General features: G+C 42.1%; 2 pseudogenes; both read right to left on the bottom strand.

Moving 5' to 3' along the window:
* Positions 1–522815: 522815 nt before the first annotated feature.
* Positions 522816–522932, bottom strand: LOC126093105 (5S ribosomal RNA; annotated as a pseudogene).
* A 13237-nt stretch (positions 522933–536169) lies between these two features.
* LOC126093637 (5S ribosomal RNA) lies at positions 536170–536287 on the bottom strand (annotated as a pseudogene).
* Between the last annotated feature and the right edge of the window lie 40429 nt (positions 536288–576716).

The raw sequence follows: 576716 nt of genomic DNA, 5'->3' as shown, positions 1-576716 counted from the left end.
TCCGTTCAACTGCTCTTCCAAGTCCTTTGCTGTCTCTGACAGAATTACAATGTCATCGGCGAACCTCAAAGTTTTTATTTCTTCTCCATGGATTTTAATTCCTACTCCAAATTTTTCTTTTGTTTCCTTCACTGCTTGCTCAATATACAGATTGAATAACATCGGGGATAGGTTACAACCCTGTCTCACTCCTTTCCCAACCACTGCTTCCTTTTCATGCCCCTCGACTCTTATAACTGCCATCTGGTTTCTGTACAAATTGTAAATAGCCTTTCGCTCCCTGTATTTTACCCCTGCCACCTTTAGAATTTGAAAGAGAGTATTCCAGTCAACATTGTCAAAAGCTTTCTCTAAGTCTACAAATGCTAGAAACGTAGGTTTGCCTTTCCTTAATCTTTCTTCTAAGATAAGTCGTAAGGTCAGTATTGCCTCACGTTTTCCAGTATTTCTACGGAATCCAAACTGATCTTCCCCGAGATCGGCTTCTACTAGTTTTTCCATTCGTCTGTAAAGAATTCGTGTCAGTACTTTGCAGCTTTGGCTTATTAAACTGATTGTTCGGTAATTTTCACATCTGTCAACCCCTGCTTTCTTTGGGATTGGAATTATTATATTCTTCTTGAAGTCTGAGGGTATTTCGCCTGTTTCATACATCTTGCTCACCAGATCGTAGAGTTTTGTCAGGACTGGCTCTCCCAAGGCCGTCAGTAGTTCCAATGGAATGTTGTGTACTCCGGGGGCCTTGTTTCGACTCAGGTCTTTCAGTGCTCTGTCAAACTCTTCACGCAGTATCGTATCTCCCATTTCATCTTCATCTACATTCTCTTCCATTTCCATAATATTGTCCTCAAGTGCATCGCCCTTGTATAGACCCTCTATATACTCCTTCCACCTTTCTGCTTTCCCTTCTTTGCTTAGAACTGGGTTTCCATCTGAGCTCTTGATGTTCATACAAGTGGTTCTCTTATCTCCAAAGGTCTCTTTAATTTTCCTGTAGGCAGTATCTATCTTACCCCTAGTGAGACTAGCCTCTACATCCTTACATTTGTCCTCTAGCAATCCCTGCTTAGCCTTTTTGCACTTCCTGTCGATGTCATTTTTGAGACGTTTGTATTCCTTTTTGCCTGCTTCATTTACTGCATTTTTATATTTTCTCCTTTCATCAATTAAATTCAATATTTCTTCTGTTACCCAAGGATTTCTATTAGCCCTCGTCTTTTGACCTACTTGATCGTCTGCCGCCTTCACTACTTCATCCCTCAGAGCTACCCATTCTTCTTCTACTGTATTTCTTTCCCCCTTTCCTGTCAATTGTTCCCTTATGCTCTCCCTGATACTCTCTACAACCTCTGGTTCTTTCACTTTATCCAGGTCCCATCTCCTTAAATTCCCACCTTTTTGCAGTTTCTTCAGTTTCAATCTGCAGTTCATAACCAATAGATTGTGGTCAGAATCCACATCTGCCCCTGGAAATGTCTTACAATTTAAAACCTGGTTCCTAAATCTCTGTCTTACCATTATATAATCTATCTGATACCTTTTAGTATCTCCAGGGTTCTTTCATGTATACAACCTTCTATCATGATTCTTAAACCAAGTGTTAGCTATGATTAAGTTGTGCTCTGTGCAAAATTCTACCAGGCGGCTTCCTCTTTCATTTCTTAGCCCTAATCCATATTCACCTACTACGTTTCCTTCCCTCCCTTTTCCTACACTCGAATTCCAGTCACCCATGACTATTAAATTTTCATCTCCCTTCACTATCTGAATAATTTTTTTTATTTCTTCATACATTTCTTCAATTTCTTCGTCATCTGCAGAGCTAGTTGGCATATAAACTTGTACTACTGTAGTAGGTGTGGGCTTCGTATCTATCTTGGCCACAATAATGCGTTCACTATGCTGTTTGTAGTAGCTTACCCGCATTCCTATTTTCCTATTCATTATTAAACCTACTCCTGCATTACCCCTATTTGACTTTGTATTTATAACCCTGTATTCGCCTGACCAAAAGTCTTGTTCCTCCTGCCACCGAACTTCACTAATTCCCACTGTATCTAACTTTAACCTATCCATTTCCCTTTTTAAATTTTCTAACCTACCTGCCCGATTAAGGGATCTGACATTCCATGCTCCGATCCGTAGAACGCCAGTTTTCTTTCTCCTGATAACGACATCCTCTTGAGTAGTCCCCGCCCGGAGATCCGAATGGGGGACTATTTTACCTCCGGAATATTTTACCCAAGAGGACGCCATCATCATTTAATCATACAGTAAAGCTGCATGCCCTCGGGAAAAATTACGGCCGTAGTTTCCCCTTGCTTTCAGCCGTTCGCAGTACCAGCACAGCAAGCCCGTTTTGGTTAATGTTACAAGGCCAGATCAGTCAATCATCCAGACTGTTGCCCTTGCAACTACTGAAAAGGCTGCTGCCCCTCTTCAGGAACCACACGTTTGTCTGGCCTCTCAACAGATACCCCTCCGTTGTGGTTGTACCTACGGTACGGCTATCTGTATCGCTGAGGCACGCAAGCCTCCCCACCAACGGCAAGGTCCATGGTTCATGGGGGGCATGGGGGGCATTGTCTTAAGAATACTAATACAGTTTTTCCAACTACGTATCGTGCCTGTCACTTGTCACCACTTAATAATACAATAAAAAAATTATATAACAATTAATGAGAACTAGAATGTGTGGCTTTTTAGATACATTGAATTAATGAGATTATTTTTCCGGCACTAGGACAAGCACAATAAGCTGGGCTATGCCTGTAAACAGATAAAGAATCATATTATATTAGTTACACATAAATGAAATATTTTTTCTCTCGTGGTATATTTATGCTTACCAATTCATAATATTATGTCCGATCGCCGTATCCACCCACTAAAGCTTGACCGTGTCCATGTTGCGTTAATCGGATCTCCGTAAATTTTCCGTAGTACAAAGGTGAGCTACAGTTCTTCTTATTACATTACTATTTGAAATAATAACTCATACAATCTTTCAGTTAATAAAATAATACTATAGTCTTCTGTTCGATGCACACAGGAAATAAATGATCTTCACTTATTCACGTCGCCCAAAATGGCTACCTCCGTTCACTAGCAGAGAGCAGGTCTTCCTCGTACTGAGGAACAGGAAAACATATTATGTTTTTTAACATTTGAAAATCAAAAATACATGACGGTAGGCACAAGCTCTACGCTGGGCTACCTCTTCACCTTTTCTCTTTGCCTTTAAGGAAAACGAAAACCTAAAGTAAGAAATGCAAAAGATTTATCACAGTGGGTACAACCCTCTCTCACCATCCGACTTTTCTTTTAGTACCCTGTATACATACATGACTTTGTCAGCAACGTCGGAAGTTTCCCGAGGCCGTATGTAGCTGATGCCTTTTTATACACGAAATTCACAACAGCAGATATGCCGAAATAAACAAAAATCCTCAGATAATCGGCATTTGGGGCAGACACAGGAAACTGTCCGTAAACACAAGCAACTGGGAATTATTGTTTGATTTCGAGATTGTCTTTTCAGTTGGTGAATACAGTGATTATCGTTAAATATGTAGGAGTAAGCGTCTGGGGCGATCTAAAGTGAAACGGGTGCATTCAACCAGATGTACGAAAACCTGATGTTCAATATGAAACGTTGGGAAAATATTGCTCACAGATAAGTTTCGTTTGTTACTAAATACTCAGACGACTGACTGCAGACGGTAGTCGGGTACCATTCATTACTATGTTGTGTTAGTAAAATCGTAGCGAGGCTTCGAATAGGAGCAAACCGTCGTATCGCTGGTTATTTTAGCAAGGACGAAAGGATGACGATGAACTCCTCCAACGTAAGTGGCAGACGCAACCAAAACACCCTTGACATGGCAGTGGTCCTCACTCCTGAAATTCTGAGAGGGTACGTTCCAAGAACTTTCAGGCCACATATCAGGTTTTCTTACATCGCCCGGCGCTTGTCCTGTGTCAATTGTATAATACAGATTTTTAGTACTGATTTTCTAATTAACACTTGTACTCTCCCCTTCCTTCCTAACTCCAGTTGTTGTTCAGAATAAGCAAAGTCTTTTCTGAAAAATTTGAGAGGAGCGAACATTGCAATAAACTTTCTAGTATACTTAGCTTTTCGTGTAGAGTTGGCTCCAGTTCTTCATGTCTATTTGTCTGATTCTTGAAGCTGAAATTCTCACATTTTAGGTTCTCAGGGTAAAATTGATCTAAATAAATTTGAAGATCGTTGTTGCAGAATTTTTGTTGTTGCGTTAATATATTTTGTCACATTTTAGTATATCATGCAGTCTTTTGAATTTCCACATTAACAAAGTCGAAATTGCATTGTTGGCCCAAAATACTAAAGTATGTCCGATCATATCAGAGGCATAGTGAACAGTATTTCCGCGTAATGAACAACAGAAATTTGAAGTGTGCAGAATATTCGCTATTTCAAATGTTTATACAAAAATAATTTTCACTATAGATTCAGAGATAATACTTATCGATTGTAATATCGAAAATAAAGTAATTTCTCTTCATAAATTTTAGCTTTAAATATAACTATTTGTTCATTAAATTATGTGAAAGTTATCACAAAAGCAGCTGAGATAATACTGACCTGTCCAAAATTAGAAAAATAGTACTGGTATCGATAACTACTGTTGAATAACAGTAATGCTAGAGGAGGACATCCCGTTACAAAGTCCATTCTTACTTCTTTTACGTAAGATATATTGTATGTAATCAGGATATGTCTATTCTTGCAGCCGTAACTCTGCAACGCGGCTTCCGCAGCACCATGTATGTATGTTATGATACGCTACACCAAACATCCGTCAGGAATGTTTCGGTTTGGAGCTACAGTGGATTCGTTCGAAAATGAGGGTGTCAAGAGTATTTCTTATGGAAAGTCGGCGAGCAGATGGGAATCTAGTACCGCAATGTTGCTTCCAGAATTCGAAAATGTTGGAGATGTTTTTTTAAATGTTGCAGAATTTTCCATAAGGTTCTGGAATGCTCTAGAATGCAGATTCCTGGAGGATGTTCTAGAATGTTTCAGGATTTTGAGACTTTTCGCAGCCGTTCAGTTATCCTGTCGCAGAAAGGATACGTTCCAGTTCAGAAGGATATATATAGGCCGATTGGGAAACGTATGTGCCAGTATACTTTTGGAAATCGATTAGAACGGGTAAAGGAAAAATTGAAGTGATTGAAATCCAATTCAGTTTCAGTGAAAGTGAATTGCTTAAGTTAGTGGACAGCGTATTTAGCGTAAACATAGTGTCCTAAGCAACAGGATCACGGAAGTTAAAAGAGGAGGAATCTTGCTAGTGGTGAAGCAAAAAGAAGGAAACAGAAAGAAAAACGAAGAAATTGCGCAAATGAAGACCGACGAGCACGCTCAGCTTCACAAAGAAAGAGAATAAGTAGACTAAAGAAAATTTAACCAGTGAACGACGAGATGAGGTACTCAGCAAGCAGACAGAGAAACTGCTGAAGATACATGTGTTTGAAGTAGAGTTACAATGACAGAAGTTCTTAAATGACAATTATCGTATTCGTAATATAATTATCTAGCTTAGCTTTTTTAATATCTGTATTTCAAAGTTCATTTTTCAATTCAAATTAGATAGGAGCTCGCAGATTTTGTCTGAGAAAGTGACGATATCTCGAAATATATATAACTGTATGTGGGAGAAGTTTGACCCACACACATTTGCTACCATTGCTTCTCCTGTTACACACTACAGTGGTTGTGCAGATTTGAGTGAAGTGATCGCAAATGCACTGTGGTGGTCACCATCAAATCTTCCGCCTCTTTATCAACGTGTAAAATAAAAAAAAATGCTACAAAATTTTTTTTTTATTTAAAAATTTTTTTTTATTTTACGAACGATATACCCGGCCATCTCTCCTAAGAGTCCTCAGGCGCATCTTTACTGATGTTTTCTCCAGATATTTAATTTCCATGATTTGTAGATGAAGTCGGCCCAAACAAATACTGCTCCTGTTATGGTTTATACGGTGCCTAGTGTCAAGAGAAGGCTTGTTTCCCGTTAGAAATGAAGCGATTTTTAAACCGGTGTCTTAAATGCCCATTCGATAAAGACGTCCCAGATTACTCCAGTGCGATATTCGTTTTATCGATTCATATTAACAAGAACAGTAAGGCAGGACAAATAACCAGTAATACACCAGTGAATGAGTAGTGCTGTTGCATAGCGTTAGCAAACAGCACGCGGCAGTGCGCAACGGATTCCTCGTTATGTCTCCTGTTTTACTCTCCCTGTTAATGTATGTCGATAAAACGAATAGCCCACTAGACTAAGCTGAGACCGCTCTAGTCAAGAGGCATGTAAAATTTCAGTTAAAATCATTTTCTCTGTAAAGGAAAGTAAACTGGAGACTTCTGCTGGCACGGAGTATCATATGAAAGACGTGATGAGCAGAAGATGGGTCCAACGACATACTACAAAAACGAAACTGCAAATATCTCCCGAAGCACCACAAAAAATACGCCTTCGACTCTTAGAAGACACACCTGGTACACTTCAAGGCTAAAAATTTGAGACTCTTCTATAAAGTTGTGAAGCTTCCTGATTATTCTTTCACGTTAACAAAAGTTCTAGAATATTCTAAAATACGTCCCGTATACTATATTTTCCTGCAGTGTACTTCAGTGTTTTTGAATGTTTTGGAATTTTCTGGAATGTTATAAATAGTTCTGAAGTTATCGTTAACGTTTAAATTACTTATGAATATTCTGGATTGTTCTCGAAGATGTTGGCATGTTCTCTGTGTTCTGCAAAGAAATGAATAAGTGAGTGACAGAGTACCTTTTTCAGATTAGCGTATTGTTGGAATCTTAAATGGTCTTAAGAGCGCTTAGAAATATTTTTGAGAATTCATGAGCACTTTTTGAATGGTCATTTTTACTTTGTTGTCGAATGGTCGCGAGTGATCTGGAATATAGTCGCAATACAAACGAAAACAAAAACCAAGAGAAGCGGTTCTTTGTCAAGTAGTGCACAGTCATCGTATGACCCTAATGTAACTCCAAATACGAACTACCGGCAACTTTAGTGAGGTGGGCGTTATTAGAGTAGCTATAGATTATACAACCGAATCACGTAATGATTATAATCGCAAACACAGGACTGCTTCACATTTAGAATGGAGTCCCACCAACAGTTCTCTCTTGCAATGGCGGAAGAATCAATTAAAGTAATCGTGTAATTAGATTGTTTGAGTGACCATCCTCAGCAGCAAGAGCAGAAATATTCGTTTCGTAAAAAAAAAAAAAAAAAAAAAAAAAAAAAAAAAACGCCTTTTCTTGCTGCACTGTATTTTATTTTTGCCAGACGCCTTTCGCCTTCTTCCCTTTAAGGAATTATTAATGGGATAGTTGTTCGCGTTTGTGGTTGGCATCAGCGTTTCCTCTCACCTGGTTACGCGCTGGAGGTCGCACTATAACTCTATTTACGAAAGATAAGCACGTTTTTATGTTCCGAGCTTTTTTCTTCCAAATTTTTATCTTGTTCGCAAGTACTGTTGTAATGCACTATCAGTCTTCTGCCACTGTGTGTTCACTATCAGGATGAGACTGATAGTGAACTCACAGTGGTAACGTCTTGATATCACAGATTGCGATCAAATATGTATAGCAACTGACAGAAGACTGATAGTACATCGCAACAGTAAGGGCGAACAAGATAAAAATTGGGAAGTCAAAAGTTCGAAACATGAAGACATGCTGATCTGTCGTAAACAGAGCTATCGTGCGACCTCCAGCATGTGACAAGGTGAGAGGAATCGCGGATGCCAACCAAATACATGAAGAACTACTCCACTGACGATTCCTTAAATTGAAAATGGGGAAACGCGTGTGGGAGAAATAAAATAGAGTGCAGCAAGAAAAGGAGGTTTTCATTTACAAATCAAATAATCGTGTAATGGTGAGACTCCAGATTTCCCATTCCTTATTGTTGAGTTTATTCATTTTTTTGTTTTGCTTGACTACATGATCCGTAATTATGTGTTTAATTACTCCTAATGTTGTACAATACATTGGAAACGTCATATTTAATGATAAATATATATCGCTTTTTTAATATTTTGAACACGATTGCACTACATCAACGGCTACAGAACAGCAAGTGTAATAGACAGCCAACCAGTCGCAAGAAATAATGGTGTCCAAATAACCTTTGCCATAGTTTCGACGGACTTAAACGCGTCTTCCTCGGAAGGACAAATAAACTTCACATTAACAATCAGTCAGTTAAGGGAACTTCACGTGACCTGTGTCAGCAACGGTCTGAATGTCCATGTGTAAATGTTAAAGCCCATAGAATCAAACGCTTGTCACATAGTAAAACCAATCGCTTAAAATAACAGACCATGTAAATAGTTACAAACTACACATCACTCGGTATGTAGCTATTAACAGGGCCTGTTATTCTAAGAGATTGGTTCTATTGACGTGACGAGCCCTTGATTCTAGTGGCCTTAACTTTTATGTATGGGACTGCTCACGACATATGTCATGTGTAATTATCTTGACTGAGTGACTGCTAATATGAAGAGTGTTTGTTCTTCTGAGGAATACGGGTTTAAATCTGTTGAAACCACGGTAAACGTTATTTGGACACCACCATTTATTGCAATTGGTTGGCTGTCTATTACACCTATTATATAGTTTTTACTTTTACAAGCCTCACGATTGATCTTAAATTACACTTCATTTGCAAATATTTTTCTTCATTTATTACAAAATCAATGACGTTTGATAACATTTTTACGTACAAGGATGTTTCGTCACAGCTGTAACATGCGGTAAATTAATTACTCATTTTTAAACAATTGTTGGAAGATATCAAACAAGAAAAGAAATCTCTTTGTAATGTGATGTGACTTCCAGGCGACGTAGATGTCTTGGTAAATCAGAACTGGAAGGTTCAGTTTCTTCACAACAGAAACGAAGGGAAAGCAGAAATCAAGTGAAAGCAGAAGCAATTTGTTTTAAATGTGTATATTGGGTATTATTTCTTCTTCAGTCAATGAAGGGCAGCGCGTATTTAATTTTCACTTTTTACTCCTAAGCCGCTGGAATCTCTCGTTGTATGTGCTCAGTACCTTTCGTCATTTCTAATAAATGTTCAGCATAGACAAACAACCGTCACAGTATGTGAAGGCAATTACATTAACAGACTAGTAACAGCCACAGAACGCGAGGTCATCGGAATCTGAACGTAATAATACACTTTGCATTGACCGTGAGGAAGACGACAGAAAATTTACTACGACAAAGCCGATCCCGCGGACTAATTCGTGTGTGGCGGCATGACATGGCATTCGCGTAATTGCGCTGATTGTTCTGCATTCAGTGCGGGTAATGGCGAGCGCCGAAGCGATCACGCACGTGTTCCGAATGCGACGGCACCGATCGGCAATCGGTTTCGCTCGATAACGACCGCCGAATGCCTAAGTCCATAAACCTAATTCAATTTTACGCTCGAGGAAACGCCCGGCGCTTATTTTGCGAGATTTTCGTAAACACTGCCCCGAAGAATATTAATCCGGTGGTCGGACCCCTGGCCGCTGCCAATAATCGCTGTGTACCCGTCAGGGAGTGTCCGGTATATTGAGGGAAACGTTGTGATGGTTGGCGCATTGATGGAAAGCGATAATCAAGAGACGTAATATTGGCTGCTTGGTACCGACAACTACGCAACGTTTATATCTGTGGCTATTCGAAATCAAGCCAGTGAAGCGGATATTTGCTTGGGTAGTCACTGGTGTGAAAAATGTGCAGTATAATGGAGTGCTACCTCACAGACACAAGGTCTTTCAGTAAAACTGTGGCACTGCTGTGAGATACAGAATTCGATTTTATTTTCCTCGCCATCTGCCATTCAGTGCACCAAATACACCAGGTACCTACACCGCGCCATATTTGTATTCGTAAACAAGACAATTCCAATAACCAATTATAAATTAACAACTGAAGACTGTATCCTTTTCGAAAGATCCTGTTTAGCGTTGAAACTGATAATGCACAACTCAGTGATGCCAGTTGTGTGTCAATGATATCATAATTTTGCATGGAGGTAGAACTATATCTAATGACCTAAAATGAGCGAAGTAAGAGGAAAGCAGCCAAGTATTACGAGGTTCAACGTGCCGAACTTTCGAAGTCCAGAAACCCTGTGATTAATAGAGCAGCATGTATGGATCACCAGAAGAATCTTCCGCTTCCTAATACAATGCTTCTATGAAGTCATAGTGTAGTTATTAACACTCATTGTGGCGAACAGAAACGCAACGAAAGGTTGAAACTTGCGGTACACTGGACAGTATCGCAGAGAGTATCTGTAGAATGATGTTCAATGATGTGCCCACGCAGTCGATGACACAAAACAACAAACCGTGTAGCAGCAGTGGATTACGTCATGTCAGTCGACATATGGAGTGATCTGTGAATTGCTAATTATGAACCCGTGACCTATATTCATCGTCAATATTGTCGAGTGTACAACGAAAAGCCACCACTTACAAATAAAGTTAACTGGTGGGGTAAGCAGCAAACCGGCAGTTGGTTGGACAAACCATTTTCTGGTAGGCATTTGGTAAGTGACGAGTCTGTTGAAGCTGTACGGAAAACCTAAGGAACCCCAAAAATTGGCTCTGCTTGTGTTCGAGAAAAAGAATACGGTTCATAAGGTTTCTATCAAACGTACCCTTTTAAGGGTTACAAACAGACTGATAGATCCATATGATTCGAATATGTTAGAGACATTCTTAATGAGATCTATGTAATGTACTATTTATGAGCAATGGAATCCGGTAAAAAATGAACTTGAATTGGCCTTCCAACTAACAAAAAATACATACAACAAAAAATTCCTTTCATGGTGGTCCAAAATTACACATTACAAGAAAGTGATTAAGCCAGAAGCACTGTATGCAGCAGAAACACTAAACATGAATTTCAAAGGTCAAATTGAGAAACTTGAGCTAAAGGAAAGAAAAATTTTAAGAAAAATATTAGGACCAAAATTTCAAGACAAGCTATACATCAAAACTGAAACTCTCTACAAGAAAATTGAAAAACTTTAAGATACTATGCAAAAAAGGAGGATATATTTTTATGGTCATCTTCTCAGAACGAATTCCACCAGATTAACCAAACAAAACTTTGACTTCTTTCGTAACCGCAAAACGAAATCCAACTGGTTTAAAGAAACTGAGAAAGTCCTAGTAGAATTAAAGATTTCAGAAAATTGACTTATCGATCGAACGGCTAAATTAATTACTAAAGATGATAACGTAAGTTTCCAAGATAAATCTACACAGAAGTCCAAACCCTTCATCTCGTAAGAAGAGAGGAAAAGATCAGAAAGAATGAAGAAATATTGGGCCCTAAGAAAAGAACAACGCACAAAGAAATTATTGATCAAGTGTACCCCAAAGAGAGGGTGAAGCGAAAGAAGAAGAAGAACTATTTATGAAGAAGGTTGTGTTTAGCGATGAGGCTTTTATACAATGTCTTCCAAATACGATACGATACGATATTGCAGTGCCTGTGTTATTCCGAACTACGATGCATTGTTCCTTTGGGCATGCATATCCTAAGGAACATTATATCGTAATTCGGAACAACACAGACAATACAATATCGTATATATCCGCCATGTGACTTTCAAGTAAAATTTCTCCCCTGTACGGGAATATACAGTATGCATGTAAGAGTGCAGATGGTAGACACGTAGTTGATGACATATGGAAGTCTGCGTGTGGCCGAGAGACGTGCTCACGTAGCCAAATACCAAGGTGAACGCTCGCGACAAGCGGCAAACGTGGATTCGAATCCCTGTCTGGCGCAAATTCTCATTGCCATCATTCCGTTACATTTGCAACTGTGAATGTATTTCGTGTATCATGTTTTTGGTCATGTTCAGATCTATAATGTCAGAATACGGACTTCTGAAAATACTCGTGCCAAACTGAGTACGAACGTAACACCCCTGAGGTGAGCGTGTGGTATGCCCTGATGCATGATAAAGTCATAGGCCCACTCTTCTTTGCGGAGCAGACTGTGACATCAAACAACTACTTTGACAAGTTGCAGTAGTATGTAGTGCCAAAATTTCCAAATGATGTCATCTTTCAATAAGACGGAGCTCCTCCACACTAATGTAGCAATATTCTGGATACAAAAATTCTCCAGCGGTGGATAGGAAGGGGTGATTTTAAGTGATGGCCACCACGATCCATGGGCCTAACGCCATTAAACTTGTGGTATTACCTGAAGCAATGAGTGTACAGTGAACGTATCAATGTCATTAATCATTTAAAACAGAGAATTAAAGACGCTCTTCACTCTGTTACGCTAAATGTCCTTACACGTGTGTGGGAAGGACTATAATGTCGTATAGATATATATACACAGGGCAACATATGAAAGCCTTATCGAACTGAGTTGAAAAGTTATGCATACTTTCAGACTTTTCCTTTCATTTCCATATAGTTTCCCTTTCCTGTCTTATTTCATTGTTTTTCCGTGACCAATTAAAACAGCACCCTGAATTTATGGGCGCACTATATTTCAGCATTTTACCGTAGGCAGCTGTCATTTTATTCATTCATTTGATTTCGTTTGTGAAATCTGTATTTTACACATTGATTTACATTTTAGACGACGATTCTAACGGGTAGCTCACCCCTAAATGACACAGGCTGGCATTCTTATTCAAACATCTTTTATGATTCGAAACATTTCAAGCCAATATTTTGGTGCAACTACGTTGGTGGCCGCTGCATTCAACTTTCTGACAGCATGACAACTATCCTTATTTTTGTCTCCATGTACTTCGTTATGATTTGTATCAATGGTTATGTTTTGTTCGTTATTTACTGCGTTTTCTAGGCAATAAATTGTTACGTTTGGAATCGATTTATTCTTTAAGGAAACCATTCAGATAATTTTTCGCGTAGGTATACATTTCCAGATCATCCAAAAATTCCATAGCGTGTTGATCTGGTTTTCTGTGTAGAGCTTGTATGTCATTTTCTATATGTCCCGCTATATGGTTTTGGTGTTGGAGATGCAGGTAAGAGCTCGATTGATTGCTGTCGCAATTTCTTGTGTGTTCGCGACGTTTGACCGATACAGAATTTAGCGGAGTCATGCAAGAAATATCGTTTGTCTGGGTCGAGTGATTTTTGTTTTACCATACCGAATTTCAGATATTGCTGATATAGGCTCTTTACTAGGTATTAGTACAGGTACAATAATTTTTGTAGTCCATTCTTGAGCAATTACGCTTTCCGATCACACTGCATTAAAAGTCTATAACAATACGTTTTGTGCTACTATCGGTAGGTTGGATATCATATGGGAATTTATTTGATCAATTCCTGCAGTCGTAAGACTGAAGTACCATTTCTAATTCTTGAACTGTAAAATGTATTTCAAATAATTCACTTCATGCTTGGAATGCTATTTTCAATGTAATCACCTTCTGCTGATGGAGGGGCAATAACTGCGAAGTCTTCAATCCAATTGTATAAAGATTTTGGCAGCAGAGGTTTACTGGCGATTCTTCTTTTCATTTACCATACCCTGAGATAAAGGTATTTGTTGTATTACTTCCACAGTATTTTGGCCAGGAAAATTTATTTTGGAGCTTAAGAAATCTTTTAGATTTGTTATCCTCTTTCTTATAGTCATAAAAATTTTTCCAACTGCTGTTGCGCTTGTGCTGTGTAAATGCTAATTTACTTGGAGCATACTCCACCGGAGTACAGATGGAAATTTTGAATTTCTTGGACAGCCTTCTTCTGAGAAATGGAGACCGACGCAGCTTCACTTATCATATTTGCAGATTTACTGCAGGTACTACGGTATCCTTCTGACAGGTCAAAAAATGTATTTCATTCTATCTCTTAAAGTTTTTGGTAGCTAGTCCCGTTTGCCTTCGTTACATTACATCTCGATTTTGGTTCTAGGTAACATCAACTTGGAAATTATAAACTGAAATTTCAACTGGAAATCGACTGGAGACTATTGGATGTGAGTTAACTTTTCATTCATGTGTAACTGTAAGCGATTCTGAACGAACAGATAAATCAACAGCCCATTATTTTGCAGTGCGGCATTAGCAATATTGGTTTAATATAAATAAACTCATCCATACGTTCCAAAATGGATTCTCCGTAGCTATCATTGATGATTTCACAGTGCAATGCAGGATTATGAACACTGAAGTCTCTGCATATTAAAAAGGGTGATCTAACTGATTACGTGATGAGTGTCGTTCTCTTATGCCCGCCTGGCTTGCTGTGCCGTCTAACGCGCTGCTTCCCGAGAGGGAAGGAGTGCCGGTCCCCGGCACGTATCCGCCCGGCGGGTTAGTGTCGAGGTCCGGTGTGCCGGCCAGCCTGTGGATGGTTTTTAAGATGGTTTTGCACCTCCCTCGACGAATGCGAGCTGGTTCTCCTTATTCCGCCTCAGTTACACTATGTCTCCATGTTACACTGTCTTCACGTACGCGTAAACCATAATTACTCTACCACTCAAACATTTGGAGTTAGACTCCTCTGCTATGAGACATTTCCGCGAGGGGGGGGGGGGGGGGGGTCCACTGGGGGACGAATAGCTCAACCACCCTGGGTTCGGTGCCGGGCGGGGGGGGGGGGGGGAGGGTGGACTGCTGAGTGCTGAGGCCTGTTGTGGGGTTGTGAACCACTGAGGGCCACGACGGGACGAAGCCTCTCCGTCGTTTTTAGGTCCCCGGTTTAATACACAATACATACACACCATTTTCGTATGGTTATTTAATTTGCCGGTGGACAATACCCTGAGTTTATAGTTAAAACGTGCGATGATATATGCACTTTTGCTTCTACCGCTTGGACATTACTTATATTGGTAAAACTGTATACTGTATAGCAAAAGCAACAGAGGATCTTATTAACAAAGCTACGCCTCCCTTTACGTCATTTATGTCTTGGCGGAGAACATTTTGCTCTATAAATTTAATATTTCACTCCGTTTTGAATCGCGTTTCACATATTGCAATAATCTAGACTTTTCAAAAAACGTTCATGCTCTAAAGACCCCTTGTTTGAGCTTTCTGAGTAGCCATTCCCCAGCAAAGTTCTCATTAAATTTACTTCTTTCTTTTTATTAATATAAAACACTTGAAACTCCTTTTGTACAGCTAATGAGACCATCGATTCTGTGTTCCACGATTGGGCTTGTCTTATAAGGCCAGGAATAACGTTCACAAGTGTTTGTCTTTCAAGTGTCCTGCTTGGAACATCTGAAGAAGAAATACTGACTAGGCTTGTTTCCTTCTGACGAGGAAATTTACGATATTATGGGAAATAAGGATTTGCTGTAGTTGGTCGTAATGGTAGTTTTCTTGGAAGACAAACGACTGGGAATCGTGGTACAGTACAAGTTACTGGAAGTTTTGTGTGCTGCTGTAGCTGCTTGTATGTTGTGATCATGTGTTCTGGTTTGTTAGGCTGGGATAAGCTTGTCCGTCTTCTCTTGGCCACTGACCTGTCGCAGCTTTCAAGTAACGTGTGCGAGTTAGCAGATTCTTAGCGTCCATGTATGGAACTTTGAGCTCGGCAGAAGTTTTCTTTATCTGTTTCTGCTTCTCATACTCACGGGATCTCTTATCCACTGATCTGTTATTCCCTTTTTCAGTTTAGCACTCATCGGATGAATGATTGTCACCACGATTTTTAAAACATTTCTGAGAACGACATTGAGTAATGACATGGTCGAAACCTAGGCAGTCGAAACATTATCTGAATGATGTTACAAATGCTCGGTTTTAACACCTCATACCGTATACGCTTTCCTAATCCGGCAAAAAGGATGACCAAGAATCCCCATTTAAAAGTCGCTTAGTTATGCTTCTGATGCTGAGAAGTTTCATTCGTGATTATTCAGCAGTAACGTTCAGCTTCACATTACGAATTACACAGCGCGGGGATAGTCTGTGAACTGGAATGTAGTCCAATAACTGAAGCTGCGAAGTGGTTTACAGCTTGCACGGAAATTAGATCTGTTCTGATTTCGTTCTCCCTACAGATTTGATGTTTGTTATATGCCTTCTGCAGTCTGGTTCTGATGAAAAACTTATTTTTTCCCAATGCCATCGGGTGCATGTTACCAACATTTCCGGCTTTTCGCCGTACTTCCGTGTAGGAGGACCCGGTGAATCGATTTTGTATCGACTGTGCTTGAATTTCATATACACAAACCATGTGTCTTTCACTCCGACTGAAGGAGCGCTACTGACCATAAGATGCGTGAAGATTGTTCTTACATTGGTTTTGTTTGCATTAAGCAAAGCGATATAAACGGTATCTGGTTCCACAGAGTGTTGCAGGTTATTTGTTGTATTGTAGTACTTGTAAGTGAAGCCATTTCGTGAGTTTTATTCAGTAACTTCTTTGCTTTTGCCTGCCGCTTATCTTTTCTTTCCCAGCTTATCATGTAAAAGTTAGTTTTCAGCTTACAATTTACCTTCTAGGACTCGTCTTCGTTCTGGTTATTTAAGGGCATTGCCTCACTTTCTATGGCTTACTACGGCTGCTGCGTTGCCAATTCGTCCCTGTTCAGCCGTAGTTCCGAATGGCCACCTTCACCGTAATGTTCACTTTCCATCACACCAATGTTCGCTAGCGGGTGTGAAAGATCACAACAAACACTACTGAACACTGCTACGGGCGTTAAAAGTTGAAAACTTACTTCACAAAACGAGAAAATAGAGAGCGATGTGGACAGTTTTATCAGTTTATGTTGCTAGATCAGAGATGAATCCCACAAGTATTCTTTACCCTGTGTAAACATTATAGATATTTGAGTATTGGGAGATAAAAGATACCTTTGCTTAGTGATTTTTTTATATACACAATCACATGGACTGCAAATTGCATGTCTGAGGCTGCAACCTGTGTTGAATACTATTATTTTTTGGATCCTTTCTTTTCTTATATATGAGCTAGATGTAAACTGAATGTGTTATACACACTGACAAAGGTAAACTAACGAGTTGGTTTGTGGCAAGGATAATGTTTTGATACATCATTAAATATCTGTATGAAACAAAATAAGAAATACACTCTTCAATTTATTAATTCCTGTATCTTCACCATTTGGTTTTAGCAAGTGGTAGTGTGCAGACGTATAGTTGGATCTGTTGTACCAGCATTGTTACAAATGTATATCAACCATACATTAAAAGTGTTATAAAAGGTTATTAGAAAAGCAAAATTTATTCACACATTTAACACGTCCACTCCCATCTGTTCATCATTTCACTCGCCGCCAAGATCCTGCGTTTCGAGGTTCGGAGCAGGTACGAAGAATGTACATGATATTCACAGGAACGATCCTGCATTGACATTGTCACAATCACGACTAAAGACAATGGAAATAATATGAAACCGTACGTAACACAAATTATATTTATTGACTTTGAATTTATTGGTACTGAAGGTCTGTTGATATTGGTATCAGTTAAAGTTCACCCAGGATTGTGTACAGATTCATAAATTACCTTCAAATTCCTTTCAACTATTCTTTCCAACGAATTTTTCCAATTATTCAGGCAATTATTGAACAATTTACATTCCCACTCCACAGCAACTATTCAATTGTGACAGTTTAAAGGAAAGCGGCAAGAGAAATAAGAATAGACCTTTCAATTTTTGAGATAACATTTTTTGAGAGAAATGATTCATATTATTGTTACAAGAAGCTAATGAATCTTTCATTGTATTTGTTACAAGTCCACGAGATAGGGAATTACAAAAACACTGAAGGAGTAAATTAAAATTAAGTTCTGAGTACAAGTGAAATGAGCTGGGAACGCTGATTTGAGCGGTAAAGGTTGGAAGCTGCTACGCTATAGGCTTCTATGGCCGCACTTGGCGCAGTCTCTCTCGCAGTAGATAATGTCTTTTACATCCAATTAATATCCTTCACAGAGAGTGCATTTCTACAGAAAAGACGAATGTTTGTAGAAAGTCGTCATTAAAGTGAGTTTGCTGTTAAACCTGCTTTAATTGTAAATTACCGATAGGTACAAAATTTTTTGATTTAAACTATTCGCAATGGAGTCAGAGCAATTGGTTATTGATGAAAATTCGCTGCCACATGCAATATGCCAAGACGTCAGAAATCCGAACTTGGCAGCAGTTGAATGTAACGCGCCAGTGCGTAACGGGCCGATGGCAACCAAAGCAACGAGGTTGGCGTTCCACTACCAAAAAACGATGACAGTGCTAATATAACTAATCATGATTTCACTTTTATGACCCTCGATGAGAATTTCTTAGTTCTCACCGAGAAAAATTTTTCCAAATAGTGAAACTGAAGGGCGCGACAGCGAAAATTCGTTTGATTACTGGCTAACGATATCGCGAACGCAAGAACAGGAAACAGTTTGTAAAACTAACGTAAATACTAGTTATACACACAATTTGATACAACTCATGCGCCAAATAACATTACGGTTTACAAAACAACAAAAATTTCAGGAAAGTGTAACACATCAACTTAGGGTATAGGACAATAGTTTACACATCAAAATCAGGCATTTAACGATTTCAAGAATATTAGCCAGCAGTTCAAAGAGGTGAGCAAAACTATACACATTGAACTATCTGACGAATATCCGGGAAGTTGATGGAGCAAGGTAAACAACTAAAACAAGAAATAATTACCGACATATCCGGCAATATAATTATAACGGAAAAGGTATAGCCGATAACTCACAAAACCTCAATGAAACATATTCCCAAATTCAGGAGACGGAATCGCAAGTGGATGCGTCGGTGAAAAATGTGACGAGAGCAGAGAGCGAGCTGCAAGATGTGTGCAAAAACTTACCTACAGAAGTACAAAAGTTAAATCTAAGAGTAGAGTCAAGATTTGCCAAAAAGCAGAGAGATACGTGCAGATGTAAAGGAAATAACTGAAAAAGCTGAAACCGGGATGCTGGATAAGGTAAGCTCACTTGCTGAAAAAGTAGTGTCAGAGAGCAAAATTTATGTAGAAACAGTAGAGGTTCTAAGAGCGAAAGAAAGTCAATTTCTAGCAAAAATAGATTCAGGTTTACAGGAAGCAGAGGAAAGGTTACGAGGCCGTTGGTGGGGAGGCTTGCGTGCCTCAACGATACAGATAGCCGTACCGTAGGTGCAACCACAACGGAGGGGTATCTGTTGAGAGACCAGACAAACTTGTGGTTCCTGAAGAGGGGCACCAGCCTTTTCAGTAGTTGCAGGGGCCACAGTCTGGATTATTGACTGATGTGGCCTTGTAACACTAACCAAAACGCTTTGCTGTGCTGGTACTGCGAACGGCTGAAAGCAAAGGGAAAAGGGAAACTACAGCCGTAATTTTTCCCGAGGGCGTGTAGCTTTACTGTATGGTTAAATGATGATGGCGTCCTCTTGGATAAAATATTCCAGAGGTAAAATTGTCCGCCATTCGAATCTCCGGGCGGGGACTACTCAAGAGAACGTCGTTACCAGGAGAAAGAAAACTGGCATTCTACGGATCGGAGCGTGGAATGTCAAATCCCTTATTCGGGCAGGTAGGTTAGAAAACTTAAAAAGGCAAATGGATAGGTTAAAGTGGGATTTAGTGAAGTTCGGTGGCAGGAGGAACAAGACTTTTGGTCATGTGAATACAGGGTTATAAATACAAAATCAAATAGGGGTAATGCATGTGTAAGTTTAATAATGAATAAAAAATAGGAGTGCGGGTAAACTACTACAAACAGTATAGTGAACGCATTATTGTGGCTAAGATAGACACAACGCCCACGCCTACTACAGTAGTACAAGTTTATATGCCAACTAGCTCTGCAGATGATGAAGAAATTGATGAAAAGTGTGATAAGATAAAAGAAGTTATTCAGGTAGTGAAGAGAGACGAAATTTTAATAGTCATGGGTGACTGTAAGTCGGCAGTAGGAAAAGGAAGAGAAGGAAACGTAGTAGGTGAATATGGACTGGGGCTAAGAATGAAAGAGGAAACCGCCTGGTAGAATTTTGCACAGAGCATAACTTAATCATAGCTAACACTTGGTTCAAGAATCATGAAGAAAGGTTGTATACATGGAAGAACCTTGGAGATACTAGAAGGTTTCAGATAGATTATATAATGGTAAGACAGAGATTTAGGAACCAGGTTTAAAATTGTAAGACATTTCCAGGGGCAGATGTAGATTCTGACCACAATCTATTGGTTATGAACTGTAGATTAAAACTGAAGAAACTGCAAAAAGTTGGGAATTTAAGGAGATGGGACCTGGATAAACTGAAAGAACCAGAGGTTGTACAGAGTTTCAGGGAGAGCATAAGGGAACAATTGACAGGAATGGAGGAAAGAAATACAGTAGAAGAAGAATGGGTAGCTTTGAGGAATCACATAGTGAAGGCTGCAGAGGATCAAGTAGGTAACAAGGACGAGGTCTAGTATAAATCCTTGGGTAACGGAAGAGATACTGAATTTAATTGATGAAAGGAGAAAATACAAAAATGCTGTAAGCGAAGCAGGCAAAAAGGAATACAAACGTCTTAAAAATGAGATCGACACGAAGTGCAAAATGGCTAAGCAGGGATGGCTAGAGGACAAAGGTAAGGATGTAGAGGTTTATCTCACTAGGGGTAAGATAGATACTGCCTACAAGAAAATTAAAGAGACCTTAGGAGAAAAGAGAACCACTTGCATGGATATCAAGAGCTCAGATGGAAACCCAGTTCTAAGTAAAGAAGGGAAAGCAGAAAGGTGGAAGGAGTATATGGAGGGGTCTATACAGGGGCGATGTTCTTGAGGGCAATATTATGGAAATGGAAGAGGAGCTAGATGAAGATAAATGGGAGATATCGTACTGCGTGAAGAGTTTGTAGAGCACTGAAAGACCTAAGTCGAAACAAGGCTCCGGGAGTAGACAACATTCCATTAGAACTACTGACAGCCTTGGGAGAGCCAGTCCTGACAAAACTCTACCATCTGGTGAACAAGATGTATGAGACAGTCGAAATTCCCTCAGACTTCAAGAAGAATATAATAAATCCAATCCCAAAGAAATCAGGTGTTGACAGATGCGAAAATTACCGATCTATTGGTATAATAAGTCACAGCTGCAAAATACTAACGCGAATTCTTTACAGACGAATGGAAAAACTGGTAGAAGCCGACCTCCGGGAAGATCAGTTTTGATTCCGTAGAAATGTTGGAACACGTGAGACAATACTGACCCTACGACTTACCTTAGAAGAAAGATTAAGGAAAGACAAACCTACGTTTCTAGTATTTGTAGACTTGGAGAAAGCTTTTGACAATGTTGACTGGAATACTTTCTTTCAAATTCTGAAGGTGGCAGGGGTAAAATACAAGGAGCGAAAGGCTATTTACAATTTGTACAGAAACCAGATGGCAGTTATAAGAGTTGAGGGACATGAAAGCAGTGGTTGGGAAGGGAGTGAGACAGGGTAGTAGCCTCACCCCGATGTTATTCAATCTGTATATTGAGCAAGCAATAAAGGAAACAAAAGAAAAGTTCGGAGTAGGTATTAAAATCCATGAAGAAGAAATAAACACTTTGAGGTTCGCCGATGACATTGTAATTCTATCAGAGACAGCAAAGGACTTGGAAGAGCAGTTGAACGGAATGGACAGTGTCTTGAAAGGAGGATATAAGATGAACATCAACAAAAGCAAAACGAGGATAATGGAATGTAGTCCAATTAAGTCGGGTGATGCTGAGGGAATTAGATTAGGAAATGAGACACTTAAAGTAGTAAAGGAGTTTTGCTATTTAGGGAGCAAAATAACTGATGATGGTCGGAGTAGAGAGGATATTAAATGTAGACTGGCAATGGCAAGGAAAGCGTTTCTGAAGAAGAGAAATTTGGTAACATCGAGTATAGATTTACGTGTCAGGTAGTCGTTTCTGAAAGTATTTGTATGGAAGTGAAACGTGGACGATAAATAGTTTAGACAGGAAGAGAATAGAAGCTTTCGAAATGTGGTACTACAGAAGAATGCTGAAGATTAGATGGGTAGATCACATAACTAATGAAAAGGTGTTGAATAGAATTGGGAACAAGATGAATTTGTGGCACAACTTGACTACAAGAAGGGATCGGTTGGTAGGACATGTTCTGAGGCATCAAGAGATCACCATTTTAGTACTGGAGGGCAGCGTGGAGGGTAAAAATCGTAGAGGGAGACCAAGAGATGAATAAACTAAGCAGATTCAGAAGGATGTAGGCTGCAGTAGGTACTGGGAGATGAAGCAGCTTGCGCAGGTTAGAGTAGCATGGAGAGCTGCATCAAACCAGTCTCAGGACTGAAGACCACAACGACAACAACAACAACAAATGCTAATACTACTGGAATTCGAAAACAACATTTGACAGAAAACAGACCCATTATTTTACAGAAGTTACTTTCACTGGTTACCCACAATACCTGACTAGCCCTTCGCAGTAAACTAGCGAAGGTTGCAGAACGCAACAACACTTGCTGGCAGCTATGCCTGTTGAGCAACCGCAACTACCTTGCGCTACGCTACAAGCGAACATAATCATGCCTGTCACTGACAATGCAGCGTGTTTTTCAACTTTACTTGCTGGTGAGAGATTACTTAGGCATCGAAAATTTCCGGTATTTACCTCTCAAGGGAAAAGAACAAACCCCATGCTCTTTGAACCTTGAATTTGCCTTCCAAACCTTTTCTTAAGAATTTACTTTATTTACTAGCGGTTCATCAAGACCATTAACACATTTAATCACACTATGTGAGCGTGGAAGTAGTTACCAGTGGGTAACTGATGAAAACAAATTAAATTTCTTTCAACAAATGGAAATTTTTTTTACTAAAAGCTTTTTTTTTAAACAGATTTAAAATTATAATCAGAAAGTACCCTCAGATTATCAAGTTACTGTTTTATTCAGAGGCAGAAAGAACAAATATTGACAGTATGAGCTTTCGGGCTGAGAACCTTGCTGCTGCCTTTTCAAATGGCCATAGTCACGACCGCTCACAAGAACCTATGAAAGACTACACTGTTGGAAATCTGCAACACACCAGATTACTTTAAACTAAAAATTTTAACAGCTCGCACAAGCACATAAACTATGCACCCTGTAGGAGGGATGGAAATGGTACAAAACACTTACATTAAAAAAAATTAACTGCCTCTGAAGGTGCAACTTGATTTTTAAAAAAACTCTTACGATGGAAGGGTGGCAACTTTATATACTAAAATGACCATTTAAATAAAAACCCATGAAATTCAGTCTTACATAAAATATACAAACATGCTCTACTTTAAAAATATACAGCCTCTCAAGATGATAGGCAATATGAAAACATATTTCAGGAATTCGGCAGCTACACTTCAAGCAATAAATTCGTTAAGCCGAATCCGTCAAACATGACAGAGGCAGCTATTAACGTACGGCAGACCGACAGAAAGACAGACAGACAGTAACTGCCTAAAAAATGCTGATGGGAGTCAGACGAGCAAGCTGCGGACGAGAGACTGACCAAGAAAACAAGTAGCCTTTAACAAGTAAATGAAACAACATACCACGAATCACTTAACTTCTAATACACTGCGATGTCTGGCGATGACTTCGCCCAGCACCCCCAAAACGCTCTCCCGAACCGTCCCCTGCCAGCCGCTTCAACGGACGCAGGAAGGCGCGCCGATCTCCCGTCTCACGGCGTCGCAGCTCGCAGCGGCCAGACCGATGTCGTGGGTTGACTCCTGTTGCTCTCGTGTCGACCGCGAAGCCACTACCCCTGGCTGGACTGACGTGGCGACCTCACATGCGCCGATGCTCAAGACGGACAAGTCATCTTGTGTCCCAGTGCGCGACCGACCAACCGATCGATCCAACCGCCAATGACCATTGCCTAAACATACTCGAGCAGACTGGCGGCCTAACACATACTAGCACTCCGGACGACAGACAGACACTGACTGCCCCACACTGACCCGGCTGACCAACTGGCCAGACTCCTATCTAGCGAGCTCATAGCGCCCCTTAAATGCACGTGAACAGGCAACCTTTCCCCTTTCCCATCAGAGGGAGTCACCAAACCTGCGATTGCCACAGCGGCGCCACCACCAGAAACGGAGGGCGACTGCTCTACACTAAGCGCAGCGGCGCGCTCTTCAAAGTAGCAAATTTTACCACGGCTCACTCTTTATCAGAGCATTCCAAAATGTTTTACCTCGTACCTGGACTGAAGCCCAGAAAATTAGGTTTGTTATTGGATACAAACAGGGTGACGTTCTGTTATGGGCTACGGGCATGGCGGGACGTTTCAACTACTATGAACGATTTGAAAGAGCCTGACTGGATAAGTATTGGTCTGAGGCCGTACAAGAGAGGCTCAGACGTGAAGGATTCAACCCAGGCCCATACAACAGCAAATGCGGGGCTATTTTAAAAATATTTGAATAAAATAAGATACTGGACGAAGCTGGTATCCTAAGCAGACGTCCTGAAAATTTTAAAAAGCCATCTCCCTTGCTATAGGAGGGAAAAACTCATTACCATGCCGGAACATGGCACCAAATACTTTCTATCTGAACTGTACTGTATAGATTTGATATGAAGAGAGACCAGTACAACCCAGGCCTCTTAATATGCATGTAGTGCCACAGAGATTTTCGGACCAACAACTGAGCAACGGATTCATAGTAGAAGGATTGCAACCTTACCCTACGCACATCTATGGTAACTATAACGGTATTCACAATGACAATGGCCAAAGCTGTGAATTAAAGGATGGATATAAAAGAAATGGGCAAACATTTAACAAAAACAACTATAAGTTGCAGGTAGGGTATGACCAGCCTGCACAATATGTACAGACACGAGCTACAGGGAATAATCAGCCGATCGCTTGGCAAACATAAAACAATACCAGAAGGTCGAATAATCCACAGACAGCGGAATTCATCCAGTAAAATAACGCATATATGCCTAATGACATGCAAAGGCAAAGAGAATTTCAATAGAGAGCTTCACAGGATACCAATTGACGTAATCAAACACCAACAGTCCATATAGTAAAAGTTACGCCTAACCCAGATATCGATGCCACCGCAAAGACGGAAAACGAACCAGTCACGGTAGGCCACAGTTCTGTGACCTGGGAGAAGAGTGGGGGGCACGAGCTTGATCTACAATTGCTTTATCAGGTACGATCGAGGTAGTGATGTGAAACATTATGTCTATCAAAGTGACGAGGATGCACAGGAAAACTTGACAGAGAGCATGGTACACGCTACTATCAAAGTCAAAATATTTGACTCTGATGTATCCACTGTGCTTGACACTGGTGCTACGACTAATTTGATATTACAGAGATTCTTTAAAGAACTGAAGAAACATGGGCGTATACCCACACTACCAGTGTAAAATTGCAAGGCACGAACTGCGACTGGTCAGAAATCCAGAGGAGTCAAAATACAAGCCTTAATTGCTATCCATTTAGGACAGTTTTCTGTACAATGCAAGTTTTTGATAGTAGGGAATTTAATAGTTGATTGTTTAATCAGAATAGATACATTTAGAACATATCAAGTACAAATCGATACACGAAAGGATCAATATCATTTCACTGTAAATAATAAATTATTTGCAATAGACCTAATCAGGGGAAGTACTGATAGATGTAAAACTGAAGTTACTCATGACTTTGAGATTCAGTTGGTAAATCCCATAGTTATCTTTGTAAACACATAAAATAACGAATAGCTGGCAACAGAAGAGGTAAAAGTCGACACAAAAAACACAAAGGTAAGTGAAACAAAGTGCTTCTCAAGACAAGAAGGGGAATTTAGGGAACTGATATTTGCTGATATACATGTATCTGAAAAACGACTGGGTAACATTAAGGATTTTGTGTAAAAAATGGAAGTATATCCTCACAAAACTTTTGTTCTACTTCATACCCTATACCATGGACAATGAGGGAAGCAGTAAGAAAAGAGATTAACTTGATGGTTGAATGGGGCATAATACAACCATCATTTTTCCCGTATTGTAGTCCTATTATGGCCGTGAGTAAGCCTGATGGCAAGATGCTCTTGGTCCTCGATGCATACAACATCAATAAGGTTACTGTACCAGTTCAAACACGTCCAGACAATTTAGAGGAACAGCTTAGGTAATTCCATGATGCTAAATTATATACTACAGTTGACCTCCAGTACTCATATTGGCAAATAAAACTACGTGATGAAATTCAGAAGTATGCCACCTTTGTATGTGGGGGCAGGAGCTTCGAACTTCAAGTATTACCATTTGGATTGAACATAAGCATAGGTGTATTTATTTCTGCTCTGGACAAAGTGCTAGGGATAAGGTAACAGCATATGTAGAAGGCCTTCTACTCACCACACCCCCTTGGGTAGAACACTTAAGGTTAGTTGAAGAAGTATTGAACTGCTTTTCCAATCATGGAGTAACAGCAAATTTCGAAAACTCTAATTTCAGACAAGAAAAGGTAAAATTTTTAGGACACACAATCTCTTCAAAAGGCATACTGCCAGATCCTCAAAAACTTGGTGCCAATAGGAACTGTCCTGTTCCTCAAAATAAGAGGCAATTAAAGGCATACTTAAGCTAATCTCATTTTTCAGGAAATTCGTCCCTAACCAACTTATGAACGCTGATGTTTTACTCAAACTTCTCTGGAAAAACAGACCTTGGTTATGGGAGAAGTACTGTCAGACCGATTTCGATAACATCAAGCAAGCCTTTTTACATGCTAGTATTTTATCTCAACCAGACATATAAGGATTTTTGTTTATGCACCAATGCGCGTTCTCAAGGTCTGAGTGAATGCCTTTTTCAGATGGTAGAAGAAGAGGGAAAACTCATCCCTAATGTAATTAGCTTCGTCCGCTGCACCTTATCTCAAGCTGAAACTTTATATCCAATTACAGAGTTGGAGGGTTTGGCTGTAATTTATTCCTTTAAAAAATTTTGAATGTTTTCTTTGGGGTAAATACACAAAAGTATACTTTGACCAACAGTCCCTATCGTTTCTGTTAACTTGTAAATTGCTGCACCGACAGATCAACAGTTGGTGTAGGTATCTTCAAGAATTAGATTTTGAAATAGTGTACATAAAAGGAAACCAGAACATAATAGCTGATGCTCTTTCTCGATTACCACAACGCTTAAAGGAATTTAACGATCTTTTAGAGATAAGAGTTGAAATAAGAGCTACGTTGATGGAAGACAAAACGCTCCGACCACAATATGTCCACATACGTAAACACACGGAGCAATTACAGCAGAAAGACACACGCTGGAGTAAGGAAAGAGCGAAACTGATGAAAAACGGTGATTAAAAGTTAAAGCGGCTTTCATTATTTACAAATGTGTTCCCAAACAAAAACAATGGCACGTGTGTTTGCCAGAGGAATATATGGATTATTTTATTTTATACACACACAATACTTTGGGCCATTATGGCACTGCTAAATGCACTGACAAAATAGGTAGATATTGTTATTTCCTCATCCTTAGACGAAGAGTGCTACAGGTGGTAAGAAAGTGTATTGCCTGATAGTAAACAAGACATTCTAACATCTCCAAACAGATTGAACTACATCCCACTGTGATCGAGTGGAATGAATATATCACTCCTTACTTACAAGTTATTAACAACCTTACCTATAAATTGACTGGATTTACACAAAATGAGCTGATGTTCAATTGCAAACAAGTAGACGAGTGGGAGAAACCTATGCCCAAGATACCAATACCGGAATTACCACTTATGGATAAAATACAAGGAGTAATCAACCTTGGAACCTGGTCTAAATATAGGGAAAGGAATTTATGACAGAAAGCTGAAACATGCAACACAATTTTATATAGGTCAAAAGGTGGTACTTAGAATACATTCTAGGTCCACAAAAATTGGAAAACTGAACTTTAAATGCTATACACCGTACCATAAATAATTACTAAAATTCTATACCTGGGAAGATACAGGTTGGTACACACAAACACAGGTAAAGACAAGGGCTTTACCCACAACAAGACTTAAGAACGTTTATATATTGAAGAAGGGCTGTATACGTTCCAAGTTGTATATATCTGTAATAATATCAGATTTAGGCTGCCAGAATCTCACATTGCAAAATTTATGTTGTTAGTTGTTAATGGAAATTTTTGTTTGTGGTTTTTCTTATATGTCACATGTGTAAACTATAAGATGAGTGGTTTTAACAAGGATGAATTTTACTTTTATGTGATACTCCTCTTCGCCTTACACGTAGCCCAGTTGTAAACAACTAAACGAACTTGTGAAGCGCACGGTAGCACGCAGTACAAAATATGGTGTCACCGCCAGACACCACACTTGCTAGGTGGTAGCATTTAAATCGGCCGCGGTCCGTTAGTATACGTCGGACCCGCGTGTCGCCACTATCAGTGATTGCAGACCTAGCGCCGCCATACGGCAGGTCTAGTCTAGAGAGACTCCCTAGCACTCGCCCCAGTTGTACAGCCGACTTTGCTAGCGATGGTTCACTGTCTACATACGCTCTCATTTGCAGAGACGAGAGTTTAGCATAGCCTTCAGCTACGTCATTTGCTACGACCTAGCAAGGCGCCATATTCAGTTACTATAATCTGAACTGATAATATTGTGAATCATGTACTGTCAAGAGCTACGTTCATCATTAATGGATTAAAGTTAAGTATCAAACTAACAACGTCCGCTTTCTGAATTCTCATTCCTTGTCATGTTCCAGACCTCACGTCAGTATAGTTCTTCCCTCCTCACGCCAGCCTGCGTGAGCTAAAACGCGTGCATTTCGGCCTCCCCTCGTAAAACGGTGTTGGCTCTTCAGCCAACAAAACACAGTACACAGCTCGCCGCGACGCCGGTGGCATCAGAGCGATGCAGCGCACGCGCACTGGGGAGCCTGCTAGTCAACAAACCACAAGCTCGTGCGCGCCAGACAGGCACAGCTGGAAGAGTTGGAGCACCCAAAACAAACAAGCCTGATACGCTACAGTCCGGACTAGCATTTGTAAGGCCTATTGAATAACCAGGGACAAAAAAGAGATCCTATACTATATCTACGACTATCTGCACAATACCCACATACAAAGATAAGCTAAGGGATTATATACACAGGAAAGGGGTGGTAAACTACGAGATATTTACTTATGCTAGGCTACTATATAATTATATCTATATGTGTGGAAATTTTAGTATTGAAAGTTCATGCACTAATTATACTTGATGGACGAGAAAAGTCTTGCTGCAGGTAAACAAGCGAGTACAGTATAAGTAGCAAACTGAATAAGGGATCGCACAACGCCTCTAATACAATTTATCTTTCAGGTTTATAAGGTGAGTAGAGATACACATGTAACATTAAATAAGTTTGGTGACAGCGTAACTGAACACTGAAGTGAATGAATACATGGCTGAATATATGAAAAAGGTATTAGTAACCATCAAGCCACTATACAATTACCCATGAAGGTCTAGTTTTAAGTTAGTATTAACTTTTTTTCTCTATGGAACGATGCACTGGCATGTCCTAAAGTGAAGAAAGGTATATGGTTGTTGAGTGTTAGGTACCATATAACCACAAGAAAGGACTGCACTTCATGTAAATATAGTTGTAAATTTATGATGCGTATGAATATGAGAATGTGAAAGTATATGAAGAAGAAAACAGTTGCAGTACGTCACATATCAAGATGTTGAACTAACGTTGAGCGCTACCGAATAATCAAGGGGTCCAAAGCTAACTAGTGTGAGCGTCGTCCACCCATGAAACGGTCAGACACCTTAACTACACTGATATTTTTATGCACATTTGTTACTAATGTAAACATTGATTTACGCTCATTATACGTAACATATCGTATTGATGATACAACTCTGTAAATCTTAGCACATGAAATGTTTATCCTTTATATAATCAACATAACAAATGAATATTGAGCTGCACTTTTAGACACTGGCTAAGTACATATTTTATACGATTGTTGTCGTCAGATTTGAGTTGTGTTTGTAAACAACAAGCTGTTTTGTTCTTGGGATCGCCGGCCGAAGTGACCGTGCGGTTAAAGGCGCTGCAGTCTGGAACCGCAAGACCGCTACGGTCGCAGGTTCGAATCCTCCCTCGGGCATTGATGTTTGTGATGTCCTTGGGTTAGTTAGGTTTAACTAGTTCTAAGTTCTAGGGGACTAATGACCTCAGAAGTTGAGTCCCATAGTGCTCAGAGCCATTTTGTTCTTGGGATCACAGTTAAGTCCGTTGACGAGACGTAAATGAGCACGTAAATGCCTTTCCATGACATTTCCTCAACCCTGTAGTGTGCAGATCCTTCCTGGAGAATGCTAGAGAGTCGAGGCCATGCGTAGTTATCTGAGTGGCGCGTGGTATCTATTGTAGCGACTACGAGAGTAAAATGTGTACTCATATAATTGGAATCGAATAGTGTAGCGGAAAACAAAATGACAAGCAATGACACTATATATAAAAAAGGGGAGAGAATATCTTAGAGACTATAATGCATATAAGCGACGATAATGACATGTCAGCAAAAGAATAAGATAAGTGTATTTTGTAATTCTATTTGTATTTTGTTATGTTAGGTGTACAGTATGTGGAAGGGACACTACAGAAACTTTATGTAGCCTAACTGTATGAAAGACGCTCAAAAACAAAGCGCAAAAACATACGAAACCTGGCTGCAAAGTGTTAAGTGTACGTGTGTTCAAAAAAAACGTGGGTGCGTGTGTGGTAAACTAAAATTTGCAATAATTAATGTAACACGATCTTTCTGTACTCGAAAACGCTGTAAAAGCAACAAGGAACTTAACTTGTCGGCAGACGTCGGATGTACGGCTTGTCTCCTCACTGAAAAACTGAGAGCGACGATGTGAAATAAATTCCTCGGGCCGCTGATATGGAAACCAGTTGTCACCGCATCGATGATTTTAACAAAGGATCACGCCGCTGAACACGAGTCTCACGAATTTGTGCAGGGAAAGCTATTGTAAACGCACGATACGGACGCTCTCGCCTCATACTGGACATGTGGACACAAACTGTAACGATAACAGATGTTGCGCTGCACGCGCTTACTTCGCAAGCTAGACACTGTGCAGATGCTATCTGACAACACTGGAACTATGCGGTAACAGCAAGCACTTTGTTAGGAGAGAAAACTAATATATGTACGTGTTAAAAGAAGCTGATATGCCCATTTAAATTGATAACCATTCAGGATACCTCTAATGACCGAAAATAAAGTCTATGCCCATACCGGCCAGGATTACCAACTCTCAAAACGAGAAATAAGCTCAGACACTGTGCACATCCGCATGACGTCAGTTCACAGTGGGGGGGGGGGGGGGGGCACTTACGTCGAATCATATTATTTTTATTTTTCGTTATTTAGTTTTTTTGTATATGAGCTTTATGTAAAATCAATGGCTCAAAGACACCGACAAAGGTAAATTAACGAGTTGTTTTGTGGCAAAGATAATGTTTCGATAGATCGTTAAATATCTGTATGAAACAAAATAAAAAATTACTCTTCAGTTTGTTAATTCCTGTATCTTCACCATTTGGTTTCGGCAAGTGGCAGTGTGCGGACGTATGCATGCATCTTCCGTACCAGCTTTCTTAAAAATGTGCACATCAACCATACATTTAAATTGTTATAATAGGTTATTAGAAAGGCAAAATTTATTCACACATTTAAGACGTCCACTCCTATCTGTTCATCATGTCACGCGCTTCCGAGAGCCAGCTGTAACAGGTTCGGAGCAGACAAGAAGAATGTACACAATACCCGGAGGAGCGACCCTGCATCGATATGAGTGAAGACAATGGAATTAATGTGATGCCTTACGTAACACAAATTGTGTTTATTGACCTTGAATTTATTGCTACTGAAGGCCTGTTGAGATTTGGTATCAGTTAAAGTTCACCTAGGCTTGTGTACGGATTCATAAATTACCGTCAATTTTTTTCAATTATTCTGTCCAATCAATTTTTCCAATTATTCATGCAATTATTAACAGTTTACATATCCGTCACAAAGTGCGTATTCAAACTAACATGAAGAAGATTAAAATGTGTCAGTGTTTATACTAGCACGAAGCTAGCAGTTAAATAATGGATTAACTGATAATATAACAATACTTCTTCCTGGTTTTATCTGAATATTTTGCTATAGGGCTCCGTTATACACCTAGCAACTACAGGTTGTTTAAAATAGATGGGAATTTCTAACGTCGGGAAGAAGTAACTTTGAAGCACTGTATGTATTATTGCAAGTTTGATATTATTAGATCACTGAAGTCATATTTCATTAAACACAATTACCTATTAAATTAGCATATTTTCATTAATTAGCGTCTGCATCGTAAAAAATACAAGGTAAGAGTGATTATAAAATTATGGGAGATAATATTCCTTTTCTTTTTTGTTAATCCCACAAGAAAGAAAGAGGGTGAATGCGTGCATGCCTTTCTGGGAACCCGAATATTCTCAGTGCACAAGTTCCCTTTCACGACTTACGAGATACTACATACTGCACAGTGGTTTGTTTAGAGCGTTTGTGCTGACTGCTGTGCAACACTTCGCACACCGTCCTGAAACGGCGGAAGGACCACTGGAGCGTATGTAAGTGTATTTAAAACTTCTTGATGAGAGGCGGGAACCCAGTTGTGTGATTTGTTTTAATTATAAATAAAGGAGCCCCTGAGTGCAAGGATAGCCTTCCATTTTTTCTTTGCGTTATTGATTTCGGGACTAACACCCCCTCGTCAGATGCACCTTCCACAGATAGCGTATTTCAAATTCTTCGCTGTGACCCCCTGAGGGTGACAGACGATGTCTAGAAGAACAACTTTCGTTAGAAAAAAGTGTTCTGTGATGCTTGCCGACGAGTATTCGCTCGCACTGGGACGACGAGATTTCACCGATCTAGCAGGATCTACTAACCAAGTGTTCTGCATACTACTTACCCCTGTTCACAGAGTGATTTTCAACATGCATACCTCAGAAACGAGCGTTTGTAAGCGGAAGAAGGTATTTTAGAAGCAAACCAGGAACTTTAATTTCGCTGGGTCTAGTCCCTTTCATATAGAGCAGGTGACTGGAAAACATACAAGTTACAGACACACCACAGAGTACCTATATCCAGCCGCCTGACAAGAGCATAACCAATACAGAAAGACGTCTAGTGTCCTTCGGAAGCGTCAGCTAGCATGACGTATCTAATAAATGTTTTTTTCTGCAGGACATGATTTTTCACCTTGAGATGTTTGAAGCGAAGACTTTGAAACGTACTGATTACAATTAATCGATGTTATAAGGGGCAATCAAAAAGTTTTCGACTGAGGATAGGTTGCTGCCACTCCCATGCGAGCGTATAAGCACCGATGTGTAGGTAAGGGATTAGTGTGCCATTCGTGTCTTTCCGTTGTGCGTGCGGCAATTGCGGAAACTTGAACTATGGCGACGTTATTACCAAATGCGTGCAAACAGGACCAACATTATTCTTTTCTGGCTGCCGAAGAACAAATATCCGTAGACATCCATCATAGAATGAAGAATGTGTACGGGGCAGCATGTGTACCTAAAGGCATCGTGTGGGGTGGTGCGCCAGGGGGTGGTGTTGTCCCTTGATGTCAACGCACGTCCCCGTATCGCAGATGTAATGCAGAAATTAAGCCAACAAAAGTTGGAGATACTCGAACATTCGCCCTATAGTCTTGCTCTACCCATGCTCTTAGCACACCTTAGCTCACTTAAATAATAATTTGAAGGGTCGATGATTCCAGTCGGACGACGATGTCCAGCAGGCAGTTAGGTACTTTTTCACGCACCAGGACACAGTGTTATACCAAACAGAAAGCTTCAACTTGGTGTTTGTCTGTGAGATGATTGCTTCAGTGCTTCAGGCCTGCTTGGCATATCGATTCTGGACTGCGCAGCCTTCGAACTGAATCTGTTTGAACCCTCCTTATAGTTTTACGTTCCACAGGATCCCAGATTTTTGTCTTCACCGATCAGCAGTACGTGCGAAACAATGTGTATATAACGCCAAACATCTCTAAGGTTGGCAGCAGTCGGGTAGCGACGTTACGGTAAGTTTCCTACTCGGTATGTTTGTGATAGGTGCCGAGTTCCTGTGGGAGAGGATTTGTCAATGAACCTGTGCGGTACTTATCTTCCTCGGAGAGAGCATCTGATGAGCTACGCCGAAATTCACTCGTTATTCTGAAAGGTACTGTTTCTGATGTCATATTTCTTGACGATAATATTATGAGAAACCTGAATTCTCGTTCTTCAAAGAAACATCCGTAAATAGCAAGTGCTACAGCTGAGACCATGTTATTCAATGGTAAAATTTCTTTCTGTATATTTTCAAACATAGTCCTTCTTACACTCTTTCTGCACTAACAACATTTGTGACAAGAACAACATCGTATACATTCCCTGAAGATAGTATACGTCAATAAACAATATCACATGTTGATGTGGGTGATGCTAACCTGTCCAACATCCGGCTGGTACCACAAGAAACACATATACATGCCTGGTTTGGGATTCGGTGTCAATGTTTTTCCTTATATTGTGTAATATGTTCTACACTTTTCCTATGTTTCAGTACGGACAGGAGGAAAGAGCTCACTGTCAAAGGATTCAAACTTATGTGTACTGAGATTTTGGTCTGCGAAGACATTTCTTCATGAAAATGAACTGTTGGCCTTGCTTTGGTACTTGTTCTAACTAGTAATTAAAGTAACTGAGAAAAAAACGTTAATCACCTTGAAGAAATATTCGGATGTAAATGCAACTCTGCACAGTTACCTAATGTCTGTGAGTATGTAAAAAATTAGCGATCTATTATGATGTGTACCGACCTATATTAAAATGACTGGACGGAAAAGAAATTCTGGTGTGGCGCTGGTGTTATAGCTACGCAGCATGTCTACAACCAGTCACATCAACCTTTTGTGTGAAATTTAACCAAGGCAAATTTCCATAACTTGAATGCGAGGGACACTGAAGTTTACAACAATTAACTAGGAGATGTTGACTTTTCTTTCTGTTTTCGAATGCAAGAAATAGCTGATAGGTGGGACGGATGTGACCAACAATCTTTAAATAGTTGAAAATATTTTCTCATAAAATTCAAGATCTTCTGGCTTAAGACATTGAAAATGTTCACTGATATTTAATTATATATATTCCAGGAAGTGTAGTAAAGCCTAAATTCAGCGTTTATATTGCTGAGCCCTTTCTTTCAATTCTTCTCAATGTTAAGTGTCTTTTTTCTTAAATATTTTGATTATTATTCATGCCTTGTGCAATTTCTATCATATGTCTTAAATTATTTCTAAACCTTGTAAATTAAATGTGACAACTGAACAAGCCTGGAAAAAATTTTCAATGTATCTTGTAAATTTAATTTTTATTACACAAACTAATGGCTGTGTGGTGCAGCAGCGCCCAAGCCCAAATAAAATGATCTTTGCTTATCAGTTGTGAGAGACACCGGGCTACAGCAGTATGTTTCATGTTATCCGCTGTAATACAGTATGTAATAACTATATGATACATCATACTGTCAGGGACCATTGTGAAGGCGTTGGAGAACTCCAGGTGCATATATGTACAGTGATACAGTCACTTGAGAGAGTCTGAAAATGGCGTTATTACGGGTTATAATGTGGCCACAAGGTCGAATTATGCAATACTCGCGTATGGTGGGCGATTGACGTGACTGTAGCTCAATATAGGACAGAATGGCGATGTAACGGAAACCATAGGAGTTTTGAACTTTCTGTTCGACGCATTCTGGCCCCACGTATGGAGGCCAGCCTTATGTTGCCCCAGCCGCATTGCATCCACTGCAAATCTCCACCTGCTATCCCCGGGGAATTGCTAATGGACTCACTACAACACAGCAAGTCATCCAGTAACATTGGATGGAGGTTAGATAACCTTCGGCTCCTGAGACGCGATCAAAAGCGTGGTCTCCGTTAACATTAAATCACAGACGGCTGCTTCTAGATTGGTGTCGTACCTGGATAGATTTTTGAACTGGTTGTAGTTAACCTAAAGCTGCTTAAAATATGCTGTTGAGGTCCGTTCCCGGTAGCTGAAAGGTCAGTGCGACACAATGTCAATCCTAAGGGGTTCGAATCCCGGCTGGGTCGGAGATTTTCTACGCTCAGCGACTAGATGTGATGTTGTCCTATACATCATCATTTCATCCCCATCGACGCGCAAGTCGCCGAAGTGGCGTCAAATCGAAAGACTTGCACCCGGCGAACGGTCTACCCGACGGGAGGCCCTAGTCACACGACATTTCTTTTTTATGCTGTTTAGTGGTAGCGATGGGCCAGAAGGTAAGAAAGCAGTGATCACTGTTTATTTAAATAAAAGTCAACCAGTAAAATAACTTCTACAAACAAGTAAGAAATTAAAAAACTTATTGAATATTGTGAGGAAATGAGATTAGCGCTTGACGCCAGCAAAAGATCTTTAAAACAATCAAGAAACCAAGCACTCTGTCCCGGAGGAGCTTCGAGTCCTCCCACGGGAATGGGTGTGTGTGTTTGTCCTTAGGATAATTTAGGTTAAGCAGTGTGTAAGCTTAGGGACTGATGACCTTAGCAGTTAAGTCCCATAAGATTTCACACAAATTTGAACATTTTCGAACAAGCAATCTGTGTAACATTAACAGGTATTTGAAGCCAGTGAAGTTGCATATTTACAAGCATTTTCAATTGTCCTTTGAGTATAATATCTTAAATGATTGCAGCAAATTTCGTAACAACAGTAACATCTCCAGCAATGCATTATGTCTTCTGGTAACATAAATTCAGAACCAAGAGAAATCACATAAATACTATTCAGCCCGGCAACAGGCGGGATAATCCGATGACAGGGTATACGGTGTAAACTTGGCACCCACGGATGTGTTGATGGATGGGGCAGGTGTTTTACAACTTGAACTACAACAGATTAAGAACTAACCTTAGCAAACTAGTAACAGTGCACTACTTTACAAAGAGCGGTATATATTTCATTATATTGTCATTTAAGAGCCAAACATAAGTAAATAAAAAATAAACATCTACTCAATCAGCGAATATGCTGACAAGCAACAAAGAAAGCGAAAATTCCTGGCAGATTCGAGTCTCGGTCCGGCACACAGTTTTAATCTGCCAGGAAGTTACATATTTGTGCACACTCCACTGCAAAGTGAAAATCTCATTCTGGAAACAAAGAAAGCACTTAACAACTGGTTAACCCCCTGACTACAGGAATGAGGAAATCGAAAAAAAATAATTGGCAAAGAGTTACTTGTACTAATTATACAGCAGAAACAGTCATTACACACTATTTTGAAATGAAAGAAAATTCAGACTCGCTGCCTTGTAACATGTTTTGCAGTAAGATACCAGCTATAAGTAATGAATTGGGCAGCTTTTATCAACGTAAACTCCACAACTTCAAATAGCTAACCAACCGACTCTCAGATGTCAACTTGGTTTAGCAAGCTGCCCGTAACAACTGCAGTAGAAAAGTAATTTCATTTTGTAGCAGAATTTACCACAGAAAATCTCAGGGCGGGTCAACTAACAGCCCCACTAAGATACTTCACAAATACTTAACTAAAATTATTACAGTGAAACGCACTCTGATTAAATTAGACTCACCCCTCTAAAATGTTTTACAAATGCTTAACTGAAATAATTAGAATGAAAAGGCGCTCTGATTAAATTAGACTGACTCCAATAAAATGTTTTGCAAGTGCTCAACTAAAATGATTACAGTGAAAAGGCACTCTCATTAAATTAGACTTCACTGTGTCTAAAAGGAAGAACAATATATAGTTCAACCCTCTACATGGTGTCCAATTTAAACAAGTAGTTCTCAATAACGTAACTCCACTAGTTCTGAGACACAGACCATGCAACTTTCATGCATTTCACAAACAGTTGCGATTAACATCTGTAATGAAACAGAGTTGCTTTCATTCAGGTAAAATTAAGTTCTGTCAGAGGGAACCCACATAAACAGCAAACAAAGGAGACCTTCCGGGAAGGAGAAACTAGTCGCAGCACTATGACTTTAACGGACAAGGCGGGAAAGCCATAGAACGTCACACCAAAAATATTTCATGAATCGGTAGGGAAGTGGCACTCAAAATCTCCACAAACTCAGCACAGCCAAATATCTAGAGTCATAATCGCCACAGCCAACCAAAAGTCCTGTCTTCGCGGGTTGAGGTCTGTGCTCAGCAAAAGCCGTTAACTATCGTCTCAGACAGTGGAGGTAAACTGGCCTCGCACCCCCCAAGAGCTCCTTCCAATTCGACCCACAAATTCCAACTGTCAACCTTCGCTTCGGTCAAAGCTCCTCTCGTGGAGAATCACCAAAGATCGTGCCTGGTACGGCTCAGCATGCATAGCTGAAGAGTGAATTCGCCTCATTTTCAGTGATGAACCTCTGCCCCCGCAAGAATGATTGGGCACAGGGGAGGCAATTCTTTAATGATACTATTTGTTTTTTAAATAAATATCACCTTTCCTTGCAGCACAGCGTTTTACATGTTCCAGATGCATCATGAGTAGGATCTAGAATGAAACAGTTTTGTTTTGATATGCATTATTTATTGATTATAAAATTGTTCAAGTCTCGTTTTCATGTAAATAAATGATTACTTACAGATCTTCGCGTTTTTGGTTAGTATATGCCTCTCCTCTCATTCGTTCACATGCTGGAGGTCACACTACACTAATGTTTACGAAACATAAGCGTGTTTTCAGGTTACAAACATTTTTCTTCCCACTTTTCACGTTGTTTGTCCTTATGATGCACTACCAGTCGTCTGTCATTAATTATATAGCTTTCATTGAAAACTAAGATTTAGAGATGTATCTGTTGTCCGTTCACTATGTGTCTTATCCTGTTTGGTTTGTTTGCGTAACTTGCTGAAAACTAAAGTCTATTCATTTCTCTCTCTCTCTCTCTCTCTCTCTCTCTCTCTCTCTCTCTCTCTCTCTGATTCTGTGTCTGAGATTAATAATAGCGCCCAACCCCTTTCCTGTCATTTGTCCATGAACCTGTCCACAAAAACTTTAAACTGAAACTCAAATCAGCTGAACACCAAAACTTTCAACTATTCTCTGACAGTCATTACATTGATGTTCAACATACTACAGCTCGCACTGAACAACCACGAACAACATAACCCCACAGAAAAAATCAATGCATATACACTATGTGATCAAAAGTACCCGGACACCCCCACGAACATACTTTATTCATGTTAGGTGCATTGTGCCTTCACCTACTGTCAGTTACTTCATATCAGCGATCGCAGTAGTCTTTAGACATCGTGAAAAACGGAATGGGGTGCTCTGCGGAACTCATGGACTTCCAATATAATCACGTGATTGGGTTTTACTTGTGTCATAGGTCTTTACACGAGATTTCCACCCTGCTAAACATCCCTAGGTCCACTGTTTCCGATGTGATAGTGAAGTGGAAACATGAAGGGACGCGTACAGCACCAAAGTGTACAAGCCGATCTCGTTTATTGACTGACAGAGACCGCAGACTGTTGAAGAGGCTCGTAATGTGAAATAAGCAGATATCTATCCAGCACATCACACAGACATTCCAAACTGCATCAGGATCAATTGCAAGTACTATGACAGTTAGGTGGGTGCTAAGAAAACGAGATTTCATGGTCGAGCGGCTGCTCATTAGCCACACATCAAAATCACGGTACACAATGTGGCGACCCGATGGCAGGGTGTTGGTATGACGAACGCCCGGTGAATGTCATCTGCCAGCGTGTGTAGTGCCAACAGTAAAATCTGGAGGCGGTGGTGTTATGGTGTGGTCGTGTTTTTCATGGAGGGGACTTGCACCCCTTGTGGTTTTGCGTGGCACTATTACAGCACTGGCCTACATTGATGTTTTAAGCACCTTCTTGCTTCCCACTGTTTAAGAGCAATTTGGGGATGGCGATTGCATCTATCAACAAGATCGAGCACCTGTTCATAATGGACGGCCTGTGGTGGAGTGGTTACACGAAAATAACATCCCTGTAATGGATTGGCGTGCGTAGAGTCCTGACCTGAATCCTATAGAACACCTTCGGGATGTTTTGGAATGCCGACTTCGTACCAGGCCTCGGCCACCGACATCGATACCTCTCGTCAGTGCAGCACTCCGTGAAGAATGGGCTGTCATTCCCCAAGAAGCCTTCCAGTACCTGATGGAACGTATGCCTGCAAGAGTGGAAGCTGTAATCAAGGCTAAGGGTGGGCCAACACCATATTGCATTCCAACATTACCGATGGAGGGCGCCACGGACTTGTGTGTCATTTTCTGTCAGGTGTCCAGATTCTTTTGATCAAATAGTGTATATATTCTCTCTCTATCTCTCTCTCTCTCTCTCTCTCTCTCTCTCTCTCTCTCTCTCACACACACACACACACACACACACACACACAAAGGGAGGGGGGGGGGGGGGAGATAGAGAGAAACTAACAGAAATGAGTAGACGTTAGTTTTCAGCATGCACGTAGGTTGTAAACAGGTACCAAAGTAAACCAAACACCGCAAGACACATAGTGAACTCACAATAGATACATCTTGAAATCGCACTTTTCGTTTATATCTCTATAATTAGGACAGAAGACTGATAGTGCATCATAAAAATAAGGGCAAACAACGTGAAAAGTTGGAAGAGAAAGTATGAAACATGAAAACTGTGGTGTCACCGCCAGACACCATACTTGCTAGGTGGTAGCCTTTAAATCGGCCGCGGTCCGTTAGTATACGTCGGACCCGCGTGTCGCCACTATCAGTGATTGCAGACCGAGCGTCGCCACACGGCAGGACTAGAGAGACTTCCTAGCACTCGCCCCAGTTGTACAGCCGACTTTGCTAGCGATGGTTCACTGACAAAATACGCTCTCATTTGTCAAGACGATAGTTAGCATAGCCTTCAGCTACGTCATTTGCTACGACCTAGCAAGGAGCCATTACCAGTTACTATTGATGCTGTAAAACATGTACCGTCAAGAGCGATGTTCACTATTTATGGATTAAAGTTAAGTATTCCACAGCTACGTCCTTTTTTGCTAGTCTAATTTCCTCGTCCTGTTCCAGACTTCACGCCAGCCTGTGTGAGCTAAAACGCGTGCCTTTCGGCTTCCTCTCAAAACCGGGTTGGCTCTCTTGCCAATCCACAACAAAAACATACTTATGTTTCTCACACAGAGCTGTAGTGCGACCTCAAGCTTGTGACCAAATGAAAGGGAACGAAGACGCTAACTAAAAACGCGATGAACCATCCCACTGATTAGGCCCTAAAGTGAAAAAGGAGAAACGCGCCTGGAGAATTAAAATACAATGCAGCAAGGAAATGCTGTTCTTAATTACAAAACAAATATTTCTGTGCTTGTTGTAGAGGATAACCACGAAAATAAACTTATCATTTTACTGAGACACATAGGCTCATCCTTTGAAGTATGGGGTCACGAGAGTAGTGATTCAGGGAATGCTGACGGGACAGCAGTACGTCACACACATCCTGCGTCCTCATGCTATACCAACCATGAGACACTTTCGCCGGTCCGTATTTCAAAAGGATAACGCCCGTCCATTCTGGACAGGCGTTCTGCGATCTACCTGTATCATGTTAACCCCTTCAGACCAGATTTTTTTTCTCTGGAAGAAGTAAAATTTTTGTTTATGTAATAATGGTCTTAGGTGATTTTTTAAAATGACTTTAGAGGCAAGATTTACGCAAAAATATGTATCCGTTTTCAAAATTTACTGTGTACGCTTGACGTAATTTTATTGTGTAAGTTAACTAATCATAAAATAATCTTTATTGTAAGAAATAGTAAAATGATCTTTCACTAATTACCATGCTAAATAACGATGGAAGTATTCAATTATACAGTGGAATACCGCGAACCGACCACATATGTGTTATCTGGTAGCCACGAGTTGCTACGCACTGCTACATTTACTTGCTGATATTTTTGTAGGTGTTTTCAGCAGTTGGCACCACTTGCGCGTGTTCAAAAGGCTGGAGACTCACAAATATGTACCTAAGGTTTCCAATTGGAAAAAATACTTCTGTTGCAGCTAAGGCACAATAAAAGTTAATGTACACAGTTGTAGCCAGAGGGTCTGAAAGGTTAAAGGCTTGTACTTGATCAGCAATCAGTAACCAACAGAAATTGTGTGCGTCAAGCTCGAACATTCATACCAGTGACACTGTCCAGAACATTGACAGTTATTTACAACAGTTGTAGTACTGTGAGTTGTATATCAGCAATCGCTTTAAAATCTCTGGTGTACTTATGTTGGAAACTGAGATGCCTCTTTGCTTGAATAATTTATTAGACACGAACTGTAAAATAATTAGCGATACTAGTCGTATGTCTGTTAATAATAACTTTTATATCATGGCACTCCAGATGTGGATACTTATTTACCATAGAAAATGGATACGAGGCGTTTCGACGGACGGAGATCGACGTGTCATTTAAATAAGTATTACCTCAAAAAATGGAACAGAAATCAGATATTGGTGATGCCGCTCTATTAATAAAAGAAAGGCAATGCTGGAAAACTACAGAATTACAGTGGAAATTGGAAATTTGTGGTAAGGTCTTATGGGACCAAACTGCTTAAGTGATCGGTCCCGAAGCTTACGCACTACTTAATCTAACCTAAACTAACTTACGCTAAGGACAACACACACACACACACACACACACACACACACACGCACACACACACACACACGCACACACACACACACACACATGACTGAGGGAGGACTCGAACCTCCGCCGAGGGGAGCCGCCCGGGCCGTGCGTGACAAGTCGCCCCAGACCCCGCGGCTACCCCGCGCTGCGAATTACACTGTTCTCCATACATAAAATCAGCGGCTCTAACAGGAATCAAAACTTAGTTTTTGTGGTTTATAGACTGACGGCTGTTCATTCAGCTACCAAATGGAAGCTGCAAAATTACTTCCACTAACTAGAAGAAAAGGTCACGTGCCAGAACTGCATTTCCTAGAAACGTCGCTCGGTGGAAGAGGAGTCATAATTAGCGAACACGTGTCTCAGTTTATCTATAGATACTCGACCGTTTCCGAGAAAACGATGGTAAACATTTTCCAGGTACTTTATCCGCCTTTTTGCAGGCAACTCGTTCAGCGGAAGTGGTGACACAGTAGCTAATGTCGTCGCTTCACACTTTGTGCCCCGTGTTCGAAACTATATCATTACTTTTACTTTTGTTTTTCATTTATGTATCCATTCCCGTAAAAGATTACTACATTAATGTTTCACATTGAATATCAAAATAGCGTTGTCCTTAAATTTACTAATTGTATGTCTGGTTAATTAATTTAAAAATAAATTAATGAGAAATCTATTTGAAATTATTTTTTATGGAAGTCCTGTAGTGTATCTTGATTCATTATTAATCGCTACCGCCCTTTTTCGGTAAACTGAACAGTTATGTGCGGTTTACATCTTGGAAGTCGAGGATCACGTAGATGTATTCCAAAAGCATTTGTTACAGAATTATTCTCTCTCTCTCTCTGTCTGTCTCTCTTTGATCTGCACCTACGCAAGAGTACTGGAATAACGTAGTAAGCCCCTACGACCTGTCTCCACGAAGATCCCTTCCGCATGGTGCCTTGCTTGTTGCAAGCCAATCCCTGCCAAGCTCTTTATTTGGTCCATCACCGTAATGGTACGCACCTTGTATATCTTCCGCCGTTGACTTTTTTCCCCTCTATCATTGTTCTTTTCATAGACTCTTGCCTTCTGGAAAATATTTCAGCTTAGTTTTGTTGGCAAATTTAGACAGTCTTTTTCTGATGTCGATCTGGCTCAGGATCGAGTCGTTATTTCGATGTGTTGTTCATGGTATCCAAAATTATCTCCTGTACTACCAATTTACAGAGCATCAATCCTGCGATGATCCGCTGTCTTCATTGTCCAAGTTTCTGCTGCATATAAGGTGATAGGGAAGATTAGAATCTGGACGAGGGTGAGCTGTGCCTTGGATGCGATGGAGCAGTCCCTCAGATGCGAGCAAGTTTTGCTGCAGAGCTTCTCGCAGTCGCAGTGCCCCTAGGGATCCCAGGCTCTCAATCTCCAGTACCAATGACACCATATCCTAAATACTCGAAGCGACTTACGACCTCGAAGCCGGCAGTTCTCGTAATATCAGTTCTGTTGTCATTAGGACGATCTAAAATCATCACTTTGTTCTTTGTATTGTTGACTTAAAGATCATATTCTCCGCTACGTTCGACCAACCTTAGCATCATGACTTCTAGTTCATGCTCATCTGTTTCAGTTACATGAGTGTCATATGCATACGTGAGATTGTTAATTCTTATGCTACTTACCAGGATGCCTTGATACTAGTTTGCAAGAACATCCCTCATGTGCTCACTATAAGCATTGATGAATTGAAGAGAGTATGCAACCTTGTCGTTGGCATTAGCGGAAAAGATGTCAGACGGTGACACTGATTCTTATTATCGCTGTGTTCGGAAAGTACAGTAGCTGCACCAGGTAAACCAGGAGTCCTGGCGTACCAATCTGGATGAGGATACCTTTGACTATTTCACCTTGTCGAATACTTTCTTATAATCCATGAAACAATGAACATCTCGATATATTCCGTTCCCTTCTCTACGAGCCACAGACGTTTAACATCTGCTCAATGTTTTCCTGTCCTGGAATAAGCCCAGTCTATTCACCTGATATTTCTGGAAGTAAGAGGGTTTCCAGCCTCTCTTTCAGTATGATGACCATGATTTTATTCGCATGGGAGATAATGGCTATCGTTAGACCGTACAGTCAAGTGGACATTCTTCATTGTACAGAGTGGCCCTATTGGCCTGGCCTATTTCCAGACATTCAGATCTTTTGGCATATCTATGCAGGATGTCCGAATCCAAGCTACCTATTTTTTCAGGACTTAAGCAGTAAATCCATCGTGGCCTGGTGTCCTCTCTTTCCGCAACTTTTTTCAGTGCATGTTCCACTTCTCTAAGGAAAGCTCGTTTAATGTCTCTTGAGTTACTGTTTCTTGACGTTTACTGTGAGCCCTCAGCAAACAGCCTGAAGTAATATAGGTTCCATATTGTGGCCATGCCTTTCGTGTCTGTGATGATGTTCGCTTGGTCTTGTTTAATAATCTGAGTTCTGCATGAAAACTCCCACACCAAATATTTCACCTTTATAGTTCCGAGCTGTCGTTCTCGTCGCTTCTGCCTCTGGTAACTCAGTCCAAATTTTCATAATATGGTCATTCTCGTCTTATCTGCTAGCATGTTTAATGTAATTTTCCTACCCTCATTCTGGCTATTTCGTAATTTAGCTGTAGTTCAAGTGGTCCAGTTCTTCGAAGTACTTCTTGGAAGATAATTGGATCACGTACTGTCAGCCTTTTCGACTTTATTTTAGCCACTGTTTTACTCACTTTAATTTTTAGGTAGGCCCACAGTATATTGTGATCGGATCCACATTCGGTAGTAGGCTTTGTTCTACAGTTGCAGGAAGATGTTCTCCATCTCTCATCAACAAGGATGTAGTCAGTTGGGTTCTTGGCATGTCCATTTGAGGAGTTCCACGTAAAGAGACTGCGTTTGTGATGCTTAAACATCGTACTTATCACGGAAAACTTGTTGTCAGTTGCAAACTGTAGCGAGCGATTGCCTCACTCACTGCATATTCCAACGCCTTATTGTCAGTAACACACGAACGCTTGTAATGAAAGTAAAATCAAAGTTTTGCAGATGTCCACAGAACAGTTTCTCACATATTCAGTCATATCAGGATAAGATTTCCTCCTGGTGCAAAGAATTGAGACTCCCATCAAATCTTCAGAAATTAAAAGTATTGCACTTCACAGACTATAAAAATGCAGGTTCCTACAGGGCGACTTATTGAAGTACATGAAAGAAAGGTAAGTTATTTACAAACTACGGTATGCACACACTTTATTCAACACGTCAACGACACTACAGATATTCGGATTTAGGTTATGACATGTTCGACTCCGTGGCATCCTTGGCGATGATGTGGCTCTGACGAATAGCGAAATTCTGCATGACCCGCTGAAGCGTCGGAACATAGATGCTGTCGATGACCTCCTGAATGACTGTTTTCAGCTCAACAATGGTTTGTAGTTGTTCCTGCAGGAAAATTGTCGCTTCTGTTCAGATCTGGAGAATATGGCGGCCATTCGAGGTCCATGCCAGTGGTCTCTGGGTACCTCAGAGCCAGGATGCAGTCCCCAAAGTGCTCCTCCAGGATATCAAAACTGCTCCCCTGCTGGGGGGGGGGGGGGGGGGTCGAGCTCCGTCTTGCATGAACCGCAAACCACATCACGTTGAAATCAGGGTCATTTTGGATAACGGGGATGAAATCGTCTTGCAAAACCTTCACGTACCGTTCGGTAGTCACTCTGCCATGAAGGAATAACGCACCGATTATTTCGCGACTGGACATTGCACACCACGAAGACACCCGTTGAGGGTGAAGAGACCTCTCGATCACGGAACGCAGATTCTCAGTTCCCCAAATGGCCCAATTTTGCTTATTGACGAACCCATCTAAATGAATGTGGTCTTCGTTCTTAAATCAAGCCATGCATGCGAATACTAATTCCCATCATGCCCCGCTGCCAACCGTCTAGTTTGAACGTCCTAAAGCAAACCGTTAAGAAATTATGATGATTTTATTTTATAGAGCTCGATAATTGTCACCCTGTATAACTAAACCAGTGAATCACCACTGGAAACAGTCAACTCAAACAAATACATGTGTGTAAATGTGTGTGTGATTATGAAATGTTATGATCATACACCCTCAGTAATAGGTAAACGCTGGTGGTGAACTTCGATTCATTGGTTGGACACAGAGAACATAGTTAGTCTGAAAAAGTGGCCGATCCTAGACTCCTCCTCAAGCGAATGGTATCCGTGCTAAGTAGGACTATCTTGGGGAGATGGACCGTAGACAAAGAACGATAGCACAAATGAGAACAGATCAGTGTACCCCAATGGGAGGGTAACAACCTGGACTGAGAGACTACTACGTTTTGCTCTCCGTGAGAACAGATAGGAGACAAGACTAGTTACAGTGAGCAGAGATGCTTTTAGGCAGTCATTTTTGCTGCACTCCTTATGCGAAAGTAACGCCAAGAAATGCCATTAAGTGGTACACTTGGAGGTATTGAATGTCGTACATTGCAATGTAGATGCTAAATCTAGGTTTACACACTTTTTATACTAATGTCAAACGTGGCGAGGAAAAGCTGGATGCGCGCACATAATGGTACCTCTGAACTGGAAGTTCAAAGAAAGCTGAAACTCGGATACACCAAACGCACTATAAAAGAGCACCTGCACCGCTTTCCCTAATTTCCGGACCGATACCCATATCGATGATCGCAAAAATACATTCATCACCGCGTCTGCATTCATACAAGAATGCATGAGGCTATAAATTTGTATATGCCGGCGCTGACAGGTAGCAGTATGAGCTGAAACTTAATCGCTGATCTCTCGCACTGATCGATCGACAAGATAGGCAAGCGACATTCGATAGCCACTTGTACATTTACCTCCACTCCCCTCTGCATGGTGGAAGTGTACAGAAAAGTATCAGGACAAGGTGGAAACTCCACGTCCTAAAGATGAATGTTCTCTTTAGGTGAAATCAAATGGTTCAAATGGCTCTGAGCACTATGCGACTTAACTTCTGAGGTCATCAGTCGCCTAGAACTTAGAACTAATTAAACCTAACTAACCTAAGGACATCACACACATCCATGCCCGAGGCAGGACTCGAACCTGCGACCGTAGCGGTCGCTCGGTTCCAGACTGTAGCGCCTAGAACCGCATGGCCACTACGGCTGGCTTAGGTGAAATCTTCCACTGTGTTCTCCATTCAAGTCAATGCATTTCTTTCGACGCTGCTCCATAGAATAGAGTCTTCTCCTGTAGGGTACTACAGGAAATATTCATCTTCGAGTACTATAAGATGTTTCTTAGACTCAAAAATGTCACTGGAAAAGGAAACAGTTAAATACCAGAGAAGAGGAATCTAATGGTGACAGTGGATCATCCAAATTAGTACTTTTAGTCACTCAGACTCTTTATTCCCTTAGATTTATCTATTTTATTCTTATTATATCTTTACGTATCCCTTGCCAGCTAACCTCTTGGTTTGAGCAGCACTGAAGAATCAACAACGACGTCGTGAATTCCTGGAAACTCCACATCCAACATCCCTTCAACAACAGTTTCACTAACAATTCATCTAGAAACGTGTGCGCAACCAGTGTCTCCTACTCATTATGTTCTTTGGCAGAATGAAAAATGCGCCTGTCATAGCACAAAATAGACGAATACGTCCTGGGCAAAGTTAGGGATGTAAAAGAAGGGAAGTAACTTTTATAAAAATCTGGCATCTTCGAAGACATGTAAATCAAAACTTTTTGGCATATTCACGATTTTTTACTTGTCAGTATTAGTATCCATCATATAACATGACACATGCCATTACGTCATCCAACATGACACGTGTCATGTCGTGCAATATGGCACAACGTGTCATTAAAGTGTAGGGTGTATGCATCCCCTCTTTGAGCACTTCCTATCATAGATGCTTTCCCCTCCCTCTCAGACACTTCCTATTGTAGATGTATCCCACTCTCTAGAAGCGCATAAACTTGTCGGTTTGCTCTTACACACCTCATCGTTCATGTACAGGGGTTTGTTTCGGGGACGAATCGTCCACTCGATGGAAAAAAAAAATCAACCTTCACTCCATATAAAATTCAAAAAATTTCTTCAGCTTCCACCACAGGAACAAATCCGCCACAGAAATTCCCCCTCCCCCCCCAAGAAAAATACATTTAGCTATATGATGTGTTACATAGTTTACTAAGGCTGGTCAACCTTCTGGAATTCTGGGGGAAAGATCACGGACTTTGGCTTTTAAATTGTAAGATGAAGTATTGCCGACATCTTGCTGCGATGACAGCTCGCTGCCTTGTGGACGTAGGGTTAAGAAGCAAAAATACTCGAATACGTCAGATTGTTTGGATTTATATGCCTTTGAAGCTGGCATATTAGTCGAAAAACTAGTTCCCTTCTATTACATCCCTTATTCTGCCCAGGGCATAGTTGCCTTTTTGTGCTGTGATAGGAGAATTCTTCATTCAGGTTCCCAACTTATAGTCTCATAATAGTTCTGATATCAGACCGATATAGCTTGGGAATTGACGTAGATTTTTGTTGAATCGAGTGACGAATTACCCAGTAAAGGTTTTTTCGAACCATGTCGTTTGAGTTGGGCATCGTTTGTCTGGCTCCTCTACAGTTACCTACCTGGTGTGATTGAAACTGTCCGGTATAGACTACTGTATCCTCAGAGCATACAAGCCTCACCACCACATCAAGGTCACATGCTCGCAAAATGTTTTACTGTTTATTTTCTATCATATTTTTTGGTTATTTGTATAATTTTGCTTTATATCTTTTAGTTTTGCGTATTTTTTAATTTATTAGTTTTGTATTTACACACATTTTATTCATATAAGCATGAGACATTATACGCAAACATTTGAAGAACAGCCATAAATACTTCATACAGTAACAAAATAACAGCAAACATATAAATACGATACCGAACGACATATTAGATACTGTGCCAAGGTTATGAAAATAGGAATATGTAAATAGTTTATATCACGAAGATAAACTTACCATACGAGCATATTACGTAGGATAGGTAAACTCAACTTACTATATCGCAAGCTGTATATTTTTACTAGCTTTCAGCAAGAGCCACTTATTTATTTACAGATACCTTTGTAGTTACTAGATTTTTTTTGTAATTTCTTGCGCTTTCGTGTGCCTACTAGAAACAAGCTTTTATTTTAATAACAGTGTACCGTACAGTACCGCCGTTCCTGTCGACCCTTATATCGACCCTCGGATACTACAGGCTTTTTTTTGTTTTGGTTAGTGTAGCTCAATGTCATTTAGACCATTAGTGAGAGAGCACTTCAAATTCCTGGTGCTAATAAGCCGAATACACCGTTCGTTTGTTGTATTTTTACGAGCTTCAAACGGGAGCGACTGCAGTGATGGATGGGAAATGTGATTTGCTGTGTACAGATGCGAGCTGAGTTGGCGACCCTTGACTCACAGCTCCAGGCTGCTTTCGCTTACGTCACACACCTTGAGGCTTCTGCCAAGGGGCAAAACTGGAGGTAAGACGCAGGGATGTGAGAGACGTCGAGCACGTCCCACGTGTCCCCCGTTCGGTCCACTGCTGTGGCCGCCCCGGGTACTGCCTGCATTAAGGTTGACCCATCACACGTGGTCGAGTGGGAGATCATTCCAGAGTCTGACAGGTAGCGAAAAACTTTCCGAGGGGCTGATCGTAGGCCCTCTCCAGTTAGTTTGACGAACAGGTTTCGAGCGTTATCTGTGGCTGACGATATCTCTGAGCCGGATGCAGTCGTCCACCCTGTTCCAGAGGAAGCTTCTCGGCCCGCAAAGTCTGGGCGTTCACAGAGGGTGGATTTGCTGGCAGCTGGGAGCTCCAACGTTAGACGCTTACTGGTGCCACTTACGAATATGGCTGCCAAGGCGGGGAAGGAAGCCAGTGTGCACTCCGTGTGCATACCGGGGTGGTCATTCCGGATGTGGAAATGCTGATTCCGGATGCCATGAAGAGTAGAGGGTGCAGCCAACTGCAGGTGGTGGCTCAAGTCGCTATCAATGACGTATGTCGCTTTGGATCGAAGGGGATTCTCTCTGGTTTTGGGCGGCTAGCGGAAATGGTAAAGACTGCCCGGTCTTGCTTGCGAGATTAAGGCGGAGTTCACCATCTCCAGCATCGTCGATAGAACCGACTTTGGTCCTTTAGTGCAGAGGCGAGTGGAGGGTCTGAATCAGAAGCTCAGGCGGTTCTGTAACCTTGTAGGCTGTAGATTCCTTGACTTGCGCCATCGGGTGGTGGGTTTCCGGGTTCCGCTTAATATTTCAGGAGACCACTACACACAGGAAGCGGCTACACTGGTAGCGGGGGCTTTGTGGAAGGGATTGGCCTCAGGGAACCACAGAATGGACGTTCGTCTAAAAGGGGGCAAGAGAATCACAGTAAGTTAGGTGTAGAAATGATCGGTATTGTAGTTGTAAATTGTCGTAGCTGTGTTCTGCTAAGTTTATTTCCGGCTTTAGCCAGCTTTCTGTACCTATAACTATGTGATCTTCAGTGCTTTCTATTGGAGATCCAATAGAACCTATAACTATGTGATCTTCAGTGCTTTCTATTGGAGATCCAATAGAAAGCACTGAAGATCACATAGTTATAGGTACAGAAAGCTGGCTAAAGCCGGAAATAAACTTAGCAGAATTATTTTCTAACGATCTAACAGTTTTCAGAAAGGATAGATTAAATACAATTGGTGGTGGAGTATTTATTACTGTCAGAACTAGTTTGCCCTATAGTGAAATTGAAGTAGATAATTCCTGCGAAATAGTATGGGTAGAGGTTATACTTGACAATCGGACTGAACTATTAACTGGGTCGTTTAACCCATCCACCGACTCAGAAGATATAGTTACTGAACAGTTCAAAGAAAACTTGAGTCTCATTTCAAATAGGTACCCCACTCATATAATTATAGTCGGTGATGACTTTAATCTACCCTCGATATGCTAAAAAAATTATACGTTTAAAGCCGGTGGCAGGCATAAAACGTCATCCGGAAAATGTACTGAATACTTTGTCAGAAAATTATTTTGAACAATTAGTTCATGAGTCCACTCGAAGCATAAATGGTTGCTAAAGCATACTTGACCTCTTAGCAACAAATAATCCTGGACGAATAGTGAGTATCGTAACGAATACAGGGATTAGCGACCATAAGGCAGTAGCTGCTAGGCTGAATACCGTAACTCCTATAACCATAAAAAAGAAACGCAAAGTATATATATTTAAAAAAACTGATAAAAATGCTCATAACACCTTTTTAAGAGACAATCTGCACTCCTGCCGATCTGATCATGTAAACCTAGAAAAGTTGTGGAATGATTTCAAAGAGATAGTATCGACAGCTGTTGGGATATTTATACCACATAAATTAATAAGTGATGGTACTGATCCCCGATGGTACACAAAACGGGTGAGATCACTGTTGCAGAAGCAGTGAAAAAAGCATGCAAAATTTAAAAGAACGAAAATCCCCAAGACTGGCAAAGTTTTGCAGAACTTCGAAATATAGTGCGTACTTCAATGCGAGATGCTTTCCATAAGTTCCACAACGAAACTCTGTCTCGAAATCTGGCAGAAAACCCGAAGAGATTCTGTTCATTCATAAAGCACACCAGTGGCAAGACGCAATCAATACCTTCACTGCGCGATAACAACGGAGAAGTCACTGATGACAGTGTCACTAAAGCATCCTTTGGTAGTAGACGACTGATGTTAGTGAAATACCTTAGCAAATGAGGAGCTGGTAATGGCAATGTGCAAGGACTCTGAAAACATAACATATAATCCTGAAAAAAGATTTACTAAATGTTAATTTAACAAGCTAAGATAAATGCCCGGAGTTACATACAAATATTGAATATTTGAGGCACTGAAAACCATGCGGTCCTAAAGCATAAAAATTTTGAGATTGCAGCATGTTTGCATATTTGCATGTTGGCATGCTCCTGACTAGGGCAGTTGACAAAGAATCGATACATCGATATGTCGATATACACACACTATGTGGCCAAAAGTATGTGGATAACCCAAAAACGTACGTTATTAGGTGCACTGTGCTGCCACCTACTGCCAGGTACTCCATATCAGCGACCTCATTAGTCATTAGACATCGTGAGAGAGCAGAATGGATGGCCGAGCGGTTCTAGGCGATTGAGTCCGGAACCGTGCGACTGCTACGGTCGCAGGTTCGAATCCTGCCTCGGGCGTGGATGTGTGTGGTGTCTTTAGGTTAGTTAGGTTTAAGTATTTCTAAGTTCTAGGGGACTGATGACCTCAGATGTTAAGTCCCATAGTGCTCAGAGCCATTTGAACTACCTGAAGAGCAGAATGGTGCGCTCCCCGGAAATCACGGACATCGAACGTGGTCATGTGATTGGGTGACACTTGTGTCATACGTCTGAACGCGAGATTTCCACACTCTCAAACATCCCTAGATCCACTGCTTCCGGTATGATAGTGAAGTGGAAACGTGAAGGGACACGTACAGCACAAAAGCGTACAGGCCGACCTCATCTGTTGACTGACCGATCTCGCTGACAGTTGAAGAGGATCGTAACGTGTAATAGGCAAACATGTATCCAAACCATTACACAGGAAATCCATACTGCATCAGTATCCACTGCAAGTACCATGACAGTTAGGCGGGAGGTGAGAGAACTTGGATTTCATGGACGAGTGGCTGCTCATAAGCCACACATCACGCCGGTAAATGCCAAACGAGGCCTCTCTTGGTGTAAGGAACGTAAAAAATGGACGATTGAACACTGAGTGGAGTGACGAATCACGGTACACAATGTGGCGATCTGATGGCAGGGTGTGGGTATGGCGAATAGCCGATGAACGTCATCTGCCAGCGTGTGTAGTGTCCACAGTAAAATTTGGAGGCGATGGTGTTGTGGTGTGGACGTGTTTTTCATGGAGGGGACTTGCACCCCTTGTTGTTTTGCGTGGCACTATCACAGCACAGGCCTACATTGATGTTTTAAGCACCTTCTTGCTTACCACTGTTGAAGAGCAATTCGGGGATGGTGATTACAATTTTCAAAACGATCGAGAACATTTTCATAATGCGCGGCTTGCGGCGGAGTGGTTACATGACAATAACCTAAGGACATCACACACATCCATGCCCGAGGCAGGATTCGAACCTGCGACCGTAGCGGTCGCGCTGTTCTAGACTGAAGCGCCTTTAACCGCACGGCCACACCGGCCGGCGATTGCCCAGATACCTAATATTTATAGGCGGCTATGTGCAAATTGTGCTAGCTGATGCGAATCGCTTTTAACGGCCGAATGCCCCAAATTCGGTCATAGAGCAAGGTAACCACGGTCCCGAGATAACGGCTGAAACTAAACCGCCTTTAAAATGTTTCTGCGGTGCACCAACGTTAATCGCCGGTCAAAAGACGGCCGACATCAAATGGTGCATTTGACTACAGTTAACACCCTATATTGCAATGAAAGGCATCCTGGAGATGCAAGTATGTTAATAGAGATATTAATTATTACACTGCCTCTTATAAAAATTACTTTTATAGACAATTGCTGGTGAGTAACGTCATTTACACTTGCTCTCACTTTCATCAACAAGCAGAAGCGTGTGTCGCGCTACTAGTCCGTTCACTTGTTTTAATCGGAATGGCAAACAAAAGAAGAGCACCAAATTTTTCGTCGTACAAGATAGATATATTCCGCGAATTGGTCGGTGCGAATGCATCACTTCTCGAAACTAAAAGAACTGACGGCTTAGGTATAAAAGAAGATCATTATTTGATTTCGTTTTTTCCATTCAGTTCGAATATTACACCATTTAAATACAAAAATCATGAAAAATATGTTAATTGACACTTATAATTGCCATTTTGTTGAAAAATGCATGTCTTGTCATCGCTAACTGTGTACAGCACAGAAAAATCCCATTTCATTGCAAATAAAAATTCTTAATCATCACTTTTTTATAGATGATTGTTAATCAAGTTGGTATAATTAAAAAACTAAAAATTGTTTTTTTTTTTCAATCTTATCTAGATTTGAATCCACCTGGTATCAAACACACTGCTCCCACGTGGCGAGCAAGCACGCTATCACTAAGCCATAGAGCTTGTTGAAACAAAAAGCTACCTTACTGGAGTATCTTAAACGTGGTTGGACAGCTTAGAAGTCAATTTTCTCAAGAATTTTGGGAGCTGCATCGTTCTGCTTTTGGAGAGGTACATTTGAGTTTTGAATTTCACTTACCATAAATATAAAAAATTACCGGAACGCGATTCTGTTCTGGTTACTTTGTTAGAGATAGAAAGGCACAATCTAATTCTACTCCTGGTAAGTTTGATTTATAAATTAATAAACTTTCTGGGTTCATCGCAAGCATAGGTTAAATTAGATGCAGCTTTTGTTCCGTAGACCCAGAAATGACACGATTCTCGGAGGTGTGGAACACTGTAATATTTATGGCTTAGTCAGCCATCATATTAGGCTCTAAGAAGCTGTTCCCAGTTCAGTGGAGATGCAAGAAGTATATAGATGACGAAATGTGGTGTGAGGTACCTGTGACAGAGGCCGGCCGGAGTGGCCGTGCGGTTCTAGGCGCTACAGTCTGGAACCGAGCGACCGCAGTGACAGATGTAAGATTCCCGTGAGGAAGACCGCCTGCATAAAGCTACTGCTCTGTAATTGGCTGCTGTGTTCGGAGCAAGGACGCCAAAACGTTATAGTTATTATTATTAGTTAAACTACTCATTGAAATGATTTCACTTTTTAATACAAATATCTCTCAACTGCTGACTATCAGTCATTTTAGAATTATTAAAAACAATTTAAACCAAAAACAAAAGACTAACGAAATTGCAGACGAAGCACTTCGGAAGCGTTCTGGTCACGCCTTTTCTGGTATGGCGCGCGAAGTGTTTCGGACTGTTCGTCACTCTGGATTAGGCAGTCGAGAGGAACAGACATGTTGTCTGTCGTAGGATGTGTCTCCAATTTTTATTTAAGTTCGTGTTTGTCACTCTGGATTAGGCAGTCGAGATGTACAGTCATGTTGTCTGTGGCAGGATGTGTTTGCCAGTATCCAGTACTAGAAGATTCACTCCAGTAGTTATGAGGCACAGACACGTGCCACAAATAGTGTAAAGATACATTTTCGTAAACATTGTGTTTGATCATGTACATTGCTGTATCAGAGGGTGTTGTATTAAGATCATGTAGTCTTCTCTTGTGGCTATATTAAAACACGCGAGTGCCATCCAAAAGAAGTGATACATTATTTCAGAGCAGAACCTCGCTAAAAGTCAGTTTCAGCCTCAAGATACAGAACCTACGACCTGCGTGTAGTTTTCTGCGCTGGGGACATCAACTCGAAGACAGCAGGTTAGTGAACTATAACAGAACGTTCGTATTCCACACTGTGCAGTGGAAACAACTAGGCGCCTCACGTGTACTGCATGCACAGAACAAATGTGCTCAGTGACACGTCATCTGCAGTAATGCACAGGAGGTAAAGGAGGATGATCGTTATTAACACCAACAATCAGTTCATTCTTCCCTTCTTGCCGTAACACGTCAGAAAGTATAACACAAAAAACGTAACTAATCCTGACTGTGGAAACCAAGTACTGTCAAAACTGAAATCCGACAAACGTTTTAACTTAAGCTGGTCTTGTAGGATACGATAGGCGATACCTTCTCATTTCACTGCAAATAAAAATTCTGAATTGTCACTGTTTTATGGATGACTGGTAATGTAGGTGGTGTAATTTAAAAAACTTAAATTCGGTTTTTTCCTATCTTTTCTAGATTTAAATCCACCTGGTATCAAACACATTGCTCCTATGTGGCGAGCAAGCACGCTATCACTAAGCCATACGGCCTGTGAGTCTGACTCAGTATATGGAAACGCGCAGTCATTTTAATGCGTACTCTTATAAAGGCCTAGTCTTCTCGCGAAAACTGTCCGTGAGCTATGGTCAAACATAACCGCAGTCGTCTCCCTCGTTTAACTTTGATAGCGATTGGTGCAGCAGAATCTTATGTTGATCCGAGTTAAATGTCACCTTCGTGCATTTAAGGGGAGTCATACCGCCCAAAATGACAAAATTTGACATTTTTACTTTTATGCAAATTATGAAAATATGGATGTTTATGCTTAATTTGGTGTTGGTTTCATTGAAATATTCGATTATTTACTATTTCAAATAAATATTTGAAAATAATCATGCAATGACATTTCCAAGAATTTTGTATTTGTTTGTGTTTGTCTCGCTTCCCACGCCCGCGTTCCCGGGTTCGATTCCCGGCGGGGTCAGGGATTTTCTCTGCCTCGTGATGGCTAGGTGTTGTGTGCTGTCCTTAGGTTAGTTAGGTTTAAGTAGTTCTAAGTTCTAGGGGACTGATGACCATAGATGTTAAGTCCCATAGTGCTCAGAGCCATTTGAACCATATGTTTGTGTTTGACAGCAACAGTTATCCACTAGTCGCTTTTTACTTTCTGTGTTTCCTGTGATAGTTTTCGTCATAACTAAACCAAAAGGAGTGTTTAAAAAAATTCGAAACAAAGGAAACAGACACTACAAACCAAATATAGCAGCAGTAAAAATTGTGATTAGCGCCGAAGGGCGTGATAATTTGGTTGTAAATAGTGACAGTCCTTCTACTCCTCCGAGTGCTTCCAAGAAAAAAACTGCTGGGTAATCATGTAAAATACAACGCAGCTACAGACAGTGAAACAAACTGCAATATCATTAATAATCTCCATATACTTATTTCAGCTTTGTGTGAAACAGTGTGTTGTCGAATATGTGGAGGGGAAGTTGAAATTTCTGAAAAGCTGTCTCAACGCAATGGTCTGGTGTGTACTTTACAAATAATGTGTTTGAACTGTAAAAGCGAAAAGACTTTCAAGACTTCAGAAGTGATTGCAAATAATGGACTTTTTGACACTAATCTAAGATACTTCTACGGACAGGAGAAGGCCATTACGCTGGTAAGGCTCTTTGTGGCTTGCTGAACCTCCCTAGTCCCCCTACAACATCTATCAAATACAGCTCCATAGCAAGAGTGCTGTGGAGTCAATGACTACAGCAGCAGAGCAGGCTGTAGCATAAAATGGTAGTTCTGACATAGCAATATCATTCGACGGATTCTGGCAAAAAAGAGGTGTCGAGTCAAAGAATTCATGTGCATCTATTATCAGCATCGACAATGGGAAAGTGTGGGATGTTGATGTGTTGACCATGTACTGTCAGGATTGTAGGCAAGCAGGCAAGAGCACTGAAAAGCAAACTAAGCATGAAATGATTTTTCAGAGAAACTATGAAGGAACTAGTGGAGGGATGGAGGTTGCTTCTGTATTGAAAATGTTCCAACGTTCCCAGAATGACCGTGCTGTTCGCTACAGGAGGATGGAGACTCACGATCGTATAAGGCACTGGTGGAGGGTAAACCCAATGGTGATTTGTCAATTACAAAACTAGAGTTCATTAATCATGTGTAAAAGACGATGGGCACGAGACTAAGTAGACTCAAACAGCAGTTGGAAAGCTCCAAATTATCTGATGGTCTAAGTATGAGACGTCGACTGACTGACAAACAAATTGATCACATTACACAATATTACGGTACGGCTATTAGAAGTAACAGAAATAATTTAGATGGTATGAAGAGAGTTGTTTGGGCAATTTATTTTCACAAGCTGTCTACAGATGCTGAACCAATACACAACCTGTGTTCCACTGAATGGTGTAAATACTTGAAGGTAACAGAGGAAGTTAAAGTAGACACTTTCTCGCACAAAATTACTATACCAAATGCTGTTATGCTTGCCATGAAACCTGTGTTTCAGGATCTTTCCAAACCAGAGCTGTTCAAGAAATGTCTCAAGGGCAGAACACAAAATGCGAATGAATCATTTAACAATGTAGTATGGTCAAGGATACCAAAAAATGTGTTTGTAGGAAGGTCAGTCTTTGAACTTGGTGTTTAGGATGCTGTTCTTACTTTTAATGATGGCTATTCTGGAAGACTACAGGTTTTGGAATACCTTGGCATTCATAAAGGTTACAATACCACTAAAAGTGTGATGGACTTGGCCCAACTGCGAATCATGAAGGCAGAGATTGCAACAAACAATATGTCAAAAGAAGCCAGATCCAAGAGAAGGAGGGCAACAGTGTGTGAGGAAGATGAAGGAGGAGATGAGGACTACCATCCATGAGGATTCTAACATATTTCTTATGTATCAGTTGGCTGTGTATTAAAATTTTTTCATTAAACGCAATTTTCTCAACATGACATTGTTCAGTATAAAAGCCACTTTTTCTCAGATACTTCGGAATCTACATCAATTAATTATTTACACATAACATAGATAGTACGCCGCTCGGGATTAGCCGAGCGGTCTTAGGCGCTGCAGTCATGGATTGTGCGGCTGGTCCCGGCGGAAGTTCGAGTCCTCCCTCCGGTACGGGTGTGTGTGTTTGTCCTTAGGATAATTTAGGTTAAGTAGTGTGTAAGCTTAGGGACTGATAACCTTAGCAGTTAAGTCCCATAAGATTTCACACACGCATAGATAGTACAATGATGCTGTAGCTCTACTTTAGTAGTATTTACTGTAATAGTTAAAATTCAATAAATTAAAATTGTGAAAACATACACCAAAAAATTATATGTTTAGGGAAAAAATCATAACTTTTTTTCCAGTTGTCATTTTAAAAAGATTGTTGAGCAATACAGTCACAAAACATGGGAGAACCTGTGATAAAAACACCACATTTATATACTCTACAGTTCCTGAGAAAACGGGGCATATATGTGGCCAATTTAACGTTGTCGAGATAGGGTGGTACGACTCCCCTTAACTTTTAATCGAGGTTCGTCGTGCGCTCGGCCGAAAGTCGGCGCAACACAGAAATCGCCTGGCCTGTGGCGGGACACGAAATAGACGGTTGCTCGTTTACGGGCAAAGACGTTACATCGCAATAGAAACACCGCATGGCAAAGTTATCTCATAAAACAACATGTCGACTTTTGGCGACCGTACCATCGCAAGTTGCACAAAATTCTAGATTCTTGAACAACGGGGGATTAAAAAATTCATCGCCTCATGTTCTCCCAGGACTCCTGGAGCAGTGGAGTGCAGTGGTGCACCTGGTGAGAGATACTTGTAGCGACATTTGCGGTGGTAGCAGCTGGCCAGCCAGTGGCTGGCGACTCTGCGCGGCAGAGAGTGCGGCAGCCGCATTTGTATGCTGGGAGGAGAGCCGACCTCGGGGGTGGCCCTGGGCGACGCAGTGCGGCCAGTGGGCGACGCGTGCCCCGGCGCCGCAGTCCGACCCCCCACACATTCTACACCGCCGGCGATCAGCTGCTCTCCGAGATACAAGTCGCCGAATTACGCTATGAGTGGAGAACGTGACCGGAAAGGGAAGCCGCCACCTCTCACCAATTCAGATTATCCCGCGTACAGTGTTGCGTATGGCCTTTGCTACACAGCTTCACTGACTCAACGATCAATAAATAAGACTAAACAGCGAACAAATTTTCTGCTTTCTGTTTGAGTCATCTGTCGTTTTACTGGTTTGTTGGAGTATATGCCCTGAATCCCTCTCCTGTGCCACATTCTTCATCTGTGTTGCCAACGTTTCCTCTACGTTCGTTTCTATAGTTGCTCTTCAGAGAGCTTCCTCAGATCTTGAAACTTCACGGCAGATTAAAACTGTGTGCTAGACCGAGACTCGAACTCGGGTTTTTGCCTTTCGCAAGTGCTCTACCATCTTTTTTTTTTTTTTTTTTTTGCTCGGGGCGGACGTAGCAAGACATCCGTTTAAGTTCCTTGTTGATCGATTAACTCAGTTTTTGTATTACAGATGGCGGCTAACCCTCTGACCGAACACGCTGAGTTACCGTGCCGGCAGCCATCTGAGCTACCCAAGCACGACTCTCGCCCTGTCCTCACAGCTTCACTTCTGCCAGTACCTCGTTTCCTGCCTTGCAAACTTTACAGAAGCTCTCTTGCGAATCTTGCAGAACTAGCACTACTGAAAGAAAGGATATTGCGGAGACATGGCTTAGCCACAACCTAGGAGATGTTTCCAGAATGAGATTTTCACTCTGCAGCGGAGTGTGCGGTGATATGAAACTTTAGTTTCAGAGAACATTCACTCCACTGCAGAGCGAAAATCTCATTCTGGATTCCTCAGATCTTATCTTACCAGTCTACACGATTTTCATCATTGCATTGTGTCGCATGCATAAAACTCCGATTCTCTTTTCTACAAAGTTGGATTCATTACCTCGAGAAAATTTAAAAATTTAATATTAGGAACGAAAAGTTGAAAGTGAATATTTCACATGATGTGGGTTGTTAATAGAGTAGGACATGTGAGGCAAGTGTTTGTAAAAAGCTTGTATTTTGTATCAAAAAGAAGGCCTAACCCAATAACCTTGGTGGCACTGTTTCTCAAAAGATTACACAGTCATCTCTAATATGTCAACACTGGATTTTACAGTTCATTCTTGACTCTTTCTCGAAGACGTTCCTTTTTTTTCTTTTTTTCGGGAATGTGTTAGCATGCATGTATTATATGCTGAAGAATGCCTTGTTGTTAGATGGAATAAATTTATGGCTACAATCGAAGTTTACGAGGAACAGGCTGGCTGAGGACGTCTTAGTAACAATAGCTTACGTAATGAACTTTCTGGGGCGATGCTGGTTAGCTTAGGGAAACATTCAGCAGTCAGCAACCATCAGTTCGGTTTAATTGTTTATGTTTTAAACTATAGTTTATATTTTAAACTGTTATAAACTATGATGCTGTAAAACACCCAGAAGAAGATTTTTAATCATCTTAAAAGAGGCCGTGGAAGGCTGTACTTTCGATTACGTCTATAGTTTTTCTGTAAAATTTTAAATAAAGAGTTTGTGAACTGAAGTCAATGGTTCGATCTAGGACGTTTATGGATCTGTTATCTAAGTCAATTATGAACTGAGTATTTTTACGTTGACTGCTGAAGTTATCAAAATATGTCTTGACCTTCTCGTACTGCCTCACCACAACACAGTACATCATCTACATATCTAAACCAATACTTAATATTTGCCATCAAAAGTTCTTTATTCGAAAAATTGTTCCTCACAGTAGATCATGAATATTTCAACTAAAAATAGACTAAGAACGGACCCTATATCAATGTCATCTAGTGTCTATACAAAGTCCCTTGGAACTGGAAATACACTCCTGGAAATTGAAATAAGAACACCGTGAATTCATTGTCCCAGGAAGGGGAAACTTTATTGACACATTCCTGGGGTCACATACATCACATGATCACACTGACAGAACCACAGGCACATAGACACAGGCAACAGAGCATGCACAATGTCGGCACTAGTACAGTGTATATCCACCTTTCGCAGCAATGCAGGCTGCTATTCTCCCATGGAGACGATCGTAGAGATGATGGATGTAGTCCTGTGGAACGGCTTGCCATGCCATTTCCACCTGGCGCCTCAGTTGGACCAGCGTTCGTGCTGGACGTGCAGACCGCGTGAGACGACGCTTCATCCAGTCCCAAACATGCTCAATGGGGGACAGATCCGGAGATCTTGCTGGCCAGGGTAGTTGACTTACACCTTCTAGAGCACGTTGGGTGGCACGGGATACATGCGGACGTGCATTGTCCTGTTGGAACAGCAAGTTCCCTTGCCGGTCTAGGAATGGTAGAACTATGGGTTCGATGACGGTTTGGATGTACCGTGCACTATTCAGTGTCCCCTCGACGATCACCAGTGGTGTACGGCCAGTGTAGGAGATCGCTCCCCACACCATGATGCCGGGTGTTGGCCCTGTGTGCCTCGGTCGTATGCAGTCCTGATTGTGGCGCTCACCTGCACGGCGCCAAACACGCATACGACCATCATTGGCACCAAGGCAGAATCGACTCTCATCGCTGAAGACGACACGTCTCCATTCGTTCCTCCATTCACGCCTGTCGCGACACCACTGGAGGCGGGTAGCACGATGTTGGGGCGTGAGCGGAAGACGGCCTAACGGTGTGTGGGACCGTAGCCCAGCTTCATGGAGACGGTTGCGAATGGTCCTCGCCGATACCCCAGGAGCAACAGTGTCCCTAATTTGCTGGGAAGTGGCGGTGCGGTCCCCTACGGCACTGCGTAGGATCCTACGGTCTTGGCGTGCATCCGTGCGTCGCTGCGGTCCGGTCCCAGGTCGACGGGCACGTGCACCTTCAGCCGACCACTGGCGACAACATCGATGTACTGTGGAGACCTCACGCCCCACGTGTTGAGCAATTCGGCAGTACGTCCGCCTGGCCTCCCGCATGCCCACTATACGCCCTCGCTCAAAGTCCGGCAACTGCACATACGGTTCACGTCCACGCTGTCGCGGCATGCTACCAGTGTTAAAGACTGCGATGGAGCTCCGTATGCCACGGCAAACTGGCTGACACTGACGGCGATGGTGCACAAATGCTGCGCAGCTAGCGCCATTCGACGGCCAACACCGCGGTTCCTGGTGTGTCCGCTGTGCCGTGCGTGTGATCATTGCTTGTACAGCCCTCTCGCAGTGTCCGAAGCAAGTATGGTGGGTCTGACACACCGGTGTCAATGTGTTCTTTTTTCCATTTCCAGGAGTGTAGTTCCTCGCTGTGTATTGCAGTTATATCGATATTCTTTCCGTGAATCTGTCTATACAGCAACGTCTTAGGGCGAGTATTCCGAGAAGGTCAGGCCAGTGCAAGGCGCAAGCCGTTCCGGATGGATTCAGTTTTTGGCCTCGCATTTGAGCTGTTTGCAATAATGAAGCTTGCCGAGCGCGACGTACTGCGGCTGCCGAACTACAAGAGGAAATGGGCGTGCTGGCTGGAGGCTTTCCAAGTGTTAGTACGTATCAGGGTAAGTGTCAGGATCAGTTACAAACAGTCGTTGGTTGCACTTCTGCACTGGTTGTGGAAGCGTGAAGGGTCCACCTTGTTTAACCCTGGTAGACATAAGAAGCAAGCGAATTTGGTCAGCAAACTTCTGAACATTTGCCCAAGGTAGGCTTATGTACTGAGAAGCACGCCTGTGGCTGCGCTAGTTTGCTGGGCGTCTTGTTTCAGCAAGTTTAGGCGAGGATAGTTGCAGATATTTATTGTTGTCTGTATGTGACAGCACAAACTGAAGAACTGGAATTTTCTGTAGGATTCTGAAGGTTTGTTTGCCTCTTAAAGATTTACTAGTTAAAGACTCCTTTTATTTATTCTACAGTGTGCCGTGAATGCATGCGACTAAGATTTTTGGGTCCCTACCCTAGACATAATTGTCGCTGTTAATAAAATTATGAATCTTGAGGGTCTATTCTAGTCAATTACTCTGCGTTTAAGTAAACTTCCTTAGGGCTTTCCTAAAGTTCGTGGATCATTAAAAGCAACTAGTTGCCCTATTTAAACTGTAGGTTACTATTTTATTCTTTTACTGACGTGTTTTAAGCGCAGTTGTTTCTTCTTACTTGTGTAGTTGTCACATTATATAATTCTCTGTATTCCCAGTTTTCCGGCTCTATTCTGTACATATGTCCTACAGGCCACACACAAACACACACACACACACACACACACACACACATTTTATGTGGAGAACAGGGGAGTGTTTATGATGATTGCTAATCTCCAGTCGAAATTTCAAATAAGAGACCGACTACAGCCACTACCGGGCATGGAAATAATTCAGTGGTGAAAGCTGAAAATTTGTGCCGGGCCAGGAGTCGAACATGGACCTCCTGGTTAACGCGAGCGGTTGCCTTAACCACCTCGACCATCCGGAAATGCTTTCCGCAAGATACTCCGACCCTGTTTTGCACATCAATACAGTTTATGCAAAAGAGGGCTGGAGCACATATTTTCAGCTTTCACTATTGGATTATTTCGATTCCCGATTGCGGCAGGAGTCGGTCTCTCCTTTGAAACTTGGACTGGCGATTAGCAATCACCAGAGAGACTCCGCTGGTCCTCACATAAATTTTTACGTGTAATCTAACGAGCGACTTTCTCGATATTGTAGTATGGCCTGTGGCCACGTGTACTTAGACAGAAGTTGTGTGGGGCTTCACTTCCAGTACCGGTGGTGACTTCTTGCTGTGTGCAATTTCAGCTTGTTACAAGGGACCTGGCTGGGCCTTTCAACAGTAATTTTCTATTTTACATTTTTGGCGGTTGTGTTATTTAGTGTTTAATTAAATCAATGCAGTCCAGGCCTAAGTAAATAAAAATTTTCAATCTTTATGTCAATGATGTTTATTTGATCGCCCGGCTCCTCGCTCACTACAAGCATGTGTGAGTAACTAGTCTCAAATCATTCGATTCCACGGGGTTGACAGACCTAACCATCACCTCTTTATGATATCAGCACCTTCTCCTACTGGTATATTGGAAAACAAACTGCAGACTTCAAAAGTTACTAATTTAGGACCATATAAGATAGGTCTTTAACCTCATTTACAAGATCCTCTCAATAAGTTCAAAGATCTATCTATGCCACACACTGCTAAATTAGTATCTTTTGATGTCATACTGATACTCATCGCCCTGTAGCAATCCAACTACTTTCAGGAGATTCTAATGGCCACAAATATAACTGGATAACATTTCAAAGTTGAAAGGGTAATTTCACAAGTTTCCACTGGAAAAAGTGGAATTTACAGTTTTCTACTAGACTCCGAGTAGCCCGCCTTGTTATCAAACACTGCCTCCAGCTAGATGACGTTTCCACGTACTAAGGAGAGACCTGCTAAATGCTCAAAGTCGCTCCCTTTCTCACAGACATGTGCAAAACTATTACAGGCCTATTCATCGTTGAGGATTACTCTTCTCTTTCACCCCTTCATAAGCGCAACACTTAAAACCTCAGCCCCGCCCCACAGAGAACACGACTCTCGGCCTACATCCGCGAGGGTTGCCGGCTGTTTACAATTTGGCGAGTTACCCACACCAGACCGCGAAATTATTTGAACATTCAAACCTTTCCATCAATCAGCCACTAGTCTCGAATGTAGGCTGTTTAGCTGGGCCTTTTCCGCTCGAAGTACTAGTTACCTGCCAACGCTCTGAGAAATTTCTTTTCCTCAGAATGTTAGGAAACACCGGCAATCCTGTGGAAAGCATTTACTTTTGAAGGCAGCAGAATAGGGGCACACCGGCATCATTTAACTGGGCTAAGGTAAGACCAGGTTGGAGAATAGTGTCCGTTGCAATAACGACCACCACCAGCCAGATGTTACAGATTCTCTGTAGCGGAAACTTCGTATACATGAATTTGTTTAGTACTCTGAACTCCAAAAAGCTTGGAAACAGGTGAGGTCAATAATGGATTGTTTTGTTTGATCTGATTTGAAAGCTTCCGAAGGAATTTCGGACGATAAAGAAGTCAGAAAGCACTTCTGTCTGTACTGAGAGGTGTTACCATGTACTGAGAGGTGTTACCATTACATGTTCCCAATTGCTTAGGTGTGAAGGGTTTGGCTGATTATGAAGTGAATGTGAACTGAGCTATTGTGAGCTATCAGTGCATAAAGTGTCCTGAAGCAATACAGAAAATCAGTGAATAATTATAGGTCTTGCATTTATATAGTTGATCACCAAAACAACATACCAATTGAAGGCGAAACACTGAAACAGACTCTTTGGGTGCGCCGAAGCTAGCAGGCCACAGAAAATTTTAATTTGAAAAAAAAAAAAACTTCGCGAACCCTCATTTCAGTTTTTAATTTAGGCAATCTCACAAGTAGTAGCAAAGATTGTTCTACTTGAACCTTTTTTTTTATTTATTATAATGTTGTTCTACCAAGAACCGACAGAATATTCCGTTAACGTAAGTTGAACCTACTTCACCAAGCTCTCCTGAGCATTTGAAATCAATAAGCATAACAGGAAAGACGTAAATTTCAATGCTTGAGTAATTTTGAATTTAACAATTGCCAAAGACTTTCATCATAGCAAGTTGGAAGGCAAAAAAATGGCTCTGAGCACTATGGGACTTAACATCTGAGGTCATCAGTCCCCTAGAACTTAGAACTACTGAAACCTAACTAACCTAAGGACATCACACACATCCATGCCCGAGGCAGGATTCGAACCTGCGATCGTAGCGGTCGCGCGGTTCCAGACTGAAGCGCCTTTAACCGCGTGGCCACACTGGCCGGCGTTGGAAGGCAGCTGAGGCAGATACAGTTCAGTAATGCAACAGAGGACGCCTTACACTGTAAAATAGTCGCAAGATACAACTTGTGAATGCAAGCGATCATGGAGCAAAAACAAGCGTGACATTAAATAACCTGAAAAAAAGAGAGCGATTACCAAAGCAGAAAGGTGATTTCATTTTAATGTGTCTCCTCTAATCAGCATGTGACTAACCAGAAGACTTTAAACAAATAGCTTTAAACCTTGAAGTACTAAAACCATTCTAGTTATTTAGCAGAAATGTTAAATACATTTATAATAACACTGGTAAAGCTTCAAATGTTCAGCTAACGCACATAGTTTAGCGTACAGAACTGCTTTATAAATCTTTCATTACCATAACAATGAGTGCAACAGGTAGCGTGAGTGCAATACACTGCTTACATAATGTAACTCTTTACAACCACTTGCAGGAGCAATCATGATGTTAGGATTGGTGATTAGAAAAGAAGAAAAAACAAAATCTTTTAAAACATTAATGCTATTGTTTTAGTAGAATCTGATTTGGCTAAAGAATTAAGCTTTAGTTATACAACAAATAGGCCAATGCATCGAACACATGCAATGTTCACCTTTACGAGTGCAACCGAATGTCTTCTTCTTCTAGTTCCATGGTTCATCATTAGGTAACGTGTGATACTTTACGAGCTATGATTAGAAAACTTTAAGGGCATTAGTACTCTATCAAAACACTATTCTCAATAAAATGATGAATATTGTAATGAGATAGTCAATCTTCAATAGCTACACTTAGTCACTACAAGGCAGTATTCTTAGTTTGTAATCATTTTCTGCTTTGAATACCTACAAGACAGACGGTAATGGCTATAATGCTATTGTAACATTACTTCGTAGCTTCCAGCGTAAACATTATAGTTCCGAATGTGTAATTTCCAGCATGATAAAACGTAGCCTAAATGTATACGGTAATTTTTAGCTTAAGCATTAAATAATGAAAATCTACGTAGGCCGAACTTCAATACATGTTGTACTCAGATTAAAACCACTTTGCGACTGGCAGATTGCAGCGGCGGGAAAACATTGTTGTCGGCCTGTAGCTAGCCGTGTTACACAAGGCTGTGCCAGTAGCTACAAAACTGGCAACCTGGCGAGCATGTGGCGCTCAGAAAAGAACTGTGATTGGCTGGCGCCTAGCACGTACCACTCGACCCGCTGAAACGTTAATCACAAAGTAATTTTAATCGGAGTATGGCTTCATGGTAAAATACGAGGGTTGCCCAGAAACTAATGTACCACATTTTCTTCTTCAACAAATCTTTTTTGAACACAGTGAGAATTACACACAGGAAATAATGGTGTTTTATCTACACACCCTATTTCTCCACGTAATTTCCATCCCATTCTATGGCGTTCCTCCACCGTGAAACAAGGGAGGAGGGGGGTTGGGTATGCCATTGTCAGTATCAACATTGTCCTGGTGACGCGGACGGTGTGAATCACCTTCATCGTTCTGAAAATGTCATCCACGAAGGGCTGTAGGGTTGGTGGGGTAACACTGTCCAACCCCGTTTTTGCGATGTATTCAGGATTCCTCAGACTTGTGTAGAGCCGAGCGTTAGCATATGGCAGCAAAAAATCTCCTGGGTTGCTGTGGCACTGAAGTCGCCGAAAGCGCGTGCTGGGTTTTGTGAATGTGTTGACATATGCTTCTGAATTAATAGTACCGCCTCTTGGCATCACGTCAATGAGATCACACCTTCACCATCTCAGAGCACGATGATCATGACTGTACCTGCGGAAGCAGTTGCTTTGAATTTTTTGTTCTGTGTTGAGTGGGAATGGTGCCGTTCCATCCACTGTCGTTTAAGTGGTGAACCCAGGTTTCATCATCTGTCACAGTCCGGGACAAGGCCATCCCCTCAGCTTCAAAACGTTGCAACAAATCAAGACTTTTTCTCTGTGCGGTTTGTGATCCACCGTTAGACACCACGGGACCCGTCTTGCACACACTTTTGAATATCCAGGCTTCCTTTCCTGATTGACAGATGCAGCGCCGACTGCCGAGACGTAATGCGTCTGTCCTCCCGAATAACGTCATCAGCTCGCTACAACATATCAGGTGTGACAGCCATGGATGGTCTCCCCGACCGCTGCAAATCGTGGAGCTCCGTCGAACCGCCTTCTGATGACCTCACCCTCCGTGCCCAGCGACTAACTGTACTTCCGTCGATAGCAGCTTTGCACAAGCGTTTGAGAATATCCCCAAAGTTTCTCACTCTGCAATGAAAAACGGCCGGCCGGAGTGGCCGTGCGGTTCTAGGCGCTACAGTCTGGAACCGCGTGACCGCTACGGTCGCAGGTTCGAATCCTGCCTCGGGCATGGATGTGTGTGTTGTCCTTTGGTTAGTTAGCTTTAAGTAGTTCTAAGTTCTAGGGGACTTATGACCTCAGCAGTTGAGTCCCATAGTGCTCAGAGCCATTTGAACCATTTGAGTGAAAAACGCATTGACGGCACGTTGCTTATAACGTATATCTCCTACAGACGCCATTTTGAAACTGTCTTACAGGTACGTTATCTTCGGAAGGGACTGAAACCAGGCGCACTCGCTCAGGAGACTTCAAATAAGACATACGTAACGTTTCGCATTCGTAGCATTGTTTTCGGCTGAGGAAAAAAAATGCGATGCATTTCTTTCTGGGTAACCCTCGTACATATGAATTCTTGTTGCTTGTTATTATGTATGAATTGCAAAATCTTTACGTAATTTCCTGAAATTATACACAAGTGGCTCACTTGATCACATTTGCCAAAGCTGCAAATTGTAAATGACGTCAAAACGCTGCACGCAGGGTCGAGTACTCCCTGCGCTGATGGGAATTTGCTCGCTCCACTAGACGACAGTTGAACACAGAAATGATCAAATGACGTTGGATATGTGCATCTTCACTGTAGTTAGAACAGCTTAATCCTCTCAAGGTAACATTCTGCAGAAACTAACCACGAGATCTGACACGTTTCTGGCGACTCAAATCGTAATCGTCACTGCGCAAATTGCAGACATACAATTTAACTGCGCCACTTCTAAGGGCACGCTGACAGAATGCCAGTTTTAAATCAGGTGTCTGACTGACTGCCAATCAAAATGTCTTCATAACGCCACCGCCACTCCACGTTGGCGGGCACTGCAATGCATGTTGGTATTCGATAAGGTACAAAGATGATCACAATCTGTCGCACTGAAACAGTCCGAAATTGGATCATTAGGCATAGTTGCAAATAAAGATTGTTATGGGCTTTTATTATCATTTTATTTCATTCTCTTGACTTTTCTAGAAATGTTGGTGATCGAGAAAGACGATGGATTGGATCCACAAAATATATTTCGCAAGAACATGGCGTTACAAAAAGACACGCGAAACGGTAAGTTGTTAGCACTTGTATTATAATCCAACTTTTCATTCTAAATTTTCGGTGATTATCGACAGCTTACCTTATGACTTTCAAGCCGCTGCGTACGCTCTTTTTCGGCGGTAGATGTAGAGGTAGAGATATATTTGGATTGTGAGCAAGAAATGGTGTTGTTGACCCTATAAGAAATGATGGAACGTAATGGATATAATAAAGACGGAGAGATCGAAATGTACACTACTGGCCAATTAAGTTGCCACACCATGAGGATGACGTGCTACAGACTTGAAATTTAACCGACAAGAAGAAGATGCTGTGATATGCAAATGATTAGCTTTTCGGAGCATTCACACAAGGAAGGTTGGCGCCGGTGGCGACACCTACAATGTGCTGACATGAGGAAAGCTTCCAACCGATTTCTCGTATACAAACGGCAGTTGAACACCTTTGCCTGGTGAACCGTTGTTGTCATGCCTAGTGTAAGGAGGAGAAACGCGTACCATCATGTTTCCGATTTTGATAAAGGTCTGATTGTAGCCTTTGACGACTGTGGTTTATCGTACCGCATCATTGCTGCTCGCGTTGGTCGAGATGTAATGACTGTTAGCAGAATATGGAATCTGTGGGTTCAGGAGAGTAATACGGAACGCCGTGCTGGATCCCAACGGCCACGTATTACTAGCAGTCGAGATGACAGGCATCTTATTCGCATGTCTGTAAGGGATCGTGCAGCCACGTCTCGATCCCTGAGTCAACAGATGGGGAAGTTTGCAAAACAATAACCATCTGCAGGAACAGTTCGATGACGTTTGCAGCAGCATGGACTACCAGCTCGGAGACCATGGCTGCAGTTACCCTTGACGCTGCGTCACAGACAGGAGCGCCTGTGATGGTGTACTCAACGACGCACCTGGGTGCACGAATGGCAAAACGTAATTTTTTCGGATGAATCCAGGTTATGTTTACAGCATCATGATGGTCGCATGCGTGTTTGGCGACATCGCGGTGAACGCACATTGGAAGCGTGTATTCGTCATCGCCATAGTGGCGTATCACCCGGCGTGATGGTATGGGGTGCCATTGGCTACACGTCTCGGTCATCTCTTGTTCGCATTGACGGCACTTTCAACAGTGGACGTTACATATCAGATGTGTTACGACCCGTGGCTCTACTCTTCATTCGATCCCTGCGAAACCCTACATTTCAGCAGGATAATGGACGACCGCATGTTGCAGGTCCTGTACGGGCCTTTCTGGATACAGAAAATGTTCGACTACTGCCCTGGCCAGCACATTCTCCAGATCTCTCACCAACTGAAAACGTCTGCTCAATGGTGGCCGAGCAACTGGCTCGTCACAATACGCCAGTCACTATTCTTGATGAACTGTGGTATCGTGTTGAAGCTGCATGGGCAGCTGTACCTGTACACGCCATCCAAGCTCTGTTTGATTCAATGCCCAGGCGTATCAAGGCCGTTATTACGGCCAGAGGTGGTTGTTCTGGGTACTGATCTCTCAGGATCTATGCACCCAAATTGCGTGAAAATGTAATCACATGTCAGTTCTAGTATAATATATTTCTCCAATGAATACCCGTTTATCATCTGCATTTCTTCTTGGTGTAGCAATTTTTATGGCCAGTTGTGTAAGTCTTAACAGTAGTGACTTAACAGCAGCTTGGACATTACCACTGGATAAATTTCCAGTGTGACGGAATCTACAAGTGATTGGCAAAATGGAGCTCGAGAATAACAAAGAACAGACCCACTCTTGTAGTGTCACAGCAACAGACTCACAATCGACGAACCACAGATGCTAATAACGTAGCAGAGACTTCATTTACAGCTAATGTTGAGGCAAAATGTCTGCCACATTGACGCTAACTGTACAGGTATTATTTCAGGAGCTACAAGCAATTAAAACCTAATGATTAATGTAATAAACGAAAATGAAGTAACTGTTATCTGCAAATTTGGACCACAGCCAAATGCATACCATAATATCCGTTACAAAATGTTAACACGTGACCAAGTCAACAGCACCGTACCGATAATTAAGCAGCCAATAGAGGGGAAAAACAATGAAATTAATTAGCTAACTACCCTTACAGCAAATTATCGCAAGCGCAGAAAAAGGCAACGTGCGATACATTTTACGGGATATTAAACTCATTTGTGTATTTAAGAGTATTTAAGGATGTATTAGTTTAACTGGATTAATTAAGCAAACTGTGCACGGAACGTAAATTTAAATGCACCAAGAAAAAGACGAGGAACAGGCCTTAAAATATCGAATGTCGCAATTAATGAACGAAAGTATTTTTAATGTTTCCTTTGTAATTCCGTAAAGTAGAATAAATGTAATTAACCAGACTGGAAACAGCTCCTATCACAGTACAAAAAATGCAGTTATTTCCTGGGCAGAGCTAGGGATATAAAGGGAGGGAACCAGCTTTTCGACTTACTTGCAGTTCAAAGAAATTTAAATCGACACGTCTACCTGTATTCGCTCTTTCTTTGCTCGATGATATTAGCACCCATGTCACGTAATATATAACTCGTCATGTCAAGTAAAGTAATATCATACATGATTTCATGTCGCGAATATGATGCATGTCATCACGTCATCTACCATGGCATCTGTCATCCCGCACAATCCCCAAAAATTTTATCGCACCGACAAAAACTCGTTTAGCTATTACATGTATGCTCTTCAACCATATGATACTATACAAGAGCTGTTCAGAAACGGTCATGTCGTGCTCGAAATGAAAACCACAGTGAAAATGTGATGAAATTTTACACATATGTGTTGGACGGTGTCTGTAGCGTGCCAGTGGATCGCGTCATGTCGCTTTTTTCGCTTCTGAACACAGAGTGAGCACGTAAAGAAGCCTACGAAGTAATGTCTCTGGCCAAGTTTGAGAGGCTGATGACAGATTTAGCCTGATGTCATGCAGCCTGCATGACTACTGTCATGCGTTTCCTTTTTCATGGCAATTCCCGGTCGAACTCCACAGAAGCGGTGAAGATTCTCCTGTAGCATTTTCGACCCACTACACAGCCCGCAGTTGGCTTCCGATGAGTTTCATCTCTGCTCACAAGAACCGCCCTCTATCAAAACAACATTTTGGCACCGATAATGTGTAGTAAACCAGCTTAGAAATTGGCAGAAAGTACAGATGGTTGATTTCAATGACGATCGTATTCGAAATTTGGTACAGTGACATGACAGATGTCTAAGTGCTCGAGGCCACTACGTAGAGAAGTAGCTGGAAGATACAGCTAACAGTTGCAAATAAAATATTTTCGATTTTCACAGCGGTTTCCATTTCTCTAGCGATCGGACCTTACTTATCGTGTAGCCCTCGTATATTGTTAACCATGGCTGAGGAATCTTCTGGATTTTGCGCACATGATCAGGGACTTCGGCCTATACGAGGTGCATTCAAGTTCTAAGGCCTCCGATTTTTTTTTCTAATTAACTACTCACCCGAAATCGATGAAACTGGCGTAACTTCTCCACGTATTCGCCCTGCAGACGTACACATTTTTCACAACGCTGACGCCATGATTCCATGGCAGCGGCGAAAGCTTCTTTAGGAGTCCGTTTTGACCACTGGAAAATCGCTGAGGCAATAGCAGCACGTCTGGTGAATGTGCGGCCACGGAGAGTGTCTTTCATTGTTGGAAATAGCCAAAAGTCACTAGGAGCCAGGTCAGGTGAGTAGGGAGCATGAGGAATCACTTCAAAGTTGTTATCACGAAGAAACTGTTGCGTAACGTTAGCTCGATGTGCGGGTGCGTTGTCTCGGTGAAACAGCACAAGCGCAGCCCTTCCCGAACGTTTTTGTTGCAGTGCAGGAAGGAATTTGTTCTTCAAAACATTTTCGTAGGATGCACCTGTTACCGTAGTGCCCTTTGGAACGCAATGGGTAAGGACTACGCCCTCGCTGTCCCAGAACATGGACACCATCATCTTTTCAGCACTGGCGGTTACCCGAAATATTTTTGGTGACGGTGAATCTGTGTGCTTCCATTGAGCTGACTGGCGCTTTGTTTCTGGATTGAAAAATGGTATCCACGTCTCATCCATTGTCACAACCGACGAAAGAATGTCCCATTCATGCTGTCGTTGCGCGTCAACATTGCTTGGCAACATGCCACACGGGCAGCCATGTGGTCGTCCGTCAGCATTCGTGGCACCCACCTGGATGATACTTTTCGCATTTTCAGGTCGTCATGCAGGACTGTGTGCACAGAACCCACAAAAATGCCAACTCTGGAGGCGATCTGTTCAACAGTCATTCCCCAAAACAGTTCTCTCCACTTTCTCGATCATGTCGTCAGACTGGCTTGTGCGAGCCCGAGGTTGTATTGGTTTGTTGTCATACGATGTTCTGCCTTCATTAAACTGTCGCACCCACGAATGCACTTTCGACACATCCATAACTCCATCACCACATGTCTCCAACTGTCGATGAATTTCAATTGGTTTCACACCACGAAAATTCAGAAAACGAATGATTGCCTGCTTTCAAGTAAGGAAAACGTCGCCATTTTAAGTATTTAAAACAGTTCTCATTCTCGCCGCTGGCGGCAAAATTCCATCTGCCGTACGGTGCTGCCATCTCTGGGTCGTATTGACAATGAATGTGGCCTCATTTTAAAACAATGCGCATGTTTCTATCTCTTTCCTGTCCGGAGAAAAAAAATCGGAGGCCTTAGAACTTGAATGCACCTTGTAAACTGCAAGATGCAGCTGTGCCAACACCTTGCAGCTAAGAGAGCTCTCTGAGCTGGAGAAGCAGAATTAACTTGCAAAAGAGCGCGAGTATATCAAGATGTTTTGATTTAAGGGTATACGGAACGCCCTATGCTTACAATGTTAAATTGTGCTAAAAGTTAGGAACATTTTCTTATTTATTATTTGGACGATACTCTTGATTTTTTCACAGAGCACAGAGATATGTTCCCCTTTTATGCTGAATTATTAATTTTGAAAAAATAATGTATAGTTTTTCAGATATTTTATTTTTTGTAAATGTTAAAAAAGTTATACATTTTAACAAGTATTTTAAAATTTACATCCATTAATACAAAATAATTCCACATATCTCTTAATTCAGATATATTAGAAGGTCTTAAGGAACAACTACAGAAAATTTCATCTTTCTAGTATAAATAGGCCCTGACAAAATGTACCTTATACACAAAAACACTAAAGTTACAGGAAATTAGCTTTAAAGTTTTTACTTCAGTACAAGCCTGCTCCATAGCTTGTATCATCAGAATCGTCCAACAGCTTCCTCTTGATGGCTCTGCTATGCTGTCTAGCCATCTTTGAATATACTTTTATGGCATTATCTGAAGACCTGAGCCGTTCCTTGTCCAAACAAAGCACAGCTGCAGCAGTTCGTAGTCCTACACAGAGCCCCAACTTCTGCAGAACTTTGCACTTTGTTATATTGCCCTGTCTGAATGATGAAACAGCATCATAAACGCCAAGGTGAAGTGTGTTTATACCCACAAACACACTTTTAGGTAGTCTATTCCATATCACATAGTTCACACACTCATTTAGATTTTGAGTCCGGCCATGAAGACATTTCTTTAGTAGACTAATATCTGCGAGGTCTCGGAATATTGCTTTTATTGCTGCAGGTGGCAGGTGTTGAGGGTGATTGTATTGTTTCTTAGTTACGATGCCTCAGTTGTACCTGTACCAACTATCGTCTCCTTTTGGACATAGCCCATGTTGGGGATTCTCATTGTTTGAAGCTGTATGAAAAAACAGAGCCCAGCCTGCTCTTCTCAATAATTCTGCATCTGCTGTATTCTGTCTTATTGCTAGACCATAGCACTTCTGAATATGATCTATTGTAGCATCTGTCAGTCTATTTTTCCCATCTAAAGTTTTTCCATCGCTCAATTTCTTGCCTTTCATGCTAGCCTTGAGCCGTCGAAGTCTTGATCCCATCCTTTTCTGAACATGGCCAACACACTCCAGTTTGGAAATTATCACATCGTTACCAAAGGGTCTCAGTTCCTCAATTTCTTTGAAAGCCTTTGAGTCACCATTTCCAAGATAATTTATGTATCTAACGTTGTACCATTTTACTGAGCGTTGATAAATACTTCTTACATCAGCAACTTCCATACCACCACTTGACCCATAGTAATTTGCCATGCACTCCTCTTCATGTTTGTTTTTCAGTTTCTTCTTGCATCTGTAATGCTTGGAAAGTATTGCCACATCAACTACATTACCAATGTCCACACTTGTAGCTGTTGCTACACCATTCAGAGATATGTGGCCTCTCTTCTGCCAGCTTCCATCAAAAGCTATGGGCAAGTCTCTGCTATTATTATTTTCAACAACTGCGTCCTCAACAGCATCTTTCATGTTTTCCTGTGCCACATCTTCTACAGCAGACCCTATTGCAATTATGTGCTTGTTAAATTTTGAAGGTGGAGGAGGGAGGTTCATCACACCACACAACATGGCACCTGCAGCCCTGCTCCTTCCTATACACCGTAATCCATAAACCAGTCTAATGTTTATATCGTATGGTTTACCTGTATCTGCAGTAACATGTGAGGAACTGAAGAAAGTAACACTGTGTTTGCAATAACTGCACATCAACTCTAATTCACAAGCAAGTCCTACATGTAAGTTTGTTTTCAATGAAACACCACATTTTCCACATTGTTTGCAGCACACATTGTTCTCCAAAACGCCTGATAATAAATAGACGTCAATTACCTCATATTTTGTAGTCCCAGCATTTAGTTTCTTGTATTCTTCTTCAATTCCAGCTAGTTTACTTCTTGAAGCACTTTCCAGTGTAGTGGCAGCAGCATCACTCAATGTGTTGAGGTTAGTCGCTACTAGGACATCAGATACTGATGAAGATGAATCAGACGAATTTTTAGTACACTTTACTTTCTTGCGCCAATGTACACGCTTTGTAAGTACCTTCAGACTAGGTCTTGGCATGTTGAAGGAAAGAAAACTCAATGACTTCTCCACATACGACTTTCACAACAATGACATGGATGTACTCACAAAGGAAACAATACAAATGGTGCAGAATCTATTGTCAACTGTCTAGCAGTGTAGCCAACAGAAAAGCTAACTGTCTTGTGGTCAATGATATCTCTCGCAAGGCTGTCTATATCAGGTATATTTCGCGTCTCATATACAAGGTGCGGAACATCGTGTGTCGAAATTATTTTAAAAAATTATTTAAAATAGTTCTATTCACATCATCCAAATATTTTATCCATGGCATTAAACGGGAGAGTCTAAATTTTTCGAAAATGCATTTACCCAAAAATCGATTTTTTCATCGAAAAACTCATTCCGTATACCCTTAAATGCTTTTTAAGCTATCGGAATAGTCGAAATGCTAGTTCATTTTGTTCGTTCCCAACTTCTAATCTAGCATATTTTTGACATTGAACCGCCACAGATTGGAAACCGATGAGAGTTTCGTTGACTCGAGCGATGGCGGATTCGGTATAGCTTTTTCTTTTTACTGTCTTTCGAGCGACGTTGCTTATATCATGGCAAGGGGTAGAGGTTTCACAAGACGACGATTAATTACATGTATTAGTCTATCTTCTCAGAACGTTTGATCCGATTCGCACAAGTTTGAAACACAGAAGTGGCGCGCGTGAAGAGCTCATAAACACGCGTTTTAGTACACCTAAAAACTGAATTAAGTTAGACTTTTGAAACGAGTTATTAATTTAAGTGTACGAATGCTTTTTTTATTCATTTGAGTCACTTTAAACCGTTTCCACGCATTCAGTTCACGTAAGAACGAATTTTATGTGCCACATTTATCTCGTTTTAAAAACCATCATATCCCAACAACGGATAAGGACCATTGGAAAAAAATTGTTTTAACTTTATCAGTTTACACACTGTCGTGTGAAGTGTGAACCGATCCGTACAAGTCGAAAGTACAGAAGTGACGCGCTTCAAAAGCCTCCCAGAAAAACGGGTTTTTTGCACGTAAAATACAAACGAAGCAAGATATTTTTCAAACGGTTAAAACATGTCCTAGACCAAGGTACGATACAGCGCTGCAACGAATTTGAACTACCAGTCTAGATCCCATCCGGAGTTACTTAACGGTAACTGGTCAGACATGTAAAATCCGAACAGTGCACGTACAAATGGTGTCATTAGCTGAACATTAATTTCAGCCCAATTAAAACGTTTTGCAAAATGAACGAAACGATTCGCGCAATGTGCATGATCACCAGCTCCGAGTCAACGTTCAGACCTTTCTTAATATAATATAACGTAACTGCAGTATGAGTGTTTCGATTCTCCAAGAAAGGGATACGAACGTGAACGGAAATCAACCGACTTTGACGATTTTAACAAAGAGATCGTGAATAGAACTGTACTTGAATATTACGACCGAGAAGAGTATCCAACGGCTAAAAAAATACAGGCTGACCTCCGAGAAAAAATTAATTTCTCGGGCTCAGAGACCTCCGTTCTTCGTCTACTTCGCTCCCTTGGTTTCCGATTCAAGAACTGTAATGACGGACGGAAAATCTTAATGGAACGCAAGGACATTGCAGCAAGAATAGCAAAGTTTTTGCGTACAATGCACTTCTTGCGTGCTGAAGACACCAGGCCTGTAGTGTATTTAGATGAATCTTGGGTTTCACAGAACCACACCAGTAAATATATATGGTACGACTCCAAAGGAAACAGCTGTTTGAAAGTGCCTACTGGTAGAGGTGGCCGATTAATCGTCGCCCACGTTGGTTCATTAACCACAGGCTTCATACCAGAGGCCAAACTTGTTTTTATTGGTGGGAAAAGTTCTTACCAATCCGACTACGATTCAGAAATGAATGGAGAAGTTTTTAAAAATTGGTTTATTCTACTGTTGCTTGCGCTGGAAGAATGATCAATTCTCGTGATGGATAACGCCAACTACCACTCCATTCAGATAGAAAAGCTGCCACGTTCAAATTGGCGTAAGGCAGATATTACGGAGTGGTTAAAGACAAAAATTGTTTCATTTTCAGTCGATGAAACGCAGGCTGAACTCCTGTCTAAGGAGAAATCGGGGGTGCTAAAAACATTTACAAATTAGATCAACTGACAAACGAAATGGGACAGCAAGTGGTACATCTATCACAGTATCACGTCCAGTATAATCCCATAGAATTGGCATAGGCCCAAATAAAGCGAGAAGAAGAGGAAAGAAATTGAACCGCGAATTTACTTTCAAAATCTTTTCTTAAAGAATTTACTTTATGTACTAGCGAATCATCAAGAGCATTAACACATTTAATCACACTATGTGAACGTGGAAGTAGTGTCCAGTGGGAAACTGATGCAAACAAATTAATTTTTTTTTTCAATAAATGGAAATTTATTCCTAAAAGTCCCCCCTTTTTTTTAAACAGATTTAAAATTATAATCAGAAAGCACTCTTTAAATATCAAGTTACAATTTATTCAGAGGCAGAAATAACAAAATTTTTTTCATTAACAGTATGAGCTTTCGGGCTGAGAACCTTGCCGCTCCCTTTTAACACAGCCGTAGTCACGACCGCTCAGAACAACCTCTGAAAGACTACACTGGTGGAAATCTGCAACACACCAATTTACTTTAAATTAAAAATTTTAACAACCTACACAAACACATGAACTATGCATCCCATAGGAGGAATGGAAATGGTACAAAACACTCACATTAAAAATTATTTGCCACCGAAAGTGCAACTTGTTTTTAAAAGAACGCTTACAGTGGAAGGGTGGCAACTTTATATACTAAAAAGACCATTTAAATAAAAACCCTTGAAATGCAGTCTCACATAAAATGTACAAACATGCTCTACATTACACATACACCACCTCTCAAGATGATAGGCAAGATAAAAACATATTTCAGGATTTCGGCCTTTACACCTTAAGCAATAAATTTGTTGACACCGAATCCCACAAACATGACAGAGGCAGCTATTAACGTACGGCAGACCGACAGACAGACAGAGAGACAGACACTAACTGCCTAACAAATGCGGACTAGAGACAAACGAGCAAGCTGGGGACGAGAGACTGACCACGAAAACAAGTAGAATTTAACAAGTAAATGAAACAACATATCACGAATCACTTAACTTCTAGTAACTGCGGTTTCTGGAGAAGACCTGGCGAAGACCTGGCGCAGCACCCCCAAATCGCTCTCCCGAACCGTCCGCTGCCCGCCGCTTCAACGGACGCAGGTAGGCGTGTCGATCTCCCGTCTCACGGCGTCGCAGCTCGCCACGGCCAGACCGATGTCGTGGGTTGACTCCCGTAGCTCTCGTGTCGACCGCGAAGCCACTACCCCTCGCTATACGGCGCGGGCCACTGGACTCACGTAGCGACCTCACATGCGCCGACGCTCAAGGCGGACAAATCGTGTCTCAGTGCGCGACCGACCAACCGATCGATCGATCCAACCGCCCATGACCGTTGCTCGAGCAACTCGAGCAGACTGGCGGCCTAACACGTAGTAGCACTCCGGACGACAGACAGACACCGACTGCCTCACACTGACCCGGCTTGGGGACTGATGACCATAGATGTTAAGTCCCGTAGTGCTCAGAGCCATTTGAACCATTTGACCCGGCTAACCAACTGACTAGACTCCACGCTAGTGAGTGGGTTTAGTCCGCCTCTCGTGGTCTCGCGGTAGCGTTCTCGCTTCCCGAGCCCGGGGTCCCGGGTTCGATTCCCAGCGGGGTCAGGGATTTTCACCTGCCTCGAGATGACTGGGTGTTTGTGTTGTCCTCATCATTTCATCGTCATCCAGGAAAGTGGCGAAATTGGGCTGAGCAAAGATTGGGTAATTGTACGGGCGCTGATAACCACGCAGTTGAGCGCCCCACAAACCAAACATCATCATCATCATCCACGCTAGTGAGCTCATAGCGCCCCTTAAATGCACGTGAATAGGCAACCTTTCCCTTTTCCCACCAGAAGGAGACACCAAAGCTGCGATTGCCACAGCGGCGCCACCGCCAGAAACGGAGGGCGACTGCTTCACACTACGTGCTTTGGCGCGCTCTTCAAAACCGCAATTTTTTACCACGGCTCAGAAATACTACTTTCAAACTTGCTAATGTCGAGAAGCTAACACACAAAGCCCTCGACAATGTTACTCAACTGGACTGGGAGAGGTGCGTAAAAGACGCAGAAGTATTGCAAGAAACTGATTTCTTGAACCTGGGTTTAAAAGACACCATAGTGGAATCTGTGATGATACACCTGGCTTAAACCAGCGGTAGTGAATCTGAAGACACGTAGCCAGAAGATTCTGCAGTTGTCGGCCAGGGTGGCCGATCGGTTCTAGGCGCTACAGTCTGGAACCGCGTGACCACTACGGTCGCAGGTTCGAATCCTGCCTAGGGCATGGATGTGTATGATGTCCTTAGGTTGGTTAGGTTTAAGTAGTTGTAAGTTCTAGGGGACTGATGACCTCAGAAGTTATGTCCCATAGTGCTCAGAGCCATTTGGAACTTTTTTTTTTTTTTTGGCACTTCGGTTTAGGTAAGTGCCGTCTATGTAAAAAGCTGACTTGATTTAAATGTTTCTCTATTCATTTCAGTTATAGAGGACATGCTGTGAATGTTTTCCCTTACAATAGAAGTCTGATAAATTTATCACAAATGCTGGCAATTAGTTTACTCAACAATAATTATCAATTAAAATAAGATTGCCAAGTCTGCATTAATCAACGATAGTTTTTCCTGGACAGTCACTTCAATTCACTGTCTTCTCCAACCACAGACAGGGACATTGCAGTAGTAAGAACGAGGTTTTTGTGTACCAAGCACGTATTGCGTGCTGAGAGTAGGCCTACAGCAAATTTAGATAAAACTTGGGTTTCACAAAACGTTTCGAACAAATATATTACTCGACTTCAGTGAAAATATTGCCTTCAAAATAAATACAGTTACTTTTGCGTAGGTATATTCGCGTTTTGAGTGATAGATGCAATGACGAAGGATATGTATTAGCAGCTAGCAAAATATTTGCTGGAAGTAGGGAATATTTTCGGTCATATTAAAGCGAGCCGTCCGAACAAAACTGTTGGCAACGGCCTACAACGACTCGCGCGGTGCTGCGCACAGAATATCGCGGAAGTAATTTGTCTCTGTACGTGATACGGTACAACAACAATGTCTGAAATGTTACCAAAAATAATTTTGTAGTTTTCTTAAGAACTTTCTCGCGGGAAGTTTCTTCGCAGTCCTACAGAACGAAAATTCATCAACGACTACAGTTCTCGCTACGTAGTCGGCACAGTTTCACACCTCTCACAATATTTTATTTTTTATCTCCAAATACTCTTATGATTCAGAAATAAAAGACGCGGCATATGCATCTGTAAAGTTTGAGGATGTTCATTTTTTTTCAGTAAAATTACATTAGTGATTCTGGTACTACCAAAGGTTAAAGTAAAAAATTATTTTCCTCCAAAATTTCTTGTAACGTTAGTTTTTTTTTTCCTAGCATCTAGTGAGAACTTAATTTTGGAAAGTACTCCATCATATTCTAGACTAAAAATAGAGTTGCCCAATACTTTTTTAATTTTTACGAACATTTGAAATGATCACTATAAAAAAAACTGGCAATGCTGTAAGACGGCGTGATGACCTTGAAGCCCTATTTTCGTGCAGGCCACCTTAGTCGCGTGGTAAAAGGGACGTCGCTGCTTGTCGGCAATTTGTGGTAAGAGCGAAACTTTAGTACTACACGTATTCACGTGTTTTCACATATGTTTCTACATGTTTGAGTAGTATTAACAGCCATTGAGCAGTATTGTTGTTGCTACGGATGTAAAGAGAAGTACATGAAAGGAGGACCCATTACAGTACTTTTCATAGGTAAGTACAACAAATCTCTAATAGTGAATATCATACTGATGTGAAGCGCTTTGCATGTTTAAAAATATCTAGATGTGGTATTATAATGTCTTGTATTGTAGAGCTAAATTTCTGTGGGTGTTTCTTCTTCTTCTTTCTTTCTTTCTTTTTTTTTGCCAAGTGCTTATGAGAGAAATGCTAGATAATTTGCAATTGCGTTTAAGCTGCCAGTCAGTGTTTACATATTCTATGTTCATATGCAGTTAAAATTTATGTAAGACAGTGTGATTAATTTCCTCCAGTTTATTCAGGTCCTCAAACCCTTGTGTGTATCTAAGTACTAAGTACAATTTCGTTGCTACAAATGCGTCCCCCCGCCCCCGTTCGTGTGATGTATCCAATACAGTGTCACTGTGACGTAATTAATTAGAACGGAGATTCGGCAATATGAATAAGTGCAATAGAAAATTTAAAAATATACTCTTGGCTGTCACTTCTCTGCATCCGAAAAAACGTATGTAAAGTGGAACTGGGCTATGATACTATGGCGAAAAAGCACAATACCTTTGCTCTTCACAGCTTCAAAACAATTTCAGTTCCAGATAAAAAATTGTTAAGATGCCTATAAAACGCGTTTCAGGATATCTCTGAAGGTGTTCTATCTGTTCTAGCGAAGTTACAACACTCAAAATACGCTACGCACTTTACGGGCTAACCTGCGTCGTCCCTAATACCACGTGACTTGAGCAGCAGGAGATGTTGCGGTCAGATTTCTCGTTTTGCGCTTCCGAATGCTCACTCCATGCGTATTTATACTCAGTGTGAGAACTGTGTGGTGCTGTGACTTCGACAAAGGCCGAGAAGTCCTGCATGACAGTGAGTGCTAGGCTAGGCAGCTTTCGGCACAGACTGGGGAACAATCAAGAATGGGGTGCCGCAAGGTTCGGTCTTGGGTCCTCTGCTGTTCTTAATATATATTAATGACTTGCCATTCTATATTCACGAAGATGCAAAGCTGTACTGTTTGCCGATGATACAAGTATAGCTATCACACCCGACAGACAAGAATTAACTGGTGAAAATGTAAATGATGTTTTTTTAGAAAATCATTAAGTGGTTCTCTGCAAATGGGCTCTCATTAAACTTTGACAAAACACAGTATATACAGTTCCACACAGTAAATGAATTGACCCCATTAATAAATATAGACTTCGATCAGAAATCGGTAGCTAAGGTAGAATATTCAAAATTTCTAGGTGTATGCATCGATGAGGGGTTGAACTGAAAAAAACACACTGAGGATCTGCTGAAACGTTTGAGTTCAGTTACTTATGCTATTAGGGTCATTGCAAATTTTGGCGATATACATCTGAGTAAATTAACTTACCACGCCTATTTTCATTCTCTGCTTTCGTATGGCATCATATTCTGGGGTAACTCATCATTTAGTAAAAGAGTGTTCATTGCACAAAAGCGTGTAATCAGAATAATTGCTGGAGCTCATCCAAGATCATCCTGCAGACACTTATTTAAAGAGCTATAAATCTTCATTGTAGCCTCACAATATATATATTCACTTATGAAATTTTGTAAGTAGGCTGTTTATGTTTTCTTAATGGCAACGTTACGTAGCGCTCTATATGAAAATCACAGGTGTTGGGCAATGGCAGCTGGATGTGAACAGCGCATAGCCTTGCGCAGTTAGAGATGAGCCGCCAGCAGTGGTGGATGTGTGGAAGGAAATGGCGGAGTTTTGAAATTACATATATTATGACTTTTGATGATATTAAGGTAAATACAGTGTTTGTTCTCTATTAAAATCTTTCATTTGCTAACTGCCCCTATCAGTAGTTAGTGCCTTCAGTAGTTTGAAACTTTTATTTAGCTGGCAGTAGTGGCGCTCGCCGTATTGCAGTAGTTCGAGTAACGGAGATTTTTGTGAGGTAAGTGATTTGTGAAAGGTATAGGTTAATGTTAGTCAGGGCCATTCTTTTGCAGGGATCTTTGATAGTCAGATTGCATTGCGCTAAAAAATATTGTGTCAGTTTAACCACAATCGTGTATAAATTGTTCTAAGGGGAACGTTCCATATGGCGACCCTGCCAGGATACCTCACTGGAATCTTCTGATTTTTTCTTGTAGTTTGTGTATTTAGTGTAGCTTTTGTTTATTGCTAGCATGTAATTGTAGAGAGAATCTCCTTTGTAGTTGCAGTCTTTCATTGTTGTACTGTAAAACAGTTGTGGCATGCATGCAGATTTGCACCAAGTATTTCACAGCTGCACTTGCAATTAACTACATATTATTTTCAGTGCTATGTTAATGTGTTCTCTTATTTTTGCTATTCAAATTGAGCTTTTCTGTGTTATCGTGTGAAATATTGTGACAATAATGGTGTGTGAAAAACGTAACACTAGGCTCCAAAATAAACTGAGAAATAATAGTGACGACGAGCATAGCTTATCAGCGCCACTGGGTAGTGAATTAACAGACATTCGAAGTAGTAATTTGGTAATTGCGCATAGGGATATGGAGCGGGCGGCAAATAATGGTGTAGACAGTCAAACAGGTAGTGAACAGGGAAGCATTATCGATCGATCGGTCGGCAACAGCTCGCCTCAGGAATCCGAAATGACAGAACACAATATTGCAAAAACTGTAGACTTAGGTTTTGGGTCCTCACCGTTTTCTCAAATGAGTCAAGACACATTTTCTGCTTGTCAAAATGTGAATGTTGCTGGTGCAAATGCACTGCCGAAAAGCATAGAGGAACAGATTCCAGACACTAATGCCTTGTTATTACAATTAATGCAACAAATGGGACAAAATCTTAAAAAGTTAGACACAGTGGAACAAAATCTTAAAAAGTTAGACACAGTGGAACAAAATCTTAAAAAGTTAGACACAATGGAACAAAATCTTCAAAAGTTAGACACCACACTTGAACAAACACGTGAAGATTTAACTACTGAGTTACATAACATCGAATCGAAATGTCAAAAGGTCTGTAATGACGTAAAAACACAAATTTGTGAGCATTTCCAACCTATTTTTTCGCGTCATGAAAATGCATTACAGAATCACGAAGCAGCCATAAAAGAACTGCAAACTATTGTTCATGAAAATCATCAGACCTTGCAAGCTAAAATTGACTCAGTTGCATCTATCAATTCGGTTTCGCAACTTGCAAAAACTCAGGAAAACTTAAAGGACACAGTCGATTCGATTTCAACACAAATGGACACTCTGAAACTTGGTTCAGAAAAACACACTGAGGAAATGTGTACACTATCGGAGAAAGTAGCCGAACTTTCGGATCAGGTCACTAACTTATCTACAAAGGTAGATGATGATCTGAATGACACAAGACCCGTAGCCCTCACTGACACAGAAGAGTATGAACAAATAAGAAAATTCAAACAAAATCAAAATCAAATCAATACACAGTACAAAAGAGAAATCCGGGAAGTACAAGATCAGTTGACGCAGGTAATACAAGAATTACATATTTCAGAGGACACTCGCGCCCCAATATGGGAAGAGGGACATAGAAATACGGAACAGCCACAAAATAATAACACAGGGCATTTCGGAAGTTATGAAAGAAATTGGCAATGTGCACCGAATTTTGAGATCGAACCGCCAACACGACGTAACAATGACCGACATGCTACTCGCCGACACGATGATTTTGACTATAAGCTGTTCATTACTACACGTAAATTCAAAATGTTTAAGAATTCTGCCAATGACATTCACCCACAAGCGTGGCTCCATCAATTCTCTCATTGTTTCCCTCCCAACTGGTCATTGGAGCACAGGTTAGAATTTATGTGTGGCTACTTGGAGAATGAACCAGCTGTAAGAATGCGATCGGTCATTCACGATTGTCACAGTGAAGGAGAATTTTATCATGCATTCCTCTCAGCATATTGGTCACAAGCTCCACAAGACCGAGTAAAACATAGCATCATGATGATGGAACACTTTGAACAATCTGAATTTTCCAGTCTTGTCAAATATTTTGAAGACATGTTGCACAAGAATCAGTACCTGTCAAACCCATACAGCCCCTCAGAACTCATCCCCATTTGCTTAATCAAATTACCTGAACATTTACGGCATATTATTTTGGCAGGACGTTGCAAAGACGACATTTAAGCTTTACAGGGACTCCTACAGGAATTAGAAATTGACACAGACAGTCGCCGGATGCGAAAACAGGAAAACAATCACTACAGGTCACATACGTCACAATTTCGTGACGACAGAAACAATAACTGGACACGACAAGGCTATTCTTACAACGCAAATCGTGATCAAAACAGACACCACCCATATGACAACCACTGGCAGAGTAATAATAGTTACAGAGAAAGATCGCATTTTCGTAGTAATGAATGTGACAGAGACAATCATGGAAACAGACAATATGGCAACCAGAACTATTATTATCACTGGAGACAGAATAACTTCAGACGCAATGCTCCACCATGCAGTGATAATTCAGGGAGAAATTCTCCACCACATGACCGACAAACAAGAAACTATGTAAACTACCGACAAAACGACAGACGTGAATTTCATCAGAACTGGCGGGGTTCTAACAGAGGAGAGCCCTCTCGGCAAGGCGAATTTGTAGAAGTTAGGCCTCCTAATCCCAGTAACGACGCGCGCCAACAAAGAAACAGACAATGACTCACACCGCAGGCAGCCACTTGCGCCCGCTGGCTCAGGGAAAAATAACATTGACACTAACCTTGAGAAAAATTCCAGTATTCCTCACCGACGTATACCACATAATAATTGCGTTAAAGTTGAAACTCTGCGTACTAGGAAGAGCAAAACACCACATTTCACATGTAAAACCATTTATTGAAAGATAATCTGCTTTTTAACTTTGTCTTTGCCATAAAACGTTTCACTTCACGTTACTAGTATGCTTTAGAAACTGTTACCATGCAACAATGTTTAAAGTTAAATATCCAGTCAAGAACCAAGAGATCTTATTCGAACAGATATTACGAATGCATTGTTATTGCGAACAGACGACACAGTGTTATTGTGTGTGTACATTCTTGCTTGTTAGTTGCACGATTACGTAACAACTATAAGGCTCACATACTTAGAACATTTACCAGTACTGCTAATGAGAGTCTAATGCAACATTTTGGTTTACTTGAAAATGCATTCTGGATTTAAGGTACTTTCTGTGAGATACCAGATGAGACAATGGTTAGTTTTATGTGACAGCTACACGATTATATCACGACATTACTAATGAGTGACAATTTACAATGTTGCTTTTGCGGTGTATCTGTTTCATATCTGCACAGTTTTTCTGAATTCTTCTGGAAAGTAAAACATGTTTAATAGTAACTTTTGTGGTATAGCTACAATGAGACAGCCTTTTCCGTAGCACAACAATACGTTACAGCACAGTAATTTCTTCATCACAACAATAAGCGTAATAACTAAGAAATCTATATGCAAAGCATTTCACTTTTGTTTATCATGAGGTAAGTACATTCTGCTGAACTTAGCTTTCGGAGGACGATAACTACGACACTCCCACAGAGATTATCTTACAGCAAGACGCACATTTAGCGCTACAGGACATGTATTTGAGTGATTAATTTTGTACTTAAAACATTTATTTTTAAAGATTTTTGAATTACAAAGAAAGTTTTCCGTGATACATTTCATTCCAATGCTGTAATCTGTAACACCTGAGGGTATAATTACATTAATCCTCAGGGGGGTACACGCTTACTTTGTGTACCATGTGTTTGGCAAGCACAAGGAGCCCTAGCTAATATGGTATCTGCTTATACAACTTTACACATCGGTACCATATTTCTCTAACACAAATTACACAGCTATCTGATCATTTTACTGAGAGAGACAAACTTTTTTATTACGTCAGTGATAGATGTTTACGTAATTACACCGTTGTATAACTTCACACTTACAAAATTGTATTTTGTCTGTACTTTGTGAACTGTTCATATTTTTTTTGGTACCATTGTGATACTATGAGAGCTTTGAATGATGTATTTGGTAAGGGAGCATGATTTTAAAGTACGTTTGAGGCAGATGACACTTTTGCCATGAGCAGAGAATTTTTTTAGGTTTTGAAATTATTGGAGGAAGCTACGACGATTTTGAGAGTTGACTGAGGTGTTACGATGTTATTATTACGATGACTAGGTGTATTATGCTGTTGCGGTATGTTTATGATGAATAAGCTGATGCTATATGAGTTATTTGACTAATCTACGTATCTGTTATGATGAAATATTGAAGAAGTGTCGACGAATAAGGTAAGGAATAATGAGTAGTGGTTAGGGACGCTGATTTGTGAAAAAGGATGTTGGAAACCAAGAATTGTACTTTAAGAGTTATGAAATGTGTGTGTAGATGCGTGAATGTATCACAATGCCCTCGAAAATTTTTGGACACTGTTATATTCATAGGATTTTGTTTCTACACATTTGCAACGTAAATTCTCGACTTGTGAAATTTTTATATGAGACTGTCACTGTAGCGGAAACTGCTGTCGTAAATATTTCCGTAAGAAAGTTAAGTGACCACCTGCACGTGCATTGTGGGCACACAGCTGTGTCAGACACCTGGAGAACAAGCCTTTTCAGACGCTCAGGTAGAAAAGAAAAAAAAAGGGAGGCCATTATCCTCGCTTTTGACATACCTTTGTAGAAAGCACCACAAATACGACACGCTTACATCTGCACACCTGATTATGACAAGCGTCTTTCTCTAGAATTGAGGGAATTTTTACTGCGTTATGAAATGCCATATGGCTAATGAATGATGTTTCATGCCATCCTTTGTACATATTTGCTCATTTTCTTTAATATCTAGTTTCTAGCTGCACTGCAGCATTGGTTAAAATAAAATTTAATATATGTACTAATATAGTTATTTTATGCCTACAGATCCAGTCAATAAGAAATTTATGTTCTACTTCCAAGAAAACAAGGTCACATAAATAGACATATCCCTTCACAGGAATTGCATAAATAATTTCTTTACGAATTGTATTTATGAAAAATTTTATCAAATCATTATTGGCCACTGGCCAAAAATATTTTGTAAAATTTTTTGTGGGGAGCGTGGGGGCTATGTAAGTAGGCTGTCTATGTTTTCTTATTGGCAACATTACGTAGCGCTCTATATGAAAATCACAGGTGTTGGGCAGCGGCAGCTGGATGTGAACAGCGCGTAGCGTTGCGCAGTTAGAGATGAGCTGCCAGCAGTGGTGGATGTGTGGAAGGAAATGGCGGAGTTTTGAAATTACATATATTATGACTTTTGATGATATTAAGGTAAATACAGTGTTTGCTCTCTATTAAAATCTTTCATTTGCTAACTATCCCTATCAGTAGTTAGTGCCTTCAGTAGTTTGAATCTTTTATTTAGCTGGCAGTAGTGGCGCTCGCCGTATTGCAGTAGTTCAAGTAACGGAGATTTTTGTGAGGTAAGTGATTTGTGAAAGGTATAGGTTAATGTTAGTCAGGGCCATTCTTTTGCAGGGATCTTTGATAGTCAGATTGCGTTGCGCTAAAAAATATTGTGTCAGTTTAACCACAATCGTGTATAAATTGTTCTAAGGGGACGTTCCAATTTGTTATTAACAATCCGAACGAACTGAGAAGTAATTACAGTGTACATGGCTACAACACTCTGAGAAAAGATGATCTAACTTTGGCTCAGAAGGGGGTAAATTTTGCTGCCACAAAAGTCTTTGGTCACTTACCTAATAGCATCAAAAGTCTGACAGATAGCCATATAGCATTTAAAAGGAAATTAAAAGAATTTTTAATGGCAATTCCTTCTACTCATTATATGAATTTTGGATATAGTAAGTGGGTAATTTCCCAACCCCCACCCCCACAAAAAATTAAAAATATTGAGTGTCATGTAATATCCTGTATAGACACCTTTTATTAACCTGACACGTTCCATATCATTACGAAGTGTCATATTCATGATCTATGGAACAAGTTCTAATCTAATCTAATCTAAACGACAACATTTCCGCGTGGGTGCAAAGGTAAAAGCGGATCGGCGTGTGTACATCAGGGCCATTGAGAGCTTGGCATATTGCGTGGGACTGCAGCGACTCACAACTAACGATGAAGCCAAGACAGCAGTCCGACGGTGGTTCCAGTTTCAGCCGGACGAATTCTACCGAGGTGCATCTCAAATTTAGTGCTGAGGTGAGCAAATTTGTGAAGTGGTGTGGGGACTATGTGGAAAAGTAGTGTAAGATACGTAGAATAGGACGTATATTTGTCATTACCAGTATCTACCTCACTTTGACTAATAAAAGCTAGGCGCAAAGACTTTCCGATTAGCCAACTTAAATGCTACAAAGCTTTACAACCTGCACATTCACTTTCAAACATCCTGTTTTTAGGCTAAAAGTGGTACGAATGTCAAACGTGATCGATGAACAGTTCAGGTATGAAGAGAACAAAATTTACTGACATGTGGCGACGCAGAAGAATGCTGAAGATTAGGTATGTAGATTATACAGTGTGGTCAAAAAAAAGTGTGAAAAGCTTGTAGTCCGCAGCTCGTGGTCGTGCGGTAGCGTTTTCGCTTCCCGCGCCCGGGTTCCCGGGTTCGATTCCCGGCGGGGTCAGGTATTTTCTCTACCTCGTGATGACTGGGTGTTGTGTGATGTCCTAAGGTTAGTTAGGTTTAAGTAGTTCTAGGGGACTGATAACCATAGATGTTAAGTCCCATAGTGCTCAGAGCCATTTGAACCATTTTTGAAAAGCTTGTAAGGGTATTGAGGGGTGGATTTGTGTTACGAAATAATTCTTAAGAAAATAATTCGATACGTTTTGCTGTTTCAGAGTTAATTAGCATTGACGTTAGTCAATAAGGGCGTTAAGGTCCCAAATTCGAGCGGCCCGTCAGAGACGGTGTTGCCAAATTTGTTCTTCGTTTGTTTTCCTAAAACGGAAAAAGAGGCGATACGAAAATTGGACATGGGACAGTAGTAAGGATCCAACTCGAGCCGAATTCTCGTGCTCTGTTATCCACGCTATGAGAAAAACTGACAGTAATTTTATCTGGCAGGCCGTTTGAATTTGCGGGTACAACGGTCTGATTGGCTAACTTCAATGCTAATTAAGTCGAAAAGGGAGAAAAGTACCGAATTTTCTTATTTGCATTTATTTCTCAGCCCAACCTTTGTATTGGAAGCTTTTCAGACTGTTTCTGATCACCCCATATAAGCAGTGACGAGCTGCTAAATAGGACTCTGGAAAAAAATGGACTACTGCCCATTAAAATTGCTACACCAAGATGAAATGCAGATGATAAACAGGTATTCATTGAACAAATATATTATACTAGAACTGACATGTGATTACATTTTCAAGCAATTTGGGCGCATAGATACTGAGAAATCAGTACCCAGAACAACCACCACTGGCCGTAATAACGGCCTTTATACGTCTGGGCATTGAGACAGAGCTTGGATGTCGTGTACAGTACAGCTACCCATGCAGCTTCAACACGAACCACCACCTCTGGCAGTAATAACGGCCTTTATGCGCCTGGGCATTGAGACAGAGCTTGGATGTCGTGTACAGGTACAGCTACCCTTGCGGCTTACTGGCGTACTGTGACGAGCCAGTTCCTCGGCCACCATTGACCAGCCGTTTTCAATTGGTGAGAGATCTGGAGAATGTGCTGGCCAGGGCATTAGTCGAACATTTTCTATATCCAGAAAGGCCCGTACAGGACCTGCAACATGCGGTCGTGCATTATCCTGCTGAAATGTAGGGTTTCGCAGGGATCGAACGAAGGGAAGAGCCACGGCTCGTAACACATCTGAAGTGTAACGTCCACTGTTCAGAGTGCCGTCAATGCGAACAAGAGATGACAGAGACGTGTAACCAATGGCACCCCATACCATCACGCCGGGTGAAATGCCAGTATGACGATGACGAATACACGCTTCCAATGTGCGTTCACCGCAATGTTGCCAAACATGGATGCGACCATTATGATGCTGTAAACAGAACCTGGATTCATCCGAAAGAATGACGTTTTGCCATCCGTGCACCCAGGTTCGTCGTTGAGTACACCATCACAGGCGCTCTGTGATGCAGTGTCAAGGGTAACCGCAGCCATGGTCGCCGAGCTGATAGTCCATGCTGCTGCAAACGTCGTCAAACTGTTCGTGTACATGGTTGTTGTCTTGCAAACGTCCCCATCTGTTGACTCAGGGATCGAGACGTGGGTACACGATCCTTTACAGCCATGCGGATAAGATGCCTGTCATCCGGACTGCTAGTGATACGAGGCCGTTGGGATCCAGCACAGCGTTCCGTGTTACCCTCCTGAACCCACCGATTCCATATTCTGCTGACAGTCCTTGGATCTCGACCAATGCCAACAGCAATGTCGCGATACGATAAACCGTAATCGCGGTAGGCTACAATCCGACCTTTATCAAAGTCGGAAACGTGATCGTACGCATTTCTCCTCCTTACACGAGACATCACAACAACGTTTCACCAGGCAACGCCGACCAACTGCTGTTCGTGTATGATAAATCGGTTGGAAACTTTCCTCATGTCAGCACGTTGTAGGTGTCGCCACCGGCGCCAACCTTGTGTGAATGCTCTGAAAAGCTAATCCTTTTCATATCACTGCAGCTTCTTCCTGTCGGTTAAATTTAGCGTCTGTAGCACATCAACTTCGTGGTGTAGCAATTTTAATGGGCAGTAGTGCAAATGAAACAGGTGGCTTCTTGAGGCATTACTACCTCGATATCGTAACGGAAGGATGAGTGAGGGGCGTAAGATTTTGTAGAGGACCAAGATGTCATCACAGTAAGCGGGTTCAAATGGATCTTCGTTGCCTTATTTAGAGGAGGAGACGGAGAACAGATTTTAGCACCCCGTCAACAACGAGGTCATTAGAGACGGAGCAGAAGCTCGGATTAGGGAGGGATGGAGAAGGATAGCGGCCGTGCCCTTTCGGAGAAATGATGCCCGCATTTAACTTAATAGATTTAGGGAAGTCACAGAACATCTAATTAAGGATGGTCTGACGCGGGTTTGAACCGTTGCCCTCGCGAATGCGAGACCAGTGTGTTAACCACTGCGCTAGCTCTCTCGATCAGAACTGAAGAGGCCTTCACAGGATAGATTAGCACTGACAGCTGCAACAAATCAGTCCTCGTCAGAAAACCAAAACGACAACAACAAGACATGAGTTTAGACAACACTCTCCGTGGAGCGCAGCGATGTGGTGCTGTACTTTGGTTAAAATAACAATGGAGATCGCAATAACATTTATCTATTATGACTGGTTTCGGATTGTGTTGAAGCCATCCTCAGATTTTTCGGGCCCCCTATGGAGGGTTCTCGGTTTTTCACGTGTTACCACGGTCATACACTGTCTACGATCACGAGCCGCAAGCACCAGACATAGGTGGCCCAAAAAATCTGACGATGGCTTCAACGAAAGCCGAAATTAGTCATAATAAACCAGTGTTATAGCGATCCCAACTGTTGTTCATAGTTCCATTTCAGTAATACAAAAATGGTTCATATTGCTCAGAGCAGTATGGGACTTAACATCCCAGGACATCAATCCCCTAGAACTTAGAACTACTTAAACCTGCGCTGCACACTGCGAAGGGAAGTCATAACTCGTTATGTGGTGTTCGCTGAGTATAGATAACGTTTTTCTTAGTAGCTGAATCGCCCTTACTCTATTACCGCTCAAAGTAGGAAACGGACGAAAGTACGCGAACTGCAAGGCATTCTACCTTGCTTTCAGAGCAAGCACGCAAATCTGTATAAATAAAAATGCAAGTATTCGTTTCTACACAATCGTAAATTTCCAAAAATTCTTCACCGACACCATTGAAATTTTGACACAACGTTGCATTCGAATACGCGTATGGTTTTACATGCGTATCGGAGCGTCATATGGTATGAAAAACGTAAATGCTAATAAAGCAGTTACATTCTTAGCAACAATTTCATGTTCGTTTGTGTAAAATCGTAAATATACATCTACATGGATACTTTGCAAATTACATTTAAGTGTCTGGCAGAGCGTTCATCTAAACACCTTCGCAAATGGTTTAAATGCTCTGAGCACTATGGGACTTAACTGCTGAGGTCATCAGTCCCGTAGAACGTAGAACTAATTAAACCTAACTAACCTAAGGACATCACAAACATCCGTGCCCGAGACAGGATTCTAACCTGCGACCGTAGCGGTCGCGCAGTTCCAGACTGTAGCGCCTAGAACCGCTCGGCCACTTCAGCCGGCGAACCACCTTCACAATCCCCTATAATTCCAATCTCGTATAGCGCGCGGAAAGAATGAACACCTATATCTTTCCCTATGAGCTCTGATTCCCGTTATTTTATGTTGGTGATCATTCCTCCCTAGGTAGGTCTGTGTCAAGAAAATATTTTCGCATTCGGAGGAGAAAGTTGGCGATTGGAAATTCGTGAGAAGATTCCGTCGCAACTAATAATGCCTTTTTTTTTAATGATGCCCAGTCCTAATCTGGTATAATTTCAGTGACACTCTCTCCCACATTTCGCGATAGTACAAAACATGCTGCCATTCTTTGAACTTTTTAGATGTAACCGAAGTTTAACGAATTCCTTTTAGCACGCATGTGGATGACTTCACACTTTTCGTTGCCAATTTTCGCACCATTCAGATATCTTTTATAAATCATTTTACAATTGGTTTTGATCTCCTGATCAAACGACAGCGTCATATGCAAACAACCCAATACGGCAGCTCAGATTGTCTCCCAAATAGTTTATATAAATAAGGAACAGCAATGGGCCTATAACACTACCTTGGGGAAAGCCAGAAATCACTTCTGTTTTTCTCTATGATTTTCCATTAGTTACCACGAACTGTGGCCTCTCTGAAAGGAAATCACTAATCCAATCACATAACTGAGACGATATTCTATAAGCACGGAATTTCACTACAAGCCGCTTGTGTGGTACAGTGTCAAAAACCTTGCGGAAATCCAGAAATACGGAATTAATCTCAAGTCCCTTGTCAATAGAACTCTACACTTCATGCGAGTAAAGAGCTAGTTGTGTTTCACAAGATTGATGTTTTCTAATCCCATGTTGATTTTGAGTCAATAGACCGTTTCCTTTGAGGTAATTCATAATGTTCAAACACAATATATGTTCCAAAATCCTGCTGTATATCGACGTTAATTATATGTACCCGTAATTTAGTGGTTTACTCTTACTACCTTCCTTGAATATTGGTGTGACCTGTGCAATTTTCCAGTCTTTGGGTACGGATCTTTCGTCGAGCGAACGGTTGTATTTGAAAGTTCTTCACCGATTGCTTCGAAATTTTGACTCGGCGTTGTATTCAAATACGCGGGTGTTTTTATGCAATATTTTTAAACATATATAATATTCAGATGAAACGTAATAAAGAAGACGAAACATTATTACCAAAATTCCCGAAAGGTTTGTGACCGAGTTACTTCACATTTTTACACAGTGCTCTAATATATATATATATTCGGACGGACAAAGGCTATATATATATATATATATATATATATATATATATATATATATATATATATATATATATATATAAATCGTGATTAGCAAACGGAAAAGTTGTGTTTGCGGTTTTCCGTCTTATGATTTATACACGACTACAGAGTGTGAATTTGCAATAACAGTAAACATGGGACAACATCAGGAAGAAGGATGGGAGAGAAGAGATGAATACAGGGGTGGGAGGAAATGGACATAGAAAGCGAAGTGGAGGAGACGATCAAAGAGAGGGGGCGAGGACAAAGAAGAGAAAGAGCAAGAGGTGGAGAAGATGATGGAGAGAGAGCTGGGAATGAGAGGGGGCGTCTGGAGAGAGATGTTCAGAGGACGATGTACAGAGAAAGAAAGATGATGTGATGGACTGAGAGAGGAGGGAGTGGGAAGATATGGACAAAGAAAGGGCGGGAAAGAGAAGAACAGAGGCAGTGGAAGAAGGAAATTAGGACATATATCCAACTCCCACACATATTAGAAACGTGTGCATTTTCTTTTGTTTCTTTTCTATTTAACCAGACTGATCCACAGCAACGCATGGCCGAGGACACCTAGTCAAAAAATAATGAAAATAAAAAATAAAAAGGACAGGATACAAAATGGGATATTGAAGCAAATATATATATATAAAGACAATACTGCATCTTCATATCTGAACACAATTTCTGCAAAACATTAAAGAGATTGACAACATATAACAACACGGAAACCATCGTTAACAGCAGGATTAAAATGTGTTACACAAAATAAATGGATATATTATGAATTTCAAGGGATAGAATATTACCTCATTAAATTTATTGTCTTTGTACACACGATACCCTCCACAGTTAAACTTAGCATCAAGATACAGTAAGTTCATCTAGATTAATTTACAGGATTACTCATAAATACCTCCGACGTTTGAGAAGATGACTTTGCAAAACTGCAACTCATACAAAAAAATATACACACGTTAGTGGATACAGGATCTTTTCACGTTCCTGAGTTACAGGTTCTCAATGTAAGCATCCTTTGCAAACCGGCAAATGTCAATATGGGTAGAAGATCAAGAGCATGGGATCGTGTAGCCTGTTCGCCGGTGACAAATAATTCGATGTGACCATACAGACCGGACGATTTGTTTGCATGTTCTGATATACCTACTCCCAAGTGATGAGCTCTGCAACTACGTCACGACGCGTATTCCGAATCTAAACGTAGATACACTCTATCTACTGGTATTTGCAGTTTTGTCACAGTCGTCCTCGAGGTACTTGTGAATAGCCCTGTATGATATTAAATATTGGTTTGTTTTCGCTGTTAGATTTGCCATTTTAATAACGTACATAAGGCACGTTATCCTTCGTTCATGTAATTCCTAGTCGAAAACTTTAAAGATGAGCTAGAAATCTGCTGTATCTTAATTCATGTAACCTATCATATTCATGTGAATGGATGTAATGCTTTCCTGCTGTGTTTTCCTAAAGGCATAATCGATTTTTGAAAGTTTTTTTTCAGAACGACATTAATGTTGTTTTTGTCTCTCGCGTATGAATTGGAGCACTTTAACACGCGGTATAAATACACTGAAGAACCAAAGAAACTGGTACAGGTACCTAATATCGTGTAGGCCCCCGCAAGCAAGCAGAAGTGCCGCAACACCACGTGGTATGGACTTGACTGATGTCTGAAGTAGTGCTGTGGGGAACTGACACCATGAATCCTGCAGGGCTGTCCATAAATCCGTAAGACTATAAGGAGGCGGAGATCTCTGCTGAACAGTACATTGCAAGGCATCCCCAAGTATGTTCAATAATGTTCACGTCTGGTGTGTTTGTTGCCCAGCGGAAGTGTTTAAACTCAGACGAGTGTTCCTGGAGCCACTCTGTAGCAATTCTGGACGTGTGGGTTGTCACATTGTCCTGCTGGAACGGCCCAAGTTTTTCGGAATTCATAGTGGACATGAATGGATGCAGGTGATCAAATAGGATGCTTACGTACATGTCACCTGTCACAGTCGTATCTGTCAGAGTCATATCACTCCAACTGCTCTAACATTTATTTCTCAGCCACAGATTGAGATTCATGGATAGTCCTGTCTACAGAAAAACAGAATATGATCTTGACACACTCAGCTGCCAAATTCCAGTCTGTTATAGTAATACGCTCGGTGAGTGCTAATGCAAATTTCAGGTTTAATCGTCACATTGAAGCTCAGTAGCCTCTTTATATTTGTATAGAAACCGCCGGATCTAAAATTCCACGTGAAGAATACACTGGATGTTCCTATCTGTGCCCTCAGATCAAAGTATGTGAAGTCTTCGAACGATCTAAAAGTGTTTCAATTTTTACGACGGAGTCTGTAACTGTGGAAGCAATTAAGTTTGAATCTTGAGCTTCCTTGTTAAAGATGTTAATCATCTCCAACTGCTAGAGTTTCCTTAAAAATATAAAACGTCGGAGATCGAATTATAAAAAAAGACCGTTTTACATTTGATGTGGTACTGGCAGATGTTTGCTGTAAACGTGGAGGGCAGGCTTTCCCACGCTGGCTCCCATTGTAATGGAGAATCACAGAGATGGTGTGATTTGGTAACGATAAAATTTCTAGTTCGGTGCAACAGAAGAATACTCAAAACTAGATTTGTGTATTACGTAACTAACGAGGAAGTACTGAATAGAACTGGGGAGAAAAGAAATTCGTAACAAAACCTGATAACAAGAATGAATCCGTTAGTAGCATACAATATGTGGTGTCAAGGGATCGCCAATTTAGTATTGGACGGAAATGTGGGAGAAAAAGTCCAACAAGAGGTGAATACAGTAAGTAGATTCAGAAGCGCGTAAGGTTCAGTAATTACTCGGAGACAGAGAGGCTTGCACAGGATAGGTTAGCATAGAGAGCTGTATCAAACCAGTCTTCGGATGGAAGACTTAAACAACAATACGTATATATGTATTCTAGATGGCTACTTAGAGTACAAACTCTGGATATCAAATAAAACAAGAACACAATAGGTGATCATGGACACAGTTTGTGACGACACGAGTAGATAGAACGGAATAGGAAAATGTTAGGAACAGCGGCTCGCCAACGAAAATGTCATTAGCGCTCTTACATAAGGACAAGGGGAGGGGGGGGGCAAACCTAAAGCGTTATTTTCAAATGAACCATTACAAAATTCCGATTATTCAATTTAGCGAGATGCTTGAAACAGGAAAGTCCGTTTCTCTCGCGTATAATTTCTTAACTCTTGCAGTTAACTCAGCTGTTGATAAAAAGTACTCTGCATGATGTAACGAAATCTACTGACAGCAAGGTACGCGGGCATGAGTTTTTATTTCCTCGCAACTCCACTAGCACACTTCCCGCTTCATGTATGGGCAGCGGCGTATTTGAGCACCTGCGCGGTCCCGCGTATATTTTTGCATAAATGCCCGCGCTTGGAAACTGCATCAACATACATATGCGCCTAGCCAAATCCGAGTGTTGCCCTTCGGCACGCGCGAACGCACAAACGCAGAAATGCGCTGTGGGATCGATCACAACAGCCGTTGGACCACGTATGAGCTTGAACGCGGGCCACGCACCCCACCGCCGTGGGGGCCACTGAAAAATCCCTCGCTTATCGCGGCTCCGCAGCACTCTGGTTCAGCGTATCGGCCCCGTTCAGCGCATGGTGTGCGCTGCGTGGGCCATCAGCAGCTTATTTTGCGCCCCATTTTAACTAAATAAACAACAGAAATGAAAAATAATGAAAGTTTAAATTTGTTCTGCGAAAGAAAGGAAGAAAGAAAGGGCTTTTTATTTATTGATTTCTACTTTTATTCCATCCGTCAGTATTAGAGACTTCATACTTCCTCTTACGTCTGACCAGCGACTCTTCGTGAGTCAAAATTAAAAATTTTACACAAGTTGATCAATCTCGCGTGCGCGTGATTGTGTGTGTGTGTGTGTGTGTTTGTGTGTGTCCTCTTAATCCAGTGTGTTGATGTGCGTTTATTTATTTCCTGGAGAGAAGCACAGGTAGTTCCCACAATTGGCTAGGTAACAAGGGTTGATGACGCCTGACGTCTAAAATATTCTACACAACTGTTCTTTTGTCTGGGTAGTAGGCAGGGGCATATGGGTATGGCCGAGCAGGAGGCAGGAAAAGAATTGTGAGATAGATTAGCATGACATGGACAGAGAAACTTCGACGACAAAATAGACAAATTCTGTTGGGAGTAGGAGATGGTGGAGGGAGGGGGGAGAAGTATATGGACAGACAGTGAATGAGGAAAGGGGCTAATAGGGTGGTGAGGATTTGGGCAGACAGAGAGGGGAAGTAGGAGATTGAAAAAGAGGGGGGAAGATGGACAGAGAGGGGGGAGCAGTAGGAAGAAGGAAAGAGAGGGTGAGGAGAGGGACATAAATAGTGTGATAAGGAGATTGACAGAGAGAGGAGGCGCGAATAGATGGATGCAGCGTGAGGAGAACATGAGACTGAGGTGGGGCAGAGGATGAGATGGACAATGGGGAGGGAGAGGTAAATTGAAATAGCTGGAAGGTAGAGAAGGGGATTGACAGAAAGTGGAGAGAGAGAGGAGGAAGAAGGAGATGTGTGCAATACATGCGACGTACACATACAAAGGCGAAGTCAAAAGGTGAAAAAGAAGATGTTTTGTTTGAGTCATCAGACTTTGGTTTGATGCGGCTCGCCGCGAACACCTCTCGAGTGACAACCTCTTCACTTCAAAGTAGCATTTGCAACCTATGTCAATTCTCTGTTTTCCTCTAACGATTTCACCATCTGTATCGCCCTCCACTAACATGGAATTTGTTCCATGATGTTTTAACAGATATTCTACCAATCAGTCCCTTCCTCTTGTCAGTGTTTTCCATATATTCCTTTCCTCGACGATTCTCCAGACAACCTCTTCATTCCTTAAGTTATCAGTCCACCTAATTTTCAAAATTCATTTGGAGTGCCACATTTCAAATTCTTCGATTCTCTTCTTTTCCGGTTTTGCCACAGTCCAGGTTTTAAAATCATGGAAATATGTGCTGCAAACGTACATCTTAGAAATGTCTTCTCATAGTTAAGACCAGTGTTTGATACTCGTAGATTTCTCTTGGACAGGAAAGCCCTTGTTGCCAGTTGCTTTTTATGTCCTCCTTTCTCCATCCATGATGGGTTATTTTGCTGCCTAGGTAGCAGAACTCTTTAACTTCATCTACTTCGTGATCACTAATCCTGGTGTCAAGTCTCTCGCTGTTCCTTATTTCTGCTACTTCTCATTAATTTCGTCTTTCTTCGATTTACTCTCGTTTCATATTCTGTACTCATTATACTGTTCATTCCATTCAGCATTTCCCATATTTCTTCTTCACTTTTAAGGAGGATAGCAATGTCAACAACGAAACTTATCATTGAAATCCTTTCAGCTTAAATTTTAATTCCACTCCTCAACCTAACTTTTATTTCCATCACTGCTTCTTCGAAGTACAGATTGAACAGTCATTGCGAAAGACTACTTCCCGGTCTTACATACTTTTAATTGTAGCATTTCGTTCTTTGTTTTCCACTCTTACTGTTCACTCTTGGGTCTTGTACATAATTTGTATTAATCATCTCTCCTTATAGCTTATCCCTATTTCTCTCAGAATTTCGAACATCTTGCACCATTTGACACGGTCGATAGTTTTTTCCACGTAGGCAAATCGTATGAACGTGTCTTAATTTTTATTTAGTCTTCATTCCATTATCAACCACAATGTCAGAATTGCCTATCTGGTACCTTTACTTTTCCTTAAGTCAAACATATCATCATCTAATTTTCCTTTCCATTCTTCTGTATATTATTCTTGTCATCAACTTGGATGCACGAGTCGTTAAGCTGACTGTGCAACAGTTCTTGAGTTGTCGATTCTTGCAATCTTCGGAATTGTGTGGATAATGTTTTTCCGAAACTCAGATGGCATGTCACCACACTCATACATTCTGCACACCGACGTGAATATTCGTTTTGTTGCCATTTCCTCGAATGAGTTTAGAAACTCTGATGGTATGTTATCTATCCCTTCTGCTTATTCGATTCGAAGTCTTGCAAAGCTGTCATATTCTGATTGTAATACTGGATCTATTCTAAATCGATTCCTGTTTCTTCCTCCATCACATCAGACAAATCTCCCCCCTCATAGAGGCCCTCAGTATACTCTTTCCACCTATTTGCTCTCTACTCTGTATTTAACAATAGAATTCCCGTTGCACTCTTAATGTAATCACCCTTGCATTTAATTTCACGGAAGGTTGTTTTGACTTACCTATATGCTGATCGATTTCCGATATTAATTTCTTTTCGATTTCTACAGATTTTTCATGCAGCACTTTCGCCTTAGCTAACCTGAACTTCCTATTTATTTCTTTTCTAAGTGACTCGCATTTCTGTATTGCCGAATTTCTCTGAACATCTGATTTCGGAGAGTCTGTCTGACTATACTGTAATCCAATCTTCGAGCCTTTTCCTTGTATACCTACTCTTCTTGTGATTCTTAAATAGGGTATTCACTAACAGCAGCTGATGCCGAATTCAATCAGTCGTTCTCTTCTTTCATTCCTAGTACTAATCCCATAATCTCCCGTAACCTTTTCTTCTACTCCTCCCCCTACAACCGCATTCAAATCCGCCACGACTATTAGATTTTCATTCCCCCCCCCCCCCCCCTTCCTTTGCGTACAGAGTTATCCGTTCAGTATCATCACCATATACTTTCTCTATCTCTTCATCTTCTGCTTGTGACGTCGGCACGTATACCTGAACTATTGATGTCGTTATTTGTAGCCTGTTACGGCATTTTCAGTGGTTTTTGATAGTACCCTGTACTCATTTGACCAAAAATCCTTGTCTTCTTTATATTTGACATCACTGACACCCACTGTATCTAGACTTAACTTTAGCATTTCCATTGTCAGTTTTTATAGCTTCCTTGCCTAGTTGAAACATCTGACATTCCATTCCCCGAGTTGCAGAACTTTACTCATTTATTGACCTTTCTATCTTTTTCTTATGGTCACCTGCGCCTTGACATTACTCTCCCAGAGACCGGAATGGGGGACAAGTCCGTAATCTTTCGCCAATTGAGAAATCATCACGTCACCTTTTCAGTTACAGGCCACATGTCTTGCGGATACATATTATGCGTCTTTAACGCGGATGTTTCCATTGCCTTCTGCATTTTCATGTCCTTGCTTATTGCTGAATCTTCCACGTTGGGGAGCAGTTTCCCACCAGAAGGGCACGAGTGTGGCCAGTACCTCTGTTCGCTGCTCCACACTTTTTGACTAGGTCCTTGTCTGAATGATGATGATGATGATGATGATGATGAAGTTTGGTTTGTGGGACGCTCAACTGCGCGGTTATCAGCGCCTGTACCAATTCCCAGCGCCGGCCGGTGTGACCGAGCTGTTCTAGGCGCTTCAGTCTGGAACCGTGCGACCGCTACGGTCGCAGGTTCAAATACTACCTCGGACATAGATGTGTGTTATATCCTTAGGTTACTTATGTTTAAGGGGAGCCGGAGGTGGTCAAATCCAAAAAATTACGATTTTTTTTGCTACCGAAAATTAATTGGAACATTCCTCTTTAATGTAAACTTTGAATTATCGTTCTACTCATCCTAGAAGTGGAGTTATTACCATTGTCCCCTACGCTTGCAGAGGAAATGGGCGGCCGCTGAATGCATCTAACACCCTCTCGTGACTTCCTGGCGAACTGCTTGGGATTTTCTCGGCATGTTACGCATACAGCGCCTTATGTTACGCATACAGCGAGTGTGCAAGGGTTGGCTACATTGTTTTCTGTGACGAATGAAGGGCTAAGAGCGCGGAACATCGTCTCTTTGCTGTTTACCGTTTCGAATTAGTTCAGTGTTGCGCCTGTTGTTGGTAGTATTATACTTCTTGTGTAAAGCGTTGTTCTGGTTACGATGCCACGTTTTAGTACCCGTGTATATAAGAAGAGGAAGGACGCAGGGAAAAGAAAATTAACACTAATACCAAGTTGCGATACTACAATTACTGAAACAGTGCGTTTTTCTGCTAAGCAAGACATGGCTGGCCATAGCCCTGTGACATCTTCTAGCAAATACTACCTTGGGGATGGTGACTCCAAAGGTTTCAAGACTATAGAGGAACTGAAACCATATGGAAATAAATTTGTAGTTGAAAAGTTGGAATGCTTTGGGCATGTGCAAAAGCGTATGGGTGCACGGCTTCGAAGGCTCAAACAAACTTTGGGTTCAAGTAAGCTCAGTGATGGAAAGACAATAGGAGGGAGAGGCAGGCTTACTGATGAGGTGATTGAACGTCTACAGAGATACTATGGGTATGCTATAAGGCAAAATACTAGTAATGTTAGTGACATGCGAAAAGCAGTGTGGGCACTGTTCCTTCATACTGCCTCTTCCAATGAATACCCTCAACACAGCCTGTGCACAAAAGATTCCTGGTGCAAATATAATGCAAAAAAGGACTATGATCACAAACATGGTTTGCCAGCAGCTGTGATAAATGCAATAAAACCAGTTTTTCATGACTTTGCACAGCCATAATTGTTACACAAATGTCTACACGGTAAGACGCAGAATCCTAATGAGAGTGTAAACAATTTGATTTGGAAAGTGATTCCTAAAAGGGTGTTTGTAAGCATAAAAACACTGCACTTTGGCATTTATGATGCAGTAGCAACCTACAACCAAGGGAACAGTGTGAAGTGTGAAGTTCTGAAGGCATTAGGATTTACAGCTGGGATGAACACTGTACGAGCACTAAGAAATATTAACAGAGAAAGGATTAGAGGAGCAGAAAGAAGAGAAAGGCATATGAAGTATGATGGAACAACAGGCCAGAAAAGAAGACAGAAGAGCTTTTAGAGGATGAAGAAGAAGAACCTGATAATCCATCCTATAGTGCAGGAATGTATTGAGAAACTTTGATAGCCATTTCCCGTAAATTAGAATTTTTTGAATATAAGTAACATTTTCTCAAAATTCACTCAAGCTAGAGAGATGAAATTTTTATACAGCACTCCTAGTGGTCAAACTTACATTGTAACACAGCCATTTGGAAATATGTTCAGTAGTTTCATTTCAGTTTAATTATAAAGCAATTATTTGTAAAAAGATTTGGGTCATTAATAAACAAAATAATTGGAAGGAAACTAGAAAAGATACTCCAAAATCCCTCTGTCATAACTGCAATACTAAACCACTCTATATTTTTCTATTTGGTAGTTTATTCATAAACGTTCCTCAAAGTTAATGATTTGAACATGGGCAGCATAGGCATCTTCGGCTCCCCTTCAGTAGTTCTAAGTTCCAGGGGACTGATGACCTTAGATGTTAAGTCCCATAGTGCTCATGAATAGTGGTTTATTTTCAAAGAATATTCTTAAGAATTTATTTTATTTACTAGCGATTCATCAAGAACATTAACACATTGAATCACACTATGTAAGCATGGAAGTAGTTGCCAGGGAGTAACTGATGAAATCATAACCAAATTGCTTTTAACATATGGGAATTTTATTCACTTTAATAGTGAGTAAAAGCACTTTTTTAAAAGAAACAAATTTAAAATTATAATCAGAAAGCACCGTCTATATATCAAAGTTACAATTTATTCAGAGGCAGAAAGTTTTGACTGTATGAGCTTTCAGGCAGAGAACCTTGCCGCTCCCTTTTGACATGGCCGTAGTTTCGACTGCTATCAGCCTCTGAATCACTACACTGGTGTAAATCTGCAACACACCAGATAACTATAAACTAAGAGTTTTAACAATTTACACAAGCACACAAACTATGCACCTCAGTAGGAGGGATGGAAATGCTACAAAACACTAACAATTAAAATATTAACCTTGCCACTGAAAGTGCAACTTTATTTTAACTTCTAAGAAAAGTCTTACGGTGAAAGGGTGGCAACTTTGTGTACTAAAATGATCATTTAAATAAAAGCCCATGAAATACAATCTTATATAAAACTCTACAAGGTTGGCCAAACAATAATTAAGATGCTCTACAGTACACAGATACCGCCTCTCAAGATCATGGGCAATAATATCTAAGTTTCCAAAGATCAAAACATATTTCAGGTACTAGGTCGTTACACTGCAAGCAATTAATTCGTTAACACACCAAATCCGACAAACATGACTGAGGCAGCTACTAACGTACAGTAGATTGATAGGGAGACTACCGAATAAACCGAACCGCAGATTTCTCTAAACCGCCCCTACTCCACAAAGGAAAAACGGACCACCCAATTTATAAACAACCACCTTCCCGCTGGTGGGAAAACGGAGAAGAATAGTGGGACGACCCCAAAGCAAAACGGCTGGTGACCTCACCAAGAAAACGAGTTGAATTTAACAAGAGTAAATCAAACAACATATCAACAATTACTTAACTTCAAATAAACTGCGATTTCTCGAGAAGATCTGGCGCAGCACCCGTCAAATCGCTCTCCCAAACCGTCCGCTGCCAGCCGCTTCAACGGACGCAAGAAGGCGCGCCGATCTCCCATCTCACGGCGTCGCAGCTCGCACCGGCCGGACTGATGTCGTGGGTTGACTCCTATTGCTCTCGTGTCGACCGCGGCCCACTGGACTCACGTGGTGACCTCACATGCACCGACGCTCAAGACGGACAAGTCATCTTGTGTCTCAGAGCGCGACCGACCAACCGATCGATACAACCGCCAATAACCATTGCCTGAGCAAACTCGAGCAGACTGGCGGCCTAACGCGCAGACTCAGATGCAGGAACTTCACCCCGACCGGGCGACCACTAGCTGAGTTCTCTTACTGGTGGAGTGGAAAGACTCTCATTTTGCCGGCTATAAAGGTTGATCCGAACGGCAGACCTACTGGCACCCCGAACGACAGACAGACACTAACTGCCCAACAAATGCGGACGAGAGACAGACTAGCAAGCTGGGGACGAGAGACTGACCCAGACTGACCGACTGGAGAGCTCATAGCGCCTCTTACATGCACGTGGACAGGCAACCTTTCCCCTTTCCCACCAGAGGGAGACACCAAAGCTGGGATTGCCACAGCGGCGCCACCGCCAGAAACGGAGGGCGACTTCTTCAAACTGCGCTCTTCAAAACAGCAATTTTTACCTTGCTCAGCTCAGAGCCATTTCAACCATTTGAAATTCCCAACCTTTGCTTAGTGCAATCTCGCCACTTTCAGGAATGATGATGAAATGATAAGGACAACACAAACATCCAGTCATCTCGAGGCAGGTGAAAATCCCTGACCCCGTTGGGAATCGAACCCGGGACCCCCTGCTCGGGAAGCGTGACCGTGAGAGCACGAGCTGCGGACGTTGTCTGAATGAGGGTGACGTCTTACACTGGATGTCTTCGGCTGCCAATGCTGATGATTTTTATTCATTGTTCAAGTGGTAGTGGGTTTCTCTCTGCGGGAGAGTAATGCCAAGGCGGAAGTGACCATGAGGATGTTTTGATTACTAATCAAAGAAGCTGCACCTAGCGCGCGGGTAAAAGACTTGTAGTAAATATTAAAATGCCCAGTAGTGTTGGAACTTGAGTGTACCAGTGAAACTGAAAGCTGTGCTAGCTGTAGGGCAATATACGGGCAGGTTCAGCCTCACTGGAAAAGTCGAAACGGAGGGGACTGAAGGAAAGGGCTTGAAGTCTGAGGAAAGGTGAAGGGAGGCATAGCAGCTCTGGCACCTACATCCGTCATGCAGATGTATTACTATAATATACTGTACCACCTCAAAGTTTACACTTGACATATACTAATGGATACTGTTTCGTTGGCTACACTGTACTTACGATGCAACACCTTCCATTACGCAATTTCTGACAGTTTTCCATTACCTCCTTTAAATGTATATTAATGAAAGTGTCTCAACGATTTTATTTTTCAAATAAAGCTATCACATAATTATGTTTAGGTAAGCAAACCGAAGGAATTTTCGATACCGGAGGAAAGATACACAGAAAATAAGGGACTGACAATGGGTGATACCGCTAAACGCAATATACAGTTTCATAATCAATGACGATGGATGCTGAAACTTCCTGGCAGATCAAACGGTGAGCCGGGCTCAGACTCGAACTCGGGACTTTCGCTGGCGAGTGCTCTACCAATTGAACTACTCAAGCACGACTGACACCCCGTCCTTACAGCTTCAGCTCCACCAGTACCTCGTCTCCAACCTTCCAAACTTCACAGAAGCTCTCCTGCGAAATTTGCAGAACTAGAACGCCTGGAAGAAAGGATATTGCGGAGACAGGAGTGATAGTTCTGCAAGTTTCGCAGCAGAGCTTCTGTAAACTTTGGAAGGTTGGAGACGAGGTACTGGCGAAACTGAAGCTGTGAGGACGGGGGGATGAGTTGTGCTTGGGTAGCTCAGTTGGTAGAACAGTCGCAAGCGAAAGACAAAGGTCCCAAATTCGACTCTCGGCACGACACACAGTTTTAATCTGCCAGGAAGTTTTGTGTCAGAACACACTCCGCTGCAGAGTGCATATCTCATTCTGTTCACGCCGGCCGATGTGGCCGTGCGGTTTTAGGCGCTGCAGTCTGGTACCGCGAGACTGATACGGTCGCAGGTTCGAATCCTGCCTCGGGCATGGATGTGTGTGATGTCTTTAGGTTAGTTAGGTTTAACTATTTCTAAGTGCTAGGGGACTAATGACCTCAGAAGTTGATTCCCATAGTGCTCAGAGCCATCCCATTCTGTTCACGATGGATGCGAATGGCAGTGTAGATATGAACTAAATTTAAAGGAGTTACCACAGTAACTGCAAATATATTGATGAAGAGTAATGCGAATCAATGCATAACAAAGAACATATTTCAACAATGGAACACTAAGTACTGATAATACGGTTTTGAAAATGAGTATAAGCTTAAAAAAACATTAAACAGGTACTGTGGTTTGCGAAGTTAACAGTAACCAAATTTTATACCTTTTCAGCCCCTGAAATAGTCATCACCAGAGCACGTCGTCTAACGATAGGACTCCATCCTCAGATTTATGCAGTGAAGTACTTCGAATCATAGCCGCATGTGCTTTTTATAACAACTCTTTGCATTCATAAAACGCTTCGCATTGCAAAAATATGTGTTTTGTAATAGTTTCAGTTAGTGTAGCGCCTCATGAAAAGCTTCTATTCGATTGGTGTGGTCTTCATTTACACCTGTGCTTTGATGGGTAAACCCACAATTTTTTGCAAAAAAATAGCATTGCGTTGGCACCGTTTTATAATCACCAGAAATATTAGCTCCACTCCGATTCCTTAACACAATGGAAAGCACTTCCGTATAAATCGCACACCAAAGTACGTTGTTTATATACTGCGAAGACAGTAACAAAGTAGCGCCACAACCAGCTGATTTTTATATGCTATATTGATTTTGGTTCCGACGGTGTTTAAGTTCGCGTTGATTTTCATTTGTTGTCACTTTGTTATCGTGCAACCATAAAATGTATACGTCAAGCGTAACAGTTGGGTGGGCTGCTATAAATGAAGTGCAGAACTAACAATATTTTGAAAAAGTGCGTTGTAGGGACATCCACTATATACTGTGTTGGTTATTTGTAGTGATGAATTTGACAAATTAACCCTGTTGTAAAGCAACTATTCTGTGGTTTGCTAAGGTTGGAAGTGTCCGTAAAGAGAAGAAAAATAATAAAATCTCGGTTTTCCGCTTATATAGGCACTATTGTGCCTTCTGGCACCATTAAGATGTGACTGAAACGCAGAGATGCCCGGAACGACGCCTGCACAGAAGGTTATTTGGGCAGCTCATACACTATGTGATCGAAGGTGTCCGTACACCTGGCTGGAAATGACTTACATGTTCGTGGCGTCCTCCATCGGTAATGGGGGAATTCAATTTTGTGTTGGCTCACCCTTAGCCTTGATGACAGCTTCCAATCTCCTAGGCGTACGTTCAATCAGGTGCTGGAAGGTTTCTTGGGGAATGGCAGCCCATTCTTCACGGAGTGCTGTAATGATGAGAAGTATCGATGTCGGTCGGCGAGGCCTGGCAAGACGTCGGTGTTCCAAAACATTCCAAAGGTGTTCGAGAGGATTCAGGTCAGGACACTGCGAAGGCCAGTCCATTACAGGGATGTTACTGTCATGTAACCACTCCGCCACAGGCCGTGCATTATGAACAGGTGCTCGATCGTGTTGAAAGATGCATTCGCCATCCCCGAATTGCTCTTCAACAGTGGGAAGCGAGAAGGTGCTTGAAACATCCATGTAGGCCTGTGCTGTGATAGTGCCACGCAAAACAACAAGGGGCGCAATCCCCCTCCATGAAAAACACACCCACGCTCCAAAGCCACCGCCCGTTGGCACTACGCAAGCTTGCAGATGACGTTCACAGAGCATTCGCCATACCCACACCCTGCCATTGGATCGCCACATTGTGTACCGTGATCAGTCACTCCACACGACGTTTTTCCACTGTTTAATCATCCAATGTTACACTCCTTACACCAAGCGATTCGTCGTTTAGCGTTTACGGGCGTGATGTGTGGCTTACGTACTATCGGTACAGCTCTCACCACATCACAGTGAAGACCAATTCCGGTGCAAAGTCACACTCGGGACCACTGTCGCGAGTGCAATCCACTCATAACAAGAGTCAAGATCAGCATCGTATCCACATCAGAGTCTGAATCAGAAAACCATTTCTCTGCTCCCCACCTTCCATCAAACCTCGGTTAACTCCACAAAAGCATTAATCCAACCACCCCTAGAATGTTTTCGTGTCCATCACAAGACTCCATGAGTTTCTCTTTTCTGGAGAAGCAGCCAGTCTCTGGCTCATAAATTCCCTTGCAGAGAGAAGAAGTTGTGCTTCCGGCTCGTTTTTTACACAGCCAAACTAGGCAGCATGTTTTGAATTTATGTTTAGCCTTAAAGTGAAATATTTATCACAGAGATCATTATCTGAATAGGCCGAATGTTACAGCGTATCTGACTGAGGACCTCAGCTAAACGAAGAGACTTACTTTTGTGGCCCAATATTGACAATTTCAAAGCCACCATAAATGTTGCATTCCAATCTGAAATTCTTTTGAAGGCCTGAGGCTTCCACTAAAACTCAGCAGGCTGAGGGCTGACACCACCTAATGGCTCTCTCGATAGCGTTGAGTCCATGATGAACATGGAAACACGAATTTTTACGGTCGCCATCCCTTCCACAAAGACTTGACCATCATCATCATCAAGACTAATTATGCCTTTCAGTTTTCAGTCTGGAGCATAGTCCCCCTTATAAAATTCCTCCATGATCCCCTATTCAGTGCTAACATTGGTGCATCTTCTGATGTTAAGCCTATTACTTCAAAATCATTCTTAACCGAATCCAGGTACCTTCTCCTCGGTCTGCCCCGACTCCTCCTACCCTCTACTGCTGAACCCATGAGTCTCTTGGGTAACCTTGCTTCTCCCATGCGTGTAACATGACCCCACCATCTAAGCCTGTTCGCCGTGACTGCTACATCTATAGAGTTCATTCCCAGTTTTTCTTTGATTTCCTCATTGTGGACACCCTCCTGCCATTGTTCCCATCTACTAGTACCTGCAATCATCCTAGCTACTTTCATATCTGTAACCTCAACCTTATTGATAAGGTAACCTGAATCCACCCAGCTTTCGCTCCCATACAACAAAGTTGGTCGAAAGATTGAACGGTGCACAGATAACTTAGTCTTGGTACTGATTTCCTTCTTGCAGAAGAGAGTAGATCGTAGCTGAGCACTCACTGCATTAGCTTTGCTACACCTCGCTTCCAGTTCTTTCACTATGTTGCCATCCTGTGAGAATATGCATCCTAAGTACTTGAAACCGTCCACCTGTTCTAACTTTGTTCCTGGTGTGGGTTCCTGTTGTCATGTCCTAGTTCATGAACCACGGGCAACGTATGAGTGGCCAAGTAAGTGGTCCCAACAGTCGGGATACCAGTTACTTTGGGATATGGCTGGGCATGTCGGACATATTGAGTCGTGGTCACCTTTGTGCCCATACGGCAAAGACTACCAAATCCACTGGTTAGTCCCTCAACCATTAGGGGTAAAACTCAATGGGACTCGGGGCAAGTAAGGCTAGCAACCTGCTTCCCTGGTACTTTAAATATGATGCTGGGAACAATCAGAGCAAAATGCCTCTGACCTTTGGAGGTGACGGAGTCCCACCTCTAATTGACAAACCAGGGACTCCTAAGATACGACTTGGCAAGACTTGACCAGGCGAACAATATTTCTCATCTGTCCCTGCCCCTGCCATGGGTCGAGGCGCCTAACAGGTAGATCTAGGTAGGCAGTTTTCTCATCTCTTCAGTGAAAAGAAATGTCTTCACACCGGTGTGAATAACTCTAGGACCACCGTTTTGTCCCTGCTGTCCCTGGTAAGTGCTTAAAGATATTCCTTTTCTCAATAGCTGCCCGTGGCTTCCAAGCCCCAAACGTCTCCTGAAAGATTTAGTGTTACATGATAGAACTACCTGCTTGTTCTCAACTCCAGAAAATGCTATTCCAAGGAGAGTCACCATAAAGATTCCGCCTTCATTAACAATATACGTGCTCCCATCAGTGTATGCTCATTTTGATAACTTCCTGTTGCCTCACCAAAATGTCTTGGGTGTACATTCAACGTTAAAGAGAAGTCTTGCACATGAAAAATAGTGAGAAAGTGACTCATCCTCTCTAACATGGACCCACGTGACTGCTTTGGTTTTGGTGCATAGGAAACACAGTTCATCAGGGAAAAGTAGAAGGCAAAGTGCGTTATGTTCTGGAACCACCCATGGAAAGGTATGACAAAATTTGTCACAGCAAATGCCTGTCTTCTGCTGACCCACCTCTGAGATGGTGCTTGTCCATGTCTGGTACTCCACATTCTGCACATAGATGCGAGTCCGCCACATCTATCTTGTGCAGGCATGATTATGGGATCTGTTTACCATTGACCCTGATGTACCGTTTTGATCGGACGTCTGTGTATAGTGTAACTGTAAGTATCGTCCGACACACCCAACTAACATGAGAGTTCTGGTCCTCTCGGTGGATGAATCTGTTGTAGGATACCATATATCGTCCGAACATTTGCCTGCTTCATCAGCATTACTGTAATACAGACATAACTGTGTTTAGTATAAAAGTGACTAAGTATTATAAAGGTGGAGCATGTCTTGCATCGTCAGTGCATGCAAAAGGAATAGGGGGAGCTAACGACTGCTGCAGCAAACCCATCAGACTTTCCAGACAGCGGCGCCACATCTTTATGTTCGAACTGACAAACAGAGCCACCGCTCTGTCATGGATGTGGGCTAAACGTAGATATCCCTTGCCTGGGGAAACAGTCAGTGATTCATAACTGACTTTGAAGAGCATGCCTGTACTGACGTAGACTCGAAATGCCGCTAGTATACATCGAGCCATCACTAATTGTATTGGAAGTACATGTGCTACGTGTGGAATTTTCGATGCTAGGAAAATATTGACGAATTGTGTCCTTTGATGAATCTCGAGAGTCAGCTGACGAAAGCTAGAGATCTGGATCTGAATTTGTTGTAATAAGCGGTGTTAAATAAGGACCGCAGTGCGCCATATTTTGTTGTGAAACTCCAATCAGAGGCATTCGATAGTACCACTAAGCTGTGGGGGTCGACACACGCTGGGGTCATTCCCTCTCCTAGGTTCATTGTGACCAATTTGGTGACGCTTATACAGCAGCCAGAAGCCACACCATATGTGGCAGTCCTTTCTAGTGCGTTGGTTGCATCGTCACGGTTGCGGAGCACAGGAAACAGGTCGTCTGCTTATTCTGTACAGCTAAATGTGATGCCACATAAGATTAGTCCAGTGACGCATTGACGGAGGCCACAGAGAAGTGATTCCATTGCCGGAGCGTAGAGTAATATCGCCAAGGGACAGCCTTGATGCACCGATTTGGAAATGAGGAGGGACTGCGTAGGGTGCCTGTTTACGAGCACCTTGGAGGTCACCCTTTGAAGGAGGCGCCTCACGACAATTGCTGTGGGTACTGAATGTGTTGCAGAACATATTTCAGACACCTGTGATACTCTCTATCAAAAGGTTGGCTAAAATGTAGCAGTGCCAACACTCCCGGGATGCGGCGTGCCCACACTGGGGCTGCGTGAATATTATTGATACCCCATAGGGAAGCCTTATCTGGTAGGATGACGCGAGGCAAGGTCAGTTGCATATGGTTTTCTAATATCCTGTGACGCAACTGGCGAATGTCAGCGGGCGCTTATCCTGTGTTCGAGTTCCATCTGTTGGTTTGTGAACAGGTATATCATTCCTTCAATGAAGGCCATGGGGTGTGGCACCATGGGGACACAAGCTCCCGACAGATGTCCATCAGCCTGTGGGCTAATAAGTAGTGAAGACTTCTATGAAACTACCCAGAGAGCCCGTCGTAACTTGTTCGATGCTCCTTTACCTATGGCGACGAAAATTTTGTCTTCAGTAATTTCGTGCAATAATTCAGTTTGTAAGCTCTGTGGAACAGTGCCATAAACCAATCATGAGACTCCTCTCACCGTCGTTGGGTCAGAAAACAAAGCAGAGTGAAGTCGTGCGTAATTGTCGGTGAAGTTTTCACCGATATCGCGTTGTGTGGTGCTGCCTGTATCAGCACAAATCATCACAGTTTACGTTCTCGAATGGTGGGCCGTTCCGTTCCTATTCTGTCACGTGTTTACGCTCTGACGGTCGTCCCTTCGAGCAGTCGGCGCATACGGGCTACGATCTGAGCTTTCGCATGACGTGCTGTCATCTTTCGCCCTGGTGTCGAAAGGCACATTTGCGACGGGCGGTGAAATAGTTATCTGGGGTGCGCTGCCTGTAAGCAGCGGACTTATGACCAAACGTAATGAAGATTTTCCGTAGGGCGGCTCGGCGCAGTTTAGCCACCAACTGATCGATGTAGGATACGTTGGGAGACGGAGAACGCACGAACTCTATGCGTCTGCGAGGGCGTGCTGAAACTCTGGAGAAGCGAGATGAGCAAGACTTAACTTCCAGGGATGTCGGCTGCGCCACACCCGTTGGCGACGAAGGATGACGGCAGATATATCGGCCTTGTGACCAGAAAAGGCTACAGACCGCATCACTGTATCGCAACAGAACGGGTGACGCTAATCCTATCAGTGTGACTGGATGAGTGACTCGTGAAATAAGTGAATCTTGGTCGATCTCTTTGGACATGTTCCCATGTATCTACCAGCTGGAGATTGCTGATGGGTGTCCCAAGTTTGGGTCATGGTGAATGTCATGGCCGCTGACCTTCACGTGGCTAGACGCTGTTGAAATCGCCCTCTAGCACAAAGTCGTCGTGCGTGCCCTAAAAAAACAGTGCTACTCCCTCCGCGAAAGGAGCGATCGGTTGCGAACGCAGTTCATTCCGGAAGAGGCAGACACATTGGTAAACTGGACGACTAGCACCGTTACGGCCATTCCTCTAGCGTTGGGGAGACATTGTACTTTGGCCTCCTCGAGGCCCTCCCTGAGGAGAACTGCGACAGCACTGTTAGTTGGCGAGGCATGGGACACATGAGGTGTATAGACGTACATACCCGGGAGATCATCGACGAAGATCTATTGGAGAAAGGCAACGTCAATGACTGTTGCAATTGGCATGCACTGGAGCAGCGACAACTTCGTATATGTCCCAATGGTGTTAACACTGACACTCACTAAGCGATGGGCCTATAGATCGTCTCCTGCAATGAGGGCCGCCGTCAGCGTCGTCGTAAATGTTATGGCTTGTCACCAGCAAGCCGCGCCCCAGCCGTCATCTGCTGCTACTCCAGAGGGGCCGAGGTGTGTGAGGAGACACCCGTTCCATCAAGCACAACAGCGGACAGAGAATACTTTTCAGTGTTTTTCGCCCAAGATCCTTAACTGTGGCTGCAGTAGGACACGTGATCTGGGTGCAGAAGGGTGAATCCGCAGCTGTTTCTTAATGTGTGCTAATGGAGGGTTCTGTTATTGTGATCCGTTTGTGCGAGAGAGGAGAAACAGTTATGTCGAAGTCAGGATAGCAACAGGTGAGGGCGACCCTGTGTCATCCGTTTTTTCCATATCGCTGGCCGTCCGGTGGTCAACCGGAGAAGTCGTCTCAAGAGCATGACGTCGGTTTCCATCTGTCCTCGGTGACCTCTGTTTTCAGACGAGGCTTTCTGTGTCTAAATGAGTGTATAGTTTCTGCACCGCACCCCCCTCAGGGAGAAAAGTGGAGGTCGGTACAATCCTAGTGTCGAGTTCCATTCTTTCGTCCAAATCTCCCTGGGAGTGTGTTGGTGACCTCCTTCAATTTGTGTCTATTCTGTAATGGTGTCGGTAAATCCTGGATGTGCCACAGGTGTGGTGTGTAGCGGTCCCTGTATTCCAAGCGTTCCTCCGTCTGCCATGACAGTCGACCGTGTCACCCCTGCATAGCTGATAGGGAAGACCGTTATCGTAGAGAATGGCGCCGTTTCACCTGACGGGTTTTGTGTAACCTGACGTTGAATACCCACCACAAGTATATGGCCCTCTTGGCCGCAACCAGAACCATTACGAGGCTGTCCATCGTACATCACAATTGCTCCACAGGCATATATGACTAGGTAGGAAGGCACCTGTTTTGCCGGCCGGAGTGGCCGAGCGGTTCTTGGCGCTACAGTCTGGAACCTCGAGATCGCTACGGTCTCAGGTTCGAATCCTGCCCCGGGCATGGATGTGTGTGATGTCCTTAGGTTAGTTAGGTTTAAGTAGTTCTGAGTTCTAGGGGACTGATGACCTCAGAAGTTAGGTTCCCTAGTGCTCAGAGCCATTTGAGCACCTGTTTTGTTAACTCAATTTTAACTAGCACGGCGTTGATGACCGGGTACGTCTCGAAGGTGTTCCATTTTTCTGCCATGTGGCTGATTACAGACCCATATGGTTGGAAAACAGCAGTGGCAACGTCCGGGATCACTTCGATCGGGAGTTCGAAGACTCATGGTGTGCGTAATACTAGTCTTGCATGGTCAACGGTAACCACTCTGATGTGACCATCGGTGTGTTTGAACTTGACTGTTCGCACATCTAACCACAACGGCGTGATATGTCGCGTCATCGACCATCTTTACGTAGACGACGCTACTTGTGGTGAGTAGGTGGATATCGACGAATGTGCTGTGCTGCTGTTTGAAGCAGCGATGAAGCATTCGATTTCAAAGGATTGTGGTCTTCTATGGTCTGAGTGGAAGCTGATCTTGATGGCCTTTTGTGTAGGAATGAGCCATAGACACTCAGTGTCTACAGACGCGAGTACTGGCTGCGGTAAGGAGGTGAGCAAACCACGCACGCTCGCAACTCTGTCGATGGGACACAAACAAGACGACCTCACCGCTCACTTGCCGAAGGCAGACTTACCATCAGTAGTTTATTCGAGCACAGCTCATGCCCAACCCCAAACTTCCATATGTCGTGAAACTGTACTCGTATATCTACTATGTACGGCTAGACCTTTTACTTGAAACTTTCCTCCCGGGATTTGCAGTACATGCGGTAATGCAGTGCTTGTGTTATTACGAAAGAAAGTGCAATGTTCCTTTGGACATACGCCACTAGATCCTAGTCAACAGCATTTGCGTTCGATCCTGTAAAAATATTACATTTATGTGTACGTGTGTGTGTGTGTGTGTGTGTGTTTGTGTATGTGTCAGTTGACGATAACAGAACCCAGGCTTATCACAACCTGGGCCTGTAATTCCCTCAAAACTAGTTATAATTTAACACATATAATTTTGTAATATTCTGGCCGGAGAGATATGACCGTTACAACGAAAAAAACGACCATAGCCAGGCAGTATTCCAATCAAATAGAAAGAGAAAAATACATTGGTAACTCAAATAAACTAAGGTAACTTGCAATAACTGTTCTTGGAAATATAGAAGTCGCTCCGCTGTAGCAGAACAGAAAGCTGAAAGGGATTTGTTTTAAAATGTTCTCACCAGAGTAATTTTGTTCGGTGCTCCGCTCTCAGCGCACTGAATAAAGTAGACAGCCACTGTATTCTGTGTGCAGCTCCCATGAATCTGCCACTAACCCGACCCATTAGACTATAGCAGACTATAGCAGGCCCCCTTAAATGCTGCAGTACGATTTTATCTTTTCCAATGAGCCTGGAGATGGAAACTTAGAATCCCGTGCCTCAACCTGACAGAAATCAGACAATGATATCAGGCTTCATATACAACGCAACAAAAATCATTACTGTATATCTATAGAGGCACTTACTCTCGTTTGCCAACTGTTTTACAGCTAATTAAACTTAACACGACTGAGTGAGGATAAAACACATACTCACCGAGACTGCTCACATAGGGTTCTTATGCAGAATAACTAGGACGAGTCCATGAATAATTAAAATAAAAAAATGATAAAACAAATCTAGAGACTAAAAAAACGGTCCAGGTGCGAATAGGACTCGCGCCGAGAGTTTCGTACAAAATTATGTATATACACTGTTTAACCACCCCGGGAATCAAGAATCTAGACGATTTTTTCCTTTTGTCCACACTGATGCTATCAAGATATCGGGCCTGAGAATTCTAGAACTTTAGGGAATGTTTTAAGCTGGACGTCGAGTAACGAATAATAAAACAAATTTTTTTGGTGTTTTATAAACAAAAATTATCCTATTTTTGATTTACTTGTACTGTGAAACTCTTTTTCTTCCAATTACAACGATTCTAGGTTCACGGTAAGTACCGTATAGGGACAGTAAAAAATGGGATAGTACACATTGAGTGATATAAATAATCATCCTAACAGCTAGAACAATTAATAAGGTAATACGTAAAACTGCCATCAACCAGCTAGACGTTTGAGATAGTCTGCTGTTTCTTTCCCTCAACTGCTCAGCTGCCTTACCCAACCAGTTATAGGAGGACCTACAGCTGAACATGGATCCTGAACCACACTGATATCAGTATTTTTCACAGTTACAAATATTACCACACTTGAAACAACTGATATATTACATATAATAATTCTAATGGTGATTGGTGATCGAACTGACACCTTTGGATTCTTAGTCTGGCACCTAACCATCCGTTTTATAAATACGACGGGTACATCGTCATCTCCAAACTTAAGCAACACCTGACGTTGCCGGTATTTCGATAGGTGACCTCGCAGCACGTCTCGTGCTGCTGGTAATTTTTCCTTTGCCTTTCTGGCAAATGGGAGGATTGTGGTGGCGTGAAGTTCCTGACCATCAGACATTTCTCCAATGTCCTGCATTAAATTGCAAAGGTCTCTATAGTGTCTCATGGAGTGAGGGCGTGTGACACCAGCCCCCTTGGTGCTATTGGAGAGGACTAGGCTGTTTTCCGTCATCCTCTCCCTTCTCTCATTATCAAACAATGCAAACATTAGACCACACTACACATACATTCGTTATAACCATCCACACACATCAGATACAGTACACACTGAGGTGAAAGAAGTCATGGGACACCTCCTCATATAGCGTTGGGCCGCGCGGGATTAGCCGAGCGGTCTGGGGCGTTGCAGTCATGGACTGTGCGGCTGGTCCCGGCGGAGGTTCGAGTCCTCCCTCGGGCATGGGTGTGTGTGTTTGTCCTTAGTATAATTCAGGTTAAGTAATGTGTAAGCTTAGGGACTTATGACATTAGCAGTTAAGTCCCATAAGATTTCACACACATTTGAACATTTTTGGTTAACGCAACTCCCTAGTAAGCAGGAGACTCCGGCCTCGAATTCCGGTCCAGCTGACATTTTTACTCGGCACAGGCACAGGTGATACCGCATAAAGTCCTGATGCAACTGATGTCGTAAGTTCCCCCTCTTTCCTTTCCTTTCCTTTCTCCACTCCCCACCTTCAATTTACATAACATATATGACAACTGCGGATTTTGTGTGGTGTCTGTCAGACATCTCGCATTTATATAATAATCAGACTTATTGTATTCGTAAAAAAAATATAAAACAATCCTGTATTTCTCTTCCTGGCATCGAATTGAACATAACAGAATGACTCACGACCATTACTCCTGGTCAAGTGCAACCAAAATCAGTTACAGGGTCACATTCGTGCTGCCCTGTTTCTGTGAAAGACATATAACTCAAAAACCAACATAAGCTCTTTTTTTGTGGTTTCGACGTTAACGCCACCTTCTGGCTAACTTAATGTTTTCTAACACTCGCAAAAGTCTTTCCAGAGATAACTTTAATGTTGAATTTAGACTCTGAAAAACAAAAGTTCTATGTTCTATACTAAATTTTCACAATATCAAGGTAGGCTCAAGGAAGTCATTTCACTTACTTGGACTTTTAACTTTTCCACTGTAATTCAAGACAGTGGCAGTCAAACTCGTGATACATTTAGTACTGAGGTACACGAATGGTTCCTATGCCTTGTCTCCCCCTTAAATTAATATCTGTGAGAACCGTATGTTCTGAACCAAATAAGATGCCTTCATTGTCCATTACATCGCAAAACCGAGCGCAAATTTTCTCGTAGTTCATGCCTTGACAGGCGGTATATCCCGTCATGATAAATTGCTTACGTGCTCTGCACGTGGTTTGTAGCTGTGGTCTAACTCAAATTATCTTATTACATGTATTCAATATATTTTTCCTGAATGCGACCTCTAGGAAAGGAGCGCAATAACAATTTCTAAAGAAAGTCTTATAATATTTCACTTCGAAACTATTAAAATAGAGTGATAACACATACTTTGTGGAGGTGTATGTGTGCGCGCGCGTGTATGTGTGTGTGTGTGTGTGTGTGTGTGTGCGTGTGTGCGCACGAGCGCACAGCTGAAATCGTTTCTTGCAACATACATTGTCCACATCAGTAGCATCGTTCCAAAGGCAGACGTTTCACAGGCAGCTGGTATGAAAGCATCAAGATAAAAACATGTGAACCTGGAATACCCATAGACTCTGAACAAGTATCGGATATTCGGTAAGCAAATCAATAAGCAGTCAGTCGCCATTACTGTTCATTTCAGCTGTAATTACGATTTCCAATTTACAAACTCGTTAGACGGGATGAATTTTAAATTTTCAGCAATTAACTTTCTCTGAAATAAATTTGCAGAAGGGTTAAAACGCTATAAATGCTACCTTTTAACTACTGCAATGCGGAAATATATCAATGCTTCTTCAGTGATTTTAATTTTACAACTAAAAAATTACCGTTCTGTTTATTTTACTATTTCGCAGCTTCAGACATTCCAATCCTCATCTCCAACTAAATGTTGGATATCACTATTTCATCTAACTCACTCCTTCGAATATCTCACTATTTAAATTTTTATAAAAAATATTTAACAAGACATTGTATTATCTACCTATCAGGACGCATTTGATTAATTTTTTTTTTTTTTTTTTTTTGTAAGCACGTCGAGAAGTGGTATTGTTTTCTATACTGTGAGGGAGATCATTGTCAGCCTGGAAAGTGGTGACGTGTCACTACAGCTATAAATTACTATTAAGTTGCTATTCTTCTAGGCGTCACAGAACTCAGTTGTGTAGACCGTATGTGAAGTTCAAGGCACACGGATGGTCAAGCGCTTACGTGTAACTTTGAGTGCGATACTAGCTCGTAGAGAAAACCCTTAGAAGCTTCCGCCAGAAAAAAGCACCGATTGAAACTATTTATACCTACTGTTAATCGAGTTTCGGCTTATATACTCAGCTTCAGGCAACAAATATAGTCGTTAAGGATGTAGGATGTTGTTAGGATGGAATGCCGTTTCTATGGAAGGGAGGTGGGAGCTGGAGGCTTTGTTGAAGGGAAGAGATAGCTTTGCACTTTTAAGTATGGATGGTATATACGACACAATATTACAGCCGGAGAAGTGTGCTCAAGAAAATTCATCACTCATGAAAGTAATGTCTTTTAATATAAATTAGTAAAAAGTGTTAAAACTATGTAGGTAGTAAATGCAAGGCGCAAAGGATAGAAGCGTGGAGATGGGGGCGGAGGATCCGTTCAGTTATTCAAGAAAAATTATGTTGCAGATTTTAAACTATGAATGACATTAGTCGAAATGCACAATTTGGGAAGTGACTACGTAAACAGAAAGTGACAAATCACGTTTATATACAAGCCAGAGTAATATGTAACTGTGAAGGAGACATAGCATGACACCAGAAAATTAGAAAACCTTGTAATATCGAAATAAAGTACATTCGAAACAAAGCGGAGAGGCGAGTAAAACAGCACAAAACACGAGGCGAAGTGAATAAAGCATTTAGACGAAGCTTGTAAGAGGAGAAGCAGTAACCTGAATCTTTTAACTGAGCATCACATATAATCACTCTGCCAGTATTTAATGATTGTGAGGGATTAAGCCTCCGCTCTTAGTCTACAAATGGACACTACACTTATTTTCACTTAAACGTGCTCAGAAACCGTGTATTTCCCGTGACACCAGCTATGTCCATTTTAGTCAATACAGATGCTCAAGCGTTTCCTTAATACCCAATAAGAAAATTTACCACTATAAAGTAATTCCCCTCCCCCGGGTCTGTATTCTCCTCATAATGTAATCCCTCCCCCCTGCTCAATGTTCTCCCTCTAAAACCTTGTCTTTGAAGTCCAAAATACAGGGATATTACAAATGATTGAAGCGATTTCATAAATTCACCGTAGCTCCATTCATTGACATATGGTCATGGCACACTACAGATACGTAGAAAAACTCATAAAGTTTTGTTCGGCTGAAGCCGCACTCCAGGTTTCTGCCGTCAGAGCGCTCGAGAGCGCAGTGAGACAAAATGGCGACAGGAGCCGAGAAAGCGTATGTCGTGCTTGAAATGCACTCACATCAGTCAGTCATAACAGTGCAACGACACTTCAGGACAAAGTTCAACAAAGATCCACCAACTGCTAACTCCATTCGGTGATGGTATGCGCAGTTTAAAGCTTCTGGATGCCTCTGTAAGGGGAAATCAACGGGTCGGCCTGCAGTGAGCGAAGAAACGGTTGAACGCGTGCGGGTAAGTTTCACGCGTAGCCCGCGGAAAATTGGCTCATGCCAGAACTGGAGACCGACAGCGCCGACTTCATCTTTCAACAGGATGGTGCTCCACCGCACTTCCATCATGATGTTCGGCATTTCTTAAACAGGAGATTGGAAAACCGATAGATCGGTCGTGGTGGAGATCATGATCAGCAATTCATGTCATGGCCTCCACGCTCTCCCGACTTAACCCCATGCGATTTCTTTCTGTGGGGTTATGTGAAATATTCAGTGTTTAAACCTCCTTTACCAAGAAACGTGCCAGAACTGCGAGCTCGCATCAACGATGCTTTCGAACTCATTGATGGGGACATGCTGCGCCGAGTGTGGGAGGAACTTGATTATCGGCTTGATGTCTGCCGAATCACTAAAGGGACACATATCGAACATTTGTGAATGCCTAAAAAAACTTGTATGTGTGTGCAAAGCATTGTGAAAATATCTCAAATAATAAAGTTATTGTAGAGCTGTGAAATCGCTTCAATCATTTGTAATAACCCTGTATATTGGCCGCAAAAGTTTGTGGTAGCATGACATCATTAGCAAGATTTCATTCTATCGGCTGAAAGTTGGTATACAGCTTCTAGATCTGGCTTCGTAAACGGAAACCGCAGTCTAAGCTTTTATTTGGAAGCATGAAATATTCCTAGCACACAGAGATGCAAGAATCCATTAGTATGATTCACACTTTGTATCATCCAAAAAAACTACCTTTCAAAAATTTGCAGTAACTTCAACTACGTTTGTACTCTGCAGCAGAAGAAAAAATCTCGCATCTCTACATACAGTTTAGAGTCCCTATGAAATCGGTAGTGAAGACATAACAATTTCTGAAGGTTCGTAAGGATCTTAGACTACATAAGGAATGACGAGGAGTTAGAAATTCTGAATCCGGTAGAAATTAAACAGAAGGAGATTATGTTCTTTGATGGGTACGTCGTCTACAACATGTGTAATATGAAGTGCGTTAAGTACAGAATACCAAGAACAGAAGTATGCATTAAAACCTACAGCGAGGTGGCACCTTATTGCCACTAATTTATAATTTGTGGTTCAAAGAAACCATGAATGAGCTGAAAGACAATTTCAAAGCCGGGGGGAGGGGTGGGGGGAGGGGGATGACAAGTTAACAGAGGAGTTTATCCTAGAGTCTGGATGTAAGGTAGGCTTCGATGACTTGTTAACTGTAGTGAAAAAGTTAGTTAGCTAACGATATCGCTTGAAGAGAAACTAGACAAGGGGGAAATATTGTGCTACGTAGAAGAGCGTTACCGGTAATATTACGAAAGAAGGCGAGGAAAACACATGAAGCTGTATGAAGAAAAGATCATACCCAGAAAGCAAGGCAAAAAAAAGGTCTGGAAGGTATCAGAAATGATGCTCTGTAAGGAGTGAAGAACGAAACAGTTGCTCGTAGGTCATATTTTCTTCGAGAAAAACCGGAATGCGGTTCTTTGAAAGCTGCTGCAACTGCAGACAATTATGAAACAATAAGTTATACTGCTTCTTCTCTGCTTCTTTCGTAATGTTTTCACATCCGAGTTTTTAACAAGTATTTCTAAACCAAATCATTCAGATAAAAAGCTGTTAATGTTGCTTATCTAAACAGGGATCTGGCGTACTAGCAGCATCACAAATTTATGGTTTAATGTAAAGCGGTGGCAATTCACACACACGGTTTAAAATTTGAAATGTTACATATTAATGAGATGTAAATTGAACGTATCGATTGTCTGGGAAGCCGACATGAGCAAAATGACCCACACAGAGCCACCCGTAATCCAGTAGCTGCCGTACGTGCAGCACGCTGAGCTTCTAAAACGCATAGCCATGATACGGGGTAAACCTCAAAGCGGAATATCAGCATTCTGTTCCCGCACTGGTGCAAGACTTGGTGAAGTTTGCTGCTGCGCAAACACATATATTTTCTGCAATTCTCGTGAAACTACCTTTGTTCCAAGGTACAAAGTCAACAGCTTAAAGTAAAATGTCGCCTTGTTCGTATTCCTATCATTTTGATCTCTGTTGATGCCGACATTGAACTGGAACTAATATATCACTTTTTTGCGGCTTATTACAACTCCTAAAATTAAAGATAATTCGCAGTTACGTCCGCACTGCTAACGATTTTGTAAACAAGGTAGATTGGTTCTGTAAAAAGTAGCAGTTATTTCCAAATGGATGGTTTCCTACGTCATACTCAACGTGAAATGTCGACTCTAGTTAGTATGTAAACTGAACAGCTTATTTAACGCATAACAATATACGACTCTTAAGTATTCTTGTAGTGGGTACAACTGCAAATAGACGAAATCCTTAAACATAAGTAAAGCCTTAGTGATTTGCGTAACGTTAAGACTCTCACATTATTTAAGATGGTAAAAATTCTCTCTTCTTAATTTCTCCCATTCCGTCACAGGGGAAATTTTCCTTTCTGTATACAATTGTCTCTGTCGATTTCACAGCCTCTGAAGATATTTAAATGTTATTTTGGCTCTTTCCTTCTCATTTAGCATCAAGTTTCACCTAAGAAAATACATTAAGATTACTTAACACAAAAAGAAAACGTAATACAACTTCAGGAACGCAGACTACAGCAACATTGAATTTATATTTGAACTGAGAATGATTTGGAACAAGAGTAGCTGAAGTAAGATCTTGCGTTCTAAAATAACCATTAGCAGCTCTCTGCAAGAGAAAAATCGGGCAATGAAATCGAAGACACAATGAAACTACATTAAAGGAACCATGAAAGAGAGTATTACAACGTAAGAGCATCAGAAATTATGAGAAAAAAGCTGGAATAGCAAGGGATTGTATCTGGCGAAACGAATGGTAAATTTCTTTACCACAGACACGACATGCTGCAATGGGAACTATTAGGCATCAATACCAATTTTTACAAACAAGGAATATTTCACACTCCAGACAACTCAAGCAGTTATACCCACCCTTTCCCAAATATTTTACAGCTGTTGCCTATATTAAATATTGCTACAGTTAACTTACAGAGCTCTTGTACTAAGTAAGGTTTATAACGTAGTTAGTAAGCTTTGTATACTTCATCAAGTGAATGATGATGTTAATACTAGCATCTCTACTATACACCTCTACATATTAATTTTGGTGGCTCGATTCCGGTCAAACTCAGAGCATCAAGTTATCAAAACGGTATTCAACTGTGTATTAAACAATTCCTAGACGTAATCACTCTTGAAATGTTTCTATTCAAGTACATGTGTTGAACATGTCCTCTCTGTTGCAATGTGAACAGTATTGCACTGGGAACAAACAATGAACCTAGTTTAGGTGTACTTTGATTATTCCAAGCCCATTAATGTTTACATTGCAACACACAATGTGTGTTTGTTATATTATAATTAAATAGAACATTTCAGGAATGATTCTGTTTCTCAGTTTGAAACACACAGTGGAATACATTTTTATGACACAAAGATAGTCTAAATTTCACCCAAATCCATAGCCAAATTAAATAATAAATAAGCCTGTGTGTTATATAATGAAGTTCGTAACATGTATGAAGTCGTTCCAAAACTGCCTACACAAAATATTTCTGAATGTTGTTGATAAATGAGAAGTTAATTCCCCAAATAACGGAAGTGCATACTTTCAAAGATTGTAATACTGGCTGGGATCAGAGTGAACATGCAGCAAATCAGGCGCTTTGCAGGAAGTGAAGAAAGGGAAGAAATCCAAATATTAAAAATTAAGTATTATTTGAAATAAACTGATAACTCAAAATAATGTCCAAGAAATGAACTTCTAGTTTGACATATTATCCTATTAACAATTCTGCTTGGTACAAAAGTATTGGCGATTCATGTACTATCGTAGAAGTAATAGAACCTCCATCTGAACAGCAGAGGGAAAATTTCAACTTGAATCGATACTGTGAGCTGAATAAGGGATATTAAATCATCTATTTTAAAGTAACAGTGCTATTTTTATTAATTCAGTACGTAAATTGTATGGACGATTCATGAAGAACACACTGAAAGCAAATCCAGAACATGTTATTGAAAAGAAAAATAATGAATTTGGATGAACTGCAGAATATATATTTGTTATATAGCAAATATTAGAGGAAGGAAACGAATTTAATTTAGAAATTAATATAGAAGTTATAGATTTCGTCAGTGCATTTGAGAAATTTAGTAAGTTACAGCTTTAGTCGGTAATAGATTACAATGAATATCCAAACAAATTAATGAAGTTGTAAAAAGCAAGTACACGGACCCAATGGTCTTGGTGAACATAGGAAGGAGATATGCAGAGAAAATTTGAACAAAAAAGGTGTACTGCAATGCCACCTACTATCAGCTTTTTAAGTAGCATCTTATTTAATCACATTAGTAACAAGGTAACGAAACAAAAAGATTCAAACTTTTGCTGTATGCTTAAGCATAAAGAATCAGCGACCGTGCAGTCATTTTAAGTAAGTTATGTAAGAAATAAGATATCGAAATTTATAAATGTAAAGCAAAGATATGTTGTTATGCAGCAAATATCAAGTGCAAAGTAAACTTATTGTAGATGTCATGGCATTACATCATATATAGGGCATGAAATTTGGATTCAAATATCTAAAAAATGGTTTAAATGGATCTGAGTACTATGGGACTTAACATCTGAGGTCATCAGTCCCCTAGAACTTAGAACTACTTAAACCTAATTAACCTAAGGACAACACACACATCCATGCCCGAGGCAGGATTCGAACCTGCGACCGTAGCGGTCGCGTGGTTCCCGACTGACGTGCTTAGAACCGCTCGGCTACACCGGCCGGCAGATATAAAAAGCAGTGAATCGAACTCAGACAGATGAAACGAAATTTCTGAGAAGTACAAGAGGTCATTCTAGAACAGATCATATGAGCAAAACTAATACTGGAAGCTAGAGAAAATAAACAATTACCAGAACAATCGGCATTAGTACATACAAAGGATGGATAATAAAGGACTTCGGAAATTACTTTTAGATGATAAACAATATGGCAGGAGAAACCTGAGTGGATGAAGGAAGAGGTGGAAGAAATTTGCGACAGGTGAATTGTTTTAAAAACTGAAAAATGAAGGACTATAACGAAATCCATCAGTCACGAAATGTGCCATTAGACACTCTCCATAACGATATTTCAGTTTCAAAAAGAACAGAACACGGGATTAATATGAGAACTATTACACGATCATTAAAACAATTTACGCCACTGAAGGACAACAGAATTGTGTGCGTCAAAACACATAGTGAAACTGAAGGACTGTGGTGAACAACCACATACTGTCCAGAAAATATGAAGATACTACAGACGCAATTTTAAATAGTGGATAAAAATGAAACAGAACCGGATAACTATCCTATAATTCGTAGGTAATTCTTTCCAAGATTTTAAACGAAAATTAAAGAAGAACTATTAAGTACCATTTACAGTGTGTACATTCCATGTACTTTACTATACTGTGCTGTATAGATTTGGTACATCAAACCTAAATCTAACTCAGAATAGCAGTAATGAGAATACCGAGAAATTAACTGCAACTACGCTGATTATTGAATACCTTCAGTTAATAAAATCATTGCCGATAAATATCCACAAAACTGTTTCAGATTAATACTTTCTACTTTTTAACTAAATCAATTTCATTAAGACTTGAAAATATTAATTTTATGTCCAATTATATTCACAGGTTTTCGCAGGTTTAGGCTTTGTCAAATAAAATCCAATATTTTCTTCCTTTTCAATATATCTCCACAGGCATATATTTCCACAGACATCAGTGCTCGCCAGAAGGACACACAAGCACCCAAGGAACAAGAACAGGGAGAGAGAGAAACGAAGGGTTACATTGCTATTTATAGGAAAAGGAAAACACAAAATGTCGCAAAATATCCTTAGAAATCTAATTATTCCAATATTAACACTACATGTTAAATATTGTTTAAAGTATATGAGCAAATTATGTTTGTTCTTAAAATACACCCCTGGAAATGGAAAAAAGAACACATTGACACCGGTGTGTCAGACCCACCATACTTGCTCCGGACACTGCGAGAGGGCTGTACAAGCAATGATCACACGCACGGCACAGCGGACACACCAGGAACCGCGGTGTTGGCCGTCGAATGGCGCTAGCTGCGCAGCATTTGTGCACCGCCGCCGTCAGTGTCAGCCAGTTTGCCGTGGCATACGGAGCTCCATCGCAGTCTTTAACACTGGTAGCATGCCGCGACAGCGTGGACATGAACCGTATGTGCAGTTGACGGACTTTGAGCGAGGGCGTATAGTGGGCATGCGGGAGGCCGGGTGGACGTACCGCCGAATTGCTCAACACGTGGGGCGTGAGGTCTCCACAGTACATCGATGTTGTCGCCAGTGGTCGGCGGAAGGTGCACGTGCCCGTCGACCTGGGACCGGACCGCAGCGACGCACGGATGCACGCCAAGACCGTAGGATCCTACGCAGTGCCGTAGGGGACCGCACCGCCACTTCCCAGCAAATTAGGGACACTGTTGCTCCTGGGGTATCGGCGAGGACCATTCGCAACCGTCTCCATAAAGCTGGGCTACGTCCCGCACACCGTTAGGCCGTCTTCCGCTCACGCCCCAACATCGTGCAGCCCGCCTCCAGTGGTGCCGCGACAGGCGTGAATGGAGGGACGAATGGAGACGTGTCGTCTTCAGCGATGAGAGTCGCTTCTGCCTTGGTGCCAATGATGGTCGTATGCGTGTTTGGCGCCGTGCAGGTGAGCGCCACAATCAGGACTGCATACGACCGAGGCACACAGGGCCAACACCCGGCATCATGGTGTGGGGAGCGATCTCCTACACTGGCCGTACACCACTGGTGATCGTCGATGGGACACTGAATAGTGCACGGTACATCCAAACCGTCATCGAACCCATCGTTCTACCATTCCTAGACCGGCAAGGGAACTTGCTGTTCCAACAGGACAATGCACGTCCGCATGTATACCGTGCCACCCAACGTGTTCTAGAAGGTGTAAGTCAACTACCCTAGCCAGCAAGATCTCCGGATCTGTCCCCCATTGAGCATGTTTGGGACTGGATGAAGCGCGTCTCACGCGGTCTGCACGTCCAGCACGAACGCTGGTCCAACTGAGGCGCCAGGTGGAAATGGCATGGCAAGCCGTTCCACAGGACTACATCCAGCATCTCTATGATCGTCTCCATGGGAGAATAGCAGCCTGCATTGCTGCGAAAGGTGGATATACACTGTACTAGTGCCGACATTGTGCATGCTCTGTTGCCTGTGTCTATGTGCCTGTGGTTCTGTCAGTGTGATCATGTGATGTATCTGACCCCAGGAACGTGTCAATAAAGTTTCCCCTTCCTGGGACAATGAATTCACGGTGTTCTTATTACAATTTCCAGGAGTGTATTTTAAGTTACGAGTTAGGGTCTTCTAAGAGTGATAGATAGTCTTAAATACCGTATTTCATTGTTAAAGTTAGATGATCTTAACGTGTTGCTCACCTATACATATACATTTATGCTCTGAATGTACCTACACAATGCAGCTCACAAATTAAGCTTTAGTGTTTCTTTTCAGAAGGGAAGAAACCACATGATCTTTAACAAGTTGCTCAGCTATGTGTGTTGAGCTAACCTCTGTGATAGCCCACCCTGTTGCTCATAATCTTAGATATTCCTTGGCTAAAGCCATGTACGCTTATACACTTTTGGTCATTAAATAGTTCAGTTACATTTACACGGAAAATACCTTAAATATTTCGTTTTATATTCTATTGAGCCTAAGAATTCGCTCATTACGACTCTCGACATAATAATAATTAAGAATTACGTAATTAAGAATGGCAACATAATCATCAATTTGTCATTTTTGCATACATTGAATAAATAATTTTAATTTTTTCGTTGGTTTCTTTTCCTTGCTTTTTATTGTCCTTTCTTATGACTGGAAGATTGAGTGCCCGGTGGCGGACCTATTGGATCATTGGCCGGCGTTTATATGAACCAAGACCCAGCAGGACCCTTTCTCGAGGATCTCTTACCCCCTACACTGCAAGTGCTAAGGTTGTGGGTACAGCAGTCTATATTGGACACCTTCCAGTACTCCAGGACTGAAACAGGGAATAATTGTAGAATACAGTGAAAGTAATGTAATTGCTTGGAATTGTTCAAGGATTAGTTATCCGTTGTTCCAGGTGTACACTTTAGTTAAGTCTTTCATATTTTATTACCGTCACCATAGAGTATCGTTCACCAATTCATTGTTTCACTGCTTTATAATCACATTTTATCGTGTTCTGTCTCGTACATCTTTGTGAACACTGTAATTATATTTCCTTTGACAAGAGATGTCACCGCTTTTGCTTCTAGATTATTCTCGCACGCTTCTGCAAATCTGTCACTAGCGCATTGTTACCAGATTTGTTGGTACAACCTGTATCACAAGTAATGCAATGGAGCGTATTATAGAAATCTCCTTGAATCCTGACTTTAAAAGTTCAGATCCAATTTATCTATAGTCAATATGAATATTATAAAGTTTCGGTCACAATCGGTTAAGTACACATAAGCAGTTACAGAGTTGTAGTCATTTATTGGGAGCTTGGCTGACGTTGGTATCCATGTTTAGCCTTTCTGATTAAGTACCGCGAACGAGCCACTAGCTTCGAAAAGAATTAGCGGGAAACTCCGTTAGTAAAACACGCGTCAGGTCAAAAAAAAAAAAAAAACACCTATCCTGACCCTACGTGCGGATCTTATCAGTGACGAGTCATTACGCAGTTTTACACATGACACATCTTTAACATTCTCTTGCGCTCTTTTCATTTACACAAAGAATATTTCAATTCCTTTTTCGGATTAATGGGACATTTGCATTGAATTCATGAAGGCAAAGTCGTAAAATATTTCCTATAAGTTCTAATGGGTCATCAAATCAAAAGTCATTAATTATTTCAAGTAAGAGCTGAAGGGTCAGCAAGATAAAATCATAAATTGTTTCAATTAAGAGCTGAAAGCTCGTCACATACGATCTGAAAACTGACTAACACAAAAACATACTATTAAGAGCGGAAGGCTCATTAGTCATCAAATTTGTTTACGGAATTTTATTCCTTGTCACCTCCGTGGGTAATTATCCGCACAGTTCTTTAAAGTACAGTCACTATATTTGTTTGAACTTCACACTCAAGAACTAACAAAATAAACAATTATTTCTGAAATTATGTACTTCATAGCTATCGACATTAATAATCAAAAGATTTCATACTTATTTTGCTTAATCATTCATTAAAAGCTAATAAATACGGTACATAAAAAACTTCTTACTCGTGATACTTTTTTAACATTTTCGTGAGGATACAATCCTCTATTCATCTCGTTTCAGTGTTCATGACTAAATAGCTCCCTTGATGTGGCATGTCATGAACGCTACAGAGCCCAGAATACATAGCTTGCCATTTTTTATTTCGTGTTTTTATTAATGAAGTCTTCGAATAAGTCCTAAGCAAAATCCTATATCCAGTCTGGTGTTGGAGGATTTTAGCTAACTTTTTGTCATGTTACAGTTTCCGCTAAGCAGCAATCCATCTTCATAGCTGCTCTTCTTTATCGCTGACTAACTCAGGTACTTTTGGGAGCGCGTCTATACATTAGTTTCTTTCTACCTCATTCAGCATCACTTCAGACGGCGTATGCTTATTGGAAGAGTGAAGCAAATGATCAAAAATACCTACAAAAACAGACAAGTACTCAGTCCATTTAGTTTGTTGCTTGGCAGCATATGATATGATAAACCTATTGAATTCCCTAAAGATACGTCTCATGAGACTTCACTTAGGAAGAATTCTGGATATTAAGGTGTGCTTAATGTTTTGTTCCCTTACAAATTCCATCCACCTATGTCCCATGAAATACGAAACATTATAAGACGGACCTGCACCGGCATTCCCCAACTGCGGAATATAGTCTTTAATAAATCTTCTACTGATAGAGGTGGCTGTTCCTACTATTATAGGATACAGTTTTTGATACTCCTCACTCAGGGTGTCCCGTTAATATCAGAAGATACCATTGGAAGTGATTCAGCGTACAGAACTGGATGTAGATTAAATTTACTGCATCTGTTTATAGGCTTAACCTTTTGACATATTAAACAAGTTCTTATCATTTTATTAACTTTTATTCTTAAATTATAGTAATAACAATGTCTAAGCATCTTGGATTCACATTTCACTGCCCGAAATTGTGCCGATACGTAGTGAATAAACCATCTAAACATTAATAGACACTGAGAGAGTACACAATATCCACGTATTTACAACGTCATTACCTTTATAAAATGACACGTCAGAATATAGTTCAAACTTTTTCTGTAGATACTTATCACTATTGCTTAATTCTACTCACTTTGAGATGTTCCTCCCAACTTGCCATATTCCTACTCAAAGTCATGTACTGTTGCATAAATGGAGAATTCCTTAAAACAGTGAAGTTAGAGAATTGTTTAACAATGTCATGGATGCTTGTAAAACATTGCGGCCGTCGGGAAAGAGCATCTGCCTCTAGGTTGTCATTTCCCTTCGCATGACCTACTTCTGCATCAAAATTTTATAACACTAACGCACAACGGGCAAGTCTTGCATGAGGAAATCTACAAGATAAAAGAAAACTTTCAGACTGGTGACCACAATATAGTTTTGCGTGCTTTCTGTACATTAAATAATTATATTTTTCCACTGTCCATTTTACGGCAAAGGACTTCTCATTCTGTTATTTTATAACTTCTCTCGTAGTAGGAAAGAGTTCGGCTGGAAAAACACGTAACTAATTTCCTGTTGTTCGTCCACTGTTACTAGCTGAAATAGAAATGCACTGAAATCAGTTATATGGTGTATCTTAAGCCAAACAAAAATCATCATTCATATGGATGATGTAGGATATTAGAATTTACTAGAGCAGTGTTTATTGTCCATAACTCTATGCACTCAAAGGTTTCCAGTGCTGTGGCCTGTTCTTTCTCAGCAAACGTAATAAACGATCATTATTTAATAATTAACTAGGCAATAATTTTCTAGAAAATGACTCGAGACCAAGAAACGACTTCAATGGTTTTTATTTGTAGGATGTGAAAAGTTCCTGATTGCATCTAACTTCTTGGGGTCAGATTTTATCCTCAGAATGATAGGATACGGCCCATAAATTTAATTGAATTCTTGCCGAACGTGGACTTCATTAGGTTCGCAGTAACAACATATTCTACGAAATTTTTAGACGCCCTGTCAAGCAATTCAGTGTACTCATTCCACGTTTCTGTTGCTATTAGTAAATCACCTAAATAGAGAGTAACCTTGTCTAGCGGTTCTGATCCTAACACTTCGTCCAGTGCTATAATAAAGAGACTATCACTCACATAACTGATCATGTTACAGTATGGCAAAAGGCGATATGTCGCAATACCAACGCCCTTTAGTAGATGTGGCCACATCAGCTCAAGTGCACGCCAATATTGAGTTATGTCCTCGCTAAGTGAAATAAATTCAGTGGTGTTTATTCAGTAGACAGATCAAATATAGCGGATCTATGAGATAGATAAAACTGCAGATTATTTACATGCAACATCTTTTATATGAATTTCGATAAGAAACGTTTACTTAAATATTTCACAATAATTCACAGTCCACAAATTGTTTTAATTTATGATATTTATTCTATTTCTTCTTTCTTGGTTCGTGTCGCCAGTTGTGGCATCTCTTCCGATGCTGGATTTGCGAATGTCTCTCAAGTTTTATTAATTGTTGACAATTCCTCAGGGACGTGTAAGGTTTCGGATTATTTTGCAAAGTAATTAACTAATATTGTATCTCTATTGATGTTTGAGAGTCAGTGCCATGATAAAATTACTGATGTCAGATAAATACAGTCACTACTAGCTGTTGATCATATGTAACAAAAGTTTTGTTTATTTTTCAAGTTTCTGTATCGTAGGAAACAGTACTGGTCAGCAACTTCTGAACAACGCGAGAGTCGACTACAGATATATATTGCTAGACTGAAAACACCGCGGGGTAAAAAAAAGAAGCGTCATTACTTCAAAACTTGATGCCGATGTCCACCATCTTAACCAGTCCAAAACATAAAGTTCATCGCATTCACACCACCATGGTTTACCGCAGTGACATTTCCCCGTGACGTCATTCTGACGCGCCCGTGCCCAGTTTTTGGGTGCTTTGATTGTGAGGAGATGTATTTGTTTCATCAAAAATGCTAGCTTGCGTTGTTCACTTGTGTATTAATCCAACCGATACAGCTAAAGTTTAAGAGAATCACATTTCACTCGTAAGTGGAGCGATGCAGGCAATATTTTCTTTTGTACACACGAATTATTGTTGCACTGTTTACTTTTATTGTAGTGGTTTCATTTTTGTCATTTAACTTTACATTTGCCTTACTTTACTCAGTGTCCGTTCTTTCTCTTCTTTAATGTGTTTTTCATTGCCTTCCAAATCACAAACGCTCCGATATCCGAGCCACATTGTGTCAACGGTCTCCTAACCGCACTTCACACAGCTACGTGACGGCGCTGGTAGCTGGGGCAGCATCTGATGCCCTAATTTCCTCTCGCCGATAATTATTATGCATGGTTCACATTTCCTCCCCTTTAAAAAATATTCTGGCTAGGGCAGCCGGAGACAGTGGTCATGTGTGCATTAGTTTCGTGTTTATGATTGTACGAATGTGTATGTGTGCTGTGCTTCCTTTCTGAAGAAGGCGTCCGCAGCTCGTGGTCTAGTGGGCTAGCCGGCACGGTAGCTCAGCGTGTTCGGTCAGAGGGTTACGTGCCCTCTGTAATAAATAAAACTGAGTTAATCGATCAACAACGAACTTCAGTGGATGTCTTGCGACGTCCGCCCCGAGCAGATGCAACGAACAAAAGCGAACAAAATAAGATTAAAAAAAAAAAAAGATGTGGGTAGCGTTGCTACCTCTAGATCACGGGGTCCCAGGTTCGATTCCTGGCCGGGTTGGGGATTTTCTTTGCCCGGGGACTGGGAGTTTGTGTTGTCCTCATCATTCCATCATCATTCATAAAAATGGTTAGACTGGACTGTGTAGAGAGTGTGGAATGTGTACGGGCGCTGATGACCGCACAGTTCAGCGCCCCACAAACCAACATCATCATCATCTGAGGAAGGCTTTGGCTACAAATTTATGTAAACACTCTTTTAGCTGTGCCAGCCTTGTGCTCGGTTTGTGAGTACCAACCCATCCGTTTTACTGTATAGTTGTTCCCTCATGAGGTTGGTTGTAAGTATTCCACTGCACTTGAACAGGAGCAATGATGTACATAATTACTCGTACAATAACAGAAGAAAAAACTGACATTCATTACGCCACAATAAGGTTGTCTGTAGCACAAATATGGGTTCACAATGCTGCAACCAAAAGTTTTGATCACTTGCCAATTTATATAAACATCCTGACACACGGCAAAGTAAACTTTGAAACTAAGCTAAAAACGTTCCTCTTTGGTAACTTCTCCTATTGCGATGAAGATTATCTATTATTGTAACGTGTAAATGTTGATGGGGAGGAATTACTGACAAACACCTGTCTGTTATTACTTAAAAAACATAAAAACTAATATTAAGAAAAAAAATATGTCCGCATATAATGACTCGTTCCATATCATTATGATTTATTCCGTAAATGATACTTGGGACATGAAACTAGGTAACTAACTATTAGTATATCACAAAGCATCGTATAGACTTACATACTTTGAAAACTTCAAAATGAAATTCAAAAGTAATATCTAGCAGATGATCAAAGTAGACGTACATTCCAACTACGCTATGTTTGGCTATTCCTCAAAAATTGACATTGTTACTGGCGAGAAATATTCCTTGAAAAGAAGCAAAAAGACTGCTGTTAGAAAGAATGACCTACATCTTACACATATTAGGCTATCATCACTAAAAAAATAACTTACATACATATTAAAGCAAAATATCTCGTTATCCGGTCTTAACCGGCCACTTTGCTGACATGCACAAGATATGATAGCATGCCTTGTTTATTTCCTCACTGCACACGTTTATGGGCTAGCAAAGAACAATTAGGTTAGCTTTTTGCAAATATGAACATTTAAAATGTTGTACTTACGAGCTAAAAGCTGAAAATGTAGCGAACAAACAGCAGCACCAGTAAGCCAAATAAGATCTGATTGAGCAGTTCCAGTTTCATTTGCTATCGCTACAAATATAACAAAAGTGGAATTAAATGGATTACGAAAGCATTCTTTTCAAATTACTTCCTTCTGTTTAAGGTTATCCGAAATATAGCAGTAAAAAATAAGTTACGCTAACTTGGCCAAATGTGTCATATTACTAGAGAAAATACGCATTAAAAAACAGGAAAACGTCCTAAATTGCCTTCCTGATACTACGTTATTCATGTAAATTATTTAATTTTTAGTCTTAATAACAGTTGTTGCGCGCACACGACAGAAATAATTAACAAGAAACAATCATAAACTGTAGTCGACTTATGTTTTTGGCTACTTAAAGTAGCGGCAGGCCGTGCCCACTCCAGCTCCAAAACGACGTACAGCGTAAGTCTGTAGTACCACCTCCATTACTTTTTTCCCTCTATGGGTAATACCGTATACAATATGAGTATCATTGGTGTCACTGAAGCTAGCATTTTAGAACCGCAATAGGGCGGCAAGCGCAAAGGACGTGTGAAAAGCTTTTTGCTTACTGATGAAACTGTCGTAAGAAATGGCGATAAACTGATGAATTTCGACATAACGGTCAATACGTACGTCGTGTTTGACGGAAATTTTTCGCAGGACAGACGGACAATACAAACAAAGGAAAACGTCTCAGTGCAAGCATAACTAAAACACCTGATGTAGTTTTGTTTCAGTATTGAATGTAAGCCTAAATAAATACATTACAGTTCGTTTTATCTGAAAAAAAACGGGAGTGTCTAAATGACGCACGTACATTTTAAGGGATTTAATGAGTGCTGTATTAATAGCTTAATAATGTGTTCTAAACAGTTTTAATCAACTTCGGCTTTTCTTCTAATAGAATGTTCGCTGTGAAAGTGCTCTTATAAGTAGAATGTGCTATTTCTGGATGATAACAAGTGTCTTTACCCATTTGAGCGTTATTTCGAAATATATAGTATGCTTTAAACGCAGCCGGCCGGGGTGGACGTGTGGTTCTAGGCGCTACAATCTGGAACGGCGCGACCGCTACGGTCGCAGGTTCGAATCCTGCCTCGGGCATGGATGTGTGTGATGTCCTTAGGTTTAATTAGTTCTAAGTTCTAGGGGACTAATGACCTCAGAAGTTATGTCCCATAGTGCTCAGAGCCATTTGAAACTTTAAACGCATGCGTATGTAACCAAATGTTCTCATAACACGTTCCTAGGTTGTATGTCTTAAAAAGCAACTTTTTTTTCTGTTGGGTCATCACTCTTCTGACTGGTTTGATGACGCCTGCCACGAATTCGTCCTCAGTAATTTGCTGGATGTATTCGAATCTCAGTCTCCCTCTACAGCTTTTGCCCTCACAGCTCTCTCTAATACCATGGAAGTAAATCCCTGATGTCCTATCATCCTGCTCCTTCTCGTTGTCAGTATTTCCCACATATTTCTTTCCTTCCGATTCGACGTATAATCGCCTTATTCCTTACTTTGTCAGTCCATCTGATTTTCAAACAATCGAATGTAGCACCACATCTCAAATGCTTCGATACTCTTCTGTTTGTGTTTTCCCACAATCCATGTTTCACTACCATAAATTTCTATACTTCAAACGTACATTCTCAGAAATTTCTTCATTAAATTAAGGTCACGATCCATTACAGCATATCGCACCTCACGGGAACTAGTGAGATTTTCCTCTATCCTCGAAGAGGAAACACAATTTCCTGAGTCCGAGAAAGAAAATAGGCGAATATCAAGCAGATTTCGGACCATATAGATCCTTTCCAGGACAAATTGTAACTTTGAAATAATTCCTCGGACATCAAAAAATTTCTAATAACGAAGTGATTTATACTTCTTTAGATATTTAAAAGAAGCTTACGATTCACTGTAACACAAATCTCTCTTGCGGATTCAGAAACAACAAGGACCACAACTCAATAACAGTGGATTATAATTGAAACGGCAGATGGTAGAAAATCAAAGATAGAATTCAGGAGAGAATTTTCGGAAGATTTTCAAATAAACAGTAATGAGACAAGATGACGGACTCCCTTAGTTATTTTTCAGCTATGTCTTAGGAAAAGTAAACCAAAACTGGCGAAATCTAATATCAGGACCTAAAATTGACAAACTACTCGGTTTAGCAAAACCACATATTTAGGAAAGACTGCTTAGCTTTTGCAGACGACCTGGCGGTGTTATGTCAGTACACTTAAACAGTACATAATCAGATAGAAATTCTTAAATAAACAGCAAAAACAGTTGCTCTCCGAACATCAGTTGGAAAAAATTACGTGGCTAGCTGTGACTGGTAACAACCGTTGTAAAAACTACATGCAGGAAAAACGAGAGAGTTCCTCAGTTCTGAGTGTAAGTTAAACCGTTCTGGACACTAGGGTGGAAAGTCCTGGTTACGCAACTCATTGTAACAAAACTGTAGTAGCTTTCAGATTCGCAAAAGATATCTGTAGCAAAATATACATCCCAAAGCACGAAAAACTGAGACACCGTGGCGCAGTAATCAAACCAGAGCGGATGGGGCTGACATACTCATTTTAAATAGAAATAAAAATATTATGAAAATTGAAAAGAGTGAACTAAAAGTAATTAGGAAAAAATTAAGTGCAAATTATATTGAAAAAGGAACATACAGACGAAGTAAAAAAATTGAAAATTAAGAAATCCCGTGCTAATATTCTATGGGTATATTAAAGGAATGGAACAAACCACATTAGCAGGTCTTAAAATTCTGTGAGGTAACAGTAAAACTAAAGTGCACACAATAAAACAGATCTGTACAGCAAACGATTTTCTGAAGGAAGCAGGAACAACGCAATTTGACACGCCAGAACATTCACAACTGTAAAATTTATTTTGCTGGGAAACCCAAGAAGACCGCGACAATTTGGCAAGATGTAGGGAAAACAGACCGTTCTGAGAGAGTAAAATGAGCAAAACAGACATGCTAAATGAAAACTCTCAAAAATGCTCTTTGTTGTACATCAAGCGCTCCAACACCGCAGAAATGTTAATAACAATAACGAAATTTGTAACTCTTTGAAATGTGCTGTACATTTGAAATTAAACATTTAATTGTCTGGTAAGACATAAAAGGAAGAACTGTTACACACGTGGACGAGTATACGAAAATTATGCGTCTTTGCGCTAAAAGGCGGGACAAACAAAAAGAATAAATAGCTTCGCCTTTAGGTTTAAATTATGCAATTTCCGTCTGTGGAGTGCACTGTGGTAGGTACCATCCCCATACATACACTACCTTTATGATGCTTAACAACCTTTCTCGGAATAGACACCACGCATAAGTCGTCAACACGTGTTACGCTCAGGGGGCAGAAAAACTCGCTTTAGCCGGCGCTAGTGGATACGCGTCAGACGAGTGCTCCGCGCCCTTAAACAGCGGCGTCTGCCGGCGCGCGCTGTGGCGCGTCGCTTCACAAAAGCGTCTTTGTTCGTCGGCAGGGGAAAGACGGCGCCTGCCGTGTGGCTTTCAGCGCAACATTACTGTACGTGTGGTTGCTAGCACGCCAGGGGCGCCGCCGCTCGTGTGACAATACACACCGCGCGATCGCCTGTACATGACACTCTGCCCTCTCAAAGCCTGTTGCTGCTTTGTGCGATCCAGAACAAACTCACCTGCGGTATCAACAGAAACTGACTACCTGGATAAAGTCGTTAATCTTGTAAAATTTAATCCCTGCTCAAAGTGCGACTATACTTGCCACAGAGAACTGTAGTGACAAACGTCAAACGATGATGGTATTGCTTGTAGCGTATTTAAAATTTGAACTGAATATAGATGATGTTTATTCGTATCATTACAAATAAGTTACAGATTCAATTTTCGCGTTCGCTCACATTGACGCTGATTACGAAATAACATCGATAGTTTCAATTAGGATACATTGGCGAGTTGTTTGCAATTAATACGGTCGCCCACACGTTCTTCACTGTCGCCAAACAAGAGACTAACAGAAAAGAGTATAAGTTTGTTTTGCACTCCTGCCTCGACCTCTCACACACTCGGCTCCACCCCCCCTCCCTCCCACTTTCCGCTCTTTCGTTTTAACGCTCCATGTCCATTTATCGCCATCTTCCTCTCCTTCTCCCTCTGCCTGTGCCTCACTCTCAATTTCTCCTTCTCTCTTCCCTCTCCCTCTTTCTACCTTTCCCGTGTCTCTCTCTCCCACACTAATTCCCACAGCCACTCACATCTCCTTCGTTTTCTGTCTTTAGAATATTACAATAAGGAGAATGTTTACAATGTGATATTGAAATGTATTAAAATTTTACAGGCTACTACGCCATAAGTCACTGTTTCACTTGGAAATGATATCGTTTCGCACCAGTTGATAGTGACACGTTCAACATGAGGACAGGTTGACAATTTCAAGAGAATTTCAAGAAAATCGACGTAATTATCTTGCCTAATGACACTTTTGTGTCACTCTGTATATCTAAAGGCAGTAGAGTCCAAAAACTCTTAGAGCTCATCATTGCTGTCTGTTTTGATATTAAATCTATAAATAGTCGTGCCTGTATATTGAAAATATTTTTCAAAATTTGATTGCGAGTGACGTAGCGAGTGTAACAGAATATAATAAGTCCTTTTTTAAAACCATGTCTATCTCTTTGTCTAGTGGAACACATTAATCTCTAAAGCTGCTAGAAGAATTTTCATGACGTTTTCACGGATAACTTGAGAGTATCTTAGAGCAAAATACATCCCTTATTTCATTCATATCAGATCACGGAAAAAGTGTATTTTATGTTTTACGATTTTGCTCAGCTCAGTAGTTCGGATGATTAACTTAGTGACACAATCATCACGGTGTAGTAGACTAAAGACACAATAGATGGTGCTTCTAGCTTCGTAGTACACGAAAGAACTAATAGAGGGTGATGTTACCTTTGTATCTCATTATCAGAAGCATTTCCAGAAGTTTACGTAAGTGACAGAATCACGTCCCACAGTCTTATCCTCACGAATGCAAACTAACGTTGAATTTATTTGGCTAGGATATACGGATTTACTGATTTCTCTCTGTGTATTGAAAACTTAAAGAAATTGCTTCTTTCTATGGTTTTCATGTACATTTGATTTCTTGCCCAGGAAAAACGATTTTATTGAGCTTGCTTTGCGAATTGAATGTCTGCTTACTGCATTCCGGTTTTGTTTCGCTTACGAATGAAAGCGCCAAGAAAACGGTCGAGTCCTTCTCAATACATTAAAATGGCTAAAGGACTGAGGACTATGCGATCACCAGAACCCTATGACGATCATGAATGAGACTTGCTGCAGCGCGACAACATTAGGTTTTAACTCACTATTTGTAAACTCTTTACGAAAGTGAGGCACGACGTAATTCTGATCGAGAGCGTCATGCATTATCTCGCTCCTTACTACATACTGTAAACAAGTGCGTATATTTTTAATTCAGGAAAACAGCGATTTTAGCAATTTAATTGTATACGTGTTCAGAGCTGACGAGTTTTGAATTATTTCATATTCAGCTCAAATGGAAGAAAGCGAGAACAGAAAAGAAAAACACGTTACATTCTCGTCCAGCAATCCAGACCAAATTTGCTGTAAGATAAGGTGCAAACTCTTCTGTAATTTCTGTTATGAAAATAAAAGGTGATTTCAGTTGGTCCAAAGCAAAACGTGCTCATTTTCCACACCAGCTTGTGCGTTTAAACAAGAAAAACGTGGAAGCTCAATGGTAAGCTGAAAGTGATGAATTTGCACAGAGCATGCCTATGCGAATACAGGGCAGATTTAGTGTACAAGATTGTATTCCTTCAGTAAGAACTTTAATTGTTGAGACGGTTAAATGAGAAAAAGGTAAATTATTCTAATGCACGGTGTCTGTTCCTTCGAAGGAACAGACACCACGCAGATCCCGCAACTGTGAAACACTGTATGTAAATTGAAGGGGGATGACGGCTATGAGTTGTAGAGGAACTTTCAGCGGAATCAGCGGCGACGAGCGAAAATGCGTTTCTCGCGGGAACTCGAACCCCGGATCTCCTGCTTACTAGACAGGTGTGGTAGCCACTGCGCTATCCGGGACACATTGCTATCGCAACTGCATCGACTATCTTGGTACGTCCTATGGCCGATCCGCACTCCCACCGAGAGCCACCTAACCGCAGTCCCTGTCCATCATAATGCTGTTCGCCACTTAGAAAGTCCCACAGAAGGTCGAAGGTAATTTGTGCATTCGCGCTGAAGAAAGTGCATCCATTGCCCAGCCAGGCTTACGAATTATTTGAATGCATGGTGCGAATGCACAAATTACTTCCTTCTGTGGGAATCTCTAAGTAGCGATCAGAAGAAAAATGGACAGGAACTGCGGACAATTGGCGTTAGTGGGAGTGTGGTTCGGCAGTGACGCATACCGAGATAGTCTGTGCGGTTGCGGTCCCGGCTGGCGGAGTGTTATCGCACCTGCCTAGATAACATGAGATCCCGGGTTTGAATCCCGCATTCGTCTAATAAAATATTGTGCAGTTGTTGACAATGATCAGTCATGTTTATGATACCGAATTCTCCATTATAGGGAATAAGACTTTGAATCACCTCACCCCAGTTTGACAAAAATTAGATTTTGATGAATGTATTCATGGGATTCGAGTGTTGGCATTAAGTGAAATAACTTTTGTAGTAGTATGTGCCAACGACGGGACTCGCCTTTAACAGAATTTCACAGAATGACTGCCACCATAACCTAAACTGATGATCAGCTTTCAATACATTGAAAGTAAGACTACAATGTGTCTGTCTAAGACCATTCCATCTTATCACTGTATAAATAAAGTTAAACTGTAATGCGTAGTCTTACAATGTTGATCCCACTTGACAGCTGTTCTTGAAGGGTGAGGGCATGGAGGGAACTAATTAGTAATTTGATAATTTTTTATCACTAGCAAAGAGTCTAGGATACGCGTAATTTGTACCTGAAGTTGACTTCACAGTATTCTTATGCAAGATCTGGCAGTTGTCTCATTAAAAAAGAAATCTTACTTCATTTAAATGCCCAAATAAACTTTATTCTAATAGCGTTACTCTCAAACTTCTAAAATTTTAAAAAGCACACGAGCCCTTTAATATCTGATACCAATCCTGTGTCAAAGACTAAATAAAGAAGCGACAGATTAGTTCTTGAAACTGGATTTTTATTAAAAATAATTGAAAAGTGAACTTAAGTACAGAAATAAAAATCATACTTAATGCGACTTTTACGAAAATTTTTGGCTATTTAGTCTGTACTTGCGTCGTTTGGACTGCATGCAAACCTCATTGCGTCTTCCAAATTACTGGAAAGCCGATTGTAACTATTTATTTATGAAGTAGTTCATTTTTTTAAAAAAATAATCCAAAGAAATGTAAATTGAAATACACAGTGTTAAAATAAACAATTCATAACCTCGTACGTTTTTCACAACTACTACGCAAGTAACTCCAAATTACATGTATTCCTGTTTTTTATGATGTTCTGTAAATTGTGCTTTAAGTTGTGTGTCGTTTTGAAGATCGTTTATTTCACCACATCGAATGAGGAACTGGCAGAATAATTAGAGATCATTATGTTCAACATGCCAAAGATTCTCTAGGAGAATGAAAGACAGTCAAATACATCTAATATTTGCCGGCCGTTGTAGGCGAGCAGTTCTGGGCGCTTCAGTCTGGAACCGCGCGACCGCTACAGTCGCAGGTTCGAATCCTGCCTCGGGCATGGATGTGTGTGATGTCCTTAGGTTAGTTAGGTTTAAGTAGTTCTAAGTTCTAGGGGATTGATGACCCCAGATGTTAAGTCTCATAGTGCTCAGAGCCATTTGAACCATCTAATGTTTACGAGTCAGCTTTTTAATTGTTCCAAATCTTCTTTCATGTAGGACAACATATCTTGGTAAATTGTATTGATAGTTAAATGTGATCGGAGCATGGAGACAGCGGAGAATCTGACAATTTTTTTTCTTCAAGTTCGCTGATATGCAAATGCTGATTGACTTCAAATACAAGCATTTTATTTTTCAGTTGCCCAATTATCTTGTTCACTCCTTCCACTTCTAAATTCAGTCTGTTGAATACTTGTGTAATATCGGACAAGTGTAAGTGCCCACCATTCGTCATTGAAAAGCTCATCAAATATGGCCACTTTGTTGTGAGAATAAAATGATATCTGATTTGAAATTGACATACTGTTTCAGAACTCCTCCTTTCCCTTAGCAATCTGACAGCAGTATGAATGACAACATCGCTAGAAGCTTGCAATTCCTCCCGTAGTTTTTAAAATTTTCGGTGATTAAGTTCACTTGCACGAATGAAATTTATAGCGCTTTCGATAGTATTCATAAGATCCTTCGATTTGCTGCTTGAAATCTGTCGTGTCAAATTTTCTTGTCGTAGTTAACAGAAAATAGCAAGTAAATTTCATAAATCCCATAAATCTAAGTTATCAAACCAGTGTTTACGTCCGGTAATCATGGACAGCTGTCTGTACGTGTGGATTTTAAATTGCCCATAGACAATCCATTTTTTCCGGCAAAATCATTAACTGCATCCATAAAATCACAGCCTTCTGTGCGACCTCTCATGATTATAACTACTAAGCAGTCAAGTAATGAAAAGTGAGCCAGCGAATCTATATGTGTACTGGAATAACGTGAGAGACTGTAACCTCCCCCCCCCCCCACTTATCGACCTTAATGACAGTGAAAAATTGAACCGCGTGTACCTAATGGAAATTTGGGAAAAGCAATCGTCACCGAAGTTAATCTGTCGGTAAAGAGGGAGGAAAGGGTTACATCTAAATGAAAGGAAAAATGCTAATGAAACAGGTGGAAATTAATTTTGAAAAGGGGTAAAGTTAATAAAGAAAGTAAATGTGCGGCCGTTACGTTAACAATTAACTAGCGGTAATTAGATATTTGAGATTTGGGGGAAATTACCGTCGCCAGTCCTAAGGACAATGACTATAGTAACTGAAAAAGAATCGTTATTACACATATAATTAGCACTAGAAGCGTGGCAACTGAAGGTTGACACGTGCAGTGTGAAAACTGAAAGTTTGTCAGAAGTAATAAATTTCGCTACACTCTGACTTAATTTAGCAAAAGAATTAATAAAACAGGAAAATCGAAAGTTAAATTAGTGACTGAAGTTAATAGTGAGCTTTCTTTCTGAAGCACATCGAAATTCAGTAAAATACGGTTAGTCTTGGACTACCTCAACAATCATTTCAAAAGCTATGTGAATCTACGCAATTTAGAAATAAGGGATTTAACTTTGAACTTGAATTAAATGATTCTGAACAATTAACAGTAGTAAAATTTAGTACGTACCAAGCTGAGCTGCAGTCACAGGTAAGCTAAAATACGGTAACAAAACTCGCACTCTTAATTTGTGCTTGTGTAATCTAAATATTGTAGCCAGCTATGAATACCTTAATTGAACTTTGAAATTAAAGTATTGAAATGGAATGATGCTGGCGTTTGAATTTCAACGACACTCGGGTTCATTCTGGAAAAGGAAGGGACCCTGCTTGGTAATGCAATTGGGACAACGAGCAACAAACGTTCATGCTAAGTTGCTGTAATTTTGTGATGCAACAATTTTAAAAGCTTGAAAAGCTGAGGTCTGCCATACAGTTCTAAAACTTTACGTGCTTCCAGTCTTCCTTGTTGGTTTATTGAAGGTTTGAAGCCGTCGATCGAGGAGGTGGCGACAGTCACTCATTGTCGCCCGTCGCTGTTGCAGAAGCTGGATTTTGGCGCGCCTTCTTCTCGACACGGTGAACAGGCGAAACGAGCTCTTGATGTGCGCCAGCTAATGCTTCCCGTCCGCGACACCGTGTCAGTAACTATTATAGCAAGTCGAGCGCAATTACATGCTGCCCAACCCCGAAAGCGCGGCAACTCGCGGGAGCATCACACAACACACCTGCTCCACTGCACCACCCCCGCCAGACCCTCTCTCTGCTCTGCCCGCGCTCCACGCTGCAGAGTTAACACTACCAAAGATCCTAAACACTTTCGTTCTCCACACGACCTATCGATGTATTCCTTCGATAGTATAGTTTTCCCTAGGCCAGACACAGCGTATAAATACAAATAATATTCACAAAACAAACCAATTATACATCGACATAAATGCATATATATACAAATAGTAAAACAAGTACAATATACAAAGACACAGAAATGTTATATCTTCAGGTAACAAAATAAGGAAAAAAATTTGCAGTGCAATAGATGGAAATAGGAGGATATGCATTTCCGGCGTTACAAGACTTAAGTATTTGCTTATTTTAGTTATTTATTTTATTTTATTAGTTACTACCTCAGACATACACGGAATGTCCCAGAAATGTTGCGACATAGTTCTAGGGGCGGTGGGGCACATCACAAGGATTGAGAATTGCATAGAAACCCATAGCCGCAGGTTTCTGGGGTAAGTGGTGGTGTAGGTCGAAGATCTGGAAGGAAACAAGAGAGTGATTCATTTGTTGGAAATTGTGAGTACATGTGGTGTACGACATGAATGCAGCTCTAATGCTATAACAGATGCTCGGCGTTTGAACCATCAGAGACCACACATGTCTGACACCGAAAGAGCATTCACTAACGAAGACTCTCGAACACATGTGGAATTTCTTTGATTGTAGCAGTTGCGCAGATGAGTCGTGCGACGAGCACCTTACAGACTCCACAGGATCGCGATATGTGAGAGATTCCATGGTACCCCACGGAATGAAATCGAAGCTTGATAAATACAGTGAGCATGGGGGCCAGGGAAGCGGTCCAATCAACTGACGCTGGAATTACTGCTCAGATGCCTACGAACAGCCAGACCAAAACGAGCAGTCGCCTCATTGTATTTGAACTGCATGTTGCTCCTCATGTTTGCTGCAACATCTTCAAGCAAGCCGGGAAGGACCTGTTCCAGAAAGATCTGACGATCTGCGGCGGTCAAGCGGGATGTTAAAACGTACTAAGCAGTCCAAGCGACTAAGCAGTCGCCGGCCAAACCCACCCACTCGTTAATTGTGAAACGATGTTGTGCCGCCTGGTGCCGTACACCGTGAAGGTTTTCTGGTGCCCACAAGTACTCATTGTAGTGACTAAAACGCCATCCCTATTCAATATCGAACATCATTGTACAACGCATAAACTGGGCAATGCGCATTTCGCCCATTTCGTTGTAGTAACCACTGAGCGAAACGCACACGTGCGGGATCGCCATCGCGATACAATTACTGCACCTTTCGGAGATGAAAGAAGTGTAAGGCCTCGGCGTTCAAACTACGCTCCACTCTGCGCCTAGACGTTCTCGCCTCCACGAACTTTCTCCCATAACGACCAAAAGCGCCGATCGTGGCCTTCCCTCACTAGCCCTGCCACTTCTTATTGACCCATACTCGAACAAATTTCGATGAACAGATGCAAACAAAATGTGGTTTCGGTGATGTCTGTCTGCGAAGCGTTCTCAATCACTTCGTGCAACAGCTCGTCCATAACACTCAACTATTCCATACATTAAGTGTACGTATGCTCCTCGTATGCTGGCTAGCGCTATAAATGAGGAAATCCTCACATTACCCTCCATTACTCTTGTGTACAGCACCATCTACCGGCCCACGACGACGTTTGCAGCTGTGGGTTCCAATGCAATTTTCAACCCTTATGATGTACCCCACCTACCCTAGAAATTTGTGGCAACATCTCTGGAACGCTTTATAATTTGAAATATCTTCTACGTGGCGGCGACAGGTACATTCCAGAAGCGTACGATTATTTATTTCATCCAATCTTTGTTCACTGTTTGACAGTCTTAGAAACAAAGTTTTAGAAACTCTTATCATACATTGATTCACTAATCTAGGATCAAAGATTGTTTCATATTTTTGTAGGAATATTGTATGCTTCTTGTGACGCCTTCGTGACAGCCTCATTTTGTCCAGCTGCTACTATAATGTTTTATTGACGACAATTTGTTGACTACAATGAGCAACGCATTCCTTTCCTTCATATGAATCTTAAGAAGAAGCTACTTTACATGAACAGTCATTACAAGAACCGATTCCTGTCACATTTATCAAATAGAAGTACCTTCATTTCCATCTACAAAAAAAAAGTACTGTTCTCATTTTTTCTTATAACATCTCTCCCAATAACTACACGGCACTGCATGATTAAGGGATCACTTTTTCGAAACCTCTGATGTTCTACCATTGCAAAGCATTAGTTTGAAGTTTGGTTCAAAGGCGATTAAAACCTGCACATATAATGCTGCAAAATTGTGGCGCTCTGCGACGTCAACCTCTGGATCGCCGACCCTTTAAACAGCAGTGTGTCGACCCATGAGGAAAGAAGGCCAGAGGAACCATTTCTTTCTCTGGGGCGTTGATTTCCACTCACTTCGCGATGGAAAACGAATTGACTCTGCTGACTCTCTCGGATATTTCAACCTTCCTCTATTTACACTGTTGACCCGAGGGTGATCGCACCCCTTTGGAGTGCAGCGCGAGCGCAATTTTTCCTATCCCGTACTAGCTGTAGGCACTAGGGTCAGTTCACAACAATTCGACAAAATCTGAAAGTAGTGCGATGCCGCAAAGGATACTGTTTTCCACCCTTCTGTGGCGTCATCATGTGAAAGTGCAACATTAACATGTAAGTGAGTAAAACGGCAAAAGTTCCCTCTAAGTCTCCCCCCCTCCCCCCCCCCCCTCCACAGTTCGGCAACAGCATCAGCGCACCCACGGATTTTTGCTGAGCACGTCAGAAATGTACCTTCAGGAATCGCGACACCAAATCAGCCCGGCAGCTGTTCTAGTGCCTGTTAGGCAACCCCTTCGACACCCGTTGGGTGACGATTGCCTTACTTTCCGACTGGTGGATTAGTAAGTTGTCCAAGAAACTTCAAAAATGCATGTGTGGCACCGAGGGTTTTGCAGAACTGAAAGGTCACAGAGGGATCGTTTGTCTTTTTTTTTACGCACATTTTAATTTTGCACCCATGCATGATCACGCCACTAGAGGGAAGAAAGCAGGTATGGTTTTGAACTGTCCCTAGTGGTTCCAACCTGTATACCAGGGCAAAAATCACGGGCGTACTGCACTCTAAAGAGGTGCGATAACGTTCAGTGGAGGTGCATCCCCACAACGTCTTTAGAGGAAGGTTAGAAACCTCCGCTGGCTTCAGCAGTGTTGAAGATTGTCAAGAACATTTTCTTGTTGCTGATCACTGAGACGTGGGACTTAGGCATTGCAGGAAAGGTGTGGAAAGCGCCTAATCAGCTACCGCTGGTTTCACACACATGCACTTTATTTTTAAAAAACAAAACTTTTGTAAGTAGGCTGTTTATGTTTTCTTTATGTAAGTTTGCTGTTTATGTTTTCTTATTGGCAACGTTACGTAGCGCTCTCTGTATGAAAATCACTGGCTGTGCTGTGTGCAGTATGTCGCTAGTTTGCATTGTTGCCTGCCATTGTTGTCATGAACTGCTATAGCTGGATGTGAACAGCAGATAGCGTTGGGCAGTTGGAGGTGAGCCGCCAGCAGTGGTGGATGTGGGGAGAGAGATGGCGGAGTTTTGATAATCTGTAAGACTGAATGTCAATTATGAATATTAAGGTAAATACAGTGTTTGTTCTCTATTAATATCTTTCATTTGCTAACTATCCCTATCAGTAGTTAGTGCCTTCAGTAGTTTGAATCTTTTATTTAGCTGGCAGTAGTGGCACTCGCTGTATTGCAGTAGTTCGAGCAGCGAAGATTTTTGTGAGGTAAGTGATTTCTGAAAGGTGTAGTTTAATGTTACTCAGGGCCATTCTTTTGCAGGGATTTTTGATAGTCAGATTGCGTTGCGCTAAAATTATTGTGTGCCAGGTTAAGCACAGTCTTGTACAATTGTTCTAAGTGGACGTTTCACATGTAAAATTGTTCAAAGGGGACGTTTCATTTGTTCAAAGGGGACGTTTCATATGTCGACCCTTAGCCCAGGATACCTCACTGGAATCTTCTGATTTTTTCTTGTAGTTTGTGTATTTAGTGTAGCTTTTGTTTATTGCTAGTGCGTAATTGTAGAGAGAATCTCCTTTGTAGTTGCAGTCTTTCATTGTTGCACAGTAAAACAGTTGTGGCATGCATGTAGATTTGCACCAAGTATTTCGCAGCTGCAATTAACTAGATATTATTTTCAGTGCTATGTTAATGTGTTCTCTTGTTTTTGCTATTCAAGTTGTGCTTTTCTGTGTTGTCGTGTGAAATATTGTCACAATAATGGCGTGTGAAAAACGTAACACTCGACTCCAAAGTAAACTGAGAAATGACAGTGAAGACGAAAGCAGTGTGTTGGCCCCACCATGTAATGAGTTAACTAATATTCAAAGTAGTAATTTGGTAACTGTGCATAGGGAAATGGATTGGGCGTCAAACAATGGCGTAGACAGTCAAACAGGTAGTGAACAGGGAAGCATTATCGATCGATCGGTCGGCAATAGCTCGCCTCAGGAATCCGAAATGATAGGACACAATTTTGCAAATACTGTAGATTCAGGTTTTGCGTCCTCACCGTTTTCTCAAATGAGTCAAGACACATTTTCTGCTTGTCAAAATGTGAATGCTGCCGGTGAAAACGCACTGCCAAAAAGCATAGAGAAACAGATTCCAGACACTAATACATTATTATTGCAATTAATGCAACAAATGGAACAAAATCAGAGACAGATGGGACAAAATCTTCAAAAGTTAGACACAATGGAACAAAATCTTAAAAAGTTAGACACAATGGAACAAAATCAGAGACAAACACAGCAAAAGCTTCAAAAGTTAGACACAATGGAACAAAAGCTTCAAAAGTTAGACTCAGTGCAACATATGCTTGAACAAACACGTGAAGATTTAACTACTGAGTTACATAAAATAGAATCGAAATGTCAGAAAGTCTGTAATGACGTAAAAACACAAATTTGTGAGCATTTCCAACCTATTTTTTCGCGTCATGAGAATGTATTACAGAATCACGAAGCAGCCATAAAAGAACTGCAAACCATTGTTCATGAAAATCATGAGACCTTGTGGGCTAAAATTGACTCAGTTGCATCTACCGATTCGGTTACGCAACTGGCAAAAACTCAGGAAAATTTAAAGAACACAGTAGATTCGATTTCAACACAAATGGACACTCTGAAACTTGGTTCAGAAAAACACACTGAGGAAATGTGTTCACTATCGGAGAAAGTAGCTGAACTTTCGGATCAGGTCACTAACTTATCTACAAAGGTAGATGATGATCTGAATGACACAAGACCCGTAGCCTTCACTGACACAGAAGACTATGAACAAATAAGAAAATTCAAACAAAATCAAAATCAAATTAATACACAGTATAAAAGAGAAATCCGGGAAGTACAAGATCAGTTGACGCAGGTGATACAAGAATTACGTATTTCAGAGGACACTCGCGCCCCAATACTGGAAGAGGGACATAGAAATACGGAAAAGCCACAATATAATAACACAGAGCATTTCGGTAATTATGAAAGGAATTGGCAAGGTGCACCGAATTTTGAGATGGAACCGCCGACACGACGTAACAATGAGCGATATGTGACTCGCCGACATGATGACTTTGACTATAAGCTGTTCATTACTACAAGTAAATTCAAAATATTCAAGAATTCTGCCAACGACATTCATCCACAAGCGTGGCTCCATCAATTCTCTCATTGTTTTCCTCCCAACTGGTCATTAGAACACAGATTAGAATTTATGTGTGGCTACTTGGAGAATGAACCAGCTGTAAGAATGCGATCGGTCATTCACGATTGTCACAGTGAAGGAGAATTTTACCACGCCTTCCTCTCAGCATATTGGTCTCAAGCTACACAAGACCGCGTAAAACATAGCATCATGATGATGAAACACTTTGAACAATCTGAATTTTCCAGTCTTGTCAAATATTTTGAAGACATGTTGCACAAGAATCAGTACTTATCAAACCCATACAGCCCCTCAGAACTCATCCGCATTTGCTTAATTAAACTGCCCGAACATTTGAGACATATTATTTTAGCAGGACGTTGCAAAGACGACATTGAAGCTTTTCAGGGACTGTTACAAGAACTGGAAATTGACACAGACAGTCGCGGGATGCGAAAACAGGAAAACAATCACTACAGGTCACATCCGTCACAATTCCGTGACGACAGAAACAATAAATGGCCACGACAAACCTATTCTTACAACGTAAATCGTGACCAAAACAGACACCACCCATATGACAACCACTGGCAGAGTAATAGTTACAGGGAAAGATCACCTTTCCGCGGTAATGACTATCACAGAGACAATCAGAGAAACAGGCAATATGGGAATCAAAACAACTATTATCAAGGGAGACAGAATAACTTTAGACGCAACGGTCCAGCACGCAGTTACGACTCAGGCAGAAATTCTCCACCACGTGACAGACAAGAAAGAAACTATCGAACCTACCGACATGACGACAGACGATATGATCGCAACGACAGACCTGAATTGCATCAGAACTGGCGAGCTTTAAACAGAGCTGGGCCCTCTCGGCAAGGCGAATTTGTGGAAGTTAGGCCTCCTAATCCCAGTAACGGCGCGCGCCAACAAAGAAACAGACAATGAGTCGCACCGCAGGCAGCTGCGTGCGCCGGCTGGCTCCGAGAAAAATAACATTGACGCTAACCTTGAGCAAAATTCCCGTATTCTTTACGGACGAATACCGCATGATAATTGCATTCAAGTTGAAACTCTGCGTACTAGGAAGAGTAAAGGTTTACACCACATTTCTCATGTAAAACCATTTATTGACAGATAATCTGCTTTTTAACTTAGTCTTTGCAATTTTCACTTCACGCTACTTGTACAATTTGTCTCACTGAGAAACTGTTAACATGCAACTATGTTTTAAAGCTAACTAACCATCCAGTCAAGAACATAGGTAACTTAGACAAGTAATTGCGAATGCATTGTTATTGCGAACAGACGACACAGTGTTGTTATTTATACATTCCTCCTTGTTAGTTGCACGATTAGAACATTTACCAGCCCTGCTAATGAAATTTTCATGCAACATTTTGGTTTGCTTGAGAGTGGATTCTGGATTTGAGGTGCTTTCTGTGAAATGCCAGATGACACAGTGGTTAGTTTATGTGACAGCTACACGATTTTATCACGACGCTGCTAATGCGTGACAATTTACAATGTTGCTTTGCGGTCTATCTGTTTTATATCTGCACAGTTTTTTCTGAATTCTTCTATAAAGTGAGACATGTTTTAGTAGTAACTTTTGTGGTATAGCTACAAGGAGACAGCCTTTTCTGTAGCACAACAATACGTTACAGCACAGTACTTTCTTCATCACGGCAATAAGCGTAATAAGTATGATATCTATACGCAAAGCATTTCACTTTGTTTATCATGAGGTCGGTACATTGACTTCTGCAGAACTTAGAACCTCAGGGGGGTACACACCTACTTTGTGTACCATGTGTTTGGCAAGCACAAGGAGCCCTAGCTAATATGGTATTTGCTTATACAACTTTACACATCGGTACCATATTTCTCTAACACATAAATTACACAGCTATCTGATCATTTAACAGAGAAACAAACTTCCTTTTACTACGTCAGTGACACATGTTTACGCAATTACAGAGTTGGATTACTTCACACTTAAGAAATTGTACTTTGTCTGTACTTTGTGCACTGTTCATATTTTTTTTTGGTACCATTGTGATACTATGAGAGCTTTGAATGATGTATTTGGTAAGGGAGAATGATTTTAAAGTACGTTTGAGGCAGATGACACCTTTGAAATGAGCAGAGAATTTTGTTAGGTTTTGAAATTATTGGAGGAAGCTACGACGATTTTGAGATTTGACTGAGGTTTTATGATGTTATTTTTACGACGACGATGTGTATTATGCTGCTGAGGTAAGTTTATGATCCATAAGCTGATGCTATATGAGTTATTTGATTATGCTATGTATCTGTTACGATGAAATATGGAAAAAGTGTCGACGAATAAGGTAAGGAGTAATGAATAGTGGTTAGGGACTCTTGACTTGTGAAATAGGATGTTGGAAACCAAGAATGGTACTTTAAGAGTTATGAAATGTGTGTGTAAATGTGTGAATGTATCACAATGCAAGCGAAAATTTTTTGGACACTGTCATATCAATAGCATTTGTTTCTACAGATTTGTAACGCAAATTCTTGACCTGTGAAATATTTTTATATGAGACTGTCACTGTAGCGGAAACTGCTGTCGTAAATATTTCCGTAAGAAAGTTAAGTGACCACCTGCACATAATGCGACGTGGGCACCCAGGTGTGTTAGACACCTGGAGAACAAGCCTTTTCAGACGCTCAGGTAGAAAAGAAAGCCATTAGGGTGTGCCAGAGGCACAGGTGGAAGAGAAGGACAAAGAGAGGCCTATATATCTGTTAATGACATTCCTTTGTAGAGGGCATCGCTAATGCGACACGCTCGCTACTTGAAAACATATGATTTTTGTAATGCGTTGTGGGCACACAGCTGTGTCAAACACCTGGAGAATAAGCCATTAGGATGTGCCTTTCATCGCTAATGCGACACCCTCGTTACTTAAAAATTTATGATATTTACTGAAATGCCTAACAAAATGACAAGAAATATTTTTACATCTGCACACCTGATTATGACAAGAGTCTTTGTACGAGAGTTGAGAGCAATTAACTTATGAAATGAAATGTCACATGACTACTGAATGACATTTTTATGCTTTGGTTTGCGTAATTGCTTATTTCATTTGATATCTGGTTTCCAGCTGTGTTGCAGCATTGCTTTTATAAAATGAGATGCATTTGCTAATGTGAACTCTTTCTGTCAACAGATCTATTAAATGATAATTTTGTAATCCACATTCTTTAAAAAAGGAGCACTTGGAAAGGAAAGAACAATAAGAAGTAACTAGTAACAGTAACACTTAATTTTCTTTTCAGGTACATGGTAATATTTTTTTACAATCAGTTGTTATGGTGCACCACTTTAATTACATAGACATTAAGATGTGAATATGCATTTCCCTTGTCTGCATTGTTGTTTTTCTTGTAATATTTTTTTCTGCTTGAGCTATGTCATGTTTAGGTATAAGTTGCTGCTGTTTGTCAGGCATAGTGTTACTGAATTTGACTTTGTGTTACTCTTCTAAGCTAGTTTTTCTTGTTTCCTGCATTGCCTTATATTAGTTGTAATATTGCACTTGCTTTGCTAATTTATGCTGCTAGCTTTGCCAATTTGCATTTTTTGTCATTTCTGTTTGTGTTGATTTGTTGTGATGCTGCATTGCCTCGTCCCTTGGTATATATATCTGAGCTCAGTAGATTTAAGTTAGCTTAAGAGGGGGTAGACTATATAAGAAACTGACTATGGAGAATAGGTAAAGAATGCATTGCGAAGAAAGATTTGGGCCCCAATGAGTATTGTACAATCAGAAATAATTATTTTGAAAGAAAGATGAATAGAATACAGGAACGAGGTATAGGTAGGATTTTCTTGTAAATAAATGATGAGGTAAGCAATATGTGAACATATAAATACAGAAAGCATGCTTGGATAGGATTTTTTTGGTGGAAACAAATGTTGAAATAAGACGAAAGATCTATCGAATGAAGTTGTGGGGTGGACTGCAGTACCAAATGTTACACTGAAAACAAACCCTGTCCTTTCCTTTTGTGTTATCCCACTATGTGTTTGGGTACCCGTGTGTATTTGTGTTTTTCCTGTCTTTATGTGTTTAGCTGATGAGAGCTATGTTGTAGAATTTTTCTAATACTCTGTTATTTTCTTTGTAAAGATGCTTAGACTTTATTTATTCTGTTTTGTTTTAATGCTCATGTGTGAAGTTGACGTTTCAAAAGTGATTCTGATCTTTTATTTTTGTACTCATGTCATCATTCCTGTAACACTGATGTATATGTTTATTTCTATTGTTTTGTAAAGCCTGCACTACAAATATTATCTGTATTGTTATGTTTTTAATGATGTATTTTGTATCTTTGTAATTGTATTCTTATGTTATATAATTGTAATTGACACCAGTTACTCAAATTCAGTAACTTGTAAGCATTCATTTCACTGCACACATTTCTGTTGGTCATAGTATATGGACAATATGTGAGAAGTAGGGACTGTTAGTGTTTGCACGTGTGTTAATAATTCCGCGAGGGACTGGATAACAGCATTGCTGGTTCTAAGGACAATTCCCAAAAACTTTGTGAATGCACAAGTGGTGGTTATGGACTTGCTCTATTATCCGCAAGACTCTTCAATGGTGATTGTGCACCTGCACAGTCACAACAGATGGCTGCTGGCCATCTCTACAAGGACTACAGTGGGTCTGCATCTTTGATGGCCCACCAATACAATACTCTCTACCAGGACTACAGTGGGTCTACTCTGTGATGACCTACCTACCAATATTCTTCGAAACGTCGACTGACTCTGCTGTGGGTTTGCTCTGTTGTGGCCCATTACCTATCAGCATGTCAAGAGTCAGCACTGTCTTTCCGTTGGAAGGACAACACTACTTCTTCAAGACTGCATGGAAATCCACTACTTCTGTGTGCAATTTCTTTTACTAATGAGACTTTGTGAAAAAAACTGTAATTACTATTATGATGAACGATCAGGACTGTCTTTATGGACTGTGAGAAAATTTTAGCTGTTGACCAACATTGTATCAATAAGTGTGTGCATTTGATATCTTTGTTATTGTAATTATGAAAAATTTTTTCAAATCTGTATTGGCCACTGGCCAAAAACATTTTGTAAAATTTTTTGTGGGGAGCATGGGGGCTATGTAAGTAGGCTGTTTATGTTTTCTTTATGTAAGTTTGCTGTTTATGTTTTCTTATTGGCAACGTTACGTAGCGCTCTCTGTATGAAAATCACTGGCTGTGCTGTGTGCAGTATGTCGCTAGTTTGCATTGTTGCCTGCCATTGTTGTCATGAACTGCTATAGCTGGATGTGAACAGCAGATAGCGTTGGGCAGTTGGAGGTGAGCCGCCAGCAGTGGTGGATGTGGGGAGAGAGATGGCGGAGTTTTGATAATCTGTAAGACTGAATGTCAATTATGAATATTAAGGTAAATACAGTGTTTGTTCTCTATTAATATCTTTCATTTGCTAACTATCCCTATCAGTAGTTAGTGCCTTCAGTAGTTTGAATCTTTTATTTAGCTGGCAGTAGTGGCACTCGCTGTATTGCAGTAGTTCGAGCAGCGAAGATTTTTGTGAGGTAAGTGATTTCTGAAAGGTGTAGTTTAATGTTACTCAGGGCCATTCTTTTGCAGGGATTTTTGATAGTCAGATTGCGTTGCGCTAAAATTATTGTGTGCCAGGTTAAGCACAGTCTTGTATAATTTGTTCAAAGTGGACGTTTCATATGTATAATTGTTTTAAGGGGACGTTTCACTTTCAACAATCATTTTCAAAGATTTTACTACACTGGAGGCTGAAAGCCTTATTAGAAGAATTGCAAGTTATTGTCGGCTGAAGGCCACAAGCAATGTTACAAACAATTAACAGCTGAAGGTATGATTAAGAAAGGATTCAAAATTATTGGGGGCTGAAGGCCACAAGCAATTTTCAGAATACTCAACAGCTGAAGGCCTGAATAACAAGTAAGGAGGGCAGTTGAATTTTAAAATACAAAAGTTTTTAAAAAATCTTAACGAACTGTAACAGGCTATAGTGACGGCTGTGGGTCTTATTAAGGGAAAATTGAAAATAATTTGTCGCCGGGGCCGCTGTTGGGGAAACTGGGTCGTTTGCTCGGCCGGTCGTCTCTCTCCACGACGTCTTGGATCCTCAGAACGAGCACAATTTTCCGAGTCGGGATGTGGTTGGACCTTGTTGGTTCGTTGGAACTGAGCAGCCACGTAGTCTCCAAAGCGCGAAGCCGGGCCGGGGCTTTTGGAGGTGGGCGTGCGCTGTTGCATTTGGAGGCGCTAGCTATGTGAGCGACTTTTCGCTTTCCTCCGAAGCAGGATACTCAAGTTCAGTAATTATTTGCCTGTTCTTTAAACTCGTCTGTTACGATTTCTTCGTTGTGGATTGTTCTTTCCTCAGCCGTTGACGCGTGTGATAACCAGTGGTGTGTGTTGTCGCCTAGAACATGCAGCCGTCTTCCGCAGTGATTTGACAGTTGTCTTTTCTGCATTCTTTTAAACTGGTCTTAAGTGGTGTTTGATGCTTTAATCTTGGTGAGGCCATGTCCGAAGTTACAGGCATCTTGGTTTACTCGTCATCGGCCGGAATTTTCTATTATAACGGTTGGATATCGGTCACATTGTCGGTCGGCTGTGAACCAACCCTAGGTTGTGCTGCCTTCTCTTATCTGACCTTAAGCCTTGGCTGCCTGTCCAACTTCACTACACCCTTAAGGGACCTTCTCAGGACGATCTTGGAGTATTTTCTGGACACCACTTGTCATTGTTCTAATTTGTGTTTTCCCCTTTTTTTGTAATTTTGTAAGTACTGTACTTGGCCTTTTCTAGTGTATTAACGCTGTTTTAATTGATTGAAATTAGGCCTTCAGCCGTGTTTTATTTAAATTTCTTGTTTGCTCCGTGTTTAGGCCTTCAGCCGCGTTTGTTTTAAAATTTTTGGCTTTCAGCCGTACTGTGAAAATTCCTGTGTTTAAGGCTTCTCTTTAATTATCTTGTGTTCTTAAAGTGACTTTAAGCCGTTCTGTGTAAACGCTTATCTTAAGGTTTGGCTTTAACTATTTTGAATAATTGTTTGGGCCTTCATCCGTGAAGATATTTCAAGTTTTCTTAAGATGGCTTTCTGTTGTACTGTGTAAATGCTTGTCTTTAAAGGATGCCTTTTATTACTTTGAAATATTATCGCCAATTACTTAAAATTCTTCTTAATACGGCCTTTAGTCGAAATTTGTAAATGCTTGGCTTTTAAAGAATTTCATTTGGTCATCCGGAATATTATTTGGGCCTTCAGTCGAGAAGATATTTTAATTTTACTGAAGTAAGGCCTTCAGCTATTTGTCGGAATACTTGTACCTTAAAAGGAATTATTTAAACTTTATTATTGAGAAGTTACTTGAGCCCTCAGAAGTGAAATGATCGTTATTGTTTTTAAAGAGCAAACTGTGCATTGTATTTTAGATGAATAAAGTTTTGTGTTCTTGTTTAACTAAAAGTAACTGATCTTGGCCCCTTTCCACAATGTTATCCTGATCCGCTCTGTACTGCGAAAGCGGAGCGGATTTCAATGTGCTCTGTAGTCACGCAAAATACGAACGTCAGCGACATTGATCGGTAATTCTATATGCGCGTGGTACAGACATCTTACACCTAACACAAGAGTATAACATTCATCCTTCTGACAGCAAGTCACCAGCTTGTATTTTAAAAGCATCCATTTATGTGTAAATGTTGGTACATTGCTTCAGCTCCTTCAGAATTAAGTAATTGAAGTCTCTCACTGTTTGTCTATTCGTAAAACAATATTTAGTACAGTAGTCCCACCTCGACCGACCCACCCCACCCACGAGGCTAGGTGGTCCAGCAGTTTCGACAAGCTGGCCCACATGATTTTATAACTCAACTGTGTGTCTGTTGTTGTCCGATTATGTGTTTATTCCGAGATTCTTTAAGTCGATCTCCTCCTTCCCCTCTCTCTGCCCATCTAATCTTCCTCCTCCTATCTGTCCATCTTCTCCTCCTTCTTTCCTCTGTGAGTTTCATCTTACCCACTCTCCCTTTTCGTCTCCTCCGCTTTCACCACTTCCTCTCCCTCTATTTATTCATCTCCTTCTTTTCCCTTTCAGTGTAAATTTCTAACCATTTGTTGCAAGACAATCACTTAACTTTAATCCCCGCACAGCATTGTATGGTAGTGAAACATGGACAGTGGGAAAACCGGAACAGAAGGGACCGCAGCATTTGAGATGTAGTGCGACCGACGAATGTTGAAAATTAGTCGCAGGAGAGCTTCTGTGGAGTATGGAATGTAGGAGACGAGGTATTGGCCGAATTAAAGCTGTGAGGACGGATCACTAGTTGTGCTTGGGTAGCTCAGTCGGTAGAGGACTTGTCCGCGGAAGTTCGAGAATGAGACTGAAATTCAAGGTGAATTGATATCAATGATAAGATTCGGTGGTGACACTGCTATCCTGGGTGAAAGTGAAGAAGAATTACAGATTGTGCTGAATGGTACGAACAGTCAGATGAGTACATAATAAGGAGTGAACGTAAATCGAAGAAAGATGAAAGTAATGAGAAGCATCAGAAGTGAGAAAATTAGGTCGACTGATAAGGTAAGGAGTTAGGAGGTTCGTTGCGGAATCGGCAAGGAAATGAATATGTGGAAAACACTGACGAGTAGAAGGAACAGGATGACAGGACATCTGTTAAAATATCAGGAATAACTTCCACGGTACTAAAGAAAGATGCAGAGAGTAAAAACTGTAGAGGGAGACAGATATTTGAATACATTGAACAAAGAACTGTGGACATACATTGCAATTGCTACTCAGAGACGAAAAGGTTAGCAGAGGATAGGAATTCGTGGCGGCTGCTTCAAGTCATTCAGACTAATGAGGAAAAAAACAAAAACAAAAAAAAGACTTCATCGTCATCATCCTCATCTTCTTCGTCTCGAAGCACTTAGTTAGGAATGCCTACTATCTTTCATCGCTTTATTTAAGAAGCTTTATCATGTGATTTTGTCTGATCATAGCAACTGTTTTCTCCTTAAAGTGTATCCTGTTTCGAGAGGCTTGTTGTTCGCACTTTGTCACTGCCAATCTCATTTACTTGAGAAACATTGCTTGTTTCAGTTTTCTTTTTATAATTTTGAACCATCCCAAAAACGAAACTGGAGAACTACGATCAGTAAAAATACGTCTACATTCGAAAATAAATTTAGATTTGATACTTGGAAATATATGTCTCTCTGCGGCCCTTACGCAGACATTTCAAATTTATACTTCATTCGTTTTAGTTGAATACTTGAACACACACAAGTTATAAGTGTTTCAAGAAGAAAGAAAAAAAGTCCAACTTCGCGTAGATGTTACTGGTTTTAAATCAATACAGGACACAATTTTCTAACGTAAACGTTGCATTGGATGAAATCTACATTCGGATACTTTAAACCTATTAAGCTTAATAAGATTTATTACTTACAAAGAGACAGCAAGGCACGTTGGGCATATGGGCTGAAGTGCCCCAGTTTAAGTGGGTCATTTTGCCCCATAGCCATATTGGAATTAATTTAGTTCGCTTACGAAAACATTTCCAACTGTTATTGCCATATATTGCGTCAAAATAATCTTAAATTCTTGAAGGTTAATCGTGGCGCTGCAAGCTAAGAAGCACGCACCTGACAGCGACGCAAAGGTAGGAGAAGCCCTCGTCACTGCGTCCGTTTCCTGTGCCTATTAATAAAATATGAAATTACGGATACTGGCTTCATTTTTACAAACAGAGCATGTTTCACTTAAATACTAACAACGTGATCTCATATTATTATCGGCATGAAACACGTTCTCTTTGTAAGAAGGAAGTCAGCCTGTATTAATATTCGGCCTCAAACACAGCACACAAATATGGATCATAATGGGTGGTCTTCTGTAACACTATATAATTATTGTGAAATATTTATAGTTAGAAATTCATATAATATACCGGAATTGATGATTTTATTTAGAAATTACTCACTTGAAAAAAAGTGTTAACCTAACCAACTGAAGCAATACGATTTAGTCTGAAGAATTGATTGACATTTTCATTACAGGAAATTATCACGACGTGTAACATCCTAACGAAACCTGAAAATTTATTTTAGAGCGAGGGATCTTGGTCAAGGAGGAGTATTTTGACTGAAATTTATAGTGAAAGATTACGTCATAGTAGCCCAAAATATTATGAGAACTAGGAGAGAATCTTCTCTAAATAATTTGGCATTACGTAAACACGGAGCCATTATTGTGTGAGTTGCACTCTTTAGTGATCTGGTATAGAGTTTGTGACGTCTGAGAACCACGGTAATGGAAAAGACATTGAATCTACATTACGATACTTTCACGAGATTCGACTTAAATATCGCTCATTAATAAGAAGAGTTTGTGCTCTGATCCGTAGAAGATAGGATCTGCGATATTAGAAAATTTCTCCGGAGAGACGATAGACATTGTGTCCATGAGTAGAAAGTATAAATAATTTACCAAATGTTAACGTCTTACCATGACCCTCGAAAACATAATTCGTACAGAACGAGAGGTTACTTGAGCTGACTGGATACAAATATTGTTGAAGAATATGATCAGAGTAATTGCATCTTATCATTAACGAGTTATCGTACTTGTGTTACTTAAGTGACCAAACTTACCCTCGCCCCCTGTGGACGCTTATTATCGTTACACTGTGTAACTGAGACATAGGCTGCGATACCACTGCATACTGCAGTATTCAGTGGTGCATTTATATATAAGTATAAATACTATTTTAAATTAAAATAAGTCGTACAGGTAGTAAACCAACAACACATCAACAAGCAACTGTTAATCAAATGTTATACTGCTGAAGTTGGCAGCAATCTGAAAAAGATCACAGTCAGCATGAAGTGTTTCCTGCTGACATGTGACAGTCAGTGCTTTGGGACTGCTGCTAAACTTTTCGTGTGTCTAATATATAATAATAGTATCAATAACAAAAGCGATTAATCATTTTATTATCCACGTAAACATCCTAGTAGGCTCACGAAGTTTATCCAACGCGTTGTAGTTGTTTATTGCAATAGTTGTTTATTGCAACTGTAGTGCAACTAAAACTACTTCTCAATTCCCTAATTGCAGACGTTCCCTGGGATGTTACTGGGCCAATGATATCTTGCAGTCTAGCTTACGAACACTGCATAGTTGCCACCTGACTGATAGGCCCTCTGTTGCAAATGGCGGTGTGCCACAACAGGTGTCAATGCACTGTGTCTCTTTCGTCGGTTGTCAGGTGCCAAGTAATTTTAATTGCACTGTAATGGGCATACTGTCTCACAGCTTAGTCAACGATTTTACATTTCCAAGGCCCAATGAGCAATCCATGCAATCAAAAAAGTGCGACTACGGACAGTAAAAAAAGTGCGTCACAAGGCACGTTAAGTAAAACACTTATCAGCTAAATTTGTTTTGCAGTCTGAGAAAAAGAAAAATCAATATTCAAGACCACACCTGTAACTGTTTTTCCCTAGCTGTTCACATATGAAGGGTGCAGGAAAAGAAGGGTCTATTCGCATTTTTGTCGTTTCCACTTACGCAGTATCGTCATGTCCGCCCCGATAGCTGAATGGTCAGTGTGACGGACTACCTTCCTAAGAGGCCAGGGTTCGATTCCTGGCTGGGTCGGAGATTTTCTCCGCTCCGGGACTGGGTGTTGTGTTGTCTTCATCATCATTTCATCCCCATCCAGCCCGCAGGTCGCCCAATGTGGCATCGAATGTAATAAGACCTGTACTAAGACGCCCGGACCTGCCCTTAAGAGGCCTCCCGGCCAATGACGCCAAACGCTCATTTCCATTTTCATTTCCAGTATCGCCGTAAGAACTAAGGGCACGTCACCATTCTCCGCAAAGCTACGTCCACTGCTGATTGTTGCCGCAACGTTAAATTTAAATTCAGTCTTTGTCTTTGTATGTTATTCCTTTGTTTTTGTGCTTGTATTGAACTTCAGATTCACTCATGTGTTACGAAACGCATTTTTCAAATTTTTAAATGTATCTAAACAACGTGAACTTCCTTTATTCTTGCATTTTTCATTTCTTCCGTCAACCGTTCATCTGAAATATCTAATCCGAATCCTCGAGTCCGAATCCTAGCTTTTTTCAAATTTTTCAAATTTTTAAATGTATCTTAACTACGTGAACTTCCTTTATTCTTGCATTTTTCATTTCTTCCGTCAACCATTCATCTGAAATATTTAATCCGAATCCTCGACTTCGAATCCTAGCTTTATTCAAGATATGATTGTTACTGAGAACCTAGTATCATTTTTACGAAGAGCTGAATAGCTTGCAAGGTAAGTTTTCCGATTTTTCTTACGACAGTAGAGTTCTCTAGGTTACAAGAGTGCTCTTACTGACATCATCTGAGTTCGATTCCTCACCACAAAAACTTGTCGACATTCCGGAACCAGGGAGAAGCGCGGGAGGGAGAACGGTGAACGTTTCGTGCGCCTGCCTCGCCACTGTCTCAGCTTTATCATTCCTGTCCTTGTCAGTGACCCACAAAGTGTCGGTGCTCATGAGCATTCCTCATTTTGTACATTTATTTATACTTGTCCGTGTTCTGTTTATCTTCATTAGGATAAGTAACGTCTGGTGTACCATCAACAATAAACTGCGCAACAAAATTAAAGGATTACAGTTTCGAAACCACGTAACTGTCTCCCACTGCAACACATAAGTATGAAATTTGGCTCGAAGATACCTACAAGATTCCTCTGTAATGGTTCAGAGGCGTAGGCCCTGCAACGTCCACCTCTGGCTCGACTACCCTTCAAACAGCAAGGTGGCGCATATCCGAAAACAAGCCACAGATGAGAAGTTACTGTGAGCTTTAAGGTAGGTAATGGTGTCACATTGCCACCAAATTTTATCACAGTTCTGCTCAACGCCAGTGTGGATGTGTCACACGATGAGAAGGTCGTCACAGCTTTGACGATAGAGGCCAGAACAGCAACACCCAACGTTGATATCAAGCGGATTCTAATAGGTGCTCGAAGAAAACGTTTCAGCCACACCAACGCTCAGAATCGACACTAAGAGGCCTCAGGGGGTGCTGAAATGGGTGTCAATGAAACCACACCTTTCTCTGGACATTGAATCCTATATATTTCGAGGTTGAAAACAGCAGTTCGCTGTGTGATTGAGCCGTGTGCGGCTCGCATTGATGCTGTTCATAGCTTGGCATCTTGTAATAGTGTTAGTGGCGTCTCGTTTCTTTAGTGTGTTCACTGGCGCCATTAAGTTTGCTCGCCTTGTCTGTCCTTGAGTGGTAGCAGCAGTGGTTATCGATAGAGCGTACTGTGGTACCATCTTTGGAGTGGCCTCTAGTATTTCCGGGTCGTCGTGTGTCGAGGGCGTTGGGGCGGAGCAGCAGTGAGGTACGGACAGCCGTCGAAGTCACCCCATGGCAATAAGTTGTCAGACGACAATTTGTACGGGGATCTTTCCCGAGCCTGAATTGAGTGGGGACGACCATTGGTTGGTCGTTCGGTGGAACGTCGCAGCGGACAACGTGCATTTGGTCTTTCGACCCCTTCTGGCTTCTCTGTGTTTCTGCCGACATATAATTCGTCCGTGTAGTCTCACAATGGCTGGTTTTAGTATTGTGAGTTGTTGGTGGAATTTGTTGTCCAGCATTCGTATGTATCTTGTGGTTTTGAATGAGCAGTTATTTAATGCTGTCTGCGTACTGGATATGGTGGGAGTTGCGAACTGACATCAGTTCGGCTTCAGACTGAGCAGTGATGAGGTCCGCAGCGCATAGGGCAGGCCGGGACCGCTGGCGGCGTGCAGGCACCGTCGGACCGAGGGGCTGCAGCCGACGACCGAACCCAGGACGTTTGAAGTTGAGTGAACCGTGTCCAGTATCGAAACCTCCACTGTTTCAGATCTCGCTGTTGTTTGCGTGTTGCTGCTCCCGGGGTCGGTGAGACCAACCACAACAAGTGGAGTCTGTCAGGTTGGCGGAAGGTATTAGCCGCCTTCTTCTCCTTGATGTTAGTTTGGATTTAGTATTATTCTTTTTGTCAAGTGCAACCAGTGATATTCTCTGCCTTGTGGCCTCCAACGCCGCAGTTACCTGCCCTGGAGGTTAGCGTACTTTTCTGGCTGTGTACCTTTCCTCGTCGTGTTGATGCTGTCCGACACGGTCTGTAGTCCGACAGCTTCTTAAATTGTACTGTGCGTATGTTTTTGGGAGGTCTACCTTGGTTCTAGTGTTTCCTTCGGCCTTGGGTGTGTTTATGAAGACGTGGTCCTGTCTCTCTCTTCGCCTTGCCTAAAAATATTCCATCATTGTACCGGTGATCGGACGTTAGGCGGATTGGTTAGTCGGTAGGTCGGCGCATAAGCTACCCCTAGTGTGAGTTGCCATCCTGTTACGTGAATACAAGTCCTGGCTGCTTGTCTCACCGCTTACACAGCTGTAGTCACCTTCCTCAGGTCCGTCTTATTTGAACAAGTTGTCATAATTGTTTAAAATTTACTCTAATGTTTTAACAGGTTATTGCCTTTCCCACATGTAATTCCGGCCTTCAGCCGTTAACGGTTTGTAGCACTGCTGCCAATTCTTCCCCGACTGATACCGGTGTCAGCGCTCAGCAGATCGCATGTCGCCATCTGATGACCAGCCGACCGACTGACCACCGGCCCTCCGTCTGCGTCGAGCACCGTCCCGGGGCGTACTTGCACAGTGTGGACCTGCCTGCTACAGACTGCCAACTCGTCCAACAGCCGAGTAACGACGAGCCTGATTCAGTCCACAACCCAAAGGGGACTGAGACTCAGAGCCGACTGACTAACATGCGACTGTCTGCCTTCCGAGTGACTCTCCGACTCACTGCACCGATCGTTCCTGTCAGAGCAAAACCGGGAAATACTAGCGGTCGCTCCACAGATAGTAACACGAACCTACTACCGATAACGCTGGTGCTGCCAGACACGGACAGCGAAGGTGTGTAAGGATAGTGGCGCCAGAAGACATTAACAGAAAATAAAAAATATATATATAATCTCGCCGGTTCAGAATTGCAGGAAGGACAAGTCATTATCGTGAGCCAAGCACGGCACACACATCCTAGGCTTAAAAGCCATGATGTTCTCAGGACAAAAGAAATTTCTCTAAAGAAATTAGAAAAAAAATTTTGGTGTGAAGTGCAGCTTCCTTTATACATATGTTCAAAAATGTTCAAATGTGTATCAAATATTATGGGACTCAACTGTTAAGGTCATCAGTCCCTAAGCTTACACACTACTTAACCTAAATTATCCTAAGGACAAACACAGACACCCATGCCCGAGGGAGGACTCGAACCTCCGCCGGGACCATCCGCACAGTCCATGACTGCAGCGCCTTAAACCACTCGGCTAATCTCGCACGGCTTCCTGAAAACAACAGGTGCAAGTGAACAGATAAGTTTCATCTTCTTAGAATTCCACAAAAAATGGTTCAAATGGCTCTGAGAACTATGGGACCTGAGGTCATCAGTCCCCTAGAACTACTTAAATCTAACTAACCTAAGGACACCACACGCATCCATGCCCGAGGCAGGATTCGAACCTGCGACTGTAGCGGTCGCGCGGTTCCGGACTGTAGCGCCTAGAACCGCTCGGCCACTCCGGCCGACAGAATTCCACACCACTGTACTATATCGCCGACTACTATCCAACAAACGATCATATCACCCACAAATACTGGCTCGGTGAATGTTTGACTAATAGAATCCACTGTATTGTACTGGACAGTGAATCTTCTACTAAAACGTCAATATCATCGGGTGTGTCCTAAGGAAGCTTACTAACTATGTTTCCAGTGCACATAAACCGTGTATGATCAGTACCACTGTTCGCTGACGACGATGCTGCATACTGCACTGTACCTTCGTTGATTCACCAAAAGAAACTGAAGGTAATAATTCTATATGGTGTAGTGACTGGTCGCTTGGTTCAAACGTGGATTCACGATAGACAGTGCCTACAACAAAGACGAGCAAGAACTAGATAGTATCAAATTAAAGGATCAGTGGTAGACATCCTGTGAATAGCACACCCCGTATGTACAACAACTGTATATTTCGTAACAGAACGTATTTCCTGACGATGAAAGGTGAATGAACGATTTAGATTTGTATGGAAGGGTTTCCGTGAAGGAAATCGCATAGGAGACGCTATTGCCACCAATGCAAGGGTCTTATTCCTGAGTCTGGTGTCGTTATAAAGGAATCGAGTTCGGAGATGCGTTTATAGATTTGGAACTAGTCCGTATAGCCAAGACGAAAGTGTAACAGGAACCCCAACGGCGCCTTAATTAGAATCGTTGGTTGAAACACAACGTATTCTCCCTAAAGCCTTTTGAGGCACTTCAGGTAACTTAAAGTCGCAGAACTCTGTGCTACAATTATACTATCAATGTTATACGAGGAGTATTCCACACTGGTCTGCCTTTTATCTATTCGCATCATCGACCAATTATTACACTTACACTTATGTAGTACTGTGGTCTAACAGTAGATGGCAAAACCTTCACTAGTAGTGTAATCCCTCCGCAGTGCAGCCCGTTTTCCCAACTGCTGTCATTACGGGAAAGGACAACATGGAGTATAATAATCAACGACAGCGCTGTACGACGTGTTCTCTATGGAGGGGTGGTATAAATACTGCAGATGTTCACGGACAGTGGTACTCCATCACGAATAGTGCTTTTGCAACACGATAACAATCCTCTGGATACGGGTCGGAAAACAACGACTGCCATAGCTGAAACAGGTATCCGTTTCTCCGGACATGGTCTCTACAGCTTCTGCACAACCTTCTGGAACAAACCTTTTGGAATCTGTCGTATCCACTGCAGGTCAGGTGCCCCCATATCCTCACTCTGATAAACGATGCCCACGCAGACGTTTCTTCATAGACCCGAATACGAGGTAATCGGGAGGGATGAAGTCAGGAGAACACAGTGGCAGCACTTAGAGCCCCATTTTAGCGATGGCAGCCGCTGTTTTCCAACTCATAGGGGGACGGGCTTTGTTAGGTTCCAAGTGCACCTATCGTGACGGTCCACTCTTTTCACACACTGCCACTATTCGCCTGTAAATATCCACAGGGTCCCCCCCACCTCCCACCAGCCCCACCATCCAAAATGTGTCATCCAGCACTGTTATGCATGATCACACTCCATGTTTTCTGCTCACGTAACGACAGCAATCGGAAAATTATTTACACTGTGAGGGTATTAAAGTTTAGTGATTATCTTGCAACAAACGGTTAGACCAAGCTACTAGACACTTGTAGTTGTAATAAATCAAACGGCGCACCACGAATAATTGAAAAGAATTACGTGTAAATCAATAGGGAACGCTCCTCGTGTATCTCACGCAGATCACGAGAATACGATGAGAGACATCAGAGTCCTTTCAGAGCCATACAGTCAATTTACCCTCGATAAACACACCTACCGAACAAGACATAAAATCGAAAACTTTGGTAGGAAGGACTCTCCTCCATACACTGTACAGTACCTTGTGAAGGGATAGATGTAGGTGCAGATCTAAATTTTACTTCAATGAAATTGTCACTCGCTATCCGATACTGTCTCCGAAAGGATTGATCGCTTTCAGCACTGAGAGATCCAATTCTGGAGAAGTTCTCTACTTTATGTGATAGCTCGGTATACATATGCAAAAGTTCCATTTACCACAACATCTTCTCATTGGACATCTGTTCCAGTGGACGAATTCTATCAGTAAATCAGCTTTCCTGACAGAATTTCACCAGCCACGTAAATTCCTATACACTCTGATTCGATACTGATAAATTTTGGCGTAATGTTAACACTGTTTGCTCAACTTTTACTTTCATTTGCGTTACTTCTCTCCATTAGATATTTCCTTGAAGATAAACTCAATTGCTTGGAAAAACATTCCGAAACACTGTTCGTGATACGTGATATAATATTTGCAGTTCAATGACCGCAGTTTGGGAGTCACTTTAGGAAATAAACTTTAGCATAAAAATACAACTCATATGCACTGAAATGTCAGAGTTGGATGAGCGTCATTATATCACAGAGCGTTTTACGTGGATAACCAGAGCCACAAGCGAAACACGTAAATGCATAACCGTCTACGCAGTAGCATGCGTCAGTACGGCAGTGACATTTGTGTCAAACGCCGCACACAGAGCTTTCCACTTTTATGAAATCCTGTACCTAAATAAATATTACTGCATTTGTTTTGTTTAATGGCTGGAGGGGAACGCAATTTGCATTACGTCCGTAAATATACAGAACCGTATTATTTAACTGTGATTTAGATAACAGCCAACACGCAGTGACACACACAAGCGGTATATTTTCATAGCGGATTCCTAGAAACTTTGCGCCGCGTGGTTGTTAATTGACGTACTGACTTCTCAGTCTCTGTGTCACAGTGTTTTAAAAGGTGTTCTTCTCGAGACTATGGAAAAAAGGCTTTTGTGAGCAAGCAGCTATGAGACCCACCAGTAAAGTTACATCACTAGTGATCGCAAATAAACGTGATATGTACAGTGCCATAAACTAAAGACTCAGAGAATTTGCTGTGTGTACGGTACTACCCGCCAGTAAAAATATTTGCCGCTGCCTACAGTCGCACTTCTACAATATAGAACAAGGCTCTAGGCAGCAACTGTGTATATGTTTCCAGTCAACAAAGTACACGAAGGTATCTTCTAGAAAGAACAAGAAGTTACTTGGATTGCATTACGTAAGACATGTTGCATTCGTCACGAACTGAGGCACTCTCATCACATACAGACAATATGATTAAAACCCATGGAAACTCTTATTAAACAGACTAACTTCAAAACTTTCCCATATTCAATAGCCAAATGTGTCTCTTACAGGTTTGTGGATTTTAATCATATTTCCTGTATGTGACGACAGCGCCTCAGCTCGTGATGGTGGAAAACGTTGTACGCAATGTAATCGAAGTAACTCCTTGTTCTTCAGAAAAAGATTCCATTAGCGGTATTGAAAACAAGGGTTAACTCTTAAAAATAAATAAAAATCGACAACTTAATGGCTGTACGCTTTGTTAGTTGGAAAATTTATTTTGGCTACTGACAGTCAGTTTCTGTGTCCAACAAGCCATCCCCTGGTGCGAAGCCGGCTAACTCAATTCAGCTCTTATACAACCTGGGTAAGCGGGGTTCACGACTGATCACCTGGGTATGGCCTGATGATAGTATTTGGTAAGGAAACCGGTAGCCATTAGACAAAATAAATGTACGACTCTAGGCAGAAGTATTTTTTTTCTTATTGTGTTGGTCGTTGTTCTAATCGACAGTATATCGGAAATATGTACACACATCAAAATAAGTTTTGCATCACCTCGGTTCCGAGAGTTCCGGAACCTATACAGAAAATTGGAATAGAGATCAACATAAACATCATTTCCGCTCTTTTTATTGCTCATGAAAACCACACATCGGATGTTGTACCACCATACAGCAAGACCTTCAGAGGTGGTGGTCCAGATTGCTGTACACACAGGTGCGTCTAATACCCGGTAACACGTCCTCTTGCATTGATGCATGCCTGTATTCGTCGTGGCATACTATCCACAAGTGCATAAAGCCACTGTTGGTCCAAATTGTCCCACTCCTCAACGGCGACTTGGCGTAGATCTCTCAGAGTGGTTGGTGGGTCACGTCGTCCATAAACAGCCCTTTTCAATCTATCCCAGGCATGTTTGAAAGGGTTCATGTCTGGAGAACATGCTGGTCATTCTAGTTGAGCGACGTCGTTATCCCGAAGGAAGTCATTCACAATATGTGCACTGTGGGGGCACGAATTGTCGTCCATGAAGACGAATGCCTCGTCAATATGCTGCCGATATTTTTGCACTGTCGGTCGGAGGATGGCATTCAGGTATCGTACAGCCATTACGGCGCATTCCATGACCACCAGCGGCGTACGTCGGCCACACGTAATGCCACCCCAAAACAGCAGGGGAACTCCACCCTGCAGCACTCGCTGGACAGTGTGTCTAAGGCGTTCAGCCTGATCGGGTTGCCTCCAAGCATGTCTCCGACGATTGTCTGGTTGAAGGCATATGCGGCACTCATCGGTAAAGAGAATGTGATGCCAAACATTAGTCGTCCATTCGGCATGTTGTTGGGTCCATTTGTGCCGCACTGCATGGTGTCGTGGTTGCAAACATAGACCTCGCCATGGACGTCGGAAGTGGCTTATCATGCATCGTACTGCGCACAGTTTGAGTACTAACACGACTTCCTGTGGCTGCACGAAAAGCACTGTTCAACATGGTGGCGTTTCTGTCAGGGTTCCTCCGAGTCATAAATCGTAGGTAGCGGTCATCCACTGTGTAGTGGTCCTTGGGCGGTCTGAGCGAGGCATGTCATCGACTCGTTCTCTTTATGTCCCCCATGTCTGAACAATATCGCTTTGGTTCACTCCAAGATGCCTAGACACTTCCGTTGTTGAGAGACCTTCCTGGCACAAAGTAACAATGAGGACGCGATCGAACCGCGGTATTGACAATCTAGGCATGGTTGAACTACAGACAACACGGGCCGTGTACCTCCTTCCTGGTGGAATGACTGGAACTGATCAGCTGTTGGAATCCTCCGTCTAATAGGCGCTGCTCATGCATGGTTGTTTGCATCTTTGGAGGGAGGGGGGTTTAGTGACATCTCAGCACAGTTAAAGGAACTGTGTCTGTGATACAACATCCTCAGTCGACGTCTATCTTCAGGAGTTCCTTGAATCGGGATGATGCAAAACTTTTTTTGGTGTGAGTAATTTGTCTGCTGTACATCCTAATGAAAGACGTTACGCAAGAGAAATACCTGATAGGGAAATACCTAATTACTCGTATTAGGTCGTTTTCGTTTGTAGAATCCGCTGCCGTTGCCGGGTCCTCAGTGTGGCTGAACCTCAGGTGGAGGACTATGGTTAAATTCCCTACACTGCCAGAGATTATTCCGTGGTGAGAGGAGGGGAACGCGGTGAACTCAGTCTCCTTGAGCCATCTGAGGAGCTGCTTGAATGAGAAGCAGCATCTCTCAAGTTCCAAAAGACGACAAAGCTTGCGAGAACGGTGTGCTGACCCCACGTCCATAAAGCATCCGCAAGACATTATATGGCAGAGAATGACCGCCACCAAATGTTCAAATGTGTGTGAATTTCTAAGGGACCAAACTACTGAGGTCATCGGTCCATAGACTTACACACTACTTAAACTAACTTATGCTAAGAACAACACACACACCCCTGCCCAAGGGAGGACTCGAACCTCCGGTGGCAGGGGCCGCGCAATCCGCGACATGGCGCCCCAGACCGCGCGGCCACTCCGCGCGGCTGACCACAACCGCCCCAAGAGAAGATCGCTGCACGTTCGTTGTCACGCAACCAGAGCGGGACAGGCCTGGCGAGGTACCGTATTGATAGACTCGATCCACACCCTGCAGTCTTTCTCAGATCATCTTACAAAATATATTCGGTAGGAATAAAAATTAAATATCTACTTTACTAGTAGTTTTATATACCAGCTCCATGGTGAAATGACCATAATTCCGTTAATGGTTATGCACTCAAGAGCCAAAGAAACTGGTACACCTGCCTGATATCGTGTAGGGCCCCCGCGAGCACGCAGAAGTGCCGCAACACGGCGTGACATGGACTGGACTAATGTCTGAAGTAGTGCTGGACGGAATTGACACCATGAATCCTACGGGGCTGCCCGTAAATCCGTAAGAGTACGAGGGGGTGGATATCTCTTCTGAGTGGGTGGATATCTCTTCAGCACGTTTCAAGAGGCATCCAAGATATACTCAATAATGTTCGTGTTTGGGAGGTTTAGTACCCAGCGGAAGTGTTTAAACTGAGATGAGTGATCCTGGAGCCACTCTGTAGCAATTCTGGACGTGTCGGGTATCGCATTATCCTACTGGTATTGCCCAAGTCCATCGGCAATGGACATGAATGGATGCAGATGATCAGACAGGATTCGTACGTACGTGACTCCTGTCAGAGTCGTATCTAGACGTATCAGGAGTCCCATATCACTCCAGCTCCACACTCCTCACACCATTATAGAGCCTTGACTAGTTTGAACAGTTTCCTGCTGACATACAGGTTCGATGGATTCATGGGGTTGTCTCCATATTCGTACACGTCCGCCCGCTCGATACGATTGAAACGAGACTCGTCCGACTAGGCAACATGTTTCCAGTCACCAACAGCCCAATGTCGGTGCTAATCCGCGAAGGCGAAGGGTAAAGCTTTGTGTCGCGCATAATCAAGGATACACGAGCTGGCCTTCAGCTCCGAAAGCCTATATCGATGATGTTTCGTTGTATGTTTCGCACTTGGTGACACTTGTAGATGGCCCGACTTTAAAATCTGCAGCAATTTGCTGAAGGGCGACACATCTGTCACGTTGAAAGATTGTCTTCAATCGTCGTTGGTCCCGTTCTTGCAGAGTCTTTTTCCGGCAGCAGCGATGTCGGAGATTTGATGTTTTACCGGATTCCTGATATTCACGGTACACTGAAATGGCCGTAGGGGAAAATCCCCACTTCATCGCCACCTCGGAGATGCTGTGTCCCATCCGTCATGCGCCGGCTATAGCACCGCGTTCAAACTCGCTACAAATCTTGATAACCTACCATTGTAGCAGCAGTAACCGATCTAACAACTCCGACAGACACTTGTTGTGCTACATAGGCACTGCCGACCGCAGCGCCGTATTCTGCGTATTCTGCCTGCTTACATATCTCTGTATTTGAATACGTACGCCAAAACCAGCGACCGCTACGGTCACAGGTTCGAATCCTGCCTCGGGCATGGATACGTGTGATGTCCTTAGGTTAGTTAGGTTTAAGTAGTTCTAAATTCTAGGGCACTGATGACCTCAGATGTTAAGTCCCATAGTGCTCACAGCCATTTGAACCATTTGAACCAGGCAATACCAGTTTCTTTGCCGCTTCAGTGTAGGTATTGTGATATTTACTAAGTAACTAAGTATTTGGAAACGTTGCAATGAAAAATAGGGATCGCTACGATTTTTATTTTAGTGCATTTTACACGATATGTAGGTGTGAATGAAATTTGGCTAAGATATTGAAATTTTATTTTAGACTGTAGGCTTTTTCTTTAGGTTTTATGGGTGGTTGGTTTGGAAAATTCATATTAGATAGAGAATAAGTATGTACAGGGTGGTCGCAAACAATCTGAGAAGCTTCTAAGGGTGTTGCAGAGTTTCTGAGTTAATTAGCATCGAAGTTAGCCAGTCACACTGTTGGATGTGCAACATTCAAGTGGCACATCTAATAAAATTATAGTCAGTTCTTCCCATAGCGAAGATGATAACGCATGAGACTGCTCAGCCTTTGTCTCGGCCTCGATCTTACTACTGTCCCACGTCCAATTTTTGTGTCACTCTGTTGTTCGGATTTAGGAAACCAAACGAAGGACACATCGGGTCGCTTGAGTTTGCCTGCACATTAGCCTGACTGGCTGACTTCAAAGATAAATAACTCAGAACCGGGGCAGTATATTTTTCGGTATGGACTCATCTTTTCAGTATGTATATGGAATAGAATCATTATCAAGATTTTAATTCAGTGATTATCTTCGCCTGTTTAAAGTCCTCGTTATTCTGCACCCATTGAATTATAGTTAACCCCTGCGTCGTAATATAACACTGTGGTAAAGAGGCATGCATCGATTTGAACGTGTAGGTGGTAATATTTCTATGAATAAGGTATTCTCATGTGACCAAAAGGCAACATCCCGCAGTTTCTGTGCATACATTGTATCAGTTTTTTTAATGCTAGCACATATTAGGAGCCCTCAGATGTATCTTGTTGTTGATATGGCTTTCTGCTTAATGTACCGTCGTGCCTGGATAAGCGTCGTGCGGTGCCTGGAGTATCCCATCCACTCTGCTAGAGTGTGGTGAGCTCTCAGACAACAAACTCCAAACACATAAAGTGGAACTCGCAAGTGAGTTCCCCGCACGCGGAGGCTAATGAAGCTGTTACGCGAGCGGGACTGGCTACCCACTCAGTACACGCGCGGAGGGGGCTCTGCAGGGGACATCACGTAATGGGAAACTACGGCAGTCCATAACGACTACTATTACGGCCTGGACTAAAAGTGTGTACCGCCACCACCACAAATTCGTCCGGTATTTTATAGGGTTAGGTTGTTTATCGTCAATTTCGTGAATATGTTAAGGTTCACCTCATTTGGCGAAGAATATCGCGAAGAAGCGTAATTATTTCCTATGTTTCACGAAATGTCACCAAGTTAAGATACTGACTTTCTTCGTCGCACCGGCAACTAGCGATGCTGTTTAAACAGGCGCTCAACAAAAAATGATTCAAATGGCTCTGAGCACTATGGGACTTAACATCTGAGGTCATCAGTCCCATAGAACTTAGAACTACTTCACCCTAACTAACCTATGGACATCACACACATCCATGCCCGAGGCAGGATTCGAACCTGCGACCGTAGCTTTCGCGCGGTTTCAGACTGAAGCGCCTAGAACCGCTCGGCCACATCGGCCGCCGCTCAACAAAATTGGCGAATCAGTGGTATCTGGAAATCAGGTGCTGCTATATTTGGAGCTAATATTTCCCAGCATCAGTATGCCACAGGAGTATTTACCAGGTAAAAAAAACGTGTGCTTTTCGTCAACATACTGATTAAAGTTCTTCAAGGTGTGCTCTTTTGTAAATACTTCTCGTCGAAGCAACATAAAACGAAAGATATATTTATGACTGCCTAATATCATGTAGGGCCCCGCGAGCACGTAGAAGTGCCGCAGCACGACGTGGCGTGGACTCGATAACCGTCTGAAGCAGTGCTGGAGGGAACTGACACCATGAATCCTGCAGGGCTGCCCATAAATCCGTGAGAGTGCGAGAGGGGTGGAGCTGTCTTCTGAAGAGTACTTTGCAAGGTATCCCAGGAATGCTCAATAATGTTCATGTCTTGGGAGTTTGGTGGCCGCCGGCCGCTGTGACTGAGCTGTTCTAGGTGCTTCAGTCTGGAACCGCGCTGCTGCTAATGTCGCAGGTTCGAATCCTGTCTCGGGCTTGGATGTATGTGATGTCTTCAGGCTTAAGTAGTTCTAAGTCTAGGGAACTGATGACCTTAGACGTTAAGTCCCATAGTGCATAGAGCCATTTTTTTGTTTGGTGGCCAGCGGAAGTTTCTAAACTCAAAAGAGTGTTTCTGGACCCACTCTGTAGCGATTCTGGACGTCTGGGGTGTCACATTGTCCTGTTTGAATTTCCCCAGGCCGTCGGAATACACGACATGAATGGATGCAGGTGATCAGACAGGATGCTTACATACGTCATTCCTGCCAGGGTCGTATCTAGACGTATCAGGTGTCCCATATCACTCCAACTGGACCCCCTCCCCTCCCCCCCCTCCCGGACACACACTATTACAGCTTGAACAGTCCCCTGCTGACATGAAGGGTCTGTAGATTCATTAGGTTGTCTCTGTACCCGAACACATTCCTCCGCTCGATAGAATTTGAAACGAGACCCGTCCGACAAGGCAATATGTTAACAGTCATTAACAATCCAGTGTCGGTGATGCTGGGCCTAGGAGAGACGAAAAGCTTTGTGTTGTGCAGTCATGAAGGGTTGACGAATGAGCCTTCGGCTCCAAAGGCCCGTTGCAGCACCTCCCTTTCTTTTCTCCCAGAAACTCACCGAAAAATCTTAACACAAGCTTTAAATAAAAATTTAATTCTAGCACTACTGAGGATGAGAAACCGGGGAGTATGGATCACCCACAAGCTTCACCTTAAGTTTGCATTTATTGCCACACAACCAGTTAAAACACCAACAGTTACGTGTTGCGATTGATCAGGTAGGTCACAGCTATACTGGCAATAATTTACAGAAAACAGATTAAGACTTGCAAATGTACAAAATTTAAATTCCACCGAAATTAGGGAATAATCAGTTAAAGTGGAGAACAACTTGTTTCGGATTTGACCGGTAGACATTATAGCACTGAAACACTTTTCGACGAGATAAATTGTAGAACACTGAGAACTAAGCAAATTCACAGAGTATGTACAGGGTGATCACAAACAGTCTGAGGAGCTTGTAAGGGTGTTGTAGAGTGTCTACGTAGCATAGAAGTTAGCCAGTCACACTGTAGGACACTGAGAACTAAGCAAATTCACAGAGTCACAGGAAGCCCTATCAGTTAGTTTAATTTGAGAGTGATATTTCAGTGGGCTTACTTAAACACTAAATGAGACAGGATAAATCTAGCACCCATTAAAAGGGGCATATACATTAAATCACGGAAATATCAAATATATATATATATATATATATATATATATATATATATATATATATATATATATATATATATAACACAACTCTGTTTCACCCTGAACAATTCAACATATAAAAGGGGTTACAAATTGCTCTTAGAAACCATCACCTTGAGGTAACATTGGCCATGTAAAACCCACTTAATAAACTCGACTACAATACGTTACTCTCTAAACTATATAAAACTGTATATAAGTTCAAATGGATCCTATTGGACCAGCGCTGGCCTAATGCTAGCTTGAGGAATTAAACACCTCTCTCAATCTGAGGCAGGTAAAGAAAGGGTAATATCGACCTCCACAAAGTACTAGACTTATTAATTGACCAGAAAAAAAATCTCATGGCGAAACCCCATTTCAGGGGCGGGACAGGTTTTACATAATTTAAATTATAAAATAGTTATTTAACTAATTAATTAAATCTCATAGAAATCTGGACAGACAAGTTACACAAATTCAAATTTAAGTCACATTTATCTTGGTTGCTTGACGTGCGTCGTGAGTGGTATGGGACGTGCCGGTTATCGAATCAGACAAACCTAGGACTCAACCACAAGACAACAAGAATTCATTTATAATACATTGAGCTGAATATTAACACTGAAATGAACCCAACAGCACACAGCAGAAGAGAATACTAAATCTTGATAACCTGCCATTGTAGCAGCAGTAACCGATCTAACAACTGCCCCGGTCACTTACTGCCTTACGTGGGTGTTGACTGCTGCAACGCCGGATTTTGCCTGTTTACATATCTCTGTACTTGAATACGCGTGCCTGTACCAGTTTCTTTGGCGCTTCAGTGTACGTTCAAGAGGAAAATGTAAGATAGTATGCGTTATTCACTGCATATTATATTTCACCAATTTTTTTTATTCCGATTTTGGCCGCCTAGGGACCGCGTTAAACAACTATTTTTCAATGTACATTTCTCCTATTGCGCTCCTCCTCTTTTCTCTTCTGCCAATATGTCTTCATCCTCTCTCTGTGCTGCTCCCTTCGGTCTTCTGTCCACACTGTTCCTCCAGTTCTTCTCTTCTTCACTTCAAATTCTTCAGAATGTTGAATTTTGTCTCTCAATAAGTCTCTGTTGGTTATATCATCATCTCCTATACCCATCTCCTCTAAGTCTGCTTTGACTTCTTTGAACCAGGTAATTTGAGTTCTGGGGTTCTTGTCAAAAAACATGAATATTTTCTTTGTCAGCCTTTCATCTTTCATTATTTTCACATGGGCGTAAAAGCTTACTCTTCTCTTCCTCATAGTATATCTCCCACTTTCTCAATTTTGTCATACACTTCTCTATTACTTCTAAGCTTCCAAGTCCCATTCTCAAACCTCGGCCCAAGTACTCTTCTAATTTAAAATTTCACCAATACTTTAACCGGATTTTATTTTCACCAGCAATATGCAATGATAGGCCACGTAATAAAAAGTAATAACTATTTCCACCAGGAAGGACTTCATTCTAAAGTGACCAAGGAGAGGATGAATTCGTTTTTGGTCAACCGTCTGAAAAGACTGAAAACAAGACTCCCTGAGAAATTACACAGTTTTCGTAGCCAAACGAAAAATATGGCCCACTAGTTTCAGATCCGTTCTAAATCCACATACCTCACAAAAACACAATGGCATGTCTGTTCTAAGGCCACAAACGTCACAAAACCTCAGTGGCACGTAGATAATCGACAAACATTACGAAAATTTATGTATGTAGGTATGTGTGTGTATGTGTGTGTATGTGTGTGTGTGCGTGTACGTACCATGTCTCCTCCTAAACCACTGGACCAATTTCAATGAAACTAATTAAATCTATACCTTATTGTCAGTCGAGTGTGGCTGTCGGGGTAAGAACCACCTATCTTGCTAAGGGCTGAGGATGGGGACGAAGAAGAAACGTAGCCCATGACGCGTAAATTCCCATATTTCATTCATTCAGTATTTAAGAATAAGAGCATTTAGCGAGCTGTAATAAACTTTACACATAACTTTCAAACTTTATGAAACTTTTTCTCGCTGACAACCGCTAAAAATGATGAAAGCAAAATTGTTTACCGCTTATTGTTTTTACATTGTACATGTAGTAAAAGTACCACATGACGTTTTGACTTATTACGTCTCTACTACCAACTGTTTCCGCGTTAGTTTTACTGGTAGGTTGCGCATATAGCCTATCATTTAATGTAAGTGCAAAATTATACCACTGCACGACACATAGATCAGGAATTCTGACGTCATAAGACTGAGATACTTGAAAACTGCTGCATCATACATGACGTTTAAATTTATTACTTCTCTGCTAATAAATCAATTACCAGTAAATTCCGTAGATAGTATCCACATGTGACGCTCAATGTGCCTCAATATTGTATAATTGTACGGCACGTAGTTCAGAAAAAATTTGACATAAGCCATGAGATGGGTGAAAAAGTGCTGCATCATGTATGACGTTTAAATTTATTGCTTCGTTGCTACTAACTCATTTCGCAATGCATTTTGCAGACAGTATCGATACATTCCACTGAACGTACCTACAAAATTATATCGTTCTACGCCACAAATTTCAGCAGATATGACGTCATAAACCTTAAGCACGAGGCCAGACGATGTTTGGTGCGGGTGTTGACGTACAGCTAACGGGTGGTGCAGTTAAAAATGGCCCACTTCTCCTTTGCACGTGAATGCAGTATTCCTGCTTCTGAAGTAAAAAGCTACAACAATGGGCGGCTTTACGAAATTATCGGTTGTTAGCAGTGTTCTGGCAGCATTTCAGTTTATTTCATCAGTGAATCACCTCTCTGCGGTCTGCAAAATGACTTTATCGATAGAGGAAGGAATTGAAATTGTTGAAATTGTAGAAGCATTTGTGAAAACACGTTGGATTAAGGAAACTCGCAAAGTTTTCGGGGTCAGGTAGCCGGATAGGGGACTACCAGTAAAGAGAGCAATACAGAGTCTGTATAAAAATTGGCTGATCTATGGATCTGCGAAAAATGTGAAATGAGAAAGGATTCCTTCACTTCGCACGCCAGAAGTTACTGGAGACATTCGCCGAAGGAATATTCAGCGGCCAAGAAGTCTACACCTAAACTGACCCAACAGGCGCATATAAGTAGGACAAATTGACAGCAGATACTGAGAAGTCTTAATCTGAAGCCGTATCGTGTGACGGTTGTGCAGCAGTTACGGGAGGGTGACAAAAACGTGGAGATTACTGCACGAGGCTGTTGAATACATCATGAGCGATGAGGCATGGTTTCATCTTTCCAGTCATGTGAATTCACAGAACATGAGAAACTGGGCAACGGAGAGTCCTGATATTACGCGTCAGTGACCATTCCATGATTAAGAAATCGGCATTTGTTGCGATGCAACAGGACCATGTATCATTGGATCGATATGTTCTGACAATATCATCAACACGGTTGTATAGATGGAAATTTATTATACAGTTTTTGCCCAATTCACTGAACATGAAAGACAATACTGCTTCTTCCAGCAGCGTGGGACAACATGACTCACGTCTAAGGCATCCATGGAATGAGTCCAAGACGTCTTCACTGAGAAACGAACTGTCAGTAAACATTTATGACCATCATTTTCGTCGGATCTAACAACTTCCTGAGGCGACTCTTGAAGAACAAGGTCTATGAAACATATCCACACACAATACAAGAACTGAAAGACATCAGCCGTGAAGTTGCCACCATCGATTTCTGAACTGCCAGGTGTATCTGAATATGCTTAGACGTGCACAGCTGTGTACCGATGTTGCAGGGCGGTACTTCACTATCGTGCTCCTCAAACTACTGACAATGTCGTTCGGTCAACATGAGTACACGCAGTCGTCGTTTGCTGCGAAGTCTCAAGTTCAACAGTGTGGGCAGAACGGCGTACTTCGGAACACTTGTGCTTGCACCAACACTGTATTCTGTCGTCAGATTTGCTACATGTAACCCATCCAACTTTACAGAGCGAGCAAGCTTCCGTCATCCACCTTCTGTGGAAGACCAACAGCTTCTCTCCTACTCTGGTTTCACTATGGTTCTTCCGCTTTTCATAGATGCTCACGAGTGAATCACGCGAACACGCAATGAGCTTCGCCGTTTCCTAGGTGCTCGTTGCCAGACATCGAGCCGTAGCACTCTTCTGTTTTTTGAAAGTCGTTTATGTCATAGGACGTCCCCATTTGCGGCCCATATACTTCCCTCTTTCGCTACTTGACAGGGCCGCATGACTAACAAGCGATCGTAGTATCGTTTAAACATTTTTAAAGACGTGCGTAAGAGACATAACAAGTAAACCATGGAAAGAAATACATTTTCTTTCCCACATACGATTTTGACGTTTGCTAATTGCATACGATATTTACGTTCCAAGTTACAAACATTGCTCAGTGTAATGGCCATTGCCATTCACTACAGCTTGGAACCATATCTATATCTAAATCTACATAGATACGTCGCAAGCCACCGTACGGTGCGTGGCGGAGGGTACATGTTACTATTCATTTCATCTCCTGTTTCACTCGCAGATAGAGCGAGGGAAAAACAACTGCTATATGCCTCCAGATGAGCCCTAGTTTCTCGCATCTTATCTTCGTGGCCCTTACGCGCAATGTATGTTGGTGGCTGTAGAATCATGTGGCAGTCAGTTTCAAATTCTGGGCCGGCCGCTGTGACCGAGCGGTTGTAGGCGCTTCAGTCCGGAACCGCGCTGCTGCTACGGTCGCAGGTTTGAATCCGATCTCGGGCATGGATGTGTGTCATGTCCTTAGGTTAGTTAGGTTTAAGTAGTTCTACGTCTAGGGGACTGATGACCTCAGATGTTAAGTCCCTTAGTGCTTAGAGCCATTTGAACTATTTTTTCAAATTCCGGTTCCCTAAATTTTCTCAACAGTGCTTGTCGAAAGAACTTCGCCTTCCCTCCAGGGTTTCCCATGAAGAGATCCCGAAGCATCTACGTAGCTCTTATGTGTTGTTCTAACCTACCGGTAATAAATCTAGCTGTCCTCCTCTGAATTGCTTCGATGTCTTCCTTCATTCCGACCTGGTTTCGATCCTAAACACTCGATCAGTGCTCAAGAATACGCCGCAAAAGCGTCCTATATGCTCTTTTCCAAAACTCTCCCAATAAACGGATGTTGAATATTCGCCTTCCCTGCTACAGTTCTCACATGCTCGTTCCATTTCATATGGCTTCACACCGTTAGGCCCTGATATTTCAAAGACTTGACTGTGTCAAGCGGGACACTAGTAACACAGTAACCGAACATTACAGGTTTTGTATCCCGCCTGGAAGACGGCGCGTGGGTCTGCTCCTGAAATCTGACAAAGAGGCCGAATGAAAGGAAGCGAGTAGGAGTAGGGGAGGTAAAGAGATTTTTATTAGTGCACGAATGTATATAAAGGAATACGTATCCTTGGTACGGATGAGCACGTAGATGCGAAAACAAAGTCCAGATAATAAAGTCTCAATAGGAAGCTAAGCTAAAGCGATGGTCCTCGGCCGTTTGCTCTTCATGAACTGGGCGACACTGGAGCGGCGCTCGTATAGCTGCACAGCGACGGCTAGAGGTCGCTCTCGTCGGTGTAGAGCGTCCGCTCTCGTAGTGCCAACCTACGCTGTGGCATCGGAACTATCCTACTATCCTACTCATCCGCAGACTTACATTTTTCCACATTTAGAGCTAGCTGCCATTACTTACTGTATACCACAGCATCGTCATCAAACAGCGGCAGATTGCTGCACACACTGTCCGCCACATCATTTACGTATACAGAGAACAACAGCTGTCCTATCACACTTCCCTGGGGCACTCCTTATGAAACTCCTGTTTCTCATGAACACTTGCCGGTTATTACTTAAGAAGCCTTCGAGCCACTTATTTCACATGCTCATACCTTCGTTAACAGCAAGCAATGGGGCACCGTTCAAATGCTTTCCGAAAATTTGGAAATATAGAATCTGTTTGATGGAATCTGACGTTGCTGTATTACTGCCCGAAACGTTTCAGGTGAGATTTTGGCTACCTCCCTCGTTATGCTCATCTTCAACTTGAAGATCGCACATTGCTTCCAGCGTTCTCAACAATGGCAACAGAAACTACTTCAGCAACTTCTGGCACAATTGACCAGCGGCCACGTCCAGGATCACTTCCCAATTCGCCAATTAATTCTAACGCCAGAACATGTTCTTCAACCCCAGTACGGAATGAAAAGCTCACTGTATTCCTTTAATGCGTCGAAGGTCGGGAAGAACAACAGCATCGTTGCTGTTGTTTCGATAAAACATATTTACAGGTAAAGCCCTGATTACTTTTTCCTAACTCAGTCTGCTATCGTAATACACACTGGTGCTTGAGTCCCATTCGTACGTCACCGTACCACTGCTGGCACCTAACTGCGAGTCGTGACACTAACACAGCTAACAGAAACCCTGCAGATCCACTGTCTGAACGCCACTCCAGTAAAAATGAATGCCCTTAAGCTAAACAGTTTTCTGTGTATGCTGGTTCAAGTAGTAAATGTTTCACTATATTGGTTTCGCATCGGTGTAAATTATTAATACGCCACCCTCGACATGACACCTCCAGCGGTACCTCGAAAGAGTATCGCCCTTCAAAGAGTGCCTAAGCATTTATCTAAGTGTTAGGTGTTCCAGCCAGCCAGCAACCAGCAGCAGCCCAGATGCCCCTGAGCAGCAGCCCAGCCGTCCCAGCGGCCCAGCAGCCCCTGCGGTCGCCCTCCCGCCGGCGGCAGCGGAGTGGGGCTTCGGCCCCAGTCAGCGTCTTCATCCGTGTCAGTCTTCGTCCATCTGTCTTCGTCTCCGTCTTCGTCCATCTTCGTGAGTTCCTTTTCTTCTTCCATTTTGTCCAGTCCTGTCCCTTTCTTATTCCCGTCTAATCATGACTACTCCCACCACCACTGCCACAACCACTGCTATCATCTTTACCTCGCCGTCTGCCGCCGCCACCACGATTACGTGGTGTGCCCAGTCCCTCCTCCCCTCCCCCCCCATTCCATTCCGCCACTTCTCACCCTACCCTCTCCTCCGCTCTTCATCGCCCCGTCGTCCCCGGCTCCTTCCCCTATGGCCTCCTCCTCTGATCCCTCCCCTCCCTCAACCTGTTGCCAACCTTCCTGTGGCCCCCACCAAGGTGGTGGTCCGGAGAGCCACGGCCCATGCCCAACTGTCGCCGTCTCCATCGCCATCGCCATCGCCATCGCCATCTCCATCGTCATCACCATCACCATCACAATCGCCTTCCCTGTGATCGTCACGTACACCTGATCCGGCGCCCTCAGCAGGACCTGCCACCTCCCGCCATCTTCTGGTTGCTCCTGTCCCCATACCCCCCCCTCACCCTTCCGTCACAGTAAAGCGTCCCATCGGCACCCGGCGCCCTCAGCAGGACCTGCCACCTCCCGCCATCTTCTGGTTGCTCCTGTCCCCATACCCCCCCCCTCACCCTTCCGTCACAGTAAAGCGTCCCATCGGCACCCCCGCCTCCTCTGCTCCCAAAAAATCTCAGCCTCTTCCTCCTCCCACCCTCGTGGATGCCATGGATGTCTCCCTGCCTGCCCCTTCTATCCCCTCCTCTTCCTCCTCCCCCTCCTCCTACAAATACCTCCTGTTCTGTCCAGATCCCATACTCCTCGAAGCCCGAAACCTCGACCTGCCCTTCCACCAGCACTTTCCCGGAGCCCCCATCTCCCTCCTCAATCCCTGCCGAGACTCTTTTCTCATCACCTCCACCGGCCATATCCTTCACACAGACATCCTCTCCAGAATCCGCATTACCCGATTTGGCCCCAATGCCTCCCTGACCCCTGCTCCTTCCTCGTCCACCTCCCACCAATCCCAAAACCCGCATCGCCAGCCAACCCTCACCGTCTTGATCACTCAGCTTAGCCCGACGATCACAGAGGAGGAGGTTTTGACAGAGCTTAAGGCACACCTGTACTTAGAAATACGGGTGGTACGCTGGATTTCCAACCCCACTGGCCCCACCCACCTTATGCAGGTGTTCTCCGAACATGCCCCTTCCACTGACCATCTCCTGAAGGAGGTTGCCCTCCTATTCCATCGACAGTACAAAGTCGACCCCTCCCGTTCCCTTCTTTAATCCCTCCGCTGCCAGAGGTGCCTGCGCTACAACACACACCCAACATCTGAGTGCTGTGAGGCCCCTGTCTGCCCACACTGCAAACAGGCGCACTTCCTCCGGCAGTGTCCCAACCTCCAGTTGTCCGCCGCTCGTGGTCTCGCGGTAGCGTTCTCGCTTCCCGAGCACGGGGTCCCGGGTTTGATTCCCGGCGGGGTCAGGGATTTTCACCTGCCTCAAGATGACTGGGTGTTTGTGTTGTTCTCATCATTTCATCATCATCCAGGAAAGTGGCGAAATTGGACTGAGCAAAGGTTGGGAAATTGTACGGGCGCTGATAACCACGCAGTTGAACGCCCCACAAACCAAAACTTCATCAACATCATCACAACCTCCAGTCCCCTCCTTCCTGCAACACCTGCAACCTCTCGCACACTAACTACTCCCAGAAGTGCTAGGCACGACTCCCCCCCCCCCAACCACTCCTGAATTCACTGTCCCCATCCACCTTCTGGACGCCTCCATCCCTCCTGGCAATTCCCTTTTTGCCTCCCACTGCTGAGGACATCATCAGGTTTGTCACCATCATCCTCCAGAATGTCCACCCATTCCAGTGCCCTCACACCCTCCAACAGATAACCCTCGCCACCTGATCCATCTTCCACCTCAACACCTATGCCACCTATTCCCATAACCAAGCCCACTTCACCTTCTCCCATCTTGACACCCATTCCCTTCCTGCCATTAAGAACCTGCTCCTGCACACCCTCACAACCCACCATGTGGTTGTCTTCCTCCTCAATGAAACCTTTCTTCAGCCCCAGCACACCGTGCACACATAGCCCTACCTCCTCCACCGCTCCAACTATACCCTCACGATAGCGTGAGGTAGGGTAGCCATTGGCCACCACCGCCAGATCCCTGTTCAGCTCCAACCCCTTCTTTCCGACCTCACAGAACACCTGATCCTTAGTCTCTTCTTCCCCGGCCTCACCATTACCTGCGGCACCATCTATGTCCGCCCTAACACCCCTATTCCTTTTCACTTCCTTTCCCAAATCGACTGTACCTTTTCCTCCTACGTAATCGCCACTGAGCTCAACATTCATAGGCGTTCCGCCACCCAGTTACGGCGGTGGCATCTCTTCCTCTCCTCCCTCCAAGGCGACCACGTTCCCATTCACCAGCACACCCATCCTGAAATCAATACTCCAGATGTCGTCCCCTCCTCCCAACCTCCTTGGCCGCATAGCAGAGGATGTCCTGGACCCTACTGGTAGTGACCATCTCCCTGTCCTCCTCACCATTTCAGATGGTCGTCGCCCTCATCCCGATCCTCGCATCGACCCTCCCCCGAAATATGTACATGATTATTCCCATGTCGACTGGAATGCCTACTGGGATACCCTCTCTACATAGGTCGATAGCCACCCCTTCACCTACCACCACCCTGATAATGTTACCCATGCCTCCTCCCTTCTCTAGGAGATATTGTCTGATGCCGTGGAGGCCCACGCACCTTCTGTCAGCATCCATCCACACCATCCCACTTTACCCCCCTCCCCCCCACGGGCTGTCCTCCTCTTCCATGAAACCCGCCGTCTCTACCATGCCTTCCTTCACATGTATGATTGGACACATTACGACGCCACCGGCAACTACAACGACACATCAGGAACTTGCTCGTGGCTAAGAAATGCCAGGACTGGCGACAGACATGCACCTATCTCCCGTCTTAATGCTGCACTTCCTATCAACTCGTCCCAGTACTAGTCAGTCTTCCACTGCCTTAAAGGATCTAAACCACCCCACTACTACCTTCTCCTTCATGCTGACCAACCCTATCCTGACAACCTTAGTAAGGCCAATTACTTTGCCTCCTACCTCTCCGATATCTTTACCCTCACTGACGATCCCCAGTTCGATTACTCCCTCTTCCCGGATGCCCACGATCGAACTGACACCTCTGTCCTTTCCCTCGCCCCTGGCTTCCAGTACTTGGACAATATTACACACGACAAACTCAATACCCCCAACTCTATTCAGGATATCATCACTACACTCTGCAACACTGCTCCCGGTCATGATCGTGTTACCTATCGCCACTTCCGTGAAGCTCTCACCTCCTTCCTCTCCACCCTGGACAGGCTATATAATATGGCCTTGTCCACCAGCTACTACCCCGACCTGTGGAAAACCTCCCATATCCTGATGTTCCTTAAACCTGATAAACCGCCATCTGCTGTGTCCTCTTACCATCCCATCAGCCTTAACTTGGTCTTCAGCAAGGTCCTGGAATCCATCCTCACCCAACACATCCACCTGCATCTCTGCCAGCACCGCCTCCTTCCCACTACCATCCTTCTCCCCCAATAACCTTCTCCTTCACCTCACTCTTCTCCTCTCCAAACAGCTCAACTCCCATTGATCCGTGATCTTCCTCTCCCTTGACCTTGAGCATGCTTACGACCGTGTATGGCACTCCGGTCTCCTCTTCAAGCTCCTAACCTTCGCCCTTCCTATCAACTATGTCCGTCTGATTGGGTTCTTTCTTTCCCAATGACCTTCCTACATCGCCATCCATAACACGGATTCCTACACATTCTACCCCCCCCCCCCCCCGCCAGTGCCCCAAGGTTCTGTCCTCTCCCCTCTTATCTACCTTCTGTATACGACGGACATGCTGCTGCCTTCAACCCCCGTCCACCTTCTCCAGTACGCCCATGACACCGCTACCCTTGCACTCGCCCCCACCCTGCAACACTCCCAACACCTTCTCCAATCCCATCTTGACCGGTTCACCACTTGGTGCAACCAGTGGTTGCTCAAAGTCAATCCTTCTGACCCAGGCGATCATTGCAGGCAAAACCACCCCTTCCTTCCGTCTCCTCGATTTCTATATCACCATTTACGGCCGTCCTATCGTCCTCACCCCCACCCTTAAGTACCTTGGGGTCACCCTTGACCGTCGCCTCTCCAGGATCCACCATCTCTGGACAATCCAGGCCAAGGAACGCTCCCGATTCCATCTCCTCAAGCTCCTTTCTGGCCGCACATGGGGTCTGACCCCTCCACCATCCGCCATTCCTATAAATCCCTCATCTGCTCTATACTCTGCTACGCCCACCGTGACTGGATCTCCACCCCTCCTGCCTTTTACAAATCGCTTCAAATCCTAGAACGCCATGCTCTCCACCTCGCCTATCGCATCCGTCACCCCTCCCCCATGCGGATCCTGTATGACCTTATTCCGTTCCCGCACCTCCTCCTTTTCCTCGAACAGATACGGATCCTCTACACCTCCTGTAAGTTATCTCCCTCACCCTCTTGTCTCTCCCATCCTCTCCCACCCCCACCCACTGCCGCGCCCGTATTCCCATGTCCCACCTGCTCTCCATCTCTCCACTCTCCATACCCTCTTCCAGGGTAGCTTCCACCAACTCCCCCTCCATGATGATGCCCTCATCCCCTCCATCTACCCCTCCTATCAACTTTGATCCTCCCTATCCCCTCCCTGTGTTTCCTTAGGGCACCCTCTCTCTCTTCTCTCCCTCCTCCCTTCCTGCCTCCCTCCTACCCCTGGCTTCCCCTACCCTCGTACCTTCTTTCCTCCCCCTCCCATATCCACAGCCACTGGCGTCTACACTCTCCCCTCTCCCTCTTCCCCCACCTTTTCCCCTTTTGGCAGGTCCCGGACTCGGACACATCAAGTGAACATTCACGCACTGGAGATCATCGCCATCGGTTCTGTGTGTGTGGCGTCCCATTAGTGCTTCAGTGTTTTCACCACCCCACGCTCCATCGTTCACGTGTGTTATCTCAGTCATCAGTGTTCGTGTACAATGCTGACCGTTTTTTATTTTTTTTACACCTGTGAACGGCTCCGTGTTTTTTCCTCATGTGTATACTGTTTTTGGTCCACCATTATGTTATGCTTTTCTGTGTCTTCATTGTTCCTATTTGTACTGACTGTGGCCGAAGAGCGGCGTAATATTGCCGCTGCCGGCCCACCTTTTGTATAAGGTGTCAAAATAACAATAAAGGAAAAAAACATCGACACCGACTTGCGGATATACTCGTAAAAATTGTCGCATCCGTACATTATGATTTCTCCCGTGTGGCTCAAAAACCTGTTCATACACCCTTCGTATTACTGTACAGTTGACCAATTCCATAATTGGCATAAAAGTCTTCTGAGTATCATACCGCATCATAATGTAAACAATTATTCTGGAGAAACCAAAGTTTCGCAGAAAATAACAGAGGATTTATCCGTGTCTACTGAGCAGTATACGCAAAAGAAGGCCTCTATAATCTTGGCTGGAGCGCTGGTTTCGCCAGTGTAGTTGTTTACATTATGATGCGGTGCCCTACTCAGGAAATTTTCATGTCAAATGACTCTGGCAGCGCAGGCCTGCGCAGTTATATGATTCCCTAAATTCTTACTACGAGATCGTAACCAGATATTGGCAACTCCAGATAAATTCGCTACTTTAACATTTAGTGGAATGAAGTGAGCTCGATGCTCCGAATCAGACTGTGTCAATGAACCAGTAGGACCCTGTGCAAATTATAGTCTTCAGCCATTTGACGCTGCCATGAAAACCATCGTCATCTTCTTCAACACCATCAGCGTAACAACAGTATGTAGAAGTGTATGAAAGTAGCAAAGTATGATTTTTCTCATATTAATACAGCTGATTTTTACAACTGTACTCTGGCAGCTTTGTCATTTTTCTAATCCACTGTCACCTGGCATAAGGCACTATTGATGTTTCCAGAATATTTTCCGACAATCACTGAAAGACTATACTGACAATAATGAACGCATGAAGCGAATATTTTGTTTCCCTGCCAGTTTGAAATGTAGCAAGTTGGAAATGTCCACTTCCTATAACCCGACTTCTTAAACATTTCTTTTTTTGTTTACTATTTCATATACAGAACATGTACTTTGAAAATATGTGACTACAAATTCTTGTCCATGCTGTCAGGGTATAATATTTAGACTGTTCATGATAGTAGTATAAATAGTTCATGTAGAAACGATTTTCTTAATGCAGTCTCAAAATTTGCAAGTCACTAAGACGTCATGCACTTCGATATTTGACACCGCTAATTTTCCTTCCGAAAATTTAGCATTTCAAAAGTTATTGATATTCAAAACAATCGTATCGTAAAATGTTCCAGTTTTAAAATGTAACCATTTCTAAAATGCAGTGTTATTACATTGTACCTCCAATTTTTCTGACTCCAGAAACGTATAACATGTTATCTGGTAACATACTTCAACTAAAAATTTTGAGTTCCCAGAAAATTTGAATTCAAGAAAAACTGGAAATCATAAAATTAAATCGTTATTTGTACCTATTTAAAGACATTCAGCTATTGGTTGGTGCAACGACCTTGCAGCAGTAGATACACCGGTTATCGTCAGATCACCGACATTAAGCACTGCCATGCGTGGCCTGCACTTGGCTGGGTGACCATCCGGGCCGCCATCTATTGTTGCCATTTTTCTGGGTGCACTGAGCCTCGTGATGCCAGTAGAGGAACTATTCGACCATATAGTAATGGCTCCGGTGAAAAAAAAAACGTCACAACGACCGAGAAAGTGGTGTGCTGACCACACGCCCCTCCATCCACATCCACATCTGAGGGTGACACGGCGGTCGGATGGTCCCGATGGGCCACTTGTGGCCTGAGGCCGGAGTGCAGCTCCTTGTTATTACAATAATGTTCTTAATGTGAATCTATATTTTAGCCGTTTCTGTCTTTTTTGTGGCTAAGTAAACTGTGATAATTTTATCTTTTAACATCTCATTTCTGACGTCCACAGGTCCTTAAAACAGCGAAAAGAGCCAGACAACAAGCTGTAGGTTACATTAAAAGTGCGAAGTTCCTTTCTTTGTCAATCCGAGTAGATAAAACTGCAGCAAAAGTTAGTCTCTTGGACCAGCCCAGTGTCAGGGGCACGCCCAGTGGGGTTAGCATGGGCAGAATAGTAGGTTTATAGTTTTCTGGCACACCTGTAACGCTGCAGGTAGTGTAGTACAGTAGATTTAAGTAGTAAAACAGTTACACTAGAGTCAATAACGAAAGGTAGAAGTAGCTTGCCCATAAGTTATCCGTGACATCAGTACTTGTAACAGCTGCATGTTAAATGATAATTGTACCTTAGGACCCAATAACCACTTAGGCGGAGACTTGTGTTGAGATGTTGAGATGTTAAGAATAAAGATTTTAAAAAATATATTAATAATCAGACTATGACCCTCTGCTCTTCCGTATTAGTTACTTATCTCTGTAAGTATGAAGTGACACGTGTACTTTTGTTAGGCTGCTCGAAGTCTATGGAGTTACCGACCTGTGTTGTCAAATCTATATAATTCACTGGGAGTAAGCTCATCTTCCTGAGTGTGTTTATTAATAAAAATTTAAAAAAATGGAAAGTAAATTTGACAGTTTTGCTGTTTGAAGCACCTAATGGTCATCAGGAGATTAGATGTAGAAGAAGGTCAAGGTGACTTATGAATCATCGAAACAGGTCGGTAAAGCTCCAAGTTTCCGTTAAATATTTAAAGTAACTAATATTGAAAGTTTTGGTCCATTAATAATAGGCCTTCAGACATACGAGTATTCGACTGTTTTACTGTCGTTTTATTAAAATAAAAAAAATTGTTAAATTTTCTTTGCATGTTTAAGAAGAATACTGAATTAATAATTTTTATTTTGTGCTGTTGTATTGTATGTATCTGAGTGCCTTTTTAATACAGTATTCGAACGTTGTCTCATCTATTGTGTATCTTCGTGTATGAATATTGACGTAAAACACGTACTTGATTCATTTTTAATCAAACTATGGCAGTTCAATACGTAAAATCAATCGTTGGTGTGTTGATATGTTATTCCGTTTTCGTGTGTAATTTCAGTAAATATCACGCAGCTGTTGTTGCAGTACCGGTATTTCTCTTCTTTCTAGGTTTAGTGTGAAATTTCAAATTAACTACACATGGAGAAATTTGTATCTTATAAGCGGGTCATTACTACTGTGTCGTTACACAAGTGCGTCTGAACATTATGTAATTCACAGTTTAGCTCGTCCACATGGAGTACGATTTCTCTTTTTTTCTGAGCATTTTTATGCCGTTTATCAGTTTCGTAGTACTTAGGTAACTGCTTAAATGTTTCCGAAAACATCAGGTACACAATAACTAAGTCGGTTAGGGGGTACATTACAGCGGAACTCTTGTTCTGGGGAATATGTAAGCGGGAAGTAATAGAGAGGTCAGTTCGTGCACGAAATCCTGCATCGGTAACACTTTCGCTATTATGGTCGGGTGTAGACGCAGCGTGACTCAATAAATCTCCAGGAGACTTCAAGGAGTTGAGTCCATGACAAGTCGAGATGTCGCACTTTCTTTTTTTCTGAGTCATCAGTCTTCTGACATGTATGAAGCGGCCCGCCACGAATTCCTCTCCTGTGCCAACCTCTTCATCTCACAAAAACACTTACAACCTACGGCCTCAATTATTTTCTGGATGTATTCCAGTCTATGCTTTCCTCAACAGTTCCTAAACTCTATAGCTCTCTCTAGTACCATGGAAGTTAATCCGTCGCGTCTTAACAGATATACTACCATCCTGTCCCTTCTTCTTCTCAGCGTTTTCCTTGTATACCCTTCCTCGCCGATTCTTCAGAGAACCTCCTCCCTCCTTACCTTAGCAGTGCACCTAATTTTCAACATTATTCTGTAGCAAGACATCTCAAATGCTTCGATTCCCTTCCGTTCCGGTTTTTTCACAGTCCATGTTGCAATACCATACAATGCTATGCTCCAAACATACATTCTCAGAAATGTTGCATAGGGGCTTAATTAAATAAATATTATGCAAATAATTTTAATTTTTGTCGCTGTCTGTCCGATTACGCAGTCTCGTAACCGGTTAGCCCTGAGTAGTATTAGTACGCAATCTGACTGCATAGAATAAGAACAAAGAATGAAAGAAAACTTCCGTTAACATAACTAATTAATCAATTCCCCAGCAACTATAAAAACTACGAAACAAAACTACGAAACAATAAAGCACAAGTGTAACTGTTCTGTGTGTAGAAGTGTAATTCAACGTACACATCTGGCACGGTTCTTCCTCAATAAGACAAGGTATTTTAAGCACCATTTACACTGAAGTAATTAAAAAAATACTATAATTGCACATAGAAACCAGAATTACACTCTAATACATGAACACAAGCCAGATGCTTTGTTGACTGAACCTGTGACCAAGAGACATTGTTAGTTAGGAAATTTGAAATAAAAAAATTTTCTTTACCTTCATATATATTGACGAAACATACACTCTGATCATTACAACATCCGCAATCGAACAGCATCGGCTGTCTAGCCCATCAGAACAACTGCACACAACATGCTCACAAATAGTCACGGCTACATCAGAACTCCTGCTGCCCACGGCAACTTCTCAACAAACACTGCCAGTGGAGGCGGCTGAATAATACTCTTTGGCGCAATCTCTGGCGCTGTGACTCAGTGTAGCCACCTTTCAATGTCTTCCTCAAACTAAGGTCTATGTTTCATGCAAGTAGATTTCTCTTAGTCAGGAATGCCTTATGTCCTCCTTGCTCAGTCCTTCATGGGTTATATGGCTGCCTATCTAACAGAATGCTTTAATTTCATTCATTTCGGTATCACTAGTTCTGACGTTAAGGTTCAGGTTGTTCTTATTTCTGCTACTTCTGATTACTTTCGCCTTTCTTCAGTTTGCTCCCAATTCAGATTCTGTACTCATTAGAGGGTTCACTCCATTCTTGTATCACATCATCAGACAAGACTCCGCCCTCACAGGAGCCTTGAATGTACTCTTTCCACTTATCAGCTCTCTTCTCTGCATTTAACAGTGGAATTCCAATGGCACTCTTAATGTTACAGCCTTTTTTTTTTTAATTTCACCAAGGTTGTTTTGACTTCTTTATATTCTAAGTGAGTCCTTCTGATAATTATTTCTTTTGTGATTTCTTCACATTGTCAATGCAGCCATTTCACCTTAAGTTTCCTGCACTGCCTATTTACTTAATTCCTCAGTGGCGTACATTTCTGTATTCCTGAATTTCCCTGAACATTTTTGTACTTCCTTCTTTCGTCGATCAAGTGCAGTATTTCATCTGTTACCCATGATTTCTTCGCAGTTACCTTCTTTGCACCTATTTTTTCTCACCCTTTTTAGAGCTGTCGATTCTCAATCAACCGAAGTGCCTACTGAGCTATTCCTTATCGGAGTATCTGTATCTTCTGGGAGCTTCAAGCGTATCTCTTCATTCCTTAGTGTTCCAGTATCCCACTTCATTATGCATTCATTGTTCCCCACTAATCTGTTAAACGGCCACTTACTCTTCGTCACTACTAAATTGTGATCTCCAGGGTACGCCTTACAATCCGGTATTTGATTCGCCTCACCATGATGTGACTTAACTGGAATCTTCACCGTATCTACCGGTTTTTTCCAAGTATACTGCCTCCTCTTGGTGATTCTTGAACAGTTTATTCGCTATTACTAGCTGAAGTTTATTCCAGAAGTCAAATATTCTTTCTTCCCTCTCATTCCTGGTACCAAGCGCATATTCTTCCGTAACCGTTTTTCTACTCCTTTCCCTATAACGGCTTCCCATTTCCCTTTACTATTGTCGTCGGCGTTGCTTTTTTGTCGATTTTGATGATAACAGCCCTATCACTGAGCCATTGACAATAACTCACTCTGTGGTCTATCTTTCTATTCGTAACGAATCCTACTCCCGTTTACCATTCTCTACTGCTGTTGGTATTACCCTATACTCATCTAACCGGTACTACTTTTCTTCTTTCCACTTCACTTCACTGAGGCCCACTATACCTAATGTGAGCCTTAGCGTTTTCCTTTTCACATTTTCTAGACTTCCTGCCACGTTAAAACTTCTGTCAGCCCGCGCCCCGATTCCAAAAACGTTATTCATTCGTTGGTTATTCAATCTTTTCTCACAGTCATCTTCATCTGGGCAGTCCCGTGCCGGAGGTCCGAGTAGAAGGCTAGTACAAAATCATATGCTAATTGAGAGATCGTCATGGCCCTTTTTCAGTTATAGGCCACACTTTCTGTGGAGATACACATTATGTGTCTTTAATGCAGTGGTTTCCATTGCTTTCTGCATCCTCAGGCAGTTTATCGTTGCTGATACCTCCGCCTCTCCGCCTCTATGGGCAATCTCCCACCGTTCTCCCGGGGGCAAGAGTGTGCCCTAAAGCTCTGCCCGCTTCTCCGCCGTGTTTGAGAAGGTCGTTAGCAGAATGAGGGTGACCTTTTTATACCGGAAGTCCTCCGGCATCATTGCTGAATATTCATATGAATGTAAGCGGTGGCGTGGTTTGAACCCGATATGGAGGCGTTTGTTGAGGAATCAAAGCCGTTATTCCCAGACCACAGATACCAACTAGCAGCCGGCCGCGGTAGCCGAGCGGTTCTAGGCGCTTCAGTCTGGAACCGTGCGACTGCTACGGCCGCAGGTTCGAATCCTGCCTCGGGCATGGATGTGTATGATGTCCTTAGGTTAGTTAGGTTTAAGTAGTTCTAAGTTCTAGGGGGCTGATGACGTCAGATGTTAAGTCCCATGGTGCTCAGAGCCATTTGAACCAACTAGCTGCAAGAAAGTAGTCTCCATTAGAAGACTGGTGCCCAGTTGCCCGCCGCTTAACACTGTCCTCAAGGTCTTCATTAGTCGGCGGCCTAGACGCTCCTCATTGGTGACGATGTTCAGAGCACTGGTCGCGGCGCACGCAGGAACCTTCGAGGCACTAGCTCCGGTAGTATCGGTAAGTCGCGGTACTACACTCTTCCTTCGAGCCTTCTAGTTCTCTAGCAGTATATATTGCATTCTACGACGTCCATTTTGATAACCCAGCAGTGCTTCCTCGCACTCTCCAACGTACGCATGCAAGACTCCAATCGTACACAGTCAGATAGTGTCACGAACTGTAGCTATGTCAAAGTAGTAGTAGTTTCGACCACTGAGCCCGGATGTCAGGGAAGGAAATGAGCGTCCGACGGTCGCAATAATTCATCCGTCGACGGAGCGGCAGCATTCCGCGGATTAAAACGAGGCCATCGCTGCCGGGGACAGCAGTCTCCAATTTATGGCGCGACCCCGGAGAGCGGCATAAATTGCGCGTGGGCGGGAAGGGCGCGACGCCGTCCCGGTTTGGCGCCGGGTGGCGCCGCCTGGCGTCGCTGGATTTAGTGCTGGCCTGATGCACCGGCCGCAGTTAGGCGACGCAAGTGATTTGGCAGACGAAGCCGCTTACGGCGCTCGCTGAGCGCCGTTCCCGCGTTGTTGGTCAGCACACCGGTGCGGGCTTGTCCACGTCCACCACGAGCAGCCTATCATTAGGTTGTCAAATCCGCAGTATCACCTACGATGGAACATACACTGCCTGAAAAAAAAGATACAGTGTACCTGGAAAGACGTCGATTTTGACCCGATGACGGAATACACCACCTGGGGGATAGTAGATCAATTGATAAATGTTTCAACGTCGTCTGCCAACAGACAGCGTATTGGCATGATTACCAGAGCGCCATATGTGTCTGCCCTTTAATAGGGAACGCTCCCAGCCAGAAAGCTCAATGTACGAGGTGTAATCAAGTTCTAAGGCCTCCGATTTTTTTTCTCCGGACTGGAAAGAGATAGAAACATGCGCATTGTTTTAAAATGAGGCCGCGTTCATTGTCAATACGTCCCAGAGATGGCAGCACCGTACGGCAGATGGGATTTTACCGCCAGCGGCGAGAATGAGAACTGTTTTAAATACTTAAAATGGCGACGTTTTCCTTACTTGAACAGCGTTCAATCATTCGTTTTCTGAATTTGCGTGGTGTGAAACCAATTGAAATTCATCGACAGTTGAAGGAGACATGTAGTGATGGAGTTATGGATGCGTCGAAAGTGCGTTCGTGGGTGCGACAGTTTAATGAAGGCAGAACACCGTATGACAACAAACCGAAACAACCTCGCTCTCGCACAAGCCAGTCTGACGACATAATCGAGAAAGTGGAGAGAATTGTTTTGGGGGATCGCCGAACGACTGTTGAACAGATCGCGTCCAGAGTTGGCATTTCTGTGGGTTCTGTGCACACAATCCTGCATGACGACCTATAAATGCGAAAAGTGGCATCCAGGTGGGTGCCACGAATGCTGACGGACGACCACATGGCTGCCCATGTGACATGTTGCCAAGCAATGTTGACAGCATGAATGGGACTTTCTTTTCCTCGGTTGTGACAATGGATGAGACGTGGATGCCATTTTTCAATCCAGAAACAAAGCGCCAGTCAGCTCAATGGAAGCACACAGATTCACCGCCACCAAAAAATTTCGGGTAATCGCTAGTGCTGAAAAAATGATGGTGACCATGTTCTGGGACAGCGAGGGCGTAATCCTTACCCATTGCGTTCCAAAATAGCACTACGGTAACAGGTGCATCGTGCGAAAATGTTTTGAAGAACAAATTCCTTCCTGCACTGCAACAAAAACGTCCGGGAAGGGCTGCGCGTGTGCTGTTTCACCAAGACAACGCACCCGCACATCGAGCTAACGTTAAGCAACAGTTTCTTCGTGATAACAACTTTGAAGTGATTCCTCATGCTCCCTACTCACCTGACCTGGCTCCTAGTGACTTTTGGCTTTTTCCAACAATGAAAGACACTCTCCGTGGCCGCACATTCACCAGCCGTGCTGCTACTGCCTCAGAGATTTTCCAGTGGTCAAAACAGACTCCTAAAGAAGCCTTCGCCGCTGCCATGGAATCATGGCGTCAGCGTTGTAAAAAATGTGTACGTCTGCAGGACAATTACGTCGAGAAGTAACGCCAGTTTCATCGATTTCGGGTGAGTAGTTAATTAGAAAAAAAAATCGGAGTCCTTAGAACTTGAATGCACCTCGTAGTGCAAAAGTGTGAAACAAGCAGGTAACCATTCCATGGAGATGAACTCGTGCTTCCTACAGCCAACTGTGCGAGTTTGAATCGGGTGAAATTGTGGTCTTCTGAGCGACGGGATGCAACTTTCGGAGAACTGCCACACAAGTAGGACGCGCCGTGTCTGTTGTGCAACTATGCTGGTATCTGTGGGCACGTGAAGCTTCTCACACTGGTAGGCGAAGTTCTGGTCGTCCACACAGCACAGACACCCACCGGGATCGTCGTATTTTCAGGGCAGCAGTGGCAGATCGTACAACCTTCTCAGACGTGTCAACACCAATGGCTAGTCTTTGTGAAAACAGATTCTGCCTGCACGAGAGCGATTCTCGTTCGTGCATACGACACAGACCTAGTAAACGCTGTCTGGTAGAGCTCAGTCGTCCAAGACACGCTGCTCGTCTCCCAAGCCTAACCGTCTGAGGTGCGATAAGCCGTAACTCCCGTTCACCTTTGATCTTCATGGAGGAGACTCTAACCAGCGGTCGGTACGTGCATGAAGTTGTTATACCCTTATTTTGTCGTTTTTGCTACAGGAAGTTGATATGTTATTCCAACAGGGTAATTCTCGTCCACATACTACACAAAAGATGTGCACTAACTTCCCTGGCTAGCACGACCTCTCGACTTGCCTCCAATCGAACACGTGTGGCTATGATGGGACGCGAAACCACTCGTGCGACTCGTCAACCAGCACATCTTACAGAACTACGCGATCAGATGGAGCATGCATGGCGTAACGTATCCCAGGATATTACTCGCCGTCTGTGTGATCGAGTGGACGCCAGAGTAAGAACCCAAATTGTCACCCACGGAGGCTACACCGCGTGCTGACATGAGTGTTTCAGCATTGGTCGATACATGGTACCTGAGAACCGCTTGTGCTGTTGATATATAAATGTAATCATTTCATGTACTCTATACCAATTACGGTAACAATAAATCTTGAGTGAATTGGAAACCTCTAAAAAGATGTAACAGTTTTTTTCCGGTGGTATATTTCCAACCACATCTTCCGACAATAGAAACAATTGTGAACAATAGTATCTCAAGAAGGACGAAATTATCGTGATTTTAATACAGTGTAAAGCTATAGTAAACCCTTGTGTCAGCTGTGCTTTGCAGTGGGTACGAAAACTTTATAACGTAAGATATTTTATTTTTAGCTGCTACACAGAGTATTGTGTAAATGACTAGTACACTGAAAAAAATTGTATCACGCCATGTAGCACTGGTCCAATATTTATCAAACTTCTTGAAGGTGTTCACCACATGACAGGTGTTGATGATTAAGGGGCGTGGATCAGGGAAGAAATATTTTATTTCTTTTATGGGCTTAAAATATTCCTTAGAGAGTCTATTTTTAAGATTCATTCACATAAATTGTGCCATAAATGTCGAAACATGCTAAAGCCTCGATTTACTGGATGGATGTCTGGCGCATTCTGGTGCTCGAGTGCTACCGATGTAATACTATAATAGTTAACTACGGAATGGAGTTCCTATTAGTTTCGGATAGTATCACAGAGTGCATTATTACCGACTAAAGTACTTTTCTCAACAATATTTCTCTTCGTAATACCATTTGTTTGTGATAAACAGTATGAAAGCGCGTACCTCTCACACGTTTGAACAACTTGTCATTTCGCTTGAGACTTATACAAAGTAAAAGACGTTTGCTTGAAAACGACGAACAAACATATTTATACGGATAGAAAAGGTCCGAAAAGTAATGCCAGTCGTAGAAAAGCGCTTCGATTGCTAAGCGGAAGCCAGTTAATTGCTATAATTCTTCACTGAGTGTGTTTCGATATCGCCGAAAAAAGCACAATTGTTGTCGGTTAAAGGTTTGTTCAATTTTAATATTGAAAAATACAAGTGGAAATTTTAAATGCTTTTTTTCAGAACAACGTTCTTCAAGTTGACGGGAGCTATACTTCAATGAATATACATGCAGCTACATTATACGTTTTTTCTAACTTATGATTCGGCGTTTTCGGTTTTAGTACGTAGGATTTTTGCGAAATACCTTAAATTAACTTTTCGGTGCCCTTTTTCATAACAATATTTTTTGTCAAAAAAAATAACTTTTACTACATATGCCGCTATTTTTTACAAAACTTTATTTTCTAACTTCCCTAGATACTACGCTACACAATGTGATCAGTTTCAAAGCAATTTTTGAAATTTTCTTGTTGGTTGAAAATTGCGGCGTTCAGAGCTTCCACCAACCGCTCTCGCACTCTGAGATCGCCTTTCGTCGATGTCGTGTAAGTGGTGCAAGTTTTTTTACTTAAAAGAATACAAAATACAATCTTAAGGATGTACATTAAAAGTCTAAAGTAAGTTTTGTAATTTATTAATTATTTTGTTGAGGAAAAACTAATGAAAATCGGTTCCATAACAGTGCGTCAACCTGGTTTATCCCCTTTAACTTTCATTGAACTCTCTCTGTCACCGTCAGTACAAGGAATGTGTAGTAAATTAGCAGTTCACAGCACAGCCGAATTACCGTCCCCGCTGGCAGTTGGCAGCAGTGCTGGTCACGTGTTCCCTGCCTTGTCGGTGCGTCTGAGAGTCTGCTAGTTTGGCAAACGCAGTGCCACGCCATGGCTGGGGCCGTTGTGTGTGACAAAAGGGGGCGAATCGGTACTGAGTGAAAGAAGTGGCATCAGCTTGCGACCTGCACCACAGGCCGCGGACAGCAGCTGACAACACTTAGAATATGGGGTCAGGCTATGCATGCGAGCGGTTCGGTCTTTTTTGCGACACGACGGAGCTGACTCAAGAAGTGGTTGGTAGTAGTGACCCCATATGCCTTGTGGACAGGGTGTCCATTGTCTTCGTCAGGAAGTGGAGCCTCAGTGGGAAGGAAGTAGTATCAAGTTGGCCAGGAAGAAGACAACGCAGACAGCAACTTTCTAAGCAGGTAACTGGCAGGACGAGGTGAGGAGGACGTTCGTGTAACAAAGTTGCGAGGCCGTCTGGTAGACTCCGGTGTCTTGGCATGCAGTCAACAAGGGCTTCAAGTTCCAATTTGGACAAATGATAAAATTTTTATTCGAGTCTTTGATCACAGTATACATTCCTTTGACGATGACCGGTTTCAGTCAGTAATGACCACCTTCAGATCTATAATTTCTATTTGTTGGGACATTTTTCCGTAAAATTTCATTGGAATAGTTTTCACTTTTTCTTTATCATTTCTTTTTTTTTTTTTTTTTTTTTTTTGGAAAAATGTCCCATCAAATAGAAAATTGTTTGAGGATATCTAATTTTAGATGTGGTTTTCAAGTTAACAACACTCTGATACACCACGTAAAACAATATTTGAGTACTAATTCTGATATATTTGATGGTTCTGGGGTTTACAAGATCGTTTGTAGCAATTGTGACAAATATTATATCGGTCAAACTGGCCGTTCTTTTAACATAATGTTCAGGGAACATTTTCAGGCACATAAAAAAACCACACAGGGAATGCATTTAGCAGAACCTGGCAAAACTATAGGCAATATTGAGAGTTGTATGCATATTCTCCACAGGGTTGAGAAGGGTCGTGGTCTCGACTGGCAGGAGGAGTTGGAGAATTACAAAACCAAAAAGCATGAGCCCATTAGGGTACCCGACGCCTACTTTGCTTTGTTTGATAACATACCACGATAACCACTTTTTTCTTTATTGTTGTTTCTATATCTTACACAAAAGGTGGGACGGCAGCGGCAATATTATGCCGCTCTTCGGCCACAGATAGAACAGATAGACACAGAAAAACGCCGGCCGCAGTGGCCGTCAGGTTCTGGCGCTACAGTTCGGAACCGCGGGACTGCTACGGTCGCAGGTTCGAATCCTGCCTCGGGCATGGGTGTGTGTGATGTCCTTAGGTTAGTTAGGTTTAAGTAGTTCTAAGTTCTAGGGGACTTATGTCCTAAGATGTTGAGTCCCATAGTGCTCAGAGCCATTTGAACCATTTTGAACACATAATGGTGGACAAAAAACAGTAGACACTTGAGTAAAAAATACGGAGCCCTTCACAGGTCGAGCATAATAAAAAATGACGTTCAGCACTTGTACACGGACACTGCAACGACACACGTGAACGATGGAGCGTTGTCGGTGAAAACACTTAAGCACGAACACGACGGCACATACAAAGAACATGGCGATGATCTTTGGCGCGCAAATATTCACTTGACGTGTGCGAGTCCGGGGACCTGCCAAAAGGGGAAAAGGTGGGGAAGGAGTGAGAGGGGAGTGTGTAGATGCCAGTGGCAGAGGAAACAGGAGAGGGAGGAAAGAAGGTAGAGGGGTAAGGGAAGCTTGGGGGAGGTGGGAGGGAGGAAGGGAGGAGGGATGGAAGGGAGAGAGGGTGCCCTAAGGAAAAAACACAGGAAGTGGAAGGGGAGGATCAAAGTTGATAGGAGGGGTAGATGGAGGGGATGAGGGCATCATAAGGGAAGGAGAGTTGGTGGAAGCCACCTTGGGCGAGGGTATGGAGAGTGGAGAGATGGAGAGCAGGCGGGATGTGGGAATACAGGCGCGGCAGCGGAAGGGGGTGGGAGAGGATGGAAGAGACAAGCGGGTGAGGGGTATCAAGTTTATGGGAGGTGTAGAGGATCCGTATCTGTTTGAGGAAACGAGGAGGTGCGGGAACGGAATAAGTTCTTGGAGGATCCATGTGTGGGAGGGGAGATGGATGTGATAGGCGAGGCGGAGCACATGGCGTTCTAGGATTTGAATGGATCTGTAAAAGGTAAGAGGGCGGAGATCCTTGCAGGGTGGGCGTAGCAGAGTATAGTGCGGATGAGGGATTTATAGGTGTGGAGGATGGTGTGGGGGTCAAGACCCCATGGACGGAGATTGGGGGTCAAGGACAGGCGACAGTCAATGGTGACGCTAAGGTACTTGAGGGTGGGGGTGAGGGTGACAGGACGGCCGTAAATGGTGATATAGAAATCGAGGAGACGGAATGAAGGGGTGGTTTTGCCTACAATGATCACCTGGGTCTTGGAAGGGTTGACCTTGAGCAACCACTGGTTGCAGCAAGTGGTGAACCGGTCAAGATGGGATTGGAGAAGGCGTTGGGAGCGTTGCAGGGTGTGGAAGAGGGCAAGGAAGGCGGTGGCATCGGCATACTGGAGGTGGTGGACGGGGAGTTGAGGCGGTGGCATGTCTGCCGTATACCGAAGGTAGAGAAAAAAACGGAACCTTTCGGCACACCGGCGGAGGGGTAGAGGGTGTAGGAATCCGTGTTATGGATGGTGACATAGTAAGGACGTTCGGAAAGAATGAACACTCCCTTTCTTTTTCCTTTATTGTCATTTTAATACCTGTACATCAGGTAGGCTGGCAGCAGCATCCTATGCTGCTCTGCAGCCTTAGAGTGGACAATGATAAAACATAAAGAAGACACATAAGAGACAGATTGACAGGCAAAAAAAAAAAAAAACAGTAGACACAGAATACCAAAACACAGAGCCGTTCACACTCGGCGAAAAATATACTGAAACGCGTTGGAACGGCGCACAAACACTGACAATTTCGACGGCATGGCGAATGTAGGAGCATGACGGCGAACACAAAAACACAAATATGATGACACACACACATGAGAAACCGATGGCGATGATTTTCGGGGCGCGCATGTCCTTGTAGCGTGTGCGAGTCCGGGGACCTGCCAAGAGGGGTAGAGGGGGAGGGACAGGGGAGAGTAAAGATGCCAATGGCAGAGGAGATGGTGGGAGGAGGGGTTGAGGGAAGCTTGGGGGAGGAGTGGGGGAAAGGGAGGAGGGAGGGGAAGGGGGAGAGAAGGGAGAGGTGGTGCCCATAGGAACAAACACAGGAAGAGGGAGGATCAAAGTTGGTAGGAGGGGTAGATGGAGGGGAGGAGGGCATCAGGGAGGGGGAGCTGGCAGAAGCCACCTTGGGAGAGGTTGTGCAGGTGGACGTGGAAATACAGGCACGGCAGTGGATGGGGGCGGGAGAGGATGGGAGAGACCAGCGGGTGATGAGGATCGAGTTTACGGGAGGTGTAGAGGAAAAAATAACCACTTTTTTTTTCTTTATTGTGATTTCATTCCCCTGTCCCATATGGACAGGGGGGGGCTGTCAGCAGCACAATCCGCCGCTCTTCAGCCGAGTGACACAACAACTAAAACAAGAATAAAATAATACATACATAAGGAGATAAAAAAGGGGAACATAAAACAGAGTAAGGGGAGAAAACGGAGGTAAAAATACACTGACATGTAGACGTTCATTCGGGACAGTTAAAAAAGTCACCAGAAAGTTAAAAAACACAGTTGGCGATTCTTAAAACACAGAGAAGACACTGGATGCGCATGCACAGGTTAAAAGTTGGCCACAGTATTAAAAACACTCCGAAACAACACACTTAAAACCCACTTGGAGCACACACGACGAAGAATAAAACTACCAAGTGGGACCAGCCGAGGGAAAGGTCAGAGAGGATGGAAAAGGAGGGGAGAGCATGGGGAAACTGGGGAAGCGGCGGGATGAAGAGAGGAGGGGCAACGGTGGGTTCACAAAGAGGCAGGAGACACATGGGGCGGGAGAGGAAAAGGGAAGACAGGGCAGGAGGGAGTGCAGAGACACTGAAAGAAGGCACAAGAGATGGAGGGGGAGTAGGAGGGGAAATCCGCTCAGAAGGAGGGAGGGGGAGGAGAGGGAGCCCTGAGGAGGAGGCAGGAAGAGGGGGTTAGAGTTGGTAGGAAGGGTAGATGTCAGGGCGAAGCTCATCATCCGGGAGGGGTAGACGGTGGAAGTTGTGTTGGGAAAGGAGATGGAGGATGTGGAGATGGAGAGAGGAAGGGACGCAACGGTAAAGGTGCGGCAACTGTTTGGATTGGAGAGGAAGGGAGACATCAGGGGGTGAGGGGTATCAAGGCGGCAGACAATATATAGTGTGCAGATGTGTTCCAGGAAAAGAAGAAGGTGGGGGAAGGGGATGAGGTCATAGAGGATGCGCATGAGGGACAGAAGGCGGATGTGGAAGGCGAGGCAGAGTGCATGGCGTTCGAGGATTTGGAGGGCTTTATAGAACCGGGGAGGGGCGGAAATCCAAGAGATGCTGGCATAACAAAGGATGGGGCGGATCATGGATTTGTAGGTGTGAAGGATGGTGGAAGGATGCAGACCCTACGTCCGGCCGGACAGGAGTTTCAGGAGGCGGAGGCGGTTGTGAGCTTTGTTTTGGATGGTAAGGAGATGGGGAGTCCAGGTGAGGTGACGGTCGAGTGTGAGGCCTAGGTATTTGAGGGTAGGAGTGAGGTGGATAGGACGGCCATAAATGGTGAGGTAGAAATCATGGAGGCGGAAGGAACGGGTGGTGCGACCTATGTTGATCGCCTGTGTCTTGGAGGGATTAACACTGAGGAACCACTGGTTGCACCAAGTGGTGAATTGGTCAAGGTGGGTTTGGAGGGTACGTTGGGACCGTTGAAGGGTAGGATAAAGGGCTAGGAAGGCTGTGTCGTCAGCGAACTGGAGAAGATGAACAGGAGGGGGAGGTTTGGGCATATCAGCAGTGTACAGGAGATAGAGGGGAAAGGACAGAACCTTGGGGCACGTCGGCAGAGGGGTAGACAGTATGGGAGTTGGAATTGTGGATAGTCACATAGGAGGGACGATGGGAGAGGAAGGAAGCAACGAGATGGACGAAGGTGATGGGGAGAGCATAGATCTGGAATTTGAAAAGGAGCCCGGGATACCAGACACGGTCATAGGCGTTCTGGAGATCAAGGGGAAACAAAGATAGCAGAGCGACGGGAGTTAAGTTGGAGGGAAAGAAGATGGGTAAGGTTAAGGAGCTGGTCGTCAGCAGAGAAGGAAGGCCGGAAGCCACATTGGGTAAGAGGAAGGTGCTGGTTAAGGTGGCGGTGGGTACGGCGAGAGAGGATGGCCTCAAAGACCTTACTGAACACGGAGGTGAGACAGATGGGACGATAGGAAGAGGTAGCAGAGGGCGTTTGTTAGGCTTAGGGAACAGCAGGACACGGGAAGTCTTCCACAGGTCAGGGTAAAATCCAGTGGAGAGGACGACATTGTACAGGGTAGCAAGGACAGACAGGAAGTATGGAGGGGATTCCTTGAGGTGACGGTAGGTGACGCCATCATGACCAGGGGTGGTGTTGCGTTTGGAGCGGGGGACGAGTGTGATGTCTTGCGAGGTGATGGGAAAATAACCACTTAATGCCTCGCTTATTTATACCTAGTCTCTGTGCTGATTTATGTTGAGAACAGTATCCTTTTGCCTTACATCCAAACATTCGTCGCTATAATCCTGTAACTGATTATATCCTACCTATTCATGGATTGTATGGTCAAACATATAATTTTATTTATCGACTGTTAATATGTTGTGTATACGTTTTCTGTGGGAGACATATCATGATGTATGAAAAGCCCTCTAGTGGGTGAGTTCTTACGATCGCTATGCGCCTACGTAACGTCCTGTCGGCCGAGCCAACAGAGGGCGCTGATCATTGATCTGTCCTTTCTGCAGTTACTTTGTAATATAGACATTTTATCTTTCATAGGTAATTTATAGGTTGCTGTAGGCAATGTGTTACATATACTCGTATTTTATTTTTGACCGTAAATGCACCGTAAACGTGTCAGACCTATTACCTTTATATGTTTCCTTTTAATAATTTTATACGGTTAACTGTATTTGTATTTTTTTATCACAATTGGTTTTCTATAACAGTTATTAAAATTTAAAAGTCTGCTACATGTATTTTACCTTATGTACTTTTTATCAGCTTAGACCTACGGTTGTTACGTAAATGAAGAATACATCTAAGCCCACAGTAGCGACATCTATGATGGATGTAGGCATACAGATTTCTCGGAGCTACTGCACGTCAGTAGGTTTTGTGGAATAACGCCAGTTGCAAAATGACTGTGTGGACGTTGTGGCCTCTTTTACACCATATTTTACATCTATGTGAAGATGCTATGCTGAGTATATTTATATGTTTTGACGGTGCCATTACGGCCCTATCACATTAGGACATGGTGTAGAACAGTTACATTTTACCTTATTTTATCTTTACATTTCCCAGTTTGTATTGTAGTATATTGTGATATGAAATGCTGTATTGTGTTTGAAGATAGATTATGCCATTTTACCGTTTAAGTCACCGATTTTATCGCCTGTTTTTATTATTTATTATCTTCATCTTTTTAAAACAAATTCTGTAGGCTGAAGAGCGGCGTACTAAGCTACTGCCAGCCCGCCCCCTTCGGGGGGAATCGAAACGCAATAAAGGAAAAGAAAGGGAAATATAGGCGACCCACTAGGTGTATATAATTTTTCCATTGTAGATCTGAAGATTATCTCGCAGCTGGTGTCGTTGATCCAAGGAATATGATACTGGTAGGGTACAAGGTGTTATTAAATGCGCTACGTTGGATAAAAGAGACTGTGCCGATTGTGCATGGTGCAAAACTTTTTTGGTGCAGATGACAGTGTCAGGATTGGTCAATTTGAGTTTGCGTAAGAGGTCACATGGCAACTGCGGCGAAGGCGCTATAGTGATGAGCGTATTAAATTAGAATCTGTATTTTAGTGTCTATTGAGTTGAGTGAAAATTTTATCTCTCTTTAGTGATGACGTATACTGATTTGATGTTCTCATTTATTGTGGCTAAGGTCAACAGTGGGTAACCGTGTTAAGTGTGCTCTGTTATTTATTTTATATTCTTTTTTTAATCTGTATTGTATTAGTTTAAGATGTCAACTTTTGGAAGAACATATTCAGGAGTATTGTATTTCGGGCTAAAATTTGATCATTGCTTGCTGTTGTTCCTCATCCTCTTGACTTTGCATTATTGCTTCTGGTGTACTGCTTTGTGTAACACCCTGCTGTAAAGTTGAAGGAATTAAACGTGGCAAATAATTTTACCGTGTTCTCTACTGCGAAAGGTACTATGTTTGACACATTAATTGAGTATTTATTCCTTCATTTATGTTGACTTGTGCATGTGCTCTGAGTTGTTGAATTTGATTAATGAATAAATAAATAATTATTAAGGATATAAGCCCATATCCCCAGACACTGTCTACTGACACCGTCTCAGGCGTGATCCCTAAGAGGGCTTACGTTTCCTTCACAATCTGGCGAGCATTCAGCCTCCCTTGACAAGTACCAAATCAGTGGCATTATTGTATCCAGTATCCCCCCACAGCATGATTCCATGAGTTGCATAGCTATGAATCTTGAGAATCGCTGTTTCCCCATACCTTTCTAAAGACAGGTCAGCTTCGGTCTCACCGTCACAAACAGAAGGGACGCTGATTGCTGAATACTACGGAACGCCTCTTCTTGTACCGTCAGAGTCTGGTTCTACACCGTGCAAGTCTCCGTAAATGGTATGGCGTAAACGGCAAACGACGTGTGGTAGCTCAAAATCTCAACTCAGCTTTCGCTCTCTTTCTCTCTGATCGTATCTTCCTCCCCTCTGTCCCTGACCTGCTACCCATCCGCTGTCCACTTTCTCCTCGCTCCCTTCCTTTTACACCTGCCCACTCTCTCTCTCTCTCTCTCTGTCCATCTCATAGTGGCTCTCTCTCTCTCCCCAACACATTCGATCTCAGCGCGACGCATTGTTTAGAACGCTACAGCCAAGTTAAGTTTCTTCATGTCTTCTGAATTCTTAAATTCACTTCGTGAATATTACGCCGGGTTCCAATGGCGAATAGCTGGCCGTTATATTGAACCTCTCATTAAAGCTCGATCTTGCAAGTTAGCGAAGACTTACGTTCCAGCGCGCGCTCTGTCAGCATTAACCGCGTTGTCTTTGCTGTCGAACTGTTGACCGTGACCGTCACTGTTTAAATTTCTTTATTTATTTTTATTTTTTTAAATCACACTGTCAGTTGCAGCCATTTGCTCGTGTGGGCGGGACAGTGGTGTTAATCACTGCGTAATTAAATATTTTTATTATGTGTGCAGTAATTAAGCCCCTCTCTGTTCCAGAAGCCCTCTAGTATTTGTGAAGCATTTAATTAATTTCGCACGCGCCGTGACATGCTGGAAGACGACACAAGTAGTTGTCGAAAGCTGTGCTTCAACCAGATGTGACAAAGCAGATGGCAGTTTAGTGAAAATGTGTCCCCGAATGGTTATTTGTACAACTGGGATGAAGCGTCATGATAGTTGCCCAGTCGGTAAACGATTATTCTTCTAGATACGTCGTTCTTTAAATGAATACTGTTCTGTAGCCAAGCTCTGGATCAATAATGCGTTAACAGGCAGAAGTTCATCCATTAGTAGAAAGTAAAACTTGGCTGAGTGCCGCATGTTATTAGCCAATGTTTGCAGTGAGTGGCGAGTTTTTTAAAACATTCGTGTTTTGATTACAAGCACTGAATTCCGCTTGAGGTGCTGTTTAAATGATTTAACTTCTGATTAATGTAGCTAAGAACTTTCTTATTGTATACCTGATTTGTTCAGTTTATTTTGAATACATTTTGTTAGTTGTTTAAATTCTTAACTTTTATGGGCTTAAGCCTGGTGGCCTTCTTAACATTTAAAATGCCGAATCAAAAAACCTTCAGCCATCTAAATTTCCAGTTGATAGTTTACGCCGCGAGGAGTTAGCCGAGCGGTCTGAGGCGCTGATGTCATGGACACACATTTGAACATTTTTTTCTTTAATTTTACTGAGTAACCAGTTTCAGCGCTACATTGCGCCATCTTCAGGCATCCTGACCGATGCGTAGAGAGAATCCCACCTTTGGCCCAATCAAATTAGGGTTCAGCATTCAGATTTGGTGCCACTTTAACTGGACCAGAGGCTCAATTCATTCTACATGTCGATCAGTGCGTCTGAAGATGGCGTAATGAAGCGCTGAAACTGATTTCTCAATAAAATAATAACTGGAAATTTAGACGGCTGCATGTGTTTTGATTCGACATTTTATACTGAGTAACCGAAGTCCCGCTACCACTTGTATAGAGATGGACTTACAGAGACTTCTTAATACCTGCATTAAACGTTGTGCACAACTATTAACTTATTAACTGCTTGAGTGCCATAAGCCCGTAACGCTGTTGGAGGATGTGTTTTGAACGTCCAATGCGACGGTTGTTCACGTACCAATGTGTTTACCAGTGGCTCAAGTATCTCCTTCATTAACAGATGGTATCCCATTTCAGCAAATACACTCATGGAAATTGAAATAAGAACACCGTGAATTCATTGTCCCAGGAAGGGGAAACTTTATTGACACATTCCTGGGGTCAGATACATCACATGATCACACTGACAGAACCACAGGCACATAGACACAGGCAACAGAGCATGCACAATGTCGGCACTAGTACAGTGTATATCCACCTTTCGCAGCAATGCAGTCTGCTATTCTCCCATGGAGACGATCGTAGAGATGCTGGATGTAGTCCTGTGGAACGGCTTGCCATGCCATTTCCACCTGGCGCCTCAGTTGGACCAGCGTTCGTGCTGGACGTGCAGACCGCGTGAGACGACGCTTCATCCAGTCCCAAACATGCTCAATGGGGGACAGATCCGGAGATCTTGCTGGCCAGGGTAGTTGACTTACACCTTCTAGAGCACGTTGGGTGGCACGGGATACATGCGGACGTGCATTGTCCTGTTGGAACAGGAAGTTCCCTTGCCGGTCTAGGAACGGTAGAACGATGGGTTCGATGACGGTTTGGATGTACCGTGCACTATTCAGTCTCCCCTCGACGATCACCAGTGGTGTACGGCCAGTGTAGGAGATCGCTCCCCACACCATGATGCCGCGTGTTGGCCCTGTGTGCCTCGGTCGTATGCAGTCCTGATTGTGGCGCTCACCTGCACGGCGCCAAACACGCATACGACTGTCATTGGCACCAAGGCAGAAGCGACTCTCATCGCTGAAGACGACACGTCTCCATTCGTCCCTCCATTCACGCCTGTCGCGACACCACTGGAGGCGGGCTGCACGATGTTGGGGCGTGAGCGGAAGACGGCCTAACGGTGTGCGGGACCGTAGCCCAGCTTCATGGAGACGGTTGCGAATGGTCCTCGCCGATACCCCAGGAGCAACAGTGTCCCTAATTTGCTGGGAAGTGGCGGTGCGGTCCCCTACGGCACTGCGTAGGATCCTACGGTCTTGGCGTGCATCCGTGCGTCGCTGCGGTCCGGTCCCAGGTCGACGGGCACGTGCACCTTCCGCCGACCACTGGCGACAACATCGATGTACTGTGGAGACCTCACGCCCCACGTGTTGAGCAATTCGGCGGTACGTCCACCCGGTCTCCCGCATGCCCACTATACGCCCTCGCTCAAAGTCCGTCAACTGCACATACGGTTCACGTCCACGCTGTCGCGGCATGCTACCAGTGTTAAAGACTGCGATGGAGCTCCGTATGCCACGGCAAACTGGCTGACACTGACGGCGGCGGTGCACAAATGCTGCGCAGCTAGCGCCATTCGACGGCCAACACCGCGGTTCCTGGTATGTCCGCTGTGCCGTGCGTGTGATCATTGCTTGTACAGCCCTCTCGCAGTGTCCGGAGCAAGTATGGTGGGTCTGACACACCGGTGTCAATGTGTTCTTTTTTCCATTTCCAGGAGTGTAGATAATGATACAATGTTTCGGGCATGGCGCATGATACTGAACTTGAGGAATAGAAGTGGAAAATAAGATATTATATTTCCGTAGAAAATGAGGTTTAGGAACCATCTACGATGTGTCGTGGACTGCGGGAGTCTTTCATTTGGCATGTGGCGGTTGTCTTATTCTACAGCCTTACGTTCTTTGGGAATTGTTTATTCTTGAATATTGTACTGAATCTACAACTAGTCAGGGATTTTAAGTCGCGCGTAAATGTATCCGCTACAAGAAAATATAGCAATGCTCATTTTGAATTTTGATAAAGTGCTTAGTAGTTTCGTCGTGGAATGCTACTTCTGTTGTATGGTTACGAAGTTTGCTGTTCTGGTTTGTACTTGAGCCGAATTAGATACATTCTTAAAACAGGCCTGAGAGCAGTTTACGCTACTGACAGTTTATTTATTCGGTGAAGTGAAATTACTCTTTGACTTTGGACAATTTGTCGCGTGGTATCATAGGTACGAATTTTTCCCCTCGACTTCTAATTATTCAGATGTCATTGAGACAATTCACGGTTTAATACGGAACAGCAGAGACGTATTAATTACAGAGATATCTACTGAAGTCCTATTTTGTGTGGCGTCTCTCTGTGTTGGTGACTATATCTCAATGCACACAGGTGTGCTCGAGACAGTCGGTTGGTCGAATACCCGCACCCGAAGAATATAAGCGTGTGGGATAAGAGAACCGCCTCACTGGCGACGCTTTTGTAGGCAGATGTTTCGTTGATATGAAGAGGGAGGTGGTATATAACGAGTGTAGTCGGCGACAGGTGACGACGCGGATGGGAGGCGGACGAGGGCTAAACAGCGCCACATGTTTCGGCGGCGCGGATGGTCAAGAGAAGGTCCGAGCGCCGCAACAACGAAGTAGACAAGCCGAAAGCGGTCCTGGGACGCCGTCGCCAAGCCGCCGAGAACAGCTGTGATCGCATGGTGGCTCCCGGTTGGTTGGCCAACCTTAAACAGATCGGTACCTAACCAAGGATATCTTAAACCTAAACAGGTCCACTGGGGGCTGGGGGCCGAACCGCACAATAACTCTGGGTTCGATGTGAGGCGAGTGGACTGCTCGATGCATAAACCAACCTAATAACAACTATTACTTGTCTGGAAACGAAGTTAATACAGATTTTATGCTGTTCAGTAGACTGTCCTCAGTCACTAATGAAAATATCTGCACTGATACGAATTATGCCCCATAGTTGCTCTAAAGCTTATCGCTGCATTACATTTGATACGTAATCTGCTTCTTACACATATTTCCGTTGGGATCTTTCAGATTAACAATTATTTTTATGATCATCGATAATTACTATGTTTTATTAAGAAAATGTTCATCCTCAAATGCCAGTTCGTGAGTTACAACTACATATTGTGTTAATGCTGTTTTCGTAACGTGTGTTATTCATATCGGGTGCCACAACAACATTTTAATAACAAAATGGCTCTGAGCACTATGCGACTTAACTTCTGAGGTCATCAGTCGCCTAGAACTTAGAACTAATTAAACCTAACTAACCTAAGGACATCACACAAATCCATGCCCGAGGCAGGATTCAAACCTGCGACCGTAGCGGTAACGCGGTTCCAAACTGAAGCGCCTTTAACCGCACGGCCACACCGGCCGGCTTTTATTAACAGACCACTCTAAGATCTAACTTGGCTGTTATACATTCGCCTTTATTTGAATCACACAAACAGATGAATTCAGTGATATGCCAATTTCAGGTATCCGCAATTTTACATCGCTACCCTGTTACACATTTAAATGATAGGCCCACAGCTGGGTACAGCTACGGTGTAAATTATGACGATAGGGGTAGCAAACGGAACATCGCCAAAATAACTCGAACATGTGATATATATATATCACAATGAATTTACTATAGCCAAGGTGGGAAATGGAATGGTCTTTTTTATCATCCATACTGCGAACGTTGTATTTAATTTAAAAATAAACAGTTAAATAATTATGGCTTTTTCAGGGCTCCATTTCAGATTTTCGTACAGATAATGGCTTTCTGGTACACAGATTTTACTGCTTAGTCTCCTCTTTGCATAAACTCTCTACCTACACTGACGAAATAAAAAATCGCTGTAGCAGAAAATAATGTAGAGTAATTAAATTTTGGGGATACATTTGTCTAGGTAATATAATTAAGCGATTAACACTGAAAGGTAATGCAAGCGTGAGATAAGCCATTGGAAATGTGAAATGCTGGCACATGAATAACTTCTGTAGCCGCCACACTGTTGAATGAAAATATCCAAACATGTAGGCATAGTTTTGTACAGGCGCGAGATGTCAGTTTGTGGGACTGAATTCCATGTTTGTTGTATTTGGTCGGTAAATAGACGGATGGTTAGTGAATGATATTTGTGCATAACACTGGATTTCTCATCCGAGTATGACCCATATGTGCGGGATTGGAGACAGATCTGGTGATTGTTCAGGACAACGTAATATGTCGACATTCCGTAGAGCATGTTGGGTTACAACACCGGCAAGTGGGTGATAGTTATACTGTTGGAAAACACCCCTTCAAGTGGTGTTCAAATTGGCTCTGAGCACTATGGGACTTAACATCTATGGTCATCAGTCCCCTAGAACTTAGAACTACTTAAACCTAAGTAACCTAATGACATCACACACGTCCATGCCCGAGGCAGGATTTGAACCTGCGACCGTAGCAGTCGCGCGGTTCCGGACTGCACGCCTAGAACCGCTAGACCACCGCGGCCGGCTCAAATGATGTTCTTTAATGGTAGCACAACAGGTGGATCACCAGATTGACGTGCAATTTTAAGTCAGGCTGCGTGGTATGAACACTGGAGTGCCCCTGCTACCATACATAATCACCCTCCTAACCGTATCTCCAGGTGTAGCTGCAGTGTGTCTAGCATTCAGGCAAGTTAGGTGCAGGTCCTCAAGTGTTCTCCTTCTAACCAACACACATCCTTCATTAGTACCGAGACAGAAACAGCTTGCATCAGAAAATATAACAGACCCTCCCTCACCCCGCCGTCCAATGAGCTCCCACTTGACACCACTGAAGTCGTAAGTGGTGGTGGTCTGGGCTCAGTGGAACGCACGCCACAGGGGTCTGCCACGGAGCTGTCATTGAAGTAACCGATTTGTAACTTCGTTGTATCACTGTGGTACCAACTGCTGCTCAAATTGCTACTACACATGCAGTATGGTGGCCAAGAGTCATATACTGAACATGATGGTCTTCTTGAAGCCTATCCCTGTCCTTCACGTCACTGATATAAATAAAATCCGCTTGAAATATTTATCAAAAAGATATGACGGGTATCGCCAAAAAATAAGAAAAAAATAAAAAGTAAAACTAGTATTTAGTGTGGAGAGGGAGTAAAATAATCATTTCAAAGCGTGCGAAATTGTATATAAGCACCAATAAAAGTATACCACAATGTCAGGTGGAGGCGATCTGAACTCGGCCATAAGGAACTACGAACTAGCCCAAGCCCTATGGAAGCAGCCACAAGGAAAACAAATGGGCCGTAGTACCTGAAAACCCAGCGATATGGCGCTAGACAATGTGGGGCTACTGCACCGTCTTGCCAAAAGTGAAAGAGGGGGAGATTCTGTACATGAAATAAATTACTTTTTAATTCTGAAATCTATATAAAACATGGACGATGCGTGGATAGAAAACTAATGCGTTTAATCCCGTACGATACAGACGACCATTATTTTAATGTATTGTATTCCACGTAATGTGAGAACCAATGGAGAATTTATAAACAGTAAAAGTTTTTACTCGCAGCAAAATACGTTGTCGGAAATTGGAACAATAGGCTACCTGGAAAGGCAGTGTTTGAACAGTTCTACAAGTGTACCATCTGAGTCGGGAGTTCGGGGGGTTCGCTAAAAGGAACCTATTATTAACTTATTCCTGTTGTCAAATATAACCTCTACCCATACTAAACAATGAATCGCTCTATCTGCACTATCCACAAAGAACTGCACTTGTGTATAAGGTAGCGAACTAGAGAGAGGTCCAATTGTTCCAGTGATCTGTGGAGGCACAGCGGTGTTAATCCTAGCGTCACTGTGCGGGAAGCCGTATGTTACGACTTCATGTCCCGCCTGATGGTGACTGAGGGAACGGTACGTCCTGCGACCTCAGCTGTTCCGTTCCGTGCTGCATTACCGTGGTGCCATTTTTCAGCTGGACAGTCTGTGTGACTTTGAGGTAATCCCACGGCCAGTAACATTCCACAGGACTTGTGTGGGACATGCTCGGACATGAACTGCCACCTCGTGCCGTTAACCAGAATACCAAGGACACCTTGCCTCAGGAGAGAATACGACAGCTTTATGATGACCTTCCCAACCGAATCAGTGCATGCATCCAAGCTATAGGAAGGTGCAACGCCATACTGTTAAAAGGACACACAAGGCTAAGTAAATTTCACTTGATTTTGTACTCACTGAGATGACATCACATACCCTCTGAACCAGTCAAGTTTCACTTCGTTTCGTCCTTCCTTTCCGGATGCTTCACTTTTCTTATCAATCGGTGTATGTTGTTACTATGTACTGACGGAAAAAAACCACAACACCAAGAAGGAGTTGTACGACATACAAGAAAGTTGGTAGGCGTCTGAAAGAAGGTGTCTTTACATATTACGCACCAGTCGCTTTAAATACACGCTGTAACGATCTTGAGCGTCAATTACGTTTGAGAATGGCCTTGGTAAATTTATATTAATCAAGAAGGTCTTTAAGGCTACAAAGACGTCATTATCAACACCTCACTCAGTTTGAACGAGGTAGTGTAAACTCCAGAAGTTAGATGTTCCTTCTGTGATACTGCAGAAAGACTTCTCAGGAATGTGGCTGCTGCACATGATTGCTGGCAGCGGTGGTCACGAGGATATACGGTTACAAGAAGAACGGTCTCCGGACTGTTACGTGGTACTGCCGAGAGGAAAGACCATCGTGTTCAGTGTATGACTCTTGCGCACCATACTGCATCTGTAAGTAGCAATTTGAGCAGCAGTTGGTACCACAGTAGTATTACGAACGGTTACAAATCGGTTACTTCAATCACAGCTCCGTGGCAGACACCTATGGCGTGCATTCCACTGACCGCAGACCACCACCACTTACGACTTGAGTGGTGTCAAGCGAGAGCTCATTGGACGGCAGGGTAGAGATCTGTTCTATTTTCTGATGCAAGCTGTTTCTGTCTCGGTACTAATGATGGCCGTGTGTTTAATCGAGAACACTTGACAACCTGCACCTAACTTGCCTGAATGCTAGACACACTGCAGCTACACCTGGAGATACGGTTTGGGGTGTGATTATGTATGGTAGCAGGAGCACTCCCGTGTTCATACCACGCAGCCGAACTGTAAAATTGTACGTCAGCAAGGTGATCCACCTGTGGTGCTACCATTAAAGTACAGCATTTCAAGGGGTGTTTCCCAACAGTATAACTATCGCCCACATGTCGCAATTGTAACCCAACATCTGTACGGAATGTCGACATATTACGTTGACCTGAAAGATCACCAGATCCGTCTCCAATCGCGCACATATGGTGCGTACTCGAATGAGAACTCCAGTGTAATCCACAAACAGCATTCATTAACCATCCCTCTATTTACCGACCAAATACAACAGGCATGGAATCCCGTCCCACATCTCGTGCCAGTACAACACTATGCCTACATGTTTGCATATTTGCATTCAACCGTGTGGCGGCTACAGAAGTTATTCATGTGCCAGCATTTCATATTTTCAATGGTTTATCTCACGCTTACATGACCTTGTGATCTTTCAGTGTTAATCGCTTAATTATGTTGCCTAGACAAATGTATCCCCAAAATTTCATTACTCTACATTATTTTCTGCTATTTCGATTTGTATTTCGTCAGTATAGATAGAGAGTTTATGTAAAGAGGAGACTAAACACTAATATCTGTGTACCAGAAAGCAGCAACTGTACGAGCACCTGAAATGGAGCCCTGAAACTACCATAATTACTTAACTCTTTATTTTCAAATTAAATACAGCGTACGCAGTATGAATGATACAAAAAGACCATTCCATTTCCCACCTTGGCTATAGGAAATTCAATGCGATATATATCACATGTTCGAGTTATTTCGGTGATGTTACGTTTGCCACCCCTATCGTCATTATTTACACCGTAGCTGTACCCAGATATGGGCCTATCACTTAAATGTGTAACAGGGTGGCGATGTAAAATTGCGGGTATCTGAAAATGGCGCATCACGAAATTCATCTGTTTGTGTGTTTCAAATAACAGCGACTGTATAACAGCCAAGTTAGATCATAGAGTGGTCTATTAATAAATCTACAGCTGTAGCACCCTATGATGAAAAACACACGTTACGGGAACAGCATTAACACAATATGTAGTGCCTGTACAAGCTATAACTCACGAACTAACATTTCAACATTTTCTTAATGAAACATAGTAATTATCAATGATCATAAAAAATAATTGTTATCTGAAAAATACCAACGAAAATAAATGTAATAAGCAGATTATGTATCAAAGGTAATACAGCGATACGTTTTACAGTAATTACAGGGCGTAATTCGTATCAGTGCAGACATTTTCATTAGTGACTGAGGACTGTCTACTGAACAGAATTGCATCTGCATTAACTTCGTTTCCAGACGAATAATTATTGTTCTTAGGTTGGCTGTTGCCTCCAGGTAAATATGGAAAGAGCGAGCTATTAATGCCTGTTTTCTCCTAGGCAGCACGTCAGGTGTTAAAATGCGGACACGTGGACGCAAAATGTTTAGCCTAGATTGACACTTGTAGTCCACTTCCTGGTGCTGCTACGACCATGCAGAAAACATCAGGTCGTAAATTTGATGTCCTGTTGGTGGGAAGACTGTTCAACCCAGAGAAAAAACAATCAAGTCAGTGACATGTGTAGCTATTTAGGTACCACATACAACAATACCTGCACTTATTTCCGTACAACCCGTAATCTGGAACATTTACGTAATTTCGAGCCTTAGTAGACTTACTAATTAATTATAAATCTCATATGACTAGTGAACAAAAACTAACAATTAAGACTAGTTGAAATTACGTTAAAGATTTTTTAAATCAGTAAGCAATTATTGTATTAACTGTAATTAAGAACCACTGAAATAGTTGGAGTAGCAGATTGACTATACTGGGTGTCACAAGAGGAATAGTTAATATTCAGGGTATGACACGAACGATCTTTGGAAACAAAAAAGTCAAGCAAACATGGGGCTAAAATACGGACCTTAAGAGAGCACTTCATGATCTTCGGTACTCTGAAACCTCTTCTACTGCATGTTCTTTGTTTTCCGTATTTTGGGAAGAGGTAGAATGGAGTAAAACGAGAAAAATGGTGTCTAGTAAACATATGTTACAAAATGCATACCCCAAGAGCTATAAGCAGTTGTTCAGTAGAATAGATGTGTATAAGGCAGGCGCTGAAGGTCATTGGTCTTCGTTGGTCCTGGCAGGTATCCTTAAAAGATAATAGTCATGAGACAATTCCTTTTCCTTGGTGGTTCCGTTTATTAATTATTATTGACTTCGTGACCATTTCGAAGTCTGGCATATTAAAAATATAATTATCGAGTTGAACTTTGTAATACTCGATCTGTTTCATGACAATTGCGTTAATGATTTTCGATAACTATGACCTGCACGAGTAATTTTCCTATCTTTACCTCGGAGACCGTGTTTGTTTGGAAAATGAACTCAGAAACATTAAAGATAAATTGGCTAGACGAACATTTTTTTCATTCTGTTATTTTCTAATGTGCGACAGCTTGCTGAACTATTTTCATATTGTAAACTATTAAAAAGCTTTATTCTATTTAGTTTTGGGGGTTTTACTCGTATGTATGTGGCCACCCTTACGCAAATATCAGATGTCAGTTATTTACATCTCTATCTGGACAAACTTGAGGAGATGAATGTAGCAAGCGTAGTGTCCTCAAGAGGGACAATCGGGTCAGCATTGCCAGAACTTTTTTAGTGTCCGTTCCACTTCTCTCCACAAAGGTCAGCATCAGATTAGACTGGCGCTCTGCACACATCGCTGACTTCTCCTTCTCTCCAACGCCGACAATAAACTTTCAGTGGACTGCGAGAAACTTGCGTGATGCGGAATAATTTTTTACTATCTCTGCGAATGTCGGACAGGCATTTAGGTTGTCTTACATTATTTGCACTGGAGGTAGTCTGTTAGCACGCCAGAGACAGACGCGTAGACTCTGCTTACGCAGGACCTACGCTTCCCCTCCAAACGCAGGTACACTTTTAGAAAACTTGTCTTTATGCAGGCTTCTCACTTTTCTGTCAGTGAGATCATCTCACACGTGTGGCTCAGCTGCATTACTATCGAGCTCACATTCCTCATTTTCCTTGATAAAATGTCTATACGTGGACATTGCAATAAGACCTATTACTTCTAATCTCTTTCATCTGTGTACTTTCTTTCCTTTATATTGGAGGGAAAGCGATACTGACAGACCGAAGGCCACATTATCGTTTAGAACCATCACTTATGGGATGCTCTTTTTAACACAAAATTTTAACTGTAAGTTATGTAATACTTAAAATGCTAAAGTAAGCTACGCTTGAGTCGTGTAGGCAGCAGCCGTCTTCAGAGTTACGAGAGAGAAAAGGGATATGTGGCAGACCCTTTGTGGATTACACGGCTTGCTGGTAATTGCTAATTCACAGAGAATCGGTGACAAGCTTTTCAGGGTTGTGTATTTCCGCTGATGGTTCTGAGAAGGACGCCAGTCGTGCGTGCTTTGATTGTTTGATCGATCGCAGCAGCATGTGATCTGTTCGCTGCCCTCTGATCGCTCTTTGCCCATCGGACTGGGATTTCGTGCAGCCAGGACGCCGGGACCCCGTGGCCACCTTCTGTATATTAATGTGGTCAGACTGCTTCGGGATTTCAGCTGGCTCTCTATATTTCACATAGACGCATTCACGGCTCCTTTCTCTCAACGATATCTATTCAACAGCCTCTCAGATGGTTTACAATCCTGAAGGAAAACAACTCACCAGACGCAGAGGGTATTCAAATTAATCGATAGATATTTACGAATTTTACTGGGTGCTTATAATTAAAGTGCAGCTACTCACAGAGATCCAGTATGGTATGTAATTATCGAATGACAACGAGACTTGGCGTTAATGTTAATGCGTTAATGCAGAACCAGTCTACACTGAAAAAAATTAGTTCCAGTTTTGGCCCGAGGTGCAAATCTGACACTTCACCTTGTTTGTATCACAATGTGACAAGCCATAACCTGAATGAACAATATGGCTATAGAAAAGAGAGACCGTGGCGCTGTAAATTATTTTTATGACGGTATAACAGCAATGCTTTCATTTGACTAGCTGTAAGATGAGTGAACGGTATGGCTTTCGAGAAGAGAGTTTGTGAACTGCTAGTGAAACTGTTTCATGTGCATGGCAGCGATTACAGAGTTGCTCTGAGAGAATATCGGTGACTGAAAGGACAGAGGAGAGGCCCGACATCATTAAATGGTTCAAAAAAAGATGATACTGAAATTCGAAAATACAGGTTTGCTTTGTGTGGCACCTCGAAGAGCAGGGCGTCCTGTCACGGTGGAAGTTGTTGACGAGGTTTCTGTTGCTATAACTAGCCATGCTGCACGTGCACAGCCGGCTGCGGTGGCCGAGCGGTTCTAGGCGCTTCAGTCCGGAACCGCGCGACTGCTACGATCGCAGATTCGAATCCTGCCTCGGGCATGGATGTACGTGATGTCCTTAGGTTAGTTAGGTTTATGTCGTTCTAAGTTCTAGGGGACTGATGACCTCAGATGTTAAGTCCCACAGTACTCAGAGCCATTTGAACCATTTTCTTTACACGTGCGCCAGGTAATGCCAGTGCTCGTGTAGTGTCATGAGAATTGTCCATCCATTGGAAAGTTTTGCAGTCTATTTCACACTGGTACCCGTACAAAATCCAGATGGAAACCTCATGATCCACGCTACGTTCTGAATTCGCCCTTCTGTTTCTGGGATGGAGCGAACTCAATGACATGTGGCCAAGCAATATTCTATGGAATAATGAGGCAAATGTTACACTACGGGGTGCAGCAAATACACAGAACTACCGAATTTAGGGCGCTGCTAAAAGGCTTGTTCAGCACAAAGAGCGATTACATTCAGCATATGATTTGTGGTGTCCATTCAGAAGCACCTATATTCCCGGTCCGTTCTTCTTTGAAGAGAATACAACCAGAGGGCCTGTCAGATGCAGCGTGACGTCTGTACGTTATCGAGGCTACCTCATACAGCATTTACTCCATATTTGGACGAGGAAAACAATGTTTCCATACAAGATGGGGCAAAATCTCTCGTACCAATTGCCCAGTGAAACATCTGTTTGATGCAACTTTCCACGAACGTGTCATCCTCAGAGGTTTCCAGATCCATGGCCTACAAAATGATTTTACCTCAATCCATGTGCCCTTTTGGGTCTGGGAATATCAAAAAGAATGCGTTTACTAGGGACACGTTCTGTCTCTGCCTGGTCTGAAGGCCAGTGTATAGGAACTCTTCGCTCACATTCCATCGGAAATACCGAGAACAATTCTTTATCACGTCGTTTTACGGATGCAGCGTCCCGACGACGTCTCCGGTGCTTGTATTAAACAAATTATGTGAGCGCCGTTTAACAATAGAATAAACATTAAGATTTATTCTTGCTTTTTTGGCCTTTTCTGCATAATCGATTTCCTATGGAAATATTTCTCTACGCCTTTCTTGCATTCACAGCGCCAGATTCGCGTCTCGTAGCCAAAAGTGAAACAAATTTTTTTTCCAGAGTATCGCTTTCTACATTTTCACTTTTCATGCAATCGAACTACTAACTGTATTCGTGACACATTTTGCAAGCAGTATTCAATTATACCACTGGATGTACCAGTGAAGTTTTGACTTTGTACAACACACATTTAAGGAGATGTGACTCAGGAAATGGCTGAAAGACTGTTGTATTATGGGCGATGTTGTAATTTCTTACTTCTTTACTACTAAATCAATTTGCAACAGATTTTGCACACAGTATCCACATATACAACTGGATGTAGCAACAAAATAATATCACTGAACGACTCATAGGTCAGGAGATATAACGTCATAAACATGGAGCTAGAATTACCAGGGACACGAAACTGCAGGGCGAAATTCGCTAGAGATACAGGTGCAATATGTATACAATTATGTACTAATTATGTTAAAAATGTGTAACATGTGCGTATGCGGGCAAAGCCACGGATAGAAAACGTCGCCTAAACCCCTTGGAAGGATTTCAACCAAACTTGGTGACTATCTCACTTATCGTCTGGAAAGAAATACAGCGCCGATAAGGGCTTGTAACCTCCTATTGGGGTGGACAGAGAAGGAGGAGGATGAGTTGGTCAGAGAAAGGGAAGAGAAAGACATGGACACAGAAAGAACAGAAGAGAAGAGGGACAGAGAGAGGGGAGGGGGGGGGAGAAAATTGGCAGACATGGAGAGGAGGAAACGGAGGAAGAAATGGATCTCAGGAAGTGTTAATAATCTCGGAACAGAGGGAATCTTACGTTATCATTTCCCTGGAAGACTTGCGAGAGTGTTCAAATGGTTCAAATGGCTCTGAGCACTATGGGACTTAACATCTGTGGTCATCAGTTTCCTAGAACTTAGAACTACTTAAACCTAACTAACCTAAGGGCATCACACACATCCATGCCCGAGACAGGATTCGAACCTGCGACCGTAGCGGTCACGCGGTTCAAGACTGAAGCGCCTAGAACCGCACGGCCACACCGGCCGGCTGCGAGAGTGTTTCAGAGAGAACGTAACGATATGTCCAGCCAGAGTCATACAGACATGCGAATTACAGCTGTTGTTAGGGATTAAAAAACGACGGAGTGCAAAACAGTTATGGTCTCGCAAACGCTTCTCCAGACAGTGAGGGAGTTCTGGATTTACTCAGTTTCCTCACCTGTAATCTTAGTCAAGGAACGTTACGAGGAGTAAATTGACAGGGGAGGAGCAGATGTACAAAGAGAGAGGCAGTAAGAGACTGGCCGATAGTAATTGGCAAGTTCGGGTCTTCAGCTAGTTTTTAAATAAAATAATCTGCCGAAATAGCTTTTCTACTTGTTTAAATTTCTATAGAATCTGCCGTACAACGGATAGTGACGCTTCATTAAAGAAATATACATTTCTGTTTATAAGAAGGATGAAATTAAGAGTTGTCGCAGGATTATAGACTGATACATTAATGTCTGCTTAAGGAAGGCGACGTACTGCTCGAGGAATACTATTCACAAAATTTAGAGGACAGGCATTTAAACCTGACTGCAGAACGATTCTGCTGTGGTCAACATAAATTTCGGGTAATGCTCACGAAGATAGAACTAAGATACGAGAGATTAGGGCTGATACGGAGGCATATTGACAGTCTTTTTTTCTCGCTCTGTTTGCGAGTGTAAAGGGAAAGGGAGGAAACGGAAGGAGGGTGCCCTCCGCTACGCACCGTATGTGGCTTGCGGAGTATGTACGTACATGTAGACGTAGATTATAGGCTCCTACGACATACTGTAAGCTCGAACATCATCCGGTTGCTGTAAATAAAAAATAGTCTCTAAAGAAATCACCACAGATTCAGAGAAAACCATTCCATTGAATTATAGTTTACTGCTTTTACGCCTGATGTCTTCCAATATAGAACGAATATTGACGAGTGATAAACAAGATGCTATCACACACTGAATAATCAAAACGGTGTGAGACGCTCCAAGATATTTTCATTGAAAGAACCCAATACATTATGCTAGGTGGCGAATGTTTAACGAAAGCGAAAGTACTGTAAGGTGTACACAATATACAGTACACAAACGATTTGGTAGAACCACCATCACTAGAAGATGTCGCCGCATGTTAGTGAGTACACGCGTAAAGACCCAGAACGCAATTCCTGTCTATCTAATGAAATGGGTTTCCCTTTAATTGTGAATAACTATCGGGTAAAGTACACGACATAGAGAAGGCGGCCGATAATGTCCCATTACACGTTTATAGTGGGAAACGCTCACTGCCTGTCATATCGTTTAGATATTAAGGGGTGTGCTAAGAAATTGTGAGCTCAATAGTAAGAAAATGGTACTTACATCTGCTGCATGATTCTGAAAATATGTCATTCATTAGTAAAGAAAAATAGTATAGCAGCTGTTACGCATAATTCTAGAGTGTTTCCAAATAGGTAAAATTGTGTCGCACAGGGAAGTGTATTTAGTTTCATAGTAAGATCTAGTAACACCAGAAGGCACTTGATACAGCACCTCAATGCCACGTAGCAAAGTACAAGCAAGAGGAATACCACACTAGGTTGTGAGTAAAGAGTTTGTAGCAAATGGAATACAGGCACCTTAAATAAGGCCACAATGTACAAATATATCGAGTTGTGATGTTTTCCAAGTTGTAGCAGGTAATATGTTGAAGCTCCTGGAATTCGCAAGTAATTTTTGTTGCTTACAGTCGCCGATTTACCGTATGATACCGACCTTTTTTTCTAATGGGACATGTACTTTTTCTGTGGCACTTGAAAGAAGTCTAGAAGAGAACTTCAGTGACACAACATGTACGGGATACCAATAGTATCAAGAAAACAGTGCCGCAAACCATAGTCCCGTCGTCAGGAGGAGGGTTTTCACGAACGTCTGCCCTATTAAATCAGATGCAAGCAAACGGGAAACTCAGGTGTGGTTCTTGTGTTTGCCTGTGTGCTTGAAGCCCGTCAATCTGCGTTCTGTTGTTGTAACAAAATGGTTCAATTGGATCTGAGCACTATGGGACTTAACTTCTGAGGTCATCAGTCCCCTAAAACTTAAAACTACTTAAACCTAATTAACCTAAGGACATCACACACATCCATGCCCGAGATAGTATTAGAACCTGCAACCGTAGCGGTCGAGCGGTTCCAGACTGTAGCGCCTAAAACCGCTCGGCCACTCTGGCCGGTTGCTGCATACAACAGGCGAAATAGTGAATATCGTTTGTGGCGAATGTCGCCAAGCTATAGGAGCAGCCGTGTGTTTATATCTTGCAGAGCAGCCTTATCGTGCCAAGTTCTCACGAGCTGTCTTTGCGAACATTGTGAAAGAAACGTTCTAGAAACTGGAAGTGTGGAGAATAAAATACGACAAGGAAAAAGAAGAGCAACTGATAAAGAAATGAAAAGAAGCGCAACTGCTGAAAGAAGTGGAACACTTCAGTAGAAGTAACATGCAATACAGATAGCACTAGAAGGCATCTTTCCCTAAATCGCTCCAGGCAAATATCGGGATGGTTCCTTTGAAAGGGCCGGCGGACTTCCTTCCCCGTCCTTCCCTAATCCTGTGAGACCAATGACCTCGCTGTCTGGTCTTCTCCCCCAACACAACCCTACCTCTTCCTGTCAGAAACAACTAAGAGGCATCTTGGAAGTACGAGAGGACTCAAACAAACAAAAGCTCTGTGAGCATTGCATTCCATAGCTTTTCACCATCTTCGTGTTTCGCTGAGTCTGCAGCTTCATGGCAATTACTTCCAAAATTGATTACAGTCCTCCGAATGTTATCTACATAAAGATCGAAATGACGCGATACATCTATGCAAAATTTTATTTAAGGAGGTCAATCTTCGTAATGCGCAGTATTCGTCAGCTGAAAACCAACACTGATTCAAAGAAGTGGATAGAAACATCGCTCTTGGTCTATCAACGTTTGGTGCGCGTTTTACGAGACCGGCGTAATTGGTCTCTATTTTATTGTGGGTAATCTACATACACTCAAGTAGCTCAAGTTCCTAAGAGGTGCTGCTGCCACAGCTGTCAGGAGACATCCCACTGGAAAAAGTCAGTGTGGTACCAATATGACGGACTTTCGTACCATTCAGCACATTTAACGACAGATCCTCTTAAGAGAACGTTTGCAGAGCACTGAAACCGTCTTTCAGGAAACGAAAAATGGTCTGCACACTGTCCAAACTTAACTCTTATATACTTTTACCTATGGCGAAAATCACAAGAGACCTATTTCAAAACATCGAGGACCCACGAAGGCATGAAATGTCTGATAACACAGGCTTGTGCTACCATTAGCTCCAGATGAGACTGAACAGGCAGTATTGTTTCTGCATAATTACTTTGTAGCGTGCACGCAAGATCAATGTTTGAGCACTTCGTCCGATAACAGTGATAGTAAACACGCGAACCGTACCTGAGTTATGTGTTTGTTTACATTTACTGTAACAGGGCAGGCGTTTGTGGAACCTCTCCTCCCGACGACGGGATAGTGGTTTATCATGCTGTTATGTTGATACTATTTGATCAAATCCCATACATGTTATGTCGTTGAAGTTCTCTTCAAAGATTCTTTAAAATGCCACAGAAAAAAGTATGTACTTCCATTTATCAATTGAAAACATGAAATCGGAAAATGAGTCCACGACCATATTGTGGCACATTATTTGTAAAGGACCGTCTCGATCATACAAACTTTTACAATTCACTATTACCGGTTTCGGCTACTATCATCTTCAGATCTGTTACAAACAAAAAACGGTGGTGTAACCAACTAAGCTCAATTAGCTGAAGCAAAATGTAATACACAAGAAAAATAAAAAATATTTATGTGACTACCAAACATGCATACTAACCATATACACCATAAAATATTCTGATGTAGGTATCAACATCAAAATGATACATGTGGGTGCACAGTAAGTGCTGGCGATTACCTGGGCGCGTCTTGTATTTATACAAATAACTGAGGCCGGCAGAGGGCAGCATAACTAGGGTGCATCAGTAACCAGTATCGTACATTTAAAAATTGAAATCCAGTATTCGTAGTCGTTAATTAAAATTACTTCACATGACAAAATGAGCGTCTGACAATATTACATGTACTGCCATAGAGTATGTGGATTTCGATCCATACTTAACATCCACGTAAAAGATGCAAATAGCAACAATGGGAAGCTACTAGCCTGCCAAAGTAAAACACAATAAAAATAAAATCACATCTATAAATTGATACCTTCCAGCATGACAAAACATCTAAACCAAAACCATAAGTAGATAATTAACGAAATAGTGACTATTAATTAAAAAGTCGATAGTCGACAACACATCCGGAGTGGAATCTCAATGGCGCCGGCTCATGGCTTTTCTGTGTGAAGTTCTTGTTTCTCTGTGGCAAAGCTTGCCGGCCACAAGCGGCGAGGAAACTGAGCCTTCTTCCGTAAATTGAAGTCAACAAAGTACACAAAATTAAGGAATTCTTACACCTTGGAACCAAACTAACACATGACGAACCAAGGAGGGCCTAGAAAGCATAGGCACAGAGAGCATTCATGTACAAAACAAGTGTACCAGTATCAAACATTGGCCTTAATTTGGGGAAGTAATTTCTGGGAATGTGCATCTAGAAAACAGGGTTGCATGTAGGTGAGCCGTGGACTGTGGGGAAACACGAAACTAAGAAAATGGAAAAATTTGTGATGTGATGCTGTAAACGTGTCTTGAATATAGGCAGACAGGTAAGATAAAAAATGAGGACGTTATCCGCAGAATCGATGAGAAAAGGAATACGTGGAAATTTATGACAAGAGAGTGGATTATAGGGCGTATATTTGGGCATTATGGGACAACTTCCATGGACATTCAAGGAGTTGTAAACGGTAAAAAGTAGGCAATTGAATATATACCGTCTGTCAAAAATATTACAAGACTCATTTTATTCCTGGGATATAAGCGACGTCACTCAGTAACTACGGTGGCAGCCTGAACTAACAACTGTAAACAACAGACACACGTTCGACCAGTCAGCTGTGAACAGGCAGTGTTAAGTAATGGACGTGTGGCCATGTTGTGTCAATATTGTTGTGGTGCAAGTCACAGTTGAGTAACATCTCTAAATCAAATATTCAGTACATTCTCTAGAATCTTTCGAAGAAGAGAAAAATGTGTGCAAAATTTGTACTGCATGCTCTGACTCCAAGCCAAAAACAACAACGTTTTGATACCTGCCGTGATTTGGGTGAAATGCAAAGCCAGGGCAGTTCTTTTCTGGAAAAAATCATCGTGCGTGATGATACATGGTATTATCAATATGAAACTACTACTAATCGGCAAAACACATAAATTCATATGAAGGTTCAATGTTTTGACGACGTAAAGAATTCAGGCCAATAAGTCAAGCAAGTTGAAATACATCCCAAGGATGAAGAGTTTCACATGTTTGTATGAATGTTCTGTGCCTTGTACTCAATTGGAACGAGTGAATTCGAGCAAATAATTGGGAAGACTTGGTGAAACGGCTATTATGAGATGGAGAGGTTGGTACAGTTGGGAGATTCGTGACGGGCAGCGTCATAATGACGACCCAAAGGTAAGGGTTGCAGGAAGGGGGTAGGAGGTAGGGGACAAATATTGCAATCGTATGACGTTCTACTACGCACAAAGCTTTCAGCTAATAGAGCCTCCGAGTGAGAAGCGCCCAGTTTAGCGTCAACCCTGTACTAGGGCTCCATTGATCGCTTACTTCTAGGTCTTGCAGTAAGTAAAGTGGAAGTCCTGCAGTAGTAATGATTGTGCGTCTAGCCAGCTGGAAATTTCCTCTTTGGTAATTCCTTGTCTTAATTGAGTCGAGACATTTGTTTACGCAAGGATTGTGCAAATACGTGTACAGCTGTATCACAGAGGGGACGGACAATTTCTTCAACGTGCAACGCTAAACGCTGCTCGCAGCAGAACCGCGGGACACAGACGTTAGCGCTGTCCAGAGGCGCTACGTCGATTAGTGGTGGAGATCGATAGTCGGCGGCAGTAATTTGTTTCTGGCGGCCTCGTGTCGCTGTCATCGGTAAACGGGGCGGACGCAAACACAAACACATTTGGCCAAATTGGTGGGCGGTTGCTAATTCCTGGCGGAATACGAATTAAATGCGGGGAGGTGCGGGGTGCGTGCAACAACAACACCACAGCCAGAGCCGGCCGAAGACAATCGATTGCGAGTCGCCGCTGAAACATGGCCCCCATCAGCCCCGTGCCATCCTCCGGGGCCTGTTTGAATCCGATACTGGCGGTGCGGAAGGAGGGGCTACATCTCCATTACAGCTGCGCTAGGCTGAGTGCATGTTGTAGGAGAAACTGTTTCCTATAGTTCGAGAATACAGGATGTTCAGAGTAGCGGCAACAAGAGTGACGATTTTGGCAGCAATCTCTCCCTGACAATTTTTTTTAATTCAGAGAATGTAAATGATATCTGCATCATCATTTTAATCCTGTGCTGAATTTCTTGCCTAAGCAGCATGCATGAAGGTAAGTCAAAAATTATCCGCAGTGTTGACATACCCTTCCATCGTACTGACCTCTACCTCGCTTATTTTTTTTTATGATATTGTGACCCTACTATGAAAATTTGGTCCTATTTCCTCCATATGTCTATCTTTCATTGCAAGTAGGTCATTTCCATTCGATTACACGTTTGCACGAAAGAGAAACAACGCTCGGTGGTCCTGTTTTTGTGGTCGGAAGGCGTATCAAGTACCGCAGTCCATCAAAGACGTTCGGAACATACAAAACGGATGTCTACGAATGGACTGCATAATTCAAAAATGGTCGTACAATTGTTGTGTATGTTGAAGGGGCCGGACGACGTACCACGGCCACAAATTATGACAACATTTAGCGTGCCACATGACGTAGTTCTGATAGCCAGACGAGTGACTATTGATATGGCACGTCATTTGCGAATTAGACGTTTCTGTGCGTACAGAATCATCCAAAACGCGCCTTGGTTTCTAACAGTGTTGCATCAGTAAAAGCTCTTGGACTACTGCCAAAAACATTTTGATAGCTATTGTACCGAACGTGGGGAACACTCACAATCTCACACCATGGAAAAGCTCAAAACCTAACCAACCGCAGAAAACTGATGCTTACCTTCTTGGGGGGGGGGGGGGGGGGAGGAGGCGGGGATGGAGGGAGGGAGTCGCACGGGGCCCAATACTGGAAAATTATCAGTAGAGTGGCTCTACAACAAATAGCGCGTGTTACACTGAGATTCTTACTAACAGGCTGAAGCCTTCAATTCGAAGCAAACGCCGAGGACTACTGTCAAAAGCTGTTGCGTAGTTGCACGACAATACCCGTCCACATACCGTTGCCTCACTGTTGAAGCGCTCCGGAAACCCAAGTTTAAAATAATGGCTCATCCTCAGTGTAATCGTCATCTTACCTCTTCGGACTGTTTGGCCCACTCACAGAAGCATTAAGAGGTCGCCGTGCATGCGTGGCTCGCTGCTCAGCCCAAAAGCTTTTTTTTTTTTTTTTCTAAGGGCACCAGGAAGCTTATTCAAAGGTAATGTGGAACCTACAAGCCTCGATTCAACGTCTAATGTTGTAGCGATCAGCCCTCAGTTAAAACATTTAAGGCAGTTTTACACGGAACTAAGTTACATGACACTCAAGCGAAGAAACCCTTCAAATGCAAAACATCGTTCGATTGTATCTGGGAGGGTGCAGAATACAAGACGAAGCAAAATAAAGATAGAGAACAAATACCCAGACAAATACTGGAAGGTCAGTTTGGAAAAAACCTAGACAGATATACTATCGTCAAGTCTAATACAGGAATCCGATTACAGAGTGGTGAACAACGTAATATGCACGAATGAGGAACTCAATCGGTTTATACAAACGAGTCAAAAATGCTTCTGCGTGGACAAGTTATCTCAAAGATTCACATGTGATGGCTGATTACTAATCTATAAAAATATTGAGAGAAAAATGGATTTAATTAAAAGAGCTGATTGTAAGTACTTAGCAATCTCCGAATTGCTTAAAATCCATATGAGGCAGCTTATCCAAATGTGATAAAGTCATGTGTAGCTTTATGGGAATCACGTAACCTATATCAACAACAAAGGCAATGACAGCTTGGAGGAATTCCAAAGGTACGGTGGTTTGAATAGAAGTGAAGCTACTTACAGCGGTCACCGAGCGAAGTGGCACAGTGGTTAGCACACTGGACTCGCATTCAGGAGGACGACGGTTCAAGCCAGCGTCCAGCCATCCCGATTTGGTTTTTTTCTCGATTTTCATAAACCGCTTCAGGTAATTCCGGAATGGTTCCTTTGCAAAAAACGCAGCCGACTCCCTTCCCCAATCCTTTCCTAATCCGATGGGATCGAACCTCTCGCTGTTTGGTCCCCTCCCCTCACAATCAAACAGTCAACCAATTGACGGAGGTCCAGTTTAAGCCGTAATTATCTCATGTCAGCAGAACTTGATAGATATGTCAATATGTTAATGCGGAACCGATTTAGCTCGAAAAAGTTTAGTTCCAATTTTCACCGCCAGATGCAAACCTGTTGCTGTACAGCATCTCGTCAACGACTTCGGTGGTCACACTGAACAAACTGTGTAAGCGGCAGTTGATAATAAATTCAAATTTATGCCTTACTCACTTGTTTGACCTTTCCTGCCCATGTCCACTTCCGTATCCATTACGTGAAGAAACAATTCTTTAACTCTCTCTTGTATTCAAACCGCCAGACTGGTGGACATGATTGGAACTAATTATTCTCCCAACGTAAATCGGTTTCGCATTAACGCATTAGAATATCTACCAAGTTTCCCTGCCGTACGGTAATTGCAGCTTACTCTGGACCTCTGTGAGTAGCTACACTTTGCTTATAAGCACCTGGTGTATTGAAAAGGAAGAGTACATAGCTTATTCACTGAAAGCTCATAAAGGGCAGACTCGAAATATATTGAACACTCTCTTCCAAAAGTAAGGTACAGGATGAGTAACATTTAGTGACAGAGTTTTTGCTAGGAAACGAAGGAAGTATGGAGATGCTGGCAACAAATAAGACGCAGCTTCTGTGGGCCACATATGAAGGGGATTTCGTAGTCTGAAGCCACTATAGTAGCCATAAAGCCCCCCCCCCCCAACTTTTTATTTGTTTTTTATTTTATTTTGTTTTGTACATAAATTTTCTGACTGGTTTGATGCGACCCGCCACGAATTCCGTCCTGTGTCAGACTTTTCCTATCAGAGTTCGTTTGTAGCATTCGCTAAGTCTTCAATTATTTTCTGAATGTACTCCAATGTCTATCTAACTCTACCGTTTTTACGCTCTATAGCTCCTTCCAGTACCATGAAGTTATTCAGTGATGTCTTAACAAATATATCATTCTGTCCCCTCTTCTTTTCAGAGTTTCCCATATATTTCGTTCTTCGCGTATTCGGCGGAGAACCTCCTCATTCCAGATTATTTTCAACGTTCTTGTGTAGCACCACATCTCAGATCTTTCTATTCTTTCCTGTTCCGTTTCTCCCACAGTTCACGTCTAATTGCCATACAATGCTGTGTTCCAGACGTACTTTATCAGAAATTTCTTCCTTAAATTAAGGTCTATGTTCGACACTAACAGATTTCTCTTGGCCAGGAATGCTCTTTTTACTAGGGCTAGTCTGCTTTTTCTGTCATCGTTGCTCCGCTAATCACAGGTTTTTTGCTGAATATGTAGCAGAATTCTTAAACTTCATCTACTTCGTGATCCCCAATTCTTATGTTAAGTTTCTCGCTATTCTCATTTCTACTGCTTCTTGCTGCTATCGTCTTTCGTCAATTTACTCTTTATCCGTAATTTGCGATCATTACACTGTTCATTCCAACAGACCCTGTAATTTTTCTTCTCTTTCACTGAGGACAGCAATGTCACAGCGAATCTCATCACTCTGAATTTTAATTATATTATTGAACCTTTCTTTTTATTTCCGTCATTAATTCTTCGATGTATAGAGTGAACAGCAGGGGCGAAAAACTTCATACGTGTCATACACCATTTACAATCTTGGTCTTCCATTCTTACAGCTCCCTCCTGGTTCTCGTACAGGTTGCATGCTACCTGGCTTTCACGGTCGTGTATCCCTATTTTTCTCAGAATTTCGAACATATAGCAGCATTTTAGATCATCGAACGCTTTCTCCAGGTCGACAAATCCTACGCATGCGTCTCGATTTTCTTCAGTCTTGTCGCCATTATTAATTGCAATGTCCGAGTAGCCTCCCTCGTGTCTTTACCAAGCCAAACTGATCGTCCTCTAACAGATCCTCAATTTTTTCCATTCTTCTGAATACGATTCTTGTCAGCGAATTGGATGCATGAGCTGTTAAGCTGATTATGCGATAATTTTCGCTTTTGTCGGCTCTTGCTATCTTCGGAATTGTGTTGGTGGTGGTTTTACAAAAGTCTTACACACCAGCGTGAACAGTTTTTTTGTTGCGACTTCTCCCAATGATTTTACAAATTTGGATAGAATGTTATCCATCCCTTCTGCCTTATTTGATGTTAAGTCGTGGAAAGCTCTTTTAAATTATGTTTCTAACACTGGATCCTCATGTCTTCCCTGTCGATTCTGTCTCTTCTGTCACTACAAAAAACTAGTCTCTCCCTCGTAGCGAACTACAATGTACTCGAACCATCTATCCCCTCTCTCATCTGCATTTAACAGTAGAATTCAGGTTTCACCCGTAATGTTACCGTCTTTGCTTTTAATTTTACAGTAGGTGAACTTTTCTGTATGCTGAGTCAGTCCTTCCGAGGATCGTTCCTTTTTCTCCACGTTTTTCATGCAGCCACTTCACTTAGATTCCCTGCAACTTCCTATTTACTTCATGCCCGAAGTGACTTGTGAATATGTATTCCTGAATCTCTCTGAACAATTTTGTGGTTCCTTCTTTCCTCGATCAACTGAAGTACTTCTTCCGTTACCAATGGTTTCTTCTCACTTACCTTCCTGGTAACCATGTTTCTCATTCCAACTTCCGTGATTGCCGTCCTTAGAGATGTCCATTCCTCTTCAGCTGTACTTCCTGCTGAGGTATTTATTATCGCAGTATCTGTAGTCTCAGAGAACTTCAAGCATGTCTGTGTCTTCAATCCGTAATACTTACGTATCCCAACTTCGTTGAGTATTGTTTCTTCCTGAGTACTCTCTTTAACTTCAGCGTTCTGAAGCCATAGCTGCTAATCGTTATGGTCCAGTATCTGATTTCGGAATCTCTGACTGACAATGATGTACTCTGACCTCAGTCTTCCCGTATCTCCTGGCCTTTACCACGTATAGCTCTTCGTCTTGTGATTTTCTAACAGAGTACTCGGTATCCGTATTTGAAATTTATTGCAGAACTCCTTTCTCCTTGCTTATTCTTACTACCGAGCCCAGTTTCCCCAGCAACCCTTTCTTCTACTCATTTCCATACAACCATAATCCCCTGTGACTATTAGATTTTCATGACCCTTTATGTATGAATTACTCGTTCAGCATATTCACATACTTTGTCTACCTTTATCTTAGGTTTCCTACATCGGCAAGTGTACCTGGACTATCGTTGTCGGTGTTGGTTTGCTGTCGTTCTGATGAAAACAACCATATCTGTGCAATGTTCACAGAAACTCAATCTCTTCGCTAGCTTCCTAAGGAATTCTACTGGTCAGATGTTTTTTCGGCATAAATCTTCGATATGCCTCTTGAAAGATCAACGTTTTCGTCTCTCTTGGTAATGGAAGCTTCCATCATAGGTGCACTCTGATATACCGGTCCAACACTTTGGGCAACCCAGCAGAAGGCATGAGCGTAGACGACAGCCACTAGGCGGCGTCCCTAAGTTCGGGGTACATTGCCACGTTTTCGTTATGATAAGTTAATATACTTAGCTTGAAAAAGTTTTTTACCTGTGAGCGCTGCTGTCGCCACCTCAGCGCTGTGCGCAGGCCACGCCTGCCACGCCAGTCTATTGGCGCTCAAGAGGGCCCTATAAAGCCAGCAGTGTGGGTTTCATAAGTCAATTAGATCACCTACATTCTGAGATACCTTGGCCTGGTCATCGACTGTCACCTCACCTGGACCCCTCATCTCCTGACCATCCAGCAGAAAGCCCTTTCCCGCCTCGGTCTCCTGAATCTTCTGTCTGACCAGACAATGGGGAATTGCACCCTTCCACCATCCTCCACACCCACAAATCCCTCCTCCGTCCTTAGGTTAGGTAGGTTTAAGTAGTTCTAAGTTCTAGGGGACTGATGACCACAGCAGTTGAGTCCCATAGTGCTCAGAGCCCTTTTTGACTGAAAAAAATGGATCAGTGGTACAGAGACTGTGATGGGAGTGATTCAATGCATGTTGCATTGAACTGATCGTCATTGGGGCAGCAGCGTCGGGCAGCTTAGTTATGTGCAAGGGAACGGGAATGGCTTGTCGAGGTAGTGGATCTGAAGATAGAAGAGGGGATTTCTGGTTTCCATGTAGGTCAGGACTGGACATCCAGCGTTAGTTGTAATGACTATCGAGTCACGTCACTCCGAAGCACGTGTTTGGAGAACTGTGAAGTGAGGGACAAGTGTTCAAGGTAAGCCTGGCACTGAAGCGTCCCTCATAAAGTTTAACCCTCAAGTCTCTCACACTATGACAATTCCTCACCTATGGTTCTGTAAAGTTTTTCGTGGCTATGCTTGCAAATTTGACTAGCCAACTTTGGTTTAGTATCCAGCATTACCTGGATCTCCACCCCCCACCCCCCACTTTTATAAGGCACTCCAAATCCTAGAACGCCACGCACTCAGCCTTGCCTTCCATCTACATCTACATCTACATTCATACTCCGCAAGCCACCTGACGGTGTGTGGCGGATGGTACTTTGAGTACCTCTATCGGTTCTCCCTTCTATTACAGTCTCGTATTGTTCGTGGAAAGAAAGATTGTCGGTATGCCTCTGTGTGGGCTCTAATCTCTCTGATTTTATCCTCATGGTCTCTCTGCGAGATATACGTAGGAGGGAGCAATACACTGCTTGACACCTCGGTGAAGGTATGTTCTCGAAACTTCAACAAAAGCCCGTACCAAACTACTGAGCGTGTCTCCTGCAGAGTCTTCCACTGGAGTTTATCTATCATCTCCGTAACGCTTTCACGACTACTAAATAATCCTCTAATGAAGCACGCTGCTCTCTGTTGGATCTTCTCTTTCTCTTCTATCAACCCTATCTGGTACAGATCCCACACCAGTGAGCAGCATTCAAGCAGTGGGCGAACAAGTGTACTGTAACCTGCTTCCTTTGTTTTCGCACTGCATTTCCTTAGGATTCTTCCAATGAATCTCAGTCTGGCATCTGCCTTACCGACAATTAATTTTATATGGTCATTCCATTTTAAACCACTCCTAATGCCTACTCCCAGATAATTTATGGAATTAACTGCTTCCAGTTTCTGACCTGCTATATTGTAGCTAAATGATAACGGATCTTTCTTTCTATGTATTCGCAGCACATTACACTTGTCTACATTGAGTTTAAATTGCCATTCACTGCACCATGCATCAATTCGTTGCAGATCCTCCTGCATTTCAGTACAATTTTCCATTGTTATAACTTCTGGATAGACTACAACATCATCCGCGAAAAGCCTCAGTGAACTTCCGATATTATCCAAAAGGCCATTTATATATATTGTGAATAACAACAGTCCTACGACACACCCCTGCGGCATACCTGAAATCATTCTTACTTTGGAAGACTTGAGAATGATATGCTGTGTTCTGGTATCTAGGCCTTTCTTCCCCCACATGACTTCTGTATGACCTCACCTGTTCCCCCACCTATGCTTGCAAATTTGATTAGCCAACTTAGGTTTAGTATCCCGCCCATCGAATTATTTGGTAAAAACTTACGTTCTTGTTCCGTAGGATACTAATTTGCCAGTTTGGAAATAAATTGTGTGATATTTTGGCAAGCAAGTCTATCTCCAATTCTTTTCTCGTCCTTAACAGAAGGAAACAAAGAAAAGTATGAAGAACACCTTCACCTATCAATCGATTAAAAAATTTACCACGGTTCATATGATCGATATAGCTGTTTATTTTACATACTGAACGAAAGGCTTGCTGTAAATTACATATTTGTTACTTAAAACGTGGTTCACCAGTAGACAATTATTCCATTCACTTAATTCAGCTGCATCTGTATTTTGTAGGCAGTACAGAATGAGATGATAAGAAGAGACTGTCTTTCCACATACTTCACCTCACGTGTCCATCGGACTGGCAAAACGAACCTTGAGCGAGACAATAACTCGGTCGAACCAGCGTACTTTCCGTGTTAAGCAGGTGACCAGTGGCCTTAAGTTCTGTTGTCGTTTTAAGAAATTATTGATTACATTCATATTGTAGAGGATGAACCAGAAATAAACCTACAAACTTTTAGATGATGTTCTCGGATAGCTTCTTACTTTGGTGTAAGGGACACGTGGTGTCCGACGGCTCATTACAGAGTTATTTCATTTCGTTTGGTTTCTTACCTCGATCAGTTTCATATCTGTGCTACTCTGAATATAGTGCGAAACCGTGCAAATGTCGACGGTATGCACTCTATGTGTTGCTTCGATTCGCTCACGGCAGCTGCTTTTGAGAACAGTAATGCTCTACTTACCTCGTTGCCCTCAAGTATACATTCAGTACTCCTCTGTTCTGTCTACGGTTTTGTTTTCCAGCAATGTTAGTTGTGCGTTAACAGTAATGCACAGAGGTTCTATGGATAGTTTTACTGTTCAAGAGTTGGTGGAGGTGCATCTTGTATACAGGTTCATTGAATGCAGTGAAAGACTGGTACAACGACGCTATGATGGGCTATTCCCGCACCGACGTCAGTCACATCACACACCTCTTGCATCTTTACATAGGGGCCTATGAGAAACTGGATCCTCCAGTGCGAGGCTGAAAGGTGCTAACTGTTCAAATGGTTCAAATGGCTCTGAGCACTCTGGGACTTAACTTCTGAGGTCATCAGTCCCCTAGAACGTAGAGCTACTTAAACCTAACTAACCTAAGGACATCACACACATCCATGCCCGAGGCAGGATTCGAACCTGCGACCGTAGCGGTCGCGCGGTTCCAGACTGTAGCGCCTAGAACCGCTCGGCCACTCCGGCTGGCAGTGCTAACTGTGTGAGGTATGCTAGAACACCCGACGTGGAAGAGATGGTGTTAAACCGAATTTGTTACAATCCTAACTTTAGTAACCGCCTATTCTGAGGGTCTCATATGAACAACGTCGCTCCTGTATCATCCACAGAACATGCAGTCATTACAGTCAGCGGGTTTCCCACGTCAAGTTCTTTGCTATTTGCAAATTGGCTCCTCGTGTGCTGTGCGGATGCATAGTGGTGCGATTCAGTATCAATAGATCTCTCTCGTTGGCTGGATCAGTCGTGTTAGAGTGAGGATAATTTTCCGCTACCAGAAGGAAGCGCACTGATGATAAGGTCGACTTAAGCGCGACTGCGGGAACAATCACTCTCTCTGTGATCGGGTGTCTAGCAGTTTGTGTGGCGCAGGTGGAAAGAAAGCATATGACTGCGTGGTGTCTGTTCATTCGGACATATCCGAACGAACAAATACAAATACGACGCATTCATGTACTTTGATTGGTCTTCCTGGAAATAGATCCACCTTCTTCAGTGCCGAGACACAGGCACGTTCGACCTCCTGTGAGAATCTCAGAAAGCGAACATGGAGGAAACATACAGGGAGTGCCGATGGATGGCGCTTCATGGAGACTTGGATCGGCCATGGTGGTGATAAGTTGCTAAGGGACCAAACTGCTGATGTCATCGGTGCCTAGGCTTGCACACTACTTAATCTAACTTAAACTAACTTACGCTAACCACAAAACACACATACACCCATTCCCGAGGGATAACTTGAACCTCCGACGGGGGCAGTCCGTTCGGGAAACCAGCTTCGCTTAGTTTGCGTATAAGGTCGTTGTCCTAAAGATGGTCGAAAGCTTTTCGATTTCCAGGAACATGGCCACCGCGGCTTTGTTCATGTTGCCGTGTATTATATGTTCGACTACGCAGAGAAGTGGTTGTGTTGTCGAGTGGTGATTTCTAAAGCCGAATTGCTCTGGTCTTAGGGTGGCATTGGCGATATTGGCGATGCAGTGCCTGTGCTGTTGTAATGGTTAGTATTTCTGCCTATCAAATCTTCTCCTAACTGCTAACCCTCTTTTATTCTGGGCTCGAGATACTACCAGTTTCGCGATAATGAATCGTATCTTCAGTTTAATTTGACTGGATTACATTAAGCCAATACAATCTCCGAAGAAATGAATACCGGTCCAAACTAGAATGTCACTCAGTGATGACCTGTTTATCTAAGACTATTGATAGATCTTTTAACATCCATTGCGTTTGATGTAGGCCATATATATGCCTTATACAGGCTGTTACAAAAAGGTACGGCCAAACTTTCAAGAAACATTCCTCACACACAAATAAAGAAAAGATGTTATGTGGACATGTATCCGTAAACGCTTAATTTCCATGTTAGAGCTCATTTTAGTTTCGTCAATATGTACTGTACTTCCTCGATTCACCGCCAGTTGGCCCAATTGAAGGAAGGTAATGTTGACTTCGGTGCTTGTGTTGACATGCGACTCATTGCTCTACAGTACTAGCATCAAGCACATCAGTACGTAGCATCAACAGGTTAGTGTTCATCACGAACGAGATTTTGCAGTCAGTCCAATGTTTACAAATGCGGAGATGGCAGATGCCCATTTGATGTATGGATTAGCACAGGGGAATAGCCGTGGCGCGGTACGTTTGTATCGAGACAGATTTCCAGAACGAAGGTGTCCCGACAGGAAGACGTTCGAAGCAATTGATCGGCGTCTTAGGGAGCACGGAACATTCCAGCCTATGACTCGCGACTGGGGAAGACCTATAACGACGAGGACACCTGCAATGGACGAGACAATTCTTCGGTTGCTGCTGTACAAGGTAACTTTGACCACGTCACTGTATGGAGAGTGCTACGGGGGAACCAGTTGTTTCCGTACCATGTACAGCGTGTGCAGGCACTCATCATCATCAGTTATCTGCTATATTAGCAGGTCCTTTGCCTCTCCATTTTCTGCGATCCATTGCTTCCTTCTTAAGGCTGCTGTATGTTGTACCGTCCATCATGTCATCCAGTATCTGGAATCTCTTCCTTCCTCGCTTCCTTTTCCCTTCTACATAACCTTCTAAAACTGTTTTTATCAGTCCGTCATTCTTTCTTAATATATGCCCAATCCAATTTCTTTTTCTTCTCTTTATTACATCTAGTAACTGTCTTTTCTCTCCAACTCTTCTCAGTACCTCTTCATTTTTTACTCTATCCATCCAACTTATTCTTTCCATCTTCCGCCACGTCCAGATCTCAAAAGCCTCCAGCCTTTCTCTGTCTTTTTTCCTCATAGTCCATGTTTCAGCGCCATATAGAAGAACACTCCATAAAAGACATTTTATGAGTCTCTTTCTGAGTTCTCTGTCCAGACCGCTGCAGAAGATTCTCCTTTTCTTATAAAATGCCTCTTTTGCCATTGCTATCCTTGTTTTAATTTCTGTGGTGCACTTCCAGTCGGTGTCTATCCTGCTTCCAAGATACTTAAAATTTTGCACCTGTTCTAGTGTTTCTCCATTCAGCACAATTTTTATTTCCTTATTTCCTCCTATTGCCAATACTTTTATTTTATTTGTGTCAATTTTCATTCCATATTTTTTTCCGTTAGTTGCAATGGTGTCCACCAAATCCTGTAATTCTTTTCCCCCTGTGGCTAGAAGGACCATGTCATCAGCAAATCTCAAGCACCCTACTCTTCTTCCTCCAATTTCTACTCCTTTGTCATCTAATGAGCATTGGTCAATCATATTTTCCAAGTACAGGTTGAAAAGAGTAGGTGATAAACAGCATCCTTGTCTTACTCCTTTCCCTAGTCTGATCCAGTTTGTACTTCCTCCTCTCACTTTAACTGAAACTTTTTGATTAAGGTATAATGAGTTTATAAGTCTTCTGGTTTTCCAGTCCACTCTCTTTTCCCTCATAATAGTCGCCAGCTTGTCCCAAACCACATTGTCAAATGCCTTTTCTAAATCGATGAAGCACATATATAGGTCTCTTCCTTTTTCAATAAATCTTTCTCTCAAGATTCGTAGGAGCCCTATTGCATTTCTGGTGCCCGTATTCCGTCTAAAGCCAAACTGCTCCTCGCCGAGATTCTCCTCTATTACTTTTTCAAGTCTTTTATTAATTATTCTTAACATCACTTTGGCTGCATGTGAAATGAGGCTGATTGTCCTGTGATCGCTGCATTTCTTGGTTCCTTGTTTTTTCGGTAATGGAATCATTACTGTTATCAAAAAGTCCTCAGGCCATTCACCACTGTCATATATTTTATTACATAATCTCAATATTTCTCTTATTCCATTGTGGTTCAAGCATTTTAGTATTTCTCCCGGTATTGTATCTGTACCTACTGCTTTGCCATTTTTCATTGCAGCAATGGCAGCCTTTACTTCTTCCATTATGATGGTCGGTCCTTTCTCTTCATCACTTACACTGTTGTGTGATTCAAGCTCCAGAGTTTCTGGTTTGCTATTTGTGTCATATAGCTCTTTTATATATTCTTCCCATCTCTGGACGACATCGTCACGATCTTTGTACACTACCTCTTCGTCTTTACTCAAAATTTCCATAGTAGCACTTCCTGCTCTGTTTTGTTCCCATGTCATAGTCTTTACTTTGTTGTATAGTAAGTCGTATCTTCCCTTCCTGTCCAGTTCTTCAATTTCATCACATTCCTCTTTTAGCCATTTTTTCCTAGCCTGCTCTGTTTCTCTTCGCAGTTCGTTATTTAACCTTCGGTATATTTTTCTTGCATCTTCAGTGTTCTTGTTTTTCAATTTTCTTCTCTTCTCCATCTTGGAAATCATTTCTTGTGTGACCCATGGTTTTTTTTACCTTTTCCCTTTTACATATCCTACATTTTGCTGTCCTGCTTTAATGATCCCTTCTTTCAGCATATTCCAGTACTCGTTGGCATTATCAGGTGCTTCTCTGTCTCGTAATGTGTTTACAAAGTCCCGAGACAGCATTTCTGTAATTTGTTCTTTGTTGGACCTTATCTTCTCTAAATCCCACTTCTTCACCATTGTCGCCTTTTTCAGTTTTTTCATTCTTATTTCTATTTCTGCCATAAATAAGTTGTGGTCACTATTAATATCTGCACCTGGTAATGTGTGCACCTTCTTGATTCCATTCCTGTATCTTTCTTCTACCAGTATAAAATCGATTTGGTTTCTGTATTTATCCCCTGGTGATTTCCAAGTGTATAGCCTCCTCTTATGGTTCTTGAACCATGTGTTTGCTGCTATCAGCTGCCTTTCCCTGCAGAAGTCAATTAACCATTCACCTCTGTCATTTCTCTTTCCAAGACCATGACTGCCTACTATGTTTCCCTCTTTCCCTTCTCCCACAATGGCGTTCCAGTCTCCCATTACTATTTTGCAGCATTTTTTTATTTTCGTCCATTATTCTCTCTATTACATTGTACGTTTCCTCTACAATTTGGTCATCATGTTCTGAAGTTGGCATATACACCTGGACGATCAGTAAATCTTTTTGTGCTCCTTTCAGCCTTACACCAATAACCCGGTCATTAGCATAGTCTACATATTCCACACATTTAGCCAATTCCTTTGTCATAATCATTCCTACTCCATTAATTCCTTTTACTTCTCCTCCTGAGTAGTAGAATATATATTCATCTGACTGCAACTCTCCATGTCCATTCCATCTTACCTCAGTCACTCCTACGAGGTCCATATGATTCTTTTCCATCTCTCTTTTAAGGTTTTCTAGTTTTCCTGCTTGTAGCAGAGTTCTGACGTTCCAGGTACCAATTGTCGTTTTGATTTTTTGCCTCCTTTCAAGTTGTCCCCCCCGGAGATCCGAATGGGGGACTATTTTACCTCCGGACACTGATTTAACATGAGAGGAAGCCATTTTTTGTGCATAAAATGGAGACTGCATTATGCAGGGAAGATAATCTGCGGTGGTATTCCGTTGCCTTCCGCAGTTCTGGAGGCCGCCCCTAACACGGGATACAGACGCCTTTTGCAGCCGCCCGCTCCGGGTCAGACGCTGCATGAGAAGTATAGGTTGGAAAATTAAAGACCCCTAGCCCTCGAAACCTAATAGTATCAGGGTCGGAAAAGAACAAGAGCTGGCCGAGGGTGGCCAGATAGGAAAGATAAAAGTGAGGAGCCTGGCATAAGTAAGTGGAAGCAATGCCAGGACTCAGCTCGGGGCCCCGTGGTCGCCAGCCACGTATCACTAGGTGTGTGCAGGCACTATGAGCAGCTGATTGGCCTCCACGGGTACACTTCTGCTAATGGTTTATCCAACAATGTGTCAATCCTCATTTCAGTGCAAATGTTCTCTTTACGGATGAGGCTTCATTCCAACGTGATCAAATTGTAAATTTTCACAATCAACATGTGTGGACTGACGAGAATCCACACGCAATTGTGCAATCACGTCATCAACACAGATTTTCTGTGAATGTTTGGGCAGGCATTGTTGGTGATGTCTTGATTGGGCCCCATGTTCTTCCACCTACGCTCAATGGAGCACGTTATCATGATTTCGTACGGGATACTCTACCTGTGCTGCTAGAACATGTGCCTTTACAAGTACGACACAACATGTGGTTCATGCACGATGGAGCTCCTGCACATTTCAGTCGAAGTGTTCGTACGCTTCTCAACAACAGATTCGGTGACCGATGGATTGGTAGAGGCGGACCAATTCCATGGCCTCCACGCTCTCCTGACCTCAACCCTCTTGACTTTCATGTATGGGGGCATTTGAAAGCTCTTGTCTACGCAACCCCGGTATCAAATGTAGAGACTCTTCGTGCTCGTATTGTGGACGGCTGTGATACAATACGCCATTCTCCAGGGCTGCATCAGCGCATCAGGGATTCCTTGCGACGGAGGGTTGATGCATGTATCCTCGCTAACGAAGGACATTTGGAATATTTCCTGTAACAAAGTGTTTGAAATCATGCTGGTACGTTCTGTTGCTGTGTGTTTCCATTCCATGATTAATGTGATTTGAAGAGAAGTAATAAAATGAGCTCTAACATGGAAAGTAAGCGTTTCCGGACACATGTCCACATAACATATTTCCTTTCTTTGTGTGTGAGGAATGTTTCCTGAAATTTTGGCCGTACCTTATTGTAACACCCTGTATAACGTTGAGAGACTGAGCTGGCTTAATGGCTTAATGTAATCAAGCCAAATTAACCTGAAGATGCCATTCATTATCGAGAAACCCGTTATACCGTGATCCCGCAATAAATATTAACAGCTGCAAGTGCAATCTACATTTTTAGAACATTTTACCATAAAATTTTAAAAAATCTTTTGACTATGTTTGGATTAAACTGCGGTTGCCCACATAGGAAACTTATGTGTTTGGATATACTTGTTATGAAGTATTTTCAGATATTTCTTGAAACCTTCAGCACAAAACAAAATATTGATCTGACAGGATCATTGTGAAAATGCTTGGAGAAAATGCTGAAAGTCTCTATGTGGCTTACAATCCACCATCTGTTAGAGAGTCAGTTTTAGTTTTGTTGACACTGACAGTAATAGATTTGAACCAGGATGGAAATAAGTGCAGGAATATTTCGCAATACAGAATCGGTGGAACACATTATAGGCAATTTTTGAAAATGATGGGGTGTGTCATAAAAGGTGGCCTCTCAATAACGAGGGTCCTTTTAGTTCTTCATGGATCTCCAAAATACGAGCACAGTGTGTTTGTCGCTTGTTTGGTCAGGCTGTCGATCAGTGTGCTGATTGCAAAATCCGGGAAAAATTCATCTTTGACAGTGTGAGAATGCTGTGGTGTCTTCTTAGATGCTACTGTATTTGAAACCTAATCTGCGAATAGGAACACGAGGCGGCAGATTTGATTTGTACCAGTCACAGAGGCATTTTACTGTTCTTCTTGGCTGGTCTTCGTTCGGTATGCCAAGTGCATTGACCTTTTGCCATTTCCAGCATCAACTGAACCAGTTACTCAAACCTTTGTGTAATGAAGCTTTCGAACGTCACATTTCCACGTAACATGTTGATATGCATGTTTCAAATGAGCTTCACAGAGTTATCAGGTTTTTAATTTCTTGTGCTGAATAACAGGACTTTGTTCGGCTTAGTATTTATTCTACGTCTCGTTACAGGCATCCTGAGCGTCAAGTTATTGAGAAACATCTTATGTAATCTTAAATGAGGTACTTATTAGATATGGAATAATATTTTTCTAATGAGGTTTGGGCATACTGTACAGATCGCATTATAGCATTTACCCATTAAGTTAGTTTATTCCACTGTGTGCCTTTGTAATTGATTCTGTATTCAATTACAGTTTCAGTTAATTTAATCTGCCCACAAACATTCATTAATTTATTTCGCATTTTTCTGGATCTATAACTTCACATGTCGTACAGCATCCATATTACAATTTAGAATGAAACCGCTTGTCAATCTCATCTAACCTGTACACCCTGAAATCATCTTTAGTAAGCTGACTAGTCGTAATATAAGTCAGATGGCCGGCCGAAGTGGCCGTGCGGTTAAAGGCGCTGCAGTCTGGAACCGCAAGACCGCTACGGTCGCAGGTTCGAATCCTGCCTCGGGCATGGATGTTCGTGATGTCCTTAGGTTAGTTGGGTTTGAGTAGTTCTACGTTCTAGGGGACTGATGACCTCAGCAGTTAAGTCCCATAGTTCTCAGAGCCATTTTTTTAAGTCAGATGCTGGTGCATCTTTCTCAGATATCTTCAGTCGGCGGAGACGAACAGCCTGGTCTCATTGGTATTAGCAACACAGAGATTAGTAGGTTGTTAAGCAATAATGAGCAACCGATATTAAGGTAGATTTCCTGGATTAACAGAACCCATCAGATGCTGTCTGTTCCGCTATGAAGTTCACGTTTCATGTAGTGATTTTGCCCCTGTATCTGTGGTTTTGCCTAAGCATACTCCCTTAAAATTGGTTCTTCTGTTCGGGGATATGTTTCAGGGCATAAGAAATTACTGTATTTTGAACTTACCTGAATACGCAATTTCTAGTTCACGAGATGGAGGCACCTTACAAGAAAAAAACCGCAAAGATTGGAAAGAAAAAAGACTTGGTAGAAAAACAAGAATGAAATACCTTTAGGTGGGTGCTTTGCAGAGCAACCAAAAGAGAATGCCAAGAAAACCAGAAGTGAAGAGGAAACACCATAATCATCAGGGTTATTGGATGTTTCCGTTATTTGTCATGCTGTCGCTGACGATAATAACGAATTCCAGTTTACTGGTGCATTTGAAGTTACTCCCCACAAGCTGTGAAGAACCTAATGAGAGATACGTCCGTGGATAAAGTTAAGGCAAATAGTTATGGGACAGGTGCGTCGTGTATTCTACTTGAAGTTAAGCCACATCTACTGGAGAAGATACCCCATGACTATGTTTGTGATGACTTCTTGTCCAAACACGAACCAAAAATTGGCCATTTGCGAGTAGGACTCCCACAATGAGACCTCCATGCAACGCACATTACGCATATAGGTACTTCGAAACACGCCATATGAGCACAAAATTTATTTTTTGCCAATGCGTGACTTTCACCATTGCGACCCAGTCAGCATAAACGCAGAACTATTGATTGTTTTAAAGTCAAGTTTGACGGTGGATAACAGATGACAAAAGAAATATTTTTTCTTGTGATGTAAAGATAGATTTACAATTTTCGTAATTTTTCCTTTGGTTGTATTGTAGAACCTTTCTTTTTGCCAAATTTCAAGAATGTAGGCCAAAGGGAAGCATCTATAGTTTTTGACGAGTGAGAGTTCGCATATTAAAACATTTAACATACATGGCCATATCTTTTGATCGCATTGCCTTAGAAGATATGATGTTTTTCGCCACCGAGGGTCCATAGACCTCAGTATGCGACATAAATTTCAACTTGAGACGTCAACCCGTTCATGAGAAAAAGGTTTCTAACAGCCGAACAGACAAACAGTCAGGCAGAGAGACAACCGTACAATAAAGTGATCATATAAGGGTTCCGTTTTTACCGATTGAGATACGGAACCCTGATGAACTTTCTATAAATTGTTGCAATAAGAAAATGCAAGTGATAACACTTGCTATTTTATTGTTTAGGTACATTGCAATATTCTCATTTCGTAACAGGAACTGGCAGACAATGTAAGCAGTGATTATTTTCACTCTTCTGTGTATTTAAAGTTTCCTTGTCAAGTGAACAATTGCGCGACTACTGCGGATAATAACCTCGCCGAGTAGGACATCGTGTGCAGTCGCATTTTTGTGATACTTGCAGTTAACTTCGTTCTACTGTCTTTTTACATGCCTGTAAACTTATTTAGTACAGTAACAGTAGCGAAACTACAACAATCTTAGTGCAGTTGTTTGTAGGTTACTTATTACAAGTGTGTGGAAATCATTTTTGCTTAAGTTTGCACTATCCACCACCTTCAATTTTTATAAGGTCTAAATCAACTGCCACATTGTAAGTAGATTCATATACTGGTACGAACGTCCATGGTAATACCCGAATAAAATAAGTATGTAAACGGGAAAAATTTTAGCCTCTTGTTTGGTCGTAGTCGTGTATTTGAATCGTCTAATGCAACATGGATTAATTAATCTGGTATAATAAATATTATAATAAATATCACGCGAATAAGCCGTTCCATGAGGATCAAATGGTCTTCACTGATAACTTTCTTGGAAATCTACTAACGTTAATCGTCAAACAACTTTAGAGTCAGCTTCATTAACTACCGAGCATTCCAATGAAAGAAACCTGATCACAAAAAAACAATAAATAAGAGTTACACGATGATCAGTATTTACGATCCCTGCCCATAGTGTTTAATGCCACAGTGGCATCTGTAGGCCTATTACACACACACACAAAAATCCCTTTTATCCTTTAAATAGGCCTAACTGCAAACGCTACCATTTAATTTGGGCGGACGTAATTTCAAAGGCTCGGTTTTATCGCATTCAGGCTGGTTGGTGCAGAGTTATGTGATACAATGCGCGGCAATATTATTTAGTCTCGAAATAGGAAAATGTTCAAAGTTAAAAACGAAATGGAAAAGCGGGAATCGTGTAACCGCTCCCGGCCTCGAGGCTAAAGTTGCCTAATGAATATTCAATGTAGCTGACGTCCGAGCCAAGTTTCGCTGTGGATATTACAGTCATGCCGAATGCCACCCGTAGAATGGGAACGAAATGGAAACGTTTCCCGGAGAATTCATGTTACGGCTGCAGTAACTCTCAAGCGCCGGTGACCGGAATTAATGATATTCTTGTGAAGAAGAGGAACAACACCGTCAATCACTTCCTACTCCGGTCTAACTCCGCACTGATTCCTCGTTCAACAACAAAACATTTGCTGGCCCACCGGAAATAATTTCACAATGACTGGCTTTAAACCTGTGACTCCTTCGGTGACTTTCGTGTCGTTAATCTACCCCAATTATTCACCCGGGTAAATCAGAACCATATGTCGTTCGTGGCAGCTCCCCATGTTGTTGAGAGGTTAAGACTACACTAAAGTCGGACCGAAAATAACTGTGGCCCCACCGGGATTCGATCCTGTGCCCACTTATTTTTCAGGCTCGCATTTTACCGTATTTTTTTATCTCATTTGTTCGTTAGCGTTCACTGAATTTGTTCGGGGCAGACGTCCTAGACACTCGTTCATCATTGATCAGTTCACTCAGGATTTTTTGTTTTTTTTCCCTAAGGGCAGCTAACCCTCTGAGCGGACACGCTCAGCTACCGTGCCGGCACTGCGGGATCTAGGGACATGTTGCCTCGCATTTAGGTAATATAGAGATCACTTACAAGAAGACACCACCAACTCGACCTCATTTTTCAGACGGAGAAAAGCAACTTGCAAGGTATCAGCCCCAGCAGTCGATCCCGCTCCAAGATTTGGGCCATAATTCTAATAGAACGCACTTATGACCTTCCGGATCTACAGCTTTTTAGTTTCGCGCGCATAGATTGTCAATCGCACTGCCCTACTGCAGCTTCTTAATATCCGAGCGCGGTGCCCTATACGGTTGAATGAGTAAGAGGTATGTGAAATACTGCAGTTCCATTAGGAACATGCTTTGTTCATTATATCAAGGTAGACTGTTTCTAATTGTACCTTATCTAGACATCTCTTTGCTATGAATATTCTTATGTTGCAATTCAAGTCCAGTGTAAATGAATGACACGAATGAGTGTGTCATTAACACAACTATTCTCCGTTGTATTCTTTGACTTTCAAAACTGACAACGTTAAAGTGAAGTGCATATGTAAGAAATGCGCTACTCTTTAACGCGAATGGCACAATTACAGTGTATGTCTAAAATAATAAACTCCATTTCATAATAATTCTTCAGTAACTTTTTTTTCTCCTTTTGATTTTGAGGCGTGTTCGAGTATATAGCTGTAGAGTATCAATAAGACATTATTGTTAAATTGTACTGAATGTATATAATCGTGATAGTGAAATATTATATACTGTAGTCGCATTACTTATACAGGGTGGTCGGAAATTCCCATTACAGACTTCTAGGGCTTGAAGAGGGGAGTGAGTACATCATATTTTGAATAGGAACCCATGTCCGTAAACGTCACCCAACGAGACTATAGAGCGTCAAAGTTATAGACTGGATCCTCTGTAAATGTACGCATACTCGGGATCATTCCGTGATGATGTTACAGTCTTTCTAGGATGATGGAGAACGATAAATGTATTAATCTGAAGTAAGGATCCCTGTACCGGAAACGAACGAGTCGAAAGTCATAAACGAAAACCGTTCTGATACCTCTGACAGTTGAATACATGTACCGGTTCTTGTATTGCGAACAGTGTAGGGCTGCTAACTTCCAGTGGTGGTAGTTTGGATAAAAACAAAAAAAAAGTCCAATAAACGTGGGCTCTAAAATGCATGCCGGAGGAGCTATGACCATTCGTTCATCTTGACTAACGTGAAACACATCTACCCTCTTGAGCAAGTGTTCATTGATGTTAACGTACACGCTTTAGAGCCCACGTTTATTGGACATTTTTTCTCGTTTTTGTCCACACTACCACCACTGAAAGTGACCAGCCCTACACTCTTCGCAACACGAGAACCGGTACATGTATTCAACTGTCAGAGGTATCAGAACGGTTGTAGTTTATGACTTTCGACTCGTTCGTTTCCGGTACAGCGGTCCTTGCTTCAAATTAATACATTTATCGTTCTCCGTCATCCTAGAAAGACTGCAACATCATCAAGTAATCACCCCGGGTATACGTACATTTACAGACTCGCGCGCCTATAACTTTGACGCTCTGTAGTCTCGTTGGGTGACGTTTACGGACATGGGTTCCTATTCAAAATACGCTGCGGTCGCATGTTAGAATCCTGCTTCGGGCATGGATGTTTTTGATGTCCTTAGGTTGGTTAGGTTTAAGTAGTTCTACGTTCTAGGGGACTGATGACCCCAGAAGTTAAGTCCCATACTGCTCAGAGCCATTTGATCCATTTGAACCTATTTTCTAGGGTTCATTCTTACTTTTCTGTATTTTTCCCGTGTCTCTACATGGGTATCACATGAGAATGTACATTGCGGCAACGAAAGTCATGAGAGTGATATCCACAAATACAGATGGCGATAGTATCGCGTACACAAGGTGTAAAATGGCGATGCATTCGTTGAGGTGTCACTTGTACTTCACTTGTACTCAGGTGATTCATGTGAAAAAGTTTCCGACATGATTATGGCCGCATGACGGGAACCAACCGAGTTTCTACGCGGAGTGGTAGTTGGAACTAGATGCATGGGGCGTTTCACTTTGGAACTCTCAAGGAATTCAATATTCCGAGATCCACGGTGTCAAGAGAGTTCCGAGAATACCAAATTTCAGACATTGCCTCTCACCACGGACAACGCAGGCGTCGACGGCCTTCATTTAACGGCCGAGAGCAGCGGCGTTTGCGTAAAGTCGTCAGTGTTAACATACGAGCAACAAAAATGGTTCAAGTGACTCTAAGCACAATGTGACCTAACATCTGAAGTCAACAGTCCCCTAGACTTAGAACTACTTAAATCTAACTAACCTAAGGACATCACACACATCCACGCCCGAGGCAGGATTCGAACCTGCGACCGTAGCAGCAGCGCGCTTCCGCGCTGAAGCGCCTAGAACCGCTCGGCCACAGCGGCACCTACGACGAACGTATCCGTTAAGACAGTGCGGCGAAATTTGGTTTTAATGGGGTATGGTAGCAGACGATCGATGCGAATGCCTTTGCTAACATCACGACATCGCCCACAGCGCCTCTCCTGGACATGTGACCATATCGGTTGGACTCTGCAGAAACGTGGCCGGGTCCGATATCTTGTTGTCAACAAGGCACTGTGAATCTGGTGGTGACTTCATAACGGTGTGATCTGTGTTTACATGGAATGGACTGGATCCTCTTTTTCCAGCTCAACCAAATGAGACCATCTGTAGCAATTCATGGACTTCATGTTCGCAAAACACGATGAAATCTTAAAGGATGACTATGCGCTATTTCAACGGCCACAACTGTTCGTCATTGGTCTGAAGATCATTGTGGACAGTCCGAGAAAATGATATGGCTAACCAGATCGCCCAAGATTAAACCCATCGAACATTTATAGGACATAATATGGAGTTCAGTTCGTGCACAAAATCCTGCACCAACAACACATCCACAGTTGTGGACGGCTGTAGGGGCAAAAGGGCTCAATGTTTCTGCAGGGGACTTCCAGCGACTTACTGAGTCAATGTCCGCCACTGGTAGCTGAATGGTCAGCGCAAAGGAGTGTCATACCCAACGGCTCGGGTTTGATTCCAAGCTGGGTCGGAGATTTTCTCCGCTCAGGGACTGGGTGTTGTGTTTTCCTTATCATCATCATTTCATCCCCATCGACACGCAAGTGGCCGAAGTGGCGTCAACTGGAAACACTTGCACCGGGCGAACGGTCTACCCGACGGGAGGCTCTAGCCACACAGCATTTCTAATTCTATTGAGTCCATGCCATGTCGAGTTGCTGCACTGGCAGTCCACCATTTTCGACCAATTTTTGATGCTTAGCTTTACCGAAATTAATTCACATTCGGAAACAGCAATAAATATGCTAGATATTATGAATTCTTTAATGCAATAACGGGATGCCACCATTCGCGGCTAAACTACCCTTACGATAACTATCACAATCTGAAATTAGTATGTAGTTGCTGTTCACTTATAGTTTCAGTCAGCTTTCTGTTCCTAATGCTATCGGGGCTTTGTAAACTTCAATAAATGATACTATTCTCGGACGTTTCCTTCTATGGACCTGCAGTTTACATACAGGATGTTTTCATAATAGCGCTCAAAAATATAACAGGACGTAGTGAATGCTCCACTGAAGAAATTGAGGTAGGGTACCTGCGGTCGAAAGCCATGTAAAGGAGATAAGGAAGTAAGCTTGTCTACCGCTTTGTCCAGCATTATTGTTTTCAAGCTTATTTATAACTAGCATGCGTACAAGTTTACACGTACTGTGGTGTTTATTTGCATGTACATTCTTTATTTCCTGCAAGGAAACAAGGAGGACGAGCGTGATTACTAGGAAGTCATGATGCAGGTTTTGCTTACTTTACTTGTCCATAAGGTAGCTGTGTTGTATCGTATTTACATTGTCCCGTGACACAGCGTGCTTCGAATCAACGACGGATCTATTCATTCATCAGTGCTGTTCAGAGACGTACAATACAGTACGATGGAGAAGTATGGGTACAAAATTGTTAAGGCTTTCGTGGCCACCTGCTGACAAACTGCCTGTTGGCTTCTGTCTCGGGTTCTTCGGCCGACGTCCATCTAATGATTTTTCTGACGTTTCGCCAGCACGAGTGGCTGGCATTGTCAAAGCTTCACCCTCCATTTCTGGTGGTGAACTGGAGCCGAGCTCGCGGCCGCAGACTATATGTACCTGGCGCGCCAACGTCCGAGGGCTTCTCCGCGGTCATTTCCGGTGCGAGAGGAGAACCGCGCCGGAAATGACCGCAGAGAAGCCCTCGGACGTTCCTCTAAACTAAAAAGTCTCCATGTTCACGACATGTGCTACAATAGTAGCTGCTTCCTGCAAGTAGTACACACATGTCCTATTAAGAGGACTGCTACAATTCTCCAACTGATAACCGAGGTGGAGAAATTCGCATGTGATATCGTCGAAGCGTCGTGTGAGCCTCTGGTGTAGACCTTCCACCCTGGTCCAAACCAGAGAACTGCGATCGACACTGGGTGCAATGCTACAAATAGTTTAGGCCGCATCCTGTGTACAACGCTAGTTGCCTTCACCAAACCAGGCAACCACCGAAAGCAACCGAGGATGACTCAGAACCCAAGCAGGGCGTCATTGATGCTGACATGAGCCACAATTTGCAGACAGTTGATAGTGTGATAGTGCCGCTGCCAGAGCTTCCTCCACGACACGGACGATAAGACACCCTCCCCCCCCCCCCGAACCCTTCCGGCAAGTTACCTCTGCCCACTCTACTTGCTTGTACTGAGCAGAAAAATTGGATGGTGACCAAAAAGGAAGGATATCCTGTGCGGTATATCAGAAGTATCGTCAACTCATCGACATGGTACCACCTCGTACCTGTTGCTACGATGTAAGACGCCAGTCACGTGGCCGTTTCCGCCATCTGCCTAGTGACACATGAACCAACCACTGTCCGTCCCTCACTCACTCTTGTGTGAGTACAACTCGGTCATTTTTCTGGAAACTCTGCTTACACAAAGGCTACTGCAAGCCCGGGCTCGTGTGCATTCGGATCACCATCACCGAGGTAAGTGAAAATTCAAATACTGCCCGATTATTCATTTAGATCACGATGCAGTTTTCGTTAAAATCAGTCTAATAACATTTTACATTTATCTATAATACTTCTCATTTGCATTATTTTACTGTAACAACTTATCAACATTGGAACGATCATACACGATGGGTTGTCATACCATTGTCAGCTTCAAATTCGAATAGTTAAATATGAGACAACAGTTTAAAAAAATTCTATCCACTGACCTCTATTACTTAATTTCTGGATAATAATCGAAGCGAAATTATTCCATTACTATGAAATGTTGAGAGCAAGGAGCTTCGAGTGGAAGTTCCTAGGGCAAGGAAATATTTATCACAAAAAAGCTAATTAATTTATTTCCTGAATTCAATATTGCACAAAACCACAAAAACAATGAAACCGCACAATATAATTGGAATGAGACTTAATAATAATCGCACCCCGGCCGGCTACGAGGATTGGAACTTAAATAGTGGCAACTGTTTATTCACAACCGATACAAAAGAAAGTGTCGCTGCTTGTTTCGCAAAGCATTATGGGTCGCCGCTAAAGACGAAAGTGCGTCAGAGGCCCAACATGGTTAAAGTTATGGTGATTCTCGTGTACGACTGTGATGGTGTTATCCTAACGAATTACGTTTCTTCACGGCAGACCGTCAATGCACAGTATTTCTGTTCGTTTTTGGACCATCCCCTGCGACCAGCTTTGCGTAGGAAGCGGCGACACTTACTGCGCAACCCACACATCATTTTGCACGACAATGCGTGGGCGCATACAGCGCAAGCTTTGGCTGCTCTGTTCGATCGATAGGACTGGGAAGTACTGTACCATCCACGATACTCCCCGGACTTAAGTCCTTCTTATTTTGATTTGATTCCGAAGATGAAGGAACCTCTTAGTGACATTCGCTTCGGAACTGTTTCAGAGATTCGACAAGCAGTAGACAGCTCCATTTGCACCATCAGCAGAACAGGTTCTGCTAACGGCATACTACGCCTTCCACATCGCTGGCAACGGGTTATACACAACGCTGGTGACTACTTTGAAGGACAGTAACAGGTGAAAAATGTAACTCTTTAGTATCGGCTGTGAATAAATAGTTACCACTATTTAATTTACAACGCTCGTATCCATAAAAATCCGTAATTCAAAATTTACAGCAGTCTAAAGGCCAACACGCAGGGAAAGTTGCACAGTTTAGCAGCTCGCCATGCTACCTGTTTCTAGTTTACAAAGTCAAAGATATGATAGAGGGATACTATCGATAGGAGTCGGTTCGCAACTCACATCGTTTCGCCTGTGTCACTCTTTGTAATAAATGCCAAGGGCTCCAAAAACTAAATACCATTTGCACTCAGTTATGCCCATAAATATTCATGTGACTAACCATGCCACAGGAGAACACTGTCCTTCACGTAACTGACCTACATTACCGAATCATTGAGTTAGTATAATTGTGTTCGGTAATGACCAAAAATAGTGAAATACATTGTTTTTTTTTTTTTAATTGTCGATGGCAAAATATCTCCAGGATAGACTTGGGAGAATGAAATAAAGAAAGTATTTCAACCAAGATGGAGTTGAAGTTTTTTCATCGATGTTAAATTTGTTTTGAACAAAATCATGGTAGTAATTTGATAATTTGACAACGAATTATACGATGAAAATTTCCGATTCTATTAAATATTCGAAAATTAGTGCGCTAATAGCACTTTAGGAAGATTCAGAATTCGAAGAGTTTGTCTGTAAATCAGGAAATCACTGTAGATTAGATCAACAGAAAATAGAAGGATAATTAGATGAAACTACAAGACGCCACAAACAGTATTAACAAGAAGAACGGTAGTAGGTCTGTTTACGCTCCATCGTCTCTATAAAGTGAAATGTACTTGTTGATTAAATATGGCCACTGCTACTATCAATCCGGGGTATATCATTGATAAGGGCTTGTAACTTAGTGACAGATGATGGTTCCTGTACTACAAGAGCACAGCAGCAACTTCTCGCACCAGGTATCCAGCATTCTTTCACTTTTCATTTGTCCTCAACCATAAGTGCAGTATCCATAAACCTGAATTTAAGATAGCGAATTCTCATTCTAATGCGGTGCACTATAACGCTAACTCGGTACAGCCTTATGAAGATTACTATATGATCATTGAATGTCGTTTGTACCTTTCTGCTTTCTGCTACCGACTATGATTATGTTGGGACTAGGAAACTGTTAATCCAAAAAGTATCGTTGCAACAGTGACATTTGTTAATATTCTATAGAAAGATTTACGTTGGACTGGACTACAGAATTAAGGAAAATTACTAGGAGTGCTTGTCCTGTACGAATTCGTTTCAGAGTGAAAGCTGAGGGGAAGAAAGATCAGCGTGGGCCGGACTCTGTGCCATGAGGAAATAGACAACACATTTGAGTGGAATATTAACCATAGAAGTATGAGGTGTACTCAGTGAAATGAGGTATGGAAACTGACAGAGAGCATCGATATTACCCCACAGAATTAAAACAGACAAACATTTATATGAGATTCCTAGTTAAGTAAAAGGGATCTGTTACCGATCATTGAAAGAGGAACAAAAAACAACGCACGGCTTTCAACAGTACTGCCAGAATGGAGTCCTATGGTCACGTTATCAGGCGAACAGTCTCTGTGGATTTATACTAGATTCAGAGTTGTTTATGTCTTGTTATAAACCTTGTGTGAATGATTGTAACTGGTTCATCCAGGGATTTGTCAGATCAGAACAAGTTCATATTGCTTCACGAGACGACATACATATACCTGAAATAATTACTTCCTCCACATAAGCTTCGTGTTACAATCTTTAGAGCGGTTTTTTCCTGGTTGTGGTAACAGAAAATTAAGCTGGTCTGGAATTCTACGTAGGTTATGCATATTATACTGCATGATATTCACAAGCACTTGCAACACAATTCTTGAAATCAATTATCTGTTACATTCTACACCACTTCAGTCGATAAAATAGACCTCATTCACCCTGAGGTGCAGATAACCTTCCTGGAAACCCGATATCTAATGTAGAGAGAAATACATAAAATGTTCTTAATAACAAGTCTCATATTTCCACATCTCAGTTGTAAGTTTTCTTCAATGTGTGACTAGTTTCTGTTACACTTGATCATCCTGAGATACTTTGCTGAAAACTTGCTAAATGCTCTCACGACGTATATATATCACATAGTAAAATACAAGAGGGCACCCATAGACAGACGCAGGGTGGCGTAGCACTTAGCATCTCTCGCTGCTATGCGACATCCGCATTGAACTGTTGACGAAAAATGACAAAGAACGAAAACAAGAAGGGAAGGAATTGGGGCAGAGGTAGTGCCCTTTGATTAGTCAACAAAACGTCCTGTTCTCCACGTTTAACGGTATCAACAGCTATGGATTGTCAGTTAAACTCGACTACCACCAATTAATAGCCCGCACGGTAACTCAGTGTGTTCTGTCAGGGGAGTGACCACCACTGTAAAAAAAAAAACTTTCATCAGAGGTGTTAAGTAGGTGTCATGCGACATCCGCATTGAACTGTTGACGAAAAATGACAAAGAACGAAAACAAGAAGGGAAGGAAGTGGGGCAGAGGTAGCGCCCTTTGATTAGTCAACAAAACGGCCTGTTCTCCACGTTCAACGGTATCAACAGCTTAAACTTCGAGTAAAATTCATCAGCAATGGCGACTTAAGACTTCAAACATAAGGAGTAATCTTCATTCTGCCAGCGGCCTTGTCAATGACGGTGGCGGAGTGGATAAAGATTCAGCATACCCTCTTTCCCTACGGGCAGAAGAAGCAATAACAATCAATTACATGAGGATGTAAAAGGCAATGGTAACCCTGCGGTAAAGACACAAAATGTGCATCCACAGAATATGTGGCCCATAACTGAAACACCTAGTGATCTCTCCGTTTGCAAAACATTCCAGTTTAGTTCCCCATTCGGGTATCCGGAAAGGGGACTGGCAAGGGGGAGGTAACCGTGTGAGAAAGACTGAATAATGAGCGAATGCGTAGCTTCATATGAGTTTGAGCGTGGAATATCAGAACTTTGAACGTGACAGGAGAGGAAGAAAAATATGAAAAGGAAAATGCAAAAGCTCGATGTAGATATAGTGAGGGGCCTCTGAAATGAAATGGAATTAGAATAAGAATTTGTAATCAGACGAAATTAAGGAAATATCAAGAGCAACAGATAATGATGTAACGGGAGTAGGTTGTTACAGATAGTATGGTAGGGTAGAAAGTGACTGACTGTGAGCTGTTAAGTTGTAGGATTGTTCTCATCATAGTATATAGCAAACTAACGCCAACAATAATAGAGCACCTGTACATGTCAACGTCACAAGCAGGAAATTATGTGGCAGAGAAAATGTATGGCGTTATTTTGTGGGTAATTCAGTACGTAAAGGGAGATGATAATCGTGGGGAAATAGAAAGCGACTTTGGATGAGGGAATAGGAGAACGAATCACAATTTAGTAATGAAAAAGAAGAGTTTGATGTTTAAGACATTACATCTGATAGATGAGTCTGGAAGGAACATCTCATACATCTAAGTTGCTCACGAAAATAACTGTACAGAATAATGGAGGAGAAACCTGAGAATCTATTGGATAACTATTAGTGTGGCTTTAGAAACGATAAAGGCATAAGAGAAGCAGTACTGTCGTTGTGCTTAATAATGGAAGCAGTACTTCAGTAGGAGTTTTCGACCTAGAAAAAGCATCTGGAAAGTTAAATAATACACGATGTTCCAGGCTTTGAGCATAATACGAGTGAGCTATGGGGAAGCGCTGTAACAGATACGTCTGGAATGGCCATGCGCTGTATCACGGTTTTGGGGTGAAGAGGGGGGGGGGGGGGAGATGGGGAGGCTCTTGGTGCTCGATTCCTACTTGAGCTATATGGGGTGAAACCTTTTTGGTTCACCAGGGACCAGTGATTACTACTACATTCATTCGAACATCGGTCTTACTGTAGCTATGTTACAGTATCTTAAGCAAGGTTTTAATGAAGCACCAGATCAGGAACGCAGGTAAATTGTGCGAATTGATTAATTCCATTTGCAAAAGATTTTAATGGAGCTGAAATTAAAGCTCAGTTAATGGCTTCATTTGTGCGTGCACCGTCTGGATTTTAAGCGCAAAAAATTATTTTTCTGGGATGTTTCTGAAGGGCACCACTTCTATATTTTAAAGTTTTAAGAATCGGTTCGAACTTTTCACAAATGTAGACTAAGTCAAGAAGAATTTTTGTATCTAGTTATCTTTATCCGTTGTATAGATTCCAAGGTTTAATATCGGAATAAATATACCACGTAAAATTCTTCCTTACGTGAACTGAGTGCGCGGAAACCTGTTTAAAGTTAATCAAATAAATAAAAATTCACTCATACAATAAAACTGAAAATTTATCTTCAAAATTCTAGCTTCATTCTGATTTTACGTATAAAAACAGGTTTTTGTGAAGTTTTTAACGAGCGCTACTTCTGTGTTTGGAATTTGTGTTAATGAGTCCCAATTTTGCAAGAATGTAGACAATCAGATGTAACTATTGGTCGTCGCGTTTTTTTATGAAAGCTTTGTTCGTTGTCACGACAGAATCAACATGGTTCGATAGACATTAAGAAATCCTGTGCTGCAGCAGTCGTCGCCAGAGTCAAGAAAAAATTACATCGGTTGCAGGCTATGGTACCCTAATGCCAAAATTATGGTAGAATAAAAGCTGGGAACTAGAATTAAAAGTTCTCCTATTACAGCACGAAAATAGTCGATTATGACCTGGGCAGAGTTAGGGATGTAAAACAATGGAGCAGCTCCTCGATTTATCTGCCAGCTTCCAAAACATTTAAACCAAAAGTTCTCGACATATTCACACTTTTTTACTTGTTAACCACACTTCCTTATCTCAGCAAGCTCTCCTAGCTGCAAGGCGCTGGCACACCTGCATCTTGCAATTTATAGGCGAAAGTCCTTTATCATGTTCCCAAAATTCAGAAGGTTCTCCAGCCATAGTAAACAATACATGATATCATAAGACTGAAAAGCATAGATGTAACAGACAAAATAGTTTTTCTGGGTGTGGGTTCGCTCCCAAGGTAGCATCAATGTACACTGAGGTGAAAAAAAAGCGTGGGATACCTCCTAATATCGTGCCGGACCTCCTTCCGCTCGATGTAGTGCAGAAACTCGACGTCCCGTCGACTCAACCCTTTGGAAGTCCACTGCAGAAATACTGAGTAATGCGGCATCCATAGCCGTCCATAATTGCGAAAGCATTGCCGGTGCAGGATTTTGTTCACCAACTGACCTATCGATTATGTCCCACATATGTTCAAGGGATTTGTGTCGGATGATGTGGGTGGCCAAATCATCGGCTCAAACTGTCCAGAACGTTCTTCAAGCCAATGAGGAAGAATTGTGGTGCGGTGACATGGCGCATCGCTGTTTGGGAACTTTCCATGAATGGCTGACAATGGTCTCCAAGTAGCCGAACATAACCATTTTCAGTCAATGATCGGTTGAACTGAACCAGAAGATCCAGTCCATTACACGTAAACGCAGCTTACCCCATTACGGTGTCTGCGGCACACTCGAGCCCTATCATCTGCTCTTACCTACTGTAATAGGTCTTCCAGTCGTCTAGGGTCCAACCGATATGATCACGAGCCTAGGAGAGGCGCGGCAGGCGATGCCGTGCTGTTAGCAAAGGCATTCGGGTCGGTCGTCTGCTGCCATAACCCATTAACGACGACCTTCGCTGCACTGTCTTAACGGATACGTTCGTCGTACACCAAACATTGATTTCTACGATTATTTCACGCAGTGTTGCTTGTATGTTAGCACTGACTACTGTACGCAAACGCCACTGTTCTCGGTCGATAAGTGAAGGCCATCGGCCGCTGAGTTGTACGCAGTGAGAGCTAATGCCAGAAATTTGACATTCTCAGCACACCTTGACACTGTGGATCTTGGAATATTGAATTCTCTAACGATTTTAGAAATGGAATGTCCAATTCATCTAGCTCCAGCTACCATTCCACGTTCAAAGTCTCTTAATTACCGGCCATAATCACGTCGTAAACCTTTTCACATCAATCGCCTGTGTACAAATGGCAACTCCGCCAATGCACTGCTCTTTCACACCTTGTGTACGCCGTTTTAGCGCCATCTGTACATGTGCATATCGCTGCTCCGTGACTTGACCTCAGTTTATGACATGACATGGGTGCTGCTACTAACAAGTAAAAGAGCGCGAATATGTCAAGATATTTTGGTTTAAATGCGCTTCAGTCTGGCAGGTAAGTCGAAAAGCTAATTCCTTCCTTTCACATACATTACTCTCATACAATACACACTCTCATTTTTTGTGCTACGATAGCATCATTTTTCATTCTGGTGCACTATACATGTGAGAACCAAAATGGAACAATAAGACTGGAAGACCAGCAACTAACTTCTCCAATTAGAAAGGATGTGAGACACGGATGCAGACTTTCGATCCTACTGTACGATGTGTACAACGAAGAAGCAATGACGGTAACAAAAAGAAAATGGTTCATGAATGGGAATAAAATTCAGCGTGAAAGAATACCAACGGAATTAACTAATGATATTGGTATCCCCGATGAAAGTGGATGGAATGTACAGTATGACGAGCACACACTATGAGTTGCTAGTAAATCAAACTAATACGAAATTAATGCTGAAAAGCAGAAAAGGGGGTTAGCCACTAACTTAGCATCAAAACTGGAGACATCGGACGTAGCGAAGAAACTACGCTATCTTGGCAGCAGGATAGCGTGTGACGGACCAATCAGAGGGATGCAAAAAGCCGACAAGCACAGGAAAAGAGGGAATTTCTGGCCAAAAGAACTCTATTAGTGTGAAACATTAGCCTTAATCTGAGGAAGAAAGTTCTAACAAAGTACATTTGGAGCTCTGAATTGAATGGTAGTGAATCATAGATTGGAAGAACAAGAAAAGAAGAGAATGGAAACACCAAAACAACACGACGTGAATCCTATAAGCTTGAAATTAGAGGGAGAGCTGGAATTCAAAAACCATACATTAGTGAAGCAAATACCTGTAACAAAGATATAGCTCCGAAGTTATTAAACCGCGACTATGGACAAATGGAATGTTTGGTCGGATGAATCTTGTTTTACAGTGTCTCCAATTTCTGGGCGAGTTTACTTCTGGCGTATCCCGCCCCAATCCTACAATGCAGAATTCTTGCTGCGAAGAGTGAAACATGGCGGGGATTCGGTAACGATCTGGGCAGCCATATCGTGCTATTACATGGTCCCAATGGGTACTCTGCTAAGTCTCATTACTGCAAAGGATGATATCATTTCGACTGATCAGGTCAAACCAATGGTACAACACTTGTTTCCCAATGGTGACGTAGTGTTTCAAAACGACCCATGTTCAAATCGGCCCATGTTCACACATCTCGCACTGTCCAGGTCTCGTTTTGTGTACCAGAAGATTAATTGTTGCACCACCCTAGCTATTGCAATCACCAGACGTCAATATTATTGAGCCTTTCTGGTCTACTTTGGATGAAGGGTGCGTCATCGCTATCTACCTCCATCAACGTTACGTTATCACTATTAAGCAAATGTAGAAGTACAGTATTGCCAGACAGGACATGTATTTAGCCAGTCCGAGACGATTTGAAGCTGTTTTAAATATCAAAGTTTTTCGTACTCAATAGTATGCTTGGTAAAATGTTACGTTCCCGTGGTTTCCTTATTTTTGTCCAGTCCCTTTATTATTCCTATCATTCTTACCTGGACAGGCCCACAGATTGAGAAGAAACAATTATCGGTCGGACGAATGGTTCTAAATTTATCTCCTTCGTGCGTGGAGTTCACTTCCTAGCCGGCAGCTATGGTCGAGCGGTTCTAGGCGCTTCAGTCCGGCACCGCTCTGCTGCTATGTTCGCAGGTTCGAATCCTGCCTCGGGCATGGATGTGTGTGATCCCCTAGGTTAGTTAGATTTAAGTAATTCTAAGTCTAGGGGACTGATTACCTCCGATGAGTGCTCAGAGCCATTTCAACCATTTTGAACCAGTTCACTTCCCGGAGATTTATCAGTTCAGTCCCATGTTGACGTCTTCCGTTTCTACGAATACTTCCATGTCATCTTTTTACTTCAAATCGCTCCGTGCGCATACTCGCAGACTTTCGTGATTCACAAACTGCGATATACTCGGGAATAAAACACTGATCCAGGAAGTATAGAAATAATTCCTTTTCTTTCGGTCTGTGATCGTAAAACATTTGGTCTTTAGACTACCGGTTTCGGTCTGCAATGACTATCTTCAGACCTGCAGCAACACAAGGGAAAATGAAATAAAACTAGCGAATAGTGCACATCTTAACAATATGTGCCATAATGCAAAGTAGTACTTACATAAATGTGGAAACCTCTGCATTAAAATATGACGCTGTATATCTGTTTAAAAACATGTTTTAATGTAATGAAGTCACAATGACATCGTGAAACACTACACACATAACCAGTTCATCGTCGCATATATTTAAAATAGGGTGTAAACCAGGTCATAGTGCCCGCAGAGAAATCCTAATAACAGCACTACTTTTCAGAATAAACAGGGACACAGTAGCAACAATACATGTTGATGTCGTACGCTCGTTAACTGTCGCTACTTACAAAATGCAATAAAAAGAAAAGTACGCAATATAAGCAATAAAGTGGACTTGTGAAGTGTATAACCTGTTACAGTAACAAAACGTAATAAATTACAAACACGAACATAGTTAAATATCAAATTAATAAGAAGAATATTGTTAAGTGACAATACGTGTTTCTTCGACTTTCTTGTGGTGATTTCAGTTCAAAACTGATAACGTGCACAAGAATAAGCTTAAGAATGGTAAAATAAATACGCAGAGAAGCCTCAGGGATGCAACAGAAGACTGAAGTAGACAATCAGCGCCCTCGGATGGCGTAGCCGCCGGAATGTAACAAAGGCGAGACTTGGTTGAAGGATATTGATCACGAGAGGACTTCTCGTGGCTAGAGTCGCTGTACTTGGTACATGCATATTCATGATTCAACTCTTTTTAACGCTGAAGTAGGCACTGAACGTGCAAACTGATTTAGGTTCGTTGTTAAAAAATTTAGTCTATAGCCGTGAGATGTATAGTTTTTCACAATCTGACGAATATAACAGAAAATCATTTGTATTGAATTACTGTAACGGGTTACGTAGTTTACGAGCCCACTACGATGTTCACCTGTTGCACTGTTTCATTTTTTTACATTTTGTACAACTGTAAAAGTGACGAGTATGTGTAAGTTTAGTAACGACAGCTTACGAGCTCACGACACAAACGTATTTTGTGACTACGGTATCTCAGTTTATTATCACCTATATTGTTGTTATCGGGATGTCTCTGCCAGCGCTGTGGCTTAGTTTATACTGTATTTTAAATATGTGCGACAATGTTATGCTGATCAAGCGCGTCTTTTTTTAAAATGCCGCTATGGTTTCATTGTATTAGCGTATTCTTAAAACAGGCATGCCTCGTCATATTTTAATGCACATGCTTTCCACTCGTATGAAAGTATTAGTATAGCCTCCTGAAGCTTCAAATGTTATCCACCTGATCATTTATACAGTGACTAATGATTAATCTCAAGTTTTACAAATCAGGACCGAAACGAAGGAATACTTTGCCTCCAAAAGTTATCATAAGCACTTCAGTCACCTTCGTATATGTATGACCTATTCATCAGTTTTCAAGTCCTGACTGCCATGCAGTATCGTTGTTCCTGTTGCTGTGTATTTGTTACTTATTATATTCTGCGCTACTCTCGCAATGCTCAGTGTTGTAGTATGTTCTGACTTTTCTTTGAGTAATGTTTAATATTCAGTAATGTAAGATAACGTACTATGTGTATCTGAATTTATTTTGTGTGTGTCTGAAATCATATGGGACTTACCTACTAAGGTCATCAGTCCCTAAGCTTACACACTACTTAACCTAAATTATCCTAAGTACAAACACACACACCCATGCCCGAGGGACGACTCGAACCTCCGCCGGGAACAGCCGCACAATACATGACTGCAGCGCCAAGACCGCTCGGCTAATCCCGCAATTTATTTTGTCCTACTAACTGTATTCGTTTCCTGACGCATCTTATAATATAATTCAAGCATCTAATATGAACATTCTGTCAGTTATACATTCGTTGCGAAGGGAGCGGTAGTGTACCTAGATTTGTAAGCGGACTGGGGATTAAAACTTCGGGGGTTACCCTTTTTCCCTCAGTTTTGCTGAAGACAGTGAACGCTCGCACACTGTTAAACGTAAAGAAACGTGGAAAGCACTACTTAATGAGTGTGTATCTAGATCACGTGTACCTGTTTTCTGTCGGTGCTTACCTTCTCTTTGTTACAATCACTAGCAGCAGTAGTCGCCTGTATTTATCATGTTTAATTAGCTGCTGGTTGTAGACGCATCCACATGATTTTTACACATACACAAGTGATTGGATGACGAAATGCACCTACACAGGTGACGATAGTATTGAGCACACAAGGTGTGGGAGAGCAGTGCTTTTGTGGAGCTGTCAGTTTTACTCAGGTGACTCAGGTGGAAAGGTTTCTGACGTTGATTATGATTGCAAGTAACAGACTGGAGCGTGAAGTGTTTGCTGGAGCTAGACGCATGGGATATTACATTTCGCAAATCGTTAGGGAATTCGATATTCCGACATCCACAGCGTCAATAGTGAGCTGAGAATATCTAATTTCAAGCCTTACCTTTCACCACAGTCAACAAAGAGACCGGTCAGTCAGGCAGCATTTAATGGGACACCCTCCTCTAATAGTACCTTTTTTTTATAATGTAACCCATACCTTGTGTACTATCGATTCTTGTATAGGTGCACATTCACGGCTGTTTCACTGAAAGAATATCATTTGATTTGGTGTACAATGTATTATATTTCAGCTTAAAACGTATAAAAGGAAATTTAGTTGTTGCAATCGATACAGCTAAAATTACTTTTCTTTTAGAAATATGTGGCATACTTAAAATTCGTATTAATTGCACAATCTAAAGCTAATTACTAAATTTATTTCTGGATTCATTTATAAAATAATGTTATAACTTGGTGATGATTCTTCTTTTGTCAAGAAAGTATGTAATCTCTTTGGAATATTGTGAATGGCTGTGATGTGGGGTCTGAGTGGGGTACAGTCAAGGGGGTTGCCCCAGGGATCAGTGTTGGTGCCACTCCTGTTCCACATTTATATAAATGATATGCCTTCTAGTATTACAGGTACCTCTAAAATATGTCTGTTTTCTGATGACACTAGCTTGGTAGTAAAGGATGTTGTGTGCAACATTGGCCCGGTTTCAAATAGTGAAGTTTATGACCTAAGTTCATAGACTAACAATAAATCACAGTAAGACTCAGTTTTTACAGTTTCTAACACACAATTCAACAAAACGTGACGTTTTAATTTCACAGAATGGGCGTATGATTAATGAAACTGGTTCAAATTTCTAGCTGTTCGGATGGAATGCCCACGTTGAGAATCTTGTTCAGACTTAATGCTGCCATTTTTTCTATTCGAATAGTATCTGAAGTGAGTGACCGTTCGACAAGAAAATTAGTCTACTTTGCTTATTTTCATTCGTTTATGTCGTATGGCATTATATTTTTGGGTAACTCTTCCCATTTTAAAAGTATATTTTTGGGTCAGAAACGGGCGATTCGGGAAGTAAGTGGTGTAAATTCAGGAACCCCTTGTCCACCCCCGTTCAGGAGTCTGGGTATTTTGACATTGGCCGCTCAATATGTATATACCTTACTGTCATTTCTTGTTAACAACGTTAGCTTATTCCCAACAATAAGCAGCTTTCACTTGGTTATTACTCGGCAGACATCAAACCTGCATTTGGATCGGACTTCCTTAACTCTTGTGCAGAAAAGTGTGCAGTATACTGCTGCATCCATTTTCAACAAGCTACCACACGAATTCAAAAATCCTAGCATTAATGCACGCGCTTTCAGATCTAAACTGAAGAGATTCCTCATGGCTCACTCCTACGCTGCGGAGGATTTGCTTAAAAAATTAAGCTGACTTTTGTTGTATTGTTGACTGCGTTTACTTAAACTTGTGGAGTGACTTTTTTCGGGCATCAACATTTTATTTTTACCTGTTATTACGTTAATGTTGCAATTTCATGTAATGACATGTTCCATGACCTAGGAAATTTGCTTCTCAATTTGGTCCTGTGGAACTAGAGGGGTAAATAAATAAAACTGCACAATGTTAGTAGTAGTGAGCATGATTCTGATGGAGACAGACGTATTTATGTGATTGGCATTAACAATGTAATTTGGAATATTAAGTGGAAATTGTGAAAACAGTGTGATATTTAATAATGTGGCAAAGAATGAACATCAAGAAATATACAGGCAAATCTTCATCAGTTATCTAGTAATCAGGATACAACAACGTTAAATCAAAATTTCATCCACAAGAAAATGAAAATAAGTAAAAACTTTTTCTGCTGTACATCTTATTCCTCTCGAAGTCCGTCCCTGTTGCTGAGTTGTGACCCGACAGAATGTTAATCCTAAGGGCCCAGGTTCGATTCCTGGCGGAGTCGGAGATTTTCTCCGCTCAGGGATTGGGTGCTGTGTTGTCCTAATCATCATCATTTCATCCCCACCGACGCACAAGTCGCCGAAGTGGCGTCAAATCGAAAGACTTGCACCCGGCGAACGGTCTACCCGACGGGATGCCCTAGTCATACGACATTTATATTTTTTTTTCCCTCTCGAAGCTTTTGAGACTAATGAAGAAACTAAGAAAAATTTAATAGTGATGGGTAACATTACAAGCAGCCGCCAGCTGATCAACACCTGCAACAGGGAAGTAACCGATTTTGTGACATTTTACGAGTTCCTAATCAGGAGCGAATTATATAGTTTCATCTGTGTCCTTTGGTAGTAGAGTTTTTGAATTGATTTGTGTTGATATTCATTAGAATCAGTTCTTGCGGTTTAGTTTCTGTTGGAAAGTAACCGATGTTGCGACATTTCACAAATTCCTAATCAGGAGAGAATTAATTTAGCCTCGCCTGAGTGCTTCAGTGGTTTAGTTTTTGCTTCTCGGCATGTTGCTTTAATTTACTGGACACAGTCCTTGGATTTTCTTCAGTGTCCACAGTAGATTTCCACAGAAAGTTTTGATAGTTGTTTGTTTGTGTAGTGTATTTTCCACCGTCTTTAGAATGGATAGGGACTGTGATTTTTGCGTACGGCGATCTGAGTTGGTGACACTTTGCTCTCAGTTCCATGCTTCACGGATGCGATGTGAGTTCGTGACGCTTCACTCTCAGTCCCAGCCTGTGTTGGCTTCGGCTGCACACTTGAGGCAGCTGTGGATGGGCATTAATATTGTGGAGACACGTGGGGATCAAATGGACCTCCAGCACGACCCACAAGTCCGTCGATCGCTCGTCACCGGTGGCAAATCCAGTCTCTGCCCACACTCAGGTTGATGCCTCACTTGTGGGCGAGTGGGAGGTCGCCTCGGGGCGCGGTAGCCTGAGAAAACATCCCAGGGGAGCCGAAAGTAAGACTTCTCGGGTCAGTCTGACAAACAGGTTCCAGGTGTTACCTGTGGCTGACAACAGCCCTCAGCCAGACGCTGTCGGTTATCATGTTTCCGGGAAAACCACTCAGCCTTCAAGATATGAGCAGACACAGAGGGTGGGATTATCCATAATTCGGAGCTGCAATGTTAGATGCAGTATGGGGTCCTTTGGGGACATGGCAACGAGGGGAGGGGAAGAAATCCGATGTTCACTTTGTGTGCAAAATGGGTGTAGTCATTCCAGACGTGTAACGGATCCTTTCAGATGCCATGAAGAGCACAAGGTGCAGCCAACTGCAGTGGTGGCTCACAGCAGTACCAACGACGTGTGCCTCAGTGGTATCGGAGCAGATTGTCCCTCCTTTTGAGCGGCTACCTGAAGTGGTAAAGCTGACAGCTTGGTTGACAGATGAAAGCAGAGCTCACCATTTGCAGCATAGAGAGGATTAATTGCGGACCTCCAGTATGCAGACATGTGGAGGTTCTGAATTAGAGACTCAGACAGGTCAGTGACATTGCATGCTGCAGATTCCTCGACTTGCGTCATAGAATGGTGGAGTTTCGTGTTTACTAAATAGGTCAGGAGTTCATTACGCACAGGAGGTTGCTACATGAGTAGTGGGGGCTGTGTGTCGTGGACTGGGCGGTTTTTTAGGTTAGAGTGTCTCAGGGAAACACAAAACTGGTTTCATTCTCAGAGGGTGCAGGTCTCAACGCAGGAAGAACGTAAATCTAGGAATCATCCGCCTAACGGTTGTAAATTTTAGTAGCTGTGTTCGGAAAGTAAAAGAGCTGCAAGTGCTAATAGAGACTAAAGATGCTCCATTTCTTATAGGCTGTGAAAGCTAGGAATCATCCGCCTAACGGTTGTAAATTTTAGTAGCTGTGTTCGGAAAGTAAAAGAGCTGCAAGTGCTAATAGAGACTAAAGATGTTCCATTTCTTATAGGCTGTGAAAGCTGGCTACGGCCAGACATAAATTCAAGCGAAATTTTTGCGAAGAACTTAACGGTATTCAGAAAGTATAGGTTAAGAGATGGTGGTGGCGTGTTTGTTGCTGTTAGAAATATTTTATCTACTAACGAAATGGATGTATGTATTCCCTGTGAGTTAGTGTGGGTAGATATCTTTCTTGGTAACTGGACCAAAATAATAATTTGATTCTTTTACCGACGTTCCAACTCAGACTATACAATTGCTGACAGTTTCAAAAAAGATAGAGTATAATTTCAAACACGTACACGACTCATACAATTACAGGTTCTGGTGACTTCAGTTTATCTCCGATATGTTGGCGAAAATGCACATTTAAATTCCTAGGTATGCATAAAACATCATCCGAAATTGTGCTCAACACATTCTCTGATAGTTTTATTGAGATCATGATCCTATTTGATTAGCGAACGATTGCGAAAAAACACTTGACATCTTAACAGCAAATAATCTTGCGTGAATAAAGAGCATCAAAACGGATAGGGGGATTTGTAAACACACGGTTGTCGTATTTAACAAATCGCTTGACGCCTTCTTGAGACATAATCTGTACTCCTTCCAAATTAACATTGTAGGTATAGACCAGATGTGGCTTGAAATCAAAGAAATAATATCGACGGCAATTAAGAGATTTATACCAAATAAATTAACAAAAGGACGGAGCTGATGTTCCATTGTACGTAAAACAGGTCAGAACACTGTTGCAGAAGCAATGAAAAAACATGCCAAACTTAAACGAACGCAAAATTGGTGATATTTTACAGAAGCTTGAAATTAAATTTAGCGCGCTCTTCAACGAGGGATGCTTACAATAGTTTCCACAGCGACACCTTGTCTCGAAAACTGGCACGGAGTCCAAAGAGATTCTGATCGTACGTAAAATACGCTGGCAATCAATGCTTTCTCTGCACGACAACATTGGAAATACTATCTATAACAGTGCTACTGAAGCAGAGTTACTAAACAGTCTTCCGAAACTCTTTCATCAAACATTACGAAGTAAATATTCCAGAATTCCAATCAAGAACAGCTGAAGACATGAGTAACTTATAACTAGATATCCTGAGGGTAGTGAGTCCACTTAAATCACTTAATAAAAGCAAGTCTTCTGGTACAATTTGTATACTAATTAGATTCCTTTCAGAGTATGCTGATGCAATAACTCCATCCTTAATAATCATATACAACTTTCATTCTACGAAAGATCCATACCCAACGACTGAAAAGGTGCACAGGTCACACCAACATTCAAGAAAGCAAGGAGAGTAACCCACTAAATTAAAGGCCCGTATCATTAACGTTTTGGAACATATATTGTGTTTCAACATTATTAATTACCTAGAAAGCAATGGTCTACTGAATGGCATATTGCCACGTAATCAACACGGATTTACAAAACATCACTCTTGTGAAAAACAGCTATCTCTTAACTCACTCGAGGTGTTGAGTGCTATCAGCAATTGATTTCAGATTGATTACGTATCCAGATGGCTCCTAACTCAGTACCTCCTGATTCAGTACCTTCCAACACTACAATTGTCTTGCACTTTGATTTGAAAGACTACAACTGACTGTATGTTTACACACTGACAGCAGTTGCTTAAATTTCTAAGCCTTCCACCTGTTTACATGGCCATATGTCTGCTAAACTGACTTTTCTCTCTGACAGTGGTTGTTATTGGTAGCTTGCATCAGAGGTTATCACGTTTATCAGAATCTTAAGTAAAACTTGGATGCAGAGAAAAATATTGAAATGGTGTCCCTGTCATTATTGTAGTCAATTAGTGATTGCTGATTAAAATATCAACAACAAATATTTTTTTTATAAAAATGGAAAGAGTTTATTAATAATAAAATAGGATAAACAATACAAGTTAAGCCAGATGACAAATAAATCATGAACTGTTGGTGACACAAACAGAAGCAACAAACAATTAGTAGTCTGGTTCTCAAAGTCTGTTTAATCTATCTACCCTGGCTAAAAACATGAAAAAAGCTATTTGAAATTATCTAACGACGAATAGACTTTGATGGATTTACTTTACACACGCGTCACATTACGTTGCTGCAGCTAGGATCAAGTGGTGAAGCTGCCATTCTGTTTGCCCTAACAAGCCAGAGAAGTTATACTACACCCCTTTCTCGATGCGCAGCACTGTCTCCATTGTTGGTCGTGGCGCAAGCGTCTGTATAGTAACAACGTGCGGCGCCCATAAATGATTATCGTGCCCTCGAAATATGCAAAGTCACGGGGAGGCGATATGTCAGATGGCTAGCAATTTCTCTCTAAGAGAGCCCAGAAATCTCGGCAGAGTTCAGCGAGTGGACACTCCTGTTCGCCGGTTATACCGTGGACCAATTTGATTCATTTATATGGCAGTGGGCACAAGGAGTTGGAACGTCAAGGCAGCAGATGTGATGCAGCACAGGCTCCACAGTCAAGACCAGTGCCAGTGCAAAGTCACGCTCAAGATGAGTGTCCCAAGTGCAGCCCACTTATAACAACAGTCAAGACCAGAACCTTCTCTCCAAACAGGAGTCTGAATCTGAAGAACCTCCTTCTCACCTCGATCCGTTCCATCAAAATTCCATAAACTCCAAAAGTGAAACAATGCAACTGCCCCCTCCCCCCTCCCCCCGCCTCCCCCCCCCCCCACACACAAGAGTTTTGTGACAATCACAAGACACCAAGAGCACCACGTCTCCTCTCTAACCCATCTCCTCTACCTCCTGGCCAATGGTGACCAAAGTTAGTAATATTTAAAATTTCCACACAGAGAGAAGAAGAACGTCAGGCTCCCGAACTATACTTCAAATGGCCACTTAAGGTAGCATGTTTTGAGTGTTTTCGTCTACGTCTAAAGCGAACAATGTATTTATCAAAGAGATCATTATCTTGACGTTCTGAACATTACAGAATGTACGACCAGGGATTCCTACTAAACTAAGAGAAGTGCATTTGTGTCCCATCCTAAACCGTTTCTTCCTAAAATTCTTCCGAAGGCCCGAGGCTTCCCAAAATATTCTCGGCAAGCAGAGGGACGACAGACCTGATGGCTCTGGTCCAAGGTGAAAATGGAAACTCGCAGATTTTTATGGCCGCCAACTCTTTATACAATGGGCGTATACGACAATGCCGAAATGCCTTGACAGAGCGATCTACTTTCCTCTCCTCTGTCGTTGCCATGGCCAGAAACGCTAGCAGGTAGGTCCAGGTAGCCAGATTTTTTCTTATTCAGCTGAAAGAATTGTTTGCACGCTGGTGCAAGAAATTCTCAGGTCCCTGCTCTTAACAGAGCTTTGAAATGTTCATCTCCCTTTTGTTGCACGTGACTTCCAGTGCCTGAATGTCCACTGCAAGATAAATGACCAAATCACCTGCTTGTTCTCAACTCCAGAAAATACTATTCCAAGGAGGGTTAGCTGAGCGGTCTAACGCTCGGCTTTCCGGAGTGGGAAGGAACGCCTGGTCCCCGGCACAAATCCGCCCGGCGGACTTGTGTCGAGGTCCGGTGAGCTGGCCAGTCTGTGGATGGTTTTTAGGCGGTTTTCCAACTGCCTTTTCAAATGCAGGCTGGTTCCCCTTATTCCGCCTCAGCTACACTATGTCGGCGATTGCTGCACAAACAAGTTCTCCATATACGCGGACGCCACCATTACTCTACCACGCAAGCATAGGGGTTACACTCGTCTGGTGTGAGACGTTCTCTGAGGGAGGGGGGGGGGGAGCGTCCACCGGGGGCCGAATCGCACAATAACCCTGGCAGAAGGGTGAAGTGGACTGCGGTAGTCGTCGTTGGGTCGTGTACCACTGCGGCTGCGGCGGGGACGGAGCCTCTCCGTCGTTTCTAGATCCCCGGTTACCATACAATACAATACAATTCCAAAGAGAGTTACCATAAAGATCCCTCATGCCTTAACAATGCACAAACTCCTATCAAAGCCTGTGCAAGTTGATAATTTCCTGTCGTTTCACAGAATTTGATGTTGTCTGGGGTGCAATAAAAACATTAAAGAACAGACCTGAATATGAAAATAAGTGAGAGACTGACTTGTCCTCTCTCACTCAGAAGCCGCTTGTAATCAAATTGCGTACTTATGGAATATCGTCTCAGTTATGTGACTATTTTGGGATTTCATGTCAGAGAGGTCAAAGTGCGTAGTAACTCACGAAAAGTCGTAGAGTAAATCAGAAGTAATTTCTAGCGTCCCCCAAGGTAGTGTTACAGACTCTCTGCTGTTCCTTATCTTTATATGGTTTAGGAAACACTCTGAAGAGCCTTATTAGGTTTTTTGCAGGTGATGCTGTCGTTTATCGTCTAGTAAAGACAGCAGAAGATCAAATAAATTACAAAACGGTTTAGATTGAATTGGCAATAAGGCAATAAGGGAAGTGCGAGGCCATGCATTTGAGTGTTAAAAGGAGTCCGTTAAACATTGGTTACACGATAAATCAGTCAAATCTAATAGCCATAAATTCAACAAAATATCTAGGAATTATAGTTACGAACTACTTAAATTGGAAATAACACATATAAAATGTTGTGGGGAAGGCGAACCAAAGACTTTGTTTTACTGGCAGAACACTTAGATGTTGTCACAGATCTACTAAAGAGACTTCGTACAATACGCTTGTCCGTCCACTTTCGGCGTATACTGTGCGATGTGGGATACTTACCAGATGGAGTTAACCAAGTACAATCAGTACAGAAAGTGCAACAAAAGGCGGCACTTTACGTTTATTGAGAAACAGGGGAGAGAATGTGTTGCAGGATATGTGGTGGAAATCGTTAAAACACAGACGTTGTTCGTTGTGGAGGGATCTTCCCGTGAAATTTCAGTCGGCAGCTTTCTTCTCCGAATACGAAAATATATTTTTCGTCTACCTACATTGGGAGAAACAATTAACCAAATAAAATATGAGAATTCAGAGCTCGCACTGAAAGTTGTACAGTAGGGGTTCTTTTCCTCTTCGCACTGTTCTAGAGTGGTATAATAGAGAATTATTGTGAAAATGGTTCGATGAACCCTCTCTTGGGCACTTAAATGTGATTTTCAGATTCATCTATGTAGATGTAGATACAGATGCAGATGCATTAGGAGGTATCCCATGACTTTTGTGTGTCCACGAGAGAAACACATCCATGTAGACTGCACTGTTCATACTCTGCTTTAGTCATAGAGTAGTCGTATGTTGTAATAAGCGCTTTAGCCACAGTGACAGATGATTTAGATAAGATATCTGTATGGTGCGAAAAGTGGCAATTGACCCTAAATAAAGAAAAGTCTGAAGTTATTCACATGAGTACTAAAACAAATCAGCTAAATATCGATTACGCGATAAGTCACACAAATCTGAAGGTTCTAAATTCAGCTAATTCCTTAGGGATTATGATTACAAATTACCTAAATTGGAACGATCACATAGATAGTATTGTGGGTAGAGCAAACCAAAGACTGCGATTCATTGGCAGAACACTTAGAAGGTGCAAAAGGTCTACTAAAGAGACTTCTTACACCACGATTGTCCGCCTATTCTGGAGTATTGCGGTGCGGTGTGGGATCCGCATCAGGTGGGACTGACGGATGACATCGAACAAGTACAGAGAAGGGCAGCTCGTTTTGTATTATCGGGAAATAGGGGAGATAGTGTCATAGCCATGATACGTGAATTGGTGTAGCAATCATTAATACAAAAGCGTTTTTCGTTGCGACTAGATCTTCTCATGAAATTTCGATCACCAGTTTTCTCCTCCGATCGCAAAAACGTTCTGTTGGCACCCACCTAAATAGGGAGAAATGATCATCACGATAAAATAAGAGAAATCAGGGCTCACACAGAGAAATCTAAGTGCTCGTTTTTCCCACGTGTCGTTCGAGAGTGGAACGATAGAGGGACAGCTTGAAGGTGGTTCATTGAACCCTCTGCCAGGCACTTTATTGTGAACAGCAGAGTAATCACGTAGATTTAGATGTAAATGTACATCGGCAATGCATTACAACCTAATACAGTGCTCATCAAATGGATTCACAGTTGCGAATAATGACTACCACCAGCTGTACAATGGAATGACGACAATGAAAATTTGTGCCAGGCCGGTACTTGAATACGGAATTCCCGCTTTTCGCGAGCTTTCTCCTTACCATTTGGCTATCCGTGCGCCACTGATAGCCGTAATGTTGTGAGTGTTATCATAAGTTAATATCGGAACAATAAAATGAACTACTAATATTTTGAGTTACATATTGAAAGTATTCGTGAATAAACATCGACTATATTCATAATGGATGTACTTAATCAAAGCAAAACACTGAAAGAGTGTTGAATTAAAGTATACTACGCTAGTAGTAGCTCCCCTATTAAGATGGATCTAGTTTTGGTTTATTTCCGTAGATAGTTGCATATTGTTTATGCTGTATGTGTGTGAGACTTGGTCTCTCACTGTGCAAAATGATAAGCCGTTTAGAGTATTTGAAAACAAAATTTATAGGAAAATTTTCGGAGCAAAAAGGGATGACATTAGCGGAGAGTGGCGAAAACTGCATAACGAAGAGGTTCACGAACTCTATTCAATCCCTGACATAATCAATATTATTAAATCACGTAGGCTGCGATGGGCGGGTCACGTAGCTCGGATGGATGAGGGCAGGGCAGCGCGCAGAGTACTCGTAGGGCACCTAGAGGGAAAACGTCCTGTGGGGAGACCGAGGCGTAGATGGGAGGACAATGTGAAGGTCGATTTCAGGAGCCTACGTATTGAAGGCGAATGGAAGGAAATAGCCCAAGACAGGGACAGATGGCGAAAATACGTTGCTGCGGTAATGGACTCTCGAGTCCGGTATGACCAGTGAGTAAGTAAGTAAGAAAGTAAGTTGCATATTGTAAATCCTCACAACGTCATTTATCATAGGCACACGTTCACCTGGATACCTCCTAAAATGAGAATTTTCTCGAAAAAAACCAATGGCTTAAAGTAAATTTTAGTTGCAGAATGGATACATATTTATGATAAAATTAATTTGATTTCAGTAATAAACTTTACCATCAAATTACGAAATTATAAGACGATACCCTTGGCAAAACGTCATACTTTGCATGAGTCACAAGTACAGTCGCATTCCGACGCTCATCTGTTAGCGACAAGTGGACGTGTAAAGTGGTGGTCTGCGTAATTGATTCGGCGAGCAAACAGCTAAGCTAATTTGAACACCATAAATCACTTCCCGCAATTGGCGCGTGGGCGATCAGGGCCAATCGAATGATTAGTCTGGGTTATCAGTCACGTGTTGGTGTCAGCGGTACACTTCTTTTTGTTCATATGCCCAACTAAGAACACTGCAGCAGCTCCACACATTTTTGACAACCATGCTCTATCACTCGTTATTATCACACATTTTTCAGAGCTGAAAGGGGAACAGTCGTGTAAAGGTCACCATTCCTTCAAACATATCTCGTTTATTTTTAAGCAGCATAATGTTTGAAATACTGACTCTCATTTATTACCGACAATCTTCGTGATTATGCAACCGTACACAGTCATGTTTTGATTAATATTGCCTTTGCATTGCCCTGAAAAAAAAGCGCAATTACAAATAATAATATTCCTTCAAAATGAAGTAAAGGTATGCAATTTTAATAAAAGTAGACAAGTTTAAGTCATGCAGGCATACATACAATACAGGGGGAACAGAATCTACGAACGAAAAAAAATCGGCAGTCACGGAATGGATAATCTTAAACAAAAAATTATTCATAAGAAACTAAATAAAAATTATGGCAGATACACCGCCAGAACACCTTATATGTGCTGGAGGCATTAATTTTTGCATCTACGAAAGAAAATTATGTAAAGAAAAAGAAAGTTTGTGAGGTAGATGCTGGGAAATAGAACTGAAGTAGACAAGTTTAAATCAGTAACTGACACACAGATATACGACGCCAAAAACATGGAAGTTGGAATTAGGAAAACCAAAATTAAATATCTAGGCACATTCAAAGAACGAGTTCGGTGACTGGGTAGGGAAATTATGCAACATTACTAGCAGTTATTCAAAGTGGTTGTTACGCCATTCCAGCAAAGGAATGTCGAGTTTGGGCCGCTGGGTGAGAGCAACAGGCATTATGTACCAACTTTGAGCTTTGGCATCTGACTCTCACTTTCACTTCCCCTCCCCACCCTCGTACCCCAAAACATATCAATTCCTGCTCTCGCACCCCCCCCCCCCCCCAATCTACACACTCTCTATTTAATTCCTTGCATATAGGTTGAAAACTAAATATCCAGTCAGGGAGCTTCCGAAAGATTTGTTTTCTACAAAATACCATGGCTCTATTTCGATCTCTATACGTGCTCGGTGCAAGGCGCAATGAACCCTGAGATTAAGAGCCACAGTGTTATTTCCAAGTCTTAATGTTCTGTATTATTGTTCAAGAAGGCGGACTGTCAGCTGACAATGTCATTGAAGATGCAGACATCGGAGCCCTCCTCCCCAGTACTCCAACCAGTACAACACCAGATGCAGTATTTGTGTACCATCTGTACAACACTGCTAGTTGAGAGCATTCGGGTATTTTAATTTAGGCTTTGATTTCCTCCATAGTAGTATTCTTAAGACGTTACAGACACTCTTCGGTTTATCACTTTAGCAAACTTAGGTGGATAAATGTATGTTTTAGCTATCCAGTCAGATTTTAAACGATCCAGATAGCTTCTCTGTTGCTAGATGGACAATGTGAAGATCACCACATCTGGACAGAATGAAATTATCCCTTTTAATCAGACGCGTTTATACTCATTATAGAACCGTTTCGTTACAGCGTTAATGCAGTTTGCATCTGTGATCAAGCGGACTGCCAACAACAATTAAAAAAGGGAGGGTCTGTAATGTTAAAGACGGTAGTGCGTGGTGCATTTAGCAGCTATCTGTATGCTAAATACTCCAAGTTTGTGTTTAGAAGACATGGTGTCAAGCTGAAAATACCATTTCTCTTACACAGAATGGCACTGTGACGCAAGAGATATGTTGGATAAAAATCAGCAAATCATTTTGAGGAAATGTAAAATTTCTGAGGTTATACCATATAAAGTGGATTTGGGTCATGCTAAAGTCGTTGTATTAATGGATGAGTTGCCTGATGTAGCACAGCAGCTGAGAGTAGATGACTACTATCCTGTGGACCTGGAATAACTCAACATTTTGTCTGCATTTTTAACTAAATGGGGATGTTTGACTATCTAACATCAAACCACGACTTCTGTATACCAAGTAGACAGCAACGTGATTGTGAATAATCATAAGAGAGTCGGAACAGAGTGTTTATTGTAGATGGGCTCCAGTCTTAGAATAGAGATATAAAATAAATTTATTCATTATAGAAGTCCAAAAGCGAACAAAAATATTGGTAACAAGTTTATCAATTTTATAAAGTTCCTTGCTATGCATCTATGAGAATTTCATCTTCGATAGCTAACGAATATAGTATTAAAGGACTGTAAGATACGATTTATAAATACAGAATGGACGCTGTGTTACACCCTGTGGAAGACTGTCGCTTCTACGTATTATAAACTTCCAGCAAGCGTACAGCTCCGTTTCTGTGTTGTGTCTAATAGTGTACTATAGTTTGTCTACTAGAGTATTCTGTATATACGGTGTTGTCATAAATAATCTGACAGGCTGGTAACGTTAGTCATAAACAGGCTGAAAATCTTATAAGGTTGCTGAGAAACAACTGCTACGAAAAAATTCGATACATTGCCTCGTTTCCCAGTCATTTAGCATTGAAGTTAGCCAATCAGGCCGTTGCAATTTCAAGTGTCGCCAAATGTACACTTCTTTTGACTCCTAAGACCGAACAAGACAGCGATGGAAACATCGGACTTGGGGTGGTAGTAAGGATCGAAGCTGATCCAAAGGCTGAGCTGACTCGTGCGCCATCGCCTACACGATGAGAAATGACAATAGTTGTACCTAGCGCGCTGCTGGAATTCGCACGCGCCACGGCCTGATTGGCTAACTTCAGCTCTTATTATCTCGGAAACTGCACAACGCATCGTGTTTTTAACAACCATTTCTTAGCAAAATCTATGCTGCAACACTCATACAAGCTATTTAGACTGTTCCTGACCACGCTGTATACAAGGAATGCCGCAGAAGATAAACTGTAGGACACTATTAAACACAACACAGCAACAGATGTGTACGTTTTCTGGTAGTTTATACAACGTACAAGCGATTGCCACAGAGTAATGAAAAGCAGAATATAAACACTGTTTGTCGAGAAGCAAATGTCCAAACTGATTAACTGACTCATTGTTTGCCCAACCAAAACAGCTAAGGATAGTAACTTGAAATTTAGACAGGGTGTTGATCTTATACTATGTTGTTGTTGTTGTTGTTGTTGTGGTCTTCAGTCCTGAGACTGGTTTCATGCAGCTCTCCATGCTACTCTATCCTGTGCAAGCTTCTTCATCTCCCAGTACTTACTGCAACCTACATCTTTCTCAATCTGCTTAATGTATTCATCTCTTGGTCTCCCTATACGATTTTTACCCTCCACGCTGCCCTCCAATGCTAAATTTGTGATCCCGTGATGCCTCAGAACATGCCCTACCAACCGGTCCCTTCTTCTTGTCAAGTTGTGCCACAAACTTCTCTTTTCCCCCATTCTATTCAATACCTCCTCATCAGTTACGTGGTCTACCCATCTAATCTTCAGCATTCTTCTGTAGCACCAAATTTCGAAAGCTTCTATTCTCTTCCTGTCCAAACTATTTATCGTCCATGTTTCACTTCCGTTCATGGCTACACTCCATGCAAATACTTTCAGAATCGACTTCGCGACACTTAAATTTATATTCGATGTTAACAAATTCCTCTTCTTCAGAAACGCTTTCCTTGCCATTGCCAGTCTACATTTTATATCCTCTCTACTTCGACCATCATCAGTTATTTTGCTCCCCAAATAGCAAAACTCATTTACTACTTTAAGCGTCTCATTTCCTAATCTAATTCCCTCAGCATCACCCGACCTAATTCGACTACATTCCATGATCCTCGTTTTGCTTTTGTTGATGTTCATCTTATATCCTCCTTTCAAGACACTGTCCATTCCGTTCAACTGCTCTTCCAAGTCCTTTGCTGCCTCTAACAGAATTACAATATCATCGGCGAACCTCAAAGTTTTTATTTCTTTTCCATGGATTTTAATACCTACTCCAAATTTTTCTTTTGTTTCCTTTACTGCTTGCTCAATATGCAGATGGAATAACATTGGGGAGAGGCTACAACTCTGTCTCATCCCAACCACTGCTTCCCTTTCGTGCCCCTCGACTCTTATAACTGCCATCTGGTTTCTGTACAAATTGTAAATAGCCTTTAGCTCCCTGTATTTTACCCCTGCCACCTTTAGAATTTTAAAGAGAGTATTCCAGTCAACATTGTCAAAAGCTTTCTTAAAGTTTATACATGCTACAAACGTAGGTTTGTCATTCCTTAATCTTTCTTCTAAGATAAGGCCTGATGTCAGTATTGCCTCACGTGTTCCAACATGTCTACGGAATCCAAACTGATCTTCCCCGAGGTCGACTTCTGCCAGTTTTTCCATTCGTCTGTAAGGAATTCGCCTTAGTATTTTGCAGCTGTGACTTATTAAACTGATAGTTCTGTAATTTTCACATCTGTCAACACCTGCTTTCTTTGGGATTGGAATTATTATATTTTTCTTGATTTCAGAGGGTATTTCGCTTGTCTCATACATCTTGCTCACCAGATGGTAGTATTTTGTCATGACCGGCTCTTCTTATACTATAGGCTTCATCTAAAAAGGAATTTCTCGAAATTCATCCCTAAGGGGGTAAATGAGGGATGAAAATTTTTACAAAATATGTTGCTATTAGGCAACGTTGCAGCTAGTACGACGAAAATAACTATTTAGTTTCTCAATCACAAATAAAAAACATTCTTTTCACCATTTTTGGAGATTCAACCTCCTAAGGGGGTGAAATAGTAGAGGAAATCTCTTTTTTTAAAAAAAAAAGTAAATCATTATATTATTAGAGAATTAATCAAGCGTTTTTAATGCTATGTCTACGGCAACCGGCATTTCTCAGTCAGAATCAAAAAAAAGAATGGTTTTAGTGATTTCAGAAGTTCAACCTCTAAGAGGCTGGACCAGCCGATGAAACGTTTCTTGAAAATATGCCATTATGAAAGCAGAATCGCTTGTTTGGTCAGAAGTACATGCGGAAAGGGCCTTGCTTCTGTGCCCTTATAGTGAACATTTTAGGTGTTGCAATTTGTGAAGAAAATAGATGTTTAATACATTAAGTTTTGAATATATTATTTTTGTTGTAATCACCAAAGAGACTAGTTATTACAAAAAAATGGCTCTGAGCACTATGGGACATAACTTCTGAGGTCATCAGTCCGCTAGAACTTAGAACTACTTAAACCTAACTAACCTAAGGACATCACACACATCCATGCCCGAGGCAGGATTCGAACCTGCGACCGTAGCGGTCTCGCTGTTCCAGACTGTAGCGCCTAGAACCACTCAGCCACCCCGGCCGGCCTAGTCATTACATTTAAAAGTGATTCCATGTACAGAATATCAGTTTGAGACAAGAGTAGATGCTTAAAAATATATTTTTTGTTGTTAGTACCATGCAGCCCAATTATTACTGATGACAATAGATACCACATTTAAACACGATTCCATGTACGGAATATCTGTTTGAGATAATACAGCTGCACCGATAATACAGTATACCGCGTGTAAGACTGGCGCCAATATCTATAGAACAATGTATACGATTTGATCCTTTAATTTTTAAGCCACTACATGAAATTAAATCAAACACACTGGAACACTAATTATTCGAAGATTGGCAGCCACGTAAGGGTCACTAACATTTTTGTAGTGTGTAGATCTATGCTTGAGCACTCGGTGTAACAACATATAAATTTGATTCAAGAAAAAAATCTGTGCAGACCATACAGTATATGTGAGCGAAGCTGCAGGTGCTAAGCTAGTAAGGATATGTAAATGTTGAGCGGCATACAAGTAAACTTTCCAGACAATCAAGACTGAGGAAGATTAGAAACCAACTTCATCTCCCCCCCCCCCTTTAGTTTTAATTATTTGTCTGTTAACACAATACCAAGAATGTTCACATATGTCTTCATTAGTTTTAATTATTTATCTGTAAACACGACACCAGCAAACGTCACATATGTATTGCACAGGAACGTAATATTTAAGTTATAGAAACGTTTTTTCCTCAGTCTAGGTTACTGTTATCCAGAGTACCAACAGTTCTGGATGTTGCCAAATTATGGTTGGTTCGTATGGATAATGTTATTCCTCACGTATCAGGAAAAAGTAAAAATATATCGTATAAACTTAGAGCGTTCCCTGTTAAATAAATTACTGCTTTAAGTGTAGTTAATTAGATAAACATACCAAATATGAAAACTGGAAGTGGGAAAGACCGAAGTCAAAAAATGCAGACTGGAGTATTTGATGAAAACAGTTGCCATAAATGAAGAATAGAAACAAGCCATTGCAATTATTGAAGCAAGGCTTAAAATTAATCGAAACACAGTACATGGATAAATCTGGATACGATTGCGGAGTACTAAATATCACCACTCACTGTTAATACCAATGAAAAGTGGCCATACATTGGAGTATTCGCAGAAAATGATGGCTTCAGTAATGTTTACCACGTTAATGGGTACACGAAAAATCTGTTTATGAGCATCCATTGCCATTCGAATGTGCTTAAAAGGATAACTACGTTGCATCTAAATGTGGTATGTTGGACGTTGTGCGTCTAGCAACAGAAAAGCCGTTCGTAGAATTTAACACCGATAAATAGCTATATTTAAGTGCCATTCATTAGCTAAAGTTGTAAGCTGAAAGTACTATACAAATTCTACAAGAATGAGTGGGTGAAGAGTTGGCAACACACACACACGCAATAAAAAATGGAAAGCGTGAACAATTGTGTAATGCATGAAATAAAACGCAGAATGGAAATCCCCCGAATACTGTCAGCTGGAATAATTCCGAGAGGGAATAGAGCAAATTTTTCAAGGGATAAGAGAGATAGCGTATAGAAAAACAATAGATATGTATTAGAATTCAAGAAAACATTTACATACCTCTATGATGTTACATTGCACCTTGCACCAAGTGAGTAAAAATGTTGAACAACTGAGTCATGTATTGGAATATAAAAATCTTTTACCAAATTTTTGATAAATAATACAGACAATTTAGATACGGATATTAATTTTAGTGTCAGTTGTATCTTATTTACTGTATTTATATTGCTTACGATTTCGACATCCACCACCTAGAGACCAAAGTGAGTCGTATTTTCACATAGCTACAGCAATTTGAATACAATTCTTATTAACATTCACTTGAAGATTTGTAATTCAAGTAAACAGTGAAATTAATTGTAAAGTAAATAAAAAAATTATAAGATATTAAATGAAAAAGGCAAACTTGAAAATCCTTAAACCATGATATATTTTTTAAATTATTTACAATATCATCAGAGTAGATGGTGTATTAACCACTGACAAACAACAGTGCTAAGGAAGATACATTCTTCTGAAAGACCCTGCTGTGGAATTATGCATCGAAGGCCCATACTAGGGTTACTTGCTTCTATGTTCGTGAGTCCCCAGTTGCTGGGAACAGTATGCTAAATATCGAGAACCGTATTTCCAGCAAGCCCCTGCCATCCCTGAACAAGCCCACACACACCAACTGTCATGAGTGTGAGTATGAGAAATAGTGCTTCACCGGTGTTCCTGTTAGCCTCAGCAACTGTTTTTGCATTTGGACCACCTACAGTTAATACGTTAACAGGAAACTGGGGAATCTTACAATGCTTTACGTATGACCTTTGAATCATACTTCTATCTCCCGATCTTCTACTAATTTAAGTACTTCAGTCATTTATCCCAGACAGTGCACAGCATGTATTTGTAATTATTTATATATGTTAACGCCAGTAGAATCTGAAATAGATTCGGTCATGTGCTTTCACAAATTCTTTGTGAATTTGTTACAGGTCAGGAACCTCTTGTCTCCTCGTGAACACTCACTTCAGGAAGTCGCTGAGTTCTCGTACGTTTGTTGGTATGTTTCTGGCCTTCAGCTGAATTAGATTAATAACTTCAGTAGTCATCTCTAGATCGTGCCTAGCGAGTAACATACTTCAGGAATACTTGACGTTTATTGAGGTTCTCTTCCCAAACTAGGCGAATATTGTTTTCAAGATTTTTATGCACGTTTCCTAGTTTCATTTGCAAGTCTATTGCTGATGTAATGTCTTTTGTGTGACATTTCAGATTTTCGGCGGACTGTGGATAATCAATATCAGTTACTTTACTGTCGGTCCCACAAGACAAGGACTGTGTGAACGTTTGATTCTCCGAAAGTGGAACACAACCTCTTTCTCCCTCCCTTCCATCCTTCTTATTTCTCGCAGTACTGATTTTATTACCGTTTACGTGGTTTTCACAGGAGAGAGATGTTCTCTAGATATACTGTGTAAAAGATTAGACTTACTCCTGAATTGGTTATTTTCGTCGGTGTCTCTTTTAACAAAGGGGAGTTTGATTTACATTGCATGTGTCTTGACGCAGTATGTTTTTTTTAAGAATCCGACAAGCTATGGAAAGCTCACGTACCACAGTTTAAATTCGGGATTCGCACTAGTCCGTAATCATGTAGTGTTCAGAGAATGTTGAAAGATAGCTGGTGATGCCCGCAGCAGGTAGTATTACCTACGTCGTGTGACAGTTCTATGCCAATCTCTTTGGTCTTCTGAGGCTCGGAAGCCTCAATGGTAGCTTGGGCATTCAGTGTTCGGCAGTCGGTGTGGTGACCGCCGGAGGACAGGCTGGTCTGCTTGGTGGCCAGCTTGTTTACTCCGTGTCGTCTGCCGAGGGAGGACCTGTTCGTTGGGATACTGTATGCCACAGCCCACGTCTCCACTGGGGCTGCAATATCCGGGTGATATTTTGCTTGCGCGTTGACTCCTGATGTTGTTTCTGGCTAGGCACACGCGTTAAAGGATGGAATGCGTTTTATTTTATTTTTTATTTGAGCAGAGCTGCCATAAAATCTGACCGTTGCAATGTAATTCTACGGTTTCTCAAAATTTCATTCTGATGAAGATACCCTTAGTAGGTGTAGAAACCTATGTCAGTGTACCAAACAGTTATTTGCCACCGGTTGGCTGAACAATCCTATGTTGAAACTAGTATACCGCTGTTGAGAAACAGCCATGTTTAAAATTGTAATGTCTTTGCATGCTGAATTCAGTAGACAGATCCAATTTGCTAAACAACATTTTTTGACACTAATGAGTTTTCGATTATTCAAAAAATCAATTTTTTTTCAATTTCATAAGTGGAGCTTTTGGTTATCACGGGATGTATTCACAAAAATATTCTGAGCCAAAAATTTTTAAAACTGAAGGATGAGTAGCGTGTTTTCGTTACGACCATTTTGATTTTTTCAAATAAATTGAGTTAAAGTGACCGTTTTAACACTACATACATACGAAAAGTGTAGATCAATTATAAAAATTCTATTTTTATAATACGTGACAAGAATTTAGCGTAAAATGGAATTATTACGACATTGCACTCGCAGTGTAACGGAAAAATAAATAACAATGTACTTGATACATTTGAAAGTTATATACTTTATTTTCATTTCACATATTACATCACATGCCCACCGTATGTATGTTAATAATACGCAGTTATATCAAACAACCCGCAGCGTAACTTATTCCATCACAGTCGAGTACAGCTTCTTCTTCCTGATTTTCGTAAAAATTAATTTTTTGGCGAACTTCTTTGTATTTTTAGAATTTTTCACTTCCGATTTTACAGTGCTACTTTTTTCGTTTTTTGCTAACGCCTTTGCTGTTCGATAAGAATATTTCAGAGCCAGTTTTCTCATTATTTCTGAAATAACTTCCATAGGGGCAACATTACGTTCATAAAGACTGATAGAAGCTGCTACTTTTACTCTCTTCGCAGAAATATACCTCTCTTTCGGGCGCCTATTCCGTACAATGCTCTGTAAAATCTCATTAGCATTTTCTGTTAGACACCGAGCACATCGTGTTAGTAGTCATTCATCAGTCAAGCGAGTGCATACAAGTAAACAAAGGCGATTTATTGTTGTTCTTACATTAGAAGCGTGAGATTCATGTTCAGTTTCTTTTGATAATGCTGACTAATGAAAACACCATGACTTCCCTTCTGGACAATAAGAATGTACAGGAATTTTGGCAACAGAAGCGCAATAATACACTCCTGGAAATGGAAAGAAGAACACATTGACACCGGTGTGTCAGACCCACCATACTTGCTCCGGACACTGCAAGAGGGCTGTACAAGCAATGATCACACGCACGGCACAGCGGACACACCAGGAACCGCGGTGTTGGCCGTCGAATGGCGCTAGCTGCGCAGCATTTGTGCACCGCCGCCGTCAGTGTCAGCCAGTTTGCCGTGGCATACGGAGCTCCATCGCAGTCTTTAACACTGGTAGCATGCCGCGACAGCGTGGACGTGAACCGTATGTGCAGTTGACGGACTTTGAGCGAGGGCGTCCGGGAGGCCGGGTGGACGTACCGCCGAATTGCTCAACACGTGGGGCGTGAGGTCTCCACAGTCCATCGATGTTGTCGCCAGTGGTCGGCGGAAGGTGCACGTGCCCGTCGACCTGGGACCGGACCGCAGCGACGCACGGATGCACGCCAAGACCGTAGGATCCTACGCAGTGCCGTAGGGGACCGCACCGCCCGTTTCGGCAAATTAGGGACACTGTTGCTCCTGGGGTATCGGCGAGGACCATTCGCAACCATCTCCATGAAGCTGGGCTACGGTCCCGCACACCGTTAGGCCGTCTTCCGCTCACGCCCCAACATCGTGCAGCCCGCCTCCAGTGGTGTCGCGACAGGCGTGAATGGAGGGACGAATGGAGACGTGTCGTCTTCAGCGATGAGAGTCGCTTCTGCCTTGGTGCCAATGATGGTCGTATGCGTGTTTGGCGCCGTGCAGGTGAGCGCCACAATCAGGACTGCATACGACCGAGGCACACAGGGCCAACACCGGGCATCATGGTGTGGGGAGCGATCTCCTACACTGGCCGTACACCACTGGTGATCGTCGAGGGGACACTGAATAGTGCACGGTACATCCAAACCGTCATCGAACCCATCGTTCTACCATTCCTAGACCGGCAAGGGAACTTGCTGTTCCAACAGGACAATGCACGTCCGCATGTATCCCGTGCCACCCAACGTGCTCTAGAAGGTGTAAGTCAACTACCCTGGCCAGCAAGATCTCCGGATCTGTCCCCCATTGAGCATGTTTGGGACTGGATGAAGCGTCGTCTCACGCGGTCTGCACGTCCAGCACGAACGCTGGCCCAACTGAGGCGCCAGGTGAAAATGGCATGGCAAGCCGTTCCACAGGACTACATCCAGCATCTCTACGATCGTCTCCATGGGAGAATAGCAGCCTGCATTGCTGCGAAAGGTGGATATACACTGTACTAGTGCCGACATTTTGCATGCTCTGTTGCCTGTGTCTATGTGCCTGTGGTTCTGTCAGTGTGATCATGTGATGTATCTGACACCAGGAATGTGTCAATAAAGTTTTCCCTTCCTGGGACAATGAATTCACGGTGTTCTTATTTCAATTTCCAGGAGTGTATATTGATTCATACTTTGCACGTTTCATATTCTGTAAATAATAACTTAGTTGATTCTATTTTAGCCGTAAAATGTCTATGATGTCGAAAAGTATGTTCACAAGCTGTTTTGCCCCACCTTTATTTCTATACATTCCTTTTTTGTAACACTCTGCAAGTTTTTTTTATTTTTTTTTATCGTATTGTCCTTCAGTTGTTCACGACCCTTATCACTCCCGACGTAACTTTTCTGCTTCTTTCTTCTTTTACAGGATGTGTTATACTTGCAAAGCTGCAAAGCGCTCAAAAAGTATGAATTGTAAATGTCATGTCCGAATTTGGGGATATAAATATTGAAAATAGAATGGATGTGAAGTAGATATTTTTACACATCCATGGGTATGCAAGAGATTTTGTATAGACATATTGACATACAATACTCGTTTTCCAACGTGATTCCCCCATTCTGTTTTCGGTATTTCATGATTATCTCCATAAACATCCAATTAGCCTGCATGATTAAAATCTTTCGAATGACCATCTGAAAGCATTTTGGTATATCTAAATCCACAGATTTCGGATAGTTTCCATATATTTTCAGCAGTCGTATGATCCATTATGCCAGAGGATTTCGAATCATTCATGGGACAGTGTTTTGCGTGTCCTTCCAACAAAAAATTTAATTCCAGTGAATCTTCACGTAACTGAGTGGCTGTAGCCACGCAAATTTGACAAAATGTTGTTACATGTCTAGATCGACAACGCGTCCTGTGATCAAAGCAAAATCCTTGACAAAACCAACTTTTGACAGGAAACCTTTAGTTGATCATAAACCCTCGTAACTCACTCCTAAATCTATTTAGTCATCTAAACTATGCAATATTATATCATCGTTGCTAATATCGGCATCACGAAGACCATAAGCAGAACCCTCTTGGGAATTGGCCTGTCAATAATTATCAATAAGCCCATTCTCAAATTTATCAAATTTTTAATCTTTGTCAGAATCATTTTCAGTAAGCTTGCAATTATTATCTAATTACTGTCACCCGACATGCATCAAAAATGTTTTTCGGGAGATTCATCAACAACAATTTCTATATGACGCACATTTCTTGAAAAGTATCACAGGAGAAAGATAGCATATTCATAATCATCACGAACTGTTGAATGCTCGAATATCCTCTTCCTTCATATACTGGGTGATTCAAAAGGAACTGTACACACTTAGTACGTGAAATGTATGCATCAAAATAAGGGTAAAATGTTAAATAAAGTTTTGCCTTGAGTTAATTTGTTTCGGAGTTATGCAGCAGAGTAGATATCACAAGTGCAATAAAAACACCACAAAATTAATCCTCTCAGAAAACAACGACACGAAAAGACCCGAAATTCAGCACAACTGCGTAGTGTACATTTACCCCACAACGTAAGCACAATGGTGTCCATGTAGACGAAAACAGTGACGTGCTCGACGTCTCGGAATGTTGCAGGCTCTGTTGATCTTACTCTGCACAGTTGCACAGCCATTTTCAGTTCGCTGCTGCTGTAAGTGTGCAACATTCTTAGTTGCTGATTGAGAAGGACCCAGAAGTAGAAGTCCATGGGCTTTAGATCAGGAGATCGAGCAGGCCAAGCAACATTTCCCGCAAGACCTGCCCACTTATCGGGATAAAACGTGCAAGTTCACCGTCGTACATAAACCATAAGTTAATTCCTGTTACGAGTAGAACGTCATGATGCAGACCATCCAACTCATGTTCCAAAAATTATCGATACCTGTCAGGCGCTACGAAATAACAAGTGGTCCGACTAAGTGATTGTCCACTATGCCATATCAAATGTTCACTACAAAACGATGTTGATATCCTCGTGCTGTAGTTACATGAGGATTGTCACACGTACACACGTACATGTTATGAGCCTTCTTGATACCCGCACCAGTAAAGAGGTCTCATCTGTAAACAGTATACGACAACCGAATAGTGGGTCAGCAGCATGTCGCTCGAGTACGTACCGAAAAAAATTCCGAAGTTTACAGGTGCCTTCTGCAGGCGAAATGGGTGGACTTGCTGCCTCCGAATCAAGCACCATACAGTTGATTGAAGAAGACCTACAGCAGTGTTGTGGGGTGTACAAACGAACATCAGTCGATATACAGACGAACACAGTACGCCAACAAATACGTACTGCTCCCTAATGTAATTCCTACCACACATGAAGGAAATAAATCAATTTCTAACAAATCTTGATTTATCTTTTTATTCGTATTTTGACGCATACATTACATCCTTGATGTGAGTGCAGTAACTTTTGAATCACCCTGTATAAATGCCAAGCAACGACGAGTATCTGAATCAAAAGGATCTAACTAATCTTTTGTTTGAAACATCGTCTCGACGAATAAATATGTTATTTGGAGGATTCATTTCCATTAAGTTCGCAAAAACAACGTTTTACCGCGATTCTAAGCGAAAACCCACAGCACGTTGGAAATCTAACCCGAAATGGAGGTATTTTGATCGCAATCAGCACATTAAGTTTTTCAGAATAATGATGATAACAGTGAAGAATCATGTAGAATGCATTGCCTTTCGCTCAGGGTTTTTTCATCGCTAGTACATAGTTTTTCTCAACGTTATGGCTTCATTGACACTTTTACTACTGTCACTGACACTTTCGTTTTCTTCGCTTTTCGTATTTTTCTGTGTCTTCTTCACTACGTCACTACGGTTTACCCACATATCTAACGACGAGCCATGTTTGATTCTATTAGTTACTGTATGGGAACTATAACATGGCATGCGTGCCCCCTTGTTGCGGAACGGAAACTATCGCCAGCAGTCGGGATATTTCGTGGCGTGGTGATTTGTAGATGTTGCCATCTGTGCGGCGTAGACTGCATTTGCATATTTACATATAACAGTAGCAGAGACAATTTAGACGTGGAAATAATATTGTGACATTTAATTTTATGGTCCGTACTGCCTTGCATCAAGTGGGTTTCCAAGAGTAACCTGCAGCCGCCACTAAGTGTACCTTAACCTGTAAGTTACAGCAGTAGTGTCAATAAACTGGGCTACGTGTGGTTTTACTGTTGTAGAACGATAACACCAACAACTTAGACGTGAAAATAACGTTATGACACTTAACATGTTCGTCCACAGTCGCATCTTAGGCACCAAGTATACTTTAACCTATAAGCTGCACCAGTAGTGACAATAAAGAGAGGCACGCGTGTTTCGTACTGTTACATAAGAATGAAACAGACAGTTTAAATGGGACATTGTTAGACTTAATTTGAGAGTTCATGTGTCTTGCAGCAAGTGGTGTGCAAAGATGTAATTCCAATCATCGCCGAGTGCACCTTCACCTGTGAGTTACTTTAGTAGTGTCAATAAAGTGAGTCATATGTGATTTCTGTTGTTATAAATGGATAATAAAGTAGTGGCACGTAATTTGAGGGTCTCTTATGCCTTGTAGAAAGTGCGTACGTTCGTGTTTAAGCTGTGAGTGTCGGTGTAGAGAAAGAGAAAGACGGCTGTAGGAGGTTGATTGGCTGTTTTGTTTCTAATAGCCGGCAAAATATTTTGTTGTGATTGAGAAAGGAAGAAAGATGTGTGGTTGTGTGTGTGTGTGTGTGTGTGTGTGTGTGTGTGTGTGTGTGTGTTTGCGTGTATGTATGTGTGCAGACAAAGTTGTGTGACTTATGCAGATTCTACAAGAACAAGATGGTGGTTCTGAGCTACATACTCATTGGCCATTTTTTGTGGCGGAAAAATGCTAGGCTGTTATTGGTAAAAGAAAATGTGCGCTGATGAAACTGCGCCGATTCCGTGCGCTAAGCATCCTGCCGTCACTATCTTCGACACCATATTTTGTCCCTGCATGTAGGCAGCTATGGCGAACGACACCAAAGTTATATACACACTGTAGTGGGACGCGAAATTGAAGCGTCACCCATCCACCAGTGTCAGCCCAGTTTGCAGGTGACTATAAGTGTAATTTAGTTTGTTTATATATTTTTCTTATTATTTGTAATAGATATGAATTATCTAAAAGTTTTGTATTTTTTTGTGTGTTTCATGTACGGAGAGGGCGGCGCAACGAACGGAGACAGCATCTTCGTTGCCGCGGCCAGAGAGGAAATTGCTGGCCGCTATACGTCGCGGGTCGACAGCCGAGGAGCAACAGAAGATCCTGGAACCGAGTTGTTGCGTCGTGCTTCTAAATAAAAAGAATGTTTTATACTCTTTTTTGTATAACAATGACGTCATAGAGATCTTAATCTTATTGAAAAGTCAGTCCGAATCTGTTAAGCCTGAGGTTCAGAACGTCTGTATATAGAAAGTTAATAAAACGGTGTATACTACTAAAGTTGAAACACGTGTTCTGAGGAATTATTTATGAAGAAGTATGTGAATTGATTAATAGTATATTGGACAAGATTATTGTGGTCATCGCAACTTCGAATCTAAAAAGTTTATTTAATGTGTGGTTCTAATTTCAATTCGATCAAGATAACGTGTATCAATATAAGTTCTGAGGAGAAAACAAACGAAGTTTAAATCGAAAAGTTTACGAAAACCAATTGGCCCAAGTGACGAAATTCTTTGCTTACGACTCAACTGATGTTTTACAGTTTCGTTCAAGAACCATTCTGTGACAATTTAAAAAAGAATATAAATCATTTTTGAAGTGGGTTGTAACTGACGTAGGTGACGAAGTCTGCACATGGTCATATGATAAACGAAAGTCATTTATAAACAAACCTATACGGCGTTACACTACACCGTGGCGACCTTAGAAACAGGACTTGTGTGCAACTAAGGCACACAGGTACGAAATTGAAACATCAAGAGTCCTTCGGAAGCCAACGCGAGTTCTCGTGGAGCCTTCACCAGCCAGCGGCGACTTCGCGGGTGTGGGCATCTGACGGAGCGCAGCCGAGCAGTACGGTCACGCAGTTATTCCACGAGAAGGCGCATCTGTTGGGCAGCAGCTGAACGCTGCAAACCCCGGCAACCCTTTTTCTCCCTAAACTAACAGGCCCAGTACGTCAGCTGCGGGGCGTTCCTCCGGCTGGTATTAGAGGTGTTGCTGAGGGCTTCGCCTGTCTACGGCGGTGCCGGGCGTGGTTGCAGCCAGTAACGTCTCCGGTGTTCGACTCAGCGTCCTGCCGGTTGTGGAAGCGGGGTCGCAGCATCTCAGCGGCTGCATCGACGGCTGTTACACCTGCAGCCCATAGCAGCACACTGATCATCGAGAACTAAAAATTACAATATTAGTGTCCGGTGAGTCTGTTTCAAGTTGGAAGTGGAGTGTTGTACATAGGGAGTGTGCTTTTACAGGATTGTTGGTTACAAGTCTGCGTGTGTAACTAGTTAATATCTTACAATAATGTCGGGAAGTGAAATGTCAGACGAAGAGCAGTCTATGTCCGATAGGAGCATGAGATCCCTTTTTAGGGCGATCGCTAAATTAAAACAGTCTAACGGGGATTTTTTAGCTGAACTAAAACAGTCTAACGAAGAATCCACTGCTAGATTAAAAGCTGAACTAAAACAGTCTAACGAAGAATCCATGGCTAGATTAAAACAGTCTAACGAAGAATCTATGGCTAGATTAAAACAGTCTAACGAAGAATCTACTGCTAGATTAAAAGCTGAACTAAAACAGTCTAACGAAGAATCCATGGCTAGATTAAAAGAAGAACTAAAACAGGAACTAAAACAGTCTAATGAAGAATCTACTGCTAGATTAAGTGATAAAATAGAGTCTTCTAAAGTTGAAATGCAGGAAAAATTAGCAGGACTTAGTAATAAGATTGCTGATAATTGTAAAAGGTTAGAAGAACATATCCAGGAATCGCGCGAGGAAAAAGCTCGCATGCGAAACGATATTACTGACTTAACCGAGAGACTAGATAGTGTCAATATCTTAGTTGTAAATGAAATACAGAAAAATAACGATATGTTACGAGATGAATTTTCTATGCAAACGGAAACTGTTCGTAGAGAATTATTGGAATCTATTAAAGAGGTCTCTACCAAACCTGTAGAGATTTCTTCAATAGATAATGTAGAATTAGAGACATTAACTCATCAAGTAGAAAAGGACCATACCGAAATCGAAAACATGAAATTTTTAATTACTGAAATATGCAGTAACCTTGAGACTGCCAAAGATAATAACATTCATGAAGGTACAGAGCGTTCACATCGTGAACACAGTGAAGAATCGATATTAGCTAATCGCGTTTCCAATACAGAAATGCGAATACAGGAAATTACTAAACGGTTATCGGAGTTAGATAATAACGAAAACATTTCAGATAGCAGAGGTAATAACATAATCAGAGACAACAGTCGCATCGAATTTGCTAGCTCGGACGACAACAATATGAATAAAGAAATCACGGCAAGCCAATCCGATGCAACTCCGTCTCCGCAATCTAAACAAAATCCGACTATTTCTCTCGCAGAATGTCTGGATGATATAACGACAAATTCAAATGTAGCAAGTCGATTTCCTGTATTCAAACCAGGAGGCGAACTTCACCCTATAATCTTTATAAAAGCTTTTGAAACTGCATTATCTCCTAAATGGAGTAACGAAAAACGGATTCAATTTGTAATAGGACATTTAGAAGCAGAAGCTGCGGAGTGGGCAGTACTGCATAGAACTGAATTTAGGGACTGGGATGATTTTGTTAAGCAGTTTAAACAACATTATTGGTCAAGAGGAAAACAACAACACTTAACTTTAGAGTTGTTAGACCCTCCTCCATATTCTAAGCGGTGGGGAGGTTACAGGAATTATTTTGAATGGCATTTAAACCGTGCTAAATTAATTGAAGAACCAATTATTGAAAGTCATTTAATACGAGTCCTAATTAGTAGGTTACCGTATTATGTAAAGGAAAGAATGATAGAAAAAGAATGGTCACAGCCGTGCGAATTGTTAGGATATTTAGAGCAGCTAGATATACTTAATAGAGAAAGGGAAGACGAGAAGTTTAGATTTGGTAGAAATGACAATCCTCGAAATAATAATAATAATTCAGAACAACGAAAAGCTAATAACAACAATCATAGCCGGTTTTGTTATATAAAGCGTCAATCTAAAGATAAAGAGAGCCAACAAAATCGTGGCAATAACTCGAAAATGCGGAAATTACACAATAACGATCATGAAATAAATCATCCTCAAGTAATTAATGAAGGTCAAGTGGTAGGTGACGTTATCATAGAAAGTTCGGAAAACTAGTAAAGTCCTTTAGTACGGGTCAACTAAAGGGAACTGTTAGTCAAGATTATACAAGACCCAATTGCAATTTAGCATTAAGCTGGCAAAAGGACGGTGACTGGCAACAAGATTTGCTTCAGGAAGACAATCTGATAAGGGAGAACATAACTTATAAACCCGTTATTAAAGGTTATATTAAAGATACCGAAATAAATATTATAATTGATTCGGGTAGCGAAGTAAGTATTTTATCGAAAGAGTTATTCCAGCTTAAAAGAAAATATTGGAATTTCCCAACCTTACCTGTAACTGGGGTGAAAATTATAGGAGTTACTGGTAAAAGAAGTCAAAATATTACTGAGGAAGTTTATTTAACTTTTGAGATTGCTAAACAATTAATTGCTCACTCTGTACTTGTCGTAGCCAACTTAAATGTGGCCCTAATTTTAGGTATAGATTGGCTGTGTAAATATAAAGCTATATTAGATTTTAAAGACTCTTCCTTAACCATCCGTAAGGAGGCATGTGCTTTTAAAGTGAGGTTTTCTGATAATCAAGTACCGGAAAATTGCTACGAATCCTTACAGATTAAGTACGCACAGACCATGAGCCTATTAACAGATTTTAGTGATCTTGAATATGAAGTATACCATGGTCAGGCTAGTAGCAGTATCGAAACCGAAGTGAAAGAAAAATGTTATTCTACGAATTATCTATCCGAACAAGAAAAGGAAGAGTTGGAATCTTTGTTGTTAGAATTTAGAGCCGTCTTCTCAGATGAACCGGGGAGAATTAAAGATTACGTCTGTAAACTTAAGATTAAAGATCAAAAACCATTCTTTAAGAAACCTTATCCTATTCCAGTACAATTTAAAGAACCGGCTAGTAGAGAAATAAGTAAGATGCTAGAACAAAACATTATCGAACGTTCATGTAGCGCTTTTAACAGTCCTTTGTGGGTAGTTAAGAAAGCTACTGGTGGGGTACGACTAGTTCTGGATGCCCGTGAGTTAAATAAAATTATAGAGATGGAAAGAGACAGACCTATTCCTATGGAGGACGTACTTCTTAAGATTGCTGGTTCACGTTATATGAGTACAATGGATTTAACTGCTGGCTACCATCAAGTAATATTACACCCGGATTCACGGCAATATACGGCTTTTCTTTTTGAAGGCAGATCATATCAGTTCCAAGTTTTACCTTTTGGACTTAATATATCAGTGTCAACTTTCATTAGGGCATTAGATTCTGCTTTGGGTCAGCAATTGTTACAAAAGATTATTTTATATGTAGATGATATTTTGGTAGCCACTAAAACGTGGGAAGAACACGTAACGATATTACGGGAATTGTTTGACCGTTTAATTGACAGAGGAATTACTTTAAAATTATCTAAGTCTTACTTCGGAAAGGAGGAAGTGAGATTTTTGGGGCATATAGTGGACAGTAAAGGTATTAGGCCAGACCCAGCACGTATTGAAGCTATTGCTCGATGCCCGAGTCCTAGAAATCGGAAACAATTGAAATCATTCTTAGGAATGGTAGGATTCCTGAGAAGATTTCTTCCAGGGCAGGATATTGTTAATCCTAAATTACTAGATTTATTGAAAGAGAAGTCAGTATGGCTCTGGGGACAAGAGGAAGAGGAAGTTTTTAATAAGATAAAAGAAGCGTTAACCGAAGCCAAAATGTTATACCACCCAGATTTCAATCAGGACTTTTGTATGTGTACGGATGCCTCTGATTATGGTGTGTCTTGTGTAATATTCCAAGGTGATCTGACCAATGAAAAGGGATTATATCGGCCTATTGGATTCGCTAGTAGAACTTTAAATAAACACGAAAGAAATTATTTTGTTACCGAGAAGGAAGCTCTTGCAGTGGTATGGGGTTTTCAACGATTTAGAGGATTATTAATGGGAAGAAAAACAATTGTATATACTGATCATCAGGCTTTAATCTTTCTGAACAATTGTCGGTTACTTCACCGTAGACTATTACGTTGGGTATTATGCTTGCAAGAATTTCAGTACGAAATTAGGTATATAAAAGGATCTCAGAATGTAGTTTCAGATGCTTTGTCGAGACTCCCCGTAGGAATGGAGAATATTAATATTGCAGAAGAACCAGGAACAAATTACCATGTTTATTTCCTTTTAACTAAGGAGAACGAACGTAAGGTTAAACGGATAGTAACTGCTGTTAAGTGCAATCAAAGACATGACGATCAATATAGGGACCTTATACAAAACCTTAATAATGGGGACGAAACAGTTAACACCCGGGGTGTGTGGTTATATTTTAACGACTTGTTATATTGGAAAGCACAGAGGGAACACCAGAGTTGGAAAATCTGCATTCCGAAAACTGTTGTGTACGAGTTAATTACTTATATTCATGAAGGTTACGGGCATTTTGGAATTCATAAATGTATTAAACATCTAATGAAGTATTATTATTTCAAAAATATGTCCCGTATTGTGAGAAGTATTATCAGGGCTTGTGAAACCTGTCAAAAGGTTAAAGTTAATAACAAATCTAAGCCTTATAAATTATATGCTGTAATTCCTCGAGGTCTGTGGGATCTACTGTCATTAGATTTTTTCGGCCCCCTGCCTCGTAGTTCAGGAGGATTAACTTATGTGTTTGTTGTAATGGAATGTTGGTCCAAACATGTGAAGCTATATACTTTGAAACGAGCGAATACAGCAAGCGTTATACGTTGCCTCACCCGAAATTACTTTGTTAACTGGGGCATTCCTAAACGACTTATGTCTGACAACGGTAGTGCCTTTATTAGCCATAAGTTTCAAGATATGATAAAACAATATGGGATCAAACATATCTTAATTTCGAAATATCACCCTCAAAGTAATTTAGTAGAAAGAGTCATGAAAGAATTAGGACTATTATGTAGAACTTATTGTGCACATAAACATACTCGGTGGGCCAAGCTAATGCCTGAATTCGAAAAGATATTAAATGAATTACCTCATCTAACGACGGGATTATCACCTATAGAAATTTTAGGCAAACGAATTATAGGTGAGCCTTTACTAGCTGCTCTACCTTGGCCACCAGCAAATGAGATCCAACAATGCATCCCAGACGAAAAAGTTTGCGAACAGATTATTAAAAATGCCGAACGGAGAATTAAAATTCATAATCAACATGCTATAGAACCCTCATTTCAGGTAGGAGATCTTGTGCTAGTACGATCGCATCCTAAAAGTTCGAAGATCAGTAAGGAATATAGAAAATTCTTCTTTATCTTTGAAGGGCCATATGTTGTACACAAGATTGTACATCCCAAAGCGTTACTTCTTATGGAACCTTCATCAGGTGTAATTAAAGGATTATATAGTGTTGATCAAATGAAACCCTTCATTCCTAAATAAGTTAATATTTAGTATATGTTACACACGGAAGAGCGTTCATAGTTTATTCATGTGAAGTTTTCGTGATAGTTACGTGTTATTTTAAAGAAATAACAGAAAGCTTAAACAAGTGTTCTACAGTAATCTACTGGTACTTCAAAAAGAGGAAGATAACCAAAAGGGGGATTTATATGGAAGAAATTTTGTTATTAGGTCAAGAGGAATTTTGTATATTTTATGTTTACTCGGATAGTAGGAACCTAAGGGGATGGTCAATAATTTTAGGGACCATGGGCGTCCAGAGCTATAGGGCTCACGAGAACATAGCAGAGTGCCTTTAATAGAGGTTTGTAATAGTGTTAATATAGAACACACCAAACGGGGCTCTCTCGCATGTTTCTCCTAAATAAATTGCCATTACCCAACAAGGTGTCCGAAGGCAAAGAAAGCCGTGCCGAGATGCTAAAGAAAGTTTTGCTTGATTTCTTCTTGACCTCAGGCGTAAATAAGGTATTAGGGAAAAGAATGAAGTAAAGTAAGTAGTACTATTAGTTATTGTGAGAAACTAATTAGTAATGTACATTTTAGGAAAGAGTAACTCTAGTAAATGAATAAAACTGAAACTAATTTATCGCAATTTGAACGCTCTGTCCTAATGTAACCACGTGAAGGAACGAACTAAATTGTTACTTACTAGCAACTATTAAATGAAGAGGAATAATCTCCATATATTCGGTTATGAATTACCACAATGGCACAATTAAGGGTAAATGACAAATAGTCGCGACAATATCGTATTAAAAAGATTAAATCTATCTAAGAGCAAGGGCTCTAGGGTAAGTAAAATGTGAGGGAAATGTATTAACAGTTAAATATTGTATATTGAAAAGTTTTATTTATCGGTTAAAACCTGACAAACTGAGCTTGTGGGTGGGGTATGTAGTGGGACGCGAAATTGAAGCGTCACCCATCCACCAGTGTCAGCCCAGTTTGCAGGTGACTATAAGTGTAATTTAGTTTGTTTATATATTTTTCTTATTATTTGTAATAGATATGAATTATCTAAAAGTTTTGTATTTTTTTGTGTGTTTCATGTACGGAGAGGGCGGCGCAACGAACGGAGACAGCATCTTCGTTGCCGCGGCCAGAGAGGAAATTGCTGGCCGCTATACGTCGCGGGTCGACAGCCGAGGAGCAACAGAAGATCCTGGAACCGAGTTGTTGCGTCGTGCTTCTAAATAAAAAGAATGTTTTATACTCTTTTTTGTATAACAATGACGTCATAGAGATCTTAATCTTATTGAAAAGTCAGTCCGAATCTGTTAAGCCTGAGGTTCAGAACGTCTGTATATAGAAAGTTAATAAAACGGTGTATACTACTAAAGTTGAAACACGTGTTCTGAGGAATTATTTATGAAGAAGTATGTGAATTGATTAATAGTATATTGGACAAGATTATTGTGGTCATCGCAACTTCGAATCTAAAAAGTTTATTTAATGTGTGGTTCTAATTTCAATTCGATCAAGATAACGTGTATCAATATAAGTTCTGAGGAGAAAACAAACGAAGTTTAAATCGAAAAGTTTACGAAAACCAATTGGCCCAAGTGACGAAATTCTTTGCTTACGACTCAACTGATGTTTTACAGTTTCGTTCAAGAACCATTCTGTGACAATTTAAAAAAGAATATAAATCATTTTTGAAGTGGGTTGTAACTGACGTAGGTGACGAAGTCTGCACATGGTCATATGATAAACGAAAGTCATTTATAAACAAACCTATACGTCGTTACACTACAACACCAGGCCAGAAACTTCATCTGTTACTAACCTTAGTATGTCACCTTAAATACCGTAAAATATATTGACTAGCGACACGATATAATTTTTTATCCGTTTGTGTACAACACATTTTAACTTCTGTTCCTCAAATCTCTTCACTACATATGTAAATAATAAAAACCACAAGAAGAATCATAGAAATGTCACTGCCGTTTATATAGTTATGAATTTGTCAAACACGATGTTAAGTCTTTTCGTTCCATAGCAACCAAATCTTCATTAAATACCACAGTGCACTTGAGATTTCATTATCGGATCGTAGCAGCACCTTCATATCAACTTTTCCTATCTGTTATTAGCATCACGTTCTTCGTTTTTCGCACATTCTGCATTCTTTCGCCAAAAACACTTATTCATTAGTTTGAATTTTTTCACGAAATCGTTTTTTGTAGTCGTATGTTTGTCAGAATTAACATCGGTATAAGTTTTCATCCAAGGAGCTTCGCAAAAGGTAATACCTTGGGAATTTTTTTATACTACGAATCTTGTTCACAGACTGCTTTCAGTTACTGTAATGAATTTCGTAAATTTTGTAATATAATGTGGAAATCAACTTCATTGGAACTCCTTGCTTGTTAATTATTGGGAGTGGTACCGTTTTCTGCAAGGATGATAGTGAACCAGAAAGTCAACGTCTACCCCTTAAAATGTGAACTATGTCTGAACACGCAGTATGTTCATTAATCTGATCTGTCCTCAGACAACCACGCAGAATCAGTGTGTTTAAGTTGTTGAATCACTGTCCACGTATACAGACTGTTAACACCGAGTTAAATATAAAACTCACCGCCTTTTTCTTTATAACTAGCAATCAACCTACTGTTTGCTACAGGATGTCGTCAGGAATAGTGGAAATACCACTTCTGACAACAAACTCAAGAAGGTGTAATTGTTTTATGTCTGTAATAAGCCGGAATTTTACATTTGTATTTTCAGAATATCATCCCACGCTAAACCAACAGATATCACATAATGGGCTGGGTGTAGTTCGTATGTTCTGAGACCAGAGTGCTCGAAACTAATAGGATACAGGTTTTTCACGTATAAGTCAGAGTAATCTCCTAATGTCTTACATTTGCATAATCGTCACACACTGCATGTTCTTTGGAATTCAACTTCTTTAATTTCTGTGAAGGTGGAGGATACTCATCAGCTGAGACATTAATCATTGATGATTATTGAGAATGTGTATTAAATGCTGATGTTAAATCGACTGTTCAACACCTACCTCCAGCATAAAGAAATGCAGATCGTAACTATTGACAAAAGATGACAAACGCTTCACGCTCTATAAGAAAGTGAGCCTATAGAATGGGGTCACTTTCTAGAAGACACGGTTAGTCAGCACCTGCGTATGCAACAGGGGGAGATTTAAAACTGTGATTTAAAATTTAGATGCAACCTACTCGATGTAAATATACTGTAGAGTAAAACTGAGACCTACACGCTATAGATGTAGAAAACATGTAAACTGACGCTGTAATCTACAATGATGATGACATAATGTACTGAAATGGTACCCTCCATGTCTTAGTTGCCTTTAAATGTAACATACTGTCATTGTAGCACAGTGGTTGTAGATGTATAAAGAAAATATAAATGTAGCACGCTTCTTATAGATGTAGAACATATTAAATAACTGTGTTATGAAAATGTAGCGAATGTCCCATAATTCATTATAGCTACACATCTCAGTGTTCTTATGATCTCTACCTGGCATGCCTCTTTGCACCTGCGCTGCAGACACAACACTCCATTTCATTATACATTGCCTTGATTATATCACGTCATAGCTTTAATGAAATGGATTACTTTTTGAGAAAGTGTATGTGTGAGGAGTTGACTGTGTGCAGACAAATAAAGTATACACCTGGCGAAAAGTACATTCACCGATATGGCATACCGTATTTACCTAGTAGCATCCTTCGCCATTGTATATGTATGACTTCATATTGTGACACAGCTGGCTTATTTTCTTCATTTTCTCCCCACATCCTTGCTGTAGGAAGACCTTAGAGTGTTTCCTTTTTCAAATAATTAAACAGAGAAGGGGGCGGAGAGTTACAAGTGGGTAGGGGAATGGGGAGGGATGGGGTTGGTGAAAGTCAAAGTTAAAGATCAAAGGTCAGATTTGGTCCATATTGTCTGTTGCTTTCATCCCACGAATCAAAATCAGCGTTTCTTTCCTTCATGGCCAAAATCGGTGTCGAATAACTCCTATTACAAAAAATTGAAAGTAAAACTCAGTTGGATTTGAAAAGTACATGAAGATCTAAAAGAAACTAGGTTCAGTAAGAACTAGATTGAAATTAGATCAAATATAGAAAACGTTTAATAAGAGGGAATATCATGGCAAAATAGTTCTAGGAATGCAGAGAAGAAATTCCTCAGCATAAAAGGAAAACGAAAAGTGAAGTAGCACTTGAGAAAGCACTCCGCTAACTTTGGGGCTGAAGCGCGGTCTTTAAGTGGCCTGCAACGCCAGAAGAGGAAAACAACTGAATAAGAAATATTACTCTGATGGTAACCAAAGGTGCCTAGGTATCAGATATTTTTCTGAAGCTGCACAGAGTTCACTGTTTATAATAGCATTCATTTCAGGAGGCCTTATGTGACACTTGCGAAGGTCATTATCTTACCATGCCTGCGCATTATTATTACTTGGTAGCATGTACTCCATCGACCCTAGGTTTTCTTCTTTTTTTAAAAAAAATGTTAGTAACAGTACAGCCACGGCATATTGCAAACTAGTAGACGACCCGTAACACGTGGGTGCTGATGAACAGCCGTGTTAACTGCAGCCGTAATTCTGCCTGGGATGAATACGCCGAACACAACACGACGTCATAGAATCAGGAGCCTTTGCGCTGTGGACGCGACACAGCTAGAACGTCTGGCAAGAGCGAGTGCTGGTTTACTAGCCCCATCTGGTCTACGGCTTCCTAATCCCGCAGGCCATTCATCCGGTTCTGCTGTCCGATTGCTCACCGACTGAGACTGTTTCCTATTGTTTGGGGGAATGGAGGTCCCACTGAATGGCTTCAGTTTGAAGGTCGAGAGACATCATTAGTTTAAATGGGTAGTAGCTAACTACTGCAGGTCGGGAGAGAGGACTGTATTGTCAGCCCCTATAAAGGAGCTGCTACTGCTTGCGACCAAACTAGCTAGAAGGGATAGATAATGTCACTTCGGAATTAGAGATTAGCGACAAACTCACAGCGGTAGACAGAGTGAAAGAATCTGCTGTGTTTCCCTAAGACAGTATGACTTGTCTGCGGAGTAAATCTGCTACTTTCGGAGTAGAAGAGCGCATGATGAAAGAAGCAGAGGACATAAATTGACTATTACGGCCAAAGTGTGCACTTCTCAGTACAAGTGGTCTCAAGTATCAGTCACGGGTTTTAATTTCAGGGAAGAAATTCTTATGAAAATACTTGCGGATTGTGGACTGTGGGAAAAGCCAGAAAAGTATTGGAGCGTTTGAGAGATGGCGTTACTAACAAAGCTGAAAATTTACTGGACGATTAAGACAGAAAATGATTCAGCACTGAATCGGTGAGGAAGGGAACGTGCCTGAAGAGAGAGGGGACAGGATGGGAGGACTCGTCTGAAGGCACCCAGGAATAACGTCCACAGCACTTCAAGAAGTCGAAGAAGGCAAAACCTCTAGAGTACGATAAATACAGTTTTTTTTTTCGTTTCCAGTCTTCTGAGTCGTTCAGTGCTGCGCCACCAATTCGTCTCCTGTGTCCACCACTTCACCTCGTAGCAGCACTTGCACTCAATGTACTGAATTACTCGTCGAATTTTTCCAGTCTCTGCTTTCCCTTGCAATTGTTATCCTCCACACCGCACTCAGGCACAGTGGAAGCTGTCTTCGGTGTCTTAATACGTGTCCTAGCCACCTGCTCCATGTGATTAGTATCGGTTTTACGATAAACTTTAGTCCGCTATTCTGAATCTGTAAACATAATATCTCAGTTGCGTAAAGATGGTGCGACCCACGACTAGAACCGACTGTTCCGTACGATAACATGAACTTCCGCGTAATACAGCAATCGGGTTCACATTCGATGCAGATAAAGCCTATGTTCTAAATATTCTAATTACTTTGAAACTAGTAACCAGATTACGAAGAGTGAAATCCCCTTGAATTAATCTCTTTTAGAACTCCGACATTAACAATGCAAAATTCCTTTAGTATCATTTGAAGAAGCGCAGATAATACCTCTAATTAACGTAGCTGGGAAAAGGGGCTATATGTTTATTAAGGACTTTCGCATAATTTACCTAGATGAAAACAGAATTTAGATATCTTAAACGGTTCCGGAAATATTTGAAGTGAACAGCCTGGTTGAATCACCTTTTACTGAAAAAAGAGACGTAGATCAATGCCAAAAATTCCCCTTTTACTCCACCGTCGACGTAAATAAGTCGTAGGTTAGTCGTTCTACCTACAATCGTCTTAGAAATCACCTTCCTGAAAATTTCAATTTTCCAACAGTTTCCCTTGGTGTCAGAATGCAATGGCGTTCAGCGTTAATTTGTTTTTGTGTTCAGCAACCCAGCGTACGATCCATGGGAAAGTGTGCACGGTGTAAAACAGAAATACCCTCCCCCATTTCTGGGCCTTTCGCAGATGGTAAGAAAGATGAGTAATTGTAAGTACCTCTACGTAGGCTCCAATTTCACCGTGGTGATCATTACGTGACAGATTTGTTACAATACGTAATACGTTTCTTGATCATGGATCTTGGAACTTTGACATTAATTAAGGCTTTCATCAGGTCATTACACCTACATTCTATCCTCTGCCATTAGAACGTGTTTTTAGCGCCTTAGCGCCTCCGTGCGTCATTCTGAATACAAAAAGCGTGGCGAATTACATAGATTTTCTTCCGTTAATCGAACTTCCCAAAGGCTACGAATAACACTTAAGAGTTCGGCAAACAAGACTCTTTGAAACGGTCTCCAGATATTTCACATCTTCAGTAGTCTATCGAGAAATGTCTATCTGACAACTGCTGTTTCTACATTTATATTAATGCAGTCAGTCATTTCATGCAAATTCAACAGTGATTAATGTTTCCATAGCCTTGACAATTCAGACAGATTCCAGTGAATTCGAACTGTATCCACTTCTCCCTACGTTACATTTATTCATGTTGTGGAATGGCCGCCATTCACCCGACCAAATGCTCATCATTTCTAAGCCTGTGCGTCTCTTTGCCCTCTGAAAATAGCCTCAAAGATCTAAGAACATTATCTACCGGATCATTTACGAGTATACATCTTTCATTTACTACGTTGTACACAATCTTCCTAAGACGCAAAGGAATTCAAGACACTGGCTGCCGGTGGGCACTGATTTATAACACTGTCGCAAGTTGAAAATCTGATAATTTGTGCCAGACCAGGATTCGAAGCCAGTTCTCCTGCTTACCAGGCAGATGCACTGACCACTCCACCATCCAGACACAGTGGCACCAGAACCGCACAGACTAGCCTAGCAGCCCTCCAGTCAGACCACAGTTCTCAACTTACACCACACATTACTAATGTAGTGTCCCTGCTCGTTAGCCTCGCCAGTTCACGTAAGAGTTCGAACATGGTGTGTACCTGCGCTGGAGGTATTAGTAGTCGTCATTGCTGTAATTATATATGTGTTGTGTCTGTATTTTCGGACATGTCCGAAATAACAAGCACCATATGTACAATGTTCTTAATTTTGTTGTCAAATGGAGCAAACGTCTTTACAGATAACTGTTTCTTCCACAAACTGTGTTGAGGCCTTCGAAAACGACATCATACATGATGAAAAACACTTTACAATTCTACAATAATAGGCACCGAGTGATTTCACCTCTTCTTACTCGTTCGATTCGTACGAGCAAAATATAAATAATCAAAACGGAACAGAGAAAGCTTGTATGTCGGACTGATACTCGAACTCGGGATCTTTGTTTATCTGGGCAAGTGCTCTCCCGCCTGAGCTACCCAAGCGCGACTCCCGATTCATTCTCATAGCTTCCTGGAGTCCCAGTTTTGTATGTTTCGCAGGAGAGCTTCTGTGAAATTTGGAAGGTAGGAGATGTACTGGCGGAAGTAAGGCTGTGAATTTGTATAAGTTTATGTCATGGTTGTTTATTCCAATTATTTTCATTTCTTGTTCCATGTTTGTAGGATGGTAGTTATGGTGTTTTGAATGTTCTGCAAATGTGGAATTGTTTGTTTCGTACTTCCAACACCTAATATGTTACTTCTACCATATTTTAAAATTCCTGCATGTCATGCCTATTTATACTACTTCACAACTTTGACATTCAAATCTGTATATTCCTGATCTCTAGAATCTTTCTGTCTTGGCAGTTGGTTGACTTAGGCATGATTCGAGGGATGGCGCAGTCTTATATGCTATGTAGAAGCCCTGGCTCTTTAGTATGTTGGCAACTCTGTGTGTTAATTTATGTGTGTATGTCGTAGTGTACCACCTGGTTCTTTTCTGTGTGATGTTTTCTTCGTGTCTGTTGGTTGAGAGTATTTTTAAGTTTGTGTGTTATCATGTGTTGTGAGTTATCATATATTCTGGAAGTATTGAGTCCGTTTTCTATTTGTGTTTTTATTTTTGATTGAGCCTATGTACTACATGTGTGTCATACCCATTGTTTCTAGCTGTTTGTATGATTGTACTCATTTCTTTTTCATAGTTTCTGTTGTTGAGTGGCAATCTGTTTAACCTATGTAATATATGTCTTAGTGCTGCAAGTTTCTGGTTGCGGGAATGGTTAGACGTGGAATGTATTATTGTGTCTGTGGCTGTTGGTTTTCTAAAGATCTTAAATGTATGTTCGCCATTTTCTTTTTCTATTGCTTGTCAAGAAAATTTATTTGATTATCTTTTTCTTTTTCAAGTGTGAATTTTATGTTCTGATGTGGTCTGTTGATTTCTGAGTAGTGTTCATCTATCTTTTTTTTTCTCATTTGGCTCATCTACCAGACAAATAGTGTCATCGACATATCTGTAACAATATATGATTTTAAACTTTCAAAGTGGATATCTTTTCAAATACCTGATTTTCTAGGTGACTGATGATGTTTGCTAATGTTCCTGATATTGGAGATCCCATGGGCAGTCCATCACTTTGTAGGTAACATTCATTCTCGAACTGAAAATAGTTTTGTTCGGTTGTCAGACTAAGCAAATTTGTTATTTCTTCTGTAGTGAGATTGCTGTAGGATGTAAGATTTTGTTCAATGATTTCTATTGCTTCTGTGATAGGGATGGAGTCATACGTATTTCCTACCTCAAATGAAATCAGTGATGCTGTGAGTGGTACCTGTATGTTCTGGATGTGTTCTATTAGGTTTCCTGTGTTTATCACTGTTCTGTTGTTTTCTGTTTTATAGTGTTTCGTAATTAACTTTTGGAGATGTTTGGCTATGTGGGTATGTTGGGGCTTTCCTGAAGTTTATAACGGCTCTCATTGGCGTACCCTGTTTATCGATCTTCCGTTGGCTGTGAAGTGTTGGTACTTATGAATTTTTCTGTGTTATGTAGTATTTCTGTTTGTCTGTGACCGTGTATACAATGTTTATAACCTACAGGTACATCGCCCGAAAATATAAAGCAAATAATAAAAATATGAACTTATTCCAGGTCACTGAAGATGCCATGCAGAGAATAAAGGAGAAACGCATATGGCACGAAAACTGTGTTTGATTAAGTTGAAGTCAGACGGTCCAAAAAGTAAAAATTACCAATATAACGTTCTAGGACTGGAGTTTGGAATGTCAGAAGCTTGTACAAGGTAGGGAGGATAAAAATCTGAAAAGGGAAATGTAAAGTCTCAGTTTGATGCAGTAGAAGTCAATGAAGTGGAAAGAAGACAAGGATTTTTGGTTAGATGAGTATAGGGTAACATCAAAAGCACCAGAAAATGGTATAACAGCAGTAGGATTTTTTATGGACAGGAAGTTAGGGCAAAGAGTGGGTTGCTATGAACAGTTGAGTGATAGGGTTGTTCTTATAAGATTCGACAGCAAACTAACACCGAAAACGATATTTCAGGTATACATACCGGCGTTGCAAGCTGAAGACGAAGAGATAGAGAAAATATATGACGATATTGAAAAGCTAATTCAGGGCATAAGGGAAGATAAAGACGTAACAGTCATGGAGGACTGGAATGCGGTTGTAGGGGAGGGAGTAGAAGAAAATATTACAGGAGAATATGGGCTCGGGACAAGGAATAAGAGAGGAGGAGAACTAACCACCTTCTGTAGTAAATTTCAGCTAGCAATAGTGAATTGTATGTACAAGAATAACAAGAGGAGAAGGTATATGTGGAAGAGGCATAGAGATACGGGAAGATTTCAGTTAGATTACGACATGATCAGGCAGGGTTTCCGAAATAAGATACTGTATTGTAAGGCGCACCCAGCAACAGAAATAGACTCAGATCATAATGCAGTAGTGATGAAGATTAGGTTGAGGTTTAAGAGATTAGTCAGGAAGAATCAATACGCAAAGAACTCGGATACGGAAGTACTAAGGAATCACGAGATACGATTGAAGTTCTCTAAAGCTATATGTATAGCAATAAGGAATAACTCGGTAGGCAGTACAGCTGAAAAAAATGGACATACATAAAAAGGGCAATCTCAGAAGTTGGAAAGAAAAACACTGGTACAAAGAAGGCAACGTCGATGAAACCATGGCAAACAGAAGGAATATTTCAGTTGATTGATGAAAAACGGAAGTACAAAAACGTTCAGGAAAATTCAGGAATACCGAAATACAAGTGCTGTCAGATGAAATAAATAGGAAGTGCAGGGAAGATAAGAGGAAACGGCTACATGAAAAATGTGAAGAAATCGAAAATGGAAACGATTGTCGTAAGCACTGGCGATAACATTAAGAGTGCAACGGGAATCCCACTGTTAAATGCAGAGGAGAGAGTGGATAGGAGGAAAGAGTGCATTGAAGACCTCTAAGAGGGAGAAGATTAGTCGGATCTGGTAGAAGAAGGAACAGGAGTCGATAGAGAAGAGATAGAGGATCCAGCATTAGAATCAGAATTTAGGAGAGGTTTGGAGGACTTAAGATCAAATAGAGCTGAAGGAATAGATAATATTCCATCAGAATTTCTAAAATCATTGGGAGAAATGGCAAAAGAACGACTATTCACGTTGGTGTGTAAAATGTATGAGTGTGGCGACATACCATCTGACTTTCGGTAAAATACCATCCACACTATCCTGAAGGCTGAAATACTTGACAAGTGCGAGAATTATAGAACAATCAGCTTAACAGCTCAAGCATCCAATTTGCTGACAAGAATAATACACAGAATAATGGAAAATAAAAATGTGGATGTGTTAGATGATGAGTTTTGCTTTAAGAAAGGGCACCACAGAGGTAATTCTGACGTCGGGGCCGCTAACGGAAACAAGACTAAAGAAAAATCAAGACACATTCGTATGATTTTTCAACCTTCCAAGGTGTTCGACAATGTAAAATGGTGGAAGATGTTCGGAATTCTGAGAAAAAACAGATAAATTATAAGGAGCGCTGTATGATATAAAATAAGTATAAGAGCCAAGAGGGAAAAATAAGAATGAACGACCAAGAACGAAGTGCTTGGATTAAAAAGGTCATAAGACAGGGATGTAGTCTCTTGCCCCTACTGTTCAGTATGTACTTCGAAGGAGCATTGATGGAAACAGAAGGAAGGTTCAGGAGTGGAACTAAAATTCAGTGTTAAAGGATGTCAATGATACGATAGCAGTGAGACAAGGGGGTGCATCAACCCACATTGCATTGCTGCAAAATTTATTCAAAATGGCGGATCCAAGATGGAGGTGATACATGTGGCAATGTTGCAATTTCATCATGGTGTGAAGTTCTAATTCTGGTGGAAAATTGGTCAATTGGGTTACCACCACTAACCTAACCCCCTGCTCTCGGGAAAAAATAGCAGGAAAGAAAGGTTCAAATGGCTCTGAGCACTATGGGACTTAACTTCTGAGGTCATCAGTCCCCTTCAACTTAAACCTAACTAACCTAAGGACATCACACACATCCATGCCCGAGGCAGGATTCGAACCTGCGACCGTAGCGGTCGCGCGATTCCAAACTATAGCGCCTAGAACCGCTCGGCCACTCCGGCCGGCGGGAAAGAAGTCACTTAGGCTACTCCACTAACCAAAGAAAGTGGTGGGGCTACCTCTATTAACCTAAGTCCTCCAAACATCATATCTTCCTTGAAAATGGCGGGGAAAAGACTCTGTGTCCAGCTGCTGGAGAGGAAGGAGTATACTTTATTTATTTTCATTGGGAAGTTGAAACAATTTATTTAGGACGGATGTAATGTAGTTCATTTATTACGCTGATACAAAACACTCACCCTGACGTGCTTGGGGTTACAATAAATAGCCTACAGATCTGTAAACTACTCGTAAATTACAGAAATAATGCAATACACAGGTTTACAGACATGTAGACTACTCGTAAATTGTCAAAATAATACATGTAAAACGCTCTCCATACACGCTCACAATGCTGAAACAGCCGAAATAATGAAGTACATAAATACTCATTGCGTGTAAAAACGCTTTCGAACTACTGTTAAGAAATTCGACCGTAACATATCAGCGAACTGTTCCCTACAGAGTTCCAAGGGGAAATGATGACCATATGTGTGGGATGCATACAGTGGTCTGGCTAGTCCCACATGCGAGACGCCTCTGGCAGTGCATATGTTTACCTAGCCACCATAGCTGATGTATCGGCTTTGTACCTGTGGGTGCAGTGCCTTCCTAATGGCTAAGCGAGATGTTTGCCTAGCGAGCCACCCTCGCAGGTGTAGCTAAAAGGCTGTCAGTGATAAACTGACGTCTCATATCTATGTAAATAACAGCCAAGTTTCCCTATGGATGTGCTATAGATATCACTCGCAATACTTTCAGAAACTGTTTACAAAAATATCCCAGAATAACACGGGATGTATTATACCTAGCGATCCTAATGGGACAGCCTGTCCATCACATACCAACTCTTCCCAGAAATTTAAAGTGCTGCAGGAATAGTTAACAGTCGCTTTTGTTCTAGGAGTTTTCGTGTTGTCTCAGCTTGTCTTAATGGAAATTCTTGTCCTAACAGGTCCTGTTTACGAAAATATCCTAGAATAACACTGAATGCACTCTTCCTGATAGTCCTAATCTGACATCCCATCCATCATGTGTTACCTTTCCCAGAAACCGTAACGTCCTGCTTACAACAAATGTCTCAAATGGTAAACATTACCTCATGTTCTCACTGGTAAAAGCCTTCATCATGTCTGTGCATGCTAGCAAAAACACCGCTAATCATAAAAGCATTCTTGTTGTTTGGAAAGAGAGCACTGTCTAAGCACAGACGGGAAGATCAGAACAATTATGGAAACAGAATTCGATAGTCAGTCGTACAGGAGAAATAAATAGTAGGAATTTTCGGTGTAATACAGCTGCTGGCCTGGAGGTGTTATAATGCCAAACTGGCGGATGAGGGACAGCATCCCACCAGGAATAGATGGTCAGCTTCAACTTGTCCTTGAACACTTGAACAAAGAAGTTCGATGGCGGGTCATGGCCCATCGAACATAGGCCGGTGTGAGGTGGAGCGTACACCATTAAGTTAAGTAGTGGTTTTGACTTTTTACATATGTACTGTTTGTGTTTTCCTTTCTTTTTCTTTTATAAATGTATAGCTATGGTGTTCTTTTAATCATTGGCAACGGTCTTCTTAGGCACTTGTCGGTTTTATTGTTGTTCTGAAGAAGGTGTAGTTATCTACGCCGAAACCTGGGTTAACACTTAACACTAGGTGCTTTTTTGGCAATCGAGGCGGGTTTTTAGTTTTTTAATATATTAACCAACGATTGCTGACGTGCTGCGATGTTGAAGGTTGTTAGAACTAAAATCATTTATTCATATAGATTAGCAGTTTTGGCAATTCTCTGTTGTCCTCTACGGATCTAAATTGTGTAATGATATAGACACAGATGCGAAAAAGGCAGCAGAGAATTGTCGAAACCGGTAATCTATACGAAGAAATTATTGTACAAATCTTGGAAGTTGGGAAAAAAATTATGCAGTGTTCATATAATCATAGCTGTGATCAATAATGTAATGTACCATTAGGCTACTAATGGATTCACTCCATTACTGCAACTCCATTACTGATCCCTCTCCTTGCACCCGAAAAATTGTCTACTAAATAGTCCAATGGAACGTAAGATCGCTCAAGGCAAATAAAGAGAGCCTTTAATATTTTTTGCTCGAAACTGACGTAAACGACTGTTCCATCACCGAAACATTGCTAAAACCGAACAACACGTTTGCCTTCCTGAACTACTTTGTCATTAGAGAATATAGAGATGATGGCTACGGCGGTGCAGTGTTATTTGTAAAACAAATTGGTAAAACAAGATATCCACTTTTGCCGTTGTCAATATTGGCACTCAGCTCGATCGATTCTAAACAGTGGGTATCCGCCTGCGGATCAAGAATTTCAATTTCAATTTGGTTTCAGTATACAAAGCACCTAACGACCGACTTTGCAAACAACAATAATTAAATCCAGGTAGAAACCCCTAAGCCCACCTTACACTGTGGGTCTGCAGAGCTGCCAATACAATGGGGAAAATGCTAGGTGGATGTACTAAATTCGGAAAACCTCACAGTACTAAATGATGGCTCACCAACACAAATAGCCCGATCAAATGAAGTTCCAACAGCGGCACACTTGAGCATAGCATCCGCTGCACTGTCTACCTGATCAGTATTCCAGATATTTTAGGTTTAGAGTACTTGGCAATTCAAATTACAACAAACGATCATCATAGAGAGACTGTGAAATGCTCTTTTAGCCCGAAGCAGAACACAAACAGAGTCAATTGGTACCTTCACGAAAAACTATCGAAATCGATCATCGAAAGTGGTTTCTCGAAAGAGACTACTTGTTGGTATCGCTTATCAGTCAAGCAACGAACTTCTGAATACTTCAAACAGATCATATACGGACTCTTTATAGGCAATCCTCCTGTTGCTGGGATTCAGAATGTGACTCAGACCTCAAGGAACACAAGAATTAAGGAAAACAAAAAAAGTCTCTCTAATGGCAGAATCTTCATTGCTCTTAAGAAGATACAAATTCCAGCCAAGAAAATTTTCAAGTACAAACAACGAAAATCGGGAATATATTTCTGCATTGCGCTCAGCGAAGAAATACGATTAACCAGGAGTTTTAATGTAATATGTGTTTTGTCGGCTGCTGTGGGTATCAGCACCAACACGAACAATGAAGGTGAGAAGTTACAATGGCCGGTAGCAGGAATCCAAAATGATCCGTACGTAACACCATCAGATTAATAGAACACTTTATTTCTAAAAAGTAAAACGTAACTTAACTTCTCATTATGAGGTGACTTGATGTTCTCCTGTGCCTCCTATGCTATTACATTTATACACTATTACTACTCGCAGAACGCAGGCCAAGTATCGTCTTCCTATTACTCAGTACTGATGCTCTCGAAGACGATGACCGAATTGACCCGAACAGCGATGGGTAGCTGGTTAAGTCAACATTGACAGGGGGCGCTGAACTCGGTCTGGCTGGAAGCGTGGCGCTGCCCACTCTTTCCATTGGCGTATGGGTTCAATGCCTTCTTGATGCTGTTTCTCGGCGCTGCGCTGATCGGTATGCAGTCGATGCTTTAGGACTGCACAATGAGGAACACATAAAACGGTCTGACAATGGATATGCACACATCTCCACTATCGAACGATCTTTTAGAATCGTTCTTGTGTTTGATAGCACCAGCTGACGTAAAGGACATGGGAGACGAGGAGGAATATGAAAAGGACAACAATGTAATTACAAAACCCTTTTCGCTGGAAGAGCTCCATGTTACGCTCTCTCATGGAATACACTGACTACCCAATTTTATGACATACACAAAGAGACATTGATGCTGCCCAAAAATTACATTACCGGATGGACTCAAAAGATTAAAATCGACTCGCTGAAAAAAAGTCGTGTCATCTCGTTCCACAAATCGGAAAATGATGTAATAAACACATGTCGTACCAGCCTCTCACCTTACTACCATGTTCGGCGAAGGTAATGAAAAGGATTATTAAGTGGCGCTTAGAATAGTAGTGTGAATAAAGAAAAAAAAGTATTACCGGAAAAAGGTGGGTTTTGCAAAGGAAAAGGAACAATTGAAATCCTTCCACGTTTAGTTACTGACATACAGCAAAATTTGTCTCGAAATAACTGCACGATAGCTGCGTTCATAGGTTTAATGACAATGCCGTCTTGTCAGTCTTAGGTAAAAATATGGAGGATCTTCAGATTCCAAAACCACTCGTCCGTAATATTATAGGCATTCTGAGCAACAGGAATAGAATCATTCCGCTACACAGAACAACAATGGGACCCAGAGACATTAGAAAAGGAACCCCGTATGGCTCAGTCTTGGTGCTCTTATTACTCAGTGTCTATATGGCAGACCTTCATGAACTCTTTTCTAGTCGAATACAAATATTACTAAGGCAGACGACAAATGTATCTGTTCAGAAGACAGTATTCTTCACTCCTGTTGAATGAAAATGCACACAGCTCTCATACGTCTGCATGAATGGTGTACAGAAAGTGGCCTCAAAATCCCTTATAGCAAGTCGGCAAGTCTATTCTAATGATTTGTACTCGCCACAGGACTCCACCTCACCAAACGTTGCTGCTGGGACAGCATAATTTTCCAGTTGCCAAAACAACAGAATGTCTTGGTATAATTGTCGATTATAAAATAAGATGGGCTCATCACATCCAACATATCATAACCAGAATTGAGAAGCCATGCAGTCTCATCAAGCTATGACTGGAGTATGGTGCGGCTCTGATCGGCGGACAGCGATGACTTCATACCGGACACACTTTGAATACAGACATATGCGCTATGGAACAGCGTCAGACAGCACTCTGCAAAGACTCGACACAATGCAGTACAAATACTTACGTATAGTTACGGGGACGTTCGTGTCAACCTCAAACAACCCACTACTGGTTGAAGCGAATGACCCACCGTTAAAGCTGCGGCGAATATTCCTCCGCAAGAAATTTCTCTTGCGTCTCCTTCTCGACGAATATCGACCCCTTTGACGAAAAAACGGTAAATTAACATGCTTCATTATCGGCGGACGATATTGGATAAAAAAAAAAGCAACTTCCACTCGTCGTGTCTGAATAAGTGGAAATAAAGCCATTGAGGCATAAGGTGTGGAAAAGTCCTCTCATACCGCACTACAACAAGGCCATGCGAAACATTGACTATGCAGATTGACGCCAGGGCTAATTCAAAGTCTCAAAACAAGGACCCAGCTAACGCAACGGTAATGAAATTTCTGTCTCACTATCACGTTTCGTGCATGGTGTATAAAGATAGGTCCAAGTCTAATAGTGCCTCTCGGGTGCCCGAAGCAATTGACAAGACCGATTAAGCTGGATCCACACTTCACTATTCTGACATCCTTGATGATTGCAGTTTTAGAGACCGAGCGAGGTGGCGCAGTTGTTATTACGCTGGGCTCGCATTCGGGACGACGACGGTTCAGACCCGCCTCCGGCCATCCAGACTGGGTTTTCCCCAAATCACTCCAGGCAAATGTCAAGATGGTTCCTTTGAAACGACATGGCCGATTTCATTCCGCATCCTTCACGTAATCCGAGCGTGTGCTTTGTCTCTAATGACCTCGATGTCGACAGGACGTTAAACCCAGTCTTCCCTCCTTCCTTCCGTCCGTCTTTCCTTCCTTCCTTCCTTCCTTCCTTCCCTTGCCATTTTAGAAACCTTGCTGTTCATACATACGACTGCATCAGATATAATACACTCCTGGAAATGGAAAAAAGAACACATTGACACCGGTGTGTCAGACCCACCATACTTGCTCCGGACACTGTGAGAGGGCTGTACAAGCAATGATCACACGCACGGCACAGCGGACACACCAGGAACCGCGGTGTTGGCCGTCGAATGGCGCTAGCTGCGCAGCATTTGTGCACCGCCGCCGTCAGTGTCAGCCAGTTTGCCGTGGCATACGGAGCTCCATCGCAGTCTTTAACACTGGTAGCATGCCGCGACAGCGTGGACGTGAACCGTTTGTGCAGTTGACGGACTTTGAGCGAGGGCGTATAGTGGGCATGCGGGAGGCCGGGTGGACGTACCGCCGAATTGCTCAACACGTGGGGCGTGAGGTCTCCACAGTACATCGATGTTGTCACCAGTGGTCGGCGGAAGGTGCACGTGCCCGTCGACCTGGGACCGGACCGCAGCGACGCACGGATGCACGCCAAGACCGTAGGATCCTACGCAGTGCCGTAGGGGACCGCACCGCCACTTCCCAGCAAATTAGGGACACTGTTGCTCCTGGGGTATCAGCGAGGACCATTCGCAACCGTCTCCATGAAGCTGGGCTATGGTCCCGCACACCGTTAGGCCGTCTTCCGCTCACGCCCCAACATCGTGCAGCCCGCCTCCAGTGGTGTCGCGACAGGCGTGAATGGAGGGACGAATGGAGACGTGTCGTCTTCAGCGATGAGAGTCGCTTCTGCCTTGGTGCCAATGGTGGTCGTATGCGTGTTTGGCGCCATGCAGGTGAGCGCCACAATCAGGACTGCATACGACCGAGGCACACAGGGCCAACACCCGGCATCATGGTGTGGGGAGCGATCTCCTACACTGGCCGTACACCACTGGTGATCGTCGAGGGGACACTGAATAGTGCACGGTACATCCAAACCGTCATCGAACCCATCGTTCTACCATTCCTAGACCGGCAAGGGAACTTGCTGTTCCAACAGGACAATGCACGTCCGCATGTATCCCGTGCCACCCAACGTACTCTAGAAGGTGTAAGTCAACTACCCTGGCCAGCAAGATCTCCGGATCTGTCCCCCATTGAGCATGTTTGGGACTGGATGAAGCGTCGTCTCACGCGGTCTGCACGTCCAGCACGAACGCTGGTCCAACTGAGGCGCCAGGTGGAAATGGCATGGCAAGCCGTTCCACAGGACTATATCCAGCATCTCTACGATCGTCTCCATGGGAGAATAGCAGCCTGCATTGCTGCGAAAGGTGGATATACACTGTACTAGTGCCGACATTGTGCATGCTCTGTTGCCTGTGTCTATGTGCCTGTGGTTCTGTCAGTGTGATCATGTGATGTATCTGACCCCAGGAATGTGTCAATAAAGTTTCCCCTTCCTGGGACAATGAATTCACGGTGTTCTTATTTCAATTTCCAGGAGTGTAGTTCTCGTCTCTGATAGTATGTCAGCCTTACAAATGATTAGAAACCATATTAGTAGATGTACCGCCCCCATAGTTGCAGCAATTGTCGACGTTGTGTTTCGGTATGGACGAAAGCCCACTCTGGGATAAATGAAAATGAACAAGTAGATGCATAGCAAAGCAGTCATCCATACGTGGAGCTATCAGGTATGACACACCGTATCACAGTTATAGTACCCATGCTCAGGAATTGGTTGTTATCGGACTGGCAAGAGGAATACTGGAGGACATTTAAAATCAAAGGCAGTCACTTTGCTTAATTCATCCCACGTTTCCAAGAGTAGCACGGTATAATAAGAAACAAACATCAAGATAGTTATTCTCTAGAATGACTGAAATTGGAGTTATTGGAAATTCAACAAACACCTCTCTCAGCTCAATCCAAACGTCATCTCTTTATATGTTTACTGAGAGGAAGAAGATTCAAACCATATGTTACTACAATGTCCTCGGACCATGAACCACATCAACTTCCTTACAAGCAATATTAGAGTGCTTGTTCATCAGCTCCTAAGCAGCCTCCAAAGTATAAAATTCTGTAACAGTTCATTAACACTGCCAACATACTGATATAGCTCCAAGCCTTACTAATCTAATGCTCATGGTAATTAGAATGCCGGGAGAAGGCCACATGCCATTCAGCAAGAGTTGGATCACTTAGCCCACAAATGTATGTCACTATGTTCCTCTTGTATGTATATGTCTGAATTCTGGTATGACTATATGTAAGGCTATAATATCCAAATCACTTTATTGTATACTGTTCTCATTTTCTGTGTAGTTGACACTTATAGATCTGCAGAAAAATTCAATTATTTATCCGCAGCTTTCGTTTACGGCAGTCAGATTGTAGATTCGAAATGGCTTCGTAACAAATGGCTCTCATCACACGAACGACCTCAAATAATATAGGCTTGCCTTCTATTGTGAAATGGAACTGGAGCTCTTCCCGCGTAGCAATGGCATGATTGTGTTGCAGTGAACCCTTTATTTTCATCTCGTTAGATACAAAGCGTACAGATATACATTGACTCCTACACTGTTTAACAGACCAGATTTGAAATTGTGTTCAACTAATGAACATGTTTCGTCGTTTTATTTTACACTTGTGTTAAAGTTTGCAAAGGGATCAAGATGATAACCAAACCATTTCTACGAGGGAACTATTCCACTAGCCCCGAATTTGAAGCGATCAAGGTCATAGAAGCGCGAGTTGTGAGGGAAGTAAGGCTGCCCCTGTATAAAAAAGATAAAGACACTAACATCATAATACCAAGCTCCGAGTTTCAAAACCGCAAGTTTAATCTCACAAAGAGTTGCACGACAGGATAGACTTCACAGCAGAATGAGTTATTCACTGTTGAGAGCCATACAGTTGCGAGGCATATACGCTTTACTGATCTTAACGTCGCAGACAAGAAATGTAATTATTTATTTTTTTATAGAAACTCTCCTGCGAACCTTGCAGGACTTGCACTCCTTGAAGAAAGGTTATTGCGGAGACAGGTCTTAGCCAAACACTGGAGGATGTTTCCAGAACAAAATTTTCACTCTGCAGCGGTGTGTGCACTGATATTGCACTTCCTGTGTGCTAAACCGAGACTCGAACTCGGGATCTTTGCTTTTCGCGGGAAAATGATCTACCGACTGGTCTTCCGAAGCGAAACTCACGACCCGTTCTCACACCTTTACTTCCGGCAGTACCTCAACTCATACCTTCCAAACTTTTGTAGAATTTATTAAGTTTCGATATTCCCTCATTTTGCTATCTCATACATAGGACCAGTTCGTTTTGACAATGCAGAGTATACGTTAGTTTATGTTGTACCCTGGTACGAAGGTACGTAGACTTAACAAAGGACTTATCCCGACAAACGACGAATTTTAAGTCCACTGTATCCTGAAACGAGTAAACAGGAAGAAAATGTAACACACGCTAGTCAGAGGTAGTAAGTTACGGTAACATAATAAAAATAATAAACGCCGCTGGTAAGCATTGGACATATTCCACAAGAAACCCATACCAATGACTGTGCATCTAAATTAGTAATAAAATGTTCTTTTGTGTTTCCTGAAGAATTGTTTCGAAAGCTGCGGACAGGTAATTGAATATTTCTGCAGATCTGTAAGTACCCTATAGACAGAATATGAGAACAGGATACAGTAAAGAGATTTGGGTATTATAGCTTTACATATGGTCATAGCAGTATTCAGACACCGACATACAAGAGGAACATACTGATATACATTTGTAGGCTGAACGTTCCACATCCTGCTGAGTGGCACGTAAGAACATTGTCAATTGATTGTGCTTTGTTCTTCTCGTGGCATTCTAATTACCAAGAGCGCTTATAGTACGGAAAGGAGCTATATCAGAATGTTGATGGTATTAACTACTGGATTTGTAGTCTGTTCAAGTCCGAACACAAAGCGTTTCCAACCAGAAACTCGAAGATATTATATGTCATTCACTTTTAAATTTTGCCTTAACTATCAAATTGTAGCAGTCTGAAACATTTTAGTTGTGTACAAGATATACGTTTACACTCTAAAGTGAGGCAGCACAGCCTGTCAGAAGCCCAAACGCTGATGAGTTTTCCGTGGGTGCGTACAGTTTTGCCCTCGAGGATATCTCACGCAGGAAATCCTCTACTCTAGATTAAGAGATTTCGCTCTACTAACAAGAGCTGACTACGGTCACCCATTTTCTCTGCATTAGCCTTTCTCCAGGACGCTAATCCCACAGCGTGGGCAGGGAGGTCGGAATGGAGATTGGAGTGGAAGAGGAGCAGCGGTAGTGGCGCCGAGCGGTTGCACCGGGAACGAAGCTGTGTTTCAGTTGGATCGAGAACAAAGAGACAGGCACGAAAAAACCGTCTCAAGTAGTCTAGTATCAACGTTTAGCTTTCCGTGGTTACTCGAACTTCTTATACACTACTGGCCATTAAAACTGCTACACCACGAAGATGACGTTCTACAGACTTGTGATAAGTTTGTTCTGACAGTTTTTTTGCAAGTAAAGAATTGATACCAAGCTACTACCACATTCACTTTTTGGTCATATTAGTTTGTTAGCATGGCGACCACTTGGTCTGAAACACGTTCACTCGGAGTGGTAATTGGAAAAAGTTTTGTGATTAGGCGGAACACTGCACTGCCTACCGTGGATAGGAAAAGAATGGCTTTTCACAATACCTGGTACGTTATGAGCGAGGAGGTGAGCCTCGAATTGGGATAACCATTCGAGTCATTCGTCGTCTTGTTAACGAAACAGTCGAAAAGGCGGTATGCCGGCCGGAGTGACCGTGCGGTTCTAGGCGCTACGGTCGTAGGTTCGAATCCTGCCTCGGGCACGGATGTGTGTGATGTCCTTAGGTTAGTTAGGTTTAATTAGTTCTGAGTTCTAGGCGACAGATGACCTCAGAAGTTTAGTCGCATAGTGCTCAGAGCCATTTGAACCATTTGAAAAGGCGGTATAGCAGCTGTAGTAGGTGATGCTCGGTCCGTTGGGCGTGCAGCATTGACCAGTAGCTGCTGCACGCTGGGTAGAATAGATATCTGTTGCGTCTGGAACTGAAACAGCTGCATCAGCTGTGTGCCATCTAACGCTTGCGGCTGTGGCGCCTGAGCAAGGGGCGGGATGGCTCAAATGGCTCCAAGCACTATGGGACTTAACATCTGAGGTCATCAGTCCCGTAGACTTAGAACTACCTAAACCTAACTAACCTAAGGACATCACACACATCCATGCCCGAGGCAGGATTCGAGCCTGGGACCGTAGCAGCCGTGTGGTTCCGGACTGAAGCGCCTAGAACCGCTCGGCCACAGCGACCGGCGGGCGGGATGGGCGGAAAGGGGTTTCTGGAAGACAAAAATGCAACAAACAGACAAAGCAAGCAAGCAAGTTATGCACAAAAGCAAAGAAATTTTCTGCAACGCCCACCTGGAAACACTGACTATCAAAAACGACAAGAAACTGTCAAAGCAAATCAACAGCCCTGCAAAGGAAAGACAAGCGAGAATTAAGCCACCAGCAAACAAACAAAAATAATAACATTCCGTGGGGTCCTACCCACTCATGTCGAATAGGGTGCCTAAGGGATGCTGCGTTTTCGGAATGCTATACAACAGTTCAAACAAATGTTATTAATAGTTTTCATTACAATAAAGAAGATAGACAATACTTAACTTTGTATCACAAGAACGTTTTGCAGGCGATGTGTTACAGGCAAACAGGCAGTGTGCTCTCTATATACTATGTCCATACAAGCAATGGATATGGATCACTAAAACTGCTATCGTAGTGCTCTCCTAGTGCCGGTCTAGTACCGCGTCGGTCGAGGCTGGCTGGAGCGGCGCTCATGTTCTCTTCTTGTAGAGGCCGCTGCTGTCGGGGCACCGTCCTTGTCAGCACGCTGTTAGCTGAAGTCGTCTCACAGCCTTCTCTGCGGGTGCGTTCTTCATCTTCGTGTCGGAGCTTTTCGTTATAGCGGAACAGCATCGACGTGTAGTGTTGAATGATGGATAATTTGCGATTACAGGCTTTCTCGGCGTATTTCAGCAATGAAATCTTCACGGCTTATCAGCCGAGTGACGTCATCTTCTAGTCGCAACGTTTCAATGGATTGCATATCCATCATATTCGTCTGAAGATCTATTGAAACGTTGCGACTAGAAGACTACGCCACTCGGCTGATAACCCGTGAAGATTTCATAGCTGATGGATAATTTACCCATTTTGTTGAGCTCAGTGACTCTGGATTACATTAATTTAAGAAATGCAGCAACCACCAACTTTTCATGTATTTTTATTTATACCAACACGCTTTTCGGGCTTTCACACATCTTCAGTAGATGTAATACGTATTTGAATCTTCAGTAGCTACATTCAAATATGTATTACACTAACTGAAGATAGATGGAGGCCCAAACTTTATACTGCCTGGTTGCTGTATTCCTTAAAATAATTAATGACGGATGTTGCCTCAATCATGGAATACACTGAGGTGACAAAAGTCAAGGAATAGCGATATGCACGTTTGCACAAGTTATAAAATGACAGTGCACTGGCCGAGCTGTCGTTTGTACTTCGGTGATGCATGTGAGAAGGTTTCCAACGGTGTTATGGCCGCACGACAGTGCTTAACAGAGTTTGAACGCAGAATGGTAGTTGGATCTAGACATGTGGGACATTCCATTTCGGAAATGCCCGCCCCCGGTAGCTGAGTTGTCAGCGCCACAGAATATCAATCCTACGGGCCCGTGTTCGATTCCCGGCTGGGTCCGAGATTTTCTCCGCTCAGGGACTGGGTGTTGTGTTGTCCTAATCGTCATCATTTCATCCCCCTCGACGCGCAAGTCGCCGAAGTGGCGTCAAATCCCAAGGCTTGCACCCGGCGAACGGTCTACCCGACGGGAGGCCCTAGTCACACGACATTTACATTTTTAATTCGGAAATCATTTTACAATTCAATATTCCCCGATCCACAGTGTCAAAAGTGTTCCCGACCGAGATCAACGACGTTTGGGTAGAGTAGTCAGTGCTAACGGACACGCAACGCCACGTGAAATACCTGCAGAAGTTAATGTGGGTTAGGGCTATGCGGTGAAATTTGGCCTTAATGGGCCAAGGCAGCATACGACTTATTGCCTTAGCTGACAGTACGAGATCACCTGCAGCGCATCTACATATACATCTGCATCTACACCTACATTGATGCATCGGAAGCCACCGCACGGCGCGTGGCAGAGGGTACCCTGTACCACAACTACTCATTTCGTTTCCTGTTCCACTCCCAAATAGAGCGAGGGGAAAACGACTGTCTGTAGGCCGCCGTATGAGCCCTAATTTCTCGTATCTAATCTTCATGGTCCTTATGCGCAATATATACTGGTGACAGTAGAATCGTGTGGCAGTCAGCTTTCTCTGATGTGTTCCTCAAAGAGATGGTCGCCTTTTTTATAGGGATTCCAATCTGAGTTCCCGAAACATCTGCGTTGCACTTACCTCTGTTCGAACCTACGATATCAAATCCAGCAGCCCGCTTCTGAATTGTTTCGAGTTCTTCCTTTAATTCACCATGTAACGGATCCCAAACACTGAAGAATAGGTCGCACCAGTGTCCTATATGCGATCTGCTTATTAACTGAGCCACGCTTTCGTAATAAACCGAACTCTACCATTCGCCTTCCTTACCACAGTGCTCACATCCTTGTTCAATTTCATACCGTTTTGCAATGTTAAGCTCGGATCTTTAAGGGACGTGACTGTATCAAAAGGACCACTAGTAATACTGTATCCGAATATTACAGCTTTGTTTTTCCTACGCATCGGCATTAACTTAACACTAACTACACTCCTGGAAATGGAAAAAAGAACACATTGACATCGGTGTGTCAGACCCACCATACTTGCTCCGGACACTGCGAGAGGGCTGTACAAGCAATGATCACACGCACGGCACAGCGGACACACCAGGAACCGCGGTGTTGGCCGTCGAATGGCGCTAGCTGCGCAGCATTTGTGCACCGCCGCCGTCAGTGTCAGCCAGTTTGCCGTGGCATACGGAGCTCCATCGCAGTCTTTAACACTGGTAGCATGCCGCGACAGCGTGGACGTGAACCGTATGTGCAGTTGACGGACTTTGAGCGAGGGCGTATAGTGGGCATGCGGGGGGCCGGGTGGACGTACCGCCGAATTGCTCAACACGTGGGGCGTGAGGTCTCCACAGTACATCGATATTGTCGCCAGTGGTCGGCGGAAGGTGCACGTGCCCGTCGACCTGGGACCGGACCGCAGCGACGCACGGATGCACGCCAAGACCGTAGGATCCTACACAGTGCCGTAGGGGACCGCACCGCCACTTCCCAGCAAATTAGGGACACTGTTGCTCCTGGGGTATCGGCGAGGACCATTCGCAACCGTCTCCATGAAGCAGGGCTACGGTCCCGCACACCGTTAGGCCGTCTTCCGCTCACGCCCCAACATCGTGCAGCCCGCCTCCAGTGGTGTCGCGACAGGCGTGAATGGAGGGACGAATGGAGACGTGTCGTCTTCAGCGATGAGAGTCGCTTCTGCCTTGGTGCCAATGATGGTCGTATGCGTGTTTGGCGCCGTGCAGGTGAGCGCCACAATCAGGACTGCATACGACCGAGGCACACAGGGCCAACACCCGGCATCATGGTGTGGGAGCGATCTCCTACACTGGCCGTACACCACTGGTGATCGTCGAGGGGACACTGAATAGTGCACGGTACATCCAAACCGTCATCGAACCCATCGTTCTACCATTCCTAGACCGGCAAGGGAACTTGCTGTTCCAACAGGACAATGCACGTCCGCATGTATCCCGTGCCACCCAAAGTGCTCTAGAAGGTGTAAGTCAACTACCCTGGCCAGCAAGATCTCCGGATCTATCCCCCATTGAGCATGTTTGGGACTGGATGAAGCGTCGTCTCACGCGGTCTGCATGTCCAGCACGAACGCTGGTCCAACTGAGGCGCCAGGTGGAAATGGCATGGCAAGCCGTTCCACAGGACTACATCCAGCATCTCTACGATCGTCTCCATGGGAGAATAGCAGCCTGCATTGCTGCGAAAGGTGGATATACACTGTACTAGTGCCGACATTGTGCATGCTCTGTTGCCTGTGTCTATGTGCCTGTGGTTCTGTCAGTGTGATCATGTGATGTATCTGACCCCAGGAATGTGTCAATAAAGTTTCCCCTTCCTGGGACAATGAATTCACGGTGTTCTTATTTCAATTTCCAGGAGTGTATATACAGTCATTCATTAAACCAACTAGAAATTTCTTCTAAATCATCTTGTATATTCTTACAGTCACTCAACTTCGACTCCTTACCCTACATCACAGCGTCATTAGCGAACTACAGCAGGTTGCTGTCCACCATGTGCACCAAATCGTTTACGTTACACAGAGAACCGTAGCGGTCCTATCACACGTCCCTGGAACACTCCTGACGATACCCCTGTCCCAGATGAACACTGGCCGTCGAGGACAATATATATTGGATTCTATTATTTAAAAAGTCTTCGGGTCGCTCACATATCTGTGAACCTGTTCCATATGCTCTTTCCTTCGTTAACAATCTGTAATGGAGCAATGTATCAAACGCTTTCCGCTAATCTAGATACATGGGATCTGCCTGTTGTCCTTCACCCATAGTTCGCAGTATATTATGGGACAAGAGGGCACGCTACACTTCACACGATCAGTGCTTTCTAAAACCATTGTGACTTGTGCACATAACCTTCTCGGTCTCAAGAAAATTTACTCAAATTCAAATGGCTCTGAACACTATGGGATTTAACATCTACGGTCATCAGTCCCCTAGAACTTAGAACTACTTAAACCTAACTAACCTAAGGACATCACACAACACCCAGTCATCACGAGGCAGAGAAAATCCCCGACCCCGCCGGGAATCGAACCTGGGACCTCGGGGTGGGAAGCGAGAACGCTACCGCACGACCACGAGCTGCGGACAGAAAATTTACTATATCCGAACTGAATGTTCAATGATTCTACAGGAAACCGAAGTGAGGGATATTGCTCAGTAATTTTGGGGGTTTGTTCTTTTTCCCTACTTACATAAAAGACTCAGCTGAACTTTTTTCCAGTCGCTTAGGACTTTGCGCTGGGTTCGTCACCATCAGTTGGATCCTAGGTGACTGGACTGATCAGATGCGTTCCCATTTCAGTTGGTAAGAGTTGATGGTATGGTTCGAGTATGGCGCAGACCCCATGAACCCATGGACCAGGTTGTCAATATGGCACTGCACACACACACACACACACACACACACACACACACACACACACACACACACACACACACACACATGTCCGCCGCTCGTGGTCTCGCGGTAGCGTTCTCGCTTCCCGAGCACGGGGTCCCGGGTTCGATTCCCGGCGGGGTCAGGCATTTTCACCTGCCTCGAGATGACTGGGTGTTTGTGTTGTCCTCATCATTTCATCATCATCCAGGAAAAGTGGCGAAACTGGACTGAGCAAAGGTTGGGAAATTGTACGGGCGCTGATAACCATGCAGTTGAGCGCCACACAAACCAAACATCATCATCAAGGCACTGCACAAGTTGGTGGTGGCTCCGTGATTGTGTGGGCTGTGTTTACATGGAGTGGACTGGATCCTCCTGCCAAACTGAACCGATCACTGAGTGGAAATGCTTATGTTTGGCTACTTGGAGACCATTTGCAGCCACTCATTGGCTTCATGTTCCCAAACAACAAAGGAAGTTTTGTGGGTGGCAATGCGTCATGTCACCTGACCACAGTTTCTCGTGAATGATTTGGAGAAGATTGTGGACAATTCTAGCGAATGATTTGGCGACCCAGATCGCACGACATGGATACATCGAACACTTATGGGACGTAATGGAGAGGTCAGTTTCTTCACAAAATCATGCTGCGGCAACTCTTTCGCAGTTATGGACGGTTGTAGACGCATGCAGGGGACTTCCAACGACTTGTAGATTCCATACCATGTCGAGCTGCTGCACTGCTCCGGACAAAAGGAGGTCCGACAAGATTTTAGAAGATATCTGTGACTTTTGCCATCGCAGTGTATTAACTGTTTGCCTTAGCCTGTACGTGTTGAATGTGACCCAAGTTCTAGAAGTGAGTTATCGACGATTGTAGGCTCTGCAGATATTACGTATCACTATGATGGAAGACAACTGGTCGTCACTTATGCTTCATTCATCTTTTTCTGCATCTCTACTCTGCAAACCACTGTAATGCGCATGGTAGGAGGAACGTCCCATAGTTACAGTTATAGCATATTTTCCCGTTCCATTCCCGTATGGATCGCGAGAATAATGACTGTTTGAATGCCTCCGTGCAGTAACTAATCTAATCTCCTGACGATCCCGGGGGGGATGGGGGAGGGGGGGGGGGAGATACGTAACGAGTTGTGGTACACCCATAGAGCCGTCATGTAGAGCCAATGTGTTGCCCAAGGCCGTGAAACTACAATGCGAGCGACGTTAATGTTCCAGCACTTCTCTTGCTTCTGTTGCTGTAAGGGCTATAGCCAGGCAAACACCCACTCATGCGCACACGTGCTCCAAGACACCGTAATCGCGGAGTGCTGACTAACTTCTTGTGTCAATACAAGCAGACGTCCGATGCAGAACACAGCAACAGTTGAGTTGCTCTCCACCTGCACGTGGTAAGCCTTCAGCGGCAAAGCTGTTAAACCAGCGTTGCTCGGGAGAAGAGTCTGTCTTTTTCAGCTCGCAATGTTGAGTCACGACAGGTTTCTAATTATTCGGTGCTACCGTGACGCCACAAAGTGACAGGTCTGCGTAGTGTGGGTGTTATTACAAACCGCATTTGGATGTAAATTAGTGAAGGATACTTACTCTGCGGTCGCATATTTCTACTCCTCACGGACCCACTGCCTACGCTGCCTAATATCTAACACATCCTCAGCCAAGAATAGCCCAACTACACGACCGAAACTGTTGACCGAAGAAAGACTTTACCCCGCCAATCTGCAAAATTACGGCTATAATATTGCTGTCGTAAAACAGTGGAACATTAGGAAAGAAGGTGTTAAAATCGTTGTCCAGTCAGCCAGATTTATGTATACCGTGGTTTCCCTACGTTTGTAAAGACGAGACGTTCATGAAATAGACCGAAAATGTTAATTTTCAATTTATTTTTTATTTATTAGTAGAATACATGGACAATAACTTCCCAAAGTTTCAATGATGAAATCGCCGACATTTAACAATTAAATGAATGACGTGACCTTCTTGCTACACCCACTTTTTGAAGGAACCCTTCGATACTAGCGGTGAACAAAGTTTCTGTGGATTATTTTCAATCAACTTGTACGGGATGCATTCAGAAGGCTGTGATATATCCCTCTGTTTATATAGATCATCTGTAACCCTTAGAAACAAAACTCGGAATTCAAATGAGTCTCTAGACTTTCTTTTATGGGAACAATGCCCCAAAATCACGTTACATCTGCCGCAGTTGTCAGAATTGCAGCTAATGATCAGTTCTTGTATTTAATGATCGGAGCGTAGAGAGAATGAAGGTATCAGAGAGTCTGAGTTTTAAGATAGAAAATTCCACCGAAGACATCCTGAGAATAATAAATTTTAGGCACCTCTCTGCAGCAGAAAAGTCAGTTGAAGACCTCCTAAAGGGAAGAAGATATAAAAGAAGAAACGAGAAGAGAAATCTAGAAGGGAAAGAGGATCCTGATTACAACTCTGGAGCCTTCTAAAAAAAAGTTTAAATTACTTTTATCGGTTTTTAAAAAATTATGTACCTTTACCTCAGAATCAATTAAGGCTAAAACTATTAAGTATAATAGTTTCTATAAATCCAATAAATGTTGTCTCAAGAGAAAATTTTGAAATTTTGAGTATAAGTTGACAAATGGGCCAAATCTGCATCAATTTTATATTGTACTTACAGAAATAAAAAATTATTAACGTTCTCCTATTCGATATATTAAAAAAGAACCTCATGAGGGAAGCTTATTAAAGGCTGAAAAGAAAAAAAAGTCTTTCAAATCTCCTGAATAGTTTCTGAGAATCCACAAAAAAGTTAAATGTTTGTTATTTAAGGAAGTTAAAAGTAAATGTGTTAATTTCATGTAAAGAATGACTTATCTTCAAAATTGTGGATTTTCTGCATCTTTTAAATACTGTGTGTTTTCCATGAACGTCTCCCCGTATGGCAAACGACAGGTTCCCCCAATCGAGCATGTGCTCTCTCTCTCTGAGTGATGCCATCGCAGTTGGAACGTGAAGTCCTTCTTCTACACATTTTAAAAAATGACGTGGTGAACTCACAGAAAACACAGCCACTACTGGTTATATCCAAGCCCACTGTCCACACTGCCTTCTGCAGTCACTCTTACCGGCGTTGTACTCGTGTTCCGTCATGTCACATGTTTCCGAGTTTTCTGGCAGAGCTTAGGAGAGCAGGACAATCACAACTGCGTCTTAATAACAGAATCCCAATAGCTGGAAGCGCACACTGGAAGTTGTTATATTCCGCAGGATGGCCAGCCACAATCCGGTGTTACCCAAATAAAAATAAATTTTAATATAACTAGTATTTCATAGATAGTCTCTGAATGGTTACTAAATGTTAAAATAAATTTACGGCGCCCCTTCAAAAATGTTAGACACACACACGAGCCGGATCGCTAATCTGCTAGTTTATCTTTCCTCTTTACGGCTAGTGATCTTTGTCAGAGAGGTTAGTGAGCGCAGGGGGAAAGTCTTTGGAGGGGTGTTCAACAGAGAGTCGCGCCTTGGCTGTCAATGCGAACGGTCATGCAGTGATTGCCTCGGCACGTGATAGCGTGTAGGTTGCGCGGTGTGTACTTTTAGCAGAAAATAGTGGCCTGTATAAGGAGGTAAACACGCCCAGTATTGCTGGAGAGGAGCGAGTACACCATACGCTGCTGCTTAAGGAGGTATCAGTACGGGTCGTTGGCACAGTGCAACGTGCTAGTTACAACCTGTAAGGAATTATGGAATGACGGCCTCGGTGTTTGTGTGAGACACTCAGGCGGGATTCGTTAGACGCCATCAAATGCGGTTTTGTTAGATCAGCATTGAAATGAGTAGCCTGCTGCTATGTCTAGTTAGTCGTTACACTATTTGAATTGCCTGACTGTACTTATTGATCTGATCTCTGTCACAGCTCAATCTGCCCCTCCCTATATTAAGATATTTTACACTCTGTTTCTTTAACAAATTCACGCAGAGAATGTTTGCTGTGTAAGATTTGTCTGGCGTGTTGGTATCTTATGTGTGTGTGTTTGTTTAATTGGCGGCTGGGGGCGCGAACTTGTATTCAGTAAGAAAATGTTTCTCTGCGGCGCCAACTTATTAAAGTTGGGCCAGCATGATTCAGTTTAGGTTCTCATTTCGGTTATTATTCTATTTAATTGTCAGTACTGGCAGCTAATTGAATGTTTTAGTCTGTTGTAGAATTGTGGACACTCTTACCATAATCTGGTGGTTTGCGAGCCGGCTGTAGTCTACTGGCCAGGTCATGTATGAGCTAAATGTGAAGCAGCTCGCACTAATCTAGAGTTGAAAACTAAGTCTTCAGTTTTTTATTGCCGATTGTAATTATCATCTGTGGAATCTGTGATTTCTTGGTTAAACCTTTTACTTCTGTTTAAAGTGTCTTGTTAATTATTCAGTCAAATAATTTGTTGTCAAATAGCGTGTGTTTCAGATAGTCCTTCCACACTGTTTCAGGGTTAACTTTTCAAGTACTATTTAATTATTGAGTTTTCAATTGCATTTCTTTAATGAGCCCTTCAGGCATCATTGGTTGTAATTGCTATTTCTTAAAGTCAGTCCTTTAGGCGATGTGGTTGCAGTTTGCAATGCGTTGTTGGAATCAGCCGTTCTGGCGTTTTCTTTTGGGACTTTGTTGTATTTGTGTCTTAGTTGATTTTTTATATTAGCCCTTCAGGCTGTGTATGAAAAGTTTTACCTACCTACGTTGTTACCAGCGTTTTCAAAATAATTCATAAGTTGTTAATCACTAGTTTGTACTGTCAAGGCTAACTTGATGTTCCCTACCCGTCAGCCATGTGCAAATGAACAAAAACTGGCCCAATCCTACCTTTGGATATTTGGTCGCGGGGCACCAGGTTGGATCCCTCTCCTCGTCTATCAAAACACACACACATACACACACACACACACACAGCCAGATGGCGCTATGGTTGACCCCTAGATGGCGCTGCCATAGGTCAAACGGATATCAACTGCTTTCTTTTTTTAAATAGGAACCCCCACTTTCTATTACATATTCGTGTAGTACGAAAAGAAATATGAATGTTTTAGTTGGACCACTTTTTTCGGTTTGTGATAGATGGCGCTATAATAGTCACAAACATATGGCTCACAATTTTAGACGAACAGTTGGTAACAGGTAGGTTTTTTAAATTAAAATACAGAACGTAGGTACGTTTGAACATTATATTTCGGTTGTTCCAGTGTGAGACATGTACCGTTCTGAGAACGCATGCTGTTACAGCGTGATTACCTGTAAATACCACATTAATGCAATAAAAGCTCAAAATAATGTTCGTCAACCTCAATGCATTTGGCAATACATGAAACGACATTCTTCTCAACAGCGAGTAGTTCGCCTTCCGTACTGTTCGCACATGCATTGACAATGCGCTGACGCATGTTGTCAGGCGTTGTCGGTGGATCACGATAGCAAACATCAACTTTCCCCACAGAAATAAATCCGGGGACATCAGATCCGGTGAACGTGCGACCCATGGTATGTTGCTTCGACGACCAATCCCCCTGTCTTGAAATATGCTATCCAATACCGCTTCAACAGCACGCGAGCAGTGTGCCGAATATTCATCATGTTGGAACTACATCGCCATTCTGTCACGCAGTGAAACATCTTGTAGTAACATCGGTCTGAACATTACGTAGGAAATCAGCATACATTGCACCATTTAGATTGCCACCGATAAAATGGGGACCAATTATACTTCCTCCCATAATGCCGTACCATGCATTAACCCGCGAAGGTCGCTGATGTTACACTTGGCGCAGCCACCGTGGATTTTCCGTTGCCCAATAGTGCATATTATGCCGGTTTACGTTACCGCTGTTGGTGAATGACGCGTAACGTAATCTGTCATCGTCCCGTAATTTCTCTTGTGCCCAGTGGCAGAACTGTACACGACGTTCAAAGTCGTCGCCATGCAATCCTGGTGCATAGAAACATGGTACGGGTGCAATCGATGTAGATGTAGCATTCTCAACACCGATGTTTTTGAGATTCCCGATTCTCGCGCAATTATTCTGTTACTGACTTGCGGATTAGCCGCGATAGCAGCTAAAACACCTACTTGCGCATCATCACTTGATGAAAGTCGTGGTTGACGTTTCACGTATGGCTGAACACTTCCTGTTTCCTTAAATAACGTAACTATCCGGCGAACGGACCGGAAACTGGAATGATGTCATCCAGTATATCAAGCAGCATACATAGCACTCGCCCTTTGGGCATTTTGATCACAATAGTCATATATCAATACGATATCGACCTTTTCCGCAATTGGCAAACGGTCTATTTTAACACGGGTAATGTATCACGAAGTAAATACCATCTGCACTGGCGGAATGTTACGTGATACCACGTACTTATACGTTTGTGACTATTAAAGCGCCATCTATCACAAAGCGAAAAAAGTGGTCCAACTAAAACATTCATATTTCTTTAGGTACTACACGAATATGTAATAAAAATAGCGGTTCCTATTTATAAAACTCAGTTGATATCCGTTTGACTTATGGCAGCGCCATCTAGCGGGCCAACCATAGAGCCATCGGGTTTCCCACTTCTACCTAGACGAGTTTCGTTCTTTGTAGTTCTTTCGTTTAATGCTTATTTCGTGAGATATTTGGCCCGGCCACGATCAATAGACCTATATACAGTATGTATACAGGGTGTTACAAAAGGTACGGCCAAACTTTCACGAAACATTCCTCGCACACAAATAAAGAAAAGATATTATGTGGACATGTGTCCGGAAACGCTTAATTTCCATGTTAGAGCTCATTTTAGTTTCGTTAGTATGTACTGTACTTTCTCGATTCACCGCCAGTTGGCCCAATTGAAGGAAGCTAATGTTGACTTCGGTGCTTGTGTTGACATGCTACTCATTGCTCTACAGTACTAGCATCAAGCACATCAGTACATAGCATCAACAGGTTAGTGTTCATCACGAACATGGTTTTGCAGTCAGTGCAATGTTTACAAATGCGGAGTTGGCAGATGCCCATTTGATGTATGGATTAGCACGGGCCAATAGCCTTGGCGCGGTACGTTTGTATCGAGACAGATTTCAAGAACGAAGGTTTCCCGACAGGAAGACGTTCGAAGCAATTGATCGGCGTCTTAGGGAGCACGGAACATTCCAGCCTATGACTCGCGACTGGGGAAGACCTAGAACGACGAGGACACCTGCAATGGACGAGGCAATTCTTCGTGCAGTTGACGATAACCCTAATGTCAGCGTCAGAGAAGTTGCTGCTGTACAAGGTAACGTTGATCACGTCACTGTATGGAGAGTGCTAATGGAGAACCAGTTGTTTCCGTACCATGTACAGCATGTGCAGGCACTATCAGCAGCCGATTGGCCTCCACGGCTACACTTCTGCGAATGGTTCATCCAATAATGTGTCAATCCTAATTTCAATGCAAATGTTCTCATTACGGATGAGAGGCTTCATTCCAACGTGATCAAATTGTAAATTTTCACAATCAACATGTGTCGGCTGACGAGAATCCGCACGCAATTGTGCAATCACGTCATCAACACAGATTTTCTGTGAACGTTTGGGCAGGCATTGTTGGTGATGTCTTGATTGGGCCCCATGTTCTTCCACCTACGCTCAATGGAGCACGTTACCGTGATTTCATACGGGATACTCTACCTGTGCTGCTAGAACATGTGCCTTTACAAGTACGACACAACATGTGGTTCATGCACTATGGAGCTCCTGCACATTTCAGTCGAAGTGTTCGTACCCTTCTCAACAACTGATTCGGTGACCGATGGATTGGTAGTGGCGGACCAATTCCATGGCCTCCACGCTCTCCTGACCTCAGCCCTCTTGACTTTCATTTATGGGGTCATTTGAAAGCTCTTGCCTACGCAACCCCGGTACCAAATGTAGAGACTCTTCATGCTCGTAATGTGGACGGCTGTGATACAATACGCCATTCTCCAGGGCTGCATCAGCGCATCAGGGATTCCATGCGACGGAGGGTGGATGCATGTATCCTCGCTAACGGAGGACATTTTGAACATTTCCTGTAACAAAGTGTTTGAAGTCACGCTAGTGCGTTCTGTTGCTGTGTGTTTCCATCCATAATTAATGTAATTTGAAGAGAAGTAATATAGTGAGCTCTAACATGGAAAGTAAGCGTTTCCAGACACATGTCCACATAACATATTTTCTTTGTGTGTGAGGAATGTTTCCTGAAAGTTTGGCCGTACCTTTTTGTAACACCCTGTATAATCAGAACAATATTGACTAACCGAACAGCCATTGTGATGCTACATTATAATAGTCGTCATGCCGAGGAGTTGTGGCAACGCCGCGAGTCTGCGGTTGCACTCGCGAACTCGTGGCGGCGAGTTCGGAGATGACGTCACAGGAATCAGTAGCAAGCTTTGATGTACTTGTAGAAACAAACAATTTCAGAAAAATTGAATGATTTAGTGAAGAGAAAGTGCTTAACAAATTAAGTCACCTCTGGCGATAACGCAAGCATTTGTTCATTTTGGCACTGATCGATAGAGTTGTTGGATAGAGATATTGATCCGTAACACCCTGCGAAGCTCTTGTCACGCCTCTGGTTTCTCTGCCCGAGAGCTGAGGTTTGGCGAGGAGCTCTGGGTTGTTTGACTGTGGCATGAGAACAGAGCGTGACGGGCCACTGGAGGTGAATTGGTAGGGAGTAATGCTATGGTGAGATGGCACAGCGGAAGAGCTGTTGCGCTGCGTCTGTATTGGACGGCGATGCGTTGGGCCTTCCTTGTAGAGGAACCAGAGTTTGGCAGTGGCCACGAAGCAGACGGAGTCTCTGCTCTCGAGATGCTTGTGCCTGCCTGCGCCCACCATAGCCCGTCTTAAGAGTTGTGCGCTGCTTGCTACCTTCCTGTGCCTCTGCTGTCGACGACTGGAGATAGTGTTCAGTGGTGGGCTACCTTTCTACTGCAGATGTGACCGTCAAGTGGGTTCCGGCTCCGCGCTGCTTATGAAGTTGACATAATTTTGCCCGGTGCCAATCGTGTTGCCAGCTTAGTGCCTCGTCCGAGGTCGTTGAATTACGCTGACAGTGCCATGGTTGTTATTTGAACCTTGTGCTTGTATGGTTTAAAATTTTTAGAGTGTGTTACGATTTTCGGAGACACCGAAGATGTATTGAGCTAAAGGTACGTACTCCTTTGGTTGTGAGATCTCCATTAGTTACTTGAACCGATTCATTACAAGCTGTTATAGCACAAGTATTTGAGGTTAATACTTTAAAGGAAAAAGGTTTTCATATTAAATCAAGGTTCATAGTTCTTTTTGAATTTTAATATTACTAGTGGTTATTTGAAGTAAGATGAAACGCACTTGCCCCTTTGTAATTTTATATATGTTTAGAAACCATAATTTTGAAATTATTTCTAAAGTTAGCGGTTCTCTGTTCACTTAAGAGGGAGTCTGAAAGATATGTCGCTAATTATATTTTGTGTGTGGATAAGCAAACGAGTGGAATTTATTTATAGACACTCTGTAAAGCTTGTGTTCAAAACAGTTACTTGTCTAATGCGGTAAGTATAGCTGCCCATGATAACGTCTAAACGTGAGCCTTGTGCTAACATCATTTTCCTGTGTTTTAGATCAAAATGTTGTTAGTATAGCTGTACTGACTATGGCGTCACGTGACTGAGTTAACTAAACGGCCTGTACTGTTATCCATTTTGATTGTTTGCAAATTTTTTAACGAAGATGTTGTCTGTAAGTGATAGCAGTAAATTTGAAGGAAGTTTTAAGTGTATTTAGCTAACTTGTTAAAAACATTAAAACCAAATATTTCAAGTAGAATCTTCGTGCTACTGAAGTCTGATTCCGGTCAGTTTTTTTAATGGGTTTTGGTAACCAATTTGTAAATTAAATTTGCTTTTTTGTTGTAAGGTTATTTGTTTTGCTGCTCTTTGGATGTACCTAACCTATAATGGCAATGGGGCCGAAACATTTGAAAGGTATTCCTTTATAAAACTGCAATTGGAAATCGGACAGTCTCTATGCTGTTCCCAGTGGTGAGTTTTTTCGTGTTTTTTTTATAAATAAATAAACATTAATTTTGTGCATCCTCGAAATGGACTCAGTGCTTCTGCTCCAGCAGCCTTCTGCCCTGTAAGCCTTCTTTCAGATATCGTGTCTGATTCTGATCGTTAAAAATCCTGATACAGTTAGGGGGCATTGCGTATAATGCACCAAACGTTCTCGATCGGGGCGAGATCCAGTGGCCTTGCGGGCCATTGTTAGGTTTGGCAAGCACGAAGGCAAGTAGTAGAAAGTCTTTCCTTCTTTGAGTGGGCACCATCAGGATGGCTTACCAAGAAGAGCAACAAAATGGGGTTTAGAGTATCTTCGACGTACCGCTGTGCTATAAGGGTGCCACAGATGACAACGAAAGGCATCCTGCATTGGAAATAAATGGCATCCCAGACTATCAGTCTTGGCTGTCGGGCGGTATGGCAGGCGATAGTCAGGTAGGTAAACCACCACCATCTGGGTCGTCTTCAGGCACATCTCTGCTGGTCATCGGAGCTCGGTTCGAAGCAGGACTCATCACTGGAGACAAATCTATGCCAGGCTGTGAGTCGCCTGGTGGGATACCAAGGCGGCTATCGCCCGCCATACGGCCCAACATCCTAGAGTGATGGACGAGGGTTTCATTTCTTTTCGTAGCGCGATTTGTTTAGTTGTCACCTGTGGGATACTTCTAGCTCATCGGTACGTCGACGCCGAGTTTTGTAGTTCTTCATGGCAAACCATTCTGGGCTTACATTTCACCAAGATGATGCCCACCTCAAATGGCGACCGTTTCTTCTGATTGTCTTCGTGCTTCCCAAACCCTACCTTGGCCAACAAGGCTACCGGATCTCTCGCCTGTTAGAACGCATGGAGTATTATGGCAGGGTCCTCCAACCATCTCGCTGTTTCGACAGAATTTGGCACAGTATCCTTTAGGAGGGCGTCCAAAAATTCTATCAACCAGTGCTAAGCCGAATAATTCCAATGATCAACAGAGATGTGCCTGAAGACGCCCCAGACGGTGGTGGGTTAACTACCTGACTATCGCCTGCCATACCGCCCGACAGCCAAGACTGATAGTCTGGGATGCCATTTATTTCCAATGCAGCATGCCTTTCGTTGTCATCTGTGGCACCCTTATAGCATAGCGGTACATCGAAGACAATCTAAACCCCGTTTTGTTGCTATTCATAGTAAGTCATCCTGATAGGGCCCGCTCAAAGAATGAAAGACTTTGGTCAATGTGGAGGCTGGCCGGCTGGCCTCGCCCATTCATCCAGTCAGTGGGCAGGTGGCCGCTCCTTCAGCAGGGCCTGAGCAGGCACATGGGGGCAAAGGCTTGCTGGTTATTGGGTGCTCCAACGTTAGGCAGTGATGGAGCCTCTTAGGAAAATAGCGTACAGAGCTGGAAAGAATTTCAACGTGCACTAGGTTTGTATGCCGGGGGGCCTCATCCAAGATGTGGAGGCGGCCTTGCCTGCGGCTATCGAGCGTACGGGGTGCAGTCGTCTGCAAGTAGTTGCTCACGTCGGCACCAATGATGCCTGTCGCTTGAGTTCTGAGACGATCCTCAGTTTGTACAGGCTGCTGGCGGATTTGGTGAAGACCGCTGGCCTCGCACGTGGGGTGCAAGCAGAGCTTTCTATTTGCAGCATCGTTCCCAGAGTGTATCGGGGTCCTTTGGTTTGGAGCCGAGTGGAGGGTCTCAACCAGAGGCTTCATCGACTCTGTGACGGTCTTGGCTGCAGATTTCTAGACTTTCGCTATTGGGTGGGGAATTGTAGAACGCCCCTAGATAGGTCAGAGGTGCACTACACAAAGGATGCGGCTACTCGGGTAACAGAGTGCTTGTGGCGTGCACATGTGGATGTTTTAGGCTACGCAGTAGTGCGAGGTGTCCTGATGAACAATCACCAGTCGACGTGCAGGCAGGGAGATCAGGACGCGCTCAGTCTAAAGACACTTCAGCTATCAAGATATTAGCAGTAAATTTTCAGAGTGTTCGGAATAAAGTTTCTGAAATTATTACCCTCCAGGAAGCCTTGTGGAGCGCAAATTATTCTCGGAACTGAGAGCTGGCTGAACCCTGAGATAGGAAGTTCTGCAATACTTAGTGAGGGTTGGAACGTCTTTCGGAAAGACAGATTAGACACTGTAGGAGGCGGTGTCTTCTTTGCAGTTGACAAACATATTGTGTCTACTGAGGTCGAAGGAGAGTGTGATTGTGAAGTTATTTGGACACGTTTAACAGGGCTAGAAGAAATAAAGTTCATTGTTGGGTTTTATTACCGGCCACCAGGATCCACCGTGATAGTTCTAGAATCATTCAAAGGGAGTCTACACCGTGTATCGCAGAAGCACCCGGATCATGCTATATTAGTCGGAGGCACTTCAACCTACCAAGTGTAGACTGGGATGTCTATGGATTCATTACAGGTGGTACAGACGAGCCGTCGTGTGAATTCATTTTGAACACATCATCCGAAAACTGCCTTGAGCAGCTAAATCGACAGCCAACGTGTAATAGAAATATTTTACATCTGGTAGCCACGAACAGACGAGACCTCATCGACGGTGTCATTGCTGAGACAGGGATTAGTGATCATGATGTTGTCATTACGACTATGGTTACGAAAGTTAAAAAGTCGGTCAAGAAGGCTAGGAGAGTATTATTACTAGAAAGAGCAGATAAGCAGTTGTTAGTATCCCACTTAGTAAATGAATCGACTTCATTTACTTCCGGTACGATGGACGTGGAAGAATTATGGGCAAATTTTAAACACATTGTAAATCACGCATTGGAGAAGTATGTGCCGAAAAAGTGGGTTGTGGACGGAAAAGACCCACCGTGGTTTAACAGAGCTATTCGGAGAATGCTCAGGAAGCATAGACAGTTGCACTCGCGGTACAAGAAATATCGGGAGAATGATGACAGGCAAAAGTTAGTAGAGGTTCGTGCTGCTGTTAAAAGAGCGATGCGCGAAGCTTACAACCACTACCACCGTCATACCTTAGCAAAAGATCTTGCTGAAAACCCAAGGAAATTCTGGTCTTACGTAAAATTGGTAAGCGGGTCGAAGTCTTCCATCCAGTCACTCACTGATCAGTCTGGCCTGGCAACGGAAGACAGCAAAACGAAAGCTGAAATTTTAAATTTTACGTTTGAGAAATCTTTCACGCAGGAGGATCGTACTAACATACCGACGTTTGAGTCTCGTACAGATTCCCGTATGGAGGACATAGTGATAGACATCCCTAGGGTTGTGAAGCAGCTGAATGGGTTGAAAATAAATAAATCGCCAGGTTCTGATGGGATTCCAATTCGGTTTTACAGAGAGTACTCTACTGCATTGGCTCCTTACTTAGCTTGCATTTATCCCGAATCTCTTGCCCAACGTAAAGTCCCGAGAGACTGAAAAAAAGCGCAGGCGACGCCTGTATATAAGAAGGGTATAAGGACGGATCCTCAAAATTACAGACCAATATCCTTAACATCGGTTTGCTGTAGGATTCTCGAACATATTCTCAGTTCGAATATAATGATTTTCCTTGAGACAGAGAAGTTGCTGTCCATGCATCAGCACGGCTTTAGAAAGTATCGCTCCTGCGAAAACGCAACTCGATCTGTTTTCACATGATATCTTGCGAACCATGGATGAAGGGTATAAGACGGATGCCATATTCCCTGACTTCCGGAAAGCGTTTGACTCGGTGCCCCACTGCAGACTCCTAACTAAGGTACGAGCATATGGGATTGGTTCCCAAATATGCGAGTGGCTCGAAGACTTCTTAAGTAATAGAACCCAGTACGTTGTCCTCGATGGTGAGTCTTCATCGGAGGTGAGGGTATCATCTGGAGTGCCCCAGGGAAGTGTGGTAGGTCTGCCGTTGTTTTCTATCTACAAAAATGATCTTTTGGATGGGGTGAATAGCAATGTGCGGCTGTTTGCTGATGATGCTGTGGTGTACAGGAAGGTGTCGTCGTTGAGTGACTGTAGGAGGATACAATATGTCTTGGACAGGATTTGTAATTGGTGTAAAGAATGGCAGCTAACTCTAAATATAGATAAATGTAAATTAATGGAGATGAATAGGAAAAAGAACTCCGTAATGTTTGAATACTCCAATAGTAGTGTAGCGGTTGACACAGTCGCGTCGATAAAATATGTGGGGGTAACATTGCAGAGCGATATGAAGTGGGACAAGCATGTAATGGCAGTTGTGGGGAAGGCGGATAGTCGTCTTCGGTTCATTGGTAGAATTTTAGGAAGATGTGGTTCACCTGTAAGAGAGACCGCTTATAAAACACCAATACGACCTATTCTTGAGTACTGCTAGAGCATTTGGGAACCATATCAGGTCGTATTGAGGGAGGACATAGAAGCAATTCAGAGGCTGGCTGCTAGATTTGTTACTGGTAGGTTTGATCACCACGCGAGTGTTACGGAAATGCTTCAGGAACCCGAGTGGGAGTCTCTGGAGGAAAGGAGGGGTTCTTTCCGTGAATCGCTATTGAGGAAATTTACAGAACCTGCATTTGAGGCTGACTGCAGTACAATTTTACTGCCGCCAACTTGCGGAAAGACCACAAAGAGAATATAAGAGAGATTAGGGCTCGTACAGAGGCATATAGGCAGTGATTTTTCCCTCGTTCTGTTTGGGAGTGGAACAGGGAGAGAAGATGGTAGTTGTGGTACGAGGTACCCTCCGCCACGCACCGTATGGTGGATTGCGGAGTTTGTATGTAGATGTAGATGTAGAACTTGTTTCATAAGGGACGCAGGTGAACCAATTGCTTGCTCGATTTGAGAAGCTCATTCTCTTGAATAAATCTTCTTTTTTTGGTGTGTGTGTGTTTGCTTTGTCATTCATCTCTGAGCTCTGGAAACATGTTCAAGTACGTAGCCCATCGGGAAGTTAGTTTAAGATCAATTACAAACTTTTTAGCGAGCATACAAGAAAGCGACTAACAAAAAACGTCCTAGAAACACTGCTCACCAGTGCTTTCGTCGCATCTGACGATGTCAGTCTGCGTCACTAATGTACAAGTATTGTGGGTATTTAATAACAACACGTTACGTCTCGCCCGAGAACCATTTCTATACGTATACAGCTGCAGCGGCCAGTATTGACAGTTGTACAGTTCGGCACCTGTGCAGACCGGCCGTGGCACGGCGGGTCGTAATAGCAGCGCGGCACAGCTTGGCGCTCTCGCTACGTCACAGCGCGGGCCGCCGCTGGTGATGAACGAGCGGCGCGCGGCTGCCGCGGCGGCTGTGCACCCTTTGTGCGCCTCCCGCCGCCTCGCCAGGCCCTGCCAGCCGCGCCGCCTTGATCGATGTGCGCCGCGCTGCGGGCACAGCCGCTGCCGCTGCCGCTGCCGCCGTGATTGCGCCTCCGCGCGGGCCGACAGCCGGCTGCCGGCGTGAAGAGACGTGACCGCGGCCGTGTTTCCCCACCTCGTGCGGTGTCCCTGCCCCACGGCATCACGCACGGCACACCGTATATTTCCGTACAGACAGGAAACAAATTGAGGATTTGTGCGATGTCGACCAGTTTGGCTGTAGGAAAAAGAAATGGCGCCACAGAAGCATGTCTGATACTGCTCTTGCTGACGGAAACAAGACTTAAATCAAGACACCTTCAGGATCAGGAAATGGTATTTGAGAGTGTAAAACACAATTAGAGGGTCATTTTTTCGAATCCCCTTTATTGTCTCCCATTGCAACGCAACACTTTAAAATTTGGCTCAAAGGTGCAGTCGACCTTCCTCTGTCATGGTGCAAAGGCCTTCCGTTCTGCGACGTCACTCTCAGGGTCGACAGAAGGGGTCGGAACTTGGGGGAAAAAGGCCAGAACTTACAAGTTGATGCACAGCGCAAGGTGGGTTAATCATGTCACGCTGCCACGAAATTTCACTCCATTTCTGCCCAAAGCCACAGTGGACCTGTCACGCGATGTGAGAGTCGTCACATCCGCTCCTACCCACAATTCACTCCTCTTTTCACACTCGTTGTCTTACAAGTGGCCGAGGAAAACGTTTCAGACACACTGCTGTTTAGGATCGAAACAGACAGGCCTCAGGGGCGTCATAGAAAGGTAGCAAATGAGACAGCCTCTTCCTTTGGGGCGTTGATTCCCACACATTACACAGTCGAAAATAACAGTTCACAGTACTGTGAGAAACATGAAGTTCGTGACAATCTTTGACAACGCTGACACCCCCACATAATTCAAACCTTATCTAAAGACACCGTGGAACACCAACCCAACTGAAAGTGAACCTACACTTTTGGAGAACAGCACAACAGCAATTTTTTATCTGGTGTACCGGGTGGAACTACTAGCAGTCTTTTGAAACAATTCAAAGGAATCTGGACATGATCCAGAGCATCAAAGAGTGTTTGTGTTTTTACGGCCTTCCTGTTTCATGCCCTCTTGTGGCGTGATGTTAGATTGTTTGACATTGATACATCCAAGAAAAAATGGCGAAATGTCCCCCTATGATCTCCCACCCTACATTTGGCAACACCCTCTGTGCCACTTACCCACCCTTCCTGAGAACTCTAAAAATGACAGACACCTGGGCGCCTGTAGACAGGCACACTCATGCCCTCGTGACTACTAACAGGCATCTAGAGTCAGAGGGGTGTCAAGGGATTGCCTGCCTGCAGGCGCCTAGGACTCTCATCACTGTTTTTTACTGGACAAGTACACTTCTAAAGTGCTCAACGAAGATGAACAGTTGACAACGAAGCTGTTATGTTGATGAAGAGCTACTACTCTCAGAAGGGCCGTTCACCCTATTATTCAGGCATGTGTCAAAGTTGCACTCTTCCACATCCCCCTACCCCTCCCCTCCCACCCACCCCCCAAAATCATCACGCCTCAAGAGATAACGAAACATGATGGCTGATAAAGCACAAACATATTTTGCATCGTTGGATCACTTCCAAATTTCGTCGAATGTATTGAACGGTCCCTAATGGTTTCACCGTGTACACCAGATCTAAGGGATGCAACTACTTTCAATGAAGTTACAGCCCCATGATGTCCTTAGAGACAGATTCAATCGTCTGCCGGTTTCAGCAGGGTCCATGATTTTTAGAAGAGTCGTCCAATTGCTTATATCACTGTGAATTGTCTTTTCCAACTTGAAACATGAGGGATTCCGCAAGGAAAGAGGTCATTTCATTTACACCCTTAATGAGTTTTTATTATGATGTGATAGAAGTAGAAACAAGAGTGGACAGGGAAGAGATAGAGGATCCAGTATTAGTCAGAATTTAAAAGAACTTTGGATGACTTCAGATCAAACAAGTCAGAAGAGATACATAATATTCCATCGGAATTTCTAAAATCATTGGTGAAAGTGGCACCAAGACGACTATTCGCGCTGCTGTGTAGAATGTATGAGACTGCTGATATACTATCAGACTTCGGAAAAACATCACCCACCCAGTTCCGAAGATGGCAAGAGCCGACAAGTGCGAGAATTATCGCACTATCTACTTCACAGCTCATGCATCCAAGTTGCTAATTAGAATAGTATTCGAAGAATGGAAAAGAAAATCGAGGATGACGGGGAAAGACGAGGAGTATACAATATGTATAAGAACCAAGAGGGCACAATAAGAGTGGAAGAGCAAGAAATGGTCGGATTAAAAAGTGTGTTAGAAAGTGATGTAGAATTTCGCCCCCATTGTTGAATCTATACGTCGAAGAAATAATGACGGAAATAACTATAAGGTTCCTGAGTGAGATTAAAATTCATGGTGAAAGTATAGGAAGATTCGCTGACGACGTTTCTATCCTCTGTGAGAGAGAATGTGAATTACATGATCCTTCGAATTGAATGAATAGTCTAAAGAATACAGAATATGGGTTGAAAATAATCGATGAAAGACGAAAGTAAAGAGAAGTAGCAGAAATGAGAACATCGAGAAACTTAACATCATAGCTGGCGACCATGAAGTAGGTAAAGTAAGGAATTCTACTACCTAGGCACTGAAATTACCCACGATGGACGAAGAAAGGAGGACATGAAAAGTGTTGTCTACATGGTTCCGCGCCAGCTGGAGTGGCCGAGCGGTTCTAGGCGCTACAGTCTGGAACCGCGCAACCGCTACGGTCGCAGGTTTGAATTCTGCCTCGGGCATGGATGTGTGTGATGTCCTTAGGTTGGTTAGGTTTAATTAGTTCTAATTTCTAGAAGACTGATGACCTCAGAAGTTAAGTCCCATAGTGCTCAGAGCCATTTGAACCATTTTGCACATAGTTCCGCGTAGTCAGCACATACACAACTTTCCCAATAGAGCGCGCCCTGATAAGCACAACAGCGCAGGCGCAGCGCTCGTCCATCTCCGCACTACGAGATGGCGCTGTCTTAGAGATGGACCAAATTCTGCTTCTGCCGATCCGCGTATTAATACACTCCTGGAAATTGAAATAAGAACACCGTGAATTCATTGTCCCAGGAAGGGGAAACTTTATTGACACATTCCTGGGGTCAGATACATCACATGATCACACTGACAGAACCACAGGCACATAGACACAGGCAACAGAGCATGCACAATGTCGGCACTAGTACAGTGTATATCCACCTTTCGCAGCAATGCAGGCTGCTATTCTCCCATGGAGACGATCGTAGAGATGCTGGATGTAGTCCTGTGGAACGGCTTGCCATGCCATTTCCACTTGGCGCCTCAGTTGGACCAGAATTCGTGCTGGACGTGCAGACCGCGTGAGACGACGCTTCATCCAGTCCCAAACATGCTCAATGGGGGACAGATCCGGAGATCTTGCTGGCCAGGGTAGTTGACTTACACCTTCTAGAGCACGTTGGGTGGCACGGGATACATGCGGACGTGCATTGTCCTTTTTGGACAGCAAGTTCCCTTGCCGGTCTACGAATGGTAGAACGATGGGTTCGATGACGGTTTGGATGTACCGTGCACTATTCAGTGTCCCCTCGACGATCACCAGTGGTGTACGGCCAGTGTAGGAGATCGCTCCCCACACCATGATGCCGGGTGTTGGCCCTGTGTGCCTCGGTCGTATGCAGTCCTGATTGTGGCGCTCACCTGCACGGCGCCAAACACGCATACGACCATCATTGGCACCAAGGCAGAAGCGACTCTCATCGCTGAAGACGACACGTCTCCATTCGTCCCTCCATTCACGCCTGTCGCGACACCACTGGAGGCGGGCTGCACGATGTTGGGGCGTGAGCGGAAGACGGCCTAACGGTGTGCGGGACCGTAGCCCAGCTTCATGGAGACGGTTGCGAATGGTCCTCGCCGATACCCCAGGAGCAACAGTGTCCCTAATTTGCTGGGAAGTGGCGGTGCGGTCCCCTACGGCACTGCGTAGGATCCTACGGTCTTGGCGTGCATCCGTGCGTCGCTGCGGTCCGGTCCCAGGTCGACGGGCACGTGCACCTTCCGCCGACCACTGGCGACAACATCGATGTACTGTGGAGACCTCACGCCCCACGTGTTGAGCAATTCGGCGGTACGTCCACCCGGCCTCCCGCATGCCCACTTTACGCCCTCGCTCAAAGTCCGTCAACTGCACATACGGTTCACGTCCACGCTGTCGCGGCATGCTACCAGTGTTAAAGACTGCGATGGAGCTCCGTATGCCACGGCAAACTGGCTGACACTGACGGCGGCGGTGCACAAATGCTGCGCAGCTAGCGCCATTCGACGGCCAACACCACGGTTCCTGGTGTGTCCGCTGTGCCGTGCGTGTGATCATTGCTTGTACAGCCCTCTCGCAGTGTCCGGAGCAAGTATGGTGGGTCTGACACACCGGTGTCAATGTGTTCTTTTTTCCATTTCCAGGAGTGTATGTAATGCAGCCAATGAGATTGCTGCTAACGTAGAACCTTTTCTCCTCGCGGATCACACTCGCGCAGTGATACCTTAACGCACAAGGTATTATAACGATTGTACAGACCTCCGATTAGTCAGTCTGTATTAGTCTGCATTTGTCTGTAGAAAGTCTCAGTCTGCGCCTAATAAGATTACAATATTCCTGTATATAGCCATGAAGATAAATGAATAGACACTTTGTCAAGTATCAGAGATATGTGAGAATAAGATTAACGTACCAAGACCAAAGGAATTTCAGATTGTCAATTGTAAATAGCATCCAGAATCAAGTAATTCTATATTTGTTACTATTTTAATAAATGTGTGTGAAAATTAATCAAGTTCTGTTTAAAGTTGGTCACCGTCAATTTGCTACTCTAAGCGTGCAAGTGGCATTTCTATCGTCTGACCTAACGGGAGAAGATAAACACGCCACGATAAGACCACGAGACATATTGCTGACACTCGCCTACTTCGTTAGAGCGACAAGTCAAATAATCTGATGGTCTGTGTACCGAAGGTCTTACAGTACGCACACCACAAAAAGCTGACTAGCATTGGCCAAAAACAGCTTCCCTGGTCATAGAGATGTCTACTAGTATCTTCTTCTTCTTCTTGCATTACAGCCTCTGTAGGACCACAGATAGCCCCTTCATGGACTGCATTTTCCTCTTCTTCTCCCAGAACCTCTTCATTCTTTGTCTTCTTCTCTCTCGCTCTTCTTCAGAAATCTTCAGTGTCCTTTTCTCCTGTCGGCTCCACTGGTGACACTCTAATCTTTTCCTATATCTTTCTCTGCTATTGATCTCCGGCATATTGGTCAGTGTATATTTGTTCCTCCAATTTTCCTTTCCTTCGACCTTGATCCCCAATTCCAACCAGTCCTTCCGAAGTTCAACAATCCACTTGGTTCCTGTCTTTCCTCTTGTCCTCTCTGTTGTTTCCCACACTCTCTTCGTCAAAAAATGGTTCAAATGGCTCGGAGCACTATGGGACTTAACATCTGTGGTCATCAGTCCCCTAGAACTTAGAACTTCTTAAACCTAACTAACGTAAGGACATCACACACATCCATGCCCGAGGCAGGATTCGAACCTGCGACCGTAGCAGTCGCGCGGTTCCGGACTGAGCGCCTAGAACCGCTAGACCACCACGGCCGGCTCTCTTCCTCATTCTGTCCATACTCATCCTAACTATATGTCCAGCAAACCTTGCCCTATTGAGTCTGATTTTCCCGTATATTGTTCTCATGTTCCAGTACAATTCTTCCCTAGGTCTTCGCATCCACATCTCTCCACCTCTTTAGGGACCTAGAATTTTTCTCAGTATTTTTCTCTCTTCTTTCTCTAGTTGTTCTGCCCCATTTCTTCCTGGTGTCATCGTCTCAGCAGCATATAATACTGCATTCCTCACTGTTGCCTTGTAGTGGCTTATCTTGGCCTCTGTGGATATATTCTTTTTGTTGTATATATCTCTCGAAATACAGAAGGCTGACCTCATTTTCTTCATCCTCTCTGTTATTCCCTCCTTGTTGCTGTTGTAAATTCTCCCAAGTATTTAAATTTGTCCACCATTTCCACAGTGCCTCCCGGTGTTTCCCAGTCTGCACTGGTGTTTAATGTCTTCGTCTGGTTATAGGTGACCCTTAGTCCCACCTTTCTGGCTGCCTTACTTAAGTTGTCGAGTTGTGTCTTTGCGTCTTCTGCTATCTCTCTTAGTATTGCTATGTCGTCTGCAAAGGCTAAGCAGTCCACTTGAGCCCTGTTGACCTTTTTGGCCCCCACATGGGTCTTTGTTTTTCCCATAAATATCTGTTCTATACAACCTCTTCCCTTCCTGAATCGCGCTTGGCAGTCGCCAACTGTACTTTCTACCTGTTCTTCTACTCTCTTGACCAATAGTTTTGACAGCATTTTGTATCCGACCTCTAGTAGCGATACTCCTCTGTAGTTGTTTGCATCTCTCTTGTCCCCCTTCTTATGTATTGGTACTTCAGTTGCATTCTTCCATCCTTCTGGAAACTTCTTTGTTTTCAAGATCTGGTGGATTATGTTGGTCATGTTGTGTATTGCTTTGTTGCCTCCCCATTTTATCATCTCGGCTGCTATACCATCTTCTCCAGTTGCCTTATTATTCTTTAGATCGCTTGTGGCATGAGCGACTTCATCCCTCGTTAGAGGTCGTGGGTCTCTGCAAAAAAGTCTACTAGTATGAAACGTACGGCTCAATTTGAGTAATAAATTTATAAGAATATACGTTTGGAACACAGTATTGTATGGTAATTAAAAATGGAGTGTAGGAAGACCGCAACAGCAGAGAATCTAAGGATTTGAGATGTGGTGCTGCAGAAGGATGTTGCAAATTAGATGAACTAACGAGGTAAGCAATGAGGAAATTCTCCGTAGTATCGGCGAGGAGAGGGATATATGAAAAACACTGACAAGAAGTGACAAGATGGTAGGACATCTGTTGAGACATCAGGGGTAACTTCCATGGTACTAGAGGGAGCTGTAGATGTTGAAAGTTGCAGAGGAAGACAGATATTGGATTACATACATCAAATAATTGGGGAAGCAGAGTGCAAGTGCTCCTCTAAGATGCAGAGATTTTGTAAGTAGGCTGTTTAGGCTTTTATGTTGGTAACGCCCCGTAGCGCTCTGTACGAAAATCACTGGCTGTGCTGTGTGAAATCTGTGGCTGGTTTGCATTGTTGGAATATATTCTATTGTGGTGTTGGGTATTTGGATGTGAACAGCGTGTAGCGTTGCTCAGTTGGAAGTGAACCGCCAGCAGTGGTGGATGTGGGGAGAGAGATGGCGGAATTTTGAGAGCGGACGATATGGACGTGTGTCCATCAGAAAAAGTAAATTTGTAATATTGGATATAATGAACTGATATATATATATGATGACTTTTGATCATTATTAAGGTAAATACATTGTTTGTTCTCTATCAAAATCTTTCATTTGCTAAGTACGCCTATCAGTAGTTAGTGCCTTCAGTAGTTAGAATATTTTATTTAGCTGGCAGGATTGGCGCTCACTGTATTGCAGTAGTTCGAGTAACGAAGATTTTTGTGAGGTAAGTGATTCATGAAAGGTATAGGTTATTGTTAGTCAGGGCCATTCTTTAGCAGGGATTTTCGGAAGCCAGATTGCGTTGCACTAAAAATATTGTGTGTCTGTTTAGTGTTGACCAGAATAAGTAAAGTGAGTAATGTCTGAGTACGTTCAGTTTTCCTCAGCTGTTTGAAAAGCAAATAACGTAGAGGTTTATCAGCACAGTAATTCATAAATTTTTCTAAGGGGACATTTCAATTTCTACAGTTCACTGCGAGCCACATCGAACCACTCAGATAACTGATGACAAAAAATTTAAAAAATGTACAAACACTCAAAACTGAAGTAGAAGTAAAATCAATCAATATACTCATACCATTTTGTCATGACTAGTCCAGTTTCAGTAGTATCACTACTCGACATTGATCTGCTTCAGAACTCTGTGTATAACGCAGCTTTGCGACTGACAGCGATAGAGAAGTATTTTTAAATCGTTATTTCAACCAGCTCGTCGTATACGATTATGCACGAAGGGTGGGCTGCCAGTGGTACAGTGTGTCGTTTTTCGGGCAGAAGCTTTAAAACATACATAAAGAAGAAATAAGTGTGATTGAAAGGTGAATAATTCTACTCATGATATTGAAACCTATAAGAAGAAGACTCTTGTCGGTATTTACATGAAGATGATTGTTATTGATGTTTAAATGACGTTAAATTGGTTTTCTTAATATTCTTTAATCAAAATCTACAGACTAAAAGGTGAAGATGAAAACAAAAGTATGGAGATTAAGGTAGGTGTTGAGGTGGATAAAGGAGAGACATAAAATTGAGTTTGATGTATATCTACAGCAGCTGGCTGCCATACGAGGAACAGAAGGGACGAGGAAAGACGGAGAAGAGAGAAGGAAGAGGGAGCCCTGATGTGAAGTAGGAGAGATGACGAAGAATTATTATCAATAGAATGAATAAGTCTCATGGTGGACTATCTTCTCTGGGTCGAGGGAGTCGGCTGAAGACGCGTTAGCTACAGTCACAGGTTCGAATCCTGCCTCGGGCATGGATGTGTGTGATGTCCTTTGGTTAGTTAGGTTTAAGTTGTTCTAAGTTCTAGCCCACTGATGACCTCCGATGTTAAGTCTCAAGTGCTCAGAGCCATTTGAACGATTTGAATTACGCGAAATAAAATCGTCTGAACCATTTGCCTTAGGACGTTCAAACTGCACGGTTGTTCGCGGGCCATGAGCCAGTGCTGAGCTGGAAAAGCCATTCAAGAGGTCTTCGACAGCATCGCTGTTCCGACACTTAAGCGGATTATGTAGAAATTCGCTATTCGTCTGCGCCACATCATCGCCAATGATGGTAGGCATATCGAACATGTCATAACCTAAATCCGGATATCTGTAGTGGCGTCTACATTTTGAATAAATTGTGTGAGTACTGTAGTTTGTAAATAATTTACGTTTTTTTCATATATTTTAATAATTATCAACCTCTACATTAGTGAAGATAAACTTTTTTCCCAACATCGCTATTAACACCCTTTCTCCCCGATAACCAGTTTCGGTAATCGATGTTACTATCTTCAGATGTGGGAATCTTTTATATAGTGTGACTATACGAAAAACTACTATAATGTATAATATCAGGTACAATACCAAAGAAAAAACCAGAAATACGGTATACTTCGACGGACAGATTATTGTACATTTTTAAAAAAGCACTAAAAGTGCTCTTTCTCATGCATTAGCAAGTACATAACAGACTAGAATACTGATGCATCCGCATGCCAAAATTTATACAACTATAGACAGTTATTTACAATATACACCTGTCTTAAGTCATCCACAACAGAGCACATAATTGTAGCCAAGGCACCGCTAGACTGGCAGGTGGTGACCAGTAAAAGATAGACATTGACAACAGGATCGACAGGTATCACTACTGTAATACGTATATTCTTTGTTACACTAACTCATGTAATACAGTACAGTGTGCTAGCTAAAACATGGACGAAAACAAATCTAATAATATGTGTACAAAATTATTGTCAATAATTATTCAAGGCAGACTCTAAAAATTTATTTGTATAGGGTTCATTACGCAATGTACCCATGTCAAAGTTGACTGTATATTTAGAACAGTTACCGCAAACTGATACACAATAGATTACTAAACAAGAATTTAACAGTTTACAAAAATTACAGACATATGGAGAAAGCCATTAAACTATTTAAATTATGTTTTAAAAATTTTTATAAATCTTAAAAAACAGAGGTAAAAATTGCAATCTGGGCTTCAAAAATGTCATTAAAGAAGTAGTGTAAGTTGTGGTTACATCCACAGTAATGATAATGAACTCAAATGGTAACATAGTAAAAGGTTCTATTACAAAATGCGAACTTAAAGTATCAGCAAAGCTGATATAAAGTCAATTTTGTAATCTGGGTTTGGCATATTTCACTTAAGGAGCAATGTAAGCTGTGATTTCGTCCAAGGTAACAGCAATGTTGTCAGTAGTAACATAGTAAACTGATAATAAAAAATGAAAAGTAAATTTCCTTAAAAAAATTTAAAGATGAAAAGATATACTGGCTTAAACATGTCTTTTGGATAACCATTCATGCTGCAGAAAAAACTGAGTGAACAATATGTGAGCCAAAAAGCAATAATGGTAATACGCTTAGTTCTGCGTGACAGCAATAGGTCAATAATGATATCCCCTGCTTCAGACACACAGTCGATCCATACACTGATTACATTATAGTGCGAATTCTAATAAAGTGGAAGAGCTTTAAAGGTAGTTTTTTTAAGAATTATTGACAAATAAGCATTGTTTGAACAAGCTAAATAATTATTCTTATAACGCTCATGACGTAATGTATCTCCATAGACCCGGCGTTAATATTTGACACTGTTAGCAGAAATGATACCCAATTAATTACTCAGTGCACGTTTAGTAATTTATAAAATCCACAGACTGTTACACAATCATCAAAAACTAATAAAAGTTTTATAAATTTCTTTCACACTCCGAAAATTACAGAGAAAATGTCACAAACCGAACAGCCACAAAGTCATTTGTGCTGCAATCTATGCTGCTGTTTTAGTCTGAGACAGTCCTGTCCAATCACATACTAAAAGAAAAAAGAAAAAAATGCACAAATGTTTTAACAAAAGACAGAAGCTTAGTTACATTCAGTACTTACTCTAAGTCATTGAAATAACAATCAACGCTGTGGTTACATTTAAGTGAAAACAACGTTAACAGAAATTGCAATACAGTGGTATCACATTTAATGCAATGTGGTAGCAGTAGATAGACGATGTAATGGATTAAATCAGAGTCACAATCTTTGCTTAAAAAGTATTCCCTTGGGTATACCACTTAAAAATAAAATTACCGCTGTACTAAGGATTGAAAACTTGAATTACAGACAGTGAACACAAATAGAGTGCATGTTAACCTAATCATAACATAGTCAATGAGCATTATAATAGGTCTGATACACTTTACGAGTGATTTATTTCTTCCCTCAATACCTGAAGATGCGCCTAGGTTGCCATTAGTTTTCGAGTGTAGCAGGTTCGCGCATCTCAACTGGAGTACATATTTGCAGGTAACCTCTGTATTTATTGTAGTCGACCTAGGGTCTACTGTCATAGACGTAGACGTCGGGTCGCGACATTGTTACTTCATTACGCCGATATAATGACAGTTAATAGTCTCCACTACTTATAGTAGAAAGTCTGTTACTGAATTGGATCAAGAGTTTTACGGTCCAGTTGCATAATGCACATAGTTGTAACCACTGGACCACTGATTCAGTGTCCAGTGAGGCTATTTGTTATTTTGATTATCCCTTGAATCACCCACCTGGCTGTACACTTAATCCAGTATATATTTTATATGGGCACACTAAATTAATGCATGTGGTAATTTTCGTAATTCGTCAACCAGTTAATAACAATACTCTAAATTTTGCCTTGTCACTGCCTTATTTACATTGAACCAATTGCTACAACACATGATCAGTACCTTTAGGTTACATTTTCCTTGCCACCCACGCTGTGTCTGTGAAATCCTGTTTAGATAACGTCCTCTAATAGTTTTCCATTATACCACTACACAAGTTGAGCTCAAGCTACACATTATTCCACACGTAATATTCCTGACATACAGGGTGTTTCAAAAATGACCGGTATATTTGAAACGGCAATAAAGACTAAACGAGCAGCGATAGAAATACACCGTTTGTTGCAATATGCTTGGGACAACAGTACATTTTCAGGCGGACAAACTTTCGAAATTACAGTAGTTACAATTTTCAACAACAGATGGCGCTGCAAGTGATGTGAAAGATATAGAAGACAACGCAGTCTGTGGGTGCGCCATTCTGTACGTCGTCTTTCTGCTGTAAGCGTGTGCTGTTCACAACGTGCAAGTGTGCTGTAGACAACATGGTTTATTCCTTAGAACAGAGGATTTTTCTGGTGTTGGAATTCCACCGCCTAGAACACAGTGTTGTTGCAACACGACGAAGTTTTCAACGGAGGTTTAATGTAACCAAAGGACCGAAAAGCGATACAATAAAGGATCTGTTTGAAAAATTTCAACGGACTGGGAACGTGACGGATGAACGTGCTGGAAAGGTAGGGCGACTGCGTACGGCAACCACAGAGGGCAATGAGCAGCTAGTGCAGCAGGTGATCCAACAGCGGCCTCGGGTTTCCGTTCACCGTGTTGCAGCTGCGGTCCAAATGACGCCAACGTCCACGTATCGTCTCATGCGCCAGAGTTTACACCTCTATCCATACAAAATTCAAACGCAGCAACCCCTCAGCGCCGCTACTATTGCTGCACGAGAGACAGTCGCTAACGATATAGTGCACAGGATTGATGACGGCGATATGCATGTGGGCAGCATTTGGTTTACTGACGAAGCTTATTTTTACCTGGACGGCTTCGTCAATAAACAGAACTGGCGCATATGGGGAACCGAAAAGCCCCATATTGCAGTCCCATCGTCCCTGCATCCTCAAAAAGTACTGGTCTGGGCCGCCATTTCTTCCAAAGGAATCATTGGCCCATTTTTCAGATCCGAAACGATTACTGCATCACGCTATCTGGACATTCTTCGTGAATTTGTGGCGGTACAGACTGCCTTAGACGACACTGCGAATACCTCGTGGTTTATGCAAGATGGTGCCCGGCCACGTCGCACGGCCGACGTCTTTAATTTCCTGAATGAATATTTCGATGATCGTGTGATTGCTTTCGGCTATCCGAAACATACAGGAGGCGGCGTGGATTGGCCACCCTATTCGCCAGACATGAACCCCTGTGACTTCTTTCTGTGGGGACACTTGAAAGACCAGGTGTACTGCCAGAATCCAGAAACAATTGAACAGCTGAAGCAGTACATCTCATCTGCATGTGAAGCCATTCCGCCAGACACGTTGTCAAAGGTTTCGGGTAATTTCATTCAGAGACTCCGCCATATTATTGCTACGCATGGTGGATATGTGGAAAATATCGTACTATAGAGTTTCCCAGACCGCAGCGCCATCTGTTGTTGAAAATTGTAACTACTGTAATTTCGAAAGTTTGTCTGCCTGAAAATGTACTGTTGTCCCAAGCATATTGCAACAAACGGTGTATTTCTATCGCTGCTCGTTTAGTTTTTATTGCCGTTTCAAATATACCGGTCATTTTTGAAACACCCTGTATGTTCTGTAACAATGAATGTAATTGTGAGTTCGGTGCAGTGAGCAATTATAATGTTAACAGAAGACATTAATCCAGCGTTACGTTAAGTCTCATACACTTAGCAAATGACTTTTTTTTCTACCTAGAATCGTGCTCTGTGTATTAGTGTGCTGTTATTCATTGCCCTAATTCCATCATGTAATTAACGTGGTAATTTTATTTTTAAGTAGTATGCCCAAGGGAATAGCTTGTAAGCATAGAATGTAACTCTGATGTGGGCCATCATTTCGACTGTGCACTGCTACCACGTTGAATTATGTGTGCTATCACGGTTACTGTAGTTTCCATTCATTGCTCCTTAGATGAAAATTGTACCTAAATGACTTTGAGATTAAAACCTAAATGTCTTTGAGTAGGTTCAGCTTGTAACTGTACTCCTGCCTTTTGCTGAAAACGTGTTTAAAAATTCTTCTATTTTCATTTTAGTATGCGATTACATAGGGCTGTCTCAGACTAAAACCGCAATGTACGCTGCTGCTGAAATGACTTTGTAGCTGTTCAGTTTGTGACATTTCCTCTGCAATTTTTCAGTGTGTAGAAGAAATTTCTAGAATGGGATTTTTACTCTGCAGCGTAGTGGGCGCTGATATGAAACTTCCTAGCAGGTTAAAACTGTGTGCCGGAGCGAGACTTGAACTCTGGACCTTTGCCTTTCGCGGGTAAGTTCTCTACTATCGTAGCTACCCAAGAACGACTCATGCCTCGTCCTCACAGCTTTACTTCTGCCAGTAACTCGTCTCCTACCTTCCCAGCTTCGCAGAAGCTCTCCTGCGAACCAAGTTTCATATTAGCGCACACTCCACTGCGGAGTGAATATCTCAATCTGGAAACATCCCCCAGGCTGTGGCTACGCCATGTCTCCGCAATATCCTTTCTTCCAGCATTGCTAGTTCTGCAAGGTTCGCAGCAGAGCTTCTGTGAAGCTTGGACGGTAGGAGACGAGGCACTGGCAGAAGTCGTGCTTGGGTAGCTCAGATGGTAGAGCACTTGCACGCGAAAGGCAAAGGTCCCGAGTCTCGGTCCGGCACACAGTTTTAATCTGCCAGGAAGCTTCAGAAGAAATTTGTAAAAAAAGTTTATGGGTTTTTGATTGTTGTATAATTGTCTGTAGATTTTATAGTTCACTAAACAAGTATTAAGTAATCAATTGAATATCAGTTCCGGTAACTGCACCAGATACTAATCCAGCCTGTATGTAGGTACGCTACGTAATGAGCGTTATAAGAATAATTTTTTAGTTTCTGTAAACGATAATTTTTTGGTAATAATTTTTAAAACTTGCCTTTAAAGCTCTTCCACGTTATTAGCACTCACGGTACAATGTAAACAGTGTATGTATAGTTTGTGTCTCTGAAGTAGGTCACATCTTCGATCAACTGCTGCTACGCAGAACTAAGTATATTAACATTATTCAATGAATTATTCCTTTTTAGTTCACATGGTTTTCACTCTGGTTTTCCTGCACCTTGGACGGTTACCCAAAAGACATGTGTAAACCTTGAAGGTATCTACATCACCGCTTCTTTAAAAAATATTTTAAAGAAATTTACTTTTTATTCTTTATTCTCATTTTACTATGCTACTATTGAGTACATTGTTGTTACTTTGGACGTAGCCACAGCTTACAGTGCTACTTAAATGACTTGTAGGGAACCCAGATTATCAAAATAACTTTGTGTCAGCCCTGCTAATAATTATATTTCCACATTTTATAATAATTTTTTTAATTGTGTCATCGTTTGAGTACAATGTCATTACTTTGGATGTAACCACAGTTTACAATGCTTATTTAATGAAACTGTTGACGCCAAGATTGTAATTTTTACCCCAGCGTTTTGTAAAAATTTTAAAACGTTTTTAAATATTATAATGGGTTTGTACACATGTCTGTAATTTTTGTAAACAGTTAAATCCTGTGTTAAGTAAACTATCGTACCTTAACTTGCAATAACTGCACCAAATAAACAGTCATCTTTTAAATAGGTACATTGCCTAATTAATGTTATAAGAACAAATGTTTAGCGTATCCCTTAAATAATTGTTGCCAACAATTATGTAAACTTGTGGGCATATTTTTCCCGTTTTAGCACACTGTAATATAATCACATAAACTATTTTGAGAAAAAATATACATGTTACACTAGTGACACGAGTTTATCCAATCGCCAATGTCTATCTTTTACTTGTCACCACCTGCCAGTCTAGCGGAGCCCAGGCTGCAGTGATTGGCTCTGTTGTGAATGACATAAAACAGGAGTATGTAGTGAACAGCTGTGTATATAGTTCAAAAATGGTTCAAATGGCTCTGAGTACTATGGGACTTAACATCTATGGTCATCAGTCCCCCAGGACTTAGAACTACTTAAACCTAACTAACCTAAGGACATCACACACATCCATGTCCGAGGCAGGATTCGAACCTGCGACCGTAGCGGTCACGCGGTTCCAGATGTGTATATAGTTGTCTCAATTTTGGCATGCTGATGCATGAGTCTATTAGTTTGTTATGTACCTACTAATTCATGAGAAAGAGCACTTTTACTGTTGTTTTAGGAAATATGCAATAACCTATCCGTCAATGTATGGTGTATTTCTGGTTTTTTATTTTATATTGTACCTGATACTGTGTGTTACAATAGTTTTGTATGAAGTCACACTACATAAACGCTGAAGATGGTAACATTGGTTACCGAAACCGTTTACCGAGAATAAAGGTTATTATTAGCGATCTTGGCGAAGAAGTTGTCTTCTCTAATGTGTGCCGGCCGGTGTGGCCGAGCGGTTCTAGACGCTTCAGTCTGGAACTGCGCGACCACTACGGTCGCAGGTTCGAATCCTGCCTCGGTCATGGATGTGTGTGATGTCCTTAGGTTAGTTAGGTTCAAGCAGTTCTAAGTTATTGGGGACTGATGACCTCAGATGTTAAGTGCCATATTGCTCAGAGCCATTTGAACCATTTTTCTCAGATGTGTTATCACAGATCGCACCTTGTGGCTCAAAACTGGACTAAACTGCTGAGTTCATAGATCCCTAAGCCTACACACTACTTAATCTAACTTAAACTTACGCTAGGGACAACACACACACCCATGCCCGAAGGAGGACTCGAACCTCCGGCGGGGAAGCCGCACGGACCGTGACAAGGCGGCCTAGAACGCGCGGCTACCCCGCGCGGCCCTTGTGGCCCAAAATGATTAAACGAAACGTTGGTAATCAGGGGAATACAAAGGCGTTATTGGAATGTAATTTGTAGACAGAATAGGATATGCGGAGGTGTTGAGTATGGATTAAGGGGAGCAGGAATTTTACAGTCGAGGCGTGTGGAGTAAGGTGAACGGATACATAAGGCAAGATGAATGGCATGGCGCTCAAGGATTAGGAAGCAGCGGCAGAACTTGGGTGGAGTGTATATGCAGGTAACATTGGCGTAGAGGAGTATATGGCGGATCTACAATTTTTAGGTGTTGAATTCAGTGAAGGGTTGCAATCCCCTTGTCTTTCTACTGTCGGCCTTCTGTTTCTTAGTTATTAGGTGAGGTTTCCACGTTAGTTGCCGGTCGAGCGTTAGTCAAAGAGATTTTGGTGTATTACGTAACTGATAGCCAATGGAATTATCATTTGCTTATTCATTTAGTGTTCAGTATTACTGTATTGTATTTATTTGGTGAGAACATTTGAACCGTGATTTATTTTCAAAGAATATTCTTAAGAATTTATTTTATTTACTAGCGATTCATCAAGAACATTAAGACATTTAATCACACTATGTAAGCATGGAAGTAGTTTCCAGGGAGTAGCTGATGAAATCATAACCAAATTCCTTTTAACAAATGGGAATTTTATTCACTTTAATAGTGCCTAAAAGCATTTTTAAAAGAAACAGATTTATAACTATAATCAGAAAGCACCCTCTAAATATCAAAGCTACAATTTATTCAGAGGCAGCAAGAAACAAGTTTTGACTGTATGAGCTTTCGGGCAGAGAACTTTGCCGCTCCCTTTTGACACGGCCGTAGTTACGACCGCTCACAACAGCCTCTGAAAGACTACGCTGGTGCAAATCTGCAAGACACCAGATAACTTTAAACTAAGAATTTTAACAATTTACACAAGCACACAAATTATGCACCCCCCCGTAGGAGGGATGGAAATGGTACCAAACACTAACAATTAAAATATTAACCTTGCCACTGAAGGTGCAACTTGATTTTAACTTCTAAGAAAAGTCTTACGGGCAAAGGGTGGCAACTTTATATACTAAAATGATCATTTAAATAAAAGCCCATGAAATGCAATCTCATATAAAATTCTACAAGGTTGGCCAAACAATAGTCAAGATGCTCTACAGTATACAGATACCGCCTCTCATGATCATAGGCAATAATATCAAAGTTTACAACGATCAAAACATATTTCAGGTATTAGGCCATTGCACTCCAAGCAATAAATTCGTTAACACACCAAATCCGACAAACATGACAGAGGCAGCTACTAACGTACGGTAGATTGATAGGGATATTACCGAACAACCCGAATCGCAGGTTGCTCTAACCCGCCCCTACTCCACAAGGGAAAAACGGACCACCCAAATTATAAACAACCACCTTCCCGCAGGTGGGCAAACAGAGAAGAATGGTGGGACGACCCTAAAGCAAAATGGCTGGTGACCTCACCAAGAAAACAAGTAGAATTTAAGAAGAGTAAGTCAAACAACATATCACCAGTCACTTAACTGCGATTTCTCGAAAAGACCTGGCGCACCCCCAAATCGCTCTCCAGAACCGTCCGCTGCCAGCCGCTTCAACGGACGCAGGAAGGCGCGCCGATCTCCCATCTCACGGCGTCACAGCTCGCACTGGCCGGAATGATGTCGTGGGTTGACTCCTATTGCTCTCGTGTCGACCGCGAAGTCATTACCCATCGCTATACGCCGAGGCCCACTGGACTCACGTGGTGACCTCACATTCGCCGACGCTCAAGACGGACAAGTCATCTTGTGTCTCAGTGCGCGACCGACCAACCGATCGATCCAACCGTCAATGACTATTGCCTGAGCAAACTCAAGCAGACTGGCAGCCTAACGCGCAGACTCAGATGCAGGAACTACGGCCCGACCGGGTGACCACTCACTGAGTTCTCTTACTGGCGGAGTGGAAAGACTCTCATTTTGCCGGCTTTAAAGGTTGATCCGAACGACAGACAGACACTAATTGCCTAACAAATGCGGACGAGAGACAGACTAACAAGCTGGAGACGAGAGACTGACCCACACTGACCGACTGGTGAGCTCATAGCGCCCTTTAAATGCACGTGAACAGGCAACCTTTCCCCTTTCCCCCCAGAGGTGCCTACCATGAGGTCCACTAAGAAAAGTGGCAACGCTGCATGATGGAAAGTCACATGCACGGGGACAAATTATGTTACAACCCCAGAAGTAGTATTAATCTGCCTGTGCGGGCGCTACTTATTGACTGCTCCAGGGCATGTTTGGCTCCAGGGAATTTGTCGCCCCATGCGGAATTTTCAACCGTCGCTTCCCCCTTTCCTTCCTTAAATTTTCAGACAAAGTCAACTTTATTCACAAGTCAGTCATTCACCGACGACTTCTTATTTTCACTCATTACAATCACTCATATGTCTTTTCGATGTGAATACGTGCCTCTTTAAGACCAGAAGTGGGTATGAGACTCAGTCAATTAAATTGAAGTGAAACTACAGTGATGAGGGAAAACATTGTGACCACCAACTTACTCGCTTGTTTAGCCATCTTTGGAACGAGATTCATCACTGAATCTGTGTATCAGGAATCCGATTGGTTGATTTGGGAGGGGGGGGGGGGATGGGACCAAAACAGCGCGGTCATCAGTCCCCCGGCATTTGCCTGCAGCGATTTTGGGAAATGAAGGAAAACTGGAATCAGGATGGCCGGTCGCGGGTTTGATCCGTCTTCTTCCCGAATGCTAGTCCAGCATACCAACCACTGATGCGCCACCTCGCTCGGTCAGAGATCGGACAATCTGTTTGTAGGTTTGTGGAGGCATGTTCCATTAGATGTCTACGCACAGGTCATGTAATTCGCGTAAATAAAGGGCAGCTACATCTACATCTACATCTACATTTATACTCCGCAAGCCACCCAACGGTGTGTGGCGGAGGGCACTTTACGTGCCACTGTCATTACCTCCCTTTCCTGTTCCAGTCGCGTATGGTTCGCGGGAAGAACGACTGTCTGAAAGCCTCCGTGCACGCTCTAATCTCTCTAATTTTACATTCGTGATCTCCTCGGGAGATATAAGTAGGGGGAAGCAATATATTCGATACCTCATCCAGAAACGCACCGTCTCGAAACCTGGCGAGCGACCTACACCGCGATGCAGAGCGCCTCTCTTGCAGAGTCTGCCACTTGAGTTTGTTAAACATCTCCGTAACGCTATCACGGTTACCAAATAACCCTGTGACGAAACGCGCCGCTCTTCTTTGGATCTTCTCTATCTCCTCCGTCAACCCGATCTGGTACGGATCCCACACTGATGAGCAATACTCAAGTATAGGACGAACGAGCGTTTTGTAAGCCACCTCCTTTGTTGATGGACTACATTTTCTAAGGACTCTCCCAATGAATCTCAACCTGGTACCCGCCTTAGCAACAATTAATTTTATATGATCATTCCACTTCAAATCGTTCCGCACGCATACTCCCAGATATTTTACAGAAGTAACTGCTACCAGTGTTTGTTCCGCTATCATATAATCATACAACAAAAGATCCTTCTTTCTATGTATTCGCAATACATTACATTTGTCTATGTTAAGGGTCAGTTGCCACTCCCTGCACCAAGTGGCTATCCGCTGCAGATCTTCCTGCATTTCGCTACAATTTTCTAATGCTGCAATTTCTCTGTATACTACAGCATCATCCGCGAAAAGCCGCATGGAACTTCCGACACTATCTACTAGGTCATTTATACATATTGTGAAAAGCAATGGTCCCATAACACTCCCCTGTTACTTTAACGTCTGTAGACGTCTCTCCATTGATAACAACATGCTGTGTTCTGTTTGCTAAAAACTCTTCAATCCAGCCACACAGCTGGTCTGATATTCCGTAGGCTATTACTTTGTTTATCAGGCGACAGTGCGGAACTGTATCAAACGCCTTCCAGAAGTCAAGAAAAATAGCATCTACCTGGGAGCCTGTATCTAATATTTTCTGGGTCTAATGAACAAATAAAGCGAGTTGGGTCTCACACGATCGCTGTTTCCGGAATCCATGTTGATTCCTACATACTAGATTCTGCGTTTCCAAAAACGACATGATACTCGAGCAAAAAACATGTTCTAAAATTCTACAACAGATCGACGTCAGAGATATAGGTCTATAGTTTTGCGCATCTGTTCGACGACCCTTCTTGAAGACTGGGACTACCTGTGCTCTTTTCCAATCATTTGGAACCTTCCGTTCCTCTAGAGACTTGCGGTACACGGCTGTTAGAAGGGGGGCAAGTTCTTTCGCGTCCTCTGTGTACAATCGAATTGGTATCCCGTCAGGTCCAGTGGACTTTCCTCTGTTGAGTGATTCCAGTTGCTTTACTATTCCTTGGATCTGATCTGCGTACGTAGCGATGGCGCCCCATAGCGACCTAGGTAGGTTCCATAGGATTTGCATCAGTCGAATTTGATCGACGAGACTCAGCGTGAGTTCGCTGTAACGCTCCTCGAACAGCTCCAGCCGGTTCTGGCTCCGAGACACAGATACTGCTGAAAGATGACATCGCCGCCGGGGAAGACATAAAGCACGAAGTGATGCTGGTGGTTCGAAGCTGTCAGCTTGCAGGTCCCATGCAAGTGCTGGAGAATGTCTCCCACATCACAATATTACTGCCACCAGCCTGCTTCCGTAGTGCACTTGTACGTTTCGAGCCGCCGTTCACCTCGTTTGTGGAGACGAACATCGACCCGGTATAGTAAAAATGTGGTTCACCCGATGAGCCGACACGTTTCCATCGATCGACGGTCGAATCCCGATGGTCCCGTGCCTCTGCAGTACTAACTGACGATGTCGTTGGGTCAAATGTCGTTGGCTCAACATGTGAACTCGTAGGGGTAGTCTTTAGCGGAGCTTGATGTTCAACAATGTACGACTAGCGCTGTGCTCCGAAACTCTTGTGGGTGCACCAGCATTGTGCTCTTTGGGCGCAGATCCCACAGATCCTACTTTATAGAGCAGACAAACCTCCGAAGACCACTTCCTCTGAAGAGTCGAGGACGTCCAATCATTTAGCGCCTAATGGTAATTTCACCGTCCTTCTATCTCTTTCCGTAGATACCCAAGAGATTAGCACGTGAACATTTGACCAGTTTCGCCGTCTTCGAGATAGTCCTTTATCTCAATGGATCTCCAGTTTGCAACCCATATCTTCGCCGAGGTGATCCGTCAGCTGTGTCTGCTCCGATTACATACTTTTGATACTTCGTCACGTGCCCCCAACGCCGGCAGGCAGCATGCAACGTCGCGGAGGAAGTAGTCATAATGTTTTGGCTTATTAATGTATTTCAGTGTAACAAATTTTGAGTTTAAAATTAACTATGCAGCCAAAAGTAAGTTATGTCATTCGCAGACAGTATAACCATAATGTGTTCAGTATCTCTCGCTCCCTGCCCAGAGGGGAGCGAGCGGCACGGGACCTGTAGCAAGCAGCGCAGCTCAGTTCTGCACTGTCAGCGGTACACCGTCGCGTCTGCCGTACGACATGGAGAGTGGTAGGATACCGAGTCACTCACATATAAATGCCTTATTTACAGAAAAAAGTGTATAAATCGCCAGTGCCTATTTAGAGTGCCCTTAGTACTAAAGGGAAAACGGCTGTCGTCGAATATTGAGAAGACGTGCTTAGCCACATGCCACGACCGGCTCAAAACAAGCATCTCTTTTTTTTTTTTTTTTTTCAAAACAAGCGGTTTTGAAAGCACTTTCATTTACTATAGCGAAAAGTGACAATTATGTCTTAAATAAAGTTTTTGTAACAGCAGATGTTGTAAAATCCAACGAAAGAGGATGAACAGTTAGTGCAGCGCAGTTTTATTGCGTCAGCTTCAAAACAAGGTTTGATAGCTTTTTTCCGTGTTGTCTTAAACTTCAAGATTTTAACGTCCCCAAAACCCTGCTGCCCTGGACAGTGGCACGGCTCGCCCCACCCAAGAGCCGACCCTGCTCAAGAGTACCGAGAAAACCGATACTCAGTGTCCCTGCTGTGTTCTATTTATATCTCGGTGCCATCGTGAAGACAATAAACCGTCAGAGCTGGCATTTTTTTCTACAGCCACCGTAAACAGCCGTTCCTACAAAAAGCTACGTCCGTCTTAGAAGCTAGTTCTAGGGAACCGTCCAAATATGGCTGGTCTCAACCGCCGGCTAGTGAGGTCATATTTTGTCCTCGCATCTGTGAATATTACGTTCTTTAATTTTGCTTTTCTTTCTCGGAAAGCGAGCGACGAACGTGTGCCGGGTTGCAATCAAGACTCTAAAGGTTATTTTTTCTCTCTTCCTTTTTGATGTTACGGTGTCTCCAGAGTAAAATATTGCTGCCAGACGGGGTAGCCGCGAACTGTGAGCGCCACAGCATAGCAGAGTGTAGTGAGCAGCTGCTAAGCTGCTGTATTACCAACAGAGGGCAGCGTGGTGGCCAAAGACAACAGGTACAGATTTCTTTAAAAGGAGTTCCGTGGAACAAAATTAAGGAAATATTTGAATATCAGGAACCCGGAGTCTGTAATGCCACTTCCTCGGAGGAGAAATGAAAATCAAAAATTAGCTCCAAAATTCCGAAAGATTTCCCCAAAACAAGTTCCTAATTCCATGAAAAATGAACAAGCAAACAAATTTCCAGTTAACACTATTATTTGGATATTAACCAGTAATTGAATCAGGAATCCAATACTTAGTAATTTATTAACATACGAAAGAAAGATAGGATTCCAGTAAAATCAAACTCAAAATTCAAACTCATAGTAAATCGCAAAATCATTATAATTAAAAACGCAATGTAGAACCAACGTTCCCAAAGAATAGTCCGTGTGAATATTCTTTGAGATTCGTGAGTAATGGCTAAGGATAATTTAATCCATTGTCACTACGTTACGAGAGTTAGCCAAAGCAGGTCATACTTTTGAATGCTCGTATATGTAGGCGCAATTAAATTGCTTTTTTTTCAGAATTGATTTTTGCGATCCATTATGACACAGTGAAACGATATTTTGACTTCAAATATTACGTTATTTTGAATTCAGATAGAGCAATTGCATATATTAGACAAAAGTGACTTTTAATTAGATAACCTGAAGTTAACACTATTTAGGAAGTGAACACAGATATACAATTTCACTCGTAATAACTAATGGACTACGGACCTTGGCGATAGTTACGAATCATATAATTTATAATATATGGGAAAGCTTCTTCCTTACGGCTCTGTTAGGAAGTGACTAATATTGTGTAATAAACCAGCATATCGTGTCAATTCACTCATTTATCATTCAAGCTTTAGAATATTATTTATAGAGATAACGTGCTGCGATATTATTTGACTGAAGCGCTCGGCGATTATATAGAAACTCCTTGACGTTAGGAATTAATAACACTGTTACGACTGATTATAGATTTGAGATTACAACCAGTCTATAGGGAATTTGGTGTTGCTGGAAATAATTTTAACTTATCATTAATATTTAAATAGCAACTGATAAACCATCGATTATAAACGGTTTTATTACGACATCTGGTGAAGTAAATATCTCACACAAGTCGCTAGTTCAGTTCATCAATGTTCTGTTTTGTAACGTCGATACCGATACATAAAAAATAACAATCTCATTGTTCTACCGCTGAGTGTTAGCCAAGACCGAAGATCCGAACGACGTTGGAAGCTGCCGAGGTGTGTATATGCACCTGTGCGTCTACGCTCGTATCACACAGTGTCTGACCTTGTGCTTAATTTTCATGACGTCATATCTCCTGAACAAAGTGTCGTACAATGATATAATTTTGTAGGCATAATTAGGCGCACATTTGGATACTGTCTGCAACATGTATTGCGAATGGAATTAGCAAGGAACTAATAAACATCGTGCACGATGCAGCAGTTTTTCACTTCTTGCTGGCAGTCTTCATGCTCTCCCCGGCACAGTGGGGGCTCCTTCCGGACCACGAGAAATGCGAGGCTCCCAAAAAACTTGTGGACCACACTACTCGGCTCATCCGCCACACTTCGTGAACGCTCGGCTTCCTGCAGGGCCCACGGGAAATCAATATGTAATTGAAAAGGTACCAACTAAAGGTCTGAACTCCGTCATGTGGTATCGAGATCTTGCATATATTTAAACTCAGAGTCAAGAATTGTTAAAATTGGCCGCAGTTACTCGCACCCCACCGGATTTGGCTGCTGGCTCTCGCAAGATCTGCTGCGTTGTGATTGTGACGTAAGCGCGACAGCCTGTCTTTCTCGTGGGGCTCGGGCTTCTTGTGGTGAAGGAAGCCGCTATCCCGTCCTCCAACTACGAAAAATTTCTGTCACCAGCAAACACACTGGACAGCCACGCCAGGAGGTAAAGAAGTTTGGCCAGTGTGCCATTTAAGGCCAGGCACATTTCACGAAGCTTTGTCCGCTATTGCCCACGCTTCCCGGTGACGGCCACTAGTAGATGTCTCTTCGTACACTTAACAGTGACTCGTTCTCCACGGTCAAACCGCCTACACTTAACCTTGGACTGGCACTGCATTCGGCGACTAGCAAATACGCGCAGCCTCTGGCGTGACAATAATGTATGAGCAGCACTGGCGCTAGATGTTAGGCGGGCCTACTGTGTCTGAATTGCCAATTCATGTCACAAAAATGGTACCAGGCGATAATATCACTACTAACATACGTTATGGCCATGAAATGATATCTGCATGCCAATTGGTGGTTGTTGTTGTTGAGGTCTTCAGTCCAGAGACTGGTTTGATGCAGCTCTCCATGCTACTCTATCCTGTGCAACCTTCTTCATCTCCAAGTACCTACCGCAACCTACACCCTTCTGAAGCTGCTTAGTGTATTCATCTCTTGGTCTCCCTCTACAATTTTTATCCTCCACGTTGCCCTCCAATACAAAATTGGTGATCCCTTGATGCCTCAGAATATGCCCTAACAACCGATCCCTTATTCTACTCAAGTTGTGCCACAAATTTCTCTTCTCTCCAATTCTATTCAATACCTCGTCATTAGTCATGTGATCTATCAATCTAATCTTGAGCATTCTTCTGTAGCACCACATTTCGAAAGCTTCTATTCTCTTCTTGTCTAAACTATTTACCGTCCATGTTTCACTTCCATACATGGCTACACTCCATACAAATACTTTCAGAAATGACTTCCTGACACTTAAATCTATAGTCGATGTTAACAAATTTCTCTTCTTCAGAAACGCTTTCCTTGCCATTGCCAGTCCACATTTTATATCCTCTCTACTTCGACCATCATGTTATTTTGTTCCCCAAATAGCAAAACAGCTTGAAACGTCCCCATAGAAAAATTATACATGACTGTGCTTAAACTGACACACAATATTTTTAGCACAACGGAATCTGACTTTCAATAATTCCTTCAAGAGAATGGCCCTGACTAAATTAACCTATACGTTTCACAAATCACTTACCTAACAAAAATCTTCGTTACTCGAACTACTGCAATACAGCGGGCGCCACTATTGCCAGCTAAATAAAACATTCAAACTACTGAAGGCACTAACTACTGATAGGCATAGTTAGCAAATGAAAGATTTTGATAGAGAACAAATAATGTATTTACCTTAATAGTGTTCAAAAGTCATAATATATATAGCAGTTCATGACATCCAGTCTTACAAACGTACTGTCTCTGATGTACACACATCCAGATCATCCACTCTCAAAATTCCGCCATCTCTCTCCCCACATACACCACTGCTGGCGGCTCACCTCCAACTGCTCAACGCTACTCGCTGTTAACATCCAGCTGCCCAACACTACAATGGCAGACAACAATGCAAACCAGCCACAGACTACACACAGCACAGCCAGTGATTTTCATACAGAGCGCTACATGGCGTTACCAATAAGAAAACCTAAACAGCCTACTTACATAGCCCCATGCTGCCCACAAAACATTTTACAAATTGTTTTGAGCAGTGGCCATACAGATTTGAAACAATTTTTCATAATTACAATAACAAAGATATCAAATGCACACACTTATTGATACAATGTTGGTCAAAAGCTAAAATTTTCTCACAGTTCATAAAGACAGTCCTGATCGTTCATCACAGTAAAATAGCAGTGTATTCCTCAAAGTCTGAGCAGTAAAAGAAAATGCACACGGAAGTAGTGGATTTCCATGCAGTCTTGAAGAAGTAGTGTTGTCCCTCCAACGGAGAGACAGTGCTGACTCTTGATATGCAGACAGGTTGTAAGAAGTATGCGTTGCCGGCGATGGGCGAGGCATGGCAGAGTCTCTGACCAGAGAGTAGTATGTAGTTAGTTGTTGCTTGTCGCTAGTCGGCAGTAGTCTTCAGTAGTCTGCAGCAGTCGACGGTAGTCGGCGCGTGCCTGCGCGTGTCGGCAGTCTGCTCTGGTCGGGACTCTGGAGGATGAGTATTATTGTAGAAGGTAAAGAAGCAGCCTTGCGCATATCTAGTAATGTATATTAACTGTCATTAATTTCTTTTAAAAACAATGCCCCAATAATAATTTTTATAATATAAAGTAATTTTTTTAAGAAAAGCATTCATTTCAATTTAAAGAATATTTCCAATGCATGATCATTCCTTCCAAGAATCAAAAAAAAAAAAAAAAATATAGCCCAGCATTGCACGAAGCTGTGCCGAAAAGTTTTTACGTAAGAGCAGATATATTCGCAGTTTTTATTGAGGTAAGAATTTTCCCTTTTTCATTCAGAATACAGGGCCGAGGCGCAGCGCTGCTGTCGTCATAAAATTTACCAGGTTACTGAATTTTTTTTTATTATTTCCGGGTTTAGGAATTGAATTTTGTGGTTACATTAAATGTGAATGCATTTCTGCACAGATATTATAAATGGAGCCAATTTTGTTCAGAGGTTACAATATATAAAATTCAGTTAATTATTATTTTTGTGCGGAGGTTGCACTTGGTTAATTTAAAATATTTCTGTGGGGAGGTTACACTTGGCGACATCCGGCCAGGATCGTATTTCTTGGTGAATCTTCTGATAAGTAGTCATATATCTGCTCTTATTTACTTAAATGTAGTTTGCACCTGGCGCAACGCATTTACTGATTTGTCACTCTTTCTTTCACAGATCATCGGCAATTTGTTGCTCTTTGTTGTAATTGTGTTTGTTGCATTTTGCATTGTCCTTGTTTCGTTTGTGCTTAATTTTGATTTGTGAAAAATGCCGCGAAAAACTATTAACAGTACATCGCGATGTACAATGAGTGAAATAGCCGACTCGAATAGCTTGACCGATAATACTTGCAACACTCAGTGTAATAGCGACAGTCCTCCGTTTACGGGTAATCAGTGCGTACCGATCACTAATATTGATTTTGATCCTAATGATAAACAAATAAATTCAATTATGTCCTCTGTTAATTTAACGACAATTGAAGACGCGGGACGTTCTGTTACAATGAACGCTGCCCAGCTTGACACACCCGGTTTGCAAAATTGACGTAGTGAACAGATAATTATTTCTAACGAAAATGAACAATGTACTCAATGTACGTCAAATTTATTTGATTCCGAGGTAGTGACTAACCGTGCACATTCGATTAGCAAACATTTTCAAGAATCACAGAATATCCAAATGGACACACAAAACGTGACAATTGCAGGTATGCCATCAAACAGCACAGAGAATAGGGTAAATAATATTGGGTTGGATCAAATTATGGCACTATTGCTACAACAGAGTGAAAATTTCAAACAACTTAATGAAAATAATGAAAATCTCAAACAACAACTTAATGAAAAACTAGACAACAATTACAAACAGTTAAGTGAAAAACAAGACAACCTTAATGAAAATTTCAAACAATTTAATGAACAGATTACAGCTGTTGCCATGCAATGTCATGATACTAAAGAACAACTACGTGAGGAAATTAAGGCTAGTGCTAGGAAAAGTAGTGAAGAAATTAGATCTGTTGCTCAATAATTAAGGAATACGCAGGCAGCTGCAACAGAATCACTTAGAGACGAAACTAGTGGAGTCGGTAAACAATGCTCTGAAAACGCAACACAGTTACGCGACGAGTTTAAATTAATGTCAGCAGAACTTTCGCGCACACTGGATGCAAAAGTAGACGCGAAATTCGACCAACATAACAGTCAAATTGACGAACTTTTTAATCACCACCTACAAAACAGTGAAACGCGTTACCGTAAATTCATACAGGAACAAAATAAAGTAAAACGACAAGTCATGGAAACAATTACCGCACAGAGACAGGAAGATAAACGCAAATTGTTTACGAAAGCAAGAACATACGTAGACAACAATATTGCTACGGTATCAGACGAAATTAATACAATCAAACAGTTGAACACCGAATTGCGTGATGAAATTTCCGATCTTAAATCAAAAACAGATACACACACAGTAGACTTTCAGACAGTGACAGACAGACTTGAACAATTAGAATTAATACAGGATCCCGATGCCATCAAAGCAGACGTTAAAAAATTGAACGAAACCACACGTAAAATACAAAAACAAATTAATGCTTGTGACACTAAAAACGATGATCAGGTAAAAATACTGACTGAAAAATATGGTGAATTGGCCAGTCGTATTGACGTTATCGAAAGTAATAATGACACCAAATCAGACGATACGTCACCAGTTTCGTTTAATCAAACAACCGAATTCCAAAATTTACAGCAGACGATCAGTGAGATAGATTCGTCCAATAATACATTACGTAGAAAATTGTCAACTCTACAGCAAGAAGCGACAGAGTTGAAAAATGTTTCAGTCATTAACACGTCACAGCATACGCCACTTTCCGAACATTTGTCACACTCACACAGCCAGTATAACTTAAGTAATTTACAGAGACCACGCGACTTAGAATCCGAAGAGACACAGATAAATAGATTCTCACGCAATTCTGAACGTGCTAAAACATACAGAGACGATAACGTTGATTACAAGCAATTTTTATCCGTAAAAAAATCTAAAGTATTTAAAAATAACAGAGCACAGGTACACGCTTTCGACTGGATACAACAACTTGCTTTTGAATTTTTACTGCCATTGCCTGTAATGCAGAAACTGAAATTTATTTGCAGCGCATAAAAACCTCAGGGGATTCATTACGCTTTAATGAATATGTGCCGTAGCGTGCACAGGGCCCCGAGCCGTAGTAGTGCTGTTTCATCTTTAGTTTTCTGCACTGCCGCTTTCTCTTCTACTATCCTTTATATCTATCAAAACAGCTCTTCAACTATCGAACTATCTAGAATTAAGAATGAGTAAAGAAAACCTGATACGACCAATTTTACCGAAAGTGACAGTTCTCTTTACACACTCCCGAAATGACAACTACCGCCGTAATTTTAATAACAGATGAAATTGTAATCATCAGTATGTACAACATTTTTAGCAATCGGCAAAATTATCAGCAACCACATTTTGGTAACAATAGACGTTTTTCCCCACAACAGCATCAAAGCCAGCCGGTTAGCATACCTAACCAACAATGTAATGTACAAGGTCAACCAAGCTTTAATGTTTCGCCGCCTGCACTTATAGCATCAGCTCTAACAAATAGTAATGCACAGCAACAAGGAAACCAGTACGTCCAGAAAACACACCATTTCAATTCATATCGTAATGCACCGTATAGAAATATTATCATGCCAGACGTAAAAGTAATGGGCACAATTTTCAGCGTACGTTTAATAACAGTCGGTCTTACCAACAGCAAAATCATCCGCAACAACATATTATCATGAATGAACCAGACAGTAGATATCATCCCGAACGTAATACATCAGGAAGACATAACAGAACCGTACAAATAGTTGAAATGCACAGCATCCTCCTGAAAATAATAGCGCGTCAGATAGAATTTGACTAGATACAGTACAGGTTGCATCTTCCAGTAACGGAAGCAATACTTTTGACACAGAGAATCTTGTTCACGAAAATGTTATTACTTTTGAGGACATCCGAGACACGCTTTTGCAGGAAAGACCAGTTATTCAAAAAACCATTTCACACCTTGTCATTGAAGCAAAAATTCGATCATCGAAATTTTCAGCAGTAATCGATTCTGGATCTCCTATGTCAGTCATATATGAGGAAACTTTCAACGAATGTAAAAAAGAGAATACTTATCCTACGTTACCATTAGGCAAAATGAAAGTAAAAGGAGCAGTATCTGGTAAAGGAGTAGATGTTAAATTACAGACACATTTATAATTTTGTATTGCAGGTCATACATTTCACTCAAATTTTTGGATTGTTCCCTTATTGACGACAGACGTTATTTTAGGTACGAATTTTCTGGTACAACACGACGCAATTATTGACTTTCAAAATTCTTATTTAATGTTAAAGGATGAAAATGTACAACTGGCTTTAGAATTTCAGCACTCTTTATCTGCAGAAGAACAAACAATTAATCGTACAGAGGTCTTTTTCGCATCACGTAACATAGACTGTCATTACACATTGTTAACAGATACGTACGTACGTACGCATGAACGCAATTATTCTGTTACAGAACTTGAAACATTATGTGTTGTATGGGCATTTACGAGGTTTCGGCATTTTCTTTATGGAAGACATACGACCATTTACACAGATCATAGAGCTAGACAGTTTTTACTTTCGGCTAAATTTACACACGACAGATTAAGCAGATGGAAACTTTACTTGCAGGAATTTAATTTTACAATTGTTCACATTCCCGGCACACAAAATATTGTAGCAGACGCACTATCCCGTTCTCTCGGCAACAATCAGCAAGACATCGCAACCAAGTTCTGCAAAGCAAATTTCAGCGTCATGTACATTCAACAAGTTGCATTTGAGAATTTCATTTCGTCGTCATTACAAGATATAGCACAAGAGCAGAGTAAAGACAACGTATGGAAAGAAATTAAACACCTTTCGCAAGATAGGAATAATGTTACCATTAGAAACCATTACACTGTACGCAATAACATTCTGTTTCGCCGCTCTCACCCTGACAGCAACAATTGGTTATTATGCATTCCTGACGAACTTGTTAACAAATTAATCTGGTATACTCATTTAAGTTACGCATACTACAGAGCCAGAGAATGTTTTCTTATACTGAGACATAACTGTTATTTTACCAACATGGAAAAACGTATTCGACGAGTTTTAGCGTCATGTAAAATCTGCCAGAAAGCTAAGTCAGATACGGCTTCACATATTCCTCCATTACATCCCATTGTACCTGTTAAATTGAGACACATGGCCGCTGTAGACATTTTTGGTCCGATTCCCAGAACTAATAGAGGTTTTTGCTACATCTTTGTCGCTGTTAAACTCACTTCAAACTTTGTTACCTTCACTCCGTTACGCAAAGCTACTGCTAAAACTGTTTCGAAAGCATTTGTAAAACATTTTCTACTTCATGTAGGGCATGTATTGAAAGTAATTTCCGACAATGGACCACAGTTTCGATCTGCTATATGGACACGTATGTTACGAGCTAGAAACTTTTCTCCGATCTATATATCCAAGTACCATGCTTCTTCGAACCCTTGTGAACGATTAATGAAAGAAATCGGTATACTGTGTAGAATATATTGCCATAAAAGACATATTGATTGGGACACACACATACTCTCATTCCAGGATGTAATTAATTCCATACCAAATGAATCTACTATGCTATCTCCGTCTGTTATACTGAAAAATGTTGAACCACCTAACAAAATTAAAGAATTAGTAACCTTTCCTACATCTCGTCGACTACGACACCATGAAATAATTGACATTGCGCTGAACAACATCAAACGTGCCGCAGAGCGCCGGAGAAGACAGCAAAAACAGGTTTGTACACGCCGTGACTTTCACATTGGACAGAAGATATTAGTACGTACACACTATTTATCCAACAGAGGAAAGAATAGATGTAGTAAATTTGAGTTTCTATACGCAGGTCCATATCGACTTCGCAGCATTCCTCACCCCAATGTAGTACACGTCGAAACTTTGAGAACCAGAAAAAGCAAGGGCAATCACCATGTCTCCAACAGCACACCCTTTATTGAATGAACATACTTCATGATTTATCACACTGTAATGCCATTTCCTAATTTTTTTATTACCACTTATGCAATTATATTCACATGAACACTTACTGATGATTATCGTATTTTTTTCTTGGCAGGTGCCCGGCAAGGTAAGGTTAGCAGGTCGCTTTTCTTGTCGTTACACATCAGACCGTGCACATTTTTCCAGATAAACTTACATATTTTATGACCAATTATGGGATTCTATCTAGTGACATATTAATTTTATCAAATTATTCCTCCATTAAAGTCTTCAACTCTCGCCTCTATTAACTACACAACATACAAGCTGAACAAAGAGAGGCATTTCTTGCCGTTACACATCAGACCGTGAACATTTTCCATTTTTCATGTATGTATGATTGTTTTACTGTTTTGTTCGTATGCACTATGAAATATTTAAGATATAACAAACACCAGTTGACTTTGACATTTTGCCTTATGATATCTCAACATTGTGATTATTTTACATTTTTTTTTTTTTTCCTGCTACATTGTGATACTCCGTGTACAATTTTGCATCCAAACACTGTCTATGTTTTTGACATAATACGTTTTCTGTCATGCTATGCTGTACGCTCAATTATATCACTAGAAACCAGTTTATATTTAAGGGGTATATGATTTAAATGCAAGACATTAATCATTGTTCATCATTTTCAGAAAGAAATAACGTGTAAAGAAATAAATTATGGGAATTTCACCTTCGCAATGAACGAAAGAAGATACAATACGTCGTCAAGAATAGTAAATGGATCAGAATTAACAAGCATTAACAAGAACATACTATACACATCATATGATAGCAGTCGTAACTAATTTTTTTTCTTTCAGAATACGAGGCGATTGATGCAGGCTGTCAGACAGAACTACACATCTTAGTTTTAGTGATGAAATATGGTAGAAATAAGGAACTCTATACTATGAATAGTTGTATAATGAAATGACCTTTTTGCAGATGATAATGAAAGGTGATGAATAATGATGAAGAATATGTTAATATGGATAATGAAGTTTTTCTTTACAGATGAAGATAACAATGGAGTTATGATGATATGGATAATGAAGTTTTTCTTTGCAGGTGATGATAGCAATGATAATGAAGTTTGTCTTTGCAGATGAAAATAATGATGAAGTTTATATATTTACTGTTAGTTAAGAAATGCTATGTAGTTATTTAAGTATTTGTTGCAGTTCGTTTTGACAGTGTGTCTTATGTCGCATGGTATGATGACTGAAGGTTTTGGAAAGGACAGCTAGAGAACATATATATTTTATACACATTTCACTACCTGTTAATTCGAAGTTCACTACTTTTCAGCATAATTTGCGTTTCTTCTTTCAGTTTAATAATCCATTTTGTATTTTTTGCATGAGAAATTATTCACGAAATTAATACGCTATAAGCAGTTGATCATTAAACCTGTTCTAGTACTTGCATTTTTTCTTACCCATTTGTGTGTGTCATTCATGAATGTGATCACATATACTCTATTTGTTTTATAACCTTGCTACAGCTGACTCATGACGAATGACGTTACACGTCTTCAATTGCAGCAATAAGTCAAATGCAAATATTGTTATGCCCCAGTAATTAATTATCGATCCCAACACAATGGATTGCTAGCACAAAAAAATGTATTACCTGTCCCAAATAATTCTACCAGTTTAAGAGAGTTCTGAGTAATACTGAATTATGTTTTCTAGTCACAGACGTTGAATAATAGTTACAGTATGTTACATTTTCAATATGTCCTATGTCACTGGAATGATCAGTTCTGAGTAATACTGAATGATGCTTTGTACTAATGCATAAATACTATGCCAATAATTTCTGTAAATAATATTTTGTTATACTCTATAAATGCTATGCCAATAATTGACTCTCATTTTGAATGATAACTTCTGAATAATACTGAATAAGGTTTTATAAAAACATAAGAATACTTTGTAACTGGCCAATGAGTGCCGATAATTATTTTAAATATGTCGTATGTCACTTGAATGATGAAAAATGTTTTGTACTATTCAATACTTGCTATATGTTTTGTAACTGGCTAATGAGTGACAATATTTACTATAACTAAGTGAATTATGTTAATACTATGCCATTCATTAGCTCCTGTTTTGAATGATGACTTCTAATGTTTTGTAACTGGCCAATGAGTGCCAATGATTACTATAACTAAGTGAATTATGTTAATACTATGCCATTCATTAGCTCCTGTTTTCAATGATGACTTCTGATGGTTTGTAACTGGCCAATGAGTGCCAATGTTCACTGTAATCAGATGATTTATGAACATTATTCTGTAATACTTCATACATGGTACAGAAATGTTCAGTAACTGGGCGATGAATGCCACCAATTACTCAAATCAGTTGTTAGACTAGTGTAATTCTCAATGAAGACTAGTATGTTACTTAATGTCCTTCACCTTCTGACCTAATTACCAGAAATTACTGCAATATCCGTTTGTCCCGTCTGTCCTCATGATCATGGAGCACTATATTTGGTTTTTGCACTAATTCTACGCTAGTGTACCTTACAAGAACGTGGTGTTGACACGACATGCTGTCCACCACCTTGAGCGATGGAGATCTTATTATGGTCCCACTGTTTGGTATACCTAATGTACTACCAAAATGATAACATGGAATATTACTACGACATTTCAGTGTCTTGGCTACACTGGTTAATACTTCAAGGAAAAGAACTTCAGATTGTCTCACTTGGTGTTGTGCTTCTGTAGAAAGATATGGACTTTCAGTGCAGCTGTGTGCAACCTAAAGTGCTACAACCATGATTCAATCCTTCCGTTTCCTATCCTAGTTCTTGTAAAATAGTAAAAGAAAGTATATACAGTGCGTGTGCACTTTTGTCATTTTGTTAACATGATTTGTATTCATTGCATATACATTTTGTGATTTGCTGATATGTTCTGAACTACAATGCGTGTGCACTTTATGTCATTTTGTTAACATGATTTGTATTCATTGCATATACATTTTGTGATTTGCTGATATGTTCTGAACTACAGTGCGTGTGCACTTTATGTCATTTTGTTAACATGATTTGTATTCATTGCATATACATTTTGTGATTTGCTGATATGTTCTGAACTACAGTGCGTGTGCACTTTATGTCCAATTTGTTCACATGATTTGTACTCATTGTGTATACATTTTGTCTTTGCTTGATATGTTCTGTACTCAGTGCATGTGCACTATATTTTATTTCATGTTCTGCACTTATATATATGTATATATTCTGCGATTGTAAACTTAGTTAATTAAGAAAATTTTGTTGCTCATGGCAAGTCCAATTGACTCACCATCCCTGCCAAATTTTTGCCACCCCCAGTGGAGGGTTATGTAAAACATATGCGTTGCCGGCGATGGGCGAGGCATAGCAGAGTCTCTGACCAGAGAGTAGTATGTAGTTAGTTGTTGCTTTTCGCTAGTCGGCAGTAGTCTGCAGTAGTCGACAGTAGTCGGCGCATGCCTGCGCGTGTCGGCAGTCTGCTCTGGTCGGGACTTTGGAGGATGAGTATTATTGTAGAAGGTAAATAAGCAGCCTTGCACATATCTAGTAATGTATATTAACTGTCATTAATTTCTTTTTAAAAAATGCCCCAATAATAATTTTTATAATATAAAGTAAATTTTTTTAAGAAAAGCATTCATTTTAATTTATAGAATATTTCCTTTGCATGAGCATTCCTTCCAAGAATCAAAAAAAAAAATATAGTCCATCATTGCACGAAGCTGTGCTGAAAAGTTTTTACGTAAGAGCAGATATATTCGCAGTTTTTATTGAGTTAAGAATTTTTCCTTTTTTATTCAGAATACAGGGCCGAGGCGCAGCACTGCTGTCGTCATAAAATTTACCAGGTTACTGAATTTTTTTATTATTTCCGGGTTTAGGAATTGAAATTTGTGGTTACATTAAATGTGAATGCATTTCTGCACAGAGACTATAAATGGAAGCCAATTTTGTTCAGAGGTTACAATATATAAAATTCATTTAATTATTATTTTTGCACGGAGGTTACACTTGGTTAATTTAAAATATTTCTGTGGGGAGGTTACAAGGTAATGGGCCACAACAGAGCAAACCCACAGCAGAGCCATTCGAAGTTTTGAAGAACATTGGTAGGTAGGTCATCACAGAGCAGACCCACTGTAGTCCCGGTAGAGAGTATGGTATTGGTGGGCCATCAAAGTTGCAGACCCACTGCAGTCCTTGTAGAAATAATGTAATTGGTGGGTCATGAAAGATGCAGACCCACTGTAGTCCTTGTAGAGATGGCCAGCAGCCATCTGTTGTTACTGTGCGACTGCAGAATCACCATTGAACAGTCTTGCAGATAATATAGCAAGTCCATGAACCACCACTTGTGCACTCATAATTTTTTTTTAATGTCCTTATAACCAGCAATGCTGTTAACCAGTCCCTTGCTGAATTATTAACACACGTGCAACACTATCAGCCCCTACTTCTCGCATATTGTCCATATACTACGACCAACGAAAACGTGGCAGTGAAATGTAACTTACAAGTTAATAATTTGATGAACTGGTGTCAATTACAATTTTATAACATAACAATACAATAACAAAGGTACAAAATACAGCATTAAAGAACATAACAATACAGATAACATTTGCAGTAGTACAGACTTAACAAAAGAATCAAAATAACATATACATCAGTGTTACAGGAATTATGACATAAGTACATACATAAAAGATCAGAATAACTTTTGAAACATCAACTTCACACATTAGCATTAAAACAAAATAGAATAAATAATGTCTAAACATCTTTACAAAGTAAATAACATATTGTTAATGCAAATTATATTTGAGGATAACAGTATTCCTCATCATAGTGAATGTAGCTTAGTACTAGAAAAATTCTACAACATAAATCGTATTAGCTAAACACATAAAGACAGGAAAAACACAATTACACAAGAGTACATAAACACATAGCAGAATAACACAGGAGGAAAGGACAGTGTGTTTTCAGTGAAACATTTTGTACTGCAGTCCAACCCAAAATTTCATTCCATAGATCTTTCCTCTTATTTCAACATTTGTTTCCAACAAAAAAATCCTATCCAAGCATGCTTTCTGTATTTATATGTTCAAATTTTTCTTACCTCATTATTTATTTTCCATTATCTTACCTCATCCTTTATTTCCAAGAAAATCCTACCTAAACCTGTTGTCCCTAAACCCTACTTTTTTGTTCATATCTTCTTTCAAATTCCTTTTTTGGCCAAACCTTTTTCTTATAGCTTCTCAATGCATTTCTTCCAATTCATCACAACTCGTTCTCTGATATAGCCTACCCCATATTAAGCTAACTTAAATCTACTGAGCTCAGATATATATACTAAGGGATGAGGCAATGCAGCAGTACAAAACAATTAACACAAACAGCAAAGACAAAAAATGCAAATTGGCAAAGCAAGCAGCAGTATATCCAAATTTTCAAAGCAAATGCAATATTACTACTAATATGAGGCAATGTGCAGCAACAAGAAAAATAAATCAATAGTAAAACTGGCTTCACAGAGTAATACAAAGTGAAATTTAGTAGCAAATGCAATAACTTATATCTAAACATGACAAAGCTCAAGCAGAAAAAATAGTACACTAAAGACAACAATGCAGATAAGGTAAATGTCTGTTCACATCTTAATAAGTATGTCATTAAAGTGGTGCACCACAAGAAGTTATTCTACCAAAAAAATTACCAAGTAGTTGAAAAGAAAATTCCGTATGCAATTCCTGTGAAGGGAAATGTCTTTTTGTGCTCCTTCATTTTTCGAAGTAGATCATAAAGTTATTATTTACTGGATCTGTAGACATAAAACATTTATATTAGTACATCTATAAAATTTTATTTTAACCAATGCTGCAGTGGAGCTAGATACTAGATATTAAGCAAAATGAGCAATCTCTCAACTACAAAGACAATAAATATAAAATGTTTCTCATCATTTCATCAGGCATTTTAGTAAATATCATAAATTATGAGCTCCACATTGTAATCATATGTTTTCAAGTTTGAGTGTGTCATATTTGCGATGCTTTCTACAAAGAAATGTCAATAGCGAGGATAATGGCCTCCTTTTTTCCCCGTACTTGTGCCTCTGAAAGGCACACACTAATGGCTTTTTTCCAGGAGACTGTCGCGCAGCTGGGTGCCCACGACGCATTACGTGAAGGTGGTCACTTAACTTTCTTACCGAAATATTTACGACACCAGTTTGCACTACAGTGAGAGTCTCATATAAAATTTCATAGGTCGAGAATTTGCGTTACAAATGTGTAGAAAGAAAATCCTTTAAATATAATAGTGTCCAACAAATTTTCGCCGGCATTGTGATACATTCATGCATTTACACACATTTCATAACACTTTAAAGTACGATTCTTGGTTTCCATCATCCTTTTTCACAAGTCAGAGTCCCTAACCACTACTCTTTATTCCTTACCTTAATACAAATATACATATTCATCAACATATCTTCAATATTTCATCATAATAAATACATAGCATAATCCGATTCCTCATATAGCATCATCTCATTGATCATAAACATACCTCAACAGCATAATACACATCTTCGTCGTAATAATAACATCATAACAAAACAATCACATCTCACAATCATCGTAGCTTTCTGAATATTTTAAAACCTAAAAAAATTCTCTGCTCATTTCAAAAGTGCCATCTACCTCAAACGTACTTTAAAAATCATGATCCCATACCAAATACGACATTCAAAGCTCCCATAGTACCACAATGGTTCCGAAAAATTATGAACAGTTCACAAAGTACAGACAAAATACAATTTCATAAGTGTGAAGTTATCCAACGGTGTAATTACGTAAACATCTGCCACTGATGTAGTAAAATAAATGTTTGTCTCTCTCAGTTAAATAATCAGATAGCTTCGTAATTCTGTGTTAGAGAAACATGGTACCGATGTGTAAAGTTGTATAAGCAAATACCACATTAGCTCCTTGTGCTTGCCAAACACATGATACACAAAGTAAGCGTGTACCCCCCTGAGGATTAATGTAATTATACCCTCAGGTATTACAGATTACAGCAATGGAACGAAGTGTATCATGGAAAACTTTATTTGTAATTCAAAAATCTTTAAAAGTAAATGTTTTAAGTACAAAATTAATCACTCAAATGCATGTCCTGTAGCGCTAAATCGTGCGTCTTGTTGTAACATAATCTCTGTCATTACTTAAGGGTAAAAAATGTGCCAAGTGTCGTAATTATACAGCACAAAAGCAACAATGTAAATTGTGTCACACATTAGTAGCGTCGTGATATAATTGTGTACCTGTCAAAGAAACCAAATGGTAAGTCATCTATAATCCCACAGAAAGTACTTCAAATAAAGAACGTCTTTTCAAGTAAACCAAAATGTTGCATGAAAATCTCATTAGCAGTGCCGGTATAAGTTCTAAGTATGTGAGCCGTATAGTCGTTACATGATCGTGCAACTAACTAGCAAAAATGTACAAATAACAACACTGTGTCGCTTGTTCACTATAACAATGCAATCGTAATTTCTGTTTAAATAAGTTCTCTTGGTTCTTGACTGGATATTTAACTTCAAACACTGCAGATTACCTTTGAATAAACGGTTTTACATGTCAAATGTGGTGTAAACCTTTACTCTTCCTAGTACGCAGAGTTTCAACTTCAACGCAATTATCATGTGGTATACGTTGGATTCTGTAAGGTCCATTGTAAACTAGAAAGAATTTGAGACTCAAGTGTTTCTTCTAATGTGACAATGAATGAGCTTTAATGTGTACTTTCTGACCAATATACAGTTTCTTTGCATTTGCTTTACCGTGTAGTTTTCTCCTTTTGTCTGCAGCAGAATTTATATTTTTAATAGCCAAATCAATTATGTCTTTGTGTCGAAGTTTACGTGTATTCGGAAAAGGTACAAGCTCTCTGATTCTGTTCGGTGGTTCTTTATTCTTCAGTACAAGATTAGGTGGTAAAGCAGTGGATTCATGAGGCATTTCATTCAGCACGTTTTGAAATAAGTGTAAATATCTGTCCCAATGCTGATGCTTTCTGTGACAATAAAGTCTGCAAAGCTTATTCATTTCTTTCATAATCCGTTCGGATGGGTTACAATGTGGTGAGTACAATGAAGTAAAAACAGGTTTGATTTTATGGTTCCGAAGCATGCGTGACCAAACAGCAGATCTGAATTGCGGTCCGTTATCTGAAATGACTTTACTAACTTGTCCAACTTCACGTAAGAAATTTATAACAAAGGCGTTGGATACAGACCGTCCAGTGGTTTTACGTAACGGAGTGAAAGAAACAAATTTTGAAGTAAGTTCAACAGCGACTAGAACGTACGAAAATCCATTCGATGTTCTGACAAGAGGTCCCAAGAGATCAACAGCAGCAAACTCTTTTAATTTAGAAGGAATGATAGGGAACAACGAAGCAGGATGTGAGATAGTTGATGGTTTCGCCTTTTGACAAAGTTTACAAATAGACAAGACTCTTCGAATTCTCTTTTCCATATTGTTAAAATAATAAGTCGTTCAAAGAATATGATAACATTTTCGTCGACCAAAATGTGCATAGCTGAAATGAATGTACCAAATGAGCTTATTAACAAAATCGTCAGGAATACAAAGTACCCATAGCTTGTCATCAACAGTGCAGCGTTTGAGCAGTATGTTGTTTCTAACCAGATAATAATGCCGAATCTGAGTGTGTGTCTTTTCATGCCATTTACTTGTGATGTCTTTCCAATTCGGATCTTTATCTTGTTCATGAGCAATGTTCTTTAACGATGTGGTAATGAAGTTTTCAAAGGCGACTTTCTGAATGTAAGGAATACTGAAATTTTTCTCGAGGTTGCCTTCTGTGTTACTTTTCTCAAGCCCAGCCGGTGCGCGTACAGTGCGTCCGCAACAATGTTCTCCTTGCCGGGAATGTAGACTATGGTGAAGTGGAATTCTTGCAGAAACAATGCCCAAAGTTTTAACCTGTCATGATTTAATTTTGAAGACATAAGAAATTCTAATGCACGATGATCACTGCATACTTTTACGTGCTTACCAGAAAGAAAGAAACGGAATTTGTTAAATGCCCAAACGATAGCTAAAGCTTCTAATTCAGTTACGGAATAACTTTTTTCATATTTCGTTACCACTCGGCTAGCAAAAGCAATGGTTTTCTGATCAGTAGTGTCATTTTCTATGGTTTCTTGAAATAAATGGGCACCAAGAATCCGTGCTAAGGCAGAATTCTTGTGACAGATCTGGATGAGCTAGTATTGGCGCGTTAAGTAGCGATTCTTTCAAAGAATTGAATTCCAACTGTGCTTGTTCGTCCCAGTTCCAAATACTATTTTTTTCCAGTGAGAGAACAAAGTTTTGGTGTCACGAGAATTTGCGTATTCAGAAAACGCCGGTAAAAATTTACGAGACCTAGAAGACTGCGGACTTGTTTTTTGTGGATGGAACTTGAATGGCTCTGACTGCTTCTAACTTTTCAGGATCCGGCTGAATGCCTTCAGAAGAAATAATATGTCCCAAAACCCTCACCTTTGACCTACCGAATCAGACTTTTCCAAGTTAACTGTAATTCCAGATTCTGCAAAAATACGTAACAAACAGTTGAGGATGCGATTACGTTGTTCCCATGAGGCTTCTGCTATTAGAATATCATCCACATATAATGTGACGTGACGTTTTAAGAACTTAGGTAATACGGAACTTAGCCCGCGAATGAACGCTGCCGAAGAAATGTTCAAACCAAAAGGAAGTTTCCGAAATTGATAACAAACGCCGAAACAAAGGAAAGCTGTGTATTTTCTACATTCTTGATGAAGTTCGATCTGATAACAGCTGGATCTGAGATCAATAGAAGACAACACTTTTACACCATTAAAATTTTGAAGACGTTCTTCCATCGTTTGCGGCCTGTCTGTTTCAGGAATGATGATAGTATTCACTTGTCTCGAATCTAAGACAAGTCTGAGCGATCCATTTTTCTTCTCAACAACATGGAATGGATTGTTTTATGAGCTTACTGCAGGCTCAATAATGCCCTCGTCAAGCATAGATCGTATTTCTGTTCTAACACGGTCCCGATAATGTGCTGGAATTACGTATGGTCTAACACAAAATTTAGTATGCTCACGAACCCGAAATTGGTATTGAACTCCCTTGATTGTTCCTGTTTTGTGAGTAAAAACTGTGGAATGTGCTTGTAAAATCTCAAAAAGGTCCTGCCTATCAATGTCATTACAGTTCTCAATTGTTTGAATTTTATTCTTAATTAACTCATCAGTATCAAATACGCCATCGATATCATCCCTGTCAGTACTTGCAGAGCGATTGTTAGTGTCAAGTTTCGTCGAAAATTCCTAACTGTTGTCTAGCAGAAGGTAAAGCCGATTAATTTCCTCGTCATGGTTTGAGAGCCAATCTTCAAATTTCAAAGCAATTGACTTACCTTCTTTCTCTAAACTTATTTCAGCATCGTGAAAGTTTAAGATTGCCTTGTATTCATTCAAAAAGTCTACTACCAAAATAATTTCCGTCGACAATAATGGAACAATAAGAAAGTTCATAGAGAAGCTGTGACTTTGACAAAAGAATTCTAAGTTGGTTTGTTGGCGTACATCTACAATTTTTCCAAAAATTGTAGCTTTTAATTTAATCTTACGTAACGGAAGTGTGGGGCAATCGTTCGTTTTGTTGTATTTGCTAAAGGCTGTTTCATTAATTACTGAAATGGGACTGCCAGAGTCAAGTACTGCCGTAAATTTTACGTCATTTACTGTAATGTGAATCACAGGATATGCAATGTTGTTATGTTTCACGTCGTGTTCCTGGAGTAAGATGTCCCTAATGTCTTCAATTTTTACGTAATTGCTAGCCACGGCAGCTACGTCGTCAGCTTCATAAGTACATTTTGTGGCTACCAGCGGTGTGAGTCATTGCCTATTGTCTCCTTGTTGACATGCGTCGTTATTGGGATTTGGAGATCTAACTTCTACAAATTCACCTTGCCGAGAGGGCCCTGCCCTGTTTGAATCCCGCCAGTTGGGATGGAATTCAGGTCTGTCGTTTTGTCGGTAGTTTACATAGTTTCTTGTTTGTCGGTCATGTGGTGGAGAATTTCTCCCGGAATCATAACTGTGTGGTGGACCATTGGGTCTGAAGTCTCCCTTGATAATAATTATTTTGGTTCCCATATTGTCTGTATCTCTGATTGCCTCTGTGATAGTCATTACTGCGGAGAGGTGACCGTTCCCTGTAATTATTACTACTCTGCCAACGGTTGTCATATGGATGGTGTCTGTTTTGGTCACGATTTACGTTGTAAGAATAGCCTTGTCGTGTCCAGTTATTGTTTCTGTCGTCACGGAATTGTGACGGATATGACCTGTAGTGATTGTTTTCCTGTTTTTGCATCCAGCGACTGTCTGTGTCAATTTCTAATTCTTGTAAGAGTCCTTGAAAAGCTTCAATGTCGTCTTTGCAATGTCTTGCCAAAATAATATGTCTTAAATGTTCGGGCAATTTGATTAAGCAAATGCGGATGAGTTCTGAGGGGCTGTAAGGGTTTGACAGGTACTGATTCTTGTGCAACATGTCTTCAAAATATTTCACAAGACTGGAAAATTCAGATTGTTCGAAATGTTTCATCATTATGATGCTATGTTTTACTCGGTCTTGTGTAGCTTGAGACCAATATACTGAGAGGAAGGCGTGATAAAATTCTCCTTCACTGTGACAATCGTGAATGACCCATCGCATTCTTTCAGCCGGTTCATTCTCTAAGTAGCCACACATAAATTCTAATCTGTGCTCTAATGACCAGTTGAGAGGAAAACAATGAGAGAATTGATAAAGCCACGCTTGTAAATGAATGTTGTTGCAGAAATTCTTAAATGTTTTGAATTTACGTGTAGTAATAAACAGCTTATAGTCAAAATCATCGTGGCGGCGAGTCGCATATCGGTCATTGTTACGTCGTGTCGGCGGTTCCATCTCAAAATTCGGTGCACCTTTCCAATTTCTTTCATAATTTCCGAAATGCCCTGTGTTATTATTTTGCGGCTTTTCCGTATTTCTAAGTCCCTCTTCCCGTGTTGGAGCGCAAGTGTCCTCTGAAGTATGTAATTTTTGTATTACTTGTGCCAACTGATCTTGTACTTCCCGGATTTCTCTTTTGTGTTGCGTATTAATTTGATTCTGATTTTGTTTGAATTTCTTAATTTGTTCATACTCTTCTGTGTCAGTGGTGGTTACAGGTCTTGTGTCATTCAGATCATCATCTACCTTTGAGATAAGTTAGTGAACTGATCCGAGAGTTCGGCTACTTTCTCCGATAGTGTACTTATTTCCTCAGTGTGTTTTCTGAACCAAGTTTCAGAGTGTCCATTTGCGTTGAAATCGTATCTACTGTGTCCTTTAAGTTTTCCTGAGTTTTTGCAAGTTGCGTAACCGAATCGGTAGATGCAACTGAGTCAATTTTAGCTTGCAAGGTCTCATGATTTTCATGAACAATAGTTTGCAGTTCTTTTATGGCTGCTTCGTGATTCTGTAATGTATTTTCATGCCGCGAAAAAATAGGTTGGAAATGCTCACAAATTTGTGGTTCAAAAAATGGTTCAAATGGCTCTGAGCACTATGGGACTTAACAGCTATGTTCATCAGTCCCCTAGAACTTAGAAATACTCAAACCTAACAAACCTAAGGACATCACACAACACCCAGTCATCACGAGGCAGAGAAAATCCCTGACCCCGCCGGGAATCGAACCCGGGAACCCGGGCGTGGGAAGCGAGTACGCTACCGCACGACCACGAGCTGCGGACACAAATTTGTGTTTTTACGTCATTATAGACTTTTTGACATTTCGCTTCGATTTTATGTAACTCAGTAGTTAAATCTTCACGTGTCTGTTCAAGTGTGGTGTGAATATTTTGTTCCATTGCGTCTAACGTTTGAAGATTTTGTCCCATTTGTTTCTGATTTTGTTCAAGTGTTGTGTCTAGCTTTTGTAGCCTTTGTCCCATTTGTTGCATTAAATGTAATAACAATGCACTGGTGTCTGAAACATGTTCCTCAATGCTATTCGGCAGTGCATTTGAACCGGCAATATTCGCATTTTGAATAGCAGAAAATGTGTCTTGACTTATTTGAGAAAACAGTGAGGACGCAAAACCTAAATCTACAGTATTTGCAAGATTGTATCCTGTCATTTCAGATTCCTGAGGCGAGCTGTTGCCGACCGATCGATCGATAATGCTTCCCTGTTCACTAATTGTTTCACTGTCTACGCTATTATTTGCCGCCCGCTCCATTTCCCTATGCACAGTTACCAAATTACTACTTTGAATGTCTGTTACTTCATTACACAGTGGTGCTGATAAGCTACGCTGGTCGTCACTATTATTTCTCACTTTACTTTGTAGCCTAGTGTTACGTTTTTCACACACCATAATTATCACGCATTTCACACGATAACACAGATAATTACAATTTGAAGAGCAAAAATAAGAAAACACATTAACATAGCAGTGAAAATAACATCTAGTTAATCGCAAGCGCAGCTGCGAAATACTTGGTGCAAATCTACATGCATGCCACAACTGTTTTACTGTACAACAATGAAAAACTACATCTACAAAGGAAATTCTTTCTATAATTACGCACTAGCAATAAACAAAAGCTACTCTAATTACACAAACTACAAGAAAAAATCAGAAGATTCCAGTGAGGTATCCTCGGCTAAGGGTCGACTTATGAAACGTCCAGTTAGAAAAATTATACATGACTGTGCTTAAACTGTCACACAATATTTTTAGCGCAACGGAATCTGACTTTCAGTAATCCCTACAAGATAATGGCCCTGACTAAATTAACCTATACGTTTCACAAATCACTTACCTTACAAAAATCTTCGTTACTCGAACTACTGCAATACAGCGAGCGCCACTACTGCCAGCTAAATAAAACATTCAAACTACTGAAGACACTAACTGCTGATAGGTAGTGTTCAAAAGTCACACTATATATAGCAGTTCATGACATCCATTCTTACAAATGTACTGTCTCTGATGGACACACATCCAGCTCATCCACTCTCAAAATTCCGCCATCTCTCTCCCCACATACACCACTGCTGGCGGCTCACCTTCAACTGCCCAACGCTACGCGCTGTTAACATCCAGCTGCCCATCACTACAATGGCAGACAACAATGCAAACCAGCCACAGACTGCACACAGCACAGCCAGTGATTTTCATACAGAGCGCTACATGGCGTTACCAATAAGAAAACCTAAACAGCCTACTTACAACCTTTACTACTTTAAGTGTCTCATTTCCTAATCTAATTCCCTCTGCATCACCCGACTTAATTCGACTACATTCCATTATCCTCGTTTTGCTTTTGTTGGTGTTCATCTTATATCGTCCTTTCAAGACACTGTCCATTCTGTTCAACTGCTCTTCCAGGTCCTTTGCTGTGTCTGATAGAATTACAATGCCATCGGCGAACCTCAAAGTATTTATTTCTTCTCCTTGGATTTTAATACCTACTCCGAATTTTTCTTTGGTTTCCTTTACTGCTTGCTCAATATACAGACTGAATAACATCGGGGAGAGGCTACAACCCTGTCTCACTCATAGAATCAGTAGAGGACGATTAGTCAACAAAGAAGCATAACAATGGCAGAAATAAACTATTACGTTTGGACATGTCCATGACTACATCATAAATGAGGTTATCAGGTATGCTAGAATACCAACGGTGACTGTCCAACAATTCTCCAAAGAATGATGTATCTGTTGCTACTAGATTTATTGATTTCCATTGTAGACTGGATTTGTCTGTGGATGGAATGCAGAGGGTTTAAAAATTCTTGTAATTTACCTTCACCATAGGGGCACGCTACAAACGTGTTGATTTTCATCCTCGAGGAATTAAGGCCATTAACTTAGTGTCATACTATGCCTGTTTTCAATTATGTGGAGTAGTACGAATGTCCAGAGGTTGTGAGTGTTGGGATGGATGGCTGGGATCTGCGCTGGTGAGGGAGGACAGGGATGTTCCGTTGGCTTTCGAGGCGTAATAGTGGAACGGACACGCTAAAAACTGTAGGAGGGCCCAATGCCACATTCATGTGCTGCCTACATGACTCGTAGATCGTGCGCCGATGCAGATACAGGTCTTTCCGTCAAATTTTTAAGAGGGAAATAGAGACGTTTCATCACACCGAATCCCCCCAAAAAGACTGTGCAGGGAAAGTTATTGCCATGCTATGACGTTACCCAACACGCTTTTCACCTTTCCAATTTCACAGAAGAAAGTATAAATTCAGGCAACCAGTAATTTCAAAACTGAAGGATAAATATAAGTTATACTAAATCCATTATAGTATGAGTTTACGTGTGGTACTAGTTTAAAGGATTTAATGTTGACTTCATTCAGTCGTCAATGGTGCAACAGTTATAAAGAAAGTACCACAACAGAAATATGTGTTGGCATGATCCAAAATAGTATACACAATAGAACATCTTATCTGCAATAATATTTAATTAATATAATTTAAAACTTATAGTTAAAGTTAATTGTGGTACTAATTTACTGAATTAAAAATGGACCTCATTTGTTCAGCGAAAGGGACATTGATTTATTTGCAAAGCACCACAACAGAATGACAATGGACAGCATCATAAGAATATATGACACACAGACATAACAGAGATAATGTTACAAAATATACAGAAAATCATAGTAATAAACACAATAAAGTCATGAAAACAAGGTTCTGACATGTCACAAAAAAACTATTGTGGATCAAATCATCAGACATAAAACGCCACTATGAAACATGTGAACAACAAAATGATTCCTCTCAACGCTACCGGAATACCAACATACCATGTTACAAAAAAGGAAACAAGGTATCTCGACTAAAGAAGTTATATCTATATATCTAAAAAACTTTGCATCCACACAAATATGTTGACGAGTTAATTCAATCACTGAGATATTAAAACTGAAAGACATATAACTTCACAAAATTCATCATTTGAAATCTAGATCCTTTAAAAAACTTCGTAGAAATGTACATCCAATCATTTATAAAGGTACATGACTTTCTTTTATTTGGCCTTTCGAGAATGATGAACATGACAAAAAAACGCTGGAAAATTTGCACATGCGTTTACAAAAACATCACTTACCACACTGAAAATTGCACTGCACAATCACATTGCTGTATCCTTTTCGACACTTCCAAATTTTCACATTTACGTAGAGATCGAGGCAACCTGTCGACCTAACTCGCACTGGTGTATCCAACTGTCCTTTTTGCCGACGATTTTATTGTTATCCGTACTCAGAAACATCAATGAGAACTCACCCAGCTACTGTCGTCTCAAAGAAACGTCATGAGGCAATTTGTCGACGCAACCTGCACTTGCGACGATTATATCGTCTTCAGTACTCTAAATGTCAAACAAATCTCTTGTGGGTACTTCCGTCTCATTCTAGAAAAAGTAGCCTAAATATTTTTTTTCCATCCTCGTGACTCGATGCTGTTTTGGTGATGTTGATACTCTGGAGCGTGAGCGACACTGACTGGCTCTTCTTTGTGCGACCCTCTGCCGGCCGCTGTGGCCGAGCTGTTCTAGGCGCTTCAGTCGGGAACCGTGCTGCTGCTACGGTCGCAGGTTCGAATCCTGCCTCGGGCTTGGATGTGTTTGATGTCCTTAGGTTAGTTAGGTTTCAGTAGTTCTAAGTCTAGGTGACCATTGACCTCAGATGTTAAGTCCCATACTGCTTAGAGCCATTTGAGCCATTTGTGCGACCCTCTGCAGCACAGAGCATCGACTAATATGTAGTACCACTAGAATTGTCTAGCAGCAACTGCTCACAATTTATGTCACATGACATCGTGGTTGGATGGTACCTCACCTCCTTAATGCTTACTTGCACCAAAGGCAAGAAATTTAAAAAAAACTAGACATCTCCAACGAACTGTACTACTATTAACCATAATAAATCAACAAGAACCTATCACAAGGCTAGAGTCGATGTTACACGGTGCTGGGGTGATGTCTGTTGAGGGCTACATTTTGTCCACTGTGCTAATTGCTTGGCCTATGGCTGTTTCAGGGATGGCTAGGATATCCATGAGGCACCAACTAGAGGACTGATGCGGAAGATTTTTAAATCAGACAGAAAACCTGGAATCGGTTTCCGATCGTTGATTCTTGAGACTCTGCTCAGAATCGTTCAAAATGGTTCAAAGGGCTCTGAGCACTATGGGACAACATCTGTGCTCATCAGTCCCCTAGAACTTGGAACTACTTAAACCTAACTAACCTGAGGACATCACACACATCCATGCCCGAGGCAGGATTGGAACCTGCGACCGTAGCGGTCACGCGGTTCCAGACTGAAGCGCCTAGAACCACACGGCCACATCGGCCGGCCTCAAAATCGTGTAATGCAGGTACAATTCCTCCCCTAAAGTTGTAGGAGTACTAAAAATTCACTACTGTCTTCGATCCACTAAGAGAGTAATAATACTTCCGTGATCATCCCACACAGCTTGATACAGACGTAGGCGGAAGTTCTGTTTAGGGAATTTTCGGCTTTCAGATCTGCGAATATTATAGCTCGTTGGGAATATTAAAAAATATATTGTCCCGGAATTATCGTTTTCGGGTATTAATTTTGGATGATATCCGGTGACTGCATCCTGTCGTCTGCATAATACATCGCTCGGCGTCGGGCGAACAAATCCGGCAGGACGAGCTCGTGTCGACGTCATGTCCGGGGCGTTGTTAATCTGGGAGAGTATTTTCACTCTGCGAGCGCCGCCTGTCGTCACTGCGGACGGGCACTCAACAGCGAAACGCACCAGAAAAAACGTGCGCTGTCGGGATAAACAGCGATGCGCGAGCTGACGGGCTCGGATTGCGCCGAATTGCGACAACAGCCACGAACGATTGAACGCGGTTTTGCGAGCTTCCACCGGCTGCTAATTAAGTTGCGTCGCAGCATTCTTCCGTACGAGAACGGTCAAAAATCCTTCAAATACTAGTGGCAATAGGAACTGTGAGGAGACGAATTTACTGCGTGACTGATACAAACAACTGGCTGCTGTATTCGTTCGTTGTTTTGTCGTTGTGCGGAAGAATATGAATGATTCTCAAAAAAAGACTTCAGGATATAATGTTAATTTTAAAATTCTTGTACTGAAGGAAATTGTTATTGTTGGGGTCTTTTGAACTCTTGAAATATATTATTTTACATCAAATAGTCAGCTAGATACTTGGTAGATATTATTCAATAAAACGATTCACAGAAAGAGAAGAAGTAGAGGTCTTGTATGCTGTGACTTCTACGGTGGCTGTCGGAGGAGTCATTCTTCAGGTTCGTCAGGATAGCGTCCGGTTCTCCCACCCGGGCGGTGTGGGTTCAGTAAATTAGCAGGGGACTGTACGTAGCAGTCGGAGGTGGAGGTGGCTACAACACGACAGACAACTTTGGGGAAAACTATTGTTCCAATAAGGTACAGCAGATACAAAACGCGCTCACATCCGCTCTCGTAGCTTGGCTTCGACCCACGTGTCTTAGTATCGGTGTAGCGATGCTGAATGCCCCTGAAGGATACGCATGCTGCTGGTAGCCACCTGGCGCGTGGACACTTTGCAAAAACTGAAGCGTGCCATCGAGTCTAAATTCCCACGAATGTTGAACGATGGGATCATTATGTTACAGGATAACGCCCGTCCACATCTTACCAACGTAGTTTCTACTAAGACGTAGAAATTTCGCAGGGATGCCCTTACACATCCCCCATATAGTCCCCACGCGATTTCTCTATCCTCGGAGTCGGGGCGGTCGATTTGTTTCGAATGCATTGACCGTCTTTTCTCGCAGTGGGATAGTAATGTGAGTTCCTGCTGTGATACCAACAGTTGTTACAGTAACTACATGGTGTTTTGCAAATACTATTGAATGTTAGACCACTTTATTACAATTTAAAGTACAGAAAATGAAATCCTTGACATGTAGACACATTATATAGCACGTTATTAATAGTCAAACCCCTCATCAACGTTTTCTTGTTCCATCGTCACTACCATCACTAATCACTGACGGATAAAAAGTTGATTATATTGGAGGCACAAATTGCAGTAAGCTTTGAAGGTCCTTGAACTTTGCTGCCTTAATTTGAAGTCCATTTGGATACTTATGAACGAACTGTAAGTTTGCAAGCTTCGTAAACTAACTCGCACAGGTTTCTGATTTTGATTGTGTGATTATTTGACATACGCAGAATGTTCACCGTTCACTAATGTAAACACCATATGTGGCAACAAATCGATTCCTCACGATGGTGTGTAGAATGCATGCGAATAGCGATACACGATCATATTTTCGGAAAAAATATCATCCACACAATTCCCAAGATTGCAAGAGCGAAACTTATCGCACAATCGGCCGAGTTGCTGATAAAAATAGTACACAGAAGAATAGAAAAAAAATTGACGGTGGCTGGTCCCGGCGGAGGTTTGAGTCCTCCCTCGGGCATGGATGTGTGTGTTTGTCCTTAGAATAATTTAGGTTAAGTAGTGTTTAAGCTTAGGAACTGATGACCTTATGAGTTAAGTCTCATATGATTTCACACATATTTGAACGTTTGAAAATTGAGGATGTGTTAGATAATGATCAGTTTGGTTTTAGGAGTGGTAAGGAACTAGAGAGACAGGTCTAACGTTGCAGTTGACAATGGATCCAAGACTGAAGAAAAACCAAAACACGTTAATAGGATTTGTTGACCTGAAAAAAGAGTTCGACAAAGTAAAATGACGCAAGATGTTCGAAATCCTGGGAAAAATAGCGGTAAGCTATAGGGAAAGACAGATTACTTATGGTATGTACAAGAACTAACAGGGAACAATAAGAGTGAAGACTAAGTACGAAGTGTACGGATTAAAACGGATCTACTCCGCGAAGAAGAAATGACGGAAACAAAAAAAAAAAAAAGGTTCGTGACTGAGAATGAAATTAATGGTGAAAGGGTAAGAATAATAGTGAAAATGAAGAAGGGTTACAGGATCTGTTAATGTACTGATCAGTGTGTTGAGTAGAGAAACTGGATTGAAAATAAATCGAAGAAAGACGAAAGTATTGAGAACTAGCAGAAATGATAACAGCGAGAAACTTAACATCGGAATTAGTGATCACGAAGTAGATGAAGTTAAAGAATTCTGCTACCCAGGCAGCAAAATACCTGATGACGGACGGAGCAAGGGGTACATAAAAAGCAGACTATCAGTGATAAAAAGGGCATCCATGGTCAAGAGAAGTCTACTGGTATTAAACATAGGTCTTAATTTGAGGAAGAAATTTCTGAGAATGTATGTTTGGCGCACGCCACTGTGTGGTAGTGAAACAGGGACAGTGGGGAAATTGGAACAGAAAAGAATCGAAGCATTTGAGATCCTTGAAAATTATCGGACTGATAAGGTAAGAAATGAGGAGTTTCCGCATAGAATCGGCGAGGAAAGTAATGTGTGGAAAAAAAATGACAAGAAGAAGCAACACGATGACAGTATATCGTTTTAACACGTCACGGAATAGATTCCATCGTACCAGAGGGAGCTACAGAGAGTTAAACCTGTAGAGGAAGACAAAGGTTTGGATACAGCGAGCAAATAATTGAGGAAAAGTGATTCAAATGGCTCTGAGCACTATCGGACTTAATTTCTGAGGTCATCAGCCCCCTAGAACTTAGAACTACTTAAACCTAACTAATCTAAGGACATCACACACATCCATACCTGAGGCAGGATTCGAACCTGCGACTGTAGCGGTCGCGCGGTACCACACTGTAGCGCCTAGAACCGCTCGCCCACTCCGGCCGGCAATAATTGAGGACGTGCGTTGTAAGTGCTACTCTGAGATGAGAAATTTGGCACATGAGTAGGACTCGAGGCGGGACGCATAAAACCAGTCAGAAGACAGTTGTACCACCACTATTGGTAGTTGGGTCCCTACTCGCTTATGGTTACGGAAGCATGCAATGAGCTCTTTGAACGTTACTGGGCAGGGCGTGAAGGCATTTCTTTCCTTTCTCAGACGTTATGTCTGGTTAAAAATGGAAAGTGACGCGGACCTTGATCAAGCGTGACTTCCTTTTAACTGTACGGTATATGTTACATTGCATTTTGGAACTTTCGGGTAATTGAACATGTATCAATAATTACAGATTTCTGTAGTTGTATATATACGTTTGAATGTAGCTATACTGCGTTGATGTGCTGGTGGATATTGTGTGGTATGACTCCTGTAGATGATAGTATAATTGGTATAATGTCAACTTTATCCTGATGCCACATATCCTTGACTTCCTCAGCCAGTTGGACGTATTTTTCAATTTTCTCTCCTGTTATCGTCTGTATATTTGTTGTATTGGGTATGGATATTTCGATTAGTTGGTTATTTTCTTCTTTTTATTGGTGAGTATGATGTCAGGTTTGTTATGTGGTGTTGTTTTATCTGTTATAATGGTTCTGTTCCAGTATAATTTGTATTCATCATTCTCCAGTACCTTTTGTGGTGCATACTTGTATGTGGGAACGTGTTGTTTTACTAGTTTATGTTGTATGGCAAGTTGTTGATGTATTATTTTTGCTGCATTGTAATGTCTTCTGGTGTATTCTGTATTTGCTAGTATTGTACATCCGCTTGTGATGTGATCTACTGTTTCTGTTTGTTGTTTGCAAAGTCTGCATTTATCTGTTGTGGTATTGGGATCTTTAATAATATGCTTGCTGTAATATCTGGTGTTTATTGTTTGATCCTGTATTGCAATCATGAATCCGTCCGTCTCACTATATATATTGCCTCTTCTTAGCCATGTGTTGGATGCGTCTTTATCGATGTGTGGCTGTGTGGATGATACAGGTGCTTGCCATGTAGTGTTTTCTTTCCCCAATTTACTTTCTTCGCATCTGTTGATGTTATGTGATCTAAAGGGTTGTAGAAGTGGTTATGAAATTGCAATGGTGTAGCCGATGTATTTATATGAGTGATTGCTTTGTGTATTTTGCTAGTTTCTGCTCGTTCTATAAAGAATTTTCTTAAATTGTCTACCTGTACATTATGTAGGTTTTTTATGTCGATAAATCCCCTTCCTCCTTCCTTTCTGCTTAACGTGAATCTTTCTGTTGCTGAATGTATGTGATGTATTTTATATTTGTGGCATTGAGATCGTGTAAGTGTATTCAGTGCTTCTAGGTCTGTGTTACTCCATTTCACTACTCCAAATGAGTAGGTCAATATTGGCATAGCGTAAATATTTATAGCTTTTGTCTTGTTTCTTGCTGTCAATTCCATTTTCAGTATTTTTGTTAGTCTTTGTGTATATTTTTCTTTTAGTTCTTCTTTAATATTTGTATCATCTATTCCTATATTTTGTCTGTATCCTAGATATTTATAGGCGTCTGTTTTTTCCATCGCTTCTATGCAGTCGCTGTGGTTATTCAATATGTAATCTTCTTGTTTAGTGTGTTTTCCCTTGACTATGCTATTTTTCTTACATTTGTCTGTTCCAAAAGCCATATTTATATCATTGCTGAATACGTCTGTTATCTTTAGTAATTGGTTGAGTTGTTGATTTGTTGCTTCCAGTAGTTTTAGATCATCCATGTATAGCAAATGCGTAATTTTGTGTTGGTATGTTCCAGTAATATTATATCCATAATTTGTATTATTTAGCATGTTCGATAGTGGATTCAGAGCAAGGCAGAACCAGAAAGGACTTAATGAGTCTCCTTGGTATATTTCACGCTTAATCTGTATTGGCTGTGATGTGATATTATTTGAATTTGTTTGGATATTAAGTGTGGTTTTCCAATTTTTCATTACTATGTTTAGGAACTGTATTAATTTAGGACCTACTTTGTATATTTCTAATATTTGTAGTAACCATGAGTGGGGCACACTATCAAAACCTTTTTGGTAATCAATGTATGCGTAGTGTAGTGACCTTTGTTTAGTTTTAGCTTGATATGTCACCTCTGCAGCTATTATCAATTGCTCTTTACGTCCTCGTGCTCCTTTGCAGCAGCCTTTTTGTTCTTCATGTATAATTTTGTTCTGTGTTGCATGTGTCATTAATTTCTGTGTAATGACTGAAGTTAATATTTTGTATATTATTGGTAGGCATGTTATGGGGCGATATTTTGCTGGGTTTGCTGTGTCTTCTTGATCTTTACGTCTCAGATAAGTTATTCCTTGTGTAAGTATATCAGGGACTGTGTATGGGTCTGCAATGTAACTGTTAAATAATTTAGTTAGATGTGAATGTGTTGAGGTGAACTTCTTTAGCCAGAAATTTGCTATTTTATCTTTTCCAGGGGCTTTCCAATTGTGCGTAGATTTAATTGCTCGGGTGACTTCATGTTGCAAAATTATCACTTCAGGCATTTGTGGTATCATCTTTTATGTGTCTGTTTCTGCTTGTATCCACCGTGCATGTCTCTTATGTTATTATTATTATTATTATTATTATTATTATTTCGGCCTTTGGAGTCATTCTCAAGTGCATGTTGAAATGTTAAAATATGTCTAACATGTCTGCGAATATGTCATCGTCATAGACAAGTCAGACATACTTTAACATTTTAACATGCACGTGAGGAAGGCTCCAGAGGCCTAAATCATGAGTCTGTAAAATTAATGAACAATTAACTGTCAAATGGTGGGAGTTTCTTTTAGAAAATTCTTTATGACTGTGGTTCCTCACGCAGGAAAACCCGGCCTGTGTAGCCGAGCGGTTCTAGGTGCTTCAATCTGGAACTAAGCGACCGCTACGGTCGCAGGTTCGAATCCTGCCTCGGGCATGGATGGGTGTGATGTCCATAGGTTAGTTAGGTTTAAGTAGTTCTAAGTTCAAGGGGGCTGATGACCTCAGATGTTAAGTCCCATAGTGCTCAGAGCCATTTGAACCATTTTGTGGCTCGTTGTTTATCGTAACCCGATGCCAATGAGTTTACAAATTTCTTGTAAGGCGTACGTACTTGTTTGGTGTGACACTTCTCACACCAAAATCAATTTGTATGTTCTGTTGCGAGGTAAAATGAAAGAAAGCAAGAAACTGTAACTACCTGAGCTTGGATTCCTCCACTAGGACCTTGCCTAGAACGGCGGTCCGGGTCTCCCGCATCGTTCCCCTACGCTCTGTCATGGAGTATGGGACTTCATCATCATATTTTATTCACCTGAACAATCTGTTCCGTTCGCTTATCAATCTCTTAATCACGTGACCTTTTGCTTTTTGATTTCAGTTAGTTATTGATGTCACTTAATTATTGGCGCCCAATGTGGGGCACTATTATTGGTAATCTACATGTTATTTTATGCAAGTTATCGAAGAATTTTCGATTTACTACATTTCTGGAGCCAAGCGACAAACCGTCTCATTAGAAATTTGCATGCTATGTGATATCACAGAGACTTTTCGACGATTCGTCATATTTTGCTGTTCAAGATAGGACTTCGATTTGATTTCATTCTTACGTTTTTGGTACTGTGAGAACTTTTAACTTTTCAGATACGACTCAGGAAGGACTGACTTCCCATTCCTTTATCAGAATGTGCTTTCCTCTTTGTGTCTGAAGTCATGTGCATAGATGGTGTTTTTGTGTGGGCTGAATGTGATGCAAATGCGCTGAATGAAGTAGACATAGCCGTAGCTAGTGTGTTTAGTTTTGGTTCCCACAGTCTTCTCCGTATTTCGTGCAGTTTCAGAACGTGTAGTCTATTGTTCCGATTATTCTATTTCACGTTTCCACTGCTCTGTTCCCTGCCGATGTGGCCGAACGGTTCTAGGCGCTTCAGTCTGGAACCGTACGACCACTACGGTCGCAGTTTAGAATCCTGCCTCGGGCATGGATGTGTGTGACGTCCTTAGGTCAGTTATGTTTAAGTAGTTCTAAGGTCTATGGGATTGATGACCTCAGATGTTAAGTCCTATAGTGCTCAGAGCCATTTGAACCATTTTTGAACTGCTCTGTTTGCTGCTACCAGCGTTGCTATCAACGTCGAATTGTCTGTGCCAATTTGTCCTGCGTAATACTTTTTGTCTGTGGTCATACATTCTATGCAGCTGACGTTGGGAGATTGAATGATACTGAAACCGAAAGGCAAATGGAGGAGATTTCTGAAGCGAGTGACTAAACGGTAGGCACATTGTGGGGAGTACCCAAAATCTGAACACGCTAGAAACCGACAGGCCAATTGAGGAAAGTTAGGGGGTGAGCGAGGAAACAAAAGAAACGTCTGTGAGGGATACGTATAGTCCACTGGATCGAATTCTCGCAATATTAGAAACCCACATATCTCAGTTAACCGACATGAGGGAGGAGCATGAAACACAATATGAACAACTGGAAGCTGAGCCAAAACAGTGTAATACGAAGATTGATGTGAGGTCGCTGAAGAACGGCGCAAATTAGTTACCGAAACAAAAAACATACGGACGGTGCCCAGCACAGCCAGAACGAGGTGAGACAAGCATACGAAACTAAGGATGAGAACCTAGAAACGTGAGTAAGCACGAAGATGACTGATGTCTCTTTGCGTATAGATGAGAAAAGTAAATAGTCCAAGGAAACACAAGCAAGAGCGTCAGTTTTCGTGCAAGAAATGCCTTCAATACGACAAGGTAATGCCCTCGTAAGCAAGTCATAACCAACGAATTTAGAAGCCGCATATCCAATGCACGGGGTGGACGTACCATTGCCCAAGTTCGGCCGAACGCCCAGTATCCAACCAATCGTATACCTAGAGAATTTAGACTCATTCTCCGTGCGAAAGGAGTAGCGGAATGTAATGCTTTACTTCTTCCACGGCATAGTCTCGAGCAGGAGGAGGTTGCCTGGTTTGACGTAATAATTTGCGAGAACCGTAGTTACAAGGATTTCTGCACCAGGTTTCTGGAACGTACTGGAACCTGACCGCATAGGCATTTGCTGAGATGAGCTCATATCTGGGACAGTATGCACCACAGTTACGCCTCTCCATGGCAACATAGGCGGCTCATTTCGTCATTCTGGCGGGATACTTGGACCACAAAACGGCATAAGGAATTGTCTAGCGTGATGCGCTCAAATTTCTCTGCTCATGTACAACGGACACTCGTCGGGGCACTGTCGAGAGAACATTTCCTCGAAATTTTTAGGTATTTGGACGACGTCGAAGAGGACGAGAAACAAACGATGGTACACGCTAGAGCAATGAGGGCGGATAACATATGCGTGTTTCTGCAGTCCAATGACAGGCAGAACTGGGACACTAACGGACGAAGGAGAGAAGAAGGAAATAGGTGAAAATGTTACAGACGCGGTGGTTCACACAGTGGAGAACAAGGCAGGAGCGAAGCCTCGGACACAAAGGCAACGTGAATTACGTGCTAGCGTCGCATAATGCAGGGGAGGTCTCAGTATGGAAGGGACATACACGCAATGTGCGGTACTGACATTCATAGGTGCAAGACGATATTGACCAGTACTGTGATGAGTCAGAGATGCTGGAAAGGCGCAGAACGAATGCCTCTCACTGTGATAACCACGTGGAAGGAATTACGACGAGAGCATGTTTCGATTCTGGGTAGGAAATGACACCGAAAAAAAGGTTCAAATGGCTCTAAGCGCTATGGGATTTAACATCTGAGGTCATCAGTCCCCTAGACTTAGAACTACTTAAACCTAACTAGCCTAAGGACATCACACACATCCATGCCCGAGGCAGGATTCTAGCCTGCGACCGTAGCAGCAGCGCGGTTCCAGACTGAAGCGCCTATAACCGCTCGCCCACATCGACCGGCGAAGTTACACCACGTTCCCTGTCTTTCCATGCAAAACTGATGGAATGGGTAGCAAATTAGCTGAGATATCCGTAAAAGGAAACTCACTAATTCCCGCCTTTGGGGTAAGAAGGAAGAAGGTAGAAAAGCAGGTCTTGATGTCGCTGGGCGACGGAAGATGTGGCTTCCAGGTGAGTCCAGTTCTCATCTGTGGTTTGTCACTAGATTTTAAATTCGGTTGTGAAATACTCTTAAGTAGTGTGGTGATAATGGACTGGACCACTAAAACTGTGGTCAATCTGTTCAAAGATCTTATCGTATGGGGTGTAGATAACACTGAGTGCACGATTAATATAGTAACGTCTAAGGAGAACAAGGAAATTTTCATAAATGGGCACAGGAGCGGAGAGGTGATTTATTAGAGGCAACACGGGTTCCAGAGAAGTCAGTTTGCCATCCGCAAGTAGTGATGATAATCCCACGCACAAAGCCGAGGAAAGAGATTCTCACGGACTTGAAGCGACTGGTCTGGAGTTACAGACCCTCGCATATGTACTTTTAGGGTTTAGAGGGCCAGACGCCGTTAACGAATACGCTCCGTGACACCACACGCCGCTCATGCGAGTACGGAAGACATGCTCCAAAACGAATGTAATAATATGCAGGGAGAGACCACAACCAGATGCCGTGACAAGCGCGCCGAGACAATGGCAAAGGCTGAATGTGACGCCCCAACAGCAAATGAGAAGCTCATGTGGAGCGGAGGATGCGACGGAAATTGCAGAGTGGCTGTGAAGCACTGCGAGGTGCGCCATGGAAGTGCAGTACAACACACGCCCACTCGTCAGCAGTAGGTGTTGTTTCGCCCGCGGTCAAAAAATCTGCGAAAGTCAGACGGTCTTCGGAGGACCACAGGTGTTTCCATACGGTGAAGTGGCGAGAAAAATTGATGACGTTTCATTCGGAAATAGGGGAGACTGCAGACAACATCGGTGCTTATGCTACGTATGACGACGAAAGCGAGTTTGCTGTATTTATCGCGCACAATCTGAGAACATAATGTGGCTCGACGATAGAGCCGGGTATGCCGGTAATGGTGTAGACAGTTGAAGACAACAACTGACAACAACTTGTATTCTGTGAACATGTTTTCTATCACGGTAATTAGTATGTATTTATCGTGCTTAGGTATTCATTTTTGTGTGTGCGTCGACTGTGGGTCTGTTGCAAGGAACCCCTTGAGTGCGAGGTCGCAAGTCCGATCTCCAGTAAGACTCATTTGAAGGTGTTGTGTTAACAATTACAACAGGAAAAATGGTAGATGCTAATGAAATTACAATGAAATGAATACCCCTAGCTGCATACAGGCGTTGCTATAAGTCAACGTGGACAGTTGAAAATGTGTGCCCCGACCGGCATTCGAACCCGGGATCTCCTGCTTACATGGCAGAAGCTCTGTCCATCTCCTTTTTTTCTCATTATGTTCGATATAGTTCGTTGCGTTTGGTCTGGGCGGACGTCACAACGCATCCGCTCAAGTTGATCGTTGGTTCCTTGACTCAGTTTTTTTTTTTTTTTTTGAGCCTTTCATGAAAGAAAGGATATTGCGGAGACATGGCTTAGCCACAGCCTGGGGGATGTTTCCAGAATGAGATTTTCACTCTGCAGCGAAGTATGCGCTGATATGAAACTTCCTCGAACTCCCGACTTCGAGTCTCGGTCCGGAACGCCAGGAAGTTTCATATCAGCGCACACTTCGCTGCAGAGTGAAAATCCCATTCTTTTACATTATTTGATTCTGACTCTGCTGAGTGAAACTGAACGTACTGAGCCTAATTTCTCTTTACTTATTCATATCATCTCAAAACTGATCCACAATATTCTAGCCCAATGCAATCTGACTGCTCAAAAATAATAACCTAACTTCAAATAATTAATAAAAAAGAATGGCTCTGAATTAGAAGAAATCCTAACAATAACGCATACATAAGTCACTTACCTCACAGAACCACACCAATAAGGCCAGCTAAATAAAAGATCCTAACTACTGAACTACCGTGCTGCCTCCATCTGATCCACCGAGGACGACCATAGCGTGACTGCAGGAACTTGTCTCTGACACACCTCCCGTGAGACCCGCACTCCCCACTTATCGTCCCACACTGTATTCATAGTGTCCCTGCCCATTATACTCATTGCTCGCGGCTTTTTACCGATTCCCGTAATATATATATATATATATATATATATATATATATATATATATATATATATATATATATATATATATATATATATATATATATGCTAATGAGTCACCTCGTACATCAGGAGGGCGGCAGAAAATGAGTGTCCCGGAGGTGCAGAGATCAACATTCCATGGGATGTATGTACTACACTTCACAAAACGGACATTGTCGACAGTCAACAAATTTCAAAACAAAACATTAACTTCCACCATGAACAACGAACTGTCTCCACAGCGATCACAATGTTTCGCACCGTCAAGATCGAAGACGAATTCCTTGGGAGCTACAAACTGTGCAGGGCGTTCAGGTAGGTATTCGCACTTAAAGTATGCATGTCGAATTATACAGGTGTAACGAGGTTATGACAACTGATGCGAAACAGCCTGTGGTGGAGGTTGTCGTGAAACGTGCTATCCTTTAAAGCTTAGCTACAGATAGTGTAATAACATGTTTTATAGGGATAGAAAAATCAAACATCCAGAGACTCAATTTGCCCAGTAGTTTCATGTGGTATGAAGTGCAATGTCACACACTTTTCAGAAGGATTAATTTGCTCTAAAGGAGTACGATCTTTATACGCAGGCCAGGAATTAATCGGAAGCAAGTTATTTTGACCAGCTGTTGGCCAAAAGCAGTGCTCATACCGTAGTTGTAGTTCTCTTACGCTCATTTTCCTACTCTTGCCTGCTGTGACGTAAATATTCCCTACAGCATTGCAAGATCACACACACGAGAAATAATCGTAGGGAACAGGAGCACCTCCAACATCTCGCTGCGAAATAAATGACTTTCCAGCTGATTTACCATCCAGATTAACAGTCTGTACAATCGCACATGAATGCGTTAAAGCATTGATGTTAGTTGATACTACACAACTCTATTGATACCTCTAATTCTCAAGGTTCCTTTCATTTGCATTTCCTCGTCAAATCCCGATTAACCGAAGTTGAAAAGTAATTCGTTATTGAACGATGGGATAAGTTTGTTTACATAATCAAAGAATTTTCCGGCCGATTCCAAAGTTTTCTCTGCATCGTTAAGTTGACGTTTTGTTTGACATTTCGTTATCTTACGTCTTCCAAATTCTGTAGCACAGTTTGATGTTACGCAACCATCCATTGTTTCCCTTGAAATCACTGTAATCTACGCCATGCGCAGTTTGCGGTGCCTAACACATTCGGTCACTATCATGCAAACCGTGTAACCTGTATCGAGCATCGTTGAAACGCGCAAACACCAGTTTTTATAACAAGTGTGCCTTGTCCTCCCTTGAATACCATTAGTTTTTCTTATGCACTATATGATCATATTGCTGTGGATTTATTCGAAATCTGTTAATGCCGTGAATGATCTTCCATGTATGTAATTATGTTTAATACCTGCTCCTTGGACAGTGATTGTCCTTTACTAGAGAGGATTTTTTGGCTCACTGTCTGACAAGTATGATGAACTACTTGGCTCAACACCTGTTTTAGTACCTCTTTCACTTGTCAAGCACGTATCGTCATCATTGTACTACTCATGTACATTGTCTGCACAGTGGAATTATACAACACCACGCATCCAATGACTCATCTTGCAGAAACGCTAATATTTCAGCTACCACTTCTGTCTCACTTTGCGAAATTCCTTAGGCTCCTTTCTGACGAAATGTCAACTTCAGGAACTGTTGTAGATAGAACGCAATATTTGCTTTGTTTACGGTTGTCGTTGCTTTGCTTTGTATCTACGTCACCAGCACTGTAGCACTGTTGTGAGTGACTCGTCAACTAAGCAGTTCAACTACGCTCCGTAACCTCATGGTGTGCTCGCCTTTGGATACCTCTAGCCTCGCACCCTTTTTTCCATTAGCAGCCAGTATTGTGGTTGCAGCATCAAATTTCACTCTGCAAAGGAGTGTGCGATGATATGAAACTTCTTGGCAGATTAAAACTGTGTGCAGGACCGAGACTCGAGCCCAGTTTTAATCTTCCGCCGGTCGGAGTGGCCGAGCGGTTCTAGGCGCTACAGTCTGGAACCGCACGACCGCTACGGTACCAGGTTCGATTCCTGCCTCGGGCATGAATGTGTGTGATGTCCTTAGGTTAGTTAGGTTTAAGTAGTTGTAAGTTCTAGGGGACTGATGAACTCAGCAGTCAAGTCCCATAGTGCTCACAGCCATTTGAAACATTTTTTTTAATCTGCCAGTATGTTTAATAATGTGGTCGCTCGGTAGACATACGTTGGGCGTCAAATACCCTAAACATCATTGATCTTTTGTGGCCTCGCGCTCAACGGATTCCTCAGTGGTGTGAATGTGGAAAAGCGATGTGATGGTTGCAGGTGTGTGAGTATGGGTTTACTCCGTGCTTCGAAATAACGCGCAGCGCGAGGCTCAGATGAGCAGCCTGCATGTGATAACATAACGCCTCCCGTTAAGGAGTATTATAAGAGAGCCATTCGGAAAGTAAGGTCCGGTCGGTGACAAAATGGAAACCACAGTGAAAATATTTTTTTTTTTTTTAATTCGCGACAGATAGTCACAACTTCCAGCTACATCTCTAAATAATCGCCGCTCTTAGACAGTTGCAGTGGCGTTGTATAAACTTCCCAATACCCTCGTCACAGAAAGCAGCCGCCTGTGCTTTCCGCCAAGTCTCTACGCTGAACTGACTTTCGTTGTTTGTGCCAAAATGTTGTCTTCGTAGCCAGCGGTTCATGTGAGAAGAGATGAACATCGGAGGGAGCCTATTCAGGGATGTATTGTGGGTGATCAAACACTTCCCATCAAAAACGCTGCAGGAGCATATTCATTGTCCCTGCAGAATGCGGCTGAGAATTGTCTTCAAGAAAGAAACGCATGACATTTTTGTTACATGGTTTGCATAGCTTTCGGTAAAATTTCTCACCAGATCCACATACTTGGTCTGAGACACAGTTTTTTTAGGAATTTCTACGTGATCATTTTGCACTGTTAACTGAAAAGAGCGACATGAAGCGATCGACAAGCAGACTAAAGACACTGCCCAACACATCTGTGCAAAGTTCCATCGGAGTTTCACAGAGGTTTCTGTTGCGTGCCAAATCGGACCTCTTTCCGAATACCCCGCAATGTAGTGCATTGTCATTTCCATGTACCCTCATTTCTAATATTATGTGTTCATTTTTTCATCATGTCGTACTCATAAGAACGAAATGACACAAGTATGGATGACGGGAATCACACATGCATCAGTATCTGATGAGATTTCTCTGACAGCACACAGAGACACGCTAAAAGCAGCTCACGGTCGACGAGGAAGACATTTTGTCATTGGAAAGTATTGCATGATACATTGTATAAACATGTTAAGAATACTGTGTGTGCTCAAATTGAAGGGTAGGTGAAAATTACTCGAGTATCCAAAGTTACGTACAAGCTCGAGCCATTAACGTGTCTCGCACAACTTACACAATTAAACATAGTGAATAAGAAGGATGTCTCCTAAAGATCGGTGAAGCGCAGGTTTTACATAATACCTATAGGTTCTGTGGCAGAAAAGAAGGCACCAGTCTTATCATTGCATTTGTTGTCTGAGAGCGATCAAATTCACGGAAGAAAAACATAGTGCACTGTTGGTAAAAAAATTGAGGTGTTATCCGTCCCACTCTTACCCATGGCAGTCCAATAGCGTATGTTATCAAAAACATAGTTTGGCATGCCCAGGTGTCTGAACTGACACCCATTTTGTGTCAATTTGTAGAGTTCGTTGACGAACATTACTAGTGTTAAGGTTAGCTTTTGTTTCACATGTCTTAAACATAAGTGTCTCGCATGTGTATAGCATTTTTATTTTCTGAGCTATATCTTCGTGATGAACAACATTACTGTGCATGGTTTATTTTTATTTTCACGCGTTTTGGTTCCATGTTTATGTTGTACATGTTTTACGTATGTCTATGATGTTATCACCACGTGCAATGTGATTTGTGTTGCTCATGTACTGTTAATTTTTTTATCTTTGTTTATTTGCACGTTTCTTGTATCTGTTTATCAAGGGCAAAAGTCTGTGTAAACAGCTGAGTTGGTATGACAAAAAAATGGTTCAAATGGCTCTCAGCACTATGGGACCTAGCTACTGAGGTCATCAGTCCCCTAGAACGTAGAACTACTTAAACCTAACTAACCTAAGGACATCACACACATCCATGCCCGAGGCAGGATTCGAACCTGCGACCGTAGCGGTCTCGCGGTTCCAGACTAAGCTCCTAGAACCGCACGGCCACACAGACCGGGGCTTGGTATGACACCTTAGAGCAAAACTGACTACGCAATATCCCCACAAAAGCCAACATTAGCAAGTCAAACGTTTGTGTTGCTATTAGTGAGTAAGGGGTTTTGTTTTCTTTTTGAAGTGTGTGTGTGTGCGACGGGCCATTGAACATATATGGCCACTCTGACGTGACTCGCGAAGTTCCATATCAAAAGCTAAATAGTGATCCAAGGAGCTGCGTAATATCTCTGCTAGTGGCCTAGTGGCCACTTTCGTCGACTCACAGCGCCACCAGCTCCGCACGACGGGAAAGTCGGGCACTATACAGCAAGCGGCTGAGGCGCATTCTGCACACACACGCGGGGTAACCCGGCAGGTACCTCAGCATTGCTTAAGAAAAGACGTATTGCGAAGGGTCTGGTTGGAAATGCAAAATGCGTAGATAACTGAGGAACCCCTGCAGACACTGGAACGGAGCGTAGACACAAAGCGCCAAAAATATGCACAGGAAGGTGCTTGAAACTACAGATCGGTGGATGAAGCCAGCCTGCTTAAAAAAATTGTTTGCTGCACAGTGAGGAGGTTCTTACAAATCACGAACACCAGCATATTCTTAGACGAAAGACGAACATGAGACTGGCCAGGCCACATGCAGAGATAGCAGTTGCAAAGAAGTGGTGTGTGGCTCCTTTCATAGCAACTAAATAATGCAGAGAAACATGGGAACAATCTGTGAACAACGCTGGGAACAGACTTGACAGTAAAAAACATGAGAAAGACGCCCGTTCCCGAATCACACACCAGCCCACGCAAGATAGGAAATTAGCACCTTTCACTGGGAGGCGTGATCAAGGGACGGCGATTGAGCGGCATTGCAAATTTAGTCCGAGAGTGATAACGCCGAGTGGAGGAAAAATTCAACGAGTTTGTGAGCTTAGAGGGTGAGGAGAAGGGAAGAGGACAGTCGAGGAGACAGCACGGAAGACAGAGGACATCCGTCCCCCGTCCCCGTGATATCACTGCGTCGGCTGCGGCAACGCACGGCGACAACGGCCGTAAAGCAGCGGGTCGCCGGTGAGAGCTGCCGACTCGCCGCTGCCGCTCAAAGCAACGCGCCGTACCGCCCCGGTGTGACCGGCGTCGTCACGCCTGACGAATGACTAAGAAGAATGGTGCGATGATTCATCCCCCCCCCCCCCGCCCCTAGCTCTTAATAAATAAGTCGTGTCCGCTCCAAGTCAAATCGGTCCTGATATTTGTAATTCTTTTTTATTTTCTTCAGTTTCGTCTTGTGCGTAAAAGGTACTGACATAAATGCAGTTATTTAGTGTTTCATTCACGTAAACAATCTATTCCACTCGCTTATCAGTCCATTAATCTCTTTAGCTTTTGCTTTTCGCTTTCAACTAATTATTGATGTCACTTAATTACTGTTTCCCTACGTGGGGCAATATTATTAGTAATTGCATGTCATTTTATCCGAGAGATCAAATAATTCTCCATTTACTACATATTTGGCGCCCAATGTCGGGTGACAAATTTGGGCGCTATGTGGTATTGTAATTAGGCTGTATATGTGTTTGTATGTAGGCAGCGCTATATAGCGCTCTGCATTAATAACTCTGTCAGCGCTGTGTGCACTCTGTAAGAAACTCTGTGGCTGGTCGGACTAGCAGTTGTAGGTGTACAGCAAGCAGTGGTGGAAGTTTGGGAGTGAGTAATCAGCACTGATGGAGGTTAGAGGTTAATAATTGGCAGTGATGGAGGTTTGCAGTATATCGCCAGCGGACGGTCTCAATGTGTATCCGTCATGGAGATTTATTACTGATGATTATATAATCTTTTTGAACAGGTTGTCACTTGATGAAGGTAAAATGTGGTAAATGCATTGTTTGCTCTGCAAAAAAATCTTTCCTTTGTCAACCACATGCCTATTACTAGTTCAGTAGTTCAGTAGTTAGTTTATTGGTGTAGTTCGTGTAAAGTAGATTTTCTGTGAGGTAAGTGAGTTATGTATGGGTTATTGTTAGGATTTCTTCTAATTCAGGGCCATTCTTTTTTATTAATTGTTTGAAGTTAGGTTATTATCTTTGAGCAGTCAGATTGCGTTGGGCTAGAATATTGTGGATCAGTTTTGAGATGATAAGAATAAGTAAAGAGAAAGTAGGCTCAGTACGTTCAGTTTCACTCAGCAGAGTCAGAATCAAATAATGTAAAAGAATGAGATTTTCACTCTGCAGCGAAGTGTGCGCTGATATGAAACTTCCTGGCAGATTAAAACTGCGTGCCGGACCGAGACTCGTAGTCTGGAGTTCGAGGAAGTTTCATATCAGCGCACACTTCGCTGCAGAGTGAAAATCTCATTCTGGAAACATTCTCCAGGCTGTGGCTAAGCCATGTCTCCGCAATATCCTTTCTTTCATGAGTGCTAGTTCTGTAAAGTTTGGAAGGTAGGAGACGAGGTACTAGCGGAAGTAAAGCTCTGAGGACGGGGCGTGAGTCGTGCTTGGGTAGTTCAGTTGGTAGACCACTTGCCCGCGAAAGGCAAGGGTCCCGAGTTCGAGTATCTGTCCGGCACGCAGTTTTAATGTGCCTGGAAAATTCAAATAATATAGAAGTTTCACCCTATCCCAGTAATTGCAATTTAAGTAAAAAATTCATTTAATAAAGAAGTTTCAGTATCACAGAGACTTTTGAAAGATTCACTACGCTTTGGTTTGTAAAGGATGAATCTTCCTTAAACAAAATGCTGTGTACATCTGCTGCAACATTTTTCACTTTTCGTAAATAACATTCGAAGAACTGTAACTAGTATTGTAAGTCATTACCATGAAGCTGTATGTGTAGCGAAATGTGAAGAAGATAATATGGGACAGAATATAGTGCTCGCGGCGGCCGGGGTGGCCGAGCGGTTCTAGGCGCTTCAGTCTGGAACTGCGAGACCGCTACGGTCGGAGGTTCGAACCCTGCGTCGGGCATGGATGTGTGTGATGTCCTTAGATTTGTTAAGTTTAAGTAGTTCTAACTTATAGGGGACTGATGACCTCAGATGTTAAGTCCCATAGTGATCAGAGCCATTTGAATCATTATAGTGCTCGCAGAACACTAAATCCCTCTCGTACTTCCGAAATGTCTTTGTCACCTTTGCATTGAGTATTAATTGGGCTGAAATGTCTGTTTCATTTCTTTGATTAGTTGCTCTGCTTCTTCCTTGGCGTATTTTATTCCCCTCACTCCGAGATACTAGATTTTTTTACGTTGCAAGAACACATCGTGAGTCCCTGGCATGATCTGGATACTCTTCGGAATAGAACAGCACCGCTGTCGTAATAGTTTTCACTTTTTCGGTTGTCGTATGCACTGAAGAGCCAAAGAAACTGATACACCTGCCTAGTACCGTGTGGCGCCCTTGCGAGCACGCAGAAGTGCTACAGCACGACGTGGCATGGACTCAACTAATGTCTGAAGTAATGCTGGAAGGAACTGACACCATGAATCTAGCACGGCTGTCCATAAATCTGTAACAGTACGAGGACTTCTCTTCTGAACAGCACGTTGTAAGGCATCCCAGATATGCTCAATAATGTTCACCTCTGGGGAATTTGCTGACCAGCGGAAGTGTTTAAACTCAGAAGAGTGTTCCTTGTAGCAGTTCTGAGGTGTGAGGTGTCGCATTGTACTGCTGGAATTGCCCAAAACAGTCGGAATGCACAATGTACATGAATGTATGCAGGTGATCAGACAGGATCCTTACGTACGTGTCACCTGTCGGCTTAGTATCAAGACGTATCAGGGGTCCCATATCAATCCAATTGCACACCTCCCCACACCATTACAGAGTCTCCACCAACTTGAGCAGTCCCCTGCTGACATGCCAGGGTCCATGGATTCATGAGGTTGTCTCCAGACCCGTACACGTCCATCCACTCAATACAATTTTAAACGAGACTCGTCCGACCAGGCAACATGTTTCCTGTCGTCAACAGTCCTATGTCTGTGTTGCTGGACCCAAGCGAGTCGTAAAGCTGTGTGTCGTGCAGTCATCAAAGGTACACGAGTGGGCCTTCGGTTCCGAAAGCCCATATCGATGATGTTTCGTTAAATCGTTCGTACGCTGACACTTGTCGATTGCCCAACAGTGATATCTGCAGCCATTTGCGAAACGGTTGCACTTCTGTCAGGTTGAACGCTTCTCTTCAGTCGTCGTTGGGCCTGTTCTTGCAGGATCTTCATCCGGCCGCAGCGATGTCGAAGATTTGATGTTTTACCGGGTTCCTAATATTCACGGTACACTCGTAAAATGGTCGTACGGTAAAATCTCCACTTCTTCGCTGCCTCGGAGATGCTGTGTCCCTTTGCTCGTGCACCAGCTATAACACCACGTTCAAACTCACTTAAATTTTGATAACCTGCCGTTGTAGCAACAGCAACCGATCTAACAACTGAACCAGACACCAGTTGTCTTATATAAGCGTTGCGACTGCAGCGCTGTATCCTGCTGTTTGCATATCTCTGTATCTGAATACGCATGCCTATGCCAGTTTCTTTGGCGCTTCAGTGTATATGGGTTTTAAGTACACAGCTAAACACAAGAACCATCCCTGACGTACATGTTTGCTTACATTTGGTGTTAAAGGCAGACCTTTGTGGAACATCTACTGACAACGAGGCAGTAGTTTCTGGTGCTATTATCTTGATGCTATTTAAGCAAATTGCAGCGCAGTGGGTTATAACTCCTCATCCGCAATAGTTCAAAGCATCTACCTCGATAGGTTTCTTTGTCCCTTCGCTCTGCATTGGTAGATGGCGACAAAAGCAACGCTGAAGAAAACTCGATTGATTACCTGCCAAACAAAGCTTGCAGGCAGCATCTGAAAGTTCGTAAAAAATATCGGGCGTCCGAGATACTACAATAAACTTGCTTTAAATTGTTTCAAAGTTCACTTAATTAGGCTTTATTGCCTCCAAAACAAGTAGTAAAATTGCTGCCAGGCTATTACTGGTGAAAGTTTGTTTCTGTTTTAAGCACATAGTTTCTCACGAAAGCAGTAAGAAGTTTGCCAGTTCGACCAGAATAATTTGCATGTCCTATACATTCATTGATTCACAGATGGTCGCAATTTACTATAGCAAGTCGTTAAATGGGCTTCTTAGAAAGAAGTGCCCACCATTATGTCTCGTGATATTTAAAAAAGACGCTAGGGGAGTTGAAGTTCAAGCAGAAGTTCACACGTAAATAAATTCATTAAAAATTTTGCAAACTTTCACCGCGATGTTTCTAAACTAAAGCTGCTTTACAATTCCGACAACAGGAGCGACAGAACGTAAGATTTATTTCATCTTAACAAAAATTAGCGAGCAGCTGTTTCACATTGATCTGTACAATATGATGGTTCATGAGCTACTCCTCGACAAACAGAAATGTATCACAGACCACTACACAAAGCGCGGGAAATAGTTGATTCCTTTCGGTTGATGATTTAGGCAGCGAATCGGAACAGTTCCAGCCCTCAAATACTCGCTATAATCCGAAAGTCATCCAATAGAATAGCACAACACATTTTATAAAATAAATTTTGTAGTTACGAAACCAATGTAATTTTAATAAAACAAACTACGGATTGTCCACAGAAATGAAACAGTAATTGATTTGACATCTAACTTTTCTCCTGGCTGCCTTTATACAAAAGCATGTACACTATAACCCTCGTTTCATACGCCACATGATTCCAGATTGCATAAGGATTTTCCCACGCGTTTATTTTTCATAGTTCTCGATACAATAAAACATTCAAACTTTACGTATGTCCTATATGTACCGTCTCATTCTCTCCACAAAACTCAATAAGGTATAGTTAAATAACAATTTTTGTAAGTGGTTACTGTTGCATCAGAAATCTGTTGTAAATTCTGGAAAAATAACTGAATCCTTTCTGTTATAGTTTCAACTGACATTATAAATGAATGCAATCCATAACTCAGCTTCGTAGAAGTAACAATTTAATTTCAGATTGTAAGTAAAACTTTGTGTTTCGAAAAGTACTGGAGATACTGAACTGAGATTTTTACGGTATAATTGTAGACTATTATCAGCACAAGTCTGTATTCGGAGTATGAAGAAGATAGAAAAATATTTAATAGTGCTTCATTAGAAAAAAGGACACACTTCAGGATCACCTACTCCGCTACAAGGTGTAAACACTTTGATTAATTTGCTACGTTTCACAGTCTCATACGTATTATGTCGAAGTTCTATAAGAAGCTTCTTTCAACTGAAACAGAAAATAGTATAAATTGCCACTAGAAAAAATTCGGCGACTATAAATGATAAAGATTACTTGCGAACCTCAGGAAATCCGTCATATTGTCTGCTATAACTTGTTTGAAACCGCACCTCGGTATATATATTCATTCTGCGTATATTCGAAGCGGTCTGTCTTAGCTTCCTCACCTTGTATACCTCCAGTAATTTGCAGTATTTTATAATCTTTGCTGTCAGTAATTTTGATCATATACTTGTTGCGAAAACATTGGAACATCGACTGTATGCAATCGTGTTCTGCAGATGAGGGACCTTAATGGATTGTAGAGAAAACATGCCTCCTTATTTTAAAATCATTTATATTCGCTGTTAGCCTTCGAGCTGAAATACTTCCCTTGGTAATTTGTGTGCGCGTGTGTTTGTGTGTGTGTTTGCTGTTACAAAACTTCTGCAATATGTTGGACTGATGTCCAGATTTAATGCTATATAAGTATTTTACTGCTATGTCATTTTTCAAGAGAATGTTCTGCAGTTCCCATTGTAGTTTGCGTACAGCTTCTTCGGTAATTCAAACATGTAAAGCTGATGTATGATTTAGATTGCTTTATTTCGTTAATAACGCTGACAGCTGTACTAACATATCCTGACATTTAACTCAGTGAATACAAGTCTCGTGGTCAATAGTGTATATGAAGCTGCCATGGAGGAAATATATCTCCTCACATGTGGTTACATCAGACTGAATTACTTGTGATGAGATACTATGTGTTGGATCTTCACTAGCGTGTGATTTGTAAACTATAAAGAAAAATTATGTTGAAAACTGAACTCATTACTAAAAAGTGCCGATATGATGGCTGTCTTTTGCCGATAGTGAATGTTTATTCCAGTGAATATATCATTGACAGGATACTAATGGAAAATGAGACAGTAAATCACAACCATTTTAAATTTTTGGATGTGACATAGCTAAGACAAGATGTAATTGCCATACCCTCCTGAAAATTTGTGGTTTGTTACCAACGATTACTGACGGCTAAAACTTCTCGAGAGCAGTTGATAGTAAGTGTCATCCTGTACGAAGTCTTTCGTAAAATATCAAGCTGTTCTCCATGGTGTCAAATATTGTGAAGTGGGAAGTAACTCCTGGGGAACGCGTCGCGTTGACTTCATCAATTACCTTTTGTTTAATCCGACCAATCCGATTTCTGCTCCTCCAAAATTTCCCTGTTATCTTCGAACGCCTACCACACCACTTCGCCTTACGTATTTGTCCACAATCCTTCTAAATTTATAATTTCCACTCTCTTTCTCCGACACTGTACACCTTCGAAATTTCTACAGTTCCTAAAAACTGACACCAAACACCCTGTCGTTTCACTACTACACTTGTACTCTGTCGCGCCTGACCAACGCAACCCATGAGTAATAGACATACACACGCTCCGTAAAGTATCCCAACGCAACTTTAGCCCCCTCCCCTTACCTAACCAATAAATCCGTCCAGATATTTACCCATGCATCCACCTTTAACACATCACTCCTCTTACTCTCTTCTCAGTGCTCCACTTTACTAATACTGTCGCCAATTGACCGTATTTTAAAGAAAGACAAACAAATTTTATCTAAAGCTTCCAATGTACCACCGCCCACTTCACTGCTCTTAAAAACATGTACATATTTCATAGTTTTAACTGTAATTTCTCTCCGCATATTTTGCAGAAGCTATCGGATGGAGAGCAGCAACTTGCCGTCAATTGGTCCACTCTCACCCTCGAGATGAGGGAAGGAAAGAACAATAAAGAAAGAGAACATACGTCTTGCTTTATTTAAGAAGATTGGCAACTACTATGAAACCACTTTAGCCCAGGTATGACGAGAATAGCTGTCAAAAATTTTCTCGCGGTAGTCCGCAATACAAGATAAGTAACAGGTATGTGTCTCCAAAGACAGAATTGCTGGTATCCTTTTCAAAGACATACCTCAAGTTCTAGGTTAGTGCTTATTCGCACCTGTTCTTGTAATACGGGTCCATTTCTTTAACATCGCTGTGTGGACCGATAATCCAGTGCGATATCTCCACAAACCTAGTTTCAAATTCTGACTAAAGGATATTTAAATATTGAATGTAGGCTGAATCGTCATCATCCTGCCACAACCTAAAAGATTATGCGTAACAAATTGGGAAATTGCGAAAATTCGCGCCCATGTGCTTCACTAATGTAATTATTGATAAGGGATCACGTTTTCCAGGAAATGACCTTTCAAAACGTTAAATATTAATTCACATTTATTGTGTCTCGTCACAATTCTTCGCAGATTTCTTGGTCCACAATGAAATGAATATATCCCTGTAATAATGCTTCATTACTTGATAAAGTTGACTCGTCTTGTTGTAAGGAGGAATGGATCGTTTGGAGATAATTACACAAGATGCTCTCAACATCATAACTTATTTCATCACTACATCTTTTAATTCTATTGTTTATAAAAGGAATTATTTTGAGTATATCATAGTCAGGTCTGTGTAGATACTATTTACGTTTAAGGAAGTCTTCACTCTTCAGCAATTATCCTGTATTCCCAATGCCAGCTTTCACGATCGTGGCGGTCTGTCTCTTTCAGATCTCTCTTCCTCATCATCCAAAGTACTTCCGTTCTGCACGTTAAACTCAACCGTCTACGCTTCCTCCTTCCCGGCGGCGACCATTCCAGGGCTACTTTTAGCCATCATCCTTGCCCCAATCGCCGTTCATGGCCATGCATAGGAAGAGTTGTAGTCTCAATTCATTGCACGACTGGTTGTTCCACATACGTTATCTCCCTAATTTCCTCATTTCTTCTCCTTTCTGTCCTGGATATCCTGACTGGCCTACTTGTTCCATCCATCTCTACTGCCTGTACTCTGGTGCTCCCCCAGCGTCCATCCTTCTGCACAATCTGTGAGTATAATTTCAATTACCGTTTATGGCATCCTCTTATTTATTTCTTCTGATATTGCCCAGCTCCACAGAAATCCATCTAGCGTTTTAATTGCTCCTGTTGCCTACTGGATCCTGCAATCCATAGCTGCTTCACAGATTCCTGAGGAATTGATAAACGATCCTAAGTATTTAAACTTATTGTATAGATCAGTTTATAAATTTTCTTCAAAGGCTGGAAAAATTAACTAGTCTCAGAAGGTACGCGGTTTTCCATATTTTGCTATTGTGAGACGCCTGCAAACTATCATCATTTCTCTGTGATGTCGAAACAAACATACTGTCCACTGTTGGTCTTTATTGAACAGTTTCTTTAATTAATTGAAAGTATTTCAAGTCTTTACCTATTTTAGTTCCAGGGGCAGACGTGGACACCAACCACAATCTATTGATTATGAACTGTAGATTAAAACTGAAGAAACTGCAAAAAGGTGAGAATTTAAGGAGATGGGACCTGGATAAATTGAAAGAACCAGACGTTGGAGAGAATTTCTGGGGGAGCATTAGGGAACGATTGACAAGAATGGGGGAAAGAAATACAGTAGAAGAAGTATGGGTAGCTTTGAGAGATGAAGTAGTGAAAGCAGCAGAGGATCAAGTAGGTAAAAGGACGAGGGCTAACAGAAATCCTTGGCTAACAGAAGAGATATTGAATTCAATTGATGAAAAGAGAAAAAACAAAAATGCAGTAAATGAAGCAGGCAAAAAGGGAATACAAACGTCTCAAAAACGTGATCGACAGCAAGTGCAAAATGGCTAAGCAGGGATGGCTAGAGGACAAATGTAAGAATGTAGAGGCGTATATCACTAGGGTAAGATACATACTGCCTACAGGAAAATTAAAGAGACCTTTGGAGAAAAAATAACCACTTGCAGGAATATCAAGAGCTCAGATGGAACCCAGTTCTAAGCAAAGAAGGGAAAGCAGAAAGGTGGAAGGAGTATATAGAGGGTCTATAGAAGGGCGATGTTCTTGAGGATAATATTATGGAAATGGAAGAGAATGTAGATGAAGATGAAATGGGAGTTATGATACTGCGTGATGAGTTTGACAGAGCACTGAAAGACATGAGTCAAAACAAGGACCCGGGAGTAGACAACATTCCATTAGAACTACTGATAGCCTTGGAAGAGCCAGCCCTCACAAAACTCAACCATCTGGTGAGTAAGATGTACGAGACAGGCGAAATACCATCAGACTTCAAGAATATAATAATTTCAATCCCAAAGAAAGCAGGTGTTGACAGATGAGAAAATTACCGAACTATCAGTTTAATAAGCCACGGCTGGAAAATACTAACACGAATTCTTTATAGGCGAATGGGAAAACTGATAGAACCCGACCTCGGAAAAGATCAGTTTGGATTCCGTAGAAATGTTGGAACACGTGAGGAAATACTGACCCTACGACTCATCTTAGAAAATAGATTAAGGAAAGGCAAACCTACCTTTCTAGCATTTGTAGACTTAGAGAAAACGTTTGACGATGTTGGCTGGAATACTCTCTTTCAAATTCTGAAGGTAGCAGGGGTAAAATACAGGGAGCGAAAGGCTATTTATAATTTGTACAAAAACCAGATGGCAGTTATTAGAGTCGAGGGACATGAAAGGGAAGCAGTGGTTGAGAAGGGAGTAAGACCGGATTGTAACCTATCTCCGATGCTATTCAATCTGTATATTGAGCAAGCAGTAAAGGAAACAAAAGAAAAATTCGGAGTAGGAATTAAAATTCATGGAGAAGAAATAAAAACTTTGATGTCCGACGAAGACATTGTAATGCTGTCAGAGACAGCAAAGGACCTGGAAGAGAAGCTGAACGGAATGGACAGTGTCTTGAAAGGAGGATGTAAGATGAACATCAACAAAAGCAAAACGAGGATAATGGAATGTAGTCAAATTAAATCGGGCGATGCTGAGGGCATTAGATTAGGAAATGAGACACTTAAAGTAGTAAAGGAATTTTGCTATTTGGAGAGCAAAATAACTGATGATGGTCGAAGTAGAGAGGATATAAAATGTAAACTGGCAATGGCAAGGAAAGCGTTTCTGTAGAAGAGAAATTTGTTAACATCGAGTATAGATTTAAGTGTCAGGAAGTCGTTTGTGCAAGTATTTGTATGGAGTGTAGCCATGTATGGAAGTGAAACGTGAACGATAAATAGTTTGAACAAGAAGAGAATAGAAGCTTTTGAAATGTGGTGGTACAGAAGAATGTTGACGATTACATGGGTAGATTACATAACTAATGAGGAGGTATTGAATAGAATTGGGGAGAAGAGAAATTTGTGGCACAACTTGACTAGAAGGAGGGATCGCTTGGTACGACATTCTGAGACATCAAGGGATCACCAATTTGGTACTGGAGGGCAGCGTCGAGGGTAAAAATCGTAGAGGGAGACCAAGAGATGAATGCACTAAACAGATTCAGAAGGATGTAGGTTGCAGTAGGTACTGGGAAATGAAGCTTGCACAGGATAGAGTAGCATGGAGAGCTGCATCAAACCAGTCTCTGGGCTGAAGACGACAACAACAAACAACGGTGACACATTACGAGGTAATCTCCCAGCTTGAATCACTTTATAACGTCGTAGCTTAAAACTTCATATCATAAAAGACACATAGATAATCATTTGTCCAACAGTGCTGGAATGAAGCCGAACTTCAAATAGTCAACACTCTATTGTACATATTCCTTTTTAGAATCTGATATGTTAGTATCAGTTATCTGTAAACAAAAATTAATCTCTTCATGTATATATGAAAAGACATCGCAGTCAGAGCTAACCGTCTCAATATCAAATTATGATCGGTGCAACCTCTGCAGAATCGAAGGAACTACATAAAAGAATTTCAGAAAAAAAAATAATTTGCTAACTTCTCTCCGGCATTGCCAAACAACATGACAGTCTTTCACTTTCCTTTTGTATGTTACCTAACTATAATCTGTTCTGAAAGAGATGAACGAGGGCTTCCTAGTCTGTATCAATAGAAGTTAGTAGAGGTCAGTCTACTTCGGCCCACTCATGTACCGTGTCCGTCCGCTGCCAACCTCAGCCATTTAACACAGAACCTTGTGCATGTAGCCTCTGCGAAGTGATTCTTTTGTCGCAAAGTAATACATCTCTCTTTCCACTCCTCGGAGAAGGGGAAGCGATAGTACTTTACGGAGCGGAGCTAGAAAAATAAATAATTGTGCCACTGAATGTTGAGAACAAGTGTGTGAAAATAAACTGTTGCTCCACCGTCTCTCTTAGCCAATGAGACGAACCCGGAACGTTCACGGGACCTCCCTTCAGTTCTGCGAGAAGAATTCGCAATTTTTTTGCTACCTGTCAAATTGGGATTCACTATCACGGAGCGCAATTTACGTCTAGGGTACCCCTAACTTTTTTCGCTAACATGCATCTCTTGCAGGGTGGAGTCGATATAGACCGCTTTGCCAATCACTGGTTTAGATGAATACTTTATTTGGCACTACTGGACTGTTTCAAGCATGTATTCATATTGAACTGCGTCATCAAAGACAACTGCACGTCAAGATATAAAAAGGTATAACGCGGAACTGGTTGTAGCTTCTCTCATAAACGTAGTGCATTAGTAATTTATAGCATCATTCCCTGTTGGAAATTATTCCTCCCCACTACGAAGTAGTCTGAAAAGACCTTGACTCTAAAATGTGACGGAATTCATAGAGACCGGCCTACCTACAGAATAAAAAGCAAGAATAAAAAGTCGAACATAGAGTCAGCTGCCTCTTGTCAACGGCCAAGGAGAATTCGGACGAAAGTTCCTGGAGGTATAGCAGGGGTGGCCAAGATTTCTGCTCACGGGCCACGCCCGAGCCTGAGCGTCAAAGCACTCAGCCGCATTTCACATTTCCCCCCACCGCAATGCCGCGAGGAGGGGAAAGAGGGGAAAACAGAGAATGCCCCGCATTTAAATGTCAGTACAGTCTCGTACTGCATACTACTTCCTTATATTTCACAACAACGTAGATCACAAGAAAAAACACGTTTTCAGTATTAATTAATTATTTTTAGCGCGCTGAAGACATAACACAATTTTTATCTGGTACAAACTATCGGCACACGAACAGGTACTAAGTTTCCACGCTCTCATGACTCCTTTAGTTTTATTATCTGAAAAAGGTCTTTCGCACAAATATGTCGATCGCAATATTGTAGTAATTTTGCAACCTCATTAAGGAGACTCGGAAAATCTGTCTGAGAAAAGCAATGTAGACGTCCTTTATAGTTTTCACATAACTGGATTTGTTATTAAAACTGGAATTACCTTGCAGGTCATGAGTTACACCTGCACGCGCACAGGGACACTGTCGACTGAAAAGGCAAACGATCTCGAAAACAGATGTCAGATTGACAGTGTCCTCATTGTCATTCTAGCAAGGCGAAAATTCAAACCACGCGCCTTCCTTAACACCAGTGATCTTAGAGAACTGACTGTTTTGTCAAAATGTATCTCTTCTGCAGTGTGATTTTCTTTTTAAATGCATCCTCATCAAATCAGAAAGTTATCTTCCAATGTATTACTGTGGACACGTGCAGTCAAGTCCACAAAGTCTGCAATCCATTTAGGATGTTCTAGTTTTTGTCCGTTTACTTTTTTTTGCCTTCATAAACTCAACAATAGCGCCATTTAAATCGAAAAATCGTTCCAGGCATGCCCCTTGATTTAACCACCGTACTTTGCACCGATATATGAAGTCTTCGTACACTTCCTCCATTTGTATTGAAAACTGTTGCAACTGAAAATGCAGTAATGGGTGCGACTTTAGAAATCTTACCATTGGGTAGTTTCTTCATTTGCTCCATGCCTGCAAGTAGAGCACAATGTGCTTCTTGATGTACAGAACAATGAATCCCATCTGTCTATCGTTGAAATTCTTTGCTCTTTCATTGACATCTAAGGTTCAAATTGTTTCTGCGTGGTATGGTAATGTCATAGCAGTACCTGTCGCTAATGCGAACTGAGAATTCTCGTCCTTCTCTTCTGTCATTCCCATTTATTTTAAAGGATTGTGACGACAGATGGCTAGAGTGCTTCATTGGAACGTCCTTCTACATCTACATCTACATCTACATCCATACTCCGCAAGCCACCTGACGATGTGTGGCGGAGGGTACCTTGCGTACCTCTATCGGTTCTCAAAATGGTGCAAATGGCTCTGAGCACTATGAGACTTAACATCTGAGGTCATCAGTCCCCTAGAACTTAGAACTACTTAAACCTAACTAACCTAAGGATATCACACACATCCATGCCCGAGGCAGGATTCGAACCTGCGACCGTAGCGGTCGCGCGGCTCCAGACTGAAGCGCCTAGAAACGCTCAGCCACAGTGGCCGGCTGTAGGTTCTCCCTTCTATTCCAGTCTCGTATTGTTCGTGAAAAGAAGGATTGTCAGTATGCCTCTGTGTGGGCTCTAATCTCTCTGATTTTATCCTCATGGTCTATTCGCAAGATATACGGAGGACGGAGCAATATATTGCTTGACTCCTCGGTGAAGGTATGGTCTCGAAACTTCTACAAAAGCCCGTACCGAGCTACTGAGCGTCTCTCCTGCAGAGTCTTCCACTGGAGTTTATCTGTCATCTCCGTAACTCTTTCGCGATTACTAAATGATCCTGTAACGAAGGGCGCTGCTGTCCGTTGGATCTTCTCCATCTCTTCTATCAACCCTGTCTGTTACGGATCCCACACAAGCCGGCCGGGATGGCCGAGCGGTTCTAGGCGCTACAGTCTGGAAGCGCGTGACCACTACGGTCGCAGGTTCGAATCCTGCCTCGGGCATGGATGAGTGTGATGTCCTTAGGTTAGTTAGGTTTAAGTAGTTCTAAGTTCTAGGGGACTGATGACCTCAGAAGTTAAGTCCCATAGTGTTCAGAGCCATTTGAACTATTTTGGATCCCACACAGCTCAGCAGTTTTCAAGCAGTGGGCGAACAAGCGTGCTGTAACGTACTTCTTTGGTTTTCGGATTGCATTTCCTTAGGATTCTTCCAATGAATCTCAGTCTGGCATCTGCTTCACCGACGATCAACTTTATATGATCATTCCATTTTAAATCACTCCCAATGCTTGCTCCCAGATAATTTATGGAATTAACTGCTTCCAGTTGCTGACCTATTTTGTAGCTCAATCTATCTTTCTATGTATTCGCAGCACTTTACACTTGTCTACATTGAGATTAAATTGCCATTCCCTGCACCATGCACCAATTCGCTGCAGATCCTCCTGCATTTCAGTACAATTTTCCATTCTTACAAGCTTTCGATACACCACATCATCATCTGCAAAAAGCCTCAGTGAACTTCCAATGTCATCCACAAGGTCATTTATGTATATTGTGAATAGCAACGGTCCTACGACACTCCCCTGCGGCACACCTGAAATCACTCTTACTTCGGAAGACTTCTCTCCATTAAGAATGACATGCTGCGTTCTGTTATCTAGGAACTCTTCCAGTCACACAATTGGTCTGATAGTCCATATGCTCTTACTTTGCTCATTAAATGACTGTGAGGAACTGTATCGAACCACTTGCGGAAGTCAAGAAACACGGCATCTACCTGGGAACCCGTGTCTATGGCCCTCTGAGTCTCGTGGACGAATAGCGCGAGCTGGGTTTCACACGATCGTCTTTATCGAAACCCATGCTGATTCCTACAGAGTAGATTTCTAGTCTCCAGAATAGTCATTATACTCTAACATAATACGTGTTCCAAAATTCTACAACTGATCGACGTTAGAGATATAGCGAAGGGTAAACAGCTCTGACGCCACGATTCTGCCGAACTCAGAGAGCTGTGACGGCCGCAGAATCTCGCTCTACAGTGCTAAATCAGATGTTGTGTTGTTTCGGTACTTCCGAGAAGGACCGAGAAAAGCCGAGTGACAGGCCGAGCCTCGGTCCGCCGGCCGCCCGCACACTTTTTGTTTGTCACGCTGAAGATTGTCACATCGTGGCAGGCCCTAATGTATAACCTCCTGATGCGGATGGAAGCCCGAGATTTCATCCATGCGTGTTTGTCTCAGCCATACGGGTAGCCGAAGCAACTGTCTTTGGTATTGGGGTCACATATTTTCACAACACAGGGACTAAAAAAAGCTTGATTTCCATACTGAACGTCGAATCGAGCAAGATGTGGACATAATAGACAGGAAATGCTCGATTGTGAAGCCACGGGTATATAATGGCAGAAAATCAGCGACATAAATTGTATTTTATAAATTTTTCAGACCGCGCGAGGTGGCACAGTGGTTAGCACACTGGACTCTCATTCGGGAGGACGACGGTTCAATCCCGCGTCCGGCCATCCTGATTTAGGTTTTCCGTGATTTCCCTAAATCACTCCAGGCAAATTCCGGGATGGTTCCTTTGAAAGGGCAAGGCCGACTTTCTTCCCCGTCCTTCCCTAATCCGATGAGACCAATGACCTCGCCGTTTGGTCTCTTGCCCCAAAACAATCCAATCCAATGCAAAAAATTTTCAGAATAAAATATGCTCTTAAATTTGAATTGCCCTTTCAAAAATTTATCCTGTTACAGCTGTCGATTCAGAATGGCACACTAGGCCTAGATCGCGATTGTGAATGAGTACATTTAATAGCAGTTAAGGCGGAATATGTTGAAATTTCTAAATTACTACAATCTGTGGTTATAAATGACCAGAAAATCATGAAAAGTGCTTAAATCTGATCGTCGATAATGTGGGAGAGCGAGAGTGGTTACCAGAAAATTGAAACCACCAATAAAAGTCTTTTAATAAAGAATACCTAATTTTTAGAGACGAACTAGCCTAACTTTCCGAACACGCTCTGTGTACTAGTTTTCAACTTCAAAGTTATAAATATTGTTTTTTTTTTTTTAAAGTAAGGAACAGAAGAAGAATTATACAATAAAGGTACAATGAAGCGTAGTAGTATGCCTCGGCGAGGAGAGAGACCTTTGGGATAGTTATGTTCTGAGAAAAACGTATTCGGTTTCGGATTTAAAATAACCAGTAAAGGATTCCCCTAACAGCTCTATGAGTTTTTAGAAGAAATGAAAGCGAGAGGGAGGAATGAAGGCGTCATGTATCCAGTCGTCACATAAGCTGCAGCTGTATTCATTGAATGGCATCGTTTTACTCAATAAATTAGCGATTTGCAAATAAAATATCAAAGAATTGTACAGCGGCAGACGTTTTCTGGTCGCTCCTGACGTCGCTGCCAATTGACTGCTATGAGAAAGACGGAAACCTATATTTGATTTCATTTTCCCCGAAAAACAAACACAATGCCTTCCATTTACGATGGAAGGTTTATTAACACCGAGTTTATCTTTTATTATTCATGTTGAAGCATCAAACTTCAGCATACAGGATATACACTCCTGGAAATTGAAATAAGAACATCGTGAATTCATTGTCCCAGGAAGGGGAAACTTTATTGACACATTCCTGGGGTCAGATACATCACATGATCACATTGACAGAACCACAGGCACATAGACACAGGCAACAGAGCATGCACAATGTCGGCACTAGTACAGTGTATATCCACTTTCGCAGCAATGCAGGCTGCTATTCTCCCATGGAGACGATCGTAGAGATGCTGGATGTAGTCCTGTGGAACGGCTTGCCATGCCATTTCCACCTGGCGCCTCAGTTGGACCAGCGTTCGTGCTGGACGTGCAGACCGCGTGAGACGACGCTACATCCAGTCCCAAACATGCTCAATATGGGACAGATCCGGAGATCTTGCTGGCCAGGGTAGTTGACCTACACCTTCTAGAGCACGTTGGGTGGCACGGGATACATGCGGACGTGCATTGTCCTGTTGGAACAGCAAGTTCCCTAGCCGGTCTAGGAATGGTAGAACGATGGGTTCGATGACGGTTTGGATGTACCGTGCACTATTCAGTGTCCCCTCGACGATCACCAGTGGTGTACGGCCAGTGTAGGAGATCGCTCCCCACACCATGATGCCGGGTGTTGGCCCTGTGTGCCTCGGTCGTATGCAGTCCTGATTGTGGCGCTCACCTGCACGGTGCCAAACACGCATACGACCATCATTGGCACCAAGGCAGAAGCGACTCTCATCGCTGAAGACGACACGTCTCCATTCGTCCCTCCATTCACGCCTGTCGCGACACCACTGGAGGCGGGCTGCACGATGTTGGGGCGTGAGCGGAAGACGGCCTAACGGTGTGCGGGACCGTAGCCCAGCTTCATGGAGACGGTTGCGAATGGTCCTCGCCGATACCCCAGGAGCAACAGTGTCCCTAATTTGCTGGGAAGTGGCGGTGCGGTCCCCTACGGCACTGCGTAGGATCCTACGGTCTTGGCGTGCATCCGTGCGTCGCTGTGGTCCGGTCCAGGGCGACGGGCACGTGCACCTTCCGCCGACCACTGGCGACAATATCGATGTACTGTGGAGACCTCACGCCCCACGTGTTGAGCAATTCGGCGGTACGTCCACCCGGCCTCCCGCATGCCCACTATACGCCCTCGCTCAAAGTCCGTCAACTGCACATACTGTTCACGTCCACGCTGTCGCGGCATGCTACCAGTGTTAAAGACTGCGATGGAGCTCCGTATGCCACGGCAAACTGGCTGACACTGACGGCGGCGGTGCACAAATGCTGCGCAGCTAGCGGCATTCGACGGCCAACACCGCGGTTCCTGGTGTGTCCGCTGTGTCGTGCGTGTGATCATTGCTTGTACAGCCCTCTCGCAGTGTCCGGAGCAAGTATGGTGGGTCTGACACACCGGTGTCAATGTGTTCTTTTTTCCATTTCCAGGAGTGTAAATATATAAATACACAATAACATTATACGTGATGAACAGGGGTTGGGATAAGTTTCAGGGAAAACACATGGAACCGCGTATTTCGCCATTTGTCATTTCATGAAATACACTTTATTGCTTAACATTATTATGATTACGAATTAAAAACTTCGTCAAAAAATGAATAGCAACGCTCACAATAATTTAAAGAACATGAACAGGATCAATTCATTAATAAAAACAATTTATACCATTAAGAACTTGACTTAAAACCAAAGCCTGGGCTAGTAGGACAGAGTGGATTAGGTTGTGGAAAGGGGCCAAAATAAGTGCCTGTCGGTTGCACTCAACATACAAACATTATTTATCAACACACAATATTACAACAAGGATGCAAAACACTCAAAACTTTAATCGACCTCATTTGATTAACCATAGAACGGCAAAAGGCCACATTCAAAATTCAAGACACAAGGCTTAAGCAAAACTGAAATAAAAGATTCTTCTGAAGGTTTCACCCAAGAATATTTTCTAAGTCTTCAATCTAATCGGCTGAAGGCCTTAGGAATTTAATTTTAATGGAACTAAGCTGGAGGTCGCATATTAAGCAATAAGAGGACTTTCAATCAAAAGGCAGAAGGCCTTCTCTTAAAACATTTCGTATAAAATAATGAATAACAATCTCATGCTTTAAGCGCATTAATTTAAGAGATATTAATACTCGGCTGATGGCTGCATATCAACAAAATATTTTTAACTGCTTAAGGCCTACAAAGAGTATCAATCTCAAAGCCAGAAAGCCTTATCTTAAAGCCTCTCCAGTAAAATTCGGCTGAAGGCCACATTTAAAAATATAACAATCTTATGCCTTAAGGCCAAGACAAGAACATCAATTTAAGAAATATTGATACTCAGCTGAAAGCCACACATCAAGCAAATGACTAAAATCCAAAGAGGAAAATTACTACATAACACACAAGAAGTTTCCAAGGGTCGGACTGGGATTGTAACCCTAACGCCCAGTTAGGTGAGACAGGCAGCCTGTCCAACGACTTCTTAATCTGAAGGCAACCCAACCGACAGACAGCCTACCGACCAATCAACCACATCAGTTCTGCTCCACGCAACCAGCAAAACGACCACAAGATTTCAATACACGACACACAGAATATTGGCGCCCACAACGACCAACAACACAGCTATCGAACTACACGCCGTGCTGGACAGCAACAACACACTGAGGAAAATACACTGCTTAAAATTACGTCAATGACCAAGGCAGGTAACTGGAACGTCAACGGTCACAAGGCAGAAGGTACTGCTGCTAAACTTCAATAACAGGGAATAAATGAAGTTAAATTTCACAGGAAGACCGCTGGTATCTTAGCCGACACAAATACACACATGTTGTTGCTCGTGGGAATGTACCAAAAGCGACAACCAGGATCAAACGAAGAAATGTAAAAAGTTAAGGCTCGATAGTAAGTCAAGTAAGGACACAACTTCCATGTCCAAGATCGGTGGACGACGAGCTTCGTAGCACTCGCAAGCAGCACCTCACACTCCAACTGCGCGCGCACACAGCCAGTGGCTCCAGCCCGACTCCGCGCGACGGGAGCTCGCTTGTTGCTCCACGCCAACCGACCGACTGGACTGCTGGTCCGTCCGCGACTGCACTGCTGGTGCGTCTCCCACTCACTGACTACCCGACACACGACGACCCGGAAATTCTATCGGTCGCTCCAGAGATGGTACGACAGTGCACTTATCGATACGCGCTGCTGCTGCCGCTCACGGGCAAGTAAGACAGGAAGTTAGTGACGCCAGTAAATGGAATAAGAAAACGAGGCTGCAATACCGTAATATAATATGTCAAACAATTAATGGGGTGAACACGAGCCGTGCACGGTTCAACCAGGAATATATTTAAGTCCCCAAATACAAGTAATAAGTCACAGTAGTTAGGTGTGACTGCAAGCCGGTTCAACAAACGGAATTTTATCGGTAAAATGAATTACAAATGACTGCCACTAAAAGTACAAACAAATCCCAAGCATGGGAAAAACTTTAAACAAATAGACAACACCGACCCAACATACAGAAACGTTAACAAGTCACACCACTGATTGTGGCTGTTGGAAAGCCCTTAACAATTTATAAATCTTAATAAAATCCCTTGAGCAATAAAATACACAATACTCCAAAATACAATAAAAGCTGGGAAGGTGTACAATTTAAATGTTACTCCCAGGTGGTGCACACCAGCAGAAACATTAATAATGACCTTTAAACAAATACAAAATCCCACAAAATACAAGGAAAGGAGGAAATGCACACAATTTAAACAACCAGTACAGACCAGCGGTAACATTAATAATGACCCTTAAATAAATATACAAGAAATGTGGCAAATTACAGCAACCAGTTATCACAGCAAACTGGCTGAAACCACGGAAGTTTGACAATGGATGGAGTTAGCTAATGACTTTGGATAAAAAACTCAACAGTTCATACTCATTAAAACTTAACACACTCCAGAACTAGCAAAATAGCACCCGCAAGATTTAAACAAATTGCTAAAGGGTAAATATAGCCACAAGGAACTTGTGTGTTGGCTCAGCTCTCAATATTTGAATAGATCAATGGCTCCGGAATTAATTGGGCGACACTCCATCGTGGCATGTACAAAACTGAACTTGAGGTAGCACGAGGCAGCTGTTAGAGTTGCATGGCTCCAGGCATTCGTAGACGTCATGTGAAAACGGAAGCGTCGCCGCAGCGGGGATAAAACTCGACTCTCCTCCGGGCCCAGGGAACAGAACTACCTTGCCAACATGAATCAGAAACGAAACAGTACTCTGCTCAAATAACGGCAATATCTAAGATGCAGTAAATATTAATTTATTGCTGAAGTGGCCGCACGTACAAGTCGCGAGCTTGACGCTCCTTAATATTACATGAATTCTGACGACCTGAACTACAACCCCCTACAAATCCAAATACCAAGTAACACCTTCTTTCAACAGTGCATTGCCTTAACACGTAATGAATATGACGAGTCTAATTCAACATTACCACAGATTTGTACTTATGAGAATGAGCCGTGTGTGGCTCACATTGTGCTGTTTATTACTTGACATCTTGTCTTTGTGGTACTGCCATCCCGTCTCTTACTCGATTTACTGACGTCACTAAGTTGCTGGCTTGCCTCCCCTTGAGTAGCAGCAGCAGCGCTTATCGATAAGAGCACTGTCGTACTATCTTCGGAGCGACCGTTAGTATTTCCTGGTCGTCGTGTGTCGAGAGATCAGTCGGGACCATGGAGGTAAGAATAAGGGGAGATGGCGCTACGTATCCCAGCCGTACTACGTTTTGAAGCCATGGGGGCGTGGCTCGCTGCCATGACACTCTGACCAAAACATTGCCAGTGTGCTATAGCGCTGCGTGTATTACAGTCGCTAATTGCACCATATACGCATGTAACGTTATCAGATTGGTTGTTTCAAAGTTTTCGTTTAAAATAAAATCTCGTAAAGGCGAAATTCCGCGTTTCTTCTGATTAAAAATAGTTTTTAATGTAATATTACGAATAGCTAGTCTTCAATGTAAACGATACAGTTTTGTTAATTCAGTAATAAACGGTATCACAAACTAAATAATAGAAGCTGAAAACTAAGTTAGCTATACCCTCCCTCCAAAGCCCCATAAATACGTCTTGTTTGTAATACGTACTGGAACATTTCAGTTTCGTTACACTACTGGGAAACACTGTTCATTACCACCAATATTTACTGAAATACGGTATATACAATGGCAAATCTACACAGTGTGCTGTTTAGGCCTATACTTTACGCCAGTTAATGTAGTGTTAGCTTTTAATTTGGTACATGATGAAGACAAAGTGAGTTACTCAACACTTAGATTATCGACGATACGTACGTATTATACTGAAACGTGAACTTGAAAACTAAGAATTTAATTCTTAGAATTAACATACCTTTTGCAAATGTTTTGGGTGTGTAGGGAAAACTGATGGTACAGCATTTTCTCGGAGCCTCACTGTTGACAGGGAAGTTCGGTCCATGTCCTGTTCTCGGAAATGCTGAGAACATATAGTGCTCCATTTAGACGCACGCCAACTCTTCCTCCTCACGGCATTCTCCCACAGAGCTTTACGACTTTCATTTTTAGGAAATCTAAAATCATACAGGAGAAAAACACGCTATAGTACAAATACCGATGTAGCATACGTTCATTCACAATGAAGTTGTAAAATCACACTTAACGAGATCGCTTACACATGAAATGTTATTCCCTTCGATTTCGCATCACAAGCAGAACGATTCGTACATCCGAACACCACACACGTCACCATAATAGCGCAAAATCCTTCCAAAAGCGAGCGACAAGCCTATGCACACAAGCTTACAGCAGCAATGTTTTGGTCGGATTGAGATGGCTACCCTCGGCTTCACATAGCTTCGCAGCTGTGACGTCACGGCGTCTCCCTCTATTCTTACCTCCATGGTCGGGACAGCAGCAGTGAGGTCCGGACAGCCATGACTCGCCTGCCCTTTGCCGACACACGTGGCCTGAGTGGAGACGACCTTGGTTGGTCGTTCGGTCGGTCGTCTCATCGGACGACGTGTATTTGGTCGTCGACTGCTTCTGGGTTCTCGGTGAATCGACTTGTGATTCGTCCTTGTTGTTCCACAGTCACTGGTTTTAGTATTGTTCGTGTTGTTTGTGGAAGTGTTTTCGTGGAACCGTGTGTAGCTTGTGTGGTTTTGACTGAGCAGCTACTTTAATGCTATCTGCATCCTTCATGCAGTCGGTTGGTTGGGACAGAGCAACGAGGAAGTCTCCGTGGCGCGAAGTCAGACCAAGACTGGTGGCGGCGTACACGCGCGGTCGGATTGTGAGGTACTACCTGCGAGAGCTACAAAGTTCATTGCCCACAGAACATGGACATTGAAGTTGAGTGATCAGTTAACCTGTTATGAAACCTCAACTGCTGTCACATCTCTTCCAGTGGTTGCTTCCTGGGCTGTTCCAGCTAGCAGTAACATATGGTGTGTTGGAGTCGGCGAAATGTTGCAGCCGTCTTTCTGTATGGCCTTTAACTATTAAATTGGTCGTTCCTTATCAGTGAAGTCCCCCAGCAGTATTTTCCGCCTTGTGGCCGTTAAAGCCCCAGTTACCTGCCCTGGGCGTTAGCGTAGTTTTCCGGCAGTGTGTTTTTTCCCGCCGTGTTTATGCTGTCTGGCACGGCGTGTAGTTCGACAGCCTTTTAGTTGTTTGTTCATACTTTTTTCTTAAGTGTGGTTATTGTGCCTTGGCTGTTTATATTTGTTGAAGACGTAGTGCTGCTGGTATCTTAGTCCTTGGATGATATTTTCCATTGTCGTACCGTTGGTTGGGTGGAAGGGAATTGACTAGGTTGTTGGTCGGTCCTTCATCCATTCCTGGGTCGAGTTGCCATCTGATTATTTAACCTTATTCTTGGCTGCCTGTCTCACCTCACCTTACATTAGAGCTACCTCCCCAGGCCAACCCGTGGAACACTTCTGAGCACCACTGTTCTGTTAATTTTATATTGTGAATATCATTTTTGTCTGACGTACTGTGCGAGGCCTTCAGCCGTCTATTAATTTAGTTTCTTTTATTTTTAAGATAAGGCCTTCAGCCGACTCAAATTAGAATTTGAAGATTGATTTGTTTAAAAACTGAATTTTTAAAGTTTGTTCTATCTGGAACTTTTGTTATCCAGGTCCTAAGCTCTGACTTGTTCAATGCCTTGTGTGTCACCTTCAGCCGGGTATTTACATGAAATATTTTTTTTTTTTAAATAAGGCCTTCGGCCGTGTGTATTCTTTGAAGGAATTTTTTATAACTTGTGTTCAGGCCTTCAGACATTCTTGTTCTTGGTGTAGTTTTGGGCTTTCGGCCCAGGAGGTTTTCTTAACTAGGTCTTAAGCTGTAATGTTTTAATTTGATTCTTTTAAGGCAATGTGTAATTAAGTGATTCGTAGGAAAATAAAAGTTTGTTTTGTGCAAATAGCAGTAACAGATTACAGCCCCCTCCACAACCATAACCTGATCCACTCTGTCCTGCGAAATCAGTTTTCAGATAAGAAGTACCAATAAAAGATCAACACTTAAATTCACTCAGCTGCGAAGGAGTCATGACTTGCAGGATTCCAAGCAGCAGTGTTATTGCCCTCAATCCGTGCATGTGATCTACGGGTGCCGTATTGGTTTGGCCTCCAGAGTTGGCCCAGTGCTTTCTGAGCAGGTTGCACAGGGCGCCAACTGCACTTCCCGCAACGCGCCGCTATCATCTTTTAATCCAGCTGGAAAATTTTGGGTGGGACCAACTTAAACAACTCGCGGCTGTACGAGCTCCACACCTGGGTAGGAGGAGCGCTGCAAAAACCAACTCGCCAGCCGCATCGCCTCCATTAACTACCAGTACCACGGCCCGCCATACCCAACAATGCACTCCTCGACCAAAAACCCTATCCGTGGTGTATGACCAGAATCGATATCGGCTGTAGAAGGAGTTCGTTGCATACCCACCAAAATTAAAGCCGTCACGGCTCAATATACTAATTGCTATTTTAAGAAAAATTAATACCGGGTTACGTCTCTACATTCTTATACATTAAGAGAATGGTAAAAAAGGAAATAACACAAATATGACAATCGAAGCGGTTTCAGAGCCTGAGGTTATCAGGATATCAAAGGCACATGCTGCACGTGACGTTATACATTGGTATAAGTGATCTGTAGCTTGCTGAACTCGACAGCCGCAAGTGTGTGGTAAGACCATTTCTTCAAATATTCTTTTGGCATTGTGACCCCAGTTGTCAGCCTGTTAAGGATTTCCCACATGGACCGTTAACACCTATGGAACCACAGGCCTGATGAGCGTATCCAATTCTGAATTGTCAGTGTCAGCTGTTCTTACAGTTCATGTGTTGCAGAGGGTGGCGCTAATTTTCTAGAATGCGTAATAAAAATAACGCAGTCGGATGACAGAGCCCCTATTATGTAGCTTGGAAAATCAGGCACTGCATAGAGAAACTTGGAAATTGGTGGTAAGGTCTTGTGGGACCAAACTGCTGAGGTCATCGGTCCCTAAGCTTACACACTACTTAATCTAATTTAAACTAACTTACGCTAAGGACGACACACCCACCCAGAAGGGAGGACTCGAACATCCGACGGTGGGAGCCGCACGAACCGTGACAAGACCCCTAGACCGTGCGGCTACTCCGCGCGGCTATAGAGAAACTTATTGCTGTAATTCGTAGGTAATATACGTAAAACGAAAGCGCGGAAATTTTAATTGCAGAAATTTTAGAGGAAAACTCGACGGTCCACGCGTATTTCAAAGAATTACATGGATATTGGCGCATGTCAGGTCAGAAGCACTGAAGAAATTATGCAGAAAAAATTAACTTGAAGTTACTGTTTTGACGAGGTCATGCAGTGAAAATTGTAATTGTCCGATAATGGAAAGAGTTTTGCATGTATCAGACCGTGGGATATTGAACACTAGAGATGCTTGAGGTGCTGTGATCGTTTTGGTTCTTCGCAATGCATGCAATGTTTGAGGGGTGGCGTATTCCCTTTTTCATCTGCAGTATCGTAGGTTCAGTTTCGCGGGGATGGCAGCAAAATAAAATTTGCGATTGGAAGGTGCTTTGCTCTCGAATGCTTCACACCTCTGGGCGTGAAGAGAATCATCCCTGCATAAAAGCAGGAGATACATTTCTGAATCTATATCGAAAACTTAGTATTCCAAAATCAACTGATGCGCACCACAGTCGACGATGTTTTCTCAAAGGCAGATGGAAACATGATCTGACCTAGAAGACTCATATGTCACAGATGAAAACAACACAATTCCTGTGTGTTGACGTCAATGTGTGGTATTTCCATCACCGTACTGTACGGAAAATACCAGATCAAAGCCTTGCAACTCTCCTCTAAAACAAGAGCAGAGCAGTTGTTGTCACCAGTCTTTCTACCTGTCCTTTATGGTCCGTCATTTTTGTCGTCTGCAAAACTCTTCATCACTAGAAACGCAACCTTTCCATTCCATTGTGATATATGACATTTTTCCTGATAAAGTATCTCGTGTGCCTGAAGCGGTTCATACATCACAATAAATCAACTGAATACCAACAGACACCTGAAGGTTAAAGATATGTACCAAGAATTCAAACAACTTACGGGAATTAAGCTAGGTAATATTTACAGCAACCGCCGATATTTCAGAGGGAGTACACCCCGCCATTTTCAAGGCACAGTTTGTGCCCGAGGCATAAGAAATATGACGAGACTAATTCAACATTAACACAGATGTGGGCTTACGATAACAAGTACTAATAAAAGATCAACACTTAACTTCACTTGGGTGCGAAGGAGCCACGACTTCCGCCGAAATATCGGCAGTCGTTGTAAATATCACCTGGCTGAATTCCCGTATGTTGTTTTAAAATTGTATACATGAAGGGAAACTCAGGTCTCACGTGCACCTAGTAGTTCTTCGCAAAAGGAAATTATGTTAATACATCTTACAGTTAAATAACTTTTGTAGGATTGCAGCAGTTATTTCGACGATTTATATATTTGTGAAAATATAATGTGGAGGACTTAGTTTTTGTAAACATTTCAGGCATTTCTGCCATGATAAATCACTGGAAATCTCATCTTATTATAGTTCTGAAACCCTAATGCCAGATACCATGTTTTCATTATAACAATAGTTCCATTATAATGGCGACCACATCCAGTAAATATCACTCGCCCGAAGATAGTGGAATTACCTAGTTACGCATGTTACTGATTTGCTTCCAGTGTTTGAAAGTAGAGAACCACGTAAGTTAGTTTTAAAGCTCATTAACATAAAATAATTCCTTTTTAGTGAGGTGTTAGGCATACAGTACTACAGAGTAGATTAAACACATACACTTCTTCGGGTAATACATCAGTTAATGAAGTCCAGTTTGTTTTAGTGGAACGGATCTGGTTGTTAACAGATTCGACAACAAAATGGTTCAAATGATTCTGAGCACTATGCGACTTAACTTCTGAGGTCATCAGTCGCCTAGAACTTAGAACTAATTAAACCTAACTAACCTAAGGACATCACACACACCCATGCCCTAGGCAGGATTCCAACCTGCGACCGTAGCGGTCGCTCGGCTCCAGACTGCAGCGCCTAGAACCTCACGGCCACTCCGGCCGGCCCCATTCGACAACAACCCTTACTCGAATTAATATTCTAAAACATCATAACACGACCTCATCGTCGGTTCGCGAGAGGGGAAACACCGTCAATTTCTTCTTCTTCCGATCTTTTCACATGTTCCCAATTCTACGAAAAATTTCCTCGTCTTATCAGTCCACCTAATTTTCAGTTTCTTTCTACAGCATCACATCTCAAACGCTTCGATTCTCTTCTTTTTCTGGTTTACCACAGTGTCCATGTTTCAGTTCCATACAATGCTGTACTACAAATGCACATCCTAACACGAATTTATTCCTCAAATTAAAGCCTATGTTCGATAGCAGTAGACCCTTTAAGCAGGAATGCCGTCTTGCCTTTGACAGTCTGCTTTATCTGTCCCCCTTCGTTTTTAGTCATGTGTTGGTTCAAATGGCTCTGAGCACTATGGGACTTAACATCTATGGTCATCAGTCCCCTAGAACTTAGAACTACTTATACCTAACTAACCTAAGGACAGCACACAACACCCAGCCATCACGAGGCACAGAAAATCCCTGACCCCGCCGGGAATCGAACCCGGGAACCCGGGCGTGGGAAGCGAGAACGCTACCGCACGATTTAGTCATGTGTTATTTTGTGTCCAACGTAACAGAATTCCTTCAGTGTCTTTAACTCTTGCTCACCAATTTTCATAAAGTTCTCACTGTTATCTTTTCTGATACTACTCACTACTTTTATCCTTTTTCGATCAACTCTCAGACCATATTCTGTGCTCATTAAATTGTTCATTCTTACCGTATGTCCTGCGATTATTTCTCGCTTTCACTAGGATAGCAATGTTCTCAAAGAATCTTGTTATTGACATCTTTTCAACCCGAATTTTAATCCAGTCCCGAACCTTCCTTTTTTTTCGACATTGCTTCTTCGATGTACGTATTCAACAATAAAAGAGAAAGAATGCAATCCTACCTTACATCCCTTTTAATACTAGAATTTGTTCTTGGTCTCCCATTCTTATTGTCTTCTGTTGGTGCTTATACATATTGTACATTGCCCGTCTTCACCTGTAGCGTACTCCTATTTTTCTCATAATGCAATACATCTAACACCATTTATCATGGTGAAACGCCTTTCCTAGTTCACCAAATCTTATGAATGTGTCTTGATTTTTGTTAAGTCATGTTTCCATTACTGATCACAACTTCGGAACTGCCTCTCTGCTGCTTTACCTTTTGTAAATCCAAACTGATCGACTTGTAACTGATCTTCAGTCTTCTTTTACGTTATATTACGTTGTGGGAGACTCAACGTTGAAAGTTTCCACCATGAACAGCTAGCAGCGTCTGTGATAAGGATCTTCATATAAGCCCCCACAGTCACATGGACATTAAGAATGGGAAACTAATACGTTTTACAGTAATTACATAAAAATCGGAAGGATAAAAATAATAAAAATTGTCTCATTTCGTGTGAAATCCAAAACAGCATGTACTGCTAACGGTCACAGAAGATAAAAACGTGAAGTAGCACGTGACGGAAGCAGATTTTGTGCTTGTGGATTACAACGCATGACTGTGGATTGTCGATCATCTCCTAATTACTCTCCTTGGACTACTTACAGCACGCAGAGAAGCCTTTAAGAAATCATTCTTCCCACGCTGCATAGGTTAATCCATTAATGTAACGGGAACAACCCCAAATACATAGTATATTGGGAAGTAGTCTCTGTCATACATTTCAAATTGGTTTGCATTATTTACATGAAGATTTAATAGTCTTCAGAAACTTAGACTTGAACTTGTACCGCAGATACTAAATCACTAGGACAAAAACGAGTGCCTAGTTCACCATTCAAGGGTCCGAGGTTCGAGTCGCAACGTAGATATTTTTCTAAATTTTGTGACTGCGTGCTTCGACTCACCACGAATAATATAAAAGCCTGTAGTGGTAGGCCTATTAACATCTATAAATTGAAAATTATTTTCGTAGGTTTATGTGCAATGTATGTTTCTTACTGAATTTATACCATCAACTATAGTTATTTCATTGAAAGCGCTAATCTGTTTGCATTTATAATAACAACTGGCGCACAGAATTCTGTATCCAATGTTCAGTACTATGTAAATACTAAAACTTCTTGTTGACGGTGGCTAAATACCTAATTAAGTTGAATGTATCCTCAGAGGGAAGTCATTTAATTCTTAAACGCAGTCACGTGGAATAATTTTTACTGTGTTGGTCGACTATGTTTTAACGAAATCAGTTTGCGCTAATAAACTTAGAAATTCATCGTACCAGTCAATTTCATTTCAGAGCTAGTCACCCGAGTCTATAAGTAAAGAGAAGTTTAGGATTATAAACCCCCCCCCCCCCCCCTCCCAATTGATCCATGTCTGGGCCGACGATTAGAGTATAGAAACTCCAATGTGTACACTTTAATTCCTTGGAGTAGAATCTAGATAGATAGATAACAACACCATTTCTCACACTGTTTAAAAGCGAGGGGGTTTCGCAGCCTCAGTCTTAAAGTCAACCTATATACATAGCTGAAGATTTCTGTCGGCCAGTATCACAGATGTTGCTGTGTATCAGCTTCGAACCCGGTTCGTAATTTATCAGTATTACTTGTGCTGTTGAATCCAGCTGAGCGTTATTCGTTAAATTTTTTTGTACATATATCTTTTTTGTGAGTCATTTGCCTTTCTCGTGTGATTACTGTTGCTAATGTTGATTCGTGCTGGATTTATTATTACGGAACACTTGTTAATAAAATGTTTTTCTCTTTGTTATACTCTGTGCTTTAGTTAATCTACATTGGAACGCAGCCACTGGAGGGGGGGGGGGGGAGGGGGCTGGGTGAAATACAATAGTTTCATATCTTAAGTTAAATTTTTCATTTTCTAATTCGACAACTGTATTGTCCGTTTGCTTGTATTCATTTGAGTTTCGCAAACCTTATTTGTTAAAGAAATGTATAACTATCGGGAGTGCCATTGTTAAAATGGGCTAGCCAGGGCCTGTCGAGGGAGCTTGAAAAATAAAATTGTCTTTTCTTGCTCCAATATTATTTTTTTCAAATCTGGGACCTTACAGTTCGCCCATTTCCTAGCTTCCTAAAATATTTCGATTTCATTTATTTACAGTTTGAAATCTGGCGTATTGGTGTGTCATAATAATGAACTGTTAACATGCTCTACACAACATTAACTTCTGAAAAATAGAGGAATTTTCAAAATGATTGATTGAGAGAAAGTGACAGGCGATAATATCTGATGGTTTTCTTGCGAATCTTCACTGGAAGATGAGTAAATTTTGTAGATCACGATATGAGTGGAGTCGTTTTTGGGCTGAGGATCTTCTGAGCTTGGGCTTATTTCTAGATAACTTTCATTTAACTCCCCTTTTTATAAGAAGGGTACATTTACAAACTTCATCATAATCCTCTTCCCTGCTTAAAATCTGAAATAAACGATTTTCTGGCCAGGAATACTACTTGCTTACAACGGGCACAGCCAAATAGTAACAACCTATTCTACACAGATCCAAATACTTCTGAACCATAATGTTATTTCAACCAGTTGGCATTATAAAGGGGCACCAATGTAGAAACAAGTATAACAATACCAGTTGGTAATTATTTTACAAGTGGCCATCATATCACACTGTATAACCGAGACGATCAGCTGCTACAGCAAACAGATACACTCTGGCAATATCAACCTCCACAACAATCACAGTGCTATAAAAATTCACTCTTTCAAGCGCCATGTCACCGCCGTGCAAAACAGAATTTCACTTCACACAGGTTCACTGAAAAAGCCACGCCACCCACGAGTGAGACTGCAACACCTTCGGCGCCTTCCACATGATAATTTACTCTCACAGTTGCCCACTAACTCTCCAACAATCTTAGTCTCTGTGATGTGCCGCCGCCCCCCCCCCCCCCCCCGCCGTGGGAGTTTCTAGTCTTCCCTCGGGGTGTATGTGTCGTCCTTAGCGTAAGTTAGTTTAAGTTACATTAAGTAGTGTGTAAGCTTAGGGACCGACGACCTAAGCAATTTGGTCCCATAAGACCTTACCACAAATTTCCAGTTTTTGTGGGCTGTCGTCACCTTCTTGACACAAGGAAAAAGACACCGTATGCTTTCCAAGAAGACGATGTCCGCCTACAGGATAGTCTTGCCCTGTGCAGACCGTTGTGACTCCGGAAACACACTATCCAGCTCCACAGCGCTCTGAGTTCCAACCTCTCTTGCCCGCTTGCTGGCCGTCAACGAAATTGCCCCCTCCCCCCTCCCCATGCCTACAATAGCTTCTGCCAACCTCCTGGCCAGTTAGAAGATAGAAGACTGGCCTGGGTGACGTGGTCGACCAGACCATGACGCCGCCCTGTCCTGCTCCTTGCTGTGCCTGCATCCCACAGCAACCCCTTGGCCAGCTATGCCGACACCAAGTGTGGTCAGAGCACGGTCGAGTCCCCAGCTCAACCGTACAACTTGTCAGCCGTTGCCACAGCGACGAGCGCATAAATAAAATCCAGAGAATGACATGAACTGCAAAATAAAAGATGTATCATTTGTATTTTTTAATTATACAGGGTGTATCATAGTAGCGAAACTGACATGGATGGAAGTATATGATAACAGAAGCAAACGTTCCATAAACATGAGATCGCAAAGGAGCCATTTGCACGGTTACTGCAAATGTGTTGTTACAAGCTGACACTCACATCAGCATGAAGTATTCGTCCTAGATAGTAGGCAGTTAGCAGCGGTTGGAGTTAAATATAGTGGTGGTAGCGGGTTAAGAGGCACGCATCAACATTTGGGTTACATCTTTATTAAATACTTAAAATTCATAACTGATGCGTCACAGTTCACATTTACAATTCAGAAACAAACCAATCCCAATATATGACAATTAAAAAAGAAAATGCGGAAAGCATCATTTCTACAGAAATTTACAAATTGACAATACCCAGCTGTCTATGCCACAAATTAAAAAAATACCCGGTACATCTCAGGCCTATTTTGCCATTCTACTTCTTTTAAGAAAATCACATAACACGTATTTGTGCGAGTGCATAACCATCTACTCATAGTCGTTAATACAACACAAAATCTTTCTTACTATACTCCTTTATTATGATTTAAAACTACAGCACAAAATCTTTCTTACTGTACTCCAAATTATTATGATTTAAGACTACAGATTGGTCCTATCAATAAAATAAACTGCAAATAGACATTAACAGAGGTTTGGGAAACATTCTTTGGTCTTAATGGGGCCGCCCATAATACACTATCGCCAAAGTATTGTCAGTAAACTCGACTACCAATTATCACAGATGTCCTTGGCGAAAACCACACTACCATTCAGTCGGTTACGCGAGCTAATATGGAGCCTATGACTGTTAGTCAACAATAAACAGAAATTATTGCTTAAACTATAAAATAACACGCACCTATCCACGTGGGCATGTGTATTGTTTGGATCCATCACAGCACAGCTTATTACAGCCACCTTTCAACTACCTGCCACACAATAGGTTCCTAGAGATCCAAGGATACATTCTCGATTTCATAAAAACCGTACTGAGCCGATACCTGCCCAAGGTAATGCGCCCGTGGCGAATCCAGTTGATGAGTCCAGTTTCTCTCCAGGTCGAGGCACGTGGTAGTATACACAACCACTGCCGGTGTCATGGATACTGATGCTTCCTTGCTAAAGGCTCGACAGGGAAGACCACACTAGGAAAGTTGCGCCCCCCCCCCCCCCCCAAAGAGATCCAGGGAGCGCCTCACCAACTGCCGCCATCGATTTATACATCCAAGGCAGCGCACACAGGATGCGCCGGGGTCGTTTGGCAGGTGTTCAAACGTTGCTGAAGTGACAGAATTGAATTGCCGCAGTAAATATGTTTGAAATGCACCCGTTTAGACTCTCATCTAATTTGGACCAAACTTCTCCCGTGGTCTATTTTAACAACAGTACTATTTCTGCACCTTACATTATACAACTTACTGTCGCTCGTACCTGCTAAAAGAGGTGTTGCACACCTCGTCCTCGTATTTGGCTGTAGTACTGCACTCGTCACTGCAGTATGTCCTGAGTTCTCTCAAACACTACCACAGCATCGCGCAAATTTTGACAAGACTGAATAATTCACTGCTTGTTTTTTTAATTCTATCAACAAGATTCACGTTTAAAATCATCCTAGACAGAAAGATCCAGAGCACTGAGGTGTTCTTATTTCGAAGACTAATGTACGGAGTACTACTTTACCTAATCGTTTTGGACCTGTTTGGTACTTGAGATGTCGTCTTATATTGGTAGCAAAGAGTGCCGTTATACGTCACGCCTGTACCTCGTTCCCCAGACATGGCCATGGGTGAATATTGAAGACTAGTGCTTGGTGACTTCTTCGAATACCTTAAAATTCAAATACGTATGTACTAAATACTACAGTGCTTCAGACTATTGTGAGTGCCTGGTCGAAACCGCAAATTTCGAATTATCTCACACACTCCTCATTTGCACACCAACGGTTATAAAAAACGTACTTGTTTCTACACTGAAGAAGCAAAGAAACTGGCACACCAGCCTAGTATCGTGTAGGTCCCCCGCGGGCACGCAAAAGGCCACAATACGACGTGGCATGTACTCGACTAACATCTGAAGTAGTGCCGGAGGGAACTGACACCATGAATCCTACACCGCTTTCATAAATCGATAAGAGTACGAGAGGGTGCGGATCTCTTCTGAACAGCTCGTTGCAAGGCATCCCATATATGATCAATAATGTTCATGTCTGGGGAGTTCGCCGGCCGGAGTGGCCGAGCGGTTCTAGGCGCTACAGTCTGGAGCCGCGCGACCGCTACGGTCGCAGGTTCGAATCCTAACTCGGGCATGGATGTGTGTGATGTCCTTAGGTTAGTTAGGTTTAAGTAGTTCTAAGTTCTAGGGGACTGATGACCTCAGCAGTTAAGTCCCATAGTGCTCAGAGCCATTTGAACCATCTGGGGAGTTCACTGGCCAGCGGAAGTGTTTAGACACAAAACAGCCTTCCTGGAGCCACTCTGTGGCAATTCTGGGCGTGTGGGGTGTCGCATTGTCCTGTTGGAATGGTCCAAGTCTGTCGGAATGCACAATGAACATGAATGGATTCAGGTGGTCAGACAGGATGCTTACGTACGTGTCACTTGTCAGAGTCGTATCTAGACGTATCAGGGATTCCAGGTAACTCCACCTGCACACACCCCATACCATTACAGGGTCTCCACCAGCTTGAACAGTCCCCTGCTGACATTCAGGGTCCATACATTCATGAGATTGTCCGCACCCGCCCATGTCCATTCGCTCGATACAATTTGAAACGAGACTCCTGCGTCCACGCAACATGTTTCTAGTCATCAACAGTCCAGGCGAGGCATAAAGCTTTGTGTCACACAGTCATTAAGGGTACACGAGTGAGCTTCGGCTCCGAGAGCGCATTCGATGATGTTTCGTTGAATCGTTCGCACGCTGACACTTGTTGATGGCCCAGCACTGGAATCTACAGCCATTTGCGCAAGGGTTGCGCTTCTGTCACGTTGAACGATTCTCTTCTGTCGCCGTCGGTCCCGTTCTTGCAGAATCTTTTTGCGGCGATGTCGGAGATTTGATGTTTTACCGGATTCCTGATAGTTACGGTACACTCATGAAATCGTCGTAAGGGATATCCTCATTTGATCTCCACCTCGGAGATGCTGTGTCCCATCGTTCAGACTTAAATCTTGATAACCTGCCATTGCAGCAACAGTAAGCGATCCGACAACTGCGCCAGACACATGTTGCCTTTTATAGGCGTTGCCGACCGCAGCGCCGTATTCTGCCTGTTTACATTTCTACGTATTTGAATACGCTTGCCTAAGCAGTTTCTTTGGCGCTTCAGTGTTCTACCCTACAATATCTGTTATGATATAACCTGTATATGTTACAGACATACCAGACATTATTTTGTTTTTGATAGTATATGACACTAAGAATGAATAATATGATGAATGTAAATTACAGCTTAGCACAGATGGCAAAGAAATAAACTGGCATATAACTGAGAACATGTTTTTTTTTGTATGAATATGTTCACAGTTTGCCGGCCGCGGTGGCCGAGCGGTTCTAGGCGCTTCAGTCTGTAACAGCGCGACCGCTGCGGTCGCAGGTTCGAATCCTGCTTCTGGCACGGATGTGTGTGATGTCCTTAGGTTAGTTAGGTTTATGTAGTTCTAAGTTCTAGGGGACTGATGACCGCAGATGTTAAGTCCCATAGTGTTCAGAGCCATTTGAACCATTTGTTTACAGTTTATATTTTGTAGTCTCAGATGAGCCGTTTTATTTCCCTCAGTACCCGCTTTGCATGTTATACGACGACATGTAACTTATTTTCACTCTGTAGTATATGTTTTGCATTAATTTTGTCTAGTCTTATCATGTACGTAAGAGGTGGTGTACATTTTAAAATAGTTTTTCTTAATATTTCGTTTGAGAGATTTCACTTTAAAAAATGATATGACGGAAGGAAAGAGTATTAAGGTTTAATATTACATCGACATTGGGGTCATCAGCGATGCAATAGAACAACAGGTTTTTTAAAGATGGATCACCATGCTTTACGAGTACCATCTTTGATTCCCAATAAGAAGAGCGCCACGGTCACGGATTCAATGCCAGTAACTGCTTAAATTATGAATGAACGTCTTTGGGAATTGATGCCGTGGACTTGCGGTGTGAGGAATCGCACTGTCAGCAACCTCATCAGAGTGAGCGGAGGTGTGGAGAGAGGTTCAGGGCACCCGGTTGTTGTTGGGATGCAAAAATAAAGTAAAAGGTTCCTGATTCTTGCCTTAGACGGGCCAAACGGCCCTACCGAACGGCGTGTCATACTCTGCCAGTAGCTTCATGGGATTCAGTATGGAGGACGTGTCGGGTTTCTTGATCACTAAACCGCTACTAATTTGTTGCGTAGCTCCTCACTGGCTTCCGAGGTTGAAGAAACCCCATACCCAGCCTTCCACCATGGAAAAATTCCTGGTACCTGGAATCGAACACGGATCCCCCACATGGCAATCATCTGCACTGACCACTATGTTATGGAGGCGGACCTTGAAGTGGGAATTTTTCCTTAAAAAAATGAGAAAACGAAAAATGATCGATGTTATGATAATATAGAATACAATGGAAACCACTGCATTAAGGAAATACACAGCCCGACAAGTTAGTACATCCTTTTAGATGTGTCCAATTCAGTCAAGATTTATTGCTGCAAGAGTGAATATGGAGTACACGAAATAATTACATAAACAGATCACTATCACAATGGGTTCTGAAGTACCAGGTATCGACCCATGCCTATACGAGGTGCATTCAAGTTCTAAGGCCTCCGATTTTTTTTCTAATTAACTACTCACCCGAAATCGATGAAACTGACGTTACTTCTCGACGTAATCACCCTGCAGACGTACACATTTTTCACAACGCTGACACCATGATTCCATGGCAGCGGCGAAGGCTTCTTTAGGAGTCTGTTTTGACCACTGGAAAATCGCTGAGGCAATAGCAGCACGGCTGGTGAAAGTGCGGCCACGGAGAGTGTCTTTCATTGTTGGAAAAAGCCAAAAGTCACTAGGAGCCAGGTCAGGTGAGTAGGGAGCATGAGGAATCACTTCAAAGTTGTTATCACGAAGAAACTGTTGCGTAACGTTAGCTCGATGTGCGGGTACGTTGTCATGGTGAAACAGCACACGCGCAGCCCTTCCCAGACGTTTTTGTTGCAGTGCATTTTCGTAGGATGCACCTGTTACCGTAGTGCCATTTGGAACGCAATGGGTAAGGATTACGCCCTCGCTGTCCGAGAACATGGACACCATCATTTTTTCAGCACTGGCGGTTGCCCGAAATTTTTTTGGTGGCGGTGAATCTGTGTGCTTCCATTGAGCTGACTGGCGCTTTGTTTTTGGACTGAAAAATGGCATCCACGACTCATCCATCGTCACAACCGACGAAAAGAAAGTCCCATTCATGCTGTCGTTGCACGTCAACATTGCTTGGCAACATGCCACACGGGCAGCCGTGTGGTCGTCTGTCAGCATTCGTGGCACCCACCCGGATGACACTTTTCACATTTTCAGGCCGTCATGCAGGATTGTGTGCACAGAACCCACAGAAATGCCAACTCTGGAGGCGATCTGTTCAACAGTCATTCGGCGATCCCCCAAAACAATTCTCTCCACTTTCTCGATCATGTCGTCAGACCGGCTTGTGCGAGCCCGAGGTTGTTTCGGTTTGTTGTCACACAATGTTCTGCCTTCATTAAACTGTCGCACCCACGAACGCACTTTCGACACATCCATAACTCCATCACCACATGTCTCCTTCAACTGTCGATGAATTTCAGTTGGTTTCACACCACGCAAATTCAAACAACGTATGATTGCACGCTGTTCAAGTAAGGAAAACGTCGCCATTTTAAGTATTTAAAACAGTTCTCATTCTCGCCGCTGGCGGTAAAATTCCATCTGCCGTACGGTGCTGCCATCTCTGGGACGTATTGACAATGAACGCGGCCTCATTTTAAAACAATGCGCATATTTCTATCTCTTTCCAGTCCGGAGAAAAAAAATCGGAGGCCTTCGAACTTGAATGCACCTCGTATTAGTACTTGGTGCAGCCTCTGTGGGTGGCAAAGCTGGTGCTGACACTGGCATCCAATAGATCGTGCCACCCCTGGTCGACATGTTTATGTAGTTCTGCAAAAGTTGTTGGTTTGCACGAGTCACTTCTCGTCCTATCATTTCTCACACGTGCTCGATTAAACCAAGACGGGAGATCTCCCTTTCTGGCCAGGGAAGTTGCTGCACGTCTTGTAGAACACGTTGAGTTTCACAGTCAGCGTATTGGCGAGCATTGTCCTGTCGGTACAACACATCACCTTCCTGTTACAAGAACAGCAAAAGGACGAGTCTAACAACATTCTGCGCATACCGAGGACTAGTTAGCGTCCCTCCAGAAACACCAAAGGTGAACGAAAGTGGTAGCTTATCGCACCCCGCAGCTTGCTTGGGGCCAGTGTCTCTGGGATGAATGCACTGTACGAGACAGCGGTCACCGGTCTACTCGTACGCGCAAACAACCATTACCTGCGTGCAGGAAGAATTTGCTTTCTGGGAGGGGACTGCTAAAAAAGATGGTGACCTTGAAGACATGAATAAACAAAGAAAAGATAACATTCTAAAGTTGGAGTTTGGAATATCAAAAGATTGAATGTGGTATGGAAACTAGAAAATTGGAGAAGGGAAGTGCAAAAGTTCAGTATAGACGTAATAGAGGTAAAAAGAAGTGAAATGTAGAGATGATAAGTATTACTAACAGGACAAATGAGGGGTAATATCAACCGCAGTAATGGTGTAACGGCAGTGCGCCTCTTAACGAGTAGGAAAGTACGGCAGAGAGTGAGTTACTGTGAATAGCTCAGTAATACGGTTATCCTCATCGTAATCAACAGGAAACGAATAATAATTCTTCCTATATAAATGTCGACGTCACAAGCGGAAGATGAAAAAATAGAGGAGAATTGTGGAGACACTGAATGGATACCCTGTAACGTCAAGGAGTTAAAAACCTTATAATCAAGGAGAACTAGAACGCCGTAGTATGGGATGGAAAAGGAAACAGAAGTTTGAGGAAATGTGGGTTTGATAGTAGGACTGAGAGAGCAGAAACAGTCAACTCTCCGATAAATTTCAGTTTGTAACATGGAACACGCAGTTCAGAGATCACAAGAGCAGGAGGTGTATTTGGAAGAGGCCTGGAGACACGAGAAGATTCCAGATGGGTTGCGACATGATTACTCAGGGATGAAATCGGATACTGTACTGCAAGGAGTACTCAGGAGCAGATACAGACTCAGGTTTCGCCTAAGTATATGAGAATCGTCAGGAAGAATCGGTGCACAAAGAAGTGGAGAGATCTGCATTTGAAGTTCTCTGAGGCTGGTTAAAAGTACAGTCTGTGGACAGAGCTATAGGCCTCACTGCAGGTGGAGCTCAGCCTCTCTTCGCCACGGCACTAGGAAGCGGAGAGTGGAGATCCCATCGACGCAGCTGCCTTTTACCACCGGGAAAGATCCCAAGTACTTATTTGATAACGGGCTGGGTGGACCTGGGCAGTCCCGCTCTGAGGCAGGTCATCTCTAAAAAGGGAAATCTCCGACTTTGTACAGAGAAATATACCTACAAATCAGGTAACTACGAAGATACTCTCGGTAATATATGAAATACTTATACTGACCGAAGAAAGAAGTAAATACAGAAAGAATAAAGGACAGAGAGGAATATAGCAATATAAGTCACTTAGAGACGAAATCAATAGGACGTGGAGAGATGCTAAAGCGAAAAGGCTGCAAGAAAAACTTGAAGAAATCTAAAAGAAAATAGTCGTCAGAAGTAAGACATTTGGATAATCAAAGCAACACTCAGTTAAATAAAAGTAAAGATGTCAACATTAAAAGTGTTAAAACCATTGCAGTCTTGAACTCAAGGGTATTTTGAAGGCCTCTACGCGGTAGAACAACAAATGGTAGCCGCTTTGGAAGACGTTGGGGAGCCAATATTATAGTTTGATTCAGCTATCAGATAATGTAGAGGGCATACATAATACACTTCGGGCATCCTACAATAGGTTGCGGAAGAAGTAACGAAAAAACTATTCAACTTAGTTTGTAATACAGGATACATGCAAACTGATTTACTGAAGAATATTATCCATTCACCCCGAGAAAAAAAGACGCAACACTTGGGGGGAACAATGTATCGTTAGCGTAATAGTTGTTGACAAAAATAGTATCCAGACGAATGCGAAAGAAAATTTTGCGTCAGTTAGACGACGATGAGTTTGGCCTTAGGAAAGAGAGAGGAAATTTGACATTGAGCTTGATAACTGAGGCAAGACTGAAGGAAAATCAAAATGCGATCGTCAACGTGTAATAGTGCGAGATATTTGTATTTTCCTATGACGTATATACACTCCTGGAAATTGAAATAAGAACACCGTGTATTCATTGTCCCAGGAAGGGGAAACTTTATTGACACATTCCTGGGGTCAGATACATCACATGATCACACTGACAGAACCACAGGCACATAGACACAGGCAACAGAGCATGCACAATGTCGGCACTAGTACAGTGTATATCCACCTTTCGCAGCAATGCAGGCTGCTATTCTCCCATGGAGACGATCGTAGAGATGCTGGATGTAGTCCTGTGGAACGGCTTGCCATGCCATTTCCACCTGGCGCCTCAGTTGGACCAGCGTTCGTGCTGGACGTGCAGACCGCGTGAGACGACGCTTCATCCAGTCCCAAACATGCTCAATGGGGGACAGATCCGGAGATCTTGCTGGCCAGGGTAGTTGACTTACACCTTCTAGAGCACGTTGGGTGGCACGGGATACATGCGGACGTGCTTTGTCCTGTTGGAACAGCAAGTTCCCTTGCCGGTCTAGGAATGGTAGAACGATGGGTTCGATGACGGTTTGGATGTACCGTGCACTATTCAGTGTCCCCTCGACGATCACCAGTGGTGTACGGCCAGTGTAGGAGATCGCTCCCCACACCATGATGCCGGGTGTTGGCCCTGTGTGCCTCGGTCGTATGCAGTCCTGATTGTGGCGCTCACCTGCACGGCGCCAAACACGCATACGACCATCATTGGCACCAAGGCAGAAGCGACTCTCATCGCTGAAGACGACACGTCTCCATTCGTCCCTCCATTCACGCCTGTCGCGACACCACTGGAGGCGGGCTGCACGATGTTGGGGTGTGAGCGGAAGACGGCCTAACGGTGTGCGGGACCGTAGCCCAGCTTCATGGAGACGGTTGCGAATGGTCCTCGCCGATACCCCAGGAGCAACAGTGTCCCTAATTTGCTGGGAAGTGGCGGTGCGGTCCCCTACGGCACTGCGTAGGATCCTACGGTCTTGGCGTGCATCCGTGCGTCGCTGCGGTCCGGTCCCAGGTCGACGGGCACGTGCACCTTCCGCCGACCACTGGCGACAACATCGATGTACTGTGGAGACCTCACGCCCCACGTGTTGAGCAATTCGGCGGTACGTCCACCCGGCCTCCCGCATGCCCACTATACGCCCTCGCTCAAAGCCCGTCAACTGCACATACGGTTCACGTCCACGCTGTCGCGGCATGCTACCAGTGTTAAAGACTGCGATGGAGCTCCGTATGCCACGGCAAACTGGCTGACACTGACGGCGGCGGTGCACAAATGCTGCGCAGCTAGCGCCATTCGACGGCCAACACCGCGGTTCCTGGTGTGTCCGCTGTGCCGTGCGTGTGATCATTGCTTGTACAGCCCTCTCGCAGTGTCCGGAGCAAGTATGGTGGGTCTGACACACCGGTGTTAATGTGTTCTTTTTTCCATTTCCAGGAGTGTATAATATGTCTAACACCCAAGAAAGTACAACTATAATGAAATACGAAGAGAGAAGTGTTCTATTAAAAAGGCGGCGATTGTCTCTCAGCTACGGTTCAGACCACTGGTTACTGGATGAATATCGAAGAAGTAATAACGTAAATAAATGAAAGGTGCAGGATTTTGATTAAAATTAAGTGTGAAAGGGTATTAGTGATAGGATTCGCTGATGTCGTTCCTATTGTAAATCAAAGTGACGAAGAATTACAGCACCTGCTCAAGGGATAAACAAAGGAGCACAGAGTACGAACTGAGAGTAAACCAAAAAATGACGAAACTAATGAGGCATATCAGAAATCGTACTATCGACAAAGGCGACATCAAAATTGGGGACATCGAAGGGGACAAAGTGAAGGAAATCTTCAATATCGGAAGTAAAATGGCACATGTCTGACGAAACAAGAAGTATGTAGAATACGAATACAGGAAAATAAGACGTTCCTCGTTAAAAGAGATCAGCGGTTATAAAATTAAGCCCTCATTTGAGGAACTGATTTTGAAGAATATGCTTCTGGAGCACAGCATTGTATGGAAGTGAAATATGACTGTTGTATACCCGGAAAAGAAGTGTATTGAAGCGTTTGAGATGTACTGCAACAGTAAGTCGAAAACTTTTTTGGTCCGATCAGATAAAAAAAAGATGGAGGTTGTCAGCGGAAACGACGAGGTGAGGAAAGTGTAGCATACACTGATAAGATGCAGGGACAAACATGATTGGATGAGTTAAGAGAGCATGGGATTACTTCCGTGGTACTAGAGGGAGCATTAGATGGTAAAAGCTGTACAGAAAGCCAGCGAGTAAAATATATCCAACAAATAATTGAGGACGTCGTCTATAATTACTATCCTGAGATGAAGCGTTTTACACTGCATGAAAAGCCAAAGCGGCTGCATCAAACTAGTCAGAAGATCAAACAATAAAAGACAGGGGGAGGATGGCGGGAGGGATTCAACGGTGATCTTCTCAAAGGAACCATCGTGGGAGCTTTCTCAAACGCCGTACACTCGAATGCGTATCCATCTTGTTGACACTGCGATACACCGTCAGATATGAGAAGAACAATCCTTGTAAAGGTAAATTACTGCTGCTATTTATAGATAAACCCACGTAGTCTTATTCACAATAGCAAATTAGAATGTAAGTTTTACACGTAATCACCTTTAAAGTACTTCGATTTAATGAGTCTATGTTAAGAAAATATTCCCAAACCAGTAGCATAAAAAGAAAAGAAGTTGCTCCAGTCTGGCAATCAGCTTAATGAGTTCTTCGCTCGATGGCGCCATCGCGTTTCGTAATCAAGAAAGCGTGACGGAAATAATCAGGCACACAGATATTTCAACGATGTCTATTCGCCCACCTAACCCAACAAGTGGCAAGATAATGAACACTTGTTTTAACAGAATAAGTAACACCTAGGAACAGTGAATTTTGAAATTTGACTCTTAAAGTTTCATCGAATACTTGCTGCTTCTGTGAGCAAAATTGGTGTGCCCACAAATAATGTTATATACGATTAGTGAGAATAGTTAATAACTCCGACAATAACACAGTTTGAATCTCATTAGTATTCCGCCTAGTTTGATGGTTTCTTCTTTCTTCACCTATTCTATTCAAAATTCAATTCAATATGAAACCGTATTCGTAATCTAAAATACGAGAAGCATACTCCCTTTTACTTTCCCTGAGTAGACACATTTACATCACCTGTGTGCTATAGAATATGTCACATGGATCTGTCCCTCTTCCTGGTAAAAAAGGCGGTAGATTTCTTTCCTACCCTTTCACTTAAATAATATACCATTTTGTTCTCTAAAAACTTTATTTTTAACATACTTATACAGCAACGAATTTATATGCATGCCGTTTCCTTCTCTGAACACACTCATAACACTGGACTCCAGAAGTAAAACTTTAGAAAAAAATTCTCAAGATAATGCCTCTATTTTATACCAGTTGGTTCCTTTTATTTGGCAAAGATTTCTTCAACTGTGTCATTTTACTTGTACTTACTGTCGCAATATTGTGTTACCTTCCTTCCTATAAAGGTTTCTTTTTTCAGTCGCTTTAAATTGGGTCTTCCTAAATGCTGCCCTAATCTTCTGTCCTCTGTTTGCCATTCACTTTCGTCCTCACTTGTTTGCGCTTGACCTAATCTGTGCTAAATCCGCTGAACATTCTAATGAATGATTCTCAAAATTGTTTCTTTCTTTTGGCAATCAGCTGTGTTGTCTGAGAACCATAGCATTAGCATCTGTTTCCATTGCTCTTTCTTCTCTCTATCTTTGTTTATTTTCGGACATATGACTTAAATAATAACCATAAGAAGCTACAATCTACCTGATTCCATATCTAACAATAAATTGTTTGCATTCCTCTTTTGTTCCGTTCATTTAGCATTTGTGAATACTATAAATTACTCACTTTTCTCTGAACTTCATTCTCAGTCCTTTGGGATTTCGGAGATCTTATTCCACCATCATTGCCGAGGGCAATATGGTGAAATTTCTGTACACTTCTTCCCACGCTGAATGTAACTTCGGACATGTATCTGTTGTGAACATTTCTACCCTTCTCTTCTCTGTATAGTAACTCAGCAATTCTTATTTTTTGTTTACCGGCGTGCTTTCACATATCAAGATGGCTAACGTTGTTCCCGAATGCTATCGTTGATTTTGCCGTTACGCACCGAAGGCGTCATCAGCACGAAATGGAGCGGCGCGTGAAGTAAGTATTTGCTCGGATTTATTAATCATGAATGTACATCCGTATCTTCATTCACCTTCACATGTTATATGTTAGTAACTAAATTACACCCGAATATCGTTTGTCCATAGTGGGTAAAACAGAGCATCAAAGCTTCGTTTCTGTGAAAAATGTGTCACTAAGAACATATCATCTCTCTTTGTGTACGAAGTTTTGCAATTAATTGGAGTTCCCAAAAGCAGATTGACTTGATGACATAAAAGGGCTGCCATTCACGTTACGACTCTGTTTCGGCGGGATAGGAAGCAGCGTTCTCAGCTGAAGATGGCTCGCTGCTGAAATATTGTGCCTGGATGACTGTATGATTCGGTTGAAGATCCGACAGCACTACCATCAGTTAATACTCTGGGAATGTCCAAGTAGGTACATTACATTTACTTTCATGTCGCATGTATGTCGCTGTAGATGTACCCGCATCCTCGCTTTTATTTTGCGAGAAGTGCTGTTGCTACATGTATACAGTGGGACATAATGCGAATATCATTTATATGAAACCAAAACATTCCCCGTTGGAACAGGACTTGAAGGTCCAACGCTACCGACCGACCGCCGTGTCATCCTCAGGCCCTAGGCGCACACTGGATGTGGCTATGGGAGGCATGCGGTATGTCTTACGACTGTTTGAAAGAGGGTACAATGAAAAAAGAGTGGTTTACGACTTAATAAGAAATAATGTTTTCACCAAGAAGCAAGTATGAAAAACCAGAACACAGCAATTTCCGTGAAAGCGTATTATGCATTGTACGAGATCAGAAAAACAAAAGTCTAATGTAATGAAGTCTACTTTTGACTTTTCTGTTACACGAAACAGCGTAGGGAAAGGTTTCTCGCAAGTACATTCTCAAATCTCCCATGTAAACAAGCAAACGAAATGGGCTACATGCAGAAGCGACTGCTCTGTGAGGTTGCATTTATCGCTGCGTCAGGCGAAACCATGCTTAACCTCTACGACTGTTACGACGAGAATGGCTGCATAGTTTAGGTTACTTGAGCTCCAGCGTATTTGCCGTTCCGCTAGTCTGCGAGTGCTAGTGTAACTGAGTTCGGAGTACTAATTCTGCGCTTTAATTAGATCATCCTGGTACGCGACGGTTCTTTCTTCTTCAGTGTATCTCATGTCTGTATAACGCCATTAAAATAATTGAACAACAAGTCCTCAACAAAATATTAGTAAAAGAGAGCAAAGTTTCATTATAACAGAATAGAAAGTCATACGGAGCAATTTGTTTTGCAAGAAAATAAAATACTCAGCCGCTCTCTCCTTTCCTCTCCGTTCAAGAGAAAATAAAGTTATTCACCGAACAAAATAAAGGTTTTCATATATTCTTACAACGGAAGAATTTCCAGCAAACCGAAAACATTAATGTCGTCTCGCAACAGACTAGTTAACACACAATAATGAGGTACGATACGATTCTGTGGCAGGATGTCGCAATAGGCCAGCACTGACACTCCAGATAAGTTTCTGTTGTATCCACAAAAAATGAAACGGCTGTGGCTAGTGGTCGGAAAAACTAATGTCATATAACGTATTGTGGTCTGGAAAAATGTAAAAATTTCGCATCTGAAACTCCGCCGAGCTGAATTTATTTCGTCCAGGAAGTTACCAGTCCGTTTACTCCTTCCAAATTTGCATCATTGTCCTCTGGAGCACAGTAAACGTCAACATTAGAGGAAAATCTGTTGGCCTTGAATTACGTCATGTTAGGAAACAGATTTCGGGAAACTAGTTAACTAGGTACTACACCACCGACCATTAAAATTGCTACTCCACGAAGATGACGTACTACAGACGCGAAATTTAACCGACACGAAGAAGATGCTGTGATATGCAAATGATTAACTTTGCAGAGCATTCACACCAAGCTGGCGCCGGTGGCGACACCTACAACGTGCCGACATGAGGAAAGTTTCCAACCGATTTTCCATACACAAACAGCAGTTGACTGGCGTTGCCTGGTGAAACGTTGTTGTGATGCCTCGAGTAGGGATGAGAAATGCGTGCTATCACGTTTCCGTCTTTGATAGAGGTTGGATTGTAGCCTATAGCGATTGCGGTTTATCGTATCGCGACATTGCTGCTCGCGTTGGTCGAGATCCAATGACTGTTAGCAGAATATGGAATCCGTGGGTTCTGCAGGGTAATACGGAACGCCGTGCTGGATCCGAACGGCTTCGTATCACTAGCAGTCGAGATGACAGGCATCTTATCCGCATGGCTGTAATGGATCGTGCATCCACGTCTCGATCCCTGAGTCAACAGATGGGGACGTTTGCAAGACAACAACCATCTGCACGAACAGTTCGACGACGTTTGCAGCAGCATGGACTATCAGCTCGGAGACCATGGCAGCGGTTACCCTTCACGCTGCATCACAGACGGGAGCGCCTGCGATGGTGTACTCAAGGACGAACCTGGGTGCACGAATGGCAAAACGTCATTTTTTTGGATAAATCCATGTTCTGTTTGCAGCATCATGATGGTCGCATCCGCGTTTGGCAACATTGCGGTGAACGCATATTGGAAGCGTGTATTCGTTATCGCCATACAGGGGTATCACCAGGCGTAATGGTGTGGGATGCCACTGGTTACACGTCTCGGTCACCTCTTGTTCACATTGACGACACTTTGAACAGTGGACGTTACATTTCAGATGTATTACGACCCTTGGCTCTACCCTTCATTCGATCCATGCGAAACCCTACATTTCAGCAGGATAATGCACGACCGCCTGTTGCAGGTCCTGTACGGGCCTTTCTGGATACAGGAAATGTTCGACTGCTGCACTGGCCAGCTCATTCTCCAGATCTCTCACCAATTGAAAACGTGTGGTCAATGGTGGCAGAGCAACTGGCTCGTCACAGAACGTCAGTCACTACTCTTGATGAACTGTGGTATCGTGTTGAAGCTGCATGGGCAGCTATACCTTTACACGCCATCCAAGCTCTGTTTGACTGAATGCCCAGGCGTATCAAGGCCGTTATTACGGCCAGAGGTGGCTGTTCTGGATACTGATTTCTCAGGATCTACGCACCCAAATTGCGTGAAAATGTAATCACATGTCAGTTCTAGTAACGTATTTTTACATATGTTCGAAATAGCTTATGTCTGTTGAAGTTATTTTATTGGTCTTCACGCAGCCGCTAGGCTAAGGCATTTTTCATTTAGTAGGGTGTTTGTAAGTAATATGTTATCACTTACCTCATTTTGAAGTTTATATGTAGATTGTATCTCTGGTCTAAATGTTATTTTGATCATTTTTTAGGACTTCTGAAGAAGGCTATATTATTAAAGCAGAAACCATGGTCAAGGTTTACAATAAACATAATTTAGAGGAACTGTGGTCTGTTTTTCATTCGAGACAATTTCGTAACGGTTGCTGTTGTCGCTGCTGTGATGAAAATAATGAATTACCAGTTTACTGACAGCTACGATGTTTTCGACTCCAGCACCTCTCTCCTTATTGTAATGTTTTGTTCAGACTCACATAACGACCGGAGAAGTTCGTCGTGTCTCAGATGTGCTTTTCAAACACTTTTCGGGTTCTTCGTCTGGAACTTTTGCAGTGATGTCAAGAAACGCTGCACGAACCCCACATTCTTTCATAAACAGAATTATATTCACTATCTTATGTACCTTTTCATATAAGACCTCAAATCTCACGAATCATAACCGCACAGTCTCTAAGTACTCAGCATTTCATCGATGAAGTCTTGATAATTAATATTATGTGAAACTATCCAAAATAGGCGTACTCGAAAGACCAGGTTTAAATCTTTTTTATCCAGGAAAAATCTTCCTTCTATCGCGGTCTCAGACCTTGTACTTAAATTAAAAAAACTTCTATAATCGTCTCAACGAAAGCGTATGTATCTATCATTTAAAATGACTGTCAAGAAACAACTGTGAATTTGGTACCTTAGAACGTTTGAACAAAGTAGATGCAAGAATCGCGGTTAAAACCAATTAAAAGAATCAGATGAGAAGTTTGGCGGGGAACCTCGAGGAGTAGGGGCAGATTTCTAATTGAAAGGCTTTACATTCCTTCGCGTACAGTGGAAGAGGGTTGTGGTGTGATGGTTGTGTGCATACTGTATCCGTGGACTGTAGGTGACAATTGTAAATGTCGGACTATATAGGCCGCCTGTGCACCTTTTTCTTATTTCCTTCTCTGAAGTAATAAGTCCAGAGCGATGTTGGAAAAATATTTATTAAGCAACACAATTAAAATTATAAGTGAGTGACAGTTCTTGTATTGACATGATTGCAAATAATTCTAGTGAACTGCGGGCCACCACACATTAATTTGACTTCCCGGAGAACTTAGTTCCTGGCCGTAAGCAGCTTGAGCGAGGTCGGCAACCTATCAATGGACCAACACCCAAGCAGCATCCGGAGTCCATAGCAGTTTTAGAAAAGATTTGAATTGAAACTTTATACACGTCAAACATTGAATTTTATTCTTTAAGACTGACGTAATGTTTTTTGCGCATCGTATCATATTATTTGATTGAACAAGCTGTTAATATCGAATGACTTATTTAAAAAATAAGCAGGGATTATGTGGCGTGTTGCGTGTATACTAAATATTTCAGAAGATATCTTACAATTTTTTTCCAATAAATACCCATTGTTTTATGAGACTGCTTAAGGGATACTGTTGAAGAGTGATGATTAATTTACGAATATACACTGCAATGCAGGGTTTAAGTCTTTTAATGAACAGTAAATGATATAGAGAAACATTTACTTCCTGAAAAAATGTACGTCTTTGTTTTTAAACATTAACGATAGGAACAGTTCCGAGTTGTACACTGATAGATGAGCATTTAAAGCCAGTAATAGAGTGTTCAACAATTATCCGTGGTGCATAGTTGGAGATTTTACGAGTCAGGCTCCTTCGTGATGGACGTTAAACCTGAGCCGCAACTATTGCACATTATCAATCAAGCTCTCAGGAACAGGAGGTTGGGACGGCTAGCATCTAAATCCAAAGTATTCCTGCCACCATTAAATGAGAGAAACGCCACCCTGTTCATAATAGGTGTGAAATTTTAGTAACGTGTTTGTGATTTTGATGACGATTGGAGAAAGAGAGAAAAACTGAATAGGATGAAATTCTCTTTCGGTAGATTTTTTTCCATAACACCAAGTTGTGCACCGACTTGAAAGTTGCTGTCCAAAGGAAGGACCATCTGCGCAGGCATCACTTGTCCTCACTGCGTGAGACATAAAATTAAGTCCACGAGATTGCCACAGTACCTGCTTACCTAAACTTTACTTCTCTAGTTCCCTACCAAACACCAGCGATGAAAATTTCTCTAACCTCCAGGGTTCCAACCAGCTATCACAAAACAGATCTATTTTATGATAAATTGTAAATTATTTCATGGATGTTTTACTGTTGTTAAAGTGTAGTATGTTTTTCTAATGCGAAAGAGTAATGTGTTTTCGCTTTGTTTTTATGGTCACCGACGTACGTGTTGATTGAGTACATTTAACACGCTTTGAATTTATTGGTCATTATTCCACTTAGTGGGTGGTCGAGACAAGGGACAATTATTTATACACACGAACGTTGTTAGCGTTGCTTCGATATATCTAGTGAAGCATCTATCCGGCATTTCACTTTACGTGTTATCCATCACACTCAGAATTCGCACATTACTCAGCCTCTGCACTTCGTTCAAAGGGACGTTAATGCTCTCACAATTAATACTTGAACTATGTGCACATATTACTACATTAACTATCCACGACATGCTTCCTGTCGCAAAGGTTTGGTTACGCACCACCAACTGTTTCACACTCAAGGAAAGGTCATCATACTATCGACATTTCCCTCACAATCTTACGTATTTAATGTTTAGTTCAGCACACAAGTTCTGTATTAGAAGCCAATACTCTTATCGTTAGTTATTCAAACCTAAAATCGTATTTTTCCTGATTACTGACATTTAAAAACTATATCCTATATAATGGGTTCTAGGGTGCATACCTTAGCAGCCATGAGCACTTGTTCATCTTCGGTAGTGTGCAACACATCTTTACTCTGCAAACTCATTGCTTTACATGTATTTGGGAGAGTAGTATGGACAAAAAAAGTGTCTAGTAAAAATGGGCTGTAAAATACGTACCTTAACATTATGGTCACTACTTCCTCTTCGCTACTGTGAAACACATGTCACCTACTGAACAAGTTCCCATACTATTTCTTCACTGTGAAACACATGCATCCTACTGAACAAGTTCCCATACCATCTCTTCAAAAATGTGGAAAGCAAAGAGCTTCAAGTAAAAGAGGTCCACTGTCAGAGGTATGAGAACAGTAATCACTTATAACTTTCCACTAGGTCATTTCCGCATTAGGGCCCCTTACCTCACACTGATACGTTTGCCATTATGTATCATCCATAAAAGTACGTAACATCATCAAGGAATCACCTTTGTATATGCACAGATACAGCTTTTTTTTTGTTTTTATTGCTTAACATTTTATTATCCTACATACAGTTCTAAATTAACCTGCTGGATGTTCTTATTGTCCACTCAATTCACGTTACTATGGATTTCAAAAATTTACTCATTCAAACCAGAATTTTAGTACGCAATCCACTGATTCTCTGACGACAATAGTTGTCATTCAGCACCAGCATCGTTTTTCACGCACTCTCCCGTCTGCATCAGATACCAGCTTGTCATTACATCGTCAAAAACCATTCACGATATCGGAATTGCATTTATAAATCTGAGATTAAGGAGTCATTCTTGTATGGTTCTAGGGAATCAAAACTCTAGTCTGTAACCCCATTTAACATTAATACTGAAGCTGCTTCTACCGCCGTTATTCCAAAGCGTTATCACTCATCGAGTGGTTGGTACAGCTGTTGTAACTCATTCAGAATAAAGAAAGCCAAGATGGAGCTGTTGAAGAACACTCAAAAAAGACAAATAAGTGGAAGATGTGAAAAAATCTGACACTTAGGAAGTAAGATTACACAGGATTGTGGAAACACAAATTATATTAGATGTAGACCGACACAGAGAGATTTCAACACAAGAGCTCTTTTGATTTTAGTAGATAATAAAACTCAGAAAAACTACCTGAAAAAATGTAAGCAACCTAGCTTTGTGTAGGAGTAAAACTTGAACCATCAGAAAATACAGATAATGTACAAAATCATAAACTGTTGTAAAAACAGCGAAAAGAAAGAGTATGTGGAAGACGTTACCAGAAGATGTGAAACGTTAGTGGGATGCCTGGAACACAAGTACCTAGCCTGCCGCTGGAAGGATCAGCAAGTGGGACAAATAATTGGGGCACATAAAGACTAGAATATACGAAACAGGTTATAGTGGACGTTAAGCGTAACAATTACGTACCTTCCAAAAAGTTAGCATAAAACAGGAGAAGATGGAAAGCAGGATCAACCTGATCGAGAGACTAATTACTAAAGAGGAAAAAGTTCCAGGAGATCTCGTCGACCCTGAGGAACACAGTATTAGCATGCGAGTAACAACAAGCAGAATAATTTATCTCTGGTATGTTTAGTTTTCATGCTGCGACAATTCAGATCGTTCAAAGGTGGTTCTGCTACAGGGACTCCTGTGAGGAACCAGTCCATGGAAGGTGATTGTTCACAGCGAAAAGCTGCTTTCGATCCACAGTACGGGTTGCGGTGCGTGTCATCCTAAAGCCAGAACAGATTGTATAGTTTGGTCCAAAAGCAAGTTTTTCCGTCGATTTCGTCTGCAGCCCTGTACCTCTTTCAATTGTCCAGAAACCAAGAGGCTTCAGACTGCAATCGATACCTGAAAGGGAGAGCCGAATGGGGTAACTTGAGTACATGTGGCGTGGGCATGGGTATTTTCTTAGTAAGAGAAAGCCCTTCTTTGAATGAGTGATGAACTGCGGGCCGAAATCGAATAAATATCAACTACATTAACCTCAGAGGACTTTTACTCTCCGATCTACAAAGACATTAGTTCTCTGAAAGAGAAAATGTTTGTGTGATGTTAGCAAACTGCAGGAGCTTCTATGGCAAAGTTCCAGAATTAGCATCGTTTGTTAAAGGCAATGCCTAGATATTTTTAGCATCAGGAAGTTGGTGGAAATTTGAAGTGAATTGCAGCGAAATCTTAGAATTAGAACAAACTCTGAGGTGGCAAAAGTCATGAGATATCTCCTAATATCGTATCGGGCCTCCTTTTGTCGGAGTGTTGCAGCAGCTGAACGTGGCACAGATTCAACATGTCATTGGAATTCCCTGCAGAAAAAGTCAGCCATGCTTCCTCTTAAGCCGTCCATAACTGCAAAACTGTTGCCGGTGCAGGGTTTTTTGCACGAACCGACCTCTCGATTATGCCCCGTAAAAGTAGAATGGTATTCTGTCAGGCGATCTGGATGGACAAACGATTCGCTCGAATGGTCCAGAACGTTCTTCAAACCGATTGCGAACAATTCTGGGCCAGTGACTTCGCGCACTATCACTCAAAAAAAATCTATCGTTGTTTGGGAACATGAAGTCGATGAGTGGCTGCAAATGGTCTCCAAGTAGACGAACGTGACCGTTTCCAGTCAATAGCCCGGTCCACTCAATGTAAACGCAGCCCTGCCTACACGATTATGGAGCCACCATCAGCTCGCAGAGTGCCTTGCGCCACACCCGAACCCTACCGTAAGCTCTTACAAACTGAAATCGGGACTTATGACCAGGTCACAGTTTTCCAGTCGTCGAGGATCCAATCGATATGGGCACAAGCCCAGGAGAGACGCTGCGTGCGATGTCGTGCTATTAGGAAAGGCTTTCGGTCGGTCGTCTGCTGCCATAGCTCATTAACGCCAAATTCTGGCAACTCTACGTAAACGCCGCTGCTCTCGGTCGTTAAGTGAAGGCCGTCGGCCACCTCATTGGTCGTGGTGAGAGATTATGCCTCAAATTTGGTATTCTCTGTTCTTGACTCTGTGGACCTCGGAATATTGAATTCCCTAAGGACTGCCGAAATGGAACATCCTGCGCATCTAGCAGCGACTACTATTCCGCATTAAAAGTCTGTTAATTCCCGTCGTGCGGCCATAATCAGTTCGAATATCTTTTCGCATGAATCACCAGAGTACAAATGACAGTTCCATCGGCCTACTGACCTTACGTATGTTACGTAGGTGATAGTATCGCCATCTATATATATCCGTGTCGCTGTCCCATGAATTTTATCACCTCAGTGTATATGGCAAATGGTGGCGGAGTATTTATTCTCGTGATGAATAGGTGACACTATTGCGGATTTCGAGTGTGAAATAACACGGGTGAAAAGCCTTAAAGGTGTGTCAAACATGATAATCGGATGTTTTTATAGCCCTTCTGTGTCAAAAACTGTAATATCAGAGCTCTTCAGAGAGATCTCGCAGAATATCGCGATGAAGTTGCCAGCTCATATTGTACTAAGGGGATATTTCAATTTACCGACAGCAGAATAGGAGAACCATAAGATAAAAACTGGTGGTAGAGACAGGGATACGTTTTGGTAAACATTTTTGGAATACAGTGATCAATAGATTATCATATTTTAACTAAAGTTCAGTCTTGATCACAACACTTATGTCTCAATAACATAGGTGACCGCTTTCGGTTATATTTATATAACCATCTTCAGACCCATGGGTTCCTTGGAGGATGGTAGGCGGTTGTAGCAGCTGTGGAGAGCTACGCCTACCATCCTCCAAGGAAGCCATGGGTCTGAAGATGGTTATATAAATATAACCGAAAGCGGTCACCTATTTTATTGAGACATAAGTGTTGTGATCAAAACTAAACTTTAGTTAAAAAACAGGGATACGTGCCAGACTCTGATCAGGAATTGCAAGAGGGAAAATCAATTAAAATCGCTCAATGGTGGAACGAAGTCTCGACCTGATGAGATGCCTAAGAGATTCTATAGAAAGAACTTACCCTCCTAGGAGTAGTTTATCACAGATCGCTAAGACCAACGAAGAGTACGTAGCGATTAGAAAAAAGAGGACATGTCATTCATGTCTTCAAGAAGGTTCATAGGACAGATGTAGATGAATCTCTTGTAGAATTGTGGACGTTTTATAGTCACGCTTTTAGACGTTTTTGGAGAACGCATGTCTGCTCTGTAGAGATGAACATGGGTTCAGCGAGAAGAGGCAGAACGGAGATTCTCAACAGACTGCTGTGGCAGATGATACTAGAGAGAGGTCTTCTGTGCCACGGAGAAGTTTTCTACTGAAATTCCGAAAGAGTAACCTCCGGGAGGAGTCACGCTACACGTTACATTCCTGGGCGGAAGGCGAAAGTTGGTGCTCGCCGCAATTCTGTACCCTTTACGCCTCCGTAAAAGGTTTGAGGTACTGTCCACTGCTGAAGTACTTCTGAGCCAGCAAGGACGGCCTCGCCAGTTGCTGCAGTGGCCGCTCTTCCTGAGAGGTCCGCACTAGCGCAGAGGGTGGGATTGCTTGCCATTCGGAGCTCCAATGTTTGGCGGGTGGTGGATCCACTTAGGGACATGGCATATAAGGACGAGATGAAAGCCAATGTGCACTCCGTGTGCATACTCCAGCACTCATGTTTAATCCAAACGGAAGGATGCGAATTTGAATTCACTCTGATATTTAGTAGTTGCATTGATTTGATTTTGTAAATGATACTGACAATATTATACACATGTATAATACAATATTCATACTACAACTTCTCCCGCATAATTATTTTCTTCAAATTGCACAAGAATTTCACCTGACGTAGTGTAATAATGTTGACTGTAAGTTGTGTTCATATCACTAAAATTACAGATCGTACATCAGAGCTTTTACGTCTTTTTTGTCTTCGATGGATTTAGTTATTATTAGCAAATTGATCATGAAAAGGAACCACCCGCACACAACACTGACGTATGCTACCAGAAATATTTTTCTCCATGATTCGTGCGTAGTTTAATTTTGGCTTCATACATCAGCAATGAAATCTTGTTCAACAATAAATACCATCAGCACTGTTCTTAGAAGATGCAGCCTGATTCGATTAATTTCTTTTTTATAAATTAGTTCAGTACCACTGGTGCACATTTATTTCTTACATTTCGGAATATTGTTTGCAGTTTCAAGTAATTTAAATTTGTCGGTGAGATAAAAGATAAGATGTCGGCCAACAAAAGATAGAGGATTTCCTTTTTAATTAAGATTTTCCTTCGCTCAATAAATAATTAATCATTTAAATTGATGCCACCAAAAAAAATTATTAATACTGTTCTGCAAATTAGTTTAACGCAAACCCTTGACATTTCGAAGAGAAGCACAGACGAAGTTGCTATATAATCGTAACTAACAATGGCTGCACTTCTTGCAGCTATGATAAAACAATTAATACAAAATTATAATTAAAAGAGGAAGTGATTTTTCAACAATTAATCATAAATAGTTTTAACGCATTTGGCTCTATTTGTTTTTTGTCAGCAAATGAAATAAAACTGTAATAATTTTACGTTAAATGTTTTTCATTCAACAGACCTCAAAACGATTCGCGTCTTGCGTCGGCGACGTACATCAGAAGAAGCCGACAAAAGGGTACAAAACAAAAGAAAAGAATGACATAGACTAACAAAGAATGTGAGACAAATATTGTCTCTGTTTTACATAATTCTCAGCTTTTTAATAAATAATTCCATAATTGAAGGAATGTTATTGAGTTACGTAATTTTCCACACGTTCATATTCCACTCGTCGCATTATTAGTAAAAAATATATATATATCGTGGATGTTATAACAAGGTCACTGTAACGAGGCTCAAAACCATATTAACCACAACCACTAAAAATAAACGCAAAATATATCTATTTAAAACAGCAGATAAAAATTCGCTTGATGCGTTTCTAAGAGAGAATCTCCATTCCTTCCAAGATAATTATGTAAGTAGACCAGATATGGCTCAAATTCAAAGATACAGTGTCGACAGCAATACACAGATTCATACCGCATAAGTTAATCAGAGACGGGACTTATCCACAGAAAACTGTTGCAGAAGCAACGAAAACCGCACACCAAATTCAGAAGAACGCAAAATCCCCAAGACTGGCTAAGTTTCACGGAAGCTCGAAATTTAGTGCAGACGTCAGTACGAGATGTTTTTAATAGTTTCCTCAATGAAAAATTGTCTCAAAATATGATAGAAAACCCAAAGAGATTCTTGTCGTATGTAAAATACACCAGTGGCAAGAAAACAGTCAATACCATCACTGCGTGATAGCGATGGAAATGTTACCGATGACGGTCCCACTAAAGCGGAGTTACTAAATACAGTTTTCCGTAATTCCTTCACGAAAGAAGAAGAAGTAAATATTCCAGAATTCGAAACCAGAACAGCTGTTAGCATGAGTGACATAAAAGTAGATATCTCAGGTGTTGCGGTCTTCCGATCCAGATGGTATACCAATCAGGTTCCTTTCAGAGTATGCAGACACAATAGCGCCTTTCTTAGCAATCACATACAACCGCTCACTTGACGAACGGTCTGTTCCTAAAGATTGGAAAATAGCACAGGTCACACCAATATTCAAGAAAGGAAATAGGAGTAATCTATTGAATTACAGACCCATATCACTGACCTCAATTTGCATTAGGATTTTGGAGCTTATACTGTACTCGAACATTATGAATCACCTTTAAGAAAATGGCTTATTGATACATAATCAACACGGATTCAGAAAATATCGTTCTAGTTCTTTATTCCCATGAAGTAATGAGCGCTGTCGACAAGGGATCTCAGATCGGTTCCATATTCCTAGATTTCCGAACGGTTTTTGATACCGTTCCTCACAAGCGACTATTAATCAAATTGCGAGCATATGGAGTATCGTCTCATTTGTGTGACTGGATTCGTGATTTCCTCTCAGAGAAGTTATAGTTCACAGTGATAGACGGTAAATCATTGAGTAGAACAGAAGTGATATCTGGCGTTCCGCAAGGTAATGTCATAGGCCCTCTGCTGTTCCTTATTTACATAAATGATCTGGGTGATAATTTGAGTAGCCCCCTTAGATTGTTTGCAGATGACGCTGTAATTTACCGTGTAGTAAAATCATCTGACGATCAATTCCAATTACAAAATGATCTGTATGGTGCGAAAAGTGGCAATTGGCACTAAACAAAGAAAAGTGCGAGGTCATCCACATGGGTACTAAAAGAAATCCGATAAATTTTGGATATACGATAAATCGCACAAATCTAAGGGCTGACAATTCGACTAAATACCTAGGAATTATAATAATTACGAGCAACTTAAATTGGAAAGACCACATAGATAATATTGTGGGGAAGGCGAAAAAAGACTGCGCTTTGTTGGCAGAACACTTAGAAGTTGCGACAGACCCACTAAAGAGGCAGCCTACATTAGACTTGTCCGTCATCTGCTGGAATAACGCTGGGCGGTGTGGAATCCTTACTAGGTAGGATAGACGGAGGACATCGAAAAAGGGCAATGAAGGGCAGCCAGTTTCGTGTTATCACGCCAAAGGGCTGAGAGTGTCACTGATATGATACGCGAGTTGCGGTGGCAGTCACTGAAACAAAGGCGGTTTTCTATGCGGCGAGATCTATTTACGAAATTTCAATCACCAGATTTCTCTTCCAAATGCGAAAATATTTTGTTGGCACCCACCTACGTAGGAAGAAATGATCATCATTATAAAATAAGCGAAATCAGAACTCGAACGGAAAGATTTAGATTTTCCTTTTTCCCACGCGCCATTCGACAGTGGAATGGTAGAGAAGAAGTATGAAAATGGTTCGATGACCCCTCTGCCAGGCACTTAAGTGTGGATTGCAGAGTAACCATGTGGATGTAGATGTACTTCTTCCCAAAAACGACTCGCGAAATGACCACAAAGAGAAAATCATATAAATTGGAGCGGCTAAGGAGAATTACCGACAAAAATCTTTCCGATGAGCCATTCTCGTAATTTAAAGGTAACACAGGGGAAGACAGTGTTCTGCCACACATCGTAAGGTGGTTTGAGGATTATAGACGCAGATGTTGATGAGGGAAGCTATTGTTGACATGTCGTGGGGCGAAACACAGTATTTTCTCAAGAGCCCCGCTTCAGTCTTTCGTGCACTGAAGATGGCTGAGTATGTGTTATATGCTATCCTAGTGAAGATAATCTGGATATTGATACAACGGACAAAGACCAACTGTAATGCTTTGAAGCGGAACAGCATGTAACAAGCAATCACGACTTTTACTTGTGAAGGACAATCTCAAAGGCAAGCTTATCATCAAACATCTTTACAGCCTGATATAATACCGATTATTAGGGCCACTCCATATCCCCTACTTCAGCAAGACATGGACCCGTTGTGTGAGTGGTGCTGTAGACTACCTCCCATAGTGCTCAGAGCCATTTTGCTGTAGACTACCGAACGGATTCACGTAATCGAACGTTAGGTTCCCACACCATTCGACGGTGAGAGACGCAGGGTTAACAAGGAGCATTATTTTCTCAAAAGTTAATGTACCTCACATGGGAAATAATTCCACAAAATTTCGAGATAGTATTCTGTTACCAGTTGGATGAATCGTCTCTCGTTGTTGTGTATGCACTCATACGCTCATTCGCAGGTAGAAGAGGTGGCAGTCTGCTTTATTTGTAGAGTACAGAGAAATGGCTACAAAGAAGAGTTTGATCCTCCCTCCAGTACAGCTCATGCATGTGTGTGTGTGTGTGTGTGTGTGTGTGTGTGTGTGTAGGGGAGGGGGGGAGCACATACAAAATAGTGCTGACATGAGATACCGATCGTGTGCAAAGAATGGCGGCGCTATGGTCACTAGCTTTCTGGACTCAGGGGAGAGCGTCTCAGAAATGCAGAAGTAGCTGAACTGGCGGTTACACATACGGGAATATTGCCCTTAAAGCTAACCACATTCAAATACGAGTAATTGCTGGAATGCATAACTTTCCGCGATAGTCTGACAGATGAGGCACTGCTAACGCAGTGTGTTACATGCTTATTGTGCACTGATACACGATAGAACTACTTTGTATTTACGTCTTCCTTTCAGTGCGTCTGAAGCTTCTCTATTGGCTTGAAATCCCACTGCGTTTGTTACAGTGTGTTTTTACTTGAAGTGTGTTGAAAAGCGATATGGATTCCAAAGAGCCGTTAATGTATCATTATTTATAATTATTTTCATTGAGATTATTTGCTACTTTTATTAGCAATCATTCGCTTTGTTATACTTCAGGGTGTTTCCCTGCACAATTTTTAACACTGTGTAATAGGAGAATCATTCCGATACTGAAAATTTGGAAAAGTAGTCACTGAATACCGCGGTTTGATGTTCGTACAATTGAATTACATAAATGAATTGTCAGATATAAAAATTGTCCTCTCCGAAATGAATTCCGAAAACAATTTGTAGTTTTCCTAGATCCTCCGAAGGTTGAAAATTATGACAAGAAAAGGCCGCTCTGATCTAACAAAGAGATGATCTGAAAAAGATTGCAAAAATGTTTGATTTTATGAAAAATTATATATTATCAGATTCTACTTTCCCTGATCGAGAAAGGAAAATTTCTAACCATAAACTGTGTTTTATAAAGCCACAATTAGAGAAACGACAGCTTGCTTGAAAGTATCTTCTTAAAAAATGACAATAATATCTGAAAAGTTCCATTAAAATTCCATGTTACAAAATGCGAGTTGGTAGGCCATCACAGTCTTTCATAGACTTCAGCCAACGCAGCGAAAGGCGAAAACACTGCGATTGCGAAACAGTTTTGATGCTACAGAATTGAAGTGTGTGTTGTGGTCTTCAGTCCAGAGACTGGTTTGATGCAGCTCTCCATGCTACTCTATCCTGCGCAAGCTTCTTCATCTCCCAGTACCTACTGCAACCTACATCCTTCTGAATCTGCTTGGTGTATTCATCACTTGGTCTCCCTCTACGATTTTTACCCTCCACGCTGTGATCCAATACTAAATTGGTGATCCCTTGATGCCTCAGAACATATCCTACCAACCGATCCCTTCTTCTAGTCAAGTTGTGCCACAAACTTCTCTTCACCCCAATCCCATTCAACAACTCCTCATTAGTTATGTGATCTACCAATCTAATCTTCAGCATTCTTCTGTAGCACCACATTTCGAAAGCTTCTATTCTCTTCTTGTCTAAACTATTTATCGTCCATGTTTCACTTCCATACATGGCTACACTCCATACAAATACTTTCAGAAACGACTTCCTGACACTTAAATCTATACTCGATGTTAAGAAACTTTTCTTCAGAAACGCTTTCCTTCCCGTTGCCAGTCTACATTTTATATCCTCTCTACTTCATCAGTTATTTTGCTCCCCAAATAGAAAAACTCCTTTACTACTTTAAGTGTCTCATTTCCTAATCTAACTCCCGCAGCATCACCCGATTTAATTCGACTACATTCCATTATCCTCGTTTTGCTTTTGTTGATGTTCATCTTATACCCTCCTTTCAAGACACTATCCATTCCGTTCAACTACTCTTCCAAGTCCTTTGCTGTCTCTGACAGAATTACAATGTCATCGGCGAACCTCAAAGTTTATATTTCTTCTCCATGTATTTTAATAACTACTCCGAATTTTTCTTTTGTTTCCTTCACTGCTTGCTCAATATACAGATTGAATAACATCGAGGAGAGGCTACAACCCTGTCTCATTCCCTTCCCAACCACTGCTTCCCTTTCATGCCCCTCAACTCTTCTGACTGCCATTTGGTTTCTATACAAATTGTAAATAGCCCTTCGCTCACTGTATTTTACCCCTGCCACCTTCAGAATTTGAAAGAGAGTATTCCGGTCAACATTGACAAAAGCTTTCTCTAAGTCTACAAATGCTACAAATGTAGGTTTGCCTTTCCTTAATCTAGCTTCTAAGATAAGCCGTGGGGTCAGTATTGCCTCACGTGTTCCAATATTTCTACGGAATCCAAACTGATCTTCCCCAAGGTCGGCTTCTACTATTTTTTCCTTTCGTCTGTAAAGAATTCGCGTTAGTATTTTGCAGCCGTGACTTACTAAACTGATAGTTCAGTAATTTTCACATCTGTCAACACCTGCTTTCTTTGGGATTGGAATTATTATATTCTTCTTGAAGTCTGAGGGTATTTCGCCTGTCTCATACATCTTGCTCACCTGATGGTAGAGTTTAGTCAGGACTGGCTCTCCCAAGGCTGTCAGTAGTTCCAATGTAATGTTGTCTACTCCCGGGGCGTTGTTTTGACTCAGGTCTTTCAGTGCTCTGTCAAACTCTTCATGCAGTATCATATCTCCCATTTCATCTTCATCTACTTTCTCTTCCGTTTCCATAATTGAAGTATGCCAGTCAAATGAAGCTCCGAGAATCTGGGAAAGTGGAGGATTCCAAAGTGGTTAAAAACGTTAGTCCATCTCCTACACTAGGAGACAAATACAGACAAACATTAGGTCGGAGTCGTAGAGACTCACAAGCATAAAAATTACTTTCACATATACAAGACTCGTTCGCCTTTGCAGAAGCCTCACTGACGAGGAAGTAGTACGAAATAACCCGAATAGCTGATAAGGAGTTCTGTCCCTATTAGAAAATCCTTCAGGAGGCTAAAAAGCATTGTACCGTGCGACTGAATCTTGTCAGGTAACTGCCACATGTGCAGAGATTCAGTTTCAAGCATTGCTTAATCACAAGTGTGAGCGATTAATATTGTAGTTGGAAGAAGTTTCAAATGATCTTTCAAATCATGATATAAATGCATTGAAACTTATCTATAAATGGGATTGTGACGGTTCAAACAAAAATTTGAAAACAACCATGATTCTGGCGGGAACATATTTCAGTCGTCTTTAGGGCCTCTCTAACTCATTTGCCGCATGAATAACGAAAAGACCTAACTGTTTGCCGAAATCCTACGCCATATTCCCCCCACTATTTCAAACCTGTTAGATTTAGATTTATTCATGTAACGGTTTCATGTCACTAATGAAGTTACCAACTGGGAAATTGAAACATTACAAGAATACAAAATTGCAAGAAGAGTGGGTGAGTTCCCTTGAAATACACATTGCTGATGACTATGCTAGATGAAAAGGTCTGCAGTGCAGCAACAGGGGCAGCATCGACAATGAGATGCTGCATTTGCAAGGCCACCTCAAAGGACTTCACTGACTTGTCAAAAACGGAAGTAGTAAATACAGAAGCTCTTCCGTTCGGCCTGTCTATACTCCATTCCTGAATTAGATTTTTCGATTTTTTTTCATTTGCCCTATAAAATAAACATCAAGAAGTGGCAGTACCGTCTAAAAGAGGAAAAGAATCTTGTCCGAGAGAAGAAAGGAGTCACACAAGATATGTTTAGATATCGAGTAGGATTAATTGCAGATGTTCACAAGCAAGGCAATGGAAACAGTAATGATGGAAATACCAGCAGCAGATTTTTTTGCAAACCTTGAAACATCAGCAGAAATAAGAGCTGTAGATCTGCAACTGATCTATTGATTCAGAGTTATCCCAGAAGCTATTTCCAGTGGAAATAAGATGGACATAGACAAATTGTCTGCTTGTGCTGTGGAAAAAGTAAGACTGTATGTTGATTTTTATTCACAAAATCCTGTGTCTCTCACATGTATACAAGATTTTGGTGCGTGGTCTAACTATCAATGAACATGCCGTCTTACCCATTGGCAGTTTATCAGAAGAGGCACCCGAGGCCCGCAAGCCAAAGAAAACGAACAAAGCTTTATTAAAAGAAACGTTACGTTTACTGCTCTCAAGCGAAGGGTGGATTAGCCAGATCCCTCAGGCTGAAAATGATGAAGAGGAATCACCAGTAGAAACAGGCTTCACAGATGAACAGGATTGGAAGGCATCATCTGAATACTAATAGTGTAGTCGCTAAGAAATAAATAATCTAAGGAAATACCAAAATTTTATTTTATTTCATGATATAAATTATGTATTCTACAGACATGGTCTCTAGGGTCTCGGAGTACAGAGATTATCAAACACTAATTTGCATGAAATACCCCTACGTGTGTCACTTGAGGATGGACGTAACTAAACCGAACAATTCTACTTTCAATGTTTGGAGAACCAGTGTTAAGTAAGTAATTTAGGAACATATAAGAGCTCACTCTTGGCGATTTTGTAGGTACCGTGTAGACCACAGTGGTCTAATTAATGGGTTGGTAGAGGCATTTAACCAATTATTTCTGCCGTGCTCCATAAGTGGAAAAGATGAGAGGAACCGTAACATGCGCAGTGAGAAGTACCCTATGCACAGTGGTTTGCAGAGTATGGATGTATATTTATTTAGACGTAGTTGTAGTGGTGACACGTAGGCGCGGGCGACCCCCCGACACGGGCCGCTGAACCCCTGCAGCCCGGCCACTGGTTGTGAGCCACACGGCCGCGCCGCTCTCGCGGTAGCACCGGCTGGGCCCCGTGGGCATTAAGTGCTGCCGGCTTAGCGAGTATTAACCGCCGCTCTGCCCCCCCCCCCCCCCCCCCACCTGCCGCCGGCCACTCTGCTCAGAGCGAATCTCTGCGCCCGCACTTTCTGCACTTACACATTCATTAGTCCTTGTCAGCTTGCGTGCCGTGCGTGGCGAAGGGAGCTTCGTGGCAGAACTAACCCCTCAATCTCTGTGAAGAACTGCTCATTTTTTGAGAGAAACATACACTACTGGCCATTAAAATTGCTATACCAAGAAGAAATGCAGATGATAGACGGTTATTCATTCGACAAATATATTATACTAGAACTGACATGTGATTACATTTTCACACAATTTGGGTGCATAGATCCTGAGAAATCAGTACCCAGAACAACCACATCTGGCCGTAATAACGGCCTTGATACGCCTGGGCATTCAGTCAAACAGGGCTTGGATAGCGTGTAAAGGTATAACTGCCCACGCACCTTCAACACGATACCACAGTTCATCAAGAGTATTGACAGGCGTGTTGTGACGAGCCAGTTGCTCGCCACCACTGACCAAACGTTTTCAATTGGTGAGAGATCTGCAGAATGTGCTGGCCAGGGCAGCAGTCGAACATTTTCTGTATCCAGAAAGGCCCGAACAGGACCTGCGACATGCGGTCGTGCATTATCCTGCTGAAATGTAGGGTTTTGCAGGAATCGAATGAAGGGTAGTGACACGGGTCGTAACACATCTGAAATGTAACGTCCACTGTTCAGAGTGCCGTCAATGCGAACAAGAGGTGATCGAGACGTGTAACCAATGGCATACCATACCATCATTCCGGGTGATACGCCAGTATGCACACTTCCAATGTGCGTTCACTGCGATGTCGCCAAACACGGATGCGACCATCATGATACTGTAAATAGAACCTGCATTCATCCGAAAAAATGACGTTTTGCCATCCTTGCTACCAGGTTCGTCGTTGAGTACACCATCGCAGGCTCTCCCGTCTGTGATGCAGCGTCAAGGGTAACCGCAGCCATGGTCTCCGAGCTGATAGTCCATGCTGCTGCAAACGTCGTCGAACTGTTCGTGCAGATGGTTATTGTCTTGCAAACGTCCCCATCTGTTGACTCAGGGACCGAGACGTGGCTGCACGATCCGTTAAGCCATGCGGATAAGATGCCTGTCATCTCGACTGCTAGTTATACAAGACCTTTGGGATCCAGCACGGCGTTCCGTATTACCCTGCAGAACCCACCGATTCCATATTCTGCTAACAGTCATTGGATCTCGACCAACGCGAGCAGCAATGTCGCGATACGATAAACCGCAATCGTTATAGGCTACAATCCAACCTCTATCAAAGACGGAAACGTGATACCACGAATTTCTCATCCTTACACGAAGCATCACAACAATGTTTCACCAGGCAACGCCAGTCAACTGCTGTTTGTGTATGGGAAATTGGTTGGAAACTTTCCTCATGTCAGCACGTTGTAGGTGTCGCCACCGGTGCCAACCTTGTGTGGATCCTCAGAAAAGCTAATCATTTGCATATCAGAGCATCTTCTTCCTGTCGGTTAAATTTCGCGTCTGTAGCACGTCATCTTCGTGGTGTAGCATTTTTAATGGGCAGCAGTGTTTGTTCTGGGCTTGAAGGCGTCGTGCCATACACTTCTCTCACTGTCCTAAACAGATAAACTGATGAACCAAAAAATTATGACAGCTTGTTTCTCCACCGTGGAACGCAATACAGTACGAAGTCTGCTTGGTACGGGTTCGATAAATGCTTGGTAATGCAAAATCACCCCCGCCCCAATTTTTACTAAATCTTCAAAAGTGCATTAGTTTAGTTCGTGAGAACATAGAGGATGGCCTAAGGAGCGTACAGTACGAGTGGCCATGATTTACCATCCGGGAGATACAGAGATAGTCTTAGTAAGTCACCGTGTAGGATATCTACCTATTGTTCTGCCACAAGACTCAAGTTGTTATCAGTCGCAGAAGCAGTATCAGTGCCATCGGATTCTCTGGAACGTGCTGTTCTGTATTCCGCAATTTCTAAGTGATGAAATGGGGATGCTATATTAATCGAAATAATGTTTTTGGACGCCCTTATGATGCATTTATTTGCGAAAACACCGTTATCTGACAATAATGAGACAATCCATCAGTTTCAGCTCAAAAGCAGCAATTTCCCGGGAATGTCGTCTTGCGACAGAAAGACATCGAAAGTAAGTGACTGATGCCTACGGTGCTCATTGTAGACCTTGTACTTTACGGCAAGTTGAAAAAGAGAAGAGAGTGGGTGAGGGTGATATTCAAACGTGTGATAAACCCTTTCCTCAAAAATATTTCTCTTCTTCCTACCTTCTCTGTGTTACGACAGATGACGTGTCACTGATCTAAATGGTTCAAATGGCTCTGAGCACTATGGGACTTAACATCTGTGGTCATCAGTCCCCTAGAACCTAGAACTACTTAAACCTAACTAACCTAAGGACAGTACACACCTCCATGCCCGAGGCAGGATTCGAACCTGCGACCGTAGCGGTCACGCGGTCCAGACTGAAGAGCCTAGAACCGCACTGCGACGCAGGCCGACTGTCACTGATCTCATTTGTACTAAGTACACACGAGGTGCCTATTTGCTTCCACCACCCTTAGTGGAATGCATAAGTTCTAATAAATATTCATCAACTTGCAGTCTTCTATAGTTGTTGACCCCTGCGCATAAAACAGCACGTAGGTCGTGAATCCGCTATCTTGAGTCTGTAAGTAACGATTAGCGAGGAACTGTTATTTTAGAAATGATTAAATTTCCAATCAGTTTGTTTACATGGGATGCCACTCGCTTTTTATTAGCAGAACACTAGGAACTGCACAATTTCATTCTACTTTAGAGTCACAAATAATTTCTATTCTTCAACAAATTAATGAACTGCGTATTTCTGCTATTACAATGACACTGTTCTCAGCTACACGTCAGTATAAACATACAGTGCTAATAAAGCCTTAACCTGACACCGAGTCCGCAGCTCGTGGTCGTGCGGTAGCGTTCTCGCTTCCCACGCCCGGGTTCCCGGGTTCGATTCCCGACGGGGTCAGGGATTTTCTCTGCCTCGTGATGACTGGGTGTTGTGTGGTGTCCTTAGGTTAGTTAGCTTTAAGTAGTTCTATGTTCTAGGGGACTGATGACCATAGATGTTAAGCTCCATAGCGCTCAGAGCCATTTGAACCATTTGAACCTGACACCGACAGCGACAGACAACATGTCTGTCCTCCGACATTGCCGAACCAGCTCTGATTTACACACTAGACCTTGCTAACTAAGTCTTAACTGATGCCGCGGCGGACAACATGTCTGTCCTCCGTCACTGCCAAACGACCTCTAATCTTACAGCCGACACTCTTCGCCCGCCATCCAAGTTGGGCGCGATTCGAAGATCACCGAAGTGCTTCGTCTGCCTTTTCGTTTAGCATTTGTTTATTATTCTGTTGGTTATTAATACTTGTAAAATTATGGAATGATAACACACTATTGAGAGATGCTTTAATTTATAATGTAAGATATACGTGGTTTAATTTTCCGAATATTAATAGTAGAAGATTACCATTCTGGCGCGCAACTTCCGAACGCAGCAGCCAGTCGTGGAGAAGGACCACAATTTAGGTGGTCTTTCTCACGATACCCGTACCGAGCAAACCATCTGCCATCGGTACCTCACACCACATTACGTCATCTTGCAACTGCTGCCATCTCAACTGCTCTAAGAAGAACCTCTTGTACCTGAATATGATGGCTGAAAACCCGAAAACATTACAATTTACAACAGTGAAACATCGAAGCTGTTCGCATATCTTTATCTTAAACGTTTATTATTCATCTGTTTATTGAAATGACCGGTTTCTTGCTTGGTATTAAAGGAAAATATCGAAGTAACTTGGAGGCAAGCCGTTAGTTTGTTACCAGCACGTTCGAACAACATGCAAGTGGGAACTCAAATGAGAATCCTTGAGGGGAGCCGATGTTTTCGAAGACCACTATTCAGAAAATTTGGAGAACTGGTATCTGAAGCTGAGGGCAAAACGATTCTACTGCTGCTAACATATGTACATTTCGCCTAAGTACCATGAAGATAAGATACAAGAAGTAAGGGCTGATACGAAGACATATAGATAATCGCTCATTTCACGAGTGGAACAGGAAAGGAAGTGACAAGCAGCGGTACGGCATACCCTGCGCCACGCACCGTACATACTCACAAAATATAAAATACTAAACCCTATTTGCGGTCAAGACTGTTTACCTCCTAAAAACGTTTATCACTGGTAACTATTTCTTCCCGCCATGAATTCGAAAAAGTTCTTTTTAGGAATATGTATTAAAATGCTATAATTAATGAAGTTAAGGTGTATCTATACCTCATACATCATTCCGCGTATACAATCGGCTACGAACTACAATCAAGCAAATAAAAATTTGTTTGATGAGCAGGGGTCAACAACAAACCGCGAATTGCTTTTTCAAATGGATTAGGGAAGTTTTCATTCCAAAGGTTTGATTCGAACATGTTCCATAGCGAAAGTATGCCGGTAAAAGTCGCTACGGACAATGAATTCGAAACCGAAGATGTCTGTTGATTCGAGCAGAGCGACAAGTTGACCTTATTTAGAGAATTTATGAGAAGCGCAGAATGCAATGTTCCAGCGTACTAACCCCTTTTTATTATAGTGTTCAGATATCATGTTCAGAACCCAAGGGGAATGTAGATACATCCTCTGAAGTTATATATTTATCATTCATCCTCACTACCAAAGTGAACATGACATTTTGTAAAAAGGAACCTAAAATAAAATTTTGAATAAAAGCTTTTATATTTCAGCTAATGTCTCCGTTGTCTTCCTTTTATACAACCTGGAACCATCTCCGTTACTTTCCACCACATAATAATATTCCCCCACCGCCCTGAAATGCAAGGGCTCAGTCTAGATACGGAAGGTAAAGTGAAACGAAAAGCGATATGAATTTCTGGTCAGACGTATGCAGAGTAATTTCAACAGTAGCAGAAAATGGTTTAACAGGAGTGGAATTCTTAATGAACAGGAGGTTAAGGCGGACAGTGAATTACTGTTAACAGTAATGTAGCTGGGTTGTCCACATCAGAATCGATAGCAAACCAACGTGATCACATTAGTATGGCTTATTTAGCATCATTCAAAGAAAGTCCACTAGCGCAAAATTACCAAGATCATGCAACAGCAGGTGGGCCGGTTTAACCTACCGAGTATAGACTGGGACGTCTATGGATTGATTCCAGGTGTTATGGACAGGCAGTCTTGTGAAGCGTTTCGAAATTAATTCACTGACGGCGAATTCCTTGACATCAGCTGCATTAGGTGCAGATCTACTGCTCAATAGTGACACTCACTGGGGTGACAAAAGTCATAGGACGTATCTTAATACCGTGTCGGGCCTCCTTTTGCCCGACGTCACGCAGCAACTCGACTTGGCAGGGACTCAACAACTCCTTGGAAGCTTATGCAGAAATACTGAGTCATGTTGCCTCTATAGGCGTCCATAATTGCAAAACTCTTGCCGATGAGGCATTTTTTGCACGAACTGACCCCTCGATTATATCCGACAAACATTCAATGGGATACATGCTGAGATATGTGGATGGCCAAATTATTCGCTCTAACTGTCCAGAATGTTCTTCAATCGCGAAATATTGTAGCCCAGTGGCAGGGAACATTGTCATCCATAAAAATTCAATCGTTGTTTGGGAACATGAAGTCCATGACTGACTGAAAATGGTCTCCTAGTAGTCGGGGGATTGCCATTTGCAGTCAAAATTCCATATAAACACTGCCCACACCATCATGTAACTACCATTACCTTGCACACTGCCTTCTTGACAGCTTGGGTTCAAATGGTTCAAATGGCTCTGAGCACCATGGGACTTAACATCTGAGGTCATCAGTCCCCTAGATATAGAACTACATAAACCTAACTAACCTAGGGAAATCACACACATCCATGCCCGAGGCAAGATTCAAACCTGCAACTGTAGCAGCAGCGTGGTTCCGGACTGAAGCGCCTAGAACCGCTCGGCCACAGCGGCCGGCCATGGCAACTTGGGTCCATTGCAACTTGGAGTCTGCGTCACACTCGAGCAATACGACCAGCTCTTTTCAATTGAAATCGGACTCATCTGACCAGTCCACGGGTAAAACTGATTGGTCACGAGCACAGAAGAGGCGCTACAGGCGATGTGCTCGGTCGTATGCTGACACAGCCGATTGACGACATCGCTGCACCGTCCTAGCGGATACGTTCGTCGTACGTGAATGGTTCAAATGGCTCTTAGCACTATGGGACTCAACATCTTAGGTCATAAGTCCCCTAGAACTTAGAACTACTTAAACCTAACCAACCTAAGGACATCACACACACCCATGCCCGAGGCAGGATTCGAACCTGCGACCGTAGCAGTCCCGCGCTTCCGGACTGCAGCGCCAGAACCGCTAGACCACCGCGGCCGGCATTCGTCGTACGTACCACACTGATTTCTGCGGTTATTTCACGCAGTGTTGCTTGTCTGTTAGCATTGATAATTCGACCAAATTCTGCTCATACTGGTTGTTTCGTGAAGACCGTCAACTACTGCATTGTCCATAGTGAGACGCAATGCATGGTATTTGATATTCTCGGCGCAATCTTAACAGTGTGGATCTCGGAGTATTGAATTCCCTAATGATACACGAAATCGAATGTCCCGTGCTTGTAGCTCGAACTATCATTACGCGATCAAAGTTTGTTAATTACCGTCTTTTTGCAATAATCCCGTCGGAAACCTTTTCACATGAATCATGTGAATAAAAATGAAAGCTTTGTCAAAGTACTACCCTTTTGTACCTTGTGTACGCGAGATTCCCGCTATCTGTATAAGTTCATCACGCTATTTCATGACTACTGCCACTCAGTGTACTATTATGAAGTACTTGTACTGTTGTGAAGTACTTTCGAACACATTTTCCGAAAGTAGCAGTGAGAAGCTGTACGACAGCTCACACGCAACGGAAACATTTTCGACCTTGTATCTTCAAGGAGGCCTGGTGTCACCGGCGGTGTCACTATGGATACAGGGATTAGTGATCATGATGTTATCATAGTGACAATGAATACTAAAGCTTATAAATCCATCAGGCAGGCTAGGAGAGTATTTTTGCTAGAAGGAGCAGATAAGCAATTGTTAGCACTCCGCTTACACAATGATTGGAGATCATTTAGTTCCAGTATGTTGCTCGTAGAGGAATTAAGGGCAATGTTTGAACGGATTGTAAATCGAACCTTGGAAGAGTACACGCCGAGTAAGTGGCTTAGCAACAACGAAATTCGGAAAATTCTGAGAAAGCGCAGACCGTTGCACTCTCGGTCTTACGGAAAAATGGCAAGCTGCTCGAAGGCTACTATCCAGTCATCCGTTAACAAATGGCAATAGGAGACAGCAAAAAGAAAGCCACAGTTTTAAATCTCGCTTTTAAGAAATCATTCACGCAGTAGGATCGTACAAATATACCGTCGTTGACGGTCCTACAGAGTCCCGTATGAACGCCATAATAATACGCACCCCTAGCGTAGGAAAGCAGCTGGGAACAAGTAAGTCACCAGTCCAAATGGGATCCCAATTCGGTTGACAGTCTCTCGCCCAGCGCAAAGTTCCAAGCGAATCGAAAAAAGCGCAGGCGGCCCCTAAAGGGCCTATATCAGAACGATAAAAGAACGACTCCGCAACTTAACGGACCAATATCGTTTTCACTGGTTTGCTGCTGAATGTTTGATCATTTGCTCAGTTCGAATATAACAAAAATCCTTGCCACTGAAGAGCTTCCGTCCACAAATCAGCTCACCCTTTTCTCACGTGAGATCCTGTGAACCATGCACGAAGGGCAGCAAGACAGATTCCGTATTCCTAGATTTCCGGAAATCGTGTGACATAGTGACCCACTGGGGAGTGTTCACGAAGGTACGAGCTTACCGATCTAGTTCCCAAATATTTGAGCAGTTCAAAGACATCTTAAGTAATAGAACCGAGTACGTTTCCATCGGCGGTGAGTGTTTATCAGAGATAAGAGCTTCGTCAGGAGTGCCCCAGAGAAGTGTGATAGGACCAGCATTATTTTCAGTACACAAAAGTGATCTGACAGACAGGTAAGCAACAGTCTGCGACTGTTTTCCGATGACGCTATGGTGTACGGGAATGTTTTGTCCTTGAGTGTTTGTACGAGGATAAGAGATGATTTAGACAAAATTTCTAGTTTGTGCGATGAATGGCAGTGCATCATGTTTTTAACGTAGAACAATGTAAGTTAATGCAGATGAACAGAACAAAATCACCCCGTAATATTCGAATATAGCCTTAATAGTGGACTGCTTAACACAGTCACATCGATTAAATATCTAGCCTTATCGTTACAAAGCGGTATGAAATGGAAAGAGAACACAGGGATAAAAACAGGGAAGGCGAATGGACGACTTCGGTTTATTGAGAGAATTTTGTGATCCAGCTCTTAGCACTTGTAAAGGAGACCGCATATAGATAATTTGTGCGACCCATTCTTGAGTACTGCTGGAGTGTTCGGTGTCTCCACCAGGGCGGATTAAAGACAGACATCGAACAATTCAGAGGCGGGGTGCTAGATTTGTTACCGTTCCGTTCGATCAACACGCAGGTATTGTGGGGATCGCTAGACGGAAGAGGCCGCTGTTTTCGCAGAATACTATTGAAAAACTTTAGGGAACCGACATTTGAAGTGTTCTGCAGAACGATTCTGATGCCGCCAAAATACATTTCATATAAAGACCAGGAAGATAATAAAATTTAGAGCTTATACTGGGGCATATAAGCAGTCGTCTTTCCCTCGGTCTGTTTGCGAGAGGAACAGAAAAGTGAATGATTAGTCGTGGTACAAGATATGCAGCATCGGTGGCTTGTGACGTAAATACACTCCTGGAAATTGAAATAAGAACACCGTGAATTCATTGTCCCAGGAAGGGCAAACTTTATTGACACATTCCTGGGGTCAGATACATCACATGATCACACTGACAGAACCACAGGCACATAGACACAGGCAACAGAGCATGCACAATGTCGGCACTAGTACAGTGTATATCCACCTTTCGCAGCAATGCAGGCTGCTATTCTCCCATGGAGACGATCGTAGAGATGCTGGATGTAGTCCTGTGGAACGGCTTGCCATGCCATTTCCACCTGGCGCCTCAGTTGGACCAGCGTTCGTGCTGGACGTGCAGACCGCGTGAGACGACGCTTCATCCAGTCCCAAACATGCTCAATGGGGGACAGATCCGGAGATCTTGCTGGCCAGGGTAGTTGACTTACACCTTCTAGAGCACGTTGGGTGGCACGGGCTACATGCGGACGTGCATTGTCCTGTTGGAACAGCAAGTTCCCTTGCCGGTCTAGGAACGGTAGAACGATGGGTTCGATGACGGTTTGGATGTAGCGTGCACTATTCAGTGTCCCCTCGACGATCACCAGTGGTGTACGGCCAGTGTAGGAGATCGCTCCCCACACCATGATGCCGGGTGTTGGCCCTGTGTGCCTCGGTCGTATGCAGTCCTGATTGTGGCGCTCACCTGCACGGCGCCAAACACGCATACGACCATCATTGGCACCAAGGCAGAAGCGACTCTCATCGCTGAAGACGACACGTCTCCATTCGTCCCTCCATTCACGCCTGTCGCGACACCACTGGAGGCGGGCTGCACGATGTTGGGGCGTGAGCGGAAGACGGCCTAACGGTGTGCGGGACCGTAGCCCAGCTTCATGGAGACGGTTGCGAATGGTCCTCGCCGATACCCCAGGAGCAACAGTGTCCCTAATTTGCTGGGAAGTGGCGGTGCGGTCCCCTACGGCACTGCGTAGGATCCTACGGTCTTGGCGTGCATCCGTGCGTCGCTGCGGTCCGGTCCCAGGTCGACGGGCACGTGCACCTTCCGCCGACCACTGGCGACAACATCGATGTACTGTGGAGACCTCACGCCCCACGTGTTGAGCAATTCGGCGGTACGTCCACCCGGCCTCCCGCATGCCCACTATACGCCCTCGCTCAAAGTCCGTCAACTGCACATACGGTTCACGTCCACGCTGTCGCGGCATGCTACCAGTGTTAAAGACTGCGATGGAGCTCCGTATGCCACGGCAAACTGGCTGACACTGACGGCGGCGGTGCACAAATGCTGCGCAGCTAGCGCCATTCGACGGCCAACACCGCGGTTCCTGGTGTGTCCGCTGTGCCGTGCGTGTGATCATTGCTTGTACAGCCCTCTCGCAGTGTCCGGAGCAAGTATGGTGGGTCTGACACACCGGTGTCAATGTGTTCTTTTTTCCATTTCCAGGAGTGTATGTACTTAGATGTAAATGAGAAAAATTGTTTGCGTTCATTAATATTAACTTCTGTATTTACAACTATTTTAGTATACAGAAGTTGGTACACTCGTCTAGATTGTATACACCCATAAACTCGTATTTCATCAAAGCAAACTCAAAGTCACTATCAGGAAGTTTTTGGCATACAAAACATAACCAATAACGAAGGAGGAAGGGGCTAAAAACGAGTGTTTTTATATGGTATCAGTTAAAGAGAGTACCGATATATTTTTTAATTTTTCTAGAATATGTCTCGTCAGTGCCGCTGTCAGTGTTCTCTCTGCACTTTCTGCTTTATCTTCCAAGGGAGATGCTTAATAAGATATAATAAGACACACGTGAACAAGAACAAGGGTTTATTGCGACGACAGTAGAGAGCTTTGATAACAAAGAAAATCTCTTCTCAATAAAAATAATACAGCTTCTTAGACACTAAAATGTGTATGCCTGGAACTCACGGCGTATAAACATAGTGGGGCATGAAGATTTTGCCACTGATAATCCCTAACGATGCAGGCTGAGCGTTCGGGATAGTTGGCCGACAGGTACGTCTCGGGATATTGCTGAAAAGTCGCAGGTCACGTTGCGGAGGCTCCCTACCAGGCTTCGAACGATGGGCTGTTAGCAGTCGGGCATGTACTGACCCAGACCTCCGCTGGAGTAAACTGCCGATACGTTGGTTTGCGCCGTCGTATATAGGCGGGCCGTGGAGGAAATCGTGCCGATCCAGTTCCGCACGCGTGACACGGCAGAAGGCTTCTGATGACGCTTATACTGCTGTCTGTCGTCTTTGTTGTGATCGGTGAAGGCCGGTGAGGCAACGCCTTGTACGTATGCAACGCCATCATGCTTCGTGTCGGAGGGGTTGCCGTTCCCTTTAGGCGAAAGATGGATATATGGCACCTTCTCTTACATTTGTCGGGAATTCACATTTGCAAGATACAGAAATAGAATTTCACCATTCCTAAAGACGGCTTACAAACATTATTTTGGAATAGCCGTTGGAGATAAGGATAAAGGGTGAGTGTCACGTACATGCAGCTGTAAATTAATTGCATGTACATGCAGCTTGTAGAAAGAAAGAGAAAACGCCGTGTTACTTGTTGCACCTAGGATATGGAGAGAACTAAAAGACCATATCTCAGATTGCTATTTTTTGTGACTAATATCCGGGGATTTACAAACAAGAAATCAGAGAACCATTGTTCATCTCGACCTACCATCCCCACGAAGGCCCATGCCAAACTTCAAACGTCTCACACTTCCTTCATAGCAAACAGATGAATAAACAAGATTGACAGTGAATTTAAAGGCAATAAAGGAATGATAAAATCTCCTGAAAAATACCACCCTTCATACCAAATCACATGTAGTAGTTCGTCACGCTAGATTTAAATGATTTAGTACGTGATGTGGGTCTAAGTAAACAAAAGGCAGAACTGTTTGGTTCGAGGTTACAGGATATTCTCTCCTCCTCTAGAGTGTCGACATGAGTGAAATTAGACACGGAAAATGTATTTTTATTTTCTGCTTTGCAAGCGACGAGGCTCTGACGTTTTGGAAAGATGTTGCAGGCTTAATGAAAGCAATCGATTTCAAATACAACATATGGGAGTGGAAATTCTTTACAAACGTGTCCCAGGTACGATTGGTTGCACAACAGAAAAAAATACCCTATGTTCCAACTGCATATGTTAGTCTGGCTGAAGACAGTTACGAAATTTTAGAAAATATTCTGAAATTAATTAACTGCAGCCTCGAAAATTTGTAGCGATTTCACGGAAACTGCATTGTTATTCGGAATGCAACAAGGCTATACAAAATTCACTGGTTTTCTGTGTGATTGGGATAGTCGAAATAGAAAATCCCACTACATAAAAAGCAATGGCATGAACAAAATTATAAAGTAGATATATATAAAGTCCGGAAGCCCGTGAAGATATCTTTCCTCCACCTGGTTACATCAAACGCGTCTAAATTAAACAGTTTGTAAAATGATAGATCAGACTGTCAAAGGGTTTGCATATCTCTGAAAAATTTCCTCGTCTGCCAGCAGCAAAAATAAAAAGAAGTGTATTTGTGGGCCCTCAGATCAGGGAGTTTCTGCTAGATCAAAAGTTTGAAAGATGACTCGCGACAGAGAAGTGCAAGCATGGCAATGCATCAAGAAATATCAGAAAATCTCCTTGGACGAAGAAGAGCTGCAACTCACAAGGAAGCAGTAAATAAAACGGTCAATGCAGTAACATCCTTGAAGGAACACTTCCTGTTCTCTTACATTTACTTCTGCCCAGAAAGTTGCAGTCCTGTATCAGACCATCATGGAGAAAGATTCTGTACGTACATTCTACCATGGAAAGATGGTACAAAGAGAATTTGATGTTCACGGTGTTAAGCGATTCTTGCTAGAGTATCATTTGAGACAGGAAAGACACACCATACGAGAGAAAAAAGTTGTACGTGTATGATGTATATATGCGGACTGAAATGATGGATGAAAATTTGTACCAAGCCCGCGATTAAAACCCGAATCATCTGCTCATGAGGCAGATGTGGTACCAAGTGGGCTGAGGCATGAATGGGAATCGGGATTGAGGAGTGAAGCATGTTAGGCTAGCCCATAGAGTTGGGAAAATCTACTGCGGCAGGTTCGCGTAGTGGTTAGTGCGTATGCCTAATGAGCAAGAAACCTGGATTCGAATACCGGCCTTCATACAAATTTTAGTTTGTTACTTTGGTCTGCATAGAGCGTATACAGGTCTTGCAGTTTTCTGCACAAAAGACTGAAATGTGAATGTGTTGTAAGGTATGGATTTTTAAAACGAGTTTGTTTTCTGTTATTATGACAAACTGTTAAATACCAAATAAATATCTTTAAAAAGGTAGATGCTTGAGAGTTGCAAAGGTTTCTGGAGCCATACAGTTCCAATTGATATATTGTAATTTGTTGCAACATTTTTATCATTTTATCTTTCCCTGCATATCTTACTTTAAAATACATGCCAAGAAGTGAACGTTTTTGCGAATACAGCCTCAGACATCACCATACTAGGCTTCCCTAATAGAATGGATTTAGATTGCTCAACTGAAATATATGATCTTACCATTTCTTGAATTCTGAAAAATAAGTTTATATGTGTATAGTAATATCACACAAAAATGTACATTCCGACTAAACATCAGTGACAGGAAAAACCTGGAACCCGTTTTAGACTGACTTTGGAATTGCTATAACAAAAAATAAAATTCCGAGAATTTGATTAGGTTGTCCAGAAAAGAACAGGTTCAATTATGGTGGAAAGAGGAGAAATTCGGAAGATTACACGAAAGTGTCATGAAATGAAAATCACGAAGAAAACTGAAAGGTTACGAGGAGAGGTGAGTAGAACATTGAACATTCTGGAAGACGATCTCTGTACAATTGTTGCTACAATTGCTTATATTTTAAGGGTAAGATTTATTTCGAATATCTATGCAGAAGCGGAAGCTCAAGTGATGAATACGATAGGAAGAAGAAGAAATCAAAACATATCAGTCAATAACCCGCAACATTCACATTAGGAGGACGCTGCTATGTCAGCAAACAGAATTATTTTGCATCACAGTTAAGACTAGATAGAGACTGCGAATTTTACTGTACCACAGAATTAAGAGTGTGAATTGAACCATATGTTTATGTGCATCGCACTGTGAATTGTTTTCAAAAGTTAGACGAAGCAACATGAAGCACTATTCTTTAGACAATTTGGTTCTGAGTTAATTAATCAATGGACGATCTGCCAGTAAAACTCACTTAGACAGACATAACCGTTGTCAACCTAGCCTATACCGTCTCGCGTCCTATTTGGAAACAGATGTTTTGTTTTGTCTGCAGTGTCGTTTGCTACTAAACAGTGAGCAGGAGCAGCCTCGAGGTCTTGTTTCAGTTTTGGTGATTAATTTTTTTACTTAACGAAATATCCATCGCCATCTTGCTGAAAGTCAACGATCTTCAAGAATAATAGACTGCCAGCTTCAGAGAACTTTCCCCATGGCAGCATCAGGTTAGACAAGTGAATATAACAGTGACTTCAAACCCAGCTCGATTTTTTACATTGTGAAACAAACATTCAACAAGCATTTTAGTTAAAGTGTACTAAATAAAAAAAAACAGTGTTGGCTTACCTCTGAAAGAAAATTACCAGTGTTGCACCGAATATTAGTCCTATTTGCAGCACATAAAGCTCTCTTACAGTGAGAATCTTGCAATCATATTACGCAACAGAACTGCATTAGCATTAGAGTTTGTACATAGACTACTATATTTTTCCGTCTTTTAACGCAGCTTGTCCTTACTAAAATAAGTTTGTTAAATACATTCAAGAATGCGGTAAATGAGATTGAAGTAATAGTAACTTTTGCGCAAACGTATAAGATTAAAACTATATAACCGAAGCCTACATTTAGCTCACAGTAACGCTGAATTTAGAACTCATACAGAAGTGACAATCTCATTCCCTGCATTTCAGTGCTAATCCGTATTACAATAAATTAACTCACTTTGTTATTGCATTCGACTTGTACACATATTACTTTACACCCATGTAATAACACACATCAGAAAAACTTTCGTTCACTAACTCCTTCCATAACAGTCGCATAAAGACGTAATTGAGATACTTGTATACATACTCAATTAAAATAACGAAAAGATAGCATCTCGGTAATTATTGCTACAGCAGAACTTTCGAGCTTTTATTTATTTATATGTATCTATTTTTTATTTGTATTCATTGGTTTGTAAGATTGAATGCAAATGTATGAATGTTTTACGTTGCTCATCTCATCAGGCATAAATAAAAGATAACTATAAAACGATTTCATTTCGGATGTTTATCTTAGTGTTTGTCAAGTATCCTGTGTTAAGTCGAATCTGCCAAAGAACATTGTATTTCTAGTTGTTGTGGAGATGGTGGCATATACAAAAATATTTAGTATCATTGACATTATACTGAATTCTTGTTATCAGAGCGTTCATACAGCATGGTACGTATATAGATTTCCCTTACTTTTTCATTGTAGTCAGAGCTATTGGAGAGGACGGCAATTACTTATAAGCTCCACAATCTTTTGTACAAAACAGTAACAGTCATCATAATTATCCAGATAGATTGTTAAAGCAGCTAGAAATATTTTAATAGTATTTACGTATTCTGACGGAAATTTCAGATGTGAAAATAACATTGTGACATTAGACATAAGCGATGTGTTGATGGTGAAACTTATGTAGTTTTGATTAATAATAAATATATGGAAATAGTGTCAGCTACATTTTTTGAATATTTATTACCTGAAATACTGACATATGACATAAATATGGTGTGTGTTGCTCATTCGTTTTCAACATTATTTTAATTGAGAAAATACTATAAGCTACACCTTTTGCATATTTCTGATGTATTTTTTTGACATGCATTTTAGAGATTAAGTTGAACTCTTCACGTATTTTGAAAGACATTTTAGATGTGGCAACGACATTCACGTAACCATTGTGTCCATGCCTACGTATTTTTGTTAAATATACATCGTTCTTCTTCTACGAATAATATAGCTTCATTTAGGGCTAGGATGAAGTTCCAGATACTATTGCTTAGATGTGGTAATGACATTGACATGACCATTGTGTGTGCTTACTTATATTGACAAATAATACAGACAATTTAGAAATGCGGATATTTAATAAGAGGGTCCTTTGTGCCTTACATCAAGTATGGTCCAATAATTAGGGTGCTTTACATGTGGCAGTTAACATTAACGTAGACGTCGCATGTGTGTGTGTGTGTGTGTGTGTGTGTGTGTGTGTGTGTGTGTGTGTGTGTATGTGTGTGTGTTTACATATTTTTTATACAGAAATAATGTAGGTTACTGTTTGAATTATTTTCGGCAAATAATGGAGCTTATTCAAATACATCTGAATATGGCTGAAAATTCAGATCGTTCAGATACCTGCACTGTGCTATCAGAGGAATTAGAAAGCACAACTTGGCTAGTTCCACCATCTTGGACCTTTTAAAATTTTCCTCCATTTGAAACTCAGGGCATATGAAACAGTCCCATCATCTTGCATTTTTAAAAATTTCCTGCCACTGTCATCTTGGATATTTTTAAACTTCCTGCCACCGTTATCTAGGATTTTTGAAGTTTTGTCGCAGCAACCTTGGATTTCAGCAAGTGCAGTGTCAACGAGCGGTAGGCACTCGAACAGCGTTAGAAAGTTGCCCACAGCCACACTATTTGTAAGCTTCGTTGGAAGTCGTTGAGTGCTCTCATTCTCAAGTATAGGGTGAATATAGTCTAGGTAATTTTTGCTTGCCCTGAGTTACTTACCACGAGACATATACACAGCTTCTAACATTAATACCTGATTTATTGTGTTAAACTTCTAGCGTAAGACTACGCGTCTTAATGAGTAGATTTCAACAGCATTTTCAATACTTAAATTCGGTCAGTAATTAGGAGAAATGCTGCAAATCAAATTTTTGTTGTAAGTGTGTACATAAGCAAACTGCAAATAGGAATGGTGCCCTTAGCGATTGATTAAAATTGATTTTAATCATATCTCCACCTCGAATACGGTGGAGACAAAACCTGGATAGTTGCTCCGTTGTCCCAACAGGATGTATCGCTGGATCACGGATTTATGTGGCAGGGGAGAGAGCTGAGCAGCGGACGTGCCGACGTCGTGGAACGTGCCGCCTGGCCGCATCCCCCCAGGGAGCAGCCGCCACCCCCGCAGTTAGCGATTCCATCGCGGCTCTCGTTCGGCCCACGTCCGGCGCCATCCCCCCGCCGACTCCAGACCTGAGGTGGGGCACAATTAACCGACACGATCCGAGCCGTGCTCTGTACGAGGCAGCTCAAAGCTGGTGGCAGTGGCATCACGCATGTACACTGGTAGCCATTAAAAGTGCAACAAACACTGTGAAGTCAAAATGCAAACAATGCCAAATTGGGCAGTATAATTAGTTTCCTTAAATTGTTAACATGTATAGCATAATCATGTCTGAAGTACCCACAATTCATAGTTTTTGACGAAGTTTGTATGGCGAATTACTGTGACTATACCATCAAAATAGCCAATGACACGATTTGTTTACGATACTGTATTTACTCAGATCTAAAGATGGTCATTCTTCAATGAATGTAATAATCTGATTAAGAAACATCTGTGTTCCGTGACTACATTTGTAGTACAATAAATAATTCCTGGGTCGCCGGAGCATCTTACTGAGACTACGTCACAAATCGTGAATAACAATAATGAAATGTGGAGCAACTTCCACTGATAACAGTAAACAACTCGATGAGTGTCTTCAACATCATGTAGCGACTTAAACTGACATAGTAACAAAATCGGTACTTATCTCTGACGTTGACGGAGAGAAATCGCACTTTATGAAAGACAGGGTGAAAGACAACGCTCACACTCTCTGGTATATACGTATATTCCAGTTGTCTTCTACTACTGTTTTCGCCCTCCTGCCATTTCTGGCTTTTTTTTTAATTTAGTCCTTCAAGTCCTGCATGTATAGAATATATACAAGGATGTTGGTTAGGTATTTACAAGATAAAATACAGTTTGTATTGCAATCCTAAGAACTAGATATTGAGCCGCGCGGGATTAGCCGAGCGGTCTAGGGCGCTACAGTCATGGACTATGCTGCTGGTCCCGGCGGAGGTTCGAGTCCTCCCTCGGGCATAGGTGTGTGTGTTTGTCCTTAGGGCAATTTAGGTTAAGTAGTGTGTAAGCTTAGGGACTGATGATCTTAGCAGTTAAGTCCCATAAGGTTTCACACACATTTGAACATTTTTTTGAATTTTGACTTGTTGTTAGCAAAGAATCATACATACAACAAACATTAGGGGCAACATACAAAGCAGAATATTCATAATGCATCTTTATTTTTGTGTTTTGGCTTCTATGTACTCTGTCAGACTGTAAAAGCAATGATCAATTAAACGTGCACTTACTTCAGCCTTAAAACTACAGAGTTTACCTGCTGATTTAATATGCTTAGGCAGATTATTGTAAATCTTTATCCCAGTATTTAGTGTGCCTTTTTTGGCACAATGAGGTTCTCGCCTGTTTCATATGAAGGCCTTGTATTGTATGCATGTATATCTTCATTTTTTAATAAGATATATGGGTGTCTATCAATATATTGTTTGTTGAAAACTGATGTTTCGTAGATAAAAATGCAAGGAAGAGGAAGAACTGGCAGTTTTTTGAATATGTGTCTGCGTGATTTTGTATTGTTTACCCCTTCAATAATTCTTAATATTCTCTTTTTCATCCTGAAAAGTTTAATATTTGTTGTTGCATTGCCCCAGAAGATTATTCCATATTTAATTACAGAATGCACATAAGAGTAGTATACATTTAACTGGCTGGCTTTGCTGCAACAAGTTTTTAAGATCCTTATCATGTAGCAGGTTTTGCTTAGTTTTCTTTGCAAATATTCAATTTGTACCTCCCATTTTGTGTTGTTCTGGAGCCAGAGTCCCAGAGATTTTGTGCAGGTTGTTCTACCTACAAGGGATCCCTTGAGTGTGAAGTTGCCGTAAGTCAATGATGTTTACGGCATTCGACGCCTCACATATTGCCTATCACGCAACCACAATATTGGCTGATAATGGCAGCAGGTGGCGGGACGAAGGTATCCATTGGTGAGCGCAGCATAAGGCTGCGGTTCATAGTTGAACTGCTTAGTCGACGTATGACTCACAGCAGTGCTGCTGTGATAGTGGCGTTGAAACAAAGCAGAACAATGGCAACGATAAACGAAGCAAACATTGTATAATACATTAAGAGCCAAAGAAATTGGTACACCTGCCTAATATCGTGTAGAGCCCTGGCGAGCACGCAGAAGTGCCGCAGCGCAACGGGACATGGACTCGATTAACGTCTGAAGTAGTGCTGGAGCGAATTGGCACCATGAATCCTGCAGAGCTGTCCATAAATCCGTAAGAGTACGAGGGGGAGCAGATCTCTTCCGAACAGAACGTTCCAAGGCATCCCAGATGTGCTCAATAACGTTCATGTGTGGGGAGTTTGAAGGCCAGAGGAAGTGTTTAAACTCAGAAGAGTGCACCTGGAGCCACTCTGTAGCAATTCTGGACGTGTGAGGTATCGCATTGTCCTGCTGGAATTGTCCGTCGCAATGCCCAATGGACATGAATGTATGCATGTGATCAAACGGATCCTCACGTTATTGTCACTTATCGAAGTCGTATCTAGACGTATCAGGGGTCCCATATCATTCCAACAGCGCCCGCCCCACACCATTACTGAGCCTCCGCCAGCTTGAACAATCCCCTGCTAACATGCAGGGTCCATGGATTCTTGAGGTTGTATTCATACCCGTACACGTCCATCCGTTCGATACAATTTGAAACGAGACTCGACCGACCAGGCAGCATGTTTCTTGTCATCAACAGTCCATTGTCGATGTTGATGGACCAAGCGAGGCGTAAAGCTTTGTGTTGCGCAGTCATCAAGGGTACACGAGTGGGCATTCGGTTCCGAAAGCCCACATCGATGTTTCGTTGAATGGTTTTCACGTTGACAATTATTAATAGCCCAACATTGTCATCTGCAACAATTTGAGGAAGGGTTGCACATCTGTCACGTTGAACGATTCTCTTCGGTAGCCGTTGGTCCAGTTCTTGTAGGATCTTTTTCCGGCCGCAGCGATGTCGGAGATTTTGTGTTTTACCGGATTCCTGATATTCACGCTTCAGTCGGGAAATGATCGTACGGGAAAATCCCCATTTTATCGCTACCTCGGAGATGTTGTGGCCCATCCCTCGTGCGCGGACTATGACGGCACATTCCAAATCACTTAAATATTGATTGCGTGTCATTCTAGCAGCAGTAACCGTTGTCTCATATAGGTGTTGCCGCCCGCAGCGTCGTATTCTGCCTATTTACATATCTCTGTATTTGAACACGCATGCCTATACCAGTTTCTTTGGCGCTTCATTGTCGAACCATGTAGTTCATCATCCTTGGCGGACAGAGAGCCATAAATCCTGTCTCCAGTGAAACGTAGTAAAGGACAATCGTTGTGCAAGGAACCGGTACAAAACATAATTACGTACTTGGAAAATCACCCGCTTCGCAGTAAAAAAACAATTATGAAAAGATTTCTAACGAGTCCCCAGCAATATGACCGTGTAGCGCGTAAGAAAAAGTACGGATATTGAAGAGAGGACTAGGTGTACTTATCACAACTTCTGCTACACTATATCAGTGGATATTCAGCGTTTCAAGGATGTTCGATACAATTTACAGGATGGGCATGTTAGCGACCTGCTACTTATAAGTGTCAAATTGTCGACGACGCAGATTACAGTGATTTCGAGGAAAGCAGTGGATGGCCACATAACTTCAAACAGAGGTACAGAATTGGAAGACGGAAGATAACGAAATTTCTAACAAAGTAGCAACTCTACGGTGCACAGAAATTTGCGGAATCGGCCCAAAAATATATAGATGAAATAAATAAACTTATTGTTCAGTATGAAATTTGTTTTCAACTCTGACCAATCGGGATTTCAAGAGGAAATACGTGTGAAGGAAACTCTCGAAATCAGAGGTACTAAGAGAGTTGTGTCAAGATCAACTAACACCAACGCCTTAACGCATTCTCAGCGACTGTTAATCGCACGGTAAATTGCCTGGAAAGTTATTTATTGTTTTGTGAAAAGATGAAGGTAGTCTGACCCCTACGATCCTTTCTCGTGTGCTTGATCTCACAAGTGCAGTAGGGAATATTTACGTGGTAGCAAGCAACAGTGGGCAAACCTATGGGTCGAGCACAGCTTTTGGCCAGTATAGTCAAAATAACTTGCTTTTGGTTGACTCGTGGTGTGTGTAATAACTCACACGCCTTTAGATCAAACTATTCTTCCTGAAACGTGTGTGACACTGCAGTTCATACCGCCTGGAACCAGTGGACAAATTCAGCCTCTGGATGTTTGTTTTTTCCCGTTCCTATAAAACTTGTCACACTGTCTACAGCTACGTCTTAAGGGATAGCAAGTTCCACAATAAACTCCACCACAGATTGTTTCCAGCAGCGCGAGGTAGCCGCGCGGTCTTGGGCGCCTTGCCACGGTTCGCGCGGTTCCCCACGTCGGAGGTCCAAGTCCTCCCCCTGGAATAGGCGCGTGTCTTATCCTTAGCGTTATGTTAGTCTAAGTTAGATTAAGTAGTGTGTAAGCCTATGGACCGATGACCTCAGCAGTTTGGTCTGACAGGAACTTACCACCAATTACCAATTACCCCTGTATCGCATTCGGTTGCGTGCCGTCACATACTATCAGTTCTCATCACCCCGTTACAACAATATGATTCTACACGTATGCCTCAAAAGTGGATACCTAGCTGGAAGTCCTGCACGATTTATAACTCCCAAGGTGTTCGCCTAAGATCTTGATGATGCGAACCTTTGTGATCACTGTGAAGCGCCTTTTTTTTAATTCAGTGTTCATGATGCAAGTCCATAGTGTGTTTTGAACATTTCTTGAATGTCGATGATGTCCATTATGAGAGGTGGATTGCATACACCCCATAGAAGCTTGTTTTCTGCACCTCCCGGACAGTTTTTCTGTCGCGCTCCTGATGTACATGGCGATTTGCCAACAACTAGTATATTCCTTATCATAATTGTTAACACAACATTTTCAAACGATCCTTAATAAGGACTAAACATGCGACCTCGCATTCATGGGTTTTCAATACACTCATTTCCCCACCGATTCTTCGGAGCCCTCCTCACTTCTCTATCATCAGTCCACTTCACTTTCAGCACCCTTGTTTAAGACCACGTTTCAGTGCTTCGATTCTCCTCTTTTCCGGTTTGTCCACAGTCCATGGTTAACTTCCATACATTGTTGTGCTCCACTCCAAAAATACGTTGTCTGAAATTACTTCTTCAAATTAGAACCTACTTTTGTCACTAGTAAGCCTCTTTCAACAAATAATACTCTCTTTGATTGTCACGGTTTTGTATGTTCTGCTCGCTACGAACGCTATGCTTTAATTTGCTTCAAGGCAGCATGATTCATTCACCGCATCTGTGTCCCAACCACCAACACTTTCTTTTTTTTCCCCACTATTGCTTCTTCCACATGCAGGTACAACCACTCAGTCATTCCTGCTTTTATCAAATTTGCATATATATTCAAAGACACAAGGAGAAAACAAGGGACAAATATATGTACTTTGTTTTAAAAATTTTACGATAATGTTGACCAGTTAATTGCTTCCAGAATCACTGAAATACGAGGACGTGCTGAAAAATAATGCCCCCAAGTTTTTCATTCGGTTCTCAATATCGGTTAGAGTATTAAATGTCATGCATATTGTTCGGTTGAATTTCCCGTTCGCTGAAGCAAGTATCAAACCTCCGCCGCTAGAGGGCTCCGAATTGTACCGTGTAACATGATGGTGTGTAACACAGCTAAATCGGTGCATAAGAAAAAGCGTGCTGTATTGAAGTCTCGAGTTTGTACACACATAGAGCACCCTGTCCTTCAGTATAACAATGCCACATCACACAGGAGCGTCACGACATTTGCAACACTGGGACGCGAAATTGAAGCGTCACCCATCCACCAGTGTCAGCCCAGTTTGCAGGTGAATATAAGTTTAATTTAGTGTTTTGTTTATGTATTTTTTAATATTTGTAATGTTTGTGAATTATCTAAGGTTTTGTATTTATTTTTATGTTTCATGAACGGAGAGCGCGGCGCAACGAACGGAGACAGCATCTTCACTGCCGGGACCAGAGAGAAAATTGCTGGCCACTATACGTCGCAGGTCGACAGCCAAAGAGCAACAGAAAATCCTGAAACCGAGTTGTTGCGTCGTGCTTCTAAAAACTGAAAAAATAAGAATTTGTAATGTTTCTACAACAATGACGTCATAGAAAGTTTAATCATGTTGTAAATGTTTAGTCCTATCTTGTCAAGGCTCAGGTTCACGTCTATATGTAGTATACATGAAAATAATAAACTAGTATATACTACAAAAGTTTAAATACGTGTTCCTAGAATTTATTTATGAAGAATTATGTTAAGGAAGAAGGATTACTGATTTATTTCACAAGATTATCAATTTTTGACAACATTCATCGCGAGTTTGAGTCTTAAAAGTTTAATCAATGTGGTTTTAATATTTATTAAAGCAGATAACTTGCATTAATATAATTTCTGAGAAGAAACACACGACAACTAAACTGAAAAAAGTTAGTGCAAACTAATTGGACTGAGTGACGTAATTCTGCGCATACGACTCAAATGATGATGTTTTAATTACAGTTTCGTTCAAGAACCATTCAGAGACAACTTTAAAAAGAATTTAATTAATTTTGAAGTGTTTCGTAACTGACGTAGGTGACGAAGTCTGCACATGGTCATATGTCAAAAGAAAATCATTTATACAAAACTTACGTCGTTACACTACACAATCCCATACCCTTGGTTGTCATAAATCACCCTCCATAAAGGCCCGAGTCAGAACCATTTACTCCGAAGCTTACAGACACAGAGGTGCAAGTATAGGTTAGGTTGTGGCTCTGTCAACAAAGTCAGACATTCTACAGTGAGAGAATCCACAAACTGGTCTCTCGTTTGGAGAAATGTATTCGTCCCCAGAATGACTAACCTGAGAAATAAATAAATAGACATTAAGACTGAAGATGGAGAATGTTACTTACATTTGTTTTATTTTAAATATTAAACTTTTCACATAAAACATTCGGAGGCATTACTCTTCAGCACTCCCTTGTAACTGTTTCCGCTCATAAAGTACCACAATGAAATTTGCCCCAGTCATAACACGAAAAATGGCGAATATGTCCTGGGCAGAGTTATGTATGTAAAAGGGAACTAGCTTTTCGAATTATCAGGCAGCTTCGAAGACATTTAAATCAAAATTTGACATATTCGTGTTTTTTTAGTTGTTAGTATAAGTACTCTTTTCATGTGATATGTGTCGTGAAAAGTAAAGTAACGTGGTACATGAATTCATGTCGTGTAAAATGACACAGACCATTATGCTATCCAACATGGCATTGTCACGATGAGCAGTATGACACAACGTGCAAAAATTTAGGAAGCATGTCACCTCATTCTGAGATACTTCCTAATACTGATGCTGGTCCACTCTCGAGTAAATGGCTCAAATGGCTCTGAGCACTATGGGACTTAACTGCTGCAGTCATCAGTGCCCTAGGACTTAGAACTACTTAAACCTAACTAACCTAAGGACATCACACACATCCATGCCCGAGGCAGGATTCGAAACTGCGACCGTAGCGGTCGCGCGGTTCCAGACTGCAGCACCTAGAACCGCTCGGCCACTCCGGCCGGCCCCACTCTCGAGTAATTCCTATTGTAGATGCTTACCGCTTTATAGAAGCACTTCAATTTATGTCTGTTTGTTCTTATGCACTTCACCTTACTTATAACAGGAGTGAATTTGGGGGAGAAATGGCCGCCTCTGGGAAAAAATCAACACCCCACACCTCAAAGATCAAAAAACTGTTTTAGCGTCCTCCCCAGGAACAAATCGACCCCCAGGAATTTTATCAACCCAGGAACACTCTTTTAGTCATTACATATAGGGTGAGCATTAATAAAACGACAAACTGCAGGGACAGATTCGTGACTGTAAAAGGAGGAAAAAAGGTCCTATGAACATGTGTACGGAAATGCATCGTTGCCACGGTAGATGATGCTGACGAATGAAAGTTCCTCTCAACACGTGTCGTGTGTTCCTTCTGTGTTGCAGGTTGTGTGACTGACAGTATACTGTAAGCAGCATAATGGTCCGATATTCATGTCGGGACCAAGACGAGATGGTGCCTGCGTACGGCCAAGCTTACGGAAAAGTACCCTCACAGACACCAACCACATCACACAACATTTCAAGCTCTGTTTCGGCGACTGTGTGATCGCGGGTCTCTTCAGACGAAGGAACGTGGAGGGATGCGGCTGACTGTGCGTACACCGGATTTGGGGGACCGGGCTCTGCCTCTCGATCGTTCCCATCTGCATGTCCGTGCACAAACACCATCTCGGTTTGTTCCAGACGGGAATACCGAACCATTCTGCTGCTTATAGTACGCTGCGTCAATCACACAACATGCAACACACAATTAACACACGGCGCGTAGTCAGAGGAACTTTCATTCGTCAGCGCCAACCACCATGGAAACGGTGCATTTCCGGACACATGTTCATTGGATCTTTTTTCCTCCTTTTCCAGCCAGGAATCTGTCCATGCAAGTTGTCCTATATATGCTTTCAGCCACATGATATATATTGTTTGCAATTGCTGGAGAACCTTCTGGACCTTCGGCACAGGACCAAGAACTTCAGCCTACAAATTGCAAGATTCAGTGTGCCAGCACCTTGCATCTAAGAGAGCTCAATGCGCTGGGAAGTTAGGGTTGGCTCGCAAAACGAGCATGGATATATAAAGATATTTTGATAAAAATGTTGGAAACCTACTTCCCTTCTTTTGCATCCCTAACTATGCCAGTAATATAGTCGCCTTTTTTTCTGCTAAGATAGAAACATTTTTCATTCTGGTTCTCAACAGTACCTCTACCATAGTTTTGACATTAGTTCTTCATAGCTAATGTAGATTTTTGTTGCCCTAGGCGACCTCCTACCCAATTTAGATTCTTTTATTGCCTTTCGAACTACACTGCTTGAATTGGGCATTGTTAGTCTTGCTCTTCTAAGGTTACCTGCCTGGTACATCAAGTGTAGCCTACTGTGCCCTCACACCACACAGGCCTCACCAGCAAGTCAAGGCGTCATACCCATGGAAGACTTTTTCCTTTATTTTTAATCTTTTAATTTTTTATTTTTTATTATTTTCATATCTTTATTATTTATTTTTATATTATTTGATTTAAAAAAAATTTCTTTTAATTTTCTATTGTTTACCTAATTTTTTGCATTTACTGACATTTTATTGGTGTACGCGTAATACTGTATACTCAAACACGTAAAAAATAGCTATAAATGCTTAATAAAGTACACAAAATAACAGCAAACATAAAAACGATACCGAACAAATACAAAATACTGTGTGAAGTTTATGATAGTATATGTAACTGGTTCATATTTCGTAGAGAAACTTACTAAGCGACCATATTACTTAAATAAACTTACTTAAGTGGTTAGTATATAGCTCGCTGAACGTTTCGCGCAAAGAATAATAAACTGTTGAAAAGCATTATCTTAAAATTCTTATTATTGTTTGTTTGAAGTATGCAATAAAAAAATTGAAAACTAAGAAACCTCCACTAGAAAAGCTCAAGTGAATTATTTTGGCGCGAAATGTTGCAACAACCAATCCAAATTAAATATGAGCACGATTGGCTGAAACAATCAGAGGAACTGTGAAAAAGTGTATTCACGACAAAACACTATCAACTGTTCAGTCCCGTGCAAGGATTGAGGAACTTAAGCTTGTTTTGTCCGAAAATAAATTTTCTACAAGCATAGTAGTTTTGAAGAAAATGCAGTAAAACATTTTCTATTGGTTAGAAATAAGGTGATATTTTTTTCTGCCAATCATACAATAGCAATTTTCTGCTAGTTTAATTCTCTGTGCGGTCATCGATAAAGTTTTAAATGTTCGATCAAACAGTATATCCTTTGTTCAGAGCTAGGCATAATTCCACTTTGATACATGCATTGTTTTGCACATCCAAAGGTATTTCGATAATTTTAACTCACTGATGAATAAACCATTTGACGTACAAACAACGAAACGATGATCAACTGTAATAACCTGTTCTTTTAATGACATCCAAATGCAACATATTTCTATGAAAAACAGCTTCATGTGCAAACGCGGGGTTTCTCGCAAGTAAAACACGAACGATGAAAGATTTTTGCCAACGCTTCTTGTAATTTCCTTAAGAATATATAATTTTTTATTATCATTCGCATCATTCTCAACCGTCTAAGCACGTGCGATTCGCGTAAAACGGGATTTTACGTGCATTTTATGTGCAACTCTAGATCGCTAGATTGCGGCAACATATAAAGATTTAAAAAACGTACAGGACGATTATTAATAACAAGTATTTGTATGCCTCATTACAGACTTTGAACCGATTCTCATAAGTTTGAAACACAGGAGCCCACGTAACAAACTCACAAACAACATTTCCTTTGGCACGTTAAGTCCGAATGAAGCTAGATTTCTGAAATCGACTTTCAATTTTATCGAAACTATGCATTTTTATTATTTTTTTAAATTCACTTTAAACGTTTTTTATTTGCGACATTTATCTCGACTACAAAACATCGTATCTCGACAACAGATAACGATCATTGGATGAAATTTCGTTTTGACTTCATGCATTTGGTACCTTCGTTAAAAGTTTGAACCAATTCGTACAAGTTTAAAGTAAAGAAGTGGCGTGCTTCAGAAACCCCCCAGAATGAGATGTTTCTGCACGTAATATCAAAACGAAACAAGATTTTTTTCAAACGGTTAAAACTTGTATTAGACCATGGTGCGATACATTGCGAACCAAATTTGAACCATCAGTCTTGCTCCATACAAATGGTTCCATTAGCTGAGCATTAATTTCTGACCAAGCAAAATATTTTGCTGTAACACAGCTGCAGTAAGAAGGATGTTCGAATGACTATAGAAATGGCCGTTGGTCCGGGCTAAACCACCCCGTGTTCCTAGCTCAGATAGAATCCGAGCACTAAGACACTTCCCCCTCCCCCCCCCCCTCAATCCACGACTGTGAGCGCGGCCTTTTCATACGTATTTGTCACAGCACTTAAGCGCCGTAAAGTTAAGGGGTGATGAAAGTTTTCCGTTTGAGCGGGTTGCTGCAGCGTTTATGCAACACAGTGCGACTCCACTGCAGATGTAAGCACCGGCATGTAGGAAATGGATTAGTTTGGCATCATTCGTGTCTTTCCGATGTGCGTGCGACAAAAGCGGAAGCATGAAGTGTGGCGATGTTATTGCTAAATGTATCCAAAGAAGACCAGCGTACCGTTATTCTTTTGTTGGCTCCGGAAGGACAAATACTGGTAGACACCTAACGGAGTATTAGGAATGGGTACAGCCGCGTCGGCGCACGGACCGTGCTGTCGAACGTCAACGTTGAAAGTGCCGCGTTCGATGTGCCGCTGAACGCTTAGAAACGGTCTGCGACTTGTGCATACGGTACGCGTGTTGCAGCGTGGTATACCCGATTGCAGCTTCCTCCAGCGGCAATTGTTGGTTGCCCCTGGCTCGTAAATCACACTGTTTACGACATGGACGGGCGTAAAATTCCTGTATCGTCTCCATTAAAATGTACCTTTCTCCCTGGTCCATATGCTAGTCATGTTGTTATGTATGTGCCGGCCGCTGTGATAGAGCGGTTCTAGGCGCTTCAGGCGAGAACCGTGTTGCTGCTACGGTCGCAAGGTCGAATCCTGCCTCGGGCATGGATGTGTGATGTGCTTAGGTTAGTTAGGTTTAAATAGTTCTAAGTATAGGGGACTGATGACCTCAGATGTTAAGTCGCATAGTGCTCAGAGCCATTTGAATCATTTTTGTTCTGTCTGTAGTATACATAAATAAAATTCAATATCGGTATCCGTGAAAATATTACAAGGCAAAAAGGAAAGTACCATTTCCAGTCATTAAGGACATCGGATATTAAGATTTCCATTACAGATAGTGTGATACAAATTTACAATAGTTCTCCACAAGAGATGAACATTATTTCATCGTTTAGTAAAACCCTAAGGTCATTCTTACCTGATCACAGTTCCTAATCAGCAGCAGAATCGCTACCTGTGAATTACAAAACTTAAAAGAAAAAAAATGGCAAAATATTTTACTGGATGGAGTGCAAGGTGTCCTATAGATTAAGCCAATCGAACAGTCTCGCTCCTCAAATATTGTACATATATGTAATTCTTTTTTTATTATTATCATGATTTTTTATTTATTTAATTTTAATGTCCCAGAAGAAAAATCATATATGAAAAAGAAAGGAAAGAAATATAGGGCCGAAGTGACATCCTCGCACTTATATTTACATAAAATCTAGTATTATAGTGTATACTTATATTGGACTAATAGGAAAGTATCAAAACCTATTGAAACCACAAAGGTTAATAAAATATTATGGATGTTGTGAGTCACGAACCACCAGCACTTCAAAATGTCACCAGTATAGCGTGATGCTACTTTATTTTATTTTATTTATTTTTTTATTAAAATTTTTTTAAAGGTATAGTAGTTCAGGGGGCAGAGCGGGCAGGGGTCGTACTTGGAGGCCTGGCCACGCTGTCCCTGTCTCCTGACAGGTAAGGGAGAGGCAGCGGGAAGGAAACATTGTACATATATGTAATTCTTTTTTATTATTATCATTATTTTTAATTTATTTAATTTTAATGTCCCAGAAGAAAAATCATATATGAAAAAGAAAGGAAAGAAATATAGGGCCGAAGTGACATCCTCGTCACTTAACTGGGGGTAATATCCTATTCCTCGAAACTACATAAATCTCTACTGGTTACGCTAAACCATTCACAAATCTTGCATGGCCGTACCTAGCTTCTCACCATGTTCTGAAAGCTTTAATTGTAACTATATTACTAATTGAAATTTAACTGAACAAACTGTACCCAGGACAACACGTTTCTAATGGATCCTCAACAAGTCATTGCTTTCAAATGGCATACTCACATAATACGCCAAGTTACAACAATACTTTTATCATGAATATGACGTTTCTCGTCATTTTATTACAACGAATCATACAGTTATCAGCGGGTTTTCGAGAGAACCCCAGTTTTCTGGTGCTCAGAAACGGTATACACACATACGGGCTTCAAACAGAAGCCAATGTGGCACCGCAGAACTCTACACAGAAGGGATATGGCGTGCATGTGACGTAGGTGGAGTTCTGCCATCTCATTGGTCGACGTTCATCCGCACGTTCAGAATGTCTGACATGCTAGATATTGCTCTGCACGCTCGGAAAGACTCCCCAACGTCCCATTACACGCTTTGACGTCAGAAACTCGGCACGTTCAACGTTAGTATGCACGGTCGGTGTGACGGCGGGTTGAGGTGCAGCACATCGTAGAATGGCGCACCAAGTTCCGTGATGGTCGCGATTGGACACAAGATGCCGGTCGATGCTGTAATGCACAAGTTACGCCAACTCAAACTGGAGATACTCGACCACCCACCCTATAGTTCTGAACTCTCCTGGGCGATTATCACGGTATCGGCTCCTTAAAAAAGCGTTGAAGTGTCGATGATTAGTGTCGGACGAGTATGTGCAGCAGACAGTTCCGGACTTCTTCAAGCAGTGGGACACCATGTTCTGCCGAATGGGCATCTTCAACATGGTGCGTGAGTGGGATGATTGGCTCGGTGGTCACAGCGAGTTTGCCTGATTGGAAGACTGATTCTGGACAGTAAGGCATTCGAACTGAAATATTTTGCCCACTCTTTATAATATTCGCGAATAATGGAGGCAGATGTCACAAAAAGGATGATGACTTTATACAGTAGTTACTGGATGGTAAATAGTCATTAATTTTGATTAAAACACTTCAAATTATCATCTATTAATTTGTGCTAGCTAGATCCAGGCCAACGGCCTTGCCGCAGTGGTAACACAGGTTCCCGTCAGATCACCTACATTAAGCGTTGTCAGGCTGGGCTAGCACTTGGATGGGTGGCCATCCGGTCTGCCGAACGCTGTTGACAAGCGGGGTGCACTCAGCCCTTGTGAGGCAAACTGAGGAGCTACTTGATTGAGAAGTAGCGGCTCCGGTCTCGGAAACTGACATACGGCCGGGAGAGCGGTGTGCTGACCACATGCCCCTCCATATGCACATCCAGTGACGCCTGTGGGCTGAGGATGACACGGCGGCCAGTCGGTACCTCTGGGCCTTCATGACCTGTGCGGGAGGAGAGAGAGAGAGAGAGAGAGAGAGCTGGTTCCAGTTAAATAGCTATCTTCATACCATTTTAACCACAACTCGCGAGATGACTTTTTATCACACAGAATCGCACTTTGCTGTGCAGTTTTTTAAATAGTACTCAGAAATGAACTGTTGTAGAACTGAATTTTACACGTTGACACATTATACTATCTCTAGAGCAAGTAAATTTTCACACAAAAATAGATTCCAGGGTTTAAAAGTGCACATGCGCAATGCATTTGATGCGAACCCAAAAAATGTCTGCAAAATGGACGTTCAAGGCTGGGGTCTACATTTCTCTCATTTCTCTTTACCGTCACACTGATAACGTTTGATTTAACTCACAATTTAAATATTTTATTGGCGAAAGAGAAAGGTACTCATCGCCATTGTCCGAAAGTTCTTCCTCTAAATAGTCCTCTTGTTGCTTAGCAGAACTGTAACGACTGGGTATTCCAAAATCATTGTCAGTTTCGTCTATTTCCTGATCTCTATCACCGGCATCAACCTCATCCCACAGACTAATAGATTAATGAAACTTGGGATCATTAAAATGAACACATTCCTGGGCACACGTTATGAACTATACTGAAGAAACAGGTATACATGGCGTTAGGCACGGTGTAGGAAAGCAAATGCATATCAGAAACACTAGTGAACAATAAGAAAAGGAGCTACTAATGATACTTGCCAAAAACATTGTAGGATTTGTAGTTTAAGGAGAACTGGGGCGGAGGGGGGGGGGGGGGGGGATATAGAAGCATTCCGCCAGAACTGGCCTTGGAGAGAGAGTTTTCGAAAATTCTCGCGCGGTCTGAGAGACCATTCCTCGTGAGTTAAAGGTTAATATCCACGGCTAGGCGGCAGAGTTGGCAGCGTCAACGACATTATAGTTTCATATAAGTATCAGTCAGGTGTTGCGAGCCAACAACGTTGTTAGAAGGAAGACTATATGACATTCAGCCCAGGAAAACCGGTTTAGAGTGGGTCCACAGTGAACCTCTCCGACCCCCATTTATACAAACAACGGAAACGTAGTATTTCTCGTCGAAAGCTGGGAAACGTGTCTCATTAAGGCAATGGAAAGGGCAAATAAAAGCGCCCGTTTTTACGCGATCAATTTCCGGCTCATGTTTCCCGTTATTTATCTGTAGAGTCCGGGCGGAAACTTTACAATAAATTCGAGCGCGTTTATCCGCAAGTTTAAAATGAGCAAACTTCTTACCGCCGCCGGCCCTGCGCGGGCAATAAGCACGGCAGGCAGCTATGCATCACGGTTACTGCAGCTGCCAGTGGCCGAGCGGGGGCGGACGGGCGAGGCGTTGGCGCGATTAAGAGGCGCGGCGCGCGCGCTCTGCATTCTGCACGCCGGCAACTTGCGGGCCTGCGGGTTGCGGCGTCAGCGCGCAGCGAAATACACCGGGCTCTGGTTGGCCGTTAAACGAGCCTGCGCGCAGCTGGTGTGCGTTGCAGCGGCTGCGGACTGCACTACGCTGTATACGTGTACACTAACGGGAAAAAAACGGCAACACCAAGAAGGAGTTGCCGGCCGTAGTGGCCGAGCGGTTCTAGGCGCTACAGTCTGGAACCGCGCGACCGCTACGGTCTCAGGTTCGAATCCTGCATCGGGCATGGATGTCCTTAGGTTAGTTAGCTTTAAGTAGTTCTAAGTTCTAGGGGACTGATGACCTCAGATGTTAAGTCCCATAGTGCTCAGAGCCATTCGAACACAGCAGGAGCTGTGGGACATAAACGAAAGTTGGTAGGCGTGTTTCTACATCTGAAAGATGATGTCTGTTCACATTTCGTGCTGGTCGCATAAGAGTGGCGCTAGTAGCTCCACTATGAGGATACGGATCAGGTTTAATTTAAATACGCCCTTTAACGATCGTGAGCGTTAGTTACCGCTGAAGTTGGACATGGTGAGTTTTTGTTAGTCAATAATGCCTTTAAGGTGAGAAAGACGCCATTATCAGCACCTTACTTGGTTTGAACGATGTCGTGTAATAGGGCTATTGGAAGCTGGATGACTCTTCCGCGATGCTACACAGAGACTTGACAGGAACGTAAGCACTGCACATGATTGCTTGCAGCGGTGGTCATGAATATGTATGGTCGCAAGAAGACCGGGCTCCAGACGGCCATGTGGCACTGCCGAGAAGGAAGACCATAATGTTCAGCGTATGGTTCTGACAATTGTTCCGTATCAGATGGTTCAAATGTCTGTAAGCAATATGGGACTTAACATCTGAGGTCATCAGTCCCCTAGACTTAGAGCTACTTAAATGTAACTAACCTAAGGACATTACACACATCCATGCCCGAAGCAGGATTCGAACCTGCGACCGCAGCAGCATTGTGGTTCCGGACTGAAGTGACTAGAACCGTTCGGCCACAGGGGCCGGCTCCTACCGTTTCTGCGGCAGTAATTTTGAGCAGTGTTGGCACCACAGTGACACAAGAAACTGTAGCAAATCAGTTACTTCATGGACAGGTGTGAGGTAGACACCCTCTAGCGTTCTTTCCGCTGACCCCAAACTACCCCGTCTGCGACTTCAGTGGCGTCAAGCGAGAGCGCATTGGAGGGCAGCTCGATGAAGCCTGGTTCAGCCTCGCTGCCACTGACGGCCGTGTGCTGACTAGAAGCAGACCAGTTGAGGGCCTGCAACCAACTTTACTGCACGCTAGACACACTGGACCTAAACCTGGAGTTGTGGTCTGGGGTTTCTCGTGATTATCCCACGCAGCCTGACTGCAAATTTATGTGTGAGTCTGCTGATTTGGCCTGCTGTACTGCCATTTATGAACAGCACTCCAGTGGCTGTTTCCCAGCAGGATAAGGCCTGTATCACTTCTATTCACAAACAGCTTCCCATGCAATATTTTCCAATAGGATAACGCCCGGCCACAACCCAATATGCTCTACAGGGTGCCGTCGTGTTGCCTTGGTCTGCTCAATCACCAGATTTATCTCTGCTCAGAGACGTATGAAAATAATATCAGACGACAATCCAACGTCATCCACAACCAATACCGAGTGAGGTGGCGCAGTGGTTAGACACTGGACTCGCATTCCGGAGGACGATGGCTCAATCCCGCGTCCGGCCATCCTGATTTAGGTTTTCCGTGATTTCCCTAAATCGCTCCAAGCAAATGCCGGGATGGTTCCTTTCAAAGGACTTGGCCGACTTCCTTCCCCGTCCTTCCCTAAGCCGATGAGACCGATGACTTCGCTGTCTGGTCTCCTTCCCCAAAAAGCAACCAACCACAACCAACATTAACCGTCCCTGTATTGATCGACCAAGTGCAACAAGCATGGAACTCCATCCCAGAAACTGACATTCCGAACCTGTACAACACAATTCATGCACGTTTGCATGCTTCCATTCGACACTCTGTCGGCTACGCCGGTTATTTGTGTACCAGCATTTCTCATTTTCAGTGGCTTATCTCACTCTTACGTTAACCTGTGAACTTGCAATGTTAATGACTTGAATATGTTACCTAGAAATTTCATTTCTCTACATTATTTTTTATGGAGGAGTGGCATTTTTCCGTCGGTATATACAGTCTGTCCATAAATTCTCGCTATCACTTCAAGAACCCATTCCTCGGAAACTATTAGAGATAAGAGCATCGTGGTTTGTCCTAAACTATTTAGCAGCCCTTAAAGTTATCGTTCTGCTGGGCCATAATTTTGATGTGTGCCCCACACGTCGCTGTGGAACACCAAGACGATATTTAAGTCCCGGCCATGCACAGGTCAGCAATGAAGTAGTTCTGATTGCTTCAGTGATGGGAGCGTGAGGTGCACCAATGTTGTTGACCTGTACTTTCTACACGCAACCGTTTATGCAACCTCCGGAAAAGAAATCTAATAGCGTGACATCGGGAAAGTTCGAGTGCCATGTGAAGGATCTGTCACGTCAGTCCTCCTCTCAGGAAATATGTCATTCACCACACCTCGCGTTCACACTCTGATTTCGAGGTGCATCTTAGAGTAGACAGTAAACAAAAATGAAAGCAGAGGTGACTCCCTTGATTTGTATGAAGTCAAGCGTTGCGCACGAAGCCACACTGAAACCGAGCAAACGCGAAACGATTGTGCTTACTACTATGGTTTTTTCTCATTACTTCTTTATTTTGGCTCTGGATTACGGCATCCACACAGCCAACAATGGTTATAAGGCTCCAAAGAAACATAATCGCAAGAAAGCAGAACAGCACAGAAGTAAGAAGTTAGCATACAAACACACTGTTAAAGTACGAGGTGCATTCAAGTTCTAAGGCCTCCGATTTTTTTTCTAATTAACTACTCACCCGAAATCGATGAAACTGGCGTTATTTCTCGACGTAATCGCCCTGCAGAGGTACACATTTTTCACAACGTTGACGCCATGATTCCATGGCAGCGGCGAAGGCTTCTTTAGGAGTCTGTTTTGACCACTGGAAAATCGCTGAGGCAATAGCAGCACGGCTGGTGAATGTGCGGCCACGGAGAGTGTCTTTCATTGTTGGAAAAAGCCAAAAGTCACTAGGAGCCAGGTCAGGTGAGTAGGGAGATTGAGGAATCACTTCAAAGTTGTTATCACGAAGAAACTGTTGCGTAACGTTAGCTCGATGTGCAGGTGCGTTGTCTTGGTGAAACAGCACACGCGCAGCCCTTCCCAGACGTTTTTGTTGAAGTGCAGGAAGGAATTTGTTCTTCAAAACATTTTCGTAGGATGCACCTGTTACCGTAGTGCCCTTTGGAACGCAATGGGTAAGGATTACGCCCTCGCTGTCCCAGAACATGGACACCATCATTTTTTCAGCACTGGCGGTTACCCGAAATTTTTTGGTGGCGGTGAATCTGTGTGCTTCCATTGAGCTGACTGGCGCTTTGTTTCTGGATTGATAATGGCATCCACATCTCATCCATTGTCACAACCGACGAAAAGAAAGTCACATTCATGCTGTCGTTGCGCGTCAACATTGCTTGGCAACATGCCACACGGGCAGCCATGTCTGTCAGCATTCGTGGCACCCACCTGCATGACACTTTTCGCATTTTCAGGTCGTTATGCAGGATTGTGTGCACAGAACCCACAGAAATGCCAACTCTGGAGGCGATCTGTTCAACAGTCATTCGGCGATCCCCCAAAACAATTCTCTCCACTTTCTCGATCATGTCGTCAGAATGGCTTGTGCGAGCCCGAGGTTGTTTCAGTTTGTTGTCACACGATGTTCTGCCTTCATTAAACTGCCTTCATTAAACCCACGAACGCACTTTCGACACATCCTTAATTTCATCACCACATGTCTCCTTCAACTGTCGATGAATTTCAATTGGTTACACACCACGCAAATTCAGAAAACTAATGATTGCACGCTGTTCAAGTAAGGAAAACGTCGCCATTTTAAGTATTTAAAACAGTTCTCATTCTCGCCGCTGGCGGTAAAATTCCATCTGCCATACGGTGCTGCCATCTCTGGGACGTATTGACAATGAACGCGGCCTCATTTTAAAACAATGCGCATGTTTCTATCCCTTTCCAGTCAGGAGAAAAAAAAATCGGAGGCCTTAGAACTTGAATGCACCTCGTAAAATAGCAGCGAAGGGTAGCTGCATGCTCTAGGGCGCCTTGCCACGATTCGCGCGGCTCCCCCCGTCGGAGGTTCGAGTCCACCCTCGGGCATGGGGTGTTTGTGTTGTCCTTGGCGTAAGTTAGTTTAAGTTAGATTAAGCAGTGTGTAAGCGTGTGGACCGATGAACTCAGCAGCTTGGTCCCATAGAAACTTACCGCAAATTTCCAAATATTTCCAAAAGTAAAATAAAATTAAACAAACATCAGACACCCGGCAACAGTGATGACAGTGACATTGGAGTAGAACTACAAATAGCACTATACAGCAACATTATGACAAATATGCAGGCCGGCCGTTGTGGCCGAGCTGCTCTAGGTGCTTCAGTCCGAAACCACGCGGCTATTGCGGTCGCAGGTTCGAATCCTGCCTCGGGCATGGGTGTGTCTGATGTCCTTAGGTTAGTTAGGTTTACGTAGTCCTAAGTCTAGGGAACTGATGACCTCAGATATTAAGTCCCTTAGCGCATAGAGCCTTTTCAACGATTTGAACAAACATGCATATGCTCTTAAAGTAAAAGACAAAACCTGAAAGGGCAAACACCGTAGATCATAAGGTAAGTACAACATTAGCTGTAGAACAAAAATGAAACTGACATCATATAACAGTATGAGAAATGTAACGTACAGACAAACGTACTCAAGGTAAAATAAAAGCCCAAAATAACAACCACAATACAACCAAAGGTATTTACTATAGTGGCAGAATAACAGTGATATAAAGTGCACAAGAGAGCAATAATGAAAATTTAATGTACAAATAGAGATATGTACGCAAATTAAAACACAAAATACGCACGCCAGGTGAAAATGAAGACCTTACAACTCATAAATTAACAATAGTTTTTGAACAAGCTACAATTTTAAAATCGGTACAGTAAAACTGGGACACTGGTGGGGAGGGGGTAACCACCCGCAGCCAATTTCTTATACAAGACTGATTGTGCAGTTGTATACTTGGAACATGCCAGTATGATGTGTTTAAGATCCGCTATTGTCGTTGAGTCCTTATGGCAGTCTCCAGATGTGGTAATCAAATGGTTCAAATGGCTCTGAGCACTATGGGACTTAACATCTGAGGTCATCAGTCCCCTAGAACTTAGAACTACTTAAACCTAACTAACCTAAGGACATTAAACACGTCCATGCCCGAGGCAGGATTCGAACCTGCGACCGTAGCGGTCGCGCGGTTCCAGACTGAAGCGCCTAGAACCGCTCGGCCACCCCGGCCGGCTGTTGTGGTAATCATCAACGGTTATAGGTACATGGGGTAAAATCCGGGTACCAGCAAATGATAGAAGTCGTATGACGTCTACGTAGCTGCACCGCGGCGAACCATGGTCGAGAAGAGATGCTCGGTTGTCCTTATAGTGTTGAGAGACATGCCATTCACAGTTCAAAGCATGATAAGCAGCCTCCCGTATCGTCGATGTGATATCCGTTTAAGGGATCGGCTTGGGCGTAAGTGGCCTTTTGTGATACTCCTCTTGTCAAGGCGGTAAACAATTTCATTATGAAGAATGTCATGCTGACCTTTAATCCAGAGTAATTGGACGGCAATATCCAAGCTCTGCGCGTTTCTTATGGCCGCCGAGACTTCCATAATATACCTGTTGGCCTGTTTATCAAACGTGGGATGTTGCAATTTTTGCAACACACTTTGAGGGTCCGTAAATATGAGGATGAACTTGAATGTGCGGATACAATAATAAATAGCTTCCCTGATGGCCAGTAGCTCCGCAGCGTAGATAGAATATTCAGGCCGGCGACCAAAACATTTGGAATGCGCCATTATAGGGGCTAAAGAAGGCATATCCCACAACCACCTCAGCTTTGGAATCGTCTATATAGAGGTGAGCGTATTGCGGGTACTGTATGATGAGAAAATGGTCAAGGTCGCGAGTGATGTTGGTCTCCTTTCGGAAATCGGACAGTATGTATGACACTGGGGCTGGAGTCAAGAAAAACGAAAAGCAAAAAGCGAAAACAGGGGTTTGTGTGTCCTGTAGAGTGAGCGGAGAGAGATGGCGCCATTTCTCGTAGTTGCGGACTAGTAAAGTAGTTCTTTTCATTCGTCGTCCAAGAGGTGCCTGTGTGAATCTCCATAATCGAACCACCGCCTTAAGAGAGGCACAGTCACATATCGGAGATCGACTGAAGACAAAAATATCAGACAACATCTGCCGTCTTATAGACATTACAAACGCTTCTACTAGCAGGGCGTTGGTGGGCGTTGATTTCATAGCTCCGAGAACAAGACGAATCACTCTATAGTGGATGACATCGAGCATGAGAAAAACCGATTGCGTTGCATTGCCGTAGACAATATTACCATAATCTAAGACAGAACGGATCAAAACCTTATAATCGTGTCTGCTCTCCACCATACTCGGGCAAGCATACGCAAGATATTCTCAGTGTCATCCACCTTGTCGATGAGGTACATATCGCGCCGCGTCCACGTGAGTTTTTTGTCGAAGTAGACTCCAAGGACTATTGCATGTGACCGAACAGTAAATGTGTACAGGCCAAGCTGAAGTTCGAATGAGAGGTTATTGCGCCGTGTCCCCGTGAATGTCACAGCAACTGATTTGCCAGGCGGCAAAGTGAGCCCATTTTTGAAATCCCATGTAGCCAGCACTCGTCCGCGGAACGTAAACAAGGGACGGTCACGTGCAGCGCAGTAGCGAGAATGTCCGAACGCCGCGGCAGGCGGAAGTGAACTGCTACTACGGTTCTAAAAGAAATTCTGTGCTGTCACCGCCAGATACCCCCACTTGCTAGGTGGTAGCTTTTAAATCGGTGGCGGTCCATTAGTATACATCGGACCCGCGTGTCGCCACTGTCAGTAATTGCAGACTGAGCGCCACCACACGGCAGGTCTAGAGAGACGTACTAGCACTCGCCCAGTTGTACAGCCGACGATGCTAGCCATGGTTCACTGAGAATTACGCTCTCATTTGCCGAGACGATAGTAGCATAGCCTTCAGCTACATTTGCTACGACCTAGCAAGGCGCCGTATTCAATTAATATTGAGATTCTATTAATGTATCATCAAGAGCGATGTTCTACAAATGTGGATTAAAGTTAAGTATTCCAGAAGCTACGTACTTTTCTTTATAGCATTCATTACGTATCCTGTTTCAGACCTCACGCCAGCCTGCGTGAGTTTAAGCGCGTGCCTTTCGGCTTATTCTCATTGTGTCTAGGCTGTCTTGTCTAGACACAACATATTTGGCGACGACGATGGGATCGGTCGTATTGCTCTAATTTACTTGTGTCATGGCTTTGCCACATTCTCCAGATGTACTGTCCGAATTTTATCGCTTGCAGAATCAACAGACGCAGGCCTTATTGGATGCCCTTGGACAGCTCGTCCAGGGTCAACGTGCACTGCAAAACGATGCGGCAGCCGCCGCTTCATCGCTACCGCAGCCACAACACGCAGTTGCACCGCCATTTCGTCCGTTTCAGCCAGAAGTGGAAAGCTGGACGGAGTGGTCACGCCAATTTGGATTCCATCTCGCCGCCTACAGAATTCAAGTTAACGAGCGGCAGCCTCACTTATTATCGTGTGTCGGCATCCAGACGTACAGTGTGATAGTGAAATTGTTTCCCCGACGCGACGTAGCAACACTGTCCTACGACGAAATTTTGTCTGCTTTAGATGCCTACTTCAAGGAATCAGTCAATGTAGTTGCAAAAAGGTATACATTCTTTCGTACAAAACGTACGGCCGGTCAAACTAATAGGGAGTGGGTTGCAACTTTGCAAGGCCTTACTAGGGATTGTGCATTTGAGTGTGAATGTGGACTCCCTTATTCAGATACTATGGTGCGTGATGCAATTGCACAGAACATTTCTGATGTTCGTATACGGGAACAGATTTTAAAACTAGTCAACCCCTCCCTTCAACAAGTGATGGACATATTGGATAGGCAAGACACACTTGACTTTGCTCAGGAATCATCTGAAACTTCGCCAGCTGTGTGTCACATTAACCGGCCCGCCAGGCGAGCTGCACGGAACTGTAAACAGCCCTCGCGCAAGTCCGCGCAGCCACGTGTGCTGCACAAGAACGCAAATGCAGTGAAATCTTGCCCGCGGTGTGCTACTAGACATTCGCATGAGAATTGCCCGTCACGCCAGGCTATCTGCTTTTTCTATAATAAAAAAGGCCATGTTCAAAGTGTTTGCCAGAAAAAGCTTAGATCGGACACTCACAATCATTCCAGGCCCTTTGCTTTGCGCCGGAATCGAACCAAGAGTACTCGGGCTCATGAACCTTTGCCCGTGGAAATTCATGTAGTTAATTCCACTCCGCCCGGTGCTTCTCTCTCTAACAGTGACTGTGTTCGTCCCGAAAAAAGTGTGCGTCGACATCGACAGAAATCCCGTCAAGTCGCCAGTGCTTCTGTCCCAGAAACGGTTCACGTTGCACGCGACAGTCGCTCTTGTCGTCAGCAGGACAATAAACTTTTTGTAGACTTGGAAATTAATGGCAACGTGATACCATTCCAGCTCGATACCGGAGCTGCAGTTTCATTGCTCAATAAAGACACGTACAAACAACTGGGCACACCTCCGTTGCGTGCCACAAATGTTAAGTTACATAGTTATTCCGGACAGCAGATCCCTGTGTTAGGACAGTGCAGCCTTCTTGCAACATACAAGGGACAAACAAAACTTGTGTCATTTTACGTCCTTCGTTCTTCTTCTGCAGTGAACTTGTTTGGTTTAGATTTATTTCAGTTGTTTAACTTGTCTATAGTCAATCAGGTCCTCTCAGTGAACCAGACTGCGCCTTCAGCCAGTGTTTCTCGTCTCTGTGAAGAATTTGCAGACATTTTTGCTCCGGGCCTTGGTTACGCTAAGAACTACGAAGCACATTTGGAACTGAAAGTAAACGCGCAACCGAAATTTTTCAGAGCGCGCAATGTTCCCCACGCATTGCATGATGAGGTCGCAAGAACATTAAATGATTTGGAATCACAAGGTGTAATTGAACATGTGCAGGCTTCTCTCTGGGCTTCACCCTTAGTCATTTTGCAAAAACCTTCCGGAAAATTGAGATTTTGTGTGGACTTCAAGGCAACAGTGAATCCACAACTAGTGACTGCGACTTTTCCTTTGCCCTGCCCAGAAGATCTTTTTGACAAACTGTGCCCGGGAAAATATTTTTCAAAGTTGGACCTAGCAGATGCATACTTGCAAATACCGGTGAACGAAGAATCCCAGCGCGTCTTGGTGGTTAACACGCATCTTGGATTGTACCGATTCAAAAGACTGCCATTCGGGTGTGCATCCGCCCCTGCATTGTTTCAGCAATATCTACAAACTGTTTGTGCGTCGGTCCCTACTGCAACGAACTATCTGGACGATATTGTGATCTCCGGAAAGACGGCAGACGAACATTTAGACAATCTCCGGACATTATTTCAGGTCTTGCGACAAAATGGTCTTCGCTTGCAGAAGGACAAATGTGTGTTTTTTGCTCGTGACTTGCCATATCTGGGACATGTACTCCATGCCCAAGGCATACATCCCAGTCCAGAGCACCTCCGTGCCATACAAGACTTGCCTTCGCCGCAGAATTTGAAGCAGCTACAGAGTGTGCTGGGCAAAATCAACTATTACCATCGCTATATCCCTCATGCCTCTTCCATTTCAGCTCCGCTTCATCGCTTACGCCGTAAAGGTGTTCCGTTCGTCTGGACGACGGAATGCGAACGCGCCTTTCGCCAGTTGAAATCGGCGTTGCTTTCCAATACTTGCCTTACGCCATTCGATCCCCGGAAACCCCTTTTGTTGATGGTAGATGCATCGGATTTCTGGATCGGTGCTGTGCTTGCGCACAAAGATGGCTCGCATGATCGCCCTATTGCCTTTGCGTCCAAATTGCTCTCGTCAGCGCAAAGAAATTATTCACAGATCGAGAAAGATGCTTTGGCTCTCGTCTTTGGTGTTACAGAGTTTCATGATTTCTTGTATGGTCGTCACTTTACCATCATCACAGACCACAAACCTTTGACATCGCTTTTTTATCCGTCCAAGCCTGTACCTCCACGTACAGTGCAGAAATTCATTCGCTGGTCTATTTTCCTCTCGCCGTACCGCTACAATATCTTGTATCGGTCCACTGCTAATCACGGAAACGCCGATGCGTTGTCCCATTTGCCTGTTGCTGAGGATAGAGCATTCGATTCTTCCGAACTTGCTTGCATGTTCATTGATTCGGAAACCGATGACGTGGTCGAATCGTTTCCGATTGATTTTCGTCGTGTAGCTACAGCTACAGCAGCTGACCCTGTCCTTGCGTTTTGTTGCTACGCAATGGCCCTTGTCAAAGTCACGGATCGAGGATCCGTTGGTTCGCCGATTTTTTGCTCACAAGGAACAACTTTTTGTACGACGTGGTGTTTCGCTGTTGCGTTCTGATAATGATCAGTCCAGGGTCGTGGTCCCACGTTCGTTACAGTCCTCTGTCTTAAAGCTTCTCCACCAAGGACATTGGGGTATAGTGCGAACGAAACACCTTGCTCGTCAGCACTGTACTTGGTTCGGAATCGATGCTGCGATTACGCATATGTGCTCTTCTTGCATGGCGTGTGCCGAACAACAATCCGCACCTCCGCGGAAATTCTTTGCATGGCCAAAAGCCACTTCCCCTTGGCAACGCTTACATATTGATTTTGCTGGTCCATTCTGGAATGCTCGATAGTTGGTTCTGGTCGATTCATTCAGTAATTTTCCTTTTGTTGTCCGGATGTCTTCCACGACGTCTTCTGCCACCATCAAAGCGTTATCTGCTATCTTTTGCATTGCAGGTCTTCCACAGACTATTGTTTCCGACAATGGCCCACAATTCATGTCCGCAGAATTTCAGTCATTCTGCACGGCCAATGGTATTCAACATCTGACATCCGCGCCGTTTTCGCCTCAGTCAAACGGTGCCGCTGAACGTTTGGTCCGGACTTTCAAGTCACAGATGTTGAAGTTGAAAGAGTCGCATTCTCGGGAGGACGCATTATTGCTCTTTTCGTCCTCGTATCGCGCTCAGCCCCGAGATGGCCGCTCGCCGGCTGAGTTGCTCCATGGTCGTCCTCATCGAACCTTGATGTCTTTGCTACATCCGCCGCATAAGGTTCCTGTGCAGCGGCAGACACTTGCCTTTGCTCCCGGCGACGTTGTATACTATCACAACTATCGCGGTTCACGGCGTTGGCTCGCAGGGCGCATTCTTCGCTGCCTCGGCCGCGCGATGTATTTGGTTTTGGGGGCCTCTGGTGAGGTGCGTCGGCATCTCAATCAGCTGCGCCTCTGTCGTCGTCTGGGTTCTGCCGCTCCCCGTCTGCTTTCAGCGACGGTGTCATCCGGTCAGCGCCCTGGGGACCCATCTACTGGCTCGCCTCATCCCCAGGTGTTACCGACGCTGCCTTCCATTTTGCCCCATGGCGACGCGCCGCCGCAGCCGCCGCCGGCGCAGCCCGCAGTGGACGCGTCGCTGCAACCGCCGGGCGCCTCCCTGGGTCACGCGCCGCCGATACCTTCCCGTGACCAGCTGTCCTCCGCCAAGGAACTCTTGCCCGCTCCGGACCATCTGTCGTCTTCGCCAGTCGGGTAGGAGGGGCATGTGGTCAGCACACAGCTCTCCCGGTCGTTATGATGGTTTTCTTTGACCAGAGCCGCTACTATTCGGTCGAGTGGCTCCGCAATTGGCATCACGAGGCTGAGTGCACCCCGAAAAATGGCAACAGCGCATGGTGGCCAGATGGTCACCCATCCAAGTGCCGGCCACGCCCGACAGCGCTTATCTTCGGTGATCTCACGGGAACCGGTGAATCCACTGCGGCAAGGCCGTTGCCCTCTCCCTAAAGCTTACCACTATTTTTCCTAGAATTTCGAACATCTTGCATCAGTTTACATTATCGAACGCTATTTCCAGGTCGACAAATTCTATGAACATGTCTTGATTTTTCTTTAATCTTGTTTCCATTATAAACCGCAACGTCAGAATTGCCTCGTTGGTGCCTTTACCTTCCCTAAAGCCAAACTGATCGTCATCTAATGTATCCTCAAACTTCCTTTCCATTCTTCTTTTACATCTGCATTCACGTACGGAGCGTTGGAAGAATGACTGTCTGATGGCCTCTGCGAGCTTGAAATCAGTCTTATCTTCCTATGAGAGCGATGAGTAGGGCGTTGCAGTATGCTCCTAGCCATCATTTACAGGTAGTTGTTGAAATTTTGTATGTAGGCTTTCCGTATTTGTATGAACTGAGTGAGTCCTTTGCACCAAGATATCCTCAATTCAGTCACATATTTCGCTTGATACACCAAGCGATAGTACTTTTGATAATGACCATAGATGAGGCATTGAATCAAATGGTTTTCGGAAATTGAGAAATGCCTTGATCTGCGGCTTTCAGTACATCACATGAGAAAAGTGCGAGTTGGGTCATGATCGAAGTTTTCCAAATTCGTACTGGTTGGAATGGAAGAGAGTGATAACTAGGAATTCGGGTGGGAAGATTTGGGATCAGGTCACCCTAATGGAACGACTAGGGTTCCCACATAACTTCTTCAGTATTCATCACCTTTAATAAATAACTTCCCTTCATTAAAGTCAAACGATCAATAGAAAAATTGACTGAGCAGACTTTAGAAAAATCACTTTTAAACAGCTACCATTAACAATGAGCCACCAGTCATTAACTATACACCAAAAGTAAAGAATTTTAAAAATAATTAACTGCAGTTAGCAACATTCACTGAGCAGGGTTTTTTAACTAAATGACCTTTAAACAACTGCCATTAATTATGAAACTACTGTCACTGAAGCAAAGATAAAGAAGTTAAAAAACAATTAATAGCTAACAACAGTTAAAAAAATTTCCTGATCAGATTTTAAGCAAATACTTTTTAAACAGCTGTTATTAATTATAAACTCACTGATATTCAGTAGGCAGCACAACAAAGAATTTAAAAAATAAAATACAATTAACAGTTTCTGAATAAGCAGTTACAGTTAGCCAAAATCAACCGATCAAATTTTAAGCAAAAGATGTTTAAACCTCTGCTATTAATTATGAACACACTGTCATTCAGTAGACAGTATAATACAGAATTTAAAAAACAATTACCAGTCGCTGAACAAGTGGCTACAATTAGCCAAAATTTGCTGATCATATTTTAAGCAAATGATTGTTCAAATAGTTGCTATCAGTTTTGAACCCAGTGTCATTCAGTAGAGAGCAAAATACACATTTAAAAAAAGAACCGCAGTTAACAGTCGCTGAATAAGCAGCTACAGTTAGCCGAAAGTCACTGATCAGTTTTTTACCAAATGACTTCTAAACAGCTGGTATTAATTATGTATTGTAGTGCATAAACTCCACCGTGCACAGCATGGCTGCCGTCCTTCCACTCCTTAAGCCAGCAAGAGACCGGACCGAATTCACTAGATACTTACATCGATATGGTGTCTCTTCTGTCCGAAAGAACAGACACCATATCCATATAAGTATATACAGGGTGTTTCAAAAATGACCGGTATATTTGAAACGGCAATAAAAACTAAACGAGCAGTGATAGAAATACACCGTTTGTTGCAATATGCTTGGGACAACAGTACATTTTCAGGCAGACAAACTTTCGAAATTACAGTATTTACAATTTTCAACAACAGATGGCGCTGCAAGTGATGTGAAAGATATAGAAGACAACGCAGTCTGTGGGTGCGCCATTTTGTACGTCGTCTTTCTGCTGTAAGCGTGTGCTGTTCACAACGTGCAAGTGTGCTGTAGACAACATGGTTTATTCCTTAGAACAGGATTTTTCTGGTGTTGGAATTCCACCGCCTAGAACACAGTGTTGTTGCAACAAGACGAAGTTTTCAACGGAGGTTTAATGTAACCAAAGGATCGAAAAGCGATACAATAAAGGATCTGTTTGAAAAATTTCAACGGACTGGGAATGTGACGGATGAACATGATGGAAAGGTAGAGCGACCGCGTACGGCAACCACAGAGGGCAACGCGCGGCTAGTGCAACAGGTGATCCAACAGCGGCCTCGGGTTTCCGTTCGCCGTGTTGCAGCTGCGGTCCAAATGACGCCAACGTCCACGTATCGTCTCATGCACCAGAGTTTACACCTCTATCCATACAAAATTCAAACGCGGTAACCCCTCAGCGCCGCTACCATTGCTGCACGAGAGACATTCGCTAACGATATAGTGCACAGGATTGATGACGGCGATATGCATGTGGGCAGCATTTGGTTTACTGACGAAGCTTATTTTTACCTGGAAGGCTTCGTCAATAAACAGAACTGGCGCATATGGTGAACCGAAAAGCCCCATGTTGCAGTCCCATCGTCCCTGCATCCTCAAAAAGTACTGGTCTGGGCCGCCATTTCTTCCAAAGGAATCATTGGCCCATTTTTCAGATCCGAAACGATTACTGCATCACGCTATCTGGACATTCTTCGTGAATTTGTGGCGGTACAAACTGCCTTAGACGACACTGCGAACACCTCGTGGTTTATGCAAGATGGTGCCCGGCCAAATCGCACGGCCGACGTCTTTAATTTCCTGAATGAATATTTCGATGATCGTGTGATTGCTTTGGGCTATCCGAAACATACAGGAGGCGGCGTGGATTGGCCTCCCTATTCGCCAGACATGAACCCCTGTGACTTCTTTCTGTGGGGACACTTGAAAGACCAGGTTTACCGCCAGAATCCAGAAACAATTGAACAGCTGAAGCAGTACATCTCATCTGCATGTGAAGCCATTCCGCCAGACACGTTGTCAAAGGTTTCGGGTAATTTCATTCAGAGACTACACCATATTATTGCTACGCATGGTGGATATGTGGAAAATATCGTACTATAGAGTTTCCCAGACCGCAGCGCCATCTGTTGTTGAAAATTGTAACTACTGTAATTTCGAAAGTTTGTCTGCCTGAAAATGTACTGTTGTCCCAAGCAAATTGCAACAAACGGTGTATTTCTATCGCTGCTCGTTTAGTTTTTATTGCCGTTTCAAATATACCGGTCATTTTTGAAACACCCTGTAGTTCTGGCAATACCGGCCATGACCTTCTTCTTCTGTGCGGATGCACACATATTCCCCGAACTCTTACGGAACTTGGTAGAATGTCTTCCACGAGTAATGGGTGTGATGGGGTGGGACACTACGAATGTAGTGTGTGGACATACAAGGTGAGAATGTGGGTCTCGCGGGAGGGTGTTTGAGATAGTCCCTGCAGTCGCACTATCCTCTGTGCCTTTGGTGGCTCAGATGGATACAGTGTCTGCCATGTAAGCAGGAGATCCCGGGTTCGAGTCCCGACGGGGCACACATTTTCACCTGTCCCCGTTGATATATATCAACGCCCATCGACAGCTGAAGGTATTAATATAATTCTAATTTCCAATTCACTAGCGTTGAACCGGCCAAATAAGCTGCAATTCGCTGGTGTGTTTTCCAAAACATCGTGCCCACTCACGGAAACCACTTCGCAGGGGAGGCGATAACTGACGGTCAAACCCAGGTTCGGCGCCTTCACACGAGCTGACTCGTTCTCTCCTGTACCATCCAGAACTCCAAACCTCTCACGCCCACGTCCAACTCGCTCCGCACACCACACAGTCACTGGCCAAAACCTCCCTGCTTTGCGGCTTTGGTTCCCAAAGCTCGCGCCACCGGCGTACCTCCAAGGTATCTAGACAAAGATCGTCAGCGAGGGGCGAAATCGATAGAAGACCAAGCCCGCACAGCTCGGAGGTTATTCTTTTCCTCAAGACTTATGAAGCCAGAATATGTTCTAACGTTCTACAACAAGTGGGTGGCAAAGATACTGAGCAGTAGTTTTGTGGAACGCTTCTACCACCATCCTTGTAGGAGGATGTGACCTGTACTTTCTTCCAACTATTCGGCACAGTGTTTTTGTTCGGGGGGTCTACGTTAGATTGTAGCTCGGTGGCTAATTTAGTATACTATCTGATAGGGATTCCACTGGGCCCTGGAGCTTTGTGCAGTTTAAAGGATTTCAGCTGTAACAAACAACAATCAATGATAGTAATATCTGTCTCACTCAGCTTTTCAGTGGTACGAATATTAAATTGGGGCAATATTCCTGGCTTTTCCTTTGTGAACGAACATTTGAAAACGGAGTTAAACATTTCCGTTTTTGTTTTGTTGGTCTCAGTTTCAGTTTCTCTCTCATCACTGAATGACTGGGCACTATCTTTGCTGCCTCTAATAGCCTTTACGTACGACCAGAGTTTCTTTGGGTTTAGTGAGAATTCTTTCAGCAGTATTATGCTTCGTTAGTCACTGAAGACTTCACCCTCTAATCTCTTCAGAGGGTTGTTTCCTTTAACATCTCTCTATCTGAAGCCCTAGGCTTTGTTTTACTCCTGTTATGTAGTAGTCTCTGTTTCTTTAGAATTTTCATGTTATTGAAACTCAACTGAACCTCAATTGAGGTTGCCACGGCGGTTGGATGGTCCCGATGGGCCACTTGTGGCCTGAAGACGGAGTGCACATGCATTTAGGGAGAGGCGAATAATATACAATCTGTACAAGAGCCAAGAAGGAATAATAAGAGTGGACATCAAGAACGAAGTGCCCTATTTAAAAAGGGTGTAAGACAGGAATGTAGTCTTTCGCCCCTACATAGAACAAAGAATCATGGAAATGAAAGAAAGGTGGAATTTAAATTCAAAGTGAAACATTATCAATGATACTATTCGCCGATGACATTGCTATCCTGAGTGAAAGTGAAGAAGAATTACATGATCAGCTGAATCGAATGAACAGTTTAATGAGAACAGAAGAGTAAATCGAAGAACATCAAAAGAAGTGAGAAGTAGTTGAAATGAGAACAGCGGAAAACTTAACATCAGGATTGATGGCCACAAAGGAGATGAAGTGAAGGTACTCTACTACCTAGGCAATGCAGGACGGAGCAAGGAGGACATCAATAGGAGATTAGCACTGGCAAAACGGGCATTCCTGTCCAAGAGAAGTCTACTGGTATCAAACATAGACCTTGATTTGAGGAAGAAATTTCCGAGAATATACGTTTGGAGTACAGCATTGCAAGGTAGTGAAACATGGACTTCGAGAAAACCGGAACAGAAGAGAATCGAAGAACCTGAGATGTGGTGCTACAGACAAATGTTGAAAATTCGGTGGACTGATAAGGTAAGGAATGTGGAGGTTCTGCGCAGAATCGGAGAGGAAAGGAATATGTGTAAAACACTGACGAGGAGAAGGGAGAGGATGACAGGACATCTGTTAAGACACGAGGAAATTACATGGTACTAGAGGGAGCTGTAGAGGGCAACAACTTTAGAGAAAGACAGAGATTGGAATTCATCCAGCAAATAATTGAGGACGTAAGTTGTTATTGCTCCTCTCAGATGAAGAAGTTGGCACAGGAGAGGAATTAATGGGGTGCCTCATCAAACCAATCGGAAGAGTGATGACCATAACAAAACAAAAACTTAATGGAACAGGTAAAAGCCCCAATAACTGATTCAATGGGAGTACCCTCTGCCGTGCATTTGACAGTGGTTTGCCGAGTATAGGTATTCAGAAATGGCGAATGACTCGGGTAGAGATGAGATACAGCAAAACGTTTCAGATGAAGTTGCAGCTGGCAAAACGGGTTCACGCATTGCTACTAATGGGCGTGATCTTGGACATGATTTTCAAGGTGATTTGAAGGTTAAAGTGATTTTTTTAAAATAGGTTTCCTAACATTTGATTTAACATTTGTAAAGAGCGCCGCATTTTACGTATAAAATGATGTTTTCTGAACAAAGATAACTATTTCTTGTAGGCAATTCTCAGTTTGAGAAGGCGATGGAAACGGATGAGTTGCCGGCATGATATTGTTAGACAATTCAGAAGTTCGAAGAACGCATTGCATCTTTCCTCTGGACCGTACATCGTCTAGATGTAACTTATTCAGATGAAGCCACATTTACAAGTATTGGTGAATTAAACGGACGCAACTGTGATTACCGGTCGAATTTCCATCCCTACTGGTACACAGCCTTTAAGAACCAACTTGATTCGAACCTTAACGTTTGGTGAGAAATCGTCAATAGCTATGTATTAGGTCCCTGTTTTTAATGGTAATGTAAATCACCATAATTTTTTACAATTGTTGAGAGACAATTTACCTAACTTACTTGAACATGTTGATTTAGAGACCAGACAAACACTGTGGGTGCCACTGGATGGAGTACCGTTACACTACTCATGGATCGTAAGGACATTTTTAAATTAACAGTAGCCGGCTGGTGTGGCCGATCGGTTCTTAGCGCTTCAGTCTGGAGCCGTGCGACCGCTACGGTCGCAGGTTCGAATCCTGCCTCGGACATGGATGTGTGTGATGTCCTTAGGCTAGTTAGGTTTAAGTAATTCTAAGTTCTAGGGGACTGATGACCTCAGATGTTAAGTCCCATAGTGCTCAGAGCCATTTTTGAAATTAACATTATCCTCGCCAATGGATTGGACGTGGTGGTCCCATTCCGTGACCCGTTTGTTCACCCGATTTAACGTCCCTGATTCTTCTCTTTGGGGATATTTAAAAAAAATGTTTGTTAAGGGCAGAAGCCAACGACAAGAGAAAACATGACGGAACGTTTCTGGAGAGCTTGTGCAGCCATTCGACGAGATGTTCTACTTTCCACTGTCAGACACCTCTTAAGAAGGATTAATTTGTGCATTGAAGCAAATGTTGGTCACTTATAAGTATATGTTCAATGGTTAATTTCAAGATACAAAGAGAAAGCCATAGGAACTCTTTAAATCAAGCAAGCAGAGGAATGAGAAGTGAAGGGATTCGCTCAACGACATGTAAATCAATGATCTACGTTTTATTTATGTTTGTAGTCTCTTAACAGAATAATATTTATACGTTTTTATTAAGTGAAACTTGAAGTTGAAATCTCTCTTCTCTCTTTCCAAATACGAAATCACCGATAGAAGTTTACATGAAACAGAACTCTACTTTCGAATGACCTTCGATGATTACCTTTAAGATCGAGTTGTTAGTAATGATACGTGACCTCTAATGGCCCTGCCAATTTGTATCGAACACTGTGTTTTGCTGTATCCCTCCTTTATTTCGAGTTAATCACTACTAGAAGCAAAAACATATTTGCTTATTTGACCTTCATTGACCCTTACCATGATTTTGAATAATTTATCGTTTTATAGGTAAAATTTGCAGTTTCTCAAATCTTAAATCAAATACTAGGATTCCCATTTTTAAAAAACCGCTTTAAATCATCTTCAAAACAACATTTAAGGTCATTAGCAGCAATGTGTGAACCTGCTTGCCACCTACAACGTTTATCTGAAACATTTTACTTTACGTTACCTCTGTCCCGAGTTATTCCCCATAATGGATTAAAATGGTCCACCCTGTAGATGTTGATGTACTTGTAGACGCAGTCGATTAGAATCCTTCGATGTAATCGTGAGATTGTAGCAAGCACCGATCATTGATACGATTAGGATCAATCACAACGTTCAAGTTAGGTAAAATCGCGTCTGTGACGCTCTGTATTTTTCATGCGGACTGCCGTGCAGAATGCTGGATTTTTCTCTGATTTTCACTTGCTTAAGAGTTTTCGTTATTATGTGATATGATGTTAGAAATTCTGACTCGACTATTATTCTCTGTCACGATGGCTAAACTGTATGTATGATCTGCTAGTATATCATATTGAGTTTCTGATACTTTATTACCTCATGAATTTATTATCTTACACCATTTTTCTTGATATAGCAATCCTTTCATATATACACTCCTGGAAATGGAAAAAAGAACACATTGACACCGGTGTGTCAGACCCACCATACTTGCTCCGGACACTGCGAGAGGGCTGTACAAGCAATGATCACACGCACGGCACAGCGGACACACCAGGAACCGCGGTGTTGGCCGTCGAATGGCGCTAGCTGCGCAGCATTTGTGCACCGCCGCCGTCAGTGTCAGCCAATTTGCCGTGGCATACGGAGCTCCATCGCAGTCTTTAACACTGGTAGCATGCCGCGACAGCGTGCACGTGAACCGTATGTGCAATTGACGGACTTTGAGCGAGGGCGTATAGTGGACATGCGGGAGGCCGGGTGGACGTACCGCCGAATTGCTCAACACGTGGGGCGTGAGGTCTCCACAGTACATCGATGTTGTCGCCAGTGGTCGGTGGAAGGTGCACGTGCCCGTCGACCTGGGACCGGACCGCAGCGACGCACGGATGCACGCCAAGACCGTGCCGTAGGGGACCGCACCGCCACTTCCCAGCAAATTAGGGACACTGTTGCTCCTGGGGTATCGGCGAGGACCATTCGCAACCGTCTCCATGAAGCTGGGCTACGGTCCCGCACACCGTTAGGCCGTCTTCCGCTCACGCCCCAACATCGTGCAGCCCGCCTCCAGTGGTGTCGCGACAGGCGTGAATGGAGGGACGAATGGAGACGTGTCGTCTTCAGCGATGAGAGTCGCTTCTGCCTTGGTGCCAATGATGGTCGTATGCGTGTTTGGCGCCGTGCAGGTGAGCGCCACAATCAGGACTGCATACGACCGAGGCACACAGGGCCAACACCCGGCATCATGGTGTGAGGAGCGATCTCCTACACTGGCCGTACACCACTGGTGATCGTCGAGAGGACACTGAATAGTGCACGGTACATCCAAACCGTCATCGAACCCATCGTTCTACCATTCCTAGACCGGCAAGGGAACTTGCTGTTCCAACAGGACAATGCACGTCCGCATGTATCCCGTGCCACCCAACGTGCTCTAGAAGGTGTAAGTCAACTACCCTGGCCAGCAAGATCTCCGGATCTGTCCCCATTGAGTATGTTTGGGACTGGATGAAGCGTCGTCTCACGCGGTCTGCACGTCCAGCACGAACGCTGGTCCAACTGAGGCGCCAGGTGGAAATGGCATGGCAAGCCGTTCCACAGGACTACATCCAGCATATCTACGATCGTCTCCATGGGAGAATAGCAGCCTGCATTGCTGCGAAAGGTGGATATACACTGTACTAGTGCCGACATTGTGCATGCTCTGTTGCCTGTGTCTATGTGCCTGTGGTTCTGTCAGTGTGATCATGTGATGTATCTGACCCCAGGAATGTGTCAATAAAGTTTCCCCTTCCTGGGACAATGAATTCACGGTGTTCTTATTTCAATTTCCAGGAGTGTATTTTGCTTCCATGTTTTCATCTTTAAGCTTGGTGTAATGAGCGACGTGTTCCGTAGAGGTTTTGTTCAGGATCTTTATTCCACATGCGAGCCACGCTAGCACTTATTTTTCTTAACAAATTTTCAGCAGTCCAATACGTTCAAGTTGATGGAGTTCTCCGCGATATCCGACGGAATTGATAACATTGATAACATCTCATCAACCATACAGGCTCTACGTTTTCAGGTTAGTAGGCGCTATAGATGACTCCCGTGATCAAGGGACAGTTTCTTTGACTAGCCAGTCAAAACGTCTTGCTTAAATTTTGAATTAAAATCATCATAAATGGCGATCGAAGATTTCCGGCAAGATAAGTCACCCTCATTCTGCCAACCACCTTGTCAAAGAGGCTGGAAGAGCGAGCAGAGGTTCAGGGCACTCTCTTGTCCTTGGGGTGGCAAAATTACCCCTAGAAGGCGGAAGAATCAGCAATCGTCAGCGACATGAGGATGCAGAAGGCAAAGGAAACCACTGCATTAAAGACACATAATGTGTATCCACAGGATATGTGGCCTGTAATTGAAAATGTGTCGTCATCATATGTCCATTGTCAAAAGATTCCGAAGTAGTCCCAGAGAAGGAAGTGATCAAGAGGGGAAGATACAAAAATCAACGAAAGGATAACATACGAGTTGGGGTGCGGAACGTCAGAAGTCTGCTTGAGGTAGCCGTGTAGCCTATCCATCTATCGCGCCATGCTTTCGCGTGCGCTTACCTCTGCCTAGAGAGGTTCTCGGGCGAGCTCGCTGTCTCTCAGACCGAGAGAGGCACGTGGTTCAGCTCGTGGAGTGCGCGGAGCACCTGGCGGTTTGGGGTTGTTGGCTGTGCTTTCGACGGCGGGCTTGTGGGTCGCTTTCTGCCGTAGTTAGTGGTATCCCGGGAGCAGGGGCCTTTTCGATCGCAGTCTAAGGGCTGGTGCTGCAAACCGCTGTCTGTGCCAGAACTCTGCTCAACGTGCCGCCACTCGAGCGTAAGCTTCATGTTTAAGTCTCTCCTTTAATACCCTGTGAGGAGCTTGAAGTTGTGGCTTACATTTAGTAGTGCAGCAGCGCTGTTCTAACTAAAATTACGACACTTTATACCAGCCGAGTGTCTCGCAAGGTGCGGTGCTCTGACTTGGGCAATGTTAGTTAAATGAGCGAAGCCGGTACCCGCTAATTATCATCTTGCTACTCAAATCATATGATTCCTTTGACAACGTTCAACCTTCCATGGTAAACCTTCCTTTTGATTACCCTCTTGTAGTCTGTTGCGTTGGTCCTTTGGTGGGACAAACTGACATACACTAAATGTTGCCATTGTAAACAGCGTAAAATTTCTTGTGACTTTTACCGCTCCATCTGTGTTCTTGCTGCCAGCCATATGGGGCCAGCCCAGCCTGGGCTCTCGTAGTATTAATGGAACTGTCTATTTAATATCGGCAGTGCGGGCTTTGCAACCAAAAAAATTTCTTGTGGCTCAAGAAAAATTATATTAGCTTATTTTATCTCTCTGTTATATCAGCTGGTATCGCCATTTTTTTACTTGTACTTTCATTTTAAAACACAGTGGTATTGAAGGACGGGGTGCAACTAATCCGGCAGATTAACAGGGCAATAACAGTTAAAACTAAGAAGCAGGAAGTGAATAAAGAGGAGAACATGCCGACACAATCTTTAGCTTTTCTTCCTTTCGTTGGCAACACTTTGTTTAAAATAGCAAGAATCCTCCGAAAATTTCAGGTAAAAGTGGTTTTCCGCCCACCATCGAAGATTGCGGATCTTGTGGGATCAGTTAAGGACAATGTGTTACTACGAAAGGCCGGAATTTACAAGATACCGTGCCAATGTGGTATAGCTTACACAGGTCAAACCACACGCACCGTGAAAGAACGCTGCACCTAACATGAACGTTACACCCGCCTTTTGCAGCCAAGCAAGTCTGCTATTGCTGAACATTGTATTTCTACTGGATATTCAATGGAGTATGAGAAAACAATGATTTTGTCCACAGCAACGTCTTTCTGGGACTCCATTATTAAAGAATCCGTAGAAAATCTGTTAAACCGTGACAGCGGCTACTAGTTGGACAGTGCATGGAATCCCATCATATCCACGATTTGCTCAAATAGAAAACGACAGAGTGCGTCGACGGCCGCGGCAAACAGCAACGCAGAGGGCGACTGAGTTTTGCTATTTCACCAGCGAGGGCGCTGCCGGCGGACAGTGTGATTCATCTATCAAGTTTTCGACTCATGCGCAGAGTAGTTACAGTACGCTATATATTGCGGAACCGAGGACGTTTTCGCATCCGTCCTATCCTCTGTTATGCCAGCGTTGCCTGGATCTCCGCACCCACCCGCTTTTACAAGGCCCTCCAAATCCTTGAACGCCATGTGCTCCGCCTTGTCTTCCATATCCGCCTTCCTTCCCCCACACGGATCCTGTATGAACTGAAATACAGCGTTTATAATGCTAGTTACTAGCCAAAAACTAGGTCTGCTTTAATAAACCAAGAATGGAAAAGATTGATTGGTACTCTATACCATTTTGAAATTCAGCTATTTATTGCCAGGCTGTATTGTGCGTGTTAATATTATTGTGTTTGTAATAACAGTCTTGTGTATGTTTTAGAAACATTTAATTTGGAATACTAGACCGCGTTTTTGTGAGGTGACACAGTTTCTACCACCCGGTGTGAACAGCTTGCAATACCAATGGTTAATCCGAATATTTTGTAAGAATTTCGCCTTCGAATTTCTTATTACAGTTGTCGTACACGCTATAGTTTCATCTTAAGATTTATTATTGCAGTTGTATACGTAGAAGTTTCACTTTCAAATTTCTTATTATGTTTGTTGTATACGTCTTTTCTTAAAACGTTCTATTATTTATTTAAATGACGGTGGATGTGCCCAGTTAACCTCTGCTTAACAGAAAATCTGAGTAGCGTTGCCTACTAGACTCGCCTCTCAGATCCGTGTTGTTTAAATTGACACTATTTTGGCTGCTTATGATCTGAATGACTTTTGAGGTATAAATACTTTTAAAATATTTTTATTTATTTAAAATTTACGTTTTTTACTTCTACGGGTGCCTTTTCTTCTTGTTGCAAATTTGTGCAGGCTCCACTGACAATAGCAGAATGTTTCAAGCATACAGGTTTGGTGCACTTATCATATGTGTTTTGACTTATCTATCTTCTCTACACAATGTATACATCTTCTCCTTTTCTTTGTTGGTGGTTTCACTGCTCTCCCCGGATCCGTTGCTGCCTAATGAATTCACTGCTATTTGCTTTCCCGAATTGATAATAAAACTCTGACGTCTCACTTTGTATGTATGTATGTATTCATTAGCATTACATCGATGATGTTAAAGAGAACCACCAATGACCAGAGCCTTCCTTTTGTTTCCGCACTGTAGCATCACATCTTGTGTTGCATGATGTCAACGGCGCATTTTGTGACATTGTATATTACAACTTCAGGCTTCTTTACTTGTGATGATGACACCGATGGTTTGCCATGACGAGAGTTAAGGACGGTAACAACTTCGTTTTTCTTAGGAATAGAAGAAGCTAGCATCACATCTGGTTGAAAACAAAATAATGTAGTATACTGCACGTCCTTTACATAGCACAGCACCCCGTCTTCAGGCCACAAGTGGCCCATCGGGACCATCCGACCGCCGTGTCATCCTCATCAAGGATGCGGATAGCAGGGGCGTGTGGTCAGCACACCGCTCTCCCGGTCGTTATGATGGTTTTCTGGGACCAGAGCCGATACTATTTGGTCAAGTAGCAAGTCAATTGGCATCACGAGGCTGAGTGCACCCCGAAAAACGGCAACAGTGCAAGGCGACCCGGATGGTCAACCATCCAGGTGCCAGTCACACCCGACAGCGCTTAACTTCGGTGATCTGACGTGAACCGGTGTATCCACTGCGGTAAGGCCGTTGCCCACTAACGTCCGTTAGGTGTAATACAATCGGCAGGCAGTTTGCATTTGCTTTCTGGACAGCACCGAGTAGTGTCAGATCTTTTGACAGCAAATAATAAACTAAATCGAAAGATATAAGAAATTAACACAGGTGATATTATGTCCAGACTTTTCATGTACATTATCTTCTAGTCTCCCTGCTCTCGTTTCTTATTTCTTGCCCAAATACACTTTCATTTTCCGGCAACAGCTTGTTACACTATCTCAAACAGCCCAGAACATTATTCTGTATCTACCAGGTTTTGATGGGATGCCTCGTGGTCTCGCGGTAGCGTTCTCGCTTCCCGAGCACAGGGTCCCGGGTTCGATTCCCGGCGGGGTCAGGAATTTTTCCTGCCTCGAGATGACTGGGTGTTGTTGTGTCGTCTTCATCATCATCATTCATTCCCATTACGGTCGGAAGAAGGCAAAGGCAAACCACCTCCATTAGGACCTTGCCTAGTATGGCGGTGCGGGTCTCCCGCATCGTTCCCCTACGCTCTGTAATGAAGCATGGGACTTGTAGTGTAACGACGTATAGGTTTTGTTTAGGAATGACTTTCGTTTATCATATGACCATGTGCAGACTTCGTCACCTACGTCAGTTACAACCCACTTCAAAATGATTTATATTCTTTTTAAATTGTCACAGAATGGTTCTTGAACGAAACTATAAAACATCAGTCGAGTCGTATGCAAAGAATTACATCACTCGGGCCAATTGGTTTGCGTAAACTTTTTCAATTTAAATTTCGTTTGTTTTCTCCTCAGAAATTATATTAACACACGTTATCTTGATCTAATCGATATCAAAATCACACATTAAATAAACTTTTGAGATTCAAAGTTTCGATGAACGCCGTAAGAATCACTACTCTTGTCAAATATATTATTAATCCGTTCACATAATTCTTCATAAATAAATCTTCAAGACACGTGTTTCAACTTTAATAGCATACACTATTTTATTAGCTTACTACACATACAGATGTGAACTTGAGCGTTGAGAGTGAGTGACTGACTTTTCAACAAGATTAAGCCCTATATGACGTCATTGTTGTACAAAAAGAGTATACAAATTCATTTTTAATTTTTTTTAGAAGCACGACGCAACAACTCGGTTCCAGGATCTTCTGTTGCTCCTCGGCTGTCGACCCGCGACGTATAGCGGCCAGCAATTTCCTCTCTGCTCGCGGCAACGAAGATGCTGTCTCCGTTCGTTGCGCCGCCCTCTCCGTACATGAAACACATAAAAAAATACAAAACTTTTGGATAATTCACATCTATTACAAATAATAAGAAAAATATATAAACAAACTAAATTAAACTTATAGTCACCTGCAAACTGGGCTGACACTGGTGGATGGGTGACGCTTCAATTTCGCGTCCCACTACATACCCCACCCACAAGCTCAGTTTGTCAGGTTTTTAACCGAAAATAAGACCTTTTCTATATACCATATTTAACTGTTAATACATTTTCCTCACATTTTACGTAATCTAGAGTCCTTGTTCTCAGATAGATTTAATCCTTTTCATACGATATTGTTGTGACTATTTGTCATTTACTCTTAATTGTGCCATTGTGGTAATTCATAACCGAATATATGGAGATTACTCCTCTTCATTTAAAAGTTGCTAGTAAATACTAATTTGGTACGTTCTTTAACGTTGTTACATTAGGACAGAGCGTTCAAATTGTGGTAAATTAGTCTCAGTTTTATTCATTTACTAGAGTTACTCTTTCCTAAACTGTAAATTACTAATTAGTTTCTCACAATAACTAATAGTACTACTTACTTTACTTCATTCTTTTCCCTAATACCTTATTTATGCCTGAGGTCAAGAAGAAATCAAGCAAAACTTTCTTTAGAATCTCGGCACGGCTTTCTTTGCCTTCGGACACCTTGTTGGGTAATGGCAATTTATTTAGGAGAAACATGCGAGAGAGCCCCGTTTGGTGTGTTCTATATTAACACTATTACAAACCTCTATTAAAGGCACTCTGCTATGTTCTCGTGAGCCATATAGCTCTGGACGCCCATGGTCCCTAAAATTATTGACCATCCCCTTTGGTTCCTACTATCCGAGTAAACATGAAAATATACAAAATTCCTTTTGACCTAATAGCAAAATTTCTTTCATATAAATCCCCCTTTTGGTTATCTTTCTCCTTTTGAAGTACCAGTAGATTACTGTAGAACACTTGTTTAAGCTTTCTGTTATTTCTTTAAATAACACGTAACTATCACGAAAAACTTCACATGAATAAACTATGAACGCTCTTCCGTATGTAACATATACTAAACATTAACTTATTTAGGAATGAAGGGTTTCATTTGATCAACACTATATAATCCTTTAATTGCACCTGATGAAGGTTCCATAAGAAGTAACGCTTTGGGATGTACAATCTTATGTACAACATATGGACCTTCAAAGATAAAGAAGAATTTTCTACATTCCTTACCGATCTTAGAACTTTTAGGATGAGATCGTACTAGCACAAGATCTCCTACCTGAAATGAGGGTTCTATAGCATGTTTATTATAACTTTTAATTCTCCGTTCGGCATTTTTAATAATCTGTTCGCAAACTTTTTCGTCTGGGATGCATTGTTGGATCTCATTTGCTGGTGGCCAAGGTAGAGCAGCTAGTAAAGGCTCACCTATAATTCGTAGAGTAACATTTTTCTTTCCTTTACATAATACGGTAATCCACTAATTAGGACTCGTATTGGATGACTTTCAATGATTGGTTCTTCAATTAATTTAGCACGGTTTAAATGCCATTCAAAATAATTCCTATAACCTCCCCACCGTTTAGAATATGGAGGAGGGTCTAGCAACTCTAAAGTTAAGTGTTGTTGTTTTCCTCTTGACCAATAATGTTGTTTAAACTGCTTAACAAAATCATCCCAGTCCCTGAATTCAGTTCTATGCAGTACTGCCCATTCCGCAGCTTCTGCTTCTAAATGTCCTATTACAAATTGAATGCGTTTTTCATTACTCCATTTGGGAGATAATGATGTTTCAAAAGCTTTTATAAAGATTATAGGGTGAAGTTCGCCTCCTGGTTTGAATACAGGAAATCGACTTGCTACATTTGAATTTGTCGTTATATCATCCAGACATTCTGCGAGAGAAATAGTCGGATTTTGTTTAGATTGCGGAGACGGAGTTGCATCGGATTGGCTTGCCGTGATTTCTTTATTCATATTGTTGTCGTCCGAGCTAGCAAATTCGATGCGACTGTTGTCTCTGATTATGTTATTACCTCTGCTATCTGAAATGTTTTCGTTATTATCTAATTCCGATAACCGTTTAGTAATTTCCTGTATTCGCATTTCTGTATTGGAAACGCGATTAGCTAATATCGATTCTTCACTGTGTTCACGATGTGAACGCTCTGTACCTTCGTCAATGTTATTATCTTTGGAGGTCTCAAGGTTACTGCATATTTCAGTAATTAAAAATTTCATGTTTTCGATTTCGGTATGGTCCTTTTCTACTTGATGAGTTAATGTCTCTAATTTTACATTATCTATTGAAGAAATCTCTACAGGTTTGGTAGCGACCTCTTTAATAGATCCCAATAATTCTCTACGAACAGTTTCCGTTTGCATAGAAAATTCATCTCGTAACATATCGTTATTTTTCTGTATTTCATTTACAAGTAAGATATTGACACTATGTAGTCTCTCGGTTAAGTCAGTAATATCGTTTCGCATACGAGCTTTTTCCTCTCGTGATTCCTGGATATGTTCTTCTAACCTTTTACAATTATCAGCAATCTTATTACTAAGTCCTACTAGTTTTTCCTGCATTTCAACTTTAGAAGACTCTATTTTATCACTTAATTCTCGGCTGGTTTCATTAAGATATTCCTGTAACCTGTCCGTAGATTTTGTTAGCTCCCCTTTAAGTCTAGCAGTAGATTCCTCGTTAGACTGTTTTAACTCCTGTTTTAGTTCCTCTTTCAATCTAGCAGTAGATTCCTCGTTAGACTGTTTTAATCTAGCCATAGATTCTTCGTTAGACTGTTTTAATCTAGCCATAGATTCTTCGTTAGACTGTTTTAATTCCTGTTTTAGTTCCTCTTTTAATCTAGCAGTAGATTCTTCGTTAGACTGTTTTAATCTAGCCATAGATTCTTCGTTAGACTGTTTTAATTTAGCCATAGATTCTTCGTTAGACTGTTTTAATTTAGCGATCGCCCTAAAAAGGGATCTCATGCTCCTATCGGACATAGACTGCTCTTCGTCTGACATTTCACTTCCCGACATTATTGTAAGATATTAACTAGTTACACACGCAGACTTGTAATCAACAATCCCGTAAAAGCACACTCCCTATGTACAACACTGCACTTCCAACTTGAAACAAACTCACCGGACACTAATATTGTAGTTTGTAGTTCTCGGTGATCAGTGTGCTGCTATGGGCTGCAGATGTAACAGCCGTCGATGCAGCCGCTGAGATGCTGCGACCCCGCTTCCGCAACCGGCAGGACGCTGAGTCGAACACCGGAGACGTCACTGGCTGCAACCAGGCCCGGCACCGCCGTAGACAGGCGAAGCCCTCAGCAACACCTCTAATACCAGCCGGAGGAACACCCCGCAGCTGACGTACTGGGCCTGTTAGTTTAGGGAGAAAAAGGGTTGTCGGGGTTTGCAGCGTTCAGCTGCTGCCCAACAGATGCGCCTTCTCGTGGAATAACTGCGTGACCGTACTGCTTGGCTGCGCCCCGTCAGATGCCCACACCCGCGAAGTCGCCGCTGGCTGGTGAAGGCTCCACGAGAACTCGCGTTGACTTCCGAAGGACTCTTGATGTTTTGTTTCGTACCTGTGTGCCTTAGTTGCACACAAGTCCTGTTTATAAGGTCGCCACGGTGTAGTGTAACGACGTATAGGTTTTGTTTAGGAATGACTTTCGTTTATCATATGACCATGTGCAGACTTCGTCACCTACGTCAGTTACAACCCACTTCAAAATGATTTATATTCTTTTTAAATTGTCACAGAATGGTTCTTGAACGAAACTATAAAACATCAGTCGAGTCGTATGCAAAGAATTACATCACTCGGGCCAATTGGTTTGCGTAAACTTTTTCAATTTAAATTTCGTTTGTTTTCTCCTCAGAAATTATATTAACACACGTTATCTTGATCTAATCGATATCAAAATCACACATTAAATAAACTTTTGAGATTCAAAGTTTCGATGAACGCCGTAAGAATCACTACTCTTGTCAAATATATTATTAATCCGTTCACATAATTCTTCATAAATAAATCTTCAAGACACGTGTTTCAACTTTAATAGCATACACTATTTTATTAGCTTACTACACATACAGATGTGAACTTGAGCGTTGAGAGTGAGTGACTGACTTTTCAACAAGATTAAGCTCTATATGACGTCATTGTTGTACAAAAAGAGTATACAAATTCATTTTTAATTTTTTTTAGAAGCACGACGCAACAACTCGGTTCCAGGATCTTCTGTTGCTCCTCGGCTGTCGACCCGCGACGTATAGCGGCCAGCAATTTCCTCTCTGGTCGCGGCAACGAAGATGCTGTCTCCGTTCGTTGCGCCGCCCTCTCCGTACATGAAACACATAAAAAAAATACAAAACTTTTGGATAATTCACATCTATTACAAATAATAAGAAAAATATATAAACAAACTAAATTAAACTTATAGTCACCTGCAAACTGGGCTGACACTGGTGGATGGGTGACGCTTCAATTTCGCGTCCCACTACAGACTTCATTTCCAATGTCGAAATGGACAGCGACTTCGAAATTTCGCCAAGTGTTCGTGCATGGCCAAGCACCATTCTGCAATGCAGCCATCCCTAAGAGTAATTTTCCGCATCTCAAAAACTTCTCTGATTGTTCACAATGTGTCACTTGCGCTATATTCACGTCGCGCTGCTGCATTTTCAGAGCGAAACACACTCAGAATAGCATGGAAGCGGCTGCGAGACATAGTTTCATTGAATAGTGGTCGGCCGTTCTCAACACTCCAGACCTGACTGGTATCTTCATTTCTTGACTTGTAAACTCAAGTAATGATCAGCACATCAATAAACGTTTTCGTTTCAGGAATTTTCGTTTCAGGCATACCTATATCCACCCAGTCATCGAAAACGATTCGATCTTCAGAATGAGATTTTTACTCTGCAGCGGAGTGTGCGCTGATATGAAACTTCCTAGCAGATTAAAACTGTGTGCTGGACCAAGACTCGAACTCGGGACCTTTGCCTTTCGCGGGCAAGTGATCTACCATCTGAGCGAGCCAAGCACGACTCACGCCCCGTCCTCACAGCTTTACTTCCGCCAGTACATTTCCTAACTTCCACACTTTAAAGAAGCCCTCCTGCGAACCTTGCAGGACTAGCAGTCCTGGAAGAAAGGTTGTTGCGGAGACATGGCTTAGCCACAGCCTGCGAGATGTTTCCAGAATGAGATTTTCACTCTGCAGTGGAGTGAGCGCTGATATGAAACTTCCTGGCAGATTAAAACTGTGTGCCGCACGGAGACTCGAACTCGGGACCTTTGCCTTTCGCGGGCAAGTGCTCTACCATCTGAGCTGCCGCGAAACTCAAAGGTCCAAAGTTCTAGTCGCGGTCCGGCACAGTTTTAATCTGCAAGGACGTTTAGATTCAATCTTCCTCGTTGGTCCACATACACACTTTGTCAGTGATCGGTATACGAAAATACAACATAAAACAAGATCCTTCATTAACACAGTTCCTAATCGTATTACTTGTAGGTCCCTGGTCTTCTTTCAGTACATAGTTTTTGCTCTGCCTACCGAAAATTCCAGTTTGAGGAGCTGTAGTCCATTTCTCACTCCCATTACGAGAAAACAATAAGTCACACTCAACAGAATTTGTACTAAGTTGTTCTCCATCTTCGTAAAAGGGTCCTTCATGAGCATCATCTTCGTGTACTTCTGAGTTTTCAGTGACGTCTACCTCATTATCATAATCATAATTGGAAAATTCGCATTCATTTGTTGGGCTTTCAGAATCAGAAGACTGCAATTCCGTTGTCTCCTCATCTCCGTAACATTTTCAGTTTGTAGAGAAGACAATTATTACGAAATAATGCACCAAAATAAACAAGTCCTTATCACAAGGAGGGCTGTTGAACACTGACAGAATAACAACGCGAGTCAACAGTGGTAAATGATGTCACAGACGCTGCGCATACAAACATCTGGTTGTTGAAAATTTGCTTCTAACTGCATGGACCTACGAAGCCCAGATGATAGAAAACGTGCAACAACACGTAAGCCATAGGTAAATCACCATTTTTTCCAAAATTATGATTAACTTGACAAATTAGGAAAAATAATAAAATTACATTGTTGTTGTTGTTGTGGTCTTCAGTCCAGAGACTGGTTTGATGCAGCTTTCCATGCTACTCTATCCTGGCAAGCTTCTTCATCTCCCGGTACGTACTGCAACCTACATCCTTCTGAATCTGTTTAGTGTATTCATCTCTTGGTCTCCCGCTATGATTTTTACCCTTCACGCTGCCCTCCAATACTAAATTGGTGATCCCTTGATGCCTCCGAATATGCCCTACCAACCGATCCCTTCTTCTAGTCAAGTTGTGCCACAAATTTCTCTTCTCTCCAATTCTGTTCAATACCTCCTCATTAGTTATGTGATCTACCCATCTAATCTTCAGCATTCTTCTGTAGCACCATATTTCTAAAGTGTCTATTCTTTTCTTGTCTAAACTATTTATCGTCCACGTTTCACTTCCATACATGGCTATACTACATACAAATACTTTCAGAAAGGACTTCCTGACACTTAAATCTATACTCGATGTTAACAAACTTCCCTTCTTCAGAAACGCTTTCCTTGCCATTGCCAGTCTGACTCTCTCTTGTTTGGGTTGCAGGCGGATCGGATATAGTTGGGCGGACTACCTGTCTCCTCTAAGCGAACGTTAATATTTCAAATGCAGACAGACGCCCGGAAACTTCTGAGCGCCGCTGGCTGTACTGTCTTTTCTTATTGGCGTTTGACTGTGTATTTTAATGGCTCATAGCCGATGGTTTTGAATTTATGTGCTTTTAGTTGGGTTTTAAATAATGGACCTTCAGCCGCTTTAAAATTGAAAGTTCCTTACTTGTCAAATTTGGGCTTTCAGCCTCATTTAAAATATTCTTTGGGATAAAGCTTTGCGCCTTCTGCCTTTGGAAAATTCATTGTTCTTGTGTTTTTCAATCACTGGCTTTCAGCCGGCATAAAATCAAAATTCCTTACTTGTTAAATCTTAGATTGTTGGGCCTTCAGCCTTTTTTTTAATTATTTAAGGATAAAGCTTTAGGCCTTCTGCCTTGGAAAATTTATTGTAGTTGTGTTTTTAAATCATGGGCGTTCAGCCGTTTTAAAATTAAAATTCCTTCCTCGTCAAGTCTTAGATTGTTTGGGCCTTCAGCCTCATTCTAAATATTATTTAATGATAAAATCTTGCACTTTCTGACTTTTGAAAATTTATTGTAGTTATGTTTTAAATCATGGGCCTTCAATCGTTTTAAAAATTAAAGAGCTTGTGCCCTTAAGCCATAAGACTGTGTGACATATTCAGTCGATAGTTAAGCTCGGAAATTTGCCCTGTAATATTTGGGCAACTAAATAAAATTGTATGTGTTCGAGTGTAACTGACAGCCGCTCATTTTTGGCCCCTTTCCACAATTCCAACTACCTGTTCTGTCCTGCGGATTTAATCAGGAGTTTCACTAAGTATTTTTCTCTCTCTTTTTTCTAGTTTTCTTAATTCGCCTTTCTTATTGAATGTTAGGCGCTCTGATCCATATGTTGCGTGTGTCCTAAAAACTGAATTATAATGTCTAATCTTCGCTTGTAAGGGTACTGATTTTTTATTGTAGTAGTTTTGTGTTAATTTATATACAGATTCCAACTTTTCTATTCTTTCTTTATTTGTTGTTTTATCCAGTCCATTGGCTTGGATCCACTCCCCAAGGTATTTGAATTCATCAATTATTTTAATTTTTCCATACTTCGTTTTCATAAACTTTTCTATAAAAATTTTTTTGTTCTATATACTCAGTTTTTTCTTAGAAAAATTTTAGCCCAATCTTTTCAGAAATCTAATGTAACAGTTCAAGTATAACTGTTGCGTCTGTTCGGTTTTCAATTATTGATGCTATATCATCCGCAAAGGCTAAATATTTTACTCCAAATTTGTTCTTTCCTAGGCCCATGCTTATACCCTATGTGCCTTTGTTTTTTAATGTGCTTTCTCATGTTTTTGCTATTTTATCTAAAACCAAGTTAAAGAGAATCGGGGACAGTCCATCTCCTTGTAGAACTCCTGTTTTGATTTTGAATGGTTCGGAAATTACGCCTTGAAACTCAATCCTTGATATTGCATCTGTGAGCGTTTGTTCTACAAGCCTTCTGGTGTTTTTGTCTATCCCTGATTTCATAACACATCTGGAATAGAGTTTGTCTGTCAACTGAGTCGTAGGCCTTCTTGAAGTCTACAAAAGTAGCTACTGTATTTTTATTTTGTATAGCTCCTACTCTCAAAATTGTTTTTAAATTAAGAATCTGTTGTGCGCATGATCTACCTTTTCTAAAACCTGCTTGATAATCTCCTGTATTAGATCCTGCTTGTTCTATTCTATTTAAAAAAGCTTTAGACATATTTTGTATGTTACTGGTAATGAGAATATACCCCTGTAGTTGTTGGTGTCAGTTTTATCTCCTTTCTTAAGGAGAGGATGGATCAATGCTTGTTTCCAGTCACTGGGTATGATTCCATTTGTCCAAATTACTTAGTGAGTTCTCTGCCTTGCTGATAAGCCCCCTAGTTTTCACATTTCTGCTACCATCCCAACCTCTCATGGAGCTCTGTTACTCTTCAATGCTTTGATAATCTCTTCTATTTCTTCTATTGTTGTTGGTTCCGGTGGTGGATTTTCATCTTAATGTTTTTTTGAAATTGTAATCCGTCATTAGGCTCTTTACAGTTGAATAGATTTTCAAAGTATTCAGCTAAAATTTGGCAGTTCTCTTTATTACTTAAAATCATTTTTCCATTGTTATCTTTACAATGTAAACGTGGTGACTGGAATCCTGTTAAAACTTCTGTGAAAGTCCTATAGAAGTCTCTAGTGTTGTTTCCTTTAAAGTATGAGTCCATTTCTTCTAATCTTTGTTATATTTTCTTTTTACTGATGCGGTGATTTTTGCTGTCTTTTTCCTCTCTTCTAGAAACTCTTCCCTGTACTCGTGTTTCTTATTTCTGTTCCATTCTTTCCATGCCTTTAGTCGATTGCCAATTGCTTCATAACACAGCTCGTTCCACCATCTGTGTCTTGGTGTTCTTTGTGGTTCTCCCATTCCTTTAACTTACTCTAGCATTGTTTCTTTAATTTCTTCCCAATCATCCATTTTTCTTGTGTTTAATATATCACAGAATTTGTCCTGATTTGGAGTGAGAAATTTAGTGTTTACTCTTGGTAATATTTTTTGTGTTGGTTTAGATTTGTTCGGTTGGAACGTGGTCTTTAATTCAGACAGATAATGGTCTGAGTCTATGTTTAGGCCCTTCCTCACTCTGACATTCAAGATTTCCTCGTAGTTACGAGTCGTTATTGCCACATGGTCTAATTGATATTCACCTTGATTTGGATTAGGTGCTACCCATGTTTTTTTTTCTTTCTTGCAAGTTGCTGAAAAATGTCGACATTAGTTTCAGGTTGAATTGTTTACAAAAACCTATGAGTCTTTCCCCATTTCTGTTGATTCTTTCATGTGCTAGATAATCTCCAACTACTGATTTAAATTTTATTTCTTTACCAACTTGTGCATTAAAGTCGCCCACTAAAATTTTGATATGTTCTTTTGGTAATTTGGATGTTTCGTGTTCTGGCATTTCCTAAAAATCTTTGTCTTTTTCAGCATTTGTTCTGTTATGTTGGTTGGTAGGTGCATGTGCAGTTATAATGGTATAACGTTTATTGCATGACTTGAACGTCAGATATGAAATTCGTTCTTATGGGGAGCCAAAGTAGATACTGATTCCGTAAGATGCTGTTTGACCATAATTGCTGTCCCTAATATAGTCGTATTATGGGAATTTTTAATGGCTGGTTTTCCTTTGTAGATCCTGTATCCATCTGACACAAATGCATTTTCATCCCGATACCTTGTTTCTTGAAGTGCTGATATAAGTATGTTGTGTGACTGAGCTTGTCCATTATATGTTTCAGTTTTCTAAGTGTGTTTATGTTCAGAGTCCCCAGTATGTGTTTTTCTTGGGTCTTACCTTTGAAGAAGTTCTAGGAAGCTCCGACTCTTCCTTACATGATATTCTAGGCTCACCAGATTCCAAAGTTCTAATAACACCGCCATGAATAGAGATGGAACATTGGTTACTTTATTGAAATTTATTATCACATCTTAGGTTAAAGTTTATTTTGGGTAAAGGTAGTTGAACCTATACATGATAAAAATTGAAGCGTTTAGCTTAGAATTATAAGTGAGGCAGCCACTAACATGTGGAACAGACGCCTTTTGTAGCCGCCCACTGAGTGAACGGACGCTACAACCTTGTGCTTTTATACGAAAGCATGCCTCTTCCGCCAGTTACGCCGTTCTGATGATCTTCATCGCCGGCTTCACTGCCGTTGTGGACTTCGCCGTTTTCCTGGCAAGGGTCCCTCACGAGGTACTATCACCTGGGCAGGTGAACCAAGGTTTTTTAACGAGGTGTTACTCCTCCTCCTCCTGCTCCTCCTTTTTCAACGGGGCTTGGGACCGGCTTTGGCGGAGTTACTAGGGAATTATATAAATAGGAAGTGCAGCAAAGCTAAGGCGAAATGGCTGCATGAAAAAGTGAATAAAAATCGAAAAAGAAATTATTGTCAGAAGGACTGACTCAGCATACGGAGAAGTCAAAACAACCTTCGACGAAATTACAAGCAAGAAGCGTAACATGAAGAGTGCAACGGGAATTCTACTTTAAATATAGAGGAAAGAGCGGACATGTGAAAAATGTGCATTGAAGTCCTCTCTGCGGGGGAGGTCTTGACTGATGACGTGATAGAACAAGAAACAGGAATCGATAGGGAAGGGACGGGTATTTATTTTTAAAATCAGAACTTAAAGATTAGACTTAAGACCAAAGGCAGAAGGAACAGATATATACCATCAGTACTTCTATGGTCATTGGAAGAAATGGAAACAAAACGACTACATATGTTGGTAAGTAGAATGTATGAGATTGACGATATAACATCAATCTTTCGGGAAAAACATCATCCACGCAATTCCGAAAACGGCAACAGGCGACAAATGCAAGAATTATCGCATAATCAACTTCACAGCTGAAGTACCCACTTTGATGACAAGAATAAAGCACAGAAGAATGGAAAAGAAAAGTTAGAAAATATTAGATGAGGTTCCCTTTGGTTTTAGAAAAGATAAATGCACCAGTTAGGCAGTTCTTACGTTTAGGTTGATAATGGAAACAAAATTGAAGAAAAAACAAGACACCTTCATAGAGGATGTCGACATGGCAAAAGCGTTTGACAATGTAAAATGGTGCAAGACGTTCAATACAGTGGGACAAATATAAGTAAGCTTTAGGGAAAGATGGATAATATATAATACGTACAGGAACAAAGAGGAATCAATATGGCCGAGCGGTTCTAGGCGCTACTGTCTGGAACAGCGCGACCGTTACGGTCGCAGGTTTGAATCCTGCCTCGGGCATGGATGTGTGTGATATCCTTAGGTTAGTTAGGTTTAAGTAGTTCTAAGTTCTAGGGGACTGATGACCTCAGATGTTGAGTCCCATAGAGCTCAGAGCCATTGCAATCATTTTGAGGAAGCAATAAGAGTGAGAGACCAAGAACGAAGAACTCGGATTATGAACGATGTAAGGCAGGGATGTAGTCTTTTGCCTCTAGTGCTCAATCTAGACATCGAAAAAGCAATGGCGGTAATAAAAGAAAGGTTCAAGAGCGAATTTAAAATTCAAGGTGAAAGGATAGCAATGACGAGTTTTGCTGAAGACATTGTCATCATCAATGAAACTGAGAAAATGAAGAACAATTACATGATTTGTTGAACGGAATGAATATTCTAATGAGTACAGAATATGGGCAGAGAAGAATTCGAAATTAATGAGAAGTAGCAGAATTTAGAATACCAAGAAATTCAGCATCAGTACTGATTATCGCGAATTAGATGAACTGACCTAAGCAGCAAAAGAACCCATTAAAAGAGGACCAAGGAGGACTTAAAAAGCAGGCTGCCATTTTCAAATAGGGCATTCCTGCCCAAGGCAAGTCTTTGAATATCAAACGTAGGTCTTAACTTGAGGAAGAAATTTCTGAGAACGTACTTCTGGAGCAAAGCATTGTATGATAGTGAAACATGGACATTGGGAAACCAGGAACGGAAGAGATTCGACACATCGGAGATGTGATGCTACAGAAGAATTGAAAATTGGGTGGACTGATAATGCAGGAAACGAGAAAAATCTCCCCAGAATTGGCGAGGAAAGGGATATATGGAAAACACTGACAACAAGGAGGGACAGTATGATAGGACATCCGTTAAGACATCAGGGAATAGCTTCCATGGTAGAGGGTGAAACCTCTAGAGACTGGAATACGTTCATATCAAAGGAATTAGGTTGTAATTGCTCTTCAGACAAGGGGACCATCAGCCCTGTTAGTCATGGATTTTGATGAGTCTTACATATATTTTGTAGAAGGATCCGTCCTGAGTAACTGGCTAAGGCTTTTCATATGCGTGCCTCTAGTTTCCGAGAAAATTTTAGTTGAAGTTTAATTTGCACCTCTTACATCTGTAAATTTGGTTATGATTAGACCAGCTGGTCGTAGTGCAGCTGCTGAACTTAGAAGCAATCATGTTGGCGGCACGGGTTCTAATCCCACCTCCTTTTTTCCAACTTCATAGTAAAGAAGATCATTAAGTAGTGTATGTCATCATCCAAAACAGTCATTGACGCCTTATTAAATTTATTAATATGCCAATCATTACAGGAAACGTCCTGCATATGGGTGTTTTATTTATTACAGAACAGGTTACAGAATCGTCTTACTCGTTATTGCTTGCTGTGCTGGAACCAGACTCCGGATGGTATTCGTCACAGAAGCTACCGAAATATAATTTCGTACAGTATCACGCACAATTAATGAAACTTACTGCCTTGCAGGCACAAGGAATTTTCAGAAGCGATGTCGGAAAACACATTTGGTTTAAATTCAAAAAGAATGTTTTTGCTTCGATCAACTTTGATGCGAACAACGCGTATTTGACCATTCTTGCGAGGGTAGGTTCATTAAACGGATGCAGAATTACAGAATGTATAATTGTGGAATCTTCCCTCGAAGCGATCTCTATATTAGTCTTCAGCAAGGCGAGAGTGTTTTGAATTTTTTTGTGAAAATTTTAACCTTTCTGCAGAAATAAACATCACAGGTTTGGCAAAATGGAGTACCTTTGGATCGAATAATTTTTACGGTGCATGTGCATGCTGGTCTTTAATTCACAAAGGTTTGTTCGTTAAGTCGTTGATAAGTCTCCCTTCCCAACGAATCAATGTAAAGACATTTTTCTTGTACCACGTATGGAGTAACGAAAATTTTAAAAACTCTTAGTGCAATACTTTGGGGAACTTCCCTGATTTCGTGCACGTCACAATTACGTTTTTTTTTTATTTGAGTCAATTCGTCTACTGTTTTCTTGAACAGCACGACCGAATTTCCCGGATGTTTCTTCCAAACATAAAAAACGTAAAGGAATATCTTTCTCGACGCAGTTATAGTTTACTGTGCTGTGAAAAAAGGACTAATGTTGCTCGTATCGGTTTTCACCCTAGTTCCGCAAGGGATCTGTTGTACTTCTATCGAAGATGGCAACGTGTTTGATCGGCATTAATTCCATCATCGACGTCAAAATTAGGGATGACTACTTTCGCTTGCATCTGGGATCCTTCCGCAGCTGCTAGTAATTCGTCCATCGTTAAGAAACCTTTGGATCTGTCTAAACATTTGGAATTATAGCTACGAACCATAAACGGAATACACATTTGAAAAAAAGTTTGTTGCGATGATTGATTTATTAGTGAAATTACTACGAGAAAAATGAATATTTTTGAATAATTTTGCAGAATGTATATTATTTATTGATGTACTGTACTATGAGTCTGAAAAATAAGGTATACCGACAGTGTTTGAACATATACCGCCAGCTTGGTAGCTGTGAACCTTAGCTACAGTCACACTGTCAAGACGTTACCGGTATAGGAAGTACAGGTAAAATTTCACAATAGATTTTCTCGTAGACTAGGAGCCGTCGCATGAAAATTCGCTAGCCAGGTAGTCACGACAGGTCCCTCTACAACATACCTAAGACTAATCAAAATACGCGATTAACTTATGTGTTGGTCCCCTTGCGAAAAGATTGGCACGGTGGAAGAATTCGTGGCTGGCCGCATCAACCCAGTCAGAAGACTGATGAAGAAAAAAAAAGAATGATCCGGTCAGAATAGCAGTTCGATTTTACAGAGGCGACTCTACTACGGCATAGTCCCCTTACTTAGCTTACATTTATCGGAAATCTCTCGTCCAGCGCTAAGTTCCAAGAGACCGTAAAAAAGCGCTGGTTGACCCGTCTGCTCACTCAAAATGCAGGATTACCAAAATTTTGTTTTTAAGTACAAACTGAAATAAATCATTGGAAAGAACACCGTTAAAATTAGCTGGAACTTACGGCCATTGTCGATGGTGGATGCATTTTTGTTAGTGGCCATATTCACTTTTAGAAAAATATAAGTTAGAGAAGATTACATCTCTTAATACCACCACCAGTTTTCTGGGGTCGGTATCTGTTATTTACGAACGAAATGGAATCGTAGCTTGGAGACTATGGCCAGATCATTTCAGGTTCCGCGCTTGCATTCAAGTTTGCGAAACGCTTCGTGATGATCGGCAGTTATTGTCAGGGACGCTGTAATAAGATGCAAATGAATAAATGGCAGAATAATAATTGTATTCGGCCACTAGGACTCCACGCCACGATCCGTTGAGCTCGTACTGGTCGTTGGCTGTAAGAGAAAACATTTCATGTATGTGTTATATATAAGAACTGTTAAAATAAGAACTCATGAGCCTCAACTAATTTACATTTATATAATTAAAAATGGGTCTGAAGCTAATACATGATTCAGCAGATTTGTCTACACAAAAGAAAGATTAGTTACTGCTACGCAAGGAACGCACCTGTAATGCGTCCCACCAATACAAAGGCTAACAGACAAGAGAGAGATACGAGCAAGAACGCTCTTCACTTACTTTCTGAAACCATAAAAAAGTAGTATAATCGGATATGCGGATCTACGTCAAATCTCTTTGTCCAAAAATCGAATGACATCTGATGCGCTACAACTCATAGTAATAAACTCCGCACAATCAAGGACTCTACTGCAGTTTGACGCTCTTCCTTACGCTCATCTTGGAAGGAGTCCACAGTTTATGCCGTCTACGCATTGGTCATATGAGGCTCACCAACTCTTTCCTCCTACGTAACGACTCACCCCCACAATATGGTTGTGGAGCCACACTGACGGTATTCCACATATAAGTGGAATGTCCCCTTCTTTTGGCCCTTCGTGCTATATATAGTCTTCCCGATTCCTTAAATTTAATATTAGCACACGATTAACGGATGGTTGAACTGTACCGCAGTTTCCTTCTTGAAACTGGTTTTTATTTCCAGTTATAAGATTCTAGTCTTGGAGCAGGGACAAAATGGTTGTGGTGGAACCTCTTTTTCCTGTCTTTTCGGTCTGGGACCCCATTACCACTTCCCCATGGAAAGACCGCCCCTTTTCTCCAGTTTTTAGATTTTGTCTTACCTTTTATGCCTTTTTCTGTGTGTGCTAAATATTCATTATTTTATAATTTGACTCCCCTGACTGAATCCGTCCACTTTTAGCGGACCCTCTTTCTTCCGCGACAAACTTCGCCGTTTGGTCCCGTAACCCCTCTCATTTAATCAACGCATTATAATCGATTGCAGTCAGCAACAGGCTGACTGTCGCTACATCTTTGAATGTTATTTATGACATTATAATTACATTTCACAAAATTAATGTACGTAAGTTTCTTAGATGTGAAGTTAGTTCGATAAAAAGAATGCATTAGTGCGCATTTTGTGCTTTCCGACATTTTTGCGAAGTTACGTTTACATAAAGCTACGTGAGTCTGCCCATGTAATGCTTCAAGGTGACTTCTCTATATCTGTAAGAAGGATATAAGGGATAAAAGAACGGACCCGAAAAATTTCAGATTAATATCCTCAATATTGATCTGTTCCTCGTGGTTAAGCTGTGGTTCGCTTATTGTTCTCCAGTAAATATTAAATGCGGAAATATATGAAAACACTTTACAGCGTTGTGTACTATGTATAAGAGAGCAACAGATACACGATGAAAGTTTGTATTGGCATCCGTAAGGCAATGATTTCTTGGCAATAACGTTCCTGAAATGGACTGGCCAGCCCAGAGTTGCGACCTTATCCCAGTGGGACAAATGACTTAGAACGTTGATTCCGCTCGAGATCCCAGCATCACTGCCTTCTCTGGTTTCGGCTCTTAAGGAAGTATGGGCTGCCGGTCGTCCTCAGACATTGACACCTCACTGTCTGCAGCCCGGTTCAAGACGCCATATGGACTGTGAGTGGACACACCCCATATTAACGTCCACTAAGAGGTGTCAGGACACTTACTGTCGGATAGTGTACGTCTACAGCAGCTACAGAAAGTGTCGGCTGGTCATCAGTGGGCGTGCAGAACATTGTACGAGGTGCATTCAAGTTCTAAGGCCTCCGATTTTTTTTCTCCGAACTAGAAAGAGATAGAAACATGCGCATTGTTTTAAAATGAGGCCGCGTTCATTGTCCATACTTCCCAGAGATGGCAGCACCGTACGGCAGATGGAATTTTACCGCCAGTGGCGAGAATGAGAACTGTTTTAAATACTTAAAATGGCGACGTTTTCCTTACTTGAACAGCGTGCAATCATTCGTTTTCTGAATTTGCGTGGTGTGAAACCAATTGAAATTCATCGACAGTTGAAGGAGACATGTGGTGATGGAGTTATGGATGTGTCGAAAGTGCGTTCGTGGGTGCAACAGTTTAATGAAGGCAGAACATCGTGTGACAACAAACCGAAACAACTTCGGGCTCGCACAAGCCGGTCTGACGACATGATCGAGAAAGTGGAGAGAATTGTTTTGGGGGATCGCCGAATGACTGTTGAACAGATCGCCTCCAGAGTTGGCATTTCTGTGGGTTCTGTGCACACAATCCTGCATGACGACCTGAAAATGCGGAAAGTGTCACCCAGGTGGGTGCCACGAATGCTGACGGACGACCACATGGCTGCCCGTGTGGCATGTTACCAAGCAATGTTGACGCGCAACGACAGCATGAATGGGACTTTCTTTTCGTCGGTTGTGACAATGGATGAGACGTGGATGCCATTTTTCAATCCAGAAACAAAGCGCCAGTCAGATCAATGGAAGCACACAGATTCACCGCCACCAAAAAAATTTCGGGTAGCCGCCAGTGCTGAAAAAATGATAGTGTCCATGTTCTGGGACAGCGAGGGCGTAATCCTTACCCATTGCGTTCCAAAGGGCACTACGGTAACAGGTGCATCCTACGAAAATGTTTTGAAGAACAAATTCCTTCCTGCACTGCAACAAAAACGTCCGGGAAGGGTTGCGTGTTTGCTGTTTCACCAAGACAACGCACCCGCACATCGAGCTAACGTTACGCAACAGTTTCTTCGTGATAACAACTTTGAAGTGATTCCTCATACTCCCTACTCACCTGACCTGGCTCCTAGTGACTTTTGGCTTTTTCCAACAATGAAAGACACTCTCCGTGGCCGCACATTCACCAGCCGTGCTGCTATTGCCTCAGCGATTTTCCAGTGGTCAAAACAGACTCCTAAAGAAGCCTTCGCCGCTGCCATGGAATCATGGCGTCAGCGTTGTACGTCTGCAGGGCGATTACGTCGAGAAGTAACGCCAGTTTCATCGATTTCGGGTGAGTAGTTAATTAGAAAAAAAAAATCGGAGGCCTTAGAACTTGAATGCACCTCGTAATCCATTAACTCGAACTCAGGACCTTTGCCTTCCCGGGCAAGTGCTCTACCGTCTGTGATACCCAAGCACGACTCACGCCCCGTCCTCACACAATGGTGACTTTATGCTAACGTGAGGAAAAGAAAGGAATGGCATCAACTTCACGTACAAAGACCTCGCGCATTCACATAAGATAACGTTAAGCATCGGATGGCACAGTGACGGTGTGGTCTGCTACGAATTGCTTCCTCGAGGTGTGACAGTCACTGCTGACATTTCTCAACAACTGAGACGTCTTGCAGACGCAATCCAAGAACAACGACCAGGAAGGCTGCGTGAAGTGATGCTGGCCCACCATAACGCCCGTCTACATCCTGCTAGGCTGACAAAAAACGCTATACAGTAGTTGTCTTGTGATGTCATTCCACCCCCACCTTATTCACCTGGCCTTGCGCCACCAGATTTTTATCCTTTCCGGTCTCTATCGAACAGTCTTCAAGGAACTTCCTTTCCGGATGAAAATACGCTCCGAACGTGGCTTTGCCTCAAAACCACGTGACTTCTGCAGTCGCTGGGTTGAAAAGTTACCCCAGCGTTGGTAGACCGTTCTAAATAGCGAAGGAGAATATATTTTTGATGACTAACGTCTCTGTTGTGTGTATCTGTTGTGTTTATTTAAGTTATCGAAAAACGCTGCAAACTTATAAAGCAACGCGAAATATAACTATGTGGATAAACGTGTAACAGGTGAAACATGCAGTACGTCGTACAAAGATATGACAGAAAGCAGCTCATAATGCAATAACAGCTCTCTTATCGACTCCACACACGCGCAACATTACTCATCCTCTCACTAGGTCTGTATTGAAAGTTGTGCCGCGAGACGCACACTCTGGACATCGTTATTGTAATTTGATGTTAATGAGGAGTCTTCCATCTCATCATTCGCCCAGAACCACCTGAAACAACTGCTATCGTGAGTGTCAACATTCGCCTATCGAACTCGAGAAAATCCTAATAAATATGTACGTGTATTGGTTGAGCAACGCTGAAGCGAGGCGTTACACTATATTGTACCGAATGACCGGTATTGTTCACGAGATATTAATGTCATGCAGCAAGTCCATATACGTAAAACAGAAATCAGTGTATTGTTTTCAGTGCGCTTTGAGAGTACTAAATTGTGCAGTTGAATGGAAGCTATCAAATAATTGCTGGTCCGCTTTATATCGTACGAAGTGTGAGCATCCGGCAAAATTAATTCAATCGGCATTCTCTCTCATGACTGGCGTGATGAATGCGGTCGGGGGTAATCTTTTATTCCCTCGGCTCACGATACGTCACTTGGCTTAAAACTCAGATTAATACTGGGGTTATTTCCGATTTATTTATGAATACTGAAATACCTTTCTAGAAGGTAAGGACAATGCCAATAATGGTTATGGCCTATTTCCTTAGTACTCTTCCCACGGAACTCTGTGCTGAGTAGTTTAAAAGTGATGATCTCACTTTGGTCTCCGTGTCTAGTCACTCGATCTAGGACCACTCGCTGAAATACATTACTCTTTTTACGTCATTAATCATTACAAACAGGAAACAATCAGAATAGCGTACCACACGGATCTATACGTGATCTTCCACTTTGATTGCCGGCCGGAGTGGCCGAACGGTTCTAGGCGCTACAGTCTGGAACCGCGCGACCGCTACGGTCGCTGGTTAGAATCCTGCCTCGGGCATGGATGTGTGTGATGTCCTTAGGTTAGTTAGATTTAAGTAGTTCAAAGTTCTGGGGGACTGATGACCTCAGAAGTTATGTCCCATAATGCTCAGGGCCATTTTTGAACCAACCACTTTGATTGTCGGATGACGAAAATTTTGTTATTTCTGCTGATAATACAAATATCGGAAGGAAACCAGCACCAGCTGTCTTACTGAAAGTGCAGCGTATCAAGTATATAAAACCATCTCCCATTACGCCAGAAACATAACATACCCAGAGTGCAAGAAGTAGATTTGCTAGTCTGCAAAAGTTCATAAACAGCAACTGTATTGGAAAATTCATGTCCCACATTTTTAAAGAAGCAACTTACATTAGCTACATTTGCTGTTTGCTCATCTCCACAGATGAATGAGATCCAAAAAGCAAATAAGAAAAATTATCGTTATACTTATTTCCTCTCACTAGTTAGAGTAGGAAAAGAGATGATGTTTTTAAAGAATTCTATCATTTATGACATTGTAATTCTGTCAGAGACAGCAATGGACTTGGAAGAGCAGTTGAACGGAATGGACAGTGTCTTGAAATGAGGATATAAGATGAACATCAACAAAAGCAAAACACGGATAAGGGAATGTAGTCGAATTAAGTCGTGTGTTGCTGAGGGAATTAGATTAGGAAATGAGACACTTAAAGTAGTAAAGGAGTTTTGCTATTTGGGGAGTAAAATAACTGATGATGGTCGAAGTAGAGAGGATATAAAATGTAGACTGGCAAGGAAAGCGTTTCTGAAGAAGAGGAATTTGTTAACATCGAGCATAGATTTAAGTGTCAGGAAGTCGTTTCTGAAAGTATTTGTATGGAGTGTAGCCATGTATGGAAGTGAAACATGGACGATAAGTAGTTTGCACAGGAAGAGAATAGAAGCTTTCGAAATATGGTGCTTCAGAAGAATGCTGAAGATTAGATGGGTAGATCACGTAACTAATGAGGAGGTATTGAATAGAATAGGGGAGAAGAGGAGTTTGTGGCATAACTTGACAAGAAGAAGGGACCGGTTGGTAGGGCATGTTCTGAAGCATCAATGGATCACAAATTTAGCATTGGAGAGCAGCGTGGAGGGTAAAAATCGTATAGGGAGACCAAGAGATGAATACATTAAGCAGATTCAGAAGGATGTAGGTTGCAGTAAGTACTGGGAAATGAAGAAGCTTGCACAGGATAGAGTAGCATGGGGAGCTGCATCAAACCAGTCTCAGGACTGAATACCACAACAACAATAACATCAGGTGCAGAACGCCCATTGACAAGCCTATCATTATTTGCAGTACAGAACACAGGGTGTTTCAAAATGATCTTATTTTGGAAGGTAATAATTACGAAACACGGAACGTGCTGACAAGGAAATGTATTTTGTTCTAATGTCGGTGGCCTAGAGCTTCAGATTCACCATTAGATGTTAGTCAACGAGTCTTATCAGTTTTCAGTCGGTCAGGAGTAACATAGTGTCCACTCAACAGAATACGTTTTGTGTGCTGCAGTTTCCAAAGTGTGAGTCAATGATTTCGATCCAGCTTAATTTTCGTCGGCGTTTTGGCACTGATCCAGAGGCACCCATATACATTCGTCGTCCGTTTCGGCAATTGGAAGAGGCAGGATGCTTGTGCAAAGGTAAGAGTCCAGGTAGACCTCACATCCTTATGACATGGTGGAACGAAATCAGCTAACGTGTGAACTGAGTCCACCAAAGTCTACTCGGCGTGTAAGGAGAGAACAGTCAATGCCTCATACGACTCTCTGGCGAATGTTAGCGGCGTTTGGTCTCTCTGCAATCAGTGCGAGCTCTTCGGGTTGGCCGGCATGTGTGGCCGAGCGGTTGTAGTCGCTTCAGTCTGGAACCGCGAGACCGGTACGGTCGCAGGTTCGAATCCTGCCTCGGGCATGGATGTGTGTGATGTCCTTAGGATAGTTAGGTTTAAGTAGCTCTAAGTTCTAGGGGACTGATGACCTCAGATGTTAAGTCCCATACTGCTCAGAGCCGTTTGAACCATTTCTTTGGGTTGATGATAAAAGGGACGGGTTGACTTCAGCAATGCTCTGCTAGAGGACATGGAAGACGATATATTTCTACCAAGATTAATACTCAATGACGAAGCAACATTTCATGTTAGCGGTAAAGTTAAACGACATAACTTGTGCATAGGGGATCTCCAGAAACCTCATGACATTACTGAGCATGAAAGAGACTCATCTGAAGCGAACGTTTCCTGTGTCATTTCTCGTGAAAATGTGAATAGCCCATTCTTTTTTGAGGAAAACAGTGACTGGAATGACTGTATTCAAATGCTGCAAAACTGACTATTTCTACTAATTGAGGACGACTTCGATGACTTCATTTCCCAATGGAATGGCAGTCCACCACAATGGCACAACAAGGTACGTCAGTTTCTCAGTGGGACATTGTCGCAACGCTGGATAGGGCACACGGGATGCCGAGACAAGGCCCTGCACTCTTGCCCTACTAGATCGCCAGACGTGACCATATGCGACTTTTTTTATGGGGATGTGTGAAGGAAAGTGTGTTCATCTCCCCTTTACCTCGTGACATAGAAGTGAAGAAGAGAATAACAACCGCCATAACTTCTGTGAAAGCAGATCCATTGTGTGAAGTGTATGACGAATTCAGCCGTCTTCTAGATGTTGTTTGTGCTGCTGCTGGTGGACACGTAGGGCATTTGAAACAGCACAGCTAAGATTTTAAGAGTTCGTGATTATTTTGCAACCAATCCCACATTTGCAGCACGTTTTTATCAATAAATATGGTGTTCTGAAGTAAGGTCATTCTGTCATTGCGTAACCGAGCGAGGTGGCGCAGTGGTTAGCACACTGGACTCCCATTCGGGAGGACGACGGTTCAATCCCGTCTCCAGCCATCCTGATTTAGGTTTTCCGTGATTTCCCTAAATCTTTTCAGGCAAATGCCGGGATGGTTCCTTTGAAAGGGCACGGCCGATTTCCTTCCCCATCCTTACCTAACCCGAGCTTGTGCTCCGTCTCTAATGACCTCGTTGTCTACGGGACGTTAAAAAAACACTAACACACACACACACACACACACACACACTGTCGTTGCGTAACAACGTTTCCATTAATAATATTCAGTAATATCTGTCTTCCACAAACCTTCTTTTTTTTCTATAAAGTATAATCGCGATCGCGGTCCAATTTCGACAACTACATCGAGAGCTGATTATTACCCAAGGAGAGGAGTCATACATGCTTTCAACACTGCATATTAAATGTCGCTTCGATAAGATTGTGGCGTTTACAAGAAAATCCAGGAAGCTTTATAGCCAGTCCCATCTATTCCAAAGTAGAATTTCTATAGATACAATTAATATATTTGCTTATATTATTAAACACTTAGTCCTAAATTGTAATATTCTGAAACATGAAAGTATCGAACTGTACTAACTTCCACGTGACTTTGAACCCCAGTCTTCGACTGTAAGAAATCCTTTCCGTTCGAGCGATGGGAACTTACGTAATTCAAAACAGAAAACCGTCAGGTCGATATATGCTAACTGTACTAATACAGATGAACATTCCGCCTTTCTTTCACTTCTGAGAAAATATTCACCACATGTGTCATTTCGCTGTAATCTTTCGTTGTTACGGGAAATGCTGATATAGAAAGTTTTGCCCGTTTCTCCAAAAAGTATTGTCGAATAGCATACAGTAATCGTAAGGCTGCATTGAGACGTGGGTGTGTAGTGGTATAAAAATAAAGGAGACTTAAAACATAAAAGGCTATTTCTAAATCAGTCTGATTAGGCATGATTCACTGGAAGCTAGCTTTTTTTTAATCAGTCTTCTGACGAGTTTGATATTCCTATGTTTCCAAGAATTTCGAACGTCTTGCACCATTTGACAGTGCCTAACGCTGTTACTGCTAGCGGAAATTAAGCGGACGATTTGTCGTCGGAAACTTGAAGGAAATTATTTCCGCAGAGATGTCGTCGGAGCGGGAAGCTTAGCTGGTAATACCGTCGACCGTTCATCCGAAACTCCTTCGTCACATCAGCTTCGGTGAGCTCACAGACGAGGACAAATCGTCTGCCTCATTTCCGCCTCCAGTAACAACTTTCGATAATGTAAAATAGTGCAAGATGTTCGTTGTGTTATCGCCGATGCAGTTTCTTTCTCTTTCCAGTTTTCAAGCAGAGTTAATTTCCTCTCCATCAGTTTGTCATGGTAGCCACAGGAATTGTAAGCAGACACCTTGGAAATAATTCAGGTAGTGTGAAATCCATCTATTTTGTAAATTTGTGGCCATGATGAGTAAAGAAGTTCTGTAGCACAAAACGTAAATGGTAAAAGTAGCAGCAGTTCTCCTTAATATTAGCTTCTGTCGTTCCCGTTTGAATTAAATAAAACAAGCAGACAATTCGTATGATATGGAACACTCGCACAGTTTCTTTTCAGACTTCTTTAAAACTTTTTGATGGATATTAACATAAATTGTCACTGCAGGTCCTTGAGGTTACTGTACTTACCGCCACCCCTAAGCCAGTTTATCTACAGGAATTTGAACCTATCGAACTGTCAGGAATAATGTTTCTGTTTATCATAACTTAGATATAAATTAACAGAACCTGTAAACATTGTGGGAAGAGCAGCAATTGGAACATTGTTTTTCGTAAGTGGTGACCGATTTCGAACCGATGTGGATCATCTTCGGACGTGTGGAGACGTTGCTACGGGGCAGAAACTGTGGATACTACCCACCGATGGCTAATCAGTGGTTGATATCGACAGATACTGCTCTGGGCCATAGTCTCCACGTGTCATCAATGGAGTATGGCCCGAAGATGATCCACATCTTTTCGACAGTGATCATGACTTATAAATAAAGGTGTTTTTATGTGACCAAGACTGTTCTGTATAATATTTTGTAACATAAATTAGCATAACTATGTCAGTAAGTAGCTTTCAGGTACATCTTTGTGAAAAATAATTTATTCTGTCTGCTGTTCCGCGAATGGGAAGATCATCCTTTCTGTTATTAGATGTACACTATCCGCAAGTCTATGAAGTTATATGACTGATTTTTGCCGGAGTGCAAATGACGTCAAGCCGTAACTTTAGTGCAGTTTGGACTACAGTTTGAACTAACAACAAAAACTAGAGAATCATTCGATCAATCAGTTGCGAGCAGGCAGTGTTAAGTAGTGGACGTGCGGCCATAGTGTGCCAGCGTTTTTATGTTACAAATTGCAACGGAGCAACAAATTCGACTTCTCTAAACCAAATGTTAAACAGATTGTCCGGAGTGTTTCGAAGAAGAGAAAAGTGTATGTAAAGTTAGTCTCACATACATTGACTCCCGAACAAACACAGTGACGCATGGACGGTTGCCGTTGACTATTGACATGCAGACCATGGACAACTATTTTCTCGGAAAATCATCACGTGTGAGGAGACAGTCGCAAAAGAACGAAGTGTAGAAACTCACACAGAGGGTCAACGGTTTAATGCCGTAACCATCCTTAAAGCCAATGTGATGCGCGAATTGAACAACATCCCAAAGAAGGACTTTTCTGACAGTTCTGTGAGCTGTAATCAAGTGTGGGAAGGCTATCTCGTGCACATGAATCATTAAAACCACAATCGTAACTTCTCTCTATATTTTTATTAATTTAGTCTCGAAACTTTTTGGACTGACGGTGTATATTTAATGATGGACAGTAAATAGTCAGTCGTTTCCAAACGGTTTTGTCGTAAAAGAAACTCCCAACTGCTAACCACTAATTGTCGTAACAACTTAAATACGTGGCATTTTGGATGTGATATGAGTGTGAATGAATTTTTCATTTCCACCATAGATCATTCTCGTCTCGAAAGTGGTTGGTGTTACTAGCATGTTCTGCCAGAGCTACAAAATTGCTAATCGTGTGTCATTTTCGACCAGGTAAGTGATTTGAAACTTTTTAGCATGTAGTTCGAGAGGTCTGTAAAATTTGGAAGACACTGCAGTTCCATGTAAGTAGGTCACGTCGCTATAAGGAAGAGTTTAAAGATTTCCTCATTCTGTTCAGTGACTAGTAGCTGTTTGTATCAATTAATGCGTTGCCATGCTCATAAATAGAAGGAAAGACCTAATATCGGTCGAATTGACGATCTTTTATCGTTCGCTGTAAAGGATCACAACCCCCAGAAATATGGAAGTATATTTCTTGAGCCGTTTAATGTACAACTTAGACATAAATCTAGATGTCGCGAAGTCAGACAGATTTGTTGGAAGAATTAGGTGGGAAGTGCAAATCATCAATGGACAGTGGCGTGAGCAGAATTTCCATTCGACATATTCATGAGTTTGATTAAATAACAGCTAAAGTTCCTTAAAGACGATTTTATCTTCATGACTGGTATCAAGTAAACAATTACTCATTACAGAATGAGTAATATTGCGGGAAGTAATTGAAAGAATCATAATTACCTGGGTGTCGAAACCTTTCGTGTAAATAAATACGTCTTTCTACAGCTGGAGTAGTTATATAATAAAATTGACTGCTACAGTTAAGGGAGACCTGCGTCCGAAATTGAGAGCATCTTGGTCAACATTATACTCATATTCTTCAGTACTGTTCATTGATATAGCGTCTTTATTGAGCGAGATTCATGAAGAGTATAAACTTCAAAGAAGAGTTCACACTTAATCACTGGTTTGTTTAACTGGAATAAAAATATCATAAGCCTGCCAGCAAACTCCTATATTGGAGACGCTACTTCGTGGAGGAGCTTACCACCCATTTTGAGAGCTTATTTTGCAATACGAACCAAGAAATAAATTACTTGGTTTTCCTTACAAGTCATATATATTACACCCGAAAAATTGCAGAAATTCTAGTGTATACTGAAAATATTTGTGAACGAAACGTTAATGCTACGTAGGGAAGAAGGAATGAAGAAAAGATATTGTTCAAATATTTAGAACTTTGAGGATGAGTAACAGAAAGCTCTTCCGATTACATCGTAAACACTAGACCGGGGCTGATATCGCCAAGCACTTCATCTACTTTTTGAATGCTGTGGCGTTATCCGTGTTCTGGCATCATGAAAATGCCACACCGCAAGTTTAAAAAGCTCTGTATTAAATGTCATTCTCTGTTACCACAAGAGAAGCGTTCGTGCTGTAAAGCGTGTGTAAATAATTAGATGTAAAGGATAAATAAACTTTGATACAACTCTTCCTTTGAGAAGAGCAAACTGCTTATCAAGACGGGAGGGGTCAGCTCGAACTTCCCGCATTAAAGACGTGAAGCGCGTCCACGAGACGTGCAAGTCGCAGAACTTCCTGAGAGGTTCCTCGTTAGCATTAATTCATAAAGTAAACTAATTTTGCAGTCGGACCTCCCTGTGGCCACAACTCGGAGAAATACTTAAAGAAAACATTCGACGCTGTTCCAGCCGGGGCAGAGAACTCCATAAATTTGAGAATAATTCAGGAGGAGAGAGTCTCGGTAATATAGACTGGGTAGCTCTCGTTTCCAGCTTTGTTATGTAAGCATACTGAAAGAAGAACTGTTTTTGCTAAGCTCTACTGTCGTGGAGCATTATCTACGTCTTAATTATTTACAAGTGTAAGAACAGTCAATTGGATGCTAGCACACTTACATCAGGCAGTCGAATACGTAAACATATAAACACTGCGATATTTCATTCTACATAAAGAAAATTTAGTGAAACTGTGGAACAAAGCAAGGTTTTGAGGCGTCTCTGCTCATAATTCTGGTCATTTTACTCATGAGAAGGATTTTTCAGGACATCTAAGGTGCATCCTAATAGTCCTTGTGATAACCCTTTTCTAAATTAATTAAATAAGCGGCCGCTCCACATATGGAACGATGCAATTTACTTAAAAACAGTCCGTGAAAGAAGTGATTCTAGCTTCTTTAGCGAGAGATTTTGTCTCCCTCATTCATTCATTCTGCTTCCGTCTTAGCCTCCGGCATAGACTCCCACGTTGAGAGATGGTATGAGATTTTCTCATTTTTGTATCTTTTGTGAAAATACGTAAGTTCAACTTGGAAATGTTCTCATTTAAAAATGGGTGTCATACCTACCTTGTCCTAACCCGCATTTCTTTGTTTCACAATTTATCAGACGAGACAACGTGGAAGTCTTGTTAAGGATATGCAAATGATCGGCCTCCCTTGTAGAAACCTATATGCAAATCTGCATGATCACTCGTAGAACTTGCCTTCATTATCCTTTCATGATTTACGAAGTAAAATTTGTTGTACGTATTTTTACGTACGCCGGCAATGAGGACACAAATCTTTATTAACGATACATGGTCTACCGTCACCCTATTAATGACTGACCACGAAAACCGGCCACGCCGATCATTTAATTTCCTTCGACAGAACGTCTCGTCTGCTTTACAGTAATAATAATAATTCTGCTCTCATTAATCCCATGGCCCAACCACTTTAGATATTATTGTTGTTATATTCTTCACTAACACATAATCACAGTTTTGATTTTAGCTCACTTGTCTGTTCAGCACCTACGTGTTATGTATATAAACAAAAGTCATAGATAGACTATCGTAATGTTTGTGTGCAATGCATTGTATTGGAAATAATGATTTCTTTGTATCGAAAGATGGCAGCTGACAATGAATTACAGTACTCATAGAAAACTTGTGACTAAGGAATCTACCTGACCACACAGGCTGCTCAAGTTCTTTACCTCTTTCTAACGACTAACTGTCTCTCAGAATTCTTGGCCATTTTGAGAGTGGCTTTTAAAATAGAAGAAAGTACGCATATCTAGCCTGTAATTCCTCACCTTTTCCAAGCTGAAAATAACAGTGGACAATAGTGTGATGAGACTGTTCCGTACGCATATTAAATAGCAGTATACAAATATACAGGATGTTAAATAAAATGGCAAACATTTTGAGCAGTGATGTTATTTACCGAGACAGGAGAAACATGTCAAACAAAATATTCGAAAACTCTTACTTTGTGAGATATGGACTCCTCTTCAAAGCAGAGCCTGAAGTGCTGTTGTTTAGGAATGTCAGCGCAGTCCTTGCATTGGAGCGCGGTGGAGAGTGTCAACAGAGTGTTCTGAGGTCTTTCTGTGTCACTGTGTCGTAGGCAAACGTTATTCTGATCATTAGTTAGTCAGCAGTCACTGTGTGTTTAGTTCTACTGTAGATTCCCGTCAACCAAATGTAGCATACGTTTCTCATCTCAGGACTGCGGAATAAGCAATGATTTCCGCTTTTTTACTTTTTGAAGTGCTACAGAACCTACGTTCATAAGGCGCTAAACTGCGACGTGTCACAAGGTAGAGGACACGGGTTCGCACAGCACTTTCATTTTCTAAATCGTAGCAGATATCAATCCCGCTAAATCATTAGTTTACCAGTAGGCTTAGATTGTTAACAAGTAATGGAAAAGTAAAGGAGCATTTGTCTGCAATCATAAATAACTAATAATTAATAATAATAAAGAAAAGGATAAAGTCATTTGTGCAAGTAGTAAGACATCAAGATACATTTCCAGTTTCGAACATTTTATCATACTATAAAATTCACTGTCACGACTGTAACTACACAACAACAAAATTCGAAAGAAACAACTGATTACGGACCTTCTAAGGATCAGAATAATGTGTACCTAGAGCAAGTGATACAGAGAGACTTCAAATTACTCTGTTGAACCCCTTGCCCGAACGTCAATGAAGCGACTGTACTTGTATCCGCAAGTAAAATTCTTACAGGCTCTCTCACGAACAAGTAGTCATATCTCATTAAATATGCGTTTTCAGAGCCATGTTCATTGGGAACAATTTTCTTGATCCAATAGGTACTACCTCTCCTCTAAATCTTCGTTGATCCATTATGGACCGTGGAACAACGGCTGGCATGTATTTCTTGATGCAATAATTTACCAACAGTCGTGTGTACTGTAGGAATTTATTTTATGAACTTCGTATGTGCTACCAGTTTCGGCATTACATTGATGCCATCTTCAAGCCCCATACGCCATAGTCGTAAAATCGCTATACACGGAGGGAGCCGTGAATGAAATCGTTATGCAACAGCTCTTGGTGGCCAGGCGACACAGACTGAGGTGGTATGCAAACATCAATGTTTGCACACCAAACAACCATGCAGTTAACACAAGACACAGTAGAAAACAGCAAAAAATATGTTGCACTACCTTCCTTAGGGAGCATATCCTACAAAATAAGCAATTTATTTAAAAATACAAACAACAAACTTCAGGAGATAGCAATTCACAACTTAAAAAAATAATAACTCATACAAAAAAATCTGGCATAAGCAAACTCAGCTGCCAAAAGTGCCCCTCCTACTCTCCTACTATATAGGGCAAACTGAGAGGAGCATTGAGACTCGGTTCAAAGAGCATATAGATGACATACGTTTGAACAACGTATCAAAATCCATATTCGCCATGCAAACAACTACTAATAGTCATGGAATAAAGAGCACTGAAGACCACATACAAGTGTTGCACAGTGCTGAGAAAGGTAGCTTTGTGAATCTGCTTGGAAAGATTGAAATATATGTACATAAAAGCTAATCACCACAAAATCTCCTCAATGAACATACCGAGTTAGCCAATGCATCCTTCCTTCAAACTTTCATCCACCTGCTCTCCAGTGGAAAGTAAATACTACTCCCATTCCCTCTTACAATGACAGCATACAGACACTAACCCAACGAGAAACAGTGAATAATATACAACAGCTTGCTTTGTCATACAATACCTTCAACTAGCTATAGCTTAAAGAAAAAGTCCAGTGCTATAATATTTATTCCTGTACATCCACTTCAAATCATATAGATTGCTTCCCATGCATGCAATAATATTTACATAATGTGTGCATAGTTTAAATATTTATTTACATACATCTATCCTTATTATTTACTTTGGTTCCAATGTATACCATAATATTTACATAATATCACTAGGGTATCACTTTATAACAAACTGTCTGCTTTAACTGTTTATCTTAATTATAATCAGTTTCTTTCATACAAACAGTAATTAAGGGAACATAATTAATTTGGAAATTCCTACTGTCACACACAGCGGAAGACTTTGGCATTGTTATGGTTGCGATATTACCATTTTTGTGTACATACTTCCATGTGGTGAAACTTGTTGGTGTTTCAGTGGTGCTTCAGATCATGTGTGTACATATATTAAAAAAAAAGTGCATCGTACAATGGCGCGTTTTTCTCCTACGTAAGTAACCAAGACATCTCCGACAGAATAATTTGTTTACGTCATTTAAAATCGCTGTGGGGAACAATTACAGTTAAAAAGGCATTGTCTCACATCTTGTTATGGTCGTAGGACACTATTACCCCAAGGAAATTTTATCATCTGGAAAACAAAAAGTGAAAGCTAATATAAAAAAAAAAGTGAAAGCTAATGTAAAATGTACCTTGACTTCAACTATCCGTCTAAAAATGAACTTTCATTCGAAACTGGTAATGGTACTATTTAAATACATAAATAGCTTTGTAAAAAGTGGCTGGTTGCTGTTGTCTTCTCTGTAAGAGTCAACCTATAAATTAAACACTGTTTTCTTCGTTAAGACCAGTAGCGGAAAATTACTCCAGTCAGAGTACAGAACAGGCTAATATGCCCCTGCTTACTAGAGTCTGACTGAAAAGTGAGATAGCAGCTGCCTCAGGACGTTTCCGCCTCTTGCTGTTTACGTGCATGTTTTATGTCTTCAAGTAGTGTAGCCTCGAACCTCTCTATGATGAAATCACTAAAAATTTCAACAGTTGTCTAGATCTTGATCTTAGGAATATATAGTTAAAATTTCAGCGTTTTGCTGTGTATAGCCGGCTTCGAATCCGCGGCTCGGTTTCGGTATGGAAGAATTGTAAAAAAAAAATAGCTTTATTTGGCGTTCTCTAAGGAACCGCTTGTAAGCTAATAATCTTAAACCACTGATAAAGATAGCAAGAAAATTTTGAAGTCTGTTTTAGATCGGGATCTTAAAATATATATCAAAAATTTCAGATATTTTTTAAGCATAGCTAGTAATTGGCGTTTCTAAGAAAATACCCACGAACTAATGAAGATTTTGGAAAACAACAAATGGCATTTTTAGGTAAATACCTAGAGAATATACCGTAAAAATTTGAGCTATTTGCTGCGTTTGTTTATTACTGAGATTTCATCTCATGCAGGATTTTAGGTGGGTATTTTACGTGTAGAAGTGGGGTAAATTTGAACTTCTGTATCTCGGAAATGGCTAAATATATCGCGAAAATTTTAGGATGTTGGAGATATGGATCTTAGGAGCACATCATTAAATCTTCAGTCATTACCTGTACATAGCCGTCTTGGATTCACGACTCAGTTTTCACAAGAAAATATGGCAAAACACACTTGGGTTTGTTAAGGAACCCTGCTGTAGGGGTAGCGTCTTTGATTAATAATCAAAACATCCTCGGTCTCTGGTTCTAAACCCGCCACTGCCTAAATTTTGATTAATAATCAGCGTTTGTGGCCGAAGACTTCCAGCATAAGAAGTCACCCTCATTCTGCCAACGGCCTTGTCAAAGAGGTCAAAGAAACGGACAGAAGTTCAACGCACTCTCTTGTCCTATGTGTGGGAAACTGCCCCTAAAGGCGGAAGAATCATCAGTGATCAAAGGCATGAGAATGCAGAAGGCAATTGAAACCACTGAATTAAAGACATATATCGTGTATCCACAGGACATGTGGTCTGTCACTGAAAAAGTGTCATCGTGATCTCGCCATTGGGAAAAGATTCCTACATAGTCCCCCATTCGGATATCCGGGAGGGGCTAACAAGGAGGAGGCGATAGTGACAACAAAACTGAATAACCAACGAACGGATAACGTTCTGCGAGTCGGGGTGTGGAATGACAGAAACTTGAACGTGGTAGGGAAGCTAAAATATCTGAAGAGGGAAATGGAGAAGTTCAATCTAGAATTAGTAGTATCAGGGAAATGAAATCGGAAAAAGACAAAGATTTCTGGTCAGATGAGTATAGGGTATTATCAACAGCATCAGAAAACTGTGTAATGGGAGTACGATTCATTATGAATAGGAAGGTATGGTAGAGAATGTGTTGGGCTGTGAATAGGACAGTGAGAGGGTTGTTATCAGAATCGACAGCAAACCAACACCGACAGCGATAGTTCAGGTATACATGGCGATGACGCAAGCTGAAGATAAGATAGAGAAAGTACATGAGCCTATTGAAAGGGTAATACAGAACGTACAGGAAGATGAAAACCTACTCTAAGGCTATAGACACAGCGATAAGGAATAGCTCAGTAAGCAGGGCAGTTGTAGAGGAACGGACGTTTCTCAAAAGGGCAATCACAGAAGTTGCAAAGAAAACCAAGTACAAAGCAGGTAATTGCAAAAAAAACATGGATAATAGAAGAAATACTTCAATTGATCGATGAAAGGAGGAAGTACAAAAGCGTTCGGGGAAATCCAGGACTACAGGAATACAAGTCGCTGAGAAATGAAATAAGTAGGAGGTGCGTGGAAGTTATGGCGAAATGGCTGAATAAAACATATGAAGAAATCGAAAATAAATGATTGTCGGAAGGACTGACTCAGCGTATAGGACAATCAAAATAACCTTCCGTGAAATCAAAAGCAACGGTGGTAGTGTTAAAGAGTGCAACGGGAATTCCACTGTTAAATGCAGAGGAGAGAGGAGATAGGTGGACAGGGTACGTTCAAGGTCTCTATGATGGAGAAGATTTGCCTGGTGTGGTAGAAGAAGAAACAGGAGTCAATTTAGAAGAGATAGGGGATCCAGCACTAGAATCAGAATTAAAGACAGCATGGGAGGACTTAAGATCAAATAAGGCAGAAAGGATAGACAACATTCCATCAAAATTTCTAAAATCATTGGGGGAACTGGCAACAAAACGAATATTCACTTTGGTGTGTAGAATGTATGAGCCTGGCGACATACCGCCTGATTTTCGGAAATTATGATCCACACAGTTCCAAAGACTGCAAGAGCTGAGGAGAATTATCACCTTAACAACTCATGTATCAAAGTTACTTACAAGAATAACATACAGGAAAATAGAAAAGAAAATGTGTTAGATGGGGATCAGTTTGGCTTCCCGATGACCACAGCGCTGCCCGAGAGTAAATCATTGCCGTTTATGTGATCTTGCGATAACCCACCGATAACTATCCCATTCATTTGATAGTTACTTCTTCCGTTGAAGATCTGGTTTTCCACATACTTCATATTCAACCCAAACTCAGAAATCAGTGAGTTCACCTTTACAGGTGTCTTCACTAATTTGTTGCCAGTCTCCACTAGTTAGGAATACACCGGCGTCAAAATGCCGTTGGTTCTGAACCAGAATTCATCCATTCCATGATCTTAATCCTTCCAAGGTTATTGTGACCATGGGACATCACTTGCCTGCATTTTCAGACAACTCTTGGTCATGCGGATCAATGTCATCTTGCGTTTGTTACCGCATACTGCGTGTGTGACATTTCCTTTCTAATGATGTATCGCCTGGGAGACCTCGGTGTCTTTGGTCACGCATTGCAACCAACTTGTGCACCTTAGCCTCAGGCGATGTCAGTGGTGGCGACCATACTGAGACGTGGAGATTTACTGGTATTAAGGAAAACGTGGAAGGAGGGACCCACCAATGTAAGTTTCTTTTCACACAATCTGTTTATTTAACAGTATATAATCAAAAATTTGTATACAAATTAACAAATTTGTGAAATGAATAAGGTTTTACAAGACAATAAAAACAAGAACAACATGACAATAATTACAAGGGTCCCGACCTGCAGCCCACCCGTTATCGGATGAAACAGCGGTGTTTACTACCGCACTGGACACAGTTTCTCCTGTTAAATGCCCTTCTGCAACACATGAAAACATATAAGTACGAGGTGCATTCAAGTTGTGAGGCCTCTGATTTTTTTTCTAATTAACTACTCACCCAAAGTTGATGAAACTGGCTTTAGTTCTCGACGTAATCGCCCTGCAGACGTACACATTTTTCACAACGCTGTCGCCATGATTCCATGGCAGCGGCGAAGGCTTCTTTGGGAGTCTGTTATGACCACTGGAAAATCGCTGAGGCAATAGCACCACGGCTGCTGAATATGCGGCCACGGAGAGTGTCCTTCATTGTTGGAAAAAGCCAGGTCCTGTGAGTAGGAAGCATGAAGAATCACTTCAAAGTTGTTATCACGAAGAAACTGTTGCGTAACGTTAGCTCGATGTGCGGGTGCGTTGTCCTGGTGAAACAGCACACGCGTAGCCCTTCCCGGACGTTTTTGTTGCAGTGCAGGAAGGAATTTGTTCTTCAAAACATTTTCGTAGGATGCACCTGTTACCGTAGTGCCCTTTGGAACGCAATGGGTAAGGATTACGCCCTCGCTGTCCCAGAACATGGACACCATCATTTTTTCAGCACTGGCGGTTACCCGAAATTTTTTTGGTGGCGGTGAATCTGTGTGCTTCCATTGAGCTGACTAGCGCTTTGTTTCTGGACTGAAAAATAGCATCCACGTCTCATCCATTGTCACAACCGACGAAAAGAAAGTCCCATTCATGCTGTCGTTGCGCGTCAACATTGCTTGGCAACATGCCACACGGGCAGCCTTGTAGCCATCCTTCAGCATTCGTGGCACCCACCTAGATGACACTTTTCGCATTTTCAGGTCGTCATGCAGGATTGTGTGCACAGAACCCACAGAAATGCCAACTCTGGAGGCGATCTGTTCAACAGTCGTTCGCCGATCCCCCAAAACAATTCTCTCCACTTTCTCGAACATGTCGTCAGACTGGCTTGTGCGAGCCCGAGGTTGTTTCGGTTTGTTGTCACACAATGTTCTGCCTTCATTAAACTGTCGCACCCACGAACGCACTTTCGACACATCCATAACTCCATCACCACATGTCTCCTTCAACTGTCGATGAATTTCAATTGGTTTCACACCACGCAAATTCAGAAAACGAATGATTGCACGCTGTTCAAGTAAGGAAAACGTCGCCATTTTAAGTATTTAAAACAGTTCTCATTCTCGCCGCTGGCGGTAAAATTCCATCTGCCGTACGGTGCTGCCATCTCTGGGACGTATTGACAATGAACGCGGCTTCATTTTAAAACAATGCGCATGTTTCTATCTCTTTCCAGTCTCGAGAAAAAAATCAGAGGCCTTAGAACTTGAATGCACCTCTTAATATTGATGACAAGAGTATTTCAATTATTCAAACAGATGACGTAATTTTTTTTTTTAATTTGGAAACTGTATGTCGAAATGTTCGGGGTTAAGATGCGCACCTTTGCTTAAAGGTTAAACAAAATGGGAAACACTTATGACATTTATAAGGCTTGCTTCAAAGTGATCAACCTTTTCATTTCAATCAGCAACCAAGGTGCGACTGGATCCCAACCTGTCCCTTCTGACAATGTTATTCTCACTACATTCATGGTGACAGTTGGCTGTTAATGTCAAAAGTTAAAGTGCTTGTCAGTTATGATGGTCCCTATGAAGGAACGTTTTAAAACATTACGTATGAGCACTTACTACAAGAGAACTCACTGGGCGGAACCACAAGATCCAGTTAAAAATATATCAATAATGCCTCGGTCTTTCAAAGACAGGAACGCACAGCTTAGTACAACAGGTAGTTCAGATTATCTCAAATGCAATTACAACTAAGGAATTGAACCGATTAACATCTAAATCTAACCACAAGATACCTGTATGTTTAGCGGCAACCTGTGCCTTGGTACAATTGTTCCGACTGTATTTCTAAACAGGAGCTGACTCATTAAAACATTAATGATCATCTATAAACTACAAAGGAAGGGCAATATAAAATCAGAACAAATTTTCAAACGACAACTAGTGTCTAGTACAATACAACGGTCCATATATACGACCAAAGATCTGACCGAGTAAAACTCTGAGGGTCGGTACAAACCAGAAAAAGTTAGAAAACGGGTAGACCATGAGCATTACAGAATGTTATTCCCCTTTATCAGCAAGCCTTTCCATGGATCCGCGGTGCATCGCGGTGGTTGCTGAGTGGAGCCGATGACAGCCTGGTAGAAGGGGGCACCCAAGCCACGAGCGGTCGTCCGACACAAATGTTGCCAGCCAACCACCGGGACGTCGGCCTGCTGCTAGTAGTCGGCGCTGACCCAGGTGAAGTACTCCGATGTCTTTACTCTGCGCAGGCCCTCCTTGAGCAGCTCGTGGCTTCGGCCGCTCAGACCTCTTGATAGCCTCTAGTCGCGACGCTATCGCCAATCCCAAAACTTGGTGCTTCCACCCTCGAGCCAACGAACCCGTATATACAGGATGGTCCATTGATCGTGACCGGGCCAAATATCTCACGAAATAAGCGTCAAACGAAAAAACTACAAAGAACGAAACTTGTCTAGCTTGAAGGGGGAAACCAGATGGCGCTATGGTTGGCCCGATAGATGGCGCTGCTGAAACGTCCCCTTAGAAGAATTTATACACGACTGTGCTTAAACTGACACACAATATTATTTAGCGCAACGCAATCTGACTATCAAAGATCCCTGCAAAAGAATGGCCCTGAGTAACATTAAACTATACCTTTCAGAAATCACTTACCTCACAGAAATCTACATTACTCGAACTACTGAAATACAGCGAGCGCCACTACTGCCAGCTAAATAAAAGATTCAAACTACAGAAGGCACTAACTACTGATAGGGATAGTTAGCAAATGAAAGATATTAATAGAGAACAAACAATGTATTTACCTTAATAGTCATAATATATATAGCAGTTCATGACAAATTACAAAACTCCGCCATCTCTCTCCTCACATCCACCACTGCTGGCGGCTCACCTCCAACTGCGCAACGCTACGCGCTGTTCACATCCAGCTGCCGCTGCCCAACACTACAATGGCAGACAACAATGCAAACTAGCCACAGACTGCACACAGCACAGCCAGTGATTTTCATATAGAGCGCTACGTAACTTTGCCAATAAGAAAACATAAACAGCCTACTTACACTGCCATCGGTCAAACGGATATCAACTGGTTTTTTTTTAAATAGGAACCACCATTTTTATTACACATTCGTGTAGTACGTAAAGAAATACGAATGTTTTAGTTGGACCACTTTTTTCGCTTTGTGATAGGTGGCGCTGTAATGGTCACAAACTTGGCTCACAATTTTAGACGAACAGGTAGGTTTTTTAAATTAAAATACAGAACGTAGACACGTTTGAACATTTTATTTCGGTTGTTCCAATGTGATACATGTACCTTTGTGAACTTATAATTTCTGAGAACGCATGCTGTTACGGCGCGTCCGCGGTGGTCTCGCGGTTAAGGCGCTCAGTCCGGAACCGCGCGACTGCTACGGTCGCAGGTTCGAATCCTGCCTCGGGCATGGATGTGGGTGATGTCCTTAGGTTAGTTAGATTTAAGTAGTTCTAAGTTCTAGGGGACTGATGACCAGAGAAGTTAAGTCCCATAGTGCTCAGAGCCATTTTTTTTTTTTTTTTGTTACGGCGCGATTACCTGTAAATACCACATTAATGCAATAAATGCTCAAAATAATGTCCGTCAACCTCAATGCATTTGGCAATACGTGTAACGACATTCCTCTCTACAGCGAGTAGTTCGCCTTCCGTAATGTTCGCACACATATTGACAATGCGCTGACGCATGTTGTCAGGCGTTGTCGGTGGATCACGATAGCAAATATCCTTCAACTTTCCCCACAGAAAGCAATCCGGGAACGTCAGATCCGGTGAACGTGCGGGCCATGGTATGGGTCTTCGACGACCAATCCACCTGTCATGAAATATGCTATTCAATACCGCTTCAACCGCACGCGAGCTATGTGCCGGACATCCATCATGTTGGAAGTACATCGCTATTGTGTCACGCAGTGAAACATCTTGTAGTAACATTGGTAGAACATTACGTAGGAAATCAAATGGCTCTGAGCACTATGGGACTTAACATCTACGGTCATCAGTCTTACGTAGGAAATCAGCATACATTGCACCATTTAGATTGCCATCGATAAAATGGGGGCCAATTATCCTTCTTCCCATAATGCCGCACCATACATTAACCCGCCAAGGTCGCTGATGTACCACTTGTCGCAACCACCGTGGATTTTCCGTTGCCTAATAGTGCATATTAAGCCGGTTTACGTTACCGCTGTTGGTGAATCACGCTTCGTCGCTAAATATAACGCGTGCAAAAAATCTGTCATCGACCCGTAATTTCTCTTGTGCCCAGTGGCAGATCTGTACACGACGTTCAAAGTCGTCGCCATGCAATTCCTGGTGCATAGAAATATGGTACGGGTGCAATCGATGTTGATGTAGTATTCTCAACACCGACGATTTTGAGATTCCCGATTCTCGCGCAATTTGTCTCCTAT

The sequence above is a fragment of the Schistocerca cancellata genome, chromosome 7, assembly GCF_023864275.1.
Source record: "Schistocerca cancellata isolate TAMUIC-IGC-003103 chromosome 7, iqSchCanc2.1, whole genome shotgun sequence".
Classification (NCBI taxonomy): Eukaryota; Metazoa; Arthropoda; class Insecta; order Orthoptera; family Acrididae; genus Schistocerca; species Schistocerca cancellata.
This window is presented reverse-complemented; position numbering and strand designations above follow the sequence as displayed.